General features: G+C 35.8%; 2 protein-coding genes, 1 long non-coding RNA gene and 1 pseudogene across 3 annotated transcripts; 3 read left to right on the forward strand and 1 right to left on the reverse strand.

The window, feature by feature from the left end:
* Positions 1 to 13,238: 13,238 nt before the first annotated feature.
* Positions 13,239 to 13,543, forward strand: LOC123797703 (non-histone chromosomal protein HMG-14 pseudogene; annotated as a pseudogene).
* A 60,802-nt stretch (positions 13,544 to 74,345) lies between these two features.
* MMP16 (matrix metallopeptidase 16) lies at positions 74,346 to 364,589 on the forward strand. Its single transcript, XM_045806016.2, has 10 exons — positions 74,346 to 74,809; positions 213,960 to 214,108; positions 223,505 to 223,627; positions 235,024 to 235,328; positions 276,594 to 276,755; positions 278,715 to 278,926; positions 321,021 to 321,159; positions 339,799 to 339,949; positions 348,756 to 348,871; positions 355,588 to 364,589. The coding sequence occupies exons 1-10, from the start codon at positions 74,678 to 74,680 to the stop codon at positions 355,920 to 355,922; spliced, it is 1,824 nt and encodes a 607-aa protein (XP_045661972.1). The 5' UTR covers positions 74,346 to 74,677; the 3' UTR covers positions 355,923 to 364,589.
* Positions 364,590 to 366,645: 2,056 nt separating this feature from the next.
* On the reverse strand, positions 366,646 to 411,593 carry LOC148109461 (uncharacterized). The gene is made up of 5 exons (XM_087864426.1): positions 411,470 to 411,593; positions 408,727 to 409,101; positions 405,146 to 405,199; positions 401,159 to 401,286; positions 366,646 to 370,210 (listed from the first exon to the last, which is right to left on the reverse strand). The coding sequence occupies exons 1-3, from the start codon at positions 411,591 to 411,593 to the stop codon at positions 405,150 to 405,152; spliced, it is 549 nt and encodes a 182-aa protein (XP_087720552.1). The 3' UTR covers positions 366,646 to 370,210; positions 401,159 to 401,286; positions 405,146 to 405,149.
* Positions 411,594 to 426,153: 14,560 nt separating this feature from the next.
* On the forward strand, positions 426,154 to 435,599 carry LOC148109462 (uncharacterized). Its single transcript, XR_015725802.1, has 2 exons — positions 426,154 to 426,455; positions 432,986 to 435,599. It is a non-coding gene; the product is annotated as an uncharacterized LOC148109462 (long non-coding RNA).
* The last annotated feature ends 141,117 nt before the right edge of the window (positions 435,600 to 576,716 follow it).

The following is a 576,716-nucleotide window of genomic DNA, read 5'->3' on the forward strand; positions in this document are numbered from 1 at the left end:
TAAAAACAAAACAAACATTCATTTTGGAAAATGTACAAATTCTTTATTAATATTTACTCATTCTTTTAATTAGGTCAATTATTATTTGCATACCATGTATCTGACATTATTTCAGAAATTGTGTTTGGTCCTGATAATTCAAAATTTAAAAAGACAGATGTTGCTCTTTTCTTTGGTTTATTATCTAGCTAGTATCAAAGACCACGAAACTGAATTTGAGGTGACTGTGTAAGTGGGTGAATATTTGGATCTGGAATTAGAAAGAGAATATAATGTAAATGTACACTGAACTGGCAGATGAATTGGTAATAGTCACTAAGGCAGTAGATATAATTATCTAGGGAAATAATAATTGAGAAAGAAAAAAGTTTAGGGCAAAGTCCTCAGAAGCTTAAATATGTAATGTTTGTATAGAAGAAGGGAAAGGAGCAGCCAAAGAAGTTATGGTGAAACCAAGGGAATGCAGTGTGATGGAAGTGAAGGAAGGATCCAGTTTCAAAGAGAAAATGATCAAATATGTTCGATGAAACTGAGAATTAAAGTAGCTGAGAGCTAAAAAAAAAAAAAAGTGTCCACTGGGGGTCTTTAGAGACCCCTATGAGAGCAGAATTAATGAAATCATGGAGTAGAATCCAGCTTAGGCTTAATGAGTGAGGGGGTGAGGAAATAGAGCCCATGAATTAGATTTTCCCCACCAATGAATTTGGTTAAAAAAGTGTTGAGACAGCATTTTTGCTTTACTACGGGGCAATCTCACATATGTCTGATACCTTATAAAATGTAGGAGAGGCATTTAATCAATAGTATGAATTTCTGAGAATTTAGCAGGTGGCATTTAAGGCAAAACTGATCTAAGAAAAGCAACGTAGTTCTAGATTTTAATATGAGGCAAGATAAAAAAAATGCTCCAGAAATAGAGAGATTTGGAAATTTGATGATGGAAAATTGATGGACTAATTGGTTTCTATTTTATCTCTTAAGTAGAAACATAATCATATTTTGAAAAGGCCAGAAAGGGATAAGGCAGTCCAAAGTTGGAAGGAAGATTGAACCTAGACACAGAATGAAGTATGAGAATGATCTGTCTAGAGAAATCTAACAGAAATGAAAATCATTACAATGGCTCAATTGAAGTCAGTCATGAGAGTCAATATAATCTTCTTGGTTTTATCATTTTTCTCAGTAGCCCCTGAATGCAGGAAGTGAAAAGGCAAAGAGTAGTTTCCAAGCTGAAATGAAGTTCTGCCAAATAAATATTATTGAAGGACAAGGATGAAAAGGAGTTAAAAAGAATATCAAAAGATTGACAAGAAATCACCTGTCCAACAAAAGTTTTTGAGTGGCTACCATCACCATATTAGGCGTTAGGTACACAGAGAAATTAAACAAGGTTCCTGTCCTTAGCTATCTCACATTCAGATTTATTACACAGGTACTAATAGAGTTAATTATAACACTAATGACTAAGTGCTGTCATGAAAATATTCATCAAGTAATTGCCAGCTCAGAGGAGGTTTTCCTAAGCATGGGGTGGTGAGGTGTTGATGTAGGTCTTACGTGGAGTTAGCCAAACTGAAGTTAAATCCTCCAGACTGCAAAGTCTGCCCAAGACTTCTGATCCCAACTACAAGGAGGTGGGGTCCAACTACAAAGTTAGAGGGAAGAGTCCACACAAGACCACTCTCATTTCTGACACCAGATGCAAGTTTGGGAATTTCCCAAAACCACCCTTGATAAGTCACTAAACAAACTCATAGAATTCATAAAAACTTGTACTAAGGATTACATTTATCGTAGGGAAGGAATACATTAAAATCAGCCAAGGGAAGTGACAAATAGAGTTGAGTCTAGGAAGATTTCAAAAGTGAAGCCTCTGTTGTCCTAAGGATATGTTATACACCTGGCATTGATGTGTAACAATATCCATGGCATATTGCCAACCCAGGAAGTTCATCAAAGCTTTGGCATCCAAAGCTGATGTGGAGACTTTATTCCATAGGCAAGATTCGTTGGTTGAACTCAATCTCTAGATCAATGGATACCCTGTGACCCAAACTCTCCACCCTAAATCACATGTTGGATCTCTCTGGCATGGTCAGCTGATACCCTAAGACTACTAGGTATGGCTGATCTCATCTTGACTCACCTCATTAGCAAAAACTCTCAGACGTAGTCCCAGGGACTCACCATGAATAACAAAGTCATTTGTAACACTAGGAAAATTTAAAGATTGCCTCTCAGGAACTAGACACAAAGACCAGATCTCTCTCTTTGGGCAAGGCCAAATTCCTTATTATATAGGTCTGGGAGCATAAATTCCACCCCCACCCCCCACTCCAGAGTTTGTCCCACCTAGAAACAAGGCAACTGGCTTTTCCTAGAAGTCAACCATTGACTATGAATGATATTATGATCCCAGGCACCTCCAGCTCCCAATTGCCCCAGACCAGTGTTTTGAAGAAAGTTGCAAGTGCAGTTAGAAGCAGAATGCACAAAAGCTGTAAGATTTGCACAAAGAACCAGAAATCTGGATGAAGCACTAAGTATCTACTGTAGGAATCCATCATGAAAATATGGATGTTTGAATTGAGTCTTAAAGAAAAGTGGATAGAAGGAGCAGAGGGGAAGAACTATTGCTAGACAAAGAACAAACATCCAGAAAAAGAAAAGAAAAGAAAAGAAAAGAAAAGAAAAGAAAAGAGAAAGAAAGAAAGAAAGAAAGAAAGAAAGAAAGAAAGAAAGAAAGAAAGAAAGAAAATCACTGAAGCATGACCAGCACAGAAACTTCCAAATATTTCAGTACAGGTGAAAGTTAATATGTAAGGCAAGGAATAACAAAAATGAATTCTGCATACATGAGTAGAGGTCAAATCTCTTAAGTCTTGCATAATTTTGTCAGAAGTCTAAATATAATACTGAAGCTAGAAGGGTTATTAAAGGATATTAAGGAAGAAATTACTGAACAATGATATTAATAATTACATAGACATCAGATATTTATTTTAGGTATGTTTGATCGCTCAAAACAGCATGTGACTTTTAACTACAACTCTTTTGACTTGCCGGCATAACCTTAAAGAGGGATAATTATGAATGATCAGTCTGGCTTTAACTGCTAATCACAGTGAAATACAACATTGTTTGGTTGTGTTTGCAACTAACAAAACAAGACCTACTCTATATGTCTTATTCATAAAGAAAAATATATTATCTCTGATAAAAGAATCCTTGAGGTAAAATGACCCCACTGTGGTTAATTTGGCTCTAGTTCAATTCTGCTTAAACAGTTTGCCAGAAGCCAGTTTTCCAGATTTACAATTTTTACAATTTTTAGTAAGATTTGAAGTTTTAGAAGATGAGAGACTTAGCTGCAATTAAAAACTGTACCATTTCTTCTTCCTGTTACTGTCTCTAATATGCATTTTTGCTTAGGTCAGCATTAGTCACTTGTGAATAGAGTCAAGATGGAATAGTTAACAATATATATTTTCTTCATATGGTAAATAAAATCAAAGTAATTTAGGATTTCTAATAATTTGCATGAGAAAGCATAAAATCTTGACATGTCTTAATTTGAATTTAAAGGAAACAAGATCCTTATCCTCTTGCTTTGTTTGTTCGCTTTCCCCACTCAACATATTTTTTTTTAGAAGAGGGACTAAATTGAGAGATATTGGTGAATATACAGTTTTAAAATATTTTTAAAAGCTTTTGGCAAAGTCTTAGGCACATACAAGGGCAATGTCTTCCTCTATGACATAGGAAATGTGCAATATTTTAGCCTGTCTCAATCGAATTTACCACTGGAAAACTGAAATGTATTTATGATTTTGGGAAGAGAATGGGGGTACAGGTTGAAGTATAGGTGTATTATAAGAATTTTAAGACAACATATATGTCATTTTTAAATACAGACATTTACAAATTTATACAAATTATACAAATTTTACAAAATTATACAAATATTACAAATGTATTAATCACTTTTAAATACAGACATTTACAAATTTATAAAATTTTTAGTTGTTTTAAATGCAAAACCAATTGGGAGTCTTAGTGTCATTCACATGAGAAGTAACAAGGGCCTGAATGAAGGCAGCAGCTGTGAGTTTAAAGAGGAAATGGGTATGAAAGAGATCTAGAAATTAGAATCAATGAGAGGAGCTGGTGGAGGGTTGTATGGGTTTCTGGATTATGTTTCTTGATGGATGCAGTTTCATTCATAGAATAAAGGTTATAAAAAGCATAAGAGGAAGAGAAGCATTTATGTGTATAGAATATAATGAGACAATTTTGGTTGTTGAGTTTGAGATATTCATTCAGCAAATATTTATTCAATACCTGCTCTCTGTCAGGCACTATGGCAGTGTGTGGGAATATATCAATAAAAAATATCAATGGTACATCTATGCCCTTTGAGAAAGTATATGAGCTTTCTCAATGTGGATGTCTATTATATAGTTGTATAAAGAAGGCTAGACCCTAGAACATAGAAAACAGATGTAGGCTGGAAATAGCAAATTAGGAGGCATTTTCGTATAGTTGAGAATAATCAAAGAGAATGTAGGCTCCAAAGATCAAACCTTGAGAGGGCACCAGTATGGAGAAGAACTATACAAAAGAACTTAAAAACCCAGAAATGCGATGAAGTGAGTTATCTAAAATAATAAGCTTAATTTTTATCCTAACTACAATTCACTACAATACACATTCCAAATAAATATGTTTTATATATTTTGTTTTCTTCAATGAACTTCAGATGCACTAGGAATTGAATAAAACACAACTGCAGATTTATGACACATTCTCATGACTGACCCATGCAGTTTGCTGGCTCATTTATTTATTTATTTGCTGGTTGGTTTTAAAAACAATCTAATGCACAAAATTGGAAACATGGTAACAATCTTCATCTTATTATTGGTCCCTTCATCCCCCATCTGTCTTTTCCTACCTATGGTAAGCATTGTTTTGAAGTCTGTATTCATCATTGTATCTATATGCATTCCTGGAAAGTATAGGTGTATTGTAAGAATTTTAAAAGAACATATATGTGTAATTGTAATCACTGTTAAATACAGAAATTTACAAATTTATATATTTTTTTGTTGTTTGAAATGTATAAAAAGGTTATATTTTCTATGATCTTCTGGGAACTCTAAAAATCTAATATCACTGATTCATCTATATTGTTGAGTTTGCTGTAATTTACACATTTTAACAACTGTGTATTTTATTATATGAACAGATCTGTTTATTAATTCATTACATTCATGACATATTGGTGGTTTCAGGGTTTTGGCATTTTTATGTTTTGATGCCATGACTTTCTTGTCTATGTCTCCTAATTCCTCCAGTTGGACCTGAGCCAGAATTTCTCATGTGTACATTAAAGTGCAGCTGCATGATCAGGGCATGTGAAAATTCAAATATATTCTGAAAAGGTTGCACCAATTTACATTCACTTTAGGAACAGACATCAGATCCATATCATTTCAACTCTGGTATTGTCAGGCTTTTTAATTTTACCAGTGAAAGAAATAATATAGTATTGATCGTACTGATAAAGTGTTGCAAAGTTTTTCTCAGTCTCTCAAGTTTGTAAATTCTTTTAAAAGATATATGTATTTGACAGAGAGAGCAGGGGGAAGGGCTGAGGGAGAGTGAGAGGGAGAGAGAAAATCTCAAGCAGACTGCACTGAGCGTGGGCTTGATCAAAGGACCCTGAGATCATAACCTGAGCTGAAACACGAGTCGGCATCTCAACTGACTGAGTACCCAGGTGCCCCCAAGTTTGTAAATTTTCTTATCATTTTTGACATTACTTTTTAAAGATTTTATTTATTTATTTTTTGTTTGTTTGTTTATTTGTTTGTTTATTTATTTATTTGAGTGAAAGAAAGAGTGCATAGAGGGAGAATGAGAGGGAGAAGCAGACTCCCCACTGATCAGGGAGCTGATGTGGGACTCAATTCCAGGACCCTGAGATAATGACCTGAGCCAAAGGCAGACGCTTAACCAACTGAGCAACCTAGGCGCCCGAGATTATCTTGATGAACAAAAGTTATCAGTGTCAATATAGACAAATTAATCTTATTTTGGTCAGTACATTATACATTTTCTTTATAAAAACTTCCCTTATACCAAGAGTTTTAAAATTTTTACCTTTATTATCTAGTAAGAGTTTTGAATTATTTTTTTTAACATTTAAGTCCTTAATCCATCTGAAGTTTGTATTTGGTGTGAGATAGGAATCCAAATCTACCCTTTTGCATTTGCGTAACTGTTCGTTCTCCATTTATTGAACAGTTCCTCTTTTATCCCTAATTTGACATGCTAGTCTGTTTCATATTAAAGTCTCATTGGTCTGTTTCTTATATTTCATTGAGCAGTTTTACTAATGCTGCACAAATACCACACTCATAGTTGTTATAGGCTATTACCTGTCCCAAAATCCAAAAGGACAAATCCCCCACCCTTCTTAAATGTCCTGGGTTTTCTTGGAACTCTTGTCTTATGAAATGTTCTTATTATTTGCTGCATAACAAACTACTCCAAAAATTAGAAGCTTAACCCCCCCCCAAAAAAAACCCCACTTATTTTGCTCATGAACTTGCAAATTGGTAAGATGATAGAGTGACAACTTTTTTCAACGTATTCATTGTCCAAATAATCTGGAATCATCTGAAGCCTTGTTCACTCAACATGTCTTGCAGATTGGTGCTAACTGGGCTGGGACTTTAGCTAGGGTTGTCCACTGGTATACCTCTACATGGCCCCTCCATGTGGCCATAGCTTCCTTATGACACAGTGGAAACGTTCCAAGGAAAAGTGTCCGGACAGAGAAAGAGAGTGAGAGCAAGAGCAAGAGAGAGAGGAGCTATATTGTCCTTTATCAGTTAGTCTTAGAAAATATGCACCATCCCTTTTGCTGCATTCTATCAAGCCAATCATAAAGGCCTACCAGTTTTTAAAGGGAGAGGAAATAAACTCCATGATTTGTTAAGGGAGTGGAAGGTTCTGAAAAGCATAAGAGACCTGAAGTAATGCAATGCCATTTTTGGAAAATAGAACCTTCCACAAAAATTTTACATAAAACCAAAATTTGATTTGGATTTTCTATGGATCCAAGTAACAATTTGCTGAAGAAAAAAATAGTTTTAATTATACCAGCTAAATGTCATCATCAGCTGGAACAAGCAAAAAATATTTAAAGGGCCCAGATCCTTTTTCACGTATTAGTCTAAAAGGATGAATTTGGAGCTTAGAGGAAATAAAGAGTTAACAAACGTTTGAAACTTTGGATATTTTAGGATAAAGCTACAGTAAATGTGTTGTAAAGTTGTCTGAGGAGATTTGCTTTCATTTCTGGTGGATAAATGCCCAAGGGTAGAATTGCTAGATCATAGAGTAGATACAGGCTTAACACTATGAGAGACTACCAAAAAGGTGTCAACATTTTAGAATCAGCTTGCCGATTTCAACAAATATGCCAACAAAGAGTTTGAGCAGGATTACACTGAAACTATCAATATTAACAGAATTGACATTTTTAATACTATTGAGTCATCTAATCCATGAATATGATATATCTATTAAGATCTTCTTTAACATCCCCAATAATGTTTTATATTTTTCAAGGTAAAATCTTGCACACAATTTGTTGATTTATTTTTAAATATTTTATATTTTAAATGCTATTGTAAAGGGTAATTTAAAAGATTTCTTTTCTAATTGCTTATTGCTAATATAAAGAAATGTACTGAGTTTTCCGTATTGACCTTGTATACTCAGACCATGATACATTCACTTATTAGTTCTAATGATTTGAGGGGGTAGAATCCATGGAATTTTCTGATTACACAATCAAATTATTCATAAAGTTTTATCTTTTTCTTTCTAAACTTTGTTATGTCTCTAACTTGCCTTTTTGCAAGAGCTAGAAGCTCCAGTACAATGTGGAATAGAAGTGGTGTATGCAGACATTTTTAACTCCTTTCCAATCTTAGGGGTGGGGGAGAACCACTCAATATTTCATTGTTAAGTATAATATAAGGTCAGGGGGAGCCTGGGTAGCGCAGTCGTTAAGCGTCTGTCTGCCTTCGGCTCAGGGCGTGATCCCGGTATTCTGGGATCGAGTCCCACATCGGGCTCCTCCGCTGGGAGCCTGCTTCTTCCTCTCCCACTCCCCTGCTGTGTTCCCTCTCTCTCTGGCTGTCTCCCTCTGTCACATAAATAAATAAAATCTTAAAAAAAAAGTATAATATAAGGTCAGATTTTTATATTATAGCTATGTTGTCCTCATAAAATGAATTGGAAAGACTTTTCTTCTTCTCCTACTATATCCTCATACATCCATGTTGGGTTTCCTCCTCCCTCAGGTCAAGGCCACTATTCACAAACAAGTTCAAAGACCTCCTATCCAAGAATTTCTCAATTTTCTATCTTGGTTTTCAACTATTTTAAGATGGGACTTTGGCCAGGAAGCTAGTTAAGGTATAAGCTTCATTAGGCTAAAGTTTCTCATTTGAACTTGGATACTGAAAACATTGAATAAATTCTTTTTTTCCCTGTATTTTTATATATTTTAAGCTTTTATTTTAATTCCAGTTAGTTAATATATAGTGTTATATTAGTTTCAAATGGACAATGTAGTGATTCAATAATTCCATACATCACTCAGTGCTCATCTCAAGAAGTGCACTCCTCAATCCCCATCACCTATTTCACCCATTCCTCCACCCTCCACCCCTCTGGTAACCATCAGTTTATTATGCTTAACTTCTCTCTCTCTCTCTCTTTTCCCTTAGCTCATTTGTTTTGTTTCTTAAATTTTACATATGAGTGAAATCATATGATATTTGTCTTTCTCTGACTTATTTCAGTTAGCATTATCCCCTCTAGCTCTATCTATAAATAAATTCTTATTTTGGGTTCATATATATTTGATCTTACATACTGGAGATATTCAAACACCATTGATATCTGAATTACACAACTTAAATAGTCTGATATTTTAAAGGTCAAATTTTGTCAGCTAAAATTGTTAGAATAATATGGAAATTAAAATTATTTTGTGCATTATGATATTTCATTGGCTTTAAGTCCATTCTATTTTTTCCCCATGGAAACATTTTCAGAGATTTCCTCCTCAAATTTGGCATAGAAGTGAGTTGTGATTTCAAAAGCATTTTATATGAACATATTTTTGTGATATTTAAAAAGGCAATACACAAAAAGAAAGTTCAGAGAGCATGTTAGCCAATTAGTCAACCACCACATAAGCTAGAGAATAAAGCAGGGGTTTGGCAGCTACACCAGTATAAAAAGATTTTAAAATAATCACAAAGGCTTTAACACCAATTGACAATCCTTGCCTGCGTTCATATATACCTAAAGTGGGACTTGATAGGTCATAGAATATGAGAATGCAGATTTAATATCTTGTCTTTTTTTTTTTTTAAGTTTGGTTATGCATTTAACATTGTCTGAAGCATTTCTAGGTAGTGGTGTGGAAGTGTTTTCAAGCCCTCCATACCTACCCTGACAAATCACTGGAATTAGAATTCTTCTAAGTTTTAAAATTTAGAAATCATACTTTTTAATTTAGAAAGTTTTCTCTGATTCCTTTGAAATTCTCATTATTTAAATGATTTTTTTGTCTCTCTTCTTGTTTAATCGCTAGGAGCCAATAATTCTAATTATTCATCTTGATCTTCCTCCTTCAGTTTACTGACTCTCCTGAAATATACTAAAATTCATTGTTAGCCATCCATGATTTGGTATTTCTATAACATCATTAAAAGTCAGATCTGACAGAGCCAAGTCATAACATTCTGGGTGACATGGCAGATTTTAATCATTCTGCTCTGTAGCAAATTGAGCTAGCAAATTTCTGTTGCTGAGGTGTGAGGAGCAGGGATCTGCTCTGTAATTAGCTACAGGTAGTTCTTTCCAACCACATGCATCAGAAGCAATTCCTCCTGAGTCAGTGTCCCCAGAGGCCTAACAGAAGTCTCTGGGATACAGCGGGAAGAAACTATACCTCACTGAGCAGACATGCACATCCTTTTCCTTCACACTTTTGTTGGCCCAGGTCCAAAAACATAGTAATGGTATTTTTTCCCCTAAAAATCCTAAAGTTCTGGATTTGAATATGTGGGTCTCGAATACAAATTTGAGCAGGCACTCTTTGGTAGAAGAGAGAGTCAGCAATTCATGATTACATTACTATATTCATAGAACACCTCTTCTAAGCCATTCATTTGATTTCTAAAGAGTTAATGCTAGATGACTATATTTTTCTTCTCTCTTTTTTTAAAAAGATTTTATTTATTTATTTGACAGAGAGTGACAGCACAAGCAGGGGGAGCAGGAGAGGGAGAAGCAGGCTCCCTGCTGAGCAGGCAGCCCAACACTGGGCTGGAACCCAGGACCCCAGGATCATGACCCAAGCCAAAGGCAGATGCTTAACCAATTGAGCCACTGGATGATTATATTTTTCATTATTGTATCTATAACAGGCATCTTCAAACATCAGAAAGTAAGCTGACAGCATTTAAAAAAAATGTTAACTTAGTCTGAATCTTCTTTGAGGAGTAAAAATAAACAAAAATCAAACCTAAAAATATTAGGGGTAAAAATTCAAAGGAAATGGATTATATGTAGTGATGCCCTACTCTCTGATTGTTTTCTTTTTCCATTATTGAAAGTTTAAATGCAGGCATAAGTGCAGGTGACAACTTTTTCCTATAATATAGTCTGATACTGAGTAAAATTTATATCAAAGAATTATTCTAGACAACCTGTTTTTACTCATTCACATATCAATGAACTTTACTTCATTATGTCTCTTATAATTACTGTTACTGGATACCCAGGGCAGGAATAAAAAGATCTTAGATAACATTAATGAATTCATCAAAATCTCAACATATTAGTACACAATACTGGATTTTTATATATTAGTGATAAGGAAAGCAAAATGGTATAGAACAGAGACAAGAACTTGAAATTTAAAAGATCAGATTTCTATCTCTAAGACTGAAACCAAAATTATAAGTGAGCTTATACAAGTTGCCCTCTCTCTTGGTCCTAGACCCCCCATGGGTGAAAGAGGAGAATAGAACCAGGTTAATCATCAAGTCAGTTTCAGCTTCAAAGTTTCACAATCAAGTCCAAGATATATGTTATTCTGTATTTATCTCAGATTATTTGCATAGAATCTCTAGATATAGATTACCATTTAATGGATGACTTGGGGGATTAGAAACTTTCTTATACCCTTGAAATCATACCATACTTTTACTCACTTTCTTCTCCTATAAATATTCATGAACAAGATTCTTCAGAACTAAACAATACTCTTCATAATGTAAAACATGATAAAAAGGGAAGAAATATGCTTCAGACTGAATATGTGCATGTCATAGGCCTGTGAATCTTTTAATAGCTATTTTAACTCAGACAAATCAATCTAATTTCAATTTCCTCACCTGTAAAATGGAGATGATACCATATATTATATCACAACAATAACCTGAGAATTAAAAGGATGGATGGACTTTACATTTCATAAATGTAATGAACATATGCCACCTTTATGCATTTTTGCATGCTTAGTTATAAAAATAAAAGTACTTTACTACTTTCAATTTCATCTTTTTCCAGCTTGGTTTTCAGGAGTGTTTTATTTCTTTAAGATGCTCATTTTTCAATTGAAAGTGCAGCGTATAATTTAATATATATCATCTCATCCCAAATAGCCTGTTTGCAGTTGCTGTGTACTTTTGGCACAACTGCACAGAGCTCTCCATTACAAATGTCACCTATGATAGATACTATTGGCTATCAGGCCACTGGCATCTCTGGCCCATGGAGTAGGTCAGCAGGCAATTTTGCAGAGTGTCTGAGCAATCTACAGGAAGAACTTACTCAGCAGCAATACCAATTGCTTTTACTTAAAATTTAATTTGTATGATGAGTGCTTAAAGCAAGTTTTTACTCCTACCACCACATCAATAGCTTCCAAGAAGAAATTTCAGAGGCAGAAACAAAAGGGAGATGAAGAGGCAGAAACTTAATGGGAAACAGACAGTTTAGATGTGAAACACCAATTTCTTCTTTGACTTCCCTGACTAGCTGAGACAGCCCATGTACAAGTTTGACTATGGCAGTGAATACATCATAGGTTCTTCTTTCTTTATCTTTTTTTCTTTTAGAACTACATCCCCCCCCTTTTTTTTAAAGATTTTATTTATTTATTTGACAGAGAGAGAGACAGCCAGCGAGAGAGGGAACACAAGCAGGGGGAGTGGGAGAGGAAGAAGCAGGCTCATAGCGGAGGAGCCTGATGTGGGGCTTGATCCCATAACGCTGGGATCACGCCCTGAGCTGAAGGCAGACGCTTAACCACTGTGCCACCCAGGTGCCCCTACATTCCCCCCTTAAAAACAACAAGAGATACTCTCTCTTGGGGCGCCTGGGTGGCTCAGTCGTTAAGTGTCTGCCTTCGGCTCAGGGCGTGATCCCAGCGTTCTGGGATCGAGCCCCACATCAGGCTCCTCCACTGGGAGCCTGCTTCTTCCTCTCCCACTCCCCCTGCTTGTGTTCCCTCTCTCGCTGGCTGTCTCTCTCTCTGTCAAATAAATAAATAAAATCTTTAAAAAAAAAAGAGAGATACTCTCTCTGATATTAAAAACATAAGGAATACAGAACAAACACAGGCAGTTGTAGAGACTAATTCAACCACTACATCCATAAATCAGAGGGCTCTTTGAGTCTCTTCACAAGGAATGGTATGTGCTGCAAATCAAAACCGTAATGAGATCACCTCTCACGTGGTAGAATGGTTATCATGAAGAAGAGACAACAGGTGCTGACAAAGATGTGGTGAAAAGGAAACTTACATATTGTTAATAAGACCATAAATTGGTCCACCCACTGTGGGAGGTACCTGAAAAAAATTAAAAATAAATCTGCCATATGATCCAGAAATTCCACTTCCAGGTATATACCCAAAGGAAATGAAAACAGGATTCTGATGGGATATCTGCTCTCCGAGTTCGTTGCAGTATTATTCACAATAGCCAAGATATGGAAACAACCCATATACCCATCAATGGATGAATGGATAAAAAGATGTGGTGCAGGCAGCAGCCTGGGTGGTGGGAGGAGTGGGAGGAGAGGCAGCCTCCAGGCTTTTGAAGGCTCTCCCCACCTGCCACCCCACTATCCCCATGCCCAAGAGGAAGGTCAGCTCTGCTGAGACGGCAGCAAAGGAGGAGCCCAAGAAGAGATCAGCAAAGTTGATCAGCCAAACCTGCTACTGCAAAAGTGGAAACGAAGCCAAAAAAGGCAGCAGGAAAGGATAAATCCTCAGACAAAAAAAGTGTAGACAAAAGGGGAAATGGGGAGCAAAGGGAAAACAGGCTGAAGTGACTAACCAAGAAACAAGAGACTTACTTGCAGAAAACTGAGAAACTAAAACGAGGAGAATCCAGCCTCTGATGAATCAGGAGAGAAAGAAGCCAAGTCTGATTAATATCATATAACATGGCAGTCATCCCTGTCTCCCTTCTTGAACAACCCAGAAGAACATTTTTATCAACTATTTTGTAAATACAAGTTTTTTTTAGTAGCTCTTAGAGGCATTTTTAAGAGAGAATCCCACCTCATCGCATTTTTAAGTGTAAATTTTTTTTTTTTTAAGAGATGAAATCATTTACCGATTTAATTTTTGGTACAACCAGAAAATAGTGGGATATTGATTATGGGAGGCTTTGATTTTCTTGGGTGTCAGCTTAACATTCCATAGATGGGGTAGTTTTTATATCCTATAATACCAAGCGTACTTAATGGCAATTTGGAGTCAGTCGTGCATTTAATATGTCTTGAACATTTTAAATTACTTCTATTCTCGTGTTGTTTTGGTGAAATTGTTTCCTAAAGAAAACCAGCCCTTGATCTTGGCTCTCCTTGTCAGAATTTTGTGCATTCTGTAACATCTTGGTCATGGTAGTTCAGTTTTCCTACTAACTTTGTTAATGTGCTATGCAAGATTGAAAATTTGAGTATGTAGTGTATATGATACTAAATTGTGAATTAATGGGATTTAACAATGTAACAGCATATCAACATTTAAAGATATTTGTACTTGATATGCTGTTTAGGAAAATTTGCCTCCAAATTTTAAGCTGGAAGGTCACTGGAATAACTTTTAGAAAAGAATCACAATTACATGATTTTCTAGATTTTTGGTATATACGTTAAGCATTGTGTACAAATTGAAATGTCTGTACTGATCCTCAGAACAACCAATAATAACTCAATTATGAAATAATTTCTCAAAGCATATTAAGAAAAGATGTACATATGCACAACGGAATATTATTTGGGCAGGTAAAAGGAATCTATCCTTCCATTTGCAACAACATGGATGGACTTTGAGCACATTATGCTAAATGACATAAATCAGACAGAGAAAGACAAGTATTGTACTATATCACATATATGTGAAATCTAGAAAAGTTAAACCTGTAATAAACAAAAGTAAAATGGTGGTTACCAGGGGATGGAGTTGGGGGAGTTAGAATGACAGTATTTAAGGATATAAACTTATAACAAGTGGTAAATAAACCATAGAGATCTAACGTGCAGTATAATGAATATAGATAAAATATTGCACTATAATTATGTAATGTGATAAATATATGAATGCATTAAAGTAACATACTGTATACCTTAAACTTACACAATGTGTAATATATGAATGCATCAAAGTAACATACTGTATACCTTAAACTTACACAATGTGACATGTCAAATTTATTAAATTAAATAAGATGTAATTAAGCAGTGTAACATCATTAGAGGGACAACTCTGGTGTGCTGGAAAGGATAAAAGGAGTAGTAATTGGTTGAGGAATGGAGCAAGTTATTGAAAATGAGGTAGTCAGTGATACTATCTACTTTGCAGTCTTGGTGAAATTTTTAAAATGTTGTTCACAAACACCATGGTAGGTTTTGACAGTTAAGCCTGTGCAAATGTATTCTTTTTACATTTATTTTGCTACCATAGGATTTAGCCTGTATTTTAAAGAGCTGCAAATAACATCTTCATTAAAAGAAATTACAATAATATTTATACCATTTTCTCATAACCCTTCCTAGCAGATGGAGAGCTCTATTTATAATTCAAATATTAATGTTTAGATCAGATAGACTGATATAAATTAAAATACAGAACTTTAAGTAATTTCCTAAGTCACTTTCTAAAACCAAAATTTTACATGGCTTCCTTACACCCAGGATTTATATTCTAAAACAAGAACTCATTTCATGAACTCAGTACACATACGGCATCTGTTCCAATGTTTGAGAGAAACAGTGGTATTTTTTAATAAGTGTTTGTTGAATTCATTATTGATCTTACAATATAATTCTGTTTAAAATGGTGGAAAATGTTTGCCTTTAATTTTGCATATAAGCCAAGAGTTATTTAACTTTTTTAAAATAAGGACTATTATGTGTGGTGATTGTTCAGGTTTGATGTTCAGGAAAAAAAATACTTTATTTCTTTTTTTAGGCAGAGAGGGGCTGAGGGAGAGGGAGAGAGAGAGACTTAAGTAGGTTCCATGCCCAGTGTGGAGCCCAACGCTGAGCTCAGTCTCACAACCCTGAGATCATGACCTGAGCCAAAATCAAGAGTCAGACGCTTGACTGACTGATCCATCCAGGCATCCCATAAATGCCTTATTTCTAAATTTAAAAAAAGAAATTAAGATTTTATTTATTTATTTGACACAGAGAGAGAGAACAGCAGGGGGAACAGCAGGCAGAGGGAGAGGGAGAAGCAGGCTCCCCACTGAGCAGGGAGCCCAAAGCGGGGCTCGATTCCAGGACCCTGGGACAATGACCTGAGCCAAAGGCAGTTGCGTAAGTGACTGAGCCACCCAGATGCCCCTAAATTTAAAAATTTTAATTAACTTTTCTAGTTGTTATTCAACCTTTTTGTTTAAAAAGATAAGCACTACGTGTGGTTGTTGTTTTTGGTTTTGATTTTTTTTGCTTTTTATTTCTTTTTAAAAGCCCTCATACTTTGAATGTTGATTGTAGTCAATAAGGTAGAAAGTACCCCATCTAGAATGTAACTATTTTTGGTCATTGCGTTTTTTGAATTTATTAATACCTATTTTTTATTTTCAGTATAAGTGACACAGTGCACATCTAAATTCATGCTGACTTTGCTTATACTGCAAGATATTACACGGATTTTCCAACCTTTTTTAAAAATTAGTCTAATAAAACTGATTAAGTTATTACATTACAATCTATCGGAACCAATTCATGACTTGAAACAAAATCCCTACATTAATTTCATATTACTACATTAACCCTGGTTAGCTGAATAGCTGAGAGGATGGTAGATAAGCCAAAAAAACTTTGATTTTAATCTGCTTTTAAAAATTATTCTTATATATAATCTAGTTCCAGCTTTAGGCAATACTTTAAATGAAGTGAAAATAATCTATTTCTCCATTTCTTAGTGACTTGAATGCTTTTTTCTCCCTAGATATCATTGATCATACTATGGAGTAATACTAACATTGTGGAAGGCAGAAGAACTAACTGAATGTGTGTTGACCCTGAGAATCTGTTTCTAAAATATTTTATTATTGATGGAGACAAACTGTTCCATTTGAAGCTGAACGCTTAGCCACAATCTCATTTTTTTTTTTTTAAAGATTTTATCCACTTATGTGACAGAGAGACAGCCAGCCAGAGAGGGAACACAGCAGGGGAGCGGGAGAGGAAGAAGCAGGCTCCCAGCGGAGGAGCCCGATGTGGGACTCGATCCCGAAACACCGGGATCACTCCCGGAGCCGAAGGCAGACGCCCAACGACTGCGCCACCCGGCGCCCCCACAATCTCATTAATCACATAGGGATGTGGGTGGTTGTAGGTAGTGGAGTTGGAGGCAGGTGATGATCGTGATGAAATTCAGACTTACAGATTCAGCAAAGCGTTGAGCCCTGAGCTGTTTGGTCCTTCAAGGGTATACTAAAATGAAATGAGGAGACCAAAGTAAACCAGAAGACGTTCAGTAGAAGCTCAACAAAACGGAGACTTCCCAGAGTAGAAAAGATAGTTAGCTCTGCTCCATTTGCTCCAGAGAAAACTTCCAATTTAATTCCTTGGATACCTCCGTTTGATACCTTCCAAAAATGGGGATGAAAATGCCCCCTCATTATCAGAGATCATATCTTAGGGCAGGGTATGCTTATTGAATAGTTTGGGAAGAAGATGGCTGATTTTGACATACAGTCATTGATATGTTTTTGAGATACAGTGACTTGTAGCCATCTGTTGAAGGACTTAGCTACCTACACCTTGCACTTTGCAAGACCCTTTTACTTTTTAAGTATTTTCGTATTTGCAATTACTTCATTGACAACCTGTACTTGTTTGTTAAGGTCTGTTTTCTCCAGGCTTAGCTTCATGGTGTCAGGGACAACCTTTGTTGGTTTTGTCTTCCTCTCTTTCTTAGTTTCTGGTGTAATATTTAGCTTATAGAAGATATTTAATATATGCTATTGACTTAAAGAAATACAGACTGACTCCAAAGGGCTTCCCTGCTGCTAGATTGGATGTTGGAGCTGCTCATACATATTTCCAGATCCCTAAAGACTGAAGTCCAGAGCAGGGATTCCCTTAATTTCAGATTACCCTAGTAGAAAGCATGAAATATTTTCTTGCGATTAGTTTATTATTATGAATTTTAGATTAAAAAATTCAGTTTATTTAGTTGAATAGAGACTAATTGAAGTTTATTGAATTGCTATGTCATAGTCATAAACTTGAATACCTTACCCTAAAATTAAATGACAAAATTCTTCATTCATACTTGTAGAGGACTCAATATTTAGGCACTTTCAGGATACTTTACATATATTATCTCATTTAAATGGGCCACCTTAACGCACTTACAATTTGACATATGAGGAAAGCAAATGAGAAGAAATGGAAATATATTATACATATATCACTCTTCAGTGGGCTCACAGTGCTCAGAAAGCTGTGCAGATATGTAGTCAGTATGAGAAATAAAACAATGTTATTTAACCACTATTTAGGAACACATACAGCATCCAAAATGTGATGCAAAATATTTCCTGTTCTTCCCATCAAATTTTCTGTACATAGAATCATTCCTGAAAACATGATCTAGGAATCTTCTATTGTTTCAATCCCTACTTCACTACTGCCTTGTTCACCTGTCTTTTCCTTCACTCTGTATTTTCCCCACTTTTGCCCAATCCTAGGGATAGTCTTTTTTCCGTTCTGGAAAGAGACAAGTAGATTTGGTTGAGCAAGAGGAAAAGAAGCTTGGAGTGTCAAAGTCCTCTCACTGGAGCAAGCCAATTCCTGTTGTTCTTTTTTTTTTTTTTTTTTTTTTTTTTTAAGATTTATTTATTTATTTATTTATTTGACAGAGAGAGACAGCCAGCAAGAGAGGGAACACAGCAGGGGGAGTGGGAGAGGAAGAAGCAGGCTCCTAGTGGAGGAGCCTGATGTGGGGCTCGATCCCAGAACGCCAGGGTCACGCCCTGAGCCGAAGGCAGATGCCCAACGACTGCGCCACCCAGGCGCTCCCAATTCCTGTTGTTCTATTGTTAATAGGAATTATGTTTTTGGTGTATTACTATGCTATACCTTCTCCCATACATTCTACCAACAAACTACTTTCCAGGCTGAAAAAAGAAAGAAAAGAAGAGAATGGGGGCAAAAGAAAAAATTGTTCCTATCTTAACACATCCATCACATAATTCTTAAAGGAATCAGGAGGAGTGGATTAAACCTTAGGAATTCGAAAAGTACTTTAATGAGCCCCATGGTTGTTCTTAAGAAGAACACTGCTACTTCTGGAAAAGCAGAGTCAACGTAAAATGCATGTTTCTGTGAAGTAAATCAGCTCACGTACCATCACATTGTGAGAGATGATGCCAAAAACATGGGTAGTTAGGGGTCATTTGTAATTCTCCCAGTGCTTCTAGTGCTTCATTCACCAAGTAACGGCAGTTGAATGCAAAGCACACTAACACAAGCTGGCCCTGCATGGACAAACATGGTATCATCAGTGTGTCTACTGACCATAAATTCTCCCCCGGGTTATGTATTGGAAAAATCTCCCAAAACTTAGTCTCGTAAAACAACATTTTATTTTATTGTGTTTTTTAAGTTTTCTTTGTGTCGGTAATATAGTACTTCTAAGCTGGGTCCGTGGGCTAAGAATCTATCCCAGGGTTACAATCAGGGTATAGACTGGGCCTGCACTCATCTCAAGGTTCAACTGAGGGGAAAGTCATTTCTAAACTCACTGCCTTGGCTGTTGGCAGGTTTCAGTTCCTCGTGGGATTTTGGGCTGAAGGCCTCAGTACCTCCCTGGTTGCTGAGCCAAGATATCTTGCCATGTGGGCCACTCCCCAGGGCTGCTCAGAGCATAGCTGTGAGCAAATGAGAGAACAAGAAAGAAGCAAGACAGAAGCTCATCTCAGAATGACCTCTCATCATTTTGCTGTATATTCTTCATTAGAAGCAAGTCACTAAGACTGGCCCATATTCACAGAGCATTGATATTAAGAAGCTGGTTCATGGGGACATATTTAAGGGCTGCCTACCTACCAGACATCTGCATATTTTACTCGATAATAAAACAGTCTGGATTATTTTCTTATTTTATCTCCATCTAGCAACATCACCTCTTTTTCCTTTGAAAGGTAAAGTACAGAAATTCACCTATTAGTGAATTGTATTACCATCCCCTGGAAGGCTTGATAAACACATTACTCAGCCCTGGCCCAAATTTCTGTTTCAGTTGGCCAGGGATTCAGTGAGCCTGAGAATGTACATTTCTAAAAACTTCCCAGGTGATGCTGATGCCACTGGACTACTACTTTATTTATTAGGAATCTATGATGCTTTTGAATGATGTTAATATTTTAAATTAGTACTTACATTATTTTTGGTTACAAAGTTGTATAGATATAGAATGATCTACATGAGCCTATTTTCCCCATAAGCCCTGACATGTTTAGTGTCTGATTTTTCAAAAAATAAGATTTTTTCCAAGAAAGCATACATTTATAGTATTCCGATTTGTATCAGAAGAGCAAAGCATTGACATATTTTGCAAAAAAAAAATCTACCTTATGGATGATGAGTAGGCATATGACATAATTTTATTTCTAGTTCCATGAGAATAAGATGATTAATTCAGGGAATGTCAATACCTGCCATAACAATTTTAGTAAACACTTTTTTTTCCATTCAAGAAAACAAACAAAAATTGAGACATAGCAATAGCTGACCCTTTCTTCCCTTTCTTACATCTCACCGACTTATAACTGTGCTCACCTTGGAAAATGAAAGGGCTGAAAAATTTTAAGGACTTTTTCCTTTTTATTTTGTTACCTTTTTCATGTACAAGATATTTATAATCATTTCTCCTTAACATTTTTTGAAAATATATTCTTACACCCCAACATTGGGCATACAATTGTAAAATTTGAAAATAATAATTTCTAGTTCATTATATATAAATAATCTCAAGTTAAGCTGACCCAGGCTTTTCCTGGTAAGTGGCCTTCCAAAGTGGTTAAATCACTGGCATGGAACCACTAATCTCTTTCATGAAAGCTTACTTTTGCAACTCAGCGCAAGGATAATTTTATGTACAATGAAAAGGAAGGAAGAAAAAAAAAAACCTCCTCTAGATTGAAACATCATTTACCATTGGCACACAGAAATAATCAGAAAGGGTGCATCTGAAAAAGATCAAGCATAGGGTGCTCAAGTGTGTCTGAGGGAGCTGTGAGTCAAATTTGTGCCACCATTCAGACAGGTCCCAGATCTACAAGGAATGTGCACTGTGAGTTACGCAAACCACTGTCCAGTGCACTCCCCTGCGTGCTGAAGGTGAAGATTCTGAGCAGCACAAAATTGCCTGAGTTAAAAAGAGGATTAAAATACTTCTAAGGTCACATCCTATTCAGTTAGAAGTTTACAATTCTTTGTGCAAAAGTCAATCACTCTCAGGTCAGTTTATAGAGAACAGAAAAAACAACCCGTGTTTGAAAAATTAGGGATTCTTCAAATTTCAATATCTTCTTCCTATGTCACATGAGACACAGGCATCTTAGGACTACACTTTTTTTTTTTTTAACATGGTGACCATAGGGGCATCTGGGTGGTGTAATCAGTTAAGCCTCCCACTCTTGGTTTTGGCTCAGTCCTGATCTCAGGGTCGTGTGATGGAGCCCCATGCAGAGTCTGTTTGAGATTCTCTCTCCCTTTCCCTCCACACCCCTGCTCCCGCACTCTCTCTCTCAATCTCTCTAAAATAAATAAATAAATCCTTAAAAAAAAAAAAAAAACCCATGGTGACCATAATATATTTAGGTAGAATAATTATAGTTTTTCTCATGCAACAGGATGTCACAGACAACTTTATTTTCTAGGAGATTAGGGCTTTGCCTCGTTTCCTCACAGTGTGGAGGTTTTTAATGAAACTCGTAGGGTGCTACACTGGGCATTCTGTTTACAATTTTGCCTTTTCTGGATCAGAGGCCAACCAGATTGCCAGCTATCATGCCATGGAATTTAGTTTTAGGGCCACATGATGAAAATGTTATACCATACCTTCTTTGTAACCTCGAAACAATGAAAAAATGAGCCTTCGTTGTCATTTCCACTATGACAGCGATGTGCAACAAACAGACTGCGACAAACTGCTCTACAGACTGATGAGTGTGACATGACCGTAGCTGCACATTTTGAGCGTTCAAAAATTCAGAAGTAATGGTGATACTTGTTTTAAAAATTGATTTGTATGATGTGTTCATATGTAAACCAGTTACAATATAATATAATTATGTGCAGCTTACTTGTTTTGTGTTACTACCAGCAAGTATTATTACTAAACATATTGGAAGATGGCAAAGTAGTATTGGCTTTAATTTGATCGAAAAGGATAAATATTTACCTAGCAGACTTCAATAATCTTGTTTCTCATTCCTCTCTTGCCTTCCAGGTTTGCCTTCTCTTTCCTGTTAATAATAGCTCTTTTCAGACTTCTAACTGTGGAAAATCATCAAGGCTTAGTCTTCGGATCTTTCCTCTTCTTTCTCCAAACTCTCTCCTAATCCAGTTGCATGATTTCTAATCTCTATGTAAATAGATGACTTCAACATTTTTATCTCAATATCTCTCTGCTGACATCCAGTCCCATATCTCTTAAATTCTGCTTGTACCTTAGTATATTAATATTCCTCATTGTCTCATATTCAGAATGTACAAAATCAATTTATCAGTGTCAATTCAAAATATGTTACTTGTGATGTCTCTACTTTCTCCCAGCTACTCAAATCTGTTATGGCACACATCTTTTAGTATGCTAATTTCATAACTAATTATTTTTTAAAATTTCATTTGCAAGGCGTTTTGGGGTCTGCCAAATTTAGAGATACCTCCCTAGTCTGGACCAGATTATGATTATTTTTTCTTAATGAGATGAAAAATTCAATGTTACACCAAGTGGCGGGCTCTCAGGGGTTTCGCGTGCTCTCTAACTTCAATCAAGTGCAATGTCCATCAAGATCTAGATGTTACTCTCACTTTTCTCAGCGCTCTGCCTGAGGAGGATGCTTCATTGTTCAAAGTGCCCCGAGCCACAGAACTAGAATTGCTCCCTCTGTAATTGGAATAGACCAAAGGGAAGTGACGTAAGATTTGAAGATGATCTTCAGCAAAACAAGATGTTTAATCTCTTGTTATTATTCTGCCTGGAGTAGAAATTTCAGAATTGTAGTGAAGTTTATTTCAAGGTTTCTTTTTGCATTGTATAGATAAAAAAGAAATGTTTGTCTCTAATCCATTTTGGGGGACTTTTATATCCAAAGATAAAGAAGGCAAGATACCTAAATAAAGGAATTAGTGGCTGTTCCTCATTAATCCTAAAGGCTTGCAGTATGTCTATCAGGAAAAAAATTCAGAGATTTTTGGTTACTTTCTTCAAGACAATAATTATAATCTATGAATATCTCCTACTTCAATGAAATTTAAAAAAATCTTTACGTGATCAATGTATGAAGTTTTGGGCCACCTTAAGGCATTTTCCAAAATATCTTTAATAACATAATGTGATCTTGTTTCTTCTTTCCACTGACTGCTGCTGAAGTCTGGAATCCTTTGGTCTCCAAAGGATTGAAAGTAATGAAAGCTCACTGCTCCTCTCTTCCACAGCTTTATTACACTTTATTATAATATTTTCAAATCACACTTTCAAAATGTCACTTGTAGCCTCAAAATCCTTTAGTACCTGTGACCTTCCTACATTCTTGGATTGACAAGCAAAACCCTCTAGATTATGACCCTATCCTTCTCGAAATCTTATGTGTATTTTCTTAAACCCTCAAACTTCACCAGCGTAATCAATTCCCTTTCCCTGCATATTCGTTGTATATTCTTCTTCCATGACTTTATCCATGTTTTTGCTTCACTTTGAGTTTTTGTCCCCCATTTTTTGAATTAATCTATCTTTCAAGATTGTTGGTAGGTGCCACTTTCTCCATGAGAACATTCCTAATCTTGCTGACACATATATATCTTTCTTTCCTATAATGTGATTGTTTTTATTTCTCATTTTACCTTTTATTTATTAGAACAGAAAATATACAAAGTAAGGTGCTTCCAGTAGTCTTTAAGCTATTGGACGGTAGGAAAAATGTTTTCTGTTTTCTGGGGGGTTTCGATATGATGAATACAGCATGCTTGATTTTTAGTTAATATTTATTAGTTGATCATTGTTTTAAAAAATTACAGATGGTTCTCCTCAGGAATGGATAATTAGAGTACATTTTTTTTTCCTGCTGTGTTTATTATATGCTTATCTTTATAACAAAGACAAAAAGAGCAAGGAGAAAGAAACTGTGTTTATATCTTATAATAAGCTATCTTTTTTAATTAACATATTATGAATATATTTTCATTCTTTTCTCATGACAATGCAAAGGCCTTTGCTTATATTTGATCTTTGTATGCTTGTTAATTTAAAGATATTTGTAAACACTATGATTGCATTCTTATCTTCTTAGATGTATTGCTTTTGTCTCTCTAGTTTTGGAAGCATGTTTTGCTCTCTGAATTAGCAAAACTGTTTTTTTCCTTCTTATTTGATTATCATTTAAGTGAATGAGTCTGCCTCTATCTTGCATAGATCCTAAATAGATAATATTTAGGTTTTCCTTCACCTTCCAACATAACCATGAAAGATTTTAAACTTCGATCATTATCACTTTCTGATTTTATGAGGTAAAAATTAAAAGCTAGTACCAGCTTTTTAAAAATAAGCAAATTCCTAAAATAACAACCTCAATCTACATCATATTCATATACACCATATCCTTATTCCTTATTTATTTTTATACATTTCCAAGAGTGAAACGTTTTTACAGATCAGCAAAGAGATCTTCTACTACGTCAGGTAAAGGCAATAACAGAAAATATAAATGTGACCAAAGTTTTTGTATACTTTCATAAAAAGCATGTTGGCTGCTTAAGAGATCTGGATCATCTCCATTATTTGACTTAAAGGCATCAAAGCAGTAACGAAAGCTCACTTTTAAGATTATATGGGAAGACTCCCACAGTGTGCTATTACCGAGGCTAGCAATTACTAAGGTTATGTTGTTGGTAAGGCCTTACTGAAATTGTTTAAAAAGGAAGCATGTAATATTAGGAGAGAAATAATGTTCTCAAACGGTTTATTCTGCGTTCCTGCTATAGTACATTTTAAATATTTTTGACATGGTCATATGTAATATGAGGTTATCAGAGGGAATGCTTGGTATGTTTTTGAATTTAAAAGGGACTTTATGTCAAAAGACTTCATTCTTTCAAATTAGTTATTTCCTATTTAGTATTATCAAATGCCTACAATATGTCTGAGTCCGATGGGATAGTATGTTATTACACTGTTCCTCACAGAGTGATCACCTTTACTGCTGCAGTGAAATCACTTTCATATTGTCCAAAGTACATATCCATGGACTTCACCCAAAAACTTCTGAATGGAACATCTGAGTTGAAAATTGGGAATTTGCCTTTCCAAGAGGTGATCCAGATGATTTCTTTGCACACTAAAGTTTGAGAATTACTGGGTTAGTGATTAAAAGCATGGATCATTATAATCATACCAACTTGATTGGAGTCCAGCCATTTTGTCATTTTTATTGAGCAAATTAACCTGTCTATGTTTCAGTCTCCTTGGCACACTTAATCTCAGTAAAAAGGGAAAACAATAGATTCTCAGTTATATTGTTTTTATGAGGATTAAGAAGACAGCACAGTGAAGTGCCTAACCTGAGTTCCTAGACTATTTGACCTAATGTATTAGATCTTAAGATCTGTGTTCATTAGCAAGAATATAATGGTAGTCTAAATATACCAATATCCTCTTAGCTGGATTTTAAAACCTAGTGGAATTTTAAAGTTTAACAAGAATTCAACAAATAATATTTCTTCTGTTAATGATAATAATGATGATGACAAGGACAGAGGTCTAAAAAGCTAAAGGAAAATAAAAACTAAAGTAGGATCAAATGCTGTCTTTTAGAAAACTATTTTTAGAAGAAGAAAGACAGAGGCAAAGAGGCGAATATTTCTGGGCACCATCTATCTTCTCTATGTTTTATACTTCACATGCTTCTGGCAATCTCTTTTTCCCAGTTACTTGTTTTTTGTATTTAAAGGCTGCTGGATCTCATCACAGTGACCCAGAAATGATAGATTTGGATCATGCATTCATCTTTTTGGAAAAAAATATGCACACATCCTGAGAGTTTTAAGTTTAACATAATTACATGGCTATTATATTTTCAGTAGAAATGATGCTCTGTCTTTATTTATTTTACCCCTCATAATTTCTCCTTTATTATCTTTCTTCCCCCAAGGTTTGCAAAGAATCAGGATTTGTCCACTGCATATAATAATCAAAAAATGAAATAAGATCTTCACTATCATGAGTCTTATATTCCAGTGACTGGGATTAAGATGATACATAAGATAAATAAATACACACACAAATGAATAAGTAAGCAAAGATACTAAAGTCAGATAGTGATAATTGCTAAGAACAAAATGAGACATAGTGATATCATTGAAAGTGATGGGGTGAGCTACTTTGAATAGAGCATCGGGGAAAGACTGAATAGGTGATGTGCCCGGAAGAATAAATTACTTGAAGAATTTGTCATTTAGGAGGGTAAAAAAGGGTATTTCAGGCAAAACAAACAAACAAACAACAGCTCAAAAGTGGAAATAAACTTATCTATATAGAAGAAACCCAGAGTAACTAGAGCAGCATGAACGAGTGATTCCAAGATTGGTTTAAGAGGTAATTAGGTACCAGGTGATATGCGCTCTTAAAAGATATGATAAGGAATTTTCAATTTTTTCCAAGGAGAAGGCTTAGCTATTGGAGAGTTTGAGCAATGGAGGGACATAATCTAATTTATGTTTTTGAAAGAAGAGTTTGGCTGCTGTATAAATGGTGGAATATAATGAGACAAGAGTGGGGGTGAAGATACCGTTAAGATATAATTGCGAGGCACCTGGTTGGCTCTGTTGGTGGAGCACGCGACTCCTGATCTCCAGGTTGTGAATTCAAGCTCCACGTTCAGTGTAGAGATTACTTAAAAATAAAATCTTAAAAGAAAGATACATTTGTAATAGTCTAAGTGAAAAATGATGGAGTTGTGGGTTTGGGCTTAACAGACAAATGTCTGGATTGCAGAAAATATTTTGGAGGTGGAGATTTACTGATAGATTGAGTGTGTAGTGTGAAGGGAGTGAGGAATCTACAGCGATCTATATTTGGGGAAATAGCAAATGGCTCAACAGAATGTTGTACTTATTGATGAAATTAGTTTGGCCATTTAAAATCTGAAATGTGTGGAACTCAGTGGTGAGTTTGAAGAAGATAAATTTGAGTGCCATCTATGCATAGGTTGTAATTACAGTCATATGACTTGATTGATTATCTAGAGAGTGTGCCCAGAAAAAGAAAATATCTGGAGCACCAGTGTCTAGAAGTCTGGTAGAGGAGAAAGGGAGCCATCAAAGGAGACTTTGAAAGGAGGATAATGAAGTAAGAAGAAAATCAGGCATCTTGGGTATCCTTGAAGGCAATGAAAGTGTGTGTTTCAAGAAAGAACTGTAATCACATATATCAAATGCTGCTAAAAGTCAAGTAAAATAGGGCAGTGAATTGACCACTGGCTGTGATCATTTGTAATCTTGAAAAGAGATTTTTCATTGGACTTGTGGGGAGAACAGCCTCATAGAGAATATGGGAAGTTAGGAAAGGGAAAGAATAATAAAAATAGAGAACTCTTTCATGGGAGTTTTGCATGAAAATGGATAGAAAACTGGGGCAGTGACCAGGAGGAATGTGGAGTTACGTGATGATTTTGTTTTAAAAAGATCATATTAAGTAGTGTTGCATGCCAATTGGAATAATCCAGCAGAAAGAGAAAAAAACTTCCTGCTGCAGGAGGAAAAAAAAAAATAATTGCAGAAGCAATATCCTTGAGAAAAATTAATGGAAATGGAATTCAAGACACAGATGGAGGGGCTGACTTTAAATGGAATCAGAAATTTGTCTCCTATCATAATAAGAATTATACAGTATAGAAGGGGGTGGGTTAAGGCAATTGGCACAGTTCTTGTCCAAAGGAGTAGTATGAGGAGAAGTCAGTATGTAGTGTGCAAACATATGGACAAGAAAGGATCCTTGCCCATAAAAAGCTTACAATCCAATAAATAACCATAATAATCTTTACATTTTTGGTATTGCATACTATCCTTGTCAATAATATTTTAATTATATTTAATTATTACACAAATTTGACAACTTTACCTGATTTTATTATTATTATCCAGCAAGATGTTATTTTTTGGTCCTTGCACTTGGATGGCACAGAAGCATAGATATAAGTTTGCCTCATTGCACTTGCCCATTCTTGTAATCACGTTTGCCAGCTGTTGGCATAGACTGATATCACCTGTCATTTTTTCTGACACCATTTAAATCATAGCAGTGGTTTAAGAGTTTCCTTAAAATGATGCTCTCATTAATTCACTTTCTCAATGAGCAAGTTCTATTTTAAGGAATATATTGTGTTCAAAGGATATAGAATATTTTTTGTTTGAATCAATGAGGGTTATGTCTCTTATTTGAGACCCAGTGGTTTGTTTATTCTAGCTCAAATAAGATCATATCAAGGAAAATACCATAGAGCCGTGGTTAACATCCTAGTTTTAACATCAGGCAGATCTTAGTTTACATAGAATTCCCAGACTATTTGAGCTTGGAAACATTTCTTATACTGTTTCTTAAATTTCTCATCTGAAAATAAGGACAATACCTTTCTCTCTCATTACAATGATATTTTGATGATTAAATTAGATAACATTTGAAAGGAACAAATGCAGTGTCTGACATATTATACAGCAAACATTTCATTTTTATTGCTATAATTATTAACAGCACTGCTACTACTAGAAAATATTTGAGTGCTTATTACCTATTATAGTAGAGTTTAAACTTTTTGAAGTTTTTAATATATAAATTCTTTTAAATCCTACAGGAGTACAGGGTAAATTTTGTTTAAAAAATAATACACAAAGAAGTAAAATGATTTTTAGGAAAGTCACCCACCTAATAAGTGGCAGAGCACATGAAGAATTCAAACCCTGACAGTCTGACTCCAAAGCTCAAATTCTTAGCCACTACAATCTGCTGAATCTCTCCACTCCTATTTGTGAGGGGAGAATATTCCTTCTCTTTCATCCTTTTACAAGTGGAATATTTTCAGTAGCCTTTTTTCCTTATACATCTTACTGAAGATAATTGTAGCAATGAGGATCTTAGTTATTGCTTTGTTCTGACTGGATTTTTCTGATTTCTGAGGAAAGGAAGAATGTTTCTGTATCCTGGGTATACTCAATTCCATTGGAAGCAATGACAGAAGCAATAATCCCAATTCTACCAGAAATGATTTAAAGGTTATTTAATTGTATAAAGGGTAAAATTATAAAAGATGGATTTTATCCTCCAGAAAGAATTCCTTAATCTTTCCATGTAAAGGAATGTGACCTCAATGACCTACAAGAGTTTTATTTCGTTGGTACCTTATTCACTCTTGTGGACAGTAAAAGGACAACACCTCATGTTTTCTGCATGACATTATTTTATTTGGAAGATGTGTTTTCCCTACTCTCATCACAAAAATTGCAAGAGCCCAGATTTATCAATAAGAAAGCAATCTTGATTCTCTTCTAAGCATTTTTCTTATGTTTAAAGGCTCTCCAACTATCTTAGTAATATGGCTTACATAACTACTTTAGCTCAAAGGGCTCTGAATAAACATAGCCACCTTGACATCATGTGATAGAAAGTGATGCATGGTGCTGGGGCACAGAACTGGATTTGAATATCAAGTAGAAGTAGTAAAATGCTCTTTTCCCCTCCAGACAGGAGTGACTGAGATGCCCCTGAAATTATACTTCATATTTTCCATAATCAAAAAGTATTCACATAGACACTCCTGAATTTCCTCCCAAGGTACTAATATATTGATCATTGAATGATCATTGAATAGTGTTGAGATAAAATAACTTTGCAGACTTGGGAGTCAGACAGATTTTTGTTCAAATCCCAACTCTACCACTTATCATCTATGTGATTCTGGCCTATAACTTATAATAATACTTACTTCATATTGTTGTATCAGGTGAGATAACACATAGAACATGCTTAGAACCCTTTTGAGAATACTGCAACCAATCAATAGTCATAATAGTCATATGTATCAGTTAGAATACTTTCTTTTACAAATAATATAAAACCTAAACTAGATCAAACTCTAAGGAAATATATTAATTCATGTATGTAACTAGAAGACCAAGGGGAGGGTAGTCTTCAGGATTGACTAACTCAATTGCCTCCTGTGTTAGGTCAATGGGATTTCCCCTACTATATTCTCTTTGTTTCGCTTTAACAGCAGGGAGATTTTTTTGAAAAGAAGACTCTTGTAATCCACATTGCACACTCTCACACCACTATGTCCAGAGGAAGAAAGAGGAACTATGTCCTTTCTCCATATATAAGTTCCAGCAAATATGCCGTGAAACTTTTTGGCCTGAACTGAGTAACTTTCTCATACATGAATCATTCCTGGTGGCTAGATAAATGTCTTGGACTGGTTGGCTTAGAGCTAGACTGTTGGGTCAATCATTGCAGCAAGAGGGGTAGGAGTTACCCTTAAACCAGTAGGTCAGACATGGAAATCTGAAACTAAAATTAGGGTACTTTGGGGGAGGGGGAAAGTCAGGAATAGATGCAGAGAAAGCAACAAATAATGTCCATTTGGCTTTGTTTTCATAATGAGTGTTCCTGTGGGGTTTTTTTCTAAGTAATTGATGATGTTCTTAATATTTTTCAGTGAATTCTCTAACTGTATCACCAAAAATATATACAAACGCTATTTTTCAGCCTAGTGCTGGAAAGCATAGCAAAAGGCCTTGAAGTCTCGAAGTCATAAAAATTCAAATACAGTTGTTCAAATACCTGTTTCAAAGTATAATAGAAGGATACTTGGTAATTATTTTTATGTAAGTTAATAGCACATAGCATTATATTATAGACAAACTTGATATTGTTATCTGAAAACTCTGTAAAATATATTTATTAGTAGCATCTGAAATATGTAATTACAATAATTACATAGCAATTAAAATTATATATTATATGTATAATTATATAAACCATATATGCACTATTATAATTCATATAATTGGTGTTATATTAATTTTTAGAGTTATTTGGATAATTTCCCCCTTGTTTCTCAATAAGAATATTGATAAGTTAATTAATTAATATCAAGTATAATCCAGCTTTCTGCATAAATCTAGCTACAAATGCATAATACTGATGATCAACCCCTTAATATGACTCAAGAGTTTCCAGGGTTTTTTCTTTATTGTACTGTTTGACACATGATGAAGCTATAACCTCTATGTGGTTATGAAGTCTGACATCCTGATGGTAGAAAGATTACTTTCATCTGTAGAAATTTTGACCCAACTTTCAATATTTATTCTCTTAATGTTAGATGATATCTGGATACTCGAATGAAGAAAAATGTTATATTTTTAAAGTTGTCTGGATTTTTTCATACATTATTTTGATGCCATGAAACAGCAAAAAAAATAATAAAAGTTGTGAAATTAGAACATAGAATAAATTCAGGCAGCATTTGGGAATTGTTAAGTCTATTTCTAGAACTTTTGTAATATGAACAGATTTTTTGATAAGCAGGAGAAGTTTCTTATAGAGATCTTTTTCAGTTAACATAAAAATTGGAAGGCCATATTTCAGAATGTTTTTATCAATTTCACAGAAGAGAAAAATGTGTACGCTTATGGTATTTGGATAATACCAGATATAATTTTCCCTATTTACAAATAGGGTTCATAACTTTCATTGTTCTAGAATTATGCTACAACCCCTCAATTTTTGACCCAGCCTCTGTGATTTACTAAGATACAGGAAGCCAATTCAATCTAATCAGATCATTCCTTTTGCCACGTTTTATACTGCATTTCCTCTACTTTTCCTTCTATTCTCCACAAAGCCTTAAGAGCAGATAGAAATGTTGCATTTGCCCTGCAGCTAGTTGTGGATACAAAAGACCGCAGTTTCATTTCACAAACAGGTGTTAGAACCACAAAAGATGAAAGACCATACTCTCTGCTAAAATCTGAATCAAGTAATTGCACAGCACTTTCTACCTAAGGTTGGCAAACAAACCTCAAGATTGGTTTCTCCAGAAGCAGATAGTGATGATATCCGTTTGGTTAGTGTAACAAGACATGCCCCTTTTCTATTAGTCTAAAAAAGCAAAAGATTGCTCGAAATGACTTTATAGTCACTTGGGAAAAATCAAAACATTCCAACTCAACTGCTTACTCGTTTTAAACAGAAAGTTTCAATACACTGAAATATCTTAGCTCAGAGTAGTCATCCTTGAAATAGCTGGAGAGCAGTGTAAGAAAAATATTTACTCTCCTGAAAACTACAAGACAAAGATGCTACACTGTGCTCTATTAAATTTAAATTGATTCATGTCCCACACAACCAGTGTGCAAAGGCTGGGCACTGACAATCAGCCATGTAGTGGGGGCTACCAGTGGCAGTTCCAGAAACACAGCAAGGGATTGATTAAAGTGAGCTTTCTACCATCTGTGGTCACGTTATGCTTGGGATAGTTCATATATCTGCAAGAGCAGCAGTAAATATGCCAACAGAGGCAACAGGTTTCCTTGAAGCAGAAAAGAAAGTGGAGTCGATCAAGCTAAAGCTATAGCTTAAATCTGATAGCAGAGGATTCATAGAAAAGAGCTGACTTTGGCATTCTGTGTGAAAAGACCATCCAGGATGGAAATATTATGCTAGAAAGATAATTCTTACTTGGAGGATTTATGATTAAAATTTTAATTCATTCTAATATTTGTCCAATTAAATCAGTTATAGGCATTTTGGCTGAGAGTCAACCTTTACATTAGGGAGCAATATTTTTTAAAAGGGTTTGGCTGGAAATGGTGGCTCCAGTGTTTCATTTTATTTGGACAAGAGGAAAAAGAAAAGAGAAGATGGAGGAGAAGATAAATAATGGACAAAAGGCGACTTTTTCCTCAAAAAGCAATGTTGCAAATTATTGGACAATTTCTTAGTTCCATAAAATCCTTTTGTAGGAGTCATAATTTTTGTTCATGCATTCATTCATTCACTCATTCATTCATTCAACAAATGTGTATTGTGTGCTTACTTTGCATATAATGTAAGCGATGAAGCTCTAAGGGAGACAAACATCCTGGCCTTCAGGAGTTTACCTTGTGTATACTAAAACCTATGCAATTGTACAAAGAGCTATTATAACTATATTCAGGGCACCGCAGATGGTCATGCAACCATATTACCAAGTAATATAGTTCTTTCTCTTTGCAATAACTGTTCCATATCTCTGCCTTGGGCTTCCAATCCCCTATATCTTTTTCCTCCTCACTTGCACATTGTAATCTTCTATTATATTTTACATAGAGAATGGAAATTATTCCAAAAGATGTTTATCATCTTCTCACGATCAAACTTACAAACCTACGTGCATCTCCCAGGAACTTCTTTCTTTTTTTTACTGAAAAAATGGGGGAAATTTTTCTTTCTTTTGGCAATGGTGAATCATTCGTATATACTGTCTTCTCCATGACTTTGCCTCTTTGGTTCTTTTCCTGTCTTCCTGAGTCATTAATTTCTCTCTCTCTCTCTCTCTCTCTCTTTCATGAGTGATTTCCATATGCCAGAAGTCACTGCTTCACAATATGTTTCACATCGTGGCACACATATAAAGTTATACTAATTTTAAGTCACACTGGGGAAAACCGCTGAGACCGTTCAAGTACTGAGGCAAGTGGCCCCCCTCTTCTCAGGCCATCTGGAGCATTGTAGGAGCAACTGTGGGCCTGAGCACTTGTGTAGCCATCTTATAATCAAACAAATAGGCAAATAACCAAAACCCTCTTTAACCCCGTATGTCCATTCAGTTCCTTTCTGGTATCCTTTATATCTAAAATTCTTACAATAATTTTCGACATATGCTTTTTTTCAACTATTTTCTTATCTCTCATTTAAAATATTCTCTTCCAAATACTCCAATCAAGTTGCCTTCTCTGAAATTGTTATCATCAAAAATCAACAAATCTACTGCATATCTATCTCTCTGCCTCTCATTTGAAAGCTTCCTTCTTTGAACTCTATTTTAGTTCCCTTTATGATTGACTTCAGAATTTCCTGGCTTTTTTCCTATGCCTTTCTGATTATATTATTTCTCAGCCTCCATTGCTAGTTCTTCTGCTTCTATCTGACCTGAGAACCAGGTTCTGTTTCCTCTTCTCTTCATTCTTTCTTCTTCTCCTTAGATCATCTTATCCAGTCACACGGTTTTCATTACCACATATGTACTAATAAAACTAAATTTAAATTCTAAGTCTAGACTTCTTGTCTTGGCATTTACATTTGAATGTTTTATTGGCATCTTAAACTTAATGAGTCCAAAATTAAATTCTTCATTCCTTTCTTCCCCAGTCTCCTCCATTTCAATAAAAATTCTACAAGACAATCAATTTTGTAGTAAATAATTCAAGAGTTCTTCTCTTTTCTTATCTCCCATAACCAACTCATCGATGTCAGTAATTCAGTCTTTCGTATCCATAGAGAATCTATTGTCTTTTTGTTTTCTCTTCTGCTACCATCTTAGCTTAGGTCACCATTCTCTCTCACCTGAATTGCTGAGATAAGCTCTTGTCATTTATCCTTACCTCCCACCTTTCCTCTCTAACCTTTCTCTCCTCAGGAAAGCAAAATGGTCTTCGTAAAAGATAAATTATTTAATACCCCTGAATAAAACACTTCAAAGTCCATAAAAAAAATCTATACCTTTTATAGTTTACAATGCTCTAAATAATTTGGCCTCTGCTTTTGCCTTTATTTTTTGTCTCTACTTTTGACTCTTTTGGTCTACTACCCTCTCACTCGCAGACTCCTTGGCTTTCTTTCAATTCCTCATATAAAAGCCTTATCAAACAGATATCTCTTTGCCTATATATTCTACCCACTTTTCTCTTTGTGTGATTGCCTCTTGCTTATGTTTTAAGGTTGAGCTTAATTGCTTTCTACTCAGTTGTTTGTTTGGGTTTTTTTGATCATCAGATCTTGAGTTGGTCTCATTTGTCATTCCTTCTCACAGGATATTGTCCTTTATTTTCATGTTATTTATCATAATTTTTAATTAAGGGTGTCTGGGTGGCTCAGTTGGTTAAGCATCCAGCTCAGTTTCAGCTCAGGTCATGATCTCAGGGGTGTGAAATGCAGCCCTGCGTCACGCTCTGCACTCAGTGCGCTGTGTGTTTGTCCCACTCCCTCCTCCTCTGCTCGAACACTCTCTCTCAAATAAATAAATGAATAAATAAAATCTTGAAAAAAGAATAATAATTTTTAATTACATTGTTACTGTTTATTTACCTATCAATTGTCATTGTTCCTAGAAGGTAAAACTTATAAGGTTAAAGACCATCTTTGTTCTGTTCATAAAAATATAGCAAAGTGCTGCCGTACAGTAAGTGATTGATAAACATATGTTGAATGTGTATTCCATTTCAATGTGACAGACTGAGACACATGTCTCACTTTTTCTTTCTCTTTCTCAACACCCCCACTTAAAAATGTGGAAGAAAAGAGAACCTGAAGATATTCCATTACTGAACACATTTTTAAACAAGTACTTGAAAAACTAAAAAGAAATCACTATCATAGATTGACTAGAGAGAGCAGAGGAAGCCACAGTCTAGAATATACACTAATGTGGCTGCATTCAGGGAGAGGGCCAAGTCAAGCATGAAGTTCTGCAAAGGGAGAGCCAGGGATGTGTAGCTGAAAGCATGGACACTAATCGAAGTTTTGTAAATGCAACAGGTGATTTACCCATTTCTCTCCTCCATATCCTATATGGATACAATAAGACTTTCAGCCAGTCACTTAAGCCTAGGTAAACATATTACAGCTTTATTTGCTATGGAACTGATAAAAACTATCTGTAAAGTTAAAGCTTATACTGTGAGGTTTTTGTTTGTTTGTTTTTGTTTTTTTTTTTAAGATTTTACTTATTTATTTGTCGGAGAGAGAGCACACATACGCAGGGGGGAGTGGCAGGCAGAGGGAGAAGCAGGTTCTCTGCTGAGCAAGGAGCCTGATGTGGGGCTCCGTTCCAGGACACTGGGATCATGACCTAAGGCAGATGTTTAACCAACTGAACCACCCAGGCACCCCAATACAGCGAGTTTTATCATACCAAATCAAAATTTTATTCCTTTTAGCATTTAGGAGTTTTCCAGGGTAATGAGTAGGACCTCATCCTATTACCTTAAAGCAAAGCCAGTGACTCTATTTACCTAAGGACACAGAGGTCTTCTTTACTGCCTTAATTTATGAATAGATAATGAAACATCACCCAACAATTAACATAAAAGAGAAAAGCCAAGGCAATTGGAAAAGAATGTCCTAGAGGAATCCAAAAATATATCAGAAAATATTAACAATTAAGTAAGCCTTGCATTAATATTCCTAAAGTGATTTCACTGGAATTATTAAGACAAGAAAGCACTTTAAAAAATTAAACCTAAAACTACAAATTCAAAAGTAAAAAACTATAAGAAAAGAAAGATAATTTTGAGGGACTCTTGAAAACTGTAGAACAAAACAACAAATGGCTGTGAAATATAATTTTTAAAAAGCTATAAAAGTTATCAAAGATCAATATAGAATGTTTTATTTTTGACCACTTAATAAAGAAATAGAAATTAGCAAAGACAAGGAAGCCAGAGTTTTGTCATTGAAGAGACTGTAGAGGCCACTTGGAGGCAAATAGGCTTCAGAGATGGAATGTGGAAAGGGCCCACAGTGACCACCTGGCTAAACAAAGACATCAGGCAACCCACCTCAAAAAACCCTCTCACTGACGAATGGGCTACTAACAACTAGGCACAGTTACCAAAGAGGAAACATTGCGTATGTCCCCATACCGCCTCATCTTCCTTCTTTAAAATCAGCCCCCAGGGGCACCTGGGTGGCGCAGTCGTTAAGCGTCTGCCTTTGGATCAGGGTGTGATCCCAGCGTTCTGGGATTGAGCCCCACATCAGGCTCCTCTGCTAGGAGCCTGCTTCTTCCTCTCCCACTCCCCCTGCTTGTGTTCCCTCTCTCGCTGGCTGTCTCTCTGTCAAATAAATAAATAAAATCTTTAAAAATAAATAAAATAAAATAAAATAAAATAAAATAAAATAAAATAAAATAAAATAAAATAAAATCAGCCCCCACCCACTGCCTCCTTGCAGACAGCCTCTCCGTTGTCCTGCCTACTGCTTCCTTACAGTGTATTCGATAAACTTCTATTTCTTTTGTGCTGCCTCAGGTGAATTCTTTCCCCTGCAGCACCACCGCCTTCCACCACATCATCACCCCACATTTGGGGTCCACAATCTAATCAAGAGACACCTCATTTAGACACCACAAGGACCTAAAGAATTCCAAATAGAATGAAAGATAGACTTCGGGCTAGATCTATGATGGTAAAATGCCAGTGACGTTTTTTAAAGTTGTGAAATACTCTGGAATGAAAATAAATCAATATAATATATCCATTAATAAATGAAGATTTAAATAATGACAAATTTGTTAGTTATACTAAAGGCTAAAAGATTATAGAGAAAAACTGTCGGAGCAATAAAACAAAATTTATTTTTAGTCTTGATTTCTATACCCAGTCAAAAATGTCATCGAATGTGAGGACAAAACAAAGAATTTTCAGACCTATAAAGACCTATAAATGTTATCTCCCGTGAACCCTACCTTAGGAATTTAGTGAATTACTAGTCTAGAAAAAAACAAGGCTGGTAAACATGGAACAGGGACAGGGAAAAGACAGAGAGATTCAACTTCTCTTGCAGTCCATTCTGACCATTGTGCTGCAAGATCAGGGCAACAATTCAAATTGGATAAAGAAGGGGAAATGGTTGACCACCACGAGAGAGGATTTAAGAAGAATTAGCAGATATGATGGAAGACATTATCAAAAAAGAAACTTGGAAAATACAAAGGAAAGGATAAAGGTGCAGAATTTTTAAAAAGAGATAGAAAACAACCAAAAACCTCACTAAATAATTAGAAGTCGAAGTCCAAATGAGAAATAATGTTTGATCTCAGCAATTTTTTGGATAGCATTTTGTTTAATGGAGGTTGAAATTTAGTGTTTAGTGCTGCTATGAAATAAGAGTTTTCATATTTCATCTTAGAAAATGTCTTTCCAATCAAATAAGAATTGTTAAATACTGATACCAATCCACAAGCTTATTTAATTGAACATATTCATCATTTGGAAGTCGTTTATAGAATTCTATCAGATTCTCCTCTTGATATTCACCTTTTAGGACGTCATTATGTCGCAGATCAATCACTTCTATTTGAAGGATTGGTGGATGGTCCTCAACTGTACAGTTAAATGAGTTTTAAAATATGAAAATTTCCTTTATGTTTGCATCAAGGTCCAAAAAAACACAGCTAGATCTGTGTTTGAGTTCAGGAAATATATCCACTACAAATGTGCATGGGAATAGAGACCCCATTTCCTGTTTTAACTTTTGACAGCAGGGAAAGTGTTTAAAGCCTGACATTACTTGTGATTCAAACAACATTAGATGTTGAAATGCCTATACAACAGCATAAACTCCACATGTAAGCACTATTCTGCCTATCATTTTAGGTTGAATTCATTAGGAAATATCAAAAAAAATAATATAACAATGAAAATGAAAATGAAAAAAGAAATATCATTATGTCTGTAATTAATAGTGGTCAAAGCAATTCTTTTCATCCAGAAAAAAACAAACAAAAAAAACCAGTTTTGGTCCTGTGCTCAGAAAAATCCCAGTGAAATTTTACCATTGCTAAGCCATCAAACTTCTGTGAAAGTAGGGCAGGTCAGATTATTCGGCTTTTATTTCTGTCAAAAACTGACAAAACTGACAAAACTTAAGTTTGTGACACTCATAAGCACAAGCGAAGCTCATATTTACAACAATGACAAGGGATGGTGATCAAGCATTTGCCTGTGTGAATATTACAGTGAATATCCATAGGCTTTATCCACATTACATTTTCACAAGTTTTGTAACTTTGTTCAACTTTTCCTTTTTCTACTGCATATACATTTTTGTCACCATCTGTTGCAATATATCTTAACAAATTCCACTTCAGGTTGTGCCGAACTCGCGTTTTCTCAACATCTTTGAAGGCGTTCTTGCCTGGCCACAGGTAATGGTCATATAGGCTGATTCTTTAATCACTTCAGACTTGGCTTTGAGTCCTCAAATAAACAACATCTGAGCAGTATCGATATCATCTGTTGACTCCTCAAGAGCCACAGAAAACCACTTGAAATCAATTGCCATGTTTTCTTTTTAATTGACTATTGCTGTTTTACCCAATTCTCCAATCTTGAACAATTGCTCTCACCAAAATGCTAGCAGTCTTAATCAAGTTTATTTTTTTAATGGTTACCTTTGTTTGGCCACTGCAATAAAACACAATTTAATTAACTCACCATCAGTAAGTAGTTTTCCTTGATTGGTTTACAAATAAGCCACTCAGAAACTTAATTTGGTTCCCACCTCACTTTCGGTTTTTATTTTTTCTGAAGAAATTCTGCCATTATTAAATATCCCATTTAAAGTTTTCTAAGTTTTCAGTCACTTTCTTTTGAATATTGTCATGAGTGTTCAAGTAGACATTAATGTATGTTGATTCTTTGAGCACAGTTGTAATGTCATTGAGTAAGAAACGCCATCTTTGTCTTCAAATTCTATAATAAAATAACCTACACAGCACTCTGCCTTAAACTTGTGACATTAAAATCCACTTTTCTCTTTTTTCTTGTTTTGACATGATGAGTATGCACGGGTAGTAAATAAATAATGAAGTAGCACAGTACACTAATACATGTGGCATTCACAAGCCTGTCAGGCTGTAACCGTGTCGCTGTAACGGGGTCACTGTAACAGCTACGCTCTGAGCAGCGATGCAAAGCTGTGAGAGCACCACATATGGTCTCTCCCACAATTACTCAACTTTGTCATTTTGACACAGAAGCGGTCAGACACAATATGCAAGCAAATGAGCATGGCTGTGTTCGAATAAAACTTTATCAGTAGATGCTGAAATTTGAATTCCATTTAATTGTTATGTGCCACGGAATATTTAAAAATTGCTGGGGTTAAAGTAGAGCCTGAAATCAGCCATAATACCCACCTTGCTAAAATGTAACCCAGAGGCCGCTGGGGGGATGGAAGGTTTTGGAGAAGGGCGCAGGCCTTTGGAATGTGGAGGCCTGCGTCACCACTCTGCCATTGGAATGCCACGGGGAGTTGCCTTCCAGAAACTTCCCTAGCCCAAACAGCCCCCCCCCCCCCCCCCCCCCCCCCGTGATCTAAGAGATGTAGGCATTGTCCCCTAGGCTATGTTTAACAGAACTCACAAAACACGCCGATTAGCATATGGTATCTTCCTGGGAAACAAATCCTCCCAGTTTCAGTAAGACCCCTTGTCACACATCACATGCTTCAGAAACAGTGGTAAGGATTTGTGATTATCCTGAAGGACCAACAAAAGTGGGAGCAAAGAAGAGCAAAGGGTCTTTGAGCTTTGACCCCCTTACCTTTTCCTTTCTTTCGCAGCGAAGTTCAGAGTTATCTTTCATCCGTCGGTACAGGGATTGCTGCCATTTCCGGCAAAAAAAAACCATATTTTTTCAACTCTTGAAAAATGTGAAAAGCATTCTTAGCTTGCAGGTCTATAAAAGCAGACAGCAAGCTGGGTTTAGTCCATAGACCACTGTGGATTCCCGGATCAATTTGGACTACATCCATAGGCTTCCTCGCCCACTGAATTCTGGTGTTTATCAGTGGGGAATACTGGCAGAGGACTGGTGGAAGGGAGAAGAGTGAGTTTGGGGTATTTATTTTCTTGCTGCTGCCCCCTGTCTGTGGGATTGCTTGTGTACCTTACCTGAAGGTACGGAAAACTGTTTCCGTTGGAAGTTCGTTCGGGTTGAACTCCTGCTAGCAAAACCGCCGGGATGAGGGAAGGGCTCAGACTGTGCCTGGGCCCTGTGGTCTCTTACAGGTCAGTGTACGGCATTTCCTTCCCCTTGCCACAGGCACTTGGGAGCATGTCTGCACGTGGAGAAAGACTCTTTCGTTGGAAGCCGGTTTTTGTCGAACGGGTCCCAGCGCTGTGCTCCTCTCTTTTCACTCCTGCTGCCAGAAGCCCAGGGATGATGTGAGGGCTTAGAACATGGCTGGGCACTGTGGTTTCTTCCAGAGAAGTGGATGGCATTTGCTTTACCTTGCCACAACCACTTGTGAGAGGGTCTGCACCTCAGGAAAACTGTTTCCGTTGGAAGCCGGCTTTTTGCTAAACGGGTCTCAGGGCCGTGGGCCTCGGGTGTCCCTCCGGCTACCAAAAGCACAGTGACAAGGTGAGGGGCTTAGACCATGCCTGGGCAACGTTGTTTCTTACACATAGGTGTGTGGCATTTTGTTTACCTGGCTACCACCACTTTGGGATAGGTTTTCCACAGCCAGCACATATTTTTCGTCGGAAGCCGTTTTGGTCCCAGGGGTCTCCGTGCTGTGTTCGTTGGGGTTGAACTCCTGGGAGCAAAACCGCCGGGATGAGGGAAGGGCTCAGACTGTGCCTGGGCCCTGTGGTCTCTTACAGGTCAGTGTACGGCATTTCCTTCCCCTTGCCACAGGCACTTGGGAGCATGTCTGCACGTGGAGAAAGACTCTTTCGTTGGAAGCCGGTTTTTGTCAAACGGGTCTCAGTGCTGTGCTCCTCTCTTTTCACTCAGGCTGGTTGTGTACCTTACCTGAAGCTTTTAAGGCTGTGTCCCTCTGCGGAAAGTTTTAATCCCTGTCAAGTAGCCTTCTACACACAGTTCTCTCTGTCTCTAGGTTACAGTAACTGCTCCTTACACTTGTTCCTTCTTGCGTAGGGGTAGTAAGGTGACTCCAGCTTTGAGGGCCCTGGCCTTACGCTCTGCCCTTATGGTTTGCTACAACATGACTTTATAAATGGCTAACAAATCTATCCTAATTTTTAAAATATATTTTCTGTTGTGAACCTAACTGGTCCAGATAACTAATTTCTCAGAGTTAGTATATGTTAACATGATTTTCCATCACTTCCCACATATTAGGCACTTGTCAGATGTAACTGAAACCCCATGTCCTCTTTTTCCTTGTACACCTTCTTATTAAAACAATTTGTGGTGAACATAGACGAGTGAGGGAGAAAAAGAATCCTTACTCTGAGGGTTAACTTCAAAGTCTTGAGAGTAAATTGTCTCTCCATTTTCTCTGATTAGGTTTATGGTTTAAAATGTCCTCTCACTAGTGGTCTTTATATAACTTCTAACTCTCCACTGAAATACCCAGAAAAAGCACAGAATAAATGATGGAAACTCAACAGCACCAAAATTTAGGAATGATTTGCACACTCTTGCCTGAGTTGGAAAAATTCGCACCATTTAGAAGGTAGATGGAATTCAGTTGAAAAACTAATTTGAGTTTCCCATGACTGTTAGGGGCCAGAAACAGCAAACCCGCCAGCCTGATCACAAAGACAGGAAGACCGTCTGTTTCTCTCCCTGTCTCTTGGGACAGAAATGCATTTTCTTAACCAATTAGGGCACAGTCATACCTGGAAAGTATCGATGTTAGCTTTGAGCATATTCTCCACTTTATAACACTATAATTAAGATATAAAGAAGGCATAGCCTAGGCAAAACTGCTTCCAATTTTTTAAAAAGATTATTAATTCAATGAACATCTATTGAACATTTACTATATGTCTGTCCCTATATTAGCTGTTGGGAGAATAAGCCATTGATCCCTCAAAGACACTACAGTTTGGTGTGAAAATAAAGCAATTTAGAACATGGTGCGAAATAAGAGCATAGGGCTTAGGAGGTCAGGGAAGATTTCCAGAAGGAAACAATATCTAAAAGGATATATGAAAGGTGATTAATGTTGGCTGAATAAGGTAACATGTATTAGAAAGAAGTGTGTATGCATAGTTCTAAAGAAATATAGTCCCCCCACAAAAACATTTGAGACAATAAACAAAATGTGGAAGGATCCTCTGTCAAATAAAAAACAATTTCAGACTTTATGTATTTATTTATTTTTATAAGAGACACTTTACTAGAAAGATTATTTCAAAAGCACAGGAATGGGACCATGGCAAAGGAGAGAGGATTACCATTGCAATAGAGAGGGCACTGCAGCAATGAATTCGTCAGGGTTCTCAAGGGTTAGTCAAAAGGGTTTTTCCTTTAACAAGGCTAAAAAGAACCAGGTGTATAGGCAGTGGGATGAAAGGTGGCATGATTGGATGGTGGATCTGAGACTGTTCTACTCTGAGGCCAGCATATACTCAGGAGAGGCCCTTAAGGAGAAACTGTAATGCTGGGTCAGCCTGAGGGTGAATCAGATTTCAAGGGGGGGGGGGGAGAAAGAAACTTAATCAAAGTTTGGTTAACAAGCATTTTGTTCCCATCGATCAGTGGGGCAAGCAGTTGAGCTAATCATTTATGAGCAAAGTATGGAATATGGAGAGTCTGTGTCTAGCCTTGTCATAGGTAAAGAAGAAGGCATCCTTGAGTCTTTTTTTTTCTTTTCATTCCTTAACTGGCTCTTTAATTACAAAAAGCTAATTTCTCAAAACCTAAATAAAACTAATTTGGTACATATAATTGTATGTCAATGATGAGATAACGTGGATAGAATTTGAAATAAAAGCACAACAAATACAAAATAATGTATAGAATTAAAGGAGTACTTTTATGAGATAATGGAGGTTATATATGGAAACTATTTGCGTTTGTTTTAGTCAAGGCTATCCTTCCTTTTTTTTTTTTTTTTTTGGTTAATGAGTTTTATTAAAACAATGAGAAGCCATTAAAGGATTTTAAGCAGTGTTCTAAAATTTACATCTTTAACAGGTTTAGATATCTGATAAGGCCAGTCTCCCCTTATTTCCTTTTTCTCTTTGAAAAAAGTTTCTTTTTTTTTAAATTAACATATAATGTATTATTTGTTTAGGGGTACAGATCTGTGATTCATCAGTCTTACACAACACCCAGTGCTCACCACAATACATACCCTCCCCAATGTCCACCACCCAACCACCCCATCCCTCCCACTCCTCTCCACTCTAGCAACCATCAGTTTGTTTCCTAAGATTAAGAGTCTCTTATGGTTTGTCTCCCTCTCTGGTTTCGTCTTGTTTCAAATTTTCCTCTCTTCTCCTATGATCCTCTACCTTGTTTCTTAAATTCTGCATATGAGTGAGATCATATGATAATTGTCTTTCTCTGATTGACTTATTTCACTCAGTATAATACCCTCTAGTTCCATCCACATCATTGCAAATGGCAAGATTTCATTTTTTGATGGCTGTGTGATATTCCATTGTATATATATATACCATATCTTCTTTATCCATTCATCTGTCAATGGACATCTGGGTTGTTTCTGTAGTTTGGCTATTGTGGATATTGCTGCTATAAATATTGGGGTACAGGTGCCCCTTTGGATCACTACATTTGTATCTTTGGGGTAAATACCCAATAGTGTAATTTCTGGGTCATAGGGTAGCTCTATTTTGAATTTTTTGAGGAACCTCCATACTGTTTTCCAGAGTGGCTGCACCAACTTGCATTCCCACCAACAGTGTAGGAGGGTTCCCCTTTCTCTGCATCCTCGACAACATCTGTTGTTTCTTGACTTGTTAATTTTAGCCAGTCTGACTGGTATGAGGTGGTATCTCATTATGGTTTTGATTTGTATTTCCCTGGTGCTGAGGGGTACTGAGCACTTTTTCATGTGTCTGTTGGCCATTTGGATGTCTTCTTTGGAGAAATGTCTGTTCAAGTCTTCTGCCCATTTCTTGACTGGATTCTTTGTTCTTTAGGTATTGAGTTTGATAAGTTCTTTATAGATTTTAGATAATAGCCCTTTACTTGATATGTCATTTGCAAATATCTTCTCCCATTCTGTCAGTTGTCTTTTGGTTTTGTTGACTCTTTCCTTTGCTGCTCAAAAGCTTTTTATCTTGATGAAGTCCCAATAGTTCATTTTTGCCTTTGTTTCCCTTGCCTTTGGAGATGTGCAATCCCTGTCAGAATACCATCAACAACTTTTATCACAAAAGTGGACAAATAATCCTAAAATTTCTGTGGAACCAGAAAAGACCCTGAATAGCCAAAGGATTGTTGAAAAAGAAAACCAAAGCTGGTGGCATCACAATTCCGAACTTCAAGCTCTATTACAAAGCTGTAATCATCAAGACAGTATGGTACTAGCACAAAAACAGACACATAGATCAATGGAACAGAATAGAGAACCCAGAAATGGACCCTCAAATCTATGGTCAACTAATCTTTGACAAAGCAGGAGAGAATATCCAATGGAAAAAAGACAGTCTCTTCAATAAACGGTATTCGGAAAATCGGACAGCCACAAGCAGAAGAATGAAACTGGACCATTTCCTTACACCATACACAAAAATAGACTCAAAATGGATGAAAGACCTAAATGGAAGACAGGAATCCATCAAAATCCTTAAGAACACAGGCAGCAACCTCTTCAAACTTGGCTGCAGCAACTTCTTGCTAGACACGTCTCCTTGAGTCTTTGCTAAGTCATATGGGAAAGGGTGGTTCCTTGTCATAAAAAAATTTCTGAAACACAAAGCGTTGGGGATAGGAAAGGATTTATGTAACCATCTGTGTTTTCTAGGATCACAGCATTCACTGAGGTAAAGTTCAACATTGTTACTTTAATGTACTGTGTCGGGGCACCTGGGTGGCTCAGTCGTTAAGTGTCTGCTAGGGTCCTGGGATCGAGTCGGGCTCCCTGCTCGGCGGGAAACCTGCTTCTCCCTCTCCCACTCCCCCTGCTGGTGTTCCCTCTCTTGCTGTCTCTCTCTGTCCAATAAATAAATAAAATCTTTAAAAAAAAATGTACTGTGTCTTCACTGGAGCTGTAGATTTACCATAAACTTCATCTATACAAAATGTCAGAGACCAATTCTTGTGGGTAAGAGATGATTCTGCTCGAGATCAGCAAAACCAAACTTAAATATATGCCAGATGCTGGGAAAAACGATTTGTTAAAAGCTTACTCATGCACAACTTCCATCCCAAGTTGTATGGTTGTCATCTGATCGATTTAGGTACTTAGTACTGCTACCAAATTACCTTCATTCTTCAGAGCTTTTGACAATATTTTCCTTGTGGGGCCGCACCTTCTATAATGCAAAGTGCTGTCAACCATTACTCTTATTTCATGCCTGGTGACTTCTTGAGGTTTGAAGATCCGAATGACTATGCATAAAGTGAAGAAGTAGAATGAGGAAACAATGCTCTCACTATCTCAAAAGCAGTACTTCCCCAAAAGGGAAGGCCATTGAACTTTCTTTACCAGACCTTGGGTTTTTGGGCCAGGGAACAGTGAGTGGGAGTAGGGTCAGATGACTTTTAATACTCTCTTAGTTGTGTTTCAACAGAGAGACAGAAGATGAGAAAACTGTTTTCTCCAATTTCTGCCAGTCTCTGGCAATGGATAGATCTCTTTCCCTCTCTCCTTAGCTAGAGTTGTTCTGAGACTTTACGTTGCTGTTTTTGTTGTTTTCAGGGTCTTCTTGGGAACTTTCATGAGAAATCAGGCGAGGCAGTATTAGGCAGACAGCTTGCCAAATGTTATTCTTAACCAAAAATCATAAACTAAAACCTTTAAAGAGGCAATTTCTGCTTAAATCAACAAACAGGAAGGCATTTTAGGTACTCAACAGAACTTTGAAAAAGCTCAAAACAACCTATAATTAAATATGACAGCTAGATCAGCCTTAGAATCAAGCAATTAGCCTATGCCCATAAGACTTGGATGAAATAAGTTTGGACTAATGTAACTCTGTCTAATAAAGAATTACAGCACATGAATTAATGCATATGAAAACTCCTTGTCATCTAGCTTTAAAAAAAGGAAATTGACCAAGATAGCTTTAAAGCTCTCTTCAGACTGACAGAACTTTAGACAGGTTTCTTCTGGACTATAGGCCTCTGGCCTCTTTCTTATAGCATTTACTTTAGAATACTTGGAATTGTAAATTCTTCTCCTGACTCCCCCCCCCCCCTGTTTTTTATGTTAAGTTAGCCACCATACAGTACATTCTTAGTTTTTGATGTAGTGTTCATGATCATTAGTTACATATAACACGGAGTACTGACCCTTTGAGATGTAAGTCTTCTCCCAGCTTCTAGCCAGTCTTACAACAAGGAATGTCTTTCTCAAGGACCTGAGAGCCATCCCTTTGAAATGTAATCACCAAGAAAGATAGTGTCCCTGTCTCCTAGTCCCTGTGGGAAAATAGAAGCCTAATTTCAGTTGCCAATTAGCAAACACAAATGGCTAATCACATTTACTGTCTCTCCACACCTTCCTCCAGTAATTTACACTAGCTCACCCCAGCACTGAAAACTCTCCTTTTATTTCAACAGAGTTCAATCTCTCTCTCCTATTGCAATAGTCTTGAATAAAGTCTTCCTTGCTTGTTTAACTTTGGTGTGATATTTCTTTGACAATGTTTTTACATTTGTCTTTTATTAGAAATTATGGAGAATGTGTTTTTAGGTAAATGTGAACTTATTTGTTTCTCAGCTTTTAATTAAGTAGTTACTGAAATTTGTCATTTCAATTAATGTTCCAAACTACTGTGCAGTTTAAAAAACTTTTTTGAGACCAAAACATTGGAATTTGATGAAAAAAAATCCATGTGCTGTAAGTAAAAACTAATGAGATAACATTTGAAAGAAAGATATTTTATGTTACAAATAGGAAGTTTTCTCTCCTGTTTCCCTTTTTCTTCTCTTCCTTCCTATCTTTCTTCCTTCTTCCCTTTTTATAGGTCTTTCCTCTCAGGTAATTACTGTAGCTTAAAGGACACCATCTGCTTTCCAATCTGTTCCAATTATCATTTATAAAAGTAAAAAAATTCAGTGAACTTTGGGAAATTTCACACAATTCATAGCATTTACACTAAACACAATTTCTCTTAAATTTATAAAATGTCTTGATCACATTTAAGATAAAATGTATGTCTTAACCTGTTTTACTTGCTTCATACTTTATACAGAGTCAAAGAAGAAGAGGGTGATTTTTAAATATTTGGGAACCCAGAGGTTTCCCAGACTGTCTTGATCCTGCCAGTCTGTACAGTCATTTATTTTGAACCAATTCCAATAAATCCTCTCTCTCTCTCTCTCCCTCTCTCTCTATCTCTCTCTCTTTTCCCTCTCTCTTTTCCTCCTTCCCTCTCTCATTTGGCCTCCTTTCTTGATCTTACAGTTTTTGCTGATATTGTGGGCTAACTCATATTGTAGAGGACATTGCCATCATTGCTAGTGGCCCTGCTGCCTTATCCAAAGACCAGTAGTGATTTTAAAACTCAAATTTACAGAAGAGTTACAGTAGGTACTTGTTATAAATGCAAATAACTGGACCCACTCTAAGTAATTCTGATTTGAGTACTATCTGGTAGGGTTCAGAATTTGTATTTGAAAAAAAGCATTTGATTTAGGTAGAAGGATCAACTATGGGGAAATATCAAGATGGAGTAAAACATATGAATCAGAGAAAATTAGGAGAGTGAAAACATTGATTGTGGGAGACTAGGTGAATAGAGAATATGTATATGTTTATTAAATAAGAAAAGTAAATGAGACAGAGGCATATACCTGACTCTGGCCCTGTGGGCCTTCTGTATGACTTCATTTTCAAATTCTGCTGACTGTATCTGTCTCACATCCAAGGGGAGCTATACTTCAACCATTCTGTTCTTTTAAAATAAAATCTATTAAAGTTGAGATTATTTAATAAATTAATTACCTGTAAATGAAATGATCCCCCTTTCCTTCTTTGCCAGACATACATTTACACTTTCATCTGGTCATATGTTCCTGATATTCCAGGATTTTCATTCTGTTTAACCCTAAGATGACTGTTAAACAGATGCTTTCACCAAATTCGTCCTTGATCCCTTTTCTAGAATGTTGGTTGTTACTCTATACACTTCAAATAAACTAATAGATGTGTACATTTTTTTTTAATTCTCTTAAGTGAAGCAGAGTCAGTTGGGAGAGCTAAATGATAAATGTGGCAATAATGTGGCACCATGTAATATATATTACTGATTGGTCCCTCATCAAAAGAATAAAACAAAATAATCATGAGTAGAAATAGGAAAATTTTTCTTTTTTTATCTCCACACCCAATGTGGGTTTCGAACTCATGACCCCAAGGTCAAGAGTCGCACGCTCTACTTACCAACTGAGCCAGCCAGGCACCCCAGAAAATTTTTCTAAACAGCTTTTTATGGTTAGGCAATTCCAAAATCTAACATTCTCATGGAGATTGCTCGTAACTTCTGCTTTAAGAAACCAGATCTGTGTTCCCCTCTATATGAATACGAAACAGCATTTGAAAGGGCATTTTCCAAGACACTGTAATGATAAAAGACAAAGCATGAGATTTGCTTTCCAAAACCAATTGTATGACAGCAAATTATTTCACCGTAAATTACACATAAATATTTAGACCAAATTACTACTTCATCTTTAGGAATTATTCAGAACCATAGCGGGCATGTCTTTGTAACTGGTATTGGCATTACACCGAATGTAACTCTTACGCCTTCTTGGAACTTGTTTAAAAGATAGAACACTTACATTTTAAAATGATATTAATAATGAATAAATATCAGATAGTGTTTACTTTTTCCTAAGATTTCCTCATTTCTGTACTATTATAAAAAGTGACTATAAGTATATACCTACATTCATAAATATAATTTCCATCAAAAGCAAACATAAAGGGAAGTACTTAGAAGAGGCAAAGCAGGGGTGCCTGGGTGGTTCAGTTGTAAAGTGTCTGCCTTCAGCTCAGGGCCTGATCCCAGAGTCCTGGGATTGAGCCCCATATCGGGCTCCCTGCTCCGCTGGGAGCCTGCTTCGTCCTCTCCCACTCCACCTGCTTGTGTTCCCTCTCCCGCTGTCTGTCTCTCTCTCTGTCAAATAAATAAATAAATAAAAATCTTTAAAAAAAAAAAGAAGAAGAGGCAAAGCATGTTTTTAGGACTCTACTTGAATTTTTATTGGTTGCATCCCTTCTTTTAGGTCATGTGGTCAACATGAGCCTGAGTGGTATTGGATTAGGTCCCTAACTATTGCCCTTCCTCCCCACCCCATAATGCCCTACACCATCCTTTCCCTTCTCCCCCCAGATACCACTCAGAGCCACTTCCTGTTTACCTTTTGTTGGGAGTTTGAATAGGATCTATTGGCCTACTCAAGAACAATTTCTACGTATCTAGCTACCGGAGACAGGAACACAGTACAGTATGTCATAACATATGTACACTTCTCAGTGATTCACTGTCCCAACACATCTTAAGAGATAGATTCTTCTAATTAGCAAACTTTGGCATTGAGTGAGTAAGGTAAAGTAGGACCACTATGGGTGGGGGATTAGGTTGATAAAGATCTGTGGTTAGGGGTAACTTGTCAATGTGTATGCATCCTCGTCATCTTGCAGTTATGGTTTTTCAGTACAACTTTCTAGCTTTCTTGTCTTAAATTCTTAATGCAGATGATCTCCCAAAATTTCTTCTTTATTATGTGTTGTATGATGTGTTTACTGTTAAGAGTTTATTGTTCTCAGACCTAATGCTGTGTGTTTTGAATACCTTCCAGCTATTAAAATCATTATTTCCAGAAAAGTACAATTTTATACATGCTCAATCTCATTCAACTTATTTTACAAAGTTTACCTACTGTTCTACTATTTTCACTGACAATGTAGAGTAATTACCATAAAGTAATTCAAGCAACTTTTATTTTTCAGACTTCTCAGCAAAGTTTTACTTAATTCCCACACTAAGATCAGTATTTAAACACCAAATTATTAACACATGCATATTCATATCTAAGATCCTTTTCCTCCTAAATTATCTACATGAACACATCTTGTCAATGATACATTTTGGAGGCTGAATAAACTATTTAGTTAATTGCCACTCATTTTCCTCTCATATTTAGCAAAAATAATTGAATAATTGAATAATATTTCATTCAAGAAACATTTCTCAGGTGCCTACTGGGGACCTGAAGCTGAACTGTACTGTTCCGTGAAAGCTGAGTGCATCTTTTCATATCTCTATAGTATGTGTGACAGCACATCGGCAGTTTGAAAGTGGCCATGATGGGAGTATTTACAACATGGGAATAGACAAATGTTAGGTAGCAGGACTTTTTTTTTTTCCCCCAGTAAAGGTGATTTACCTGCACACAACTTACTAAATGCCAGGTACCATCCTTGCCTTCGAAGAGCTTACTGACAATTAGCTGGAAAAGACAAGGAAACCTTTGGATTTTCATCCTGAAAAGATCATTCTGGTGCCAGTTTGAGAGCAATTAATACAAGGATGAGGCTAGAAGTGTCATCAGAACAGCCTCCTAGAACTGCCTGCGGAATTTAGGTGAACAGTGGATACCTAAATTTAGCTGAATACCTAAATTAGGAAAATAAACATGGAGGCTACAGGTGGGCATAAAATTTTGTAGGAGATGGACTTAGAACTAGTAGATTGATCTTGTACTACCACCCATGAACTGAACTGCAACAGGAATGGCTCTGCTCTACCAGCAAACTAAACGAAATATGTGAAAGAACAGCTTTCAGACATTGGACAACAGGAAGCACCTGAATTATTTTTGTGTTCTTAATGATGCCCATACTTTTAGCATTCCCTCATTTTAAATTTTGATTGTATGCTGTTAGATTAATTTTTGAAAAAAAGCAGTTCTCATCATGTCATTCTCTTGATGAAATATAGTGTCATTTTAGGAAATAATATTGTAATAACAATCCAATCATAGAATGATTTTTGAAGCTGTGTCACACAGGAAGCTGTATGATTTTGCTCTAAGCATGTTCCATGGATCCTTACATTTGGTCCTCACAACATCATGAGGTAGGTACTATTGTTGTTCCCCTTTTAATGGATTAGAAGATTGAGACACTGAGAGATTAAATAACTTTACACAGTCTTAGAAAATAGGGTGCTGATATAATGCAAAGTGAAATAAGTCAGTCAGAGAAAGACAAATACAAATATCATATGATTTCACCATATGTGGAATTTAAGAAACAAAACAAATAAGCAAAGGTGAAAAAAGAGAGGAGAGTGAGAGAGGGAGGCAGACCATGAGGCAGACTCTTAACTATAGGAACAAACTGATGGTTACCAGAGAAGAGGAGAGCGGAGGATGGGTGAAATAGGTGAGCACCTGGTGATGTATAGAACTGTTGAATCAAGATATTATACACCTGAAACTAATACAACACTGTATATTAACTAACAGAATTAAAATAAAACTTTTAAAAAAAGAAAATAGGGTGCTAAAATTCAAATTCAAGTAATTTGTTATTAGCAATCACTCTTATAATCATAAAATCCACTTAATTTTCAAGAAGATGCTGATTTTTGCCTTTTTGCCTATTTTGAAGTCCCTCACGTATGAATCCCAAAATACATTTTCTGTCATCTTTACTGTTTCTCTACAATAAAATTCCTTTTCCTCACTTGTAAAAAGCAATAGTCATCTCATAGAATCTTGTAAGGATTAAATATGGTAATCACATGCTTAACTTATAGTAAATGTTCTGTAAGTATTAGTTGTCCTGTTCCTCCTCCTCTTTCTTCTTCCTCCCTTTGTTTTGTTCTTTTTCTGCTTCTGTTATACTTACACTTGTTATTTTATTTTCATGTTAAACAGAATGATTTTTCAGCTCTTTAATTTTCTTTACCCAAATCCATATGTACCATTTTTGTGACATGTCCTATGTTATCCTCTGTTTTTATAGTTTTGTACATTTTTTAGAATTAAACTTTCCCTATTTTATAATAACTTGTGATCCCTTACAAAAGAGTACTTTGCCTTAGATACTGTAGCACAATGCCATTCATTGAATAGATTTATATTGTGTCTACTGGGAAATAGGTGGCATTTTAACTTATGGATTTTGAGGATCCGTTGAAATTTTAAAGGTCAGATGTTTTAAATCAAATCCAGTGTTATTATTTTTTACTTCATTGATTAAAGTTGCAGATATAAACAATAGAAGGTCAAATATGATTTCCAAAATAAGCTGACATAAAGTATATAAAGTCAAGATGAAATTCCATAAATATAAATATATGGTAATTAAGAAGATAGAACATTTTGTATAAATACAAATAAGCCATGTTTAGCTTCATGCAAAGACCTAAGAAAAAGTTGTAGGCATCCTGGATTCCAAATTAATTATGTCATTGATATAGTTTCAAAAGAAACAAAGATACCAGGCTACGTAAATTGTAATGAAATATGTGGATACTTTTTACCTGGTCTTCCCAGTGTAGAAATTGGAATGATGATTAGTGGCTTCCATTAAATTGAAAAAGTCCAGGTAGTTTTCTTAATCAAAATTTAAAGGATTATTTTAACATAGCAATATATTTGATAATTAGTTGAAGCGTTTAGAGTTATATAATTTGATAAACCATATACATTTTATTAAATGTTAAGTGCCAATATAAATATTACAAATAGTGTAATATATATATAACTACATGTGGTCTTCATGTATAGTTTCTATTCTCTTCCTCTTTAATCTCCCTTTCTTCCAGGCTGTTGTGTACTTTCCCTGCTTAGTCAAAGAGTATTGCTTATTATATTGAATTACAGCTAATGTGCCAAATGCTTTAAAATCATAGTCTGTTTTCTGTAAATTTTGTTTAGTTTTAATGTACAGACAGTGGGTTATATTTATATGCTCAGTTTCTATTTCTTCAGCTTAAATGTACAGAAATACTAGAAAAAGAACTAATATTTATAGGGTGCTTTGTAGTTAGAAAGCACTTTCACAGGTGTTGTTTCTTTGATATTTAAAACTACCCCATTTCTCTCTTAAAAAATAATACTGAATCTCTAGGAGTTTTTGATTTGCTTAAGGTCGTCTAGCTAGTAAATGGCAGAGCAAGGAGTCAAATTGCATCTTCCACAATCTGCAAAATTCTGCAAAATGACTTTCATAGGTGAAATACCAAGGTTTAAAACTGCCTTGCTTTTGGTAGGGAAAAAAAAAAGATTCTCTCTCACTAAATTTTAAAAAGAAATTCTTCTCTATTGCTCAGAATACATAATAGAGGTTTCTCGTATTCTTTGATTAAGATTGCCCAACTTCAGAAACAGAGTCCTCCATGACGTACCCACTCTACGATGGAGGATGCATTGCTATGTCTAGTATGAGACTGGATTTAAGCAACAAGGTTGGCGGTGTGGACAATGCAATCTCACCTAACAGCTAGATTTTAGATGGGCTCCTCAGAGAGTAGGCCCTTACCCTGAACATCTACAAGTATGATTCTGGCAATTCAATCAGCAACCATGATTTGTGTGGCAGACCAAACATCTAGGCCATTGGCAATAGCACAAAAGCCAGAAAAATTGTAGCAGGATTCAACAGGTATTAGCCAGAACTATCACAACATCCTAGAGTTCTGCCCCGAGATAAGATCGCCTCTCCATTTTTAGTTCGACATAGCTGGTGCTGATGCCAAATAGTTCAGTCTGGGACACCATCAGATGTTAACTTAGTCAAAACATCAGTTATCCAGACCCAAGAATTTAGGAGAACCTTAGTGAATTGAAAACCCTACCAAGCCAGTTTTGCTTTCAAAAGCAGTGCATGGTGATGGGGTATAACATTTCCCCCTAAATTACAGCTGCCATTTTTTCATATAAAGCTGCAATGCTGCTGGGGCCTAGACTGCTGCATTCTTGATTACACAATTTTAATTTAACAAGAGAGGCTTGTTGTCCCTTTCTACCTTGTTTGTTGAGTGTGAGCTGACCTACCTGGAAAGGGGAATATCAAGGTAGAGAGTCACACACCTCCATGGTTTAGGTACCCAGTTTCTGTAAGAGCTCCAATGACAAGCCAACAGCTACTTTATGAAAGGGTTTTCCTGGTCACCATGTGAGGGAGGGCATGACCGCAAAACCCCAAGAGATGCCATGGTGTGAAGGCTGCTTTTCACTGTCAGAGGCTCCCGTGGCAAACTCATCAGCACTAACACATGTAGCTCAAATGGGATATCAGGGTCGTGGGGCTTTAAAGCACTAGTATTACTTATTGGCACAGAGGCTCTTTCCAATTAGGAGATTCCTGCTGGCACTCATAAGCATTCACACTACCAGCATGTAAAATATCCATATGATTAATTATAGATTCAGTAGTAGAAGCCATAACAGCAGCACATTGAATTGGCTCGTGGATCCCACCCGCAAAGTCACTTAATTTTCCTTCCCCACTATGAACACTGCCGAAAACCCATATGTTAAACTTGTGTACCCCTTTCTTCTGTGAGACCAAGTATGATGGTGACTTCAGGGACTGTAACAACAGAGCCACAACTTTTGTGATTCTCCTCTCCCCAAAGTTCCCCAATATCTTCTTGGAGACCGGAAGAACTGCATCCCACTCCTGAAAAAAACTTTCTTTTTAAAGCAGCTAAGGTTGGCATGAGGGAGAGCAGGGGTCACCGGGGATAGAGGGAAAGAAGGGCTGCATGCCAATAAGCAAGGTACATTTCTGGCTTCAAGAGGTGCTGCATTTGATCACAGGAACTTATCTACGTTTGTTTTACAAGAATTTATCTGTATTTTGGGGGTCAGTTTCTCATTCTCCAGAAGGTCATCGTTGTCAGCGTTGTAAAGAATCTGGAGCAGCAGCAGACTCAATTCTAACCAATTCCTTTTTTTTTTTTTTTTAAGATTTTATTTATTTATTTGACAGAGATAGAGACAGCCAGAGAGAGAGGGAACACAAGCAGAGGGAGTGGGAGAGGAAGAAGCAGGCTCATAGCAGAGGAGCCTGATGTGGGGCTCGATCCCACAACGCCAGGATCACGCCCTGAGCCGAAGGCAGATGCTTAACCGCTTAACTGCTGTGCCACCCAGGCACCCCTGACCAATTCTTAATCAATGGTTTCCCATGAGAAGTTTGTTGTTGTTGTTGTTGTTGTTGTTGTTTTAACTCAGGAAATGCTTCCTAAGATGGTCAAACTCCTTTATAGCATCCAGGAGCCATTACAAAAACTAAGCAAAGCAAAACAAACAAATTAACAAAAGCTTCAGATCTATTTTTTTAAATTAATGACTATTTTTATCTTTTTATTATGTTATGTTAGTCACCATACAGTACATCATGAGTTTTTGATGTAGCGTTCCATGATTCATTGTTTGCGTATAACACCTAGTACAAACCTTCAGATCTTTTACTGTCATCTTCAAGTGGGTCTAGGATCGGCATAATAGACTGGAAGAGGGGCTGAGCTGTAAGACAGCCCAGTTATTTCCATTCTTCCTTAATGAGCATCATCTGCCCTTCCCCTTTTCTCTGAAATGAAGTAGCCAAAAATTTTAAAGATTCACCTGGTTTCTGCCTATACCTCCTGTGAATTCTCCTCCTTTCGTGCTAGTATAGGTACCCATCTCTAGAACTGCTTCCTGAAACAAGGTAGAACTTCTCCGTCCTCCTAGGACTAATCTTAGCACTAATTGTTACAATGGGTGGACCTGAGGCTGCTCACCATATTGGTGAGTAAGTCCCTCCTCCATCCTTCTTCTCCCTCCCTCGCCATCTGCCCTCACCCAGAGGAGAAATAGCAACTGCTGTACACTGTTCAGACAGTTGTCTTTGAACCTATTTTCCAGTGGCCAGCATGCAACTGTGCCCCAATTTCTTTTCGTTAACAGGCAATAAAGTTGAGAACCATTTATTTTCTTTTTTTTTTTGCCTTTTCATTTAAAAATCTGATTTTTTTTATGTTTTTTTATTATATTATGTTAGTCACCATACAGTACATCCCCAGTTTCTGATGTAAAGTTCGATGATTCATTAGTTGCATATAACACCCAGTGCACCATGCGATACGTGCCCTCCTTACTACCCACCACCAGCCTATCCCATTCCCCCACCCCCGTCCCCTCTGAGGCCCTCAGTTTGTTTCTCATAGTCCATAGTCTCTCATGCTTCATTCCCCCTTTTGATTACCCCTCCTTTCTTTATCCCTTTCTTCTCCTACCGATCTTCCTAGTTCTTATGTTCCATAGATGAGAGAAATCATATGATAGTTGTCTTTCTCTGCTTGACTTATTTCACTTAGCATTATCTCCTCCAGTGCCGTCCATGTTGTAGCAAATGTTGAGAACTCGTTCTTTCTGATAGCTGAGTAATATTCCATTGTATATATGGACCACAACTTCTTAATCCAGTCATCTGTTGAAGGGCATTTCTGTTCCTTCCACGATTTGGCTATTGTGGACATTGCTGCTATGAACATTGGGGTGCATATGGCCCTTCTCTTCACTACGTCTGTATCTTTGGGGTAAACACCCAGTAGTGCAATGGCTGGATCATAGGGTAGCTCAATTTTTAACTTTTTATTTTCTGATTGACCCAACAGTTTGATCAGCATGTTCATGACCAATGCTCATAGATTTCCATTAAATTTTGTCAACCCGCATGGCTCTCATTCTTACTCTACCAGAAATCCTCGTCTCTCTGTATCCCAGCTTCATTGCTGAAACATCTTTTAAAAACTGTGAAGGGTTTGAGATTTTACCTAACTTGCAAGGTAGTGAGTTAGCCTGCCGTGAAACAGAGACAAAGATTCATGGATGCTGGGAGAAGACACAAGACTTCCAATTCAGAGATAAAGAACTTTATTTCTCATGACAGTACCAGTAGTTAGAGTAAATGAATTTTTGCATACATTACATGAACCCCAATTCTTCCAGGGAGACATGAAGAGGGCAAGATGACTACTGCAGACAGTGGGTTTCAAGAGAGGAATCCTAAGCTTAAGGAACTTGAATCTTCTGTAACAGGAAGTAAGCATGTCTGCCCTTTACTTATGTAGGAATCATTTTCTTAATATGTTGAGCAGCAAGCAAGTCTACTCTTTGCTTCAGAGTGAGACACTACACCTTCCAAGTCTGATCGTTATGCAAACATCTTTGAAAACAGAGTCCAGAACAAAGGCAGTTAGTACCTCACTCATGAGACATGCAGATACTGTTTCCTAACAATAACAGTAATGTGTAATTATCATTAAACATAATTCAAAATTTTGATAAAAATTGTCATAGACTCATTTAGGGAATTAAGAACATCTTTCCTAATAAACAAATACTTCCCATGTAAGTTTCATGCTGTTATCTATGCAATTAAAGTGAATGAATGTCTCTTTAATATATTTTATTGAAGTTCAAATACTTGTTTATATTCCCCAAACTAGCTAGTACCATTATGGTTCCATGTTCTGAGAAACAGTGCTAAAATGTTTGTTGAACAAGAAAGGATAGAAACAAATCATGGGGGATTGCATGTGAGCTGGACAGTGTCAAGAAAAGCTGGCAACTTCCTGCTTGATGTATCTTGGTGACATTGAAAGAAGGAGACAGTTACTGATATTCAAAGGGCCTTAAATACTCATCTGAAATAGATTAATACATGTCTACCATGTAATAGCATGCTTTAGATAAGAGAGCTAACAAGTATTATATTTGGTAACATCTGCTTTTATTTAATTGTAGTAGTGACTTAATAGGGTCCATATGGAGTGAGGAGAGTTGTTTCACAAAATTACATATTGAAACCCTGTTTTGGAGGGATGGAGCAGTACTTTTCCCCTCAAAGGTGGCACTTTATAGTAATTTACTTCTTGCTAGCTAAAAACTACAATTTTTTACACAATTTGGATCATAAATTCTGATTTAAGTAGTGATTTCATTAACAACACATTTTGTGAATTTGTAATTATTTTTACAATTGTGCTCAGCATATAAGCATATAATCAAGCAAATATTTCTTAAATATAATGAAAAGGAATAATGATGTCTTGATAACAAAGCTCACAATGTGGTTACATTTATTAAACACAAAAAGATTTGAGATTTTTATTTTTTTTTTATTTTTTTTATTTTTATTTTTATTATTATTTTTTTTGTTCCACAACTGGAGCATAAACAGTGAATATTTTATTAGCAGTACAGATTTGAGATTTTTAAAGCCATGTTCAGAGCAAGAGAAATAGAATAGATGGAAACAGTCATACTGTTCAGGGGTGATTTTCAAGTAAGTCAGTCATCTATCAAAAGAGATGAAGTAATCAAATTTTGTGTAGCTTCTGTCTTCTCCAACCGGAAGATCTATTTCAACTCTAGAAGGAGAGAGAGAGGAAATCTCTGATGTTTGAACAATTAACAAAAAGTAATCTTTTTACATAGGTTCATGTATTCTATATCCTCGGATCTTTGGGTCTATAGTTTCCAAATGTAACAAATAAATGATTTAATGGAAAAAGTAATGAAGTAAGAGTTAAGAGAGCAGCTGGTCGAACCTTGAGCAATTTCACTTGAATTATCTGGAATTAATTTTCTGGGCTATAAAATGAGGTGATTAGAAATACACTTGTCTTCTTAAGACTTCTTTTGGATTAAGAATTGTGTGGGCAAGTTAGATGACTATATCTACCTTCTTACTAACCTGTTGTGCTTCCTGTCTATAAATAATATTGAAATTATTAGGAAGTATGATAATAATGAGTCCAGATTCATGACATTGACCAAAGACACAACCTAAGACATCTTTTTTTTTTTTTAGATTTTATTTATTTATTTGTCAGAGAAAGAGAGAGAGAGAGCACAAGCAGAGGGAGCAGCAGGCAGAGGGAGAAGCAGGCTCCCCACTGAGCAAGGAGCCCAATGTAGGACTGGATCCCAGGACTCTGGGATCATGACCTGAGCAGAAAACAGATGCTTAACCTACTGAGCCACCCAAGCGTGCCTACCCAAGACATCTTACTCATCACCCAGGACACCTTAACATTTTGACTGGAGAATCACTGGAAGAGAGAACCCTACCTTCTAATGTTGAGTCCTCCTCAGACATGGGCCACATGGCATGGTGACAACCAGGGGTCCAACTACCAACTGTATCTCACAAGTTGCCATGTAAGGAAAGGGGAAACTGACATTAATTGACTGTTTTTTAGTTTTTACCAGGGCCATATACTAATACAAATTCCCTATGAGCTAGCTGATTTTGGCCCAATTCAGCAGACAGAGATCTTAATATATAACAGCAAGTAAATGGAGGAGCCAGGTGTCTTCACCATTTATCTGACATCAAACCTTGTTTCTACACACTAAGTCACACTACTACTAAATAAACAATTAAATGAAATAACATTGCTCTTCCTGGATGTCTCCCATCTCTTTGAATAGGTTTCACAGCTAGCTCCTTGAGGATAAAGATCAAGGCTTATTCATTATGGTACCTAGAGCCTAGCACAAAATCTGCACACATGAAGTGCTTATTAAATAACTATTGCACGGAACTAAGACCATATCAAAAGTTTATGGAGCGTAATAGTATTTTTCTCTTAAATGTAAAAGATTTTTATTTAGATGAACACTTGCACCTCTCGCTAGTTTTCTACTTGATATAAAAATCCGGAATGTTGAGCTGTTTAATTGTGTAGAAGTATGGGAAAATGGGAAAGTTTCAATGTGTAATAAGTATGGGAAAATGGTTTGAGAAAATAAAAAAACTAGATGAATTTCTGAGTACCAGCATAAATATTTTCATGGATTATTTACGAATTAATAGCTTTAGTTATTCTCATTTGCTTGTTTAATTAAAAATAAAAATGACTCAGGGTCCCTAGCTGGCTCAGTCGGGAGAGCATGCAACTCTTGATCTTAGGGTTGTCAGTTTGAGCCCCATGGTGGGTGCAGAGATTACTTAAAAAAATAAAAATGTTTTTTAAAAAGTGTAAAAAATTAAAAAAATGAAAGTAAGTCTATTATCAATACATGCTATATTAGAAGCATTAAGAAAGAGAAAGGGTGTCATAATGGTATAGATGAAAGACTTGAAAACTTGAAAAAATCAAGGAAAATGAAATGGAAAGCAACAAACGGTTGACTAAAGAAAAATTATTACATATGAAAAATAAAGGAGATCCATTATGCACATATTTCTGAATAGGGAACAAAACAAATGAAACAAAAATATTCAATGATATGGCAGGAGGAAATTTGCGGAAATAATGATATCTCTGAATTTAACCAAATTAAGCAGGTGCAACACATTCTGAAGAAATTGACAAAAAGAAGCGAACAGGCTTTCAAAATCAAAGCTAAATGAAATTACAGATTTTTGAGATATAGTAGATATATAAAAAACTATACATATTTAATGTGTACAATTTGGTGAATTTGGACATATGGAAACACCTTTGATATCCATGATCACTACCAGGGTAACAGACATATCCAGTATCTCCCATACTTTCCTTGTATCTCTCTGTACATAACTCACTCCTAAGGATTTTCACATAAATCATTCTTGTCTTTTCCATTAGAATGAGATTATGATAAGGATATTCTCTAATCTCTTCACTAGTTGCATTCTAAAACATAGTTAACTTGGGGTTGCTGTCCATGAATTCATTACCATGCAAGTCACATACCTCTATAGCATTTTGTCTTAACTCATATCTACCATATTGAATCTGCCTCCTGATCAAATAAATCTATTGGTTGATATGCTAATTTTGCTACATGAAATAAATATGGGGTTTTTGTTGTAAAACATGAGGTTGAAGCATGATTACCCCTTTACTTGTTATGCAACTTTAGGCAAATTACATATCTTCTCTCATAGCATTAAAAGTTGCAGATCTGTGGCAAGAAAGATTTGTGTTCTTGGTGATCAATTGAACTAAAAATGGTTTTGCCATCACCTTCTTAATTTCTACTATTAGAATTCTATAGAGTTAGCCAATTGATAATACAGCTTGATAATACAATTGATCATACCGTGCATACTCGTGGTAGTTCCTGAGAATGAAAGACACACCCCATTATATCCTCACAGGAACACAGCGATTTAAGTCACTGGATTTCCATTTCTGACAAGACCTCCACTCCTATTGCCATTACCTAGGCTCTTTGCAACTCCTCTGATCTTTTTTCCATCATTTCTCTTTTGTTCCTTTTGCTTTCTTTTTGTCTCTTCTTCACATAATTCTCCATTTTTGTATAATTGCTTGTTGTTATGAATGTTGTTTTACACCTGGTATGAGGTATACCAATTTCTAAGCATTAAACATAATCCTTTTTCTTACCTTATACTTGGCTACTTTCCGTTGCTAGACGTTCACAGGTCGCTTCTACAGAGCCAGGAACATTTGTTAGTTTCTTCTTCCTTTCCTTTTACTTTCTCTCTCTTCCTTTAGCACCTCCTACCTCCGTTCCAATCTTCCTTCCTCCCGTGACTGGTCTCCTGTAATTTTGATTATACTTCTTTCTTTAGCTTTAAGGAAGTCGAAAGTTTGACCTCCAGATAAGGGAAATGAAGCTCTCTCAAATATATCGTATACATCACATTATATATAATTAATATATATATAATTCAAAACCAACTTTAAGCTATTGTACCTATTTATGCCCTAAGAAAACTTGCTATATAAAGTATAAGATACCTGGTCAAATTTGATTTTCAGATAAGCAACAGTTAATTCTTCAGTGTCTATCCCAATAATCGCATGGGGAATTATTATACTAAAAATAATTGTCCTTTATCTGAAATTCAAATTTAACTGTGAGTCCTGTATTTTCATATGCTGAATAGAGCAATCTTAACTACAGTATATTTTACAGATCTAATAGACATTTTTTAAAATCAAACAGTGTTAAAAATCATTTTATAATTTTTTTGAATGAATTATTTATTGATTTTAGAGAGAGCATGTTCGTGCAGGAGCAGAGGGAGAGAGAGAAGGAAAGAAGCAGACTCCCTGCTGAGTGAGGAGCCCAAGAGCAAAACAGGGCTCCATCTCATCATGCTGAGATCATGTCCTGAGCTGAAATGAAGAGTTACAGGCTTAACTGACTGAGCCACCCAGGCACCTCAAAAATCATTTTTAATTTTTAACATTAGAACAACTCCACCAAGGAGATGAGGATAACATTCAGATCAAGAAGATTAGAAATTACCAAGTTAAATTGATAAAATTCTTTATTGATGTAATCATAAAACTATTTTCACTTTTATGATAATTCAGTATATTTTTTTATTATAACTTATCTGTAATTGATTTTATTGGAATTAAAACCACAAATATTTGTTTTAAATAGGTAGTTACTTTATACTAAATCAATAACCTATTTATTCTAAACCACTTGGAGATTTTATTAATTTCCTTGAGCAACTGATAGTACAGAAGAAAAATTAAATACAAGAAGTTTGCAAATCAGCAGATGCTGAAACTTAAGTGATTGAAAGGGGATGGGTATAAAACATGATTTTTTTTCCTCCTTCCATAAAATTAGTAGTCCTTAGGGTAGAACAATTTCACATATGCATCAATATGAAAAGCTATTTTTACATAGAATTTCTCTTTTAAAGTTATATAATTCATGAAGAAAAGTAATTATCATGTGTTACTGTACCTAGTGAAAAAAAGAAAAAGCATTGACAGGCTTAAAAGCTTTCCTCCCCTTAGACACATACACTATGATGACCCCTAGTGGTAAAGTCAAGCAAATGTGCCACACTTACCCAGACACAGCCAGATACCCATGCATAGAATAGCTTTTAATCAAGTAGCTTCATGTGGGTATAAAAACCTACCTTACTATTACATCAGTCCATGTGCTCCTCTGAATTTAATTCAGAGTAAGCTAGAAATATTTTCATTTACTTAGTACAGTCAGAGTATGAAACTTAACTAAAGTAATGGAAAAAATTTCAGGTTAAATTGTATTTATAGGTGGTCCAGTATTTTAAATTCTGGCTTCTTGAAATACAGATACTGATTGTGGCTTTTGAGTTAATACCAATTTATATGTTCACAGTGTTTGAGAAATTTAGGATACTTCAGAAATCATCTGATTTCAAATTCTTCATTTCTCAAAGAGAATATATAGAGCAAAGAATTACTGGGAGGCTTAAATTCAGTCAGCTATTTCCTGACAGAGCTAGAACTAAAAAGTAGTTTCCAGACGACTATCTCAGTGCAATTCTCATACCTGGCGTGCCTTCTTACGAAGAGGTCACAATATTTACTATAATAGGAAAAAAAAAAAGCAGAAATGTGTGGTTCTGTATAGGGACCTAATATTCATTAAAGTAAGCCAATGATATCTTTCCTGAAGGAAGGTATTAATCTTATTCTTTACACAATATATTCATACCCCAAGAGGCAAGAAATAAAGTCCTGCTTTCTGATTAATGTTAAGGTACAGCTAAGTAAATATATCAATGACAAATAAAACCTGGAAAATTTTAACAATTGAATTTAATAAACTTAAGCCATTATGTTATAATAACAAAGGATCAAGAAATATAACCATATAAAACTCTGAAAATATAGATTTCATTTGCATAGAGAACATTTTACATTCAATTTTAGTATGGAATTTTAGTAAGAGCTCATAAATATTTAAATAATTATGATGTAATAAAGGCGTTTTTTAAATTTAAAATCTTGGGGACATGGTAGAGAGGATTCAAATCCCAGACAGGAAAATGAACTAGCTAATCTTTACAGAGTCCCCAGAAACCTTGAGTTTATCATTTTATGGTAACTGTATGTATATATTATTTTGTTTAAAATAATTGTAGGCTCATGAGGAGATTTCAGATATATTTTTCTGCTCCTGGTCAGAATCCCAAATCAAGATTTTCATGTTTTTCATGTTTGTTTTTATTTTTATTTATTTTTTTAAAGATTTATTTATTTATTTTAGAGAGAGAGAATGTGCCTGCATGCCTGCAAATGGAAAGAGAGGGAGAGGAGAGGGCAAGAAGCAGACTCCCCACTGAGTTGGAGTCCAATGTGGGACTCCATCTCATGACCCTGAGATAATGACCTGAGCTGAAACCAAGAGTCCATGGCTCAACAAACTGAGCCACCCAGGAGCCCCTAATTTCATTTTTAAATGAAGGTAGTTGAATGGCTTTGCTGATAGGATATTATACATATATTTTTTAAAATTCAAAAAATGATTTTAGTATGAAAAGCTATATAATTTTGATATGGACAAATTAGGAACAAGGTGATCAAAATCCCTAAGACCAAATGCACTTGGAAGCTCCACTGAATACTTTGCTTTATAAAGTAGTTAAAACTCTCATCTTTGGATGTCTTTAAGAAGTAGCTGAATGACTACTTATTAGGAATAGTTAGAATAAAGTTTTCATTGGGCGAGAGCATGAAATGAGACATCTACTCCTTTCCACTCAATGAAGTGTCTCTATAAATTTTAGATTAACAATTGAGTCCTCACAGTCCTATGAGGTTTGGTCTTAATCCAACTTAAATGAAAGCTTAAATTAATAAGCAAAATTTCATGCAAATTATATCCAGCTAACTTCCCTACCTTATTTTCCAAGGTAAAACAAACATCTGAGTAAGATTTTTTAAAGGTAGAAAATAAAAGTTATCTTAAGAATGACTACACACAGAATTTTTAAAAAGGAAGTAATTAAAAATGGGTAAATGTAGATGTACCTTTGATGAGGATAAATTAAAATTCCAAAAGATTTATCATGTTCCAGAATTTTTTTATAGTAACTTTTTTCTTTTTAAAGACTTTATTTATTAATTAATTTATTTGATAGAGAGAGAGAGTGTGCAGAAGCAGGAGGAGGGGCAGAAGAAGAAGCAGACTCCCCGCTGAGCAGGGAGGGAGCCTGATGCAGGACTCAGTCTCAGGGGCCTGGGATCATGACCTGAGCTGAAGGTAGATGCTTAACTAACTGAGTCACCCAGATGCCCCTTTTATAGTAACTCTTAAGTTACATCTCTGGGTAGTATATTTGATTGTCCTCTGGAAAATATAAGAGTCTAAGCCAAGGCATAAAATATTTTCCTGACTCCTTGAGCTAATATGACTATAATATTACTTAGAAATATATGTTGACAATTGATATAGAAGAAAATCTTGGGTGTGAACAATTTAAGTAGTTTTTCTCTTTCATTTTTAAGACTTTCATTTGGATGAATAAGTTTTAATCTTATAGAGAATAGGCACATATTTCACAAAAAAAACTAATTACTAACTGTAGTATCGAATTATGAATTATTGACATTGACTTATGCTCATACATTTAAACCACACTGCTTACATTTTTATTATATACCTACAAATTCTGTAAGTCTTAGCTCATTTGAAATGACTGTAGCTAATTTTTCAAAGAAGAAATAAATTCTTATAAGTCTCCAGATTTCCAGATATTGATTACTTAATAATTTGCAATAAATGAGTCACTTCTTTTTGGCCTTGCCTAGAAACACTATTCCAACAAAAATGGAATCAGATATCTTAATGATATTAATAAAACAATGACAACATCTAACATGCATTATAGGGAAAATGAATCTCTTGGGGGCAAGGATTTTATAAATGTGTATGAATAGTAACTACCCTATTAGACTACCAGACCATTAGAATGCTCTTCTCTTCAGTGAAGAGGGAAATAGTGAGTCAGATAGTAAAAGCTGTGGTAGACAACCAAGTTCATTATCATATTAAGTTTGTTAATTATAAGCAACATATAAACGATTCTGCCTATTCTAGAATTAAGGGAATGAGGGTAAATCATTTCAAAATCATGAAACATACAATGGAAGCACTAGGTATGCTAGAACTAAGATTATTCAACGTCTTTTCTCATCTTTCTATTACTGTCTTTCCTCTAATTATAACTATAGTGATGATGTGGGTTAATTCACTTTTATTTTTGTTCTTATATGTAGAAAAGGACATTTCAACTTAGATGTTTAGTTTCTCATTACTGTAGGAAATTAGCTCATAAAAGATTTTCTGAACTCCATAAATTTAAATTCCAATTCAATACCTCTAATTTAATATAAAATATTCACTTCTATATCATACATTTTTATTACGATCTTATGGCTTTTATGGATGCCAATCTAATTTCCACTGTTTTCCATTTTCTTTTCTTTGCCCATGAACTAATGAAAAGTACATTTAATATACGATGTAATAGTTCAAAAGGGGCTAATTATATTTTGATAACAATGTTAAAGACTGCCATTCTATAGTTCCTTTTCTTTTGCTAAGAAATGAAAACCTTTATCATTTCTATTAATACCAGTTAAGTGCACAGCACATGTTACTCTCTAATATAACCATTAGGAATGTTCTCATAGTGTCTTCACTCTGAACATTTCTAACTTGTTTTAACTTCCTTTGTTAACTACAGTCCCAATGAATCTTTACAGTCTGCTTTCTGTATGTATAGCATGACATAGTCACATGCTGTGATAATTCCTTCTGTTGCTTAGCATTTCAAAATTTATAGAAAGCTTCTACACATAATATCTCATTTAATCTTCACAACTGCCAGAGAGTATGACATCCCATTTTACAGATGAAGAAAATGAAATTTAGAAATATGATTTTCCTAAAGCTATGCAGTGTCTAAAGTTATCCTCAATTACTTTTCTCCATTTAAAAAAAAAGATTTATTTATTTATTGGGGGGGGGAGGGAGCGTGAACATGGGGTAGGAGGAGGGACAGTAAGAGAGAGAGAAAACTGAGTGAGGAGCCTGACATGGGGCTCAATCCCAGGACCCTGAGATCAAGACCTGAGCCAGAACCAAGAGTTGGGCGCTTAACTGACTGAGCCACTGAGGCACCCTTCCTCTTCTCCATTTTACCAGCCACCTATAGAATAATATGTGCTTTTTCATCAGATCCAATTTTATCTACTATCCAATTTTAGTCTACTGCAATTATTTATATGGCCTGGGTGAAACAGCAATGAAACTATGTCTTAACCTGGGGTGTTTGTTCGTGGTGTTTTCCTGCATGTCTAACGTAGTTTACAACGAATCTTTTTCTTTTAGAGAAGCAGTCCAGCTATCAATCAGAACATATGTGTTGTTTCCTTTGCCAGCTACTCACAGGACTTATTTAACTTCAATCTCTTTATTGAGCCTCAATCTCTTCTGAAGGACTAAGGAATTTAAAGGAGAGAACTTAAAAAAATTTCTTTCCAACTTATTCATGCCATGTCTAGGCTGAACATGATATGTAAGAATAGTAGAAGGGGAATGCTTCAATGGACTGGCATGGAGAATAATTGAATGCAGCAGCCCCTGGCCGAGAGCTTATGCTAAGGATATAATAGGAAAACACGTTTGTGACCCTGTAGGCTCTAGCGTGAACGTCAGAGCATGAGCAGTTGAGAACGCCCGGCTTGCTCAGTGTGGAACGCTGCCCATCCTGAAATCCCCTCAGAAAAGAGCAGCCAGGCACGCCTGGTCTGCTGAAGGGTGGAACGCCGCCCCAAGGAAACCTGATTGCTCTTAACAATAGCCCACGGGGTCCATAGAAACACGTTAAGAATAGGCCTCATTTGCTGAATGTTACATCATCTACTTCCATGACCTTCCCTGTGATGTACTACTATTGACTAGGATCACGAGACTCCCCTTGATTGTCTTTGATTGTTTACTGCCAGTAAATACACGAAGTTGCAGCTGTTCGGGGCAGTCACACTCTTTGCGGTCGTCCCCCACACCCACGCTTTCTTTCACAGCTAACCTGTCTGTGCCTTGTCCTTCTCCCAAATCACGCCGTGGCTCCTGACACGTGGGCGGTGTCAGGGCAATTGGAGACAAAAAAGAATAAATGTACGCACAACATATGGGAGGCTACTGCAGTGGTTAGTGATGAGACGACAGATATGAATTTATAAGGGACAGTGATAAACTACAAGTGTAGGTGAGGGAATGAATCAAAGTGCTGTTGGACAGAAAGACATGACAGCAACAGCGACTGATTCAACACAGAGCATAAATTAGTATTAGTGGTGTTCCAGGTTTAGTGAGAACATGGGTCCAGATGAACAAGTGGGCCCAGATTGAAATGTGGGAACTAAGGGATACCCCACCTAACAAAAGGTGATAAGGTGGCTTGGGGACAGACTGAGATTTGGTGAAAGCAATCCTATGAATTCTAGACCACAGGACTGGGCTTAAGGCTAGAAATGTGAAAATCACTAGGGTAGAAGTAACAGATAAAACTTAACAGCGAAGAAGAATCTGAGGAAGATGGTAGAGCGAGAGAACGGAGTTAAACTCTGTGCAACAGCACGCCAGGGTCACTGGGAAGAACACAGTAGTTGTGGTGCTGAAGGAATGGCCTTACAGGGTGATGGACCCAAAAATGGCCACAGACAAGGCTCCCCCATCACCCTAGCCTAGTGGTATGAAAGGCTGTATGCTCAGGTTTTTTTTTCCCTTCTCTCATCTGGTGAGTTCCTCATACTTCCCAGCCATCTTGGACCTCCAAACTTCAGGTACTGCCTGATGAAGAAATGGGGAGGCACTGGAGGCCATTTCCACTCACTCACCTATTCCTAAGTCTTATCTCTAAGTTCTGTGCTGCTAGCTCTTTATTTATGTAAATCCAAGTGAAAACAACCTTAAAATCCAAGACTTCATTCTTATCTGTCTTAGACCCTAACCAAACTGAGGTGGTCTCTCTTAACTTTCACATTTATCTTTTTTACAATCTCAATCACTTGGTATTTTACAGTGGTTAATGTTCAGTGGAGGAAAGAATGAACAAATGAGCAGAAAACCAAAGAGAAACTCGTAGTTAAAGGAGAGCCTAAGTCAACGGAGGAAACGGAAAAAAAAAATCCTACTGTCTACAGGGGAAGTGATAATAGCTGGGAACTTTTCAACTTCACCCTGTGTATGTATCACAGGGGGATCTCAGCGTAGCAGAGTCAGCCTTTCCAACAAGCTCTCAGACCTTGAGGTTCCACCGGGGAGCACACCTTAAATGATAAGGCTGTAGGTGACTGTTCGACACAGGCATGCCCCTGCTAATAACAGATGCATGAGAGAACACCTATAGCTCAGCACGAATTCAATATTCTCTGAATTAAAACAAAACAAAATGCGGCAGGTTCAATGGCTGCAAATAGAGAAGAAAGCACATAAATTGAAATGATAGAGGAATGAACAAGTTTATGTAACTTTCCAGCTGTAGAACTTATTTCTAAGGCTCTAGTTCATTAAGAAATTGGGTTCCATGATGGTTATATTCTTCACCTCTAATGTTACTTTAGGTAGTTGTAATCATTCACACTTCTCAGCATGCCACTCCACTGCTCACTTAGAAGTATCTGTCATTTGCCTCTCGGGAGTCGTATATATCATTCACTTCTTCAGACCCCTTCTCTCACTAGTAATGTTTTATTGAATTGCTATTAACCTTCGCTGGGGGCAATTGGTATTTTTCTTTGCCTTTCTTACTCATTTTCTTTTGATTTCTTTTGGATTCTCTGTTCTCCATTCACATGTAATTCTGAGATTGTTCATTAGTTCTGTGAAATTGTGAGAAGAAAGGAAGTATGTGATAGAAAGCACACACAGCAAGGGCCAAGAGTTGTGAGGACAGATTCAATTAACACTCTGAAGGGAAGAATGATATTCTATATGTTAACTTACTGAGGATAGAAAAACAAGTTCTTCTCCAAGAAGACCACCAACTAAGAAGCTAGCACTACTAAGATATGAGAGTAGGAATGTCTTCATAATTCTGACTCTTAAAAGATAAGCCTACATTACAAATGAAAGATGGAATAACAAATTTACCTGACAAGGAAAATGATTACATTTCCACCGGTACCCAGATGAGTCCATATGGGGAACGGTTTCATCAGGCTTATTAGACTAACACAGATACAAGGTCTACAAAGATAGTAGATATTAAATGCTTAATAGAACATTTGAAGTAAAAGATATAAGAACTTCTAAAAGGCGACTGTTTCCACAGAGGTAGCAAACATACAACAAATGTAGTGAAAATTCAATTATCTCCTCCTAAGAATTCTTTTAGGGTAAAAAGTCTAAGCCTGAAATGGCACACAGGACTTTCCCTGATATGATCTCTGCAACCTGTGCCCTTGACCTTGCTTTACACACAGCTTGGTCTCCAGCCCTGACAAACCATTTGTAGTTCTTCAGATTCATCTTGTAATGTTTACTCCATCATTGCACACAAGTCTGAAATACCCTTCCTTATCTGACTGGTTAAATTCTACTCTTTCTTCAAGATACCTTTTGAAAACCAGCACTTTTGTAATGCTTTCTCCAAGGACCTCAAGGAAAATCAACTACCATCTTCCACCCTGTTCTGTAGTGTCTCACATATGTAATTACCTGAGTTCTTACAACATTGCCATAATTATTACATGTTGGTCTCAGTATTTTATTTATTTTATTTCTGTTAGTATTTCTAGAACCTTGAACACACATTAATTCATTCATTGCTCATTGAATGCCCACCAAAGAATTTAATAATGTCTGTAAAAATTTATCATTATTACTAATCATTCATTTGAGATTATCTTTCGAATTTATGATTCCCTACTCTTGTTTCCTTGTTTCTTGGCTCCTCAAAAGCATAACTCTTCAAGGAGACCTCACTAATATGGCCCTTATTGTTTCACAGCTGGACTACAACCTTTTTAAACCAGTACTTCTTTGCACCCAGTTTCTCCCCATCTCCAATCCTATGCATAATTCTGAAGATAATCTTTCTTGTACCTATTCCTATCTAAAATGGTTTAGCAATCCTTGTTTGACTATTTGATGAAATGTTAACTTAATATTTCATTGCAAGCCCCTCCCCATATCTTATCCTCCACATCTCTTTGTTCTGAGCTCAGGTATTTTCTTTGACAAACAGGTTGCTTGGAGTGAGAAATCCCTCTTTGCTGCTACCCAGCAGCACTCAACTTGCATTCTACTTCCTTGACAGAGTCTGCTAATATTCTGGCTCATTTAGCAAGGATTTCACCATTTAGAACTGTTTTCATGTACGACCTGCATAAATTTTTTAAACCTCCCGCCTTTCAATACTATCTCAAGGATTAGGAAAAGGGTATACTTTTTTTGTTTGTCTGCCCTCTCAAATTTTGCACTTTGCTAAATATAATGTATACATTAAAATGATTGTTGATTTATTGACAAATACTCTCCACCACATTTTGTTACTTTATTTTGGCGCACAACACTGTATAACTTCTATATAATGATCTTGCTTTCATGCTGCCTTCTAATCATTGTTGTTTTTTTTTTTTTTTATGTACGTCATCTCAACCTATGGGTTATAAAACTGTTAAGAGGAGGAACGGATTTCTATATAGAAAGTCACTGTCATGTAGCAGGAAATGCACCGAACTGGGAGTCAGAAAACTCAGGTCTGAATTCTGCCACTTGAATGTTTGCTGGAAAGTTATCTTTTAATACCGTGATTTCTCCATCTGTGAAACAAAAACAAAATCCTTAAGAATGTTGTGAAAATTAAATGAGATACTATGTGTGAAAACATTCTGCAAATTTTAATATAAAATTGAATTGAATATACAATTTAATATATACAATATAAGGTATTTCTTCTTATGTCTTCAAACTTATTTTGTGGAAAGGACATGTTGTGCATAGAGTAGACAGTCAGGAAAGGCTCCCTGAGAGGTCTCCGGTCAAAGTAGGTGGGTCATATTTCCTTCCGTTTTTAAAGCATTAGCTGCAAAATTCTATTCTCTTAGCTCTTTTGTGTTTCTCTTTAGTATTCAAATTATTACAGTCCAATGCAATTTTTGGCAAAGCGTTTTTTCAACGTTTTTCATTTGCTTACCAAATATGACCTCTTGCAGTTTTATTTCTTGCTTTATCAACCCATCCATGAAATTTGCCTTGTCAATTCTGTCTTCCATCTCATCGAGGTAGCTGTCATACCTGGAGCAGTCTTTATTCTCAACCTCGCCTGCATTTCTTTCCCATGGGCTCCTCTTCCCCTCTGCTGGCTGCCAAGGAGAAGCACACTTATTGGCAAGGCCCCCAAACAGATGCCTGCCTGCTTCCCTTCCCCCTTTCTCTTTCAGCCAAAGCATCACCTGCCAAGGGCTGGCGGTTACTGCCCCCGCTGTCCACTGCCTCACACTGCTGCGGCTCGAGTCCTTTTTGGCAACCTCTTCTGAAGTTCCCCTGCCCGCAGCTCTCCTGAGCGGCTTGCCAGCAGCCTCCTTCTCCTGCCTGCAGCTCTCCTCGCTCCCGCCAGCCTCTCCCCCGCTCGGTCTGCGCGCAGCCTCTTCCTCCCGCCCTTGCCAGCTGCTTTACTCGCCTTTCCTCAGGCTGCTCCCCCTCCTTTCTTCCCCAGCCCTTCCCCTCGCTTTTGAAGCGGGGATTCTTTCCAGCGTCCCCACGCTCCCTGGCTCAGTGTTTCGTTAACACCCGGGACCACCTTTCTTGGGTCCCAGTGTGTACGTACGTCCACCGGATAGAACATTTTTGGAAAGTGAGCATTTTCTTCCAGCTTCTGTATTTGACTAGACACCAACCCCCAAACCCTGTGCCTACTCCCTTGGCCCGAAAAGGCGGGGTGTAGTGATGGTAAAAGAAATTCAGGGAAACAACAGGCCACGGGGTCGGTCGGTGGACCCCAACAAAGTTTTGGACGCTCGGGACTTGCTGTCTCAGGCTTCCCAAACTTGACCAGCCTGGCAACCAACGGGAGCGCCCAAACAGCGCACAGTGACTCCGGCGCTCCCAGATTCCCAGCGCCCCCTGACCTTCCAGGAACGCTTTATTGAGGACGCCGGCCGTTCTCCGGGACCAGGCCTGGGCCACTCCCCAGCCCAAGCCAGGGTCTGCAGCCTGAGCCCCACCCAGTCCCCGGCAGGGGAGGGGCGCACTTGTATCTAGATGCTCGGGAGGGGGTGGGTGAGATGAAAGGATCGAGCCGCCCAGGTTGCTGGGTTCCAGTCTCGGGGATGAGGGGGTGGGCGGGTATGTTAGGGACCTCGTCCCAACCCAGGGCCCTTCTGGAGGTCTGGCTACTTCCAGTGCGCGGTACAGTAGCTGCTCCCCTTCACAAGCCGTCTCCTTTAAGAAGAGCGCGCGCGCGTCTGTGTGTGGAGTTGTGTGTGTGCTCCTGTGCAGATATGTGTGTGTGTGTGTGTGTGTGTGTGTGTGCGCGCGCGCGCGCTGGTGTGTGTGTGTGTGTGTGTGTGTGTGTGCGCGCGCGCGCTGAGGGCCGGAGAGTCAGGCAGACCCCGGGAAGGAGGAGTTATGTAGATTACGGATGAACATTCTGGAGGGGAGCGAGGAGAGGAGGGAAGGAGAAGCTGAGGCGAGAAGCGAGGAGCGGCGGAGGCCCTTCCCGCAGAAGCAAGAGGCGGCAGTGGCGGTGGAGGAGTGGGCGGTGGAGGAGGAGGAGGAGAAGGAGGAGGAGGAGGAGGAGGAGGAGGACGACGCACGGGCTGGAGGCGGCGGCGGCGGCGGCGGCGGCTGCTGCTGCTGCGGCTGCGACTCGGCGCTTTGAGCCGGAACCGCCGGTGAACTTGGGCGCCACGTTCCCGGTGACGGGCCCCCGAGGATGGTGAATGCAGGCTGCTGCTGACCCTGCCTCCGCCGCTGTTTCTCGGGGGCTGCCGAGTGCTGGGCCCTCAGTCTCCTCCCCTTGCCCGGCTGTGGGTGAACCTGCAGGCTCCTTACCCACCCGGAGGACTTTTTTTTGAAAGGAAAGCAGGGAGGGAGGGAGAGGGAGAGAGGGAGACAACGAAGGGGAGCTCGTCCATCCATTGAAGCACAGTTCACTATGATCTTACTCACATTCAGCACTGGAAGACGGTTGGATTTCGTGCATCATTCGGGGGTATTTTTCTTGCAAACCTTGCTTTGGATTTTATGTGCTACCGTCTGCGGAACGGAGCAGTATTTCAATGTGGAGGTAAGAGTATGAGAGCTTTCTTCCTTCTCCCTTGCCTGGGCTGCTCCCTGAAACATTTCGTTCACTCCTGGGATCCTGGTAGCTCAGAGCAGCCTGGGTCTCTACACATTGTTTCCTTTGCAGCCGCCGAGACCCTTGTTGAGTTTCCCTGTGTCTTAGGTGATGGATGCGCGCGAGACTGAGAATCCGTTATCCCCAGCAGCACAAAGCACGATGCTGCGCGCTCGGAGATACATTTGTAGCCGGTCCATGCTTGTCACCCAGGGAAGAGGCGAAGTCCTACATATAGCAAACGTGTGGCTTAATAGAAGCAGTTTCAGTTTATGATGAATAAACTGTTCAGGAAATACAGAATTCATTGCTTGGCATCATGTGCTTCCTTGGTATTGTTCTGAAATCTTTCTTCCCATGTTCTGTGCCTAACAAAGGAGGTTAAAATCAAAGAATCTAGAGGAGAGCGTGGGAATACTTGAGATGTTTAATAACATTACTTTGTGATAAAACACTTGACTAGACAGAGTCTTTTTCTCATTTAGACATAATACACTGTAACTAGATCTGACTACAGAGGGCATGAAATCCATCTCTTTTAAAGTGTCTTCTCTTCCCCTCCCCCGCCGATTGAAAATAAACGTGGCCCAAGTAATAGTTCTGAGGTGTGTTTTTAATTTGATTTCACACTCTCATGGCAAAACTGAGAGGTTTTAGTCTGTCATTTGCTTTACTTTGATAGCTTTGGGAACAGACAGACATAAAGCAGAAGGGAACTTGAGGATAAGGACTTGTCAGACCTCTGCCAAAGTACTCTTCCTGTCATCAACTCAGCACTAAAGCCAGTTATGTGCAGTAAATCAATGAAAGTGTGTATACACTTGGGCTCTAACTCCAGTTTATAACATACACAGTGGAATACAAAGACAGTAAGAGGATTTTAGTAAAATATTCTCCTTTTGATGAGATCTTCTGTCTTCTGACATCTCAAAGAATTACAATTAAGTCTCGGAAGAATAATGTGATTTTTAAAATATTGTTGATTCTTTAAAGCTTACTGTCATTTTGTTGGGAGTGTGTGTTTACACAATAGCAGGACCTGTTGCACAGCATTTGAACATGTTTTAGGTAACAGATTTATATACAAAGTGTGCATAATAAATGCCATGTGTGAGGCCATATTCTGAATATAACTGTGTTTATATAAGCTGTTCTTAGGACTTCGTGTAATAAGTGATGGTTGGTGGAGAAACAAAGTATTTGAAAAAGTAAGAACCATTATCAAAAATTAAAGAAGTTTACAGATGTTAAGTATGATTGTATTACACACAAAAAAAACCCATTTCGAAAACCAAAACTGTTTAACCTTTTGAAAAATACAGTTTTGGTTTTCTGAATAAAAAGAGAGATGCAAAGGGGCTGAAAGTCCAGACTTCTCTTGATTGCACATTTGAACTTTCAGAGTTATATGCCACAGATGGATTTTTCTATCTAACACAGAAATCTAGATGATTTAATGTTGAAATGAAGGAGTAATTAGTTCATAGACTGAAGGAATGAAAGTGGCAAGCTGTGATTTATGTTGTGAGCTGACGGGCCTATTGCTTCAGTTTGGTGGTAGTGGTGATGGTAGTAAGGTGGGGCATGGGGAAGGTAGGTTAAAGTAAGTGGTTTTATTTTGCTCGCTGTGAAGTAGAAGGGAGAGTCTGGGTTGGTGGTTACTTGCTTTGGGGAAGTCTTAGATTTGCTTTCAGAGATTGTTGGGATAGCATCAGTGTTTGGATGATTATTAGGTTTTCTTTTTGAGGCTAGACATAAATTGTATTGTATTTCTTTATAGTTTGAATCCCTCAGTTCAATCAGATATTATTATGCAAGAAAAGTTGATTTTACTGAAAAAGAGATTTCATTTCAAATATACATGATCCCTTCTTCGATATGTATGTGAAAAAAAATGGTTCATGGAAAAAGAGTTATTTTTTAGAGTATTTATGTTATGTCATCCATATTTATTATACAATGCAAATATTTAATTATGACTGATAAGAGGCTGGTACCATCTGAGACCTTAAAAACCTCATTTGATACAAAGATTTCATAGTGACTTAGATTAGATTATGCTTCATAGTTTGTATTATTTCCAGTTAGTTTTTTTAAGCACTTGAGCATATCCTTAGTTGGGTTTATATACTTCCTTATGTGTAATGATTACCTCTATTTTTCTTTTTTTCAATCATAAGAGTAGCTGCTTGTTAATTCAGCATACTATAAAGAACATGGGATGACAGAATATTTTCTGACATGAATTTCTGCCTCATTCATCTTTATTAGATATTTCTTTTTGGTAGGAAGCTCTAGTAGGAAGAATAGTCCATCACATATTGTCCAGAAAAGCACTTATATTGTGTTCTTCATTCTTGGTTGCAAAACATACACTGGGAATGCTTTGTTTGATTGATTCTCAAGGACAGTCTTAAAATAAACAGTAATGGTATCAATCATGCATGAAGTTCATATGATCAGAAATTTTTTTTCTAGCAAGCACACCAAGTTATTGTAGTTGGAATGAAGCTTCTGAGAGATGCTTTTTATGCTGACAGCTGAGATTACAGTGCTTTATTCCTCACTGAACTTCACAATTGCTGTGACCCCTGTAGTTTTCATCCTTATTAATTTAAGTTTCAAAAACATATTTTCCCCCTGGAGGTGTGGGGATTGAGTAGAAATATTCGTGTTAACTCTCTCCTGCCTTATTTTTAAGAATATAAGCATTTGGAATTTTCAATTATCAGAACAGGAGATATTTTTTAATATGCTGATGAAAGCCTGCTACAGAGAAAGGGTACATTTTGTTTATTTGTTTTTGTTTTTAAGAAGCAAAAAGAAATATCTCAACAGAAAGGGTCGACACTACCAGAAGTAGTACTATGGAAGAGATTCAATTTATTCCTCTCCTTATATGTTTTAGGAAGAACACTTTTTAATGCCAAGTTTTCACTGTATATTTGTTTAAAGATTTTTGTACACTATGGGATCCATTTTTGGGGAGTGGGCCTTTCAGTGTGTAGTCATTACCATGATGCAAAGGAAGTACATTGCTAATATTAACTAAAAGTCAAAGACTACTATCATTGGATAGCAGTCTGAATCAGAGGTGTTCATTGGTCAGATGAAGCTAAATTGTTAACAGAGAATCAGGATTGAATTTCTATGCTCTAAAAAATCATATTGTGTCTAAAATAATGGTCTTCTTATAGGGATATTCATGATCCTGGGGCTCTTTATATTTTAATTTTTGTGGGGCTTTTTTTGTACACTGCAAGCATTATTGTTATGAAATTTGAGATAGAATATAGTTCATGAGGGGCACCTAGGTGGCTCTGTCAGTTAACTGTCCAACTCTTGATCTCAGCTAAAGTCTTGCTGTCAGGGTCATGAGTTCAAAACCCACATTGGGCTCTATGCTGGGCATAGATCCTACTTAAAAAATATATATACTTATATATGTATATATGTTTACAAACATACACACACATATATTTAGTTCATGAGAGTAATAACTTTCATCATCAACTTTGATAGTTTGTTAAATGTTAAATATATGAACAACATATTCTTTATTATTTTTAAAAGAATCACATACATTTCTAATGAGGAAAATTATTTTAAGCTAATTTGATGGTAAAATAAAAATGTGATATTCTGAATGATGCACATATCAAAGCGTAAGAAGATGATTACTTTTTTGTGACAAAAATTCTTGATAAAGCAAAGATTGATTTTGTTTCTAATTCACAAAAGAAGAGAGATTCTAGATTTTTTAAAAAGATATTTTGTGACAAATACTATGAATCATGAGTGTAACCCTTTCCTACCTTGAATTACGTTTCTTTAACTGATTAAGTATTTATTCACCTTTGTCAGGTTTATCTGAATCTACTTGAAAGGTCAGAATAATCAACATGCCTTATTTCATTTGCACATGCAAGGTTGCTGACACTGATCTGGTCAGCCCCCTTGGGTAAGGGGCTGTTTTGATTACATCCCATAATTCTCACTGTAGCAGTTTTTATTGGGCAGGAACAGGGGCTGTGTGACTGATTCATGAAGGTTTTTACCTATTGCAAATTCCAAGCTTTACAAGACATCTCAGGTATGCTGGCCATTCAGAATGCTCTTAAGGACCACAAGCTATGACCAGGAGACCAGAAGACTCAGTAAACCTCAGGTTATCCTGTGTTCCACCTTTTGCTTTTCTCTGTTCAGAGTTGTCTGGTCAAGTTCCCCACATCTAGGGTTATTCGTGAAACCCTTGCAGGTGAGTGTAGACCAGCAAGGTAGGTTGTCTCTTACTATCCCTGAGAAGTCCACAGAGAACAACTTTCCAAGTCTATTCTTTCCTATAGAGTTGGGTTTCCTCTTTCAGGGTCTTCTTCCCCATCAAGTAAGGATAGAGCTGGGTTCAATAACAGCTTTTTTAATCTCTGGAGTCATGTTAAAAGTGATAGATCTAAAGTTTTTACTTTTTCTTATTCATGCTATTTCAGGTTATTAACATAAAATTTTAAGGTACTTGTTCAGTAGTATAATTCTTTTCTTTGAAGTTGGATTAATCAGTTATTTTATGTAAATTTATTTCACTGCCTGACCTACCGTAGATACTCAAAATGTACCTGTTCAGAATATTTGGTAAGTGACCATTTGGAATTATTTCAGGACCAAAAAAAAAAAAAGCCATTGGATATTTGAGTCAATTACTTAAATTTGTTCAATGTCAGAAGAAAAAGATTTTGACCCTTCAATGAATATTCAAATTGAGAAAGTCACTTTTCATGTTACTTTCTGTCACAATTTATTTTAAATATCTGTGAATATAATTACATCCATCAAATTGTTTTTTGTTGTGGAGTAGCATGGTGATTAAGATCACATATCTGGCACCAGACTGCTGCATTCTAATCCTAGCTCTTTTACTTGTAAGTTAATTATTAAGTTAATAATGGACAAGTTCATTTATCTCTGAGCCTCACTGTACATATCTGTAAAATGGGGATACTAATAATACCTGCCTCATAGAGTGTTTTGATGATTAAATGAATACATGTATATCATATTAGATAGATGGATAGATAAGAACATGCCTTCACATAGTTAAATAGTCAGTACTTTTAAAATATCATTATTAGTAGTAAAAAAAAAGGATGCTGATTCAAAGGTAAATTATTATGATAGCATCTAATTACATAAAAGTCTATCAGGTTAGGACATAACCAGCCGGTCCAGGAAAATTTTATTTTAATACCTTCTTCATTTTTAAAAAGTGTAATCTACTGAATATCAACCACTAACATCAGTACATTTTCTTCCCGTGGCCTTTTCTTAGACAGTTTAGTTTAGGAATCTGATTTGCACATTTTGTCTTGTCATCTGTTACTATCATAGAATGTCAAGTTCAGCTCACACCTTCTTTTACAAAACTGAGTTTGCAGAAATCTGTTCATCTTATAATACCATGGAAAATAAATAGGTCTTATGATTCAATGGGTTTATTTATTTTAATTGGCTCAAGGCCCATGTGCTTCCTATCTACAGTAGTGGGATTCAGTATATAACTTGGGCCAGGTCTTTGTTCTACCCCAAATCCAGAACATAAAAGTTTTGTTTTTTTTTTAATTGAGGAATGAGGGGGATGGGCAGAAAGAGATATTCAAGTGTTTTCTACAATGACAAAGACATTTTTTAAACAGCAACAATCTTGTTCTTATAACACTGGGAATAAAAGGTAGCTAGCAATATAATGTAATGGAGCCCTATGCCAGAGGTCAAGGGATGCAGGCTTTAACTTTGGTTCTTGTACTAATAATATAGCTTTGTTCTTGGACAAGTCATTTCTTTAATGCCTGCATCTGCAAAAACAAAAAAAAAAATTGAATGAAACTATCACTAAAGACATATCCAAATTTGAAATCCTATTGTATTTTGCTTCCAAGCTTTAATTTGGATAGATGGAGGAAAATTGTACATATTTACCGTATAAATTTGGGGGCAACTGGATGTCAAAGGTAGAGTGTTTCAGATTTTTTGTTTTCTGAAGTGGATATCATGAAGACATACAGAATGGGCGGCTTATTGCTAACATTTGTTATCATCTGTAGTGACACAGGGTGTTCCATTTTGAAAATAATCCTGGCCTCCTGCTGAGTAATAAAAACATTGGCAGCAGATTATATGTAATTTTTAAAATCAATTTTTGACCAAGGTAACATATTTTAAAAATTTAATGTTAAAAACATGACTTTGAAAAATCTATATCATCTATAAGTTGGCACTTCAATCTTAAAAAGGCAAGATGAAATAAGATCAAAATTTGTTTTTTTGTGGTGGGAGAGGGTCTCAAAATTCAAATCTATTTATTATCTATAAAAAATATACACGTGTTTTGTAGTGAAATGAAGTGCTTATACTGTCTATCCCTCTTACCCATTGTGGAAAATAATTTTGGCACATGGCTCTTTGAGGGTTATTTTTATTCTTCATAACACATTTGATTTTGAATGTGAAAAATCAGATTCCATTTGTTTTATAAAATATGCAGCTTATGTGAACAGCAAAAATATTGCATGCTAAAAGGATAAAATACTAAGTAATAATATGTGTGATACTCATTTTTTTATTTGCCTTCTTTTTCTTTTTCATGGGAAAGTTATTTATAGATTTTGAGGTTATTCATAAAACCATATTTGATTGTTGCTTCCTGTCACTTAGCACTCTGAATGGATGTTCTTTGTCTTAGCGTTTCACCACAGTCCTTTGGCATTGTGCATTCTTGGGTTTGGATCAGTGGAATATGTTGATGAGCTTCTTAACGGAAGTTTAGCCAGGGGAATAAGAATAATCCCACTGTGGCCCCCGACCTTTGAGTAAACGTGATCTGCGGGTGTAGTATATAAAAGGAGGCTAGAGGGAGCTATTGAGCTGTTTAAAGACTCCAATGGAGTAGAAGAATTTGGTTTAAAATCAAGGACACTAGGTGCAATCACATGTCTTAAAATGAATCATAGCCAATCATAGAGAGTTTAAGGAAATCAGTGAACACATGGTTTATGATTTAAGATGTGAGATGGGTTTACTGAGAGCCAATTGGCACCAGTGATTACATATTTGATGAACTAAGAAGGAAATTAGCACTTTTCCGGGAGGCCAGGAGTTCTGGGCATGACAGCTTGACAAAGAATGTTATAATGCAGGACTGCTTTATATATCCCTTGCTTTTAGGTGTAGAGAGGTCAGAAACTATACATTATAGTGACTGCAGGTGCTTTTGAAATTCTCATTTTAACCAAAATGTCTAGTGAAATAATTGTAGTCTTAACAGATGAGGGGTGGACTAAATTTAATTTGATCGTGCCTTTTAGGTTATATGTAGCAAAAATCCAATTTTAAAAGCTTGTGGGACTAAAGTTATCTCATTTTTAATGTTTGCCATAGGCCCTTGTTGAATAAATGTTTTTCAACAAAAGCAGATTTTAAAATATGGGTTTTACCTATTCTTTTTTAAAATATGTACGAAATGAGTCACAGAAGTGTGAAACTTTTTTCTTTAAATAGGAACTTCAGACATGTTTTCAGTTGAGCAGATTATAATATGACCTCTGGTGGAAGAAGGGAGGATAAAAAAAGTCAGTCACTAATCATGGGGCACACCAGCATTTAATTAAGATATTATAATTTCCTCACAAGCATCCTTCAGATTTTTAAAAGGTTTTTTAATCTAGTCAGTTAAATGAAACATGGATAAATGGAGTAAGCCAGGGCCCCACAGATATTCTCCGGAGAAATAGTCCTTAGAGTGATGTCTTCAAATGACTAAATAAACCCAAATAAACCACTCACTGGAATGGAATTTTGCAGTATTTGTTTTAGTCACGCTTAAGTTAAGGGGGAATAAATTGCCTCTTTTTAAGGGAAGCTGGATATTTTTATGAACTTTATTTCATGTCCCCAAATTGCATGCACCTGAGGTGATGTCAGTGGAATGCAGGCTTGTGCCTCCGCACAGGCTGATGCAGAGTCAGACCCTGAGTGATGTCAGTGGAGGCATTTTTTCCATAGGAACTTTCACAGTTGAATTCATACCATGTGTTAATAGTTTCTCATTGTTTATAGTGATTAGATATTTGAACTTGTTTTGGGTTTCTAACGGCTGTGCCTTCATTCCCCCTTTACTGTAAACAATTGCTAGGCAGTTCCTCCTTGTGGTCCTACTTGTTTCTCCTAGTTTGGGGTCTTGAGGGACTTCATATTTGAGTTACGACTTACAGGACCCCACGCTTGAAAATCAGGTAAAATTTTACAAAAAGCCACGTTTGCTCCCCTCCATTCTTTCATTGTGAAGAAGAGAGAATGGATTCAGATGACTTCCAGAATCAAATGTATACTCAATGATTTGTATGAAATTGAGAACAAGTTTATAAAACTCATTCCCAGTTACCGATAAAACTGTTCTAGAGGTCTGGGTGTTTTAATATTGTAACAACTCTATCCATATAACTTACTGATTTACTCCTGCATGTGGATTGAGTGAAATTGTCTGTTCCATGGGTGACTCAAGCAAATTACTTAAGCAGTCTTTGCCTTATTTTGACTATTCATAAAATTGATTTGTGATCTTTACTGTTTGTCTGTAGCACAGGTTTTGTAATCCTAGCATTGAGAAAATGCCAAGCAATCCCCTTAAATAAGAATGGGGTTGAGCTCAGCACCCTCATTCCCACCAATGAGATGACCAGAGTTTAGAAACAATTATGTGCTGGCATTATATTCTAATTAGATGAGATCCAAATAACCAATAAAATGGAGATGCATAGAATTGATTTTATTGAATACCTTCTTTTAATAATAAAAACAATGTTAATTAACACTGGTTGCACATTTGCTGAGTGCCTGATTATGTTCTAAGTGCTTCATATATATCAACTCATTGAAATTTCATTACAATCTTGTGAGTTAACACTGCTGTTTCTCTTTCACAAGTGAGGAAGCTGAGACACCAAGAGGTTGAGGAACTTGCTAAGGCCACATATCTCTAATTCTCCCAAAGTGGATTAGCCCAGAATCAAAGCAGGCATGCTGGCTGCAGAGCCCAGGCTCTTAACCAAGTAAATAGAGGCAAGAATTAATTTCCAATTTCCCAATAAGTCCGTATGAACCAGTTCCATGGTTCACATCTTTCGTATTTCAAACCGAAAAGAGATAATTAATATGCATAATGAAAATGCTAGGTCTACCCTAGCATAGGCTTGACTGGAGTAAAAAAGTGAATGGGCTGTTGTTGATATGATTTGTTGATTCAAGATTGAGTATGTGGTGCTCAATAGTTTTAAACTTGAATACTCCTTATGATTTTTTACTCATTAGAAAGTTGCTAGCCTATGTTTAATTACATATAATATTAAATGTGACATAATTTCAAATTAATCACAGTATTTCCTTTCTCAGCTATTTGCCATGTTGCAGTTTTTCTTTAAATGTGATTTCCAAAGTTTTAGTCATATGTGATTACATTCCAAGATGAAAAGAATGGAACATTGGAGAAAATGTAAAGGACAACCCGTGTCAGGTCTGTGTTCTTGTGCCATGCGGGGAAGAACGTGTATGTATACGGTTACTACCTGGCATGTTCTATGAGTTTTGGAGTTTGCTATTTTTATATGTTGCATAGCTCGGGTAGAAGCTATAAGGAAACCAGTTTATTTTATTACTTCTAATGTATTTAATTGTAATATAAATGAGACCTTTCTCAGAGATAGGTTAAGTTTGACATGGATCCATGCTTCAGAAATTAGTGAACACCTCCTCGCTGTTTGAGAATAGACCTGATAATCTGGTTATTGTCTTTGTTGTGAAGGGAATAGAAACTTCAACTTGGTGGTTGCAAGACTGAAAAAGACTGAAAAAAAAGCATCTTTTGTCCTTAAGATCGTTGCTGTGTATAGCTTTCAGTGTTTACTTAGTTCGTTCATTAGCTTTTCAAGGAGAACTGTTTCTAAGCCCATTTACAAAGGTGAGAATCTAACTGATTTTGTAACATTTCTCAGTGTGAAATATTCATTCAACTATCTCTCACCTCCTCTAGAGGCAGTATATCATAATGGCTATGTGCAAGAACTTGTGAAGAGATCCTTAAAAATCTTAGCTGCATCACTACCATCTCAGTGAACTTGAGTGAGCCAGGTCATTGACCATGTGCCCCAATTTCTTCATGTGTAAAGTAGAGATAATAGTACCCAACTCATGGGTTGTTGTAAGATTAAAGAGGTAAAGGATAATGGGGCAAGATAAATAACAGGCTCTTGATTTACCCTACTTTGTGAAATTACCAAAATATAGGGGAAAAATTGGTTTTCGAGTCATTGAACATCAGATAATGAAGGGATGTCATCCCTAATAGATGGGAAACAAACAGAGTGAACCCTGTATTGTCTCAGTTGACCACCTTGACAGAGCTTCCACACAATAGGACAGGGGATGCAGAACCAGGTTGAGCCAGGCAGGCTCCCTGTGTTAGGGGTGGAGCTGGGGGTAGGAGAAGACCAAGGTCGCTAGAATTCACAGGTCAGAATTCTAGAAAAGCGAGAGTTTCACAGAGCAAAAAGCACTGGGGGTCTGTAGAGAGTTCCCTTGAATATTTAGTTTAGAACTGATCTGCTCATTTCTGCGAAGTAGCAACTGGGGGCCAGGGAAAGAAGCAACTAAAGGAATCAGAAGAGACAATGCTTGATGCTCACACAGGGCTGGGCATAGTGCCCATTCCCATCAGCCATACTTGAAAGCCTCATTATTTACAGGACAGAGGGTAGAGTACTCAGAACCGTCCTGCTCCAGTATTGTGAACAAAGTCTGGGACTGAATACTGCTTTAGTTCTGCTTAAAAAGTCTTAAAAGCAAGACCTGAAAGGGTCAAACTGTTTCTAAGTGACTTAACTGTTTCCCACAACAAAGCTCAATAAGATGTACAGGATTACAAAAATATGCAGCACCCAACAGCTTAAGATTCACAATGTCTGGCATTCAATAAAAAAAATAAAAAATTAACCAAGCATGTAAAGAAGCGGAAAAACACAACTCATAATGAGGAGCAGGGTCTATCTAAACTGATCCAGAAGTGACACAGATGTTGGAATTAGCAGATAAGAATATTAAAACAGTTGTTATAACTGTATTCTTTGTTCAAAAACTTGAGACATGGAAGAGATTGAAAAAGACTCAAATTGAATTTGTAGAGAATGAAACCACAATATGTGACATTAAAGATACACTTGAAATTCATAACAGATTTGACATTGCTGAAGAAAAAAAAAAGTCAACTTGAAGTCAGCAATATAAGCTACCCAGAATGAAACGGGGAGAGAAGAACATTTATAAAGTGAATGGATCATGGGATATATAGCACAACCTCAGGTGGCCTAATATATGTGCAGTTTGAGTCCCTGAACAGGGAGGGGGCAGAAAGAGCATTTGGAGATGTAATGACTAATGCTTTACCTAATTTTGTAGAAAATCTATAAACTCATGGATCGAAGAGTCTCAGGGAATCCCAAGTGCAAGGAACATGAAGGAAACTAAACCAAGGCACATCATAATCAAATTGTTCAAATGAGTGATAAAGAGGAAGTTTTATGAAAAATAAATTTTTCAAAGTAACAAGAGTAAAAAGAATATTGTTTTAGATTTTTTCAAAGATCTGTAATATCTGGTTTAACAAAAGATAGTTGGATTTTCATATTTATTTGTGTATTCACAGTTACAATACTATGCATCATGTAGCCTGTGGTAAACTGCACTGTCAGTTGCAAGTTAATGAGAGTGAAAAGACAAATAGCATCATATTAAATTAATTTTGCCCTAGTGGACTCCTGTAAGACTTTTAGGACCCCCAGAGGTTCCTGGACCAAACTTTGAGAACCAGTGTTCAAGCAGGTATTCTGTTTTCTCTTTTCCTTCTGGATATACCAAGATCCATGCCCCTTAGGGTCTTCGTCAAAATGCTTGAGTCCTTCATTTCTTTACCACCCCTGTACACATCCCTTAGTAACCAGCAAACATTATTTGACCTTCTCTAATCCGCATCTGCACCCCCACCAGAAAATGAGCCCGTTATGCTTTTATAATAACCTTCTCTGCTACTTACTCTTCAAAGTACCTTTTGTAATTGTAATCACAGAGTGTTTTCTCTTACCTCAAAGTTGCCTACTGATGTATGTGTGTAAGACAAAAGCTCACCCTAAAATTACTGTTGAAAATCCATTTAATAGCTCGTTAATTGCTAAGACTTGGCACGTGGACACTCAGAAGCCAAGTATCAACGTCTTTTGTTTCTCTGTGCCTTTGAGTTTTGGTCTTCCTGTCTCTGGAACCATGTAGGCCAAAATTATATTTACTGGAGAAGAAATTTAAGGGGATTTGAATTAAATAATTTTTCTGTTTCCCTGGAGCATATGGCTAAATTTGGTAAATTAAATGCATGTGCCAAAAACCTGTTGTACAAGGTTTTTGTGTAATAGATTCATGTCTGACTCTCACAGTAAATTATAACTTTATGATGAGACAGTGTATCTGCCATGGTCACTGCTGTAATTCATGAGCCTAACGCTGCCCTAAGACAAGTACAGAGCTCAGTAGATATGTGCTGAAGGATGAATGGATGACATCATCCCCTCTCATAGGTGTTAGTTTCTAGTTTAACTGTTATTTTCTGACCCATTTCAATGGTTGTTATTTCCCTTAACTCATTTAGTCCTTATTGGGTAAAAATGTGGTACTTATACCTTACTTTGCTTCAGTTACTTTATTAAAACTGTTTAGCTTGTAGTAATCAAAGATATGTTTATCTTAATGATCAGTGTTTAACTGGTAAGGAGCTAGGACTTCCAGATTTTTTTCTAGTCATCTCCATTATGTTATATTAGTATATCTGGTATAAATAAGTACTTTATATCTTCCTTCACTGATGTAACATTTATATAAGGACCTTTTGGCTTGACATTAGAAAAATTTGTCACTTTTTTTCAGAATGTGTCTGCGAACAGCTAGGGAAATAAATATAAAGGAAAATAACCTTGTTCTAGTTCAGTGACTTCAGTTGTAGTTATTACTATTAATAAATGGCAACTTTCCCAAGACAGTTTCCAGGAAAGAGGAAAAACAATTTACTTGTATTTTACTGGACATCTTGACTCATTTCAATCGCTCTTCTAGCTACACAGATGAGAAAAATATTGATTTGCTATCAACTTTTGCATGTGTTAGCATGTAAAACCCTAAGAGTGCATAACCACATAATAATTTGAATTTCTGACTTATATTAAAATTAGATCATGTTTATTGTTCTAACAAGTACAATGTTGAAGACCCATGAAGAACTGACTCAAGAGATGTTGAAATTTGATGGATTTTTTCTTGCTGAACACCTACACATTGGTAATTGGCAGGGTAGGAACAGGAAAAAATAGGACTTTCGTCAGTCTTTCATTGATACACATACTATCTAGATTACATCTTCCTTAGGAGGTGAGGAAATGTAGCCCTCTGAATATTAAACAGTCCATTATTCACTTCTGTGTTTACCAGGAAAAATGAGTCTTCTAGTATAGCATCATATTAGGGATGGCAAGACTTACTGAGTTTTTTGGTTGAAGACAGCCCTCTGCCCAAGGGCTGTAGGTTCCATTCATTTAAACGACAATCTGGTTTTCTTTTCTTCTTGTTACTTGAATAACTTCCAGAGATTTTGTAGACACGTACACACACTTCATTTCTCCCTGTCTTTCTTCCTTTTTATGGAAATACATTATTTAAAATGTTCTATATGTTTTTAACATAAGTATTTACTTTGGAGAATTTTTCATATCAATACATAAAGAACAATTTCATGCTTGTAACGTAACTTAATGTGGTAACTTATTTAATGACAGCATTCTTTCTGGACAAATAGGTTATTTTCAAGGTGTTTCTATTATAAATAATAATACAATATGCTTACTTAAGCATGTGTGAGTTTATTTAACAAATGATATTTCTAGAAGTGTAATTGCTTTATTATTAGCTGTATATTTATCTGTAATTTTGGTGAATTATGCCAAGTTGCTACCCCCAAAATACATCAGTTTGCTCGTTTTCAGCAGTACTTGGGGCGCCTGGGTGGCTCAGTCAGTTAAGTGTGGGACTGTTGATCTCAGGTCATGATCTCAGGGTTGTGAGATCGAGCTGCGTGTCTGGGCGTGGACTGCCCTGTGTCTGCCCCTCCCCACTTTCTCTCATGGGTGTGTGCGTGCACGTGTGTGCTCTCTCTCTCTCTCTTTCTCTCTCCCCCTCTCTAAAAAAAAATAATTTTCAACAGTGCTTGAGCATGGTTGATTCCACACAGACCTGCCATTACTTAAGATTTTTTTTCCTAATTTGGTGGGTGAAAAAATAATTTTATGCAAATTTAAATGAATATCAATATTCAGCATTTTAAAAATACTTTAAGTCACTTACATTTTTTATTACACAGGTTTCCTTTTCCTGCCATTCTTTGTCTTCTCTTTCTTACTGATTTATAACAGCTGTATATGTGTTAAGTAAGTTGACCCATTCTCTGTCCCGTGTAATAATATGAATTTGTTGACCAATTTGGTTTTGCTAATTCACTTTTTCATATTAATTAGTCATTTATATTATGATATTTAGTTTTGTATCATGCCTTAAGAAGTATCCAGCATCTTAAAGCTGTTTTTAAAAACACTCGTTTCTTTCTTCTTCCTCTTCTTCTTCTTCTTCTTCCTCTTCCTCTCCCTCTTCCTCTTCTTCTCCTCCTCCTCCTCCTTCTTCTCCTCCTCCTTCTCCTTCTCCTTCTCTTTCTTCTTCTTTTTCTGTTTAAATCTTTAAGTAAAATACTTTGGTTCAGGTATGGAAAGTGGAATCTAACTCATTTTCCCCAAAACTGGTTAACAGACGCTTTAGCACTATAGGTTAATACATCTTTTCTCCATAGCACTTAGGTTTTCTTGAGGACTAATAACTGTAGAGTACAATGCCTTAGACAAATTTGATTTGACCTAATGGATTCGTGGGTGGTCCAGAGCACCTATGTTTCACATAGCTAGGGGAGGGCCACTCTGCTGTGGATATTGCATGTAGTCTTAAAACCAGAGGAAAACTGGAACATGTTCCCTTAGTGGTGGCAAAAACATTTGAGGGCAAGTAGCCCCTTATGATGCCTCTGAAGTCTTAGCCTCTTAACCAGCGCACAGTGTCTTCTGACCACATTCTTTTGCCCAAGCAAGTTGGTTATATAGCACGGCCCAAGGTCAAGGAGTTTGGATGTACATGTTGCCTGTGATGAGGCCAGCACAGGAGTGTGGATGTAGGAGGAGGGAAAGATTGGGATTGGAAATTCAATCTATAACATCCTCACTGATTTAAAAGCTGCCTTTGTCCTATCCTAATTTTCAGAAATAATTAACCTATTTTTAGATACAATCTTTTTCTACTGCTATATTTAAATCTTCCTGGGACAATACCAAACTTATTATTTTCGGTAGTGCTTTGCAGGTTTCTGTAGATTTGGAGTTACTTTTTTTCCTTTTCTGTGCTATTTAGAATGAGAACTTCTACTATATTTACCAAGCAATTTTTGTTTAAAGAACTACACTTATTCTGGTGAGCATTTTCTAATGTATATACAGTAATTGTCACATCACTATGGGTATACCTTAAAGTAATGTGTCAACTATAATTTAAAAAATAAAATAAGGGGCGCCTGGGTGACTCAGTTGTTTAAGCATCAGACTCTTGATTTTGGCTCAGGTCATGACGTCAGGGTCATGAGATTGAACCCTGCCTTGGGCTCTGCACTGACTGTGGAGCCTGCTTGAGATTCCCTCTCCCCTTCTGCCCCAGCCCCCCTGCTCACTCTCTCTCCCTCTCTAAAAAAATAAAATAAAACAAATCTTGATATTCCCCCCCCCCAAAAAACCCCAAAAAGTAAAGCTATTGATTTTTACATATTAACTATCAAATGCTCACCTTGTTAAAGCATCATTGTATTATATAATCCTTCTGTAGATCCCCTTGAGGGGTCTGGACACATAGTCATATTATTTAGACTTAAGGATAATTGGACCTTCTGTTTTCTTTCATTCTTTTGGATAATTGTACGACTAGTTCTTTTAGAGCAGTATTAAGTAATTATTGTGAGACTAGGCACATTGTCTTTATTCTGACTTTCAGGGAGGTGACTACCCATTTGTTTTCAATTGTCAATTAACCTTAAAAATATTTAAAATCCTAGTTACTTTATCCAGGATGATTAACTCTCAAATCTTGTATATTGCCTTTAAATTAAAGATTGATGGTGAGACACAGCATGACCAACATGGCAAGATATGAAACTTGGTATATCATCAATATTCTCTATTTTTCCCCCTCAATTTTAATGTGGTTTTTCTTTTACTGTTTCTTTGTATTTCCTTGAAAGTTTCCTTAGATTTTGGATCTCTGACTTAGTAGTCATGGTATTTCCATGGAATATCGCTGTGGTGGGTAGACAAAAATTGTCTTCTGAATGAAACAATGAATGGATTAACTTTGTGATAAAATTTGGACATTTTATTCAAGACTTTTATTCAAGACTCCTGTTTTCATGCAACAGAAAGCCAGTTTGAACCACCTTGTCCAATATAGGAGGTTTATTGGAAAATACTAGTGTAGGTCACAGATTATGGGGAAGGGCTGACCAAACAAGCAGTTGAAGAGATCTTAAAGCTGAGACCTTTGCAGAGCTTTCTGTCTTACCCTCACTCCTGCTTCTCATGGTTGGTTGGCTTCCTTCTCTTGTTTCAGATTGTCTGTTTCCATGTTATACGGTTTCCTATCACCTGGCAACCATTTTTCTTTATCACTTTTCTTAGAGAAAATATCTTCCCTCTGCCCATATGCTTACACTTCCAGCTCTGCTATGAAAAGCCCTAAAGAAAGTTTCTCATTAACCTAGTTTGGATCACTTGCCTATTCCTGTAGCTGGAAGTACTTTGTGAGACCATGAATGGCAGCTCCTGTATAATCTGATTGTTGGAGTGGGGGAGTAGTAGTTTCCTCAGAAAAGAGAAGGCATCTTGGACAGAATTTCAACAATAGATGTCTAAAGCAGTTGAATTGATTTATTCTTTTTTTTTTCTTTTCTGCTTTTTTCCCTTTTATCTATTTCCCCCTTCTTTTGGCATTTCCAACTGCCTCCCCCCTCACATATACACAATTACCTTCCTGGCTATTTTTCTCTTCCCCTTTTTTTTTCTTTGTCATTATCCCTCAATTTCTCTGAACAAGCTAGGATCAAGATGTGTTTTCTGCTATAGGGTCGTTACCTATTTAGAGGCAATTATCATGAGTAAAGTTTCAGTGGAAAAGTAGTAATAATAGTCACCATGCATGAGTGACTCTGTATAACAGAGCCCAGAAATTAGAATAAATGTGGCAGAGTTTTGAAATAGTGTGACTGAGAAAAACACAAAGCCAAGAGGCTTACTGTTGGGTTCAAGCAATAATTTTTGAGCTTATCCTCAGTCACTGTGCTCAAGAGAAGAGAAATAAGTAACTTTTTTTGTTCCAGAAACTTCTTCAACTAATTTTATTTGACATGTGACAGCAAAGTGCTGAGACTGTTGTTCTTTGCTCCCCTAATTCTTTTTCCACCTTGGGACCTTAATTGTAATTTAGATCAGTGGTTTTTTATTTTTTATTTTTATTTATAATTTTAAAAAATATTTATTTACTTGTTTATTTATTTATTTTAGAGAGAAAGAGAGCACAAGTGGGAGGGGAAGTGGGAAAGGGAGACAGAATCTCAAACCGACTCTGCCGAGCGTGGAGCCGGATGGGGGCTTGATCTCATGACCCTGAGATCACGACCTGAGCCAAAACCAAGAGTCAGACACTCAACCAATGTAGCCATGCAGGTGCCCATACACCAGTGCTTTTTTAGGTGAGGAATCTGAGGACCTGGTTGTGTACCTAATGTCACCTTAGGCTTCACGGGAAGTTTGTGGTAGAAACCAGAGTGGCAAACAGGGCTTGGGATTCCCATGTTCTCGCCAGGGTTTATCAGAAAGTGTGCTGGTGTAAAAAATGGGCTTTCAGCTATGGAATCAATGATCAAATTACAGAAATTACCATTGTGATATGTGATTGATAAATATTATTTTATTATTATTTGGATTCTTGCCTACTGTTGGTAAAAAGACCTTGTGAAACAGTAAAAGGTTTTAGCCATTTGAATATTGATATATGGATTTATTATTTATGTATTTCCTGAAAAACAGTTTTAATAGGGCAAAAGGATAGAGAGAAAATACTAAGACATTACCAAATACCTGCTAAATTCACACTTTGGCAAGTTCATTTTGTCTCAAATCACTTCATTAGAGATATGCTTTCTTCCTCAGTAGCAAAGACGTTTGTGCTATGATTCAGTTATCACAGTTCTAGGCACTATTAAATTTAAGAGCATCTTTGTTTCATCGTCATTTAAATTTATCTGTAATGTTACAATTAAACACATTTCTAACTATATACACATAATCTTATATCCATGCATATATATGTGTGTTCCTAAAGGAAAGATATAGAATACAGCATATGTATGCATGCATATATTGAAAGAACTTTCTGAGCTATTTGGGAAATTAGCTTTTTATATACATCTTGGGATTTTCATCTTATTTTTAAACTTTGTAGCAAATAAGACAGTGATATTAAAGGGAGATAACTGTTTTCCTGCTTCCAGGAAAATGTAAAGAAGAGGATCATACACTTACGCTCCCAGAGTTTTTTTTTTTTTTTTTTTTAAGTCTTACTTGTGGGGCTTATTGAAGTTATAAAGTGGAGAGAGGCAGAGATGAGAAGGAGGGATATTGAGGAAACAAGAGAAGGCGGAGAAAGGACTTTTCCCCCATTGCACATCATCCCTGGAAGAATTAGTGTTGCTAGGAAGAGTATTTGTCTTTTGTTGTAGAATTATTGGATGGAGCCCTGTGAGAGGTAAGCCTGGTCTTTTACTGAGCTAAGTTTAAAATAAAGGATGATATTGTTTTTATAGCAAGGTAGGGTAAATGATATATTACATTTTAATGCATTAATATGAAGCAAAAATAAATAATTCCACCTCTCACATTAGTCTTTCAACTTCCTGACTCTACCCACCTTTAACCACATGTGTAGAAAGTAGTAAACTTTACAATTCTTCATCTTGCTTTTCCCTTCAATCCATTGTTTTGAAGTCATTTTTGTGCTGGTGACAGATGGCATTTCATTAGCTGGTAGTAGAGTTACTCCAGTTTCAGATTCTTGAAAGAATAAGCCCTTCATATCCAGCTTTTCCTCAATCTTAGAGGATAATTTATGAGATAGAAAAATAGAATTCCCAACGCAGTTTTTCCTGATAGAATGTATTTTTTTTTTTATATTCTGAATAAAATGTGGCAGTTGAAACTATAAGGATATTGGCCACTCTTTTCTAGAGAGGTTACTTGCATATGGTCGGCATTGCTTTCGCCTTTTTAATGTGAATGTTTTTGGCATTTTCCAACATGGCAGACACTTTTATTTGCCTAAACAGGAAGGAAATATAAGCCTAAGTATATAAATATGCATTCTAATTTCTGTCTAACATCTAGGACACACAAAACATAGATGTTAAGGCCTTTGCTGTGGAGAGACAAGGGATGCAGCCAGAAACTCAGACAGAAAATAAGGCAGTGTGATTCCAAGTTCTGATGTTTGTAATATAAACTATCATTTATAGACTCTATCTTTATAGACTCAATTATACGAGGTTGGAGAGGAATGACTTTGTGACTAAGAGGTCTCATATCTGTTTTCTGAAATACAATTGACTAAATTATTTTTTCCTAGGACTTATCATTGCAGGTTACAATACAACTAGTCTAATAATATCACCATAAATCACCTCACCCTGACTCATCTGATGAAATAGTGACAATTCAGTTCTTAGGTGGCAAGAGCTTTGGTAATATCTGGATAGCTTCAAAATTAGGAGGCAGAATTATTCACTTTTATGTTTGTGTTGTAGGCATGTCTATGGTGGTGCTTTTGGTGAAGTATTCTTGGAGGGTGTGGAAGAAGTGTGTGACGGGAAATAGGACTTCAGCTCCAGGATCCTTTCCTTTTTGGGTTATAGTTCTTCCAGGTGGGATCCAGACAAAGGATCAAGAGACTGAAGAATTTGGAGTTTGGAGGACTTTAATTTTTTGACTTTTTGTTTAAACATCCTATTGATACAAGTGGATAAACAAAAGCATGAAGCAGGACTTAATATGTTCATTTACTGAGCAGAAGAGGTTAGCCATGAAAAATATGAACTAATGTGTTTGCAATATATTCCCCTCAAATTGGGAGCAGATGCATGTGTAGCTACAGAGTGTAGGTAAGCAGGACTGAGTTTTTCACTGAAACTCAGCTTTATCCGTCTGTCCGTTGTACCTTTCTCCCATGGAGTTGTCATGACCTCATTTCCCCCAGTGAATTTTAAAATGTTAAGCTTAAAAAGAAAAATTTTGCATTTGTACTAAGCAAGTTGCAAGCTACAAATCTAATGTTAGAAATGAGCTAAGGCAATTTTACCTGTAGGTTGTCCATGCTTAAAAAGTCGGCAGGTCCCTTTAAAGTTAAATGCAGTCACATACTGAAATTCAGTTTGATTTTTCAACTGTGTACCCTTACCATTGTGACACGTATTTGAAGTCAGATATCACTTATTAAACAATATGGATAATACTCATTATTTATGTAGGCAATCATAAAATAAGTGCCACTGAATCAAAAAGAAGCCATTCGTATTTTTTTGTTCATCCTCTCTTGCTGTCGCTTCTTTTTGTGCTATGGGGCTGTGGGTGCAGACTTCAACGTGCAGATGAGTCATCGGGAGGAGCTTGTCTAAAGTGATGCTTCCTTGGCTCCTTCTCCAGAAGTCTATTTCAGGAAGTTTGAGGTAGAACTTCAGAGACTACATTGTGAAAAATGCCTCCCCTCCCCCTCCGCGATCTTAATGCTGCCGAACCATTGATCTGGCTTCGGGAAGCATGGTTCTAGAATTTCCTCAAGGATTGTTATCTGAGCAATTCCACGTGTTTTCCATTTCTTCCTCTAAATTGAATTCAGGTTTATTGGCCTGTAATTCTCTGGTTCATCTCTTGTTCCACACGTCAATTTGGCAATTACAAGCAGTACATTTTTTACCTCCCAGTCTGCACTTTGATGCTTACATGGATCTGATTTCTTATACTATTCCTTACATGGGGGGTTTGGAGAAGAGGAGATAAAAACATTTTAAGGCTGTTATGAGTTTTAACTGAATGTACTCAAACTGTTCCTATCACATTTTTTTCTTCAGTTCTACTAATGATGACCTCTTACTGGCTTGTTCCCCTTCTCTCTTTACCTTCTAATCACTTCGAATAGGCAAAGGTATAAGTTAGCTACCTTTTCTACTTTATTTACCCATCATTTCCTTTTTTTCTCTACCCTTTTTAAGAGACCTAGATCTTTGCTTTGTGTGCAGCTGAACTTACTGAATTCACTTGCATATGGTAGAATTGTAATGTTTGTTTGCCTTGAATATCTTTACTCCAGTTGTCATCTTCATAGACATAGCTCCTTTGGCTTGAAAAGTAGCCAATATTTATCGAGCACTTTGCAGATGTGCCAGACGTGGTGCTAAATGTTATGTATATTACCTTATTTCATTTTTAACTCTGTGGGAGGTTTAAAATATTATTACTATACTCACTTGACAAACAAGAAAACCGAGGTCACTTAGAAGTTGAAAAATTTGCCTAACTAATAATAAATGTGAAAGCTGGGAATCAATTCCAGACAGTCTAACTCCAGAGCACACTCAGGCAACCTTGCACAGCACATGTAGTAATAAGCTGGGGTAGACTCTCTGTTTTGACTCTACCAAGGACTTCGGTGGCAGAGCAACACTGGGTCTTTAAGGAAGATATGCCATCATTTTTTTTTTTCTCTAATGGGCAAGTCCTTAAACCATCCTGATCTTTGGGGTAGGCCATATTCAGAGAGGTCATCTCTATGGTTAGCTGAAATGACATATGCAGCTTTATTCTCTTCAGTACCCACAAGGCGCTGTTCTCAAGTCTCAAGAGACTTTCTTGGTTATTACAAAGAGGTTGTCTGAGTTTGGGAGAAGCGTGTCTACAGGGTTTATTTGCCAGACATTGGCACTTCTTCATTAGAGCAATCTGCAATCTTTCTTCCATTAATAGCAGCCACTGGTGACGCTAGTACCCATGCCCACCATATTGCCTTTAGCAAACTTGCCTTCCTGAGTACTCTCGGGGGCTCACCTTTTCGGACCTGAGTATGCATATAGAGTATCAGACATGTGTATTTAGCTTTGTGGGAGGCAACCCTTTGGACAAAATTATATCTTAGCCAATCTGATAAAAATATAACTATGAAATATTAAAACTATTGAAATTCCAGTAAATACCATATGAACCATTGTGGAATGTTGATGGAAATGGTAGATTGGTGCAACCACTGTGGAAAAGAGTGTGGAGGTTCCTCAAAAAATAAAAAATAGAATTACCATATGACCCAGTAATTCTACTACTGGGTATTTACCCAGAGAAAATGAAACTGCTAATTTGAAAAGATACATGCACCCCTATGTTTACTGCAGCATTATTTACTGTAGCCAAGCTATGGAAGCAACCCAAGTGTCCATTGATAGATGAATGGATAAAGACACACTATGGACTTTACTCAACCATAAAAAAGAATGAGATCTTTCCATTTATGATGACATAGATGGACCGAGAAGATGGACCTAATAGTAAGTGAGATAAGTCAGAGAGAGATAAATACCATATGGTTTCACTCATATGTGGAATTTAAGAAATAAAACAAATTAACAAAGGAAAAAAAGAAATAAACAAACAGACTCTTAAATACAGAGAACAAACTGGTGATTGCCAGAGAAGAGATGCATAGGGAGATGATTAAAATAGATAAAGGGAGGGGTGCCTGGCTGGCTCATTTGGTGGAACATGTGACTCTTGATCTTGGGGTTGCAAGTTTGAGCCCCATGTAGGTGTAGAGATTACTTAAAAATAAAATCTTTAAAAAATTTTTTTTAATTAAAAAAATAAAGGGGATTAAGAATACACTTATTGTGATGAACACTGAGAAACGTATAGAACTGTTGAATCATTATGTCGTAAAGCTGAAACTAATATAGCACTGTATGTAAATTATACTAGAATAAAAAAAAATACTATTGAAATTCCAGAATACTATTGAATACCATATTACTATTTCTTTACAGTAAACATACTGGAAATTTATTTTTAATTTTAAAATAATAATTTTACTGTTCTTTGTCAAAGACAATAGCTTCTTTCAAACTTACTTTATTTTTAAAGAAAAATGTTACCAACTATCTCATTAGTAGTAAATGTGGTTGAAGCCACTACTTAAAATCACTGTTCACTTCATTTCAGATGTCTTAGAATTCTTGAAGGTAGAGTCATATTCTTCTGCTTTTTATTCCAGCAGAGTACTTGGCAGTTAGTACAAGCTAAATAAATGATTGTAGAATGATAGAGACTGAGGAAATTTGAGCTAGGAAATAATATTGGATGATAAGCATATTCTTGGTATTTTATCCAAACTAATGTCAGTTAGCACTTAGTAATTATATATATAATGGTCCATTATGAATGTATTTCTATTATGAATCATTTTAATTCATTAAGCAAGATATTATATCTAAGGTTTTATTTTCATTTTTCTGTTTTTTTTTCCTCTGTGTGCCTGTTATGGAACTGTTTCATATCTTGTTAGAGAAAAATGGTGCAGTACAGGGTTCATGGTAATATCATCTGCATATAAAAATATATCTTGTAAAAGCAGTGTATTACCATCTGTGCTTCACTTATAATTTCCAAAGAAATTACTACATAATTTCCAGAATTACCTTACTTCTTTAACTGATATGTGTTTTATGAAAACAGATTAAGGTTGGAGAACATTTCTGAATTCTTTCCAGAAACCACCATGGTTATTAGATTTGAGGAATAATTTGAAAAAAAAAAGGCATTTGAAAATACCTTTCTTTGATAGACTCAGCCCCTTTGGAAAATTGAGATCATAACTCAAAAAAAATTGCTTAATTTAAATTGCTATTTTAAGGTATAAAATATATTCTCTATAGTGCAAAGTTTCTCAGAAAGCATCTATGAATATAATGTTTATTGGGCTCTGTGAAATCTTTAAGTCTATCACCTTTCTCTTTCATTCTGTTTTATCTTCTTCAACTTTTTATATCATGGATCACTGCTACTAATAGCAGTTTTCACTTGAAATTATTGGGTTTTGCTCAGCTGTTATTTTCCTTCCTGGGTCCTTGGAGAAGCTACTTCTGTTTTCTAGGGATAAGCAATCAAGTATTTGGTTATTGGTAGAAAATTGGAACACAATGTGAAGTGTATATTCCAAATGAGAGGAGACTAATTTTAAATCGAGGAGGATATATGGAAGCAATGTGTGCCCTTATTTATTACAAGTCACATCTGTGAGTTAGGATGAGGTTTGATTTGTGCATCCTTCATGCCATATCTTACAGCATGCGCGATATTTTGTAAGATGAAGGGGATACTTGCAACACTAAACCCTTGAAAATCGGAATTGAGATTTAGGTGGATGTTTCTCTCCTGTATTTCATTGTTAATAGTGAAAATGTCAGGTCCAACAAAAAGAAGCACAAACCAATACACACATACACACAAGCACATACACATACACAGCTTAATCATCAATTTGTTTATCCTCATAGTATGGATTTTAATTCCAGATGTTTGTTTACGTGACAGTGACTGAAGCCCAGATGGATTGACAAGAAAGTTATTGTGTGCCTGCACATGTGGACCTATCGATATGACTATGAGGTTTGCTTAGTTAATGGAATGTTGGGATTTATAAAGCCCCTTTGCATAAAAAAACTTAAAAACACAAATATCTTCATATATTAATTTCAGTAACTTTTCATTTATGCTGCTAAATGACTATACATAGCAATTGGATGTATGCTTGGTCTAGTTTTGAAGTGAGGAAGCATGGGCTTCAGATTTCTATTTATTTTTCCTTTTCTTTCTTTCTTATCAAATTGGAGAGTGCCTAGAAAAGTATCTGACACATAATAGTTACTCATCAAACATTGGCTAATAGGATTTGGAATATTTAGGAATGCTTTATGTAAAGGGAGGAAATCAACAGGAGACATTCTCTGGCCTGAATTTAAATCCTAACATCACTATTCTATATGTTCTCGGACAAATGGCTTTACCTCTTTGAATTATTTTGCTTTTCTAAAAAAAAAAAAAAAAAAAAAATGAAAGAAAGAAAAGCTACCTGTTTTATAGATAATAGGAAAATAAGATTTATCTCATGGAGTCTTGAGGATTGAATGAGATGTAAAAAAAAGATATAGTATACACTGTAACATATTTCCAATACACCTTTATTGTATATTTTTCAAGTTCAAAGAAAATGGGTGATGCTTACTTTTAAAAGCAATGGATTCGAATTTTTTTAAAGTGCTTATTCTCATTGTCATTTAAATTATAACGCTATTTAAAAAATAGCTAACTAAAGTGGAGTTTGTTTCTCTCTCTCTCTTTTTTTTTTTAGCGAGAGAGAGCATGCATGCAAGCAGGGAGGGGGAAAGGGGAAGGGTCAGAGGAAATGGGAGAGAGAATCTTAAGCAGGCTCCATGCTCAGTGTGGAGCCCCACGTAGGGCTCAGTCTCATGACACTGAGATCGTGACCTGAGCTGAAATCAAGAGTCAGATGCTTAACCAACTGAGCTAACAGGCACCCCAACAGATATTTTTAATTGATAATGAGTCTGGTTATATAGGGTCTGGTTTCCAGTTCACAGCTACTTGAAACTTCCATCAATCATTAATTTTTAGAGTTGTCTTTTTTAAAAAAAGCAGGTAGTTTGGGGGGGGGATAGCTTAGATCAGTATCAGCTATGTAAGTAGTGAGGAGAAACTGTAAAGAGAAAGTACTAAGACATAAAAATGAGAAAATTTTGTTTAGTTGTTTTATTCTCTTTTCTATTCACTTAAAATCATCTATGGTGTACTAAGTATTGATAATGATATAACCAAAATTAGAATTGTGGTATTTCATTTATTTTTGAAGTCTTATATTTGTACCTGAGTGTTCATTACCTGGTGTTCACAGAACTCTAGAGAACTAAATAGATAAACAGCAGGGCATTGTGAGTCATATGTGTCATTTATATACATATATTTTCCAGAATCTTCAGATTCTTAAAGAAGTTCAAAACCCACCATCAACTAGGAGTTGAAACTGTCACTGTGTGTTAATATTTTTTTAAATGGCTTAATACTTAAACTAAAAGAGGTTCACAGGTTTTTATTAATTTTTAATTTACAAATATAATCTCTTATTAAATACTAACCTTTCAACAAAATGTTTCTATGCATATATGATGGTGGTGATTGGATTAGATGTTTACAGATTGCCATATTTAGGCTCTTATGAATACCAGTGAAAGAAAAGCTGTTTAGTTACCCAGATGATAAATACAACCTATTTCATTAAGACCTCAGACAGCGATCTTTTATGACTTACAGATTTACTTTTCCCAATCATGTGATTTCTGTTAAATATTTAACTTTCTAATATTTATTGATTTAAAAAAATTTTTTTAAAGATTAAAATCTTTTTGACTGCCAATTCGGGTACATTACAACCAGTATTATTTCAAGACTGCCTGAGCTAGAATAGTATTTCCCCCCAATGCTGAGGGTTCTTCCACTGGTGTTCACAGAACCCTAGAGAGTTGGCTATATGGACGTCGAGATGCTGCGAACTCTCAAAGATAGTATTTGTATATGGGTATACTCTTGGGGCCTTTCTTCAGATTCTCAAGGGCCTCCGTAACCACCCCAACATCAGCTAAGAGTTAAAACTACTGACACTGTGACCTAATATTTTAAAAAAAGAGTTAACACTTAAACTGTAAGAGTTTCAAAGGATTTTGCTAACTTCTAACTTACAAATATAATTTCTTATTAAATGTTACTCTTTTCAATAAAGCAGGTAATTCTTTTGGAATAATTCTTATTTAATAACTATTGATTTTGGCTTTCAAGTTACTATTCTCAGGAGGCAGCATCCATTGTGCAATGAATAAGAATGGACTTTGTATCCAGACAGATCTAAGTTAGCAATAATACCTCCTCAAAATACTAACTGTGTATAACTTTAGGGAAATGATTTAGCATTTCTGAGTCTCAGTGTCTTTGTGTCTAAAACAAGACAATAATGCTCACCCAGTACTGCTAGTATGAAGATTAAAGATATTTATAAAGCATTTGGTAAACTCCAAATTCTCAAAGTATAACTGTTATTCACATTAAAAAACAAAACTGTCATCTTTTGAAATACAATTTGATATGTTAATTTTCTCTCATATTTCCATTTTCATCATTTTTTCTTGACTATTAACTTGAAATAAAAAATGCTATCAAAGATCGTTCTTTAAAAATCTAGACTTTGCCTTCCCTTGGGCTTTAGTTTTTATTAATTTGTTCACTGCAAGTGTATTTTTCTACTTAGAGCTTTAGTTTGCCACTATCCTCATTTGGAAAAATACATGCCTCTCTGCCTCCTTACGCTAAGACACTGAGTTCACTTTTTGAGTTCTAGTGAAAACAGACTCGTAGATCAGAATTCTGAAGTGCCTGTCCAAGGCATAAAATCTTCCTGTATCAGGAAGGTTCTCTCTAGTTTACTTTTGTTATAGCTCCCTGTAGCTTTGGTAGTAGCTACTGGTTTTGGCATACAGCAACGAGCACTATTGGCCTTTTTTTTTTTTTTTTTAATCAGTTTGGAATTGGTGTTTAGGTTTCGTGTGAAATGAATTCGGTATTCTCATCCCTCCCTCCCTGCTTTCTGCCATAGAGTGTTGCAGATTTGAATGCCTGGTGAGAAAGCGGTTCCTCACAACTTAGGCGGGACTTACTGAGCTGTTGTTGGATAACTAAACTTAATACATGTCTATGAGGTCATAAAACCCTTGAAGTAGAAAATATTTAGAGATGGAAAAACCTTACAGATCTATAGACTTGAGGTCAGAAGAAAATTCTGGGATTATGTAATTCACTTCGTTTTCATTATACAGAGGAGGAAATTTCAGTTCAAAAAGGTTATAGACTTTTTAATCACAAGTTTATTAAATGGAAGCCCCTAAGCTGACAGGGCTCTTTCTGTTGTACCACACACCAGACAGCAACTTTTCTCTATACATATGTATCGTAGGATGACACGAACTGATCCATAATGCAGGTGTCTACACTAGATAGTCCTCATTTTTCATGGATTCCATATTTGCAAATTTACCTACTTGCTATAATTTGTAACTTGAGAATTAATCGATGGCATTTTCCTGGTCATTCGCAGACCTGCGTAGAGAAGTGAAAAACAGGTGTCACCGACATGCACATTCCCAGCTGAGGCTGAATGAGGCAGCCCTGTGCCTTCTTGTTTGGCGCTCACGCAGAGATGAGCAGAGGACAGAGCTGGTAGGGGCGGCCCGGTTCAGTGCAGGAGGCGGTGGTTCGGTTGGACAGGTTTGAATCCCAGCTCTGGCACTGGTTAGTGGGGTGGCCTCAGGCAAGTCACTTAACACTGCTGAATTTTGTTTTCTCTTTTGTAAATTCAAAAAAAATCGAATTTACCAATCGGAGCTGTTTTTAGGATTTAAGATTATCTAGATGAGGTAGGTGTGTGTGTGTGTGTGTGTGTGTGTGTGTGTGTGTGTGTGTGTGTGTTATTTCCTCTGGGAGCCATGATTCAGTATTTGCCAATTAGTGTTGATGACGACTTTGCAGAACATAAACTCGTGAAAAACAAGAAATGAGTATTTTTAAGTGAAATCTAAAAGAAATGTTTAGTGTAAGATAACTAGCATTATTGCAAAAGTACTTCCTGTGTGAGTGTGTGCGTGTGATGTACGTGTGTTTTATTTGTTCAAGCTTTTGAAATCTGTTGCTCTATTTTCTCCATGACAACAGACCTCTGATGTGAGAATTGTTTGATGACGTGCTTTATGGGTCAACTACATGTGCTATTACAACTATTTTCTATTTTGCTTGCTTTTACAATAGCTTTAAATTTTTTTCCCTGATGAACAATATAGAAATTTTATAACTATGGGAGCATATAAAGAAGAACACAAAAGTGACCCATGTTCCTCTGACTAAGGAATTTTCCTTTCTTCTCTGCGATTTCTTACCACTCTGATTCACCCCTCTAGTGTGCTTCTCTCCCTGTCCAAGCTGTACCATCTGATTGGAATGTTCTCCCTGGTGCCTGTCTCTTAGTCATCTGACTAGCCCATACTTGTTGTCAGGCATCAGCTTGAGTCTCTCTGTCCCCACCCCCCACCATCTGCAAGAAGGGCCCTATCTCTTCTTTACCTACAGATTGAAATTATCTGTTTTTTGTGTGACTCTCTCCTGTAGGAGACCTATGAGGTCTCCCGTGTAGACTCATGAAGGCAGAATTTTTCATGCCCTTTTTCTCCTTCCCAGAAGGTGCCCAATAACTATGTGTTGAGTGAAAGGATAAATGCATGTGAATAAATCAATTAGAGAATAGCAAATGAATAAATCCATCTTCATCCACATCTGATTGTTTCCTTAAGTTAAATCCTAGATTACAGAATTACTAAAGTCAAAGTCTGTGGCCATTTTGAAGTTTTTTATACATAATAAGCATTGCTTTTCCAAAAGTTTGTATCGATTTATACTCCCAACAAGAGTATGAGAATTCCTACTTACTGCATTCTCATCAACATCAATTTCTATAATAAAAAATAAAACCTGCCTATATTTGAAGTGGAAAAATGGACTCTTCACTGTTTTAACTTACAACGTCATTGCCCTCTGAAGATGCCGAGAACTGTTGAGTGGATGTTCAGCAATTATGGAATGATGGACTGTATACCTTGATGGCATGTTTAATCAACCTTCTGTATGAGGTTAAGTAGGTCTCAGAATGATCCCAGGATTGTTTGAAATACTTGGTGCCAACAACCTGCTGTCATCTGATATAGCACCTGCTACTATGGCCTTTCAACAACAACAAAAAAATGTTATGTCCTGCAAGGTGTGTATTAATTCCTGCAATTACCTAATTGCATTTGGAAGAACCATGTTTTATGGAAGTTCAGAGATGTGTTTTTTGTACCATTGCCCAAGCTTGAAAGGAACTATCATTACTACTGGAATGGTTATATTAGTTGTTTTAACCACTGAAATATATATCATATTTATTGATAGTAGGTATGTGATCAACCTGTGTCACACTCAACAGATGAGGCTTTGAGTTGGTACTGGCAAAGTGGTGTGCCTAACATTCACTTTCAGGCAACTTCAGAACTATTATTTTTTCATGAAATCAACAGCTGCATTTGTTTACATTGTTATGTTTGAAATGTATGAATATCATCACTCATTCAAGAAGTTCAGTCAGACTCTGGAATTCATTCTAGATATTATTCTCTTACTTTTTAAATGATCTTAAAGAAATCATGGAACTTCTTTGAACCACAGTTTCTTGATCTATAAAATAAACCTGGTACCTATCTTGCCATCTTTTTGTGGTGATAACACAAAAAATGCCTAATCAGTCAAAGCTTTGGTCACCTTATCTGATACATAGGAAGTGATCAATAAACATTGGCTATTGCCCAATGCCTTAGATAGTGCCTAGCACATAATAGGTACTCAGTAAAGTATTTGGTGAAAGATGGTGCTTTTTCAACATATATTTTAGGGCCCTACAATTCATTTATCCATTCATATATCCATTATTTTGCTCAAATATTTATTGAGTGCCTACTATATTACAAGTCCTAATGCCAGGGCCTAATTCCAGTTAGGTCAAAGGACTATAATGGTGAGCAAAAAGAGGCATGGTCCCTTCATCAAGTCAAGGGCTTAAAGCATGGGATACATTTAAATTAAACAAAAAGAAATTTAATAATATGGTAGGTGCTATGGATGTATTTTGATATATGGTGTATCTGATGGTATGAAAACTAATGGTGGGCTTTGATCTAGCTGTGCCAGGCTTTCCCTAACAAGTGACATTTGATCTGTTTTCTAAAGAATGAATGGTAGTTATCTATTTAAAGTATGGGAAGGGTGGGGAAGCTTCCCAGGCACATAGAATAATATGCAGAAGGGCTTGGGAGGGATGATGCTGAGAACAGAGGGCTGTAAGAAAGCCTATGTGGTTGTGGCTCAGAAAGAGACTAGTAACCACTGGATATAAGGGCTGAAACATAGGTGAAGGATCAGACCACACAGAGCTTGATAGGTGGCTTTGTCTTTATTCTGGGAGCAAGAAAAGCCCTTGCATGGTCTTCAGTGGGCAGGAAATTTCAGGTTTATGTTGCAGTGGAGGAAGTCTTGAAACTGAAGCCAGAGTACACGTAGATAAACCAATTAAGTGGCTAGTACAGCATTGTAGGTGGGGCAATGATGCCAGATTTCAGGTGTGGCACTGAAGCTACAAAGAAGGGGATAAATGCACTTTTTCAACAAATATTTTAGGGCCCTATAATTCATTAATGCATTTGTGTATCCATTATTTTGTTCAACAAACAGCCCTGGTGATCAAAAATATGGAGACAGGAGGAGTAGAATGTATCTAAATTGAGTGGGTCTCTGCGTTGTATAACAGGTTGAGTGACGGTAACATTCACTGAGGGAAGATAACAGTGGAAGAGAACAAGCTTAGAGAAGAAAATCAGAAGTTTGATTTGGAATGTAGAGTTTGAGGCATTTGTAGTGAATGATAAGAAAGCAATTTTTAATACTTATTTAAGCTCAATGAAAAGTTTCACTGTCACATATAAATAAGTATAAATATATAAAAATGTAAAAATATATAAAATATATACATATACATATGTATATTACCCAAAGTCAAGTCAAGGCATGCAGAAGGCTGCCTATGTGGGAAGGGGGAAAGGATATTATGAAGACAGGAGAGGACCTAGAGGGAAGGCTCTTATTTTGAGTGGCATTGTGTGGGCAAAGGAATATATGAAAGCTATGTAGAAAAGAAGCACCTAGAGGGACAAGAAGAAAACAAGGAGTGTACTGGGCTGGGGGAGTGAGCGGAGAAGTGTATTGAGGACGAAGAAAGTGGGAAACAGTTAAGCATGTTGTTGAGACGTGAAACGAGCTCATTGAATTCATAGTATGGACCACTGCTGCTCACTAATACCGTCTTGGAATAATGATGACCCTTTAATCCTGATTGGAGTAAGTTAAGGAGTCAGCATTTGGCGGCAAAAGAGATACCATGGGAATAGGAAGCTGGCTTCGAAGAGAAAGAGAAGGGGTCTCATTGGAGGAGCAGGAGATGACAGATAGTTCTACATTTTATTTTTAAGTGGCAGATGCTTGAGTATGTTTAAAAGCCATTGGAAAGAGTTCTGGAGGTGGATAGTGGTGATAGTTGCGTGACAATGTAAACGTCAGTGAATTGTACACTTACAAATGGTTAAAATGGTAATTGTATGTTATGTATATTTTCCACAATAATAAAATTTTTAAAAAGAAAAAGGAAAAAAAAGCCATTGGAAAGATCCAATTGAGAGGGAGAGGTGACATATACAATAAGGAAAAGAGATATTTAAAAGTTTTTACCTCCCAATAAGGCAGGAAGGGAATGGGGTATAATGTGGTTAGAAAGATTTGCCTTAGAAAGAAGAAATAGCTCATCTTTCATAAGTAAGTGAGAAGGTGAAGGACTTTTTAAGGGGTAGCCTCTTTGGATTGTATTGTCTAAAAGGCCTTGGGGATAAGGTAAAATGGTGAGAAAGAATAAAGCACAGTGCTTGTCCTTCTGGGAACTTACAGTCTGTCAGGGAGACAGACAATTAAATAAGAAATAACAATAACATATGCTAAGTGCTGTTCTAAGGAAAATAAACCACTTATGGGAGCCTGTTAACACAGGCACATAATAGAGATTATTAAGAATCACTGAAGTTTACCTTGAAGAAATAACATTTAAGTTGTAGCCTCATAGCTAAGTAGGAATTAACCAGGAGGAAACAAGGAGGAAGAAAGAGTGTTTCTGACAGAGGGGGGAAAAATGCCCAGGAGAAAAGGAAGTAGCTTAGCAGGAAGAGGGAATTTGAAGCATTCAAGGAAGGAATTAAAGCAACTCAGAGTTGGCTGGAGTGGGATTATTTTAGGAAGTATTGATGCAGGAACTTGAGCTGTAGAGAGGCCAGCCGTGCACGCGGTGAATAATGGCTCTCTGCAGGCTTCTTCTGGCTGGCCATTTTCACTGTCTGGCATGTGCTCTTCAGAAGTGCTTTTCGGTGTTTGCAGACCACAGTGCTGCTACTGGATTTTCAGGAGACAGCAGGTTGTGAGGGAAGGAGCACTGAGTTAGGAAGCAGCAGACCTCCCTCTAGGACCGACTCTACCACTCAGTGCCGGCAAGGCCTTGGGTAAGTTACTTAACCTCTCAGTCAGTATCATTATTGTAAATGGAAGGAATGAAGTTAGATGATTCTTTGGATCCTTCTGACTAAACAGTTTATTATTATTACTGTTATTATAGGCTAGATATGCACATATTCAACCTGCACCATATTGATAGTAAAAGCCAAGTGTTGACAGAAATTATTCAAAAGCTGTTTACCCATGACTGTACATCTGTGATACATAAGCAGCCTCATTTGTAAAAGCTGTTAGACTGGTGTGATGAAACATTGCTTCCTGCATTTTGAGAGTTAATACACAGTAGTGGGCTGCCCTGGGGAGTTGAGCTGGTGCCTCTTGCCATTTCAGGTTACTTTCATTAAAACAGTCGAAGAAAAATATTATCTTAATGGTGCCATGAAGTTAATTTTCTGACAAAAGACTGCCTGTGGGCAAAAACGGATGATGCTTTGGGACAGGTGATTTATGAAAATCTATGCATTTACTGTTAACGATTATCATTAATTGTTTCAACATTTATTCAGTGCTCAAATACAAAATTGTTAGTACCATCTCAGGCTTTGAAAAATACTATGACAGCACTGCTTCAGTAGTAGTAATGTGTAAGAAAAAATAATAAAGAAGGAAAGAAAGATAAGCAACGGAGATATATGAGTACCGTGGTTTTGTATACATTAATTTGACCACCATTATAATCAAATTCAGTCTCATCTTGACCCTGTTATCTTTCATGTTCCTCAGTTAAATGGAACCAATGGAATACCATTGAAGGGGGGTACATTTATACTGTTGATTTAAATGATTTACCTCTTTGTACCCAGAATCAATAGTCAACCGAGCCAGGACCAGAGTTGTACATAAGAGATCCTTAGTAATTAAAGGTGATGCATAAATGCCTTTATATCACAATTTCATATAGATACCACAAAACTTAAACCATTTCATACAGAGAAAAAGAAAGCTACAGAATACTGCCAACACAAATTTCAAGGTAAGTATCTTGAATATGAGAACCTTGAATAATCTTGAATTAAACTATATCTTAAAAGAATAATATATGGAACCAAGTGAAACAACCCAGGAATGTAAAGGTTGTTTTAAAATAAGAAATTTATTAATATCCTACACTGTAGTAGTAGATTACAGTGAGAGACTATGTGGTTCTTGCAGACAATGCAAAAAGCTTTTGACAAATTAACTTCCACAATGACTTGTTTTTTTAAAAAACAACAAAACCAAAACAGGTTATTTGAGTTCAACTACATGACTACCTCCCTGACCGTCTCTTACTTCCCAGCATCAAGAAGAATAATGATTCAATGGAAGCATTTTTAGTTAATTCAGAGGAAAATTACCTAAAAGAGATCATGTTCACTATTGCTAATATTGTTCTAGAAGATCTGGTCAATGCAATCAGGAAAGAGGAAGAAAGGCATTACACATATTGGAAAAAAAGATGACACATTTAACGTTAATTATTAAAATATGACTTTCCCTGGGAAACCCAATAGATTATATTGATTAAATATACTTTTCTGTTTGTTATATTTTTAACACATTATTTACATGTAGGAAAACTCTGGAAGTTTTACTATTAATTTTAATTCCTTATTGAAGTCTCTTAATATTTCTTTAAAACAAAATATGTAGAATTTAATTACCAAAGAACTGGCAGGAACTATGTGCAAAACTTAAAAATTCTGCTATGGGATATAAACACGCTGTGGATATGGGGTGGTCAGGACAGGGGAATGGTCAGGAGATGCTTTCATAAAGAAATTTTTGGAAAGAATGAGTAGACAAAGGAGTGGGCAAACAGGGTTTCTTGGTTGATGGTGTAGCATAGAAAGACTTAACAAGACGTGGTGGGTCTGGGAAAGTACTTGTTGTCCACTCTATGACTGGGGCATCCTCACACAATGCTTCTAACAAGGTTTAAGTCAGGCTGTCTGTGGTTATACAGAATCCGACTCTGGGCTCTGACCTGGGTAAATGCATTGATTAAAGGCTTGTAGGTGACTGCGTGGGCTCCCTGTTTAGGAGCTATTGACTGGAAGAATCAACTTCCTAGGGGAGTAGGAGGGGATTCTAATGTGGTCCTGATATTACCAGCCTCAACAGTCCCAGTATCCTTCTCAAGGAAACCAAAGCCATTGTTATTCCTTCTTTATATCTAGTTTGCTTTAGAATCATTTTGAAAATTATTTTAACCTTCCCCTGACCCTTCCACTGATGTTTTGATGAAGAAGCAGATTGGGATGCCCTCTTACTCTTGGGAGCTCTCTCTTAAATCTTGTGCTGGTCATCTACTCCTTTCTATGAGCCAATAATATATTTTATAATGGGGAAAAGAGAGAGCACATGTGAGTGGAGGAAGGGAGGAAGCAGAAGGAGAGGGGGAATCTTAAGCAGGCTCCACGCTCAGCGTGAAGCCTGAGGCAGGGCTCAATCTCAGGACCCTGAGATCATGACCTGAGCTGAAATCAAGAGTTTGATGCTTCACTGACTGAGCCACCCAGGCACCCCACCAATAATGTATTTTTATATTCCTTTTTGATTCTTTAGATGATTTTAAGATGGGTCCTAACAACATGTAAATGAATTTTTAGTTAAAATAGAGTTATCTGTATAATTTGTTTTTCTTTTCCCTTCAGATAGTCTTAAAAGAAATTGAAGGAAGAATAGTTTATAATTCTTTTTTTTTTAATAATTTTTATTTTGTTACATTAGTCACCATACAGTACATCCCCAGTTTTTGATGCAATGTTCCATGATTCATTATTTGCATATAACACCCAGTGCACCATGCAATATGCGCCCTCCTTAATTCTATATGAATAGATGAGCAGAGGAATTAAGTGAAATTTTGAAATTCCAAAGACTTTTCCTTTGACCAAGGTTTGCACTCTTTTGGCTTTGCTGTGTTTATGACTTTCAACTCTTGATTTGGAGTGAAATTTCATCTTTATTACTTTGTGTCATTGATTTTATACGTACTATGTGAAATTGGTTTAAAGAGAATAGCAATGTGCTGATATGTTTAAATATTGGGTAAGATATCATAGGACTAGAGATTTAGAAAACCAGAGGGTCAATTTTAAGAAAATGTAAAGATATCCATAATTTACACAATTTAAATTGTCAAGTTTTAATTATAAATGTACATATTCAATAAATACTTAAAAATTGGTCTAGTGCAGATTGATATTAGTCTATTAATAAATCATGTTTTATATTAATTATTCAGTTAATTGTTGTAGTGACCATGTATTTTGAGAGTTAAAACTTTTGGGCATACCTCAATATATTTCATTTGGTTCTTGATAAATTACATACATGAATTAGAGCATACACAAAACAGAAACAAAAAAGAACGTGACTTTAAAATACCAGTATAACAAAAAGTTCTAATATTTTATTCCATCTCCCCAGTAGATTATCTTCTACATTTCCTGGAATGAATAAAGTTTATATTTTGAACCAATATTCTATTATATTAAATCCGGAAATTTAATTTTAAGTCTGAATTTCAATAGATTTTTTTTTCTCAAGACAAAAGCAAAAGTATTTTATGTTAATCTGTCTGTCATCTCTCTATGTATATAAGTAAATGAATATTCAGTGCCCACTGGACTCAAACCTAAGACATAAATCTGAATTCTTCCTTTAAAAAATATTTTGGTATTGGGATGCGTGGGTGGCTCACTCAGTTAAGTGTCCAAGTCTTGATTTTGGCCCAGGTCATGATCTCAGGGTCATAAGATCGAGCTCTGAGTTGGGCTCTGTCTGTGCTTGGAGCCTGCTTGGGGTTCTCTCTCTCCGCCCCTCCCCTTGCACGTGTGCTCTCTTTCTCTCTCTCTCTAAAGTGTGTATATATATATATATATATATATATATATATATATACACACATATATACATATATACATGTATATATGTTCTTTATATATATATATGTTCTTTATATATATATGTATTTTTAATCTTCTGACATTCTATTGTACTTGCTTATAACAGCATGGGTAGAGTTCTCTTTTATATAACTTTACTTTTTTCATGTCAATACATGGAAAAGTAAGTTTTGCTGATGTATTTTCAGTTTTGGTATACCTTCAGAAATGTGTCTATTTCCTATATGGACAAAAAAATGCATGAGCACAACCATATTGTAGTACCAACTTCAGGATATCTTTGTTAAATTACACGACAAGTAAAAAGAAAATACAGAGCAAACCATATGTGTACGAATTATGCTACTTAAAATAGGTAGTTTGGCTCTGATAGTTCTGTAAAACCACAGGCAGATTCTCTAAGATCATCCACGGAGGGAGCCTGCTTGGTGATGAGAGCTGTAGAAGAGAGTCGGGGAATGATGGAGAGATGTCTGAGTGCTGAACCACTGAGGTTCATCTGTCCCTTCAGGCCTCCTCTTCATTTCTGCTGCCACTAGCTTTCTGGCCTCAGGACTTTTCTTTTCTTTCTTTCTTTTTTTTTTTAACACTTTAGTTCATGCAGGGCTTTATGATCCTTACCTAGAGGTTTCATAGCTCCTTGAGGCCTCATTGGGTTTCACTGAAGACTGTTCCTTATTAGAGTCCTTTTTAGGTGGTATGCTGAGAAGAAATATGGCAAAACATTGAGTGTCCTCTAATAGTAAGCCTTTGTGGCAAACACTCTTCCATATTTTGTTTTTTCCCTCTTTATCACCAAAGGCAGTGTCCCCTTATATGGGGAAATAGGGGTTGTCCCTCTTGGGACAGGAATTCATGAGGTCCCAGAAAATTCCTACCTGCAACTTTATGAGGTGGTTTTTACCTTGGCTGATGCTTCCTTGCTTCTATGCGAGAACAATACATCGGGCAGTTCATCCCCTCAAAATTTTCATAAATTTTCAAAAGTTCTTTGATGTTATTCTAAAAGCCTCTAAAATATTTCTGGAAGAATGTTACTTTGCCACTGCAACACATTAAATCAGTTCTTCCCAATCGAAATATAATGTAGGTATGTAGGTAATTTAAAACATTCTAGTAGCCATGTAAAAAAATGCAAAAATTAACAGATTAAATAAATTTCTGTATGTTCTTAATGCAGTTATATCCAAAATGTTATTATTTCAACATATAACTAATAAAAATTTTTGAGGTAGTTTACATTTTTTATGTACATTTCTTTAGTTTTGAGATTTTAAAATGTGGCTCTAGCCACATGTATCTCCTGGCTATTGGGATGGACGGAGCAGCACTGGATCAATAATTCATCCTGTATCTGTTTCCCTTCATAACTCTGTTATCCATGAAAACCCAGGGTTATATGATGTACTCCATATAAAAAAAAGCATCATATTCTAAGCAGAACATTGTAAAATCTCATATTGCTTCCTATAGTGTGAAAGCTTTTCCATCCCAAGGCAATCCTTTGTTTCCACCAAATTACAAAAATGATTCTCCCATGATTCTCTATTTTATGTCAGACAGTGACATTTCAGGATTATGGATGAAACTCTCTTCATGTTCTCATTTTTTTTTAAACTTGAGCAATTTAGAAGATTTTTACTTAGGTAACTTTTAGAGCCTGAGTCATTTCTTCAGGTATAACCATGGCATATGTTCCACAGTAATTTTATATAATTTATGCAGTATGTTTAAGATTGGATTCTCCCAACCTTAGGTCTCTTATGCTTCCCATCACTTTAAAGCCCTAGAGAATTAGCAACCTACATGAAGATATGGCAGCACTAATAATTACAACATACCCAGATCTCAGGACCAAACATGGCCACTGAAGCAGTTTATGACCCAACACTATACAGTGGAATTTCCTGTGCAATAGATACGTTCTCACAATCCATTACAAATTTTATATTTTAGACCTATGTTGTGAAACTTAGTGTTACCTGGAGGAACAGGTAAGCAATAATATCAGAACCACCAAAAATATGGGTTTTAGGATTTTATTTGGAGTGGTGATAGTTTAAAAATTAGGAAACTAGGAGGAGGAATGGATTTATGGGTCAGTGATGACAATTTGTGTTTGCCCTTCCTGGTCTTTTTTTTTTTTTTTCAAGTATTTTTAACCATTTTGCCAGCCATTTGTAGAATTTCAGGCACATGTAACCGGCACTATCACCTTACTCATTGAAGATGCTCAGTACATTTTTGGAAATTCAGTGCAATCGGTAGTGCTGGTGGCAATGTTATAAATACCCTTCAAATACCAACACATCACATAACATTGCATGAGTGGTTTCTCAAAACAAAAGCAAAAGTATCATTCTGAGAATTCATTGGACCTGATGGTGATGATATCAAGATATTATTATAGTTGAAAAGTACATGTGTTGAGGATTATTCTAGGCATCACTAGTCATACACACAGTACCGGCTTGGTAACCAACCTTAATTTCGTTCCATGTCAAATCTATTGTCCAAAGAGTAGCCAACTTTAAAACATATTCCTTAGTAATGGTGAAATAAACATAGTTATCTTTATGGTTCACAAAGGTATTTGTGTGTATTATATTTAAAGTCTGGATGAACATTAATTTTCAAAGTAACCAATGCATTTGCCTAAAGCTCAATTTCAGCTCTGGTAGATCAGGAGAAAGAAAAGGGTGATACATGTTAGTTTCCAGTCTGCTGTCTTCCAAAGACACCTATGAATCCCTTGATTAGAATCTTCCTAGAGCTTAGATGAATTTCATCCGAATAGCACACCTGGGTGTAGACACAGATCTCGAGGCTTTGGGACTTCATCTGAATAGGCTGAATAAAATACTCATAATTAAAGGGATTTGAAGAAAATACTCCTAATCATAGTGACAAATTAAATATATAGGGGAAATACATCCAAAGTAATTAGTATTGAGCTGCTGAGCTTTTCACTGCTTTTGCTCATAATCAAAATTCCAAATGTTTTTAAATGGGAATAAAAAGTTAAAATGTAAGAATTGAACATCTTAGTTGTACTTTGGTGGCTTAAGAATAGTTAGTTAATATGTATTGCATATGTTCTTTTTCCTAAAGCAGATTTATTTCACTCTTTTAAACCATATAGTGTAATTAAGATATTCTAACTTTACTAATATTCAGTATACAGAAAAATAATCTTTGATAGTGAAAATTTTATAAAGGGAAAAAATGTTTACCCAACAATAAAGATAATTGTTTTAGTTAGCATATTACTGTTGAACTTCTGTGATTTGTAGTTCATCTGAGTTTTTACTTAATATTATTTTTTTAAATATGGAAGAAGAAAAAATGAGACTTGACCTAATTAGCATTTAATTAATTTAACCAATGCAGAATGATTAATTAATCTTACAGGGATGGTCATATTTATAATTTAGAGATGAGGGGTGTTAGCTTCTCTTCAGTGACAGGTAATTACCAACCTGTAAGAAGTATTGGGTAAAATATGTGAATCAGAATGACTATTTTATACACTTCCCTTCATGGCATAAGATGTGGACTGATGAAGCAAGAGATTTTGGAATTGCAAGTACTACATATTTAAAGGAAATTTTAAAAATATTTTTCTTTGAAATCACAGGTAACTAATTTTTGTCTTCATGGTTATTTAGGTTAGTTCTCTGGGATTTTCCAAGAGACTGAGCCAAACATTTGAATAAATAAAGCAATGCATTTGAACACAGGAAGCAGAGAATTACTTTCATATCTTATTTAAGCTTCTGTAGAGACAGTAGAATTATCCCCAAGGGAAATGAGTAACACTAGAGACCAAAGATGCTGCAGACTGCAGAATATTAGCAGAATATTCAAATACACAGATGTACACGCACATACACACACACATAAACACTTAAGCACACATGTGCACACACACACTATATACACACATTTACATTTTTAGGGGTATAAGAAGCTATATACCACTTGCAGTGTAAGCAATACTTTTGTCTGTGTGTAGCGGGCACCACGCTGTTGTCATTATTTCTTAAGATAATCTTCATGTCTCGATTCTCTGCATCCACTTCTGCAAATTTTTAAAATTTATTTGCATATAATTTTAACTTTTGAAACTGTTTAATTTGAAATGTTAAAGGACCTGAGTTACACTAGCCTTAAAAAAAGTTGTGTTCACTGGGTGTCAAAAAATGATTTGTGGTGACGATTAAGGAATGGGGATGTCTGTGCCATCTTTACAATCCTGTTATTTGCAAAAGAACTAATAGTGCTGTTAGTTGATTATGTGAAGGTTGGGCATGAGGACATCAGAGTCATAGCTTCCAGGACTATGAGTATAGATCCCTATCTTGCCTAAGAAGAAAACAAACACTGCTACATATTTTTAAAACATACACAATGACACTATTTATGATATTGGAGAAAATTGTTCCCTGGGATTGTTGCCGTAACTACGAGTATTAACCATCTCTCATTGTGCTGTTTATTGGACCCAATTCTGATATTTTGATATTAAGTAATATATGACAAGGACTGAATAGGATGAAAGTGATTCTGAAAAAAATGGCTCATCTTTATTGCAACTAAAATCATTATTCAAAATCTCTTCCAATAACCAGGGGTAATCTAGCTTAGTCTTAAAAAGATATCAAAGAAAGGCATTCCATAGCTACTTAGTCTCATTCTATAATTCTGTATCAATTAATAAGTAATATTTTTATTTCAGATATTCTCACATTTATTTAGAATATCTATCATAACTACTTTTCTTATTATTTTTAATTATTAGCTATGGTTTCATTGATCCTTATCTATACACATAAAATAATGGGAAGATTAACCTACAATTTTGATTCTCATAGTTCCTGTTCAAAAAAGATCCTATAACGCTAAAATACTTATATTCCTATCTATTTTCTATATTCGAATTCCCCTCCAGTATCTTACCTGGCTAACTATTGCTTTAACTGTAGTGATATTTATTGCTCTTTACTCCTTACTGTGATTCTCTCTCTAGAAGACAATAATCTTTTGTAAGGATAGATCAGAGAATTGGGTAATGATGAATAAATATGCGTTTGTGTGCATATTCAGGGTACTTTTAAGGAAAGTTTTAGCGACAGATTGTTTCAGCCTGTTTTTTTCACCTTTGTTCAGGAATGTTCTTGGTAGTGTTGTTGGTTCCTCTGATTATTTACTTTCACTTCAGGCTAGCCTTAAATATCCTTTTTCTGGTATGATTCTTTGGTCACCTAGCACCTGGAGATATAGCAGACACTAATTCTCTTGCTCCCTTGAGGAGCACAGATGAAAGAGTCTGGTCAGACTGAGTCAGAATTTAATGACTACAGATTGAATCTTTTACATTTGGGTAGTGCATCTGCTGGAATCTGTTTTTAAGTGAACTTACATGTCATCCGCTGTTTCACTCAGGCGGTTATTTTTTCATACGTTTATTCAACACATTTCTTTTTAGCACCTACTTTGTGCCAAGAAAAGTACTGGGTACTAGAGTTATAAATCGAAATAAGACCGTCTCTCTCAAGGACTTTCCACCTTCTGTTGGTAAAAACAGGTAAAGGTTCACACTCAGTTTGGGGAGAAGTGCTGGCTAGCATGGAGGCAAGCCTTGGGGGCTTTGGGAGTGCAGAGGGAGCTTGAAAGACCAGTGAAGTGTTTGCCAAGTGAAGAAGAGGAGAGGGGAGAAATCCAAGAGAAGAAGTGGGAGCAATATGTATCAGGGCATAAAGGTGACAGAACATTTAACATATTTAGGAACATGCAAGGATCTTAGAACATCTGCAGACTTAGGTATTAAAGATGGGTGAGAAATAAAATATGGATTAGAAAAGTAATCAGAAACCAGTCACAAAGAGTGTTGTAAAACACCCCTAAAGGTTTGGGTAATAATTGAAAGATTATAATCCCTCCCTTACAAATTAAATTTCCCATTTCTTCCTTCATTGTCGTCATCAAGCAAGCCTCTCGCCCTCGGTAGGCTCAACAATCCCTAGATACTGTGCTTGCACTCAAGCAACTGAACACTGCTGAGGAAATGCACAAATTTTGTAATTGGTCTCACTTTCAATTCTTTGTCACAAATCTGAGACACGTTATGCTGCTGAATATTCTACTGCCCTTCCATAGTATGCTTGCTTTCCCACAGTCCAAGATGATTATTTTACACCTTTTTTCCCATACAATTACTTCTCTCAAAGGTTAATCCATCCAGGATTTTATACATGTCATGCTGTTAGAAGAGTGTCTCATATACAGAAAGTGATTAATAAATGTTAGCAATGTTGTTGATGATGATGAAGGTAACAGTTATGACCACAAGCATTTTGATGATGATGATGCTTTGTGTCCTGTCCTGTCATCTTATCAAGGACTTCAATTCTGCAATTATTTTGTCTCTGCTTTGGTAACATCTGCTTCTCCTCCAGTCTGTCATTCCCATTGGCATTTAAACGTCATGTATATATTTCTTTTTCTATATGTTTTCGTATCACTCCCTCACCACACATTCTCTAACACTCTAACAGCCAATCAGATGTCTACTACCATTCCACAGAATCTCATTTTTGTGAAGAATCCCAATAATATCTATGTTGCCAAGTCCAACTGGCTGTGGCTTTATTGTTCTTTTCTTACTTGACTCCTCCATCCCTTTTGAAGCACTTTCTTCTCTTGGTTTCTGTGGCTGAATCCTGTCCTGGATTTCCTCTTACTGTTTCTTCCTCTCCTTCCTGGCTTTTTTGATGACTTCTCTTTACATTTTGTGAGCATTAAGAATCTTTGCTAATGACACTTCATTTGATTACTGAGTTCTTTCCTGGGAGAAAATAACAATGTTTACCATAGAGTTTTTGTTCTATTAAATTACTAAGGGGAAAGATTGAATTTGAAGATGCCTATTCACAGTTTCTGGTATTCATCTGCATTCAGCAACAATTTTATATGGAATTTTAAATGTTGGAGTCAGAAAAGTATTTCACAGGTAAAACCTCTGCAAGTCTGTAAAATTTTTAAAAATACAGTGCATTTCAGGGCTCCTGGGTGGCTCAGTCGGTTAAGCACCTGCCTTCGGCTCAGGTCAGGATCCCAGGGTCCTAGGATTGAGCCCTGCATCAGGTTCCTTGTTCATCAGGGAATCTGCTTCTTCCTCTCTGTCTCTACCTCTCCCCCTGCTTGTGCTCTCTCACTCTCTGTCTCTTGAATAAATAAATAAAGTCTTTAAAAAAAATACAGTTCATTTCAGCCATTCTAATTAGGAAACTATAAGATTGGTATATGGCCATTTGTTTTCTTTGATTTATTCAATTTAATTTGTAGCTAGAATGTAGAGTTAGTACCATTTTGTATCAGAATTTATGCATTATGTATCACCCTGGAAATATTAGCCCAGAGCAAAATGTCATATTCTTCAGATGGGTGAGCTCAGAGGATTCAGGACCATTCTCTCATCAAAGCCAGGTTCTTTACTATTTAGCTATTCAAAGCAAGAGAGACACTTTTTTTTTTTCCTGAAATGATTTATTTCAAGTCAGCCTAGAAGCAGTGACTGAGCTCTGGAGTTTCATTACAGTTCTGTTTCATTCGATTTGTCTAAAATTATGGAATCATGGGACTTTGACTCTTACCGTAGGCTCTGGGGAAGAAATCTTGAGGTCAGATAGTCTAAGCTTCTTTTCAATATCCCTGACATGTTCACTTTTGGTGAGCACTGCTCCCTTTACTGCGTGCTTAGAAAACATGTCTGCTAGAATTTCCCTAGCGATCAATGCTCACTGGTCTACAATTTTGAAAATTCATCTCCTGCCAACCTTTTCAACATAGGTTTCACAATTGTATACCTCTAGGGTTTGGCTGCTTTCCTGTTTCTCTTGACAACACAAAAATCCACCATGGTTATGTGATCACATTTGCCTGCAAATTATTCTATTTATTATATATACACACATATATATATTATATGAGAGTAATTATTATTATATTCCTTAGAATTGTATTATTTGGAGTTTAAAGATAACTATAGTGATTTCTTAGTCTTCTATCTCAGTTTTTTAAAATCTTTCACTGTATTTTTTTAAAAGTTTTAATTTATTTATTATTTTAGACACAGAAATTGTGAGCGTGAGTGGGGGCGGGGAGGAGCAAAGGGAGAGGGATAAGCAGAGTCTCCACTGAGTACAGAGCCCACTTGGTCTCATAACCCTGAGATCATGACCTGAGCTGAAATCAAGAGTTGGATGCTCAGCCAACTAAGCCACCCAGGTGCCCCTTACCTTTCACTGTTTACAGTGGTTTTCCTTCATAGACAAGTAGAAACAAAGTAGAATTCAAGTCACTCTGCTCTTCCACATATATATTAAGCATTAAGCTTTATATCTTGTCATTTTTCTTACTCCAATATGATTTAAAGTCATGTTCTCCTTGACCAAAGATCAGAAGATAATGAGGATAATGATAATGATCTTGATGATAATGGTGATGATGACATGGTGCTAATCGTAATGATAATGCTACTCCTAATATGACAGCCCTGATGCTGATAACAATGATACTACTACTGCTACTATGACACCAACCTCTACACTCCTACACACACATACCCATGCACACATACAAGTACACACATGTTTAACTCAGTATTTAATATATGCCATGAGCTGTACTAAGCACCTTATGTACACTTTCTTTAGTTTCCATAAAAGCTTTATGAGGTAGGTTTTATCTCCATTTAGTAGGTGGACAAATTGAGAACTTAAATATCTCTTACATTGCTGAGCTATTGTTCAGATCTAGCCTTCTCTAGACCTAAAACCCATTTATATAACCATAATACAATACAGAGATACAAATTCTGTGTATTTAAATTGACTTTTCTATTATCGGGCAAGTTCCTTTGTGTTTGCTTTGTGACTGTCCCTCTTACCAATTTACTTTTAAGCCAACACTTTCCTTTTTCTTCTCAACTTTGAGGTCTTTTTAGTTTTAGCATTTGTATCTATGGGGTCATACTAACATTTTTATCTGAAACATTGAGAATCAACTTCTCCTAAAATCTGAATTCTTTTTTTTTTTTTAAAGATTTTATTTATTTATTCGACAGAGATAGAGACAGCCAGCGAGAGAGGGAACACAAGCAGGAGGAGTGGGAGAGGAAGAAGCAGGCTCATAGCGGAAGAGCCTGATATGGGGCTCGATCCCATAACGCCAGGATCACGCCCTGAGCCGAAGGCAGACGCTTAACCGCTGTGCCACCCAGGCGCCCCTAAAATCTGAATTCTTGACTGACAATGCCTGATGTCCAACTGTTAGCTCATATATAGATAATTTTCTATCAAGATTCCTCTATACACACTTCACCAAAACATGTTGTTGTTTTGGTTTTTTCTATTTCAGTCAGAGTCAGATCTAGAGAAGAAACTCCTACATGTGCTTCTATTATGGAAGAATGAGGGAAAAGTCCACAAGGGGTCAAGAGTCCAATAGTGTTCTTCCACGGTAAATGAGAATTCTAACAGTTCATAAGAGGTTGATATTTCTCAAAAGTCCTGTCTCCTTTCTGTCATTTTTATAATCCATAAATTATCACTTCTTTCTTCTATCTGGTTTGATAGTCTTGGTATACTCCCCCATAGAATATCATGCTTTCCCACATTCTTTTTATATTAAGCTCAATTGGGATTTGAACTATATCCTAAATCCAAATCAATTGTGCCTACTTTACATTAGTCTTGTTCATTTTGTATATATACATCTAGCAAATGCCAGGAGCTGTACCAGGTCCTGGGTATATAGAGAGGTAAATTAAGGTAGATGAACCTACTTACTTATCTTTCACATGGTTGCTGAAATGTCTGAAACTTGTTTGGGTTTTGATTCAACTAAGCCAACTCTTTTTAGGAGCTCTGGTGGGAAGACAATTAATTAGGTAAATATAATCAAGTTTGATGAATGTTGAAAAAGATACCAGTAGACTATCAGGCACAAAATAAAGAGTGTTAGCTTATCTGGTGTTTTAAGAAAACATCTCAAAGGAAATGGCAATTCGTCTGTACCCAGGTAAATGAATAGGTATTGCCTTTTGGTGTTTATTTTGTGCCAAAGACATTTTATAGGCTTAGGCTAGGCATCTATTAAGTCAGTAACTGCTTTGTCCCTATCTCTTTTTACTTACCACAAGGAACTCAGTGTCCTTACCTAGAAAATATGTGTAATAGATTGTTGTAAATAATCAATGAGATACCTATAATTTTTTTTAAACTATACATTGACTTTCAAAGCAGTTTTCTTATTATGCTTCTAATTATATGCCAGATGCTGTATGGGTTGCAGTGGGAATACAGTGATTGCAGGCCATATTCTCTGATTCTTGCATGGGTTATCCACTCTTCCTTCTTTTTCTCCCTGATATTTACAGAAGTGATCTGATAAATCTTAGAGGAAATTTGGACATGGAATTATAACATTAGATGTTCCAAATTTCTTAAAGCTGTTTTATTGACTGAATGACTTGGGTTTGGTCTTCAGTTTCCTACTTGAGAATTATGACATTTTAATAATACATGCATTAATAATAATTACTATATATATATATATATATGCACACACACACATATATATGTAGTCATGACATTCCAAAAAGGTTGAAGTGCTTAAATATGAACATGAGTCCCTCAGTTTAGTCCCATAACAGCAGTGTTAGAAGGTGCTATATACTTGATTCTAATTAGGTAAAGGAAATAAGAGGTAAAGACTTTTTAATGCTTGAATCTAATACGATGTTCTAGTATCAGTGCACATGTGAAACAGATATGCATTATAAAAGAATGGCTTGTGAAATGAACTCCTTGTATGATGTCTAGTTTTTCTTTAAATTCTGCCTAAATGCTGTTCTATTTCAAATGGATTCCCATCAAGAGTGATACTAAGATGTTTTAATAGTTCATAGAGCAGAGCAGTGAGCAGTGGTGTGGATGCCATTCCAAGAACTGGGTCCAGGAGGTCCATCTGATTAACACTTTAGTTGCTAGATCATTGATTATTTGAAGGGATTGATTAGGGCAATGGCTATATATGAAGCTGGATAACAGGTGTTTTGTGTTGTAGCAGTCGGTCAGCCTGCATTGGCACATTCTAGCCAATTATCAGCCCTGGTCTAAGTCTCTGTTTTGCTTGATCATATTTTTTATGCTTCTGAGTAAATATGTCTCTCATCTCTTCTATGTTTCCCTATTTCATTGCTGAGATAGGTACAAGGTCCTTGTCCACTTTTGTCATGACTCGTCCTGGTTGCTCTGTGATAGTGTTTCCTTACAGCGAGGGTACCTGTTATTTTGCTCTTTTCGTATTTAGGTTGTTCACAGTGAAAGACAAGCAGTGAAAGACAGAGTCAAGGCTGTTTGGGCTTAGATGCCTTAGATCAAGCCCCTCTGGGGGCTTCAAAAAGAGCCCGAATGACCACCCTGACAGCAAGTTGCACTGTCACATCAAATATTAGTCAGATCTTCAAATCTGACAAAAATACCTGAGTGATTTCAGATTTTACCATGATCCGCTAATAACCGATTAATGCTATTTTCCATGACGAAAAGAGTTTAAAAATTACTAAGTAACGATATGCTAATGTTAAAAAATACCTTGGCACATTACCAACATGTCCTGCTCTTCTTGTGGTGAGCTCTGCAAACTCTATAAGGATCTCTCCATTATCAGCAAGTACAGTGGTTTCTGGTTGCCTGTGATATACAACACAGTGCTTCAGCTTCTTACATTTTGGGTACTCTGAATCAATTGTACATCCCAAGGTCCTATGAGAAACTTAGCCTGCCTTTATATAGGGGATGCAGCTAAGAACCAAGGCCAGTGGTCAATGCTTTCAATGTGGGGGTGTCATACTGGGAATGGAGAGAATGGAAGAATGGAAAGAGAATATTAAGAAACAAAGAATAATAAAGGAGTGGGGAATTGGGGAAGACATGAGAGAGAAATACCTATTGATGGGAGAATGGACACCAACAATGCATTTACACTGATGCCCATCATGTGAACAGGAGGAAAATCAAAGCATTCACTTAAAATCCAGATGCTTAGAAGACTAGACCAATGAATCTGTAACTGCCTTCTGGGGAGAAATTGGCTTTCAAAGAATAAGAAAAGTTGAACTATTATGGCCCTTTTCCCACCCCTCTAGACCAAAGCAGCCCCTGTTTTATTTCTTTTATATACTAGAGTTCCTATAAAGATTTCATTTGAGGGAGGAAAAAAAAAAAGAGTTGTCAGGGAAAAAAATACAAATTATAGAGCTAGACTACATGCTCCTTAAAGTTCTTCCTTGTATGTGTAGGCATGTTTATTGAATAGAAGATGAATTCATTTTTGATGGAAATGTGTTTGTTGAAGATCCTAGTGTATTTTGTGGGATTCTCATACAGGTAAAACCTTGTTTAACTCTACCATTTTTCTATATACACCATATTAAAAAATGCAGTTTCTTTCTTTTGATCTCTTTATTCACACTAGTGTATAATGATAATTCAGTTATAAGTGTCGTTGAATAAAAATGTGTGAATTTTAGAATCGGTTATAAAATTTTTCTTAAATATATTCCCCTTCATTTCTATATTTTCAGATTTTTCTTTATTTGTTAGAACTATGATGAGGTTACACAAATTTGACAGTATTGAATATAATATAACCTAAACTTCCTTGTGAATTTTCCTTTCAGTATTTAGGAGTAACATCATTTCACCATGTGCTATATCTGATAATTCTACAAGCCCTTAATTTTTAACATACAGAGAAAAATTTGCAAGTAACGCTGAGGGGGCATTCTTTTTCATGCATTCAGTGAGTATCTGTTGTGTCTGGTACTTACCAGGTGTTGTGCTGGCTATATAGAAGTAAGACAGGTGTGATTCTTAGCCTACAAAAGCTCACAGTCTGGTGTGAGGAGTCAGGCATGTTAATAAGTACAAGGGCGTTATGTCAGTAGGCTCTTTTGGGTATTGTCAAGGCACAGAGATCTCACAGTGAATGGGAGTGAGGCTTGGTTAAAGGAAAGTGGTTGAAATCTGAAGTGAAAAGATTTAGTTTTAAGACCTCACCACTACTAGGGTCGCCTAGGTGGCTCAGTTGGTAAAACGTCTGCCTTCAGCTCAGGTCAGGAGCCTAGGGTCCTGGGATCGAGTTTCGTATCAAGCTCTTTGCTCAGCAGGGAGCCTGTTTCTCCCTCTGCCTGCCGCTCCCCCTGCTTGTGCTCTCTCTGTCTGACAAATAAATAAATAAGTAAAATCTTTAAAAAAAGAAAAAAAAAAAAGACTTGCCCAATGCTAACAGAAGTGCCTTGGGCAAGTTACTTAACCCTTTGGACTCCACTCAGTTTTCTGAGCTGTAAAATGGTGATAGATCACCCCCAAATTTTATAAGAATCAAATGGTCATGCTTTCTAAAGTGTTTTGTGATTCCATAAATTTCTAAAGGGATACCTGGGTGGCTCAGCTGGTTAAGCATTGGACTCTTGATTTTGGCTCAGGTCCTGATATCATGGTCATGAGATTGAGCCCCCCTTCTGGCTCTGCACTGAGTGTAGAGCTTCCTTAAGATTCTGTTTCACCTTCTCCTTTTGCCCCCGGCCCCTCAAGCTTGTGCCCATACTCACACTCTCTCTCTCTTAAAAAAAAAAAAAAATTCTAGAGAAATACCAACTTTTTCTCTGTAGGTCCTCCTGTGTAAAAGCAAATGAATCATATTGGGGCATCTGGGTGTCGCAGTCAATTAAGCATCTGCCTTCAGCTCAGGTCATGATCCCAGGGTCCTGGGATTGAGTCCCGCATCAGGCTCCCTGCTCAGTGGAGAGTCTGCTTCTCTCCCTCCCTCTATCCCTCACCCCTGCTTATGCTCTCCCTTGCTCTCTCTAATAATTTTTTTTTAAAAAGTTCATAATATTTATAGGCAGGTATCAGGTAGCAAAATGTGGAATGACCAACAATGGTACCTTAGTTTCCCACAAATGTCCTATAAATTAGCACTCATCACATAAGCATCTTTCTTCTGTATGCATATTCATTTCCTGTGTTCTCCTGCTTTGGTGACTATTTTAGAATGGTTTTAAATTCTTAACTAATGTAACTGGTTTCTGTGAGGAAATGTATAAAGCAAAGGTTTTCCAGAGTCATGCAATAGCTGTTTGAAGGTAATTGCCACTGATTCAGTGTGATTGAAATCCAAATGACAAAATTGGTTAGAAAAAGATTACAATATGTTCCCTTTTTCATGCTCTAGAGCCTCCTATTTTTAAAAAAAATGAACAGTTACTCACCTTGGGTAGGCACATTTCTTTTTATGTTTCTACAAGCTACTAAGTAGATGATCTCTCAGAGAGCATTAACCGGACTATATCACTATGAGAAAATGTCCTCAAAGTTGTGAAATATTCATTTTACCAAAGTAGGAGGGAATGTAGGAAAAATAGGGTGTCCAATGAATGGAAGTAAGATGCCGTACATAGAGCCCTGGTTGAGGTGGCAGGAGACCTAGCTCTCAGGTAATGATGGGACAATTTTACTGTTATAAAATTACGGGAGCAGGCCCTAATTCAATGTGAATGGTGTCCTTATAAAAAGGGGAGACGTGGGGGTGCCTGGGTGGCTCAGTTGGTTAAGCATCTGACTCTTGGTTTCCGCTCAGGTCATGATCTCATGGGTGCTGAGATGGAATCCTGGGTCAGGCTTTGCAGTCAGCGGGCAGTCTGCTTGAAGATTCTTTCCCCCTCCCTCTGCCCCACCCTCCACTTGCTCGCTTTCTCTTTCTCTCTCTCTTTCTCTCAAATAAATACATCATTTTAAAAATGTTTAAAACGGGGAGTTGTGGACACAGAGACATGCATAGAGAGGAAATGATAGAAGAGACATACAGAGAAGCTGGCCATGTGAAGCAAAGGTGAGAGGCGTGGAGCACACTCTTCTCTTAGCCCTCAGATGGGGTTAGCTCTGGCAGCACCTTAATCTCCGACTTCTGGCCTCCAGAACTATGAGAGGATAAATTTCTGTTGTTTAATCCACCCGGTTTGTGGTACTTTGTTACTTCAACCCAAGCACACTACTATGCAGGCTGGATGGAGAGTGTGTTCTCATAGAGTCCCTCCCTCTCTGCCACAGCTGTCCTGTAATTTACGTCCTGCTTTAAGTAATTATGCCCAAACGATTTATAGATGCTGTGATACATGTGAGAGGATAAATGTCTTTGGAAAATTGAAGTCAGTGTCACTAGATGTCTAAAAAGAAAAAAAAGCAATTGAATTGTTTTGTTTTGTTTCTGGGAACTGCATCCTTCTTTGTGTTATATTTGCTTTTGAACATATTTGTTGGGATAATGGAAAATGACTTTATTCCAAGGCATGGAGCAGAGTCTTGATTGTCGCAATTGATTTTCTATATTTGTAATTTATACAGAAGTGTGATAGCAAAGATAGTGGTATCTAAGCACTCCTCTTGAATTCAGAAACTTTAACTTGCTCCAAAATTGCCAATTACCTGCAAAGAAGGTTTTAAAAACAGAGTTTAAAGTGCTTGCAAAGCCCAAAAGAAATTCAGAAATCTAAAAAGGAAACCGCCGACAGCCTGTGTAACTGCCACTGTATTGATGGAAGCCAACAAACCTGAACGTGAAGATTCTGCTGACTAGGAAGCCATTCTTCCTCCAGCAAGGAGCCTCAAGGTGGGGACTTTCTGCCTAATGAATGCAAAAGCCCTAAAGTGTTAAGTGGGTGGTTTAACTTTTGTTTCTGCTGAAATCCCAGAAAAATGCTTCAGGATTTTATGAAGTGTAATATTGGTAGACAATCCCTATTACCATGCCAACCTCATGGAAATCCTTGAGAATCAAATAAAATCCAAGCACAATCTGCAAATCTGCAATGGACGTATTTCAAACATTTTTGTATTTTCTTGCTTTAATAAATGTGGACATACTTCTGTTGCTTCAGTCAAGCCCGTTATGTGGCTCTGACCTGAAAAACACCTGGCAGTCTTCTACAGAGCCATATTCAAGTAAATTTTATTATTTATTGAGAACTTTATAGCTTTTCTGTTTTTCATGCCCACTTTTTTTTCCTGCTAGTAATACATCTCTCTGCTATGCATAGTCCTCAGTGTTTATGTTTTATTATTTCATTTGTTTGTTTTTGTCTTTGGTGAGAGTGGAGCTTTGGCTTGAATTGATCCAGAAAATGGAGCTTTGGCTTGAATTGGGACTCTGGGTCCCAAACATTGAAATTCCCTTGCTCTGGCCCTGTGCTCAGTGCTGGAAAATGCAAATAGGGAGACATAGTCCTTTGTGTTAAGGAACTCATAGCTTTTAGAGCTTACTTACATCCGACCTAAGTAATCTTGACCAGGTTACTTTTGGAAGCTTAAATTATTTATAACTTTACATGTTTGTTTTGGGAATTAAATAATATAGTGTGTCTGTCATGCTTGGCATAGCGCTCAATGCATAGGATACACTCAGTATATATTAGTTATCTTATTCTTCTTCCATCTATGGATAGTTATATGTTTGTGTGTGTGTATAGGTATGGGTATATAGATATAGATATATAGAGAAATGTTCACTCATGATTTCCTTAGCCTGATATGTCTTTTGCCCAATGGTTTGTAGGGAGTCTGAATTGGAGAAGGCTTTTAATTGAGTGGTTGGATGGAAAACCTATCCTGAGTAGTGAAGTATAGAGAAAGAAGTATTGATTATATAATCAAGTATGGTGGTGAAAAATGACTGGTAGGATAGGAATTCAGGAGATTGTAGTTTAGAGGTATAATGCTGTTATAAATTGTAGAGGTTTTTTTTTTTCTTCATAAAACTGGAGCAATGAATATACAGTAACATATTTTTCTGGAATGGAGAATGTGACTGTCCATGTGCAATAATATTTGACTCGTAGTTGGCATATTTGTCTCCTAAATGTTTTCTAACTTTAATAAACTAAATAACCAAAATCAGGACAAATCTAACCCATTGTTTGTAACTACCTGGGTTGTTTACAGTGATGCCCTTGACAGTGAGGGGAATGATTAAATTAGAATCCGTCTGTTCTGCTTAATAAAGCAGGGAAATGTATACTATATTTGAGACATATTTTAACAAAAAGTGTTAAATGCACTCAGCACTTCAAAATGCAGTGTATTGCATTGCCTACGGCAGGTTGGACTGTTGAAATGGGCTGTTAGGGTGCTCGAGTACAGGATATTTCTGGAAATGGGGTAGTTATCTGAGATCACCAACATAAGAATTAGCCATTTAGTGTATTGGAAGCTGTATATGACTTAAACCGACAATGCTCTTCAAATGGGAACAGTTTACCCTTAGAGAACTTAGATAATGAAGTCTAATAGCCGGTTGTTAAAGTGCTTGCTAACTGAGGAACATCATAGAATTCATTAATGAAACATGAGGATTTTTCAGTTCTGTAGCTGTATTTATACTTTATATATACTCTTTTTCCTAATTTTTAATCTATACTGGAGTTGCTAAGTCTCATCTGACTGTGATTGTTTAAAATGTTGATTTTTTTTCCCCCTAATAGTTTTGGTCTGGGTTAATTGGCTTTCCTTCCTGGCAGAAGAAGAAAAGATCTGTTTTTTGAATTTTATTTGTAAATTGATTAATAAATCGTTTAAGATGTTAGACTATGGAGAGATGATATCCTGTTTTTATTGGTAATATGAATGCTCATTTAGGGCTATACAAAATAGAAAAAAAGAAATCACTATATACTTGTTTTATCAACCTATTCAGAGACTGTCAATAATTGACTCTAGAAAATAGAAAAATATACATAAACCTTTCGGGTGAAAAAGTGAGATGAATTGATGTCTTAAGTGCAAGAAAAATAGGGCTTTTACTTTCATTATGTTTTAATTTGTTACTTTGTTTCACAAAAGCAAACATGAAGTCATTAAATATGAGTGCTTTGTGAGAAATATTTCACATGAACGACCGTACCGATAAAAATTGTATTCTTCTTCTGCAAAGTAATAGAACACTATTATAGACATATAGAAAAGTAAAACAGAAGTGAAAAGAATGAAACATTTTTATCACTTCAAGTATTCTTTTTTTTTAAAGATTAATTTATTTATTTTAAAGGGGGGGGTTGGGAGTGGGCAGAGGGAGAAAGAGAATCCTCAGACAGACTCTCTGCTGAGCACGGAGCCAGACATGGGACTTGATCCCAGGACCCCAAGATCATGACAAGAGCTGAAATCAAGAGCCTGATGCTTAACCGACTGAGCCACCCAGGTGCCCCTCAAGTATTCTTAATGGTCTGTTTCTTTTTAATGATATTATGTGGGCCTGTTTTTTCTACTTCCTTAAAGTGTGCATCTTTTCCGTACGTATCCTTTCACTTCACTTGGTCAACCCAGTTAAACTAATGCTGTTTACCTTTAGTAGTAGTGATAAGTAAGTGTTTTGGGTGTAGAACAAGGAGCCAACAATCGAGTTACTTATTAGATGATGACTTGTTCACACCCATTTACCAGAATGACTGAAATTTAAGGAATCCAGCTCCAACTCATTGTTTCTGTTTTAATGGACAAACGTCGATGGGTAAGGTGAGATGCTTGGTAGTAGCTGGAACTAGGGGACAGGAAATACATGTGCCATAAACATTGGTATCTTTTCCTAAAATAATCTTCAACATAATTAATATTTTTCATGTCTGCATAGGTTTTGATGGAATCAATGTTCCATCATTAATAGTTATAATCTTAATTATTGAGTATTTCTCTTTTTTTCTATTATAAATAATGATAAGATGGATCTCTCTGTACATTTCACTTTTCACTATTTTTAATTATTTGTCCAGAATTTGGTGGATACATTCTCCAAAGTACTATTACTACTTTAGATTATGGTAGGTGTGTTACTATTAGTAGGACTGTAACAATATAAAATGCCTTCAGTTGTATATAAACTGCTTCCTCACCAGTATATGGACATGATCATTTTCACTTTTGTTCTTTAAAATCAATACGTTTGTGAGCTTTTGGTCTAATCATTATTTTATATTCTCTTTGAGACATTTGTGTTGAGAAATCATCTAATATCCTAGCTGAACCTGTTTTTTTTTTTTTTTTAACTAAAGCTGTCACTTTGGCTTGGCAGAAAGTATCCAGAGAATTACACAAATACCTAACATCCATCTTTGGCTTCTTAAAGATCCTGACTCTGGAGTTAGGAAGACATGGGTTGAAATAACAATTCAGCTGCTAGACAAGGCATTTAATCTCTTTGTGCCTCAGCGTCTTCATTTTCTTCATGTACAAATGAAGATGATGAGTGGCGGAAGGTAGAAGGCATACCTCCTCGCGTAGCTACCACGTGAAACTCTTTGGACTTCCATGGTGGTTTCCACAATTATCTCATTGTTCAGATGAAATCTCTGAATCATAGCTATGCGGCTTATATAAATTAGGTAGAACTCAATCAAGTGTTTTAATTTTAAATGATTTTCTATCAGCTAGAGGTATTTTTTTTTCTACAGTATTCCCTCATTACATTATGCCTTCTCTCTATAAAAAGAAATAACAGGAGAACAAAAGTAACATCATGATTCATTTTGTCCAGGTTAGAAATGAAAATATTTTTGGAGTTATAAGCCTTTACTCTTTCCTCTTATAGTAAACAGTTATTTAACACTTACTGTGCACCACGTGTTGGGGAAATCACAGGATAAAATTTTGTTCAAAAGGCATACTTTTTATACATAAGGTTTTGTTTAGTCTTGGTTGTTTAAGTGATTTTCTTTGTTTTAGAACAAAAGGCTACTAAGGAAGGGGAGATTTCAGGAAGGAGAATGAGGGCTTAGGCAGAGAGTGATTTTTCAAGTCAGGGAGAGACCTGATGTGGTGTTAGACAGGAATTAGTATGCCTTACAGCCGACTCACTGGAAACTCACTCTGGTAAAGCTATTCATAGTTTTTGAAATTGGAAACCTATTTTAGCTACTGATCTTAAGTATAGGCTTCTGACTGCAGAACTAGGTGCATTTTAATCATCTTTCTTCTTGAAGGCAGGCATGAAAGGAAATTATATTAACCTAGCAGAGGTGTTAACACACGCAGCCTGGACAAAGCGATGGGGATGGAGAAGATGAGAAGCAAGTCCTGGGCAAGAGAAATGTATTGAACCGTGACTTTCCTAGCTTCAGGCAGTGAAGTTAGGTGCCATTCCAATGTGTTGGACTCTTCCTCCCCATCAGCCTACCCTTTTTCTCCCGGAAAATGTGTTTCTTTCAGAGAGTTGAGAAGTAATGGCCCTGACCCTAATATTTTCTTCCATTTAATTGTAAACTTTTTTAAGACAAGGCTTAGGTGTGAACCTTTTTGTATCACCTTTAATGGGAGAGTGAGACTGAGTGCATCCAATAGGCAGTATACTCTATAAATGTTTCTAAAAATGGAATGCCAAGGTATTCGTTCATTTAGTCAGTTTAACAAATATTTATTCAATGCATAGTATGAATCAAGCATTGTTCTTAATGCTTATTATGCATTGGTGGGTAAAAGAAACAAACAAGCTCTGTTCCCATGGGTTTATATTCTAGTGGAATTCATGGCAATAAATTATAAATAAAATTAGAACAAGCTTTACTGTTAGAGATATGAAGCCCCATACATGGTAGATTCCTTAGAGCGAATTAATCTATTTAGAAAGATTCAATGTTTACTAGATGCATGAACTATGCCAACGACAGTCAAAAGTATTTATAAAGTATATTTAACATTTTTTTAAAAAATTCAGTTAAGGAACATACAGTGTATTATTAAGTTTCAGTGGTAGAGTTTAGTGATTCATCAGTTGCATATAACACCCAGTGCTCATTACATCATGTGCCCTCCTTAATGCCCATCACCCAGTTACCCCATCCCCCCGCCTCCCCTCCAGCAACCCTCAGTTTGTTCCTTAAGAGTCTCTTATTGTTCATCTCCTTCTCTGATTTTGTCTTATTTTATTTTTCCCTCCCCTCCCCTATGATCCTCTGTTTTGTTTCTTAACTTCCACAATGAGCGAAATCATATAATAATTGTCTTTCTCTGGTTAACTTATTTTGCTTAACATAATACCCTATAGTTCAAATGGTAAGATTTCATTTCTTTTGATGGCTGAATAATATTCCATTATATAAATATACCACATCTTCTTTATCCATTCACCTGCCAAAGCACATCTGGACTCTTACCATAGTTTGGCTATTGTGGACATTGCTGCTATAAACATTGGAGTGCAGGTGTCCCTTCGAATCATTATGTTTGCATCCTTTGTATAAATACCTAGTAGTGCAATTGCTGGGTCATAGGGATAAACTATATTTAACTTTTCATTTGTTTGTATTTTTGTCTCCCCATTAGCTACACTTTTTGCACATACATAATTCTACATAGACATGACCTCTAGTAAATCTTCCTGATTTCCTCGAAGGTGACCCCTTCCTTCATTCTCTTCCTTGTATAGGTCTCTAGAGTGTATTATCCATAGATATTTACTCTTATGTATATACGGCTGTCATCCTAGGATTCTGGGCTCTTTAAGAGCAAAGACTATCTCATGTGTTTGTTGAATGAATACAGATCCTTAAGTTTAAGTGTAACCAAATTTGTGTAGATTCACTAAATCGATTGAAATAAAATAATATTCAGCCTCATTAAGTCTCGTAAGAAGAGCTATTAAAAGTACGCAAAGTGACAGCTAGTTATAACATTTAAGAAAATTAAATTACTGAATTTGAAATACAAGAAGGTGAGAAAAGATATTGTACAGAAAGCAGTGGTCATCTTATTGAGAGTAGGACAAAAGAAACTCAGCAGAATTATAATGATTCCATGGTTCTTATTTTTGAAAACTCTTGTATTATTATGTTTAGAATTGCTTAAATAGGTTCTGAAAGAAAGAGAGAGAGAATAACACTGAGCTGTGTTGGCCTACCAAAAGCTTCCAGCAAAAAAAGCATGGTCATAAAATGTGGACATTTATATTTCTGCTAGGACTATTATAAGCCAGTGCCCCTGAGTTAGCAGTGTGTTGCCACTCTCCCGATGTGTGTGTGTGTGTGTGTGTGTGTGTGTGTGTATTATAGGATGTTTTGGGAAGAATGGCTTGGGAAGAGAGAAGGGAGGAAAGCAAGGTGATGACAGATAAAGTGACATATATATGCTTACTTCTGCAGGTTGACTTTCTTCTTAGAACAGTCCACAGGAATTGGCTATAAAGTAAACTTTGTTTCTTCTCTGAGAGTAAGTTGGCCCTTAGTCCCAGGCAGGAAACCAAGAACTCATGTATCCATGTAGGGTAGAGGAGAAGGGGGACCAAGGCAAGCAGCATGTCATCACCTTATGCAAGCCAAACCCTGACCCTGGTGTCAGTAGGTGTGACTTTCCTGATGTTATGGGAGAAGCCAAGAAACGGTCCAAAGCCCTAGAATATTGAATGCCTTTCAAGAAAAAAAAAGAAGGCAAGAGCACGGAGCAGTTTTTGATAGTAGACATTCAAACTATTTATATTTGTCTAAATCTTATCTCATCTTATAGTTTACTAAAGTTAAAAAGTAATGATTTTTTTTAATTGACAGTATGTAGTTATTTCCATAGATATGCTAGAAAGTATATGTTCAGTGTGGTTGCCTCCAAAGCCTATCATGTTATGATTGGCATCTATGACATTTCCTACAGATAGAAAGCATTCACAATTGGTTGATTAAACATGTTTTCACAAAAAGGAATTCATATGCTGGGAGGAAAATTTTCCATGGATCAATCACTGTTAATTTTGAGAAAGACTTGCCAAATTCTTTGGATGTATTTTAAAATCAGATTGATCCTCATTAATCACAGATACTTTAAGACTCCTTCATTTAGAAAGGAAAACAAATTATGTTTCAAGGCTTTACCTTCCTTTAAAAAACTTTTTTTTATTACTCTACACAGAAATGTTTTACTATACAGAAGGAGGACATGGTGAATATAGCATTTGTCTTATAATCAGATGACCTGCATTGCTATCTTAGGCTCCTTTGCTGTGTAACACTGGGCAAGTTGTCTAACTTCTGTGCCAGCCAGTTTCAGTGTTTATAAAATAAGACCTTTTGAACTAGAATAGTTGACATCTAAAATAATAATTCTATTCAAGTAGCCATACATGAGTCTTTTGAAAATATTTAATATTTGATAATATTAAATATCATTGGCAAAAATTTTGCGAGGATTTTTCTGAAAACTAAGGTTGTGGCCAAATGGAATAAACTGATCCAATTTCTGCAACTTAGCACTCCTCAACTAATTCAGTGCATGGACAGATTCTTCTAGGGACTTCGTGCCATTTCAGAATTACCCTAAATCACCAAATGATAGATTTGACTCCAGCAGTTCCTGGCAAACCTTTAAAGAAACCGCATGATTTGCTTTTACTACTCTAATAGTAAACCTTTGTGTTTCTGTGTAGGGACCTCAGGGGAGCAACCGTGTGGGAGCACAGGAAAGTCTGAAGTCAGTTGGAGAAATAGGAAGATCCCATTTCATTTGCATTATTCCCGTCTTGCTTCTTCCTTCATTCATGAAAACAGCATTATTTGAAGGGAAATGTGCATTATTTGAAGGGAAATAGCATCTCTGTCACTTTAGAGACAGGCTTGGTGTCAGAAAGGATCTATTCATACACCAGTATGAGATTTGTTCATATGAAAACAATACTCTGACAGTGGAACCAAAATAATGACATTTGAGAATAATTGTGCCCAAGGGTTATCAGCTTTACTTCAAAGGCCCTTTTTATGGTTGAATTGAGTGTTCTTTAATTTTTAACTTTAGGCTTAGCTATTTTCTATAATGCCAACCTTGTACGATCTTTTAATAGCATAACATTATTCAAGAAAATAAAAGCATCATTAGAAATCTGCCAGCTTCACATCACGATCTTCTCTAAGTTTTCTTCTGCTCTTGAATTACATTGGTCATTTTCAAGTTGTTAGCAGCAATAAAACAAACGGAGACTAAACCAAAATGTCATTCCTTTATACACTCACTTTCTGGGATGGTCTTCACATTTCAGTTTTAGTTCCTATACTGAAAGAGTTCAACAATTCAACAAACACTTATGAAAGTTCTGCCTGAGGATAAAAAAAGGTGCTTATACCATGCTTCCATCCTGGGGTAATATTGAGTAGCTAGGGAGTTATTCACAAAAGGAGATTACTTCAAAATGATGGGGTAAGGGAGAAAGATTCTTTGCTTGACCAAACTTAAGTCAGGCTCCTGAACCTTCTTCTAGGCCCATCTGTCATTTCCTTGTAAAATCTAGTTTTAGCAAGAAACCGGCTAAGTCAGTTTAACTAGAACCTTCCCTCTGCCCCCTTGATATTGGATCAGGCCCCTCATCCTTCACCATCTTTCAGGTGATGTATGATCACTCTGGCTTCATTAAGAATCCTATTAGATTAGTTTAGCCAGAACTCCCCTTACCCTTGATGGTTCTTCTTAGTAATTTCCATCCACTGACCCCCACCCTGTTCCTTAGCCCTTGTCCTTCAGCGTGTATTTGGAATTAAGCCCCGTTCTATACTAAAGTCTCTTATTCCCTATTGCAATAGTTCTGAATAAAATCTGGTTTTACTGCATTCACTACTGTCCCACTCTGGCTTTTCTTCAACAGTCTGGTGCCCTGACTCAGATGGGATCAGTTCATCATTGGACCCCCTTAGGGGCACTCACATAGGCCCCTAAGTGCATATCTTTTTGAACCTTTTGTTTTCACTGCTGATTGACTGATTGGGGGTCTATTGGTGAATCCAACTCCCAAACCCTTGCTCTGTTCAAACATCCAATGAAGCTGGTAGGAATGGATTTTGATTCTTAAGACTCTGAGTATATGCTAGAAACTGGAATAGAGTCCTAGAAAAACAGGCTGAGTTAGAATCCTAGGCTTCTCAGTTTGTGACAGGCTTGTCTCCGTAAGGAGCAGAAGCTGTGTTAGCATCAGTTTTACTCTGATGCTTTTGCAAAAGTGCTTCATCTAAGAAGAAATTCATGCAAATGGCTCTGATAAGTACAGGTTTCTGATAACATTAAAATCATACCACTGAACTGATGGGGCACGTGGCTGGCTCAGTCAGTGCAGCATGCAACTCTTGATCTTGGGGTTGTAAGTTCAAGCTCCATACTGGGTGTAGAGATTACTTAAAAAAATAAAATCTTTAAAATCATACCATTGAACTGAATAAGAATTTTCAGAACTCTAATAGAAAAACTGGATTCATAAAACTGGTATCCCAAGATCAAGCAAATCAAGCATTAAGTATATGGAATTAAATAAACTGACAAAGACTGATCATGTTTTTTATGAATTTTTGTTTGAAATATTGCCGGTTCTTTAATCTTTGTTTTCCAGATTTAAGGAAACCTTTTCCCTCTTCTCTTCAGCTGTATATAACTTACAACAATTTGATAAATTGTGACAGGATTGAAACATTTCTCTTTTACTCCTTATCTGATTCCTCTAGAATTTAGAAACTTTTATTGGGTATTCTTATTTTTATGGCAATGTAGTTATTTGCATAAGTTCAGTAAGAATCTGTCCTTTTTATAACAGGACACAATTGGAAATGTTAGTTATAATACCAAGACTTTGACTGAAATATCATATTTGAGAAAGATGTGTATATACTTTTTCTATATAATCATATTTAAAAATATGACCAGATAACTTTAAGGAACTATGGTTGACTCTATGGAGTCAATAAAGTCAGCCCCCTTTGAAAAACTGCCTGGTATCTTGCTTGTAGAGTTTCCAGCTTTATAGATTAGTAAGGAAGGTCACTTCCTGGCAAGTCCAGGAACCTCAGGATATTTTGAGGACCTGAAGAAGAAAGGAATTCACTCAAATTTATAGGTATTTCAGGCAAGATCTGATGGTGACTCCTTTGCTTGGATTCCTAGCCTTGAGAGGCTTTTAAAAGTCCAATCTGTGATTGATTATGAAGACTTCCAGGAGAGCAAATTCAAAAGACTTATGCGGCCAATCACTGTTCTTGCTGCATTTATGTAAATAATCAGGCCAAGTCTAAATATTTTGCAAACAAATTAATTTTACTTTGATAGAAATGGGAGTGACTGCAGAGAGAAAAATTATGGTTCAATGGAAAATTATAGCATGCCTTTATGGGTTCTAGTCCTGCTCATTGGGTTAAGGTTTTGTTATCTCCCTATAAACTAGACTGGATCCTGAATTCTAGTTTCCTCCCATATTGGGCTACATCTCTCCAAAGTAATGCTATCTTTTTCTTCCTTCTGACTTGGAATCATTGAGAGCTAAAACTGGCTTTCCCCAAAGCTCTGCAAGCTGAATTTGGATGACTTGGTAGAAACTTTCAAGGAAGTCCCCATAAGAGATCATGTATGGGCAACCTCTGTGCCTGCTGTTGTATGGGGTACTCAGAAGGTTCATCAATACACCCCGGGCCATCACAGGAGACATTCAGACTGCAAACCAGGTAATCTGTTGGGTTGTCAATACTGTTCTCACTCCACCATCTAATGTTACTTCAAGTCCAGCATTTAGAAATCTTCTTGACTGACTTACCTCTGGACTTCAAAAGTGGATGTTTAACTATTAATCTTTGTTTTTCTCTTACTCTCGTATAAACTTCCTGCATTAAATGCCTGGCTTCTATTACCATCCAACAAATACCCTTTACTACCAGGTCCCAAGAGATGATTCAATTTGTCCTTAATGAACGGAGGGCAACCAAATGAGAAACAAACTCATATTCTTCTCTTCCTCAAAGAAAAGAATGTCTCTTCTTTCCTCTGATCAAGAATGAGGACTGACAGAGATTCTTTTTTGACCAAACTTTAGCTAGGATCTTGAATCTGTTTTTGGGCCCATCTTGTGCATTGCCTTGACTACTAGGTCAATTTAACCAGTATCTCCTCACCCTTGATGTGATCACCTCACCATCTCTCAGATGTTACCTGATCACACTGGCCTGTCTTTGGCAAGAATCCCTTTCATCTAGAACTCCATGGTTCCTCTTAGTAACTTTTCATCTGCTGATCCCCACCCCTCTCCATGGCTCTAAATTCCCATTTGAGCATGTTGTATTTAGAATTGAGCTCAGTTGTGTACTGAGAACTCTTTCCCCCTATTGCAATAGTCCTGAATAAAATGTGTCTTTACTGCTTTAACTACTGTCCAGCTCTGGTTTTTCCTTGACATTAAGTGAAGAGATGAAAGGTAGGGTTGGAATGCAAAACTCAGAAATCAAAGAAACCAGTCCCACTGGGTCTCTGCCTGGCTTACTATACCTGAAATTGTCCTCTCTGTTTCTCACCTTCCCAAGCACTAGCAGTGCCTAGAACTCTCCCTTTCCATCAAGACCTTTGTACACTGGTGCTTAGGACTCTGCCCCTGTGCTCTGCTTCCAGATATCTACCCCAAAGACTCCTGAAACCGTTTCTCCAGATGTTGATCTCTTGTCCATGAAGCAGTTGCTATAGTGGATGGACATGGGCAGTAGGGTCAGTGATTAATGTTGGCCACTGATTTGTCAGACGTGACTCATGAAGGTACAGATTGCTGCTGGGCACCGAGTGTCCTCAGTAGTATTAACAACGGTAACTTTTGGCTGCTCTTACTGCTGTCTGGCTATGCTGGTTTAGTGGCCAGTATTTAGAATTTTGAGTGTGGGTATATAAAAGTTGGGGTTAGATTCAGGAGAAAGTTTACTAAATTCTAAATGTCTTTGGACTCCCCTTCCTAGGGTGGGAAAAAGGTCAAAATCCCCTGTCAGGTGAGCTTTATTTAAAAGAGAAAACAACGCATTAGGTCACATGCTCACATATTTAGGTCATTCAACATCAGAGGTTGTTATGGAAAATCCTTTTGACCATTCAGTTTTTCATTTTGGAAAAAAAGAACATTAGCCCATTCATCTACAGGAAAGATTGATTCTTGTTAGATACAGGCTAATTGTAAATTAATAAAATTGGTTTTTACAAATAAAACTTTGTATTTTTGTTAGGTCCTATCTTTTTTTAAAAGATTTATTTATTTGAGAGAGAGAGAGGGGTTCTGTCCTTGATGAAAAATATGGTAGAGGCATTTTTCCCTTATTTTTTAAACATTTAGAACATTAGTGATTATAACATCAGTAATAGGCTTAGCTTAGAAATATTCAACTATACAACATAGAATTGGTGAAGGAAGAATAAATGGGTTAAAAATAGCGCCTAGAAAAATCACAAGCTGAAAACAGGAGATGAGCTGTTTTAATAAGATCAGGGACACCAGGTGCAGAGACATTACAAAGATAAGCTGGGACAACCTTGAGGTTCAACCAAGAGGAGAGATAAGAATGACCTCTGGATAAATGAAAAGATAGAGTAGGAGAAAATGAAACTTACTATCTGCAGAAAAGTTCCCTAAAGCCATCACTGCAGAAATTGGGATCTAAATGATTGTATTCCATCATTAAAACAAAACAAAACTGTCCAAGCTGTATGCTTTACTACGACAAAATTAGACTCTTGCTCAGCTGTTGGTGTGTATGAGTGTGGGAGTATTCCATGTTGGATGCACATATATTAAAAATTACAATTAACTCTTCTCTTCCTGCTCATCTATTGACACATAAGGATCTGTTATTTTTAACTCAAATGGTTGTGTCAAACCTTTATTTACAATGAATGCTATTCAAGGAGAAGTGCAGTTATATTAGAGGAAAGCTTTACTTTTAGGTTTGAAAATCTCCTCTTGGTTTAAATTCAGCTTCTATTAATGGTCTAGACAGATCACTGGATCTCAGAAAAGCTCTGTTTTCTTTTTTTTTTATATTTTTTATTAAAGATTTTTATTTATTTATTCGACAGAGATAGAGACAGCCAGCGAGAGAGGGAACACAGGCAGGGGGAGTGGGAGAGGAAGAAGCAGGCTCATAGCAGAGGAGCCTGATGTGGGGCTCGATCCCAGAACTCTGGGATCACGCCCCGCCCTGAGCCGAAGGCAGACGCTTAACCGCTGTGCCACCCAGGCGCCCTGAAAAGCTCTGTTTTCTACCTATAACTTAGGACATGTGTGTGTATGCACATGCACGTGCACGCACACGCATGTTGTGTGTGTGTTTGAATTCTTCCATCTTTTTTCTAATAAAATTTTTATTTTAAAATAAATTTAGGGGGCGCCTGGGTGGCGCAGCGGTTAAGCGTCTGCCTTTGGCTCAGGGCGTGATCCTGGCGTTATGGGATCGAGCCCCACATCAGGCTCCTCCACTAAGAGCCTGCTTCTTCCTCTCCCACTCCCCCTGCTTGTGTTCCCTCTTGCGCTGGCTGTCTCTCTCTGTCAAATAAATAAATAAAATCTTTAAAAAAAAATAAAATAAAAAAATAAAATAAATTTAGATTTATAGAAAGGTTGTGATGATAATACAGATAAATCCCATAGTCTCCATAGTAAGTGTCCCCTATTATTAACATCTTACATGAGTATGGTACATATGCCATACACAATTAATGGTCCAAGATTGATACACTATTATTAACTAAAGTCCAAATATTATTCAGATTTACTTAGTTTATATGTCATCCAATTTTTGTTCCAAGATCTCATCGAGGATACCACATTACATTTAGTTGCCATATCTCCTTAGCACCTCTCTGCTACGTGACAGTTTCTCAGATTTTCCTTGTTTTTTGATGACCTTGACACTTTTGAGGAGTATCAGATGTTTTTGTAGAATATCCTTTAATTGGTATTTGTTTAATTTTTTTCTCATGATTAGACTGAGGTTACCAGTGTTAAGAGGAGAACCACAGTGGAAAAATACCATGTTCATTACATTGTATTAAGAGTACATCCTGTTGGCATGACTTATCACTGTTAATGTCAGTCTGGATCATTTGGCTGAGGTAGTGTTTTTCAGGATTCTGTACTGTAAAATTACTCTTTTTCCCCTTCCCTATTATACTCTTTGGGAAGACGTTACTGCACATAGCCCACACTTAAAAAGTGGGGGATTATGTACTACCTCCAGGAAAATCCTATTTTATGAAGGATATTGTGACAACTAAATGTATATAAATGTATATAAAACTAAATGTATATAAAAGGCCTGAAAAAATATACAGTATCATTTAAGTGAATATTATTCATGGCAATCATAGCACTAAGAGTGTCAAATGGCTGCTGGGTGTGCTGTTTAACCAAGATTTCTGCAAATAACTGATAAATATGTTATAAAGTTGAAGGAGTAGATGGAAAGAAAGAAAACTGAACTTTAATTAAGGAAGCAAATGCCTTCCTAAGGAATTGCCTTATCAGAATTTCATTTCTACTCTTTACAAGTGTTCCGAACTAGTTTGCAGACATGTGCTCATTTATTTTCAAATCTACTACTTGGTTAGTTGAGTGTTTTTTTTCAAAATCTGTTTGGCTTGAACCAGATGTCAGGATACCTAATTTGCATTATCATTGTATGTACCAAATTTTTACAGACTCTCCCTTTACACTCAGTCAATTTATAACCAGTCAACTTTTTAGTGTGATACAAAAATATGGAGAGAATACAACCCAATTATGATTTTTTTAGATGTACCCATTGGATATGAAAAAAAGAACAAGAATTAAAACCTATTCTTATACAGCAAGAATGAGTGACTGCAGTCATCGAGATTATATATATCCCGAAATTTCATTCCTAAGTAAATATCCATAGAAAATTGTTTTTGGTGCATAAGAGTACTCAATGTTTATTTAACAGAAACTATAAAAAATATCATAAGAGGGGGACCTGGGTGGCTCAGTTGGTTAAGCGTCTGCCTTCAGCTCAGGTCATGATCCCAGGGTCCTGGGATAAAGCCCCATGTTGGGCTCCCTGCTCAGTGGGGAGTCTGCTTCTCCTTCTCCCTCTTCCCCCTGCTTGTGCTCTTTCTCTCTCTCTCTCAAATAAATAAATCTTTAAAAATATTATTACAAAACAGTGACATTGGTAATTCATTATTTAAGGTAATAGGGAAAATTGTCAGAAAAGAACTGGTCATATACTTTGGGGAAAAATACAATGAGTGGAAAACAATGATAAAAGTTAAAATTGTAAGCTGTGAATACCTAGAAATGGAAAGTTGGCTACTAAATAGTTTGTAGGTATTTACATGAAATGTAGAAAAGAAGGGCTGCATTTTTATTCATTTATTATTTTGCATAGAAATGTATGCATTAAACCACCAACAAAAATCAGTGGTGCATGGGGCACCTGAGTGGCTCAGTTGGTTAAGCCTTCAACTCCTGGTTTTGGCTTGGGTCTTGATCTTGGGATCATGGGTTGGAGCCCTGCATTGGCTCCATGCTCAGCGCAGAGTCTGCTTGGAATTCTCTCTCTCCCTTTGCCCCTACTCCTCTTGCATGTGCATGCTCTCTCTCTCTCTCTCTCTCTCTCAATAAATAAATAAATAAATAAATAAAATCTTTTCTTAAAAAATTCGGTGGTACATACCAAAATGTTTTCATTAGCGTCTTCCAGCCGTTAACTTAGTATCCAGGAATTACAAATTTGCCGAAGGGCCATAATTGGTTTGGGAATTCATGGTCAGTTTTAAAATCCAAAATAAGGGTCCTGTGTAATCCCTGTGCAGTCCTTGCTATTGAAAGGAAGAAAGAGGTAGTGTGAATCAGATTTGGTTTTGAATCCCAGATCATTCATTTATTAGCTGTGTGGTTTTCAAAAAGCCACTTAGCCATTCTGTGCCTGTTTTGTATGTGTAGAGGCCTAAAGATGTTTGTGACGTGACCAATGCATGGTAGATGCTCATTGAAGAGACTCTGTCATTGGAATTTATGTTGGACACTGACCTCTGGTTTACATGACTGCTACTTCATATTGCCTTCTTTTGAAAAATTTTAAAATACTTTGCTCTTATTTTGAGAAAATAAGTATTAAAAATTGCTAGATTCCTCAAGCTTAGAAGTACATACACCACTCAGGGAAATTAATGTTACAAATGTGTAATCAGTTATGTTGCTTTGACTGGACTGAAGTGGTAAGGCTGAATATCCTGAGGAGAGTTTTAAGTTCATTTACTTTTTATTATGCACTTAAAAATGTTTGGGGGATATAATTAAAAATCCTGGAAGACGATGTGAAATGTGACTTAAATTCCTGAAACTTTGTTAAATTTTGTCAAATTTTATTCTTTTCTCTTGTTAAAAAGCAGAAAAACACTTCTCTGAAATGTTCTTATTAAAAATGTTATTCAACTTTATTTTTATCTAGATCTCGATATTAGGTTTTGGAACTTTATTTCTCCATTCTTTATGTTTGACAGATAGAGTATTGGTTTGTTTTTAATGAAGCTGGGAAAATAGTTCAAAGGGGAAATAAGTAAAATGCATTTGCTATTCAAGAGCCGAAAGTGTAGGCAATAATGAAAATCTTCCTATTAACTGTAGTGATTGAGAAATCAGTTGGAGAGCTGTAATTGTCCATTAAGATAATGAGCACCATGAGCTGGAAACAGCATGTGTGGAAAAAGGGCTAGTACAATGCACCATAGGAAAACTGCAACTATCAGAGCATCATAAACACTAGAGGAGCATAAAACTACATCAAAGAATTACAGACACTGGGGATGCTTTGATAAATTTCAGGGACCTCTTAATGGCACTCTTAAACATGTTTAATATGAATTTTAGGAGATAAAATATTTTCATCATTTACCAATTATCTTTTTGCATATTTTCTATTAAGTTGGTTATTGTTGATGATTTGGTCATTACTTTACAAAACAGTCTAATTTAATAGCTGAGCTCCCTTTGGGCTTTCCCCAGGAAAAATAAAATTGCTCATATTTGATTAAGTGATTGAAAAATGAAATGAATAGTAGCAGTGTCACCTTTAAACTTTTATGGCTTTTTATTTAAGGAAATGAAATATTTGGAACTTTTTAATCTTCTTAATGTTAGCACTCAAGAGTAGAATTATTTAAAGTTTCCATGTGCTGGCATTGTATCAGGTGCTTGGAATTAAAAACTAAGAAAGACATGATACTTTTGCCCAGTCTATTTAAAGAAAAAAATATACTCTTGTGCACTATGCTCTATACAGTCAGGCTTTATAGAGAGCTTTGCAAAGTTTCTGGTTAGGGAGCCATTAAGCATTGATGATTTCTGAAGTTGGATCATGAAAATACAATAGAAATTTGCGAGGCAGCAGTGGAGCCTTTTGGGCACTGAAAATATATGTTTAACCAAAATATTAAGAAATGAAATAATTTGGGAATGGGATTGTTGTTCTCTATGACTAGAGCCTATTTTGAATGATGGGGAAATTGAAGCAGCTGATAGAAAAGTAGGTAAGATGGTTACAAAGATGAATGTTTGCTTATATAACTAGACTATTAATGTGTGCAAATAGTGTCAAAACAAAAGAAATAAAATATTTTAGGAACATTATATTTAAGTTAGTTAAGCACTCTAGTGCTTGTTGAAAAACAGAATCTTGAAATCTGTTTCTTAACTGAGCTGTCTTGCTTTGGGATATTAGAAACATACTTTGTTGGACAGAGACACAATTCCATCTTTATGCCAGCCTCTCTGTCCTTGCAGCCTGACTCTATGGTGTAGGATTCTGCAAAGACTAGGGTTCTTGCTTCCCTTCTTAAAGTCACTGCCCGGAGGAGGTGTTGGCTGAGAAAAAGGGAATCATACTCCAGAGAAATATTTGGCCACGGGGAAGGACGTTCTCAGGTGTCAGTCAGTAGAATGTGGCTTCTGTTCCTGAATGAGTCTGAGGTAAAGGTCCCTTTTGACAGAAGGATGTTAAAGTGGGGAGAATAAACCTGGAGTCAGAAAGGGTAGGTGTTTTCTTAAAGATTAGGAGATGGATCTCTTGTTTAGGCTGAGAATGTGATATAAGTGTAATTTTATTATCTGAAAGGTCTTTCTTTCTTTCTTTCTTTCTTTCTTTCTTTCTTTCTTTCTTTCTTTCTTTCTTTCTTTCTTTCTTTCTTTCTTTCTTTCTTTCTTCTTTCTTCATCTTTACTCTGCCTCACTTCAGCCATTCATCAGACCTCTGCTGGACCTAAAGGCAAGTGACAAAGAACTGTTTAGGTCCTAGGCAGTTGCTCAGCACTCCACATAAGTGCCCCTTTCTGATCAGGGCCTGTTTACGTTCATTCTTGCCTCTCTGACTTCCAAATTTGGCTTTGTACTTAAGTCGGCCTCAGTCCCCATCTGCTTGACCCTTTTTATGTGGACTCTCCTCTACCCCAGGCATTTCAAAGGACATTGTGAGCTTTGGGCTCTTCTGTATCTTGCGGTTTGATCTGTTTTCACCCTCTGGTGTCTGCTATTGTCTCTAGGATTGCTGGGTTGCTGGTTCCATACTTTGCCAAAGATCTCTAAACTTTGATCCATCCCTGCCAGCTTATTTAAAGAGTTGTGTTGCTGGTAGCCTTTTTTCTTTTTTAACAGATCAAATATGAGATTTTCCTCCAAAATTATAACACGTGGGATTTCACATTTAATTTGATGAAAATACTCTTTTAAGTCCTGGAAACTGGCCATGGTAGTATTCATGGTATTGTGAAGGGAAACACACTAAAAGTTTATTTTTAACTATGTCCAAGATGACTCCAGGAACAGAATTATTTTCATGAACTTCTGCCTGGGGGACAGTTCCTTTTTCCTGTTCTCAATTCAGAAATCTCTGAGCTACCACATTACACTAGGCAAGTCCTTCCATGTGTATTGTGATGAGTAGATGTGTGAGAAATCACTGTCCTTGGAGATCCAGAGTGGAAACACTGTAAGTCTAAGAGGCCACGGGGCCTAATTGTGGAGGATTAAGGGAATAGAGCTTCTCCAGTAAAGAGGCAGAGGGGCACCTGTGGGAACCTGTGCCTTTGATTGAGACCTTAGCTTTTTTCTCCCTGCAGCTGTCTTACGTATCTCTGAAATTTTTCTTTACATTTTCTATTTATTCCTTCCTGATGCTTTGTGGAAACACTCCTTAATCTATATTGCCAGTTCCCTAATTCATTCCTCACCCTGAATCATTCTACTCTTCAATCAATATGTTGAGTTTATTATTTCTAAATTATATTTTGTGCACCTGGTATCTCCAGTTGTGTTTTTTGTTGTTGTTGTTCTATCTTCTTATGCCTGCTCAGATATTCAAATTTTTCTCTTATCCTTTGATGATATTCTATATACTTATTTTAAATATTTGTCCTGCCTGAATCCACTAATTCTGCATTGTATGGTATAGATGGCTTTGTACACGGTCTGTCTTTTACAAAGGTTGTGCTCTAGGTGGATAGAATCTCTAGAGATTATCAGCTTATGAAGCTCCAGCCTCAGCTTGTGTCTCCCAGTCTTTGGGAGTTGTGTGTGTGAATGGGCACCTCAGGGTAGTGAATGTTATAATCTGGAGAGATTTTTTTAAAATATCCATGCCTTGCTGAGTCTCTCCCTCTTCTCTTCTGATTCAGTTGGTCTGGTATGGGGCCTAAGCTTCAGTGTTTTTCAAAGCTGCCTTGGTAAAGTCAATGTGTAGCCACATTTGAGAACCTCAGAGTCCTAAGCACTGTGCTGAGAAATGGTAGCTGAGGGAAATGCTTGTGGACAGCCAGGAACACATACTCTGTCACGTGCCCTGTGACTTCATTACTGCAGCTGAGAATGGTAATGAAGTGATTAATGATCCCTCCAGGGCAAGGCGGAGAGAAGGGACAATCAGTATACCCAGAGCCTACCCTCCACCCATGACCCAGGACTTGCCTCTTCTCTGGACTGCTCCATCTGGAGTTGCCCCAGGGTTTTCCCACCTTTTCTTATCAATTTGTCTTTCTTATCCATCCGCCTCTCCTTTTATGCACCCTCTCCTGGATTGGAGGGAAGATGTTCTTGTTGGAAAGCACAATGTTGAGTTCTCTAGTCTGTTAGCCTTGCCCTATGAACAGTGGCAGAGATTGTGCAGTAACAGCTAGTGCTACGCCAGGGCAGACGCTTATGTATCATGTTGTTTCCCTGATGGCTGGCACTTCCTTGTATCCCCAGGGTACTTAATCATCTGTTTCTGAAAACTAATATAATGATAACAATTTACATTATTAAAGTGTTATGAAATTCCAAAAATGACAAGATTAAAAGTGCTTTATAGTATATTCCTGTGTAGTATTTATACTTGAAATATTCCAATATAATTTTTTAAAGATTTATTTATTTATTTTAAAGAGGGGGAGGGTCTGGGGAAGAGAGAGAGAGAGATATAGAGACACAGAGAGAAGTAGACTGCCAGCTGAGTATGAAGCCTGACAGGGGGCTGTATCTCAGGACCCTGAGATCGAGTCTGATACTTAACCGACTGAGCCACCCACACACCCCTCCAATATAATTTTGTTGAGACTCTTTAAAAATTTCCTATTGTATTAAACACAGCCTTTAGGGGCGCCTGGGTGGCACAACGGTTAAGCGTCTGCCTGCGGCTCAGGGCGTGATCCTGGTGTTATGGAATCGAGCCCCACATCAGGCTCCTCCGCTATGAGCCTGCTTCTTCCTCTCCCACTCCCCCTGCTTGTGTTCCCTCTCTCGCTGGCTGTCTCTATCTCTGTCGAATAAATAAATAAAATCTTAAAAAAAAAAAAAAACCACAGCCTTCTGAGTATATTTTAAACACTTAGTCAAGACTTAAGATAATCATAATGAGTATTTCTTTTTTTTTTTTTAAAGATTTTATTTATTTATTTGACAGAGATATAGACAGCCAGCGAGAGAGGGAACACAAGCAGGGGGAGCGGGAGAGGAAGAAGCAGTCTCCCAGCGGAGGAGCCTGATGCGGGACTCGATCCCAGGACCCTGGGATCACGCCCTGAGCCGAAGGCAGATGCTTAACCGCTGTGCCACTCAGGTGCCCCCATAATGAGTATTTCTGACTTTGCCCCATTATGCCTTTGTAGTTCTTGGAACTGTTTAATAGTTTTATTCTTTATTAATTGGATATTATTACTTCCTATGGCCTTCAGAAGAACTGTTCTCCCCAGGGTGCCTGGGTGGCACAGTCGGTTGAGAGTCCAACTCTTGGCTTCTATTCAGATAATGATCTCAGGGGTGTGAGACTGAGCCCTGCAAGAGGCTCCACGCTCAGCTCAGAGTCTGCTTAGGACTTTCTCTCCCTTTCCCTCTGTTCCCCCACCCTGCCCTGCACTCTGTCTCTCTCTCTCTCAAATAGATAGATAGATAGATACATAGATACATAGATGCATAGATAAATCTTAAAAAAAAAAACAACTGTCTCCCTGATTCTCTGTTTTATTCTGTAATAGTTTAAATAAAAGGATACCCATTTTATTTAGAGTTATATTAAAAAGAGTAAATACACACACACTGAGGCTTAATTTGAGGAATGAAACTTAGTGCCCAATTCTGTGAAATTTATTTTTGTACTTTGGGGAAGCAATGTTTGGCATATTTTTTATTTTAGAATTATGTTCAGATAGTTGAATTTGCTAAATTGAAATAACCACTGGAAGAGCTAAATGGTTACTCTAATTAAGTGGTATCACATGTGTCCTGATATATTATTTTCCTTGAACAACAGAATTAAATCCTCCCACCCCCACTACATTGCATCCTCTTTTTTCCCCCTTTAATTCTAGACCTCATTCCCAGCTTTTCAGCAGATATGAGTCTGGTTCCATCAAACATTTCCATAAGCGTTCTACTATAAATTGAGGTGAAAACAGGGCTGAGTGGTGTTTATCAGTCAGGAGATTTTTATAAGAACTGTCTTTATGTACAGATAATATGCCAGCAAACTGAAATTTTCTTTTCAACCATCGTAATAGTTGATGTGAGATAGCTACACAGGTGACCAGATTGGCCTCTGCTCATCATTTTACCTGTCACACAGAGACGTTCATACACTCTATTCCTCAGGTGTGCTGTACAAGATGTAGATAGGTGTATGTTACTGAATTGGATATAACCAAATTATTTGATGGATTCATTTTCTAGATATAACAAGTAGTTTAAAAAAACATTTGGTCTGCAACTCGACACCTGAATGATAAATATTTAATTAGAATATAAAATAGGACATTGAAATAAAAATCCAGGTATCTTTATAATTGCCTTACTTTTCTTTTTTTAACCAATTTGCCATTAAGCTGAAATAAAGAAGGAACACTTTACATAGGTTGTTGATTAAAATAGGTCATTGGAACACTCTGTAATGTTTTTCTGTAATGCATGGTTTGCACAGAAAAACTTATTTGTGTTATGGAATGTGATGTTTTGCAGTCATACCTTCCAATAGGATAATTTAATGCCCATGAGGCAAATGAAATATACCATTAAATATAAATATATTCTTACTGAAAATGGCCAGCTTACCCTCTGATTACTCAAAATTTTGGCCAAGCAAATATAGCACTATTTTAGTCAAAATGGGAATAGTTTGCTTTATATACAGTGCTCATCAAAAGCTCTTTTAAAAATGTCATCTGACTTTGAAATCCTTTGCATTATATATATGGTTAGAGGCAGAGAACTTGTAGAACAGAGAAAAGAGAGAGTAGAAGCATAAAGTAATTCATGCCATGAAATCTTTACATATTTTTCCCCCTGATCTGTGCAGACATTGATTATCACACTGACTTGAAAATATCGGATTAATGTTATCAAGGAGGTTTAAATTCCCAAGACATGCCATCTTTTAAATCAGATTTAACCTATGTTATTTTCAGTATTACTCAAAATATATTATCAAATCACTGATTTGCTCTTATGCTTGATAATTAACACACTATAAAATATGTAATTTTAGGTAACTATGTAGCCACTGTGGAGTTTTTCTACTTAGAAAAAGTGGATTGAATTTTGTCTCTCCTGTTAGCTCTATATTGTTTCGTTAAAATTCCAATGCAATCAGTCTTGTTGAGTCCTTAACTTTATCATTTTGGTGGATGTGGCTGAGAATCTTGCAGCTTTCTCCATTTCATGCCAGTGTGATCCTCTGTATTCCTTTTATAATCTGTCCAGGGAAATACAGTGATCCAGCTGTTCTTTCCTCCTTTGAGGCCGTTCCAGTGGTAGATATTTCTCTTTGCCTTATACAAGGTCTGTCTGGGGGAGGCTAGCTAAGCTGTCAAAATAGTGTGACTGTTGATTTCTGTGCCTGTTGAGAGTGCACCCACAGCACTGCCAAACTCAGTGTCTGATAGTTTAGGGACTCCTGAGGTCATCTGCTTAGACTGTGCTTAGACTTTTAATAGTGAGGCAGAGCTGGTGTAGTTATTGGTTGCCAAGCAGGGAGGACCTTGTGTGGTCAAAACTGTGATGTGAGAACATGGATATATACATATACTGAACCAGAAGGATTTCTATTCTAATACTTGTACTATATTGAGAATCACACCTGTTAGGCATAATTAGCAAAACAGAAAGCAGCAGAGTTGAAAGGGAAAAGGTCGTGTAAAACATATGGCAAAGATAGAATAAAGATTTTGTATTAAAAGCTCAGGGAAGAAAAGCAAAGTGAAATTAAATCAGTCTGGGTCTTAAACTCCACATTCCAGTGTGTATTGGTGTGGAAGGAAGGGGCAGAGAGAGATTTCATTTGAGCCGAGGACATATGTTTGGCCTGAGGTTTAGTGACAGCGTTAGGAGCATAAATCCCTGGGTATTGGAGAGACATCTGAGTAATATCTACTGAGACTAGGAGGGATAATAATTGAGTAATAGCACAAATATGTTCAAAACCTTTCTGGCACATAATTTTGTTGATGTCTATGAAAGTCATGAAAGTGAAGAGAAATGTTAGGACAGTTTAGAGCCAAGACTCTGAGTAGCACTGCTTGTGTTCAAACTCTGGGTCTCGCTTTTATCAGCTGGGTGACTCTTGACGGGTTATTTAACCTTTCTGCGTCTTGGCTTTCTGGTGTTAGGATGTAGAGCATAAGGCTATGGTTCGAATCAATTAAGTTAATGAATATAAAGTACTTAAAACAGTGCTTGGTACATAAAAAAATGCTCGATACATGTTAGTGAAAAACAAACATTAGAGTAACCAGGATATTTATGATAAAAGAAAAGAATGATATGACACAAGGGAAATTGGACCTGTTTTTGCCACTTAGCCTTAAAGTACTTTTCTGCAAGTAGTTTTCAGGACCTCGCCCCCAGAGTTTGATGTGGCTTTTGTATTCAGGTCCATAAATGTTTTTCAGTCATACTGAAGATCCTGTAAGGAATATGATATAGTTCTGTAAACTCACAAAATAATAGCAATATCTTATACTTTTTTTTTGTTTTCCAATTTATAAGTTTTTTTTTTTTTTTTTTTTTTTGGAGATAAATAAGACAGGCATACTCTACAGGTCAGAAAAGTGAGTCTGCTTAGAAATTTGCCTTTATGAACTTGTAATTTGATAGAATGCAATGCTGGCTTCAGGCCAAAGAAACGTTTATGTTTAGAGTGGTAATCAGCTCTTGCCTTGAGCAAAGGAAACATCATCAACTTAATACTAAAGGTTCTTTATTAGGATTTTTTACTGGGTAAATTAAAAAAATTTTTTTCATTACTTTTGCCTTTAATAAAAAAACAATGCTGGTAACTAATTTACCTTTGTAAAATACTAAATTGCAGCTGTCTTTTGCTTAGTACTTCCCTCTTGGTTAATACTTTGGCTCAAATGAATGGCTGTAAGAGTAAACTCTAGCAACCTGAGCTTTACATTATCTTCAACGGGCAACCTGAGGACTATTACCTAGAAAGCAGTTCATTATTCATCTCTTTTGAACAGTTGCCCAAATGAAACAATGGTGTCATACGTTATATTAACATGCAGCACAAAAGATCTCTGCTTACTAAACAGTTCTGAGCTCGGAAAAGGCTTGGGCCTTCTTCCAACTATTAACGTAAAAAACTTACTTACATCAGCAGAAAGCAAGTATTTAATGCAACGCCATGATAAATCTGAGGACTCTTGCCCTAAATACAGCTTTTTTAGCTTCTACTATCTTATTCTACCTTCCTCCAGATTCTGCTGCTGCATTTCCCTAGTGAAATCATGCTGACTAGAAATAAAATTAAGAAGACTTATGTGACAGGAATGAAATATCTTTAGTTTCAAGAATGGCCAGCCAATGCTGCTGTCACCCATAATTACAAATGGAGCCTTGGATGCTGTGAAGAGAGAACCAGGTGTGGGCTTTGCCGAGTACGTCAGCACTCTGATGTGTCTTTGCGTGTAGCTTTCCTGTGGCTCCTACAGGTAGAAGTATGAGCAAAATACATCTTCTGCCTTCCTAAATCATGCCAAAAATGATTTCTAATGGCATTTTATCCAAAAACGAAGCCTCAACAAACATATATGACTTTAGGAATATATTTTTTTAACTTGTTTGTATTTGTAACAACCTTTTATAGCAGAATGGGACTTGAGCACTACATTTCCACTCACAAAACTTGCTGAGTTACTTCTTCAACAGATTTACAACATGCCTAAGTAGGCTTATAATTTCGCTACTTTAAACCATGCTTTTCTTTGGAACACAAGCCCTATACATAGTTACTCCCATCAAGTTGGTTCAGTTTAACATACGAGTTTCTGGAGGCCTGATACATGCAGTTGATAACTACAGAGGATAGAAGATTTAAAAAGTAGATCCTAGAAGGTGACAGTTGTTTTCACCAGTACTTTTCTTTTAAACATCAAGGCATTGCTCAGAACACTTGAGTGATTAAAAAAAAAAAAAAAAAAGGTCTTACTAAATTCCTTACCAAGAAATCTGCTTGATAGATAACACTTTAGACCACGCAGTTAACATTAGGTTACACACACCTTACAACAAATGTTACCTTGTCCTGTTACAATAAGCCAGCCTGGAACTAGGAAAGAAAAATTCGCTGGGCTTTAGTTCCTACATGTCACAGTATCACACTCAGAAATAGAAAGAAATCTTATCTTCCTCTTCAGTAGTTATTGTCATGCCATACAGATTTTTAAAATGTTAACAAAAATGAAAACATCCTTGAAAGTATATTATCAGAGGGAATGAAGATAAAATAGTGGATCCATGTACAAGTGTGTGACGTGTCGTCGTTGCCTTTGGGGGTGGCATCTCTTCACTGATGGCAGTACTGCCGTCATCAGCGGCGGGGTCGTCTTCGTCAATGCCAGGACCAAGTTTGATCATCCTGAAGATCCTGTCAGCATGTGTCTGGGGACTCTCCAGACTGGGGCCAGAAGACGGGAGCGCAGTTTTGTAGAACAGGATGACCAGATGACTTTAGGAATATTTTTATCTTTTTGCTCTAAAACTTGTTGACAACTGTGACTCTTATTTTGGGGAACCATTCTTTGTGCCTGAAGTGGAGGCTGGAAGGAGGATGATCAGTTATTGAAAGGACTGAGAACTCACATTCTTGAGAAGAATGCAGGATCCAGAAAAGCGTGTTTTCAAGTATAGTTAACTTCGGCTCTGAGCCCAGAGGGCCTTTGCTTTCAGATAGGTTAAAGATGTGTATAGGTTTACTGTCACTTTCCAACCAGCTGACTTATCTAGTCAACTGTAGGCCACTGGGAGGAAAAGAAAAGAATTCTTGGGTAATATATGTTAACAAATAACACTCTTCTCTACCTTATTTTTTTCACTGATGGAGGGATGTGAAGATTAACTACTGCCTTCTCACTAACCTGAAGAAGGCTAAAGATCAAAATTTTTTAGTCCTAGTATTTCAACTGTGACTATCCAAGACCTTTATTACTGGGACTTGTATTGCCTATGATAGAGTTCTTCTATATTTACAATTTCAGAGTACTGTTTTTACTTTAGAATGGACTCTACCCATCAGTTTCGGTATGCACGTGGCATTCAGATTGGGAGTTCACCCTGTCTGAGTGGAAGTTATGTGGAGAACTTGGTAACAGTGCATTCCTGTGGTACCGTCCCCTCTACAATTTATGAGAGCTTGGTTTTGAGTCTTCTGTTGGGGCACAGTTCTTTGTATTTCTGCGTCCACACAAGTTTATTGCAAAGTATCATTTGGCTTAAAATATGTCCTCTTGCACTCTAATCTTTGTCTGGAAATATCCAGAAAGTATATTGTTGATAAGGCAGGGTAAAGGTCTAGCCATTTGACAATTGATTTAGAAATTTTTGTCTAGAATTTTTACTACAAATTTTAAGATACAAATGTTAGGAAACAAAAGTAAACAAGAAACAAGGTGATAAATCTTTTTTTTTCATCTTAGAATATGACTACCTACAATTGTGTGCTCTATTTCCAACACCATTAAATGGGAAAAATATATATTTTATTATCTTCATTTTGATGTGATTGATTCTATACTTTTTAAAAATTTTCTTTCCAAGTCTAAAATATTATATATGTTACCCTGTACCTTAGTGTTTTTCTTAATACTTCATTTATTTTTTCAGCTTTATTGAGATGTAATTGACAAATAAAATTATAATATATTTGAAATACAATGTGATGATTTGATATACATTTACATTGCAAAAATATTTCCTCAACTGAAATAATTAACATAACCATCACATCACATATTTATTTTTTGGGTGTGTGAGAACACTTAAATTCTACTCTCCTAATAAATTTCAATTATGCAATACAGTATTACCAGCTATAGTCACCATGTTATACACCAAAGCCCTTATTCATCTTATAATTGAAAATTTGTACCCTTTTACCAATGTCTCCCAGCTTCCCCTACCTGCAACCCCGGCAACCACTATTCTACTCTCTTATTGCTACGAGTGTGATTTTTTTTTTTTTTTTTTAAGATTCTACATACAAGGGTACCTGGGTGGCTCAGTCAGTTAAGCATCTGCCTTAGGCTCAGGTAATGATCCCAGGGTCCTGGGATGGAGTCCCACATTGGACTCCTTGCCCAGCAGGGAGCCTGCTTCTCCCTCTGCTTGTACATGCATGTTCCCTCTCTCTCTCTGTTGAATAAATAAATAAAATCTTTAAAAAAAAAGATTCTACATATAAGTGATACCATGCATATTTATCTTTCTCTGTTTAGCTTATTTCACTTAGCATAATGCCCTCCAGTTTCACCCATGTTGTCACAGATCTTAATATTTCCATCTTTTTTTAAGGGCTGAATAACACACACACACACACACACACACACACACACACACACACACACACCACATTTTCTTTACTCATGGACACTCAGGTTGTTTCCATAACTTGGCTATTGTGAATAAGGCTACAAAAACATGGCAGTACAGATATCTTTTTGAGAAAAAGATTTTATTTCCTTTGGATATATACCCAGAAGTGGGATTGCTGGATCATATGGTAATTTTATTTTTAATTTCATGAGGAACCTCCATACTGTTTTCCATGGTAGCTATACTAGTTTACATTCTCATCAACGGTATTCTACAAGGGTTCCCTTTACTGTACAATCTCAGTGGCATTTGTTATCTCTAGTCTTATTGATAAATGGATATCCAAACAGGTGATATTTCATTCTGGTTTTTATTTGCATTTCTTTAATTATTAGTGATGTTAAGCACCTTTTCATATACCTGTTGGCCATTTCTATGTTTTCTGTGGAAAAAAGTCTATTCAGGTCCTTTATCCATTTTTAATTGGATTATTTGTTTTTATGCCATTGAGATATATGAATCCATGTATATTTTGAGTATTAAACTCTGATCAGACATGTGGTTTGTAAATATTTTATCCCATCCCTTAGGTTGTCTTTTCATTTAATTGATGGTTTCTTTTCTTTTTTTTAAGATTTTATTTATTTATTTGACAGAGATAGAGACAGCCAGCGAGAGAGAGGGAACACAAGCAGGGGGAGTGGGAGAGGAAGAAGCAGGCTCCTAGCGGAGGAGCCTGATGTGGGGCTCGATCCCATAACGCCGGGATCACGCCCTGAGCCGAAGGCAGACGCTTAACCGCTGTGCCACCCAGGCGCCCCTAATTGATGGTTTCTTTTAATGTGCATAAAATTTTTAGTTTGGTGTAATTCCACTTATTTTCCTTTTTTGTTGCCTTTGCTTTGATATCAAATTCAAAAAAAAAAAATCATTGCCAAGAGTAATATCAAGGAGCTTACCCCCTTTATTTTCTTCTGCAAGTTTTATAGTTTCAGTTCTTATATTTAGGTCTTCAGTCTTTTGAGTTGATTCTTATGTATAGTGTTGGATGGTGGTCCAGTTTCATTCTTTTACATGTGAATATCCAGTTTTCCCAGCACCATTTATTAAAGGGACTGTATTTCCCCATTATATATTTTTGGGCTCCTTTGTTGAAAATTAATTAACCATATATATGTGGGTTTATTTCTAGGCTCTCTATTCTATTCCCCTGAATTATGTACCTGTTTTTATGTCAGTACCTTACTGCTTTGTTTACTATAGCTTTGTAATATAGTTTGAAAACAGGAAGCTTGATGCCTCCAGCTTTGTTCTTCTTTCTCAACATTGCTTTGTGACTATTCAAGTTCTTTTGTGGATCCATATGAATTTTAGAATTTAAAAAAAATTCGATGAACAATGTAATTTTAATATGTATTGCACTGTATCTCTAGAGGGCTTTGAGTAGTATGGACATTTTAACAATATTAATTCTTCCAATTCATGAACACAGATTATCTTTCCATTTATTTATGTCTTCAATTTCATTTATCAGAGTTTTATAGTATTCAGTGTACAGATCTTTCACCTTTCTGGTTAAATTTATTCCTAAGTGCTTTAATCTTTTTGATGCTATTGTAAATGGGATTGTTTTCTTAATTTCTCCTTTGGATAGTTTGTTGTTAATATGTAGAAATGTAACTCAGTTTTGTATATTAATTTTATATCCTGCAAACTTACTGTATTTGTTTATTAGTTACAACAGTATTTTGGTGGAGTCTTTAGGGTTTTTCTAGATACAGTATTATGTCATCTGCAGATACAGACAATTTTACTTCTTCCTTTCTAATTTGAATGTCTTTTATTTCTTTTTCTTGCCTAATTGCTCCAGCTAAAACTTCTAGTACTATGTTACATAAAAGTTGTGAAAATTGGGACTCTTTGTCTTGTTCTTGATCTTAGAAGAAAAGCTTTTAGCTTTTCACTGATGACTATGATGTTGGCAGTGGGCTTGTCATATATGGCCTATATTATGTTGAGGTACATTCTTTCTATACTCAGTTTGTTTAGTTTTTATCATGAAAGAATGTTTAATTTTGCCAAATGATTTTTCTACATCCATTAGGATGATCATATAATTTTTTCCTTCATTTTGTTAATGTGGTATATCACATTTATTAATTTGCATATGTTGAACCATATGCAGTTTTGATAACTGATTTCATCTCCTTACTAGTAATTGGTCTCATGAAATTTCCTGTTTCTTCATTATTCAATCTTGATAAGTCATATGTTTCTAGAAATTTACCCATTTCTTCTAGGTTATCTAAATCGTTGGCATATAATTGTTCATAGTAGTTTCTGATAATCTGTAATATTTTTATGTTATCACTTGTAAGGTCCCCTCTTTTCCATCTGACTTCATTTATTTAAGTCTTCTATCTTTTTTACTTGATCTAGGTAAAGGTTGTCAATTTTGTCTTTAGTTTCATTGATTTTTTTTCTATGTATCTCTTTAGTCTTTATTTATTTCTACTCTGACCTTTGTTATTTCCTTTCTTCTACTAGCTTTGGGCTTAACTTGTTCTTCTTTTTCTAGTTCCTTGAGGTACAAAGTTCAGTTGTTTATTTGAAGTTTTTGTTTTTTGTTTTTTTTTAATGTAGGTATTTCTGGCTACGAACATTTCTCTTAGAACTACTTGTGCTTCTTTCCTTAAGTTTTGGTACATTGTATTTACTTTTTCATATGTCTCAAGATATTTTTTATTTCCCTTTTGATTTCTTCTATTACCCATTGATTGTTGTTTAATCTCCACATATTTGTGAATCTTGCAGTTTTCTTCTTGTAATTGATTTCCAGTTTCACACTGTTGTTGTTGGAAAAGATGCTTGATATGATTTCAGTCTCCTTAAATTTATGAACATATGGTCTAACATATGGTGTATCTTGAGAATGTTCCATGTGTGCTTGAAAAGAATGTGAATTCTGCTGCTATTGGATGAAATGTTCTGTATCTATTTGTTAGGTCTGTCTGGTCTAATATGTATTTTAAGACCAATGTTTCCTTATTGATTGTCCGTCTGAATGATCTATCCATTGTTGAAAGGTGGCTCTTGAAGTCCCCTACTATTATAGTATTGCTGCCTATCTCTTCCTTCAGGTCTGTTAATATTTACTCTATATATTTAGGCTCTAATGTTGGGTGCATACATATTTATAACTGGTATATGCTCTTGATAAATTGACCCCTTTATTATTATATAATGTCCTTCTTTGTCTTTTATTACAGTTTTTGCCTTTAAGTATATTTAGTCTGATATAAATATAGCTACCCTGCCTTCTTTGGTTTTTATTTGCTTGTAATATCTTTTTTCATCCCTTCAATTTAGCTTGTGTGTGTCCTAAAAGCTGAAGAGAGTCTGTTGTATGCAGCATATAGTTGATTATTGTTTTTTAATCCATTCAATTACTTTTTGTCTTTTGATTGGAGAATTTAGTCCATTTACATTTAAAGTAATTATTGGTAGGTCTGAACTTAACCGTTGCTGTCTTATTAAAGGTTTTCTGGCTGTTTCACAGTTCTTTGGTTTCTTTCTGCTCTTGCTCCCATCTTTTGTGATTTGATGAGGGTTTTTTGGGGTAGTGATATCCTTTGATTCCTTTCTCTATATATTTTTTGTGTATCTACAGTAAATTTTCACTTTGTGGTTTTCATGAAGCTTACATCTTATAACAGTCTATTTTAAACAGATAACTACTTACCCTCAAATGCACAAAATACTACATTTTTACACTCTCTCCCCCCAAATTTTATGTTTTTCATGTCATAATTTCCATATTTTTATATTGTATATCCATTAGCAAATTATTTTTATTATTTTTATTATTTTTATTTTGAATACTTTTGTTTAACCTTTATACCTGCATTAAAAGTTATTTACCCACCACATTACTGTATTAGTGTATTTTGAATTAAGCTTTATATTTACCTTGACCAGTGAGTTTTATACTTTCTTATATTTTCATGTCACTAGTTAATATTCTTTCATTTCAGCCTGAATAACTCCCTTTAGCATTTCTTGTAAGGTCAGTTTAGTTGTGGTGATCTCCTTCAGCTTTTGTTTTTCTGGAAAACTCTTTATCTCTCCTTCACTTTTAAAAGATAACTTTCCCATATATTCTTGGATGACAGTTTTTTTTTTTTTTTCAGCACTTTGAATATATCATCCCACTGCCTTCTGGCCTGCAAGGTTTCTGCTAAAAAATCTGCTCACAGTCTTAAGGGTGTTTCTTCCTATGTAACACATTTCTTTCCTCTTGCTGCTTTTAAGATTTTCTCTTTGACTTTAACTTTTGACATTTTAATTAAAATGTATCTGAGTGTAGGTTTCTTTAGATTCATCTTCTTTGCCATTATTTAGGCTTCCTAGATCTGGATGTCTGTTTCTTTCCCCAAGCTTGGATTTTTCAGCCATTTTCTCTTTAAATAAGCTTTCTGCCCCCTTTCTCTCTTCTCCTTCTGTATAATGCAAATATGTTCTGCTTGATGGTGACCAATGAGTCTCTTAAGCTATCTTCAGTCTTTTACATTCTTTATGCTGGATGAATTCCACCATCCTGTCTTTGAGTTTGCTGATCCTTTCTTCCATTTAACGTAGTCTGCAGATTAACCCTTCTATTGAATTTTTCAGTTTAGTTATTATATTCTTCAGATCTATGATTTCTATTTATTATTTCTTTATGTTTTATATCTCTTTATTGAAATTCTCACTCGTTCACGCATTGCATTTTTTACATTGGCCATCATCTTTGTGATTGTTATTTTTAACTCTCTACTGGATAAGTCACTTACCTGTGTTTTATTAGGATCAGGTTCTTCAGATTTATTTTGTTCTTTTGTTTGAAACACATTCCCTTGTTTCTTGATATTCCTTGGTTCTGTGTTAGTTTCTGCCCATTGGCTGAAACAGCTACCTTTTCCAATCTTTATAGACTGGTCTCATGTAAGAGATGAGTTTGTCAATAAATATAGCCCAAGAAGTCTAGTTGCTTCTCAAGCCTTTGCACTTGTGTGAAGCATTGTCTTTGTTTTTAGTGGCTGCCAGTAGCGAAGGGTATGCCAAGACCCATCAGTGTCCCAAAAGGGAGGATTGCAGTCAGCACCTAGATGCAGACTGATTAGAAGCAGGACCCTTAGGCAGCAGCTGGACATATATGCAGTTGACTATATACCTCTTCCCAAAGGAAACCAGCAGATGGGCATTTTTGCCTGCTCCTTCTGCACTGATTCCTAGTGGTGTGGTGAGTGCTCATGTGCTCATTAACAACTGCTTCTTTGTTTGTTATAGTTCTGTGTGACTCACGAATGCAAGCTCTGCTGGCTATTAGAGCTAAATGATTTGGAGGCCCATCCTTTGAGTGGTAGCTGTTGTAAAAGTTGGAGTGCTAGATGTATATACAATTTCATTCCAGAGAGATACTGGCAACTTGGTTTTATTTTCTGGTGACTGGATTTTATTGTTGGAATGAGGCTGAGGGAGAATACAGGGAAGTGCCCACTGATCTCCCTGATCTCCAAGGAGGATTACAGCCAGCACTGGTTGTGTGCTCATTAGAAGCTGGACTCTCAGGCAGCAGCTTATTAAGCAGTAGTCAGTCCCCTTCCAGGGAAAAACTAGGAGGTGGTAGTTTTTGCCTACTCCCTCTGTGCTCTGTCCTGGGGGAATAGACATGGCAAATGCTTGTTGTGCTCCTATGAAGAACTGTTTATTTGCTATAATACTGTGGGACTCCATGCTCTGTTGACTTTCAGAGCTGGGATTTTTTTTGGGGGGTGGGGGGGAGTCTGTCCCTCCGGTGGGAGCCTTAAAATCTGGGGTGCTAGATGTGTGGTCCAAACCCTTCACTCTCAGAAAGAAGCTGGGAATTGAGGTTCCCTCACAATTGTATGACACTGTGCTAAGGGTGGGGTTTATGGCAAGAGTGTGTCTCAGCCTTTCCTACTCATTTAGGTGTATGTATTTTCTCATTTGCCAAATGTGTAGGAGTCATTCAGCTAGTTTCTGGATTTCCCTGGAGAGAATTACTCTCTGTGTAGCTGTGTACATTCACAGCATCTGTGGGAGGAGGGATATTTAGGAGCCTCCTATATCATTATCTTGGTCCTGTCCCTTAATATCTCATTTATGTACTTAACAGTGTTCAAGTAAATGTTATATTAATTCTTTAATTCTTATGTTTGAGGTCACAGCAAAAACAAGTATTCTAAAATATCATTTTTGAGATACTGACCTATGTTATATAAATCATATTGCCCTTGATATCTTTGCATATCCAACAGAGTACTTGGTAATGAAATTTTTTCTATACATTCAAAATTGTCTCCTTGAGTTAAAAAGAAGTTAAAATTAATGCTAATCATGCATGTTACTTTTTGGTAAGCATTTTTTTTTCTGAAAATAACTTGAATACGATACCTTTAGAGTGATATTATTTGCCACCTTTAGCTTACAGTTTTTAATATTTCTTACATCATATATGTATGAAATACAAAGCATTTTTCCAAGTTTTATTTTTTAGTAGATGTTAATGTTTTGAAGGAGATAATCTGGTGTTTTGCAATGCCACTGAAAAAGGGTGTTGGCTATATGCCAAAAAGAAACCTTAGTTTGCCTCGTGCTTGATCATCAGCCTGGCAGAAAGTTCTGTTTCACTAAGCTTTCAGTATTAGACTTTGACTACATTTCTGCTTTCTAAAGGGCAATATAATTTTTAATGTATTTCTTTTGGATCTGTCCTTTTAACAGAAAAAAAATCCCGGTGGGAAAGTGGGAAGCAAAATTAGTTCTTAGATTGTTTCGTAAGTATAGAAGTGTAGTAAAGAAAGGATGCTTTTCTTTAGGCATATTTCTTGTAGGTCAGAATGACTCCTGATGAAATATTTTTCCATATAGCAAAGTACACTTTTCTAATGATCAGATTGTATGCCCACAGTTTTACATCTTCTCCCTCTTAAGTGCTTTCAGATGCATTAACAATTTCCTTACTGGACAAATCCTTATGTTAATAACTGTTTACTTCAGATTTGTTAATGTGCTAGTAATTATATATAATCTTTGTGCAAGGGATTTTTGTGTGATTTCTTCACTTAATGAGACTCAGAATAGTGGCTGGTAAATAGTGACTGGTACATACTAGATACTTAATAAGTACATGCGAGTGGACAGCTGACTGACTGACTAAATGAATGTGTATAGTGATCCAAGCTAAACATTAGCTCTCCACAACAGAGCTGTGAATGAAGATGTTTCTGTGCTGAAGGCAGACATGCTTTGCCTTATGTTAGGTTAAAGGGTATCTCACTATTTCTACCTACCATGGAGGATATAGAAAAATCCATAAACTAACCTTTTAACAACAACAACAAAAAAAGGTATTCCTTTTGAGGATTTTGTTCAGTATTGGAAAACATCTTTTATTTAATACAACCACTATTTAGTTGAATTTTTTTGTATAATTTTTTGTACAAAGATCCTCTGTGTATTAAAGAATTTATTAATCTTACATAATCAACTTGATAATAAAACTATTTTATAATGAAATTAATTCTAAGGGATTCTATCATGTTTCTCATAACATAATCAAGTTGTAGAATTAATTCATTTTCCTCTAATATGTTTTCATTTAGGGCTTAAACGAAACTCATTGACTCATCCAAATTCATATTTGGGTCATTATCCTAAGGCCAACAAATGCAGCATCTCAGGTATGCCTGACCTTGGACATTCAGAGTCTAGCAGGAGGGAAGAATAACTGTGGTTAGTGGGTTAAATGATCTGGAAAGGCACGATGGGAGCCTGGAGGAGAGGCATCAAAACCAAATTAGAGAAATCACAGCGCTCTTCTGCAGGAGTTGATGAGCTCGCTGATTTTTTAAGAAACAACTCCATGCTATTTGATGAAGAAAAGTGGTTGCTATGGAACAACGGTGACAGGCATTTAAAAAGAGCAAAGAGAATCTGTGAAAGTACACAGAAGTAAAAAAGACATAGTAAATGGTTCTATATGGCTGATGGCAAGACATGTATATCAGGAATGCTCAGATATACAGCAAATATTTATAAAATAGAAAGGGTAAAATGTCTTTTCTTCCTCTTTTTACCATATGAAACTCTCTACTTAGGTAATTTCAGCCACTCCCAAGGAAAATGCACATATTTATCAAGACTACATGGGAAGTTATTAAAAAACTGTGGACTCTAAAGTTAGCTTTAACTTATTAAAAAAATGTTTTATGCAGAATCTATTTTCTGCCAGTGTAACAACTTGGCAGTAAAAAAATAAGAAAAACCACCTTTGAAAATTTAGAAGCATGCTTCTGAACAACTCAGAGATTAAAGAGATGATGATACAAATTATAAAATATAAACTGAATGGAAATAACCACTATGTGTCAGTACATGTAAAGCAAATGTATAGCCCAAATACTACATTAGAAAGAATAAATGTTTAAAATGCATTAGCTAAGCATTTAATCTAGAAGTTAGAAAAAACATAACTGAATATATTCAAAGAATGTAGGAAAAAGCAACTAGTGAAAATAAGATCATAGATTCAGGAAGTAGAAAAATAGGTCTATATGATATAATAAGCATATAATACAGTGGACCCACAAAGTCACATTGGCCCTGTGAAAGGCTAATAAAAATGGACAAACATCTGGTAGGATTAATAATTTAAAAAGAGAAGGCATAGATACACTGGACATGGAAATGTAACTATCAATTGTACAGAGATTGAAATGCTTCTAAGAGACTGTTATGAAGAACTTCATGCCAACAACTCAGAAGACTGAGATGGACCGACCCAATTCCGAGATCACTGCAGTGGCCTCCTAGTCAGTCCTTGACCCTTGGTTCTTCCCTGTCCCACTTCCCATTATCCACACAGCACAGAGATCTGTTTACAAAGCAAATCTAATCATGCTACTCTTCTGCTTAAATATAAGCTGTAAATGACTTTCCGAGTCTAAGGAGAAAGTATAAAATCCTTAATGTTTCCTGCAAGAGATGGCCTCTTGCTCCCACCTCTTCATTTTCATCTGTCCCTACTCCATCCTTGCTTACCACTCTCCAGCCGGTGTTCTCCTTTCCCTCTCTTCCTGAAATGTGCTGAATTCTTTCTGTCTCAGACCCTCCACCCATGCTGTCCTCTCCACTGATGGCACATTCTTTCACCACATTCTCTTGGATAATTCTTATTTACCTTCCAGATCTTAGCTAAATGTTACTTCTTCCATGACAGCTCCTCAGAGACTATATCCCTGATTAGATTGCTATGGTATAGTCTTTCCCATTATTGTGTGCTTTTCTTTGACAAGTCCAATCTCATTTAGACATGATTATATTTAATTTTTTTTATTATTCACTACATATATGTATACATTTTATGTCAGGAGTCATGTCTGTTGAATTGGCTGCTTTAATCCCCCAACCCCAGTACCAGTCTAGGATCTTCCCCATTGTAAATTTTCAGTCTACTTTCTCATTTATTCAGAAAAAAGTGGGCTTTTTTTTTGGCATACTTTTTATGGACTTCGTTCTCTCGGAAGTTATAGAAACTCAGCAGTGAACAAAACAGGCAAAATTGCTGCCATTGTCGAGTTTAATTTGATGTATATATATGAGAACGTGTGGATGCCAAACAAATAAATGAGAAAAATGCTGTCAGATGATGATATAAGTGCTATGGAGAAAAAAAGGTGAAAGGGATAGGATTGTACTTTTAAGTAGTATGGAGAGGAAAGACTACATTGAGAAGTTGATACTTGAGTTATGCTTTGAAAAAGCCTTCTGTAATACTTCCAGAAAAAGAGATAATTGCTCCTTCCTCAGGGCTTTTAAAAACTGTATTTATAACAACTTCACTATAATTTGTTGTTTTATTTCCTGTCTCTTGCCAGCTTTGATTGTGGCAGCCTTAAGGTAATAGTAACTCTTTTATCCTTTAATTCCCATCATACCTATCTTGTCCAGTTACTATTTTTTGAATATTAAAGAATACTCGAATGAATGAAGGTGTTTAAAGGTTTATTGCAACATACCTACTTTGCACAGAACTTTTAAAAAACAGCTTTATTGAGGTATAACTGGCATAGAATAAGCTACACATATTTAAAGTATACAATTTGATAAGTTTTGATGTACATATACACTAGTTTTGTAAACCCTTCTTCCTGCCTCCCCCGACTCCCAAATCAACCAGTGACCTGCTTTTTGTCACTATAGATTAGTTTTAATTTTATTAAGCTTATGTATACATATACATATATAGAGAGAGAGACAGAGACAGAGAGAGAGATATGGAAATGAATACAGCTGTATCAGTAATTTTGTATAAACTTTTGTGTCTGGCTTCTTTCATTTAGCATACCATTTTGAGATTTATATGTGTTGTTATGTATCAGTATTTCATTCCTTTTTTGTTGTTGTTATTGTTGAGTAATATTGCATCATTTAGATGTAACAGAATTTGTTTATATTTCCCATTTCATGGATTTACACAGTGTTTTAAACATTTGTTTGCAACTTACTTCTCCATAGAAATAGCAGTAGTAATAAAATCTGCGCAGACTGGGGGTAAGGAAATGCAAAGTTCTAAGGTTGCAAATAGAGAAACAAGTGTAAGACTATTCTAGATATTTTCCAATTAATAGACATTTGACATTTGTGTTTACCAAGATCTGAAAATTGTCTGTAATCATTGGAATGCTTTTTGGCTATAAGGATGACTAAAGAAATGCTTGCATATTGGTGGAATCACTACCAGTTATGTCTATTTAAAAAATTATAGGAAATATAAAACTGTGTGCTTAACTACTGCATTGGAAATCTAAAAGTATAATTAAAACCTCATAAAGGCATTGTGGAGAAGAAAACAGAATATAATCACTTTGCCTTTGCATGGAAAATTGATTCCTTTAGATTAATCTGTCCTTTTCCTTTGATGACTCTTAGATAAAGGGGGTATGAAAAGTAATCTGCATAGTTTTGTTTAAGTATTACTTTCTGTCACCGCTTTCTTCTGATGTCTATTCTTAACCATAAATTAAGTAATCTTAAATAGGGACATTTTGCTTCTCATTTATCTTAGTTTTGACTTTCATTGGCTTAAAAGGTATCTGTCTACGTAGAGATACAACTCTCTCTAGCTATCTACATGTAGCTCTCCACATCTTTTTTTGTAGAGCAGTGCTAGTCCAAAGAATAAGTGCGAAGAGAGTGGAAACTAAAGCTCTGCACTGTACTTCCCCTTTCAATGGCCTCATCTAGATATTTCTGTGCCAATTTTTTTATTTTCTTCTAATTTAAAAAAAAATTATTCATTTGAGAGAGAGACAGAGAGAACACAAGCAGGGTAAGAGGCAGAGAGAGAGGGAGAAGCAGGATCCCCGCTGAGGTGGGAGCCCAATGCAGGGCTGGATCCCAGGACCTGGAGATCATGACCTGAGCTGAAGGCAGATGCGCATCCATCTGAGCCACCCAGGCGCCCCTCTGCCAGTGTTTTTATACTGGTACAAAGAAGGAGAGGAAGTCATCCAAATAAAAAATGTTTACAAAGATGTTAGAATTTTCATATATTATGTATAAGATCCTTTTTTAGAATGAAAAGCCATACAGACTTGTAAGAAGTTGCAAAGAAATAATATTAGAGCTCCGGGCCCTGGGACATGGCTAAGAGAGACTCTGGACAGGGCAATGCCACCTGTTTCTGGAGTCACATCACCGCCAGCTTATCCTGCCTGCAAGAGGGGCCAGTTCCTTCATCTGTGGTACAGCTTTAAATGCAAGGAATTCAAGATATTAAAAGTGCAATATGTATGGAGGAGAAATTGAAAGGCAATCTACAAAAGACGGAGATATGACAATATTGCCATGTTTATAGGTAATTGCCTATTCTTAGTAATTGACAGTTGATTCCTAGGCTTAGTTCTCTGAGAATGGAAGCTGCTTTGCCTGTAATTCTAACTGGTTTAACTGAATTGTTTTGATGTATTTATATCTCCCACCATTTTAGATTTAAACTGTTTTATTCTGGGAATATAATATTGTGCAGAGATTAAGAATACAGTCAGAAAAATCTGGGTTTAAAGTTCTGCTTTTTCATACTCTATTTTCATGTTCTTGATTGAATTTTTTAACATCTTCAAGACTCACATATAAAAACAGGAATTCTTATTTCATTAAACTTTCTATGATTGTTAGGATACTAAATAAGACCCATACAATAACATCTACTTATAATGCCCAGTGCATAGACTGTGCTTAGTTAGTGAAAATCAATGGTGGAACCCATATTTATAAGTTTTGATATTTTCCGCAATGCCTTTTTCCTTATTAGTGTCCTTGAGATGGGCCTTGTATTGAAGATAATAAGGTGAAGATAAGGAAAAGGGGCAACATCCTCTCAATGAGGATTCATTAATAACTAATATTTATCTAGCTCAGAAAGCCCTGTATATACATTATCTCTTTTAATCATTTAAAATATTGAGGAAGTATATAGCATTACCCTTTTTTACAGAGTAGCAAACTGTGCATGCACACACACACACACACACACACACACAGTGAGAGCAAGAGAAAGATTTTTAAATTTTTTAAATTTATGTATTTATTTATTATTTATTATTTTTTAAGTAATCTGTACACCCAATGTAGGGCTCCAGCTCACAACCTCAAGATTAAGAGTTGCATGCTCTTATCGACTGAGCCAGCCAGGCACCCCATGTGAGAGAGGTTTTTAAGGAATTGGTAGAGCCTGGGAAGTCCAAAATTTGCAGAGTAGGCATGCAGGCTGGAGACACAGGGAAGTTGATGTTGTAGTTCAAGTCTGAAGGCAATCAACAGACTTCTGTATTCCTTGGGAGAGGACTGTGTTGTTTTTTTTTTTCTCTTAAAGCCTTCAAGTGATTGGATGAGATCCATCTACATTATGGAGAGTAATCTGCTTCACATAAAGTCTACTGATTTAAATGTTAATCCCATATAAAAGCTATCTTTACAGCATAAATAATAAAAAAAAGAAATCTAGACTGTGTTTGACCAAATATCTGGGTACCATGGCTTAGCCAATTTGACACATCTGGTTAGTGATCAGTTGACCCTCTAGGTCCCCAGGATACAGATTGGGGGTCACTTCTGTTCATTTCCCATGCTTCTCATTCAGCATTGCATAATGGATACCTTTTAATGGCTTTTCTTCACACCAGGTGATTGCCACCCTGAGCACACAGGCAGGATATGGGCTTATGAACAGGATCTCTGAGCATGCAGTACTGAAAGAGCATTTGTACGTAGACCACCTAGGTTAACTTTCCAAATAAATCCCCCAATGTATTTTTACCCATGCTTTAAAATATGCATGAATATTGACTAGTTTTTCTTTATTTAGTATATAATTTCTATATTGGATTTTTTTGGGGGGGAATTATAATCTCTTCTACTCGCTGTTAATTTTTTACTTTTTTCCAACTGAATGATAAATAATACAAAAAATAGTATGCTGCAGTAGTGTCAGTTTTTACAATTAAAATAGCTTCAGTGAAGGGTGCATGCTATATCATCATCTCATTTGTCCTCTTCATCAAAAGTTTGAAAAGTGATAGACGCTTTAGAGGAAATTCTTAACATTTTAGGAATGATGTAAAGGTTTTGTTCACATTTGTGGATACGAGATTTTTCTTTTAAGTGCTCCACTACTTTTTCTTTTCTTTCTTATTTCCTTTTAATACTCCATCATTTTCAGAGAAGATATACTAGATGATGAGATAATGGTTTGCACCTTTAGCGATGTATATCAAATCATTTCTTCATTGAAGCAAGGTAAACATAATGGATATTTGGTTTAATAGACATATGGCAATAATATAAATTAAAACCTGAAGCTATTCTATGCTAACCTTTATGAGAAAAAAGTAAACCATCAAAAAGAAAAAGAAGCATTTTAATCTTGTTTTGGAATTTTCATTTTTTTCTGTCACAAAATTTTCTCACTGGCTAAATATGTATCATGAAGTTTTAAACATCAAAATTATTACAGAGGTAATACAGGCATGTAGTATGAAAAATACTGATGAATAGAATACAAAAAGTAAAAGCATCCTACATTATCTCTTTTGATATTTGGGTTGTTTTTTATAGGTGACAGTGACGATCTAGATCATTGTTTGTCTACTCCAGGGTTTGGTGAGGAGACAGGCAAGATGGCCGCGTAGGATGGGTTCACCATGTTCCATCTCTGAAACAATTCATCACACTATAATTAATTTCTATCTGTAAGGCTGGAGGGAGTGCATGTTACTTTGAAGTTCTTCCTGCCAACTTTAGGTTGACTTATGCCTCAGTTTTCTTTGAGAATGAATGGGCATAGTGTTCTAGGTGCTATTACTTATAGTAACTAATATTACAATAAGTATATGAATCATTTCCAAGAATTATGATTGGTCATAATAACAGAATAATATGCCCCAGGTACCAAGGCATTCATTTTCAGTCTTTGAGAACAAACACACACACAAACAGAGATCTATAATAATAATCTCAATCTCTAGCAGTAGCCCAGATACAATTAAGAAAAACTGAATTCAGGAAAGTAAAATTGAAATCAGCCCTGTTTAAACAAAAACATGGAATGTCCAAACTTTGTTTCTTCCTCTATAAAATAAGATCGTTGAACTAAGAGAGTTTAAGGTCCTTACTCCTCTAAAATTCTTGTGAGAATTTTTATGAAAAATGTTATGGGAGACAACCGAGTGGTTCATTTGGTTGAGTATCTGACTCTTGATTGAGGCCAAGGTCATGATCTCAGGGTTGTGCAATGGAACCCCGCATCAGGCTCCAGCACTCACCATGGACTCTGCTTGAGATTCTCCTTCTCCCTCTGCCCCTCCCCCTGCTCGCTCTCTCTCTCTCTCAAATAAATAAATAAATCTTAAAAAAAAAAGAAAAATGTTATGAAAGATGGTCTTATCAGTAAAATGAAGATACTGAAATTTAGGAAGATTATTAATTACTGGTCTGGTGCTTATATGCCCATTTAAAATGAATTTATATAAGACTTTGAGCAGTTTTTGATATAAAATTTTCATCTATAAAAATGAGAATATTTATAATCTGTCCTGACTTGCCTACATCACAGGAATTGGGAAGTATTATATCAATATAATTTTATGCTTACTACCACTACTATTAATTCTGCCTAAAGTACCATATAGTTAGATCATTGGTGGCCCAGACCTAAAAGTGAGTCATAACGGAAAAAGAAGGTGAACAGGCTCTGTCCTAGGTTCAGTTTTAAATACTGATGTTCATGTTAGCTAGACCTTCCTTCATCTTCAGTATTGCCATTAGCAGCTAATGTCATCAGCAGTTAATAGTTAAGTAGTACTTACTATGTGTCAGGCACTGTTCTAAGCACATTACATGTAACCCACTGGGATACATATTTTGGGGTCACATCACTAACTAGAAAATGATGGATTTAGATTCCTTTTTAGATGGTCTGACTCCAGTACATGTGCTCACTACTGCTCTACCATTCCACTGCTTCCTAATTGCCCTGTTCTGTTTCCTCTGCTTTACATGCTCTATGCATGTTTTCCAACTCCAATTTCCATCTCCATGCACACATTTTCACTTTATGAAACTCCTCTGTTTCCAATAAATCGTCAGTTTCAAGGTAAAAAGTTGGTGGTTAGGTTTATTGCCAGTGCATTCCTTCTAAGAAATCTAGTTATTTGATTGAAGACACCTATGCCCATGTGCTAGGAATTATATTCTGGCTGTCTGACTTGAATGTTGGGGATTTTGAAGGTAACATGTAAAATTTTTTTTAAAAAAAGTCATTTGATTGTAATTGAATCTGTATTTTAACACCTATCTGATTATTCTGTGTTCATGATTCTTAATATTTTGGGTTGATACAGATTCCTTCAAGAAGTGGATAATGCTATGGAACCTCCTTGCCAAAAAGAAAGAACTGTGCATAAACACAAAATTTTCATGCCCTTCCAGGAAGTTGGATCACCTGCAGCCCTTCCTGGGGCCATGGGTTAAGAACATCTGACCCATGGTTTAAGCTTTATTTACCCACACTTAGTAACTTCAGTAATGCTGTAAACTTACTATATTACTTTCTGAAAGACATTTAAACAATGAATGAGTAAATGGAATGAAGGGCAGTATATACTTTGGGGTTTTGAAAGGCCACCTCACACCTTTCCTCCATTAGTCTTTGACCTTTCTTTACTGCCCTTCTTGACAACAGGTCTGCTTTTACTGAGTCACCAGAGTTAAAAGGGCCCAGCTCTAATTGTGTCTGTAAGTAAAGGTCAGAGCCTAACCCTGAATTTGCTATATTTGTCCTAATGTCTTTTGAAGGAAACAAAAGATCTGCTTTAGTTAAAGAAGGGTCAAGGAAGAAAAGTTAGTTAAATCATTAAATCAGAATGCAGTCATTAATTTTAAAATAATTGCTGGGGAGACCCCGTGGAACCCTGAGCCATTAAAGCAGAAAGAGCTTGGATACGTCAGTCCTAAGGGCAAATGTATTCCTGGAATGGCTGGGTAAGAAAAGTAATTGTGTTCACTCGATTTGAATTACATCATACTCTTGCCAAAATACTTAAACTTTTATTAAACTCTCAGGGAAACATGAATACCACGCTTTTAACCTGTAGCGTACCCTAAATTGTACTTTGTATTTTAGATGAAATTAGGACTGCAAGATGACAGAGTCGTGTGAATAAACCTATTTGGTTCATTAAATGAGTTGCTAAGTTATCTACCTGCTATTGGGTAGTATAAGCACAACTCCACTTTATGTTGTTTTATTAAGGATAAGTGACTTAAGATTTTTTCTGTCTCTAAAAAAATGAGCATATATCTCTATTTCTGAGAGATTATTAAAGCGTACAATGAAACTGATTTAATCATTCATTGCAAGGTTCTTCTTTTTTCTTTTTTTAATCTTTAATTGAATAATTCTCAAGAGGCTAGACTTACCTCCTTTAAGTTGTACATAATATATGTCAGTTTGCATGTTTGGCCATAAAATAGAATTATCACTGTGCAATAACCAGATTTGACATCCACTTTGGGGATCTTTCAAGTAAAGTAATTGAATAATATTGAAAAGCCCAGTGCTTTTGTATGCTGTGCATTAAATATTTGTTCAGATGTGAATCAGCCTTGCTATATGAGAAGTTCCCATGGGACAGGGCCAGTTGTGTTCTGATATTTCTTTTGTTAAGTCTGTGAATTCATCATTCATTCAGCCTTTATTTCAATCTTGCTTTGTGCAGACGGTATGCTGGCAGCTTTGGCCATCAAAAGGCGAGAAAAGCCCCATCTCTGACACGCAAGAGCTCAACTTTTATAGTGGAAATTGCTCATCTATAGAAATAGAATGTGCTTTTGCAATTAGAAGCATAGTCTCCCTGTCTGGTCAGGGGATACGAGTTGTATCATGCAAGAGGCAGCACTTGGATTTGACAGTCGAGGAACTGTACTTGATAAGGGGAATATGGATGAGAAGGATATTTGAGGCTGATCAAAGGAACTGCCCAAACATAGAGGGATAGGACATTATAAGGGGAATGTAGAAAAGGGTACAGCATCTGGTTGGCTGTAACATGATTGCCAATAGGGGAGTGTTATGATAGAAATCTAGAAAAGCAGGCTATGCCATAAAGTGAAAGGGTATGAATTTCTGGCTTAGAAGCTCATAATTTATCTGATAGGCAACTTTAAGAGCCCTTATTTTTAGGGGGAGGGATATAGTTAAAATCACATCTCACATTTATTGAACATTTACTACCTGCTGAGTATTCTGCTAAGAATTTTCATATTTTATTTAAGTCTTATGGAAAATTTAAAAGTAGGTGTATTATTATTATTCCTATTCAACAGATAAACAATCTGTAGCTTGGGAACATTAAGTAAATTGGCCCAAAGCACTCAGGTAATAAAATAAGTGTCAGCGTCAGGATTCAATGCTTGATTCCCTTGACTCGAGTCTATCCCCCTTATTTACTATACCATGATCTGACTCAGTCCTTAGGAAGATAATTCTAGAAACATTGTATCGCTTAGACCATTGAGAGAAGACTAAGGATTATTTAAAAAAAGTGATGAGACATGAAAATAAGGAACTATTATTAGGAATGCAGGGAATGGGCATTAGCATTAATGCATTAGTGCAAAGATCAAAGCAGGGAGGTTGGCCTTGATGTTACTGCTTCCTGAAGGGGAAGCTTCCTTTTTAAGTAGAGTATACTTACGTGACACCTTCAGTCCATATGATCTTCAATATTTACATATGTTGTATATTACTGGCCAGTACTAATCACTCCTTTTGTCAACTTGTTTTGTATTTGTGAATGCTTCATTTTTCTAGGTAGACTCTAAATTCACTGAAAGCAATAATTTGGCTCTCTTATTGAATCTATCCCGCACTGCCTTAACTGGAAGCTAAATAGAGTTGTTGCTCAAAAAGAAATTGTCAACTTATATTGAAAGTCCATTTGCGGTTTCTGTTGACAGTATTTGATTCATTTCACTGTGCAAGCTAGGTATTGCTGACTTGCATGAACTCTGTTTGCAGGGAAAGTATGTTTGCACAGTACCCATATATTTAATATTAGCTGTGTAGGGAACTTGAGTACTTTTTCTTAATGCTAAAATTATTTAGAAAACTTCAGAATATGCTTGTGACTGTGTGTGTCTGTGAAGAGTTTCAAAATACAGAACCATGTGTGGATCATTCAGTACAAAATCTCATTCTTTAAGTGGCCCTGTGACATTTCTATTGAGAAAGATCATGAGAAATGATCTGATATATAATAACGAGAACATCACAAATATATAGTCTGTTTAATATGTAGTAAATGTAGTTCTGTGGAATTTGGAAACTATTTGGCTAGTTTAAATAATCTAAGAGCTGTCTTTTTTCTGGTTTCCTGATTCATTGAATGGTTGCTTCAGCTTCCCCATCTGTTAAATGGTTTTGTATGTAGTATATGGTTAAGTCAATGCAATTAAAGAAGTCAAAGCATAGTTTCTTATAAAATCACTTTGAAATATAAGATGAAAGCTATTTCAGAAGTTCAAATTGGCATTAAATATCCATCAAGGTTTAAATTGACTATGGGGACCGCTTCTTTACTTGCCCGTATGTGAACTTTGATCTTCATAGATAAAAGGCTCAAGAGTAAATTCTTGATAATCTCTAGGTTTCTTCCCCACTCCATTCCCTCTTTTTGTGGTTTGATGTCTGTACAGCAAAATAAACCAGAATTTTAAAATATCTTGATCTAGGAAGTATCATCAGCACAGTTTCATGTCAGAACCTTGAATGTTTTAATATAATTTAGATAAGATGATGAATCAGAATGGTATTTTCAAGGCTATAATCTAAAAATACATATATATGTTTATCATATTAAAAATATTTTGGGGAAAAAAGTTCTCTAAATGGTCACATCCTAATACAGAACTTGTTTAAACTTTAACATATTTTAAAGTAAAAAAGTTAGGATCATTTTGGTGAAGTTGGTATTTCAGGTACAGAAGAGAGGGAACCAGCCAGTGTTGTTCAAGCTGTAAAAGACTTGGGAACCTTTAATATTTATAAGCTGATCACCTGGGTGGCCTCTGAATGACCTTCTATGGCTCTTGTGAGCTTTGTTTGGAGAAAAGAAGTGCATGGCTTAGATGTGACATGTACCATGATTGTTTTGCTTTCTGCTACCACTGGACTTTCATATCTAGACTCAGTGGAATGTGTGATCTCTAAATACTTTCCTTTGCTAACAGTTTCTGGTTACAGATTTTAGGTAGAGAAAAGCTGGGTAATTTTTAGATTCTACTTTCAGTTGATTCTAGGGGAGATATGTATATATAGCTCATCAAATGAACTGCAGGACACACTGGAATCTCATATTGACTACCGAATTAATAATTTTATGACTATATTGGGTTGAGTAATGGCTCAGTTTTGAGTTGGATAAACCAGTTATTTCAGTGAATCATTATAGAATCTACTCTTTCTGGTTGTCGATTCCACTTTCTTTTCTCAAATCCATCATGGATATAAAGAAGGATCAAAAGTTTTATAACTTTTTCAAGTTTCAAGTTTTTCAGTTTTATAACATTTTCAAGATGATATTGTAGATATTTCAAGCAAAATAACTAAATGTTTATTAAGATCCTTCTTTATGTTGGCACTGACATATATATTGCTTAATTCAGTTCAGCAATATTTTCAAGATGGAAGTTTTCACTCCCATTTTTTCAATACTTATACTGTGATTTGGAAAGGTTATATGACTTCCTATATTTGCACAGGTAGTAAATACCACAGGTCTTTCATTAGATGTCTTGGAGTGACTTGATTTCTGAATTCTAGGATTTTGTAATATATGCAACTTTGTATGACTCCCAGAGTAATTATAGATAGTAGATAGGCAGGTGGCAAATTTGTGAATAAGGAAAACTGTGTAGCATGTTTATCCAGCATTTATAAAACTGCATGGTAGTCTTATAAAACATGATTACATTTCTTAGGAGATATTAATGTTGCTTTTTGTTATTGATATTGTTATTGAAAAGCATGAACTTTAAGTAGCTCGTATGTAGTATGACTTTGTACTCTTTACTCCATAGATTAGCTTATTATGTATCAAGAATCAATCTAGTAAAGGGAAATTTAAGTTGTTAACAATTTTTCTATTGCTTTCATTTCTATCCCTCATTAAAAACATAGTTTGATCTAGTGACTATCTAGTTTAAGTATTTAGGTTCAGTTTGACACTGCAGTTGAGGTCTCTGGGCATCACATTTGATGCGTAAACAATGAAACATCACTTGTTCAAATTGTCATTTTGTGGTTCCAGTAAAGGCCTTGTATGTAGTCTGCTGCAGAGTTATCTTTTCAGATGTTAGCCCTTGATACTACTTCACTTACCCTGAGGTACTTAAAATAGCTTATCTTTACTCTTCCTAGGGTGATGTGGTTCTAGGGCAGTGCTTCGTCACATGTGGTCCCCACACCAGCAGCATCTGCATCACCGGGGACCTCGCTAGAAATGCGAATTCCTGGTCCCACCCCAACTTCCTGATTCAGAAACTTGAGGGTAGAATGCAGCAATCTGTGTTTTTAAAAGCCCTCTGGATGATTCTAAGGCACTCTGAAGTCTGAGAAGCCTTGTCCTAAGGATATGCTAAAATGATGATGAATGTTTACACATAGATATATCTTTGTTGTATGACTGTTTCCATGTAAAATTGTCAGATTGTTGATTACATTTGTTTCTGAATATTTATTTACTTTTATTGGGAAAGGGGTATGTATTTTTCCAAGGTACTTTTATATAAGGATGAAAAGACACAACTACTCTGTCAAAGAGGGAGAAATAAGACAAACAATTAAAATATATTGGGTATTCTAACCACATTGTAGATTTACCATTCTCTCCACCCCATGTCCCTGTAAGCATTAAATGCAGAAATATTTATTCTTAAAGTCATTTAGACTTGGACCCACGTCTGCAAGACTTTCATCTCCCTTGTTATCCACATCAATTGGTCTTTAAATTTAGCAGTTCCACTCTCACAATTTATTCAAAGCATTCTTCTCTTTTTTTTCTCACAATCACCAGGTCATTAGGTCATTGCTCTGGCCCCTTAATTGATCAGGTGCTTTAATCTAATTTATTATATATAGATAAAAGTCACTAAAATATTGCTTTTACCCTGTCATTCTTCTCAAGTAAAAACCAAACTAAACAAAACAAATTATTGTTCACCTCATGAAAGCCAACTCTCTTATCCTAGCTAAGACTCCTCTGTAGTCTAGTTATGACCTGTCTCTTCTGCCTATTACCCCTCCTTTTCCTGATGTTTTCTAGCCAAATTGAGATTCGGGAGCATTATGTTTTTTGTTTCTCGTTTTGACATTGTTTCTTTATTCTTTAGTTTACCCTAGAATATGTGTTCTCACAGAATGTGGTCATCTAATAGAACCATTAACCTCATTCACATTTTTGACTTTATTGAGATATAATTGACAAGTAAAAATTGTATGTATTTAATGTGTACAACATGATGATTCGATATACATATATACTGCAAAATGAAAACTGATGTGGGAAACAAAGGCAGAAGAAAAATTATTAAATTTCCTTACCACTTACAGCCCCTTGACAAGTTCTTGAAACAGGCAGAATGACATTCCTGTAGGGACTCAACTGCCTCAATGTTGATACTTTGCTAAGGGCAAAAGGCAGTCTTAGCCTGAACCCCAGGATCCTGTAAGACTATTTTAACATATGAAAATTCCTTTGGAAACTTCCTTTATCTCTACACCCCCTCCCCCCAGCTGAAGATGAATGTTGGCAATCATCCCAAGCATATGACCCACCAATATATATCTGAAGAGTCTCATGACTAAGGTTTTATTAGATAGTAATAAATGACCTTTTCCTAACACTAGCTAGGGCCTCAAGGTCGTGGAAACCTTGCTTCCAATATTCTTAGAGACTTACACTATCCCTAAACCCCTCCCTCTTTAAGTATATAATGGGCCACTTCTCATGACCCCAGTGCAGCTCTTTCTGCCCATGGGTCCTGTCCCCATGCTTTAATAAAACCACCTTTTTGCACCAAAGACATCTCAAGAATTCTTTCTTGGCCATTGGCTTTGAACCTTAACATTTTTCCTACATCAAAAACCATAATAAAGCTAATTAACACATCAATCACCTCACATAGTTACCATTTTTTAAAAATATGTTATTTATTTATTTGAGAGAGAGAGAGCATAAGGGGGGAAGGGTCAGAAGGAGAAGCAGACTCCCTGCTGAGCAGTGAGCCCAATGCTGGACTCGATTCTGGGCCTCCAGGATCATGACCTTAGCCGAAGAAGGCAGTTGCTTAACCCAACTGAGCCACCCAGGCACCCCATAGTTAGCGCTTCTGTGTGTGATAGAGAGCATTTAAGATCTACTCTTCCAGCACATTTCAAGTATATAATACAATATTATTAATACAGTCACCATGCTTAGGTTAGATTTCCCAGAACTTAGTCATTTTATAACTGGAAGTTTGTATCCTTTGACCAACATCACCCATTTTTTTTAATGTGAAAAGAATTATAAGTCTAGAAATCTCAGAATATATATAAAATACACAGGAAAAAAGTAACAATACAATCTTACCATGTCACTTCAGGCTTATTACTTCTCTACTAATAATACTAGTATTGAGGCACCAGGGTGGCATAGTTGGTTAAGCATCCAACTATGGTTTCAGCTCAGGTTGTGTTCTCAGGGTCCTAAGATCAAGCAAGCCCTGCCTTGGGCTCCATGCTTGGCGTGGAGACTGCTTAAGACTCTCTCTCCCTCTGCCCCTCCCCTGCCTCTCTCTCTCTCTCTCTCAAATAAATAAATAAGTCTTTTTAAAAATTCTATTATTTATCTTCTTCCTTTGTGTTTTCCCATAGTTGTAACATTATTGTGTACTCAGTTTTTTTTTTTTAAGGCAATTTTTTAGAGCAGTTTTAGATTCACAGTGAAATCAAGAAGGTACAGAGATTTCCCCCATGCATGCACGGTCTCCTCATTATCAATATCCCCCACCAGAGTGCCACATTTGTTGTAATTTATGAAACTACATTTGCACACCATAATTATCCAAAGTCCATAGTTTACATTAAGGTTCCTTTTTAGTGTTGTGCATCTTATGGGTTTAGACTAATATATGATGACATATATCCATCATTATAGTATCATACAGAGTATTTTACTATCCTAAAATTCCTCTATGCTCCATGTATTCATCTTTTCTCTCAATAGCCCCTGGCAACCACTACTCTTTTTACTGTCTCCATGGTTTTGGCTTTTCTAGACTGTCATATAGTTGGAATTATACAGCATGTAAGCATGTAGCCTCTTTAGATTGTTTCTTTCACTTAGTAATGTGCATTTAAGTAATATGCATCTATGTCTTTTCATGGATTGACAGCTCATTTGTTTTTAGTGCTGAATAATATTCTCATATCTAGACAAACCACAGTTGATTTATCTATGCACCTACTGTAGGACATCTTGATTGTTTCCACGTTTGGGCAGTTACGAATATTGCTGTAAATAACTATGTGCAGGATTTTGTGTGGACATAGTTTTCAACTCCTTTGGGTAAATACCAAAGAGCTTGATTTCTCGATCATCAGGTAAGAGTACATTTAGTTTTATAAGAAACCACCAAACTGTCTTCCAAAGTGGCTATTCCATTTTGCATTTCAATTAGCAAAGAATAACAGTTCCTATTGTTCCACATTCTGACCAGCATTTGGTTATTCTAATAATTCTAATAGGCTTATAGTGATATTTTGTTATTGTTTTCATTTGCATTTCCCTGAAGTCATATGATATGGAATGTTTTTTCATATGCTTTTTTGCCATCTTATAAAATCTTCTTTGGTGAGGTGTCTGTAAAAGGTCTTTAGCCCATATTTTCACTGGGGTATTTTGTTTTTTGTTGTTCTAAGTGTTCTTTGTGTATTTTGGATAATAGTCCTTTACAAATGTTTTCTTCCAGTCTGTGATTTGTCTTCTCATTCCCTTGAAGTGTTCAGTTTTATGTAGTGCTTTCCATAAAAATTTTAGGCTATTAAATTTTTGCTTTTAAATATAATTTCATTGATTTCACAATAACCTAGTGGGAATGTTCCATAGTTTATTTAATAGTTGCCTTCTGATTGGACATTCAGGCTATTTCAGGCTATATCCAGGGGGAGCTGTTATAAATATTGGCATAAAGAAATCTTTGTATTATCTCCAATGTACCCATATTTTTGGTGTTAAGATAGATTCTCAGAAGTGAAGTTATTCCACTTAATGTTGTAAGTATGTAAATAAAAGTCACTTGTAATACATCACTTAGAAGGAACTACACATTACATTTTATTTATTTATTTTATTTATTTATTTATTTTTTTTTTAAAGATTTTATTTATTTATTTGACAGAGAGACAGCCAGCGAGAGAGGGAACACAAGCAGGGGGAGTGGGAGAGGAAGAAACAGGCTCATAGCGGAGGAGCCTGATGTGGGGCTCGATCCCAGGACCCCGGGACCACGCCCTGAGCCGAAGGCAGACGCTTAACGACTGAGCCACCCAGGCGCCCCACATTACATTTTAATAAATGTACTTCCAGTCCTTTCTTTGGCAATTGTTTTTTTTTTTTATAAGCAGTTGGTACCATACAAATTATTTCTTGGTATTTTTCTTTTTTGTTAAGCTTTTGTTTATTTAAGTAATCTCTGTACCCCATGTGGGACTTGAATTTACAATCCTGAGATCAAGAGTGCATGCTCCTCCAACTGAGCCATCTAGGCACCCCTCTTGATATTTTTCTGTTAACATTTAACATAAGCATTTCACCCTGTCATTAGAGTTCATAAAAATAATTTTAATTGCTGTGCAATATTTCATTTAAAAGTTATCAGTATTTGATCATTTTCATTGCTTATACTTAGTTATTTTGATAGGTCTATTAAAATAATTCTTTAGGAAAAATTTTTGTACGAATGTGTCTTTCTGGTTCTTCATTATTTTCTTATAATAATTTCCTGAAATTACATCAAAGGGTATGATCATAAATACCCTTGAAACATCTTGCCAAATTGTTTCCAAAATGGTTTGCAAGTTTATACCGTTAGCAGTGTAGGAGATTGCTTGATTCAGTGCTCCCTTTATAGCATTGACGATGATAATGTTTTAGTCATTGCTAAGTTTATGGGGAAAACAGTATTTTGTTTTAATTTTCATTTCTTTGATTAGTCGTCTTTGAATATTCTATGTTCATTAGTCATTTGTATTTTTTCTAGGAATTTTCTGTATGTAGTTATTGCCAATTTCTAAATTGTGGTTGAATGATTTTCCATTTGCTGTTAAAGATATTAACCCTTTGTTGATTAAAGTCATTTAAAAAAATAATGACAGTTGTTTTTTAAGTTCCTACATATTTTATGGAGTTTCCTCTCCAAAGTTAAACAGAGTGATTGTGCTTCAGATGCACAGTGTCTGCTTATGAAGCAATTGTAGGTCACAGGGCAGAAATTAATTGTTTTCCTATAGAAATAGTAGAGTCTTAATTTTTTTGAAAAAGAGTAGAAAACACCATCAGCTTTACACATGAGAAAGAACAAACATAAAGCCTAGGAAATGTATAGTAGAGAGGGGCAAGGCTGAAAAACAACTTGGACCTTAGGAAGCTGACTTATCAGGTGGGGAAGATTTCTATCACCTGACCTTTGGGAAAGAGGAAGTGACTAGAATTAACATACACCCAACGGAGAGTGACCCATCTTTGTCAAGTTTTTGTAACAGGGTATTTTGGCTTAGTGAAATTTCTTTATATTTATGTTTGTAATTTTTTAAACCTCTTGTTAGGTTTGGGAGTTATAAATTTGATATTATAAAAATCTATCATTATTTCTAGGATAATTTTTCATCTCTTTTATGCATGGAAATTCCCTCCCTTGTGAGATATTAAATAAGCATTCCCTATGACTTTATAAAAATGTAATTTGATGTTTTATATTTGATGCTTTAAATATCTTGGCATTAATTAGGCTCTATGTGTATAGTGCAAATATGAATCATTTTCTTTTTCCCTAAAGAGTCAGCCCATTGTCTGAAAGCAGAGATACTTAACTGCCTTTCTGAGACAAACTGTCTCAGATTATACCTAAGTATTATTCATTTTCATTTTCTTGCCCATTTTTTACAAGATGGTATCCTAACAGGATATAGTTGACTAATTTGTTTATTCTCTCGATATTATGTTTGTGTATTTGCATGTAGGAAGAAGAAGGAACAGAGCAAACTGGATATTAAACCTCTAGTTACTGTTATCCTGTTCCTAAATATTTTCTCAATTTACTTCTAAGAAGGTTAAAAAAAAAATAGTAGGCTCTTTGAGTATATCCTGCTTTAGTGTGTTTCAAGAAACCAATTTCTCCTAAATGTTTTATACAAGAAGTGGGTTTCTTAAAGCTCCTATTTATTAGTTGCCATGAACACAGGTGAAAGGCAAATGTCTCACTAGGAAAATATTTTTAACTTACATGAAAAAGTTTGCGAACTTTAATATATTAAAAAAAAACTAATATAAGAGAAATGGGGGACACACCAATAGAAAAGTGGACAGAGTATGAATCTGCAATTTACACATTCACACATACACACACAGAGTCTAATCTTCCTAATATTCTAATAAATATAAATGGAAATAATAAGATACATTTTTTGACAAAAATAATTATAATTCAGAGTGTTATCAAGAATGTGGGGAAACAGATGATCTGAAACATGGGTTATGGGAGAACTGAAAAATAATACAACCTTTCTAGAGTGCAATGTGGCAGTATCAAACTTTAAAATATTTACACACATTGATTCTATACTTGGCACTCCTAAGAATTTTTCACATGAGAAAAATCAGCAATGCACAAACCTTCTTTTAAAGTGTTATGTATAATAATGACTAATTTGAAACAATCTAAATTTCCAGTAGTAGGGTTGGTTTAATTGATGGCTAATTAATTTACATCTAATAATCCTGTGTAACCATTATACTTCATGTTTTAGAGGATTAATGATACAGAAAAATATTCATGAGATAGACTGGAAGGATGAAAACAATTCTATATGTAGCATAAGCCTAATGCATAATTATTTCTGAACAGGGGTAGTGTGTTTGTGTATGTGTGTGTATATTTGAAGTGTGGGTGTGTATGGTGGAGAATATGAAAGTTAGTAGGTGTGTTAGTGGATATGTTTGTGGGTTTGGGGCAATTGTGAGAATATGGAAATGTGTGTGTTTGGGGTATGTATATAGGTTTATGGATATGTATCCTTATTTATGGGTGTGTGAATGTGTCAACAAATATTCAAAGATGAAGAAATTCAAAGGCAATACATTGAAATTATCATCATAGCTATAGTTGAATAGGCAGGATTAATTTTCTTAATTATATTTTTTCTCCAGTGGATATGTTTTCAAGCATTTGTGTGTTTTCATGTATTTCAATATATGTAGAGAAAGATTTTACAATTAATTAAAATAAAAATATTTGCAGTAATTATGAAGAAGTATCTCTAAGGATTATAAATAACCTCTAAATTCCAATAAATATGCTAATAAATTCTACTTAACTGGAATAAAATGATAAAGTGGATGACTTTTAAGAACAGAAAATGGACAGGCAACAATTTATATACACATTTCTGCTGTACGATGGAAACATTTCATGTGTGAAGTGTAAAGTTTTAATTTGAACTAAATAATGTTAGTTGAGCTATTCTGTTTTCTCTCTCAGTGAATTTTTATCTGTTCCCAACACATAAAATATCTTATGGATGTTTCACATTAAAGCTAGTTAAACTTTAAATTATATGGTTTCAGAATGTATTTTTGATTTGAAAAAGATCCTTTATGTCTCACTGTAAAATGAAAGTTATTATTTCAAATATTTAAACAGGTGGTACTTGTTCATAAATGATTTGAAGTGTTAGTCAGGATTTATTTAACACTTCACTCAGGAAACATAGCAGAAAAGATCAGAGGTTAATCTAATCCTTTAGGCCAGAGACTCTCTCAGATTGTGTTCAGAGATGTTAATGGGTGTCCTGGAAAAAATATATAAATTAAAGGTTGTGTGGTCAAATAAGGTTGGGAAATGCTGTCTACTCTAATCCTCTGCTGTTGATTTTCAGTTCATATTAGCTCTCTCGGGTCTCTCAGAAAGAAACCTATTTAACTTTGTTTAATTCAGCATTTACCACATAAATTTGACTATGGAATTTTTTTTTTCATGGATTTCCCATTCACGTGTTGTGAAAGTAGAGTTCTATAATTGGACAAGTGGTGTGCTAAATTCTTCAGTTCAAACATAGTAACATTTATTTTCAGGTCAAAATAGTTGTTTCCAGTAGTTTTGCCTGGCTAATTTATTTAGCTTATCCTAAAAATAAGAACAAAATAAGGTAGTAAATAGTAATTTAGGATTAAGTCACCAATTTATTTTTAAGCGTTTGATGTACAAATCGCATAGTTGATCATTTGCATAAACTGTCTAAATAAAGTCTTTGCAAGCAATAAACATGCACATTAGGAAAGGTAACTGTTGATGGAGAAAAATTAACCCCCAAAATCCATTTATAGTATATGTAGCTATTTTTATTGCCATATTTTGAGTCTTTCCTAGGTAATTACGTATATCCTAGTTAGACAAATGATTCATATTACACGATGTCCAGAATCCTGCATTAAATTTTTGAAGAGCAACTAAAGATAAAAATAGACCTCAATTTGTTTATAGCCTGATATTGTTGCGCAGAATGAGAACAGATCCATTTCCTCATCAGGAAAAGCTGCCATTAGATACATAGGACCAATACCAGCATTTTAAGTTTGAAACTGTTTTACACGTGAGACCTTAATAGTACCTTCCTCACAGTCCTCCAGAGGCCCTCACATTGTGGCCTAATTCACCTTTCTATCCTTCTGGTCTACTACCACTCAGGTTGTGACTTTTCCTTCTATAATCTGTGCATTTTTGGTCCTTGTGTCCTTTGTCATGTTCTTAGAGCTCATCTCTACTTTTTCTATCAAAGTCTTGCATTTTTTAGGTCCATACCAAGTACTTTCTGCCTGGTAAACCATTTTATGATTGTCTCAGAATAAAGTGATATCTTTCTCATGCAGGTTAATACTATTTTTATGGTCTTTTTTAAAATGATTTTATTTATATATTTATTATTTAAAGAGGGAGGGGCTGAAGGAGAGGGAGAGAGAGAATCCCAAACAGACTCCTTGCTGAGCACAGAGCTCGACTTGGGACTTGATCCCAGGACTCCAAGATAATGACCTGAGCCAAAACCAAGAGTCAGGGGCTTAACTGATTGAGCCACCCAGGCGCCCCAATACTATTTTTAAGTCTTTTACATCTACTTGATTGTAGTTGATTTATTGACTATTTTATCAAGATAGATATTTTTAAAAAATGAAGCAAGAGTATGATTTCTTTTTTAAAATAAAAATGAAAGAACAAGTATATAAAAAGATGGTCATTTTGTAACACAAAAAGCCAAAAACCTCTTAGAGCTGTGATAGAGGAGAATACATTATTTGTATTTGTTTAAAATAATTATGTTTATAAGCCTTTAACTTTTTATGTCTTAGTGACACATTGGGTGAGAGTATCAAAAATAAGTAAAATACTCTTCACTTTCTGGGTGTTGATAATCAGTGTTAAAACTTTTTAATTTATCCCTTAATGTTTTAATATTGTCTATTATTTTGCATTCATTTGCATTTTTCTTTTTTGGGGGAAATTATTTCAATTCATTCTGTCTACTGATTATATTTTATTATAGTTTGGCTGTAATATTTTTTATTTTCCAAGGGATTTTATTTTTGTCTTGTTTTTTGTATATGCATATGAATTCTCTTTTTTCTGAGAATACTAATTATAAGGATTTTACTTTATTATCGAAATATAGTTGACATACAATGTTATATAAGTTTCGGGTATACAACATAGTGATTTGATAATGCTATATTTACTCAGTGACCAAATGTCACCATACGCGTTATTACAATATTATTGACTATATTCCTTATGCTATACTTTTCATCTCTGTGATTTACTTATTTTATAACTGGAAGTTTGTACGTCTTTATCCGCTTCACAGATCTTGGCCATTCCACCTCCCCCACACTCCTCCAGCAACAACCAATTCTCTGTATTTAAGAGTCTGATTGTTGTTTTGTTTGTTTATTTGGTTTGTTTTTTAGATCCCGCATATGAGTGAAATCATATGGGATTTGTCTTTGACTTATTTCACTTAGCATAATACCCTGTAGGTCCATCCATGTTGTTGCAAATGGCAAAATTTCATTCTTTTTTTTTTTTTTTGGCATTTTCTTTGGGTATGGGTTTTCTGTGATTCTTTTTTAATGTTGCATTATTTACTTTTATTCAATTCTGAGTTTGGAGGTTTTCTTCAACTATCTGGTGATCTTTAGCCATCAGTACCTATGTAAGACTAAGCACTAAAAACTTATTGAATATCAAGGCTGGGCTTGCCAATTGGAGGCTTTAGCATAGATAGTTGTATAGCAATCTGGACTCTCAGCTTTCACTATTTTTTTTTTTTGAGATTTTACTTATTTGAGAGAGAAAGACAACACAAACAGAGCAGAGGGGAGGGACCGAGGGAGGGGGAGAAGCAGGCTGCCTGCTGAGCAGGGAGTCTGATCCAGGGCTCCATCCCAGGACCCTGGGATCATGACCTGAGCCAAAGGCTGACTGAGCCACCCAGGCACCCCCAGCTTTCACTATATAGAGAGAGTTTTCTTCTGGCATTTGATTTCTCTTGAGAAGTACTATTGCCTGACGAAAATAAGCCTGGCTGCCAGCCTGAGACCTAGGTGGGGAGAGGACAGGGAGCCTCACCATTTAATATGCGGGCTATCATTCACCCAAACCTCCTTCCCCTCCACACTAATCATTCAGTGCCTGATCTCTGTGCTTTACCCCTAACTCCTACCATGCCTCCCATTCCTGAGTTCTGAGGCTTTTTGATTAAATTTCCCGGAAACTAATCCTCATCTGGTAGCAGGACAGTCATCTGGGCGCACAGCTGACCCAGATTATATTTTTGAGAGTCTGACTGATTCTTAATATGACTTTTAGACAATCCTTTGTGGGTTTTTTTTCTAATTTAGTAGAATTTCAGGAGGGTGCAAGATAAATGCATATACTCAATCTGCTATTTATCCAGAAATCTTAAAAACCCCTTTGTACATATGTAAAACATTAGTATTATATGTTACTGGACATAATTTTTATATGACAGAGCATGAAAAGCAAACTTGTTCATAGCAGCCACCTCACAATGACCTCATCTGATTTTTCTTTCTTTTGCTGATAAAACTTTTCTTTGACAATTATGTGCAGATGATTATGCCTCTAAGAAATAAAGATCTTGCAACTCCTAATGAATAAATTTACCTAGGAAACAATTATCAGTGATTGATTAGATACATATTAATTGTTCACAACACAACCCCTGAAGTATTCTGTCTGGAAAAAAAAGTATATTACACACACACACAAATCTTCTTTAGCTCTAACTACCAACTTACAGGATACATAGGGGATTGCAGACCATGATAAGTGTCACAAGAAAGGTGCAGTCAGAAGAATCTAGACATACGGATTGAAAGAATCTATGGATTGAAACAACCTGGTTTCTTCAACAACAACAAAATTGGAAGAAAAGAAAAAGAAAGATGAACTTGGGGGAACTTAGAAACTAAAAAATAAAAACTTTAAAGAGATAGTAATCAAAAGCATGGGACTTAGTTGAATTCTGGTGAAAGCAAACTATAAAAATAAATTACAAAGTAATTGGGGAAATAAAGAAAATGGATATTGGAAGATATTGAGAAATTATAGCATATATTTTAGGTACGATAATGGTATTGTAGTTATTTTAAAGACTTCATATCTATTAAAAGTTGGTAGGAAATGCATTATTAATGAAATGATATGCCTAGTGATTTTTTTTTCCATTTGCTTTATAATAATCTGGGTGGAGGAGTGAGTTAGGGTATTGATGAAACAAGAGGGAATTTATTTATTTTTTTTATTTTTTATTTTTTTAAAGATTTTATTTATTTATGTGACAGAGACAGCCAGCGAGAGAGGGAACACAGCAGGGGGAGTGGGAGAGGAAGAAGCAGGCTCATAGCGGAGGAGCCCGATGTGGGACTCGATCCTGGTACGCCAGGATCACGCCCTGAGCCGAAGGCAGACACTTTAACGACTGCGCTACCCAGGCGCCCCAAGAGGGAATTTATTGATAATTGTTGAAGGTGGTATAAGTACATTAGATTAATTTACCATCCTCTCTACTTTGGTCTTGCTTGAAAATTTGCATAATAAAGTAAAAAAAAGAGGGGGACCCGCCAGGGTGGCTCAGTCTGTTAAGCCTCTGTCTCAGTGAGCCTGCTTCTCCCTCTCCCTCTGCTTGCTGCTCTGCCTGCTTGTTCTTTCTCTCTCTCTCTCTGTCATAAATAAAATCTTTAAAAAATAATAAGTTAAAAAAAAAGTCTGCTTTGACTCCCTCCAAAAGATGAGCATTATCTGCTTCTGAAAAATTCAACTCCGAATTCAAAGCACTTCTTTTTCTTTAAGATTGTTATTTATTTTAGAGGGAGAGAAAGAGAAAGAGTGGGAAGGGGTTGGGGCAGAGGGAGAGGGAGAGAGAAACCCAAGTAGACTCCAAACTGAGCACGGAGGGCAAGTTGGGGCTTAATCTCATGAGCCTGACCCTCAGATCAGATCTGAGCTAAAACCAAGAGTCGGAGGCTTAACCAACTGTACCACTCAGGCACCCCTCAAATTCAAAGCACTTCTAATTCAAAATAAGAAAATGGAATTAAGGATGCTGGCTTGCAGTTTGAAATGCAAAGCTCTGCTTTTGATGCTACAGTGTCGGCTCTGAAATACCCATACGGATCAGAGCTAAATATTGAAATAGTCATAAATAACCTTGGAATATTTTGAAGTTTTATTTTATTTTATTCCAGTGAACATTGTCATTGTATAAAATATTCCATTAAATGGCTATTTGTCCTATAGCCCATCGCATCTCTAGGTTTTTCAGTGTACCAGAGGGCTCAGTGAATCCCTAAAATGAATGAGATTCTGATCCCAAAAGCCTACTTAAAAAGAAAAAATTCTTATGGGATAATAAAGCCACAGCCTTTCCTTTTTATGTGTTATATCACTTCTGTGCTCATCACTCTCTAGTGGTCCATGATCTCATGCAGAGGAAAAGCCAAAGTCCTTAAAACAGGCTGTACGGCCTAACATTTCTAGGCTCTTGGGAATTTTTTTTGACTCATCTCCTATTTCTCTACCCTCTCTTGCTCCAGTGTAGCTCCAAACACATACTCTTGCCTTATGTCCTTGACAATTGCGGCTGCTTCCACCTAGAAAGCTCTTCCCTAGTGTATCTGCATACCTCACTCCTCTACCTTCCTTCAGTCTTCCTCTACAATGTCACCTTCTTAGTGAGGTTGTGCTTGCCTATGACATCACTAACTCACCCTTCCCAGTCCTCATCTCTTTATTTTTTCTTGTGGCTCTTACCTTTGTATGACATTCTGTATATTGACCTTCTTGTTATCATATTTCCTTATCGTTTACTATCTTTCTTACTTCAGCTGAGAGCTATATGAGGACCAAGATTTTTGTCTTTTCTGTGGTCTGGTCCAACGCTAGAGTGTCATACACATACACGGTGCTCCATAAATACTTAGTGATGAATTGAATGAATTATCTGGCAATTCTAGGCTACGTACTAAAATGTTACTTAGTCATTTTTTAAGAGTTTCTAAAATTTAATAATCATAAATTATTATTAGTTCTTGTCTGCAGTTTACTTAGGGTGTTAATTCAGTATCATATTATGAAGTTTGACTGCTGTACTGTGTTCCTCCTGACAGTCTATCAAATTTCTGGTAGGATGTACTTGGCATCAGGGCACCATTAGTGTTTTCTAGATTTGGTGAACATTTTCAGTTGCTGAAATTCTTGCTTTAGATTTAAATTGTCCTAATTTAGATTATTGAGATTTTCTTAGCTTCCTGTGCATCATAGACTAATGTGTACTTTCAAACAGTGTTTTTGGTTTATGTTTATCCAGTGTTAAACTAAGAGTTAGGAATGTTATTATGATCTGAATATTAATAATTTATGCCATTCTTCCTAAGGAGAATGTATGAATAATACCCACCCTCTTCATTTTTTCCTTAGGAGTTGTTTTGTTTACTAAAAAAGAGATAGGTAATGAAAGTAGAAAATTATAAGATTTTTTGCTTGATAAAGTGGGCCATAGTAAAAACAAACAAAGCAAAACAATAAAAATAAATAGTATAGACTATCTGTTGTCTTTCAGTGGTTTGTCATATATGTTCAAGAACCAAAGTCAAGGTCGGGATGGGGAGCAGGAGGTGAAGAGGCCACTTCACGTAGATATATGCATTTCCTGTGACATGAAAGCTGTATCTCCAAACATCTAATTGGCCTAGCCAGGTGACTTATTTGAATTTTCCCATAAAGAATTATGTAATTTGCAAAATATGTTTATTTTTCTATTTTTCTTATCATTTTCATATTCATTTTTTATTTCTTTATGTGAATTAAATGAAAATGGTGATAGTAGGGGTCAATATTTTTTTCTGATTTTAAAGAGAATGCCTCTAGATCAGAACTGCTTCAACTAACTTTGGCATGGGGTAAGGGGTGGGATTGGTGCTGATGGAAATAGGTTAGTTACATAGAGAGGGGTTGATCACATGACTGAATATGTTAAGGATGATGGAACCTAGTGTTCATATTGTCAAGGAAGGGCATTACAAATGCAAAAGGAGAGAATAATTGTTTGAACTCTGTGGCAGATTAACTGATAATTGTAAGCCATGGTTTTAAATACATATGTAAATGGATACAGAAAGAAATATAATTTAAATATATTTGAGTATGTAAGAGAGCAATATCATAATAAATAATGTATATATATGTGTGTATGTGAACATGTGTGTACACACACAACATGTAAGTATATACTTAAATGTTTTCCCTAGCTCATACTTGAGGGACCTAAGATCAGTGACAATCCAGTAATCATCTTTTCCCTAGATATTACCTTCTTTTTTTTAATTTTATTTAATTTTTATTTAAATTCTAATTCTTTAACATATAGTGTAATATTGTTTTCAGGAGTAGAATTTAGTGATTCATCACTTACATATAACACCCAGTGCTCATCACAAGTGCCCTCCTTAATACCCATCACGCATTTAGCTCATCCCCCACCCACGACCTCCCTCCATCAACCCCTCAGTTTGTTCTCTATTGTTAAGAGTCTCTTATGGTTTGTTTCTCTCTCTCTCTGTATTTTTCCCTTCCTATATGTTTTTTTTTCTTAAATTCCAGATATTGCCTTCTAAATACCATTCTCTATTAAAAGCAACTGCAACTTCTTAGAGAAATGACTGATTCCAGGACTGAGGCTAGGAAAGCATAACATGACCCTAGAATCTCTTATTTTGCTAGAATGTAAGAAAATCCTTAAAGAATTATGTCAAAAGGATACAGATAATAGCTTGAAGACCCTTCTACTATTAGAACATTAAGTAAGTAATGATAGGAATCGCTTATAACTCATTGGATAAAACAGCAAACCATGATTCCATAGAGACATAAATACATAAGTAAATAATTTGAAATTTCATGAGAAACAGGATATTTATATAATTTTAGTACATTCTATAACTTTACAGTGGAGAAACCTGGCAGACACCACCTAATCAAGTGATCAATGCAGACATTATCATTAATGGGACAAATTGAAATAAAGCACCACCTGATGGATGCTCACAGCATCACCTGAAGATATTCCTGTCAAAGATACATAACCAAATCTAATTATTAGACAGTGTTAGGAAAACTAAAGTTGATGGACATTCTCAAAAATAACTGGCTGGTATTTTCCCAAAGTGTCAATATCATGAAAGTGAAGAAAAGGTTGAGGTGATATTCCAGACTAAGGAGACTAAGGTGACATTGTCAAGCAACCCATGCTTTTGAACTGGACCCTTTGCTATTAAAAATATTATTGAGGGGCACCTGGGTGGCTCAGTCGGTTAAGCACTTGCCTTTGGCTCAGGTTATGATCTCAGGATTCTGGGATGGAGCCCCATGTTGGGCTTTCTGCTCAGCGGGGAGTCTGCTTCCCTCTCTCCCTCTCCCTCTGCCCGTAGTATTGCTTGTGCTCACTCTCTCTCTCTCAAATAAATAAAATCTTTTAAAAAATATTATTGAGACAACTGGATAACTTTGAATGGGATCTGATGAATATATGATAATGTTTCAGTGTGAATTTCTTGACATTGGTGATTATATTTAGCTATCCTGGAAGGTGTTCATATTTATAAGAAATAGAGTTTTCAGGGTATTGTGGCATCACGTTATTGGCAGCCTATTCTAAATAGTTCAAAATATGAAAAGCTCTGTACTGTGCCTGCAATTTTTTACTACTATGATTATTTGAAAATTAAAAAAGAAATATGTGTTAATAAAGTAGTTTTAAATTTTTACATCTATAATGGATCAATACTTTTATAAAATGCAGTAAAATATTACATAATATCAAAATGCTGTAACAGTTGTTAAAAGCTTACTCTTATCTTCTGTACTGTATCTTGTCACAGATAAGCCAGAAACAGTAATGAGTGGCTTTAGTTTTGTACCAGTCTGTAGACCATACTTTGAAGAACACCGCTCTAGATTACATATTATCTTTTGTAATAAAATATGTATCCATTATTGTATGAAAATGGTTTTCAGGTGGCACAAATGTACTTTTGAGCAGGCATGGACATTATCTAATGGTTTTCTAAAAGGCTATCAAGAAGGAATATAAAGATGATTCTGTATTGCTACATTTTTCTGTTCATGGAACAACCCCAACTTGGTATATGCATTAGTCATTCTTGTTAGTCAGGATCCTGGCAGGAACAGGTGGTGCACTCTGAAGTGTTGAGCCAAAAAGAGTTTTGTGAGGGGACTGTTTCCTGAGATTTAGGGAGGGTTAAGGGAACCTACAGGGGAATGGTGTGGTGTCCTGAGATTACCAACAGCTGGAAGTTGTTATTATTTTTAGGACTAGGAAGGCAAGAGGGGAGTGACTCAATTTTCAGAGCCTGGTAAGATCTGAAGTCAGATTCTGGAAGAATAAATGCCCAACAGATGTGTAGCCCTAGGGACTTGCAGTGAGGGTAGTGGAATTGGCATGAATATCTCAGCTTCTTTCTTCTGTTCTCTGTTGTCTACTGTTAGAGCTTCCTATTTGCTCAATCCAGCTGGAAGTCAAATGGCAAGGGAGCCCAAACATTGCAGCCCATAGAGGTCAGCCTCGAAGGTACAGAGCAAGGGTGTTAGAAACCACTGTAAAAAAGGCAGATGGAAACTAAACAGCATAGCATTTTTAAGAAATGTTTTTAGATTCAGTTGCTGTTATTTTAAGTTTCCTATTCAATCATGAAACTTGTCTCCAACTTATTTATTTTTTTAAAGATTTTTATTTATTTATTTATTTGAGAGAGAGAGAGTATGAGTAGGGGGGAGGTACAGAAGGGGAGGGAGAAGCAGACACCCCACTGAGCATGGCTCTATCCCAGGACCCTGAGATCATGACCTGAGCCAAAGGCGGATGTTAAACTGACTGAGCTACCCGGGTGCCCCCTGTCTCCAATTTATTATCTGTGTGTTTCTTTTCAAATTTAAAGTTTAGAATGATAGTTCATTCATTGAGTGAGTCCAGATGAATTCTGCACACTTATGCTAAGCTCTCTTCTTCAAGTGTTTGAAAGATTTCCGACTAAATATGATCACACTAGTGGTAGATAAGGAGGTGAATCAAGAGTAGTGACAGGGAGATGATTACCCTTATAGGAAATCATTACCACTTTTCAGTTTTAGAAGTTTGAAGCCTAATCTAAGGCTAAGAGTGGAGAGATGAAGATGAGTGTGAGATGTATTCACTGTGCAGTCAGTGAGATGTATACACTGGTTGACTGGTTGAGAGAGACAAGAGAAAGAGAATGTGTTGAAGGTAACTTTCAGACTTGGAATTTGGTTGCTGGGTAGTATCATTTACCTATGTAAATAACATAAGGGCTGGGCCACATTTTGCCGACCCTGGGAGCCAAATGAGCAGTGATAAAGGCTCAGTTTTCAACATGGTGCCTGTGAGGTGCCTGTGGAGACATCTAGATGTAGATGTTTGGCAGATAATGTGATAGGCATTTCGGCAGCTCTGGAGAGGACTCATCTGGAGTTCTACTTGGAGGAGTCATCAACATTTAGTTATTGATTAAAGACATTATTTTTTTTAAATTTATTTTATTTTATCTTTATTAGAGAGAGTGGGTAAGGGGCAGAGGGAGAGGAGACAGAGAATCTTAATCAGGCTTTATGCCCAGCACAGAGCCTGACACGGGGCTTGATCTCACAACCCCAAAATCAAGACCTGAGCTGAAATCAAGAGTCAGATGCTTAACCTGCTGAGCCACCCAGGCACCCCAAAACATTATTATTGTTGTTGTTGTTAGCAGCCTCCAAGTATTGAAAAACCACAGTGTGCCTAGTGCTTGGTAGAATCAGAGAAGTTCAGTAAGTTGCTTCCTCAGGAGAACATGAGTTCTCTACATGTAGAAAAATTGGAATAGGTAGATTATTCTCAAACTTTCGGAATATCATTTGGGGTGGGAAGGAAGAAGGATCAGCACATAGAAAGAATAATCTGATTTCTTTCCCAACTTGATATATGTTGTTAGCTATTCTAAGTGGTGACTGCTTTTCTTTGGTCTGTAATTACAAGACTAATTTATAGCCTCAAGTTCACAGTCATGAAGCTTGTGAGAAAAACAGCACTTAGGATTAGGAGTAGAAAACAAAAATGTGCTACTTTTAAAGCGATCTTGTGACTATTATAATTGATCTTATGATTGGTCGTTTTTCTGTCTTTACTCTGAGTTTTAGGGAGTTAAAAGAGTTAGGTGAATGGCATCTATACAGGATATTAGAGTAGACATAATAATCTGTATTAATTTTGCCACTGGCACATTATCTTACTGTGTACTCTTTTCCCCTTACATGTCAGTGTTATCTCTTTTAATCCTATTGAGTATATTTTTCTGTGAACAACATCATATATTGAATGGGTTGGAATATTTTAAAAATGAGTCTAAATGTAAGCATGTAATTCTGTTTCATGGAGCAGTTTTCCTTATTCCCCAACAATTCGGAATTGCAGGGTTGACCCATTTCAAATTTTAATTTGCTGTATTTATCAAATCAAAATAACATGTTAAATTAAACACAAATGAGTAACATACAAGAATAGTGTGGAAGATTTTAACATAATGTTTACTGGATTAGTGGTCTAATGATATTGCTACAGAAATACAGAACTCATTATGTTTAATCAGTGCAAGTGCAGTCCCTGAAATCCATTTAAATTGCATTGTTTTACTCAGTCTTTGAATATTATGTGGGGTATCATCTGTTATACATTGAAAGGACTGCTTTTAACCAGACTTTGCCTCTGATTTTTCATTTGTTTAATAGGTCTTTTAAAAGCACAATCATAGAATAAATAGTAAAAGTTAGAAATTACCTAAAATCTTCTGTTTCAACCCTTTACCCACAAATTCCATTCATAGGAGGTAAACATCCTTAATGATTTCTTGTGTAAACAGATAGAAGTCTTCTATGCACATGCAAGCATAAATATAGGTATGTGTGTACATGTGTCTACATATGGGTCCATCTGATTCTTCTTTATGAGTATATAATATTCAATTATAATCATTTGCTCATTCATTCAATATTTATTGAGTACCTACTCCATGCCAGGAACTGTTCTGTCTGCAGTTTAATAAGACCCACATAGTCCCTGCCCTCATGGAGCCCAGAGTCCAGAAGGTAGGAGACAAACAAGTAAAATAAATATCTATTTTGGTATTTACTTTAGAGGAATTAAATAAGTTATGCAAATATACAATAATAGGAGAGGCCTGTTTATTTAGGATGACTTGGAAAGGCTGCTCTCTGAGGAGGTACCATTTGAGCTGAGACCTGGAATATTGAAAGGAAGCAATGAGACACCAAGAGAAGGTCATAGTTTCTTCCTCACCTATTATATAGAATCTCCCTGAAATATTATAGTACAATTCATTTATCCATTCCATTCTCTAGTTAGGTTTCCTTTTAATTTTTGTTCTGTTCTGTTTTGTTTTGCATACAAGTCTCTGGTGCACATGTGCAAGAATTTCTCTAAGGAATATAACCTACAAATTTATTTAGAATATTTACATCTACTTTAATACATTCCAGATTGTTTCCCAACACACTTATAAATTTACATTCCCTTTAGCAATGTGGAAGAGGGCCTGTTACTCTACAGCTTTGCCAGTGCTTTATAATGCAAAGTTTTGGTGGGGGTGGGGGCACTGTGTTTTAACTTTTATCAATCTTGATGGATGTGACCTGAAATAATCCTCTGTCAACTTTCCTGTTACCTCTGATTCTTCTTCTAATTCTCTGGTGTCTCCATTGTGTCTTTTGTTGGCCTCTTTTCTTTGGCACCCCTTAACTATTGGTGTTTGATTTTTCTACTTCGTGTTCTCTAACTCTCTCTTTTACTTCTTACCTCCCTCTCTCCATGTCCCACTATTGCCCTCAAATAGCACAGCCCTTATAATTTTGTCAACCTTGCTATGTGAGTGTTTACATCACCAGGAGGAAACACAAGATGACAACGTTGTGGTTTATCTGCCTTATTACCCGAGAGAAGCCAATTAAAGGTGAGGGAATCCAGGCTCAGCTGATGCATGTCAGTAATACTTGAACCCGTAGGATAACGAAGCCATGGATTTGTAGAATTAAGGTAGCAATTCATATAGATGAAATAAATGCAGTTAGGGACATGTTCTCAGAAGAAAAGAGGAAAAACTAACATTGATACCTGTGCCAGACTTTGAGCTCATCTCTTTAAGAGTATTATCTTGTTGTGTTGATATAAATTACAAGACATGATAGGAGACTGAGAGGAATCCAGGAAGTAGAAAACAGGATTTGTGGTAGAGAGAGGATACAGCTCAAAGTACCAGAACCTCCGAGGGCAAGATCCCAGAGAGGCTCATGAGATGTTCATCAGCAATGGTATGTGGTAGCAGAGGAGCAGTTTTTGTTTTGTAGTTGTGGTTTCTTCTCAGTGGGTGTAGAGATCAGAGATACTTTTGTCCAGAATGTAACAAATCTGTTACCTTAAACTGTCATGTATTTTTTAGATATTTTGGAAATAGAATTATGTTATGTAAATAATTGTAACATAAACAAATGTATATTTTTTATTCAGTATTGCTGAACTATTTCGTGCCATACCCTATGATAAGTACTCTTGTAGCAATATTTTATTGAATTGCCACTAACCATTAGGTAGTGATATTATCTCTATTTCACAGATGTACAAACAGAGACTTACAAAGGCCCTGTATTTTGCTCAAGACCGTAACTAATGGCTATGTGATTCATGCTTGAACCGGTATCCTCTGGACTCAAAGGCTGTGCCCATACCCACCTTAGAGCATTACCTGTCAGATGATGACTTCTTAAGTGCTCAATGAGCTGCCTTCACATTAAATACTAGAGAGAGAGATAAGAAAATATAAGACTTCAAGGAAGACTGGGACTTGATTGGTCAAGACACATTGGTGTATGCAGGATAATGATGACATGGGGCTGGTAGGAACATAAGCAAACCCTGGGAAACATTCTGTGGCCCATAAATCAGTTTGGGTAATAGTCAGTTAGTAACATGCTTTTAAAGAGGGTTGAGTTTGCAGAAGTAGATACGTTCTGAACTTTTGGAGTTTATTAAATGCAAGAAAAGAATTTTAAACCAGTTCAGGAAGTAAATGATAGCAATCATCGTGTCTTGAGCAGGAAAGTTAAAAAAAGGAAATGATATTTTAGGATAATTAATCTTTCAGTACTAAGTAGGATAGATCAAAATGGAAAGAATATGGAGCCAGGGAAATGAATTAGGCAATTAGGCAAGTGTTGCAATATTCAAGTACAAGTAAAGGAGAGCCTAGTCTAGGGAAGTGACCTTGGAGATGGAAAGAGGACAGAGGAGACTTTTTTTATAAACTAAGGAGATTTAAATGCCCTGAAATGCTTTCTGAGGTATGTTTAAGTTCTATTACCATCACCCCAAAGTTCTACCCTCTGAGGTTTGGCTGACCTATCCAGGTGAACCTTTGGTGCCCATATGAGCTTCCATCAGAATGTTTGCTTGTTTCTTTGACAGCTTGGCTCTGAATTCCTTAATGGCAAACACTTTGAAGTTTTTTTGTATCCTAGTGCCTAGCATTCAACCCCCCAAAAAACAGTATGTACCAACCTTAAGTGACATAACAATAGTAATAGTAGTAACAACAACTGCAGCATACTGTATAGCTTACAAAGTTGTATCTACCTCTCCAATGTCTCCTGAAATCATCTACTTATCCATTTCCCCAGCTAATGCCAGAATTGCATCTACTTCCTAACTGCCCCACTTTATTCATATTTTCTCCAGTTAATTACCCACACAGTAGCTAGAAAGATACTTTTCTAACCCGAATCTGATCATATCACATAGAGGTTTAAAACCCTTCTCTGCTTTCCATATTACACTCACACATATTAAATGCTATATGTTATTGCATGACTTGATCACATAACTCTTTCCTGGACTCACTCCCTCTTAGCCAAAGTGGCTTTCTTTCAGTTCCTTGAAAATGCAAAGTCTTTCATGCTATTTCACTTATCTATTACTATGAAACAATTAGTTCCAAAGCTTAGTGGGTTAAAACAACAACACCATTCATTTTACTCACGAATCTGTACTTTGGGCAAGGCTCAGCAAGGGTAGCTTGTTTCTATAAGCACTACTCACAGGCTGGGAGCTGGAATCATGTGAATGTATATTATTCCCTTGTCTGTCAGTTAGTTGATCCTGACTCATGGGCTAGTACTTCACATGAGACTGTCAGAGGGAATCTACGTGTGGCCTCTGTATGTGGCCTGGGCTTCCTTACAATATGGAGGCTGGGTCCCCAGGGTGATTTTCCCAAGAGAGAGCCAGGCAGAAGACTTTTCTAACATAGAAAAGTTGGGCAACATCTCATCCTTCTATCATACTCTGTTAATCAAAAGCAGGTAATAAGACTAGCCCATAACCAAGGGGAGGGGAAATTAGACTCCTCCTTTTGGTGGGACAAGTGTCAAAGAATCTGTACACCTGTTTCAAACCCACCACCCATGCTTCTGGGCATATGTGCCTTCCCATCTGCCACCTTAGTGTGAGCGTCTCTCTTTTATCTCCTTTGCTTTTCCTTATATTTTCAGTTTCAGTTTAACTATCAGTTCATGTGTCTTCTTATCCTCTAAATCTAAATTAGATCCTTCAGTGAGATTTCACAACACTCTGTTCTGTTTAAAGCGCTTGTTACTATCTGAAATGACATATTTATTTGGAGGTAGCTCCAGGTAAGCTACCTGGAGCCATCAGTCTGAACACTCCAGGAGACCAAGGGATCTGTCTGCATTTTTCACTGTGGTGACCTCAAGGCCTAGCCAAGAACTTGTACATAATAGGTTTTTAGTAAATATTTCAGTAAAAATTAGTGCACCATGGAAGAGGATTTTTTTGTTCATTTGTTTTTTAAATTCCTTCTTCTTTAAAAGAATCTGGAATACTTCTTATCCTTGAGAAACTTGAATTTCCACTTATCAATCCTAAAGCATATATATATTTTTTTAAAACACAGGTAATCTTATTTTGGAAAAAAGCAAAAACAAAACAAAACACCTTCTAATTGTCACAAAGCATTTATTCTCCAAATTACTTTAATTAAAATAGATGTTAAAATCCTTCAACCTTCATACTATGTTATTCTCTTAAAAAAAAAAAAAGTTTCACATTTCCAAGAAATATATACCTTCTGGGACAAAGGATGCTTTCACGATTTTGATGCACAAGATTGTCCGTAGAGATAGAAAGCGGATCAGTGAGCACTGGAAGTTGGAATACATGTGTTTTTGCTGTTGTTTTTATTTTTTAAAAAAGATTTATTTTCTTTATTTATTCTTTTTATTTAAGTGAGAGAGAGTACATGCATGGGTGGGAGTGGGGGAAGGGGCAGAGGTAGAAAATCTTCAATCAGACTCCCCGCTGAGTGCAGAACCCAAAGAAGGACTCTGTCTCACAACCCATGAGATCATGGCCTGAACCAAAACCAGGAGTCTGATGCTTAACCAACTAAGCCACCCAGGTGTCCCTTGTTGTTTTTAAATATTCTTCCATTATTCACTCTGTCTTCTGGAGTTCTGTCAGGAGAATCTGCCCTTATTAATTGTCCTTCCCTACTTCAAAATTAAGTGCAACGTTTAGTGCTTCCAAATTCTCAATATAATAATTAGTTGGTAAAATCAAACCTCTTTTCTTACCATGTGGTAGAAATCAGAAAGAGATTTGCCTTCAGAGGGCTATGCTGTTTTGAAAGAAATAAAAGTTTCACTTTTAGAGAATAAGAATACTTTTCAGCCTTTTGAGAGCTCCTTACTTTTCCTTTCTCTTTGCTAGTTGCTAGGGTTCTGTTGGACAGATAGGTAATAATGTCATTCAATTATTGTTTATGTTTCTTTTTTTTTTCCCCAGCAAAATGTTCCAACTACCCACAGATGTGATTCAGCTATTGAAAATAAGACAGCTGATTTCTGACCTAGAATGGCCTGTTTGGGTCATCCTTACTCTTACATCATAAAGGCTAGTTTATCAAGGACTCACTCTTCTTGGCTTCCTGGCAATTGTTAAGAACAAGAGCCATTTTAGATTCACACTGAAACTCTCATCCCTGGTTATCACCTACCTCTGTAGCCCTGAGCAAGTTGATTAACCCTTCTCAGCCTGTTTCCTCATCTGTAAAATGAAGATAATAATACCAACCTCACAGGCTTGTTGTGATAATTATATGAGCCAGTGTATTAAGGAGATTAACACAGCACCTGACTTAATGAACGTAAGCTCTTGGTGTGTTGTTTATACTGAATATCAGTACTTCCCTGAAAACAATTTTCAAGCAGTAAAAACAATTCCACATTGATTTTTATCTCCAGGTGTGGGGAGAAGTTGAATCTGAAAAGGCAAAGAACTGCTAAGTGTTTTTCTAAGGTTGACCCAAACTGTCACTCATACTTCACTTTTTTCCATATGTCCTAGAATTATTCTGAGGTGCCTGGAAGTTACTAACCTTTGCTATGTATGCAGTGAGCTAAGATTTATTGTTCACATTTGGAGCCTAGTTGTATATGTGAGGGGGGAATGAATAATTGGGTAGTTAACCCACTGGGTAGTTAACTCAACCTAGTAGGTTCTCCAGTTATCTAGCCCTTGTAATTCCATTACTCTAGCTTAGAAGATTGTTCTAGGTGTTGTGCCTATCATGTTGAAAGAGATAGATAAAGAACAAACACATAAGCAAACAAAGCTACCATGTAGTAATCATGATAAGATCATGATAGAGACTTAAACAGGATGCTCCATGGTGTTGGTGGTAGTGGTAAAGTGAAGACAGGGAAGGTTTCTTTGAAGAAGTCTAATTTGACCTAAATTTTAAAGGATGGAGAGAAATATATTTTTGTATTTCATACATGGAAAAAAATGTAGTACCCCAAGGCAGGAAAGAATTTAGCTGGTTCCAGGGGGAAAATTTAAAAAAAGACCATATGCCTGGAATATTAAAAGGGGGTACTATGAAAAGAAGTTAAAGACTCACCAATGACAGTGGATGGACTTGTCGGCCACAGTAAGGAATCTGGATATTACATAAGTCACTGGGAAACTGCTTAAGGGTTATAATCAAGTGAATGATATTCCTTGCTCTACATTTAAAAAGTTAACTCATATCATTTATTAAAAAAAAAAAACTAACAAACCAAAACCCAGAAGATAACAGGTGTTGGTGAGGAAGAAGTGAAATTGGACCCCTTTGTGCATTATTGGTGGGAATGTAAAATGGTGAAGCCACTGGAAAACAGTAAGGCAGTCCCTCCAAAAAGGTGTATGTAATTTACCATAAAATGCAGCAATTCCACTTCTAAATACGTACCCCCCAAAACTGAAAGCAGGGCTTTGAAAAGATATTTGTAGACCAATGTTTATAACAGCATTCTTTATAATATCCAAAAAGATGGAAACAACACAAAAAGGTGTATATACATACTATGTCATATTATTCAGCTTTAAAAAATGTTACATACTACAAGTTGTAACATGGATGAACCTTGAAAACATCCTAGATGAAATAAATCAGATGCAAAAGGATAAATACTGCAAAATATATGAGTTACTTAGAGTAGTCAAATTCATAGACAGAAAGCAGAATGGTGGTTATCAAGGCCTCGGAGAAGAGGGTAAAGGGAGAGTTATTGTTTAATGCATATAGAATTTCAGTTTGGAATGATGAAAAAATTCTGAAGATGGATAGTGGTGATGGATATGTAACAGTGTAAAAGTACTTAATGCCACTGAGTTGTCAAATTGAAAATGGCTAAATGATAAATTTTGGGTTTTGTGTCTTTATCCAAAAAAAAAAAAAAAAAGACAACTAGTTGGATGAGGAGAGAGAGGTAGCAGTATGAAAGCAGAGGCCAGTTGGAGAATCTTGTAATTTTGAATCATACATGATGGTGTCCTAGACAAAGGGGTGTCAGCAGAAATAAGGTTTGCATTCAAGGTAAAGTTGGAGCGAAGGAGTGGTGATGGATTAGCTATGAATGATGAGGAAAAAGCAGAATTAGGGATAATTCTGTATTTGGGGTTTAAACAGCAGTGTGGTAGCAGTCCTGGCATTAGAGCAACGTCAGGGTTAAAGGGTTAAATTGGTCTGTCATCAGTACATACATGGTATTTGAGGGATTAATTTTAGAAGAGATGACCAAGCAAAGTGTAGATGTATTTAACTAGCAGTAGCAAGACTACAATAAGAAAGTGCTGTGAAAGAATTAATGAAGAAAGGGTAGGTCTCTGGCAAGAGGGTTTCAGTGGTTTTTCTTAAACTATAAAACTGAAATAGCCATACATAAAATATTCTAGCATGGAAATAAGGATATTAATTGGGCTGGGCAGATTGGACTGTGTGAGCCTGTTTTTTTTTTTTTTTAAGATTTTATTTATTTATTTGACAGAGATAGAGACAGCCAGTGAGAGAGGGAACACAAGCAGGGGGAGCGGGAGAGGAAGAAGCAGGCTCATAGCGGAGGAGCCTGACGTGGGGCTTGATCCCATAACGCCGGGATCACGCCCTGAGCCAAAGGCAGACGCCCAACCGCTGTGCCACCCAGGCGCCCCTGTGTGAGCCTGTTTTGCATTGGCATTTAGAAAAGCCCTTGGAAGTAAGAGTGAGTGTTACACCCAGAACATAGGCAACCACGGTAGGTATACTTTCATGATGTAAAATGGGATGGTTTGTTTGCATAAAAACTGAACACTGTCAGTTACTGTAGATGTATTTTCAGATGGTCTGTGAAGTTTTGAAATGTGAATAGGTCTCCTAGGATTTCCCAGGCTACAGACAGACAGCTGGGTCTCTTCCATGTCTAAGAAGCAGCCTAGAATAACAGAGTGAGCCAAGCATGGGTATCTGTCAGATCTCTGAATACTGATCATTCCTCTTATATTGGTGTGTCCTTGGGCAAGTTATTTAATCATTCTGGGGTGTATTCTGTCATTTTGGAAACAGAGATAATAGTGCTTAACTCACAGACGTGTTATAAGGGATAAAGATAATGCATGTAAATTGGTACGTAGTGGGCAGTAAAGGAATGGTTGCTGTTCTTGGTCTGTTGGGAGTGGGACTCAAATTTCAGCGTGACCAAAGAATTCCATGGAACAAAGTAACAAAGGCATACTTGGAGACTAAATCATGAATGGCTTGGAAGTCAATCTGAGGAATTTATTCTATAGGACTTGAGTAGCTTCAATAGTGTGTGATGGGAAAGGTAGAGCTTGGGAATTGTCATAGTCAGAATGTAATATATAGATATTGATAAACTGTCTTCTCATCCCTTACAGAGAGTAAGTATATCACATTGGAGAGAATTTAAGGAAGTAGCTTCATTTTTAAAAATAGAGTACTTTCTTTCAGATCAGTGATCTCCACACTTTTGATAGCATATCTCCATCAATCAATTTTTTTACATTTATCCTCTCTTATTTATAATTCTATTCATGAGCAGATGTACTAAACATTGCATATATTATGAAACATACTCAAAATAAAAATATTAAGATAAGCTAAGGATGTCATAAAATTTAAAAATATTTTTTGTTTTACTTATTAATTGTATGTATATTGTTTTGCTCCTGTTAGGACTATCATTATTATCTTGGAGAATTCTGTGACTGACTACACTGTAATATTGATTTAACACTTTGAAATACAGCAATATAAAATTACCATGGCCAAAAAAGAATCTCACTACCTCATAAGGAAACGTACATGCAACTGAAAAGGTTATATCATGAGCTGATTACAGCTCATGAGCCTCGTTTTAATAATCCTACCCATCAATTATGCAGAAGTTTTTTGGTAAAAGTCAGACAGTAAATTCCATCGTCCATGATGTCTATCAGTTGTTCCTGACAACTAATCAGGTGTTGCATTTTCATACTTTTAACAAATGGGCTTAAAATCCCACTAAAATGATTCTTTTTAAGGTAATTTTACAGGTAGAAAATTCTGTTGCTGGAATTTTATTTTGTTTTATTTTTAATTTTATTTATTTGAGAGAGAGAGCATGGGGGAGTGCATGGGGGGGGGGGAAGGGCAGAGGGAGAGGGAGAAGCAGACTCCCCACAAGCAGGGAGCCCGATGCAGGGCTCAATCCCAGGACTCCAAGATCATGACCTGAGCCCAAGGCAGACACTTCACCGACTGAGCCACCCAGGCGCCCCCTGGAATTTTACTTTATTTTTTCTATTTCTATTTCTATTTCTTTTTCTTTCTTTCTTTCTTTCTTTTTTTTTTTTCTAGAGAGAGAGAGTGCACACAGTATGGGGGGAGGCAGAGGGAGAGGGGGAGAGAGAATATAAAGCAGGCTCCACACCCAGCTCAGAGCCTGACACAGGACCTGACATGGGTCTCCACATGGGGCTCGAGCTTACTACCCTGAGATCATGACCTGAGCCAAAATCAAGAGTTGGACGCTTAACTGACTGAGCCGCCCAGGAGCCCCTGTTGCTGGAATTTTAAAGTAGGAAATTGAGAAAGTTGTGGGTTTTTTTTTTTTAAGAGAGAGTTTTAATAGGTGAAGTTTTTGTATCTTTTTGAGTGTAAAGTCATGTTATAATGGAAACATTTCTAAACATGCATTTTTAACATACTCTACGTGGCACATCTTTCTTTCAAAAGTAGTTTCTTTCTTCTACATTGCTAAAACATCACTTTTATCTTGAGACAATTTACTTTCAAAGTAGCTAGCTAAATAGTAGTATACTATTTACAGCCAGTTCCCTTTACAGAAAATGGCAACACTGTTGTCTTTTTGTAAAAAGTTTGACAACTCTTCAAAGTACATTTTCGTAAGATAACCAGGAAACATATATACGGTACAAATATTTTTTTGGTCATTCCCCATCATATCACAAAGTATTATAAAATTTCTACTTTTAAGAAGATAAAACCCATAGGGGCGCCTGGGTGGCACAGCGATTAAGCGTCTGCCTTCGGCTCAGGGCGTGATCCCGGCGTTATGGGATCGAGCCCCACATCAGGCTCCTCCGCTATGAGCCTGCTTCTTCCTCTCCCACTCCCCCTGCTTGTGTTCCCTCTCTCGCTGGCTGTCTCTATCCTGTCGAATAAATAAATAAAATCTTTAAAAAAAAAAAAAGAAGATAAAACCCATAAATTCATTTAATCTGTCACAGAAAAATAGCGGTATATTGTAATGTGCTAGAATCAAGCTAACGATTGCAGGTGGTTCTGTAAACCCCTCCACACAGTGCAACTCTACCTTCTCACTCCGGATACCTGCTGGAATGTAGGTGATAAATAAATGTGGTGTCCACGTGAGGGCCCCAGTATCACTCTGAACATTAAATAAAAGTGAAGTTTATTTTTTCTTATTTTATAGATAAGTGTATTCATGCATGAATGTGTGGATGCACACGTTACATAAAATGGGCGGCACTTTGGGCCTACATCTCAATGGGACATTTTATACTACTTTGAAGACCTTGAGATTAATCTCGTCATCCTTTTTTGGTGTTGGTGATATTGAATCTGCCCCCAGAAAATAAGAGCCAGTTGAGCTGATCATCTGCCTGACTCAGGCTCAAGGACATGTCTTTAGAAAATTCACAGGATGTGTTGCTCAGCACTTCATTCAACTAGCGTAATGAAGCACAGATTTGAGGAGAATTTTACTCTATTTAGATTTGTGAGGTGATTTTGATATAAAGCAGAATCATGTTAATGATTAATATAAGTAGTTACTGTTTTGGTAATTATTTCTGTCCACCTAAGAAACTGGGGATGGTGAGATGACGTAATGCCCTGCTATTGTTCATTGTTGGTTGAGTTGTGTCTTTTTGAGTTTTTTTGTCTTGTTTTGTCAGTGTGTATGTGTGTGTGCATGTACACTGTATATTCATCTTTAAAAATGTAAAACATACTTAGGAAAAACCCATGAAAGACACATAAGGAGACCAGTATATCATAGTACTCAAACTTTCCAGTACAATAACTAGCATATGATAGAATCCCAATTAAAAACAATTGTTTATTTAGTCTGGTGGGGTTTGTTTTTTTGTTTTTGTTTATTTGTTTGATCACTGGAGCTCAGCCATTACTATTTGAGGGGATTTGCTCCCATAGCTATGAAATACGAACTGCAGCTCACTCTTATGCAGAATGGAAAATCTCTCCCTAGCCTTTATATCCTAAGTTTTTAGTTTCTATCATAAATTAGAGAATTTCATTTTAAGGTGAAAAATATGGTCATCATGATCGTTATAATTTTTACTAATGATCCAGCTGTTTTCCATCTCCTTGTCCAAATGGCAGTTGTCTCTTGATTGCTAAGATGTTCAATGGCGTAACTTTTGGTCCTTCCACTGTTTGATTTCCATTTAAGAAGCCATTTAAATAGACAGTAAAATTCTAAAGGAATTGAATTCTATATGTGCAATTTCATACACTGATTCATTCATGGTCGGGATGGGATGGTGATTTAGAACCCATTTAGATTTTTGAATGAACAGAAAGGCTAATTTCTGCCTCATTAACTTATCCTATGAATTTTCAATTTGACCAATTCTGAATGACTACTCCCACATCAGTTTAGTTTTTGGTTAATAGGTAGTTATAATTCATATTTATAGCCACTTTTCAGACTAGAAGATTTAGCCCCTAAATTCTGCCCTTCTTTATAACTATTAAATATATGCTATTTCAGGGGAAAATGTCCTTAAGCCTTTGCTAACTCTGTGAGTAATACACAAAATAGGGAATACACACTATTTAGTTGTTAATTTTAGTTAATAACAGAATTTTAACAATAACGTTTAGAAGTCTCATACTGAAAAATGGAAAATAATTTTATAACATTGAAAACTATTAAAAATGCCCTTTTTCAGTTTATTTTATCATGGAAGTCAGTTAATTATATCAGAATATATGTTAATCATTACATACTTAAATATTTGTTAGTAAAAATGTTAAAATTTAATATGAATTCAATAATTTAAAAAATGACATCCCAAAATCACAAAAAAATTTGAAGTGGTTGTTACTAAATAAATACCAAAAAATACTATAAAGTAAACACTATAAATAAAACTATTACCTTTGCCCTTTTCCTTCTATATGAAATGCTGTAATTTGGATCAGATGATCACTGGGCCCGTGGACTTTGCATTTGGCTGTATCACACATGAGCTGCAATGAGCTCTACCTGAAATCACTGGCTCAGTCACACATAGACGTGTGGTCTGGCAAAGTGATTTTTCAAGTTAAATAAAGTTCCAAACTGTACCTCCTTTTTCTTCACCTCCACTAATTTCTATAATTTCTAAAATTTATCCCCTAATAAATTCATTAGTTTAATTATTTAAAATCTTCTTGGAAAAATATCTAAACATCCTTGCAAGATATTCTTTCTGTATGTTGGGTCCTGCCAGTGATGGAATTTTAACCTGGTTCTTACATTTGTGATTCACCTGAGTAAATGCATAGGAATATCTTAATTTTATATTAAGACATTGATAAACTTACTAGCTTTAACAACTGGAGGAAAATTTACTTCTCTAGATTTTAGTACTGGCCTGAGAAACAAATCAAAATGTATATTCTAAATTCTAAATCTATATTCCTCTTTATATTTGCTATTAGTCATGAGAATTGCTAATGTCTCCTTTTTGTTGTTGATAACCATCTTTCAGGATACCACACTGATATATGGGTGTGGATAGCTGAGTCAATTAATACAGGTTTTCCCAATATGGTTACATGAAATTCTAGTGACAAAGATATTCTTTCTTAAGGGACTTACTAAAACTTTGCATGCCTGCTACTCGTATTTATACTACAGTCTAGTAAAGGCAATATCTGTTGGCACAAATTTAATATTTAAATGTTTACCTTTTATTGCTTGATAAGTCCTCTTGCTCTGCGGAGACCAGCACTCTTCTGGTTGTTCCTCCATTTGAATAATCACTAAGTGCAGGAAATTGGTTTTGTCTCTAAGATAGCAAGATAACTTGACTATGTGAGAACACAGGGAAGGTAATTCAAGGTTAGACTTTGTTGCTGCATTTGAGGTTCTGTGGTTGCTTGTTCTCATGATGATAAGGGCTAACTCCCAGACAGTAAAAGGAATCAAGTTATGCCTCTAAAGAAACTTGTTTCTTGATAGTTTTCCAGTGCTTTCAAATGCATGTGTCCATCCAGTACGCAAAAGAAGGCAAAACAAAGTAAACAAAATAAAAACAAGCTGTCTTTCCTCACAACTCTGATTCCTTATGTCTTACCTGCATTTCAGTCTTGCCCCAGCCCAAGGACAGGTCTTAACCTGAGCAGGAACAATTTCAAGAACTCAGAGCAGTTAGTAGGCATAAAATAATAATATGATGGACTGAGCAAAAAATATGCTGGTGGCTTTATGTATTCTCAATCCTCACATCAGACCTGCAAATTCAACATCGTTTCCCCCAAATGCATACATGAGGAAATTATTCCTTAACTATCCATTATATGTATGTCAGAGTGCTGGAAAAAAAATATCAAGAGACAAGCAATATCAGAAGGCAGATTTATTTCCTGTCATCCAGGAGAGCAATATTTTAAAAACAATGTTTAAAACAGGTATATATTTCAAATAACAATGTATGAGGATGAAGTCTATGTTATAGTCTTTAAGGGATATGGTGTACCTTCAAATATTACTTTGTATGTTTAATTTAATTTTCTATCAAATAAAGTATTAAAGGTTGCAATTTAGTAGAAAAGAGGGAAAGGTTTTCTAGTCACTTCTGTCATATTTCAATTTTTTAAACTTTCCTTTTCATTACTCTAGATTGATAATGTGTTAAGGCTCCCCACCATGCTCTATTTATATAACACAAGGGCTTTGTTCTATAGACAGAGAGTAAGGTGACTTATAACAGAGTTTCCTATACTTCTATGATGATTGTGGACCAGTGTTTGCATCTGATATACACTGTATACCTGATCTTCATTGGTGACTTAAGAGTCAGCGTTTATGAATCTCTGTGGATCTTGGCCATAGTGGTTTTCTACCATTGATGCTGAGTGCCCTGTCCACCTTGTATTTGGTCAGTTTTACATCACCATGTTGGCCAACTTAGTCTCCTCCAAGAAGCACTAGCATGTTATGTAGGGCTATTTGGTACAGATTTCTTTTCTCTATCATACCAAAAATGATCAGACTCTCAGAATTCTGTGGTGTCATCTGCTTAAACAAAGTAGTTAGTAAAAGACAAAAGCAAACTCAAGAGACTATACTCTCTCAGTGTTTAAGATTATTTAAGCAAGTATTTGTTTTTCCCTGCAGTTTCCATATTGAGTATTGGGTGTAAAGAAGCACTGGGGATCAAATTAATACTTTAGGTCATTGTAGGTATAATTACTTGTTTTTTATATCCACCTAGACTATGATTGTCTGCAGCAGACGGCTTGCTGGTTTCATACTCTTAATGCGACACTAATATGCGCGATTTTCCACTGTTTGTGGAAAGGTGCTTTGCAAGTTTCCCTTGAGAATTATTCCTGGTCAGTTCTTGATGATGTCAGAGATTTCTTGATTAACAAATAACAATGATATTAAGAATGGTAAACTCAAGGTGACCTATAATCTCAATGACAGTTATCAGACAAAAAAACAAACTTTGACTATAAAATGGTAGGTCCCATAGGTTTTCTCATATTTTACAATTAAAAAGAATTATTCACCTCTCAATCATTTAGAAAAAACTGACTTTCATGATAAATGGCATAATGTAAAAGAGAACTTGAAGAAAAATCACAATTTATTTTTTTATTATTCCAATTCATTTGTTTGAAAGGATAAGGCATAAATCAATATGTATTTTTATAACATGCTATTTTTTCATTATCCATTTAAAATTTATATATTTTATAGTCTTTCTATTTGTATATAAATCATAGGGTTTATTATTAACAGTTTTCTCTTTGCTGTCACCATAAACGACGTGGTTGCCAGTAGCTTAGCACCCATGAGTAACCTAGCAACAAGTCTGCTCTCTAGCAAGTAAGAAATAAATGCAAAAAAGAGTTATGGGAAAAAGAGTTCAATTTCTGAATATTAGTACATGTATACTGTTAAATATCAAGATGAAATCTTCTAATTTGGGGGAAATTGCATTACAATAGGTATTGAATTTTCTAGTAAATAATACATTGCCAGTGAAATCTTGTCTCCTTCATTCAGAAAACAAATGGAATCTATTTCAGACTGCAGCACTGTTGACTAGGTAACTGAATATATGTGTCTTCCCTGGAAGCCTATTCATTACAGATTAGATGAGAGGAGTGTCTTGGCATGTTTTCACTATGTGGTAGATGAGTTTACTAGATGGAGTTTCGACGATAAACCTTCCTGACGGTGAGGTATTGTTGATCTCTTAAATAGTTTTAGAATAAATGTTTTATTTTATTTTCAGAAGGTTGTGCTTATAGTACTGAACTTCTGGGGGCAACATTTTCTTGGAAATACTGCAAATGAGTCCACCTTGTTTTTTCATAAAGATTTTGGTATATTTCATATCAGTTTCTTTTGGTGAAATTTAGTTTATATAATTACTGTTTGTTTTCACTGAGAAAATAGCTCTCCTCTGTGTTAGTTGTCAGGTCATAGTGGAAGTATATCAGGTACTGGGGAAAAGCTGTAGTTTCATAGGATCATCATTTGTATGATGAATAGACCCAGGTGGAGAGTGGAAATACATACTGGTGAATACCTTCCATTAAACAGCACAGCTTCTATTCTGTGCGACAGGCAGAATGAGTTGGCCTTTCTCAATTTGACAGGCACTTCACTGCACTTCAAGAAATCTTAGTGCCCCATGGAAGACTGTGGTAGGGACAGAAGGATGGGATATGAGCTGAACATATGATTGTGCATTTAAAATGAATGCATTGAATTGTAGAACTGGAAAGCATCTGCTCTCTGGTGAAAAAAATTTTCCCCAAATACCCTGAGTTTTAGGTTACTTTAAAAATCTGACCTTAAATGACTGAATTGTTGCTATCATCACGATTGGGATGTGAGCTCAATTCTGACATCTTTCTCTCACTATCCACACAGATCTCCCTTCTCTGGGGAAGAGGAGAATAAAAATCATGAGATCCTTAAAGAGAGACCCAAACATACTTAGCAAGATAGTCTGATTTCATCTACATATGAGAAGTTTGGTCACTTATATTATTAGGATTGAAGAGAGTTACCTTAAATAAATGAAAGACTATTCTTTGCATGAGAAACACTTACCTAACCTTGAAGACATCTAGCTATAATTGAATAGATCAATTGCATGAAATTTATACTCAAAATGTCATGACAAAGTAATATGGTCTATATCGTTGATGCTACTCATGATGGCTACAGTCCTTGGTAAGTTGTTCAGGAAAGTAACATTTTAGATGTGGCGTATGCCCATTAACTACCCCTTCCAGCATAGATGTCTCATTGGGGTCATTGTTGAAAAGATATCATCCCTTATTTTGGGAAGCTGAGTTCCTAAAGGGCAGGGATCATCTTGTTATTTTATCCAGTATTGAGTATAGTTCCTTATAAGCGATAAGCTTGCAACTAATGACTAACCTTTTTCTTTTCAGTTAGGATTTGTAGGTGTTCTAGAAAGATCCACAATGATCATCAAAATTATATTAAAATAAACTACAGAATGTGTGTTAAAAAGAGACAAAACACTTAAATATATGCCCTTGTAGAGGAAATAAAGTTTAAAGATCCACTATGGACATAACTTGGTTACTGTAAACTTATTGTTCAATTTTGAGGTTGATCTAAAAGGAATTGTCCTTATTGCAGGTTTGGTTACAGAAGTACGGCTACCTTCCACCAACTGACCCCAGAATGTCGGTGCTGCGCTCCGCGGAGACCATGCAGGCCGCCTTAGCTGCCATGCAGCAGTTCTATGGCATTAACATGACAGGAAAAGTGGACAGAAACACGATTGAGTAAGTAATGGTGTCCACACTCTTTCTTTTTGTGGTCCTTGAGCCAGACTTCGTAGTCTGAAAAAGTTGAAGTGAACTCCGCCAACCACAAGTGGAGCAATTTGTCTCACGTCCCTTTTCTTTGGAATTTAACCTGTTTCAACCCTATTCCCTAGGATGTCGGGTTTGTCAGAGTCAAATTTACTCGCTTGACTTTAGCAAGGCTTTTTCAAAATGAGGGGGAAGGAAGAATGAGAGTCAGAGTAAACTTACAGTTGAAGCTATTGCAGGAGGAGCTCCTGTCGGTGACATGTTGGAGACAGCTTGTGCCGCTGGTGAGGACATATTGGACACATCTCTTCCCTGCTAAGTGACATGATATCAGTAGCTTGAAATTGGCCAAAGTAGAAATATTGACACTAAGGAAAATGGGAAACAATATAAATCAGGGCTCTTTTTGGGGGGGAATGGTATTAGAGAGTCAGTTAACAGTTGGTTAGCCTATTTGTGGTAATTTTCTGCGTGAGTTAAATTGAGGAGAGGTTCACTGCAAGTCTCTCCTTTCAATTTCTTATTCGCAAATGGCTTGTTTTTACTCTTTAGTAATATATGTGATTTTATGGACTGATTCATCAATCATTTGTTCATTTATTTACTCAACCAGTAACTCATTACTGGGCATTGCATCTGTGAAAGAGGCAAATACAGATCAGAGGACAGAGTCTCTTCTTCAAACGAACTTAAGTTAAGTGTGTAGCTAGATATAATCACAAATTATTTTACCACAGGTGCACTGTAAGTTCTGTAACATTATGAAACAGCATTATTGTTTTTGGACAGCAAAGGAGGAAGTGATTAATTCTCTCAGTGCAGGGAAGAATCATCTGTGTTTATTGAGTCCTTGATACTCACAAAGTAAATCTACTTCATCATTTAATATGATCATCATACATCAACCCTCCACCGTAGGGAAGACAAGGATACATTTTTCTCTCTACTTTTTCAAACAAAGAAACTGAAAGTCACAGGGTAAGTGAAGTCCAGAGTAGTTGCAGAATCCAGACCTTTTGATGTTTAGTTGGAGAACCTTCTACTATACCATGTTATGGACCTCAAGAAATGACACATTTATTTTTCTTCGTAAACCTTAAATACCTGAAATTACTTGGCTCAGGTATACATAATTTTTACATAGTAAACTAATTTAATATATAACTTAAAAAATTATATTTTGCCTTCTAAGAATTACAGCATGATATTAGTCATACTATTTCTATTTCATCAAGACAGAACAAGTACATAATAAAAGTCTTGAAGATTAAACGTCAAAGCAGTTTGGAGAACTAAATACAATTACCTCTCCTAGCATTTTAAAGAGATACATAAATATTAACTTTGGCTTGCCATCTGGGAAAATAGAACCAAGAATTAATAAAATGCATTCTGCAAGAATGAGAACCTTGTTATTAATACTGGGAATAGAACTTGGATAATTTGAACCTGCTGCACTCTATTCATTGCAATTCTCCGTTTGTAGTGTCCTAAATAAATACAGCTTTAAATTAATTTTAATTACAATTATAAATTAATTTTAAAGATAGCTTGTTAAGTTAGTAAGCAAACCCAAGTAGTCCTACATTTTGTTGCTGCGTATAGTACAGAATTCCATTTAAATCAGACTTTAATCCCGGCATTTTACAAAGTGCTCTGAACAGCTTTTGTGCTCCCTGATGCAGAGCTGTTATCTTCTGATTCACTTTCTTGGACCATATGACACAGTTTTTAAAAATACAGTAAATTGAGAGCTTGGGAAACAAATTCCTTTGAATCTGCTTATTACCAGATATTAAAATTCAGAAAGCAGAGTTCTATAGAAGGAGGCATCTGTGTTTCCTCTCCGTTTTGAGAGCTCCTGCTGGTCATTGGAAGGACTCAAGATGGATAGGTTTGATTTCCTAAGATAGCTGGGAAAAGGTCTTTGTCAGGAGATGATGGAAGGGGAATGTGTACAGGATTTATTTAGGCCGCTTATGGGGCAAGGTTCTGAACAGTTTTTAGTTGTTCTCTGGCAGGACAATGTCAAATGCAGAGGTGCAGAAAAAGACCCCATGTCCTTTTCTGCCACACGGTGGCTCAGATTCCGGACCAGGAGAAATGACTGTGTCCGTGTGTAGGAGTTAAAGTAGCATTTCTGTGAATTATAGCATTGTAGGGAAAGATCAACTATATAGGCAACCTTTAATTTAAAACCAACCAGTGTTTTGATCTATTTTCTTTAACCAAATTTTGTTCTCATTCAGTTTTTTTCTTTTTTCTTTTCTTCTTTTTTTTTTCTTTCTTGAATTGGCAATGCATCTTTCCCTTTACATACACTATTATTCTTAGATGAGCCCACTAAAGCCTGGTTGAACCCTCATCATCGCCCCTTCCTAGATTGTCCTGCTTCCTCTGCCCCCCATGGCACCCACATTATCAATCAGACTAGAAACCCTGTGGCTTCATTGGCCTCCCATCTGGTTTTTTCCACTGATGTATCCCCAGTCTTGAGGTGGTGTTGCTCAGGGTACTCAGCTGAAATAGTGTACTATTTTTGGAAGTATAATCCCCATAATCATGCTACTGAAGCAATTGTCTGTGCTTTTGTAATCTCAAATGAATGTATCATAACAATCCATGCTGAAATGGTACTCTATTATTTTATACAAATTATAAAGTATGAATTTTTATCTAAACCTTATCACATAAAATATGGACTACAATTATAGACCTAAAATTATTTCTCAGTATTAAAATAATGTCTTAAGATTCATTTTCTGGTGCTATAAAGTTTTATCTAATTGTAGGCTGTTGTCAAGATCAGTAGTTTTTAAATTAAATAATGATGTCCTTCTTTGTCAGACAGACATTTGATGCATTCGGTCTGTATATCTTGGGTAATTAAAAGTAATGATGCAGTTGTGGTGATCCCTATATTATGTTGAAGAAATTAACCATTTTCCAGCAACAAATTTAAGTATTACCTTAAATGGCTTACAATATTGCTTTTGTATCAGTTAGCATTGGTGTCAGAGAGAGAGTAATGAATACTTATCCCCCTACCCCAAAATGAGCTCATTATCATATGTTGCAGTGGTTCTTCAAAATTATGGGTTGCTTATCTAATTTTTATAAGCAAGCTTACTTAAATTCCTTAATAAGTGAAGCAATTTATGTTATGCATGGAAAAGGATTATATTTAGCACGGAGGGAAAAAGATAGCAAGGCAATAATGAAAATGAGTCTAATGTGTTTTTACAATATTAATGGCAGGTATTTTAAAATTTTAATTCATCCTTTATGTGTGCACATTATCATGCATTGAAGCATGCTTGATGAGATATCATTTTTAAGGTGACCTTTCTTTTTTATCTCCCTCCATATATAGGTATATACATATACACACACATATATGTATACACACATAAATATGCAAATATACACATATATTCATACATATATAGGATGATCTGAATAATTCTGTTTAATTTATTTAATTTATCTTAATTAAAGTTAGTTTAAGACTGAATGTGTAGCTTTTTACAAATAATTATTATGAAACCACAGTGGTATTTGGAGTCTCCTAATTTGAGAATCGAAATATTTATTTAGCTATATCAAGAACCATAAGCTTTGGGACCTAATTTTCAAAATGTTTCATGATTTTCAGTCATTTGTCTAAATTATCAAGTTAAGACTCTCTTTCAATCTAGGTATAAAAGATAGGTTCATCAGTAATTAAATTTCTTTTTCTTTATTTTTGATTATAGCCATGGGACTGAAACATTATAACGTTAGAGGATGAACCAGTCCTTATTTTGGTAACTACGGAAGGATGGTTGATAGCTAAATCAGCCTCATTCCCCTTCTGGAAGGAGAAAGGTGAAAGCTTAAACGAGAGCTGACGCTAACTGAGCTTTTTCTTCATGTTGCAGATCATGGAGGCTTATTACGTCTATTCTCTGTGATCAGGTTTTCAAGAACATTAACTGCAGTTTTCAGCTTTGGGAATAACCTGTGTCCATGCAGGAAGTTCATAAGTTGATAGAAAAAAGAAACTGGACCAGAGTGAGCTGTCAGCCTAGCTACATTTTGAGCTCTAAGTTAATTCACTTTTAGAAAAACTTCTTCGTGACTCCTGCACTTGGCTCTATGAGTACAAACAAAACCTAAGGATGTTTAAAGTCATAAAAATAAGCATTTTTAAAGATTTGTAAAAGGATCTTTTGGGGACCACTATAAATAGTAGATATTACTCTTACCTTCCATTAGAACATGGAAAAGTCCAGAAGATAGAAACCTGTTAGTTATGCAGATGAACATTTTCTGACATTACTAATCCATAAGGCACAAGATGTAATTTTGTGAGTTTTTTTTTTTCTTGTGGTAGAGCTAGGTATATGTACACAGAGCCACTATGTGGTACCACTCCAGCTCCAAGGGACACCATTCCAATTGTATGCATTTTACCGAAACACTGTCTTCCTGCAGCCTCAGCTACTGGGGCACCAGGTGTGTGCACTCAACCAGAAGGCATCCTTTACTGTCATGCAATGAGTGGCCCGATATGTTTGACTTGAATACCCAACTCTTGAAAAAAAAAAAAAAAATACTGAAACCCATGGACACTTTCATATACAGTGGCTCTTATTACTGCAAATTTGTTTAGAAGTTTGTAGCTGCTTTATTTACATAAAACAGAGGATAGTGTCTCTGTTTGTATCTGTATTATCAAAATACCAGGCTATCCCTGTTTTGAATAACAAAGGATGTTAACACATAGGTCAGGGTCATCTGAAGCATGTTAATATCAGTATGTTGCTACTGCTGCTGCTTCTACTACTAGTACAGCCACTTCCTGATGTTTGTAAAATAATAATAATTGTTATAAGTTAATAATCATAGCAGTTACTATTTGCCAGGCACTGTTCTAAGTGTTTCACATGATTTAACTAATTTAATCCTCACATTAATTCAATAATATTATCACTTCCATTTTGTAGATGAGGAAATGGAGAAATAGAAACAGTAGCCAGAACAGTGTCCCAGGGCTAGGGCGTTGCTGGGGGTGGGGTGGCTCTAGGATCCCTGCTCCTCATTTTTAGAATGTAACTCCTGTCAAGAACACTGATTTCAGATATTTTTCCTTTTTCTGTTCAGTTAAAGGAACCATTAATGATCTGCCCAACTAACTTGAAAATGCTCTAGGTTCTAAACAATGAAATCAATACTGAATATCAGTATTACATTTATGCAAACTGAGGTGGTGCCATGATTTACACCTTGAAAGTACAAAATGACTTTCTTATAGCTTCTCCCACCCCAGTGCCCATACCTACGTCTTTGTGCTTCAGAATGTCAACTTAAAATTCTTAGCAAATGAGTCAGTAAAGAAGCACATGTATATAAGCTGTGTGTTGACACACAGAAAAATAAGTATGTTTGAGCAATGGGACTTTCACAAAACACTGCTTGAAAATAGTGCGCATACATGCACACACACACACACACACACACACACACGCACATCTCTTCAACCCATATTTCTTTCAGGTGATATAGTTGTTACCTGAGGTGAAACAATCAGTCAATTCTACTTGTACATCTAGAGTTTTGTACTCTTGTGTACAAATATATGTGGGTTTTATCAAATTGATATATGAATGCAACTAATATTTGGTGCATGATAACTAGACATAAATCCCAGTGTCACACCCTACCTGAATAACAATATTAACGTGCCAACTTTACCTTCAGTATTAGACATTTAATTCACTGATGAGTCCTATTACACTAATCATTATTTTTATCCACGAAGAACTTTAAAAATTGTAGTAGAAAGAACCTGACTCCTTATAAACTTAAAGAATGATTTAAATGTTTGGAGTCACATAAAAGGCCCAAAGGCCAATTTAGCTCAGATACTATGTGTCATATTCAGTGGCATGATGTGCTTCTATCATATTTTGGGGATTTTGCATAATTTGATAAATAATACCTGCTAATATCTCCATACCAGAATATTTGGATACAAATACTGGCAAATTTAACATAGAGTGTTCTCAACTCGACCAATCCTTATTAAGAGTTCTTTGCATTAAATTACTGACTGATATTAGATTATTCCTGTTCTTATATTTATTTCTTACATTTAAGTCATCTGCTTTATGATTTAGTTTTACATAAAAATGTCTACACAATGTCCATGCAGTAAGCATTTGTTCAAGGCACACACCTGGGAAGAGTTACAAAGTCTTCAAGAAACATGGACAGTAAGGGAGATTGGCATGTACAAAAAAGACATGCCGACTCAATTCATTTGCTTCATTTTCCTTATTGAAGGCTTCACTGGGTATAGGCCTCATTCCTTATTCTCTGCCCCGACTCAGGCCCGTGGAAGATAGAGACACAAATCAGAAGACATAGTGTAGTCTGTGCTGTGTTGAAATGGTAAACTGTACCTCTATGAGTTGAGTAATGAAGGATGTGTAGGATTCTCAGTGTGAAAAAAGAGAAGTTATTCCAGACAGAAGTCACTGCATACAAAGGCAGAAAGAGGTTTAGTTAGGAACCTGAGTGGATCTTGGAAAGTAGGGGGTGACAGGGGATCCTCCCTAAGTAGGCCTAAATCAGATTCTTTCTATATAAGCATTTTCATGCCCAGAACATGCAGAGAACACATCTGTGCTCTGGAAAGATTTATCTTTAGGAATGAGAAGGACAGCATTAGTGAGAGAGAGAAGAGAAATTTTGGAGGCAAAAGAGACTGCATCCTGATTGATTAGATATGAGGAGAGAGCAGTGGAGAATATAACTTGGGTATCTAGCTTTAGCATTAGAGGGATGTTAAGACTTTTGGCTGAAATAAAGCGTCGGAGGAATTGGTACAAATATGGGTAGGAAAATCATAATTTTTTTATTACATGTAAAATTAGAAATAATGACAGGGTATCTTGACAGAGGTATACAGCACTTAAGCCATTATATAGTAATTTTTTTTTTTTAATCATGCATGTCTTGACTATAGACTGTGAACTCAACAAGGGCTCCTTGCCTTGTTTATCTATTTAGTCACACTTTTTTTCTTTATATATCTTAGCATATTATAAAAGCTGAAAAATATTACAGGATGATTGAATAAGGATGGAATGAGTAAATAAATGAAGAAGTTGGAACATAAGAAAAAAATATATTTAATGGGCAAAGCCTAAGAAATACATAAAGAATTCAGCAGAGATATCTTTCAGCACAAGAATCTAATACTCATCCATAAAAACCTTATCCTTTGGAAGATTCAATGCTTCACTGAGAAAATTTTTACTAGATCCAACATATGCATGACTTAAAATGGAAATTTATATTAATAAATTTAATTTTATTTTCAATTGCTACCTTCCTCTTTTAATTTTATTGATTATTAAAGTAATTTCAGACAATAGGTCCTCATTGGCAATACATTTTATCCTGATAATAGGTAATTCCACTTTATCAAATTTCATACCACTATCCATTTCAAAATATTTCTCTTTCCAGAATACTAACAAATATTTTTCTTAGCAAAATGTAAGTGTAACCACTTCCCAAATTTAGTAAATTTATTCATATTTAATAATTATATATTATTTATTCTCTTGGTGCTTTTACTGAGATAAATAAGCATAAAAACCTGCCTTAGGAATATTAAAATTTTTGCTGAGAATATAATTAATGCAATACCCATATGTAAAAGCCACTTAAATCATAATAACCCCCTAATGCTTAATATTTGCTAGTTAAATCTATCTGTATATCTTATAATATGTAATAAAAATTAATGATTTTCACTTAAAAAATACTAAGTGTCCCTAACCACTTATTCATTGACTATTTCTTATATTACACGGGTTGTACAAGGTAGTAGGAGTATATAGATCCCCTGCCCTTGAGTGTTTACAGTCTAGTGAAATATCTCTCAAATGAAGTGATTTAGGAATGCCCTGGGAGTATTGGTTAAAAATAGATCTCCATTCTCAACCCTACAGAGTTCAATTCCATAGGACCAGATAGCCTCCTAGGAGTTGGGAGACTGTAATAACAGGAAAGCGATTTTCTGAAGTAATTCCACAATGCGTTATAAACTAGAATGGAATTTGTTAAGCCTGATAACCACAATGTCTACATTGTCTGTCTAGGGGCAGAATAAAAAAGGAGAAACTTTTTTCAATACTTACGGTAAAAGTGTCATCTTTCTTAAAAAGCAAAAGTCATGATTTCATTGTGCCATGAAGTTATTATTGTTTATAAGAGCTAATTAGCTGATTTATCCATGTAACATGTGAACTCTTTCATTTTCACAAAATGGACATATTTAGGTGGTCATCTCTATAGTCAATTATTTTCCATTTAAAGAGTATAGAAATTATAAAGTATTTGATGAACTACAGCAAAAATTGATTCTTTTCTCATTTCTACTTTCTGAAGCATGTAGCACCATGAAGATTTTGCATTAACTTTGTAATTGTTTAATTATATGTGCTAATGAATGGTAAAGCCATTTTATGAGTCACTGAAAAAACTACTCAAAATCATGAAAATCTTTCTTCTTAGATAAGAAGCAAGACTACATAGAAAACAGGACATTTGACCAATGAGACACTGTAGCAAAGAAGTTCCATGAATGTATTTGTATAAGTATTGAAAGTTAATAAATCAAAAAACAGCATGTCCCTTCCTATTATAATTATGTTAAACCTTATTGGTGTGATGCTAAACCTCATATTCAGAAAAAAAAATTTAAGCATTGAATTTGGTTATTAATTACTGATTTAAAACAAATGGCTCTTACTTGTAAATTGGAGTAGTGATCAAAGTGAAAAGAAAAAAATGGAGAAAGGCAAATGTTATTTAAATAATTTACTTCTGTGTAAGCTAGAAGAGAGGGTAGAATATACCCTCTCAAATCCTGAAATTTAAGGTCATGTAACAGATTTTTAAAAATTGTTGAATGTTAAACCTAGAAGAGACCTTAGTAAAAATTTATTTTTTTAAAGTCTCATTTTATGAATGAGACTCAGAATTAATGACTTGCCCGAGGTCACAGATCTTGCTAAAAACAGATTCTGGTTAGAAGCTTAAGAGGACCTCAGTCTACAGTAAGCTCAAAATGAGTTAGAGAAAGAAAAAATATCTAAAAGAGCTGAGTTCAGAACTAGTGATTCTTGATCATTCAGCGACAAAATATGCTTTCTACTTAGATTCAAATTGCAAGAAAATTGACAACTTTCTTCTTTATGTTTTCCCATTTTCATTATCACTGTCATAGATTAACTTCTCAGTTGATTTCGTTTTGAAATTCATGATTAGGGTTGTTGGTAAATAACTGGAAAATACTGCTTTTTGCAGCTGGATGAAGAAGCCTCGATGTGGTGTACCTGACCAGACAAGAGGTAGCTCCAAATTTAATGTTCGTCGAAAGCGATATGCACTAACAGGACAGAAGTGGCAGCACAAACACATCACTTACAGGTATAAGAACTAATGATGAATTACTGTTTTCTCCATTTTTTCACCACTATTTATTTTGACATTTTGTTTGACATCTTAAGCACATCGACTACATGGTAACATGTAGTTATAGAATGTATAATGTTAACATAGGAACAGAGAACTGCCATTGAGAAGAGAATAAATTGCCCATTTGGAGGCCTTGTAAATATTTCTTAAATACCTGGTCTCATTTGTAAACTATATCTTCAAGCTTCTTGAAAGAATACCAAATCCTGAGGGACTCTGAGATGAGTATTGTAACACATCACGTTCTTTTTAAGATTTATTTATTCGAAAGAGAGAGAGCATGAGAGACAGTGTGAGAGAGAGAGAGAGAGAGAGAGAGAGCGTGCACCCACAGGGGACAGGGGTAGAGGGAGAAGCAGGCTCCCCAGTGGGCAGAGAGCCAGACACAGGAGTCCATCCCAGGACCCCAGGGTCATGACCTGAGCCAAAGGCAGACACTTAACCAACTGAGCCACCCAGGTGCCCCATTACATTCTTTAATAAGTGATTCATAATCTAAAAGTAATCAAATTATAAAGTTTATAAATAATTTTCATCTAAACAAAATGGTTTTGAATCTATTAATTAACTTTTAGTATCAGTTCATTTTACTTTCTTTTTGGCAACAATGCAGATGGATCATTGTGTCTTATTTTGTCTTCAGTGAAGGAGGCCGAAGGGATGCCAGTGTCTTCCAACCTAGAAGGACAATTGTTGCTAACGGAGATGTTCTTATCTATTCATTAATTCATTGAACAACTGTTCATTGAGTCTCAGTTTGAACAAAAACAGTTTTAGGCACTGGGGATATAGAAATAAATAAAACATGGGGACTCTCTTGTCCTCTTGGAATTTACAGTCATGTGCATAGTTGAACACTTGTATAAATGTGATGCCTGTTCTGAAATGGGAGGAACAGGATGCAAGAGATACATAAAACGGGGCCATCCAACCCACTCTAGAGAATTAGGGAAGGGCTTCCTGAAGAAATGGCCTTTCAGCTAAGACCCACAGGAAGAGAAAGCATGTGTTAGACCAAAGGGCAAGGGAAGAGGCAGGGCACCTCAGGGGAAGGGTAGGATGTCAGAAATACATGAATAAAAGAAAGACATTTATAATTCTCATTCTTTGTATAAATAACCCTTCACGTATGCTTAAGGATAAAATTTAAAACTCAATTTATAGATTTTCTACCAATATATCTAGTTTGTGCCATTTGAACTTATTTTAGTTATTTTGAGAACAGTTTTCAGTGTTATTCTATATTCTTATGCTAATCCTCTCAGATAGCATGCTCCTAGAATTTTTATGCAACTTATTTCAGTTACTTCTGCAGATAAGGGAAATCAGAGAGGAAGCAGTCTTAAGCCAAGCTCATGCAGTAAATGTGAAGTGTTGGAAGAATGCCTTAAGGAACAACAACAAAATACCTGCTATCTCTGAGTCTGTTCAACAGCATTGCACAGCTACTTATAGTTGTAAGGAAATAAAAGATATAAGGACTTGTAAAGAAATAAAACTATCATTAGTAAGTTCATATTACTTTCCATATGGAAAACATGGAATAAACTCTAGATAATTTTTGGAAATAATAAAAGAATATGGCCAGCTTTTTAAAAAAAATAATGCATTTTATGTTTTAGGTTTAGGTAATACAATTTTAGGTTTACAGAAAAGTTGAGCAGATAATACAATCATAGTTTCTCCTATTAAGTTCTTGCATTAGTGCGATCTGTTCTTTGCAATTGCTGAGCCACCATTGCTATATTAGTTCTAACTAAAGTCCATAATTACAATAGGGTTCACTCTTTGTGTTGTAGTTTTTGGGGTTTTGACAAATGTGTAATGTAATGCAGCATTACAGTATCATACAGAATACTTTGCCCTAAAAATACTGTGTTGTACCTGTTTATCACTTCCCCCCCCCCCATAACCCCTGGAAACTACTGACTGTTTTAATTTCTTTATAATTTTGCTTTTTCTAGATTGTCATGTATTTCAAACCAGACCATACATAGCATTTCTGGCTGCCTTAAGCACTTAGCAATGTGCATTTAAGGTTCTTTCGTGTTTTTTCATGACTTGATTGCTGATTTCTTTTTATTACTGAGTTATATTCCATTGTATGAATGTGCTTCTGTTTGTTTACCCATTTACCTGTTGAAGATTTACTGTTTGCTTCCAGTTTGGGGCAGTTATGAATAAGGGTGGTATAAACATTCATGGGTATGTTTTGTGTGGCAAAAATTTTCAATCCATTTGGATAAATACCTAGGAGTATAATTGCTGATCATATGGTAAGACCATGGTTGACTTTTGACTTACATGTGTGGGTCAATTTCTGGACTCTTTATTCTGTTTCTTTGACCTTTCTTTTTATTTGTAAACCAGTATCACACTGTCTTGGTTTCTGTACTTTATAGGAAGTCTTGATATAAGGTAGTGCCAGTCTTCTGACTTCATTCTTCTTATTCAGTATTGTGTTTTCAGGGTCTCTTACTCTTCATAAAAAGTTCAGAATTAGTGTGTCCAAACCTTCAAAAAAGCTTGCTGGGATTTTGATGGTTGATTGCATTGAATCTAAAGATCAATTTGGCAAGAATTAATATCTTAACAATATTGAGTCTTACTATTTATGAACATGAAACCCTCACCACTTATTTAGGTCTTTGTTTTCTTTAATCACAGTTTTATACTTTATTCATATAGATCTTAGGCATAAACCTTAGTCCCATTGGGATGCTATAATGAAATACATAGATCGAGTGGCTTATAAACAGCAGAAACTTACTGCTCACAGTTCTGGAGACTAGAAATCTGAGGTGGAGGTTTCAGTATGGGTGGGTGAGTCTCCTCTTCTGGGTCACCGACTTCGTGTTGTATCTTCATGTGGCAAAAGGGCTAGGGATCTCTGTGGTAAACTAATCCCATTTGTGAGGGCAGCGCCCTGATGACCTAAGCACCTCCCAAAGGTCCCATCTACTATCATCTCATCTTTGGGGGTTATTCCATTGAAGCTGTGTCCCTTTACTGACAATTGTCCCAGCAGTTTTGAATACTCAAATAATTAGGTGTCTATCCCTGTAAACTTCTAGGTTATGATAAATACATCATGTGGTTAAGAGTTCTATTTTAGAGTAAGAAAGATCTGGATTTCAATCCTGGCTCTGATACTTGCTACCTGTAAGACCAGGATCAAGTTACTTAATCTTCTAAGTCTCATTTTCCTTGTGTACAAAGTGAGTATTGTAACACTACCTTCCTCATAAAGCGTAGGAGATAATTAAGTCAGGTCATGGTGGGGGGAAACCCCCAAAACCAAAAAAACAAAAATACCTCAGCACAGTGCTTGAAACATAGTGCTTAGTAAATGCCAACTATCATCTTAACTTGTTTTAATTTATGAGACAATTAACAGAAATTTTTGAGAGTATTCTAATAGAATTATAGAAAGTTGAGGGTGAGAGCTAAGGATATTAAATTTTAAAGTTAGTATATGTAAGGTATTAAGAACTTGCCCTGTGTAAAAAAGTACCATATAAGCATTTGCTGCTACTTTTATTACTATATTTAGAAAAACAAATATAAAATATTACATTTTGGCTAAAAAAAATTACTCTTAAAAGGATAGCAGAAATGTGCCATTACAGAATGAACCCAGGAGCTGGAGTGGTGGGGGTAGTCAAATCTAGGTTTTATTTGATGGCAAACTCATTATGAGCCAGCATTATAGTGTGGCTCAAAAAGAACTAAAATGAACAGATTAGATTGATAGAAAGCAAAGTGTCCAAGCAGTGATGATGCCAATTTTTCTCTTTGCTTTGTTGGCCAAGCTTTACCTGATGTATCCTTTTCTCTTTGGTCTACCACATTTCCAGCTGCTGCTTGGCAAATTAAAGTGCACCTCCAAAAAAGAAATCAAAATGCTAAGAGGTCTTACGAACAGTCTGCATGAGAAAGGGCTCAAGATTAGAGCCAAGGATTCTCAACATGATGGAAAAAATATTTAAGGGAGAAATTTCCAGTTTTTCTCAAATACTTAAAGGCTTTCAGAACAACCTAATATTTTGAGCTATTGGAAAATTAAATCATTCATCCTACAAGTCTTCATTGTTGGAAGCATATAAACCAAGCAATTTATTCACTTGTCAAGGAAATTAGAGACCATTTGTGGAGTGGTTGGAAAGTTAGATTATATAATTTTAAAATCTCTTTCTATCTTTAAAATGTGGAATTGGAAGGAACCTTGTATAATGACTCCATTTAGAGGGAATGTCTAGGCTCCCATGCCTTCCACTTTAATGACCTCAGGGCTTGATGCCTAGAAATGGGAACTTCTGAGGTTGTATCAGAAAAATCATTTAAGTACTGTTAGGGGTATATATAACTTTGGCTGAAACATAATTTACATGCTGGTAATAATTATAAGTTACTGGTGGCCATTCATCTCTTAATTGAATCTTTATGATCAGTTTTTCTTTTGGCAAATTTTGCTTCTTGGGTAATTAGATGTTATACATTCAATAAATGGTTATTGAACAGCATTATGTGACAGCACTGGCAATCAATAGGTGAGTTAAGCAAGGCCCCCACTCTCATACAAAATATAGTTGAATGTGGGAGACAGGTGTGTTTAAGTGAATAATTACAAAATAGTATATTGTATGTTACTTCAGGACCTTACAGGAACTTCATTACATCAGAGACCATATCCATTTTATGTTCCCTAGAACCTAGTAGAGTGCTGCTGTGTATTATGCCCTAAATTAAATAGTTATTGAATAAATTAATGAATTCTTTGTAGGCTTTGGTTAAGCTTTATTCAAAACAATAATAGTAATGTAATGAGTAGGCTAATTTTTTAGCAAATCTTTTTTTCCCATTTGTTGAATATTGTATAAAATAAGCTGAGCCTAAATTATTTTTCTTTCTTCTTTTTTTTTTAAAAGATTTTATTTATTTATTTGACAGAGACAGAGACAGCCAGTGAGAGAGGGAACACAAGCAGGGGGAGTGGGAGAGGAAGAAGCAGGCTCATAGCAGAGGAGCCTGATGTGGGGCTCGATCCCGTAACGCCGGGATCACGCCCTGAGCCGAAGGCAGACGCTTAATCGCTGTGCCACCCAGGTGCCCCTATTTTTCTTTATAAAATCTAAATTCCAAAATATTATTTTATGTAGTGTCTCATGGAATATGTACTTATATTGCCAGGTGCATCTGTTTTTTAAATTGAGTTATATTAAGTATTCATAATATTAATAGTATAATTATTATTATTATTAATAGTATAATTATTAATAGTATAATAACATAATAGTATGTTATGTTATATTAATTGGTATTGATTTTCCTAATAAATTCTACTTTAGCTAACCTTGATTTTAAGTGCATGTTTGTGTGACTCCTGAGGATACACACCAGACGTTATTATTTTACTTTAATAATATATGCAGAGTTGGGACTCCTGGGCGGCTCAGTCGGTTAAACGTCTGCCTTCGGCTCAGGTCATGATCCCAGGGTCCTGGGATTGAGTCGTGCATTGGGCTCCTTGCTCAACTGGGAGTCTGCTTGTCCCTCTGCCTGCCTCTCCCCTTGCTTCTGTGCTATCACTCTCTCTGACAAATAAATAAATAAAAATCTTTAAAAAAATAATATATGCAGAGAAAAGAAACCTAGTTGTTGCTGAGGAATAATCAGTTCCTCCCCAGAAACTTTTCTTATTCTCTAAAACCAGTGAGGTCACTGAATTTGATGATCCTATTGACTTCATAGAGAATTCAGGTTGTGTGTCCAGAGGATACACGGCAGGCAGTGAAACAGACACTACTCAAATAAAAGCCAAAATAATATGTACTTTAGTCTGCCTTACCTGGAAAACTAGCATCTTGTGAAATCACAAAACATTGAATGTAAGCTTTTCTGGAGGAAAAGATTCCATATTCAATCTCTATTCTATGACCATTTCTTGTACAAAAAAAGTTAAGCCACATCAACAATACAAACATAATATGAATGAAAATACATTAGTCTATTTAGTTCTCTCTTGTAAAATATTATAATATATTCTGGATATGGATCTGAAAATAACTATGTAGTTTGTTATTTTTACTCTATTATACTCTTAGCAATTGTCTACTTTCCCAGTTACAATAAGCTCCATTTAGTTGTCAAGCATTTTCTTAAAATGTTCGTATGCTTTTCTGGACAACTAATTTTTGTCTGTTGAATTGACTAAAGGGTATTTATCTTTGGCCATACCAAAATAATTTTGACGCAAGTATATATACAACTTCTGGATCTTAACTAGATGCTGAAATATTCAGTTTTTTTATACTTCCTTCAAAATTAGAGATAAAACATAACTGTAACTTTGAAAAAGAGTTATCACTCTGTCGAAATTTAAAGAGCAAATAATCATTATTAATATATAGAGTTGTTATTAAATAAATTACTGTGGATCCAGTGATGTTAAAACTAGAGAATCCTGACTTTACACAGTAATATTAGGCACAGGATAATATTTACTATGTCACTAGAGTAACTAATTAGAGTTTACTTCCTTTGAAAGGACAAAACCTATTACAATGGCCTTGTTTCATATTTCCTATAACATCTGTTCAAATGAACAAGTGTTTGATATTTTTACATTTTACATTCATCTATTTTACAGAACTGATGAAGCAAAATAATTCTTCCAATGTCATCAATGAAGAAAACATACATATTTCAGTAGAGCTTTTTTTTTTTTTTAAGATTTTATTTATTTATTTGACACAGAGAGAGAGACAGCCAGTGAGAGAGGGAACACAAGCAGGGGGAGTGGGAGAAGAAGAAGCAGGCTCCCAGCAGAGCAGGGAGCCTGATGCAGGGCTCGATCCCAGGACCCTGGGATCAGGCCCTGAGCCAAAGGCAAACACTTAATCTTAACAATTGAGCCACCCAGGCGCCCCTCAGTAGAGTTTTGTCACAAGTAAAGGTCTCGTTCCCTCAAAATTTACTGTTTCTCTGAATGTCAAATTCTTACGCTTTTAAAAATTATCCTAGAAGTAGTGTAGTAAACTTAACATCTCACTTATCATCGTGAGATTTATATGTTTCTACTGAGAATTATAAAGCAGAGTACAAGCTTCTTTTAACTTTTAACATACCATACAAATACCAAAATACGTAGTTTTTTTCCTTACTTTCATATTAGGGATAAAATCATCCTCTAACTTTGGAAAAGATTTATTACTCTCTGAAAAAGTTAAAGGGGAAATACTCCGTGATTAGTGTGTAGAATTGTTATTAAATGAATTGGTATGGATTCAGCGCAGTGAAAGCTAGGGAGTCCTGACTTTACACAGTTATCTTGTAAGTCAATTCACATACATTTCCCTCCCACTATAAATTGTTCTGATGAATAAAGAGGTCAAAAATTTTCCACTTGATCAGCTTTATTATGTAGGATTGTATAAGGCATGGTTATTAATGAATTAACGATAACATTTATTAATTTTTTTAGGTGAAAGTTCCAAAATTTAGCAACATGGAAATTTAAAAGAATCAGTGAAATGGCATAATGAAAAAACCTGACATAGTCTTCAAAAAATGAAATAAATTGTCTTATTAGAATGAAAAGTATGTTCACTCTACTCTGTTTACAGAAAAGTAAAAACATTTTAAAATTAAATTAGTTGCATTATGTTTTTGAAACATAACCTTCATTTTGTTCATTTTATAGCATTTTTTGTTTTGCAAATATTTATATTAATAACTTGGTGCATCATGTATTTGAACTAAGAATAACAGTCCTATTATTCTTTATATCACGTAATATCTCTGTTCCCCTTATTATTTCAATTATTAGTAAATACAACATATATCTTAATGGCATAAAAATTCCTAAATTAGTTTTTCTTTGTACTTCATCCAGAACTCTAACTTTGAAGTACACTCAGGTGTCTTTTAAAGATTTATTTATTTATTTGAGAGAGAGCGAGCAAGAACACAGTGGGGAGGAGCAGAAAGAGAGGAAGAGAAAGTCTTAAGCAGACTCTGTGCTCAGCGAGGAGTCCCAGGTGGGGCTTGATCTCACGAACCTGAGATCAGGACCCTGGGATCATGTCCTGAGCTGAAAAGGGTTGGAAGCTTAACCGACTGCGCCACCCAGGTGCCCATTATGTGTCTTGTATTTACTAATGACACCACAAATATTGTGGTTAAGTATATTTTGAAAGTTAATCAGGGCATAGCTTTGAAAAACATAGTGATGTATTTACAAGTCCAAATGATATTCCACGTTTTTTTTTTTTTAATTTATTTGAGAGAGAGAGAGCGAGAACACAAGCAGGGGGAGGAACAGAAGGAGAGGGACAAGCAGACTCTGTGCTGAGCACATAGCCCGACATGGGGGTTGATCCCACAACTCTGAGATCATGACCTGAGCTGAAATCAAGAGTCTGACACTTAACCAACTGAGCCACCCAGGCGCCCCCACATTTATTATTCTTTATTATGTTGCTTCATTTTTTCTCAGAACCATTATGTACTTATATACATACCATACTAATGATTTTTTCTTTTGTAAGATTGTCTTTTATCCCAAAACAAAATAACTTCTTCATTACACATTGAATACAACACCAATTCCCATTAACAATACCGTCAGAACATACACTGAAATGGTTTAATTCTTCCTATCTCCCTGACTACCACTCTGGGATATGTCTCTATCTTCTCTTGCTCGGACTTCCACAATGTTTCATTGTTTCCATGCTTGTCTCCTTATTCATTTTTCATCAGAAACAGTGATCTTTGTAAACCAGAATAATATCAGGATATTTCTCTGCTTAAAATTCTCCAGTGGTTTCCTTTCACAGACTATAACTTGCTTCCTGCCAGTTGTCTTTAATCCCAAACCACTGTCCTGAGTATTCATTTTACATCAATTCACTGAGCACTCCCATTCTTTGAACTGACCAAGTATGTGTGGGCTGCTCACTGTTCCTTCTGGCTAGAAACTAGTGCTAAGCTAAGCATGTGTGGCTCCTTTTGTCATTGAAATCCCATTTATCATCTACTCACCTCACCTCCTCACCCTTCACTTGTCGCCATCTGTAATTATCTTTTTGATGTTGTTAGGTTTTGTGTGTGTGTATCTCTTATCACTAAAATACATAAGTTTTATAAGAGCAGAGTCTTGTGTGCAGCTGTATCTCTTATGCACCTAGAGCAGTAGCCGTTATGTAGTACATCCTTTCAAATAATGTGTCATAAAAATACTTCCCCACTAATGAGAGTCTTCCTGTTGGGTGGGAGTAAAATAGAAGACTACTAGGAAAATTAATTTAGACAAAATTCAAAGTTACAACATTAATTTGAATGTTCTTCAGCCATCAGACAGGAAATTGAGAGACTAACAAGCCAGACAGAAGCATCACCAGATGTCTCAATATAGAAATTTACTTTTTCTCAAAATAGAGTTCAGAGCATCACGCTGAAAGGACATGAAATTAAAACAAACAAGTAAAACAGCAATAACAAAATACTGTATAATGTTCTCCTTGAACAGGCTTGAATTATTGTACTCTATCTGTCCTTTGGCTCAGCTCAGAAAACATGGTGTCTTCCTTGGTACCTCCTTTTCTCTCACAGTCTTTGTCCAACCATCAGTACATCTTGGCAGGTGTATCTTCAGAATTTATCCAAAATCTGTCTACTTCTCTGTATCTCTACTGGTAGTCCCCTGGCCCCCCACTGTCATCTCTTAGCTAAAGTTTTGCAAGAGTTCCCAGTGGGTCTCCCTGCTTCAACTCTTGCTTCACTTCACTCTGTTTTCCACATAATGCTCAGTCATCTATTTAAAAAGTGAAAGTCCAATGTCACTTAGCTCATGATGCTCCAGTTCTTCCCCTCTCACTTGCAGCAAAAGCCAAACTCCTTACAGTGGCCAAAATCTTTGATTTTCTGTTACCTTTCTGGCCTCATATCCAGCTGTGGCCACCTCACCATTCCTGGAACTCACTAAGCATGTCTCCAACTTCAAGCCCTTTCACTTGTCGTTTTTCCTTCCTGGAACACTCCCTGCCCCCACTCCATTTCCACCTAGTTTGCTTCTTTGTTTTCTTTATATACAATGAATGATATTTACCATCAAATAGTCAATGTAGAAATGTATTAGAAAATAGTGAAAACCTTGTTTTAGATGTGTGGCCTAGCTTAGACCATAAGACAATGGATTCTTGAGTCAGAATATTTCAGTTGAAAAACCAGCTCTGCCACTCTAAATTTTGTCTAAAGTTTTCTACTGTGAAATGCTTGCCTGGCTCATAGTAAATGCTCAGTTAATGCCATTATTATTATTATTTCGGTAGGACACCTGTTATTGAGACATAGCTACAAGTGGGCTAAAAATATGATTTGCATATTATTTCCACTGGAAAGTATATCTTAAATTTTTTCTATGCTACTAAATAGCCTTAAATGGCAAAAAATAATTTTGAGTCCTATTTGTATTATGACATGTAATAGAGACACTATAACTTAACTATTACTCCATCATTATAAATTATTTAGCTTCCAGTTCTCTTTTATTACTGCATTGCAATTAATATTCACTTGAATATTATACTTTCTTTTGTGTATTAAGATTTTTTTAGTGTAAATATATGGATTCATGGATGTAAGATTGTTAGTTGAAGTATCCATTTGATATTAGCCTCAAGAAAAGTAAACTAAACAATGCCTAAGTCACTTCTTTAAATTCATATAATTTTAAATTTTTGTATTAAAAAGCCATTTACTCACATTGCTTTTTATAATTAGAAAGAATCAAGTGTAACATAAGAAAACGATAGAACATAAGAAACTGTAATTAATTAATATTTTCTTTAAAAACTAAGAAATAACTTTGTATCTGCTGAATTGGTGTTCCTAGATAAAGAATAATTACAAGGAAATTGTTTGGAAGTACCATGTATGCACAGAATGGTGTGCCCCTAAAAGTAATGATAACAAGAAAGAAATTGAATTTTTAATTTCAGCTCGAGACTGTTTCACCTGTTTGATCATTTGGCAAACCTGCCTTTCTGTTGTTCAGAAGGCAAAGTGACTGGTCCAGTTACCCTACCGTTAACCCATTCTGCAGAGAACTTCTGTTTATAGCCTTGCCAGATGAATACTGTACTGCTGAGAATTAAGTGACCCCAGTGCAGTGAAACCTGGCTATAAAGACATGAGGCATTGATTAATTTTTCCTATTTCATATAAGACTGTTTTTCTAGTATTTTACTCAACTGAATAGATCAAAATCTGTAAAAAGCCAATTTGTAATAAGTCAGATTGTATATTAAAAAACCATACTTATTATTCTCTTCTCTAAATTTCAGTATAAAGAACGTAACTCCCAAAGTAGGAGACCCTGAAACCCGCAAAGCTATTCGCCGTGCCTTTGACGTGTGGCAGAATGTAACTCCTCTGACATTTGAAGAAGTTCCTTACAGCGAATTGGAAAATGGCAAACGTGATGTGGATATAACCATCATTTTCGCATCTGGTTTTCATGGAGACAGTTCTCCCTTTGATGGAGAGGGAGGGTTTTTGGCACATGCCTACTTCCCTGGACCAGGAATTGGGGGAGATACTCATTTTGACTCAGATGAGCCGTGGACACTAGGAAATCCTAATCATGATGGTAAGTGCATAGCTTTTTTCATTGCAAATAGTTCTGTTTTTATTTTTATTTTTGAAATGCCTAAGTGATTTACTAATTTAAAAACTTTTAAGGTGTTGATTCTAAATTTGTTTTTAAAATGAAAAACACGATATGAGGCTTTTGATAACATTTTAGAACAAGAATTTGTATGGGTCAGTAGATATTACTAGTTTTTCATATGGTCTGTTGCCTAGAGGTTAGAACTTTACACTGTGTTCTGCGAATAAAGTGAATTTTGTTTTCTATAAAATGTCATTTAAAAGACTTCATAGTATTTTAAATCATGGACCATGCTTAAGGAAATTCTGCTATTTTTGCTACACTATATTGCAGTGTTTCCACTTGAAACTTAACCTGATTGACATTTTGTGGTGTAGCTTCTGCCACCTTTCTTGTTCTTTTCTTTTCTATTATCACCTATCTAGTTTGTAAAATTTTGCCACCTTCATCTTTATTTCCATTTTCTTGGTCTCCCAATATGACATAACTACATAATTTATTATTTTTATGTTATATCTTTCTTTATTTTTATCAAAAAACTGCTTTTTGCAAATCTGTTCCAACAAATCTGTCAGATTTTTAATCTTTAAAATTATTCTGATATGCAAAAATAAATTTAAAATAACTCAATAACTGAAAGAATAGTTACTTCATGTAAGAAGCGTGTGTTGCTTCCTAGACAACAATTCATAATTCAATTTTATGTTTAAAAAATATTCACATAAGTACAGGATCCTAGAGTTAGAAGATGCCTAAGCATCCACCTCTTGCAATTCTTGTAATTAAGACAAATATTTTTCTTCTTCACTATAGTAGAATGTTGTTGAAAATACAGCATGCCTTGTTTTAATGACAGCTAATCAGCTGATAAAAGTCTTAATTCCTCCTTGATGAGTTAAACCCAGCCATCAAATTAAGCTTTGTTAGTTCATCAGAAAATTTAGTTAGCTGGATTAGTGTAATAGCCTTGCATTTTGAGAATGCACAGGGTTCAAACATTATAGGTAGAATGAAATAAGTTGAGTTAAATTTAAAATAACATCAATTTTCAAAGAAAGAAAATATAATAAATACTTGCTCCTGTTTTCCAAAAGAAAATAAAATATCTACTGTTCAATAAAATGGCCATTTGCATTGTTATTAATAGGTATATTGACTATGAAATTATGACTTCATTTTTAAGAACTGATTTGGAGACAAATGGCAAGTATGTTGGGAGATTTCACTATATAGTAGTGTCATGAAAGCCAAAAACTTTGAAGTTGGACAGGCTGCATTCAATTCCTGGCTAACCGATCATAGCTCAAGAAGCCTCTACTGTGCTGTATGCTTATTTTCACTCTGCAGGTTGTATTGCAGGGCTGGGACATTGCAAGTAGACATGCTTTCTATTCAGGATTGTTTAACGTACTCTATGCCTGAGCATCCAATAATAAAATATCTGCAACATGGTAGTAGGCCCACACTGGTGTGATACATAAATCATTTAAAATTAAATGTGTTTATCTTATTTAAAAAAAATTTTTTTATTAAGTGGGCTCCACACACACCATGGGGCTCAAACTCAAGACCCTGAGATCAAGACCTGAGATGAGATCAAAAGTTGGATGCTTAAGCGATTGAGCTACCCAGGCACCCCTATCTTATTTTTATCAAAGTTGCACAGGCAGGGGCACCTGGGTGGCTCAGTCATTAAGCGTCTGCCTTCGTCTCAGGGCGTGGTCCCGGCGTTCTGGGATCCAGCCCCGCATTGGGCTCCTCCTCTGGGAGCCTGCTTCTTCCTCTCCCACTCCCCCTGCTTGTGTTCGCTCTCTTGCTGGCTGTCTCTCTCTCTGTCAAATAAATAAAATCTTAAAAAAAAAAAAAATTGCACAGGCATTCTAATGAAGTAGCTCATACATCTTCAGGTCAATTGTCAATTGTTAATATAAATGTTTGCATTCTAAATGAGAAGAATGGCACTTATAATGGTAGAATTTTGCTGATGGAGGCAAAACTGCATTTGCTTCTGGGAAAAGACTTCTTCTAAAATTCTAAACAGAAAATTATTTTTATTGCAGTAATTATAATTCCAAAAGTATTATTCTAATAATAGATTAATTGTTAAGGCTACTACAAATCTGGAGCTTTGAAGTCATGTTAATTTGGGTGATGATGCCTATCAAATGGCCTGTATTTTCCCTTAAAATATTGAAATCCTTAAGAAAGCTGCACACATTTTTTAGACGTATCCTCTATTAGCTGCATTTTTTAGGTATCAAGAAATGCTTTTTGAAAATAACCAAAAAGCTTTAAGAAAAGGTCTATAGGGACATTTGAGATGACAGAGGAAATGAGAATGTTTACACTGATTTAAGTGTGATTGCTGTTATGAATGCTTCTGTGTTTTGCACGACTTTTCCAAGGAAAAGTCTATAATATATATATATATATATTCTCTATATATATAGAATAGAATTGAAATAGAACATAGGAACTAAAGATACACAATCATGTCAATGGACTTTTGACTCAGATTATGTATTAATACATTTGATTGCCTCTTAATTTATACTGGAGAAATATAATAATTTTTGTACATAGGCATACTATTAAACAAAACAAATTATTTAATAATTAGTGTTTCGTTTGGAAGAAAATATTTCCTTACTGATCATATAAACATATTTTTTCTTTTGAGTGAGCTTAAAGAAAATGACTACAAAATCATAGTGTTTCAGAATTGTAGGGGACTAGGGAGAAGTTAACTGTCTGTTCAAGATGTAATACCGTAAAGATTTACTGCTTAATTGAAATTCAGACTTTTAACTAGCAACAGCAGGGCAACTAGGGTGGTGTCATGCTGAAGTATTGATCATTTATCAAAAGAACAGCCTCTAGCTTTGCTGTGTTGCTGGTGAATGTGGGGAGAATTAATGCATTTTTACATCCTAGATCCTAACTGTCTGTAAGATTATCTTTTTGTATCACACATATACAAGGAACAATTCTGACATCTTCATTGATAAACTTCTTCTTTTCTTTACTCTAGTCCTCAAATGCCCCCAAGCTTACTTAACTGAGAAATTTTCTTTCTTTCCTATTCACAGCTCTTAAGCACCTAGAAAACAGAGCAGCTTGATAATTTAGCAAAAATGCAAATGAAAGAGCCTCTTGATAAGTACCCAGCTCATTTTCCACAGCATATTGCTCAGCTAATGAAGGCAATTTGAATTCTGTCTACCTCAAAAGAGATAAACAGTGTCTTAGGCTGCCAGTAACCTTTAATTCATTGTTACCCACTTTCCTATCAATTTGCTTATAGTCATGATACCTTTCAAAAACTCAAGCTAAAACCCATTAAGTAAATTACACAATAATTGTATTAAATAAATAAATACACCTCTCTCTCTCTCTCTCTCTCTCCTACTTAATAAAAATAATGCCACTTTTTCCAAGAGGTTTTTTTTTTTTTTCCTGGAGTGGATAAGCAAAACATATGCATAGTAATTCTAAATAGAAAATGTTACTGTGATATGGTTTTTCGCAAAGTATACATTGCCTGAATGTGAGTTGGAAAATTTAACTCTAGAAAAGTGTTAAGATTCATTTTAAGCATCATTATCATATTGTTTCCTTGGCTACAGTATAGAGTTTAAATGGCGCTATCAACGTAAACACAAACTTATCACAAAGATTCTTTCTAATTAGACAAGTATGTACCGCAGTAATAGGATTTCAAATTGATAATCTCTAAGCAAAAAAGTTACCTATTAAAATGTTACATAAAACTACCACAGAAAAATATCTAGAGGCAAGTCTTATTATACCATAGAGTTGCAGTTCTATTAACAAGAAGAATGTGTTGCATTGGCTCTGTTTATTATCAGAAAAATCACTGCCTGAGGTAAGAAGATGATCAGGAGGTGCGCAGGGCTGTCGTGGCAGTCCACCTAAGAATTAGGGAGAGAGAAATGATGATAGAAATTGTATCAAGACATCAAAACCCTTAAATCTGTTACATCATCATGATGGTTAGCTTTATGTGTCAACTTGACTAGACTAAGGGGTACACATATAGCGAATAAAATATGATTTCTGGATGTGTCTGTGAGGGTGTTTCTGGAGGAGATTAGCATTGGATTCAGTAGACTGAGTAAAGAAGATCCTCCCTCCCCAATGTGTGCAGCCATCATCTAATCCATTGGGGGCCAAAAAAAAAAAAAAAGAGGAAGGGGGAATTTTCTCTCTCTTTTTGAGCTGAAACATACATCTTTTCCTGCCCTTGGAGACCAGAACTCCTGGTTCTTGGGCTTTCAGTCTCTGACTGAATCATACCATTGGCTTTCCAGGTTCTCCAGGTTGCAGGTGGCATGTTGTGAGACTTCTCAGCCTCCATAATCTTTTGAGTTAATCCCTATAATAAATCTCCTTTTAAATATCCGTAGATATCCTACTGGTTCTGTTTCTCTGGAGAATCCTGGCTAATATAACCGATAAATGTGAAGCAGTCAAATTCTACATGTAAGGCAGCTCATTCTTTGAATAAACCTAGTTGAAGTTAAAAATCTTCACAATGTGATGCCTCAGTCAATGGACTTGATTTATGTCGACTGGGGAGAGTTAACTTTCTGTAGGAGATATTTTGTCATTGGCAGACTAGAGATGTGTTGGTGCCAAGAAGTAAACTTAGGCCTTAACCAGCTGTCTGCCATCTCCCAACTTTTTCTGCTCATTTTGCAACCATAACTGCTATATAATATTTTTCTGATGCTTACAGGATCTTGACTTTGATCTTTGAGGACAGGAAAAGTTGGATGCCAAATAGATATTTACCAAGAGGCCTGGAAGTGCTACAGTCTGTGGGAATATTGTCCAGATCAATCTTTCCTGTGCTTTTTTTGAAGATAAGGGAATCACTTGATATGACTAGGCAGTCAAGGACCTTAATCTATCTTTAAAACCAAAGTACTTATTGAGATTTTAAAATCTAAGAATATTAGCTTTCTACCACATAGTTCTTACCTTACCATGTTTTACCAAAACTTGGAAGCGCTCTCTCTCAAATTAACTTGGCTTTCAAAACTATAATAGAGATATTTTTGTGTGTTTTTAACAACATGACTTCTTTCCTTCTGATTTCTTTCCTGGAATGAACTTAATTTCACTGAGTTTATTTTATTTCAGTACACTGGTGACTTTAATAGTCTTGAGTTTTTCAAAACCTCTCAGTTACATTGCCTCACATGATTAGTATGCAGTATCTACTTAGTTATTAGATCCTTGTGTGCAGTTAGAGAAAAGCAGATGAATTGGTGTCATCACACTCAAAACATTTCATTATATCCGTTTAAATGAAGTATATAGATGGATCGTGAACATTAAAATACAGATAATATCAAACTCTTAATAAATGAAACAGGTAAGACCAGAGATTTCAGTGGCTTAACACAATAGAATTTTATTTCTTGCTCATGTGGTGGGGAAGAGGATTGTCCACTCACTTGATCTAAGTCCCAGAAAAATCGAGGCTCAGCTATCATCCACACGTCATTTCCAGAGTTGCCTTGGGTATTAACATCCAGTCAGTAGCTGGGAGACCTGAGGTAGATTTGCTCATGGAGTCGTGTTATGTGCCAGACCTGCAGGTGGTAATAATATTCCTGACAAGTTCCACGAACTAGAATTCAATTCCGTGGCCACACCTAATCTCAGGAAGGCTGGAGAAAGGTGATAGGTTTGATGAGCAACTAGCCATTGTCTGCCACACCAATATGATAGGAGGTAAAAACAATACTAGTTTGACTTTAGATACACTCTGCCTCTGTGAATTAGTTGCTTAACCATAATTTGCCTTAATACAGATTTTGACCTATTGACTATTATTTAGCTTCTGTTATTCCTCTCCTTATATTTGTAGAATTTTCTTTGTTATTTATCTTCATATATGTTATTTATCTTTAAATTTAGGTGGTCATCAATAAGGCAAAATATAGTAGAAATTTCAAATTTAGCCATTAGTTTTTCAATATAAAAAATTAATGTCTGAGTTTTTGAGAAAATGTAATTATTAAAATTAATAATTTTATAGTCTTATCTCAATTATTAAGATTAGTAATTAATTTATAGTACCACTTTAATAATTTCCTTACAGTTTAAGCACAACAAAACTATCTACTAGTTATTCTCACATTTAATTTATAACTCGCTTCATTTGAAATCAAATGTTGCCACAATTCACCTCCTCCCCAGTGTACTGATTACATATCAAGGCAGCAGCAGAAATAGCTCTTGGTGCAATCCACAGTGGAAATTGTAGTTTGTCATTGATTTAATGCATCAGAGAACACGACCACTGTGGGCTTCGAGGAAGTTGCACTTGTCTTAGGCAAGGCTGTAATAGATGCATGTGTACTGAGAAATGGAGATTGACCGAAGATCATGGGAAATCAAGAACCTAAGAAAACAGGGAAATCAAGAAGTAATTAAAAACCTCTCTGCTGGGGCACCTGGGTGGCTCAGTTAGTTGAGCATCCAATTCTTGATTTCAGCTCAGGTCATGATCTCAGGACTGTGAGATTGAGCCTCGTGTTGGGCTCCACGCTGGGCGTGGAGCTTGCATGGGATTCTCTCTCTCTCTCTCTCTTGCTCTGCCTCTCCCCCCTCATTCTACATGTGTTTTCTCTCAAAAAAAAAAAAAAAAAAAGACACTTCTCGGCTGGTTTATCATCAATCTTATTCAAAGTTTCATAAAGCCAAATTTAATTGAGTGTTTAGTATGTCTCAGATACTGTTTTAAATTCATTGTATGTCCCTAACTCATTTACTCCACACCACAAACTAGATAGTGGAATTACTTCCATTTTGCAAGAAAATTGAGGCATAGAAAGTTTGGTAACTAGCCCAAAGTACCTAGTTGGTAATAACAAAATGAGAGCATTAAGAAGATACTAAAGAACCAGGGAAAGGGACAATCTACTTGAAGACTCAGGAGAGAAGCCTATCACTGAAAATATTTTATCAAGTGAATCAAAACAATGATATTAGAAACAACTCTGAATACCCATAAAGGCTCTCTATGGATGGAACAGGAAAAGAAACCTATTATTACTGCAAAAACTGAGTCTGTCATGTGGAAGGAAATCTTGGTAAGCATTTTCAGAAAAGCGTGGTAAGATAAAATGATGTGAAATTCAAGGATAGATAAAGAAGACCTGGTAGATAGCTCCAGCTTAAGAATTATAGATTCTCCCAAAGGAGGAAAGAGTGGGAAGTTAAAGCAAAGGAAATATACAAACACATAATAGCAAAAACATCTTATTCTAAAATAAGAGAGTAATATGCAATTCAAAATCATTGCATTCATTGCAAAATTTACAAAATCAGATCCATAAATAAATCCATCCTACAAGTAAATATAAAGATTCCATTAACCGTGACACCGTTTATCTCTTTTGAAGTAGACAGATTTCAAAAATTGTGGGGAGGAGTTCCATATACATTAATGGCATTGTCTCTGGCCTCTGCCCATAAATGCCACCAGGAACCCAAGTATTTCTTCCAATCAAAAATGCCTCTTTGTCAACTGTCCACTTGGGGCAAAATCACCCTTGCCTGAGAAACACAAGTCTAGATGACAGGATAATTAAGTGAAGAGTAGTAATAGCTAAAACTAGGAAAGTTGGTTTTATCTAATTTGTTGAAATTATTTAGTGACATGTTAATGAGATCGATTTTTCTTATGGCTCATTAGAATCCACTGAACTCTTTTGAGCAAGGGAATAAAATGAACATAGAGATGATTTAGGAAATTTTATTCAGGTTGCAGAATATAAACTATTTCAGAAGGAAGAAAATAGGAAGAGTTGAGTGTGCATCTTTTCAGGGTTAATTTCTCTACTGAAATTGTGCAGCCTCTTTTCAATATTATCTCCTATGCCATCGTTTAATTCAAAACATGTACTGGAGAATTACAGAATATTAAAAATGTGATAGTAAAAAAATTAAAAGAAAATAAAAATGGGGTAGTGTTTGAAAGCACATAACAGCAATAGTAGTTTTTATTAAAATGAGAACATATAATTATATGTAAGGAACAATTTAATTTTTAACTGTAAAATTTGACTTTTTCAAATGTAAAAAATTCTGTGACTCCATTCTATCCAAAAGCAAGAGCCTTTGATTATTTCTCTGTGGCAATTCTAGTTCAAATTTATTAAAGTCATTATTTACAGTTTTTTAAAAAATATTCTCATCAGAGTCTCATACTATGTCTTGAATACATTTAATTTTAAATTTGCCTCTGCATAAAAGTAAATATTTGTTTCTGATTAAACACTGAGGTATTCAGTTTCAGACTTAGAAAAGTCATCTCAAGTAGCATATTATAAGAATTTTCAGAATAATAACTTATTTCTTATTTACTGCAGCTTATTTTTACACATAGGAAATGGGACTTCACTCTAAGATGATTCCTTATTATATTAATCTGGAATATATACTAAATAACCAGTCTAAATTCCCCTTTCTCTGATTTTTTTTATTTTAACTTTTTAAACCAAACTTTATCATTTCTTTCTATTTTAGAGCAGAGAAGTCTCCAAAGTGTGTGTGTGTGTGTGTGTGTGTGTGTGTGTGTGTGTGTTGCATTCAGACTATTTTCTTAGAGCAAAAATGGTGCTTTTTTAGAACTTCCCTCCACTTGCCAACATTTACTTATTTAGAACCACTGATCCTTTTAATGTTATTATTAAAGGATGCATATTGGATAGAACATGAGATCAAGAAAACTGATACTCATTTCGTTCTAGTAGATTTATTCATGTAGGACAGTGCCAAAGAAGGAAATACTAACAAGAAAATACATTTTTATGGTATATTAAACACATTTTTATGACTATGTATTAAACAAGTAGCAAGTAACCCCAGTTTATTTAAAAGTTTTTTACCTAATGAAACTTTTCGTTAGAGTCCTTTTTGAGAGTGATTTTATCAACAAAAATTTTAGCTAGATGAGTGGTATTAATGTTTTTCTACCCAATAGAAACATGCAGAGGAAATGTTTTCTCTTTTGCAGCTTATTTCTTTGCAAGGGATCCAGAAAAATTAAATTAGCTGTAACGTTTAAACTTTTAAACTTCCAACCTAATTCCCTTGACTTAACAGATAACCATGCATCTCATATCAAAATCAGTTCATGTAATTATATTCACACTTCTCCTTTCTGCCTCTTCTTTGACATTAACTCATTGTTTCTTACTGAATTTCTGCCTCTGGGGAAAAATGGCTATATTTTATGTCCACCCCTCCAACATAAAGTCCTCCTCAGTCCTCAAGACCCTGCCCTTGGGGTGCCTGGGTGGCTCAGTAGGTTAAATGCAGGACTCAATTTCCACTCAGGTCATGATCTCAGGGTGGTGATATCCATCCCCCTGTCTGGTCAGGCTCTGAGCTGCTCTCTGTCCCTCTCCCTTTGCCCCTCCCTCCCCCTCTCTCTAAGAAAAAAAAAAAAAAAAGACCCTGCCTTTATCTAATCAGCCTACTACACTTTGTCTTAATCAGTTCCTTCTTTATTTGTAACTTTTCGGTGCACAAAATATATAGCACATTTTTTAAAATTTAAATTCGATTAATTAACATATAGTATATTATTGGTTTCAGAGGTAGAGGTCAGTGATTCATCAGTCTTATGTAATACCCACTGCTCATTACATCACATGCCCTCCTTAATGTCCATCACCCAATTACCCCATCCTGCATCCCCCATCCCCCTCCCCTCCGGCAACCCTCAGTTTGTTTCCTATGATTAAGAGTCTCTTATGGTTTGTCTCCCTCTCTGATTTCATCTTGTTTTATTTTTTCCTCTCTTCCCCATGATCCTCTGTTATTCCACATATGAATGAGATCATATGATAATTGTCTTTCTCTGACTGACTTATTTCACTTCGCATAATACCCTCTAGTTCCATCCATGTCATTGCAAGTGGCAAGACTTCTTTTTTTTTTTTTTTTTTGGTGGCTGAGTAGTATTCCACTGTGTATATATATACCTCATACATCTTCTTTATCCACTAATCTGTCAGTGGACATCTGGGCTCTTTCCATAGTTTGGATATTGTGGACATTGCTGCTATAAACACGGGAGTGCAGGTGCCCGCTTGGATCACTACATTTGTATCTTTGAGATAAATACCCAGTAGTGCAATTGCTGGGTCATAGGGTACCTCTATTTTAAACTTTCTGAGGAACCTCCATACTGTTTTTCAGAGTGGCTGCACCAGCTTGTATTCCCACCAATAGTGTAGGAGGGTTCCCCTCTCTCCCCTCATCCTTGCCAGCATGTGTCATTTCCTGACTTGTTTATTTTAGCCATTCTGACCAGCGTGAGGTGGCATCTCATTGTGGTTTTGATTTGTATTTCCCTGATGCCAAGTGATGTTGAGCATTTTTTCATGAGTCTGTTGGCCATTTGGATGTCTTCTTTGGAGAAATGCCTGTTCATGTTTCTGCCCATTTCTTGATTAGATTATTTGTTCTTTGGGTGTTGAGTTTGCTAAGTTCTTTATAGATTTTGGATACTAGCCCTTAATCTGATATGTCATTTGCAAATATCTTCTCCCATTCTGTTGGTTGTCTTTTGGTTTTGTCAACTGTTTCCTTTGCTGTGCAAAAGCTTTTCATCTTGATGAAGTCCCAATAGTTCATTTTTGTCTTTGTTTCCCTTGCCTTTGAAGACATGTCTAGCAAGAAGTTGCTGCGGCCAAGGTCACGGAGGTTCTCCTCTAGAATTCTCCTCTAGAATTTTCCTCTAGTGTTCTCCTCTAGAATTCTGATGGATTCCTGTCTCACATTTAGGTCTTTCATCCGTTTTGAGTTTATCTTTGTGTGTGGTGTAAGGAAATGGTTCCGTTTCATTCTTTTTTTTTTTTTTTTAAGATTTTATTTATTTATTTATTTATTTATTTATCTATTTATTTATTTGACAGAGATAGAGACAGCCAGCGAGAGAGGAAACACAATCAGGGGGAGTGGGAGAGGAAGAAGCAGGCTCCTAGCAGAGGAGCCTGATGTGGGGCTCGATCCCATAACGCCGGGATCACTCCCTGAGCCGAAGGCAGACGCTTAACCGCTGTGCCACCCAGGCGCCCCCCGTTTCATTCTTTTGCATGTGGTTGTCCAATTTCCCCAACACCATTTGTTGATAAAACTGTCTTTTTTCCTTTGGATATTCTTTCCAAAATCTGGAAATCTTTGTCAAAGATTAGTTGGCCATAGAGTTGAGGGTCCATTTCTTGGTTCTCTATTCTGTTCCATTGATCTAAGTATAGCCCATTTTCTTTACTATTTTGAACACACAGTGAATACTTATGGAATAAATGAAATCAAAACTAGAGATAGGGTATCTTACAAAGTAAATTTCCAGACAGATCATAAATTTTTCGTTTGCTTAATATATTTAAAATAATCATTTTAGTCAAGTAAAGAAGGACTTCAAGTAGAACTCTTTGCATTTCAGCCTGAGGTCAGTTGGCCCAAGTCACCAAGAGGAAATAAGAGAATCTTTCAGGAAGCTTTGGGAAATAGTTCCCTTTACCTGTGTTTATTACGAACTCATACGAGTTATGTCGAACTAACCTAACTCACCCTGATTTATGTTCAACACTGAGAACATTCATTCCTAAATATTATCTCTTTGATACCAGAGACTAGGGGAGTTTTGGGGCCCTGAGACCTCAACCGCCACACCAGCTGGTGCCAGGTTCTTGACTTCACTGGGAGAAAGAATTCAAGGACAAATCAGAGGAAAGTATAGCAGCAGAACCCTTATTGCAAAGAAAGGGAGTGTGGGCTCACTCAGAGGATCTGAGTTGGAAGGAGTAGGTGGGGGGCACCTGGGTGGCTCAGTCGTTAAGCGTCTGCCTTCGACTCAGAGTGTGATTCCGGAGTCCTGGGATCAAGCCCCACATCAGGCTCCTCCGCTGAGAGCCTGCTTCTTCCTCTCCCACTCCCCGCTGCTTGTGTTCCCTCTCTCACTGGCTGTCTCTCTCTCTGTCAGATAAATAAATAAAATCTTAAAAAAAAAAAAAGGAAGGAGTAGGTGGGGTGTGGGGTTTTCATCTTTATGGACAGTTATAGACAAGGGGTGGAATATACATGTAGTCGGGTTCTACAAATAGGAAGAAATTTACAGGAACTTAAATACCATTGCACATGCTCTGTGCAAATTACTATGCACAGGTGCTGTCTGATTTTTTTGGCATATACTCTAAATATACTGTGAATGTGCAATTGGTCCTCTAGCGCCTCTGGTGGAGGGGTTATTCTCCATCATTTGTGAGCTAATAGGATCTTTGTGCACATGCCTGCCTGTGGGCTGGAGCAACAACAGGATGTTTGTGGCCCTGAGAAAACACAGAGCTATCACAGGGTATACTCAGTTGTCAAACATTCTGTCAGTGGTCAGACTCAGTTCCCTATCTTTTGTTCTGCAATTACCCAGCCTTTTCCTTTTCTACCTGCCTCATCTTCAATTCAAGACAGAGGGTTAGGGCAATGATAGGAGGAAGGATATCAGTATCATCACCTTTCCCTCAAGTTGAGTGTTCTGTTCATCTCTATTCAGGACCCCATGCATTTATACTCGGAACGTATGTATGCACTTTGGTGTAAATAGATCTCAAATGATAAGTTTCAAAATAGCATATCTAAAATAAAGTGAACTTTTCTTCATTTTTTTGAAGCAGCTTCAACCTTTTCTTTATTTTCATGGCACTGATCTAGGAGTAATCACACTTCCTACTCAGAATGTCCTAGTGACATTGACTTGCCTAGATTGTTTTCATTTAAGATGATGCAGTCAGTTTCCTGCTTAGCTCTTCTTAGATTTGATCTAATGGGTTTCATCAAATCCTTTTTTTTCTTCAAAAGTACCAATATAGGCATATACCCACTCTGAAATAGCTATATATCTCCATATCTTATAAATAAAGAGCAAAATGATTATTAACCTTCAGATAGAGTATATTTCTCAATGCCTATATCATGGCCGTTAACAATAGACCAGTTGAGATATCAATTCTACCATGTTTAGTGATCTCTTAAACTAACTAAGGTTTTGTTTCTCTATTTGTAATACAGGCAGAGGATGGTGGTTAAAAAGGTTATAATCACCATTTGAACATATTAAATATGTCAATACACCTACTGCAATGCCTGGCACATAATAAATATCAAAATAAATGTGAAAACAATAGTTTTCTTCCTGATAGCTGCACTGTTAACTGCATATTCAATTTCGTATTGAATTAGTATTGAATGCATAATTTCTAATAACTCTTTAACTGTGATATAGTTTATAATATGACTAATCATATCTATGAATTCCTGGAGTGAAATTTAATAAAATCCAGGAGTTAGAAAGAAAATCATTAAAATCATCTTCAGCACTTCCACTCAAAGACAACCACTGCAAGGTCTGAGAGATTTAATATCCTAATATATTGATTGCTAGATAAAATAGAGATATAAACCTGGACAGATATACATATAATTATTATATTGTATATGATTTAAAAATATTTATATTTTTCACTGCACATTATTTGCCCATAGTTTTCCTAAACTCACTTAAATATCTTCAATATAACCCAATATTCTGCCATGTAAGTGAATATAATTTATGGCGATTATACCAATGGACAAAAATTTAGGTTACTTCCGATTTTAGCTGTTAGTTATAATGAACATATTTTTGCATAAATTTTTGTTGACACTCTATTTATTTATTTTTCCTAGTTATTTCTAAGAAATAGAGCCACATAATTATTTGGCCAAGAAACATAAACTTTTTAAAAGAACTTGATGTGTTATTAGGTTATTTTTTGAATGCAGAACCAATTTGCACTTCCACCAGCAGTGTATAAGAGTGTACGACCTATTGAACATGAGCATAACAATAACCATGATATAGTGGTAAAAATAATAATAAAAAACAGTGATACTAGTCTGTTCTAGTTGTTAAGCACTGTTAGGTGCCATAGATGAATTTTCATTTAGTCCTCACTGAAACTCTGTTTGTAGATTCTGCTCTTGTCCCAAGATTACAGATGGGGAAAGTGACATACAAAGGGTTAAGTAATGTGTCCAATGTAATAGTTTGATGATCCAGGTCATTTTCCCATATAGGATAACTGTATAGCATGCAAATTCAAACACCTAAGCCACGCATCTGAATGTGACTCTAATAATACCTAATGTTTTCACCTTGACCAATTTGAATAGAGAAAAGTTTAATTTCACCCATTTACCCATTTTGTTAATTGATTGGCACATATTTGTTAACTGATTGGCACGTGTATTTGTATATGTTACTCACTTGTATGTGTTTTGTGAGTGTTCACTAGCTGTTTCTCACCTTTGTTCCTACTGGACTATTCTACTAAATTATTTTCATTAATTTGTTAGGGGTCTTTAAATAGAAAGGATATTGATTGTTTATCTCATTTTCTCCCACTTGCTCATTTTCAGGAAGTAGGAGAGAGCAAAACTCCCTTCTTTCATGAGGAAGAATAAGGAGGTTGCTACCTCTATTTGACTTGCCTATGGGGAACATCCTTCCTTTATTTGGGTACCGGGTTGACAGTCATAGGTTATTTCCCTATTGTTGTATTACATTTTTTCTATTTCATCACAGATATTTTATTGATAACTTGGATGAGGCCAGTGTTAATATTTGATCTCAATGATATTTTAACTTTGATGACTTTTCAAATGGTCCATCCTTTTGTCTTTTTGGAATTTAAAAATTCCTGCTATTGTAACATGCAGAGTATATTTCTTCCTTTCTTGAAGCATAGAATGTGGTTTAGCAGACAGTACTTTATCCATTTTCTTTTTTTAAATTTTTGATGTGAAATAATTGCTTTTCTGAGTTCTTGTAGGCAGCAGTGCTTTCTAATCAAAATGTTATGAAATGCACTCAGTAAGGTTATTAAGACTTTTGCAAAATATATAAAAACACTATAGAGACCTTTGCTATATATTTAGAATCTTACAAAAAACTAATTCAGTAGAATTGTATTCATGTCAACAGTGGCAACCAGATTAATTTTATCTTTCCAGTTTCCATAATTGGATAAATTATAATTTGAGTTTAAAGCACATGTAGCTGCTGTGATGCTTTTAAAGTATGTCCACAAACTCTTTGACACTTGTTCCTTTGAAACATGGAGCTTAATTCTTCTCTCAGTGAACATGAGCCATTTAGCGAATCACTTCTAATGAATAGAAAGTGGTGGAAGTGATGCTATGTCATTTCTAAGTCTAGGTCATAAAAAGGGTACAACTTCTGCTTGGAGCTAGTGAGACACCTCTCTCTCTCTCTCCCCCCCTCCCTCCTTCCCTCTCTTTCTTCTTATTCTTTCCCAAGACATTTGCCTGTAGAGCCCAATCACCATGGGCCATGTGGAGAGACCCGGGTGGAGCTGTACCTCCACCAGTAACCAACACCAAGTTGCAAGTTATGTGAGTGAGCCACTTCAGAAGTAGACCCTCCAGTCTCAGCCAACTTTTCAGGAGGATACAGACCCAGCATACATGTAATTGCAACCTCATGAGAGACACCAGGGCACAACTCCCAGCCAAGCTTCTTACAGATTTCTGGCCCAAAAAATCCATGAGATGATTATTGTTGTTTAAATGTACTCCATTTTGTGGAAATCAGTGATACAGCACAAAATAATTAACACAACTTTATACCAAGGCAAAGAAGAACATTTATGAAATTACCTAGAAAATTCAAAATAAAATCACAGCAATATTTTGTAGATAATAAATACAGGAAAATGAATATAAATTACTAATTGAAATATGGCCAGTTTTTCTAATGGTCTTAACCTTATTTCTGCTAATTAATGAATATGTAAAACACCATAATGCTATTAACTTTGATTCTTCTGCTTACATCAGAAAATAAAGAACAGGGTAGAGACTGGCTGTATTTCCTGCTTTTCCCATATTTTTTGGAAGGAAAGTCAATAATTATGTGGACAAAGAATGGAAAAGATGCCCAAATATACAAAGATGAATCTTTTTTTCCCAAAGGATTTTACCAGAGTCTTAAACTGAAGTTTATGTAATACACATGTGTGAAATACTTTGAGTTTAATAGAATAACCTATAGGGAAGATTTAGAATATGTAGAAATAGCTACACATTTGACAAGAGAATGCTTAATAATGGGGTACTGAGAATAAGTTCTATGACCCATGATTTCACAAATTACTTAAAGATAAGAATGCATTGAGAAGCATTTGACTTTTTAAGAACCCTAAACACAATCAAGAAAAATGCTGAGGTAGTCTGAAAAGCTAAGAGGGAACTCACAGAAATATGATTGGGCATAAAATTGGAAGATGTGCTTTTGAGAATGTGTAGGAATTTATCTGTAGAAAAATAATTCAAATGAGATGTACAAAATGTCAGAATGTGAACAATCAGCTGTAAGTGAAGAACTTATTATTTGGTGCCGAAATAGCTTAGAGATAATTTAGGGGGTAATTTTTTTTTTTTATGTCCAGAAAAGTATGCTTAGAATTTAAATTATCAGAAGCATTTAAAAATGTCTTTATTGCTCATTGGCAAAGTCAAAAGAGTAGTTGAGTGTACCTTAAAAACATAAACAGCAGAGCCTGTGGCAGAGCTTATGGCAGAAGGATGTTCCCATTGAGATAAAAAAAAAAAAGATAAAATTACATGTGTGTTTTTAAGATATCAAAGAGCTGTCAGGAAATTCAGGACTTGAGATGTGAAGATTCTGATGGGGGAAAAATTGAGCCAAAGAACGAAAGGTGAACCTAGATACTGGGTAATTTTGAGGCATTTTGCAGATTCTGGTTGGGGCTTCAGGTAGAGTTGCTATTATGATGCAGAGAAGCCAGAGGAGCTTTTAAGAATCTCATGAAGATGGAGAGACAAAAAAATAAAAATAAAAATTAGAGTTTGAGGCCATGAAGGAAGCCAGGATTGAGGGACCAAGATTCCTAAGAGTAGGGAAACACTGAGAGGTAAGCCTTAATACTTTATTGTACCCTTCAGGCTTTTGTCAAATTTTTAAACTGCACAGGATGGAAGACTCAGAGACAAGCAAAGCACTGAAGCACCAAGGAGAGCTTTTGGTTGATTCATGGTGGTAGAGATACAGAAATTAGAGTATAAGACCTGTTGAGGATGATGGACTGTGGTAAACATCACACCTTCCAGCTGGGATGTGTAGAGAGCTACCCCTCAGGAGCAGGATCTTAGGGGGAATATAAATCAGACTCCCTCAGTGTCTGAAAGATTTCAGGAGATAGGCCCTCATTTTTAGCTCCCTACCAGAGGACATGATGAACGTTCTGTGGATGAAAATAGTATCATCTAGAATCTCCTGATTGCTTATACACAATGCTTGGCATTCAGTAAAAATATTACTGGCAACCCAAGAACTGGACCCAGAGATAAATGTGAATGTGTGCATGTGCACACATGATCCAAATATGAGAATTATCATGCATAGACTTTAAAGTAACAGTGATGAATATATCTAAGAAATAGAAGATGGGGAGGGATATCAGCAGTTAAATGGAATCATTACAAAGGATCAAAAAGAACACTTGAACTAAATAACTGAAATTAAGAATTTAAATGTATTTAATGGAAGAGCAGGTGTAGTACAAGAGATAATGTGTTAATTGGAAGATAGATCAATATCCAGCTGAACACAGAGAAATCACGAATAATTTTTTTAATAGAGGACAAATCAGAGATATACAAATAGGTCACACTGAAAAGATCTAATGTGGAAATTCAGATCCTGAAAAGGGAGAAAATAGAATAAAAGCAATATTTAAAGAGAAAATGGAAGGAAAGTTTCCAAAACAAATAAAAAAAAAATCCCACCATAGATTAAAGAATTGTTGGAACCTCAGTAAGATTAAGCACAAAGAAAATTACTCAAAGACACATCATGATAAAACTACTAAAATCACAGGAGAAAATCTTAAAAGCAGTTAGAGGGTCAAAAAGGGAAGGCAGGCAAATTTCTTTAAGAGAAAAACAATAGCACTGACTTCTGACTTCTCAGCACTAACATGAAAGAAGATAAAAGAATGACATCTTTTTTAACGTGTCTAAAGAAGATAACAGCTAACCTAAAAACTCTGTTCCTGCAAAAATATCTTTCAAAAATGAACACAAAATAAATTTCCACTCAAAGAAAATCCAAATTAACTTGTTGGTAACAGAACCACAGTAGAATAAATCCTAAAGGATTTCAGGCAGATGGTAATGCAAAGGTCCAAGAATAGCCCTCAAGTAGGAAAATTCCCAATGGAGGACTTATACCACCAGGTATCAAGACTGTTAGTAAAGCTACCGTAATAACCAGAGTGCGATAATGGCATAAGGATAGATAAGGGGACTTTATTACTGAAACAGTATAGATTCCAGGAATATATCCTCACATGTATAATCCAGTGTTTAATGACAGTCATTATATAGCAGTCTAATAAGGAAAAGGTGGCCTTTTTGAAAAATAGTTCTAATTTGACTAGATATCCATATGGATGCAAAAAGTTGAACACTGACAGCTAACTTCACACCATACATTTTAATGCAAAAGGTAGAACTGTTAAGTTTATAAGTCCATCATAGGAATATATCTTCAGAAGTATGTATAGGTATGTATAGAAGTAAGTATGTATAGAAGTATGTATAGGAATTTTTTTAAACAAGACACATTAAAAAAGCATTGACCATAAATTAGACTTCATAATAATTAGGACCATTTATTCATTTAAAAAAAAAGCATCATTAAGAGTATGAAAAGACAAGTTATTTATTTGGAGGAGATATTTGTAATACCTATATATAAAGAACCATATGGAGAACATATTGTTGAATAGAATTCTTTATAGATTTCTTGAATTTCTTGCAAGTACTAACTACTCATTTTTTCTTGGAGTATCTTTTTACAGTGTCTGTATAGCAGACAGCCTGGAAAGATGCCGACTGTGTACTCCTCTGGCAAAGAGCAGTCATACTTAAGGTTCGGTATAATAAGTGTAATACCTTCCTCTAGAATGAAGAGTAGGCATACTTAGTGCCCATTATTTAAAAAAAAAAAAAATGGCTCCCTAATCTCGGAGTTCCTCTTCTTTAATACATCACATTGAATGTGCAGAAATATATCCAGACCTATGCCTGTGACTCTTATAGGACTTCGGGTAAAGGGAAACTAATGAAAATATACTGATGCTCATGATGCATGATTAGCCGTAAGTGGTACCGTCCTCTGTCTGTGACCCGGGTGCCACATGTCTTCTTCCAGACTGAAATCATGGCAGCCTAACTTCTTACCTCCCAAATAGGACACAATCTCACCCTTCACAGTCTATGATATGTGTAAAGAACACCACCATGTCAAAAATAAATAAGGTAACCTGATATAAAAATGGGCAAAAGGCTCGAAGAAGTATTTTGCAAAAAGGAATCTGTGACTAACCATATGAAAATTGCTCAACATCATTAGTCTTCTGGGAAATAGAAATTAAAACCACAATGAGATACCAGTCATCCTGCAGAACAGCTAATAGAAAAGATTGACTATAGCAATTGTTCCTGCGATTATGTGAAACAATCATAGGTTCACACAGTGCCGGAGGAGGTGAAAATTGATACAAACGATTTAGAAAACTATTTGTCACTTTTTCAGCTGAGTATATGCATGCCCAATGAATAGGCATTTTATTGTGTGTGTGTGCGCACCGTGCATGCAGTGCGTATGAAGAGACGTGTAGTAGTACAATGTTCAGAAGCAGCACTGTGTTTAGTAGCCCAAACTAGAATGACTCCACTGTATATCAACAACGTAATAGATAATTAATCTACGGTATTATTTATTCAGTAGCATACTATACAGTAAGAGAATGAGCAATATACAAAACTACGGATTAATCTCATAATATGTTTACTTTAAAAAATGATTCACAGAATACAATATACAGTTTGATTTCCTTAACGTAGAGTTCAAAAACATGCAGATTAATCTTTGGTGATAGGAATCTGACAACAGTGACTTTGGGGATTTAGTGACCAGGAAGGTGTCACAAGGAGATGGATTATAGCAATATTCTATTTCTTGATCTGGGGATTGGTTACATGGGTTTTTTTAATTTGTGAAGATCAATTTTGCTGTACATTTAGGATCTGTGAAATTTTATAATATGTATATTTTACATTAATAAAAAAGTTTACTAAAAAAAATTAATGTTACCAAAACTGAGGGAGACATGGGAACCCACAAACTAAGACAGTGCTCTCCACTTTATGCCTAAGTTCCGAGAGTGCTTTATATCTCTACTTCACTTCCCCCCATCTTTCAACTTAAATCCACCTTCCATCTCTCAGGAATGGTCATCACTTCTTAGTTGCCAGATCCAGATCATCTTTTTCTGGACATCTACTTATTTAACATCTGCTTTCTTAAAACTCAGCTCTTTTCAACTTCCCACCAGACTACTTTATGTTCTACTGTTTCAACTACTCCAAGGTACTCTTCTTCATGATTTTTTCTCTTCTGCCCTCTAAATATTAACCATGGATTTTATTTTATTTTAGTTGGTTTTCTTTCTGTACCCTTTCTCTGCCTCCTTAGTCACTACCATGCTTAACCTACTTATATAATAAAGACTTATAAGAGCATAATACTAAGCTACTTTTCCTTCGGAGTTCCAAACTCAAATTTCACTGTGCCATAGGAATCTCAAATGAATATATTCAAAAGTTACCTTATCATGTTCCCCCAGACCTGCTGCAGTTTTAACATTCTCTTTTTTTGCTAGTGTGTGTTTGTGTTTTCTCTTACCTATTGTCCATGTTAAGTTGGTCATGATATTATTATTATTATTATTATTATTATTATTATTATTACTTAAACTCTGTTGATGTATGCTTTTCTTTAAACTCTGTTAGGCCATATCACCTTTGCCATCCATGCTGCTTGTGCCTTCGTTCAGATTCTCATTGTTTCTCATATATGCATTTTGATTAGAGCATAACTGGTCATCCTGCCTCCAGTTTTTAAACTCTGAGATTCAGTCTCACAACAATATCATAATAGAACTGTTCATTTCTCATCTGAGTTTTCACTAGTCTGTAGAGACTTTTATCTTAGCGCCTGCAACACTTGTAAGACTTTCTTGTACTTGTTAATACATATATCTAACAATCTTGGACTGAGACTGGGACTTTATCTTATTGGTCTCTGAAGCCACTGTGCTAGCAACACTTTAGATGCTAAGCATATGGTTTTTGAATGAATTGATATCTCTGTGATTTTAACTGTTAGTATTTTTCTGTTTATTTATCAGCCTTCCCTATCTGACTAAGCTAATTGAGAATCAGGTCTATGTGCTTAATCCAATACTCACTAAGTGTTTGCTTAATGAATAAATGCATGTAGTGGAATTAGGTCTGGCTGAAATAAACTTTGATTAGGGAGTTGTAAGAGACTGCAAGATCAATAACTAAGCCTTCAAATATTTTAAAGGAAGAGAATGCATAAAGAATCAGCGGAATGATTTTGAGATAGCAGATTCATTATGGAAATAGGAAAGAGTTATTGTTATCTCCTTTTTTTTTTTTTGATGGAAAAGTTTATTGGTGAAAGTTCTATTCATGTAATTTTTCCAGAAATGAACAGACTGGAGAATAACAAGTCAAATAGCTGTCAATCTTATGATATTTTAGGACAAGTCATCAAAATAAGCCTACATATGTCAATGGCAGCAGATTCACATGTTTTATAGGGTGGGACAGAAATATAGATTAGCAGGTCACATATATAAACAGGCAATTTGGAAGGAAAGAATAAAGGTGAAAATAATAAAGGACAGATACAAAGAACATTTGTATTAAATAAGCTACTAGAGGAAAAGCAGTATTGTCTCTAGAAAGGGTCATATCTACTAATTAATTGGGATGTGTTGAGAAGATATGTAAGAAAGTAGATAGAGATATGTGGATTAAAATTATTCAGATTTTCAGAAATCTTTGACAATGCTTAATCCTAAAGACCATAAAACAGGTGACTGCTATCAAATTATGGTGTAGGTGGACCCACTTTATCAAGAAAAGAAAATTGGCTTAGGAAAAGAAAAAGGAAATGTGTGGAAAACACAAGTACTTCACTGTGTGAAAATAGTGTTTCTTAGGAATATCTTTTCTACTTATATAATTTAGAGAAATCTGAGTACCTTAAAGATCTGAGTACCTTAAACTCTCCTAGATATTGAATATTCAAATATAAAGGAATAAAACCCAAATCTCTTTATTTGTGTGAATGTGAAAACAAAAGATGCTTTTAGTAATCTAGGAACTGTGTGTCTTTAATAGCTTATTGGCCCAAAGGAAACTCTGGAGTTTTTTAAGTGATTGCACATGGTTAGTATTTTTGTTAGAATTGGTAACATATTTTTGGAATTTTCTAATTAGCTGAGTAAGAAGTATATGTTATAAAATAATTTTAAATTATATACTTATATGTCCATTTTTTCACGGGTGTTTTACATTTTTATTCAGTAGGGTCTTGCTTATTAAAGCTTTTGATCCTCAAAAACGGCTCTGACTTTTCTTCGTTTTTGCGTTCCATTTTCTATATAACAGACAGCTATGCTTAATGATCTGCATGCTGGTGATGAATTACAATCCACTTTCTTTCCTTTTATTTTTCACATAGTTGACTTGAAGATGATATCACAAGATGAAGGTCAGCAGAATACAAAACGACAAAAAGTGAACATAATTAACATGTTAGGCGATGATTTGATAGTTATAATAGGAACTATGGTAATTAGAGAAAAAATAGTGAGATTTTCATACTAACTTTTGTAATAATATTTGTGACATTATGAATTCAGGTTCCAAGTGTTACATTTAATTCTGTGTCATTATCCTCAGCTCTACTTTTGTTTGTCCAAAAATTTGGCTACTGAACCTAAGAGTCACCAATCTGAAAATATATCTGTGTAATCTCTTTGCGAAAGATTTAGAGAGAGGACTCTAGATTGCTCATTATTATAACATGTGGAGACTGTAACTACCGTGGCAGAACTAAATGGAAAGTATATTCTTCGTAAATCAACAAATATCATTACTCACCGAGTAAAGTTCAGTTTAACCAGCACTAGTTCCTTTTTATCTTTTACTCCCTGATTCTCCAGACTGTTGAGTAGAAAATTGACTGAGGAGGACTCATGTAAACTCCCAGTGTGCAGATAAAGGTGAAGAAGCCCCTGTATTTTTGCATGCTTCTTGGGAGAACAGTTCTGAGCATAAACATTTCATTTCAGAATTTGGCAAGTTGGATCTACTCTATATCTATTTAAGAATTATATTGAAAAGTAGTGGATTTGAAGGTTGTAATTTTCCCCTAGAACCAATTTATTAAAGTTAACAGCATAATTTGATAGGATTCTTATTTCCTCTATGCTTAAGCAACACGAATTCCCAAAACAGTGTGTGAAATAAAATTCATCATAATTTAGATCATTTATCATTGTTACTGTAGAAAATAAAAAAGGCACAGTGTTACAGGGGAGAGAAATTACTGACTTTGAAGACAAACAGACCTGAAATTTGAATTCTGGCTCTGCCAGTTACCAGTAATATTCCTTATTATTTATTTAACAATCCTAGCTATCCAGTTTCTTCACATGGAAAATGCAGATGGAAAAACCTGCCGTCCTTAGTTACTGTAGCAACTGCAGACACCAAATACGATATCTGAAAATGGTAGCATCCACTATTATTATTGATGTTGGAGTAGCCATCCTCCAAGATGGCTGCCAGTGATCTACTTTTTGGCAATTAAACCCTTGTGTAATCCCCTACCTCTGTCCAGCTATGAGAGCTGGATGTGATTCATATCTAATGAATAGAATATGGAGGAAGTGATGGTAAATCACTTCCAGGATTAGATTATAAATGACTGCAGGTTCTATCTTAGATACGCCTCTGTCTCTCTCATCAGTCACAGTAGAGGAAGCCAGAGAGCATATCATGGGGACACTTAGGCAACATATGAAAAGAAAATGCGATGAGAACCATGTCTTTATGCAACAGCTAGCAGGAGCCATGGCATGCCCACAATCACTTGATTCAGCTTTGAAGCAGAGTTGTTCCAGGCAAGATTTGACAGCCCAGCCAACAGCTTTCCTACAGCCTCGTGAAAAATCTTGGGCAGTTAAACCACTCTGCAATTCCTGACCCACAGGAATTGTGAGATAATTAATGACTTGTTTTAAACTGCTCATTTGTTGTATAGCAATGAATAAAACCATGTTCTCATTTCTGAAATTATTTACAAAAATGACTGAAAAATCATATTTAAGGATTTTTTCCAAGGCTTTTCAATTATTAAAACTTACTTCTATATACATACAAAATATTCATACAAATTGCTCATTAATTTCCACTTTTTTACAGAAGATATATTAATAATTTTAGTGGAATATACAAAATTTCTGTCTCCACAGCTAAAAACAGCTTTTTTGGTAAATATCACTTTGTTGTTAGGATAACTAAGGAAACAGAGCAGAACAAGGCCAGAGGGAGTAATGAAAATAGGCAAGGTAGTTTCAAAGGGAAATTCTATTTCTGAAGAAGACATATCCCTTGCAGCAATAAATGATGTGATGGAATAAATGAAATCATTCATATGTAGTTCAATTTTCATTTCTTAGGATTGACTGTCCAAAGTTGTTTGATCACAATGAAGCAGATACTAAAATTTTAAACAATGAGAGAAAAGTAGTTAATGCTTTATACTATTTATATATGGGGGGAAAGCATGAAAAAAAGTGAGAGAGGTAAAAATCAATACAGTAATACGGTAAGGAGGAATGTTAAGAATTAAACTATGTATTGACAAAATGTGGCGGATGGGTTGCATAGGAAAGGTTGAACCAGATTATGGAAGGTAGTATTTAATGGCTTAATTGAACTGTAATTGGCAAGAAACAATTTTAATATTTTGAGCAATGGAGTAATGTGTTGATAAGGGTGTTTTATTAACACCTCTTCATATGGCATAGCATGGTAAGTGCTCTCTAAAAAGTGTAGTTCAGTTCCTCAGGGACTTCTGTATCTCCTATGAATGGCATCTGTCACTGGTTGGGCATGCAGTGGACAATAAATTCTTACTGTATGTTATAAAAATTCATGAAGAGAGTTCATGAGTAGACATTAAAGGGAATGATACTCTTTTTGGTGTCAGCATTGTTTCTCTTCTCTTTCATTTGTTTCATAAGGTTACCTTAATGTCTTTTATGTTTGTTTCAGTAATGAAGTTTATTTAAGACAAGTTTGTGTGTGTGGTGGGATTGGGAAGATAAATTAATTGAGAGTCCTATTCAGCACAGGGAAAAGATTCTAGGTTCAAACAGACCTGGGTACAAACTTGCCTATGCCACTCACCAGCTTTTAAGTTATTTACTGCAAACCTTTGTTTCTTCTGCTATTATTTGGGGGTTATTATACCTACCTCAAGGGGTGCTGTGAGGATTAACTTTCTGGGCCCTAGTGACTATTCCATGGATGTTGATTTTTGTTCCCCTTTAGTAAATGAGGAAACTACTTCCCAGTTAATTAGGCATTTTGCAATTAAAAGATAATCAGTAGGAAAAGAAATGTCAAAATCAGGAATTTACATGTCTAGCTTTTTTTTAAAATCCATATTTTAATACATTTTTAAGTCTTCCTGTCTGCTGGAAGAATTTCCCAAGATCGCATTGAAGTTTTAAGAATTTATTTTTGTAGAGTTTGTGAAAATCATGAAACATAGATGCTTTGTTCATTGCTTTACTTGTAACACACATACATACAATCTCTCTCTCTCTCTCTCTCACACACACACACACACACACACACACACGTCAAGACATTTAGGTTATGGTTTCCTTCCAAGTCATGTATCCTAGGGCAAAAAAAAACATTCTTCAGAACATTTGAAATTCATAATCACATTGCCAACAGACTATTCTCCCAATTTCTAAGCTAAAACTCTGGCTTTTCAAATATTTGTTTACTAAATAAAATGAAACAAGCTGTTCTGCTACATCTATGGTGAAATAATTAAAATGAGACTTACAATTACAGAATATGTTGAATAAATCACAGCCAGAGGAAAAGCATTTCTATTAGTAAAAAAAAGAAATGTCCTTTTATTTTTTATTTATTTTTTTTATTTTTTTAGATTTTTATTTATTTATTCGACAGAGATAGAGACAGCCAGCGAGAGAGGGAACACAAGCAGGGGGAGTGGGAGAGGAAGAAGCAGGCTCATAGCGGAGGAGCCTGATGTGGGGCTTGATCCCATAACGCCGGGAACACGCCCTGAGCCGAAGGCAGACACTTAACTGCTGCGCCACCCAGGTGCCCCAGAAATGTCCTTTTATTTTTGTTTTCGATTTTCATTCTCTATTTTGGTTTCACCTCTCTAAAAGCAAACTTAAAGATTAGTAGATAGGAGGACACTTAGGTGACATTACATCCTTTTGAAAGATCCAGAAATATTTTTCTTCAAAATTTGCTGTGTGGACATCAGCATTCATATGTGCCATATAGAGGAATATTTTTAAGTCCACTACCTGACTTAAATATTTTTGATGAGTCTTTTCACTTAACATTCACTGTTGTTGATTGCACAAATAATTATCAAATTTGTGATTCTTTGTTTTAATAATTACTTCATACTTGAAGAATAAATTATTGCTCAATTAAAATTATACATTTATTTTATCACTCTCAGAACACAAATGTGAGCTCAGATCACTGTTCTAAAAAGAGAATTGCAGAAAGTCAAACACATTTACCTTTTCTCGTTGGCATCAATGACTATAAGTAGTTATAAATATATTCATATGTTTCATATATTTTATATTTCATATATATTATTTTTATATAGGAATTCATATTTTATGTATGCAATATATATAATATTATGTGTATAATATATATAGATAATAGGAAGCCTGCTATATGAATACCTGATGATGTTAAGGTGTTAAGCTTATAATTAGTTTTACATTTTGCACATTTTGGTCTGGTTTCACTATTCATTATTCTATGAAAAAAGAAAGGCTGGGAAGAGTGAAAAAAGGAAGACTGCTTTAGAAAAAAGCAAAAAATGAAAGGGCTTCTTTTAAAAATTAATGTTTAAAAAAATCATCATGCTGAGCAGAAACAGGTTCTTCTGGGGAAATGCTTCATTTAGGGAAAGAAGAGAAAACATCAGGAGTTCTGAATGAGTCATTAAGTTATTATGGCTTCTTTACTGTACTTGCTGTTGTTTGATTTATATATAAATGTTTTATAAAAACACATTTGTTTATAATCTGTCAATAAATCTCTAAGCAAATATTTGGGCATAGAGGGTTGTTTTTATCTATATTTGCTTTTGCTTTTTTCCCCCTGAAGCAAGAAGATTATCCATACCTAAATGACTAGGTCTGTAATATCACAAAAATGAATTATCAGGTGGAAATGAACTACAAAAAGCAAAATTTGGAAAACAACTAAAATTCTATACTCCCTCCCCCCACCAGATTTTAAATTCTGTAATTCTTTACTCTGCTTCTATCTCTCAGAAAACAAGCAGTTGTACTTGAATTAAGTCAGTCCCTTCTACCCATGTAAACATCCAGGTGCAAAGAAACATGTTGTATGGGTTTACTCTTAGGGCAATACATACCCACTCAATACACAGTCTATTCAAATCTTTCTGTAACACCCTTTCACTTCCTTTCCTGTTAATTCCTCTTGCTACTTCATTCCCTTTGTACACCGCTTCTGTGAGGGACTGTATTAACCTCAGGAGCTGATCATTTTAACCTGTTCTCTAATGTTTGTTTTCCTTCAGGAAGTGGAAATGAACCAGGTAACTATGCCATCTGTCCAGATGCCCAAATGAGCCCCTCCCCCATGCCAACTCCCTTAGGCTTCTTCCTTGCCCATCCTAAAAAAAACAAAAAACAAAGAAACAAAGAAACAAAAACCTTCCCCAACATTTTGCTGGAGACATAGACTCGTGATTGGCTTTAGTAAGTGTAAGGAGGAGGTTCTCCAAGGAAAAAAACAAAAGAAAAAAAACACACAAAAAATAGAAGGTTTTTGGTGCCCGAACCTTTAGTCTGAAAAAGCAAGTAGGTATTAATTACTTTGCAAATTGTTCTTCTTATATGTAAGGATTTATTGGATTCCAGCTTTATGAAGGTTTTGATGGATAGGCTGATGGGAAACAGGCATCTCTCACTGCATGCACAGAAAGACTGACCTTGAGTTTGCAGCTGTGTATGCTATTTAGAGCCCTTCCTTCCAATTCTGCCTCTTTGCATCATAGTAAGCCCAAAGCTCTTACTCAAAAAGAGCTAACCTATCTCATTATTGTGAACCAGCCCTTGTGTATTATCTCCTCTGTATAGCAATGGTGTTACATTAAGCCTTTCAAGTACCTCTGTCGTAGGATAAACTCATGTCAGTAAAGAAATGTTTGAAGCCAAGCGCATATGGGAATTGCAGTCTAGATATGCTGCTACAATCAAGTGCATGAAACCTTTTTTTTTTTATCATTTTTTGCTAATTATTCTTCATCCAGTACAAAAATTATGGCAAACATCCAATTTCAGATGTTACATGAAAACAATATATATATATGAACATTTATATTTATATAAAGGTCTTATATGGACATATTTATATAAGTTATATAGTGAAATATCTCTCTAAAGGTCTTAAATGGACAGCTTTTAAGATCATAACCATTTAGTGTACTTTGAAAATGAAAATCAGAATCTAGGTTCAACTTTGCTCTCCTTTTCAATAATGATAGTAAAATATGAGGTAATTTTTACATGGATTTTGATGCTCAAGGGGTTACAATGAACTCTAACTTCATAATAGGAAATAGCATAACTCAAAGAATTATTGCATTCATTCTAGCACCCAAGTATTTTCTTTTCCTGTTTCAGGGACTCCTGTTTTCTATTCCTTTCATCACTGTCTATGTTTAGATTTTCATCACCTAATAATTTTGACTATTGAATGAGTCTTCTGCCTGCTGTCTTAGCTTTCAGCCACATCCCACTCCAATCATACCTGCAGACCGATGCCAGATTACCCTAAGCAATATCGTCTTGATATTAACTTTTCATAGTACTCTGTTGCCTCCTTGATAATGATGAAACTCTTAAAGCTAGCATCTAAAACTCCCCAGAACTGGATCTTAACATATTTTCCAACCTTGTCACTCACATATGTTTGTATCAAGACTGTGTTTAACCAGTTGGTGTATGGACTTCATTGAAGTCAGAACTGATATTTTTAAATTCCTGTTTTGATACTTAATAGGTTTCTGACCAAATAAGCCAATGTAAAATGAAGAATTAGTCTCTAACTCAGAAGTCTGAAAGTCTATTGATTATAGAAATAGGAGTAGTAATAGTAGTCATAGTATAGTAGTTTCTCACTACCACTCTCTAAGCACTAAACTCTGTTGTAGGTATTGTGCAAAGTATTTTATATATATGTGATGGTATTTAACCCACCAACAACCCTACAAGTAGGTGATGTTAGACCAACTTTACAAATAAAGAAACCTGATCACAGGGAGGTTAGTAATTTATTAAATTTTATACACACGGTAGCTGAGTTAGAATTTTCGATCTGGTTTGCCTTAAAGGATGTAAGTGGAACAAAACTAACTTAAAAACGACATGCAATAATGTACAAATGCATTCATTTTTCTTGGGAGAATTTGCATACTTAGATTCTCTGAGGAGCTTGTGAACCCAAAGGAATTCAGAATCACTGAACTAAACTCTCAGTTTCTTAATTAAGAACAAAGGATTTGGGTAATTTATCTTTAGAGACCCTGGTACTTCATATTGTCTGCCTCACAGTAGAAAAATCAATTACATGTTAGGATGAATTGTTTATCAATAGTTTGGTAATTCTATCACTAGTTCCTTGCACACAGCAGGTAATTAGTAATTTTTTAAAGAATATGTGTCACATAGTGGCTGCTGGTCTGGAGATTATAGCATATAATACCAGGATTGCTGTACCAGGCATACTGAGAATGATGACTGGGTAAACAGTACTTACCATTCACATACAGTAAAAGGGCATATGATTCAAATCAGCTGCTGAAAAGTGGCATTGCAATTTATTATATGACTACTTTTGTTTAAACAGTCACTAAAATTGATCTCTTTTGCACTAGCACAGAGAGAGGGAAGTAGGCCTCCAGAATCCTTCTGACGTTCACATTAAGCCACCCAGGGGAAAAGTATAGCGCAGATAAACCACACATGAATAAATTACAGAGGACATAACTGAAAATGTTCTTAGACTCCTAACTAAGCTCAACAGGAGAGGGGGGAAAATTCTTGTTAATATCATGGTGCAATTAGCCACATCCACTCTTGATTTTTTTTTTTAGCAAGACTTTTCTGAATTTAATAAAGACGTGTCTAATTCACCAAACCACAGATTTCATATCCAAATTACAGCCTGAAGGAATAAAACATGTACTTTGGCTTTGATAATTCAAACATCTTCCTGGGATGTCCACTTTACCTGGCTAGTATAGACCTGAGTTATTTTAATTATATCGATTAATTCTAAAGTGCTTATTAAATTAAAAACTGTAAATATTTGGTAGTAGTCTATCTTTGAAAATACCTTTACTGATTTTTGAAAGGCCTATTAGATGGCCATTTGTTTCCCTTATATTTCAGTGCCTGCTGTTTAATTCTGCCTCTTAGTGTGCACTAGTGGCGTGCTTTAAACCTGACCACATCCAAACAGGCAACTCCGTAACATTCCCAGCAAACCCTCCTGAATTGCTAAAGAAATGTTTTGAAATAAGATTTTAAAAATGAAAGTCCATGTAACAATAGTACTATTTCCTTCTCTTTTGAAAATATTTTCTTTACTTTGAGGCTTTTAGACTTGACTAAATAAATAGATTGAAAATGATTGAAACTTTTTGAATAGCCAGGGTTGTACTGAGGACACACATTTTATTTTATTTTATTTTATTTTTATTTTATTTTATGAAATACATTTTAAAATATTAAATTTAGCATTACTTCAATGAAGAAAAGAAATAGTAACTATTGCTTCGGACTCCTGGAAAGAGGTCTTACATAGCAGCTGCCCTCTGAGGCCCAGTCTGAAGCCTTAAGGAGATGTGTAGGGTGGAGGAAAAGAGAAATCCATTTCCTCAGCACACTCAGTTTGGGGTTGTGGGCCAAGACTGTCTGGAGGGCTTAAATCAATTTCTGCCACTTACTGGGTCACTCTGGCCATCACACAGTCTGTGGAAGTCTTCATTTCCTAATCTGTAAAACGGTGATAATAAGAAAACTTTGCTACTATGGTGAGACATAGATAAGGTAACACATGTAAAGTACATCTGATATTTCTTGCTGCTGCTTTTAGAACACTCTATAAAAACATTTTGTTTCCTTAGTTGTTTTAGTCTTAGGGCATCATTAATGGTACTGTGTACAACAAAACAGTTTAGAGCATGTGTGAGAGTAAATGAGATTTGTCATTAAATAAAATTCAATAAAATTGATCTGACACACGTAAGTGCCATTTGTAACTGTAACTTCATTGCATTACATTTGCCCATGTATGATGAGCAACTAATAAATGACTGCAATAATAAACTTTTTTCCTAGTCAAACCATGTCTGACTCGATTGGGAGAAAGCAGTGAGAAGAGGAGCCAGGGGACCATTCCGAAGTTTGAGGCCCTTGGGGAACAAGGGCCAAGTCTAGGGGAGGTATTGAGGACAGGAATAGTGGGCAGGGGAAATTCAAGAGAAGGGCACTGAGTCTTTGAGGAACTGGAAACTTGATGGAAGAGTAAAAGTAGCAGAAAGAGATATGAGAAAATTTGCCCCTAGTCAGCTTCTGTCAGCTTCTGTCTTGCAGGGGACAGGTGTGATCTCACTCTTGTCTGGAGCTTGGAGCCAGGATGTAGAATACAGCCCAGCTCTCCCCTGTATGGGCTGCCTGGCTGAGCAAGTTCCACAGCCTCCGAGAGCGTTATTGGAAAAGGACAGTAAGCAAGTACAGGTCATGAAGTTTCAATGACAAGTTCAGTGACATAATTCTGGTTCATAATAGATGCTCAATAAATACTATTTCATTCTTGTTCTTTTTTTCCATATTAGAGTTTTTTGGCTGTCTGGCAAGGAGCACAGGTTTTGCTGGCCACCAAGGGAGTGGCCCTCTCTTCAGTGATGTGCAAAGAAAGTAGTAGTTAGTATAGGTGCAACCAAGGTGTCAGGCTTTACACATTTGAAGAACATCTAAGGGGCGCCAGAGTGGCTCAGTCAGTTGAGGGGTTGAGCATCTGCCTTCGGCTCAGGTCATGATCTCAGGGTCCTGGGATTGAGCCCCGCATTGGGCTCCCTGCTCAGCAGGGGGTCTGCTTCTCCCTCTGCCTCTCCCTCCCCCCACCACCCCCCTATCCTGGCTTGTGCTCTCTCTCTCTCTCTCAAATAAATAAAATCTTAGAAAGATAAGAAAGACAGAAGGGAGGGAGGGAGGGAGGGAGGACATCTGAGGTAGGGAAGTGCTGATATTTACATCTCTGGAAATTTTCAGTCATTGACTTTCTCTCAGACTTAGCTTTACTGCCAAACCTTTTGGTTTTAGCAGAGATATAGCTGAACTGAACAATATTTAATGCCTGCGTTCATCACAGGATTATTGTAGAAGTACTCAGATGCATCAAAGTAGCTTCCTTCTCTACTCAATTCTTTTTTTTTTTTCAGTTTTTCTTCCCTATCTCCGAATCCTAATCAGATGGAGAAGAGTTAGCATGCTAAACCATCCTGTATTATCTATTATCTACTTCTGCCTAAAAAATCACCCCAAAACTTAGCAACTTCAAACAACAAACATTTATTATCTCACACAGTACTGATTGTCAGGAATCCAGGAGCAGCTTAGCTGGGTGATTTTGGTCCAAGGTATGTCATCAGTGTGCAGTGAAATAATTGGGTGGGGCTGCAGTTATCTAAGTGGACTGGAGAATCTACTTCCCAGCTCACTCCCATGACTGTTGACAGAGGCCTCAGTTCTTCTCCACAGGGCTGTTTACACAACATGGCAGATGGCTTTTCCAGAGTAATAAGAAAATGAGAGTGAGGGAGAGAGAGAGAGAGAACAGCAAGGTGAAAATCATGGTGTATTTTATGACCTACCACTAGAAGTCAAATACCATCAGGTCTCTCAGATTCTGCTACAGCGAGCTGACACAGAGTGGGAGTGAATCCCAGGAGGTGGGTATTATGGGGCCTTCTTAGAGACTGACTACATATGTCCCTTTAGCCTCTCAACTGGCAAAACATGCTGTACGGAAAATGTGGGAGGACTGAGGTTTAAGATGGTCCATCTCTATTTATCAGGCCCTGGGGAAATTTATACTAATCAAAAATTTGATGATTTCTGAATGTTACTTCTATACATGGATTTAAATATTTTAGGTTTAAATGTTTAAATATTTAAAATTATGAATCTGCTTAAATTTGTTCTGTCAGTCATTTAACTTACAAGTAAATATGAAGAGCTTCTATGCATCAGAAGCTGTCCAGGCAATCTGGTATGTGTTATGATCCAGTTCTGTTTGTAAAAGACCAAGGATACACAGAAACAGAGGAATCAAATTTACCTGGGGAGCTGAGAAGGCTTCACAGAGGAGGTCATTTTGAGTTTTGTTTTAAAGGATTAATGAGATTTTGCAAGACTCACAAAGAGACAAGCACGAAGATATAAGAAATAAAAAATGCTGAGTTTCAAAAGACAGCGTAGAGAACCATGCCATCTTTATAAAGCTATAAGTTATTTAAGCATACATATTTGATAAAAATATCAAAATAGAAGCAAGGAAATGAGAAATGAAAAACTCAGGTTAGTGATTACCCACAAAGGGAGTGGGACAGCCAAAAGTTATGAGGTAAGAGAGAAACTGGAGAGAGAGTCAGTGGTGCTGGTGATATTCTAGTATTTGCTCAGGTCAGTGGGATTATAAATGTTAGAAATATTTATAACAGCTTTTTATGGATGAAATATTCTATAGTCATTTTTAACTTTCAGGATATGTTGTCAGCAGAGGGAATAGCATATGAAAATGCTTGGAGGGATGAAACAGCTTGGAATAAAATATAAAGACATAATTATGACAAGGAAATTATAAATAATGCATTATCTTTCATAATATAGAGTTCAGTGTTCTGAAATTGTATTGGAGTATACAAAGGAAAGAAGATTAGAGATACAATTGAACGCAACAAACTCAAAACTCAAAATCTTACAAAAGGAGCAAGTACTATTTCTGTACTGAGAATCAGGAGGCTGGTTTATCCTTTGTTGCCTGCATGGTGATAAGATCAAGGCATATTACAATTAAGAATCTCAAGTAATGTGGATTAATGATAAGTTACAGAAGCAGTTATTATTTTCATCATTAGGAAAGAGGTCTGGTGCATTTTAATTGTCTAAACCTCATCATATGCCAACAACTTTTGTTCCTAGTGGAATTCAAATCACAGGGTGGTACTTTATTTAACAACTTACCCTTTTAAACTATTGTGAAGCTGCAAGTAAGGTTTAATTATATTATTGCCAATCATCTGAAGAATGGTAATTACTTGGAGCTCTTGGCCAGTTTTTCTGATTAAAAGTGCTATGGCGTACTGAACAGGTCATAGGTTCACATCCTGATCCTATTAATTTTCTTCTTCCTTAGACAAGGAATGACTCCACCCTTGGAAATGGTGCTTAGGAAAAATTTGATTGATCTGAAGAGAGCAGATACACGAAATGAAATAACTTCTGCTGTTGTTACTACTTTGTTTTCCTTTTTGGTTTTTTCTATTTCTCTCATTAAGGGAAGAAAAAAGAAAGAAGTTATGACTAAAAGACTATTTTCCTGTGAGGGATTTGAAGTTCTTTTAATAATTCAACAAAGTTAGCAGGGTTGATGCATGACTAAAAGCAATATTTATCTGCCAGAGAGTAAGAGGATGAGTTCCTACATATTTATTCAAGAACAAGTTTCAGGGTACTTTTTTCAGGGGAAGGGGATGTGATATACAAGGCGGAATGTTTTAAATGTTGGATTTTTTTTCCTTTTGAAGAATAAAAATAAAACATAATCCCTGTAAGGCTACATTGGGACTTTCTGAACAAGAAATTGTATCTGTTTTGCCACAAGAAGGCCAAGAGTGTCTAAAGGTATTTTCTGAATCAGCGCTATCTTGCTGAGCTGGGTTTTCACTGTAGCTTTCCTGGTAAACCAAAGTGCCAACTCCTGTTCTTGGTTCAACTGCCTTGGTTTTTGTTGGTCCTTTGGCTGCTTGCTAGATCTTTGTTTTGTCATTAGGACTGTTACTGGTGAAAAATTTCTTTCATTTTTTGCCCACTGATAATACATTCCAGCCAAACTTTACCCATATTTTCCGGGTGTGGGTGTGGCCAGAGGTGAATCATACACCTGTTCTTTGGCCACTTTCCATGTCATTTGCGGTTGACAAGGCTCATCAACATCAGGTGTGTGTCTTAACAATGGTGTCTCTGATTCAAACTCACAACGGTGTTCACTTCAGGTTGGTGTTAGATGTATGGCATCTAAAAATGCCTGCAGCTCCTTTCCTTCCCCACCCGCTCTCCCCTGAGATTACCCTCTGACACACAATCCTTGGAAGTCTTCTTGTTTCACACACTTGCAAAGACTCACATGATTCTCACATCTCTTCATAAATGACTCCTTCCTTCCTTCTGTTTTTTAGCTCTGCCTGTGACTAGACCATGGGGACTAGATGGTCCCCAGTAGCCATGTTTCATTGGTTTTCACTCAAAGTGGCATCCTTAAAGAACTGTTTCCTGTTTTCAGGAAGCCTGAATTTCTGTGTCTTTTGATTTTCTACTGCCTGACTTTTTTACCATCCCCTCACACTCCTAACTCCCTCCAGTCACTTTAACTCCTCCTCCGTAATAGTTAATAAAATCAAGCCTGTTCTACATTCCCTAGCAACTTCCTCCAGACCATGTCCTCTTTTCATTAGCTGTGAACACAGTGTTTGCTGACATTTGTTCGGCAATGAGTGGCTGACAGTGTTGGGTACTTTAGTTCCATTGTCTGACCCATATAAGAATAGAGGCCTCCTCAGTCTTCTCTTCTCTCATCTCATTATCTTTCCATTCTGATTCTTGGCATTATTGTCACAAAACAGATTTGGGGGGGGGCGGGGAGAGGTAGTAAAAGGGTATAAACTTCAGTCATAAGATGAGTAAGGTCTGAGGATCTAATGTATAACACAGTGGTTATAGTTGATAACATTCTTGGATGATTAAAGTTTGATAAAAGAGAAGTTAAATGTTCCCAACTAGAAAGAAAAAAAGAAAGTTAAATCTGTGAGGTGATATATATGTTAATTGACTCAATGGGGAGGAATCCTTTCAAAATGTGTACACATATCAAATCACCATGATGTATACTTTAAATATCTTAGAATTTTATTTTTCAGTTATACTGAAAAAAAGCTAGGGAAAATAAAGAAAAAAGTTCTGAGCCACATTTAGGTGAAAATAGCATTCTATTCTTTACTACCCAAATTCAAATTAGTCCTCCAGTCCCTGGAAACTGATCCATTCATTCAACGTATTTAAAGATTAGTCATCTACTGTGTGCCAGGCAATGTCTTTGAACTGGAGACACAACATAAATGATGCACAATTTCAGTATTTAAAGAATTCAAAATATACTGGGAAGATTTACCAAAAGATGCCGACAATACAATGCAATGCTATGATACGGGGATGCACAAGGGTCTGTGGGAGGCTAAAGCAGAAGCCTGTGGGAACAGCACCCCTTGGGGAAATGACTTCATAGAGAAGGTAACATTTGAGCAGTCACATCAAGTCTGCTTGATGTGCTTCCAGTGTGGGTGCGGGGGTGGAGAGGGGGAATCCAGAAAGAAGACAGTCAATGCAGAGAGATCTTAAGGACAGAACAAGCACATTCTTCTATGACTAGAAAGAGGAAAATAAAGGAGAGGGGAGATAATGTTGGAAAGCAAGGACAAGGACTTATGTATGAAGGATCTTGGTTATCTTGATGAGGAATGTGAAATTATCTTGTAGGCAGTGGAAAAGCAACAAAAATTGAAGCAAAGGCAATTATAGGAACTTGTCCTTGTAACCACTGTACATTTTTTCGCCTGTATCCCCTCTAATTTCATTTCCTGTCTTCTATTAAGTCATGTTCTTAAATTCCTTTAAACATATTCAAGTAGTAATAATCTCTTATAGTTGATATATTGAAATCTGAGGTCTAATTTGATTAGGACCCTTACCTCCATTCCTATTTATCACCATAGGAAGCACAGGAGAAGACACCACTTTCCCCTCGGACTCTAATTCCCATAGGACTTCTCCATTGCTCTCTCTCCCTACATTTTCTTCCCTTCTCATCTTCTGAATCTGTTTACTTTAGAGAAGTTTCAAGTCAATCGTTAGCAAAATCCCCTCAATAATCAACTTATTTTGAATATATTCCTTTTAGGTTCTTTTTTGTCACTAACACTGGTCTCTCCATTGATTATACTCTTTCCCTTACATTCCTTCTGTTTTCTTTTGCATATTCCTTCTACTGCAAGGACTAGAGTCATGGTATATGCCCTGCCTTACTTCTTTTTAATGCTACTTCAAGATTATTCTCCTTTCCTCCTCCAGAAAAACTTCAAGTTTTGACTGTGATTTTGTCAAACTGTTCCATCCACTGTCTCTCCTTGTTATAATCATCTACTGATTCTCAAGTCATTTTCCCTATTCTTTGATGATTTTATCTCCTGGTTCAATCCTACTCTCAACACTATCCTTGTTTTAATTCTCGGTGATCTCAGTGTTGATATAGATCATTTTGCCAATGTTCTGGGCTCTTAGATATTGAATATCCTCTCCAGTTTCATATTCCATCCCAACTCAGGGACTCGTTTCCATGGGTATATCCTTGACATTGCTCTTACAAATCTCAATTTCAAATATCTACTATGACTATCACTGAATATTTTTCTAGCTCACTCATGCTAATATCATGACTAAAAAACACAAAAACAAACAAAAACAAAAAAAAAAAACTCTGACCACTTCAGAATTTAAGAGTTGATCTTAAATTGATCTTATTACCTTATCTTGTCACAGTCCTTCCTCATCCTCTCTGCTTTAGCCTCCTATAGGATCTCTGCTTTAGCCTTCCTTACATGACACAAATACCATGGTGAAGTCAAAAATCACTGCCTAACATACACCTACAGCTCCTTCTTCTTTCCCTCTGCTTTTCACAGTTACCTAGAGGTACCAAAAGTCTGGTGAAATCCATACTGCCATTTTGATATCTGCATACACACCGCCAAATAAGGCTGAAGAAGGAAGACATAGTGCATAATGAAGCCCATCTTACTTTAAATTCATGATCATGAATGCTGCCTGACAATTAGCTGATATTTCCCTAGTCCTGTCCTTACAACTTATGTATTCAAATATTTCACCCATTCTTCTTTTTCCTTTCTGTTATTCTCTCAGTTGATGAATCTTCCTGTTTCACTAAGCAAATTAAAGCATTCAGAACTTAACACTCAAAAGAAGGAACTCCTGGTTATGCTACCAACTCTCACCCCCACCAACACAAAAAGCAACAAAAACTCTTTTGTCCTACGGTTTTCTCCATCTCAGTGAATGGCAACTTCATTCTTCTAGGTGTAGGGCCAGAAAACGTGGTGCTGTCTTCGATGTTTTTCTTTGCTCACACCTTGCATCTTGTCCTTTAAGAAACCCTGTGATTCTCCTTTCAAAATATATCAAGTATGTCATGTTTCTGTCTACCTCCAGTACTTCCACTTTGGTCCAGGTGACCAGCATTTTTGCCTGAATTATTGCATTAACTTCAGAGATTGAATCATGCTGATTCCCTTATCCACTGTACTTGCTTATCGAGAGCAATCACCAGAGTGGTCCTGTTTGAAATTTAAGTCAGATTGTGTCTCTCTTCCACGCAAAAACTTAAAGTTATCCCCACCACAGTCCGCCTAGAAGCCCAAACCATTACTATTATTTAAAATTCCATACATGTTTTCGTCTCCGACTTCATCTTTTCTCTGCTTTGCTATTTCTCCTTATCATTTATCACTATGTAACATTCTGTATATTTTACTTTTCTATCTTGATTCTTTCCAGTACCCATTAAAATGTAAATGCTATAAGGGCAGGGATTTTTCATATGTTTTGTTCACTACTATATTGCCAAAGCCTACATCAATGCCTAACTCATAGTCGGCATGAAGTGAAAGTAGTGGAATGGATGGATGATTTAATGAATGAGATTGTTTTCACATGGCTACATTGTCTGATCTGTTGGGCACATTAATACTTTTATAGCTGTGTGATTTACTGTAGTAATTCAAAGGATGATCTCTAATCAGACTGAGAGAAGTTTGAATTTCATCTGCACCTTGCTACCTGAATTTGCAAATTGCATTTAATGATCTCCAAGTCTTGTCTTCTCATTTTAAAAATGGACATAATAATAGTAACTGACTCAAAGGATAATTGTAAGAATTAAATGAGAAAACGCAGGTAAAATGTTCAAAATGTCCAGGGCAAAGTTCATAAACTTTTAATAAATCTAGTTAATATTTTTTAATTAAACCTAATGCATATTATATTATCTTTCTTTTTGTATCTTGATTTGCACATTTAAGTAATTTTATAAGAGGAGAAAATAAGCTCTCTGAGATTGGAAATGTTAATTTCTATTTCTTTTTAAACCCTTCCAATTTGTTTCACACCAGTATTTAATCAGTTATTCTTTGAGAGTCATGTAGGCCCCTGAAGTGTTTTGAATGGCTCATTTTCAGTCTGGAAGACCATTTGATGAATCAGCCCCATGGTTTCATCCATTTTTCTATGAAAAACTACTCCAGAGTAGGAAAAAAATGTTTGTTATGTACTCTGCTTTTGTGAAAAAAAAAAACAAAAAACAAAAACAAAATGAAACAAAAAACCTCTGAAGGGAATTATCACAGTGCATTATAAAAATGTTTGGAAGAAAGTTTTCCAAAAAATGACACTCAAGAAGTTCATTGAAATCATTTGCAATTCATCAGTGCAAAACTTTACATTTTATGTTCAATCATAAACTTTCTACTTAGGATCATGACCCTTAGAAGTATAATAGTCCCAACTGTTGGATGCTCACACAGTTTAACTAAAGTTTTAGAATTAACAAATATACATGTCGGACTGGCTCTTTTGCTCCTGAGCTAAATTATGATGATCCGGAAGGGTGCAACATGTAGGGGCATCAGCAGGGCTGTGACCGCACAAAGTTTCTCTGAGAGTCTGCACTAAATAGACTTCACTGTGCAACTTTTACAGGTGGGAGAGATTTTTTTTTTTCTGTGAGAAACAGCCACTCTAATAAAATATATTTTGTTCAGATCGCATATGAGTTGATTAGTATTTGTATTCACAAAGCTGGGACTAGAATCCTAGTTATAATGACTGCTAGCCTATGACTTTTATTTTACACTTCTGTATTCCTATATTCTAGGCTAATATAAAGAAAAGCCTTCATCTAGGAGTTAAAATAACCTTAAGTTCTTGTCACACCTCTGTAAATGCAAAGATTTGCTGTTCTTGACAAGACTTGTCACCTCTACACCTTAATTTACTCACCTGTGTAAAAGTAGGGATTGTATCTGCCCTGTATTTTTTACTGACTTCTTAGCATTATGTGCAATGTAAAGATATATAAAAGTATATTACATGTTTTCCAATTTGAAGGATTTTTCAACAATAGTAGTAGCAATTTCTGATGCTGCTGCTCTTTCTTCAACTTTTAGTCTTTGTTCTTTCCATTCAGTTTCCAAATTTCTGTGACTATATTAACATTACCTCTGATCCCCCACCTTTTCAAAAATAGAGTATTGGATTATGCCAGTAGAAAATCCAATGATACAATCATACTGATAGTTGAAATAAAGAGTTCCTCCTATTTTTCTTGGGTGAAATTTTGATAACACCAAATTGTCCTTTCCAATCTGTACTTGGATATTAGTTATAATAGCATCTTTTCTTCTCATTTTCACAGGAAATGACTTATTTCTTGTAGCAGTTCACGAACTGGGACATGCTCTGGGATTGGAGCATTCCAATGACCCCACTGCCATCATGGCCCCATTTTACCAGTACATGGAAACTGACAACTTCAAACTACCTAATGATGATTTGCAAGGCATCCAGAAAATTTATGGTAGGTTACCACTGTTTCTGTTTGGTTAACCCTACAGTGAAGTCCAGAATTCCTGCTGTGTTTTCTTCTTTGAGAGAGATGCTCTAAGTATATGAGAGAGATAAATACCGAAATAAGAAAAAAATAGCCTGGCCTACTGGCAGAAGTCTTATATCAATCAAGTTTTGTTGGCAACAGTCCAGATGCCTTCTTATACAGATTATAGTAAATTTACACACTGATAAATTTTTCTTATTGAGTTTAATTGAAACCTGCAATTACAGCAAAGGTATGATAAACTTTAGTGTTTAAAATTCAGGTTAAAAATGTAATAAATGAATATAACCAATAAAAACAATGAGAAATACAAGATTTTCTTGTAAGATACTGAGATTTTGGTTAAAACTGACAGATTGACCCTCGGTTTATGATACTTGATGTTAGACAGTTACTAGATAAATCACTTTTGAGGTTGCAAAAAATACTCTTGTGTAATGGCTATAATAAAATGACCTCAAAAGTGTGTAATTATTGACTAAGTGAAAGTTAACAAACATGAGAGTGGAAGTTAACAAATGGCGAAGTTTACTTACACATAATTCAAAATAAATTTCTAATATACTAAGATCATTTTTATTTATGGGGTTCAGTCAGTGAATACAAATTAAGACAAAAGGGAGAAAGACTATTCTACATATTTACTTTAATCCTAAGTCCCTCAACAGAACCATTGACCTTTATAAAGACATTTATTTCACACATAATTGTTAAGAACTTGACATTTATAATTTACATATAGAGAGTATGCTTTACTAAATTAGTGAAGTGATGCTTTCATTTTACAATACGAAGGCAAATATGTGTTATCTGTATGTTAATATCCAGTATCCAGAAGGTGTCATTTGCATTTTTAAATAGCATAGTTTAAGATCACTAAGTTGTTTTGCATTCATTAGTTTTTCAATTTCAGTATCTCAGTGGTAACCATTCTCTCAGGGTTAAAATAGGATTCGGGGGGGAAAGTCAGCTTTTGTGCTGCTCTTTATTTTGGGGATACTGAGAAAAGGGAAACGTCTCAGACTAAGTAGCACATGTGTCGAACGCGCTGGCCTATGCTTAATTTGTGCCATCAGAAATTCCTCTTAAGTGGTTAACTGAGGTTAAGGAAGGCTCTTTCTCATGACCTCATGAATTAGTAGTCTAGACTGAAGGTCTGCAAAAGAATATTCTTTCCATATCTAAATACTAAGTGCGAACAGTTCTGTATTTCTTTTTGAAAACATAAATCCCTTGAGGAATAATGCTTTACATCTGCACCAAATTATATGTGTAAACTTTGGCTTAATTTAGAAACCTCTTTTTAGAAATACTTCTTCACATTAATATTTTACTAGTGGCGTTTTAATCAATAGGTGTTCTAGATTCAGTATTCAAATGAAACTCTCACCTAGCAATTTGTCAAAACATGTCATTAGAAGAAGAAAATGAAAGTCAGGAAAAGGTTATAAATACAGTTGGAGACACAGGGTAGCATAAACTTTGCTTCGTTCATGTTTATCTTTTAGAACTATTTGCATAGAATCATTGTCAAATCTAGGATTAACTTTGGTGGAGCTTACATGCATGGTTCCAGTATTCATCTTCATTTATGTATTATTTATACACCACCTACTTCCAAAAAAGATTTGAAAGCAGCTTTTCCAATAAGGACTCTGGCGAAGCTATAAGAAATATCATTAAAAATTAACAAAGAAAGTTCAGTGACTTGGATTCAGAACTTAGCATGATAAGGACTTTCTGAGAGACTCGGCAGTGGTTTGTTGGGTACGATGGTTTGTTTTTTCAGAAAACATACAATCTTAAAGACTTCTTAGCTCACTTAGTCTGTGCCCTCCCTCATGAGTGGTTGTCCTCGGCAGTAAGCTATCCAGCACTATTCCGGTGTTCAGTGAGCCAAGTGCTTTCCTCATATTTTCAAAGGTCCACCTGACAAGATTCCTCCACCGACAAGACCTCTCCCGACAGTGCCCCCACACCGCTCCGTTCCTCCGGCTGACCCACGCAAGAATGACAGGCCTAAGCCTCCTCGGCCTCCCACTGGCAGACCTTCCTATCCCGGAGCCAAACCCAACATCTGCGATGGGAACTTTAACACTCTAGCTATTCTTCGCCGGGAGATGTTTGTTTTCAAGGTAGGAGGCTGTGATTTTTTTTTTTAACGGTAGATCAAGTGTCTATGGTGTCGCTTTAGAAAACAAGTTCTCATTCATTCTCACACTACCTTCCCAGACCTCTCACAGTTAGAAGTTTCAAAAAAGCATCTTAAAAAATAAACGCACAAATGGGCTTAAATGTCTAGCGGAAGATTGCTGTAACATTCTATTTGAGGAATGCATTTATGTCAGCAGAAGCTAAAATGCCTAGAAATGTGAGGGTAAGAAAATGCTGCATGTTACGAACAGATAAAAAAGCATAATTGAAATCATGAATAGGAACTAATAGGGATGATTTGCTTGGGAGCTTAGCCACTTCCAGGCGCACTCGAGCTATTTTATCTTTGATTTGCACATCTTTATGAGATCCCTATGATTTCACTTGACAATTAAAGCATTGTTTTTTAGAAGTGGTAGTGATCATTTTTGCTTGGGGGTCTACTGGTGGAAATTTGAGTTAATACGAAACCATCATTTTGATTTTACAAGTATATGTCGTTGTTTTCTTTAGTCAGGCATTTATATATACCTGATTTGTATTATTTTTCAAGAAGGTAATATTACATTTTGCTAAGTGTGCCTTTTAATGCCATCGGGTTCTCAGACAACACTAACAAGCAGTGTATTAAAGTGAGTTACATAATGAACTTGCAAAGTAAGTTTACTATAATGTTGAAAAGTGAATATAGTGTAATACTGAAAAATATTTTCTCCCTCAGTGTTGTAAACTGATCTGAAAAATTGATGAAAAAATGTTTTATGTTGACATTAGCACATTAAAATAACCACATTTTACCAATACCATCCATTTAAAAATAAAATAATGTGCTCTCTTTTTGGGTAGACGTGAATCAATAAATAATGAAATATTGTCCTACTTATGCAGAATTTCCTATCTACCAGAGGCTACACTTTAAAAATATAGATTTCATATCATTTTTAATAGACAAAGTACTCTATTTCCTTTCTTGGAAAATAAGATTTGGATTTGATATAATATGCACAAGAGCATCATACTTTCCAGGAAAAATCGATGCTTTTGTTCAAACACATGAATAGATTTTTGAATTCTGTAAATGCTCTGTAATGCTTAATTAAATATCTCTCATTCAATTTTAAGTAGATTAATAAATTTAGATTCAAGGAATAAGAAATAAAAGCTTTCTTTCTGTCTCTCTGTATATAGCCACTCGTTGTGGCTCATCCCACAGCAAGTAGTTGAAATGAAAACAAAATGCAGTCATTTGTTTATTCTACAAGACACTAAATGACATTGAAAGATTTTGTTTTCTCTGTTTTGGCCAAATTCCAACATCCTACCTTGATATCGTAGTCGCATCAATAAAGTGATAAACTTATCCGAGAATATGATGTGAAATTGACTCTGGGTACATTCTTTCCCTCCTTCCTATCTGTGTAATTAGATGGCCGATCTCAGAAAAGACTGGTATCTGCATATGTAACGATCATTTTCACCAGCCTTTCTGTTCTGCACACTGGGAGTGTTCTTGATTGACAAAATGAGGTCTTGTGATCACTGGTTCCTGGAATCAGGAATGGATAAAAAGCACATAGACCAACTCTCAAGTAGAATATAGTAGCCACTATTATTAATATCAAAACAGGTATATGAAAAATATGAGTAAGATCTGCTTCTCTAACCTCTCATATCACCTTGGATTCCTTAATCAAAACTCTATAGTACAGAGTTCCTAAGCTCTATCTGAATTTAATTTCTTTTTTCCGCTGGTCTCTGCCCTCTTTCTAAGAATAATTACTGTTGAGGATATCTTCTGATAGGCACTGCATTCTTTTTAATCTCCACTTACTTGATGGATTTTGTATCACATGGTTTGATAATTTTCATACTCATGTCTTCTTCTGTATAACGCCCAGAGTAGTTTTCGAGGCACCAGGGATGTATGAATGGAAGGTAGCACCCCTGTCTTTATGGAGCTCATACTCCAGGAGTGAAGACAAACATGAACTTAAGTACTTTCAAGATGTAGGAGTAAAAGGTACAACATGAACATGAAGGAAAAGTACTGAAGCCTAGTTGAATAGTTCAAGAAAACTTGACTGAGAAAAAGCTTATGCTGAATTTTGAGAGAAAAATTTCTTGGGCACATTAAAGAAATTGGTATTTGGTGTACTAAAAAAGTTGGCATATTGAGGGAGAGAAGATAGACATATAAACACTAGTGCAAAGTGACAAATTATATAAATCGGAAATAAACAAGATTTGATCAAAGCAAAGGAAGTATGATTGAATGATACCTGCTCTTAATTAATAGCTACCATGGATTGGGTAACTAATATGACCCTGAATGTATCTAGGCACTTTACATCCATAATCTCTAAACCTTATAATAACACTGCAAGATGCACAGAATTCTCTATTTTACAAATGAGAAAACTGAGAATCAGAAAAGTTAAGTAGTTTGTCTAGTTACAAGGTTTGTAAGTAGTAGTCAGTAGATGAACACAGGTCTGCCTGATTCTAAATTCTGTGTCTTTTCCACTAAGCTTTGCTACCTGAAAGAGTAAGGGAAAGTTCAAAAGGAAGGTGGTAGGCTTTCAACTATATTTTAAAATAGTAAATATGCAAGAGGTATTTATTGAGCTCCTACTGTGAGATGCTGTTTTAGGCACCGGCCATGTGGTAGTAAACAAAACAGCTAGATCCCGGCTTCTTGGTTCTTACATTCTAGCTTTCCAAGTGCTTCACACAGAGGTTCCCCATGGGTCACTGAACTATGTGAGAAAGCATCCATAAATTCTGTTTTCCTTTATTAATAACTGCTGGCCCCCTAAGTTATCCCTTTATACCTAAATAGGCTAGACTAACTTTACCTCAAATTAATGTCATTTCGCCATACCTGTTCTACTTGCCTGAAATTACTCCACCTGTCTGTCTTTGCACGCCTGCCTTTAAACTTTTCTTTTAATATACTCATCATTAGTTTCATAGTTTGCTCCTTATCAGCTATTCCTTCAAATAGATTTTAGGATCACCCACTCTTTGATCTCACTTTTACTAATGTAACTTGATTCTCTACTTTTCTTCATTACAGATTCCCTACACAAATTAGAAACCTCTTTATCTCCCCAATGTTTACTCATCCAACACTCATTTTACTGTAGTTTTAATATCTGGGGCTTCATTGCAAGCCTCTGGTTATCTAAAACTTCCGTCTTTGATGTCTTCCACACGTCCCAAACTCTGACTATTCTTCAACCCCAAATCTCTTTCTAGTGATTTCTGTATTTATTATCTACATTCAATTAGCATGTGTTTAATTTCTGTCTTCTCTATTTCTCATGGTAGTGCATTCCTTAACTAGATATAAACTTCTTCAAAGCAGGGATTGGTTCATGTGGGCTTTGTAGTGCTCAAGCTAATGAATAAGGATCTCAGTATAAGAATTATCTAATGAAAACAGAGCTACTATTGCATTTATACGACATTAATCAACTAATACATTACTGAAAATATTTCGTTCTGCTAGTTTGTTATTCCTTGCCCAAAGATTTCCATGAGCAGATTTACTTAAAATCTGTATGTATGTTTTTACTTAAATTCTGAAAATCTAGATATAAGTAAAAGGTAATATCAGATAATTTTGCTTTCTTCTTAGAAAGGAAACTTTCTTTAGAATGGTAGTTTTAGCATAATTCTTTTTGGAAGCTAACTTCCTCTTCAGAGATTTGATTTACTTTGAGCTTTGCAGGCACTGATTTATTTGAAGTGAGTTCACCTGGATATGCTTCTAAATGGAAATATAACAAGCATTACATATATATAATATTACAACATATATTTTAATTATATAAATATACATATATATATATATATACACATAAATAAAATTCTGTCTTGTCCTGTAGATAAAATTCTGAATATATTCACATGAAAAAGTTAAGCCTTCCATGCAGCTTCATAATCTTTGGGGAATGTAAACCACCTCAAGCAAGGAAATGAAAATCAAAACAAAATGCCAAGAAATAGAGGAATAAAATAGCGATACAACAACAGCTTTGCCCTTCCTCTAAAGAGGTGGTTTTTAAGAGTGTTCCCTGCAGAGCTTACACTGTGTATATCACATGAGGCTGCTGTTGTGACCAACCTGACTACAGGAAGATCTGATTGTTCAAATGAAGATTCAAAGTTCTTTTGGACTACAGGATAAAAACATTGACTATTTAGTTATCTTGTGATGTAAAAGAAACCAGAATTAGCCTAACACAGGGTGTGTTTCAGCACACAATATTTTGTTATGTGGGAAAGAATGCAGTAGTAACTATTATCCTGAAATTGAAGATAGGAAGAAAACCTGTATCCACACCTGGAGTTCTTTTAGCATACGCAGACACGTGTGTGTTCACGCAGACACGTGTGTATGCGTGCACACACGTGTGCACGCACACACACACAGAAGGTTTCACGTGACAACCGATCAGTTCTTTATACTAGGGGAACAAACAAAGGCCCGTGCTTTACAGTAGAGCTAGAAAGGATAGTATTAAAAGGCAAAGCTCTTGTGGAACAGCATTCGTGGAAGTATGGTAAAGTGTCTTCCCAATTAGTAGAGAAGAACAAGGCTTAAGGCTCTGAGTAAGGAAAGCATTTCATTGTTTACCAAAAAAAAAAACCCCACAAAAAACAAAAACGAGAAAGCAAACCAACACAGAAATCATTTGGTTCTTTTTTCTGTACCAAATTCTTGTCTATTCATGCTTATTCATCACAAAACTATACGTTCTTTTTTTTCCACAATAATATTTTTTTATTATATTATGTTAGTAAGTTGGTACAGCCACTCTGGAAAACAGTGTGGAGGTCCCTTAAAAAGTTAAAAATTGAGCTACCCTGTGATCCAGCCATTGCACTACTGGGTATTTACCCCAAAGATACAGATGTAGTGAAGAGAAGGGCCATATGCACCCCAATGTTCATAGCAGCATTGTCCACAAAACTATATGTTCTTAAATATGACCATCTTCACTTATGGCTACCTACTTAATTCTACTGAAGAATCATAGTCCCTTTTATTTCCACAGAAACAGACCTGTCCAGATTCTGCCCTTATTAACACTAGCTTAACTTCGATTAAAAGTACAATGTCTCATTAGCCTAGCCTAGTAAGTATAGGGTATGACCCAATTTCACTTGAAAGATGGTGGTTTTGTTTCATAAAAGAAGAGATTTTTATATGAGAGACAGAGAGAAAGATTGAGAGAAGTTCAGGGGGTGGGGAAATGGGGAGACATTGCACAAAGGGTAAAACTTTTAGTTTTAAGTCCTGGAGACCTAATATACAGCATGGTAACTATAGTTAATGATAATGTATCACTTACTTGAAATTTGCTAAAGTAGATCTCAGTTGTTCTCACCATAATATATCTATATCTATCTATCTATCTATCTATCTATCTATCTATCTATCTATCTATATCTATCTATCTATCTATCTATCTATCAATGTATATGGAGTTAACTATGTGAGGTGATGGATAGGTTTATAAGTTTGACTGTGGTAATCATTTCACAATGTATACTTATAACAAATTGCCAAGTTGTATACCTTAAATATATACCATTTTTATTTATCAATAGACCACAATAAAGTTGGGGCAAAAGCCAAGGTTCTTTCAGTTGCCCACAACGCTACATGATCACTGTATTTTTCTTTACCTCTCTGATCTCACCTCCTTTTTCTTAACCTGCTCATTTTTACTCACTCAGTGACAACCACACTAGTCTCCCTGCTGTGTTTGAACTTGCCAGGCACTCCCAGCTTTGCAGGTTTTTCCCTGTTAAATACCAAACACTCACATATCTTCCAGATTTCTGGGGTTGTTTGTAAAGCAGCAGAAGTCTGTCTCCAATCTCTATTCCTGCACAGTCTGCTGTTACAGAGGTCTGCATGAGGCTAGATATATGAAAAGAAACAACAATATTTGTAGAAATTCGTAAGAGTTTATTGTGGGTTGTATAAGCTTTGTGCCATTTTTGTGACTCTAAAGAATAGATTTGCCTTTTACCATTGGAAGAATTCTCTCCCAGCTCTTAATCTAATGATATCATTCATTCTTGTTGCATACTTGTATGTCCTTGTTTACATCAGTATAGAATAATGCTTAAACTTTTAGACATTAGAGATAGACTTGGAGTGAGATCGCATTTGTCATAGGCTCCAGACAAGGACTGGAACTACTCCTGTATTTACTGCTGGATTGTGCCATGTCCTGAACATAGCAGACAATAAATATTCTTAAAAATATCTCTGAGCTTACTTTCCTTATCCGTACAATGGCTAATAATTCCGTCATAAGTATATAGTAAGCTCAGGAAATGGTAGCTTTTATGTAGCAAGACAGACCCGGCTTTTGGAATTACTCACTATATGCATTAACTCAAATTTCCATGCTGTTTGAAATTATTATTTAAAATAACTTTTAGCTGAGTAAAGATCAGAGAATATGGCTGTAATTTGTATTTTATAAGGGAAAGGAATAGAATGGTTTGTGATTGTTGTTGTTCATATCACTTTATTCAATGAAATAATTTAAAATATTCTGTTGTCAGATGGGGGTGCATGGGTGGCTCAGTCAGTTAGGCTTCTGACTGTTGGTTTAGGCTCAGGTTATGATCTCATGGGTCTTGGGATCGAGCAGGTCTGAGTCAGGCTCCATGCTCAGTGGGGAGTCTGCTTGAAGATTCTCTCCCTCTGCCCCTCCCCCCACTCATGCGCTCTCCCTCTTTCTCTCTCTCAAATAATTAAATCTTAAAAAATATATATTCTGTTGTCAGAGAATCCAAAAAGTGTTTAAGAAAGAAATACTTAGAGAAATTACACAACCAAGTGTAATCTAAAATTACTCTGAGTCATAGTTCAATTCCAGGAAGTATTAACTGATATTAATAGTATATTGTAGTTGGGGCTAGATTCACAGTAGACCAAAGGGAGCAATTGCCAAGACACTGTGAGCAGAGTATTAATTAAATTTCCTTGTAGTACAAAATCACAGTCTTTCAAATATTTTGGGTAAGTAAACATTTTAGGAAGCAACTGGAATTATGTGTAATACTGGATTTTAATGTCAATATTAATTGATTTTCAAAATATTTGTATTCTCTATCACTTAAGATTTACTCCTTGAAATATTTAAATTCTTTACTGACATTTCCTGACTGTTGGGGCAAGCATCTAAGTATTCAGAAGAATGGATTCACAGTCACCTACATTTCCAATCTTCTCTCTAGTCTCCTTATTTTTAGGTGACTTCAAACATTTTAAGCATATATTTGGATACTTGTTTTGGATTCAGTAAAACTTTTTATTAATAACATAAAATAGAACGTTTAATTTATGCTTACAAATAGGCCCATAAATACAGAGAACAATGGGTGTTTGACAGAGAGGAGGGGGTAGGGGAATGGGCAAAGTGAGTGAAGGGGAGTGGGGGGTACAGGTGTCTAGTTACAGAATGAATAAGTCATAAGGATGAAAGTACAAAATAGGGAATAGAGTCAATGGTGTTGTATTAGCAGTGTATAGTGACAGACGGTAGCTACATTTGTGGTGAGGACAGCATAAATGCAAACCGGTGCAGCCACTGTGGAAAACAGTGTAGAGGTTCCTCAAAAAGTTAAAAATAGAACTACCCTATGATCCAGCAATTGCATTACTGGGTATTTACCTAAAGAATACAAAAATACTAATTTGAAGGGATACATGCACCCCAATGTTTGTAGCAGCATTATCAACAATAGACAAATTATACAAACAGCTCAAGTGGCCATCAACTGACAGATGTATAAAGAAAATATGGTATATATGATATATGGACTATTACTCAGCCATAAAAAATGAAATCTTGCCATTTGCAATGATGTGGATGGAGCTAGACAGTATTATGCTAAGCGAAATAAGCCAGTCAGAGAAAGACAAATACCATATGATTTCACTCACATGTGGAATTTAAGAAACAAAACAAATGAACATAGGGGGAGAAAATAGAGGACAACCAAGAACCGGGCTCTTAACTATAGAGAACAAACAGATGGTTACCAGAGGGGACGTGAGTGGCAGGATGGGTTAAATAGCTGATGCAAATTAAGGAGGGCGCTTGTGATGAGCACCGGGTGTTGTACGTAAGTGCTGAATCACGAAATTCTATCCCTGAAACTAACATTACACTGTATGTTAACTAACTGGAATTTAAATAAAAAATTAAAACAAAAATCACTATGTTGCACACCTGAAACCAATGTAACATTGTGTGTCAACTATATTTCAATGGAAAAAAAGTAAAAAAATACATATATATATATGCTTTCAATGCATTTATTGGAAACTAAGCTATGTTTTATCATAGTTTGATATAAATTTATAATATGAATAGAAAAATTCCATATAGTCATGCAAAAATGTTCTCTGAAAGTATATTAATTGTGAGCTAATTTGAAAAACCCTCTCACTCCAAGCAATATCAATCTTCCTATTCTACAATTATTAATAATCTAAGTCTTTTCAGTATCAAAAATATTTTTTATTCCATGTTTGTCATAATCTATAGCTTATATTGAGATTTTTACAAAGAAAGTGGTCACTTTCACAATTTATTGCTCAGAGCACTTTTACCTTAATGCAAGATTAATAAGCAGTTTAGTTCAAGATTTATACTATGCATAAAATGTAGATTTTCTATTAGAAGTTTTGAAAATAGCACTTCTCCAGTTTTTTTCTTTCATATTTGGCATTTGTGACTGTACCACTTTTGACCTCTTACATTTCTGTGAAGCAGAAATGAGACTTTATTTTTCCCATTCCCTTTTAAAACTTTCAGTTAACAATGTTGTGATTATCATTGTGCTTTGTGGAGTATGTGAAGTTATTTAAACATTCAGCCAGCTCTTCAGAATTTCTTAAAAACATTTGTTTATCTTTTGCATGTTGAAATATATAAAACATGTAGAAATATATAAAATAGAGGCTAAAGCTATCATTATTTGCAAATTGTGTGACAGTCTGCCTGAAAAATTCCTCGAAAATCAATGGTGGTGATGTTGGGGGGTGGGCGACTATTAAGGGTGTTAAGAAAGATGTCCTGAACCATAGTAAAACAGTGAAATACAGCTTTTCTAATAAGCACTTGAACTATATAATTGAAAAATATTTTTCTTGACATAAAAAAGCCACTGATAGGATTAAATTTAACTAATGGTACTTGTCCTAATGGCAGCATTCAATAAATATTTATTAAATGAACAACATTTGGGGGCACCTGTGTGTCTCAGTCAGTTAAGCATCAGACTCTCGATCTCAGTTCAGGTCATGATCTCAGGGTTGTGGGACTGAGCCCCACGTCAGGCTCCACGCTCAGTGGGGAGTCTGCTTGAGATTCTCTCTCACCCTCTCCCTCTGCCCCTCCCCCAAACTCTCTCTTTCTCTCTCTCGAATAAAAAATAAATAAATCGGGACGTCTGGGTGGCTCAGTTGGTTAAGCGTCTGCCTTCGGCTCAGGTCATGATCCCAGGGTCCTGGGATTGAGTCCCACGTCGGGCTTCTTGCTCAGCAGGAGCCTGCTTCTCCCTCTGCCTGCCACTACCCCTGCTTGTGGTATCTCTCTCTCTCTCTGAAAAATAAGTAGAAAAAATAAAAAATAAATAAATAAATCTTTTTAAATATGAACAATGTTTTTACTTCTAACTCTATCTTCTTTGCATTTAACTTCCATGAGGGAGGTTCTTGACTACTTTGTTCATTCTTCTATATGTGCTTCTTATGATACTTTAAAGTTTCAGAGCATTATATTATGTTTATTTACTTATATTTATATTATAGAAATTTATTTATATTATGACAGTTTTAAAGAAGGTATAATTTATATCAATGGCAAATGAGTAAGATTGAAAAAATATTTCAAGTTTAAACTACCGCATTGATATATCTTACAATAAAAAAGGAAGTGTGCATAGTTTCCAAATTAGTAATCCCCTACATGGTAATTCATCCTGAAATAATGAAGTAAATCTAAAATGAACAATGATATTCATCACAGCTTTCTTGCCAGTAGGAGAAAATTTTGCAAGCAGCCCAAATTATCCAGTAATATGGTAGTGGTGTAGCAAATAAATAGTATGTCAACTGAAAGAAATAGAATGTGATCATTTAAAAGGTTAATTAGGGAGAATGTATGAAACAATAGGACATGATTATAACATATACACAAGTATAGAAGAGTAAAATTTAAATTTTTACATATCATGAATTGCATTATTTGAAATATGTATTGACAAAAAAGGGAAATTACAGAAAAATGATGTCAGACAAATCTTAGAATGATGGAATTGTGAATACCTTTTAAAAATCTGTAGTGTAGTGATGCTGTATATACATTTGGTAGCTCAAAATATAGTGGCATAAAAGAAGCTTGGTAACTGTGAAGGTTGTAACACATTAAGTGACAGTGAAGCCATATCATTTTCAAAAAATACAGGTAGGCAAAAGCTATTAAAGTATTCAATGACTTTTACCTTGGACTGTGACTAAAAATGTCCTTGTTCAAAATTACAGTGACAACTTTCAATAATATAATTTAACCTGGCTAGCAAAGATGTCCAATGAGATGAGGATCCGTGCCCACTATTCATTAATCTTGAGTAGGATTAGCCTCCTGTGAATCAAGCTCACTAAATGTCTGTTTATCTACAGTTTTGCCATTTTGTAGGCACCATGGTGAGAATTTTTTCAGTTTACTATAGAAATACTTTAAAATGCAAAGTGACGTGATTATTTGGCAATTAATCCAGAGAGTATTGTTAATTTATACAACATGAGGACTGCTATATAGCAATGTTTGTCAGTTCAGAAACACTCATAAACTGTAAGCCGTGTAGAGCACTGAGCACAGAGACTGGTACACAACAGATGTTCAAGTAATTTCAGCAATTGCTATTATCATTGTAATAGTTGCTGATGATGTTGTTATTATTACTAGCACTGTCAGTGTTGTGAGAAGCTCTGTGGTTGACTGTAAAGAGTTGCAAAGGAGTCTGTGACAACAATCCTTGCTCTTAAGAAACTAACTATTGGTACTCTTTCATTCATTCTTTTTTATTCTTCAATGAAGTTTTGACTGGCTACCAAAGAATAGCTAGACATTGGGAATGACATGATGACCAGGTCACCCTCTGTTCTTTTCCTCGGGGAGATAACAGTCTAGCAGAGGAGCTATCAGTAACTAGATCACCTTAATGCATCATGATGTGCTGTAATAGGCTAATGTGAGTGCAGTGGGGACACAATGGAAAAAGCCACATAAACTGGGAAAGGCTTCTCTAATCTGCATCTGTAAGAACAACGTAAAGTTAGCCAAGCTCAGAGGTAAGAAGGGGTGTGGTGCAGTAGGAAGCTAATCAATTTTGTTATAAAAACCAAAGCAGGGAAATGGAAAAATGAAGCTGGAGAGACACAAGTGGGACTCCTTCATATAGGATCTTACATGCCCTGTTGAAAACTTGAGGCTTTGTTCTGCAGGCTCAGTTAACTGGCCAACAGACTTGACCCAGGAGTGACCAGGTAGGAAAATAACGTAGGGAACAGAGCTAATGACAAACGTTGAACAAATGGTGGCTCTTGGGAGAGGAACGGCTAAGAGGAAGACAAAGCCCCATTCCTAAAAGATGGGATTGAAGACAACTAGCAAAACAGGGATTTGAAGATCAGGACAAAAAAGCAGCCCTAAGAATGCTGCTCTAGGAATGGGTGGCTGGACTAGGACTGAATTTAAAAATCAAGCAAGCAAGCAAGCTTGCCTTTAAATGTCACAGGGAGCTGAAATTATGAAGGGACTCAGAGAGGGCCAAAGAACAAGATGTCTGATCGGGAACTGGATGAGAAGTACCAGGTCTTTCAAGAATATTGAGAATATTGAGACTTCTGTAAAAAAGAAGTTACAGTGTTTCCCTTTCTCTGTAAAAATGTTATTTACTGAAACTTCACTCACGAAAAGGTGCATCGTATTCTTAATCTGTCAGGACAGGAAGCATTTTTATGGAGAATTAAACGTGGATATTGTGAAACCACTCTTCTTTGCATCTCACCTGGAAAGGTTGCTGAGTCTCTGCATTCTTTGGGCTGCACTACTCTACTTGTGAAGTGCCGTTATTTGTAGCAGTTACTGGTGAGACCATGAAGCGAACAAAGACTGTTATATCCTTGAGCTGAAGCTCAAAGGAGCTGATGGAAGAGCTGACCACTTGTGTGCCCCTGACACATAACCCTCCTCGTCCATAATCCTGAAGTCCCTTGGAATAGACAACATTTTCCAAGTTGCCTACGGCATTTGCACTTACTATCAGAAATAGAAATGCCGGAGCTTCTGCTTGGTTCCTCAAACTTTTTCATGTAATACTGTAATTGTGTTAAAATATCTTTATCATGTATATCAACCTAGTTTCTCTGTTGCTCACATAAACAAAAGAACAGATAGAGGATCAAACATAAATTTTGTGAAGAGAATTCTGAACACTGTTGAAAAAAATCATACGGTTTACTAAATATACATGTAAGGGCAATTCCTTTACTTCCCTCCTGGGTATTTTTGGGAGATGTTTTTTCCTTGCATAAATATATAATATGGGAAATAGTTTATGTAGGAAACTATGGGAAGTGGTTATTGATACATAGTTACATTTAATTAATTTATTTAGTTGAAAATCTGGATTGAGTCTCTTTGTGTTTAAAAAAATATACTAGGTTATAGTAAAAATGGAAAAGCCCAGGCTTTGGATACTTGTATGACCGGGATTCCACAACTGAGCCTGAGTTTCTTCTCGAAGATAAGAATCTTTGTGCTACTTGCTTAAAGAGCTTACTACTCATTGCAGGGAAACAGACATTAATCACTGAATCGGAAGACAAATAAAATTGTACCTGTAGTAACTTCAAAGAAAAGAAAGTATATGGTGCAATAAACACATATAAATATTTGTTTTGTTTTAGTTTTAAAAAACCTGATCAATAATATCCAGGAAGGCTTTTCTGAGGAAGAGATAACTTGAACTAACAATGAACTATCCCCTGTTTCATGGAAGAAAAACTATATATTCTATTGAAAATAAATTTAGGCTAAAAGTCAGGAGGCCTGGGTTCTGATGCCAGAATATTGTTAACATGATAAGCATTTCCTTTTTGGACTATATATTTCAGAGATACCAAATAAGGCAGTTAATAGCTAGATAATCCATCTCACAATGAGATAAGATATGTGAAATGTGTTTGAATGTTTAAAAGAGATGCACTAATGTGAGACATTGTCATGACTGGCACAAATTTAAAAAAAATTTTTTAATGTATAACACCAATATGTCACTTTTACAGTTTTAAATTTCATGAAGTCAGTATATGTTATATTGGAAGCTTCAGGGGTCTTAAAAACTAGGTTTCTAAAGAGTGTGGTTACCAAAGTAACAGTTATCAGAAGTGATATGAAACCTGAAAAGTATGACAAATTAAAATCAAGGTTGGGAAGTAAAGTTTTAACTAAATACCATCCATCTTGCTCATCCTCTTTGGCTTTCATTTAAAGAATTCTGTTTTCCCATAGTGAATAAATTGATTCTTACATTCTTCTTAGAATATGTATATAGAGTGGCTCTTGTGAAGCATTCCATAAGTTAGATTTTGTGAAAATAATTCATTTTGAACATATCCCTTATTACAGCGTTTCTAAGAAAAAGTGAAATTATAATAACAGGGTAATTTATTTTGCTGTAATTGTGGTGATTAAGGTAAACAATTCACCATAAAGAACCCATATATTTTTTATTCATGGAATGAGAGAAAAATAAAATAATTCTATCAACATCTAAAAGTTTTCACAAGTTTACCTGTAATTTTATTTACAAATTTATAGACTTGTTCACTTACTTGGCTTTATTTTTTATATAGGGAAATTGATTTTCATAACACTGTAGTTGAATTTACTTTCACATCAAACTTAGAGCTGGGTTATGTTGATACTGGGCACTAAAGTTGTCTTCTACTTTGCTTTCCTTTTCTTTAAAGTCAATGAGTGTTAAGAATTTCCAACTAAGTGTTTGGTTTCAGGGTTTTGTTTTTATTTTTGTTTTTATTTTTAAATTTGTAAATCTATCCTTGACCCTTGAATTAAATACTTGCCGTGTTATAAAGAGTTAGACTAGGTCAAAAGGAGGTCTGGCTGTTTGCCAAGGGTTTTGTGGAGGTATTCCCTGTCACACACCCTGTTAGGGTGGGGACAGGTTATACAAGAAAAAAAAATCATGTGATTTAGGGTGGGTGGGGGCTTTGGGTTATGTGGTATCCATTGACCTAGATACTGAATCCAATCATGTGGACAGCCAATCAATCAGACATGCCTGCAAAATAAAGCCCTGACAAAAATTCAAGACGCTGAAGCTCAGGTGCCCTTCCCTGTTTGGCAGCAGCCCATGGATATCATCACACACTGATACCAGGATGGTAATGTACCCCTAGGATAATGGAAGCTTCTCAGATGCTACTCTATGAATCTCTTCCTTTAGCTGATTTTTGATCTGCATTCTCTCCCTATAAGAACTGAAACCTTAAAGTATAATAGTTTCCAGTGATTTTTTTTTTTTTTTTGAGTCTTCAAATCTTAGAATGTTTTTGGGAACCCCTGAACTTGTGTGAGAAGTGAGGGTGGTCCTGTGTGGAATCTTCCCTCTATCTAACTTTATAGTTGGACCCTACCTTGTTGCAGTTGGGGTCAGAAGTCTTGGGCAGTCTTGGCAATTTGGAGGACTATGCTCTTAACTTCACTTTGGCTAATTCTAGGAATTTGACAATATCCAAATCTCCAAAAATTTTTAAACTCAGTGACAGCTCCACATTCTTCAGTTTAAATTCATGTTTTGAAAAATTAAATAGCTTATAATGTATTATCTTTTCTATAAGAATGCCTCTTGGAATCTGAACATATCTTTAGCAAACTTATTTGTAAATTTCCTTATGATTGATTTTCATTTTCAGATTGGAAGGATGGGGCATTCTCATGTCCCAAGCCCTAGTCCTTTTCTGTTCCCATAGTTTGAGTAGAATGTTTGAGTAGCATGAATTATACATGGAAACAATCCTTGGCAACTTATTTTCTAAAGATAAATATAGGTCATATTCTGATTTAACTTAAAAATGAGTAATTTTTTTCCTATCAAATAGTAAAAATTTTCAACTAAAATCATAAAACATTTTTCCCAATTTGGTATATCAGAACTCATATTGAAAGTTAATTCACGGTGATGGGTAGTAAGGAGGGCACGTATTGCATGGTGCACTGGGTGTTATACACAACTAATGAATCATCGAGCCTTACATCGGAAACCGGGGATGTACTGTATGGTGACTAACATAATATAATAAAAAATCATTATAAAAAAAAAGTTAATTCACAAGGGGAAAAAAAAGTTAATTCATAGAAAAAGTTAAAAGAGCTGATTTTACAGTAGACATCACTAAAAGGGCTTTGTGACCTCAAATATTTAAAACACTGCGGTATGAAGGGGGCCTATTCTGTGTATGTGCGGAGGCAGAATAGGAACCAACATTAGGAAGGCAGATTTTGCCTCTGTAATGTTCCTCACACTGAAATTGTCACTGCTGAGGCCATATGCTCAAATTTCAAAGACCGAGGTGAGATTGCGCTACTGAACCTAGTAAATATGATTACTTTTAGTGTTTTCAGTGTTAGAACTTATAGTTATTAGGATGTTTTCTCATGTTTCTAGTGATGAATGAGTCTGTCTGGGAAATTAAAGAAAATTAAGACATATACACTCACACAACTCCACATTTAGATGGTACTTGCTATAGGAGGGTGTGACTTTCAGGTGAGGGTTGAATATTTTATGAATTCTGTCAGCCTTCACATTGCCTGCTGGGAAGGCTTCTAATCAATCTTCTTGACAGGGGCTATCTCCGGACATAACACTTAGTTCAGCAGTAAATTCTATACCTAAGGCCTCAGATGAAGGACCAAGAACTTAAGTTCCTTGTTTTTTTAAACTAGTTCTATTTATCCCATTTATTTTTAAAAATACCAAAAGGCAAAAAGCAAAAGCAGTGATCCTCTGAAGAAACAAGAAAGTAGGAAATAAAATTCTCAATTTTGGTCAAGAAGTCATTGACATTTGAATTTGAAATATAGACACTTGAAAGTACTGATTTCATTTTAATATGGTGTGGCCATATTACAGTTTTTTACAGTTTTTTAAAAAATAATTCAGTGTATTAAACATTTCTTCCTTAATATCCCTATGGGATCTAGGGAAACAACCCATAATCAAACTCAGTATTTCTTCACTGAAACTTCTAAGTTGTCCCAATAAATCAGAGTTAAAAGTCTCTAAAAAGTCTCATGGCAGTTCACATCAGGCTTTCTGCCAAATAAATTTGTTCCAAACTCAAGAAACAACTTTCTTTTTTCAAGCTGTCTGATTTTTACAGTTGTGAATAAGAGATTATAGACATAAAGAGTGAATATTGTACAATAATGTAAATAAATGGTATTTTGACTATTTTTTTCCTTTAATGCTATTTCAGGAATAACATTATCTGTTTGGAAACTTTATGAGGTACAAATAGTGAGAAGTTGTGTGCAGTAAGAAGTTTAACAAGTTACAGTTGGCTTTTTTATATCACTCTCTTATTTACTGTTCTATTCCCAATGCCTAGCAAAGCTCCTAGCTTTTGGAGGTGAAAAATAGGTCATTATAAAATGAGTGAATTCTAGATAATCAGTTACTTAAAAAGTCTTTTGAATGCTCAGCTAATAACTTGACCATGTTATTCAAGAAGATACTTTCAGGGACACCCTAACATTTTCATAGAATCATTTGATAATTAGGAATAGATTCATGTTTAAGGGCTATACTCAATTTTGAAGTGTATTTCATGAGAGCGGAAAATCATCATACAAACAATACTCATCAAGAGGGGTTTTTGTTGTTGCTCATCTTTTAAATATTTGTAAATAGGATAGTCACTAGTATGAATTTTCATTAAGTTTTAGCAGAGTTGGAAACTTGTCGACAATCCCCATTTTCCCTACAAGTTTATGTCTAAACTGAAAGAGAAACTAAAAAATTCCATTCTGTAAGGTAGTTATGGTATATATCTCTATGATCCTAGGTCATAGAGATAAGTGAATTACCCCGATGTACAAAAGACCAAAGCCAGAGTCCAGAATCAAAACCAGAACCCAAAGCTCTTAGTCTGTACTCCTTACAGTGCCATTTGGCTTTGTTTCCAGTGGCAAAAGAAAAAAAAAAACAATCTTTTGGACATTTCAGTCTATCTGTAACTGTAATAATTACAATAAGCTTGCAAAAAATTTAAGGCAATTTTCAAGGCAAAATTCATAGTTTTTTTTAAAATGCCTTTCAGCAAATTGTTGCCTTCTTTCCCGCTCTACCACTAACCATTGCCAGTAGTAAAATATTAATGTACTGTAAAATCTGTGAAGCTCTGCCTTTTATTTTTGTACCTAATCAACTCTCTCTATAATTTTGTAACCATGTGGCCCACCCTGAATTACCATTACAAGCTATATGCATTAATAATATGGAAACTACAGGAATGAACTAAGCCTTTGAAAGTGGTTAGGAAGGCCAAAGAAAGAAAACTGAAATCCTTTTGACAAGCAGTTTCTGAAGCTGCTGACATTCCTTTAAAGGCTTTTTCATGTTGGCACAGAGAGAGGCTTTGCGTAGCACACCAAGTAAAACCTATTAAGTGCTGCTCCAGTACAGGGGGGCTAACAGTTCTCCATGAGACCTGGAAAGAAAATGGACAAACTTTCCTATTGCTGACCTTTCAGCTTGAAATTATGTTTTTGAAGTGCTGGATGAGGGAAAGAAAGACATAACTTCTTTTGGGATGTGTTGCTGGTCAGCATCTACCTCTTTCCTTTCCTTGAGAGCTGTGTATTGCAATGAAATATACATTTTATAAATCATAGAAATAGACATTTTGAAACCTGGATCCATACTACATAAACTAAAGAATAGTCAGAACATAGCAAGAGGGAAAAATGTACTATTTCTTTTGGTTACCTCATGTTTTACGATTTTGGCCACTAAAAACTTTTGAAAATAAAGCAATAATCCCTCTTACTTGGCACTGAAAGCAATGTTAATGTAAATTTAAAAATTAGTTAACAATATCATTATCTAATACTCATTTTTACTCTTCTAATTGCTATCAAGAATTTCAGATAACTATAATTTTTTTACAAAGTAGTCTACAAATTAATAATGGCACAAAAATAGTCTTAATAAATTATCTTGGTAGTAATAGTATTTGTCAATAGAATCCTGTGGTTATCTTGCATGTATTTGTTATTTGCAAGGATTCTGTTGGGTTATATAGGGGAAACCAACGTAGAATAGTTAGAGTTAAAGCATGTTTGGGGAAAAGAAATGAATATAATTATCCTACATTAAAAATACACCATCATGCTGCCCCAAAAACCCACAGTATGTGGTTATGTTGTACATGAAATAAAGAGTTCTTTCTGTTATTTCCAGTAACATACTCCACTCTGGTTTGGGCCCAAGACAGACCCGCCTTATACTAAACAAATGTTATGGTACTTCATATTAAAGTGAGAATTCAGTGTGGGTTTTGGGCAGAGACTGATACAGCATGTACAGGTTGTTTTCTTAAAGGTCTTTAATTATGCATTTCAGACATGAAACATATATAGCATCACTGAAATTGCTAGTATATACATGAAAATAAAAGGGAAAAAGGTGTTAAAGGTTGCATTTTGTGTTCAACTGTAACCCAGACATTCCTGAAACAAGGTATAAAACTTAAGCATTTGTAATCTACCTCTCCAGGTAAGTCCTAAAATGATGTCTCTTCTGCTTTAAAAATCCCATTTTGGGGTTATTTTAAAATATCAACAATTATTTGTATTACTTTTTATAATATAAAAACTTTATATATATAAATATATTATCTTTATATATTTATATATATTATATTTTGTATATAATATAATATACATAATATAATAATATAAAAACATTATAAAAACTTTTACATTAAATTTCATTTGTAAAATATGCAAAGAACAACCAAAATCTGGATATAGAAGAAAATTAAGGTAGTGTAAATCAGAATTGCATTGTACTTTGAGATGCTAAAAATGTCTGGGTTGGAGTCCAACTGTTACTCAGTGGTGGAAGTCACTGTGTTTCAAGGTATAGTCCTTGGGTTTATGGGCAGGCTGCCTCAGTGGTTCAGGCTCTAAAAAATTCAGTTAATAAATTAAAATCACAAAGCCTGGCTGATGCATGAGCTAAAATGACAACTTATCAGTTTTCAGTAATAATTATAATTATCACAAAGAAAAATATGAATTATTTATGATCAAAAAAATTTTGCATTATAAGCCATAGAATAATCAGAAGGCTCTTTCTGAAACGGTTGGACAATCTTAATGGTGTCCTTGGAGCCATCATTTTTTGGTAGCCTGATACTCCCGGAGTTACTGCTGGCACATAGTTGAAATTTACATGGTTACATCTGTTAGGTTTTCCAGATATACCCTCCCTAGTATTGAGTCCCCCTCACCAAAATCTGCCTATTTGTACCCTCTTTTCTAGACAAGGTACAGTCAAAATCACCCATTTTAAATTCCACTTCCACTTACAGTGTTAACTAACTTGAATTTAAATAAAATCTTGCAAGAAAAAAAAATTAAAAGAAAGAAAACAAAACTTCCACTTACAGAGGATGTCTTGAGAATAGGGAGGACCTGAGACTTACATCCCTTGTCATTCTTCAATAGATTTACATCCCCAGTTTCCCCAAGAGATACCCTCCATCTCGAGTGTGCTATTGCTCCAGATGGCCAATCTCACTGATTACAAGCTAACTTCTTATTTAACTTTCATAAAGGTAAATTGTGTGTGTGTGTGTGTGTGTGTGTGTGTGTGTGTGTGTATCTGAAGTTACTACATTTCAAATATAAAGTTTAGAGAAGATTAATAATAAAGATCAAATGGGAGAAAAGAGTAAATGTATTTTTTATTTGAAAAGAAATGCCTTTATATTTTACAAAAGCATATTTCCACCATGAATAACTTTAATCTCCACCTCTTGTCCAATGCATTCATTGATTTATTTGTGTGATAAATATTTATAAGGCTCCTGCCTTTGCCCAGCAGCCTTCTAGGATCTGGGATATTGCAGTGACCATCACAAAATCCTTCTCCTACAATGAGCTTTATTTGAGTGGAGGAAGGGCAGTCAAAAATCAAATAAATGTACACAAGTATGGAAGGAATAAATAAATGCAATGGTGAAAATGAAATAGAGCAGTATGATAGAAGTTAGGGATTGAAAAAGGGGGAGAAGGGGCTACTGTAGTTGGGGTGGTCAAGAAGGATCTTTTGAAGAGGTGACATTTTAGTGAAGTTTTAAACAGCAAAATTAACCAGCAATGCAAAGATAGGAGGAAATAACATTCCAGTTAGACCCGCATCTAAATAACGTTAAGTTTTTGTTCCTGAAAGTTGTCCTTATGGTGCCTCCACCTATGATACCACAGTTAGCATTTCAACAGACGTCCCAGCAGAGCTGTAGAAACATTCCAAGTTCCTGATCAATAGTTATAGTGTTTCTGCTAAAGATTGGCTCTAGAAACACTAGTGCCTTAGGATTATCTCAGTCAACATTTTCACATAGTCTTGGACCACTACTGCATTTAGGCATTTATTTTATTAGCAATACAGGAGCCTTAAAACGAATCAGGATGTGGAAAAAAAATCATAACATTCATCAAGAACTAAAGCAGCACTGTTTAATAAAAATTGCTGCAGTGATGAAAATGTTTTTTGTGTATATGCTGTCCAGAATGATAGCCACTAGTTACATGTGGCTATTCAGTACTTCAAATGTAACTAGTGCAACCAAGGAACTGATTTTTTAAATCAGTTTTAAAATTTAAATTTTAATTTAATTTAAATGTAAACAGTACCCTGTGGCTAATGGCTACCATTTTGACAAAACAGGTCTAGAGAATTAATTTTAAATAATTTATCAGTGTTTTGGACTGTGCAAGTTAATTCTTTAAAATTCTGAAGCCACACCTTTGAAGTATTGTAAGAGGTGAAAATGAAACATTTGTATCTTAATTTATACTTTATTGGTTAAAAGCATATCTTAAACACAATATATTTATAATGAATTAGTCATGTTGCTGCCACCACACCTTCTCATTTGTTTTTCCTTTGGCACAGGCTGAAATCTAATTTTCTCTCCTTGACTTTGGAGGTAACGGTGCAATACTCTGCATAGGGAAGAACTGAACCAGAACAATATACAAAAAGCTATTAAATTGAAAAGCATTAGTCTCTGTTCCCTTGATGTGCTCTGTGTTCACAGTCATAATTTCCACCATTTCTGACTAGTAGGAAAAAGCAGTGACAGAATCTGATTGAGGAAGAAAAATCTGAAAGGATCTTCTGGGGAAAAAGTAGGTATTACTGGTGTACCAAAAAAGAGAGAGAGAGAGAGAGAGAGAGAGAATGAATGAATGGTAGCATAAAAATATTGCAAAGCAATAGATGATCTATATTATTTGTTGGTCATTAACCGTAGAAAATATCTCATTTTTTATTACAGCAATGAGTATTTTATTATCTTACGATTCCTTGTTACTAATCTTAAAAAAAAAAACCTGCAGAATCAGCTATGAAAGTAATAATGCTCACTGAGCCCCAAAATGAAGTTACTATGGATAGAAATGTATTTAAGAAGGTTAATAGGAAAGAGGAAGAAAGACTTTCCCATTTCCAAGATTTTCCAGAAACAATATAGATTATGTTTGTTATTCTAGCTTGGCAGATTGAACTCAATATATATACATACTTAATATATATACATACATATATACATGGCATTTGGTAGTCACATTAATTTTGTATAAACTGGAGCATATGAGACCTATTCAAACCACAAAAGCTAGTAATAATTACAGCATTACCCAAGGCCATCTTTTTTTTTTTCTAGTCTTTATCTTTGGCTTTGGAATTGAATGAAGCAATGCATATTTTGTAAAGTTCTATAAAAATATATCGTAGGACACATTTTTGGTTATAATCAGTAATATACAAGCAATTTTTTAAATTGCAAATAATTGATAATTTCTGTTAATGAGTTTGAGCACTAAAAGATAAGTGAGCTGGAACTAACTCACTCATTTTATGCCAGAGATAACTCACAAACTCAGTTTCCCTTTCAGAAAATAATGGTGTAAATGTTGCCTGTTACAAAAAAATCTGAGCGACAAATATCTAACATTTAGAAACACTGTATCAATAACAATGGTATTTATATTGTTTTTATTTAATTTTGCATAGAGTATTTATAAACAGTGTAAAATGATTCTTTTTAACATTCATTTAAATATTAACCCTTTTAGTTCAATTAAAATAGTACTTTTTTCATACAATAATCAATAACCAAATTTTCAGGAATAGATATGTGGCATAAAGTGAGATTCATCTGTACTCATTATGTCTATAAAATGAATTGCAATTGCAAATTTTTAAAAATATTTTATTTATTTATTTGTCAGAGGGAGAGAGAGCACAAGGAGGGAGAACGGCAGGCAGAGGGAGAAGCAGGCTCTGCACTAAGCAGGGAGCCTGATGTGGGACTCAATCCCAAGATCCTGAGATCCTGACCTGAGCCGAAGGCAGACGCTTAACTGACTGAGCCACCCACGCACCCCACAAGTTATTTTTTAACCACACAATAAAATTCAAGAAAATTTGAAAAGCTCTGAAACCTTACAAAAAAGATAAATATGAATTTATTTTGGTCTTCATGTATAAGCAGAAGATGGAGAGAAAAAATGAAATTGCTCAACTAAATAATCAGGTTTCCTCTCTTCACTTCGATGTGAATTTGAATCCTCATGAAGAGCTGCAAGCAGGGTTACATAGTCTCAATTATACTAGAACTTTCTTTTTTTATTTTTATTTTTTTTATAATTTTTATTTTGTTATATTAGTCACAATACAGTATATCCCCAGTTTTTGATGCAATGTTCCATGATTCATTATTTGCATTTAACAACCAGTGCACCATGCAATATGTGCCCTCCTTAATACCCACCACCGGCCTATCACAATCCCCCAACCCCTCCCCTCTGAAGCCCTCAGTTTGTTTCCCAGAGTCCACAGTCTCTCATGGTTCATTCCCCCTTCTGTTTACCCACCCTTCATTCTTCCTTTTCTTCTCCTACCAATCTTCCTATTTCTTATGTTCCATAAATGAGTGAAACCATATGATAATTTTCTTTCTCTGCTTGACTTATTTCACTTAGCATAATCTCCTCCAGTCCCATCCATGTTGCTGCAAAAGTTGGGTAACCGTTCTTTCTGATGGCTGAGTAATATTCCATTGTATATATGGACCACAACTTCTTAATCCATTCATCTGTAGAAGGACATCTCGGCTCCTTCCACAATTTTGCTATTGTGGACAACGCTGCTATGAACATTGGGGTGCATATGGCTCTTCTCTTCACTACGTCTGTATATTTGGGGTAAATACCCAGTAGTGCAATGCTGGGTCATAGGGTAGCTCAATTTTTAACTTTTTAAGGGACCGCCACACTGTTTTCCAAAGTGGCTGTACCAAGTTGAATTTCCACCAACAGTGTAAGAGGGATCCCCTTTCTCCACATCCTCTCCAACATTTGTTGTTTCTTGCCTTGTCAATTTTTGCCATTCTAACTGGCGTAAGGTGGTATCTCAATGTGGTTTTGATTTGAATTTCCCGGATGGCTAATGATTTTGAACATTTTTTCATGTGTCTGTTAGCCATTTGTATGTCTTCATTGGAAAAGTGACTGTTCATATCTTCTGCCCATTTTTTATTTGATTATTTGTTTCACGTGTATTGTTTGAGAAGTTCTTTGTAGATCTTGGATACTAATCTTTTATCTGTAGTGTCATCTGCAAATATCTTCTCCCAATCCGTGGGCTGCCTCTTAGTTTTTTTGACTGTTTCCTTGGCTGTGCAGAAGCTTTTTATCTTGATGAAGTCCCACAAGTTCATTTTTCTTTTATTTCTGTTGCAGTTGGAGATGTGTCATGAAAAAGGTTGCTGTGGCTGATGTCAAAGAGGTTGCAGCCTATGTTCTCCTCTAGGATTTTGATGGATTCCTGTCTCACATCGAGGTCTTTAATCCATTTGGAGTTTATCTTTGTGTATGGTGTGAGAGAGTGGTCAAGTTTCATTCTTTTGCATATAGCTGTCCAATTTTCCCAGCACCATTTATTGAAGAGACTGTCTTTTTTCCACTGGATGTTTTTTCCTGCCTTGTCAAAGATTAGTTGCCCAAAAAGCCGAGGGTCCATTTCTGGGTTCTCTATTCTGTTCCATTGGTCTATGTGTCTGTTTTTGTGCCAGTACCATGCTGTCTTTGTGATCACAGCTTTGTAGTATAGCTTGAAATCTGGCAACATGATGCCCCCAGCTTTGTTTTTCCTTTTCAACAATTCCTTGGTGTTTTGGGGCCTTTTCTGATTCCATACAAATTTAAGGGCTGTTTGTCCCAGTTCTTTGAAAAATGTCATTGGTATTTTAATTAGGATGGCATTGAAAGTGTAGATAGCTCTGGGTAGCATAGATGTTTTAACTATGTTAATTCTTCCGATCCATGAGCATGGAATATTTTTCCATCTTTTTGTGTCTTCTCCAATGACTTTCAAGAGTGATTTGTAGTTTCTGGAATATAGATCCTTTACATCTCTGCTTAAGTTAATTCCAAGGTAATGTATGATTTTTGGTGCTATTGTAAATTGAATGGATTCCCTAATTTCTCTTTCTTCAGTCTCATTGTTCATGTATAGAAATGCAACTGATTTCTGAGCATTGATTTTATATCCCACCACATTACTGAATTGCTCTATAAGTTCTAGTAGTTTCGGGGTGGAGTCTTTGGGTTTTCTATATAGAGTATCATGTCATCTGTGAAGAGAGACAGTTTCACTTCTTCTTTGCCAATTTGGATACCTTTTATCCCTTATTGTTGTCTGATTGCTGTTGCAAGGACTTCTAGTACTTTGTTGAATAATAATGGCGAGAGTGGGCATCCTTGACGTGTTCCTGATTTTAAGGGAAAGGCTTTCAGCTTTTCCCCGTTTCGAGAATGATATTTGCTGTAGGTTTTTCATAGATGGTTTTTATGAAATTGAGGAATGTACCCTCTATCCCTACACTCTGAAGGGTTTTAATCATGAAAGGATGCTGTATTTTGTCAAATGCTTTTTCTGCATCAATTGAGAGGATCATATGGTTCTTTACTCTTTTCTCGTTGATATGATATATCACACTGATCAATTTGCGAATGTTGAACCACCCTTGCATCCCAGGGATGAATCCCACTGGGTCTTGATGGATAAATCCTTTTAATGTATTGTTGGATCCTATTAACTAGGATCTTGTTGAGAATTTTGGCATCCATATTCATCAGCGAAATTGGTCTGTAATTCTCCTTTTTGATGGGGTCTTTGCCTGGTTTGGGGATCAAGGTAATACTGGCCTCATAGAATGAGTTTGGTAGTTTCCCTTCTGTTTTTATTTTTTGAAACAGCTTCAGGAGAACAGGTATTATTTCTTCTTTGAATGTTTGGTAGAATTCCCCAGGGAATCCGTCAGGCCCTAGACTCTTGTTTTTGGGGAGGTTTTTGATCACTGCTTCAATCTCTTCATAATTAATTGGTCTGTTTAAATCATCAATTTCTTCCTGTTCCAGTCTTGGTAGTTCATAGGTTTCCAGGAAGGCATCCATTCCTTCCAGGTTGTTTAATTTATTGGCATAAAGCTGTTGATAAAAGTTTCTAATGATCCTTCCTATTTCATTGGTGTTGGTTTTGATCTGTCCCCTTTCATTCATAATTTTATTAATTTGGGTCCTTTCTCTATTCTTTTGAATAAGTCTGGCCAGTGGTTTATTGATCTCACTTATTCTTTCAAAGAACCAGCTTCTAGTTCTGTTGATCTGCTCTACTGTGCTCCTAGTTTCTAATTCATTGATCTCTGCTCTAATCTTGATCACCTGCCTTCTCGTGCATGGGTTAGGCTTGTTCTTCTGTTCCAGCTCCAGCTTCTTGAGGTGAGAAGATAAAAACTGCATTTTAGATTTTTCTGTTCTTTTGAGTGAGGCTTGGATGGCTATATATTTTCCCCTTAGGACCGCCTTTGCTATGTCCCACAGGTTTTGGACTGATGTGTTTTCATTCTCATTGTTTTCCAAAAATTGTTTAAACTGATTTTTAATTTCCTGGTTTACCCAATCATTCTTGAGCAGGATGGTTCTTAGTTTCCAAGTGTTGGAGTTTCTTCCAAATTTTTCCTTGTGATTGAGTTCCAGTTTCAAAGCATTGTGGTTTGATAATATGCAGGGAATAATCTCAGTCTTTTGGTATCGGTTGAGACCTGTTTTGTCAGCCAGTATATGGTCTATTCTGGAGAACGTTCCATGTGCATTCGAAAAGAATGAGTATTCTGTTGTTCTGGGGTGTAGTGTTCTATATATATCTATGAGGTCCATCTGGTCCAGTATATCATTCAAAGCTCATGTTTCTTTGTTGATTTTCTGCTTAGGTGATCTGTCTGTTGCTGAGAGTGGAGTGTTGAGGTCCCCTACTATTGAGGTATTATTATCTATATAACTCTTTATTCTGGTTAAGAGTTGGCTTGTGTATCTAGCTGCTCCCCTGTTGGGGGCATAGATATTTATAATTGTCATATCCACTTGTTGGATACATCCTTTAAGAATAATACAGTGTCCTTCTGTATCTCTAACTACAGTCTTTAGTTTAAAATCTAATCTGTCTGATATAAGAATTGCTACCCCAGCTTTTTTTTGAGGTCCATTGGCATGAAAAATGGTTTTCCATCCCTTCACTTTCAGTCTGGATGTATCTTTAGGTTCAATATGAGTCTCTTGTAGACAGCAAATGGATGGGTCATGCCTTATTTTTTCAATCTGCAACCCTGTGGCATTTATGGGAGCATTTAGGCCATTCACATTGAGAGTGATTATTGAGGGATATGATTTTAATGATGTCATGTTGCCTGTGAATTCTTTGTTTCTATGGATTGTAAATTTCTGTTCTGTATCACTCTTGGGGCCTTTTTACTTTTATAGAACCCCCCTTAATATCTCATGTTGGGCTGGTTTGGTGGTTACGAATTCCTTCAATTTCTGCCGATCCTGGAAGGTCCTTATCTCTCCATCAATTCTGAATGATAGCCTTGCTGGATAAAGGATCCTTGGCTGCATGTTCTTCTCAGATAGAGCTTTGAAAATACTCTGCCAACCCTTCCTAGCCTGCCAGGTCTCTGTAGACAGGTCTGACATTATTCTGATATTTTTCCCTCTGTACATAAGGATTTTCTTCCCCCTGGCCACTTTCAAGAGTGTATCCTTGGATCTAATATTTGCAAATTGCACTATGACGTGACATGGTGTAGGTGTGTTCTCATTGACCTTGGGAGGGGTCCTCTCTGCCTCTTGGACATGAATGCTTGTTTCCTTTGCCAGATTAGGGAAGTTCTCAGCTACAATTTGTTCAAATATCTCTTCTAGATTTCTCTCTTTCTCCACCCCCTCGGGGATGCTGATGATTCTGACATTGGAATGTTTCATTGAGTCAGTAATCTCCCGTAATCTACATTCTTGAGATTGGAGTTTTTTGAGCCAAATTTCTGTTTTAACATTCTCTTCTACCATCCCATCCTCCAATTCCCTAATTCGTTCTTCTGCCTCATTTACCCTGGTCATCAGAGTGTCTAGTTTAGACTGCATTTGATTCATAGCATTTTTAATTTCTGCCAGATTCACTCTCATTTCTGCCCTTAGAGATTCTGTATTCTTGTTAATATTTTCGTTAATATTTTTTTCAAGCCTACACATCATCTTGACCATTGTTACTCTGAACTCCATTTCTGACAATTTGGTTATGTCCATATTCATCAGTTCTGTGGCAGAGGCCACAGACTCATTGTCTTTTCTTTGCTGAGGGGGATTCCTCCTCCTTGTCATTCTGATGAGGAGAGGTTGCGGGGATGCCCAGAGCCCAAATTATTGACCAGGACCCAGGCAATGGGCACTTGTTTTATAGGGACCTTAGAGATGTGGGCTTCTTGATTTTTCAGCCTGCCTTCTGGGGGAGGGGCTTGCTGCGCTGATACTCAGGCAACCCTGTTTGGGTAGAGTCTCCGTGTCCCCGGCAAGGGGGGATGGGGATGGGCACAATGTGAGCTGGTATTTCCGGGCTTTTGTTCTCTGGTGGCTTTCCCTGGCAGTTTTCTATGACTCTTCTGAGAGAGCAGCAGTGGCTGAATCCCAGCCTCTGTCTCAGAACAGAGAGATCACAGTCTGCTCTCCACTGAGTTCTCTTGGCCACTTTAACTCTGTTTCTGTCAGTGTTGCTAAAAACCCTGCAGCATTCCGGATTGTGCACCCCACAGCCACTCTCCCAGCCCTTACTTCCAGGGCTGGCATGTCTCTGTGCTTCTAACACCGCCAGCCGCCCCCAGTTCCTGCACGCGCTCCCGAGCTCCCTGTTCCAGTGTGATTCAGGCACACTCTGGAGTGCCGGTTTTCAGTCTGGTCGCGCACGTGCTCCTGAGCTCTGGGTATCAGTCCGGTCCCAGTGAGTGCTCCGGAGCTCCGGTTTTTAGTCTAGTCGCGCGCGTGCTCCCGAGCTCTTGGTTTCAGTCTAGTTAGAGTATATGATCTGGAGCTCCGGCGTGCTCCTGAGCTCCCGGTTTTAGTCCGGTTCCAGTGAGCACTCCAGAGCTCTGATTTTCAGTCTGGTCGCACGGTGTTCCCAGGCTCACAGTCTCAGTCTGCTCTCTCACAGATGCCAGTCCTCGAGTCCGGCCCGCTCCCCAGTGCAGATAGCTTCTGTTTCCCGGCGCCCGAGCGTGTGGGCTCCCTCCCCTTCTGTTTATCTTCCGATATTTGTGCGCGGATTCACGGCTCCCCCCTTCGTACCTCAATATTTAGTGCTGGAGATGTTCGTTTATAGAGATCCAGATATATCTTCCTTTATCTCAGGCTGATTCTGTCGGTTTTCAGGATGGTCTGGTAGATATCCAGCTCGACTCGGGACCAGCTGAGAAAGGGTCTCCTACTCCTCCACCATCTTTTCTCCTCCTTGCAGGAAGTGGTTGCTTTTCTGTTCATAGAGTTTCTGCTACTCTTTGTTTGTCCAGTTGCGTTCATAGGTATTCAGAATGGTTTGGTAGCTCTCTAGCTGAATTCCTAGAACCAGACGAACTTTAGGTTTCCTGCTCCTCTGCCATCTTGGAACCCTCCCCTATACTGGAACTTTCATCTGTCTCCCCCAGCAGACAAGTTTGAAATGAGCATAGCAAAAATGAGCATTTGAAATACATGCTATGTTGAGCAGGGAGGAATTTTTCCACATACTTAAATATTTTACATAAACTCATCTTGTCTTTTTTAACACTTCTTTATTTTATTACTCTTTAACACCTAATTTGCTTATTAGTTATTATCTGCAAAATTGTTTTGTTCACTTGAGATCCTCACTCAGGAATGTATTCCATTATTTAGCGTTTACTACTTTACCTAACTCAAATTCCTTCTTTTCACCAGGCACTGCCAACATGCTTCCCTCCAGAAATCCACAAGGCTTTCTTTTCTGTATAGCATAATCTCTGTCAGACCCTTCTAATTCTCATTTGTTTAAAAAATAATTAAGATTTTATTTATTTATTTGAGAGAGAGAGAGAGGGAGAGAGAGAGCAGACAGGGAGAATATGAGGGAGAAGCAGACTCTCTGATAAGCAGAGAGCCCATTGCAATGCAGAACTCAATCCCAGGACCCTGGGATCATGACCAGAGCCGAAGGCAGACGCTTAACCGACTGAGACACCCAGGCACCCCATAACTGTCATTTCTTTTTACTTCGTTTCTTCCTAATTTTAGTCCTTCACCCTATACCTGTTTTCTTATATTTTCTATTTTATTGACTTGGCATGGGATGCCCCATCAAGCTGCTATCTTTCCTTTCATATCTGCATTTTGTGCAGTTGATTCTAGAATTGTCTCTTTCCTCAGTTACCACCCCACCCCTCCTAGAGCACCCATCTCCATCATCTGCCACTTAAACTTCTGGTTTTCAAACCTCATTTCCCCTTCTCCCAAAAAGATATTCCTCTCCGGCCCATTATCACCCTCAGCCTGATGGGGCATAAATTATTTTGTACTCTCCTTTGGTGGGATATGTGCTAACTTCCTTTTTTATAATAGCTCTAAAGTTTTCCTATGAAAGCCTAGTCAACACATCCTTCTTCACCTTCAGAAGCTTCTGAAATTCCTCTCAAATTATGAATCTTCCAGCCAGCTGAAAGAGACTTTCTATCTTTTTTATGCAAAATATATTTGTCAAAACATCAAATCCTATATACTATATTTACTCTTCTGTCATCAGATTCCTTATTGCTTAGACTAATTTTCAAAAATTATTTGGCCACATCAACAGTTGTTCAGGGCTCCATCCATTGTTTGGCTGAATGATTAGGGAAGTTATTTACTTATTTTTATTTTGGAGAAGTTTCTCCTTCTTTTTCCCTCTCCACAGTAAACAAATAGTGCTTATTCATATTTATTTCACTTGCTAGAAAGGAATCAGTAGCAAAAGTGCTTTCCATTTGTTAATTGTGAATAATCTGACTTCCTGAGAACTCCATCACTATTTTATTGAACATCAAGTTGTTTGTTGAAGATTTTCTTTGAGTTTAAGGAAGGGCAGTTACCTTTTGAACTCCGTTTTTTAGTAAATAAACCACAGCAAAACACTGGCAACAGAAGGAATGTTTTCAAGAGCCTATTAGCATAAAGCAATTAGGCAGTGGTGATGAGGATTAGTCTCTCCTGTTATGGCAACAACTGCTCCTGAACCCTGAAACAAAGTCACTTAGGAATATTTCAGGGTTTTTTGCTCTCTTTCTTGGGAATTCTCTGCCAGTCTACTCTTATCTCTTAGGAGCAAAGCTCTAATTCAACATAGGCCTTTAACACCTAATTTGTTGACAACTCACTTTGTGTCCCTTGGAAAGGGAAAAAAAGTTTCCCCCTGGCACATTTGCCTCCTGGGTCTCCGCCCGCCTTCCTCTGCACCCTCCCCCCTCACAGCCCAAGCCTCTGCTCCTACTCACAGCTTTTAAGTGGAGTCTTATTGATGACTGACTTCTGTTCGGTGTGTTATTCTTATTTCTGGTTGTCTGCACTAACCACATTATTTGAGTTCAGTGAGTTTCCTTTTGTGATTGAAGAAGAAGCCAAGAAAATAATAATCCATAGCACTAGATCAACCTTTGACTCTTCCTATGTGATATCATGAAACATCTCTTTTCTACGCTCCACAGCATGACCATGTGCTAGCACCCTGACCGGCACTCGCCTCTCTGTAGGATGCAGTGGGAATAAATGGAAAGGTTACCTAAAGTGCAAGAAGAGTCCTTGGAGAATTGAGTCTTTGTTTTAAGTAAATATCCCTAGAGGTAGCGAGGCCTGAATTGAGTCTTAAAAAAGGGGGGAGGGTTGGAGAGAGAGAGAAAGCAAAGAATGGTAATGATACTCATGGGAAAGGGAGTATAACATGTAGAAACAGGCTGGCAAATGGATCATTTCCATCCAGTGGTCTAGGTACGCTCCCAGATGTGCGCTGCTTACAGGGGCAGGAAAGACGGCCTGAGAAAGCCTTTCTGTGTGGATGCTTAAGTTAAATATTAACCAACCCAGTCCCCCTGCATCCGGCCCCAGGAAAAGATTTGAAAGATTTGCCGACGTGTCTTCTCTCTTACACTGTCTGATCTTCTCTCTCTTTGAACACTTATTCAACAGCTAGTGCTGCCATTGTGGCAGAGCTGAGCAGTCAGTGTTTTGAATAAGACAGATGAGGTGCGTACTCTGATGAGAGACAGGTGAGCAAATAAACAAGATGATTTCGTGGAACAATAGGTATTAGGAAGAAAATAAAACCGGATGAGTTGATAGAAAAAGATAGAGGAAAGACCACTTTAGATTGGGTGGTTAAAAACTAAATTGAATACACTGCCCTGTGTACGTTGAGTAAAAATTGCCATATACTTTATTCAGCAGGAACACAGTTTTTATTGTAAATGAAGCATCTTTCTTCAGGTCAAAAATAAAGTGACGGTAATTCTTGATAGGTGTGCTAATGACACAGCTGTTTTCCGGCTCATTATATTCACTAAATGGTAGTTCCCATTTTATAGAGGCAGCAATAACAGCATTTCACATTAGTCTTTTGAAATTAGTTGTTTGCCTCTTTTCCCCTCAGATTGAATGTACACTCTGAAAGAGTTCATATTTTTGGAATCCAGAACTGCTAGTGCAGTTGGAGGAATGAAACCTTTTATATTTTTCGACACTTAATTATATGATATGTGAATTGAAATGTAGATCTCTCTGCCAGTATGCATGATCCTCAGATCCCAAAGGAGGGGGAAAAAAGCAAAACGTCATAGTACTGTGTGGTGCAATTATATCTGGAATTTGAGGCTCCTTACCTTGAGTGCAGTGCGCTGATGAAGCATTTTTTAGTACACTGTTCTTTTCTGCATCATAACCATCACCAAGTGGTTTCTGAACAAGAGTGGATGCAAGAAGAAACAAGAAAAAAGGTAAGGACCTAAAAAGAAAACAGGGTCAACATACACACATTGATTTTTCTCTTTTTCCTCAGATCTTTCTGTTCTAGGGCCTAAGCACATTTGTGGCATAGCAATGCTTCTTAAACATTCATTATTCACATATGTAAATGGATTAAAAACCATAAATATTTATGTTATTATGTGTTATGCATGAATAATTATGAGTTTTTAAGTTTCAAAAATTAGTATTCTTTATGTCAAGACTTAATAAATACTAATTAACAAGAAAGTGATCCACATCTGACATATCACTTAACCTTTTGGTGTCCATATTTTTCAATCTAAATTAATCTGAAAACAAAGGTTTTTTTTTTTTTTAACATTTGGAGACTATAGAAGTTATTGTGTATATTTAGCATAAGTAGTAAACAAAATATTCAGCAAATGCCATATCTCCCTTCGTTTGAAACACATATATTTATTAAAATAATTTATATTTCATTCTTCCTCGAAAATAGTCAGACATTAAGGAATATTCCAGAATTGTGAATTTTGAAATGATTTGGAAGAGTCCCCGTTAATATGTTACTTCTTTCCCCTATTATCGTGAATCTGTGTTTTGAACATTTTTCAAAAATGTAGACACTATCCAAAGTGATTTGACCCATAGAGGTGGAAGAATTTTCCTTTTGTCCTTGTAGGTTCTTTGGCTGGTCTAATAATTAAATTGACATAAGACAGATTCTAATGACTTTACATCAACAACCAGGGATGTACTGTATGGTGACTAACATAATATAATAAAAAAATATTATTATAAAAAAAAGATTAACAGAAGAAAAGTAAATTTAATTCTATTTGTATGGAGCCTAATAAAAACAGAAGACCCAAAGGTAAGCCAGGCAATTAAGGCTTATATGCCATCACCAGCTAAGGAATAGGATAGGAACCTGGGGCTTCAGAGGGGAAGAGGGTAATTCACAGGACATAAGAAAAGCTCCTAGAAACAAACTGAGGGTTTCAGAGGGGAGGGTGTGGGGGATAGGTTAGCCCAGTAGTGGGTATTAAGGAGGGCATATATTGCAAGGAGCACTGGGTGTTAAACGCAAACAATGAATCATGGAACACTACATCAAAAACTAATGAAGTACTGTATGGTGACTAACATAACATAATAACAAAAAGAAAAAAAAGAAAAAAGAAAAGAAAAGCAGATGTTTGGTAATTAGATGTTTGCCTTGCCATACATACTGGTTGTTCCGATAAAAAGTTATCTCTGGTAATAGCTCTCTTTCTGCACCAGGCCCCCTATCTGAATTTTTTTAGGTAGTTAAGGGAGAAGTAAAATTTCTTCTTGAAACTGCTGGGTCTTGATTGCCTTCAGCGCAAAATAGCCACATGCCAAAGTGGCACATTTTGGGATGGCATATTCTGCTCCCCTTCAGACCCACTGAGATGTACCGCAGCATTATTTCTCCCAGAATTACATCGGGTTAATCTTTGAAAATTGTGATGAACCCTGAAAATTGTGCCTGCAAAATCATTGCAGAAATTCATGACTGTCTTAGTGAAAAAGTCTGTTTTAGTGGTTGCTTTGAACAGGCTTTCTCCTAAGGTTTATATACCAAAAGCCAGTGTGTGTCAGCTTTTGTGATAAGATAATGAAAGCTTCCCAGAATGGCATTGTCTTTGCCAGATGCATCTAATAAGCATCCCTTAGAAATTTTTTTCCTCCAAGTTATAATTTTACTTTTTCTTTCCCAGCGTTGAAAAAGAAATATAGCTAATTAAATGTAAACGGCCTTGTTCTCTTTCTTTAAATGCTACAATACCCTTTATAATTCTTGGTACAGGCAGTAAATTTGAATACAATAGTGTGAAATCAAATTAGTGCATTTATAATATATTTGTGTGGTTTTATAAGGTGTGATTTTTTATTTTCAGTTCACATATGTTACTGTTGAATGGAGCATGAATTGCACTTAATTAATTGGCACGGACATAGTTTTGTTTCTTTTTTAAAGCATAAAGATGTTGGTTGTAGCATTACTTACAGTAACAAATTTAAATGGCTAAAATGGGGGTGTCTGGGTGGCTTAGTCAGTTAAGCCTCCGACTCTTGGTTTCTGCTCAGATCATAATCACATGGGTCATGTGATGGAGCCCAAGCTTAGCTCTGTGCTCAGTGGGGACTCTGCTTGAAGATTCTCTCCCACTGCCCCTACCCCCATCTCTCAAATCAATCAATAACTCTTACAAAAATACAACAAAAATAAATGGCTCAAATGGAGGCTTAATAATCTTACATTTGCTAGCCAAAATACTATTTAACCATTGCAAATACTTAGAGATAATATAATAGTATTTTATCATAAGGGAATTGCATATGTATTTTCAGGTTTTTTAAACTGAGTTTGTATTTTAAACTTTTTATTATAAAAAAATTGAAAATACAGAACAGTTGGAAGAATGAATAATGTACCCTTAATATCGAGATTTAACAATTTTAAGTGCTTGCCTGCATTCTCTATGTCTGTGTGTGTGAGAGAGAGAGAGACAGACAGAGAGAGAGAGAAAGAGAGAGAGAGACGGACCAATGCAACATGCATGCCCAAGTTTTTGGTGAAACATTCGAAAGAAAGTTGTTGATAGCAGGAAACTTCATATCTAAATACAGGATCCAAGGACTACCTGTGCATTGAATTTGGTTGTTATGTCTACTTAGATCTTTTAACTGACAGTTCTTCCTAGCTTTTCCCCATGACATTTTGTTGTTGTTGTTTTCTTGTTGAGACCAGGCCAGTTGTCTTATAAATGATTGCACATGCTGGTATGTGTTTGATTGTTTCTTTTAAGTGTCATTTAACTTACTCCTTTCTTCCTATAAACTGGAAGAAGTTAGGTGTAAAGGCTCAATTAGATTCTAGTTTAAACATGTTGGGCTTCTACCTGTTTGTACTTCATGAATGATTCTGTGACCTTTAATGCTTAGCTATTCTATTTTGCATTGCGTATAATATCAAAGTTCCATTATGTCTGATACACTTGATCGCTTGTTTAAGGTGGCAACTACTGTATCTCTGTGTTGTAAAGGTACACTTTCCCAGTTAAATTTAGCATAAATACATACATGTACACATGAGTGCATGTGAAATTTTAATAGTGTTAGTGGGTTGTATCAATCTGAGTTTCCTAGTTTTGATATTGTACTGTAATTATGTTAAGAGTTGGGAAGGTTAGGGAAGAGTATAAGGAATCTGTTCTTTCTTAAAGGTGTAATGTGAATCCATAGTTATTTCAATAAAGTTTTTTTTTAAACAGCAGCTAATTTATGGGCTGATTTTTAGTATTGTATATTGCTAACAATGAATAAATTAACCTAATAATTGGCATTTATCTTTATCAATTTTTATGCCAATAGGTTCAGTAATTATGTACGAGCTTGGTCAAGCATATGGCATTATTAAACATTGCTTAAATATTAAATTTTGTAAGAAATTCTCATCATTTATTTTTACTCTGTGGTTTTGAAGTCTATCTAAGGCAATGAATCGGTTGAGTGGGGAAAGTACTAGCTATTCAATAGTAGCTGTACCAAGGCAGACTTTTCCTTTCTGTAACTCCAGCATGGCCATCAATAGTCTTCTCCTCAAATTTCCCTTCATTCCACCTACCCCTTCAAACAAGCAGTGACCTGGGATGGTAAACATGTGGATGTCTGTCCAAGGCTCAGAACTCATTGCCATTTTCTTCTTCTTGCTCAGATGTACATAATGGTCTATGCACTGAGGCCTCCCAAACTCCAGTCCTGTGAGACTGCTTGATAAGTCTGGCTAGCAAGGATAGGCCCAGGGTGGTGAGCACTCGGCTGGGTGTGTCAATCTCCTTCAGCTTTGAGAAGCAGTAGAAGGAAATACAGGCCTACCACAGAGCAAAAGGCCACCATTTTTTCCTCTGCCCTTTAAGCATTCATGCAAATTGCTTTTTCCCTTATTATTGCCACAACTTTGTCTTTCATTCACTATTACTACATGCCTGATTTTTTTTTCATAGGAACCACGTTAACTTTGAACATCAGATTTCCCCGACACTCTCTTGGCCACATCATACCTCCCCCAAAACAGTACATGATTGCTTGTAAACAAATCTGTATTTATAGACAAATGCTGTTCTGTATTTTTTCCCTGTAGCTAGTGAGTTTCCTTGATAAGACTGTCATTTTAATAAATAGTCTGATATTCACATTAAGCAGTTACCTAGGTTTGAATAATCTCAGGTGTATATTATTCATCCTAAAGTGGTATGATGAAAAAAATAGAGAAATTTGTTCATTAAGCATGTGTGGGTCTCCTACAATATGCCAGACTCAGTTCCCAAAGTTGATAATTCAGTGGTAAGGAAACATACTGTCCCTTCTTCTATGGGCATATAGCACAGTGGAGCAGGGGAAGATTGTGTCACTTTAAAAATGATAATATAGTAACAGATGGTGTAAGTGCTGTAAAGTGAAATTACAGACTACTGTGGAACAGTATAAACAGGGTCACCTAATTTCAGTCAGGGGGCAGGTAAGGCCTTTCTGTGGAAAGGAAATTTCAGCTGAGAATGCATAGGGGATTCACAGTTAATTGGATGAATGGTGCGAGGAAGGGAAAGAACAATCATAGTAGAGCAAACGGTGTAGGAGAAGTCTTAAGGAAGAAAAGACCTTTACTCTGTCAGCAACTGAAAGGATGCCGATGTAGGTAGAGCGTCATGAGCACAAAAGGGACCTGCAATGGCTGTGCAGGGGCTGGAGACAGGGACCGAGTTTGAACTCCATTTTAGATGCAGTAGGAGGCAAATCAGTAGCTTTGAGTTGGCATTCCAGTCATCTCTGTGAAAGGCAGCGGCAGCTCGGAGTAGGATGGTGACGGTGATGATGGCAAGGAACCAAGAGTTTTGAGATGCTATTTCAGAGGTGGGGAAGACTGGAGGAAGCCCACAGTGGCACGGCGGGCGAGGGCTGAGGGAGCAACTGATGCCTTCTGGAAATGTTCAGTTTAGACACGTGAGGCATTCACAGATTTACATCAAGTTTTTGGTTAAATAACGAATCTATATTTTAGAAGAGAAGTAAAAGTAGATCACGTCTGCTAATTAGCTTCTAAAAAGTCTGAAAATAGCCCCCTCTCCTGAGAGTAGATCAATAACTGATCTCCGTATTTACACAGCAGGAGGTTACTTTTCTCTAGAGTTGTCAGCAAACAATATGCCTGTATTAAGACAGAATTTAAAAGAGAATAAAAAAAAGCAAATCAAATTTCTCTTGTATGTTGCTGCCTTGTGGTATACACCCTGCAGTACTCTGTGTATTTGTCATCTTTGTGAACAAAGTGGTCTGCCTGGGTCCCACACTACATGGAAAGAAAAATTTGTGTAAACTTGTATCTAAAGTGAAATATTGGTGTTTAAGTAGGAATTCCTCTTTGGTAATTTTTAAGGACTATTTTTTTTTCATGAGTTGATTTTGCAAATGTGCTAGTTTTGATTATTTTTAGGGTATGCTTCCACCCCTTCCCACCCCCTTTTATAAGGGCTGTAGCCAAAAAAAGGCCCGTGATAAGATAGAAACAACAGATTTAGAGCTCATGTTCTTTCTTTTTCTGTACACCTTTATGTATCATACCTTGCTAAATAATGGAATACATACTAAACATCTGCCTATTCAAGTGAAATTTTTGTATTCTTGTGACATCTGCATAGCTTTTGACTTCTAAAAGAATAACTTATCTTTACTTTGTCCTTTCCTCCTTAAATCTGTTTCCTTTCAAGAAATATTTAATAAGCTTCTACCATGTGCAAGACATTTTTCTGGAAATGGGGAACCACGAATGAACAAAGACAGATATCTTTGCCATTGTGGAGCTTATATTCTAATGGAGAGAGAATGAACAATAAATAAAACATGTACTGTGTTAAACAGTGATCAACACGGTGAAGGAAAATAAAGCAGGGGAGGAGGGAGAGTGAAAGCACATGTGGGTGGGTGGAGTGAGGGAATTCAATTTTAGATAGTGTGGTCAGAGGAGGTTTCACTTAGAAGGAAAATTTGCATAGAGACTTAAATAGCATTTTAAATATCCTCTCTCTACGAATCATTCACAAGCTCAATTTCTGAAATGGCAATCTATAGTGACTGTGATATGTTTACATCCTCTGTGACAGAGTGCTTGCTAAATTATTTGTACCATTGCTTTCTACCACTATGAGGTGTGGATAAGTTGAATAGAAGCAAAACCTGAATATCGGCAGTTTATATCGCTGTCTGCCAAGGCTGCTGTCAATGAGAAATCGTTCTGAATCCACCTATGACTCCATATTACCTTCTGATTTTGCAAATTGACTATGCCTATCTTGAGGCAAAATTTCCATTTCCTCCTGTATTAGTGGCAAGTTGAGGTTGTGTTCCTATCTTCACACAGCAGCATATGTCTGTCCCAAAGAGCCACTGGCCTTGTCTCAGGATTGGGGTGATAGAACAATGTGAAGTGCTTCTCTGAGAAAAACTGGAATATACTTCAGGCTTTTTTTTTTTTTTTACCTGATTTTTTCTGATCCTTCAGCTCAGAGAGCTTTCAGTTTCATTGTTCCATTAATATTCATGGTCAGTTATTTCTCTGTCAGAATCCAGTAGGTATTTAGCCATTCTTACTATTTTTGGATATACATTACAATAACTTAAAATGTTTTATGTGGAGGGGCGCCTGGGTGGCACACTGGTTAAGCATCTGATTCTTGGTTTTGGCTCAGGTCGTGAGATGAAGCCCTGCATTGGGCTCTGCACTCAGCACGGAGTCTGCTTGAGTTTCTGTCTCCCTCTCCCTCTGCCCCCTCACTCATGCTCTTTCTCTCTCTCTAAAATAAATAAATCTTGAAAAAAAAATTTTATGTAGAGATTGGCATAGTTTTAACACCCAGTTAAAAGCTCTCGTAGTTAGACAAAAAACCCTGGCTTCCTTTTAAATTATCAGAATAGGTGCGACTAGGTGGTGCAGTTGGTTAAGCCCCTGACTCTCGGTTTTGGCTCGGGTCGTGATCTCGGGGTCCTGGGATGGAGTCCCCTGTCAGGCTCCACACTCAACAGTCTGCTTGGGTTTCTCTCTCCCACTTCCTCTGCCCCTCCCTGCCATGTTCTTTCTCTCTCTCCCTCTCTCAAATAAGTAATCTTTAAAAAATAAAAATAAATAATCAGAATATCATCTGCTCACATACTATTAGCAGTAAGCCCTGGATCTTCATGCCCATGTAATTTTCCTGGATCAGTCTTTTCATGGATAACTTTGTATCTCAAAATCAGTGTAATGTATCTACGATATGTGGATCAAGATATGTATTAATTCAGGCTACCTGGTGCCATAAAAATTATCAAGAAAGGGTTAATAACATAAGAAGATATTGGTAGGAAAAAGATGCATGGCTCGAGTCATAATATGGCTGAAATCTGAAGAGGGAGCAAAGAACAGCAGCTAAAACTGTACACAGGATTGTGAAGGAAAGTAAGATAACTAGTTTCAATATAATTTTAACAATAGTAACAACCAACTGTGTACCAGGACCTCAGAAAGTCCTTAAAACAGTAATTAGGGCTGCCTGGGTGGCTCAGTCCGTTAAGTATCTGACTCTTGATCTTAGCTCAGGTCTTGATCTCAGGGTTTTGAGGTCAAGCCCTGTACTGGGCTCCACACTGGGCATGGAGCCCACATAAAAAATAAAATAAAATAAAATAAAATAAAATAAAATAAAATAAAATAAAATAAAATAAAATAAAACAAAATAAAATAAAATAAGACAGGATTTATATTATGAGTCAGTTATTAGTTTGTAATACCTCAATGACTAGTATCTTAACCAGGATAACCATTATTAAGGGACAGAGCAAGAATAGGATACAAACTTAGAACTGTTAATTAAGCTACTTCTTTTTATAAATAACAAAGTTCGTAGAGACGATAGCTCCGGATAAGTAGAATGAAGTACAACTATCCAAAAATTCCTAAGAAAATTTTTATATTCGGATTGGTGTAGATGGGAAAAGTTTCATTTTTATCATATCACCTGAAATCTAAGAATCCCCGGTTGATTTTGTGTGTGTGTGTGTGTGTGTGTGTGTGTGTGTGTGTATGTGTGTATGTGTGTATGAATGACTATATGAATAACTCATAAATCCTAGAAAATCTAGTCAGGCTAAACTATTGTTAGCCAAAAGATTAGGACAGCCCTATATTAAATCACTTATTAATATTTAAGTAGGGGAAATTGGAAGTATTTTCATGAAACACACTTATCTAAGTAGTACAAATATATGATTTCCAAGTGAGATATTGTATGTAAACTCAAAATTTTGAAATGAAGTGCAATAGTATATTTTAAAACAAACCTAGTTTTTCTAATATTAACACTTTGTATAGTCTTTATTCTGAAATTTTCCATAGAAAATAATTGAATGTCATCAGGTATAACATTTTCTTCGAAGGTTTTTTTTTTTTTTTTTTTTTTGGCCATTAGTAAGAATTTATGGTGAAACATATTCTGTGCAAGCTAATTAATTCAACAATGTTTATAAATATTTGCTATGGGGCAAGTCATTTTTTTCACTAGATGTAAGAGTAGACATTTTTTACATAAAATGACCAATGCTATGATTGAGTAAAGTCAGGATAATGTGAGAGCGTATAGAAGAGGCAGTTGACCCAGATTGGAATCACTGTGATGATTTTTTTTCAAGATAACTTTGTTCATTTAGGGTGACCATATAATTTACCATTCAAACCAAAACATATTTGAGGGTGAAAGAGGACACTAATTAAAAATACAGGGAATGTTGGGTATAATGTGGGCATAGCAGGAGGGATGGCCTCTTTATTCCATCCCTAGCATTTTAGGTATGGAGATCTTGTAAATGTCTGTAAATGTATACATGTCCATATGCTGCTCTCTTATTCAGGAAAACTGACTTAATCCACAAATCTGGCAGGGACTTGTCCGTGCTACTTCTGTTTTTTCCATCTAAAAAGCTCTGGAGATAATGTAAAATGCTGAAGTTAAATATTTTTACATTATCTTTTAATCACATTGTATGGATCAGAGATTAGGTGGTTAGCTACAAAAACAATTGTGATCACTGTAAGCAAATTGATTAGCTTGATTTCTTTGACGGTTTTGATGTGAGACAGTGAAAATGACAGTAGTTTAGTTTGAGAAGGGTCACTGATTGCACAGGGAAATGCCATGGAGGCCTGCATGTTTGTTGAGAGATGCTTTTGCTTGGTTTGCAGGACCAGTGGTTTTGGCGAGTGAGAAACAACAGGGTGATGGATGGATACCCCATGCAAATTACTTACTTCTGGCGGGGCTTGCCTCCTAGTATCGATGCAGTTTATGAAAACAGTGATGGGAATTTTGTCTTCTTTAAAGGTAAGGAATTTTTCCATGTCTTGTTCTGTTGTATTTTGGTCATTTTGTTCAGGGCCCTATATAGCACATATAGAAATGAATAAGTAAAACCTATTGAGTGAGGTTAGGTAGCTTATTCGTCTTATGAAATGAACTGTGTATGTTGACTAGCTATATAAATGAAAAGGAAAAAAAAGAAATATAAATGAAGTAAAATCAATGATAATGTTTAACTCTCAAATTTATGTTTTCTTACATGGCATTCTCATATATAAGTCAAATTTAGAAGGCGTTGTGTGATTTCTTAGAATTTTTTAGATTTGGTTTAAAATACCAAAATAAATGAAATGAATGAATGAATTGATAATAAAAAGCCATTTTCCACTAACTAAAGGTCTTTGAGTTTTTTTCAGAGTATTTGGAGTTACTTGCTGTTTTTATAAAATGAAATCTATTTTACTTCTTATTTAAATCATGTACGGTATAAACTCTTAATTTTTACTTGATTTAGTAAGTTTGTTAGTTTCCTGAAAACTAAGAAATTACTCATAAAGGCAAGGAAAACTCATGAATAGGAAAAAAATTCACCCAATTAATTTCACCCAATAAAATTTATTGGTTTTTCTTTATCTAAATGACAAATTTTAATTGCACAAATACTAACTGCCTGGCATGTAAAAGTGAGATTACCTGGTAAAGTGAACTTATTTGGGGCATCTGGGTGGCTCAGTCAGTTAAGTGGCTGACTTCAACTCAGGTCATGATCCCAGGGTCCTGGGATTGAGCCCTGTGTTGGGCTCCATGCTCAGCAGGGAGTCTGCTTCTCCCTCTCCCTATCCTTCTGCCCCTGCTTGGGGCTTTCTCTCTCTCTAATAAATAAATTATATATATATATATATATATATATATATATATATATATATATATATATATTTTTTAAGTGAACTTAATCAAGTGCCTGGTATTCCATTCTCAAAACTTACTTCAAAACAATAAGTCATAAATCTGTTGGGGGAAATGCAGGGAAAAGAAAGAGATTGAGTTGGGGAATTGATAGAATTGTGAGGAAAAGGTATAGGATAGAACTACCCTACAAACCAGCAACTGGTATTTACCCAAAGGATACAAAAATACTGATTCGAAGGGGCACATGCACCCTGATGTTTATAGCAGCATTATCAACAATAGACAAATATGGAAACTGCCCAAATGTCCATCGACTGATGGATGGATAAAGAAGATGGAAGAAGATGGTGTGTGTGTGTGTGTGTGTGTGTGTGTGTGTGTGTGTGTGTAATGGAATATTACTCTGCCATCAAAAAGAATGAAATCTTGCCATTTACAATGATGTGGATGGAGTTACAGTGTATTATGCTAAGTGAAATAAGTCAGAGAAAAACAAATTTAAGACACAAAACAGATGAACGTAGGGGAAGGGGAAAAAAAAAAAGAGAGGGAATACTGTTGTATTCCCCGTATCTTAAACCAGGGATTGACTCTTAACTATAGAGAACAAAATAAGGGTTAATGGAGGGAGGGAGGTGGGGGATGGGCTAAATGGGTGATGGGCATTAAGGAGGGCACTTTTGATGAGCACTGGGTGTTTTATGTAAGTGATGAATCACTAAATTCTACTCCTGAAACCAATATTATACTGTATGGTAACTAACTAGGATTTAAATAAAAACTTGAAACAAACAGACAAAAAAAGATGTTTGAGCTGAAACTGAGAAGAACTAGAGTGCAGAACATATCGATTGATTGACTGACTGATTGATTGATTGATTGAATGTATTAGCCAAGAGCCTAAAGGGCTGAAAAGAAGTTTAAACAGTCATGGAGGTAGAAGGAAAGAAAAGGGGATCTTAACACCTCAAAAAAAGCAATTGTTCTCGGTTTCAAACTAGATGAATTTATAGTAATGATGAGGATAATGAAAACATAGACTATGAGAAACACCTGTAATATTTTAAGTGAGATACAATTTATCCATATAAAATGACATTGTATACCTAGGACTTATTTTATCTTTACACATTGCTCCTGGAGGAAGGAGGGGGTATAGTACATTAGTTTTAAGCACATGAGGATTCTGCGATCATACTGCCAATTTTGAACACTTAATAGCTGTATGAACTGGGCAAGTCACTTAATTCTCTTTGTCTCAGTTTCTCCATCTGAAAATGGGGTTAGTATTACTCCCCATCTCAGGATTAGCTTGAGGACTAAATTAATTATTACATGTGAGGTGCTTGGCACATAAAAGTTTTCAATAAATCTCAGCTATTGCTATTACTAGTATGGTTACTGGTAATATTATTGCCCCCCTGCTATCTACAATAAGCATATAAATGAAGTGGACATGCATTGTACCTCTGTGGACAAAGAAAGGATATCATGTAAAGGTTCTGAATCTTAGGGGCATGATATTTGGAAGGAAATTACCCTCCCCTATGCTCTTTGTTGGTCCTATTAGCAGGAGCAACACAAACAAAGGAAGAATAAGCCCGAGGTAGCTTTCAGCTTGCCGGCCACCCCAGGAGGCACCGTCTCATCACAAGATCCTCACGAAACTGCCTAAGCAGAAGCTGCCATAGTCATAAATCAGTGTTCTGACAGCTCTTTACTGCCTTAGGGCCTTCTCACTTTTATTCATGTTGCTTCTCCTCACCCGTGCACTTGTGGGATGGGCAAGCTCCTTTTCATTTTTCGACACCCAACAGAAAAGGCACCTCCTTAGAATGTCCCTCTGTCCTTCCTCTTTAAAGTAGTACCTTCCAGCTTGCACATGGAAACCACAACTTCCAACATAGCACGTGGAAAAATCTGGAACTAACTACAGCATTCAAATGTAAATTTCATGAGAGATTTATCCATATTTTCTTGCACACTACTGTATTTTCAGTTCTTAGAACAGTGCCGGTGCATAGTAGGTACTTAACAAACATTTTAATAAAAACAATATGGGTGAATATGATTTGACTCAGTATGGTGTTTCTTATGTTATGATGCTAGTAATAGGAATAACTTTGTTTCTTGTCACATATTTATTCAACTTCTAGAATATTGTCTTGTCAGTGGTCTCTTCTGATATACTGCCAGTATCAGGAAATGCCTTACCTTAGAACTCTTGTCATTCCAAGGACCCTGTTGTGATGCTTCCTTCCTCCACTTTTCTCTTCACAGTTCTTTCAGGTAAACCTTTTCCAAACCCAGCCATGAATATGCAGCTCCCCTGTTCCAAATGTTGTTGCTTTTCCAGAGGGAGCCCGAAGTTCTGGGTAATCCAATAAGACCACCCCCTTCCCTAGTATCCTCCTTACCAGTGGCAGGAGAGTTATGAGCTGCAGAATGCTGCACTTCAGTTAATACATCACTCCCTTTGCTCCCCTCGCCACAACGATCACAGTCAAAATGACCATCTCAGCTTGCCACCATCTATTTGTGATCTTTATCACCTCAAAAAATGCAGCCTTTCTGAGGAATCAAATCATTCCTCATCCTAAGACTATCCTCCTCATTTTGCTCTATGAGCCATAAGGCAGTCTAAACCTCATCTCTAGCAGTCCCATTTCCCCTCCCTGTTCTAATTCTCTACATACCATCTCAAAACTATATATTTCACTTATTTATTGGTTATCTCTATCCTTCTTAATAGAATATCAGCTCCATAAGGGCAAGGTCTTCTCTCCCCCATTCTTTTTCTTTTATACGGTTGTATTCCCCATATCTTAAACCAGGGATTGGCAGACTTTTTCAGTAATGAACAAATAGCAAATACTTTAAGCTTTGCAACCCATACCATCACTATTACATATCCTTTTTTTACCTTTTAAAAATGTAAAAACTCTCCTTATATCAAAGGCTGTACAAAAATAGGCATTGGTCATAGTTTGCTGCCCTCTGTTTTAAACAATACCTGGAATATGATAAACACTAAACTGAGATTTATTGAATGAATGAAGAATAAAGTTCCAGCCCTAATCTGCATCTGTATTCACAGTCCTATCAAAGTTAATCTCAGCCTGCCCTGGCCATACTGGATCATTGCTACTAACAGATTTAAATATTATTCATTAAAAAAAAATCCTTTTTTACCTTCAATTTCTTTCTCCTTGTCATTCCCTTCTTTCCTTTTATGGTATTTATGTTTTTTATCTTCTTCTAATCTGTACTGTACAATACAATAGTACTTGTACTTACCTGGCTTTGCCTTTTATTCACCCTCTTTAACTAAAGTACATGTTGGGATATAAACTTATTTAATCATGCATTTCCTAAATGTACTCAGTATTAGCCTTATTTTCATCTTGCATAAGAATTTGAAGGTATGGATTTCAATATAAGTAAAAATGAGTGTTTAGCTATAAAGTCTAAATACTATCTTAGTAATATAAAAATAGGTATAATATTTTATATTCGAATGAATCTTTATAAATATCTTAAGAAAAATGGGAAGCCACAGATCCAATTAAAACTTCATTTTTTGGTATAATTTATATAATTTTTAAAACTTTGGGTTGAATTATATGTGTGCATATATGTCATATGCAGTGGGAGTTGTCAGTACATAAATTATGAAAACATGAAACGTCAGCAACTTGTCCTTATAAATGTGATCAGTTCTATATTCTTAACAGAATCTTACTGTTTTTCGGTATGTTGAAGTATAATATATCAAAATATATTGATGTGTCCTCTGCTTCCAGCCAAGATGTAATTATAAGGATCAGATTTATCCTCCCACCTAAACCCACCAACAATTGGACAGAGTATAAAAAACAATGATTCTCATGACACTGGACAGCAAGAAACAAAGGGTAGTAAACCTAAGAGTCAGGAAACAAAAAGTAATGAGCCTGGAAATTGTCCCAGTTTCCTGTTTTGGGAAAGTTTCCAGGCTATGGAACAAAATAGGAGAATCCAGGTGGTGTTCAGAAGACTGTCTCAGCTGAGGGGAGCAGAGCTGAGAGTCAAGGGATAACAAGGTGGCTGCAGTGCACAGATCAAGGCAGTGCAGAGGAGAGAGCTGCACAGAGTGCAGACACAGAAATTAGCAGAGGAACCCCCTAAAGTATGGGAGAAAGAATTGGTTAGCATATGTATGTAGAGAAACTAATGATGTGTAGAGTAAGAATCATTTAATAGGATGAAATAGAACTGTTCCTGACACTCACATAGCACTAACAGTACTTATTGCCACGAGATACCTCTCCATGGCCATTGGATAGAACACTGAAAGGGTCTACCTCAGTAATGGGGAATGATGATCTTAAAGTGTTCCATTTCTACCTAAAAAATCTTCAAAGACCTGAAGCAATCAAATTGTTTCCAAGTAACAGTCCTAGGACAAAGCTCAAGAATATTTATAAGGATACAAGAATATTTACCCAATGAGGTAAAATCACAGCATCTGACCTCTTCCATAAGCTTGGGGACAAACAAGGATGTCACATATAAATTTTATTTATTATTGTACTGGAGATTTTATGTAGCATAATGAGGCAAGATATATAATAAATAAAACTATATTCACAGACAAAATTTGACTGTCTATGTTTAAAATTAGATGCAGTCAATGCATTATCTCTAATGGACAAATGAATTTAGCAAGGTTGTAGGATATAAGACCATTATACAAAAAGTAATTGTATTTCTCTGTATTTTCAAAAACTGTGAAGGGTCTGAGATTTTACCCTATTTGTAAACTAACATGTTAGCCTGCCTCACTTTCATGGGTGTTGGTAGAAACACAAGATTTCTAAGTCAGAGAAGAAGACAGAGACAAAGGCAGTAGCTAGAGTATAGCCATTTGTAGGACTGCCCTGAGTCCCAGATTCTCCAAGGGTGATGTGAAGAGGATCAGGTGAAACCTGTACATGTAATCAGTTGCATTGCAGGAGAGGAGCCACAAGATTAGAGAACAGAAATATTTCATAATGAGCAGTAAGCTTGTTTAAATTTTATCCCAAAGGGAGACATTTTCTTTATTATACTGGGCAATTAGCATATCTTTTTCCTTTGCTGTGGAGGACACACACTCTTTAACCCAAGACCGTTGCTATACAAATATCTTTTGAAATATAGTCCAGAACAAAGGCAATCATTGCCTCTGTTCACCAGACATGCTGAAAATCAAGCGACTTATGGAGAATTGCCTCCCATCACATAGTAGCAAATAATAGTCAAGAATTAAAATTTTTTTAAAAAATTACAGTAGCATCAAAAAATATTAAATACTTAGGGATCAATCCAAAAGATACATGAGTGACCTCTACACTGAAAACACAAACTTTTGTTAAATGAGTAAAGACAAATAAATGAACAAATATGTCTTATTAATGAGTTGGAAAACTCAATATTATTACAACTCTCACCAAATTTATCTGTACATTAAGTGCAATAACAATCAAAATCCCCACAAGGCTTTTTGTAGTAATTGTCATGCTGATGCTAAAATTCATGTGCAAATGCAAAAGACCTAGTATAGACAAAACCATTTCTAAAACACTAATTGACTTCAAGTCTTCAGTATGGCATTGTCATAAAGATTAAAAAAAAAAAAATCAGTGTAACAGAATACAGAGTCCAGAAACAGACTAAAAAACAGATGGATAGGTAATTTTGACAAAGGTACAAAGGAAATTCAGTGAAGAAAAGATAATCTTTTCAACAAATGATGCTGAAACCATGGGATATCCGTATGCAAAAAAATAAAATAAAGTAATCCAAACTTTGTACCATATACAGAAATTAACTCTAAATGGTCCTAACCCAAGTAGGGGTTATAACTATAAAACAACTAGAAAAAAAATAGGAGACAAATATATGTGACTTTGGTTTAGGGAAAATTTCTTATGTTTGATTTCAAAATCACAATCCATAAAAGAAACATTGATGAATTGGGCTTTATCAAAATTAAAAATTTCTGCTCTTCAAAGATATTTTTATTTTTTTTTTAAGATTTTATTTGTTTATTTGACAGAGATAGACAGACAGCGAGAGAGGGAACACAAGCAGGGGGAGTGGGAGAGGAAGAAGCAGGCTCCCAGCGGAAGAGCCTGATGTGGGGCTCTATCCCATAACACCGGGATCACTCCCTGAGCTGAAGGCAGATGCTTAACGACTGTGCCACCCAGGCGCCCCCAAAGATACTTTTAATAAAAAGATATGCCATAGACTAGGTATATGCAAACCATATATATGATGAAGGGTTTGTATCCAGAAGAAATAAAGAACTCTCAAAACTGAAAACAAACAAACAAAAACCAAGCAACTCAATAAAAATGAGCAAAGGATTTAAACAGAAACTTTACCAGGGTTGATATATGGATGGCAAATAACAACACACAAAGACGCTTACCAATATTAATCATTAGGGAAATGTAAATTAAAACCACCATGAGAGGGGTACCTGGGCGGCTCAGTCAGTTAAGTGTACAACTCTTGGTTCTGGTTCAGGTCATGATCTCAGGGTCGTGAGATCGAGCCCCACATGGAGCTCTTTGCTCCATGTGGATTCTGCTTGAGATTCTCTCCCTCTCCCTCCACCACCCCGCTCCTGTGTGCACGCTTGCTGTCTCTCTCAAATAAATAAAATCTTTAAACACACACACACACAAAGCGATACTACTGCATACTTAATAGAATGGCTAAAATTAAAAATATTGATCATGTCAAGTGTTGACAATTCCTTTAAAAGTTAAATGCATAGTTATTGTATGATCCAGCCATTGCCCTCTTAGGTATTTTCCCAAGACAAATAAGAACATATGTCCAAAGACATCTACACAAATATTTAAAACAGCTGTATTTGTAATCACCCCAAATCAGAAGTAATTCTAATATCCTCAGCTGGTGAATGGATAATCAAGCTGGTATATCCATATAATGAAATGCTACTTAGCAATAAAAAGGATGAATTACTAATTTACACTACAACATGGATGAAACTCAAAGTAATTATGCTCAGTAAAAGAATTCAGACAAAAAAGAGTACTCATGGGGCACCTGGGTGGCACAGCGGTTGAGCATCTGCCTTCGGCTCAGGGCGTGATCCCGGCGTTGTGGGATCGAGCCCCACATCAGGCTCCTCCGCTGGGAGCCTGCTTCTTCCTCTCCCACTCCCCCTGCTTGTGTTCCCTCTCTCGCTGGCTGTCTCTATCTCTGTCAAATAAATAAATAAAATCTTTAAAAAAAAAAAAAAGAGTACTCATATTAAACTCTAGAAAATGGAAACTGATGTACAGTGACAGAAAGTTGCCCGAGGGCAGGTGAGAATTGAGCAGGAGGAAATACAAAGGAGCATGAGAAAATTTTAGGGTGATCAGTGTGTTCATTATTTTGATATATTGATATTTTGACAGATACATACATATGTGAAAACTTAACACATTATATACTGAAATAGGGGCTATTTATTGTCTGTTAATGGTACCACAATACAGTTTTACTAAAAAACAGCTTTACTAAGCACATCAGCTTATGTTGGTTATGTTGGAATAGTTTAAGTAACTATTTCATAAATTTAATATACTGGCGACTGTGGGTAGTAAAATTTTACTCCTGCATTATTCTACAGCATGTTAATTATGAGCATCCAGATTAACAGTATGCTGGTTTCAGTCCCTTACTTGAGCTCAGGGATAATTAAGCAGAGTGTCCCAGTATAGCAGTGATGCCTCATTCCCAGCAACCTCTCTTCTTGGGTACATTTCTATTATCATTGAGAATCGTAGAATGCAGAACTAACAAAATCTTAATATAGATTAATCCGTTTACTGAAGATATATTTAAAACATTATATAATTTCAGTTTACTCTTAGAATTTACTGCTTACAATGATTTTAATGTATTTTCTAATAAGTATTTATATTGGAATGACTGTGTAAAATACAGATTGATGCTCGCATTTGAAATAATTTCATCATTGTTATTTGTATTGCTTATCTATGTTATTTTTACTCTCTATTCTAATTTCCCTACTTATTTTTCTCTATTTTTTTAGTTATGTTGTACTATGTTATAACATATTTTTCCTTTAAGAGCCTTCAAATTTTTGTGTAATGAAGCAAGGTATAAGTAAATAGATAAATATTTAAAGAATTTTTTCATTCTGCCTCATATATGTATATGTGTGTATATTTGTTTTTAAGAAGCAAATATATAATATCTGCTTTTACTAATCAAGGTTCCCTCAGTGTAGCTGCTTATATTTGAATATGAGGCCTACATACAAACCACACAGTTTCAGCTACTCAGCTATCTTAACATCATTCAGGTAAATCAAATATAACAGAGTAACATTTTGTAAGCACAATCAACCCAGATATTTATATTCTCAATTACTAGTCATGTTCAGGCTGAATGGTTATGAGATAATAATATCAAAAATCAATGTTGAAAATTGAGTTGATGCAATTCTCTCAAGAACTGAAAATAATTTTTAAAATGAAGCTTCCAGTGTTGTCAACATCAGTAACAGTCAAAATCAAGTAGTTGAAAGGTCTCAAAATTCATATTGTTGCTATCACTTAATAACTTTAAGCAGTACTTATCATCCTCCTTGACAGTTTCATTTCAAGAGGCAAAAATCATTTATAGAATCGGAAGCAAAATATCTAGGATGTTAAAGGGCGGGGTAATAAAGTTTAAGAATAAGAAGGCATACAAAAGATGTGTATCAAAAAAGAAGAGTTGTCTAAAATATGTGGCACTGGAGAGTGGCAAAGAAAATAACTGGTTAAAAATTATTTACGTAACTTACATTATTCCTTTATTTCAAATACTCCTATAAACCAGCAATTTCCTTTTGCTTCCAGCAAATCTTCACTCTTGAAAGGTTTAGGTGTGCTAATGAAGTTCATTTGAAGTAGAAATACACTGTTTCTTACATAGTGCAATGGATAACCTAAAAGATCTTTTACTATAAATAGATGAATGCAATGATTACTTATTTCCCTATAGGAGGTAATGGAAAATTTATGCGTAAAGAGCTACACTAGATTAAGGAATCTACATTCAGTGGCTTTGATACACAGAAAAATAGATTCATAACGTGAATTGTGCTATTTTCTTGAATTATAAATATTCAGAGTATTTTAATATTAGTGTTTATGTTATATATTGACATGAAGTAATCCTCTAAACCAAGGGCCAAGCATATAATATTTGAAAACCTTTCTTGATCATTTACCTCTACTTATTCATAATAATTCAAAAAGTCTATGCTATGTTTTTATTATGGCTGTTTTTATTCACAATTTAAAGTACAATATTTACCCATCAGTAAAATTTGTATCTAATTTTTTTCTCATTTTCCAAAATTTTTATCATATCCTTTTATTTACTATGTTAGGTTTGAACTCCCTGGGAAGCAAACACTGAGGTAAAGTTACCAAGAGAGAAGTAAGCCTCTGAAAAGCAAAGAGGGAAAAGTTAAGACTGGCTTGGAAAGCCTTGGACTATGCTATAGATGTGACAGGGTCTTGGCAAACCAAACAAGGAGCTCGAGAGCAAAGACTGCCTATTGGAGGACTCTCGCGTAGGACAGAAATGGCCAGGATTTAGGATGTGCCATGCTCAGTCATTGGCTGGATGCTGCCCAAACAGAATGGCTTTGGCCCATCCCAAAGCACTTAGCTGACTTTCTGGCCCAATTATCAGATCCAGAGGCATTTCGTTGATAAATAGGTCAATTCTTTCTTGAAGAGAAGTCTAATAAACTGCCAAGTCAATGGCTGCCACATTTGTGGAAATATTCAAAACTCTCTGCTTACTAGATGATGTTGAACCTGGCAAAATAAATGCTGGTTACAAAAAGTCGAACGACCTCCATAGTTGGGCATTTGTTCAAATTTCTTGAGTAACCAGCCTATAAACAATACAGAAATTAGAACTTAATTCAAATAATTGGCACTAACATAGATCAGTGTACTTAATCATTTATTATTGATATTGTTTATTTGAATTGGTATCAAGCAAATTTGAACAGCAGAATATTGCATTATATAAAAATAATAACTGCCATGTATTGGGTACCATGATCTGAGTATAGTATGGATATATTATACATTTGATCTCTCATTATTTCCAGGTCCCTGAATGAGAGGTGTTAGTATCTAATGTACAAGATAAGAAAGAAAAGATTCAGATTTAGTTCCTTGCCCAAGATCTCGCAGCTAACAACTGGCAGAGCTGTCACCCCTTAGTTCCATCTGCTTTCAAGGCCATTGAATGTTCCACTAAACCACAGAATCTAATACAGAAAATATTAATTCTTTATTACTTTTTTTAAATCCCTGAAGCGTTCTTTAAGAATATGTGAATGTTGAACAATAATTAGCCCAATAAACAATATTATTGAGTAATCTAACTGCAGCCTTCTTTTATATGAAGAAAATCCAGCCTTTAAGGAACTAATGTTCTATTCTTTAATGTAAAAGGACACATAGCAAATACGTTGTGGATCATATGGTTTTCAATCATAATTAACAAACTCTGTCATTGTAGGGTGAAAGCAGACTAGACTATATGTAATGAACAGGTGTGACTGTGTTCTGATAACATTTTATTTACAAAACCAGGCAACAGCTGGTGGCCCTAGTTTACTAGACAGTGTTGTAATAGAAGATACAAAATATAAATGTGTAAGTAGAGTTTTGTGGCCTCCACAAGACAATAATATAGTTGCTTTTTTTAGTTAATAAATTATAAAGCGTTTCTGATTACCGAGGATACAATGAACAAGGCATGAGCAGAATACAGTGGATTAATTAATAAACACTTCCAATAATAAATATGGAGTGATTACTTGATAAAGCAGGAAGGAAGCAGAAAATCATCAGCAATTCTGAAAGCCAGACAGAGTGTAAATGTGTTCTATTGAGAGAGTCAATTTGGAATAGCAAGTCGAGCACTGAATTAAAATACCTGGACTGCAGTACAAATATATTAGCAATTGGTTGTGTGCTTTTAAGCACATCACTTAACTTCTTTGGCCTGTAAAATAAATGTGTTAGGCTGGATTCTCAACCATTTTTCTGATCTAGTACATCTGAACAGTACAGTACACTCCCATTAGTAACAACGGGCCAGTCCAAGGACATTAGAAAAACATGTATGAATCTTAGCTTGATAAAAATTTTTAAAAATTTCAAGGGATTATTTGCTTAGTGCCTGTTTCCTCTGCTGCTCCATCAGCTTTACAAGAGCAAGAATCTGTGTGTTTCTTTCATTGGTACCTACAGCTCCTAGCTCAGTGACTGGCTATTAAGAGGCTCTTAATAAATGGATGGATGGATGGATGGATGAATCTCATTGGTGAATTACTGGAATAGATGGTCTGTAAAGTTGTCTCCCAACTATAAACATTCTTTGAGGTTATTCTTTTTATTTATAAAGCTTCTCTGTCTTTAACTCAGATTTGTTGATATTTTCTTCTGCATTCTGCCAAGTACAATGTTAGTAAGGACCAGTTCTTTCCACTTGCTCCAGAATATGTGAACCTCATAGGAAATCCAGTAAATGCCTTCATTATGTCAAAGAGGCAATATTTTTCTTGAGAACTAAACCATCTGATGGTAAGGTAGTTAAAAATCTACCTCTCCAGTGTAAAAAAAAAAAAAAACAAGTTGCATATGAATTGCACATACTTAATCAAAACTGTTAACAAGAGAAATAAAGTTACTTCAACTTTGTCATGTGAAAATCTTATCAAGATATAAAAGGAACTGTATTATTGTATTAATTAGGTGTTTATTAATAAACACCTGGAGATTTAAATGTGTAACTCATAATCATTGTTGAGTTATTTTCTTGAATTCTAAGCCACAAATACTCAGCAGGCAAGGTGGTGTTTTTCTTAATTTTTTTGTGTATAACTGCTGGGATCTCATCATATAACTCTATAGGAAATGTTTGCTGATGAGTTTTCTGTTTTGCTTTGTTTTTTGAAGGGAATATAACTGCATTAAAAAGGAAAAAAAAATCCCCTGCTGTAAATTCCTAAAAGGGGGAAAAATGCTAATTCAATGCTAATCTTCTATACAAAGGCCTTGATTATTAAAAGTGAGAGGCTCATTTTTTCTCCTTTTTATTGACTGAAAACTCTTGACCAACAGTATAGGGAAGTACTTCTGAAACACATTTTTTAAAAGTTTTTTCTCTTTTTTTAAAAAAACAAGAATTTCCTGAAAGAACTGTAACTTTTTTTCTTTTTTCACACATTATTCCCTTCTGAGACACCCTGGAAAACATGAAGTAGGGTTCTATGAACATACTCTCATGTTACATGCAACAGGGCATCACTGTACAAGACCTGGAAAGAGTATGAAGAAATTTTCATGGATAGGATAGAGATAAGGAACTACAAACAGAAGTATTCTAAAGCATAATAGAATGTTGCTGCTTAAAAGGAGACATAACCAACCCAGTTTAGCAGATAACAGGTTTACTTGAAATAGCAAGTACGGAACGCACTGGAACTATATTATCCTTTCCTATATAAAACTGAGATGAAAGGAAAGAATGCAACAGTCACTGAGATAGAAGCTAACATAGAACAGGACTTTCTTTTTATTGTATTGTTTTAAGACTTTCTATTTTAAAGGCTACAGAGACATGACTAAAATATAGAGCAAGCTGGGAAACAGCTGTTTGGATTTTCCATCTCACTAACTCTGGCAAGGAAGTGATCTGGGCCTTTGGGTGTTTTTTTCTTTATAACATATTCAAATTAAACAATGGCTTAGGATAGAGGTATATTTTTATGATAGTATTTCCCAGCATACAGTCAAATATAATTACTTAAATAGCCCTCCAACATAATACTGGGACATGCCTTTTTATTTTCTCCAACTTGTTATTGATTAGAAAACTCATTTTTTTCTGCTCAACTAACAAGATTCAAGACTAAGGCCCACAATGTTATTTATGTAGACTTTTTGTTTCTGTTTTGATCTTATATTTGGTTATTCATGTAATATTAAACATAGGTCTTTGAATTAATAACCATTTATTAAGTACCTACTACTTTCTAGGCATTATATATAATGGTGATAGACACAGTGTTTGTCCTGAAGTTGCTCACAGCCTAGAGCGGGTGGCAGGCTTGTGCTCCATTAAAGTACTAAGTTATATGTACTAAAAGTGTATTAAGTAACATGGTAAAGGAGAAGACTACATACTCTGGCAATGTAAAAGGCTCACCTTATTCAGATAGGAACTGCTTTCCAGAGAAATGATGTTATTAAGCTAGGTTTTGAAAGAGTCATACCCATTTTCCAGAAATGGAAATAAATGGAATGTAGATGAAATAAGAGACTCATATTGAGAAGAACCTTGAGATGACATGTAGATGAGTTTGGGTTTTATGCAGAATGCAATGGTAAACCACTGAAAATTTTAAACAAAAGAGAGATAAAATCAGGTATGCATTTTAGAGAAATCACTTTAATGACCTTGCGGAAGACAGATAAAGTGGGACTGAAGGCAGGGAGATAAGAAAGGATATTGAAATAATATAAGCTAGAAAACAAAAGTGTTGCTCTTAAGGCACATGGATGGAAGACAGCATGGTACACTGGCTAAAAGCCAGCACTTTGGCTAACAGACTTGGGGCTCAAGCACATCTAATACCTCGTGTGATGTTTGGATGGCCAAAAATTAATACTGAACAGTCTTATTCAGTTAAAACAAAAATAAACCCAACCAGATTAATTGAGTTTAGGGGTGGGTGTGTGACAGGAAGTCATTGAAGAACTGGCTACACTTGCCATTTCTCTAATAAGCCTTCTTTCTCTCGTCTGTTTGTAGCTTTGCTCTTTGCATCTACTCCATTCTCTTTTCTCTTTCAATTCCTCTCTCTGGTTACTCAATTTATACATCCTCATAATGTATGCTTGCCTATGGCCATCATGGCTCTTCAAGCCTCATACTATATAATTAATAGTCATTTCTTTCTGCCGAGTGGGAATGTCTCTCAATATTCCCTGGGTCACATTCCCAAGAAAGAAGAATGAATGGCTCTGCTCATCTCTGCTCATCTGCCTAAACTATGATCCATAACTCTGCAGAATTTTGACTGGCTTTAGACTTGGATGGTAATATATAGAGAAGATACAGAGAATAGTGGGGCCTACTTCAGAGCTTGGACCAAAACAATTACCTAAGAAGGAATGATTGAAAAGTTTACCTATATCAGTGACAATAAGAATAGACTGCAGGGGAGAGGTTCAAGGAAAAGTTTAGAAATCAAAGCAGCTGAATGTAATGATCCATCAGATATGAAACATAATAAACAGGGAGGCTTCAGATGTGATGCATTGGGTAATTAGCAGGCCGTCTACCCAAATAGGGAAAATAGGAAGAAAGGTCCTTTGATGAGTTCAAATTTGAACCTGTGGGTCAACTTTGTAGAAAATCCCAGTAGGTAGCTATATATACTGTTTGGCTTTCAAGAGCTATTTGGATTAGAGATAGCCATTTATGACCACTCTCTTTTTTGGCTTCCAAGGTTTTCTTTTACTTTAGTCTTCCTCCCTGCCTCTTCTACATCTTTTGCATTTGCCTACTCTTCTCTCCTCCCTTGTGATCTCTTTGAGGGCCATATATTTCTAGAAGCCTAGTTCTGGTTCCTCTTCATCTTCTCTATATATTCTTCCCTGGATAATTTCTTCAAATCCTAAAGTAGTAAATACCATATTTATGCATATCTTCAAACTCACATATCCAGTTGCTTACTTCACATCTCAAACTCTTGATTTGAATCCCATACACTCCATACACCCCGGTCTTCTTTGGCTTATTTTATATCATTATTATTCTCTTGTTTACAAAAGTCAGAACTTAAAGATTATTCTTGATACTATCTTTTTTTTTAATTCCCCACAGCCAGCCCACAAGCAATGTCTATCAATTCCATCTCCAAACTGTGTCATGACTCCATTTTCTTCCTTCCATCATTATTGCTGTCACCTTGTTACAGGCTACTGGCAAAGAATTTTTTAATTTAACTATTCAGTGGCTTCCTATTTCACTTAGAATAAAGTTTAGATTTTGACAAAGACCACATGATCCTTACCTCTGTCCTTAGCACACTCCTACAACATTGTGTTGAGCTCTCTAACAAGGTTCTACCCATTAGGGCATGTTTCCTTGGTGTTTCTACCCCTTCAAACCAAATTCACTGTGTTGGCTTTTTGGAATTATGTAAGTTACAACTCACATGTCATCTGAATAAAGGGATCTTTCCTGTGTCTAGTATAAGCAACCCCCCCACCCAATCCCATCACTTTTACATTAATGTTTTTGCTTTTTTTGGTATCTTTACAATACTTTTCTCTCTGAAATCCTTTGTTTCCTTGTTTAAGGTCAATTTTCCCATACCTCTTCACTAGAATTTAAGCTCCAAGAGGCAGAGATGTTGCCCTTCTTATTCACTGCTACATCTCCAGTGCCTAACATGTTGCCTAGTAAGTGTACTAAGTTGTCGATGAATGATTCAATTAATTAATTATTGCAAAAGACCATTGACGGGTCTTCTCCTTTCCATTCTTCTCTATATAGTCCATTTTCCACAAAAGACAAAAAATTCTGTTTTGAAAATATAAAACAGATCAGATGCCCCATTAATTTAATCTCTGATGGTTTCCCATGCACTCAAAATAAGACCGAAACCCACCACATACATTTTCAGTACCACTCTCAAGAAGAGTGATTCATTACACTCCACTGATCTTTTCATTTTTAATCATACCAAACTCCTTTGCTTGGGATACTGTTCCTGACATTCATTGCATAGGTATCATCTTCTTCTCTTTCTTTAAATTTTGGTTTCAGTGTTATTTCTTCAGAGAGGCTTTCCTGATCTCCTTACTTAAAGGAATTTCCCCCTTGGGATTTCTTTGTTCTCAGCCCCTGATATGTCTCCTTTGTAGCATTCAGTAGTTTTTCAATTACTACAATTATATTTTTGTATATTTGGTTTTCATCTGCCTAATCCACTAGAATGCAGGATGATCAGTATAGTGATCAGGTCTGTCTTGTTCTCTGTAGTATCCTTAGTACCTAACATGATAATTGGGACACTGAAGGTACTCAATAAATGTTGTTTTTTAAAAATGGTATCAAATGGTAGTAGAAGCTCTTGAAGTAAATAAGATTACTCCTGTTACAAACTAGAGCCACCTAACTAAATCTAGCCTGAAAACATGATATTTTTGCTTTGTGTTGTGTTGTTTTAGGCAGGAACCATGGTTTTAATCTTTTTTTCCTTAAAGTATAACATGAATGCTGCAGGCCTCATCTAGGGGTAGTACTGAAATATGCTATCAAGTAAGGCTTACATCTATGAGAAAGAACATAGGATACTTTGTCAGATATTAATAGATATTAACTGTTTTACTTCACCAGATGTTAACCCCAGAAGGAGTTAGTAATAAGAGATACTAATTGCAGAAAGATTGGAAGGACCAGGGGAAGAACACTTCAGGTGTGGGGTTGAGGGGAGATGGACATTTAGGGCAAAGTATATTTGCTGACTTTTATGGAAGTGTCTCAATATTTGAACAGCCCACCCACTCCAGTCCTATAATCTCTAACCTGGCCCTTGTAAGGATTTAAATTTGGGACCCCGACCCTTACCACCTACCTCCTGATTTAGGATAAGAAGAGAGGAGGTCAGAGAACAAAGCCCTAGGAAATGTCAACATTTAAGAACTGGGGGGGGGGGGGGGGGAAATAAGCCCAGAATGAAGCAGCTGGAGAAAAAAGATCCCCCCACCCCCAAAAATGGGTTTCTAGCAGCTTAGAGAGAGAAGTGCTTTAAGTGGGCAACTGTGTCAATAGATAAGGGTAGAGAATTATTTCCTTGAAAGACATTACTGACTCCAGAACAAAAGTTTTGAGTGGACAGTAGGTGGTAAATCAACTTTCAGTGGGGTGAGGAATGGTTATAGGCTACTTGAGAGACATACCAAAGAGGGGAGTGGTATGCACAGTCTGCCAGAGGAAGTGTGTTGTCTGTAGATAATTTCAAAACAGCAGTATAACTGACTAAAGTTTGTCTTCTTTTTTAATATCTCCATGCTCTAGCAATTCCAAACAAGGTTAGGGTTAAAATTCTCCTCCCTTAGGTTACCATTCTTATTAAAGAGAGTGATAGATAACAGCTAAAAGAGGGCATAGGGTCAAAGGAGGATGACTTTCTAAAATTAAAGGAACTTGTGAATGTTTATAATAATAGGAAAGGATCAGCCTAGAGGATGTGTTTCAATAGAGTAGTGGTTATAATCAATAAAGCAATCTGAGGGTATACAGAATGCACAAAACACAGTAATGATTTAGCCTTAAATAAAAATAGCACATCTAATTCCTAGAGGAAAAATCCTGATTCTTGATTCAGAATTGTTGTATTATGGCAAGTTGTAGATCTTTTTTATTTCTTAAATTAATTCACAAATTCTAATTATATTATTAAATAGTTACTCATTTTTCCACTTTTGAAGATAATCTTTCAACAATAATGTCCGTATTCCAAATGTGACTACTACTTATTTATGGATTTCATGTAAAATAGCTTTAAATGCCTTGTATTAATAGATATATTCTAATTTCTGACATTAAATTATTGTATTCTGCATTTGCACTTACTTCATACAGGTAACAAATACTGGGTGTTTAAAGATACAACTCTTCAACCTGGTTATCCTCATGACTTGATTACTCTTGGAAGTGGAATTCCTCCGCATGGTATTGATTCAGCAATTTGGTGGGAAGATGTTGGGAAAACCTATTTCTTCAAGGGGGACAGGTCAGTACACATTTCACATGTGGAAAATAGTTAACTAATGTTTAGCGAAGTTAGTATTTCCACTCTATAATAGACATGTACTGTGTTAAGAAGGTGTGTGAATAAAAAGATAAGAATTAATGAGAAAAAAATATTTTTAATGTATTTTAAAATAATATTCAAGATAATCTTCCTGTAATATGCCTAAATAATATGACCTTCTTATGAATGTATATGTTCTTCCTCTTCTGCATAAGCTTAACATGACTATAAATCTGTGTAGGCAGTGTATATGTAATCTTGCAATGCATTTTCTTGTCATTTTACTTAACTTTATTTAAAAAGCACATTTTCACACAAGCTTTTTTTGTTTTGTTTTCATATTGAAAGTTAAATTTTTATACTTTGCACACTGTTAATTATAAACATTTTCAAACAATTTCAGTTTAGTCATGAGTTCTGTTTCTTAAGAAGCTAATTATTTAGGTACCAACAAACAAGTGTTATGAACTAGCCAAACAATCACTTAGCTTAAAGTGTAATATCCCTTCCCTGCAGCTCTCTTTCATTTCATTTCCTTTCCTTTTCTTTCATTTTTTTAATGACACTGGTAAAAATTAAGTGAACTGTTAGTCTTATGACTTGCAGTATCTACTAGGCTCCACTCCTGTGTACCTTTGATATAAATTACAGATAAAATGTAACGTAAAGTCTGTACTTTTTATTAATTTAAATTAATATTAGTAGAAAAAGTAATAGAGATGAAAAATAAATTTTTAATTACCATATTACTAGATGACAATAGAATTTTTATTGGTATGTAGAAGAACTTAAGTATGCATTTTACTGTATTTTATAGTAAATTAAAAATACATACCCTTACACATAAACACACATATGAACAACAGGCTTTAATGCCCATCCAGCTAGTACTGAGTTTGCCGTATAATCTTGGCATAATATAACTTTATAAAATGTCTCCAACTTTAGGAGAAAAATATGTAAGGATATAAACTTTATTTTACAGTTTACCATTTTTTAATTACAAGTGATTTCAAACATTGAGCTTTATCTGTGAACAAAAAACTCCTATAATTTTTCTCCATGGATAAGAATGTAGACCTTTCAATTTGTTCTGTTGCTAGCTTTCTATATATTTGATTTGTTTATACTTCTATAGCAAAATGTTTTAATGCACTATCATGAAACTAAAATGCTAAATGATTACAAAATCACAAAACAAAAAAGGTCTATCAAACAAAGATTTTATTAAAGGAGAAGATGCTACTTATAGCCACAAAAAGTGTATGATTCTCAGCAAGATAGAAGTGTAATAGAGTATGAAAGAAGAATGAAGAAATTGATGGGCACAGCATGGTAACCACTAATGAAAATAAATCTACAGACTTATAACATATTCTTTAAAATAACAACCCTGAAGATTGTTAGAGTTTAAGTCCCCAGCAGATTTAATTGCTTGAATGTACTCTTTCAGGACCAGGTTCAATAAGGAGTTTTTTGTTGTTTGGGGTTGGTTGGTTGGTTGGTTGGTTGGTTTTTGGAGAAATGTGTAGAAACAAAAGGCTGATTAAACACACTTCTGCAGGACAGAACATGAAGCTTAGCCTTAATGCAACAGTTTTCACAGGATTTCACAGATGGTAATAAAAACTGCCATTCTATTATCAGATAGCCTATTTTTTTCACACATGCAGGTATTACTTTTAAAATGTTTCTAATATAAAATTTAGCACTTATTGAAAAATTTTAGTTTAGAAACTAAATGTGCACTGCCTCAAATCAGTGAAATCAGTGAAGGTTAGATACCAAATTCATACTAGAATAAAGGCAAAAGTAAATGGGAAAAGGAGTTTTAGTTCATTTGTTTCCTGCTTGAGAAGCTACATGCAAATATAACAAAATATATAGAAGAAATACTTTAAGCTCTGCCTAAATAATTGGTTTATAGGTTTAAAAACATTTAAAAGCTGGAATCCAGTTAATTTCCATGTGTGTGATCTTATGTAAGATTTCATAAGTCACAAATGTTTTGTAACATTTATGCAGATTACTTCATATTCACATAATTCTATAATTCCAAAATCAAAATTTATCAATATATTCATTCTAGATTGAAAGTATATGGACAAGACATTAAACTTCCTAACTGAAACATATAAACAACAATTTGGTTGTCACTTTTATTTATGAATTCAGCGAGTCTTTCTTCCTTATTGATATTGTATATTTTTAATACTTATCCATTTTTAATGTTTTACTTATTTTCTATGTAAATTTTTGAGAGAAAATATTGAAAATTGTTTTGTCCTTACTTACTTCTTATTCTCCCACTTCAATCTTTCTGCTTAAGAAGGGTAGTGGGGCGGGGGGGGGGGGGAGTGGGTGTTGATTAATAGGTTTCCATTTCTCTAAGGCTAAGAGCAGAGAGGGTTTTAGAGATAATCTAGTCCAGGTGTAAAAAGCTCAATTGCTTTAAAGGGTCAGGCAAATAAGGAATATACTACTGGGTACAGCAATAGTATGTAAGGCAGTGATAGGGAGTGATGGGTACTGTAGTGAGCTGGAAAGTACAAATACACTAGAAAAGCACTCAAAACCAGAATCATTTATTTAATTTGCTAGACAAACAAAGCACAGCTTTAAATTAGATTTGGTCCAAGTGCTACCATATGTCAGCTCTGAATCTTGTTCACATCCTACCCAGTGTGTAGACACACTCAATTATACTCTACAGGAATTCATCCTACTCTAGCCCAACCGCCCGTGGTGACAGTATGAATCTGAGACAGCCTTTTCCATTCAATAGCTCTAATTACTACTTTCTTAGGATTTCTATAGTAGTTCTGGCATAGCCCTCATTCGTTTATTCAAAAAAATATTTTGAGCACATATGATGTGACCTGTGCGAGAAAGGACCACAATTCTGCTCCCATGGCAGTTAATTTCTAGTAAAGGAGACAACAGTAAACAAGTAAATGAACCTGAAACTTTAATGTTGAGAAATGCTACAAAGAAATAAAGCAAAGTGATAATGTGATAGAGACTCATGGGTGGTAAGGAACAGTTAGAAAATAAGTATGGAAGTCAGAGAAGGCCTCACTTATGAAGGGGACACTAGAGTGGGTACTTGAATGGATGAAGTTTCAGCCACATGAAGGTGTTTGGAACAATATGTTGTAAGCAGACGACACAGTAGTGCAAAAGCAATAATACTGGAAAGTTTAACTCAGTTAAAACACTGTGGCTAGAGAATAGCAAGTTAAGTGGTAAAGATAGTCAAATAGGTCAGCAGGGACCAGATTATATGGGGCCCTATAGACCATAGCAAAGATTTTGGATTTTATTCTAAGTACAATGAAAAGGCATTAGAGGATTTTCAACAGGAAAGGGAAATGATCTGATGTGTATTCACAAACATCACTATGGCTTCTCTGTGAAGAATGGGCTTCAGGAGTGGAAGCAAAGAGGGTAACTGGCAGGTTGTTGGAGTAGTACAGGGGGATATGATGCTGGTAGTGGAGATAGAGCAAAAAGGGTGGGTACAGGATATATTTTGAATGTAATCAGAACAAGTTTTGTTATGCCTTGGATCTTAGGGGTGAGCCAAAAGAAAATTAAAGATAAATTTTAGGTTTTTCACCTGAAAAATTGAGTAGATGGTGCCATTTCTGGAGATAGGGCAGACAGAGAAGGAATATTGGGGAAAAGAGATTAAAAGATTGAAATGTTCATATTTAGATTGAGATGCCTGTTTTACACACCACTGGAGAAATCAAGTAGGTACTTGGATAATTGAGTTTGCTTCTAAGTGGAAAGATCAGTCTGAGGTACACAGTGGAAAATTATTGACATAATTTGTATTAAAAGCAGGGGCCTACCTCAAATCTCCTAAGTATAGAGATAACTAAAGAAAAACAGTTGAAATGATGCCTCTTTAAATAGATCTGTAAGTCAGTTGAAAATTTCCACTATTTCACTATTTTCATGTACCCTGGAACTCGGTTCCTCAGATTCCTACTTGCCCTTTTCTTAATACACTATAATTTGATACTTGGATACATTTTGGATTCTCATAGCATTTAACTCTAAAATGCTATGTTTCTAAATCATCTCTCAGCATCTTCTCACAAATGTATACAGGACTCTATTGCCATACTTCATTCCAAGCTTAACTTTTAAGAATTTTAAGATATTTTTAATGAAAGACAAAATTTAGATCCACTTTGGTTCTTACTATTATTACCACTAATAGTCAAACAGAAAAACATACTTATTTCCTCCAGCTTAACTTGTGTGTTTATGAAGTAATTACTCAATATGTGTTTTTAAAATCATCCAACACAGTATAAATTAATATTTCCAATTCTGTTACATGTTTAAGAATGTTTCTGAAAAGTGGGATTTTTGTATAACTCTTTGGGTATGAAAAAAATAAGTGGTCCTATATTTTGTGTAACTTAACAGAAACAAGTAGTACAGAAATGAGACAAAGTAGGATGAAGAAATGGCTGGGTCCCGTGAAATTACCCTGGGAGCCACTTTTTGTTCAGTTTGAATTCAGTATCCAGCAACATCCCATTAAAGTATGGCATTCTAGAATTTTCTATACCATTTTTTTTTCTTAGAGAAAGCATTTCTTAGCAGAGAAAGCATTTAACAAAATGTTGTATACCATTACATTGACAGTTCTGGTCTCTTATGGATATGACCCATGATCAAGTTAAAAAAAGGATGAATGAATCTCATTTCTAATTATAATTTATTTTGAAGCATTGATTCACAATGCTTTTCTCAAAGAATCAGCAATTTAAAGTCATAATTCTACAGTAGAGATAACAGATATATCAGAAGAAAAAGAACTTAAAATAGCTTTTATCATTTGCTGACCCTCCTGCCAAAATTCCAGTTTTTTTTCCATATAATACATAAGTTGTAACCCCCCAAATGGTTCATTTACACAGGTTTCATCTGAATATGTTAATATGCTTCTCGATGAACCCATACGCTCATTTTTCAAGGAGAAAAAAAATCAGTGGGATGAACTTTTTGTTTACACTGAAATATGTTCAAATATGTTGGAAATTAAAATGCAAACCTGTATTTATGAATAAGCCTCAGCACCTCTTATAAGGCAGCTCTGAATATATTTAGATGATTCTAATCACATTCAAGTTTACTGGATATATATCAGAGCTGCCACACAGCAGATAACCTGAGGGTCCAAGCCTATGTAGAGTGTTTCAAAAATTGTGAAGTGATCCCAAATTATAGTTTTGCATTATTTTGCTAGTGATGAAAGAGAAATATTCTGATAAATTCATACCAGAATTATGTTCCCACAAGAGAGTGTAATAAAATTCACATTCCATTTATATTTTCTTGAAATGTGATCTCTATGAATCTTATGTGCCTGGCTCAAAAAAGTATTGATGGGTCAATGGATCTATGAATGAACAGAAGGAGAAAAGAAGGAAAATTATACTCAAGCAATGTATCTTAAGAGCTTGAGAGACAGCATGGAGAGAGAAAGAATGCTCTGCCAAGGGAAACAATAACAGTAATATGTTAAACTATGAATCTAATAACATTAGAATCTCAACTCTGCAACATTTCTAAAGAGCAAATGTGACCAAATCATTATCTTTTAATGCTCTAGCATTGACTGAGCTGAGTGACCATACATACTAAATCTATGTTTAGGACATCATTATAGAAAACACTGTAATATGCAATAAAAAAAGATTGCTGAATGATTTAAATGAAATAAAATAAAACAATGTATGTGTATAAATTTACTTTATAGCTACAAAAACCTGCATAAATTATTGGTATTGTTACAAGAACACTGTTACAACTACTTCTCAGAGAACAATCCTGGTTTCTAAGTATGTAGTTAATCTTTCTTAAATCACATACAGGATGTGATCCCATTGTCCCCAGGATTTTTAATTGTTCCAAACTTCTGGCTTAGCACTAAAAATGGTATTTATTGTAAAATGTCATTATTTAATCTATCACGGAGGGAAAAACCCTACCAAGTAAACTTTGATACAGTATCTATTGCAAAGTACATTCTGATTTTAATGATGTAAAATGTGGAAAAAAATGTTTCTTAGAATCTGAAAATAAGGCATTCGACTAGTTCTGAGAGGTTTTCTTTGTGGTCAAGTGCAAAAGCCAGTTGACATATATGACTATTGTAACCCCACTGAAATATTTACTTGAGAGAAGATATCTTTAAATTTTGAGTGCAATCTCAACCACATTAACCATTCTATATTCATCACAGAACGTTCTGTGAAAAAGAATATTCGGAAATATTTTTAAAGCAGATGTTCCCATGAACTAAACGTGAAAGAAAATATACTTCAAAATTGGTAGAACAATACGCTAATGATTCTGCCTACTTGTCTTCAGAAAGACAGGCCCAGTCACCTTTATATTAGCTCAGTCTTCTCCATGAAGTTTTTCCTGACCTTTCCATCGGATCAGTTTCATCTTCTTGTGATAAGAATCTGGGACAAATACCTGTAAGAGGGCATCTCCCTTTTTGAATAAAATCTGCCTTGTGGTTACTTACTGGAATACTTCCTGAAACAATTTTTTTCTCTTTTCCATTTAAACACTGGGAATAGAAGAGTTGCTAATATTCCAGATGTTACTTGAATGGATATTTCTAGAGAATTATACCAAAACCTAATGTACAAAACCCCACAACTCTGTACATAAAGAATCTTCCATAGGCATAGAATTTTTTTTAAAAATCCAGAAAAGACCAGAAAAACCTTATTTTTTTCTGATTTCAGCCAAAGAGCCGAATCCCAAGATAATGCATTAAGTATGTCACCTCCCAAACCTGTGTTGGTAAAACACTAGCTTTAGCAAATGATAAGAGATGTTTAGTGGAAAAAAAGACAAAAGGTTGTCAAATAAATTTGGAAAACATATTTGGTGTGTATAGAGGAAGGAGTAGGGACTTTTAAATCATATAGAATTGGTTATAAATCTAACCCTCATTGTCTTCTTGGAATGCTCCTCTCTTAAAAGGGGACAATGATGACTATCTCATGGGTTTGTTGTGATTAAATGAGATAATGCATACAGCATATGCCTGCCTTAAAGTATACAATATACTGTGAACTGTCAATGGTTTCACCTCAGTTTTGTCATTCCTTTTGAACATTTAAAACATAAAGTCGTCTAACTCTTAGAACGTTTTAAACAATAATGAGTGATCCATAGTAGGGCTGGTTACAGTTTATTTATTGGATGTCTAGCACTTCTGTAAGAGTGGCTCATGGGCCACCCTGTGAAGGCATGGGGATCTGAGAGTTCTGATTTTTGGTGAGCTTTCCTTTTATCTATTTTCCTATCTGTACACTAAGGACTCCAGTCAAGACCTGCTCTAAAGTCTACAATCATATACCCAGTTGCCTCATCAACAATTCACTTTGATGTCTTGCAGTTACCTAAATTTAACATATCTCAAGCCAAACTCATGATTCTTCAAACCAACCCAACTTACCTTCCCCCATTTCCTTATCGTACTGAACAGTAACATTATTCTTCCACTTGTTCAGGGCCCAGATTTTTGAGTTATGCTCAACTTCCTCCTTTCACATCCTTCATTCAATCTCCTTGGGATTTTCCTTCAAAATATATCCCAATCCCTTGAATTATCATCAGCTCTACAGTTGACACTCTAGTCTGATGTTTATTGCAGTGACATCCTAATTGGTATCCCTGCTTCTATTTTACCTCCTTGAGTCTATTTAACTCACAGCAGCCAGTGTGGTCCTTCAAACATAAGCCATATCTTGAAGCTCTCCTGCTCAAAATCTGTGTTGGTTCACATATCCCTTAATGGAAAACCAGAGGCTTTGCTATTGTATAAAGGTCCATCTAATCTTAGATTCTGGTTCCCACTCTGACCTTTTCTTCCATACGGTAACTCAATCCTAGTCACCCTACCCTCTCTGTGGATGCGTAAGTACTCCAAGTTTGTGCTTGCCACAGTAACTTTCATTAACTAGTTCCTCTACCTGGGATGTCTTTCTCCCAAGAACTATCTATGTTGTACCTCACTTCTTTCTGCTCAAATGTCTCTGATAAAGAAAGGACCTCTCTGTCCACTAATTAAAATTGCTTCCCCACATTCCTAGCTAACTTTATCTGCTTATTTTCTTAATCTTACCACCTCCTGTAATAGTATGTATTTACTAATAAATTGTTTTATTGCCTATAACTCATACATATCCTAAAATGTAAGACTGATGAGAGGTGGAGCATGTCTGTTTTGTTCAAAGTTATATCTCTAACACCTACAATATGCCAGGAACATAATAGATACTCAGTAAATATTTCTTAAATGAATAAATGAATGAATAAATGAATTAAGATTCTGCTAAAGATGATTCCAAAAAAACAAAAGTGCTCTGCTGCCTAAGACAGATTTATAAAAAATCATGAAAACCTCTTATTTATCCATAGGTTGGTGATACCTTTTTGAATTGTAAATATATTTAGCAAGCACGATGTATTTAGCTAGAATTTTTTAATTAATTTTAGCAGACTGAATAAATATACAATAACAATACCCACTTTTAACATGTGCAAGAAAGGAAACAGAATGAATGCTGTTTGTGACCACTGTCTTTCTAGTGTTTTTAATCAGTTCTGTAAATCATTAACAGATAGCACAGAGAAAGGATTTAATGAATTGTTAGCTATTACTGTGTATACATAATTTCCTTCCCTATGCACGTGTTTTTTGTTTTGTTTTGTTTTTATTTATTATCCTTTTTAGGTATTGGAGATACAGTGAAGAAATGAAGACCATGGATCCTGGCTATCCCAAACCAATCACAGTCTGGAAAGGTATCCCTGAATCTCCTCAAGGAGCCTTTGTGCACAAAGAAAATGGTATGCAGCATGTGCATTATATATTTCATGAGTTTACTAAATATTTCAACAGTGCATTCTAATTTTTCATTGTTAAATTAAATCATTAGAAAGAACCATACTAGTGCTATAATGTATTATATTTACATGAACTTTGCATCCTAGATTTATGTTTAATATTACGCTCCAGATGTTTTTTAACCTCAGCTTATTTTAGTTTATGAGAAAAAAAATAAGGGAATTTTTTAAAATGGAGGGTGTGGATACCTTCAAAGTAACGTCATCTATTTTTTTATTAAAATTCCTATAAAGTCAGTAACAGACGTACATAGGACAGGAGTTGGTCACAAGGAAGTTATGTTGTAAGTGTGGGCTGAGACACAAAGACACCTGGCAATTGTGCATGCTGAAGATTTTAATTTTTCATGGACACCTTTGGCTTAGAGTGTCAGCAACAGGGAAGATCCCAACTCAATACAATCAGACTAAGTGACTGCGTGATTGCTTAATAACAAGAAACAGAGCAGAGAGCTGCTCACGTTCCTTGCTCTCCATCTCAGGATTTGAGTTTCAGCAGATCCTAAGTGGAAAGTTAGCCAAGTGAGGGAAAATCCATACACTCCTATCTGTGGGCATATCTAAAATCTCAACATTTCTTTCCTCATTCAAAAATCAGTAAATAGGAATAAACCATAATAATAATTCAAAATTGGATTTATACTCAATATTTTCCAGAACAAAGGAAAGAGAAATCATTCTGAAATACATAGAAAAAACATACCCCATCATTTGATTTATAATAGGAACCATAAGAAAATGATATACCATATGGGTCCTCAATAACATGAAAAGTCTAAACATATATGCAACAAGAATAAAATAAACATCACTTGCAAAAGCAAAATTAAATATATCAGGTGAGGAAAGAACAAAAAAGTAAACTGAAGAAATGGGAGGAAAATGAAAAATCAACACCACCACCGAAGACTACAATTAACAATCAGCATATTGCCAGAGTTTAAGACAATGATACACTGAGTGTAAACCTGAAGGAACTGTGACCCAGGATCAACACCAATCAGAAAAGTCAAAGTACACAAGGTGTATTTTGACCCTTGTTATATGAAATGATATACTACATTCTGTACGATAGTGCCCCACAAGTAATATGCTGTAGGGAGAGGCAAAGTCTAAAAGAACCTTGAAGACCTGATCGTAACACTTGCGGAGAATTAATTTTGTGTATATTCTATTGGTTCAGAAAATTAAAGGACCAAGGTAAGATATAAAGCCTGTATGTGATAAAAGAAATCCATAGAAGAGGACAGGTAGAGATGAAAATATATCTGTCAAAAGGGTATCAATAAGAAAATGAAGGAAGTAACAGTGCAGTCACATTGGAAGCAATTAATCAGATCAAAATGGGGCCCGAATTTCAAATTATGCCTATGAGGATGAAAAGGACAAAGAAATTAAAAAAAAAAAAGTGAAAAATGATCACATGGAGGCAGAAAATTGAGATTACCCCTACGAATTATAGGTGTCACCAAGGAAGAAACTAGAGGGAGAGGAGACTTCTTGAGGTTAGCATAAAGGAGTTTATTAAAGCCCAGATAAAACCAACTCTAGCTAATATTTACAGAAGTCTTACCATTGCTCCAGACTGTCTTCAATAAAAGTTACCACATACCATACAAAAATATTGCAAAGAAAATTCAACCAAGATCTTATTGCAGTGTTATTAACTCCAGGAAGGTTGGTAACAGTTTCTTATTTCTTGTCTTTGTTAATTTTCTAAACTGAGCTTATCTCTTAAGATAAAAATAACTTTTAAAATAAGTAATAAATTGTTTCAGAAGATTGAAAAAGTAGACACAATACGCATAATCTTAATTCCTTACCACATTAACAGTTTTCATTTTCTCTGTTTCTATCTACAAGGCCACTAATATCTGAGATTTGATTCAGATTCTCTGGGAATAAATCATATTTATATAAAAATAACAAAAAAATCTTCTTGCTGTCCCTGCCCCATGATTTTTCATATTCTTTTCCATCAGAATATTTAATAATATTCATTCAATATAAATTAGTGAAATTGTGCTGAGAAGTATATTCTGAACTGAATCAACTCTTTCATAGAGTCTGAACAACTATGAAGCAACATATCAAAATTTTTAAATTAGAATATGTAATTGTATTCTTTTTATGTTATATTAATACAATTAACAAAATACTATCAAATTTCACCTTTGTGAAAATTGATACTCAATTTTATGTTTTGTACAAAACAGGACTGAGACTGCCAAGATCATATTTCCATGAGCATTTCCCCATGATCGTCCCACCTCAGGGGTTAATTTCATAAGAAAAAAAAAAGTTTTCTTATGGTCAGAATTTCATGGTTTCTTTTCAAAAAATAACTTCATAAAATACTGCCAAATAAAGAATTTTGGGAAAATCAATGCTTATAAATGACGAGAAACTACAGATGAAACTGCAATATATCTATGTCTTCTCGGCCTTTACTGGTCCAGCCCTCTCTTTGACATCCCTCAACACTGAGCTCACTCTTCATCTTTCAGAATATCCTCCTTGAATATCCTTTTGTGATTACCCTATCCTTTGTACTCAAACCTCATATCACAATGATCAGCTTATATGCTAATTATCCCCTCTAGTGTAAACTCTTTGAAGGCAGTCACATACTAAACATTCAATAAATATTAGTCATATAAATTAATTTTATCCCTCCCATTATTCTAAAAATTCCCTCCCTGGAGGAGATCTCTCATCTGCCTGAAACCCTTGTTCTGTACAATAGTAATATCAAAGAATCTGGAAGGCTTTGGTCTATCAACAGCAAATTCTCCACTTCTAATTATCTACAAATTTCATGCTTGGAGCTTCTTACCTTAAATTCATACTTTACACAATTTCTTCCCTTAGGTTTGTGTATGAAAGATAAGTTCAAATTTTTAAGTAAACACATTTATATTTTGACCCAAAGTAATTCCCTATAAGTCTATGCACATGAAATTTGATAGTCATAAAGTTAGAGACGATATAACACTGAATGTTTGTTTACTCTGGTCTATCCTTCCATCAATGTAGGGATTTCTTCCTTGGAATCTTCTCCTAGTGGTAATCTTAAACAAAGAAATGAAAGTCCACAAATTCAGCAACTCAGCTATAGACTTTTGTAGGATATTTTTCATATTTAGGTGGAATGTGGCTCCATATACACCTACTGATATTAATTCTGCCATCTTGACAAATGAAATATGAATACTTGGTGCTATTTATTGACTACCTGTCATGTATCAGATATACTACATAAATTCATTATCTAATTGTTCAACATAAATACCTTTTGATGTCATTTATTATTATTTATAAATGAGGAAGTGGGCATCAGTTAGTTTAAGTAACGTATTCATGATCATAAAAAGGATAAGATTATATATTTGAGGTTTAAAATGAGAACATTTTAGCCCCACTGAATGTGCTATAATGTACTATCGCCAAAGAGGAAAAATTAACACCTTTCTCTACAGTATATCATTAAAGTAACTGATTATCTGTCATGTCTGGTTAAATTTTCCATCTTATCATACTAGACAAATCAGGCTTTCTCAGAATGTAGCTTCCTGAGCCATCATCCTCCTGCTTTTCACCTGTAAGGCCATCTTAATTTAACCGTTTTTTTCATTTTTCTCTTTACTTTTAGTCCTTGAAAATACAACAATCTAAATGAGATTTGACTCATGCAGAATATAGTGGAATGATTTCTTCTTAGCACTCATTATTTGACCATGTTTTAAGCAACAGTGAATTTTTAACACATACTAAAGTTGTAGTAAAGAATTGCTGCATTCCCTTTCCTTCGAATTGTTTCTATGTTAATTGCTCTCAAGCCATACCACCTAGGTATTCTATATTCCCTCCTTAGAAAATGTAATCTTAAGGCAAATACAAGACTCTACTTTTCAAACTGTTGCATTTCATCTTGCTGACTGTTGAAATAGTTTTGACTATTTTAGCCTACTAAAATAGTTTTGACTCTTGATTCTGTTGATTTGCTGTAGTCCCTACTCCCCACTTTCACTCTCTGTTAAAATGTACAAGTGTGATTCAAACACATATTCCCACAAGAGTCAGTTTATTCACTCACATTTATTAAATACTAATTAACCTCTTACTAATAAGCATATAAAAGTGGAAGACAGAAAACACATAGACACTGTCATCTAGAGACATCTACTAAGTTAGAACGAGACAATTATGGTGGAGAGCGTCTCATTACATTTTAGGACTAAACAATAGAAAAGTCAGTAAAATCTGGTCAAATATGGGAGAAAAAAAGTCATCACATAATACATTACAGTGCCACTGAAATCCATCTCAGGATTTCTCAAAAATAATAATTCAGGTAAGAATTCATCTGAAGTTGCTATTCTTAATAAGCATAACATCTACAAGAATATAACATCAAAGCTATTCTTAAAAAGGAAAAAAATGAGTACATAAACATTTCTTCAGCGAACTGCTATTTCATATTTCTCATTATCAAATGAGATGAATATTGTGGGATCAAGGTTTGACAGATTTCTATTACCAAGACTGCCGGCCACTTCTCTTCAAATACTTTTATTATTTAACCTCTACTGACTAGACTTGTTATCTCTAACAAGTATATTCAGTAAACTATAATTCTACTCCTGTATATGAAGTGTGCTACTATAAAATCTGGTCTGCATAAATATGAAAATGGAAACTTCTGAACTTTCGTAGGATACCCAGTAGGTTCACAGTAATTAGCTTTGACTAAAAATTAAAGATGAGGACACTTCCAGCTGTTGGTTTCCAGTTTATAAATATAAGAAGTACATTCACCTGTTTTGAAGGTCTGTTTAATTCTAAATCAGTGCCATTATTCAACTGTGATTGTCTAATGTACTATTATTTGGCAAGTCCTCAACATTTCTTCATCCAAGCTTGTTGAGTAATTACATTGGATTTCATTAGCATGATCAAATACCAGCTCCCTGCTGAAATATTTGAATCTACATACACCTGTTTTCATTGGCATGTTACTCTGATTGCAAAACTGCCCTTCGAAACTAAAAGCAACAGCAGATTTTTATGGCATTGAACAGAATGATTTCCAAAATGAAGTGACCTGAAGTGATGGTCTATCCTAGATTAAATTTTTTGAAAGGTGTCAGAGTTTTTCGTTGCATGGGTTTTACCTATCACAATCTGTGATGTTTAATCAAGAAGTGCTTGTTAAACAACAGGAGATATCTAAAGGACACAGTCTTAAGGAAATCATTAAGAATTCAGTCTCTAGAACTAGATCAAGATTTAAATTATGCTTTCACCAGGACTTGTACATATTATCTTATCTCTGAGCCTCAGTATCTTCGCCTGAAAAGTTTAGGTAAATAATTCTAATTAACAGAGTGGTTATGAGAATTAAAATATGTCGTTTACTGAGCTTTAAATGCAGTACTTCTTCCATAATAGTGCTCAGTAATACAGGGTAAACCCTCATTAATAACTACTAACTCTAAAGTAGACATACTATTTGAAATAGATCGCTCCCAAAATATAGTTTTTAAGTAACGATAACATTAAAATATTTCTTCTTGGTTTCTTGATTTGTCTCAAAGCAGGAATTAAGTCCAAAGAATGGAGTCACAAAGAAACTTGACATGAAGAAGCTCTGGATGAAAAGAAAAACTTTTTTTTCCCCAATAAATACAACAACAATTTAGAGAACAGTTCCAAGAAAAACACACGTATTTGTAGTTTAGTTGTCACAAGCTTTCAAAGTCGATTATCTGCATCCATAATTTTGGAACATAAATCATATGTATTGCTAGTTACATGAGCCTTCCACATACTACCTCCTCCCCCATGAAATATGTTAGTTGGAAGTATTAGAGGGAGAATTATAGATTTATTTATACTCCATTAATCCTTTATTATATAACTAAATAAGAATGTTAAGTAAAAAGGGCAAAAGGAACAAGGACAAAATGGGCATGATCTAGAGTCAGAAATAAGGTTAGTGCAGACAATACCCTAAAGGCCTATTTACTTATTAAGATTCCTAGCAGACAAAAAAAAAATTTTCTATAGTTTCATGACTGATGAATTGTTATGATTTTTTGTAGAAATGACAAAAGCAAACGTAGTGTTTCAGTACAACGGCTCCCAATACTAAGATGATTAGGAATTTCTCCTGAGGTGCTGAGGTGTTTTGTGGAGTGGCCTCCTCATAATGCATTACACCATGTCTTCAGTAGCAGTCTGCAGGCACACAGGGCTTCAATTCATAAGGCTGTTTCAGCATATTTCAGTATAGGTTGGTATTATCACCCTGATGGGTAAATCTGAAACTGCAACCTTACAAGTAAGAAATAGGGTAAAGCTCTCTTTCCAGACTATGAGTAGATGTGTTCAGCATGATCTTTCAACAATCCTCTATAGATATTTTGACTCTTGGCTAAGCTTTCTATAGGAATTAAAGGGCACAACCCCTACTGTATACCAGCCAGATTTATTTCAACAGACAGCTAAGTTGAAGATAATGTTTTCTTCCTACCAAAATGGAAGGGCCTTAAAATACATCTTTTAAAAAATAGCCTAATTTACATTAATAAGAATTTCTATACATATACACTTTCAAAATAAGTGGTACCTATGTGTGTGTGTGTTTCCCCCTCTAGGCTTTACGTATTTCTACAAAGGAAAGGAGTACTGGAAATTCAACAACCAGATACTCAAAGTAGAACCTGGATATCCCAGATCCATCCTCAAGGATTTTATGGGCTGTGATGGACCAACAGACAGAGATAAAGAAGGACACAGCCCACCAGACGATGTAGACATTGTCATCAAACTGGACAACACAGCCAGCACTGTGAAAGCCATAGCTATTGTCATTCCCTGCATCTTGGCCTTATGCCTCCTTGTATTGGTTTACACTGTGTTCCAGTTCAAGAGGAAAGGAACACCCCGCCACATACTGTACTGTAAACGCTCTATGCAAGAGTGGGTGTGATGTAGGGTTTTTTTTCTTTCTTTCTTTTCCAGGAGTTTGTGGTAACTTGAGATTCAAGACAAGAGCTGTTATGCTGTTTCCTAGCTAGGAGCAGGCTTGTGGCAGCCTGATTCAGGGCTGACCTTTCAAACCCAGAGGGTTGCTGGTCCTGCACATGAGTGGAAATACACTCATGGGGAAGCTTCCATGATGCACAGTATCTGCCGTTCTTCAGTCCTTTGTCTTTCTTTGTCATTCAGTTCTAGGCCTTTCCTCTGCACGCTCAATGCCCAGTAAATTTTCAGGATTAACTAAAGAAGAGGAAAAAAGAAGAAAAGATTCTTCTTAAAGGTTTCTAATATTATTTTCCTTCTGAAGTCTGAGCCCATAACTGGGGGAAAAAAGCAAAATGGAAAAACCCATGAATTTTTGCTTTAAAGCAAAGAAAAAAAAAGGTTAAACAAAAAACCCACAATTGAACTTTCAGGAAAGTGTGAAGACCCAAAACAGCTTTGTCTCCAAAGAAGATAGCTCTCTGACTGCTATGGATAGTCTCCTACACTTCATTTTTGTCAGGTGGGAGATCTGGAATACACATGCAGGACTTTAGACTGTTGGGACAGCCATTTTCCAACAAACAAGGGGCCAAAATATCTGCAATATAGTAACAGCCTTAATAATACATCCATTTTTCGTTTTATACAGCTGTTCTCAGCTATGTCCTCAATGTTTCATCACATTTATATTCATAGCTATATTCAAACAGGACCTTTTGATTGTTTTGAAGTGTTTCTAATCCCCTTCCTGCCACCTGACCACTACATCATTGTGATAATCTCCCCAAGTTGTATTAGGCCATTGCCCCAGGCCTTCCATGGGTCTGTCAGGAATATTCATTAAGAGCAAGAAGCAGTATGTCTCCAAAGTGGTTTAAAGTGACAGTTATTTTACAAGGATATGTGACACTAGTAATACATTGGTGTAACCCTTTGAGAACTATCAGATCAGCTTTCAGAGTCTTGGGATTGTCAGTGTTGCTATCTGGTAAATTATAGAACTGGGCAATGGTGAAAACAGGCACAGGTTCAAGAAGTTCAGGTTTTTAAAACAGATATCCTATGACCCCATGTAATTTTTAAGTGATTTGTGGTACTATATAAATGCGTTTATAGCAAACAGAAATGTTACTTGCCAAAATTTTTTCTGGCAAATAAAAGATATTTTATTAAGAAAATGTAAGAGTGAAATTTTATTTGAAGAACTTATAATAGCCTAAGTCTTTTTTTTTCCTTAGACATATTTAATTTCTGTTTGAAAATCCATTGCATGAAAATTCAGTTTGTCTTGGTACATGCAGTTAGCATTGCCATTTTAAAAATGACTTAAAATGATGACTCTGAGATTGCATGAATATCCTCCAGAACATTACCTTATTGCATGTCAACCATAGTTCTCAAAGGGTTAGTGTGGCTTCTGGCATTTAGCCATCCATTTGATCACTGACAGAGCCAAGAGACCACCAAAGCATTTCATTGTTGAGTGTAATTTGTCCTAACAGCAGTATTGTCATTTTCATGTGACCTGCAGAGCAGGTTTGTATCAATATTTTTTTCCTAGAGAAAAGTCAGCAACTGACAGACCTCTTTATTGATTTTTAGGAGCTGCTTCTTGCAGTGAAAGGCTTTACAGCCACTGGGCTGTGAACTTATTAGAGATGGTCAGACCGAATGCACCCCATGAGTCAGACATTGGCTTTGTGTGAAAGCCAGCTTTTGAGGGGATTAGCTTTTGAAACAATGAACAGCTTGCCTTGAACTTGATTATTGATCTGTTGACTGTCATTAACAACAACTTAAACATTGTCTTCTGTGAAAATTTTCCTTGAAGAGTCCTGTTCTATGTCTTTGCCCTTTGACCTTTAACTTGCAAACTGGCACAAAATGAAGGAAATCTGGTGTTGCTTCTCCTTTGGAGTGTTAATTGTACTCTAAAACCCTAGTAAGCATGAGCTGTTTCCTTAGAGTAGAGAGAGAGAAAGAGTGTTGATGGCGGATCTGCAGATGGACACTTTGCTATTTACATGCACACTCGAAAAATGCCCTATAGGTAGAAGTGACTTTTAATTTTCTTTTAATATAATTTCAAGTCTAAATTCATCATTTTAAGTACAAATATAAAACTATAGGGGGAAAAAAAAACCTCAAAATACTTGAACGGCCAGTGTGGCTTTTATATAAAGCAGGAATTTTATACTAGTGAAAATTTCTTACTCATTTGCTAATAATACACATTTCCAGATGATTTTTAATGAGTGTAGGTACACATTCTTATTTGGAAATGGATAGTTTGGCTGCCTTGAATTTATATTTATACTCAACATAGCATGAAAATTAGAATGTCTTTCGGTTAAACAACATGTTTATGATTTGGTTTGGGAAAATATTTTGTAATCATGGGTGGCATGCTGCAAAGCCTTTGCAGATTGTTTTTTCTTACAACCTGAACATATATAATGTAAGGTTAAGAAAATAGAACAGTTTTAAAAAAGAGGAATGGCTTTACAGCAAAACATTATTCAATGCAAACTGTATTTTGACAAGATATCAGAGATTATATACATGAGGGCCAAGAAAGAAAGCATGGGGAGAGGACCAAAATCAGTCCTATAATTTTACTTCAGTGCTTCCACTCTAGATGATGCTGATGTTATAAAGAGTTAGTCACTTCTACTGAGCATGAAGGACTATATATATAAGCTCACTTATTCAGTGTGTGCTTATGGGAGGGTTTAATCCTTTTAGGACCTTGATGTCAAGAAAAAAGATGACTGGAAATTGTATTTTGCTAAACATAGAAATGAGGAACTATGTCAGTTGGGGACATGGGTAAATCATTGAGGAATTCCACCAACCTGCATTAAACATTGATTTTATTTTATTTTTTCTAAAATGAGAAAGAAACTGAAGAAGCAATCGTTTGCCTCTTTACTCATTTATCATAATATCCTGATCCATCATAAAACTATAAGTATATAAGGGCTAGAAAATAATCATAGCATTAAGAAAGGAAAGACCCTATCATTATGCTTGAATTCTGAAAATGTCATGGATAAGTGTTGGGTCATATTTACTTCAATATGAAATGAGATTTATGTGATAAGAAAAGGCATATACAGCTTCTCTCTTTACTAGAATAGTTAAATTTTCAGGCTGTGAGACTACAAGAGATAAGAAAATATTAAGTTCCATATAATCACAAATACCAAGATTCTATTTGTTTATTGTACACAGGGCACTTTGTGAGTATGGTTGCTGATTCCTCTTCCTCTTGGGGTTTGGGGAGAAAAAGTCTCGATCCTATTGGAATAGTGAAAGGGAGAGTGACCAACTGGTCCAGCACATAAGAATAGTGATTCAAAAACAACATGGAATAAATTTCCATGGGTCAACAACATAATGTACCAAGTTCAGTATCAATAGAAACATACAATCTATCAAATATTTTTCATCAATTATTAATAGCATGGAAAGTTCAGACCTAGTGTTTCTCAAACTGAAAACGCATTCATGATCACAAAACATAATTCTCCTTCTGTTTCATTACTGATACTTTAATATAAACACAAATGTAAACAAGGTAATGTTCCTTACATAAATTAATTCCATAGTTTATAATTTTAGCCAAATATTATTCTATATATTATTAACTGGACTGAAATGAAGTATTAAAATAGCCAGTCTGTATTCCCTATAAAGCAGTAAATCCACATCAGACTTTAGAGGAGGTTGTGAATTTAACTATTGACCCCTTTTAGAACAAAGTGTCTGTTGACATGGCAATCAGGACAGGTGAATACAGAAGCTCTTTACAACTGCAGAGATACCATAGATAAATTAGAGGACATTATATAATACTAGCAAAGACAACTTCTGTTATAAATCAGAGGGCAAGGCTTTTCTGAATCAGATGTAATAAATTACTAAGTAATAATTTACAGAAAATAATTACTAAGTAATAAAGGATAGAGACTGATTTACTGAAATAAGCAAATGTTACTTTTACTAGTCAGATTGCTTGTAATCTTTTTCTATTGACACAATTTGTTTCATATACTATATACTTATTTTTTTTCCCTTTCTGTGGGTGATTAAAAAATGCAATGTGGTGGATGAGACCATTACCCAACTTCACTGGTAGTTCCAATATGTGGATGATGTGTGTATACTGGATCCTAGGTATGGTAATTTAATACTTCCAAGTTCTGCATATTATGCTGGTATCTCTAGTATCAAATACACGCCCACACTTTGTGAATCTTACATAGAGTAACAAATGTGTCCATATTGACTAAATTCAATGTGCTATCTGAAGAGAAATGGATGTTATAATCAAGTAGACGGAGTTAACACAAGAGTCATGAAAAGATCTTTTTTTTTTTTTTAAGTTTTGGAATTATTTCCAGAAACTAATAAAGGCGGTGATTTACTGATAGTATTGAGTCTGTGAGATTGTAACATATACTGAAACAACCTCGTGGATGGTGGTGAAATCTTTTTCAACAAACATAGCAAAGAGTTCATTTAATTTTTGATGCTCTCAAGAGCACATTCCAAAATATCACAGATGTCAAACAGAACATGCCGTCTAAAGCAAAAATATTAAATTCAGATAAGCTATTTATAAATAGCTGTAAATATAATCTCAGCCAATATATGATATCACAAAAGGTTTCAAGTCAACAGTATTAGAGGATTTAATCATTCCATTGCATCTCATGCACCTTCATGGCATTGATTTATTGTGACTGCAGGTTATAACTGGCAAAGGATATGTATCTATGTTTTAGGTTCCTTGTTGCTGAAGAGGGAACCACAGCTACATCAGAACAAATTTATCAGTTATATTTTAAAAACTAGAACTTTATATAATAAAGCAAGCAGCAACCAGGCGGAGCACCACACCATAAATATGAAAATTAAATAATACATATATTAAATATAATGGAAATGGAGGAAAAAGAAAAATGAGTGTTTTGTAAAATATAAGAACATACTATAGCACTCCTTAAACCAACTGGAAATTTTACTTTAGCAAGTATAAAAATAAAGAAAAATGCAACTTCAAGCTCTTCATATTAGTAATGGGTATGTGATTTATCAATGTATGTAATTAGCCAGTGGCTTTTAGATGTTACCCTACATAAACATATCTGATACTAATGCACTGCCTTATAGGCTAAAAATGTCAAAAGTTAGGTGTTCAGTAACCTCAATTGGAAAGATATACGTTAGAATTTCCTGAGAAAAGCCATTTCTCTAGGATAGAAATTTACCTGAGTAATCATATAACATAAACGCTTGGCGTAGGAGCAAAGAAGTTGCCTTAGTGTTTTAATTTCATCTAATCGTAACCTTGGTCTTTCTGTCCTACTCAAATCATTTTTTGTTTCCACTGGTATCATTTTGAAATGATTCAGAGATATTTCAGGTCAGATGAATGACATCAACTACAAATATCTCTTTCAGCATTTTATACGTATTTCTACTTTGAAACTTAAACCAATAGTATATAAAGCCTAAGAATGAACACTGATCTAAACAAACACAGACAAATTCACAGAAATTGAGTGAAAAACAGATATTATAAAATTTGTCAATATTCTGGTAGAATACTGAAGTAGTAGCCTTCAATTTTTAAACACAGTTGTGAGCTTGTAATTGGACAGAAACATGCATCTTTTTTTAGAACAAGCTAATTCTTTATATGATGTAAGGGTATAAGATCATGAGTACTGTAAAACAGTACATAACTAAAGATCTTTAAGGAAAATGAGGGCATTCCCAGTTAACTCATGGTTAGTGCATAAGTATAAAAAACATATGAAAGATATTCATGAAGATTTCTAAAGATTCTATGCCTTTCCAGTTTAAAGAGCAGTGCATCTTAAAAATCTGTCTTATACTAACATTGGACTGGGGGTAATACTCAAGTTTGCACTCAATGTGGCCTTACATTCAAGGGCACACTGGACATTGTAAGACAAATATATCATAAGCTAGAATGTTGTGCTGATTCACATAACTTTGCCATGTGCTCTGCTATAGAGCTGGACTTGTATGCCCTTAAGAAGGGAGAAGAAAATCAATTAAATATAGATATGAAAATATGATAATGTATCATGTTAGGCCACTTAGCTTCAGAGTAAGATGTCATTAACCCTTATTTCACATAGGAAAACCAGAAGGAGAGAATGGTGAACATGAATAAAACGATTAACTTTTTGACTTATCAAGATGTTTCTTGAGTATTTTATCTACTTGTTTTTCTCCATGAAAAAAAAAAATCACACAAAGTACAGACATATCTGTAGCACTTGGTCTGTAGCCAGAGTTGATCCCAGGCATAACACTTCTTGACACAGGCCTTTTTATAAATGCCTCATATACGATGAAGCTTTGGTGAGATGTGACTGCATGGTAGGATGCTTTTTTCCTAGGATAGGATATGGTGCTGCTTGTACTTGCCACATTTTGTATGAATATATGTTTCTATGTTGGCCTGTCTTGCTACGATATGGATGAATAAAGCCTGGTGTGAGCTGTCTAATTGCAAAGTCACTAGAATGCACGTTTCCTTTGTTCTTTCATAATGCCAATTTGAACTTGTTCCCTCTCTGTATATTCATAACCCAGCTGTGAAGGTAAAACATAGTTTCCTTGAATGACTGATTCAATATTTAAATCAATGTCACAATGTTTGCTACCACTGAACTAACACCACAGAGGCCACATAGGTACTACTGCCTGGGTAAAATTGGGTTGTTTTTGTTTTTCTATCACTTCTTTTCTATCTGAAGTGGAATACGTTATTCTTTTATATGTTCATAAATACAAAATTTCACAATCTTAGTTACTTTATTACTTTCAAACAAACCTGATTTCTTAACAAGGATGATTGGGTATCTGGTTTTTCTGTTCCTCCAATTCTGAAATTATTTGTTTGCTTCCTGTATGTCACCCCAAAATACAGAGGGTTGGAGGGATATATTATTTTGTGTTGTCTTATGTAGTCTGTGCCCATATTTGCATTCCTTTCCATTTCAACCTTGCCCCTCTTTTTTTTACAATTTGATTTTTCCCTTCTGTTTATGAAAACCAGAATTGAGCAGCACTGTACAGCAGACATGGTGCCCAGAAAATATGTTTTTGTTCCTCAGTAATTTCCTTCACAAGTTTCATGCAAAGACAGTTCCCAATCAATTTCACACACCTTCCAATCTCTTACATTGGATTCTAACATTTTAGAGCTATTCCCCTGAGAAAAGTGAAATGCTGAGTATGAAGGCTGTTGTCTGTTGATAAGCCACCTAAGGAAGTGTGTTTTTGGAGAATGTATCTTAAATAATTATACAGGAAAGTAAATACCATAATATAGTGTTCCGTTTAAGGTACATCATGTGTACATGAATGCCTAAAACCTCAATTCTTTGTCTATTTCCCTTTATGTGCAAATTACATATATATTATAAAGAGAGAGAATAAAAGAATAAGGGGTATTATAGTGGCAGCTTTTTGCTGCATTGGTTTTGACTGCATCAGCATTTCTATTGTGGACCTCTATTTTCAGGGGTTTTAGAGATTCACCCATAAAAATATGCTTCAGGCTTAAAAGTCTTGAAAGATTTTTTTTTTAGGTATATAATTTTAAACAAATATATCTTGTTTTTATATTATAGGAAGAAATAAATGGAGTTTACTAGTTCAAATTTGCGCTACTATAACTTTTAATAAACTTAATTTTTTAGCAAAAACATAGTCCATAGTCTATTGATAATTTTTTTAAAAGAATTATTGATATTGAGAAAATTGCCTGCTTCATCAGTGTAGTAATCTATCTTCAAGATGTTTTAAAATCTGTATACCTATATTAACATTATCTTGAATCCAGTAGTGGATCAGTATGATAATGAACACAATTTATGCCATCCATATGAGCTATCTGGTAATATAGATTTGGAAATATAGTGTGTGTGTGTGTATATATGTGTGTGTGTGTGTATGGTGTGTGTGTATGTAGGTATGTGAATGTATATATATACACATATATATATATACATATATATATATATATATATATATATATATATATATATATATATATACATTCACATACATATTTAACAGACAGATTAAGGGGAAAAAGCTCCCATAAATTTAGTTTGTCAAATAAATACCATATGCTATAATAAAAAATAATTGCACATACATTTGTCTTTCAGAGCCAGAATGAGATGCAAGCAATTGCAAAGGAAAGTTGTCTCTTGTGTAAACAGTAGATATTTTATAGCTTCTTATGAAAATCATTTTTCCTTTCTATATTGTGGTTATGGGAAATTAAAAGAATGTAATGCATAAAATTAATGCAGACTTTATTTAAATAACATTAAAACATGAAGCAGAGAGAAACACTGAGAAATTAAATATTTAGGCTATTACCTCTTGGTTGTCTGATAATACTTTGCTTTTATTTTAATTCCCCATGATATTTTCAGTTATGGAGAGGATATTAAAATCTGACTTTAAGCTTCTGGATTGTTCACTTACACTCAACACTACTTCATTAAGTTTCTGATAATATGTAGTCTTCTGTGTGCAAGGAAAGAAATAAATAACACATTTATTTGCTGAATGAGCTTTAAGGTTTGCAAGTTGTTAGTGGTTTTTTTGCCCACACAGGATTCTATACATTTATAACATCTTAAATCTGGTGTGTGTGTGTGTGTGTGTGTATGTGTACATACACATACACACACATACATTTTCAGATAGCTTCTACTGACAAACACAAAGCTTGTTTGTGTGCAAATATAAGGCTAAATAAATGGTGCTAAAGTGTATTATGACTGTCAGATATAATCAGGCAAAATTTTGTGGTGCTTAATTTTTTCATTGATTTTATTGATCAATGCATTGAACAGTGTTTATTATTCACAAGTTGTCTTTTATTAGTAAATCAAGGCCTCATAGCACATTGTTAAATAAAGTGGTTGACTAGTCTATGTAACAGCTCACCAAGCTACTATCTCTTCAAATCCTTATAATGTTGCGTCATTAAAGGTCAAGGGGTCATGCTATTAATCTCATCGCTGTAGACCATTAACATGACTGAACTTTTCCACAAAGTACTTATGTTTACAATGCTATAACCCTTTGACTGCTGCGGCAACCTTTAACCACACAAATGTCACAAGCTAGAATCATCAGCATGGTTCTTGCCATGGCAATCAAAGAGTTAAGGGCTGTGCAGTGATTTGTTTTGTATTTATTAATTTATATTTATTTTATTTCCATTCAAGGAGGGGATTTTGGGTGGGGCAGTTTTTGTCTGCTGTAAGTGTCTTAACCTAGGGAAGGGTTAAATGGCTTTTTATACTATTGCATCTTCTGTATTTACCATCAATTCATTGTGTTGTAATTAAAAAAAAACTGTCAATAAATAAGAGAAAAGAAAAACAGTTCATAGGCATTGTGGTTTTACTCAATGAATGATACACACATTTATAGCTAATATCGAGGCTGTGATCTATAGCAGTAGCCTTTACTATCTATTTCTTCCTAATCAATATGAGACAGAAAATGAAAATTCTTAAGTAATTTAGGCCAAGTTTCCTGTGTTTCCCAGAATGAGCAAGTATATTAAACTGGCCATATCAACTGGAGAATTGTTTAATGACTAACTAGATGCATGTGACGGGCCAAGGACAGGAGCAGGAAGCATTACCGCATCAGATATATTTCAGGCAAGTAGCCGTGAATGTAGGATATGTTAAGATTCCATCACTACCTAATGAGAATAAAGATTAATTTTTGGATAGGTGAGTATAATTTATTGTTTACAGTCATACATCATGACTGTCTTAGGTAAAGTTAATCAAAGGAGTTAATTTTTATATCAAAAGTCTTTGAGAGAATCCCATTTAAGAACTTTTTTTTTAATGACAGGACTACTGTAAAGGAGGGCCATGAGTAACCATGAATCGAGAACTGACTCATAGAAAACATAAGATAAACATTTCCATATCTACATTTTCATAAATTATCTTGAACATGGGATCAACTATGAAATCTCTTAAAATATCAAATACTTGCATGTAGTCAAGTGCTGAAGCAAGAGTTTCCTAAAAATCAAATCTAGTATGTATCAAGAGTTCCAAATGGTCATCTGACTTTTAGGAAGAATTAGGAATGCATACTGGGAATGAAGAAAAATATGTTCTCTCATGAAAAAATCAAGATGCACCAAGAAACTAATCTTATAAATTTTAATCCACACATAAAAAAGGAGCGCTGAAGCAAGGTAACCAAAACAATCACAAGGGATTTAATTGTCTGACATAATCAACAGTAGACTAGAGGGACAGAGGACTGTTTGTGTTCAGTCTTTGAAACCTGCTTCTTCAGTGCATCCCTGAGAATTTGCGTATCTATCTCAAAGAGTTTAAAGGAAGACTCACAGATAAGGGTTGTCAGACTTTTGGAACATGTCAGCCCACGAGAACCTAAAAGGTTAGCCAAGCAACAATATATTGCATTTTTATTTGTAGAAGGCTGTCAACAATATGAAACCATAAATAATCAGGCAGAACTCAAGAATAAATCTTCCTTGTTTTTATTATCAAAGAGGAAAAAAAAAAGCAAGAAATGTAGATCTAACCCAGTAAAGTCTTTTTCTTATGTACCTGAGTTTTATTTATTTAATATCAAAATATAGTATTATATGACCTATCTTGCATGATTGTTGCCATATTCAAGGACCAAACTAGAATGACACTATATAGCACACTATAGAAACATAAATTCCATTGAGGTGAATGACAATGTTCACATATTTTAAATCTTTTACAGGAGATATTTGAATGGGCATAATTTCAACCCAGTTTGATGCCCTCTGCCACCCCTTCAATTAGTTACCCCAAAGTGTCACTAGCTCTCCCCTCTTCCATTCCTCTTCCTTCTCCTCCTTACTCCACCTTTTTTTCTCTCTTCTCTCCCCCCACCCAATTGTTCTATTCCTTGAAAAAAAATTTAATTCACTCCTTTCATGTGTTCTATACACTCATTCTTTACTTATAATTTTGTGGCACTCCTCACTACTTATTTCTTTAAATTTAAATGATATATTTATAACTAAACCTAGTCTAATTCCCTACCTTAAGAGTATTTAATACTGATAGTTATTCTGCTATTAATACTTCTGCTCCTTCAGGTCAAGACCTATTCATTCCTTACTCCTTTTCTACACCTAGATGCTGTTATAGAACCTAGCTCATAGTCAGCGCTCAGGAAAATGTTGGCTTCTAGATATTAGGGCTTAAAAATCTTTTCCCTTACCATCTTACTTTTTGACTAATTCTAGTGAATTTACCTAAGTCCCCCTGTATGTTCTTAACCTCCTTTATTCTACACCCTCTCCTGGACCCTTCTGCACAAGCATGGCTTTAGCTTTGTGGATATGATGTCTCACAAAATCCAGATTGACAATTTCCACCCACTTGCTGGACAAACTAATCTGGATTTTTCTTCTGCTTCCCAGATTCAATCTACTAAATGTAAAGCATCAACATCCCTTTTTCCCCCCAAAATAAGCATGCTTCTTCCCAAGTTATTTATTAATGCACTAAATTCTCTTGGTTATTTATCAATGAAAACATTGTTCTTGGCCTTTCCCTTTTCCTCTGATGTCCCCCTTTTGATATTTAGCAGGTCTATGAATTCTACTTCGACAATATTATTAGCATCTAATTTCTCCTTGACATTCTTGTCCTAGTTAGGGTTCATAACTTCTTCCCTTCTGAATCTTCTTGCCTAATTCAATTTCTTTTTCTTCTAACCTATCTACACATTCCTGGCAAAACAATCTTCTCAAATTAGAGTTTGAATCATACCAATCCTTTATTAAAACTAAGATTTTACAGGAAGACCCTTAAAAATCTATTTTTAACTTGCTTTTCAACCTTTTTCACCAGTATATATTTTTATACCTAAACCATCGAAATATTTGCCACCCCTCATCCATAATTTGACTCATGCTGTTCTCTCTACTTTGAATTTCCACTTTTCCCTTCTTTACCTTCCCTGACCTCGCTGAACAGATAAAGTTCCACTAACTTTGAAACCTCATATTATCTCCTTGCATTTTGTTTTGCTTAGGATGATCCCAGTATAATTGTTAATACTGCATCCCCTCTTTCTCTTCAAAAGTCTTCCAGTTTAATAAGTTATATGGTTATACTCATGCAACATTTAGACAAAATCTATAATTTTATGTGTACTTAAACCATTATTCCTTGTGAATGTCTAAGCTCTTAGGAACCGCATTCTTCTTGGTTTGTTTTGTTTTGTTTTTGTTTGTTTTTTTGTCCTGCAGCATCTAATTCAGTGTCTTGAATGAAGAAGATCTAGAAATGTTTACTACACTAAATTAAATTGTATTTTTAAATTTTGTTATTACAGAAGTTTTATTTTGCTTTGTTATATATTCTCTAACCTGTTTTCTAGGAGTCTTATGAATAAAAATATTTTAAATTGTTTGATTCCAAGATAAAATTTTTTAAGCAGTTGACCTTGATTCTCTCCAAGGCATTACTTTTCCAGAGCTCTTTAAATATTGCTTATTAAATTATAAAGAAAGCCTCAAGTCTAGGCTAATCTTTTTATAATATTTACCTTTTACTTCTAATCATCACCTTTTAAATCAGAGGAAAATTTCCAGCAACAGTAGCCAAGTAAAAGTGGGAAGACTGTTTGGGAGACACCACTGAATAGAGAATTGTTATCAGGACTTAAAATATTAAAAAACTAGGGGCATCTGGGTGGCTCAGTCGGTTAAGTGTCTGACTCTTGATCTCAGCTCAGGTCTTGATCTCAGGGTTGTGAGTTCAAGCCCCATGCTGGGCTCCACACTGGGCATTGGAGCCTACTTAAAAAAATAGAAATAAAAATAAAATATTCAAAATATCATGTTCTGCTTACTTAAATGTGTGCACAGATATAAGAGAAATGGTTATTAATTTTATTATCATATTCCCTTATAAAAGAGACAATGTGAAAAGACTTTGAAATAGTAATCATTCTGCCTACTCAAAGGGAAATGCAGTTCAAACTCCTGCAGGGCTAGTGTTGGATCTATAGGACAGGATGTCGACATAGTGCTCAACCTAGAAGATAAGTAAGAGTTTGGTGACAGGTTCAAAAGGGAAAGAGTCAAGTCACAGACAAAAGGGACAACACAGATAAGCAGTTCGACAGCAAGAAACAGATTTTTAAAAAGTTATTTGTTGCTTAGAACAGTTATTGGGCCTTTACACTAACAATAGCTTTCACCAGAGAATTCTTTATAGATTTTACCTGGCATGTAACATGTCTAAAAGCAATAGCAACACTTTCAGGTCAAATGATGGATCAGGAAAAGGCATATAATTTCACTTCCTCCAAAGCCCTACTAAAACTAGAACTAGAAAATGGATTTTCTTTCTCTTTTTTTTCCCTCCCCGCCCCTCTCCTCTCTTCTTTCCTCTCCTCTCCTTTCCTTCCTTTCCTTTCCTTTCCTTTCCTTTCCTTTCCTTTCCTTTCCTTTCCTTTCCTTTCCCTTCCCTTCCCTTCCCTTCCCTTCCCTTCCTTTCCTTTCCTTTTTCTCTCCTCTCCTCTCCTTTTTTCCCCCAAAAGACAGGAAAAGGGAATACAGGAGAGAAGACAACACCAACATTTGGGAAGCTGGAAGCAAGTGGACATCTGGTAACTGGCTTAGTGGACCCAAGGAGTCCTAAACTGGAAGAAGCAATCAGAGAACAACCTCAAAATACATCACATAGAATGCAGAAGGCTCAGGGAATGGAAGCACCAATACCTGTGGAAATGGGGTGAACAGAACTGAATAAATTAAGAACTGAAAACAGTTTATAGGAAACAGGTAAATACTCTAGGTTCTGTCCAGGCCTCCCTGCCTTTGGGCAACTGCTTTTCCTCTCCCCAGCCAATAACTCAAGGTTTGTTCTTTGAAGATGGTAAAAGAAGGTCTCTGGATTGGGGGATGCCAGTGTTCTCTACCAAAAAGAGAGGATAAAGTGAACTTCTATGTTTGGAATGTTAATACAGACACCTTCCAAACTTCCTTTACTTCATCACTGGGATGTCAGCAGCTAGTTTTGGAGAGAATTTGTTGTTGTTGTTGTTGTTGTTGTTGTTGTTGTTGTTGTTGTTGTTGTCGTCATTTTCTTTAGGCAAAAAGTGAAGCACTCTTCTCTGGTGAATCTGACCAATTCAAGAGGAAAAACAATAAAATACGTAATCAGGGTTTCCCCAACAAAAAGCCAGCAAGATTACCCTTTATCAAAGTTCGTACTGACAAGTCCCACCCATGCACAGTCAGTGTTTCCAATTAGCTTTTTGTTTCCTCCTGTTAAACAGAATCAGACAACTGAGGATTTCTAGGTATCTAAAGAAAAGTTCAAACAATCATAGTGACCCAAAGAAACAAACACACAAAAATAACAAGAAGGAAACAGATTATTCATCATTAAAAAACTTTTGAAACAATCCTTATTATCTCTTAGAGGAAAAATTTTTTAAATCATCTGCACAGAAATTAAAAATTGGTAGGAACAATTAAAAACTCAATAGATTGGAAGACAAAGTTAAATTTTTTTCGTCCCATGTTCCATTTCTCAGCTATACAATATACTCCACTAAATAATGAGAAATCCAAGACACAGTGAATTCAGAAAAACAGTAGTTTCAACAAAAGGAAGAAAGAAGTAAAGGTATTATCCAAAAGGGTGGATTACAATGGTGCACCAGTCATAAAAGACAAGCAGTTCAGACTGGAGCAGCAAGACCGAGAGAAAAGCATGTTAAGGACTCCATCTTCATGACTTTTGTCATTGTGCCATTTTTTTCAACCTACGAAGCTACTGTGGAATATGCTCCATCAGAACGAGAAAATAAATGAAGAATACTAACACACAAGATCCGAGGAATAAAGATTACATTTTTTGAGAAATTCAAAGAAATGTCCTACAATAACACAAAGATAAATCCTAGAGTAACAGCCCTAGAGAGCAGCTAGTCCAAATAGGAGAATGGATGACTCTAGTAGGTGTGTCTGAGAGTGTGTGTGTGTGTGTGTGTGTGTATAATTTATAAATAAACACAAAATGAAACCAATAGATTACTTGATGTGATTGACCTTGTGAGAAATTGTACCTAGAGACTTACATAAGGTGTAAGGATAATTAGCAGTAGATAAAATAAAAAATGAAGCAAGTGTAAAAACTAGGCAAATATTAATTTAAGGAGAAGTTTTAAAAAATTAAAATATAGGTCCAATTCAGAACTCAGTTCTGAATAGCTATAGGCATGATAATGTAAAAATTGAATCTTTAATCAAAAACTGTAATAAACTATACTTAGAGGATGAAGGAGGGGAAGCAGAAGAGATGACAGAGGAAGACAGTTTAGTCTTCATCTAACGTAACAGGAAATCAAGAGACGATGTCTGAAATCGATTTAAAGTACATACGTATTACTTAGAAATAATGCGGTGTTCAATTCCAGAGGGGGAAAAAAGTCAGCCAAAAATATTAAAAGAGGTTTTAGAGAAGAGGAGTGGGGGATAAGGGTGGGAATGCTTGTAATTTTTATAGTGTTATTTCAGCATTAAATGATGTTTTAAATGACTTAACTGTATTAATCTGGTAATAGAAAGTTTAAGTTAAAGCACAAAAACTATCTATGGTCAGCAGGTCCAAAATCTGCGTGAACCTAAGGATGCTCTGCCCGTGACTCCACTGCTTTCCCTCTGCCTCTGGTCATTAATCATATTAATTTGACTGCAGTTTTTCTTTTTACCCACTTCCATTCTCCACCTTTCTTTTATAGTGTTTGTGGTCCCTCAGTTGGCAGAGAAAAAAGGGAGTAATGAAAATCTTGGCAACTGCTTTTCAAGGACACTTGACCCTTGCCTTAGGGAGATATTTGGTCAAATGTTTTTGTATGATGACAGCTTAGGAAAGATAGATGTTTCAGTTTATTGAGTGTGAAAAATATTCTTCAAGGGAAGGGTTAGTGGGGTAATAGTCAGTAAAATTAAATTGAAACAGGATGTCACCCAACTCTAGGTCATCTGCCCTACCAGAAAGTAAGAATCCTGAAGAAATAGGTTATATTTAAGATCTGACACAAATTTTTGTAGGCTCTAAAGAAAAACTTATAACTTTTAACATGTTATATGTCAATGTAATGGTGTTACAGTGAAATCATAAATTACTCTTTCTGAAAAAATGATTATTGGTTCATTTGTCTGTTCCTTTGGTATTAAATCTTTACTACATTTTAAATATTACCTAGGACAGGGAACAGGATGTACAAAGTTAAGTAGGGGAGTCAAATTTGCTTAAATTATTGTACCTTATTGTAATTAACATATTATATAACATAAAACACATAGCACAATGTAACATAACATATGATGGGTAATATGAAAAATCTTATAACAAAATCATGAGAATCTAGATGGTGACTCTATTTAGGATTATCATGAAAAACTTTATGAAAAGGGTAATGCATTAAAAAAAAGTAGGTTAACAAGTGAACAACAGGAAAGGAGCATTTTAGGCAAAAGTTATAATTTATAGAAAGGCATACAAGTGTGGGAGAGCATAGCACATTTGGGAAAATTAATTACATGTACATGAAGGAGAGTTATAAAAGATAAGCTCAAAGATTTAGGCAAGTGCTAGATCATGAAAAGATTTGATGCCTCTAAATCTTTTTTGCCCAGCCTACTTGGTGATTCTATGAGCCACCCACTACTCTTTTAATTCATTTTTCTTTTTGGATAAAGTCAGGCAGAATTATTTTATTTTTTTCCATTTTTATTCAATGTATGTAAACTAAACAAAAAATCAGTTCACCTATTTCTCTTTAACTCCTTGCCCCATGCCTCTTGCAACCACTAATTTGTCCTCTGTATCTATGAGTTTTTTTTTAATTTGTTTTTCAGATTCTTCATATAAAAGGGATCACTCAGTATTTGTCTTTCCCTGCCTGACTTATTTCCCTTAGGATAATGCCTTTGAGGTCCATCCATTTCACAAAGGGCAAGAGTTCATTCTTTTTTATGGCTAAATAATTTTCTATTATGTATGTACATATGTGTGTGCATAAATTTTAAGATTATTCTATTTCTGTGAAAAATATCATTAGAATTTTGATAGGGATTGCATTGAGTCTGCAGTTTGCTTTGTGTAATACAGATATTTTAACAATACTTATTCTTCCAATCCATGAGCACAGGATACCTTTCCATTTATTTGTGTGTTCTTCAATTTATTTTATTAATATTTTGTTTTCAACATATGTCTTTTACCTCCTTTGTTATATTAATTCCTAGGTTATTTTTTTTAGTGCAATTGTAAATGGGATTGTTTTCTTAATTTTTCTTTCTTATAGTTATTAGTGCGAAGAAATGCAACAGATTTTTTTGTACTGATTTTGTATCCTACAACTTCACTGAATTTTTTATTAGTTCCAATAGTTTTTTGATGGAATCTTTAGGATGGAGTCTATAGTCTTTACATAGCATCATGTCATCTGCAAACTTTAACAGTTTTAGTTCTTCCTTTTCAATTTCAATGTTTTTTTTCCATTTTCTTGCCTAATTTCTCTGGTTAGGACTCCCAATAATATATTGAATAAAAGTGGCAAGAGCGGATGTCCTTCTCTTTTTCTTAGAGAAAACTCTTTCAAGTTTTCACCACTGAGTGTGATGTCTGTGGGCTTGTCATACAGGCTTCATTATGTTAAGGTATATTTCCTCAATATCCATTTTTTGAAGAGTTTTTATCATAAATTGATGCTAAATTTTGTCAAACACTTTTTTCTGCATGTATTGAGATGATCATATGATTTTTATCCTTTTTTTATGTGGTGTATCACATCGATTTGCAGAAGTTAACCATCCTTGCATCCCTGCAGTAAATCCCATTTGATTGTGGTGTATGATTCCTTTAATATGTATTGTTACATTCAGTTTGCAGAGGTTTTGTTGAGGATTTTTGTACCTGTGTTCATCAGTGATATTGGCCTGTAATTTTCTTTTTTGTGGTGTCCTTGCCTAGTTCTGGTAATGCTGGCCTCACAAAATGTAATTAGAAGAGTTTCCCCCCCTCCCTATTTATTTTTGGAATAGTCTGAGAAAAATTGTTATTATTTCTTTGAATGTTTGGTAGAATTCACCAGTGAACCCATCTGGTCCTGGACTTTCATTTGTTCAGATTCTCTATTTCATAATGATTCAGTCTTGGTAGATTCTATGTTTCTAAGAATGTATCATTTCTTCTAAATTGTTCAATTTGTTTGTATATGATTGTTTATTATAGTCCCTTATTTCTGTGGTATTAGTCATAACATCTCCCCTTTCATTTCTGATTACATTTATCGGAGTCCTTTCCTTTTCTTGAGTTATCTAGCTAAAGGTTTGTCAATTTTGTTTCTCTTTCAAAGAACCAGCTCTTAGTTTCACTTACCTTTTCTATTGTCCTTTTAGTCTCTATTTCATTTATTTCTGCTCTTTTTTATTTCCTTCCTTCTACTAACTTTGGGCTTCACTTGTTCTTCTCTTTCTAGTTCCTTGAGGTGTAAAGTTAGGTCGCTTATTTGAGACTTTTCTTGTTTTTCAACACAGGCAGGAACTTCCCTCTTAAACTGTTCTTGCTGCATTCCATACATTTTGGTATGTTTGGATTTACATATTCATTTGTCTGAGAAATGTTTTTTTAAATTTCTCTTTAATATCCTCTTTGGCCCACTGATTATTCAGTACTATGTTGTTTAATCTCCACACATTTGTGAATTTTCCAGTTTTTTCATATAATTTATTTTTAGTTTCATACCACTGTGATCAAAAAAATACTTGATATGATTTGAATCTTCTTAAAATTATTAAGACTTGTTCTGTGCTCTAACATATGATCTTGAAAGATTCCATGTGCACTTGAGAAGAATATGTAGTCTGTTGCTTTTGGATGAGATGTTCTTTAAATGATCTGTTAAGTCTATCAAGTCTAACATGTCATTTCAGGCTTATGTTTCCTTATTGATTTTCTGTCTGGATGATCTGTCCATTGATGTAAGTTGGGTATTAAAGTTCCCTATTATTGTATTGCTTTCTACTTCTCCACAGTGGTTTTCTTAAGCATGCTACTAAGACCCTTGACTGAAACAGTTGTCGGCAGTAGAAGCTTAGTGAGATAGGAGAATTGGGAATGATTTATCTGCCCTAATTAGACAATGAATGGTGAAAATTATTTTAAAAAGATACATATTTTGATACGTAATGGAAGATGGAGATAAATCAATCAAGTCAGCACCTACACTACCTGGAATAAGGTATAACTGAAGGCAAGGCTTCAGAAGACCCAGTTGCTACTGTTACATAGCTGTATGAAAGACACAAGGACATTAGAGACTATAAGCTAAAGATATTACTTTCAACAACATATGAAAGCTTAAAGAATGAAAAGTAGAAGTTAAATTCATATTTTCTTCCTTAGGCATTTACTGAAAACTAAGGACTTCCTATGAATGTCTTAACTTTTGCAACCACAGGTTTGAGTGAACTAAAATAAAACCCTTGTTTGATCCAGTATGTTGCCAAATTTCAATATCCATTAATTCACAGCTTCATTAGATATATTACATAAAATGGACAGTTGAGTTGCTAAAGGACAGAACTACAGTCATTGAAATTGGAAGATTTATAGTATTCAGAGTATTCTCAAATTTCCAGTCCACTATGAGCTTAAGTATCTCTTTCCCCCACCTTAATTGTCTCCAGATCTAAAAGCTAGAGTCATATTCTAACATGCCCTGAGGAGGAATTAATTTTAATGTCAAACACAGGAGGAAACAGCTTACATACCAAAGTTATAAAATTTAGCTACTTTATGTATCCAAGTTCTAGGGAATATGTAGGAGAATGGACTCTGAAGGGGCCAGACCAAAAAGGAAATAACATATTTTTTAACTGGCTAATTTTACCAATATGGTTTAATTACTAGAGGTTCTATAACAAATGAACTAGGTCAAACAGCAGGGAATATTATACAATTGGAATCAAGACTGGTTCACATAATTGATGATGAGATGCCAAAAATTCCTTGGTATAATAAAGAAGGAGGATCTGAAGACTTAGTGAGATGGAATGCCGGGGTGGATATATCATATGTAACTCACTCAACCACACCAAACCATAATTTCAGATGAGGGCCCAGAAGACAGTTTCTGTGATAGGAGGAGGGGCATCATCCACTTTGAAGAACTTTTTAGTGGTTGTTCTCTGCTAAGTCAGAAACCTAGTAAGAGAAACTATAGATGGAAAGGGTTTACTATTTCAGTGAGGATTCTATTACTATTTCAATGATAGATTCCCAGAATAGAAAAGCCCAAGTAACAGTAATTGATCACTAGAGGCATAAGGGGTGTGTGGTTACCATTAAAGTCGGTGGATCTCTGGAGGTAGCTATTTAGTCATAAAAGCCCCTGAAAGCAAAATAAATACCATCCCATAAAGTTCTATCTGAAGTGTAGAACTGATAAAAATAATAAATCTAGTGAACCGAGGCCTGACTGAAACCTCATTAGAGATCTAGAGCTTTCTCAGTTGACCTGAATCGGTTATCAGACCTAAATGGTTCAGAGAGTCAACATCTATTGAAATAAAAATGAAGCATCTGCTTACCCTTGAGGAAGAACCTTTCAATATTATCACAATTGTGACAGTGAATCTTTCCCTTTCCCTTTCCTAAAGGCCATATTCCAGGATAAACATGTTCCTGAGTAAGATAAAGAGCCAGTCTTTTCATGGATCTTTTAACATGGACTTTGCTCTAACTCAAATTCCTATGGATCCAAATAGCAACTCTGATCTTCTAGGCCTCCCTCTTACAGAGAGAGATTCTGATTCAAGATAGCTCCTAAAGGATCCCAACATACACTATGGTTATTTACCTAATGAACTGGGAATATTACCTTTAGTATTTGGTAGTCTTTTCTCAGGTATCCATCTAAGTGAAGAGTGATTATAATAAGTAGGACCCAGTGGAAGTTCCCAGGGTGCCCTATTCATACAAAAATTAAAACTATATCTCTGGAATAATGCATTAAAAATTTAGAGCGATCATCAAAGATTTGAAAAATTTAAAGCATAACCATTTAATACTCTGCCCTAGCCAGTGAAGAATATGAATGCGTTCTGGAGAATGATGGTGGATTGTCTGGATGATAATCAGATGATGATTTAAATTGTCATGGGATTTCCAGATGTAATCTCTGTACTGGAATAAACTTTACAGTCCCTGTCACTTAACTCGCAGCTACTGAACTAACAGATGATTTTTGTTTGTTTGTTGATTCCAATTAGTACAGAATATCACATTCCGTTGGCAAGCACAGGAGTATACCTTTGCCATATTGCCACCATGGTATGTCAAAACTGTGTTATATTTTAGTTTGAAGGGAGATAAATCATTCTTACCCTTACATAGAATTCTTGCTTGCCAACTACACTGATGACAGAATGCTGATAGAACAGCCAGGAGATGCACATGCATACATGTCAACACATGGGATATGAATATGGGACAAAGAGGTCTGCCCTATACAAAGAAATTTCTAGATGTCTAATTATTCAGGGCATGTCAGAATATTCTCTCTATATTAATAATAATAAATTATTAATAAGTTGCTATACATTATAGACACTACCATCAAGAAAGAGGCAATGTACTATTGTGGATATAACTCTTTAACTCATTTACTCAATAATCTGAGACTGCTAAATTTGAGTGGAGCTCAGAGAAAGAAGTATTTGCTCACAGTGTAAACAATCTGCTATCTGGCTATCTTTACCCAGTGCATCTTCTTATGTTCAAACTGTCTTTAGAAGACTCAACATACAGCAATCTGTGAGAAGAGAAATCTTCAGAGCTCTGTAATAAGAATCATGCACTTTTAATCAAGTAACTATTCTCATTTTGAAAAATAATTCTTGACTTTTTACTGTGCTGTATTAGATATTAAACCACCAACCACAAGTACTGGCACTTTTCATGAACTGAATATCTGATGTACCATGCCAAAAAGTTAAGCAAGTCAGCAGGACTCCATTATCAAGGGGAAGTGGTATATACTGGATAAAGTCCAAGAAAGTCATGAATATACAAGGTGCATGAAAAAGTAATGCACATTCCCAATTTACCTGTACTGCTGCAAAATCACCCCTCCCTCAAGTTACAGCAGCAAACAAGAGGGAAAATTTCCAGCTTGTTGTATGGGTTACTTGAAATGCTTGTACCAAAGAAGAGGGCTTTTGTAGCTTAAGAGTCCAACTCAGGAGTGGCTCTGAAGGAGAGTGGGGAAAAGAAATTCTTCCAGTGATAAATTTTCACTTTGCTAGAAGAGAGATGGTCTGCAGTTTCTACACTGATGCACAGACTGTGGCTAATAGTTTCACTGGATGATCTGGGAGTTGAAGGGGACAAGATTGGAATCACAGTAACCAGTTTGCCAGTGGACATTCTTCTTTGTCTTAGTTTTTAGAAACAGTAGTCATTTTCACAACAATGCTTTCTCCTTATGAAAATTAATACCTACTTAACTAATGGCATTGTTCATGGTTTGAATTTTTGACTATAAAATATGGTACTTTAGATGTAAGAACACTTTTTTTCTGAATATAAGAGATGTGACATTGTCATCTGGCTTGTTAGTAGATATCCAAGTTTTTAAACTAGAAGCAAAGCTACTAAAATATTTTAACTAATAGTACCACTTTCACTTTTTCTCACTTTTAACTGAGAGAGGTAGTGTAGTGTGGTGAGTAGAGCTGGATAGGAGTCCAACGAATCACTAACTAAATTTTGGGAAGCAGTCAAGTCATCTCCCTGATCCTTTTAATCCAAAAGGATCAAACAAAATTATTGTTTTACTAGTCCTTTTCAAATGTTCCAGGATTCTACAGATGACTGAAATGAAAGGATTATTAAGATGACAAGACTTCATAAAAAACAAACACTTTTATGGTAACATGGATAAACTGCTATTACAACAGTTCTTTTGGGGGCTATTTTGGAGTAAAATAATTTCATCTCTTAAATCACGCATTTTAGATATTGATTTCACATCATATTTTCTTAAACACGGTACTGCAGTGTTTCTCAAAGGTTGCTAATTATAATGAACATTTAAGGCACTGAGTGGTCATAGATTCCTGAGTTCCACCTCAGGCTTGCTGACTTAAATTTAACAAACACTTCAAATATTTTTGATGTTTGGCCAAAGTTTGGAAACACAGTCATTTGCTATTGTTGGCTAATCCTGTCCTGAGAATATTAATTGCTTAGCCAACAAAAATCTTAACTTTCCTGGGAGCAGGGGCCATGTGACACAATCCTATCATTTCCCATAATGCCAAGCCAAAGTCTGGGGACACAATAGATGGTTATGTACGTGTGTACGTATTTGGCAGGATGCTTTGAATTTAATGAACAAGGATTGTAGAATGAAAAGGTGATCCAAAGTGTATTTTCTTCTAAATAAAAGAAGACTTTTTATTACAGATTTGACAGCTGGAACTGTTCCAATTTGAATTTGTTTGTGGTTGTCAATTATTCAATACACTGACAGTGATGTTTGATTTGAAACTCATTCATTCCTTCACCAGTCGCATGCGAAACACCTTAAAAAGAGCATTTTTAATTGCCCAGATGTTTGTGTGAAATTACTGCCATTAATCACAGTATTGATTATGCTTCTCCTGTTTTCCGGCAGTCTTCTATTTTTAAACAGTCCCCTGAAGTGACATACGGAAGCATCCTTGTTATCCATGACTTTCTAGTTTGCAATATAATTGATAGATGAAAAATTCATTGTGAATCATTTAAATCTGCTGCTTGTGTTGAAAAGGTGGTTATTTTTGTCACTTCCTGTTTGCCACAAAGCATGTTCTATGCTGCAGTTTCAACAACTGGGCCACTTTTTCTCCAATCAGCATTTCCCTGCACATAGGATTGGCCGTAGGCAAAACTATCTAGTATGCAAAATTTTTTGGCTTTCCCCAGCTCACTTGCCAGCACACCGCCTCACCCTGCCCCTACTTCTTGCCTTTCAAACTATAGGCTTACAGGTTGTATTCAGTTTCAAAGTTCTCAGCTATCAACCAGCTTAGCTTAAAATGTATGTCTGTGTATCTCTTAGACATATCTGCATTTGGATAATCAATATACATTTAACCTCAAAACCTGAACATCATGTATGGAACAAAAATTTTGAAAATCACTTTTTAAAAAATTCTAGCACTTATTAAGAACTATCTTTTAGGCGAACTAAATTACTTTTATTTTGGTGTGGGACAGATTATCAGTTAGTGTTAAATGATGTCTTTCTGGGCCTCAGTTCCCTAATTATAAAATAAAATTACTAAACTGGATTATTCAAAGTCACTTTGGAGGAGCTGGAGAACCAACAAGCCCACAGCTGCCCCATTTGTTTTTCTATCCCCAGCTCTATATTGTATCTCAAGGAGCTATATACCCAAGCTCCTTCCACCAGCTCTCCAACTGATGGCTACTTCTTACATACCCTGATAACACATTCTACACTAAAAAGGATAGACCCATTCAGCTCGGGAAGCAGGTTCAGAGCTATTTGGCAGAGAATTCCAGATCCCAGGTGCCAGAGCATGTGTGTGTGTCATCTCAGTCCTGTGGACTCCACACCTTGCAAAAAGGAATACAGTCAGAAAAGCTCAAAAAGCAGAAGCCTAGTGCAGAGACCCTATTGCCCAGGTGGAAGAATAAGACTAGGTATGGCTAAAGGACAATTCTGTTGCATCCTTAGTTGAATGCTCTTATACTCTTACTATTACATTATTCTATGTTGTCCACCGATCCAGTTCTTGGTTAATTCTGTGGTCATGATGGATATAAACAAATAGTCATTTCCTTGTCCTAGAACTTTTAAGATCTCCCTCTCTCTCTTTCTTTCTGCAAATGTTAATAGTTTCATCTTAAATATCCTGTATGTTTATAGCTATTCCTTTTCCTATTTTCTATGCTACAGTTCCATGAGATGCTTGGGATACAGATTTATAAGCTCTGTAAAATGCCTGCTACAAGTCAGATATCAGAATTTTTCTCTCTGTTGTTCACTGTGGTGGTGGGAAGGGTTTATATGAAAGTGTTCTAGCTTTAGGACTGGAAGAGAACAATGCTTATGTTGTCTGTCAAGTAAAATTCTTCTCCATGCAGAAATCATTGTCTAGTATATCTTGTGTTTCACAATCAGATGTTTTTCTCCTTCTTTCTTTCTGTAGTTTTGCAATTTAACCATTCCAAGACTACTTGTATGAGTTACATTTATAAATTAAACACTGCTGTTAATTCCATTGTTAATGAAACTGTTTTCAAGGCTCTATCTACTCTAATATCATCTGCCTGTAGCAAAAATATTTTTTAAGGAAAAATAATGAATACATTCAACAGAGGAGAGAATTTTTAATTAAGGAGAAACTAAACTGATCTCTGAGTGGCCATACTTTTGATACCAGATATTATAAACATCAGAATAATTTTTTTCTGTTGCTCACTGTGGTGATGGGAAGGGTTTATATAGAGTGCTCTAGCTTCAGGACTGGTAGTGAACAAAACTGTGGGTTTCTTTTTTAACAACCTTCTTTAATCAATTTCAACTTGAATTTTCTGTACTGTAGTCTTTATTTCCCCCAGAGTTCTCCTACAAGGTTTTGCCACTGTTGGACTCAAATACACACTTCTTTTTTTTTTTAAAGATTTTATTTATTTATTTGACAGAGGCAGCCAGAGAGAGAGGGAACACAAGCAGGGGGAGTGGGAGAGGAAGAAGCAGGCTCCTAGCAGAGGAGCCTGATGTGGGGCTCGATCCCAGAACGCTGGGATCACGCCCTGAGCCGAAGGCAGACGCTTAACGACTGCGCCACCCAGGCGCCCCTCAAATACACACTTCTAACAAGCTCTTACGCAAATAAGGCTAATAGTTAGGAAAGACTTCTGAAATCTGGATGTACATACTGAGTTGTGTTGATAATTTGCACAATTAGGGCAATATCAAGAGGACGATTCCAGGTACCTTAGAGAACCTCTGGAAGTCCCACAAATAATGTGCATGTGTTGGAGGGAAACTTTGATGAATGTTCTGTGCTTATTCCTGATTTTCAGTCTTTCAAGGATTTAAAGAAATGGTATGCCACAAATGCTGCTTCATTCAATTAGTCGAATGAAAGTGTTCTTAAAACAGGTGCAGAGGGGCGCCTGGGTAGTGCAGTCGTTAAGCGTCCGCCTTCAGCTCAGGGCGTGATCCCGGCATTCTGGGATGGAGTCCCACATCAGGCTCCTCCGCTGGAAGCCTGCTTCTTCCTTTCCCACTCCCCCTGCTTGTGTTCCCTCTCTGGCTGGCTGTCTTTCTGTCAAATAAATAAATAAAATCTTAAAAAAAAAAAAAAAAACAGGTGTGGAAAAAAGTCTGGTATGCTATGGATGAAATGAAAACAGGAGAAACAATGTGATGTGTATTTACTCTAGCTATATAGTTTATATTTTAGAAGAGAACATATTTGGTCTATAGAAAGTGAAGGAAGTCACCAAATTAATATATGTGCAAAGGATGTATTTGTAACATCACCTCAAAGTTGCTGGAAGTTGACTGGAGAGAAAATTCAGTTTTGAGTTTACTAACTGCGCCTCTCATAAGAGCCAAGAAATGAATAAAACATTATAAAAATATATTACAAGCCATTTTTCAAGACCTAAAAAATTACATGAACTGCAATCCTTTGTCAAATATGAATGCACAAAGTAACCTTTGTTTTAACCATCTCTTTAAGAGAGAATAAATAGTGATGTGGGCATTCAATTAATGTAATTGATTGAGGAGAAGAAAGTGGAGGGTATATCTATAGAGTAGATGGGGCTTAGACAATAAATTTAATCTCACTGGGTTTGAATGAGGATTTTTAGAGTCAGAGAAATCTGAAGTAAAGTTCAAGCTCTTCCAGTTAAGAGCTGACAACTTTGGGAAAAGAATGTGGTGTGGGTGGTTAGATTAAGCTATGCACATGAATTCATGGTTTTTAATATAAAGTTATAGATAGGCATATATGAAAATACATTTAAATATGTGTATGTATATGTATATACACATACATATATCCTTTGTTATTGAGAGGACCTGCAATCAATGACCTTGTTAGTGGATATAAGCATAATTATAGCACTCAAATCTTGGTTTTTAAATACCATTATTCACTAAAATGATCCATGGCACATTAGATAGAAGGGTGATTCCAGGGCTGAGACAGAGAAATACAAAAAGAACCAGGAATATCTTGTTGTGCCAGGAAGTAAGGAAGTATTTCAAAGGAGATGGGGTCATGTCAAAAGGACAAAAGTATCATCTTGAAGGGGTTCAAATGGTCAAGGCAGTCAAATTTGGAAAAATTTGAGTATGAAAAAAATATAGTAATGGAGTATAACACACTAACCAAAATATATCTGTGGTTTCTACCGATATAAATATATAAATGAATACATAAATAAAAGGGACAGAAGGGAACATTCATACCTATGGTGGGATGCTAACTGAAGAATACAGAAAGAGCTAGAAAATCATCAATGGATTAAAAAACTGGTGGATTAAAGTTTTATGGGGTACAAAATATTTTTATAGTCTGAAGTTGTCTCTTCACAAACTGCTTACTAATTACAAATGGAAAAAAATAACTTCCGAGTGAAGAAACCTGGTAGATTCCACAATAACAAAATGATGAAATTAACATTACCAACAGCAGGAAAACATCACATGCCTTCTAATAGGATTCAATAAGGAAGAAGAGTATCATGGTGCTTTTGCCAAAAATATATAACCTGAACCTAATGATGAGAAAAAAAAAAAAAAAACAAACCCAAACTGGGGGATCCTCTACAAAATAACTGGCTTACATTCAACAATAATGTCAAGATCAAGCAAAACAAAGAAAAGCTTAAAAATTTCCAATTAAAGGAGACTAAATAGACATGATAACTAATTGTTGTGCCTAATCCTGGACTGCAGGAACATAGTTGTTGTTGTTCTATTATTTTTGACACTTCCCTGCAAGTCTGAAATTATATTAAAATATAAGGGGTAATAAAAAAAGGAAGGAGAGAGGAAGGAATGTGGGAGGGAGGGAGGTTGGCTGTGGCCTTAAGGTAGAATGGTTTCTTCTGTCTTGGTAAGGGATGGATGGGTGAGACTTTTATATGAACATACATCCAAACTTATTCCTGCGGGGCTAGTTACCAGATTTGGTGAGACTCTGCTGCTGTCATACTCTTCACTTATGACCATCAAAATACAATAAAATATAGGTTACTTCTGGGGTCACCAAGGAATGTTAAATTGACCTGGTTGTTGGTGTATACTTACTATTTGCTACTCTATTGAATATGTCTTTTTGTTGCACTATTATAACGCTGCATATAACTTATATGTTTAAGAACAAGGTAGAGGAGATTTCAGAGCTAAAATGGTTATAAAATATCTCTACCCACAGCTAACCTAGCAACCACCAATTTTTGATCTGTTGTATGACTTGGTAGTTGAAACACAATTAACTATTCATTTGAGAAGGAAAATTTCTTTTTACTGTTGAGAAAATTAAGTGATGATTATTCAAATAGTATAATATGAAAGGGATGTAACAGAACAAAACCCCCAATGGCCTTTGAAAGTCTAAATTGGAAAATGCATTCTCAATGCAATTTTAATTAAAGTAATTGAATTTAAATAGTTGAGATAAACAAGGAATTGGAAGCCCTAAACCTTAATTTATCACTTTGATAGGGCAGATTATAAAACTGTATTTTATTTTATTTATTTATTTTTTTTAAAGATTTTATTTATTTATTCGACAGAGATAGAGACAGCCAGCGAGAGAGGGAACACAAGCAGGGGGCGTGGGAGAGGAAGACGCAGGCTCATAGCGGAGGAGCCTGATGTGGGGCTCGATCCCATAACGCCAGGATCACGCCCTGAGCCGAAGGCAGACGCTTAACCGCTGTGCCACCCAGGCGCCCCTATAAAACTGTATTTTAAATGTAGGTCTCTGTTGGTTTGAGCTACAGAACTCCATCAGATACTGTGCTGCCAGGCACACTCCTGGTCTTTCATTTAATTGTCTTCTTTCCTAGTTGATTAAATAAAGATTAGTGTTTATTATCTTCACAGTAGTTTACAAGCTTTAACAAATGAAGCTAAACAGCTTTTCTATGAGGTGGGCAAGCCCAATACTTTACTCTAATTTACAGATAGACAGAAGACTCAAGGTTTCAAGCATCATAGTAACAGGGAAAAGTAGAAGGTTATACATGGCAACTTCTACCTATGTCCCTGAACCATTTCTAGTATGTTCCATCTGTTGATCACAAGAAAACTTCAAATATTTTAACAGTTGTTGGGATTTTTTGGCACTGGTGAGGAGATTAAGCCTAGCTAGTTTTCTTTATTTCTTTTAAACATTTAACCAGAGAAGGAGGGGGAAAGGTGTTTTGTAGTAACCACTTATATTAGTTTTCTGTTGCCACTGTAACAAATCACCATAAACAGTGGTTTAAGAAAAATACAGATTTATTCTCTTACAGTGTTGGGGGTCAGAAATTCTAAAATCAAGGTGTCACCTGGGCTGGTTCCATCTAGAGGCTCTAAGGCAAAATTAATTTCTTTGCTTTTGCAAGCTTCTAGAGGCCACCTACATTCCTTGGCTCATGGCTCCATCCTCCATCTTCAACATTAGCATCTTAACATTGTCATATCTCTTTCACTGACTCTAGACCTGCTGCTCCCCTCTTATAGGGACCCATGTGATTATCTGCTCCACTGGGATAATTCAGGATATTCTCTCCCATGGAAAGGTCCTTAACTTATCATATCTGTAAACACGCTTTTACTATATAAAATAACACATTGACAGGTCCAGGGATTAGGATATGGGTATCTTTGGGTGACCATTTATCAATCTACCATACCTCTGAAAATGTATGAAGGGAAGAAGATAACTGATATCCATGTTTTCTTCCCTTTATACTCTTTGGATTAGAATTCCTGAGGTTCTGGGTGGCTACTGAGACAAAAAAGTTAACCCCAAGCACACCTCAGCTGGAATGGAGAATTAGGGAACCGATATAATATAGTCAATCAGAGTGAGGGTTTTATAATAGAAAGATTTGGATTCTAGCCCTATATGCTACTGGATGAACAAATCTCTGGTTCATGAATAAGCAGACAAAACAAAACAACAAAAGGATACTATCTTGCATCAATTTTCCAAATCTCCTGTACCTATTTTTTTTTTTTTTTTTTACAAATTTATTTCACACTACCTCCTAAAACATCTTTTCCTCTGGCCCAAGAAATTTCCTGTTGACAATTACCTGAAACATGCTGAAAAGTCACCATTATGGATTATGTACCCAGAGGAAGAAAATATCCCCTTTATCTCTCTTTTCCCTCCCTCCTCACTGACCAACAGAAATTCGACTACTAGTCTGGACTTGGCCATTTACCAATAAAGAGACCTAAGGCAAGCCATACAATTCTCTGAGCCTCAACTTTCCTATTTCTCAAATGGGCACAATAATCCTTACTCACTGTTGGGGAGAAAAAAATTTTACTCTACCCTTCAAAGTTCTTTTGACTGTGCTAAGAATTAAATTGACATGAAACCAACAAACAGAAGAAAATCAAGTTTAATTCCATATACACAGGGGTTCTCAAAGAATATGAGGCCCGTAGGTAGTCAGGCAACTGAGGCTTATATGCCATCCAGAGCTAAGGGATGGGGATATGAATCCGGGACTTCAAATGAAAGGAAGATAATACACAGGAAGATGAAAAAGAGTAAATGTTTGGTAAACAAATGCTTTCTGGACCAACAGAAATAATGGGACATAGAAAGGAATCTTAATAGACTTTGCTAAGTTTCTCCCTGTCTACCACACCTAGCTCATATTATACTATAGTTATCTATGATGATAGCTACCTTCTAAATTCTTTAAGGCAGCTAGAGGGAAGGTCAGTTTCTTCCTGAGTCTTCTGTTTCTTAAAAATAATAGGCCTAAAATAATCCACATGCCAGAGACATATTTTGAGGTGGCAAATTTTCCCCTACACTTCAACAGAGTTTTGTGGGCTTTTAGTGAGATCATGTGTGAAGACCAGCTGGCACATATTAAATGGTAGGTAAAAAACAAAAATAGGGGCACCTATCAGCCATTAAGCGTCTGCCTTTGGCTCAGGTCATGATCCCAGGGTTCTGGGATCAAGCCCCATGTCGGGCTCCCTGCTCAGCAGGAAGCCTGCTTCTTCCTCTCACACTCCCCTTGCTTGTGTTCCCTCTCTCACTGTCTTGCTCTGTCAAATAAATAAATAAAATCTTAAAAAAATAAAAATAAATCCAAAAACCTTGAGGTATGTTCCTCTCAAGAAATCCATTCCTCAAATCCAATTTTAAGCAAACACTTTTAAGCTATTCAGCCTAAAAACATGAGGAGTATATGACAATAGAACCAATAGGGGTAAGGATATAAAAATCTTCTCTTTTAATAAATAAATATATTTTACATATATATTTAATAAATAAGTACTATATAGTACTAGGTACTATAGTATAAGTCCTAGACACAATTCTCCAGATGTATAGTTTCAGAGAAAGTAAGTCACTAGACATAACTTGAAAAATGCTATGATCAAGAGAAACAAATTAGTTATAAGTACATGGAGCAGACAGCCTCTTCTTTTTGACATCTGTGAATAAGGTGGTGAAAACAAATAGGATAACAGCACAAATGATACCAATTCCTGGGTAAGTAAACATACTTGACAAAGAACTTGCATTCTTTGTGCCTTTGTTTTTAAGGCCCTGGGCAGATGAGAAGGAATTGCTTCTCTAGCAAGACAAGAGAAACTACAGGTAAAATACCAGTCTAACAATATCAGCACAAAATCTTTTTCCTTTTTTTCTTTAGCACAAAACCATTTCTATTCAGCCAAATCAGACCTACATCCTGGTTGACTGCCCATGAAAACAGTAGTATTTTCTTAAACTAATTACACCGTTTCCTTACAAAGAATAGTCTGAACTTTATCTGATTTCCTCTCTAAATGATAGTCCCTGTTCTAACCAAACTGTTTCATTCAGTACTTTGCTATTCAGTGGAAAGGATAAGGCGCCAGTCCCTTGTAGTTAAGCCCTTTGTTCTTTATTTCCGCTCCTACCAAGTATCAACTGTCTCCATCTAGTTCCTCCCCACTTGAATATTCCACAGCCTAAAGTCTAAGTAATCCCCAAACCACGACAAAAATATCAGTCAAGAGAGCAAACATTCAGGGGGAAAAAAGAGTAGAGTGGGTGTGTGTTGGACTCTTTCTTTCTTAATGAGTTTCAAGCATGTTCCACGTGTCACTTTCATATTCTATTAGTGAAGACTGGAATATGATTTATAGACTTGTATTACTTTTAGTAAAATTCCACTGAAACAGAAAATTCAGGTATCCTCCAGAGTTGTTTATAATAGGGTTTTATCTCTATTAGAATGAAAACAGCACTAGTTCCAGCTGTTCTTGCTTTGGCTAAAATTCACTTTTCATCAGTAGAATGTACAAAGTTTAGTTTGACAGCTGGCCTCATATAGTTAAATGCTATTTCATGTTATTTAGTTTAAATTTTCTCTCATAATGCTAGGAACATATAAGATGAGACCCAGGTGTTGAATGGCATATTTTTAGTTCTGATAGAATAGGCTTTGTCAACAAAGTTGGAAAAGTGAAAGAAGAATTAAAACAGAACTGCTAAGAAACTTATGTGAATGAAATCTAAAGAATATAGCCTGGCATTTTCATGAGTTTTGCCAAAAGTATAAAAGAAAATAACAAAACTTGGTCCTGTCAGCAGAACTATATGTTATAGAAAATAAAACAGCTACTAAAGAAAAAACACAACAAAATGAAAATGTAATATTTGTGCTCTTTTCATGTCTCCGTCCCAATCATAATTTCTCAAAATGTAAATTTAAAAAATCCAAAACATCCATGGCTAATCAGCATTCTTTACTTAGGAGACATAAACTAAGAGATAAGTTTTATAGTTCACTGAATTCCAGTGGAGGAGATAACCAACTAACCAACATCTAATTCTAGGACACTTCATTTGTGAACTAGGCCATGATTTCAATACTATATGCAAACAGAGGTATTAAAGTTGCTTACTTTTTATTATGACAGCAGGTTGAACCATCTCCCACAAGTCATACAATCAAGTGCACTATCATTATAGATGGGAAATGGTGTATAGTTAGAGCACTGGAATTGGAAACTGTACTGCGGACTCTTGTTAGCTCAGCTGGGCAAGCAAGGCCATTGGCTATAGAGAAGTCGGGATACAGGCAGCCAACTCTCAAAGCCAGGCATACCATCAGCTGGTTCATAGGCTTGAAATAAATTTATCAGGCAGTATTTTTAAGCCTTAAAATTTTCATTATTTTTCCTGGCATGTTTAATTTCAAACCTCATCTATTTTCTCACTCCTTCATACAGCATGCTGAAATTTGCCAAAATATCTCTCCCTAATATAGACATCCTGGAATAGGGAGGTGACTAGACACTGCATCATCTTTGGAAGCTCTCAACTAACCTATGAAAGCAACCTTTCACTATTTCTCTGCTGTAGTTATTTCCCATTTAAGATAGTCTAAATAGTGATGTGTACATGGGGTATATGTTTGTGCTGTAACGGTCATCTCTTTTAGTCTACTACTTTGGTCATAAACAACAAAGTGTATTAGATAATTGAAGAAATTATCCAGAAAGATTCTAAAGCATTATTAAATATTTAAATAATTAATATATTTTATACTTAAGAATAGTCCCATATATCTACTATATGCAAAGTTCTGTAAAAGGCTATGTAAAACATGAAACTAATTCAAACATTTGGTCATACAGATATTTAGAACCCAGCAAAGATGGTGGTGGGGGTGGCATGAGAAGGGTCATATAAATAATAGTAGACAAACCATAATTAATAAATAGCATAGCTAACATTTTAGGTCAGTTACTATTTGCTGGGCACTGGTACTATATACTTTATATTTATTTTCTCATTTTCTCTTCATACTTTCACGAAATAGGGTATAAGAAAAAATCCATCTCCTGTGTCTGTCTTTTCTTGTGTGTCTCCTTTACTTTCACACTACTGCCACAGGCACATAGGATGCTTTTGGTCATCAAATGTGTGGAGGTTTTTCCCCACACCAAGCAACTCTCTGTGACACCAGCTGGGTGGCATACAATTCAACTCAATTCTTACACTATTTACCCAGAGGTAGCATCAGATTCCACAGGTTAAGGGCTCAGTCCCACAAAATTGCCTCCCCCACCCTCAACTTCTGATGCCAGTCTTAAGCCCTGGTTGTCACCTGTGCTTCTGACCAACCTACTATAGATGGAAGTTCCAATGATCCCCTTGTTGGGTTTGACTGATTTGCTAGAGAGGCTCACAGAACTCAGGGAAGCACATTTATCGGTGCAGGATCATCTGTCCCTGTGGAGCTGTAGTGTGTCACCCTCCCTATGTGGATGTGTTTGCCATCCTGGAACCTCTCTAAAACCCCTTCCATTGGGATTTTATATAGGCTCCCTCACATAGGCATGATCAATTTATTAACTCCATTTCCAGCTCCTCTCCCCTCTCTGGAGGATGGGAGATGGGGATGAAAATTCTAAGCTTCTAGTCACGACTTGGTCTTTCTGGTGATCAGCCCCAATCCAGCAGCAATCTAGGGGCCCACCCAGAGCTGCCTCAATAGAACAAAAGATGGTCCTAATGCTCTTATCATTTAGGAGTTTCCAAGGGTTTTAGGGGCTCTGTGTCAGGAACTGGAGACAGAGACCAATACATGTATTTCTTATTATTTCACAGACAGATACTGTTATTGTCCTTGTTTTATGCATAAGGAAACTGAAACCCAGAGTTAAGGGATTTGCCTAACATTACATAACTAAAAGTGATTCATTCATTAAATGATTCATCCATTCATTTATTTATCTAATCAATAAACACTTACTTTGTACTCATTATGTGCCAAACACTGTTTAGGTACAAACGAAGTAGAGCAATGGACATAATATTCAAAATCCTTGCTTTGAGGAAGCTTACGTTTTAGTGGGAATAGATTAGGAGACAAACGGAATACAAATTAACACTTACATAATATGTCAGGAGGCAATAAATGTAAAGAAAACTGAAACAGGACAAAGTTATAGACATAATGGTTGTTGGTAGGGATGGGCTATTTTTTTTATAGGGTGTCAGAGATGACCTATTTAAAGAGGCAGCATTTGAACTCTTCATTGAGTTCAAAAATTCAATGTTACATTTTTTTCTTATGAAAACAATGTGTGCTGAGGAATATTTAGAAATATAAAAAAACATAAAAGAGAAAATAAAAACTCATCAAATAAAATCCAAAGTGAAAAGTACCCATTATTCCACCACCCATATGTAACTATTATCATTGTTTTAATGTTTGTCCTATGAGATAATCAGAACATCAAGATCATACTGCTTAGGCAATTCTATATAGTGCTTTCTTTTCCTATTTTGGATACATTACAGTATCACTAAATATTTCTTGTAACATATGATTTTAATACTTGCATAGTATTCAACTACATGAACAAGCCACAGTTTATTTAACCTTTCTCTTGTATTTATCCCTTCTGTTGGATGTGTATATTACTTCAAAGTTTTCACTATTATAAGTAATACCTGAATGATGACTTTTGTACATAACTTGTAGGCTTCTCTTGTTATTTACGTAGAACAAATTCTTAGGTTCTGAATTCCTGGGGAAACCTGTACAAAGCCAAATTTGCTTTCTACAAAGCTCATAAATCATTTTTCCAACAACCTTGCATGAGTACCAATTTATAGCACTTTTTTTTAAAATATTTTATTTATTTATTTGACAGAGAGAGAGACAACCAGTGAGAGAGAGAACACAAGCAGGGGGAATGGGAGAGGAAGAAGCAGGCTCCCAGCGGAGGAGCCTGACGTGGGGCTCAATCCCAGAACCCTGGGATCACGCCCTGAGCCAAAGGCAGACGCCCAACGACTAAGCCACCTGGGCGCCCCTATAACACCTTTTCTAATTGAGATTATCTAATATGTACTTCAGCTGACTTTATAAATGAAAAATATTGTTATAATTTACATTTGGGATATTAATCTTTTATTGAAAAAAACCTAAATTCAGATCCCCAAATCTGGATAATTGATGAGAATCCTAGCTTATCTGTTATAGGGAAAGCAAGTTAGTTGAAGAGACTTCTTTCCAATTCTGATCTGTAGGAAGAGTGATGGCAGAACTCATTTTTGGCTTAGATCTCTCCTTTCATTCATTCATTCCTTCATTCATTCATTATTATTATTAGTTTTAAAGATTTTATTTATTTATTTGACAGACAGAGGCAGCAAGAGAGGGAACACAAGCAGGAGGAGTGGAAGAGGGAGAAGCAGGCTTCTCGCTGAGCAGGGAGCCCAATGTAGGGCTTGATCCCAGGACCGTGGGATTATGACCTGAGCCAAAGGCAGATGTTCAACGACTGAGTTACCCAGGTGCCCCATTTCATTCATTTATTATCCAGTTATAAAATAGTGCTTACCATGTGACAAATAGTATTCTAAGCTCTGAGGGGCTAAAATCCCACTAAGTAAATATATAGTCACATTTTGATAACTGCCACAAAAAATGTAACTCCACCAGCATACAGACTCCATGACAACAGAGTTTTTGACTATTTTTGTTGACTACTATATCCCTAATACTTAAAACATGCCTGGATCATAACAGGTACACAGTGAATATTTGGTGAATGACATTATAACTAAACAAAATGAATACAGCAAGTTATTAGGATAGAGAATATTTGTTGTGTGTGTGTGTGTGCTAATTAATATCAGATGGCTCAATGCCAACATAATGTCAGCAGATGTCTTGGTCTCTAAAAGAACTGGTAAGAGGGCCAGTGTGGGTGCTTTGGAGACAGCGAAGAAGAGAGAAGATGCATTGTGGAGGAGGAATGGGGAGAGGGGATAATGTAAAGTCACATTTGGTCTAAGCGAGATGAAAATCCATGGAAGAGTTTTAAACAAAGTAGTGACAAGATCCAACTTGCATCTTAAAAGGAATACTCTTTCTTCCAGATTTTAGAGGCAGAGAACATAAGCAAGGGTACCATTTAAAGAGAGGCTGTTGCAATAATCCATGATGTGGTGACAATGCCCTGGAACAGAATATTAGCGGTGGAAACAGCAAAGAAGTTCAGCCATTAGAAACTTCTGGTATTTAGGATGTAGTATGAGAGAAAAATTTGAGTCAAAGGAAATTCCAAGGACTCTAGCCCAAGTGACTGGAAGGACAGAGTTGTCTTTTACTGGTAAGAAGTTGTATAAAGAACATTAAAAAAAAATATATTTTTTTAAATAGAGAATTTACAACATTATTTTAGGATATGTTTAAACTGGTTTTAACAGCTTTGTGAATAAATAAACAGTATTTAATGTTATTGAAAATGCTTTAAACATACAATTTAAAATTCTCCACCTTAGGAATTAAAGTGGATAGTAAGTGAAAAACAAAATGAGTTTGTTTTGAATTATTTAGAGTCATATATATCTTTATAAAAAGCTGTTCCACTAAAATTCAGAATAAAAGCAGCACTGCTTTTGAACCCTCAATAAAGGTGAGGGGGCAGTTTTTACCTTGCTGTACAAAATGTAGCAGCTTTGGCTTCTTGATAGCCCTTGAGTTAAAAATATGTCAAAGATGCCTGATATACATGTCAGTACCGAGGGGATACCCAGTAGTGTGCTGACGGCACATAGCAAGTGTTCTTTGTGAGCCCAGGGAAGATGATGTCTGAATTGTTACTGCTAATCTAACTTCATCTTTATCCACAGACTAGTAAGTGCTTGAAAATACCAATTACATAGTTTTTCAGTGTTGGAAATTTATACATGAATAATTTTCATTCTTATTACAAATTAATATTGTCAGCTGAAATTGACTGTATGAATATCTTTACACCTTGCAATAATTTCACTTTGCATTCTACTCATAAATTTAATCCTTAACAAATAATTTTTTAACCATTCTGTAAAATATTCAAAACAATTTCAATTCTTTCTTGTAATAATGTAGATGTGGAAATGATTACCCTAAGGGAAACTCCTTATGTCTTAGCAATCTAAGGCATCTATATGTCATGATGCTATAGATTTTTCTCTAGGTTTCTTGAACCAATAACAACTCTATTAATTAAGAGGAACAGAACTAAAAGACTCAGTGATAGGTTTTGGAAAACACTGCAGGATAATGTTTTATAGCAATGTGAAAGAAATATATACCACAGTGGTGAGGATGTATAGCTTCTTCCAATGCAGAGGGTACTGGTCAAGTACAACTAACAGGAGATATTAATAATGAAATTGGTTACAAATATACATACACACTTTTTTTTGAAAAAAAAGGATTTATGTGCAGTAAGTTATTATCTGGATCATCTGAAGTATTCTCAAAAAGAAACTGTAAATTTTATTAATTCTAAAGCTCATGGAGTCATCCTATTTCAAGGCTCACACTAAAAGCTTTTCCCTGATTTTTTCTCTATTAATACAGAATCCCTCAGGAACCTAAACTCAGGAAGCCTCCTGCATGCATCATAAATTTTCTACTGACATATTTAACCGAACTTCCTCTGCTGGAGCCTAGTGTATTAACAAATAACTCCTCTGACTTCCTAGAACACACACCTTTATTGAGTTACAAAATGACCGTTTTCAGGCCTACTGGAACACAAAACAAAGCTCTCCTTTTACCGTGGGCCCATTGAAGGCCACTTCGATTCCTCCATCAACACTAGGAACTGCCAGAAAAATTTCATTTTTTTCCTGTGCCTGCTGGCAGTAGGAGAGAAGTTCTAATGAGTCCATTGTCAGCAAACACACTTTCTTGGATTGCAGATTGCTAAATTACACATCAGTTACACTTTTAGTCTCTGGATGTGAATGTGTCAGTGTTCTTCCTCTCCTGAAACTTTGCCAATTAGGAAGCAGATTCTCCTATCCTGTATTTCAAAGCCTTATTCACGAACTGACATTAGTGTTACAATTTCAGTAATGGACCCTAAAAAAGCGTTACAGCTAAATGGTTCTAATTTCAATTACGAATGACATCATATAGAATGAATGCTTAGACAGATGCTTCAGACTCCCAACTAAATATACTATGTTCTAATTGCTTTGCAATCTTTCAATTCAAATCAAGTGAACACTTCAACCCTGTTGCTTCAATCTCTCCAAGAAGGTAAACACAGGGCTTTAATGGGCTGTGCTAATAATAACTACGCAAAGCAGTTAAACAAAACTCTAATTCTTTAGAAAGCTGGCAATAAAAAGAAAGTTCTGAAAAGAAGGCCTGTAAGTATGTGAGATTAGTGCTAAACTTAAAAACAAAACAAAACAAACAAACAAAAAAAACATTTGGAAACTCTGATAGCCTATTTAAAAAGACAGTCAAAGAATTCTCCTAAAATTTTGTTTTGCTATATGAAGGCAACAAAATGAAATTCAAGGTAGACGAGAGGACTTCCCTTTCATTTCTTTCCATTCTTAGATCCTTATCAGGGAATAGTCCCAACTAGCTCAGAAAATTTATTTAAAAACCTGTTTTACTTGGATGGTTGCTGTAATTTAATCTCAGAGAGTAATTAAAAAAAAATACTTCTCACAACTCTTATCTAGTTACCCATTTCTAAATATGAATCAAAAATAGGTCTGTGAGAAACAACTGGCAACAGAAAGCAGGACACAGCATGAGGCTAGTTATGTGACAATAATTCCTTGCTTTTTGAGGATTCTAAGAAAGAACTGAGGCATCAGGCCAGGGTGAGTATTAGGACAATAATTCCAGAGTTAGTGGAAACATTGGATGAAAACTCAGTGATTCCTATTCTCTCTGAATGTTTAATTTGACATACAAATGAAATATATTCATATGATAAAACATTAAGGCACTCAGTAATGTTTGCTGAAAACATTTAGGAAATGAAAGTGAAAAATGCGGAATTCATTACTTTATAATTATACATCCATAAGTCACTGTATGTTTACAAAGTACTTCCCAATCCTAGTCTTCACTTTAGAGCAAAAGAAATAGAACTGAAATAGCATTAGCCATAATGACTCTCAGCTGAACAGCACTTTACAACTTTCCCATGTATTATTTCATTGTTGGATGTTAAATGCCTTGTACTACACCACTCCAAAGCATGCCGAAAGCAGCACTCACTCCCTCCATAAGCAGAGTGCGATGAGCTCATCAGGCCATTCTGCCACTTCGTCAGTCCCTGCATCATTATCTAGAGAAACATGGTAAAAGAACAAGTCCGAGTGTAGCTATTTATGGGATACTGCTGAGGAGTATAATTATGGAGTCTCAAATAATTTACCATAACAAGATTTTAGAATGTTTAATTTCCCAGCTTTCATCAGTTAGAGAATTCCTACTAAAAATTCCAAATTACAATTTTAGAACACAAAATAAGATGGACAAATCAGATCCAATAAGCTTCTGTTCACATTTTATTCAAGAAACTCTAATTCTCCTGAATTCCAGTTTGTCCAATTTACAGAGGCAGGCTGTTCCTTCCTTTCTAAATGTTTCAAATTATCTCATTTTCTTAAGTAATGTGAGGTTGTTTTAAACTAGTTTTATGTGTCCTAAAAATATGATTAGGTAGAAGGGTTGTGAAGCAATATGTTGTCAACAGATAAAACTCATTATCATTATATACTGATCAGCTTGAAATAAACATGAAGCCCAAGTGACACACTCTGTTTAATTACAACAGCAACAAGAACAAATCAGTGGGTTGGATATGAAAAATGAGTTTTAATTACAGAGTTTGGGTTTATTATTTCCAGGTACTTTCAAGTATTTCTTTATTTATCACAAGTGAGATACTGTTGCACAACATTACAGTTGGGAAAACTGAGGCTCAGAACATCTAAGAAAAACAGTACTGGACAGGGTAGCACCTAATAGCATAGTCTTTAGTCTCAATCCAGTATGATTTTAGTACCAGAGTTTCTACCAACTTAAGCAAGTTATTCAAACTTGCCAAGCTTCATTTCCTCATCTATATATTGGGAATAATAAAAATACCTACACCTCATACAGTTGTGAGAATTCAAAAAGAATATGAATATAAGGTTCTTAGCACGTGCCTGAACATGGTAAGTATCCAATAAATGTTAAGATATATGCTATTAATAATTTATACTGTATCCAGAGATACTGTCCAAGAAGTGGCAGATCTGATTTGATGCTCGTTCTGAGTCCAGAAACTTTGCTCTTAGCCATTACAATATACTGCCTTCCACGGTCTGTAAATTAGAGCATTCTAAATGTATCACATGATTTTCTAGTCCTGAAATATTGTGATATTGGGGCACAAAGATGTTTGTTAATCCCTCATTTTAGTTACTCTATCCAAATGTGTATTGCCACTATCAGATCACAGAGATCACTAATTATATAATGAATTTAGTCTTTACAAGAAAGTCAAGTGGTCATTCCTTGCTTAGAATCGATTATCTAACCTTAAAAATTTGTGCTAAAATGAGGAACAGATCTGTGCAGCTCAGGGTACTTTATTTATAATAATGCATATTTGAAATAAAAAAAAAAAGGTTCCTTGTTTGAATTCTATAAATAGAATAGGCATCATCTCAACTACACATATGGCTCAAAATTGGCTCTGCCCACAATGGACTTTTTTTTTTTTTAACTTTGAACCACAAGGCATATACAATTAGTAGGTTAAATTTTATTTGCTATATTGATGAAAGGAATTAGGTGAATCCTAGCAGGGAACTAACTGGGTTTGAAAAGCCAAAAATAATCCAAATACCTCAGTTAAACTGACTTAAATGAAACTATCTTGTTTTTGAGTTATCATTTTGCATTGTCCCTTTCAAGAGTGCAATTTTATGTGGAAGTACAGAACATCGATGGGAAGATTAAGTAAAGGTTCTGAGTATCTGTGACCGTATCCTTAATTACGGCTTCACATAGAGAAGTTGGTTCAGCTCACAGCATATTATTTGACAATGGCTGAGCTTTATTTCTGGAAAGGGGAGCTCCAAAAACTGTTTATATTTGGAAAAAATGAGATTTCTTCCACTGGACAGTTCTTATTTATATATAATTGTGACATACTCTATTTTTTCACTGGTGACTATTTCTCATATTCATTCACCCATGAGATGTTCATCGTCAAGGATAGATCTTGAGAGTGTTCAGCAAGCAACATTCCTGGTAAGATAACTGTTTAGTATGTACAAACATGTGCATTTAAATTTACCTTTAATATACTGATGTTTCAATATGAAACTTAATAGACACATATTAATCATTTACTGAAAAAAGAAAATCCACATTCTAAAGCTAACCAAGTATCTATCACATTTGAAAAATCTACTATATTAAGAGGAGACACATGATTATCTGCTAATATAAATTGGTCTTGATCATGCAGTATCTCAAAAAATTGGCTGCCATTTCAATTATGGATAACACAATCAGGAAATAGAGTAATTTCTTCAAGTGTTCTCTTTCACAAATTTTTAGGCTTTATATCAGTTGTGGTTTTCCTTTGAGATTGCCATTTATTAGTCTTTGTTATCCTTTAGAAAATGGAAGAAAAGTAAATCTCTCCTTTGAAGACTGATTTACAAAGATGGGAAAGAATACGGGAAAAGCTGTTTCCAGTTTTCATTTACAGTATAATGTCTCTGTGTGAAGGGAAACCAGTATCCAATTATATGTGGAAAAGGAGCTTTTTAACAAAGAAATAAAAGAGGCGATGAGTTTGAGAGTCATCAAGTTTATCTTTCTTTCTCAAAATAGGACAAAAGTTAAAATATTTCAAAAAATATAGTAGGGGGCTTTCATTCCTTGTCACCTAATTGCTATCTCACAGCCACCCCATCATGTCAAATAACCTGGGATGAAGTAGAACCAGAAATCCTTCAACCACAATCTGGCCCAGTGAGAGCACTTTATCTACATCTCTGTCATTAATGATTTATAGGGATCACCTGCTCCCATTCTGGGCCATGCTAATAAGTACATTGGGAAATCAGACTTTCCATTGCCCATTGGATGTCTGGCCATCAGATAAAGATACATAAATGAAAGCCAGTGTGGCACAGCAGCAAGCACATGTTGACCATCATCCAGAAGAAGATGACTATTTCTGGACTGCTAATGGAAACAATAAAAAAGGGTTGATTTTGTGCCTCAACCTAGTCTCCTATGGTTCCTGGCTACACTCTTCATTTGTGATGTGAGCTATGCTTCTGACTCTGAAAGATGAGTTTCCACAAAGTATTGTGACCAGATTCCTAGTCTATGACATGATTTTCCCAAAATTGATGAGTGCATTGGAATTTGCCCTCAGTAAGGCTAATAGGAATATACTAAAGACTTTAATGATTTTATAACACCATCTTATGTAGAAGGAAAGAAGAATTCCGGTGTTCTGAAGGCATACTTTAGGAATAAAAAGGCCTAGTTTGTAATGGGTTTTATCCAGTTGACTTACTTTGAGATTGCAGTGATATCACTGATTCTAATTTTAGCTATGTCAATTGAAACCCTTGTATTCTTGTGAAGATAAACAAAATAATTTATGCTTCAAGGAGAACCAAGGATAACATGTACTTTGAAAAGACAAGTTCTATCTGTTTATCCTCAGGATGAAACTACAGACTTAAAATAGTTCCCATATTACAGGGGTAAAAATCTGCATGTGGCATATCCACAACTTTATGTTAACTGGCTGATACCAGGATAGAGATTGACAGGATAGTGTAGAGGAATGCTTTACCCAATTAGGAAAAAAAAAAAAAAAAAAAAAAAGGGTGGCCATGACAAGCTCTTAAGACAAGTAGCTTTAAGATCACAGTGAATACGTAATTAGCAGCAGGATATCTCTACAGATTAAATGTTGTTTCCTGCCTTCATTTTCATATCAGTTGGATCTGACATCCTAGTATATAAGACAACCTTGCATAAAGCTGAGATTATAAATGACTCCTAAGGATACATAACAGTGTGCTTCTAGAGCAACAGAACTCTAATGTCTTCCTGTTGCCTTATTGACCTACTGGGCCAATGTACAGAAACAATATTAGGAATCTGTAGATATTCCACTATGGCGGTCTTGTCCGTTTTTAAAACTGTTTTATTGCCAAGATTCTAAAAGTATATGTGCTATTTAATATTTGTGTCCATTTGTATGTGGATTTAATATTAGATTAAATATTAAATATTTAATATTAGCTTAACTGTCATAGCTTGATCCCAATACGGTTTTAGAGATCAATGGATACAAGAAATAATGATACATAATCAACAAGTGATTTTATAACAATGCAAGAAATATACTGTGTAAAGACATCTCAAATTCCATATGTGAGGAGGAAAAAAGTGGGTCTGAGGAGTAAACAGATTAATATATATAGAGATACAATATAGTAGATATTCATGCATACATATATACATCTATGTGCATAGATTCACATGCATATGTATTTATATATATGAATATATAGTCGATTCTCATTACTTGTGATAGTTATGTTGTATAAAATCACCAAAAACATTGAATTAGTGACTACTAAATCATTGAACCTAAGGGAAATGGAAAGTGAGTTTCCTATGAGCTTTTGGTCACATTTTTTTAAGTGATCAATATATAATCTTATTTTATGTGTGTTTCTGTTTAAAGACCCATTATTGAATACACACTGGTGACTGACACTGAAATCGTGGCCAACAACATTATAACCCATGTCTGAACAAACCTTATCTCACACACTATTTTCTCCATAAGGCACATCAAAGCCATCCTACACATAGGAATACTAGACAGCACTTTAACTCTACATTTGGGGGCATCTTAAATAGCAAAATCATCAATAAAAAGCACAAAATGCAAAAAACATACCTGTGAAAAAGTCACCTGCTTACGGTATAAAAGCTGAAGCAAGAAGACAGTGTCACTTTGACCTTAGCTGGTAATGTATGCCTTGGGCAACTTGAATTTTTCACTGTTCTGTGAATGTCCAGGAAGAACTAAAAAAGCACCAGAAGTATTGGTGTTATGAGTGGGGTATAAATAAATTTTAATGCATAAGTAAATTCAAAAATACAGAATATATGGATAATCAGAATCAACTATATATAGTATATATATACACTGTGTATTTCTTTTTTAATTTCTATTTGCATAGGAACTGTTTTTTTTTATGTGTATGTATTATTAATATTTCAGTATATCACTATCTTGGTGGAGTCTTAAGGATACATAAGAAAGTACAAGTGAACATATAGTTCATGCTGTGCTCGTACATTTTCTAGTCAATTCATGTTACTAATGCTGTAATATATAAATGGCCCACTGTATGATGGTCCTGTTGATACTCTTTGGTCATAAAGATCTCAACTTCAAAACTGTTGCAAAATATTCCATATTGACATGGGCATGTGATAAAGGCAGAGTTAGAGGGTTTTTGTGGTAAAGTCATGATCATCCTTATGAACATATTTGTTCCACTTTTTTTTTTTAAAGAATTTATTTATTAATTTGATTGAGGGTCTGTTTGGCCCGTGTCATGGTCCTGGGGTCTGGGATTGAGCCCTGCATCTGGCTCCCAGTAGGGAGCCTGGATCTTCCTCTCCCTTTGCCTGCCACTTCCCCTGTTTGTGCTCTCTCTCTGTCAGGTGAATAAATAAAATCTTAAAAAAATTTATTTATTCATTTGAGAGGTGGGGGTAGGGACAGAATGAGCAGGGGAGAGCAGCAGAGGGAGAGGGACAAGCAGACTTCCTTCTGAGCAGGAAGCCTGATACAGGACTAGATCCCAGGATCCTGGGATCATGACCTGAGCTGAAAACAGATGCTTAACTAACCTAGCCACACAGGCGACCCATTTGTTCAACTTTTAACAAAAGAATAATACTATGCTGGGGCACCTGGGTTACTCAATTGGCTAAGCATCTGACTCTTGATTTCACCTAGGTCTTGATCTCAAGGTCGTGAGTTCAAGCCCCAGATTGGGCTCCATGCAGGGGGAAAAAAAAAAAGAATGATACTATGCTGTGATATGCTGTGATTCATGAGATTAAACAAGAATGCATGTTTTCTATTTTCAGGGAATGTACAGACTATAAAAGTGAAAAGTTCAGATTAATAATAGTACTCTTTAATTAATTAAATTTTCTCAATATCAGTATTAAGTTGGGCTTACATTATTTTATTCATTCATATTCAATAAGTTTCAATTAACAATATTTGCAATATCATTCATATTCAATAAGTTTCAATTAACAATATTTGCAATTAACAATATTTGCAACAATATTTGGTCAGTTAGGACAGGGAGAGGGCCCAAATAGGGATCCAAAATATGACCATGGTTTTATATGCATTGTAATAGAATAAACTGAGATAACCAGTTATAAACAGCAATAATACCAATCAGTGTATTTTCTTAAAACATTTATTTTATTTGAAAGAGAGTGAGTTAGAGAGCACAAGCTGGGGGAGACGCAGAGGGAGAGAGAGAAGCAGGCTCCCTGCCAATTCGGGGCTCAATCCCTAGACCCTGATATCATGACCTGAGCCAAAGGCACATACTTAACTTACTAAGCAACCCAGGTGTCCCATCAATTAGTGTATTTTAAATAAGAAACCACAGACTGAAGGTTTCTTGGGTTTTTTAACTCACATTCTATCTAATTCATGAGAGGTGGTATAGTAATGAGATGTATTTCTTGGTCACTGTCATCAAACTCTATATAATCAGATGATACTTTTTTTAATGGAGTTGACTTTTTTTTTTAAGATTTTATTTATTTGTCAGAGACAGAGAGACTGTGCGCACACATGAGCAGGGGGGGGGGGAGGGGGCGGCGGGGAGCAGAGGGTGAGCAAGGAGCCCAATGTGGGACTCCACCCCAGGACCTCGGGATCACGACCTGAACTGAAGGCAGATGCTTAACCAACTGAGCCACCCAGGCGCCTCTATGGAGTTGACTTTTAAGCAGAATCATGGAAGATGCAAAAGAAGTAGTTCTTGTGATAAGGAACTTCTTAAGTATGCTGAGACAAGGTGAATGGATGAAAAAAACAGAAGGAATTAGAGAAGGAAGCCATTATGGGGCTTCCCAAGGCCTGTGCCTGCATTGTCAGTGAGGCTGTGAATCACTGGGTCTAAGTTCAGTGGTCAATTTTAAGCAGGCCATGGAAATACAAAATCTCTCCAGGAATTTTCTCCCCAATAGTATGCTCTTTGATTTTAGACCATCCCTGAAAAAATATAGATTGAAAACCTCCCCCCAGATATAAGATTCATAGGAGGTACTGATATCCCAGGGTTGGAGAAAACCCCAAAAATAATTTCTGGAAGCTGTTATTTATAAGCCCTTAAGTACCTGACTAGGTCTCTAAGATCTATATTTCTGAAATTTGAAAGAACTGGTTTTCCTACGGTTTCAGAAAAACTGTTATATGGGCTTAGGGATTATCTTTTAAAACCTTCCCATAGTTACCGAGATCAATGACCACCAGCATAGATAGTAAAGTTAAGAAGAAAGAATTGAGCTGCATTGATGATATAAACTCATGAGCTATTGTGGAGAAATATGTGCGCATCTGTCATATTTGAGTGCAGGAATGAGGGCCAGTTATAAAGTTCTAAGTTTTCAGATCTAACACTGATACAAAGAACACTAAGAAGAACTTAGGGAAGGGGCGCCTGGGTGGCTTGGTCGGTTAAGCATCTGCCTTCTGCTCAGGTCACGGTATCAGGGTCCTGGGATGGAGCCCTGCATCAGGCTTCCTGCTCAGCAGGGAGCCTGCTTCCCCTGCTGGTCCTTTCTGTCGAATAAATAAATAAAATCTTAAAAAAATAATAAAGAATTTAGGGAAGACTGTTTTTTTTTTTTTTTTAATTTCCCTGGTAAATTCAACATCTTTTTGTAATGAATTCAACTGTACATTTATTTTTGGGATATTTTAATGAGTCTTTTGGGATTTTATGTATCTGATCATAAGCAGAATATATTAATAACTGATTTTATATATCTATAGGAAAAAGGGAAAAGCCTCAGTTAAGACAGCTTTAAAAAAATAAGTTTGATTTGGGTTCCTGGATGGTTCGTGGGCTAAGCCTCCAACTCTTGGTTTCAGCTCAGGTCACGATCCTGAGCTCCAGCCCTACCTTGGGCTCTGCACTCAGCAGGGAGTCTGCTTGGATTCTCTCCCTCTCCTTTTGTCCCTCCCCCTGCTCTCTTGTTCTCTGCCTAAAATAAACAAATCTGAAACATACTAAGTTTGATTTAGACATTCTCTATTATATACAAAGTTTTTACATAATAGAGACTTTTTATTTGAATATATATGTTTGTTCCTTGAAGTCTGTGAGGTGGATCACTTTGGCAAGTGAGCAAGTGATCTAACCATTTTAATCTCTTTGCAAATTTTTCTGTTACTATCCTCTGTGATAGCAGATAGAATAGGGTATAGAAGACGCATTGCCTCCAATTCTCCCATGTTGTATAGAATGTCTTACTTATTCAGGACAACGTGAAATAAATGTACACTATAACCACATGCAAAATCATATTAAATTTTGCACATGACATTTGCAATATGGAAAGCTAGATGCAATAACTATTTTTCAAATAATACTTCAAAAATTTTTTGACAACACTTTTTTAAAAGGAGAAAGTTTAAAGCAAAAAATTTACCCTGCCACTCAGTGTCACTGTAATACATTCACTGTTTTATTGCTTCAATATTATCTTTAAGACCTTCTTTGCCCAAATTCACATATAATTTTAAATATTACCTCATATTTCCATAGTCTTCACAACTTTCCTATTTTAATGGCTGAAAACTATTATATTAAGTTGACAGAGATTTTCTTACATGATTAATCTTCTGTTGCCAGATAGTTTGTTTTCCTCCTTCCTTGCCCCATCCCTGGCATTACAAAAGAAAAAAAAAAAAGAAAAAAATTAAAACTTGTAGTTTATACCTCTGTAAGCCTTTTTTTTTTTCTTTTGAATACTTTCCTTAGGATGGATGTCTTGGAATTAAGTTACTGGTCAGCAATTTTATTTTGGTTGTTTCTTGCCATGTCTCCCTAGGGAGAAATCACATACTTAGCGTTCAAATGTATTTGTTCATATGTAGGTTTTCCAGACTATTTTAGATCACAGTACGCCATATGTTTAAATGGAAATATTAACAATAGGTCCTAGTAGCTGTCATTTCTCAACACAGAGATTTAACTCATTTGATAAATTAGTATATTTAAAAGAGTACATCAGATAAATTAGGGCAACACTCCCTACCCTCCATACCAAGTGCTACAGGAAAGAGTATGCTTTGAAATCAGACAAACCTGCATTCAAATCCAGATGTTTCTACCTACTTGGTTACTTTCCTCTTCCTCACTGGGAAAAGAAAGGATAAAACGTATCTCCTATGGTCACTATTAGAATAAAATAAAATGAGGAAAAAATTACTGAGGTCAGTGCTTAACGGAGCAGGGGATTAATAAATCTAAGACCTTTGTATTCTTTCTAGAGATGATGAAAAGTGATCTGGGGTCTATCTTAAATTCAGTATTAGTTGATTTCTGGAATTACAAAGTGTTTGGTTGTCCCATAGTTTAGGGATAGCAAGCACATTCAAATGGGAAGAATGGCATTGCTTTGACTGTCTAAAGATTACCAATTCCTGATTTACTTTCGTAGCAAAAATGAGACAATGTGGGCGGTTATGAACTAATGGGTGCAGGTGTGAGTTTGATGATATTGCTTCTTTATATCCGGCCCTTATTTAGGCTCTTGTGTACTTGTGTATGTCTAAGCCTCTATAAAACTATGTTCATTTTCTGGATAAAAGACCAAAATTATTTTACTGGTCAAATTAAAGAAAAGGAGAGCTCCAAGTATTTGCAGTCAAACATAACATGTTTGACAAAAGAAGTCAGAAATATTTGCCAGTTTGAATAGTATGCTGGACAGTACTAAGTGGTAGATTATTTGCGTGTAGAAAAACACAGACTGACCCCTATGTAAGGCCACAGTTTATACAGAACTTGCATGATTTGCCTGTGAAGAGAACACATTCATTTCTCTGGTACCTGAAGGCAGAGAGGCAAGCTTGTGAAGAAAGAGAAAACTAGTGAAGACAAAGGATATGAGACATAAAACAAATGCAAACATTTGTCCTTAGTCGTATATAGTTTTTGCTATTCTCAAAATAAATAGTATTGTTAGTAAATAGTCTCTGCTGGAGGGATCACTGGCATCCCCTCACCAGACAATTTCCTGAAGGTTTTAAGGAAAGTCAAAGCTTTACAGTGTCATGGGGAGTTGAAGAAACCATTTATTCTGGTCTTGCATGACAATCATTTGAAAATGATTTTCATTAATTCAATAGGGAGTTCTATGCACATTCTAAAGATGTCCAGCTGTATTCTGCTGATAGTCACAAAGACAACTGTCAGAAATTCTAAGTGTTGAACTTTGCTTTACCATGGCACTGCATTTGTAACTTGTCTCATTTCTCCCTTGTTGCTTTTGTATTTCTTGCCATATAACTTTATTAAGAATTTTTAAAAAGAGAGAAAAATCCCATAAACTTCAAGTAACATTTCATCAAAGATTACAAAGAGGAAACCACCAAACAAACAGAAGCAGCCCAATATTCAGTCACATCAAGAGTCTCTACTATGAAACCCATGGATTTGACAGAAGGCTTTGTTGAGCTGCCCAGATTTTTTCATTTGTGTAAGGCAAAGCTGGCAGTTAGATGCCTTGTTATACATTTTGTTCAGGCAAAGTATGCTTAATTTACATACACCTGACTTTTCATTCAAACAACTGGGATAAGCCAAAATATCTCAGAACAACTGAAAGGATGCAAAGAAACAAAAATTACACGGATATAACTCAAAAATTTTATTTATCAACTGCAGATATTTCTTTTATTTTTAATTTTTTAATTGAACTTCCTGGAATCTCTAATCACTTCAACTGGACAAGAATAAGAAAAGGATGTTTATTTCTACCATAATCTAAATAGAAATCTTGGAATTCTTAAATAACAGTTAAGTCAATTTCTCCCTACAGATAAGTTAGTCCGAAAGAGTACCCAGATTTTGGAGGTAGATGCAGTCACTTATTTGAGGCATCGTTTAGCTTCCTCTTTTGATGCCCTTCCACTATCAATGTGACTAAACTAGGAAGAGCATATCTGAGGCGCACAGTGAAAAAAAGTTGAAAACAATTCATACATCATTTCTAGTTGAAATATAATTATGACCCATAAAGAAAAGTATGTTTCAGTGAAAGTAATAAACGATTCAAATACTTAAATCATGTCCCCTCATCATGAAGAATGTTCCACTAGATACCGCTTGACCAGATCTCTTAAGACCAATCAGTTCCACCATGGCTGGCACCATTAAGGGGTACAGCTGCCCAAGCCAGAATATGTACGTTCAGGACCTCATCCACCGCTACCAACCCACTCAAACTGAGAGAGCTTTTCCTTGGGCGCTGTTTGTTTCCTAACCGCATCCTGATGGAGCCTTAAATTAACAATTTTTTTTCAAATTCTTCCTCAGTCTACTGATGCATAACAGGCTCCCTGAGAGCACTTTGGGAGTCTGCATTATTTTAGAGCACTTAAACGTTTTAAAGTACTCTTTAGTTTGCAAAATCACTAATTTATTGTATCATGTTAATGAACTGTCCCAAAGCAGCTTTCCAAAGAGGAAAATGTTTCCAGAGAGTAGTTGATACACTGAACAGAATCTATTTAAAATTTACTCACGTAAGACTTTGAAAACATTAATCAGCTACATGACAGTCTGGGTTTTCATATTTTTAAACCTCTGAGCATCAGGGAAGTAGCCACTATTTAATCATTTCTCAAGAGGCATACTGCTCTAGTGGAAATTGCAAGGACCAGGGAAGGAACACAGGTTTTAAGTTGTACCCAACGCCAATTGATTGGTAATGGCTTCTTAAAGTGCTGGGTAGAAAAGGATTCTGGGATGACATGGAAGCGAGGAGCAAAAAGGTATTGAAATTGATTAGCGATGTCTGTCACGCGCTCAGAAAAGGCCATGGCCGTTTATGTGCCACAGATACACAGCCTGCATGGACTATGGAGATAAAAGCCCTAAATTCCAACCATGGCGTTCTAATTTTAAAGTTCTGGATCTTGTGTAACTAAAGCTTTCAGTTTCAGGTTCCTCGTCAGTAAAGGGAAGGATATACTTGTAGCTGTTTTATTCTCACAAGCAGTGGAGAACAAGTGGAAAAAAAACAACACAAACCTTACTTTTAAAGTAGTGTTCACTTGTTTTTTGTTTTGAAAAGTTCTTTAAAGTACAACCAAAAAAACCTTTTTGTCCCATTATGAAACAAAATTATTTTTAATAATTAGGCACACAGAGCAGTGCCCAAGCTCATTTCGAGCCTCCTTACCATGCAGTAAGACCAGCAGCGCAACGTCTCGGAGACGAACATGGTGGGCCACACCGTTGTCCTTTCCCAGCAGCGCCAGAAGAGAATCTCGAGAGAGCTGGGGATGCCCAGCGCGCATGCTCCCAAGCCCAGACGTAGAGCGTCCAGGAGCACGAGCCGCTGGAAACGCGGAGTCTGTCTGGGGGTCTCTAGGGCCCCGTGGGCGGCGACTTCCCCGGGGAAAAGGAGCAGAGTGAAGAGCAGCAAGGCAGGTAAAAGGACGGGTCCTGTGGACGGTAACTAGGCGTCCAGCCTTGAAAGGAAGTATTTTCGGACTGTGACTTGTGCTTCTAGAGAATGAAATGCCGGCTTGGATTTGTGGGGTGAGTGTCCCTCCTGTAGAGCCATATGAGGATTTAACTACTTCCTTTTTTATTGTGGTTAAAGAAAAAATTTCGTTGCAACCTCCTGTAAACTCATATTTTCCAAGTTATAAAATGGAGTATACAGAAGGCTGCCACCCAGTGAGCTAGGTACAGACACGAAACGCTTTGGTTCCCATTCTTTTGCTTTAGAGATATGTGCTGACATATTTAGGTGTGAAATAATATGTCTGGAATTTGCTTCAGAATATTGGAGATATAAATGAAATATGAATGGCCGTTAAGTGATGACTGTTGAAGCTGCATGGTAGTTCTCATGACTCGATATCTCTGTACTTGTTAGAAATTTTTCGTAATAAAACTTAAATAAAAAACCACCTTAGGCACAAAAAATTCTTTTAAAATATTTTAAGGCCACAAAATCTGAAATCTGCACAGATGAACATATATTTTATTATAATACTCCTATTATTTCAATTAGACCAAGAACTTAATTTAGTTACCATTAGATTTATGAAGTGTGGAAAGCTTTTAAGATCATTTGATTAAATGTAAATGCATCCTTTTTATTATTTGCTACTTATATATAATGCCTTAAATATACTGGTAAACACATGCATAGAATACTATAAGTTATGAAAGAGCAAATATTTCCTCAGATATCCAAATTGTTTTACATCACACTGAGTAATAACTTTTATGTTTTCATTTTTAAGTGTTTTCATTATTATAACACACAGGTTCAGCAATTACAGAATTAGAAATCCATTCTCTTCAGATTTAAAATGGCACAGTTAATTCTTCAGCTGATATATCCAGATGTATACTATTCATTTTCCCCTGTTAAAAGATAAACTGAGGCACATTAAAATTTATAAGAGTTTATTTGAGCAAAAATGAATTAGAATCAGGCAGAGCCAAACAGAAAGTGGTTAGGAGCACTCTACCAATAGGATTGAAGGAAGAAGTTTTTATAGAGAACATGGGAAGCAAAGCAAGGAATTATTCCATTGGCTATACCTTAAGTGTTTGCTTTATTTGGAAAAGCCTAGCTGGCTGTTCGTGATTGTTCTTAAGTGTTTTTTTTTCAGGTTCCAGTGAATTGACTCTGGCTGAAGTTTTGGTTTGCTTACATAAGCTATGAAGACATTAGAGCCACCTCAGTCTAATGGCCTTCTTGTTTAATTACTTTAACATCCCTAAGTTTGTTTCTAAAAATTAGAGCTGTATATTTGTGTTAGGCAAGAGGATATCTTTACTCTGCTACCTCTGCATTCTGAGGATGTCTTGCTAAAAATCTCTCTTAAGTATCTTGTAAAGTTGATTTGTTTATTCATTGTAGTGGCAGCAGCTGGTACATTTGAGAAGCAAGAATGGTAATTAACAGTGACAGAGGAAAGAAAATTTAAACTGAAAATGACCGCATTCCTTTGTTTGTAGTAGAAAAATAAGCCTTCCATAGAAAAGATTTAGCTCTAAGAGTTGGTGTAAGAAACCCGAGGAATATCAACTAGTAATGTAATTAAATGTGTCAATGCAAAGCTGGGACAATCAGCTGAAAAGTGAAAAATTGTTGTCAGTCAACCAGTTGTTTTGTCTATATGATAGGAAAAAAAAAAAGATGAGTTGAGGTTTTGTTTTGTTTTTATTTTTGCATTGTTCAATTGATTCATATTTTAAACATTATATTAGGTATTTTGTTCTGTGGGGCACAGGATTAGAAAACCTGTATAACAATTTCAAAGGGGCAACCACATTAAAGTTCACTAACGGTGGTTGTTGTTGGTTGGTTAATTGATTTAACATTAGACAGGTTATTCTGAGTCTCAGGAGGAATATTTTTACAACTGAACAAGAAAGACTTCTTTAGAAAAGTATAACCTTACGAGTTAATCAATTTTTAAAGCGAGCACTTCTTTGTTCTTTCCACATGGCATAGAATTTTAAATACTGAAGGCAAATTAGAAGATGTAAACTGAATTCATAGGTAAAATATAATTTCTTTTCAATTGAATACATAAAAGGCAAAGGGAAAGTTCTACACTTGATATATAATCTCTTCAGTTATTTACTACCTCATTCAACTCCAGTGACTTCATTTGTTGCTGCCTTCACTTAACTACTTCATTAAGAAAAATACCCGTATAGAACTCAAAATTTTCCTCAGAAATACTAGCACTAGAAGTCTGGAGACACCAAAAAGGAGCCACTTATAAGGGTTAAAAATTCTGAATGGAAAATTTTGTTTTATCTTACAATATCCTGCACATTTTGCATTCTGCATCACAGAAACTCATATTTGTTTAAAAAAGAAAAAGAAAAAAAGATTTTTTAGTGATTAAGTAGGAGACCAGAGATAAGAATCTAGAAGCATTTCCTACCTGGAGATAGAGTAGTGTGAACTGTGCTCACTTTCTCTATATGTAGAGTGCTTAGTTTCGAATTCTGTTCTTCCCAGTGGTGTTCTTGGCCAAGTTCCTTAGCCTTTCCGTGCCTTAGTTTCATTATCTCAAAAATGGGAAGATTAATACCTCTTACAGATTCAGAGTGAGAATGAAAAGCAAAAACATTTGTGAACTTCTTACACCAGTGACTGAACACATGATAAATACTCTGGAAAATCAGCTATTATTTGTATTGGTCCTTACATATAAAAGAATTTAAACTGTGAAGAGTTAACTGCCTATTGGGTATAGCATCCTCATGTATTCTCTTTTCTACATGTTACAATACTTTGAGGAACAGCACCCGTATAAATATAAGAATGCAACCACTTTTTCAAAAATCAGCCCTTCAGTATATATTTATTATTTAGCAAATATTCTGTTAGACACCAGGAATACCTAGAATGCTAAAAAGAGGGTAGAATGCAATCTTTTTTAGCTATTATTAAAATTTTAATAGTTACAATGATGTGCATTTTATGTTAATTCAGATTTTGCTAGTTTAAAGTAGTATAAAACATTAACAAAATCTTGTTTTATGAACCAAATTTTCAAAAAAATAATGCAAATGCTTATTTGCATTTATTTTTATGAGATACTCAGTCTTGGATTAGGTGAGTTTTGAATAATACAAAGTCTTCAAGATAAAATTTTTATTGCCGGGGCACCTGGGTGGCTCAGTTGGTTAAGCGTCTGCCTTTGGCTCAGGTCATGATCTCATGATCTGGAATCGAGACCTGCCCTGCGTTGGGCTTCCTGCTCAGTGAGGAGTCTGCTTCTCCCTCTCCCTATCCCTCTTCCCCTTCTCAGCTCATGCTGTCTTGCTCTCTCTCTCTCAAATAAATAAAATCTTTGGAAGCCTGGGTCGCTCAGTTGGTTAAGCGTCTGCCTTCGGCTCAGGTCATGATCTTAGGGCCCTGGGATGGACCCCTACGTTGGGCTCCCTGCTCAGCAGGAAGCCTGCTTCTCCCTTTCCCTCTGCCATTCCACAGCTTGGCTCTCTGTCTCTCTCTCTCTGTCAAATAAATAAATAAAATCTTAAAAAAAAAATAAAACCTTTTAAAAAAATAAAAATAATAGACTGAAAGGGTTTCCAGTCAAAACTCTTTTGTCAAAAGACTTTAAAGAAAAATTTTGATTGAAGTGTGACATATACATAGAAAGGTACATGAATCATAGGACTATGTACAGTTTGAATTTTTACAAATTTATCACACTATTTTAATCAACATACACCTCCAAATCAACGTATTACCAGAAAATTAAGGAACTTTTTTTTGGCTCCCTGCTGGTGACTACCCCGCTATAAGGGAAACCTCTGTCCTAACTTCAAACACTGATTGATTAGTTTTGCTTATTTTTCTACTGTATATAAAAGAGTCATTCAGTATATATTATTTTGTGTCTAACTCACTTCAGGCAGTATTATGTTTGCATTTTTTTTCTTCCTCTCAAACGTATACGGGACATCCCATTGGGGTTACAACTAAATATTGTATGTCTACATATGCTAGAGGCCGTATAAATACATTTTATGCATAATCATTATTTAATAACAATCTGAAAAATAGGTGATACTATTACTTGAACTTTATTGATGTGAACACTAAGCCTTAGAGTGGTACATTGTTTTCCCAGGATGTGCAATTGTAAGCAGTAAAACTGAAACTCTTAGATCTAACTTCAAAGCCCAAAGAATCCTCAAACATTGTTATAGCTCTCATATTAGAAATATTATTTCATCAAGACCTTGGTTCATGAAGCATGAGAGACATACTTGATTTGGGGAAAGAGACAATTTTAAAATCTTAGCTTGCTGATAAACATTGTTGGCAATGTACAAAATAGTATTGACTGGAATAATTAATGGTATGGTGTGATATTTTATAAATCTGTAAAAGGAGCTACTTTTTCCCCCCTGCAGTTAAATAACCTAGTATTAGTTACAATGTGATAAGTAATAACAATTTTTCAGATTTCAAAATCAGAAGTTATACAAAAATATGTCAGATATTCCAGAAAAACTCATTCACTGCAGCTCGCTCCTCTGCTTTCAAATAGTTGCTATAATTCATATTCTGAGCATATTCTAGACAAAACTCAACATATAATGCGGGGGGGGGGGGGTAGTGTCTTAAATATATAACAAACATTCAACTTCCCTTAAGCTAAAAGATCATATATTTGGTAGTAAGAATTAAAAATAAATCAATATTTTTAAGTAATAAAAAAGAGGACCTATTTTCAAAGAATAGTTTATATAAGAAGCTTTTAGCAAGTATCTACTAACAGGGGCACCTGGGTGGCTCAGTCGATTAAGCATCTGCCTTTATTTCACCTCAGGTCATGACCCTAGGGTTCTGGGATCGAGCCCCCCCATCAGGCTCCCTGTTTGGTGGGGAGCCTGTTTCTCCCTCTGCCACTCCCCTGCTTGTGCTAGATCGCGCGCTCTCTCAAATAAATAAAATCTTCAAAAAAAAAAAAAACCCACGTATCTACTAACAAATTATTGGCAAACCAAAGACTATAATCTGAAATTTTTTTCAACTTTTTCTTTTAAAAATTCCATTTGTAAAGGTCATGGATTCTCTATATATACTTTTTAACTAGAGGAAATAAAACTAAGTGTTCCATTTTAACAGTTTTTTAAAAAAAACAAATGAACTTGTGAAAAAGACTGATATTTTCCGTCCAAATTAGATTCTCTTCTTCTTTCTCAGTAATAGAATTCCAGGGTGAGCATATGACTTCCTAGCCCAAAACGTCACTCCCAACATCCCTTGTAGTAGGTACTTCTGACTTTGTAACTGAATTTTGGCCAATGACATCTGTGAGAGGGAATAGTATGATCCACTTCTGTTATGTTAAAGGAACATATCTTTCTTTTTTCTTCTTTGTCCATGCTCTTTTCTGAAATGTAGATACAGTATTGAGCCAGTTTATACTATGTAGGAAAGGACAACCCTCTAGGAAAGGTAGAACAACAATTTAGAAAGATCCTTGGTCTCTGGGTGCTCTTGTAAAGTAGAACTGCTTCAGTAGCCCTGGACAGCTCATATCCTTATTGTTATTAAGAAAAATAAAATTTTGGTGGGGCGCCTGGGTGGCGCAGGCGTTAAGCGTCTGCCTTCAGCTCAGGGCGTGGTCCCGGCGTTCTGGGATCGAGCCCCACATCGGGCTCCTCCGCTGGGAGCCTGCTTCTTCCTCTCCCACTCCCCCTGCTTGTGTTCCCTCTCTCACTAGCTGTCTCTCTCTCTGTCAAATAAATAAATAAAATCTTAAAAAAAAAAAAAAAAAGAAAAAGAAAATTTTGGGTGCCTGGGTGGCACAGCGGTTAAGCGTCTGCCTTCGGCTCAGGGCGTGATCCCGGCGTTGTGGGATCGAGCCCCACATCAGGCTCCTCTGCTATGAGCCTGCTTCTTCCTCTCCTACTCCCCCTGCTTGTGTTCCCTCTCTCGCTTTCTTCCTCTCCCGCTCCCCCTGCTTGTGTTCCCTCTCTCGCTGGCTGTCTCTATCTCTGTCGAATAAATAAATAAAATCTTAAAAAAAAAAAAAGAAAGAAAAATAAAAATAAAATTTTGTCTTATTTAAGTACTTTTGAGTCTCTACAGCTGAAATTTAACTACCACAAAACTTGGCACCTAAAAGTGATGTCATGACATAACACATCTTGAAAAATGTAATATTTATTGGCTAAATTAACAGGAGGTGGGCAGGGAAGACACAGATATTCCTGGCTGAAAAGTTGGAATGTTGTTAAAAAGTATTTGGTAAAATTTTGTTTCTGATATCTTGGAAACTAGACTATATGCTGACTGGTACTAGAACTTTCAACTAGGGAAATAGTTGAAAAGAAAAGTCCTGAATGCCAATATAAATTGTTATGTAGTGATGGTTTTTAACAAATTCTGCAAAAGTAAAATGAACTCAGGCTATTGCCAATCAGCTTATAAGGAGCAATTTAAATATATACAGCAAGGATGAGGGGCATTCTCTCCCTGCACTCAGCAATCCAATTTGGCTGAGTGACTGGTAACGGGGAGCCTTGAAAATTAAAATAATAAAGAAAAACTGCTTTTGTACTTAAACTAAGTAGTTTATATGGGGTGGCTCTGAAGCTAACAAGATATATGCCCCCATGTATTTCTCAAACACTTCCAGTTTAAGATTTTTAGGCCAGAAAAAGAAAGCTATCGCGGTGGCAGAAATCATTAAGGGGATTGTCTTTCTCACCTAAACCTATTATCTAGATTGCTTTAAGGTGGTCTCTATTACATTAAGAAAGCAGGATGAGCAGAGAGACTAGTGAATAAAAAAGATAAAGTCTTTAGGCTTAAAAAATATAAATAAACAAGACTTTTGGTGTTGGTTACATGGCTGTGGAATTTGTTGGATGCAAGTATACTAGAAATCTGTTGAGTTTCTAGAGGACCATATTGACAAAGAAATTTCAAGCATCCATGCCACAGAGCATGTGACCTAAGTAGTGCCCATGTCCTCAGAAGAGCAGCAGCAGAAGTAGAGCTGGAAAAGCTGTGCAGCCACTAAGACAGGTCCGCTGTCCATTGTTCACTTTAAATGTGGTCATTAGGGATAATGGACAGGAAGAACCTTCCAGAGGAAAATTCAGGAACAAATGGAGGACAGTGTGTAAGGGTGTTCCTCCAAGAGAACAGAGCCAGGAATTTTGAGATGAAACAAACAAGGAACTTACTTCACTGCCAGGACAGGGACGTATTTGCAGTTTCCATCCAGTGTGATTTGATACTTATAATGGACACGGGTCTGCTGTGTATTTCCCATTACCCCTTTTCTGAATATAATTTTTAGTAACATTATCTTGTTTTGACTCCACAATCGTATTTGAGTTGTGTGTCTGTGTTGGGGGTAGGTTTAAATAACTTGTTTTTTGATTTAGAGATCACCCCCCACACACACAAGGTTATCTGGACCTTATGGAGGTGGATGTATGCGATCAAGATTCTAACATTTGAGCTAAATGCATTAACTTACTGGACATATAGAATTAAATCATTTGGAAAAGAGGTAAGTATGGTTTATGTGTACAAAGAAATGCACACATAGATTCAGGTGCTCAAAAGGGTAGAGAGTAGAAAGACTAGTTTCCCAGTATTGGATTACTCTTCCATAATATCATTTGTTATAAAAATTAGACTTTCTTCAGTCATAGATTATATTCCCCAGGTTCCCTTGCAATCATGCCTATCTTTTACTAAGTTTTACAAAGTTTTTACTAATTTTTACTATGTTTAGCAATAGTGTGTGAAGAGGTAGTGTGTGCCACCTTCAGGTTATACCCTTAAAAAGGCTTGTGCTCCTTACGCCATTCCTTCATCTAGCTTCCTGAAACATGAAGTTGGTGATGAGTTATCCCGGGTCATGTGGACAAGGAAACTACCCAGGGGTACTAATGCTACAGCTGGTCTGAGTTGCTGGCTGCTATATAAACCCTAGACCACCAGCTTGTCTCCTAAAGGAAATAAACTATCTTGTTTAATTCATTTTAATTTGGCGGTGCACCACAAAATACTGATTTGCAGCAAAAGGGTTTCAGGTGTGCCAAGATAATGATCTCCTCAGCCCTTAGAGTAGCCAGGCAGAGCTTGAAGCTGCTAGAACCATTGGCTAGTCACCATTTTCTCAAAAGATCTTAAAAACAAACAAACAAAACCTCACGAAGTATAATTGATCTACAGTGTTACATTAGCTTCAGGTGTACAACATTGATTCGATAATTCTATACCTTACTCAGTTCTCAGCAGGGTAGGTGTAGTTACCATCTGTCACCGTATAACATTATTACAATATTATTGACTATATATTCCCTATGCTGTACTTTCTCATTTAATGCTTTTCTATGTATATCATTACATTAGAAACATGGGGAAATACTGCCCTAATCAATACAGAGTCCTTTTTGAGGTTATGGGTAGCCTGCTGCACTGAAACCTTGAGAATGCTCAATGTAACAACAAGAAATACAACACAGAAGTAACTAGTCTAAGGATGCCTGGGTGGCTCAGTAGAAAGAGCATGAGACTCTTGATCTCAGGGTCATAAGTTTGAGCCCCGCGTTTGGTGTAGAGATTACTTAAAAATAAAATCTTAAAGAAAGAAAAAGAAGATGAATAAGCAAGCCACAGACTGGGAGAAAATACTTGCAAACCTGACAAAGGTCTTATATCCAGAATTATATCAAGACTCTCTGTAATTCAACAATAAAAGAACAATGCAATTTAAAAAAAAGTAGTCTGTGCAACTGGTGGCAAGCAGAATTTCATTTTTCATAATCCAGTATGGCTCTCATTCATAAGCCCTCAGCCTGAGAAAGTGTAAAATCAGCTTGTAGCTCTGACCTACATTCACCTGGTGTCCTCCTCAATTCTTTTGGGTTATTGAAAGGATCCAGTAGGGGTGTGCCTACGTAGGAGACAAGAAGGCCTCCGAGATCTCTATGCACTGACTCCACTGCATATGTTTCATTGTGTTCTCACCAACTTCCTAGTGAAAGCAATAAATCCCCCATGTGAAAGTAAATTCCAGCAAATTCCAAGTTGTCATTTTTGCCTATCCTCAACAGACATCAGCCTCGGTGGTCTGGCCTAGAATCCCTATTACTCTTTAGAATAATTTCGTAGAGGCTTAATGTAAAAAATAAACCCAGAGGGTAAAGTAGATCATGCCATTAACATTAACAAGAGTTGTAGATAAGCAATCCATTGCAAAAATATTTAATACAACTCTTTGGCCACAAGCATGAGAAAATTTCTAGTTGCCTTTTGAATTTATACAGGATCAGAGATTCTTGGAGTCAGTCATAAACAAAGCTGATTTAATGACTCCTTGTTTGGAACACTAAACTATTCACAGATGTTAAGAAATAAAGTAAAAATGCGTTGGCACATAGGATGATGAGGCCCTACAACCTCCACCCACCTAGTCACCTCCTTAAGGGAATGAAAACTCAAGTGTTACTTTTGACCACCCTGGGCTTGCTAAGTCTCAAAGATCTCTATGCATCTATGACTAATGGTTTCTTTTCTGTCTGGAATTTAAATGTAAAACAATTTGAGGAGGACCACACCTTCCCTGTAGGCCTTTATTAACATGAGGGGAAAAAAAAATCAGTGTTCTTTCGAACTGGGCAAGTGGGAAGTAGAATACAGAAGTTAAGTTATCTAGTGACACATTAAGTAATGTTGTAGGACATGCAGCCAGAAAGCTCCTTTTCTGGAGCTGTCCATCTACTCTAACCAATCTTCCCTTCTGAAAGAAATCTTGACTGTGGCTTTTGCCATATGGCAAGATTGTATGGTATATGACATATGGTGTAAGAAACAAACACAGACTGGCCATTGACCTAGGATCTGTTGCCCAGATTGGAAAAGGGTCAATAGATCTTCTCTTTTAAGAATCTGAAGGAAGAAGGGTACCTGGGTGGCTCAGTTGGTTGAACTGTCAACTTTTGATTTCATCTCAGGTTGTGATCTCAGAGTTCTGGGATCAAGCCTCTCATTGGCTCCACACTCAGCAGAGAGTCCGCTTGAGGATTTCTCTCCCTACCCCACTCTGTCATGCTGGCACTCTCTTTCTTCCTCTTCCTAAAATAAACAAAGCTTTTAAAAAAAGAATCTGAAGAAAGAAATAAGCAAATGAACTACTTGACAATAGGAACTGAAGAAGCAAAGTCATGGCTTTGCCTTATAAACTCTTGTTACACAAATTTCACCATGAACTTGACTTTATGAGGAGGACTTCCATTACTTTTAAATTTCCTTGCCTGCAGTGTAATGAACTTGTCCTGGTTATATTCACCATAATGACATGTTTAGGGTCTTTTCCTTCTCATACTGTAAATACATATGATTGCTCAAGTGAGAAACCTGGTTATTCATGAATCTTCCCTCTTCTTTATTCCCCAGATTCAAACTATCAGTAAGCCCTGTAATTCCTACTTCCAAATACATTTCAAAGCCAACTACCTTTTTCCCATTATCAATTACCAGCATCTTACTCAGTTTACCATCATCTCTCCACTAAACAACAGAAGCCTCCAATAGTCTAATGGCTTCCAATTTCTACTTTCACCTCCTGTCTATCTATTTTTTACCAAGCTAGCTGAATGATCTTTGTAAAATGTAAGTTGTTCCAAATCACTTACTTGCCTAAAATGATTCAGAAGCTTTCTGTTGTGCTTAGAAAAAAATCCATACTTTTTGACACAGACTATAAAGCATGCATGATATTTTGGCTGCATAGCCCTTGCTAAAAAACAAAATTCAACTGAGTAAATTTGAAGACCTAATTGGCTTCATTCAGCATTTCATGAATTGGGCAGCACATTCCACTAGCAAGTAGAGAGGAGCTACAAGGAGCTGTACAAAATGGAGGGTTTTTATAAATAGAAAAGGGCCATAAAGTAAGTTTTCTAACAATGAGTGGATTGTTTCAGACTGTGTCACCTATCTTTGGGGGAAGTTCAGGGTCTGTTATGCAGATTACCTCACTGGCATTGACCGGGAAACTTCAGATTGACTGGTTAAAGGTCACATTTCTGGGAGAGGATGAAACTTCAATTAAGTCTTGGTTTGCTGTCCTGGGGGAAAGCAACTCAATTTTGCTCCCATTGTCTCTTGTTTAATACCCTTGTCTTGAGCACGCTATGAAGGTGTACACACGAGTTGTGTCTTTCCACAGTGTCAGCTTTATACAATCATAGAGCAAAGTTAAATCAAAACTATAAAGCAGGTTCAGGATTCCAAACTCCATGACAATTCACCATGTGCTTAAACTTGGCTTCTTCCACAGCACACAAAGCAGGACAGAGGACAAGCCACACAACAGACAGAATAACAGAAGGGTGCAGGAAGTTAATGAACCAATCATGAAATCTGTCTGTGGGTGTGCAGTGGAGATGAGGCCTCAGTCTGGTCTGGGTCGGCTCTCAGCACTTAACTGCTTCTGATGTTCAAGGAGTGAAGGATCTTGGTTCTGTTCAGAGATCAATCAGGCAGAGCCTTCCCGGGCAGTTGCCTTTTTTAAATGGTGAGATATAGAGGGATCAGGTCTGAAGAGTCTGACAGTTTGCTGCCGAAATCCTTCCCTTATAAAAGGAATTTAATCAGTTTTGGGTCTCTGCAGACCTCCTCTGGTTCTGCTCGTTATCAGTTCTGGGGTGTCAGCTGACGTTGGTCCCGGTGATACCTCCTGGCAGGGGTACCTTAACTGCTTGCGTCATTGCTTGACACAGGCTCCTGCTTGACATGAGAGACTCCATTTTGCTCTCTACAATGCTGAAACCTCATCTCATGCCATTTCCCCCTTGCTTGGGTTCCCTTTCACTGCCTACTTTTCAGTTCTTCAAATGTACTAAGCTGTGTTCCACTTCAAAGCCGTTATCGGAGCATCCTGCCACTTGGCTATCCTCATTTTCAGAGGGCATTTCCTCAAAGGGCCCTCCTTACTGCCTGTTATAAAATAGTTTTTCTTGTTATTCTCTCTTAAAACAACTTTTAAAGTACATTTCACATTTTGATGATGTGTGTTTATTTTTATGATTACTTGTCCCTCCCTGTGAATTGCCAGGTACATGTGAAGAGGGGCCATATCTTCTTGCTTTAGCACATTAGTGTAATGTTTTGCACATAATAGGTAAAAATAAAAACAAATAAAAATCTCATTGAGTAATTAGTGATAATATATGCTCCTTTGCTCTTTGGAATTAAAAAAATTTAAAATAGTATAGTAAAGTGAATCTATTTATTAGTCTTGAAGAAGGAAAGAATGTATATGTTGATAACATAATTTGGTATTCCAAAGAAGAAAGGAATACCACTACCTTATTTTTTAGATTATTTTTATTTGTTGGTAGTTAGCTTGTTGATTATCTGTCCCTCCCTGTTGACTGTAAGCTTCCTGATGGCAAGGCCTCTGTTGTTCATAGGTATATCTCCAGTATCTCTAAAAAATAATGATTTTAATATATAAAGGATATGTGGATTGGGTTACCTGGGTGGCTTGGTTGGTTGAGCATCAGTCTTTGGATTTCACCTCAGTTCATGATCTCAGGGTCATAAAATCAAGTCCCAAGTGGGGCACCCTGCTCAATGGGGAGTCTGCTTCTCTCTCTCTCTCTCTCTCTCTCTCTCTCTCTCTCTCTTTCTGTCCCTACCCACACTGGCACTCGCATTCTCTCTGTCTCTCTCAAATAAATAATTCTTTTAAAAGAATAATGAATGGATTTAAAAATTACTGTCGAAGAGTTGCAGAGGATGATGCACGTACAGAGAAATACAAATAACATTTAGGAACTTGCCATGTAAATTAGAACATAATTCTTTTTGGGGTTAGTTCTTGGCTCTTGGATAAACTTTTGTCCAGTGACAAATTTATTAAAATGATATATGGAAACTTGCATTATAAGTGAAACTTGTGGGTTTCAACCATGGGTAGGAGAAAGAATTGAACATCTGCTGTCCTAAATAACAATTCTATTAGAAATATTGCAATGGAAACCTTGTATTTGGGGAAGGATAATGTAATCAAGACTCTTCACCAAAGAGCCTTATTTATTACAGGATTCAGAAGGCAATTTCCTGGTTAGTACAACTTACATTCGTTCCTGTTTTTGACTTATACATCAAAGGGAATATCTCCTAGAAGTGTGAGGATATTAATTCTCTAATTCAAACACCCTAAATATTTGGCAGCCTTAAATTTGCACTAAGATACTGTCATATCTATACAGCAAATTTAAAAGGATGCCATATGTGGTTGTTTCTCAAACAAATAGTTCCTTAAATACTGCCTTCATACATACCTGTTCATTCATTTGTTTAACACTTACCTGTCACTGGTGTTTGGGAAATTTTGCATAAATGAGTATCTACTGCTTGAAACAATTATTTACAGTCCCTATAGACGTCCAGTGAATGGACTAGATCTTTCATTTTTAATCTTTAACTTCACATTAGCATTGTCTGGGGGCAGTTTTAAAATGATCTATCCCTAGGTCCACCAAAGGATCAAATATGGATTTTTTAAAGCTCCTATGAATAGCTGGTGTTGCTGGGTGAATTACTGTTATTTGTTAATGAAGCAGCCCTTCTTTCTTCATGCTCTTCTGAGCTGAGTTAATGTTCACTGAACACAAAATGGGACCGCTTAAGTGTCTGCCATTTTCTCCATTTGAGGCCATGAATACTAAGAGACTTTGCCTTTTTCACTTCTTTTCAGTCAGTTTTGTATTAGCTTTGTTTGATTTGTAAATATCCTTTTTAGTAGAGAATAGATAACAAGATGTGTTTTTCAATCCTCTACATCCAGTTGTGTTGTCTGTTAGTGAAAACTTGTGGTAGAACTGGACACAGTCAATACAGAGAATAGTTTCTGGTCAGACTCCACAAATCACTTGTATTATGCATAATACGTCACCTTGAGTTTCCACAGATTAAAATAGTCTAATGAATGAAATATTTATTAAAAGACTACTCTGCCAAATTAAGAATCCAGCAATTTATAGAATGAGAAAGTAGAGTGAGTATTAGGGGCCAGGAAAAATAGGCTTATGAGCTTCAGGATATTTTCTTTCCATCTTATTGTTAAATTCCCTTTCAGGTCCATCTTGTCATAATTTATTTATTATAATATGTATCCCCAGAGTGATGAAACTTTCCGTAATTGTGTGATTTTCAGCTGAAGTGTTGCATAAAGACAGAAAATGAGACTTTTTCCCTTGGTTGTGTGAGTGGTGATATTAGACGTTATTGGAAATGAGTAGAGTGTGTTAGGCTAAAGACAAGACAAAGACTGCCAGGAAAGCCATGTCAGTTCACGGTATTAATCTTGTCCTAAATGGTATTGAGCATGTGCCAGCATCCCTGGAACAAAGCCATTTATGTGGAAGCCAAGGAGAGGAAGAGCAGGTGGCCGGCAGAGGAGTCCAGGCACTTACAAAGCTGCCCCTGTTTAGTGGCCCAGCCTTGAAAAGCTGCCTTGCCGGCGGAACTGAGTGAATGAATCCCAATGTGATTGACACACTGTATCAGTGGATGCTTCTGACTCATCATTAGCATGCGCATGAAACCAGGAAATTTAAATGAATTGCCATAATCTTTGTACACCAGCTCAAAATGCCAGCCTGTTAAAAGTCGTTTCTTTTTTTCCAGTTAACTATATTTGGAGTAGATGGTTTGAGAGTTCACATTTGGCCCAACAAATTAATGGGGCTTCAACAATTCACTAAGCATAGTTGTTCTTCAGGGACAAGAAATTAAGGAGCAACGGCTAAGCTGATATTCAATCATGGCAGTTTTCTTTTAGTTGAGATCCCCATTAAAAGCCAATTTACTAATCCAATTCAGTATGGGTTAGTAAAAACATCCTTTGACCATATTTTTATAGCATCAATTATTCTTTTTTGTATCTTTACCAGATTCATGAATCATCTCTACTAATCATCATCTCCATGATATCTAGTTTCTTTTTTTAGCAAAAACCTTGGTGGACAATGTGCATGGGAAATTAGAATGTATAAGCGAGCAGTTTAAAGAAAAGCTACATACGGTGCATGGACCCAGAGATATTAGATAATGCCTTTGCTTCATGAAGTATTACGAGTTCCTATCAGGTTTAATATGCTGCTATTGAACATAACTTTTGAACAAAGTAGGGTTTCTTGGTAAATAAAGCTCTATTTTACAAATAACACGGGCATAGGCACACAGATGGCTCTGGCCTTGTTTATCTTTCCCTTTATCTCTGGAACCTTCTAAGGCTGCTCAGTGGGAGTCGGTATATAAAAACAACCAAACAGTGCTGATTAAAAAAAATAAATTAAAAATAAATGAAAAAGACTGCAGGTTTGGGAATAGATGGTGATGATGGTGGTGATTTAATTTGAAAAGTAGTGAGTATTTATGGTTCTGATCCTGGCATAAAAGGTAGATTTCCTGACTTTATTAAAGAGGATACTTCTTGCTCTTATCTGAGATTTCTCTGTGTCATTGTATTTGTTTTTCCCCCTTGTTATAAGTCTCTGAAAATCTGTCAATTAACAGTATTTTGGTGTACCTCTTTCTCCTCTTGTTAGTGTAACCACAAGTAGGGTGAAGGAGCTAAGGGCCACTCATAGAGTCACATGAATCAGTTCAGTAAGTGAAGTCCTTTCTAATACCTAGTTGCAACCAACTCTTTGAAAGGGTGGGGGATTTTATTAGGGTAGGATCATTTTGAAATATTGGAAGATAAATCAGACTTTGGGGAGATACTTCTTTGGGAAGCTTTCGTGGGAGACTTAATATAGCACCAAGACTCTGGATATTTGAGAATTAGAGGAAAGGGCATAGAAGAAGTTAGAAAGGGATCCAAAAAGAAATGCAGAAAAAAAATTTTATTTAAAAAAAGTATATATATTTTGCATGTACTGGATCAGGCTTCCAGAGATACATAATTTGGAAATGGCTTCAACAGGTCATAATACCAGAAGTGAAGAGAAAATTTTCTCACTTTTTTATTGCCTTCTCTTTTTAGTATCTCTCTCTTTTTTCCCCCTTCACTTGATTTTCTCCTTGTTAATAAAAAGACCATTCGTTGAGAGCCTAGCTTCAGAAAATATATACAAAAGCACATATTAAAGAGAATTGTGAAAAGTTGATGAGAAGGTTATAGTGACAATGACAAAAAAAATGATATTAACATCAGGGTGTGAAGGAAAAGGTGCTTCCAAGAATTTATCTCCCTAGATGAACCTTATGAAATGAGAAAGTGGCCGTGTCTCTGCTTTATACATCAGACACTGTGTTAGGTAGTTTATCAGACTTGTTCATTTAACCTTTAAAAGAACCCTGTGTGGTTAATATTATTCCACTCTTGCAGGAGACGGAAGATCACAGATATAAAGGAAATTGCCCAGGGTGACACAATGAGAGGTATTGTACCTAGAATTGAATATGATTCAAATGATGATGCACAACATTGTTTATGTGGGAAAATGTGACCTTAGAAATAACATTTAAAAGTACAGTCTGATTATATATTGGGGATGACCTGCTATGAAACTGTTTTAAAAAGGAGAAAAAGTACTTTGAATCAACATTATATATTTTAGAGTAACAAAATCTGTCACTTTTCTGGTTTTGAGGAAAGCGTTTGCAACAAAGTAAAATGATTTTGAAAGTTTATGTGCATTGTTCACGTTGATCACTGTACAAAGGCACCTTGCTAAGGGCATAAGTAGAGCCAAGGTCCAGCTTGTACTCTTCCATGAGGCCTTGAATTTAGAGGGTACCATTTTCTAATTGTTTTCTCTCCCCTAAAGGAGACACATTTTTCTGATTGTTTTTTCTCCCAAAGGGAGTTCCTTTTTCTATTTTTACAAAGACGAGCAGTGCTTCTTTCCATGATTCTCTTCTCTCTTGATAGCAGAACTACATGTTACTGTGATAGCAGAGGGCTCAATATGAAAGTCAGCCAAGCAGTGTCAACCAGATCTTAATAATTAAACCGTTTTAAAAGTTTAATCATTACACTGCCTGTTAAATCAGTTTCTTCCTTGAAATAGAAACTAGTATACACTCTCCTAAAGTCCCTGTTGCAAATCATGCATAAACACTAGCAGGCCATCCAGAAGAGACTGCTGTTTTTTGTTTTGTTTTGTTTTGTTTTTTAAGATTTTATTTATTTTATTTGACAGAGAGAGAGACAGCCAGCGAGAGAGGGAACACAAGTAGGGGGAGTGGGAGAGGAAGAAGCAGGCTCCCAGCGGAGGAGCCTCATGCGGGGCTCGATCCCAGGGATCCGGGATCACGCCCTGAGCTGAAGGCAGATGCTTAACGACTGAGCCACCCAGGCACCCCTGGAAGAGACTATTGTTAAGACAGAGCATGTCTGAGTTAACATTTCGGTAAGAGTGACCATGAAACAATTCTTTCAGATGCATAGGATACAGAAAAACAAATGCAGAAAAGATGTAATTTGGATAATTTAAAATATTCAGGCAATTAAATAAAAGAGCCCTTTAAAAATCAGGTTGGTATAAGGTGAGAAAAGTATTTAGGGAATAATAATTCAGGGTTTATTATTTTCCTACAAACATGGAGTAACTTCGAAACATTTTACGTGAGAAATGAGGCAATCATTTTGTTGTCTTTATGCAACTTTAATGTGGTTAATGCAAATTGATAGTGTTGCTAATTAAAATGACTGCATTTTTATCTAGATGGTTTTCTGGGTATAAAAACTGCACTTAATTGTAATATTAATGAAGTGTTTATAGACGTTTGGGTGGTATTTGTTTTGTTTTAAGGCAGCTTTATGATTATTACTTCTATTACATATATAAACATTTTCTCTATCTTAGCAATGAAAGTCCTTCCTTAAGTAATGAGAAACAACAAAAACCAGAATATATTACCCACTAAGGAAAAGTATTTGAGCATCATAAAGTGAATACACAAAACCTCAACATATAGAATTCTTTAAATAAAAGAAAATCTATTTTGTTTCAGTGGCCAGTAATGAACATTAAAGCCAGCAAACCAAAAATCCTTTGTGACTGTTTAAGTGAAGACAAATTGACAATTAAAGGCTGCAAAGTACATTTGAGACTGCCTCATTAATATTAATTTTAGATACATAGAAGGATCAGCACATTGTAAGAAACACTGTAGGGTGTATTGAAGGAAAGGAAAAAAAAATTGGGCTATTTCTTCACATTTTATAATTTAGAGAAGTGCAATTTACAGAAAAATGTTTGAATTATTCAGATATTTTAAAATGGATTTTCAGAGTTGGCACATAAATCCAGTTAGAGAAAAATTAAATCTGTATTAGACATAATGAATTCAAGAATAATACAGTTGGGTATTTCTGATGTAGAAGTGTGTGTGTGTGTGTGTGTGGTTCATTTGTTTTCACTTTTGTTTTTCAGAGACTTACAGTACATTTGAACTTCACTGTGGTGATGTTCACTATAAAAGTCAGATTCAGAGTTAGATTCTAGCTCCCTGGACTAAACTAGCTCTCTACATTGTAACAAATAACTTCTCTGAGCTTTAATATCTTCATCTATACATTGGGACTCAACCAGGCTCTTGTACTGATTGATTAAGATAATGCCCATGAATACTCTGAGTAGAAAGCAGAAATAGCACATATTTATTTAACTCCATTTAATATAGTTCAATTTAATAAAAGTGGAGTACTGTATAAAAGCTGCAGTTCTTGTCTCGGTGATTTACATTTTATAATATTTACAGCCTTTTTTATGAAGTGTGCATGAGATATTTTTTAAAATAGAAATAAGAGTTGTCGGATTGAATAGATCTATCTGAAATCTCTTAGCACGTGGTAGCATTGGGTTGATCGGACTCCAAAGTCTGTGCTGACCACTCCATCATGCAGTTTCATATTTATGAAGCATGATTCAAGTTAAAGTAATCTCTATGAAGAGACATTGACTGTAAAATAGTCCCACTTGGATTCTTTCAATAGAATATTTGTGTTTAAAACACCAAAGGGACCTGTTGTAGGATAATTTCAGTAGAAGTGGTTCTAGCTATTATTAAAGTGTTAAGAGAAATAATATCATCAGGTTGCATAATCTGTATAGTGTAGAGAAGTGGCCTAAAAAAAGTGAGGATGGAATTGCTTTGGAAAATTCTTGGATGGGGGTAGAGATTGCTTAAGTAATTATTTGAAATGTTGAAAGGGTGAGAAAAAGAATTATAATCAAATTGGGTGGGAAAATAATGCTCAAATCAAGACTCCATTAGGATGCCCTGATACAGTGCTTAGTGATGCAAACATTTTTCAGCCAGGGATGCTTGTGACCATAAGCCAAGAGGTAGTATAGCAAAGTGGACATGAGTTGTTTTTTTTGTTTGTTTGTTTGTTTGTTTGTTTTTGCCTACTGCCTGAGTTTATAGCCCAACTTCAGCGGATACTAATTGTGTTTTGTAGGTTAAATTACCCAGCCCCTCTATAGTTCAGTGTTGTTTTCTCTCATGTAGATTGGGGATAATGATATTACTTCTCCATAGTTTTATTATGAAGATTAAATCACCTATTAGATGTAAAAAGGATGGGATAATATTTGACAAATAGAAATATCTCCTGGAAAATAGTTAGCATTTGATAAATATTTGCTGTTCTTATTATTTTTATTGCTATTTTTTTATTATGAGATCCTTAAGAGTTTCTGTATTCTTTCTCATTTTCATTTCACTCTTAAAACCCACTGCAGCCAGCCTTTTGTCATCAGCCCTCCTTTAAGCATTCTTTACAAGTTTACCAATAAATTCCAGTTACATAATCCAGAAAAACTTTTTTAATACTTTTCTTTTTTGACCTCTCAGTAGTATTTGTAATGTTGATCTATTTTTTTCTCTTTGAAACTGTCTTCCTGTGGAAATCTGTTAGTAGACTTCATGCGTTTTAAGAATGCCATGATACATGTCCAGCCTTTAGCAATGTGTCTGGTACACAGATATGCTATATGCTAGTATGTAGTTGTATTATTTTTATTTTGCCTATCTTTATGTGAAAGTTCTGTACTTCTCATTATCTTCTCAATAAAACCTCTCATCCGTCACACCGATGTCATAGCAGATGCCATGGTGTATTCTTTTACCTACCATAGAGCTTGCCAGAGAGCAGGCTCTCATTGTATACCTGTTGATTCCATAAATACTCAAAAACCTGCACACAGATGTTTATAGCAGCTTTATTCATAATTGCCAAAATTTCAAAGCAACCAAGGTGTCTCTTTTCCATAGGTGAATGGATTGATAAATGGGTTCATCCAGACTGTCGCATATCATTCAGCACTAAAAACAAAAGAGATGTCAAGCCATGAAAAGACAGGGAGGAACTTTAAATGCATATTACTAAGTGAAGGAAGCCAATCTGAAAAGGCATGTACTATATATTTTTTTTAATGATTTTTTATTATATTATGTTAGTCACCATACAGTACATCCCTGGTTTCCGATGTAAAGCTCGATGATTCATTAGTTGCGTATAACACCCAGTGCACCATGCAATACGTGTCCTCCTTACTACCCATCACCGGTCTATCCCATTCCCCCACCCCCCTCCCCTCTGAGGCCCTCAGTTTGTTTCTCATAGTCCATAGTCTCTCATGTTTCATTCCCCCTTCTGATTACCCCCCCTTTCTTTATCCCTTTCTTCCCCTACCGATCATCCTAGTTCTTATGTTCCATAGATGAGAGAAATCATATGATAGTTGTCTTTCTCTGCTTGACTTATTTCACTTAGCATTATCTCCTCCAGTGCCATCCATGTTGCAGCAAATGTTGAGAATTCGTTCTTTCTGATTGCTGAGTAATATTCCATTGTATATATGGACCACAACTTCTTAATCCAGTCATCTGTTGAAGGGCATCTCGGCTCCTTCCACGATTTAGCCACTGTGGACATTGATGCAATGAACATTGGGGTGCATATGGCCCTTCTCTTCACTACGTCTGTATCTTTGGGGTAAACACCCAGTAGTGCAATGGCTGGGTCATAGGGTAGCTCAATTTTCAACTTTTTAAGGGACCTCCACACTGTTTTCCAGAGTGGCTGTACCAACTTGCATTCCCACCAACAATGTAGGAGGGATCCCCTTTCTTCACATCCTCTCCAGCAATTGTTGTTTCTTGCCTTGTCTATTTTTGCCATTCTAACTGGCGTAAGGTGGTATCTCAGTGTGGTTTTGATTTGAATTTCCTTGATGGCTAATGATTTTGAACATTTTTCATGTGTCTGTTAGCCATCTGTATGTCTTCATTGGAAAAGTGTCTGTTCATATCTTCTGCCCATTTTTTGATTTGTTTATTTGTTTCTTGTGTATTGAGTTTGAGAAGTTCTTTGTAGATCTTGGATACCAGTCCTTTATCTGTAGTGTCATCTGCAAATATATTCTCCCATTCCGTGGGCTGCCTCTTAGTTTTTTTGACTGTTTCCTTGGCTGTGCAGAAGCTTTTTATCTTGATGAAGTCCCATAAGTTCATTTTATCTTTTGTTTCTCTTGCCTTTGGGGATGTGTCATGAAAAAGGTTGCTTTGGCCGATGTTGTAGAGGTTGCTGCCTATGTTCTCCTCTAGAATTTTGATGGATTCCTGTCTCACATCGAGGTCTTTCATCCATTTGGAGTTTACCTTTGTGTATGGTGTGAGAGAGTGGTCAAGTTTCATTCTTTTGCATGTAGCTGTCCAATTTTCCCAGCACCATTTATTGAAGAGACTGTCTTTTTTCCACCGGATGTTTTTTCCTGCTTTATCAAATATTAGTTGCCCAAAGAGTCGAGGGTCCATTTCTGGGTTCTCTATTCTGTTCCATTGGTCTATGTGTCTGTTTTTGTGCCAGTACCATGCTGTCTTTGTGATCACAGCTTTGTAGTACAGCTCGAAATCCGGCATTGTGATGTCCCCAGCTTTGTTTTTCCTTTTCAACAGTTCCTTGGAGATTCGGGGCCTTTTCTGTTTCCATACAAATTTAAGGACTATTTGTTCCAGTTCTTTGAAAAATGTCCTCGGTATTTTGATCAGGATAGCATTGAAAGTGTAGATTGCTCTGGGTAGCGTGGACATTTTAACTATGTTAATTCTTCCGATCCATGAGCATGGAATATTTTTCCATCTTTTTATGTCTTCCTCAATGTCAGAAAAGGCATGTACTATGTGATTCCAACTTTATGTAATTCAGGAAAAGGTAAAATTATGGAGACAGCAGAAAGATCAGTGATTGCCAGGAGTTTTGAGGAGGAGGAAGGGATGAATAGGAGAGCACGGAAGACTTTTAGGACAGTGAAACGATTCCATATGACATCGTAATGTGGAATAATTTCACTGCCTGTGTCATACACATCATTACGTATTTGTGAAAATTCATGGCATGTGCAACGCTGAGAGTGAACCCTAATGTAACCTGTCAACATTGGGTGATTATGATATGTCAGTGTGTGTTTGTTTATTGGTTATAACAAATGTATCGCTCTGGTGCAGTATGTTGATAATGGAAGAAGAGGTGTGTCTGAGGTGAACAGGGAGTATACGGGAGCTCTATACTCCCTGCTCAATTTCATTGTGAATCTAAAACAGCTCTAAAAAATAAATTTATTAAAAATAAGCAATCACATCTTATGGGGACAGGTTGATCAGTGAAGATTTCCCAGGGCAAACAACATTTGAAGTGGAGTTTGAAGCATTAATAAATAGAATGCTAGGGAGGCAAAAGAAAAGAAGGCATCTCCAGCAAAGGGAACAGCCCACGTAAGTGTTTGGAGGCTTGAAAAAACATTTTGAGTTTAGAAGAGAAATAGCATAGACAGATTAGTCAAATTAGTATTACTGGAATATAATTTAGCTAAACAAATACCCGTAATTTTAAAAATTGATATAATCTGTAAGTCTCTAACTCAAACTTAATCTTCTTAAATCAGTCCGTATATTTTGATTATTTTTTCTTATCGGAATATAGTCACCAATTATAAACATAAGGTAAAAATATTTTGATAAGCTGACAATTGATGAACCTAAATGCTTCTGGCTTCAGTTGAGGAAAGAGTCCTTTTGATCTGTTCACGAGAAAACAAGGACCCTCTGACTCATACAGCTTCCTTTGTTTATCTGAAGACCATGGTTATAATCCACTGAAAGAGACACTGTAGTTCACTAAAATGACATCCTGTGGCCTCAAAAGGAGATTTTGATTCAGTTCCTACAGGACATAAAGTGTTTTTACAGGCTTTACAAGAAAGCACTGTTCAAGTTGTAACACTAAGGTTTTTTTCATCCCATAGAGGATAAAATTTTATGGCAAAAGAGTATTTACTCATCTCCTCTCACAACAGTTAGAGAGCAGAGTCCCAAGAGAGGGTAGTTTAGATAGAACACTTGTAAGTAGAACTAATCCTGGTAAGATACCATCCAAAGTAAAAGTACTAGAGCACAACATAGTGAATCATTTTTTTCTACAGACTATTTTTGGGTTATTCAGCTTTATGAATGTACCCATTGATGCTATCCTTGAGTTAAGGAAGCATTTTAAAACATGAAATATTATGGAAAGTTTGTAATACACAGTTTATGTGTGTATGGGGGGTGTTTTTAATGGGACAAAATCAAGCCTTGAATAGCTTCTCATTCACTGTTTATTCGTTGCTTCCTTCTTTCATAAAATGATTATGAAAAGACTCCATATGCATAGCACTGGGGAGAGGACCTTGAGGACAGTAGCTATGGAATCTTCTCTCAAATGCTGCTTATACTTTAAAGGGAGTTTAAGTATGCTGGCTTTGTTCTGACCAAATGTGCAAGCATATTGAGTGCATATCATATTTTGACTGCTAATATTAATTACATATTATAAAATGTATCCAAATACACTTTTAAACTGTTCTACATGTCATTTATTGTGCTAATACAGCAGAGAAACAAACATTCAGAAATGAGATGTTTTGAATGCTCAGAATCATTTGGAAGCTCCTAATAAAGTGACTGACTACTTTCTGTAAGTAGCTTTTTTATTATAATAAATTAAGTAAGTAATTAAGATTTGTCATTTTTTTATTGTTCTTGATCTTCTGAATGAGTATAGCATAAGAACTGGTAGTTTTAAAAATTCTTTCTCATCATTAGAAATTTACTTCTTGATAGAAGGAAAAATAAACGAAGAAAAGAAAGAGGTAAGATAGACTGCTGAATATTGAAATAGAGAATTTTCTCACTGTGAATGAATGATAATATCCTTTTCCTTAACACTTTCAGAACCCAGATCAAGAAGAGATTTTCTTAAGAACTGTGTGGCTTAAGTAACAATGATTCTTATTAGAGATATTGATGGGGTCTCTTTTTGTTTTGTTTATTCTAGACATATGTTTGTATTATAGATATTTCTTTTGAAAGTGAAATAGTTTATATGGCAAATTTCAGCAATAACAAACCTAAGATATCATAGAAAATAATTGACTTTTATTTTCTTTCAAACAATTCGTGGAATAAATCATAATAATCAGTGAATTGAACATCTGAAGATGGTACTACTTTGGATATACAAACATCCCATAATTTTAAATACTATAATATTTCATACCATCCATCTCACAGAAACTATTAACTAGCCATTTCCCATCTGTGTACAGTGACAGGTCATCCAGATGGTATTGATGTTTGCTCAAAAGATGTCTTTGAACATCTGTTGTATTGAACATTAAAGCTTTTTTTTCTTTTGATCAAAAATTGTTTTTTTGCCTTTGTTATACCATGGATAATCTAAATAAATCCATACTAGAGGACAGAAAAGCTGCCGGTTTTTCCTGTTGAGGGTCAGAGAGAGCAAATAATAAGTGTAAAAATAAAGGGAAAAAAAAGGAATCTAAATTGTCATTTATGAGTTTTATAAAATTGTGAAAATATGAATCCAAGATCAACTGTCTGTCTAGTTTTTTTAAATGTTGATTTCAGTGTTCAGGTTGAGCCAGTGGTATGTTGGTAAAATGGCTTTCTGGAAAGGAAAAAACCCATTGTTATCACCACCACCACAACAAAAAACAAGCTCGGATTTGTTGTAGTATTTGCCAATTTCCATGGTATAAATACTCCCACTATGGTGATTTGAAGTTAACAGTGATTCAACAGCTTCTCACAAAATTCTTGATTTTTAACAATTAGCCGTTGTGAATCAGTAAGAGCTAACTCCCAGAACTCCACTCATTGTATCCATGATAGAAATAACATATGCTTCTTCTCATAAAGGCTGGTATAAAGTTCAGTTTGTTCTACATAAACAGATGTTTCAGTTTACCTTCCTCTTGAGTAGCCACTTTTAATTGCTATAGAATCTGCTACCCAGGTAGCATATACATTTGAGTAATGTAGTTAGTTACCCAGTTGCTCGCCTTCTCCATTTTCCTCCAGTAAATGTTCATTGCTTATTAATGGAATGTGGGTGCTAGAATGCTTGGAGGGAGGTTGAATTTGAAGATTATAAAAAATGCTGCAAAATAGAGACACCACTTGACCTATATAATTTGTATTTCATTTGACTTTTTTTGAACTTGTACTAAAATTTGACATCACTAACCCCATGATGTATCCATAATACATAAGGCCAGTAAAATATCTTATTATTCTATAATTCAAACCAGTCACTTCCTTTATAACATCAAGGTCATTGTTATTATGGACAGTCCAATAAAAAATTTTCAAAAGGAAAATGATATTATGAATACTGAGTTATCAGTTTTAGTTTACAATAATTTTATGAAGACCTTGACCCTCGTTTTATTTTTTGAAGGGCTAGTCCTCAGGGGTCCAAAATGTTATCTGAGCCTTTCTTTTAAAAATAAAATTGAATATATTAGTTGCAGAACATATTCTACAATTTAGCAGCTTAAAATAGTAATAAACATTTATTAGCTCCCACAGTTCCTGTGGGTCACAAATTTAGGAGAGGTCTAGCAGGGTGCTTCTGGCTTTGGGTCTCTCATGAAGTTGCAGTCAAGATGTCTGCCAGGGCTACAGTCATTGAAAGTCTGACTGTGATTGTAGGATCTGCTTCCAGTATGACTCGTCTGTGACTGGCTAGATGGTACTGGCAGTTGGAGAAATCATAGTCCCTTGCCACATGAGCCTCTTCAAAGGGCTACTTGACTGTCTCACAACATGACAGCTTTCCTTTAGAGCAAGTGGTCCTAGAGAGAGCAGGGTGGAAGTAACAGTGTTCTCTATGACTTGTGCTCAGAATCCGAATATTGCAATTTCCACACCATCTTAGTGGTCATACAGATCAGCCCTGTGAGAGGAGACCACACTAGAGGATGAGGATGAGAAAGATGAGAATCGTTGGGGGCCTCTTGGACCACATGGAGGTTTTGTTTTGCTTTAGACAAGGTTTTCAGAAAGGTGCCCTGATGATCAGGATTTTCAGTCAACTAAGCCAACAGAGTGATAGGCCAAAAGATTTCAATGAATCTTAAGTGGCACTATCCAATGTGTATATATGAAATATAAAAATTCTCATGAAGTCCTTTTTTTTTTTTCGCCTTGATAGTTCTTTCTTTAAAAAATAAATGAACATGGTCAGTGATTGACTCAGAGGGCAGCAGCAGGGCTTCTGTTTCCTTTGTGCAGTAGTAGAGCAGAACAGCACAATCCCCAAAGCCGAACTATCTATATTGAAAACCCAACTCTTCCATTCGCTAGCTGGGTGACCTTGAACAATTAAATAGCTCTCTGCCTTAGTTTCCTTATTTGAAAAATCCTAGATAGAACCAGTTTACAAGATGATTTTTAGGATTGGACTATTTAGCATACATAGTGTGCTTGGGAGAATGCCAGCACATAACAAATGCTGTATACATTTTGGCTGGTTTTTTCCTCATTGAGTTGCTAGTGTTAGACTCTGTAAAAAATATCTACCGTTTTTTGGAGGAGGTAGACCTACTATATGTCACAGATTTTCTTAATTCCTCATGGCAAAGCTGCAACATAGGTTGTCATTTTCATCTTACACATGAAGAAGCTGAGATGAATCATGGTAGGGTGCTAGCTTAAATGAGACAGTCAGAATGGATTGGGCCCAGATTTATTTTGTTTTTCTGATTCTGAGGGTATTTCTGGGGTTTAGCACAAAAGACTTTTAAAGATTTTGCCAACAATTGTACACATTAAAACTTCAGTTTTGTCAACTGCCCCATCTTATGGGTAAAATAGTTACTTAGGTTATACCAGATTTTTGGTTTGATCTCAATATTCTCTATCTACTCTCTTGCCAAAATCTGCTTTTCCAGGGCAGGTTTAGTCTATTTCCAAATCAAATGTCTCCTTCACTAATATTTTCCTCATAACCTTGATGCTGTGCATTGATAATAATGTGATTACATACTTTAACATATCTAAAAGCATAACAACATTGATATTAGGAACAACATATGCCATTTACATTCATTTTTAATGTCTGAGTACTGACTTTCAAATATTAGTTAACATTGTAGATATAATATGGAATGAAATATTTTTTTGTGCTTTTTACGGTAAAATTCAATCCATTTAGTATAAATTATATTTAATGTCATAAGATTGTGAAAAATTCTAAGAGAAGAGAGCACAAGCAGGGGGAGTGACAGAGGGAGAAGGAGAAGCAGGCTCCCGAAATCCCAGGACAGTGGGATCATGACCTGAGCTGAAGGCAGATGCTTAACTGACTGAGCCCCTCAGGCACTCCTATGAAGAACATTGAACAAGTACACATTCACAAAAATTAATAATTTGAGGCAGAATAATACAGATGATATTAAAATAAAATTTTATAATTTATATGTTTGCTTGTTTGTAAGCTATGTCTGTTAGACATTAGATAATATCATTCACAATATTAAAAAAATTAAGCAGTCTTTGATTTTTTAATTAATTTCATTAAGCCACAAGGCCTGTCAGTAAATAAGTCCTGTTTGAGGATTTTTCCACTTCTTGTAAAGATGAATTAAAAACCATCTAAATACTACATGAAGAAGAAAATTTCCAAAATCATGTGTGACAGTACCTACAATAAAACATCTTCAATTCAGACAGAATGATATGTATAAAAGTATAAAAAAAATAAGAAAGTGTGAGAGAAAAAGATGTCCCCCCCAACCATACTTGTTTTTATGAAACAATTAAAAAACTGACTTTATAGGAAGCTTTAAGAGGAACATTTTTTTTAGAGAACTGAAACTATAAATGTTAAAGTCCCAGCAAAATCTTGTTGAAATAATTGCTACTGTCTGCTAACTCTTTGAAAGTTAAAATTGAAGGGTTTTTCAGATTTGCTAGGCTGATTTTGTCCATTTATTCTGCCAGTGTAGCTCTGTGACAACCAGTGGGCTACATTTGATGTCATAGTTTCTTACAAGATAGCAAAGCATATTATTTTGAAATGGAGTAATTAGAACAATATACATTGAACATTTCATTGAGAGTTCAGTCTCATCTCTCTGCAATGACAGGGAAGCTTGTTCTCTTAATATGGGAGAATAGGCTGGGAATTCAAGAGTATACTTGAAATTATAACAAGAGTCTCTGGTTAAGAAGACCACCAAAATATGTACTTTAGGATCAGAAATGAGGGGTAAATTATAAAATCACCAGAAATGGGGGATGGACCTTATTTATAGATATACTTTGTTCTGCAGTCAGGATCTACTTATTTGGTGTGCTTCCTAGAATTTGTAACACAAATTGTAGGGATTTCAACACTTCCCTGAACGGATCATTTCATGTGCCAGTACATACATTTTTTTTCTAATATTCAAGAATAAATCCTCTTTTAAAAAATTTTATCCAAGCAATAATAAGTACTATTCAGGATTTAATGAGCCTGGTTTTCTCCCCTGTGGGGTGGAAAAGCTCCCTGAATAAATGCTCTCTGAGCTGCCAGGATTTATGCAGGGGAGGGAGTGGGGAGGGGAAGGAGCACAGCTTCTTTCCTATGTTCAAGCACCACAGGATTCTGCTTAGCCCCAGGAAGTAACTGTGCTCTATCCCTGAAGGGGCAGTGGGAGTTGGGGAAGGGAAAACAAAACAAAACAAAACAGGAGGGAAAGGGAGAATGCACTATATTCAGCAAACAGAGCACTGATTTGACCAAACGATAGGAATCCAGAAAAAAATTTGATAAACAAATTCTACATAAATACAGTATTTTAAATAATAGGAAAGAATGGAATATGAAAGGAATATGCATTCAAGAATCAGTCAATTTAAATTCAGCTTTACTGCTTGGTCACTAAATGATCCTGGATAAACTGACTAATTTCTAAGCCTTAATTTTCTTATCTGAAAAAATTCAAATAACCGTTCCAGAAGATTGTTTTAATGGTGAAATTAAAAAAAAAAAGTACTTCCCAATGATTGTTTTCTGCTATTCAGTCTTTCTTCCCACTTATTTCTTTAGTGAAATATAAAAGTAAAAATACCACATGTTAAGAGCATGTTTTGAATATTCTTTTGCATCTTTCTTAGTCACTTAGTCTAATATTTATTTAATGTGCTTGTCCTGGGGAAGGCTTTTTAATACAAAAATAAATAACACTTTTAGTCCAGAACACAGACACACAAACACACGAGTAAATGCAGTAAGCTCCACTCTAGAGGATATAGATATAGACATGGTTCTAGAAAAACACAGAGGAAAGAAAAAATTCATGTGAGGGAGTCAGGGTTACTGTGATAGGTATGGATCTTCCTCCACAAAAGCAAAGAAATGTCAGACTTTAAGTCAAATGCTTCATGAATATCCCACTGTACTGAATGAAAATCCTATCTCAGTTGTTATTAGGTGGCCTGTGCCTTCATTAGACCTTACACAAGACTTCAGTAGGCTCCTTTGCTACCTATAAAATATGAGATAGGTATTATCCATCATTGTCTACACCCACATAATTTGGCAGTTTGATATTTTGTGGTAAACTGAATAATGGCCCCCGAAAGATACCTACCTCCTAATCCCTGGAATCTGTGTTACCTTATGTAGCAAGAGGAACTTTGTGATTAAGTTATGGATTTTGAAATGGAGAGATTATCCTGTATTATCCAGGTGGGCTCTAAATATAATCAAAAGAGGTCTTTATAAGAGCATGGAAAGAAGGTCAAAGGAAGAAGTAGCAGATGTGATGATGGAAGCAAGAATTCGAAGGGATTTCGGGAAGGGGTCATGAGTCCAGGAGTGCAGGTTGCCTCCAGAAGCTAGAAAAGGCAAGGAAATGAATTCTTTCCTAGAGCCTCTAGAAAGAACTAGCTTTGCTAACACATTGGCTTTAACCTAGTGGAACTGATTTCAGATTTCCAGCTTCCAGAATTCTAAGAAAATAAATTTGTGTAATTTTAAGCCACCATGTTTGTGGTACATTGTTACTGCAGTGGTAAAAAATTAATCCATATTTCATGCCAAGCTTGGTCTTAAGATATTTTGTCAAGGTTGGGGATATAAATGTTTGGGACCCTGGTACACCCTGTTCCAGAGAGTATAATGGAGATATCAACTGTTGGGTCACCAACCCGTGTTTTTTTTCTGAGTTTAAGTAAAAACTTTTTTCTCTGTGACTGGTACTAAGGGTGGTCAATTCTTTCCAGCATAATTCTCTGCTGGGCCTTTAGGGAAAAGGTTTTCCTGTTTTTTTTTTTTTTTTTTTTTTTTTTTTAAGATTTTATTTATTTATTTGACAGAGAGAGGGAGGGAACACAAGCAGGGGGAGTGGAAGAGGAAGAAGCTGGCTCCCAGCGGAGGAGCCTGATGTGGGTCTCGATCACGCCCTCAGCCGAAGGCAGACACTTAAGGACTGAGCCACCCAGGTGCCCCTAGGGAAAAGGTTATTAACTGGTGAATTTGTGGGTTACAGTTAACCTACAGGTTTGATTTTGATTAGTGTATGTTTTAATTTTTATTTAAAACTCAAGAAATTTCCTGTTAAATAAATGCAGATTTCTGTCTTCTTTTGAAAAGTTGGGAAGTTTGACAAATATGGCATTCCCACAAGGAAACCATTGTGTAGAGTTGTCTCCTTTCGTCAAAATATGTGCTTGCCAATTAGAAGTCTACAGTGATAACCCGCCACTCATTTAGTTACTTGCCTGGCTAACATAGACATTTGAGCTTGTGATCAATTCTTAATGTCATTAAATTCAAGAAGGAGAGTATCTTTAGTCACCTGCTGCTTGGGACCTTGCCACCCAATCTTTGTTAAAGAAGGAAAGCAAAAGGGGTCTGGGGTGTTTATAACAGGATGGGAATAAAAACAGTATGAACAAGGCAACCATAAAAATTAATAATAAATTATTTTTCCATAAAGTTTCAAAAAGGCAATGACATTTGAACTTGGTCTTAAAGAATGAAGACACAAGAGTTAGTGTGACAGTGTGGTAAATTATCATGGACTGTGGCTTCCTCACTGACCCAAACCCTGAGATGTTTTAGGGGTAAGAAGAATACCTGGAGCTGAAGAACTAAAGACATGCAGAAGATGCTGGGAGGGATTGGAGGAGGGTATCATTCTGGGGAAGACAGAAACCTCAGCTCAGATGGTAGAAGACTAGAGGCAGTGGTCAAAGTATGAGTTGGAGAACAGGCTGGAAGAAGGACTTTGAGTTTTGTTTTTGTTTTTTTTCCTTTCTACTCCATTAATTGGATCATTGGTGATTATTGCCTGTCTCATCAGTGATATGAGACAGAATCTAAGGTAGATTGAGTTGGAGATATATTTAGTTTGGATTTAATGGGAGATATGTGTTTGGTTTATAGTTACTTCTCTGTACAGTTGTTTGTAGCTTTCCTGATAAAAGAAATGGCTACACTTAAAAGCTCAGAACTGTTTCTAGATTATTTGTAATATGATATAGAATATCTTATCTTACTCATAAATGTGCATTATCCCAGCATCCTGGCCTGGTGGGAAGGACCACAAGGTTTAAGAAATTGTAGAAAACAGTAATAATCCTTATTGACCTAATTGATTCTGTTTGTATCCGTATGTACAACCTGGTTTGAATTGGGATATATTTTTTAAAGTCATTAGAAAACAAGAACAAAAAAAGAAAACCGTGAATTGGTATTTATACCCAGAGCTCCATCTAGCCTATGTGGTAGATTAGAAAACAGAGTCCATTCCTGTGCAGGGACTAGCCCTGAGCTAGATTGCAAGATTGGTGAGCATGGGGGAGATAGGATTTTCACCTCCCATGTTGCCCAGTCACCAAATCCTTTTGTTTAGTGCACAGCATGCCAACTGTATGCAGCGACCCTGTAGTACACAAACAGAGTCAAGGGTGGGAGAAAGAAGTACAAGTGGTGGAAACCTTAAGCTTGTAGGAATAGAGGTTTTATTTTTTTTAATTTAAAATAGAAAATATTAATCATTTTCATGAGGGTTCTTTAAAGCGGTGGCATTTTACTCTCACTGTTTATCAGTATCACTGGGAAAATGGGTAAATTAAAAAAAACAAAACAAAACCCTGCTTGGGTCCCAGCCCTGGAATTTTGATTCAGATTGGTTGTGGGTAATTCTCCCAGGTGATGCTACTCCGTGGCCTGCATATTTTAAAGTATAGCAATGGCATCGTACTCCTTTATAAATTTAAGAAAAAATTCCTCAAACAAGATTCTTTACTAGATGTGGTATGGCATACCCTATTTCACAGCCATTCTTGTCATAGGAAAATTTTTATAAATGTTTAATAAGTGAATGATTTTATTATTTACTAAATGCAAAAAAAAGGATAACAGGCATGATTAGGGTTGGAATTTCATCAGTGGTATAGACTCTAATATTCTAATCCACAAATATATTAATATGCTTTGGATAATATTGAGAGTAGAATAAATTTGTTTATACTCTAATTTTGGATTATATTTTCTACTTTCCCATCATCTCCTTTTCTAACTATTCTTACATAATAAGGGTTGATCATACATTTTCAAATTTGGAGGGTTTTTTGGTTGTTGTTGGCATGATGGGAGATAGGAGAACACAGATTTTATAGAAGTTCCTAATATGTCTGTGAAATTGTTGTAAACTCTTAACTAAGAAATGGCCATTCAACCTAGATTTATGGAGGCCCAGAGAGAGCAATTATTATAGTTCAGTTAAAATGGAAAAAAAAAATTAAGGCAAAACTTTTGTGAATTCAATTCAAAGAAATTACTCTGATAGTAGATAAAGTGTAATAAAGTGAAACAGAACATTTCATGGAGAAATGCAGAGCTTCTTGCTGATTTACAGATTGTCAGAAAAACACATTCTCATTGAGGAGGCCTTATTTTGCTCACAGTGGATTGAAAAGTTTGTCCTGTAGTACCACAAAGTTATAAATACATTACAGAAATAAGCAAAAGTGTAGCAATATATCATGGTTTAAATGATTGGTTTGTATAAAGTTATTTAAAAATAAATATTGGAATAATTATTATCTCTGGTCATCATTTTCCCTGTGGTATCAGCATCTAAAACAAATAAAGCCATTCAAATTATTCTTAGGAAGGTGCTCCATTTCTTGCGAGGTTTGTTTTAAGATATCTGTCTACATGAACATGCCTATTCTCTGCTCCAAATCAAACTAGAAAAGTATTTTTTTTAAAGTATGAAAACAAACCGTTAAAGTTCCTTCTCTGTTTGTAGTGCAGTTCACATTTCTATTTGGAGAGAGCATTAATTGTCCAGCAGTGCTAGGGGAGAGTGAAGTGGAATGTGGAATTGATTTTCAATATCCTTTCTAGATCAGTACCCTGTTTTAATATAGAACAGGTGTGTGTGACTTCACATGTAAGTTAAAAAATACATACAGTCATTAGTGTATTCAAGCAAAGATAAAAATCTGTCTAAAGCATTAAGAAGCAAAGAAAATTGGAAAATTCTGAAAATATACTTGAATTTCTCCTTTTTTTGTCTTTTCAAAGATGACAATTGTATGGAAATTTCTATACTTCAGTAGAACACAAAACTTTTTGTTGTTGTTTTCCCTCTACCGTTCTGTTCAGATTTTATAGAGGAATACAACAAGGTAAAGTTCTTGCAAGAAAGAAACCCATAGTAGGCAATATATTATCGTCAAATATTATGCATTTAGACATACACATAGAGCTGTTGTCCTACTGTTTTGTTTTTGTTTTTGTTTTTGTTTTTTCATTTAGATTGAGTCCAGTTCCCTAAGCTGAATGCTGAGCCAGACACTGTAGTGATAATAACAGGAACAGAGTGAAAGCACAGATACATCTCCAACTGCTCGGAGCTGAAAGATGGTAAACAGCAACAAGATCCGACACAGAATTGGTTAAGGAAAATCTGACATTTCTGTTTGCAGTGTTTAAAAGACTCTGCCTTTCAGACTCAGATTTTTTAACATCGCGGTACCATATGGGTGTTCGCTAGGGCCTCTTTATACATTAGCTAGACTTGACTTTTCTGAGCAGAATTCACCAGATGTGATAGGAAGTCTACAAGGGCAAATTTTCTAGCATTAAAAGAACCAATGTCCTCTGTAGATACGATTGTTTTAAGTGTGTGCGGTGTCATTCATACAAGGAAATTTCATATCGTGTGACACCAGAGGCCATCACAGAGTTCAGGCTAGAGAGAACACTGAAATACTGTTGTGGTGAGTTTCTGTCAACTGTTTTATTATTTAAGATACTGACTAAGTCCATACAGGATATTTAAGAAAGTTTAAAATAACTAGAAGACCCGACATTTACCTTGGAAGATAATTGCATTTAATAGAGACAAAGGGTTATTTGCCATTTACTTTTGTTCATATTTAGTCTCCAGTGCCCTTTCTCCCAATCTCCATGAGTCAGGCAATTACCCAAGCTTCAACATCCAATTCAAATGCCACCTTCCTGCATGATGGTTTCACTGTTCTTTCAGTGAAGAATTCAGCTAGAATCCATGTCTCCTTTCTCTACCCTCTTCAATGTGATGAACACTAATGTCACTGTTGTCTTTCTACTTTGTATATCCGATTACATACTAGGAACTCCCTGAGGACAGGAAACATGTATTATGTAGCATTGCCGAACATTCTAAATGCTGAAAGGTTAGTGAGTGATGCTGGAAAAAAGAAATCTTATAATCTCTGATTTTACTTCTTGCATATTCCATGGAAATGGAATAAGAACTAAGAGGAACGCAATAGGGATTTTTATCTTTGCTCACTATACAGAGGTTTTCTTGAGTACCTCAAGCTTTTTGACTTTCTCTAAGAATGACCCCCAGACACACTCTCAAATTGCTTTCCTGGGGCTGGGCAGACATGAGTTTAATCCTGTTTCTGGGCTTTCTGAAACTAGAGAAAAGGAGCCGATACCAAGCATCCTCTCACTCTGATACCAAGCTCAAATCCAGACAGCAGCTGGGGAATGAATCACTGCTCAGAGCTCAAAGATGTGAGGAGAGCAAGGCAAGTGCAAAAAACATTCTGGATTTTCCAACAACTGTAATCCAGGGCCCTTCCTCTCTTCTGGCCATTCTACTTTATCTTGGGCTGCAAGAGTCAGTGACTCTTTCTGTCAGCTCTCAGATCTTCATAATTGTTCCTTGGCAAATTCTAGTGGTAGTTGAGTGTATACATCTGTGTAAACATGAACATTATTTGTGCTTTAAAAATTAACCATAAACATATGTTAATATTGCCAAGCAGTGACTATGCGTGTTTTCAAAGAGAAGTAGCAGAACACACACACACACACACACACACACACACACACACACACACACACACATTTTTAAAGGAATGAAGGAGGTGAAGGATACTCTTAAAGCTATAAAGGTTATAACAGGGAAGAATGGATATGGTGAAGGGCTGAACTTAACTAGATAATTAGGTGTGAGTGATGAATTTGAGCTTCATGGAGGGAGGAAGTCTTGAGCATAGTTTTGACGACAAAATTAAATAAGGTAAATGTGATTTGTTTACCATCCTGAGAGCAATCCCCTGATAAAAGTGTGCTTTTTAATTAAATGTCTGTGATCTGGTATCACATTCAGTACTGTCATTGTAAGGGAGGAAGATTTTTCCTTTTACCTTTCTAGGTTCTTTGGGGTCTAATAATTGACATAAGACAGATTAACGGGGGGAAAACAAATATAATTTCATATATATGGGAGCCCCATAAAAATATGAGACCCAAGGGTAAGTTGGGCTTATATTCCATTCTGAGATAAGGAATGGGATATGGCCTGGGGCTTCAAAGGGAAGGAAGACAAGTCATGGGAACTTGGGAAGAGCAAATATTTTATAAACAAATATTTGTCATGCTATGCAAAGACAATGGGACACAGAGAGGAATTTGAATAAGTGGGCCCTGCCAAGCTCACTATAGCTTACCATAATCAGAACATGTTGTTTGTAGTTATGTCTGGTGATAGCTCTCTTCCTAGACCAAGCCCTTTGTCTAAATTCTTATAGGCAGTTAAATGGTAGGTAGAAAGCTCTTCCTGAGTCTTTTGGGCCTTAATTGTCCTTAGCCCAATATAATCTGCATTCCAAAGTGGTTTATTCAGGGGTTGTCTATTCTGGTCCCTTTCACCTTGTACTTGTTAAAGGCTATGGTTGAGATCAGCACTTGCACAAAACTTCTGGTATTGCTATAGTTTGGGGAAGCAGGAAGCCCTAAAATGTAAATCTTGACTTTGTCAAGTATAAGGAGGAAAGACATTATGGATAACCACAAGAAGAATCCCACCCTTCAGTGCTTATCACAATTCCTTTTCCTGTCCCAAACTGTGAGACTATGCAGAGAGCATCTTTCTTTGCAAATGTTCTTGGAGAGAATTGCTGTAGAAGCTAAACTTTGACAAATGCTGCTAAATGGGCTTAGCAGGGCTCTTAGCAGGGAGGGTTTAATTTCTCTATGTTGCCAGGGAGGATCCAGAAACCATTTCCTCCTGTGACCAAAGGGATTTCTGGATTTCTTGACTCTGAATTGAAAAGATTTAAAATTGTGCAGAGGCTGTGGTGAGGCAGAATAGTTTTCCTGTCATTGAACTGTCTTCTGTATCATTAAATTAGCATTGCTTTGGAGTTTCAAAAGCAAAGGCCAATTGCCAAATAAAACAAACTATACATGCATGTTCTGATGTTAATGGTTGACTGGAAAATGTCTTTATCTTTCTCAATGACTGGTCATTTTTTCTTTAACCATATGGAAATATAATTCAGCTAGATTGCCCATTAGGAGTTATGAATTTCAAGTGTAAGAAAAAAAACTCTACCTATATAATAAACTATGCTTCACTGACAAAGAAATATGTTTTGCTTTACAAATAAGAGAATTGGGAGATGAAAAAAGCCACAAGAAGTTATATAAAAAAAAGTTGAATATTAAGGCGGTGGTCAACATTAGTTGTAACAAATTTTCTCAGAAATAAATGATCCAAATGATTTTTTTTTTCTATTAAATGTGACAAGACATGTTTGAACAGCTGCTAGGAAAACTTCTTTATTAAAGGCACTTTGGAACATTCTGTTAAAACTTTGCTTTGTCTACAGCTTTCTCACCCTTTTCCCAGCCAATATCAATCTCCCTCCGTTGCTTCTGGTTAAGGTTTTGGGGGTTGTTTTTGTTTTTTTCCTTTTTCTTTTTGTTTGTTTGGGGGGTTTTTTGGTCTAATTTGGTAAAAAATCCTCCTCATGCTTTAACCTGCCCTTAGACCAGTTCATGATTCACCTTTTTTGCCAGAGCAGCCCCTAAGTGGCGATCTGAGCAGAACACTCTTCTGTTTAAAATTTTATTTTTTTTGAGTCACATACAAAATCTTCCTTCACTGAATTGATGTTAGATTTGCCACTTCAAATTCTACCATTTTCTGTCTCACACATTTTGTTCAATCAAAATGGTTATTTATTTAACAAATAGTTATAGAGCACTTAACTAAGTGTATCATCCCATTCTAGGTCATGTGGCTAAACAGGCCCAGTATCTACTCCTGTTGGACTCACAGTCCAGGGCCCTTTGTTCTCAGAGCTCACAATGTTGTTCTACAAATCCATGTCTTTCATTATGATAACTTTGTTTTTCCCACCATCATCTGGCCAAGTCCTTCTCATTTTCTGAAGATCCAACTCAAACTACATGTCTTCCAGGACGTCTTTGGTTGTGATTCTGTACTCTGTCAGCTTAACTGAGTTGGACTATGGTACCTAGAATTCCCTTCCCTGCATTGTTCCAAGGTAGAGTTGATTGCAAGGACATTTTTGTGAGATTTGGAAGGTGAAAATGAAGCAATAGTCATTTTTAGACTCTTAAAGTCAGTGTGAGTGCTCAGCACTGTGGCCTTGGATCTGTTTGCTCACCTGCTGGTATGGGTGGCACCTGTGCCTGCAGTTCTCCCAGCTGCCACCAGCTCTTCTCCTTCAGCTTGTGCATCTTTGTGGCAAAATATGCCAGCTTCTTCTGTGTATCTTCTGCATCATTAAGGCTGGAAATGGTTCCAATTTCTCCTTAGGGGGGTCCAGTGTCTTCTCGTGAATTCTATTTTTCTCTGTGAGTTCTAATTTGTCATTGTTTTTCCTGTCTTATGTTCATATTTTATTCCTGAATTGTGGCCTAGCTGATCTGTTGCCATCTCAGACCCAACACTAAATGCAGAAGCCAAAGTCTTGGGGAGACTTGTCCACCAGCAACCAGAATTGTGTAATGTTTAATTCTTGTACCAAGTCACTTATTCAGTATCACTCACAGTGATTCTACTTTTCTGAGTGAAACCAGACTGATACAGAGGTTGCTACCGAATGGGATGTCAGTAACAAAACTCTAAAATACATGGTATTTGCTTTCAGACTAGTCAGTGGGAAGACCAGGAAGGGCACTGAGGGAATGGTTAACAGAAGCCTGATGGGCCTCCAGGATACTTTTGGTGAAGGTTAAAGGCAAGTAGGAAAATGTTACTGGAAATTGGAGGAAAGGAGAATTTTGTTATATCTTGGGGAAAAATTTAGTGAAACCCTTGTCTGCTGTAATGTAGAAAATAGAAAATATACCTAAGGAACTGATGGAACTCATTAAAAGAATTTCCCGAGAGAATGTTTAAAGTATCAACTAGTTTTGTTTTAGCTGAATATCATAAGTTACAGATACATAAGTGAGCTAAGGAAGGCAATATTCAGTTTTAAAGCAGAAATTACAAAACATGTAAGTATCCAAGATTTGCTGAATTTGATAATAAAACTCCTTTCTTATCCTCTGTCTCCCAAACAAAATAGTCTGCTAAAAAAAAAAAAAACAAAAACAAAAAAAAAACAAAGATCAAGGCAAAGATCAAGTTCAGGATGAAGATAGCAAAAATACAGCCTTTGGGCAGGTCATAGATGAGGTCAAGGATGTGACTGTAAACCCTTTGTTATGACTTAAGAGAGATTTAAAGTGATGGCTCATACAAGGCAAGAAACAACAATTGTTGGAGAGGATGTGGAGAAAGGGGATCCCTCCTACATTGTTGGTGGGAATGCAAGTTGGTACAGCCACTCTGGAAAACAGTGTGGAGGTCCCTTAAAAAGTTAAAAATTGAGCTACCCTATGATCCAGCCATTGCACTACTGGGTATTTACCCCAAAGATACAGACGTAGTGAAGAGAAGGGCCATATGCACCCCAATGTTCATAGCAGCAATGTCCACAATAGCTAAATCGTGGAAGGAGCCGAGATGCCCTTCAACAGATGACTGGATTAAGAAGTTGTGGTCCATATATACAATGGAATATTACTCAGCTATCAGAAAGAACGAGTTCTCAACATTTGCTACAACATGGACGGCACTGGAGGAGATAATGCTAAGTGAAATAAGTCAAGCAGAGAAAGACAACTATCATATGATTTCTCTCATCTATGGAACATAAGAACTAGGATGATCAGTAGGGGAAGAAAGGGATAAAGAAAGGGGGGGTAATCAGAAGGGGGAATGAAACATGAGAGACTATGGACTATGAGAAACAAACTGAGGACTTCAGAGGGGAGGGGGGTGGGGGAATGGGATAGACCGGTGATGGGTAGTAAGGAGGGCACGTATTGCATGGTGCACTGGGTGTTATACACAACTAATGAATCATCGAGCCTTACATCGGAAACCGGGGATGTACTGTATGGTGACTAACATAATATAATAAAAAATCATTAAAAAAAAAAATAAAATAAAGTGATGGCTCATAGACCTTTGACACAGTAAAGGCAAAAGACCTTCTAAGGGTGTTAAGGACGTGCCTTGCATATCCTCTCCTCTAAATAATATGGTTTTTAAGAATCTTGGGGTCATTGTACCACAACAGCCTCATGTGGACCCAAAGTAGAGAAAAGCTTATTTCAAAAATTTTGTAGGTGTGACTTTTTTTGCCTAATGGAATGTAATATAACTTCATGTATAAAAAAAAAATTAAGGAATTCTGTTATCTTGGACTAAAAGGTATAGAAGCAGTACAAAATGAAATGAGACTTTTGGAATCCCAAATTTCTACAGATTGGAGTTAAACTGAGAAATTTACTTATCTCAGAAACTAATTAGATTTTGTAAGCTGCTCAAAGACTATGTTTATGGAAAAGGAAGAATGATTTAGAGAGTAGAAATAGAAGACTAGAGGGTGGTGCTAAAAGCTATGGAATACAACTCCCAGGCACTTGGGAATTGACAACATGGACCCTGTTGGATGTTAAAATTGCTGTAGACCAATAACTTTTTTCTCTTTCCTTTTCTACTTTCTGAACAGGAGGGCTAGTCTCATGGATGTGTGAACTGTGCATTTGCTAAGGATCCTTTGCTTAGAAGGGCCCTGGGCTAGTTTATCTTTTTTTTTTTTTTTTAAGTTTTATTTATTTGAGAGAGAGAGAGAGAGAGTGTGTGTGTGTGTGTGTGTGTGTGTGAGCAGAAGGGGAGGAGCAGAGGGGGGAAAGAATCCCAAGCTGACTCCATGATGAGTGAGGAGCTCCATGTAGGGCTCTCTCTCACAACCTGAGGTCATGACCTGAGCTGAATTCAAGGGTCAGATGCTTTACCAACTGAGCTACCCAGGTGCCTGCGGGCTAGTTTAATTCTCCTCTGTCAACATCTTGAAATTCTTTTTTTTTTTTTTTAAAGATTTTATTTATTTATTTGACAGAGATAGAGACAGCCAGCGAGAGAGGGAACACAAGCAGGGGGAGTGGGAGAGGAAGAAGCAGGCTCATAGGGGAGGAGCCTGATGTGGGGCTCGATCCCGCAACGCCGGGATCACGCCCTGAGCTGAAGGCAGACGCTTAACCGCTGTGCCACCCAGGCGCCCCAACATCTTGAAATTCTTAATGATATTTTAACAGGGGTTTTGCATTTTAAATTTGCACTGGAACCCACAAATTATGCAGCTCAGCCTATTCTGGAGTATTTATTGTAGGTAGTTTGGGTTTTTCTGTCATTTTATATTTTGAATGTGGTAGGGGCCAATAACTTGTCTCTTATATCACTAGTCCAGACAGAAGGGAACCTATGGAACCATGTCCAAAGAGCTTCATCCATGCCTGGATTAGATGATGAAATCCTGGACTTTGAACCTGATCCAAAGGCTGTTAATGGGATGAGACTTTTAGGGGGCTTCAGAAGACAGACTGTAACAGTTTTAAAAGATTCTTCAACATTTCTTTTATTCAGAGATGAGGTACCTATTCTTCTTGAATCCACATGGGCTTGTGATTGCTTCAACCAGCAGAGAGTGGTATAAGTAACAGCATGACTTCTGAGGTGAGGTCATAAAAAGTCCAAGCAGCTTCCTCCTGGTTCTCTTAGGATGCTCACTATTGAGACTACTCCTTGAACCCAGATGCCATTCTGTGAGAGCTCCAAATCATATATAGGGTGCTCCAGTCAACAGTCACAACTGAGCCCAAACTTCAGTCCCATCTCAGGTGTGTATGCAAAAGAAGGCTGGAGAAGATTCTAATACTCAGCCTTTCAAGTCTTCCTAGACCATACATAAGATATCATCGAACAAAATCAAACTATTCCTACTCTATTCTGTCCAAATTCCTGACTGCAGACTGCATCAGTATAACTCAGTGGTAGTTTTTAATTTACTGCCACTAAGCTGGTGGTAGTTTGTTATGCAAAAATATTATACATTATGTTATAAAATTTTATTTAAAATATTATATACACTAGAATACCTTCCTTCTCCTGCCCACTCAGGTTTGATAAAAATCTCTAAATCTTCATATTTAACTTTGCAACCAGTTCTTTATGCTTACTCTACTGTGTTGCAATTTATATGCTCATGTATGTCTTACCATTAGTGGAGAGCAGTGCCATATTCATCTGTGTAACCAAGTGTCCTGCACAGAGTAGTTCCCAAATACTGTTTGATGTATCATTCAACATAACTGCAAATACGGTTTCTTCCTTAACTACTGGTCACTCCATTTAACGACTTCAAAGGCTCAGCTCAGGTATTACATTATTCTACTTCAAATTCTTGCCTCAGCAGTAATTAAATTGAAAATCTTTGAGTCAGGCAAGCTAAGTAAGCATTAAACTCAGAGTTCTGCTTTGAGCACTGCTGCCTTGACAAGACTTAACAATTCACCACATCCTTCCTGATCTGTGACTTATTTTCCTCTCACATAGGCTTAGAATTCCAAGTTTATGAGAGGTAAGCAGTAAGGCCTGGCTAATTCTGAAACCCAGTCCCCCGCCTTTGCCTAACAGATGAGGTGATGCAATGCTCTACTCCCATCTAGTCATTAGGATCCCCCCCCCCCAAAAAAAAAATCCTTCCTGTGGGAGAAGATTCCTTAGCATTTCTAGCATGGCAGTCAAGAGATCAGGCTTTGGAGTCAGAAAGACGTTAGTCCAAATTCATCATCTGCCTCTTTGAACAGAGTATCTGAAGCACTCTGAGCCTCATTTCCTCACCTGTGAGTGGGGACAATAATAGTATCTAACTCACAGGTTGTGGTTAGAAATAAAATAAGAAAACACACATAAGATATTTGGCATAGAGTAAACATTAAATAAATATTAGCTATATGCTCTCCACACCAGTATTCAAAGGCTATTTCAACTTCTCTACCCTTACTTCTAAAATGGGTTTATGCTTCTTTCCCAAGTCTCTGTTCCCATCTTTTGCCCCTGGTTCTTTAATATGGCCTTTTCCCCAGATCCCTTTTTTGCCCTAGTTGTTTTTCTTTTTCTTCTTTATTTCTTTGTTTCCTAGTAACCATACATCCACCGGTACCCCTCCCATCCAGTACTTGACTTGAAATGTGACTCTGACTTCTTTCACAGAGGTCTAGGAATTCTGCTCTGGATCACAGTCCTGAAGATGCAGTTATTACCTGGTGCTCAGCCACACTGATGGAACTAGATTTGGAGTCCTTCATCTCATGTATTTTATTTGATCTAACACTACTTTTTTCTACTGTGCCTACCCAGCCTGCTAGTCACTGCCTGGTTTGATTCTGGAGAGTGCCACACATTTTAAACTCCATCTCAACTGCCAGATTGAATCTTCTACAGAATTATCCACCCCCAAATGTCTGTACATCATCAACCTCATTCAGTTTGATCCAAAGATAATGCAGTATAAAGAATCTTTGAGTAGAGCCTGGAGGGACTTGTATATCTCCTGTCTCATGCCAGGATTGGTTCTAGAAAAAATGAAGATTAGGTCTGTAGAAAGGGAACAGCTTCTCTCACCTAAGGGGTGGAAAAGTAAACATAGAGGCTTTTTGGGGTACCAATGGCCTGATTAAAATTGTGGGAGTGGGAAATGAAGAGGAAGGGAAATACTCAGGAGACTAAATACAAAAAGTCATGACAGAAGGGTATGAAGGAACTTGATACAAAAACCAGTTCAGGGGCACAAGGTACATTGTGGTGCCCAACTACGAAGTTGAAAAGAAAGGGAAACAATTTGATTAATGGTTCATTGTGATAGATAGAATTTGAGGTCATGGCAGAATAATTTGGTAGAATTTTTTAGTAAGAAACTGAAAATACATTATTAAAACTCATACAATGACTTGGGAGGATTTAAAGTTTTAGAATTCAGCAGCACATCAGCAGAGTAGAAGCTATGTGAATGAGTGAGAAAAAGAAGTAATATAAAGTGGGCACATTGGTGGGCTACACACACCTAAGAGGAGCATGTGATGAACCAGTGAAAAAAACTCAGAAGGAGATGTTGAAGATTGAAGGAGAACAAAGCTAGTCTATTAATAGGGATGCCTTGAGAAGTGGGTTTCAAGAAGAATGATCACTAGTAACAAATGCATAAGAAAGGTCAAGGAGGATGAAGTAGAGAAATAACTACTGAATTTTAAACAAGATCATTGGTGTCAGCCAGGAGAGCAGTTTCAGTACACCTATGTGGATGAAAGCCAGCTTTCATGTGATTAAGAAGGGTGGTGAAAAATTAAACAGTAAAAATTGTATCTCTCGCATCCTGAATCATTAATCTTAATGTACTCCCGCAGTTCACTGGCTCTCGGAGTTGCTGGAAACCTTTGAGATCTCATAGTTCAACATCTTAGAGTAAAAAGTCTGGGGAGTTGGTAAAAAAACCTTTCTACACTTTAACTTCCAGGAACTTTTTGGGAACTCACTATCTCGGGGCGTGATGTATTCATTTGTTAAAAGGTCCTTCTTACTAAGTCATGACATAGTAATTTGAGTAGATGTATAGTTCTCTTGGCACTGTTTTACCTATTTGTGCTCTGGGTATCTAAATAGCCATGGTTCTTTAGGTTCAGACATTGACTTCTCTCTCTCTCTCTCTCTCTCTCTCCTTTTATTTTAATACCACAACAGAGGCTTTATCAATGCTATTTTCAAAATAAATATTCAAAATACTATGGCTGATGAGCCTTGTGGTAATTTACCTCCTACATTCATAGACGTTAGCAGGAGCTTTTGTCTACCCCACAAAAAGAAAAACAAAAGATGTAAAAATTACTATTGGAAATGCTGCAAGCCAACTCGTATCACATCTCATTTTCTGGTAAATATTCAATTTTAAAATAATAAGTCAAACTTATACAACCTTTGGTCACATGTTGCTTTGAAATATTTCATAATTGAGTATGTGTGTTTTTCTTTGTTTCAGTCTTTCAGAAAATATAAGAAATTTTGTCAAATAGCAGAGGTGAATTGAAGTCAAATTCTTATAACTGTAGTCCCAAATAGACTTAAACTTTTGATATGCTGTGTTTATTGTTTATTTATACTCATATTGCCATCTATCTAGAGAACAGTAAAATAAATGGAATGGAGTGTGAAAGAATAACTTTCACACCTGTTTGCAAGATGAGGTTTTAGTGACGTGGGAGAGTACCTGACATTTCCAAAATTCACATTCCTTGAATTCACGGAAGAAAGAAGAAATACTCATGTCTGGTAACCTCATCAGAATTGTTTGGGAGAGGACTTATACATACAAATGTCACCATATTCGTAGGTATTTTAGGTACATACCTTCATGAAAACACCTATAAAAATAGATTATTTCTAACAGTCTTTCAACTACAGAAAACTCTATGCAAAATACGAAGAAGGTGAAAACTGACCGAGCTATATTGTTTCTCCTAAAGGTCCTTCTAATCACAGGACTTCTTCCCTACAATCTCCCTCTAGTTTAATAATACTATCTTTCCAACCAAAAGCAAAAACTAATAGGGAACTTCCTGTTCTTAGTAAATCACGGACAACTTAACTTAGAGTGTATGAAGCGCTTGAATTGGATATTGAATACATATGACAAATATGCCTTGAAAAGTAATGTGAGGGGCGCCTGGGTGGCACAGTGGTTAAGCGTCTGCCTTCGGCTCAGGGTGTGATCCCGGCATTATGGGATCGAGCCCCACATCAGGCTCTTCTGCTATGAGCCTGCTTCTTCCTCTCCCACTCCCCCTGCTTGTGTTCCCTCTCTCGCTGGCTGTCTCTATCTCTGTCGAATAAATAAATAAAATCTTTAAAAAAAAAAAAAAAGTAATGTGAAATGCCAGAGGAGTTATTTTAAGAGGTAGACAGAAATGCTAGAGAGGATGGAAAGGAACATTCAATAGATATTGTTTTAAGAGAAAGAGCTGTTATAATGAATAAGATTACAAAATTGCCTATATGATCTAATTTGAAATACATTTCCTCATGTGTACAGTATAGCATCTTGACCCACATGGCACAGTGTTAGTGTATCTTTCCAAATGCCATATATCTCTCCAAATAGCTGTCTACAAATTGTAGCCTGAGTTCTATGGGATCATTATGTGGGGTTGGAGATGGGGGTCTACTGAAAGCTGTTATCAGTTAGAAACAATTTAATAGGATTTATAACATTCTTTATATGGCTTATGAGTCCAGCTTCCAAGTGGGATCCTAAAAAAAGGACCTGCCCTAGGTTAGGATACTAATAGTAACCTAAAAATTTACTTTGATAGTTTCAAGCAAGATAATCATTCTGTTTCTTATCCTTTACTTTTCTGAATCTGAATTTCTTATCCTCCTACCTCTTTGATCCTTATGCCTCTGTGTTGAAATAGTTTCATCTTTTATATTTCCCTATGATGGCAGAGACATGGAGGATAATGATGATCAACATGTTTTAAAGACCATGAAATCAGAGCTACAGGAAAAAAATGGAGGTAGACATTGAGAATTAATAATGCTGATTAATTTCAGAGTTTTTCCAGGGAGTGCTTATGAAAGGCAGTGCCAACTTTGGCAATTTGTTTTATTGTTACACTGTAATATTTAGCAAGATGGAAGCATTCTCCTTAATTTATACCATTTTTACCTGTCATTGTTACACCTGTATGTGAGAAAGCATCACAAGCCCTCTTTGTCAAGAATTATGGTTGGGGGGCGCCTGGGTGGCACAGCGGTTAAGCGTCTGCCTTCGGCTCAGGGCGTGATCCCGGCGTTATGGGATCGAGCCCCACATCAGGCTCCTCCGCTACAAGCCTGCTTCTTCCTCTCCCACTCCCCCTGCTTATGTTCCCTCTCTCGCTGGCTGTCTCTATCTCTGTCAAATAAATAAATAAAATCTTTAAAAAATAAAAATAAAAAGAATTATGGTTGGAGGAATATATTCTTTGTAATAATTAAGGTTGGAGGAATATATTCTGTAGAATTTCCCATGTTCATTCACAAATCACGTTGTTTCTCTTAAAAAAATTTAAACTCTGTTGGATATTTTAATAAAGAACAGATATCCATATGTATACAAATAATTTAGACTGGTATGATGAACAATAATCAACTGTCTGTAACTTTATTCAGTATACGTTAGTTTAATTCATACAGCAAAAAATTGGGTTTATGATTTAAAAAACAAAATAACAAATGTCAACTATGAGGAGAAATTAGAACCTCTATACACTGCTGGTGGGGATATAAAGTTGTTTAGCTACTGTAGAAAGCAGTTTGGTGGTTCCTCAAAAAGTTAAGCGTGTGGAATTACCATATGACCCAGCATTTCTACTTTTCGGTATGTACCTGAAAGAATTGAAAATGGTTATCAAAGGAAAGCCTGTATGCATACATTCATAACAGCACTATTTACAGTAATGCGAAGGTAGAGACAGTCCAAATGCCCATGGACAGATGAATTAACAAATTTGGTATTTATATAGTGGAATACTATTTAGCAGTAAAAAGGAATGAAGTAATTAATGATGAGTGCTACAACATGGATGAGCTTCAAAAACATTATGCTGGATAAAAGAAGACAAACACAGAAGATTACATATTCTATGATTACATTTATATGAAGCATACAAAATAGATCCATGGAAAAAGAAAGCAGATGGGTGGTAGCTGTGGAGGGGGAAGGAATTGATGAATTACTACTGAAGAAGTACGGGGTTTTATTATGGAGTGATGGAAATGTTTGGGAACTAGATAGAGGTTGTGGTTGCACATCATTGTGAATGTACTAAATGCCACTTAATTGTTCACTTTAAAATGGTTAATTTTCCATCATGTCAATTTTATCTCAATAAAAAAGTTTGTGTTTCTATAAATGTTTAAATTCAAGATTTAGGCAGTTTTTCTCAGCATGTTATATTGGGTGCAGTTTTATTCACACCTTATAATAGATTTCTGTATCCCAAAGGAAAATGACAATTAGAAGTCAAGGTTTCTAATTCCTGCTTTAGGAATTTCTACCATAGGTGTGCCCTGCTTTAAACTGTATTTAGTAATTAAAACAGAAGTTGGAAAAACGGATTGCTGGGGACTTATTCACTTTCCAACATATTTTTTACACTTTAAATTTTACTTCAGAATTATTTTAAATATTGGATTGCTCCATTATTTAAAGTTGGAAGTTATTTTCTAAAATGTAACTTATAGACATTTCTACACACATTTCAGGAACATCTCTTTGCCAGCAAAATTTTACAGCAGTATTCCAGAATTTAATTGCTTCCTTTATCATCCAACTGGAGAAGTGGTTTACCTGACTTGCTTGGCTCTATCAAATGTTGGAGGAAGGTACACTTGGGCACCATCCACTGGTGGTGTGTGGCTATGTGGAATATTATTACAATTAGCACAACAGATTCCTCGTGTACCACTCACTTGGTTGCTCTGTTATTGGCAAAAAATGTCTTGAGTTTGCCTCTGCACCAGTGCATACTATTATAGCTGACTCCTATTAAATGTAATAATTTGTTTTTTGTCTTTGGGATATTTCTTCCTGAGGCCAAAATCTTTGGTAATGAGATTGGATTGGGACAAAGGGACAAATATAGATTGTTTTCCTTGAGTATCTTGTTTCCAATACAAGCACATGATTGAATCCTTTGTTTCATTTTAATTCTTTTATTTGGTAGATATTTGATAGAATGAAAATAATTGCTATTGATGGTCCCATTAAATGAAATTTAATTGGTAAAGGAAGAAATATTTTCTTCTTTCACTCATGAATTCAACCTCTGAGGCCATAGAAATCCTTAGTTAAATATTCTAGGTTGCATTAGAAGATTGAAAGTGTGGTCATATGTATCTTATGTTTATGCCACTTTTTCTCATCAGAACAAATTTTGTTTACACACTACTGAAACAGGGTGCATGTCTGCTGGCTACTGGAAAATCCTACCTAATATTGCTATCACAGATATGTATATCATTGGAATTATAAAATAAGGTCACATTTTTATTAATGACAATTATAGATTTATGTTCTTCTATTCAGAAATATAACTTCATTTATTTTATTTGTGCAAATATATACACTCAGCAAAAGGCTCATCTTTCCATTAACTTCAGTTAGAACTTAGTTTCCTAATATGGTACTATTTCAGTAGGACAATATGTTAATTCAAAGACATAAATCCACTACAATTTTCAAATGGTAGCAGCAAATTATGCATAAATTGCAAGTGCAAAATCATAACCAAAATCTGTTTAAAATTTGGATGACAAACATTGCCTTGGAGATACAAAGAACAGAAGTACATTTGAACAACTCTAAAAATTTAGCTACTTATATCCATAGTAAGTAACCCAAGAACCATACAGACTAAAACTTAATACATAAAACTGTAATATTTTTATATTTAAGCACTTGAAAATAGAAGTATGGCATGGCAGGACATATTATTCACCTCACTACTGGCATATTCAGCTCAGATCAGGAGTTTATAGTAGAGTATTAATTTTTATTATGGATTCCACATGTTTCTGATCTTGAAGAAGTAAAAGAATCTGAGACTATTTAAAATATATATTGGGAAAAATGGAAATAAATTAATCATTTAATTTGGAAAAGAGAAAGATGAGGGGAGTCAGTCATTTTTAATTTCTTAATTTATGCAGTGTCTACTACAGATAAGACATAATGTCCTCCCCTGCTAGGCATAATCATGAACTTACTGCACTTCCTCTAAGATTTGTGTGTGTGTGTGTGTGTGTGTGTGTGTGTGTGTGTGTGTGTGTGTAGGGGGAATGACTCAGATCTAAAAAATAACTGTAGTACGAGATGGAATTACATTTTAAGGAGATTTGGAGGAATCAGTTACAGCTGGTTGAAGAAAACCTTTCTGGAAGGGTAAGATTTGCATTTGGCAAATGACATTTAAAAAGAAGTAGGTGTGGAAGGCAGAACCTGTGTCTGTCTTATTCATTGCTGTAACCCAAATGATAAGTCCCTGGGACAAAGAAGTGTCCAAAACATACTTGTGTTTGATAAAAGAACAGTGGGCAAAAATTGGAGAGGGGGCTTAGGAAGACACTATAGGTGGAAGGAACACCATAAGAAAGGCTATAGAAAATAAAAGAAGAATTTGGGGAAATGGCCTATCCAGTTTTTCTGGGGTTTTATGGATATATAATAAAAAAGCGAAGCTAACATTTGTTGAGCACCTGATTTTCTAGGTTCCGTACATTATCTCTGATTCCCATTTTATACATGAGGAAACTGGAGGTTAAGTTACTTACTCATGGTTAAAACTTTGTAAGTCCTAGGCTGTACTTCTGGTAATGGTCAGGTGAACCTCTGTCAGACCAGCCACTCCACAGATAACAATTATGAACCCAGAATAAAATGTGTAAAACAAGGATATAGCATAAGCAAAAGCAGGAACAGTTTGTTGACACTTAGGAAAAGAAAAGAGGCTGGATAAATTTCATTAGGCTCAGATCTTTATTAAAAAGAAACCACTAGAAATGGTGACTACTTGGGGAAATAAGTCTGTGTTTTCCTATTAAGACCTTTAAAATATCAATGACTACTTAAAGCAAAAATTGTAGCATTGTATTGTGGGTTTGTAATGTCTGATTCATGTGAATTCATATGATTCTGTTTCATATGATTCATGTGATAGCTATTCATACAGACCTAATGAGCAGCAAGATTTCTAAGTTTCACATGCTTTAGTACAATATTATTTTCTGTGTGATGTTCCTAACTTTTATATTAAACTTAATATTTTGAAATATATTTAGATGCATATATAGTTCTAAGAAACAGCACAGAAAGATATCATGTACACTTTAGCCACTTCCCCCAAAAGTGACATCTAACAGAACTGTAATATAATATCACAAGCAGGATAATGACATTGACACCTTACATTGTCCTTTTATAGCTATACTGACTTTGCCTCCACATTTAGTCTCTTATTAACTCCTGGCAACCATTAATCTGTTTTCCATTTTTAGAATTTTATTTTCTTAAGAATGCTATATAAATGAAATTACACAGTAGATAATTTGGGGGTATTGGCCCTTTTCACTCAGCATTCTTTGGAGTTGCCCAGAGTGTTGTGTTTTTCAGTAGTTTGATCCTTTTTATTGCTGAGCAGTATTCAATGGCATGGGTGTACCACATTTTATTTAACCGTTCACCTGTTGTAGGACATCTGGGTTATTTCTAGTTTGGGGCTATTACAAATAAAGCTAGAATAATCATTCATGTACAGGTTTTGTATGATCATAAGTCTTCATTTCTCAGTATAAATGTGCAGGAGTACACTTGCTAAGTGATATAGTAGTTACAGATTTGGTTTTTAAAGAAACTGATTTCCAGATTGGCTGTACAATTTAACATTTCCACCAGCAATGCATGAGTAATCCAGTTTTTCCACATCCTTGCCAGCAATTAGTGGTGTCACTATTTTTTTATTTCAGCCATTCTGATGCTATGTTGTAATAACTTATGGCGGATTTAATTTGCATTTCCCTAACGGCTGCTGATGTTGAACATCTCTTCATGTGCATATTTGCCACCTGCAATATCCTCTTCTATGGTGAAATGTCTCTTCGTGTCTTTTGCATATTTTTAATTGGATTTTTGTTTTTTACTGTTGAGTTTTAAAGTATGTCTATTCCATCTTCCTGGAATTGAAAGCCTACAATATTTTTTAAAAAATCTTTGTGTATAATAAACTGCATATATTTAAAGCATACAGTTTGAAAAGTTTTTATTTACATATACACCTATTAAATTGACAAACTGCTCCCAAAATGTATATGGATGTGGCAAGGACCTAAAATAGCTAAATCAGTTTTGAAAAATAACAGTTGGTGGACTTCCTGTCTTCAAGACTAATTATAAAGATTTAGTAGTCAAAATTCAGTTGTCAACATATTGAGGCATTGAAATAAGGATTCACAAATAGCTTGATGGAACAGGAGAGAGGGCCTCAAAATAGACTCATGTTTATGTAGTCATTCCATTTCATTGCACTGAAAACACAGGAAAGCAATTGGAAAAGGAAAGACTTTTCAATAAATTGTGCTGACCAACTGATGACCCTATGGAAAACAGTAAACCTCAACTCTTACTTTATACACCATACCTAAAAATTAATTCCATATGGATCACAAAATTCTATGAAATAATGAAAATCCAGTAAAACCAGAAGAGACTATTCTATCTAGAATATTTATAGAAGATTCTTTCAGTAGCTCAGGTGAAAGGTAATAAGGAATTGAAAAGAGAGAAAACATCTGAGTGTCTGTAGAGAGTGAGTGGATTGAAAGGGTTCCACGACTGGCTGTGAGAGCTAAGGGAGTGAAAGGTATCAAGTGTAACTGTGACTTTGCCACTGAGTAGCGATGGAATTATGAACATCTCAACAGAAAATGAGGAATGAAAACCCTGTGTTCCCATCTGGATAGGTTATGAACACCTGAAATGTTCAGGAGGGTTGTGACCAAGTTTCTTCACATAACCACTGAAGAAAAATCCACAAATGTTATATTAGATGTAAGAGCAATGGAGGGCAGGGAGGGCTTACCTCTATGGAGAGCTGTTTGTCTAGTTAATGAATAGCCAGGCAGCTGTGGGATTCTCTTCTTTCATCAGATAAGATGTGGATTGGGAATGAGTGATTGCCAACATCTGGTGAATTTTAGTTAAGACATGTTCAGTGAGCCACATTATTTTCTGTGTCTGTTTCGTATGGGTCATCAGGTAGACAAATCAATGAGGTTGCTAAATTAATTTTTGATCTTTTTTTTTTTTTTTTTTTTTTACTTTTTTAAGCATCATCCCCTGTCTTGGGTTGATGAAAACATGGTTCTTCAGTCAGATTGCTTCTGCTCTTGCTGTCTACCAAATTTCACATCCATTGTTTAAGGACAAGCTTCGTATACCCAGTATACATATCAACAGTACGTAAGTACTTAACAAGGCAGGCAGACTAGAGGAAAATACTTGTTTCTATCAAAGACAATTCTGAAGAAAACATTAAAATAAAAATAGGAGATTGAAAATGTTAATTTAAATGTTTTGAATTTGTATCTTCCAAAGGAAAATATAGATTCATTTTATACAGACATCCAGAACCACTGTTTTACAATACATAACTGAAAAGGTATTTATAATTTAACCAACTAATTCAATTTTGTTTGCTAATTTATTTCCTATATAAATGAGACAACTCTTTTATGAGATAATGGTATTTCACTTTCATTAATTTAAAGGTATACATCTTTTCAGGTATTTTTTTAACTTAACATTAAATTTTCTTTTGATTTCTGAAACCTAATTTCATCTTTGGTTGTTTTCCATTGTCTCCTTTTATTTCCTCCTTCATTCAATTCTGTACTAATAGGTTGATGATTCTTGAAAGAAGAATTTATATTTTATTAAGTGTAGTATTATAAAAAGTCTAATGCAGTGTCTTTAATAGACAAAGTAAATGCATGAAAGATGCTTGAAACCCATATCAAGCGATTATGGTTCTGTAATAGTTTTTCTGTGATATATATTAATACTATTATGATTTTTATGCAAATATTGTTATTAATTATTGTTTTATTTAACTAATGTAGAACTTAAGAAACAATGTGTGTGAGAAGACAGTGCTCTTTAATGATATAAACACTTAATGTGTGATTACAATTTTCTGTTATTTAATCCAAGAAGATATAGAAATCTGCTCATACAAAACACATTTTTCTAAGGCCTTTTGCTCCATTTTCAAGTTATCTGGGCTAAGGTGTTTCTTACAGGAAAAAAAAAAAAAGACTACCTAGTAAGAGGCTATACTGATTTGCATTTTTTATATATTCTTATTTTTTAAATTTTTGCTTGTTTGTCCTGCTAATACTCAGTGACACTCTCTCAATCACTGGGAATTTAACATATCAAATCTAAATTCACTATTTTCTGTTTCATTAAGGCATAATTTTACTGTTTCTCAAAATCCTTACTTTTTTAAAAAGATTTTATTCATTTATTTGACAGAGAGAGGGAGCAAGTGAGCACAAGCAGGGGGAGTGGCAGCAGCAGAAGGAGAAGCAGACTCCCTGCTGAGCAGAACCCTGAGATCAGGACCTGAGCCCAAGGCAGGCACTTAACTGACTGAACCACCCAGGTGCCCCCAAATCCTTAATTTTTAGCTATGTCATTAATAGTCTCAGATCATAAAGGTCATAAAGAGTCTTTCTCAATGAAGAAAGGCTTTTACACTTATACATGTGCTTTTACACTTCTTTCTACAAGTCTGTTAGCACAATCTAAAACCTTGGTAGTATCCCGAATCTCAAATGTGAAATCTTTCTTTCTCACATATTCTCTGTATTCCACCAATTTCAACATTCTGGCAGCTGACCTCTCCCAGTTTTTCTATGCAGAACAACAGTAACTACCAATCAGAGTTTGAACTGTGTTACCATCCCATTTAAGCTCCATGCCTGCCTGGATCCATATCCAGTTTGGTCATTGGGCATTGGCTGCAAAATACCAACTCTCGTCACTATCAGCTCTGCCTTTTTAAATCCCCATAACAACCATGAGTAGGTCACCTTTTTAATCCCATCTTAAAAAGAGGGTCCTGAGACTTAGAGAAGTCGAGAGACTTAAATGGCTTCTGCACCACTAGTGATAAAGAGAAGAACTAATCCCAGGCCTGTTTAGCTCCAAGCAGCAATACAGTCATCTCTGTTTCCATAAATAACCCTATTAGCCTTCATCATTTTTCCCTCCGAGTTTCTAACCTCTATTCTGTCTTGGATATTCTACACAGAGTAGCCAGACTAATATTCTTTATTTTTTTAAATCTCTGTCCAAGTATGTAGAGTGATTTATTATTACTTGTGGGATAAAATCCAAATTCTTTCCCTCCTTTGTGGGTCTTGAGAGGAGGTTTCCAATGACAAGAAGAGACAAATTACGATAAACCTGAAACAGTAAGAGAAGGGATATACAAAAAGACTTAAACTGAGGAGGCTAAATTTGTACTGGACATTTGGATTATACATGTCCTTTTGAAAGCTGAAGTTTAGGGAATATATAGATATATTTCACAGTCAGCTTGGGTTGCCATAACAAAATACCATAGACTGGGTGGCTTAAACAACAGGAATGTATTTCTTGTAGTTTTGAAGACTGAGAAGTCCAAGATCGTGATGCCAACTGATTGGGTTCCGTGAGTGAGGGCTGTTTCCAGGCTTGCAGATGGCCACCTTCTCACTATGTCTTCACATGGTGAGGGGGGAGAGAGAGAGAGAGCGAGCAAGCAAGCTCCGGTCTTTCTTCTTTATAGAAGGACACTAGTTCCATCACGGGGGCTCCAGTCTCATGATCTTATCTAAATGTAATTATCTCCTTAAGGTTCCACCTCCAAATACTGTCACATTGAGGATGAGGACTTCAGCATTATGAATTTGCGGGGACATAAACAGTCCATAATAACAGTATATACATACATATAGTTTAATAGATTAAAAGATGTAATGGAAAGATGCCAGAAGAGATAAAGATTTTGGGGTGTCATTTGTAGATATTACTTTGATAAACACAAATTCGAGAACATAAAAAGCGTATTATTAGTAAAAAAAATAGTTTTATAAAAGACAGCTATCATTTCAAATCTCTTTTCTGTGCCATGCATTGTTCCAGATTTATGCAAACATGATTAAAATCTCTATTTTTTAAAAATGAGGAAATAGAGGGTCAAAAATGTAAGTGTGTTGCCCAAAGTTACACAGTTAAAAGATTATACATCTTGGATCTTAACTGGTGTCCTGAGTCCATATGCAGCATTCATTCTGTTACACATACTGGATCATGACTAGATTGCGGGCAGATGATAAAATTTAAAAAGAGTACCAATTTTCATTTTTGGAGAATAGACCAAAACTTACCCAAGGTTCATGTCCACTTAGCAGATAAAAGTCCAAAACATTAAAAGCTGGAGCAGGGGTGCCTGGGTGGCACAGTTGGTTAAAGTGTCTGACTCTTGGTTTCAGCTCGGGTCATGACCTCAGGGTAATGACAGCATCGGGCTCTATGCTCAGTGCCGAGTCAGCTTGAGACTCTCTCTGCCTCTCCCTTTGCTCCTCGCCCCACTTGCTTGTTCTCTCTGTCTCTCTCAAATAAATCTTTAAAAATTAAAAGCTGGAACAGATTTTGGCAGCCAGATTTCCATTGGCTAAACTGGATTCAATTTGGTTTGGACCTTCATATATAACATATACTTTATAAGTGCCTGCCAACTAATCAGGGACTTCTATAGAGGAGACTTACCAAGAAAAAGAAAAATTATAGAAATACCACGCTCTCAGCTCTTCCTCAGAAATCTAAGCAACGGTAACACAAACCTTAAATTAATATGATTTTTAGAGATAATTTGCATTTCAGTGTGTAAAGGATCTTTTACACATTCTTTAATAAACCAAGATATTAAAAATAAAATATACCCACATTATCACCATTTTTTAAAGAATTAGTTTTTCAGGTAGGTACTTTGTAGATAATTAAAATTCAGTCATGTTATATATAAATGATGATAAAACCACGGTGTTAATAATTATATAATACATCGCATTACTCAAGCCAGGAAAATTTATAGTGTTCACCATAAATTATACATACCACCTCAGTAATCTGGTATGACCCAAATAAAATTCCAGTATTTAATTTTTGTTTGAATGGCTGAATCCCACCTTCCCATTTTGCAAGAATATTTTTTGATATGTGAAGGATTATTGTACCTTTGAAAAGTGTTTTTGACTAATATTTCTTAAAGAAATATAACGCATAAACATATTCCACAGATTCTAAACTACACAGTCAATAGTCTCTATGTGAGGGGCGCCTGGGTGGCGCAGTGGTTAAGCATCTGCCTTCGGCTCAGGGCGTGATCCCAGCGTTCTGGGTTCGAGCCCCACATCAGGCTCCTCCACTAAGAGCCTGCTTCTTCCTTTCCCACTCCCCCTTCTTGTGTTCCCCCTCTCTCGCTGGCTGTCTCTCTCTGTCAAATAAATAAATAAAATCTTTAAAAAAAAATAGTTTCTATGTGGGTGCATTTCTACTCTCTGTATATGGATTTATATGGTTGGATTGTTAATAGTACAGTAAACAATGATCATGTTACAATTTATTACAGTCTTGTTTGCTGAACTACATATCTTTATCTCCACTTCTGCTTTATCGTCTTATCGTTAAACCTGAAATAAGAGGTAATTAATTTCACACTTACCATATAGAACAGCACAATGACCTTGAAATTCAAATAACAAATGAGCCACTTTTTCTGTTGAGACTTTTTTAGTGCTGCCCCATATTCCTCAAGGTATTCCAACACATAATACTCTGTTTTGTTCACATAAAATTTAGAACTTGACATTCAATTCTATAACCTCCTAGCTTTTCTATGAAGAGTATTTCATCTTAATTCTCCTAGGTGAACATGATAGCTTAAAGTGTTGCACCCCAAATACTTGAACATAAACATTGGAAAAAGAGATTTTTTTAATATAAATCTTTATTGTACCGAATTCAACTTATAGTAGGTGCTGAAGCATCTGAAATTTAATGTCCTATTACTTATTAATTTTTGTAGAGATAATATAAACCATCATGATTATGAAGGATTTATTTCAGAATAATTATCTTCTTTAAGTCATAAAATTCTTGAAAAGATTTTGATTATGTTAATAGCTTAATGATTATGGCCTAGACCTGAAGCAGGGGCCGTTCTGAAACTGAGTCTATGCACATATCATAACTAGTTGATGGGGTTAGTTCTTTTAAGCAACTGGTTGCAAAGAAAAATAAATAAAATAGATAACCAGATCAAATCAGGTTTTTGGCAGTGCATAAGAAACTAATTGGCTGAATATTTTACTCTTAAATGGAAATTTTTTGTAGACATAGCCTCAGGCATATATAGAAGGCACAGCTTACTTTATTTTTGTTTTGACTTGAAACTCTGCTCTAAGATTCCACAGTCTTTGTCTTGAATAGTTACATTGGATCATTTCTCACAGAAGCTTAAAAGCTTGACTGTGTCTAAAACACAACATTTTGTTTTCTTCAAGAAAATTATGACCTTTGTAAAGTGAGGTCATAAAGTAATGAGATGTTCTTTATATTTCGGGTAAATTGGCAGTGAAGGTAATTCTAAAACAGAGGTTCCAAAGAACATTTTGAATAATGAGAGCTTTGTTGGAAAAAGCACTCAACATCTGGATATGACCATCTTGAAGGACAACACTTGTTTTGTTATAGAAGTCCTGACATATCCTTGTTGTAAAACCAAACAGAACAGCATAAAATCCATTCCATCATTTTAGGTTTAACCATCTATATCACTTGCTGTGGAGTTTTAGAAAACTGAAGATAATGTGTGTTTCTGCAAGTTTCTTTCTTTTTTTTTTTTTTTAAAGATTTTATTTATTTGACAGAGATAGCTAGCGAGAGAGGGAACACAAGCAGGGGGAGTGGGAGAGGAAGAAGCAGGCTCCTAGCGGAGGAGCCTGATGTGGGGCTCGATCCCACAACGCCGGGATCACGCCCTGAGCCGAAGGCAGACGCTTAACCGGTGGGCCACCCAGGCGCCCCTACAAGTTTCTTTGATTAAAGGATTTTGGGGAACTTGGTTTAGTAATTCTCGCTTGGGCCACTTGTGAGGTAAAACTGCTGTAAACCAGAGAAACAAATAGTTTGTTTGAAGAGGCTGAGACAAAAAAAAAAATTATGAGGGAAAGAGCCAGTAGGACTTAGTTCCTTAAGTCTGACTCTAGCCTAGACAGTAGCTAATGTGGACTTAAGCGTTTAACTCTGTTGTAATTTGTGATCGTAGTTACTCTATCAAGTTCATTTCAAATTGTCTGCTTTTTTTTCTTTAGAGAAAAAATAGAGAAGAATGGGTGAATTTTTCATCCAGGACTCCATGTGAAAGTGCTGGTGAATAAGGAAAAAAGCATCAACAATATCAGTCTGACGTTTCCCAATTCACTCATTATTAGAACCAGTTCAATCTTCTGTATTTGAAAAGAACAACCCTTTACTAAATCAGAGGTTTTGCCTGTTTCTTCCAACTGTTCCTTATTCTTGAACATTTCCTAGGGTAAAAAAATTCATGAACTCAATGAGCTGTTGAGGTAGCTCAGTTCCTCCTTCCTTGCTTTATTGCCTGTTGTGTTTTTGCTGTGTGTGAATCTGGGTAAAAAGTTATAGAAATTAAGAAGGGTATGATTCATTGGTAGCTGAATGGGTTCCTCACACAAGGCACACAAGTTCTGTTGTTCCTAGAGTCTCCCTTTGCGTACTAATTTAAAAGTTCCCCTTTCTTTAAATCTGCATTCAAATCTCACTGTGAATGAGCCCCAGTGAGGTTATCCTAGACAATGAAACTTGACTCTTGTATGAAACAGCCATGTTCAGCTTTTATGTCTCAGCAAACAGCTGTGCTTTGAGCTCAGATCTTTTAAAAATTTTTTTTCAGCAAGTGGTTCAGTTGACACATTAGCCAGGACTTGAGACTTTTCTTGGAGAAATGGCACTAAAATTTCTCTGGGAATAAGTATCATCCTTCCCGCAGGATCACGTGGAGTCACAGCATAGGGCTATACTCCCTTTGGTCTTGCTGAATTCCATGTTTGGGACAGAAGGATTGGACTAAAGTTCAGATACTTGGCACACAGCAAATCGAGGGTGGATTTGTTGTGTGGCTGTCAGCACTATCCATTTCCAGAACTTTTTCATCTTTTCAAACAGAGAAGGCCCCAGGGGACCACCTATATGGTAGCATAAGGATAACTTGCTAAAACAAAATTGAATAGAAGACCAGTTAGTGTTATAACTGTGGGGTATGAGATATAAACCATCTTCTCCATCTTGGCCATAAAATCTTCTGTAAATTCAAAATCCAGAAGCCGCTTAGGGTATTTGGACTTCCTGGACTGCACCCCTCCTTTTTCTTACTTGTACACACACATTCACAGCAGCATAATTTACAATAGCCAAAAGGTGGAAACAAACTAAGTGTGTGCATTGACTGATGAATGAATAAACAAATGTGATCTCTACATATAGTACAGTATTATTAAGCCTTAAAAAGGAATCCTGATGTGTGCTACATGAATGAACCTTGAGAATATTATGCGAAGTGAAAAGGACAAAAAGGACAAAAACTGTAATTCCACTTAAGTAGTGTAGAGATACTTAGAGTACTCATATTCATAGAGACAGAAAGTAGAATGGTGATTTCCAGAGTCTGAGGAGAAGAGGGAAATGGGGAGTCATTGTTTAATGGGTACAGAATTTGTTTGGAAATGAAAAAGTTCTGGAAATGGGTGGATGGTGGTGATGGCCACACAACAATGTAAATATACTTAATGCCACTGAACTATACATTTGAAAATGGTTGAAGTGGTAGGTTTTGCCAAATGGTCCACATACACACATGCTAGTTGAACCAAACTGAGAAAGATTCAGCCTGCCTAGGTGAAGAGACAGCTGTCTTTACATAAAGCAACTAATTCACCTGCTGCAAATTATTTTCCTGTAATAGTAAGTAGACCAGAAACCAACCTAGGTCAGTTTGAACCCAAACATTGGGAGAAATCCATAATATTTAAAATCATTTCATTGAATCACTATATTGTATATCTGAAGCTAAGATAACACTGTATATTAACTATACTGGAATTAAAATAAAACCTTAATAAATAAAAAAGAAAATGATTTCACCATGGGTTTACTTTTATAATTTTGACATAGCTTTTTGTGTTAAACTCAATTTTAAATAAATTGATACTATTGAAAATACATAGTAAAGATTACATATTTGGATTCTAGCATCCAGATTTTCTCTAAGAAGCAGGTTGAGGTCTGACACCTAAGGGTATATTCTTTGACAGTTACTGGATTCCATTGGACATTATTGACCTAATCTTTTGCACCTTGTTTCTTGTTGCTAAGCAACTCACTTGTTCAACAATCAAGTAAAATGTTCCCTTCCCTTTCTCTCCCTTCACAGAAAGTAGAGTAGGGTGGAGCCTGAATATTCCATACATAGTTATTCATTTAGCATGACAGGAAACTAAACATTTTTTTTTAATTACAAATTTACCTGGAAAGCATCTTTTTTTTTTTTTGAAGCATAACTAAAATATTTGGAACACACATACCTGAAAACGATGCCAGTTTTACCTATGGGTTCTCTTACTGTATCACATTTTTGCTTTCACTAATCGACAGTGTTTCAATCTATGACTCTAGCATAGATTGAAGTGTTTGAAGCATATACTAAAGGTTAAAGTATTAAAGAATACAGGTCTAAAGTGTCCAACAATGATCATCTAACAGGCTTAACGTTGTTAAATTTAACATGGCTAGTTATATGCAGTTCAGTCTTGTACATTGCTATGTGTCAAGTTGAGAAATATATTATGTTCCAATTCATAAAAGGACCTACCTCTTGAGTAGTATACTGAGAAAAAGAAAATAAAGTGTTAAAAGGTCCCAGCAGTATCCTAGCAACTTACTTAGGGTCTTGGAAACAAGGACTTGTGCATTGAATCAATTCCAGGAATTTGTGGCACTAGCCAATGTTGAGATGGGGAAACTGCCAAGCCCGGGAAGAGAGGTGATAATTATTATATGCCAGGTGGTGTTTGTTATCAGTAGGCTAACTTCTTCCATTTTGTTTCCTCCAATGAACAGAAGATTACTATGGTTTTAGTTAGTGCTGTTTCTCGACAGAAAAGTCTGTTGCCACCCAAAATTAGCAGAGTTGACAAATGTATAGTGAATATTTACTACCAAGCCTGAATAGTTACATAAGTTATATTGTTTAAACCTTTCCATAGTCCTTGAAAGTAGCTATTATTACTCACATTTTACAGCTGTGGAAGCTGATGCTCACTAAGGCAAAGTGATTCACCCGAAATGGCGTATCTGGTCACTAGCCTGACTGGGATTGGAATCCCGGCCTCTGCTTTGCATTCGAGCAACAGAGGTGCTGCTGAGGAGTGAAGATGAATTCAGTGTTTGTAATATAAATCAGATCTGTTCATCTCTAGGTTTGCAGGTCAACACAGAGCCCCAGGAGAATGCTGGACTATTAATACACAATTCCTGTCCAGGCTACAGGATGTGTGTGTTTTGTTCAAGCTTAGTTTAATTTAGCTCTCATGGTACGCTTTTACTGTTACTGTCATATTGCTGATATTCTCTCTTTCTCTTTCCTTTTACTTTCTTTCTCAGAGTTGCTTTAATATTGTGACCTGTGAACATATTTTTTTTCCATACTCATCTTTGGTCTTCAAGTACTTCTACCCAAACATCAACAAGATTCCAGGGTAGAAATAATCTCTCTTGAGCTTTTGTGTTGAAATGAATTGGTTTCAGTCTTTAATCTTAGAAAATAATGGTCAGTTGCCATGATTTCACATTTGTTTACTTAAATGCACAGACTTTTCTGTCTTGTAAAATCTGGTCTAGGTCAGCATGTACTGATAACCTACAAATCAAACCCCAGGATCCTGCATAGGAATAGCTCTATCTTTTTTTGTCTTCCAATTAGAGTCTGTGCATACCATCAGGTTTGTAATGGATTCACTCCAAGTTTTTGGCCAGAAGTAATTTAAATTCTTGCCTCACTGACTTCCACTCAGAGTCTCTTAAATTGGTAGAAGAGACTCAGTGATAGTAACTCATGGATGTTTGTTGTTTTCAAGATTAATTTGAAAAGCACCGTAAGAGAACTCACCTAAAGGTGTAAATTACAGTGAACAGATTTCAAAGAATTAAGCATCTTTGAAAAACGGTGTTTTTACATGATATGACCAACAGGAAAGATTAGCAGCTATCCCCTCCTCTTGGAGTTTATATTCTATCACAAGCCAACGCAAACTGTTTACCAAAAAACAGATGTGCTAATATCTTTTACTTCCCCATATTCTTTTCCCTAGAGTCCATTCTTTTGAATAATAGTAAAATGGTTCATGCAGCATTAATGCTTTTCCAGAATGCATTTTTAATATTTTTTCCAATGTGAGATTATCAGAGAGAAGAGCAAAGAGCCACAAATTATGCAAATCTTCCCACTGCGATTGAAAAATTTGGCTGCATATAAAAATTGTCACCGGTAATTGCAGAGTCGGAATGAATTGTGGCCTTAAGGCACTTGAACAGAAGGTCTAATGAACCTCAAATCTCACAAAACGGCATAACGTGTGGCCATTAAGTTAAAAACAAAGAATGTACAGCTTGCCACCATGGAGCCCACCACAGCAGTTGGATTATTGGTGGAACGTGACCTTGTATGCTCATATGTTACCTTATATCATTACCACAATGAATTTAGAAATAAAAGCTGTTTATATAAAGTGAGGCAGCTAAGCTCTGTTATAGATATTTATTTGGTACTATACTCTTTGTGTATATGCCTGAGATCACACATGTGTATTTGCTCTGCTTATTTTAAATTTAAATAACAATGATTTTTTTTTTTAATTTTAAAGTATTGACTTCACCCTAACACCTTGCTTATCTAACATGTCATATGGTTACTGGAGATTCCGTTGCATAAACACTGAAAAACAGCAAGCACCAGATACAAGCACGCAGAGTAGTTTCATCCCACACCCTAAAGTTCAGGACCCTTAGAGTCGTTGAATCAGTGTTTATGCTTATATTAGAAGGTTGGTTTTGGATGCAGTATGTAGCCTTGTGGAAATTTCTTTATTTAACTAGATTAAGCACCAAGCAAAATAACATTTACCGACTGCACAGAATCATAGTGTAAAATTCCAGAGAGCTTGCCACGTTGGATTTTAGTTTTACAATGCTGGGATCTTCAAGAGAGAGCACATAATATAGAATTGAGTCATCCCTCCCTTTGCAGATGTATCCTGCTTTTTTGGAAAATGGTTGCCATGCATATTTCTATCAAATTTCATCTACTTAGAAGTAAGGGAGAAAGAAACACCCTAAAAATTATTGTTTCTGAAGAATGGATAGAAGAGGTGTCTAGAATGAATGCTATTTATCACTGCATAGATCTGTAGGGTCTAAAAAGGTAACAACCACAGACTAAAACTCAAGTTAAAAATGAAGTGAACACTGAAAAGCAGTCTGAGCATCCATATGAAAAGCACTGTTGCACTGACTGAGAAACTAACTTATCTGTAAGATATTTTTAGTATCTTTTAAAGCTTGAATCATTATGTTGAAAGGATTTTTATAGCTCATCATAAAATCAGCTATAGTTACTATATATCCTCTGAATGAAACCATCAACAGATGAAAAGACTAGAGATTAATGTTTATCATTGTAGAATACAAAAATTAGCAATTTCTAGGAACTGAACTCTTAATTGTTTTGTTTTTAAAAACCTGATTGCTATATCCTCTTGACTGTAGTACTAGAAATCAAGGCATAATTTGTTGAGGGAAGGTTAAGCTATCTGTGGTGTCTGATGCATTTTTACTAGGACCTTTAGTGAAACTCACATCTAAGCAAAAGAATATTACAGTATTGATTAAATATGAGTCCCAGCTGGAATAGCTATGCTTGATTCCATTCAAATCACATACTTTCAAGAATTTAAATTCAAGTATTATTTTTAGGTATTGATTTAACAAGCCTTTTTGAAATGACAATTTGTTGTGATTCTGGATTTTATTTTATAAGGGTATTTTGCTGGTGGAATTTTAGTAAACTTGAAGTACATATGTTGCCTGGAGGATAAAAACTAGGACAAGAATTCTGCACATTAGCAGACTGTAGTCAGTTTTGCACAGAAATGGGTGCATTATGTGTGGTGTTTTAGCTCACAAATATATTATACATTTTGAACAGATGATGTCAGGGAAGTGTTCTATGCTCTCCCCCCACCCCTCATGTTTCTGTTTTTTAAAGGTTGTGATTAGGGGGAAAGCAGGGAAATGTGGAGTCTGCCTGAGCAGAGAAAACAAGATAGCAGTGACAAAGATTGAAGTGCAGTCTTTTTGTGGTCTTCACCTTGGCCATTCTTACATGTACTATTTTTTCATGTCTGTGTTTTTTTAAAAAGGAAATTAATGTATCCTCTTAAGAGCTGAAAAGATCATCTTAGTAAAAGGACTGTGAGCCCTTGTGATATATTTAATGCTGCTAGTCTTTCCAATATCAGGAAACTCACTACTGTGTCAGGCTTCTAAGCCATCATGTGGGCTCCAGTGTGCTGTCCCCTTCCAATTTAGCCTCCACAGAAGGCTCTGCTCTTTCTAAAACATAAGCGAGATCATATTATTTTCATCTTTTCTACTAAAAATAAATCAAATAAAAACATCCTGAAAAGTACTGTTTTTGGAATATGGGTGGAAGAGAGGTCTAACATGAGTGCTATTTTTCGTTTCATAGATCTGCTAGGTCCAAAAGACGAAACAATCACAGACTGTAAAACCCAAGTAACAGATAAAATGAAGTGCACAGAATAGCTGTCTGAGGATCCATGTTAAAAATGATGCTTTTGTACTGACTGATGCTGAAAACTTTTTATATGCCCTTATCCCATCAAAATTCCTTTAGCTTGGTACAAAAGGCCGTAAGTGATGAGGTCCCTTTCAGTTTTTGCAGCCTTATTTTTTGCCACTCTCCTTGGGATATTCAGTATTCCAGCAAGACCAAATTACTTAGGAGTCACAGCAGAAGCCAGGCAGTGTTTGAATCCCTGTGCTTTTCTGAATTTACGCCTCTACCTGGGAAGCTTCCATTTATCTGATAAGCCCCTACTTTGCTTTCTGTGTCCGGTCCATATTCTTTAGGTTATCAGACTAGTTTGTACTGGGCTGGTGAAGTTTCATTTTGAAAATGTAGGGGCAACAGAGGGTTGCTAAAGTTTTATTTTGCAAATTAAGATAGTTAATATCAAATAAAACACAAGTAACAAGCTATCAGCTGCAATCACATCATTTTATAAAAAAAGAAAATTTTAATATAAAAAGGAAGAATGTAAATAAATTCAGTAAAAAAAGTGATTAATTAGCCTTTCGGATATACCAGTCTCTGTTTCTTGTCAATCTCTTTTATTCTGCACTGGGAAAAAATTCATTAGACAAATTCTATTCTACAGAACAGTATTTTAGAAAAATTTCCAGGGCGGAGGCAAATAAGGATAATCTCTTTCAATTTCAGGTGATTGTTACAATTGTTCAGTACCACAGCTATTTTTTTTTTTTGCATGATGTTTCCCTTTCTAGAAAGTAAAATTTTAATGACATAAACTAAGTCTAATTCATCTTAGTATCATCTGCACCTAGTGGAGTGCCTAGTGTATAATGTGTGCACAGTGTTGGTTGAATGGATGGAAGAATGAATGGAAGATTTAATAGATGAAGACAATGCATCCCACTGTTGGACAGCTTTAGTTGTTAGAAAATTACTTATGCTGAATTGAAATTCTTCCCTGGATCTTCCAGTTCTGTTGCAAAGAACAACTCTATTTCCTACTCCCAAATAGCAAGCCTTTAAATACTCAAGCTGGTTTTTTCTTTAGGCCACATACCTCAGTTCCTTAAAATAATTCTAGAAGGAAAATGTTTAGACACTTTCCAATACGCTGTTTCTTCTAAATCAACTCAATCAGGTTTCTTTTTGTCGTTCTTAGATTATGGCAGTACTGTGGAGGCATTGTGTAAATAGATTTGGATCCAAAAGGATCTGGATTCTAGTTTTTACTTAGCTGTTACTTAGCTTAGTTGAAAATGCAATCTGGGATGATTGACTAAAATTTTCTGAGATTTGGCTTCATTATGTGTGTAATTGGGATGATAATGATAATTATGTAGAATCTTTGCACATGGTCTGGAATAAAGTAAGTGCTGAGTTAACTTCTGTAATAGACCTAACATATAATAATAGTACAACACAAAAGAAAATATGTGTCATTCACATAAACTGTCCAAGGCATTTTCACATGGGTGGGATGGGGTTGGGGGGACTCTGAACTGTATGTTTTTGCCCCCCCCCCCATTCATATGTTGAAACCTAATCCCCAATGTGATAATATTTAGAGTTGGGGCCTTTGGCAGATGATTAGGTCATGAGGGTAGAGCCTTCATGAATGTATTAGTTCACAGAGATCTCCTTCCCCCATTTGCCATGTGTGCACACAGTGGGAAGATGACATCTATGAACCAGGAAGTGGGCTTTCACCAGACATGAAACCTACCAGCTCCTTGCTCTTGGACATAGCCTCTAGAACTCTGAAAAACAAAAACACACAAACAAAAAAACTGTTTGTTGTTTAAGCCACCCAGTCTATAGTATTTTTGTGATAGGAGCCCAAATGGACTAAGACAGGGGCTAAACTCCAACAGTCTTTCAGAGACCCAGGTTGATGGATCCTTAGTTATCTTTAACATGGGCTTCCAGGGTCACCATGGATGACCTCCCAGTTAGCAAGAAAAGGGGATAGAGTGGAATAGAGGAACAAGAAAGGGAGGCTTTTATGTGCCGAACATGGAAGCAGCATGTGTCCTTTTGAATCCCTTTGCTAGTTTAGGACTTAGGGTCATGCCAAAGTTCAACTGATATGAGAAATATGGTTGAGCCAAGTGAACCAGAGGAAGGGAGAATGGAATTTGATGAACAGTGCTACACTATCCATTACAGCTCAAGAAAGTCTATTAAATTAGATCAAGATGGCTAATGTTACTTTGTAGTCTCATTTTATTGTTGGATCACATTATATTTGTGGTCATGTTCACAATTTGTGAATTTTTAAATGTAAATTGCTATCTACTCCTCTATAAATCTGGGCAATAATTTTTAAAATAAAAATATCCTTTATTAAAAAATTCCAAAAAATACCCTTTATTTATTCTTATCTAAATACAAAAGAAAAACACAGTGACTAATAGTTTGGAAAATACGTGAAAGCCTGAAAAAGAAAAGTAGAGGTTTTCCAAAGTACATAAATGAGGGTAAAAATAAATATCTTTAGATAATATAAAGATAAGATTTTATATATATGACAACACATATTGGGCAAATTGGCTTCCAGGGTTAACCATATTTGTTAACATTTGGCAGTATAAACATTACAGTTAGACAGTTAGGTTCTTACTAGTTATATGACAGGTCCCTCTTTTCCTGCTAGGTGTTAGCTGGGGGTGGTGCTCACTCTCAGCTACAAGAGGCTGCCTAAGGTCCTAGCCATTTAGCTGCTTCTCACTGGCAGCTTCCTTTTTCAAAGTCAGCATAATAATACCTGTTATGCTTTGAATCTCTTCTTTCAGGAAGCTCCCTGTCCCTTTCAAGGTCTAAATTGATTAGGTCAGGTCCAGCCAAGGTAATCTCCCTTTTGATTATTTCAAAGTCAATTGATTTGAGACCTTAATTACATGTACAAAATTTCTTGGTCATATAAACTAACCTAATCACAGGAGAGAAATCCATCATATCCACAGATTTAGGCAACACTCAAGGGGAGGGGATTATACAGGGCTTATTGCTGAGGGGAGGGGATGGAATACAAGAATCATGGGGCCATCTGAGAATTCTGCCAACCACAGTCATTGATTTTTTTTTTCATGCAGTTTGTAATATATATTAGTGCTGTTGGCCATACATTTGTGATTATCCTCCTATTGGGCACAGAGTATAATGGCACTTCCCTGCCCTCTTGCAATTAAGAATGGCTACATGACTTCCTTTGGCCAGTGGATTGTGAGAGAAAGTGGTATGTGTCACTTCTGAATGGAAGTCTTAAGAACCAGTGAGGGATTTGGTAACTTTTACTTTCTTTCTGGTACAACAACGAGAAATGACTGAGATGGGGCTGCTTTGTTCTTAAACTACTTAGTTACTTTTATGCACAGAGCCCTGTCACCAACAGGCAGGAGCAAGAAACAACCTGTGTTGTTTGAAACCAGTAAATTTCAAAAAACCAGCCCAGTATAACAGGAAAATGCCGTCTCTCTGCATACATTATACTTTGGATACATATACTTATCTGTAGTTAACCTATAGATAAAATTTTACATATATTCTTGCTAAATTTTACGGCAGTGGTTTTGGCCTGGCTTTCCAGCTTGCCAAAATAATTTTGAATCTGATTATGTAATCATCTTAGCAATGCCTTTTAGTTTTGGATCACCTGAACATTTGATAAGTAGCCTTAGATGTCTTAATCCAAATAATGAACACAAATATTGATTATGACTGGTTCAGTGATTGAGCCTTCTGCCGTGTCCCTAGAGAGATCCACCATATGACAGAGAACCATTAATCACCATTCCCTGGTGCTGTTATTCAACAGAATTATGTAAAAGGTATGTCCATGATTATGTAAAAGGTGTGTCCATGTTTTAGTGTTCAAAAAAATAATAGATGAAATAAAAGATGTGATAAAAACACAATATTGTGTCATGATTTTTTAAACTATTTTTAACAGTTCTATTAGGGTGTAATTTACAAGCCATGAAATTCACTCATTGTAAGCTTCTCTTTCAGTGATGCCCATTTCCCCTTCCCATTTCCTCTTTAAGACTTCTTACAGAAGCTGGTGCTTTGTCCCAGCACTGTCCAAGGCTTTTCGTGCCCTTCTCAGTTCCTGTGCAATAGATGTCCTCTGCCTTTGCCCAGTAGGCTTTCCCACACTGGCTTTCTTACAAAATCTGTGCTTCCCAAGACATTTCCCCATGTCAAACAATCTTGAACTTGAGGTTTCTCTAGCCTGTATTATGTAATACTTGCTTCTGTTCTCCAACATCGACTACATAGGGTCATTATACATTTGCCTTTTAAATTCATGTTGTGTTTGTCCCCCAGCCATCTAAAAGTAGTCAGTCAAATCAAGCTCAAGATAATATTCATGGAATTATAAAAATACATTTATCTTCCTCCCTGTCCCTCTCTATGTATATACAAATTACATATTAATGGTAATCATCAGTATGAGATTCCACCAAACGTGGATATAAACTGAATAACCTGGTTTCCATCCATACAGATTGTACAACTTGGTTATACGTAGGGTAAGCATATATTCTAGTTTTCCCTGAACAGTCTTGTTTACTTCTTTTACCTCAGGGTAAGTATTAATTGTTCCCTCTTTCAGTCTCAAATAGAGCCTCTTTTGGATGACAAATTATATGATCACCCTAATACAGGATTTGGCTTAAAAAAAAAAAAAAAAAAAAAAAAACTTCTGAGGCACTGGGTGGGTCAGTGGGTTAAATGTCTGCCTTCAGGCTCAGGTCATGATCCGAGTCCTGGGCTCGAGCCCCATGTCAGTCTCATGAGCAGTCATGCCCAGTCTGCTTCTCTCTCTCCCTCTGCCCATCTCCCCATTTGTATGCATGTGCTTTCTCTCTCAAATAAATAAATAAAATCTTTTTTAAAAACTTCTAATATCACTACAAGTGTTCAACAAGCCCTTCATCATTGCTGCTCCCCAAGTTTGAAGTTATCAGGGAATAATTGGAATTTGCAAACCCAACAATGAACAAGCTATCATGTAATATAAACAAATAAGGAAAGGTCGTCACTTTGTTCTTGTGCTCTTCATTCATTTGGGGTTATACCAGGAAAACAAATATTAACATTTTACTACATAGGCTAACTGATACCTGGTAGCTAAGAAAATGTCTGGAAGATTCTAGAAGAGTTTTTGTCACCACTGCAACTTCCCAAACCACACATGCAGATATACAGCATACCCAAGGTTGCTGACATTTGTCAGATAATTGACTCAAGTACAGGTTACTAATTTAGATTATCTAGGAATTAGTGTTGTTGTTGTTGTTTTAATTTGTAAATAGCATATTCTATTTCATGGGATTGTTTAAATTAAAAAACAATATAATATGATAAAATATGTGAAGTACCTCTCACAGAACCTAGCATAACAAACATTAGACTTTATCTCTTATGTAAATGCTTATTAATTTCAAGTGGCTCCCAAGAGCACCATTTGAGAGAAACAATGGGACCATCACTAGTTAGAGTGGTAATGAATGCTACTCTAGATGGTGAAGTCTGTCATAGGTGCAAGAAGAGGAGAGAGTGGTCCTTAATGTTCACGTGGTACATTTCCCATCTGTGAAATAATTCATACTTATAATTTATAATTTAGTTTTTTCTTAATATTTTTTACTCCCAAGTAAGTTATTTTAGTTGTTAATATTCATGGATATTAAAGTTTTAAATTGTTCTTATTTGAACAGTTTAATGATATTATCAAAGGAATCATATATTTTTTTCTCCTTCACTCAGAGATGTTTCCTCCTGCAAGCACTAGGAGGTTATAAACAAGCCTGTGGTGTATGAGCTTTTGGTGATGACAAAGGGAAGAGTGATGAGACATAGCTGTTGTGTTCATGTCAGTTTCATTTCAGACTTAATATGTTCAAATATGACCTATTTAAATTATACCTAAAAATGTTGTTCTTAGCACATCAGTGCTCAATTAAAAAAAAAAAAAAAGGATGCTCCTTATTGGCTAAGAATAGGAAAGTCATTGGCAAAATCATGAGGTAGGTAAAATTTGTCCTTGAAATTCTTCACCACTGCGTTCAGTCCCCTCAACCAACCACAATCCCAGTCTAATTTATGAATCTCTTCCAGTCTTCCATCCCCAACCCTAGCCTCAGTGCTTTCATGATATAACTAAGAGGGCATTTGTAGAGTAATTTTCTTTATGTGTTACTGTCTTAATGGTTTATCTTCATGTCTTCACCCCCAGGAGTATCAGTATTTAAAAAGAGAATGTTAACTCCAAATAAATATATTGATGGTCAGAGGATTATAAGCATTTGTAATTTGCCTAGGAGAGAAAATTTTGGCAAATAAGCCTCACATCATCTTACAAATAAAATGTTTTACACACACACATGATTTCTTACTCCATCTCAAGGCTGGCTGTGACTAGAACACTATGTATAATCTTTTCATTGTGGTGTTCATTTTACCCATCCTCCTTTAGCATTTATCACTTTTTTTTAATGTTTATTTATTATATTATGTTAGTCACCATACAGTACATCCCCGGTTTCCAATGTAAAGGTCGATGATTCATTAGTTGCGTATAACACCCAGTGCACCATGCAATACATGCCCTCCTTACTACCCATCACCAGCCTATCCATTCCCCCACCCCCCTCCCCTCTGAAGCCCTCAGTTTGTTTCTTATAGTCCATAGTCTCTCATGCTTCATTCCCCCTTCTGATTACCCCCCCTTTCTTTATCCCTTTCTTCCCCTACCGATCATCCTAGTTCTTATGTTCCATAGATGAGAGAAATCATATGATAATTGTCTTTCTCTGCTTGACTTATTTCTCTTAGCATTATCTCCTCCAGTGCCATCCATGTTGCAGCAAATGTTGAGAATTCGTTCTTTCCGAGAGCTGAGTAATATTCCATTGTATATATGGACCACAACTTCTTAATCCAGTCATCTGTTGAAGGGCATCTCGGTTCCTTCCACGATTTAGCTATTGTGGACAATGCTGCTATGAACATTGGGGTGCATATGGCCCTTCTCTTCACTACGTCTGTATCTTTGGGGTAAATACCCAGTAGTGCAATGGCTGGGTCATAGGGTAGCTCAATTTTTAACTTTTTAAGGGACCTCCACACTGTTTTCCAGAGTGGCTGTACCAACTTGATTTCCAACAACAATGTAGGAGGGATCCCCTTTTTCCACATCCTCTCCAGCAATTGTTATTTCTTGCCTTGTCAATTTTTGCCATTCTAACTGGTGTAAGGTGGTATCTTAGTGTGGTTTTGATTTGAATTTCCCTCATTTATCACTTTCTAAATTGAAGCTCTTGCTCCAAGAATTTTACTGTATGCTTAGTTTGTTCATTCTTACTACTATTCTTTCATGAATTTTATCTGTCCCCAATGACCTTCCATCTATTTAAATTCTTTTCATCCTTTAACATTCAAATTGAACCCTATTTTTTGCATCAATCAAGTATTCATTAAACTCATCACTATAACAGATATAGTGAATTATATTAATATGTTCAGAGACAACATGAACTCATGAAAGAAGAAGAAGAAAAATGGATTATAGGATTGAGTGGTTTGGTAGACAGCATTATGACCCTCCAAATGTGTACATGTTCTAATCCTTGGAACCTGTGAATATGTTAGGTTGTATAGCAAAAGGAAATGTAGGTTGTAGATAGAATTAAAGTTGCTAATCAAGGTAGGGAGATTATCCTGGTTTATCCAGTTGGGTCCAATGTAATCACAATAGTCCTTACATGATAGAAGACAGAAGAATCAGAACAAGAGAGATGGCATTGTGAGAAAGATGTGAACAGCTTTTGCTGGCTTTGAAGATGGAAGGGAACTAAGAGCCAAGGAATACTGGCAACTTCTAGAAGCTGAAAAGGCAAGAAAATGGATTCTGTCTTAGAAGTTCCAGAAGTGCAGCCATGCGTACAACTTGATTTAGGTCAGTGAGACTCATGGAATACTTAATCTATAGAACTATAAAAAAATAAATTTGTGTCATTTCAAGCCACTAGGTTTGTGGTAAGGTGTTGCAGCAGCAATAGGAAAACTAATACAAGCACGATGGAAGACTCCGGATTCAAATAAGATATTAACAGGTAAACACAAGAATGATGACGAGTTTGAAGGTATGTCATGTTAAGAATAGCTGAAGAAATTGGAAATATGTATTTGGAAGATGGCAAATTGAGTTGGGTTTATAATAATTACTATTATATATTTTATAGACGTGAAAAATAACTTAGTTGTTAGTATTTTCAAAATACTATATGCTAGGCTTTGTTCTAGGATCTTGATTTAATCTTCAAAACAATCATATGAGATAGATACTCCTATTATTTATCATAAAAAGTAAATTGAAACCCAGAGAAGCTAAATAACTTATCCCAAGGTCTTATGGCTACTAAGGGGGAGATGAGATTTGAACAGACACAGTGTGATTCCAAAACCTTTTATTCCTAATTAATATGCTATTCTGAGGGAGGGAACCCTTCTATTCTGTGATTTCAAAGGAAAAAAACTGGAATCTGAGAGGTAGAAATGACAATGATTTATACTAGCTCTGGTAAAGAAGAAATTTTAAAGCACAAAGCTGTCAATAGTTAATTTAGTTGAGACGTGATGCATATTGATTCGGTTGAGAGATGGTAGGGATTTATTGCTAGAGAAGGAACCACCTGTGTCCCAAGTGAGAAAATCAGGTGAAAGTGAAGAAGGTAAGTAGTGAAAGTGCCTGATTCCCTTGAAGGAGTAGAAAAGTAGCGGGAGAAAAGATCTGGGATGCTTCAGTTCCTAGTGCTGTCTGCAGAAAAATACAGTATGCCTGAAAGAACTTGATGAAGAGAAAGGGAAAAAGCTGTAGAAAACTGGTTGTTAGCATAAATAGACACTTATTATCCATAAGAAATAACTCAAGGGAGTAATTCCATCACATATCCTAAGTTGAAAAATGAAGATTGATAGACTTGCATTAATATATAGGAAGAAAACTTTGGTTTACACTTAATTTTCATCCTGAAAGCAGCTTTAGGTCAAAGGAGTATATTTTTATCTTGAATGCTTAATATTGACTCTGTAATTTGCTGTGCTTATACCTGAAAAATGTAGCTGTAAATAAAGAATAAGGAACAATCCTTTAACAAAATCAATTAAAATTACTTTCATCCTGTAACACTTACAGGATACATGAAACATAGACAAACTTTACTGACACTGGAAACTGGTATCTTCCTGGATTTGGAGTTAAGCAAACGATTTTTCCATTTCAGTGTCTTCCTTTCATTTAGGTTAAAATCTCCACTAAGAGGCTTTTCCTTCCTCTTTGTTTGAAAACCTAACACATGCTAAGTATCAGGTAAGAGTAACATTTTCTGTCAGTTCAATTGCAGTCCAGATATTATACTGACCAGGTTTACAAGATTTGGTTGTTTTTTTCTTACATCAAATAATGAATGTTCCCATTGGTATCCACAGTAGGTGGCTCAATATTTTGGTTGGCAAATTATTTTCACTTGGAGAATTATTCATTTGTTTTAAAATATGTTGTAACTAAAACTGAATACTCAGGTGCAAGACCTATAGAACAGGGGAAAGATCTATTTCTTTAAAACAAAGTGCTTTGAGGCAAAATGTGAAACTAATTTTACATGTGGCTACAAGTAATCCGGACTATTCCTTTAAATTGTTTATAAGAATTTGTGTTTTTTTTAAAGACCAGTCTTTGAAAAGTTGTAAGACAAATTGACACCTCTTAATTTATTTCATCTTTGAAGATTGTGTGTGTGTGAGAGAGAGAGAAGGAAAGAAAATTGGGAAGAAATCAGAGAGGGAGACAAACTATGAGAGACTCTTGACTCTGAGAAAAGGAATTGAGCGTTGTGGAAGGGATGGGGTGGGGGGATGGGGCAACCAGATGATGCGTATTTTTTTTAATTTTAATTTTTAAATTTTTTAAATTTATTTCTTATTTTTTTAAATTTTTTATAATAATTTTTTATTATGCTATGTTAATCACCATACAGTATATCCTTAGTTTTTGATGTAATGTTCCATGATTCATTATTTGCATGTAACACCCAGTGCACCATGCAATATGTGCCCTCCTTAATACCCATCACCAGCCTATCCCAATCCCCCACCCCCAATCCCTCACCCCCTCCCCTCTGAAGCCCTCAGTTTGTTTCCCAGAGTCCACAGTCTCTCATGGTTCATTCCCCCTTCTGTTTATCCCCCCTTCATTCTTCCCTTCAGATGATGCGTATTGAGGGCACGTGATCTGATGAACACTGGGTGTTACATGCAACTAATGAATCATTAAACATTAATGATGATGAGTACTAATGCTGTACTATATGTTGGCTAATTGAATTTAAATTTAAAAAAAAAGGAAGTTAGATAAGATGTGGGAGATTTGACACAGGAGAAGAGAAGTAATAAACCTATTAACTAAAATTTATCCTAGTGTACCTTGAGTTCCTAAATTCTGTAATAGAACATGGATCTTAGAATTAGCCTGGAACTTCTAGAACCAATAGATCTTTACCTATATGTCAATTAGTTGTCTAAGGGAATTATCTTAACCTAAAGGACAAATGAAAAAATCAGTCACATACTTTATTTGCCTGATCTCTAGGAAGGCACCGTGAACTGGATCAGTCTTCTTCCCTCTCTCACACCTTCACAATTGGTGTCCCTCTTTGCTCAAATAGCTAGTTGTAAGATTTCTGCTCTAACATGTACTCAGAGTCTACTATAAGTACATTAAGAACATTCTTGAGATCAAGGATTTTTTTCCCCCAGGAAGGCAAGCAGGGCACAGTTGGAACATGCAGGGTGTACTTTGTGCTTTAGATGTGTGTAGGGGAGTGAGTACAGGTCCAGATGGAGGGCAGGGAGAATATGGGCTGGTATGTGCTGAGAGTCAGCAGTGTGTCAGAGGATGGCAAATCAGGCCTGATTCCAGAGGAAGCCTGATCTCATGGAACATCAGGAGTTCTATGGAACAGGGAGGAGACTACCAGGAAGAGAAACACCTGGGTTCTTCCCAGACTTGAGCATGAGGCTTCTGGCTCACATCACTTACCACACAAACCCCAGTCCTCGTGGATACCTTGTGCACCTACCCACCCCTACTTAAAGTTACAGTGCAACAGTGCCTTACCCCAAGGACCCAGCCAGGTGTGTCCTTGCGATCAAGGGTCAAGTTATCTAAACTCAATATGTAACATTTATCTGGAACATGAAAGGCACTCAGTAAATGCTTATTGAATGAAGATGAGAAAAATTGATTTTTGAAAGCTAACCTGCAGTCTCATTATCTTTACAGAAATCGATCTATTTAATTAAACAAGAGACCTGGATCATCTCTGCAGTGTGGATGACCCTAAATGGGACATCCTAAGGGCATTTCTAATAACTCTATTATCTGTCTACCAACACTTTCTGGTAGAGTTTTAGGTTTTATTTTTATCAATAAATTGTTGATTTTCTTTGCTGTTTCTATTAGTTTTGCTCTTACAGATAGTACCTAGTCTCAGAAAATGACCTCTAAACAATCTCTCCCCTCCTTTTATGCACGTACCTCTACTTACAGCTTGGCAGCTTACTTAAATCAGAAAGTTGAGCATAACCTTCCCTACTCCCGCCAAATCTTCCAGCCTTGATTCTGTGATGGCCTTGTGACTGGTTTTAACCAAAAGAATGTGGCAGAAGTGACATTCTAGGAGTTCTGAACGAGACTTTAAGAAGACTGGCAGCTTTACTTTCCTGACTTTTGGAACCTAACCTTCACACTGGGAGGAGCCCAAAACACATGGAACAGTACTTGGTAGGTATCAAGGCTCTCTGATGGACAGCTCCTGCTGAGCTACTTGCTGACAGCCCGAGCTGATTACCATCCATTGAGTGAACTATCCTGACATACCAGTGCAGTTGAGTTCCCACATGACTGCAGCCTCTGTTAACATGGGAATCAGAACGGCCCAGGTGAGTTCAGGATGTTCACAGCACTGTAAGAGATAATAAAGCAGTTGTTATTATAAGTTACGTAATTTTGGGATTGTTTGCTACACAGCAAAAGATAAGTGAAACTATAGGTTCCTTTCTTCTAGCACAAAGATAGCTTAATTAAAAAAAAAAAATTAACAACGTATGACTTAGAGCTCCAAAAAATACTTGAACTCTAGCATTGCTCTGTAGAAATTATATAAGCTGTCTTATTAATATAACATGCAATAACTGTCTTAGTAAAATAAAATGCAAGAGGGGTGCCTAGGTGGCTCAGTTGGTTAAGCGACTGCCTTCGGCTGAGGTCATGATCCCAGGATCCTGAGATCAAGCCCCACATCAGGCTCCCCACTCACTGGGGAGTCTGCTTCTCCCTCTCCCTCTGCTGCTTCCCCTGCTTGTGCTCTCTTGCTCATGTGCACTCTCTCTCTCTCAAGTAAAAAATAAAATCTTAAAAAAAATAAAAATAAAATGCAAGAGAAAATTATTTCAATTGTTGGTATTAAATAGTCACAGAATTCATGTGTTTTCCTCTATGTGCATACTATGCATTGGCTTGTAGCAGAGACCCCACTTTGCCCCCCAATATTTGTTCTCTTCTTTCATGGTGATAGAGTATCTGATTTTTGGCTAGGCATATAGTAGCTCAGGATGGAGACTGCATTTCTCAACCTGCCAAGCTGCTATAATTTCTGGTCAAGAAGATATAAACAGGAATATCTTCTGCAAGCTTGTGGAGTCTGCCTGCCTCTTAATCATTTCTTCCTACTGATGGAAGATGGATAGTAGATTTAGAACACATCTTAGATCGAGAGGACAAGGTCATATAGGTAGAAAAGGGCCTGTGAGGTACCCTGCTCACCTTGCTCACCTTCTCACATGATAAAGAAACTGGTTCTAATTTGTTTGACCCATCATAATCAAGATTAGTGTAGCTAGTCTTAATCCTCAGTAATATGTGAAGTGAACCAGTATTAGGCTGAAGCCATTTGCTAGTAGACTACATTTTTCTGCAACTGAGATTGCTATAGCACATTTTTTCCCCTCAATGCTCAGTTTCCTTTATATAAAATAGATATGATCATAACTAGCTTCAACTAATTTTCTTAAAATGCCATTGAGGGGTGGGGAGTGCCTGGGTGGCTCAGTCGGTTTAAGTGTCTGCCTTTGGCTCAGGTCCTGATCCCAGAGTCAGGGTCCCTGCTCAGCAGGGAGTCTCCTTCTCCCTCTCCCCCCGCCCCTCCCCCTGCTCTTGCTCTCTCTCTCAAATAAATAAAAAAAAAAATCTTTTAAAAAATGCCATTAGGAAGTATGAAGTATGTGATACTAGCATCAGGTTAACTCAGAATCTTCCCATTAGCAAAATATTTCCTTTCAACAGTCTTTCATCTCTAATAACATATTTGAGTGTTAAACAGAATATAAGGCAAGAGGAGATATCAGTTTGGGGAAAGAAGATGTACGTTGATGTAAATGATACAAAATGAAGCTGTCCTAAGTATTACATGGGCAAGTTGAATGATAATGTAGCATAAACATGCACGCACAGAGAGGAAATGTGAAAGGACAGACATAACAGGGCAGATAGACAATTAACTGGGAAGGCAGTTATTTTAGCTTTAGGATGCCTGTGGAGGATGTTACTTTAAGGCACTAGCATAACATGTTAGTGTGTAATTAAGGCAGTATGTTGAGAGTGATAGTGCTTGCTTGTGTCTGTCTGGCAGAACATGAGTGAGGCATGGGGAGAATTAGGTTTAATATTACCATCTTAATTTAGTGAAAATAGTGAGTTTTCACTCTTCTGCAGAATAGGTGTATCCATGAGAGTGTTTTGGTACAAATGCTCAGCAGCCTAGTATCATTGCCTCTTCCTACTTCCCTTACCTGTGGAAAATACCTTTTCTAATTATAATCTTCCAATTACCATCATCTCATCTGCTGTTAGCTTTCTGTGAATGATGGTTGACAAATGCTTTGTTTCCTGGATTGGTTACTATTTCCCAATGGCAAGATAATATGCATGAAAAAGGAGACACAAATATACATTTTAAATTTTTTTTAATATCAAGGGATTCTTTTTTACCACAGTACCCCCATTTTTTTAATTACCACAATATACTCCCCCCTTACACATATTCAGACATAAACACACAAGAATACATTCTCTGAATTTTATTCCATAATATACTCAGCAGTGTTTCTCAGAAAATGAAGAAAGATGTCTCCATCTTGCATATATTAAATTTATTTCATAAAGCTCAAGTATACATAATTCTTATCATTTTTTGTCTATTTAATATTATGACAAATGCCAGTTTTATCCCTATATGTATAAATCCCTTCAATCTTTCTAAAATACCTTATTGATTTCCTGTAGAAGTGAATTTCGAGCTTTGATTATATGCACATATCTCTTAAATTTTATCTTTCTGATTTATTGAAGCAGCCTCCAGCTATTTCCTAGTTAACCATATTTTTGAAGCTAAACTGTATCTTGATGGAAATGCACAGTGTCAAAATATAGATGAGAAGTATGTGGACATTTGCCTGGCTATCCATATCTTCTTAAAAATGGAAATGATTCACAAAAACCTGTGAAAGAGAAATATGTGATTCAGGAAGAGTAACATTCAGACTGCTACAGATTGTTTCTGTCACTAAAGACTTCTCAGGCATATTGAAAGATGCAGTTTGGGATTCCCCTTTTGTGGAATAGAAGGAATTTCCCTGCTCTCTAACTCCCACATAGATATTTTTCCCCTACATAGATATTAACTGGTGTCTGAATTCCTTTAAAAATGGTGAGCTAATAAAAATGTCCTTATGGTTCCACTGTTCTTCATTCTTTGAGAAAGTCGTACATTCTACTGCTAAGACAATTTTGTATGTGGAAGTCTGTAAAGGTTTTATATATGAAGAAGGCAGAGGTACCAGTCTTATAATTTCACTAACGCTCTGATTGAAATCTGAACTTGATCCTGTGTTCCATCCTTGTTTTCATGAACTCACATCTTGATCCATTTCACTGCTACAGATCACAAAAGTGAGAATTTCTAAATTTAGAGGAAATTAAAGGAAATAGTTTCAGTGCAGTTAATTAAGTTTAAGTCATTCCAGTGGCACGTTTTTCAAAAATAACTCTGATTTTAGTACTGGATTTCTTTATAAAAATAACATAAGTACAATTTGTCAATTAGAAAAAATATGGTACCATGTCAAACTCATCTCATAGTACCTGCCAATCACCCATGAAGAAAAGAAGGAACTGTTCGCATGGCCATTCTCTTGTTTAACAAAGCCAACTGATTGTTATCTTTTGGAAACTTTTACCTCCAGGTTGGAATTTTTCACCAGTACTCTTGTTCACAGGCAGGTATTGGCCTCTACACTGCCAACTTTGAAAAGATTCACTATTCTCCTGTGCATTACTAACTCTAGAGGCAGGCAAAAATGCCAGAAGTCTCATGAGCAAAATACAGTCTCATATGATACCTTTTTTTTCTGGTTTCCAGACTCTGGAGAGCTAGATAAATGATGTAGTTTTGAGAATTTTTTCCCTATGAATTGAACCCCAATTTAAATCCTGAAACTTCTGAAGCAAATGTGAAAGTGGAAATTATTTTCTCCTTACTTTGTTTAGTATTTTAAATTTTATCTGCGCTTATGTAGGTTAAAAGTATTAACTTTCCTTCAAGATTGTATAGTGAGGAGTGAGGTGGTATTTGGATAATGACATGTCCTCATTCGTGAAGTTTATTGACAAAACAGATAATTAATGTCAACAAGTACACTTTTAGATTGCAAGTGGAATACCATCGAATAATACAAGCTTACACGTTTGAGATGGTTTTAGGGTGTCTGCTTGGACAGCTGCAATGCCTTGCTTTTGCATGTAGGGATAAGCCAGAGAGAGAGAGAGGATAAGGAGAGCAGAGAGGGAAGACACTTCAACAGAGTCCTTAGGCTAGTCTTTTTATAGTGAAGAAACAAAATTTGTTTGCTGGCCTGCTGAAAGGAATTCCCTTTACTGATGGAAATTAGTTGATCATTAAAATGTGTACAACTTAAGTGTATTCTTGGTTGTGGTTATGTGTTTGCTTTTTACTTTGGGGTTCATAAAGACCATCAATAATTAAGCAACACCTGGAGTCTCTATAGCAATTTTTAAAAGCATTAAAATTAAAAGTATCAAAAAACACTTTTTCTGTGAACCTGTAGAGGGGAAATGACAGCCCTTATTTTTCCTTGAGCTGATTAACACTTTGAAAGGTAATGAGTTATAAAAGTAGATAGCTAACACAGGTTTTATTTGGTTAGCTTGGGCTGTGTTGCTATTATAGTATACAAACTTTACTGATGTACATTCTATAATGTAAGAGAAAACACTCATATCTGATGGAGAATGGGCTCAAACATTCTTACTGTATGCACAGTACGGCCATCACTGATTTGTACGCTACTATTCTTCTTTCCTAGAAACTCTAAAACCTGTTTCCTATTATTCATATTTTGTCATTTCCCTGCCTCAATGAACTTTATGTAAAACTTTGGACTACAGATTTTGTAGCAAATATATATATATATATTTATATTTCTAAAGTTGGAGTCATTTATCTAGACAGATGGTCATGCTAGTTGAACACATTGTGCATAAATGCTACATAGCTTAACCAGAGTATAGAATGTTCTCTTTTATAAAAAGAGTTTGGTTGATAAAAGTCATCATACATTATGGAGAAAAAACATACTTCACCTATGTGTTACAAATTTTTCAAAAAAATTATTGAACACAGTGATAAGTGTGATAATGATTTATTTTCTTTGATTCAATGGCTCATCATTATGTATAGTTGAGCTGAATTCTGGTTAATGGTTTATTTTAGTAATTTTTCACACAAATTTGCAGGTGGGGAAATAATATTTATTGAGTCTGTGTTTATGTTAGGATTTGACATATGCTAAATCATTTTAATCCTATCTCTCTCGTAGAATAGTTATGATTAATAGTTCAGTTTTACAGTTGAGAAAACAAACTCAGAAGCATTCAGTACTGTGCATAAAGATGTGAGTTTGAAGGCTGGTGCAGTGGTCTGTCTTAAAGTACAGCTCTCATGCTGTTTTTGTCCTCAGAACCTTTGGTGGCATCCCATTATGCACAGGATAAAACACAAATCTTCAGGAGATACCTCCATAAATGGATTTCATTCTATGTTTTTCTTTAATTCCAACTTCTAATCTTGATGTTTTCACCACACCCTGGATAACCCAGCACTCCCTGAAAATATTCAGATTTCTTATCTTTGTTCCTGGTTCATGCTCCTGTCCCCCTCCACATGGATTTCCTTTTGTCATCTCTGCCAGTGAATATCCTCACCTTCCTTCATGGTCCAGATCAGTTGCCAGCTACCCATGAGTGTTCCTCAGTTGTTCAGGTGGAATTAGTTATCCCTCCTCAAGAGAAAAAAATAATATATCTTTATTACTAAAAATCCTCTGTTCAGGAAATCAGGTGTGTATATGTCTATTTCATTGCTTCTGGTTAGTTATACATTCTTTTAGAAAAAAAGTTATATTTTATTTATGTGTATCTTTTGCTTTATCCATTAGAATATCTTGCATATAGTAAGCATGTAATACATATTTTTGAATTGGCTTTCTAGTTGATAGAATATTTTATAAATTAGCTTTTTGTGTATTCGGAAATACTGGAAATGGCAAAGATCTGATTAATATAGGAGTGATACATAATGTACATATTCTAGAGATATCTGTTTAATATGTAGCCTGAATATTTGATAATTTTCTATTTTATTGTTATCATAAATTTAGTCCTTTTATTAATTTCTAGAAAGCAGCTCATCTAACATCAGTTATAGATATTGAAAAAAAATTTAGGTAGGTTACCTGTTTATATTAAGGACACATGGCATATCTTTCTTGTTTTTAAGATTGATTGATTGATTGATTTCAGAGAAAGAGTGTGTGAGTGAGAGAGGTGGGGAGGGGAGGAGCAGAGGGAGAAAGGAGTAGGAGGGAGAAAGAATCTCAAGCCAATTCCACACTGACCTGGGAGGCCAGTGCAGGGCTCAATCTTGATGACGTGAGCCAAAACGAAGTCTGATGCTTAACCGAGTCCCCCAAGCTCCCTGACACATGGCATATCTTTAGCTCTCTACACCATTCTTGCAAAACAAGATAAATTATTTATTTTTGTTATCCTAAATATTCCTTTGGCAGTGTTCAGTCGTTTGTTCATAGTGACAATTGCCAGTTATTGAAATCATTTTTATTATCACTAATAGTGGTGACTTAGTATTTCAACAGTTTGTTAGGTCAGATTAAATCGTAGATCATACAATCTTAAGGATCATTTAGTTAAGGACTTCTTAGTATTGGTTTATAAGATGTAGGTGATCCCTTTCAGTTTACATGTAAAATGTTAGTTATTTGTGTGTCCTACCACTTTACTGCTATAGCTTTTTGCATATTCTCATATGTTGCTGTGACTTCCTAAAATGTTAATAACCAGTGAAGTCAGCCCACTAAATTTACATATCAGCCCCAGAGAGATGTAAAGATAATATACATGTCATTGGCATCCTGAAACCAGAACCCAGGTCTTTCAGTTTAGTGTACAATAATTTTTCTAGATATTATGCTAACTGATGCTATATTGGAAATTTGTAACATTAAAGATAAACAGGGGAAAATGATATATTGAATGACAACAGTAAGAATCAAGCTTTCTACTCATTTTTGTCCTTTTAATTCCTAAATTAATTCTGTAAACAGAATGTAGTACAAGACATGTAGTCACAACATGACAAATTCTTAGCCTTCTTCATTTCTGTTTATTTTTTTCATGTTAAACATTTTCTTTGAAGCAAGTAGAAGCTCTGCATCTTATGATAAGTCTCTGGAGTACAGAGGAAATGAGAATCTGGCAAACACCTCTAATGAAGTAAGAAATCATTTGAATTATTTTTTGTTTAGGTAAAATATAAATGATTATAATTTTGACTTGAACAAAATTCAGCATTTATTTTATCAGTATGCATTCTGACAATGCATTTTTTAAATACAACAAACAGCAAAGCACCCCCCCCCAAAAAAAAGAAAAGAAAAAAGGGGAAAAAAAAAATAAGTGAACCAAAATAGGTATGGCAAATATTAAGAACCTTACTTATTTTCTAGATAAAAAAAGGGGAAACATTGTTGATGCTTCATACATGGTAAGTTTTCAATGCATTTTATCAATTAAAACACTAAACAAACACTGTTACTTTATCCTATCACTATTATAGTAAACTAGAACGAACTTTAGGTCAAAAATCCAATTTCCTAGAACGATTTGTTAAATGTTTGATTCTCTAAAGGCCTGTTCTTATACTCCTTCTGTTATACACTCCTTCTGGTGATTTTTGTCTTGTGCAAATTCACAACTCTACAATTTACAGTAATGATACATTATAAGTAAGACTTTTTTTTTAAAAGATTTTATTTTATTTATTTGACAGAGAGACAGCCAGTGAGAGAGGGAAACAAGCAGGGAGAGTGGGAGGGGAAGAAGCAGGCTCCCAGGGGAGCAAGGAGCCCAATGCGGAGCTCGATCTCAGGACCCTGGGATCATGACCTGTGCCGAAGGCAGATGCTTAATGACTGAGCCACCCAGGCGCCCCTATAATGAAATTAATAGTTCATATTCAAAAATGACCTTTTCCACATATCCACCATCTGAGTTACTGATTAATTGATTAAATTCCATTTGTATTCTTTCTAAAACAGGAATTTAAGGTGGTTCATCTGTTTCCTGGGTTGGAAGGGGGTTATTTTCTTGAACTTGGCAAAAAATTGCAAATTTTCTGACTAGGACTAAGTATAAACTATGGCCACAAAACATATATGTATCCCATTTTTCCTTTCTACCTCTCTTACTTTTTCACTTCCTCTCACCCTCCTTCCCACTACCTATGCCAAGCTCTCTAGCTCACGGAAAGGGAATTGTTTGACTAACATGGCACTCTAGCCTAAAGTGTTTCTAGAAGTATGTATATATTCCAGCAAATCTATCCCTAAGACTCAAGTGAAGATCCATGTCAAGATCTTCTCTGAAGGGAATGAGATTTTACCCTAATTGCAAGCTAACAAGTGAGCCTGCCAGTTTCATAGGTATTGATGCAAGATACAAGACTCTTGGCACAGAGACAAAGGACTTTATTACTTGGAATAGAGCAGACACCATTAACTTCATGTTTGCATTGTTACCTGAGTCCCATGGACCTGGGTGAAGGGCAACCAAGGAGGATGTGTGTATGCAGTGGGGTTTGAGGAAAGTTGAGGAAACATGAGCTTAGGAAACTTCATTCCTTTAAAGTGGCTGTAAGCAAACCTGCTCAACCTTTGCCACAAACAGAAGTATCTCTTTATTATCTTGGAATGCAAACAAACCTCCCTTCTGCCCCAGAGGAAGACCCTATCTCTAACTAATGGTTATTCCCATACAAGTATCTGTGAAAAGATAGTCCAGAACAAAAGGTGTCACAAGACATGTGGAAATGGGAGAGACCCTAAGAATTTTCTTATATTGCCCAACAAATAGTGGCAGAGATGATCCTGTTAGTAAGAGTGTATATAGAGACATGAATTTATGTCCTCTGGTCTATGTTTGCATGCTATTTTCATCTTAAGCAAAAATAATGGAAATGCAGAAGTATAATTAAAGCTGTTATGATAAAACTGACAGAGATGAAATAGTAATGCCCAGTACTGGTGAGAATTTAGAAAAACAGGTACTTCTGCTAATGTTAGTGCAATTGGGCACAGTTTTTGATAGGAAAATTTGTCATTATGTATCAAAAGTCTTAAAATGTGTGTGACAAATGCTCTAGGAATTTTTCCAAACAAATCAATACAGATATGGACCAAAACAGGAATATTTATTAGTTATGTTTTCTATAAAAACAAGAAAGTAAGAATTACTTATATCATAAATAAAAATGGGATGATTTAAGCAAATGCTAGTTCACTCATATAATGTACTATAATATATAAAATAAAAACCATTTTATGGAAAAATTCTTATCTCCATTATAAAATATTCACAGTGTAAGGCTAGAGGCTACAAAGCAATGTATACTGCAGTATTTTTTTTAAAAGGAAGTATATATCTTTGTATGCATGTGAATATATAAACGTAGAATTACTGAGAAATTACCTACTAAAATGTTTATGTTAATGGTGATTGAAATGAAAAATTGAAATTACTGTTATCTGTTAAATTTATTTGCTTTAGGCTTTTCTGCTTTGCTAAGATTTTTATATTATTTTTAATAATATGTGTTATTTTATAATTAGAAATATGTGTTTTTTAACTTTTAATTCAGACTTTCTGATGTGAACTAGAGTATTATTCCATGACATAGAGAATACAAGATTGTTAATTTATCCTGTATTTCTACTAAATGGTTGGTTATAACAAAGACATACGAGGTCAGACATTGTCTTTAGATTATACCTCACCATCCATCTTGGGTATAAAAATGGTGTTGAAAAAAATAATAATAAATGTAGAATAAAAATATATGAATTATTTCATAAATTACATTTTCTTCTCAGAAACAAAATATACTTCTGATCAAAGTTACTGATCGAGATATCAAAATGTCCAGTATTTTAAATGCCAATGTTAAAGGAGAAAATATACTAACAATTGGAGTTTTGATTTTCATATTGGAAAAAAGGACTGTTTTATACTTCCATAGAATTGTTTTATGGAAAGTGCTTACACATGGCAGCTTAGAGCATTATGTCATCATTTAGAATCAAATCACAAAAATTATAAAATTAAGCTAGTTTATATTTTTAAAACTATAAAATATATGAATTTTAAATATTCGCAAGTGAAAAAAAGGCTTTTTCTATTTTCGGTACCATGAATTTTAATTACAATACATACTTTACTACACCTTTGCCCATATACCCAATCTAATGTATTATTTTCTATTTTTTAGAAATTATCAATAAATCATGCTTAGTCTTACATAATTGATTCAAAGTTAAAAAAAATAGTGTTCACTAGTAAAATGGGACATATTAAAATTTATAGTATACTACAGATTTTAAAAATTAATTTTAAAATAAAGTTTTAATAAAATACTGATTTAAATATTAACTTTAAATCACATCAGATTTGCTATAAAATGATAAAATTAATTTTTAAATTCCTTACTGTGTTCAGAAATTATATATAATTCTGTAGGAAAGATCTTGGTATGTACACAAGACAGAGAAAGCATGAATGTTTGGAGCACGGTTATTAAATGTGAATATTTTTTTAAACAAAAATATACATCCTAAGTACAACAAAAACCTCATCTACCAAATCTCTTATCTTCAACTCTTATAAAATTCATTGTTTTATGTGGTGAGCTAATGTGTTTTGCTTCCCTCACCCACCCCCCGAGATGCACACTTCACTCTTTTTCCCATACTGTCTGCCCTAGCAAGCTGTCCTCTGTGAATGACATCCCAATAGCATACTCAGTGAGATTTCATTCAGCCACGGTGGCAGTATTTACCCCATGAAAGCCCAAACATGCTATAATTCAGAGGGTTTTTTTTCCCCCTTCTATTTCCAAGAGCCAGAGGCTAAAGATTTACCAGCATAAGGCTCTACCTCATATGTATACCCCAGGCTATTAGTTACATAAATTATCAAAAAGTTTAAGGTGAGAATTAGCATTTTAAGTGTGTGTATATGTGTGTGCGTGAAACTGAAAGGAAATTGAGGGAATTGCCTGTTGATGAGAATCCCCACTACCCTTCTCCCAATAGAAAAAAGCAGTGTTTGATGAGATGGAATTTAAGATGATGCACAATGAAATGGGAGAATTCCTGAACAAAAGAAATAACTGACTGTTATTTGGTAGTGTATTAACTCGAGTGAAGTATTGGGAAAATTGAGAGAATGTTAAAGGAAAAGAACTCTAATCTTTATAACAGGGGAAATAAAATACGGTATTCTTGTCATCCTTACTAGTTCATCAGTATTTACTGAATCAAATCCAGCTTCCCCTCCTCTCTGGAATTTAATAGTTAGAGGTCTGCTATAGTATCAATTACTTGAAGGACTATATAGAGTTATTAAGGTATTGGGAAGGACAAGGAAACAAATATTAATCAAAACTCTTAGTAGTAATTCTTACTGTTTAAAAAATACATACCTAGAACAAAAAGGGTAGATAATCTCTTTTACCACATTAACACTGAAGCTTTTTTTTTTTTCAAATTAATATCCTTCAACATATAATGAACAGTAACTCCAAGGTTTCTGAAGTTATGTGCTTATCAAAGAAAAAAAAATATCTCCAGTTAAATACTTTCCTCCTTGTAACAAAAGCTGTAGTGAAGATATATCACAAACAGATGGTGCAGAGGATGTGAGCCGGCTGGATGATGGCAGGATAATATCACTAAACCAGAATAAATTCCTGCTTGAGCCTGAGGATGGAACTGCTCAGAGAAATAGATAAGAAGCCAACATATTGGGGTTGGAAACACAGACATATCTGCTTAATATCCAAGTAACAGATCTCACATTATCAGGAAAGGTTGAGGATGGAATTGAGTTATAAGATAGGTCTAAGAGAGCAGGAGTCACATTCTTACTGCGATAGTAATGTAACGGCAATCCCAAGGAACTCTGTAGAGCCATGCAACCCTGCAAAGCTTTAAATAAATGCACATCTACAAATTCCACCAAGCACTCCACAGCTTCTGCAAGCCAGGATTGCTTAACATATGGCATGTGGGCATGCAGACCCTTTTATATGTGTAGATCTATATGCAAAAATGAGGAGGAATGTGGAATTGAAATGTGATAATTGTCCTTTTGTGCTTGCTCTTTTGGGTGTGCCTATGTGTGTTAAGGATTAATGTGGGTGAGAAAGGAAGTAAGAAGTCAGGAGGCCTGGTTCACTCTAATCACCTACTTGTTGACTCCAATAGCAAAAAATTGTACATTCGTATGCAGTGATGCTTCCCTTACTGAAATACAAGGCTTATGAAAAGCAAATAATGTTCAGTTGTGCAGAAGTTTAAATATAACATCAATAGAGTTTTAGAAAGGTTAGGTTTAAGATGTATATTTTTGCATGATTTATCATACAATTGAATTTTGAAGTAAAAATGTACATATTAGAGATCTGAGATTTCAGCATGAATTCAACAACTGAAAATAACTTAAAACAATTTATATATTTTATATTCCAAATCTTTTAAACTCAAAACATCAAACAATATGGTTTAATTTAAAAAAATGAGGCTATCATTAACTCATTTAGATTATTCATTCTCTCACTGACAGCTATATCTTAAATCATGTTATGATTCTATTCACCAAAATCCGTGATTTAAATTTTTTTTAAGTACTTTGATGGACATCAATATATTTTAAAACTCGTCAGTGCATATTTGAAAATGAAAGATGCTGTTAAGTTAGTATTTGGAGAAATTGAAAGAAAGAAATTTCAAGAGGCAGAGTCTGACAAAATGAATCACAAAAACAATCTGTTTTTAAGTATAAGATAATTTAAAAAGCCTAAAGATTGATGAGCAGTGCCATGCAAAAGTGTTAATTGACTACAGTAAATATTATGTGTAAGGCACAGAGCAGTTGATGGTGGGAGTGTCGAGAACTTTTTAAAAAAATTGTATTTTTATTGAAGTACAGCATACGTATAGAAAAGTGCTCAAATCACAATTACACAGCTTGATGAATATTTGATGTGGGAGAAACCCACATAACCAGCACTTGGATCAAGAACCAGAATATTTCCAGCCTCCAGAGTTCCAACTTATGCACTGTTCGATCACGACATCTACTCCCAGAAGTAACCTGTACCCTGAATCCTGCCACTGTGGATTAGTTTTGCTGAAAACATGTTCCTTTTCAAATCTCTCTTCTCATTCCATTCTTCTCTTCCTCTTTTTGCTCATCACTGTAACATTTATACAGCATTTACCACATGCCAAGAGCCCTACATACATTGTGTTATTCAGTCTTTAAGACAACCCTATAGAAAAAAAAATTAAATTTAAAAAGCAATCCTATAAAATAGATATCATCATTATTACCTACATTATTACCTAGTATATAAATGAAGAAATTGAGGCTTAGAGTATTTAAGTAAATATCCAGTAGTAAGGGTAGTAAAAAAAAAATCTTAGACTCTTATCACTCAAACTTTAAGACATCTCACTAACAGCACCCACCTTGTTTCTACCTGAGTAGTTTTACTCCTACAAAGCTTTAATTTTGGGAGGGGGGAATTATCAATACACGGGCACAGAAGCTAAAATATTGATTGTTATAGCATCTGCCTATACACACAAATGCACATATCTATATGTAATATATATACATATATAAATTTCATTGCAGAGTTTATGTACATTTGGGGATATGAGAGAACACATTTTTGGAGAAAGAGTCACATAAGTTTTCTGTTGAGAATCACTGCAGCACTAAATCAGTATTTCTGATGGAAATGTGTATATGTCAAGGCAGAAAAAAAATGGTTGAAAAAGACTGGTCTAACAAAAGAGAATGACACATTATAGTCAGCTAAGGTATAATTCAGACCCTGAATTCTATGGTAGGATGTAAAAGAAGTATAATGTAGCTCAGCAAAGTGAGCATTTAGTTCTGTTGGGGTGGATGTGGGTAGATTCAGGAAGTCTTCAAAAAAAGAAATTATTTTTTTACTAGTTCTAGAAGGGATGATAGTGTTAAAAATGAGAGTATTTGAGGCAGAGAAATTAATTAGCATGATTAGGCACACAGGGCCACAACTTGGGGGAACTGCAAGTAGTAAGGTGTGGATAAATTTGAAATAGAAAATGTAGAAAGGTCCACTATAAGGCTGTGGATTTTCAGAACATAGCTCCCAAACAGGTGGCCTCTTTGAACTAAAAGAAAGTCATGTCTAAATGCAGTGTGGCATCCTGAATTGGATCTTGGAACTGAAAAAAAAAAAAAGTGGAAAAACTGGCAAAACCCAAGTAAAGTCTGAGTTTAGGTCATATTAATGTACTATAGTTTTGACAAATATAACATAGTTTTATAAAACGTTAACATTAGGGATGAAGGATGGATGGAGAAGGAACTCTGTGTACTATTTATGTAACTTTTCTGTAAACCTAAATTTATCCCCAAATTAAAATTTTATTCAAAATTTAAAAAGAGGGTTAGGTGTCAAACAGATAGCTTTTTCATTTTGTTCTTTCCTCTTACCTTACCTTGGGCATATATTGACTTGCTCCATGGACACTTGAAGGAGGAAAATAGCAGAATAAACCCTTTACTAACAGGAAGCAACAAAGGAACTTTATGTAGCTGCTGCATCCTATCATTTTGTTCCTTCCCACCTTCTCCCACCACTTTAACCTAAGAACAGCAAATCTTAAAAAGGAGCTGAGGAATGTGTTTGTCTTAATCAGCTCTGATGACTATTACAAAATACCACAGACAGAGTGGTTTAAACAACAGGAATTTATTGCTCACAGTTCTGGACACTGGAAGTGCAAGATCAAGGTGCCAGCAGGACTGGTATCTTCTGAGGAGTCTTTCCTTGGGTTGCAGATATCCTCATATGGTCTTTCCTCAGTGTGTGTGGGGAGGGAAGGTGGGAGGAGACAGAGAGAGAGCATAAACTCTTCAGTTTCTTTTTAAAAGGGCACTAATCTCATCATGAGGACCTCATCCCTCATGACCTCATCTAAATCTGATAACCTCTCAAGGTCCCATCTACAAATATTATCAAATTGGGGGTTAGGGCTTCAAAATAAGAATTTAGGGGGAGAACACAATTAGTCCATAACAGTGTTAGGGCAAGGCTTACTGGGCAAATGGAGATAGATTACCTGACAGTAAGACCAGAGCCTCTCTACCCCAGGAGCATTCCCACCCATGCCAAACTCAGTAAAGGACAGTCACTGACCACCAAGTGTTGTCTCCTCCTGCCAAGTGTCAGGTTGGTAAACATAAGCACACAGAAATAAAAGATGTTTGAGGAACATGACCCAAAGGAGGATTAATGAACTAAAAAAATATATATGCATAACCATCTTTTATATTGAATAACTCTGTGATTGGTGAGGTGAATCATGCAGATGAGTTGGTCCCAAGCACATATCCATAAAAATCTGTTGCAGAATTGCCCAGAGTTATATATACAGGAAAAGACCTAAGGGGAGGTAAGTTTCTACAGGGGCTGATGTGGCTCTCTGTCTCAGACATTATCTTCAGTAACTATGTTGTGTCATGTATTCTGACTATACTTAACTCATTTTGAAATCCTTAATAAGAAAATATTGTTGCCAAATCCAAGCATTGTTTGTGTCTAATGCTTTTATCAATCTGGGCCTACCAGTGACATTTGTTGATAACAATGGCCACTGAGATAAAAGGTTTAACCACAATTGACAGGTTGAAATAGATACATAGAGCTTTACTTCCAGTTAATACCAAACCATTCCTTTAGAGGCAAACATGGAACAATCCTGAAAGTCAAACTTTAATATCTAAAAAATAAACATCCTATAGATTATGCTCTTTAATGACAATGTAGTAAAATATTAAATTGAGGGGGAAAAAACTAAAAAATTATTTCTGTTTGGAAACAAAGTATATACCATTATATTAAGGGATAGCATAAGGCAAATTAACAAACATTTAGAATTTAAAAAAAAAAAAGGACAACAGATTGAAATAAATACATAGAAAAAAAAACAGTGAACTGAAGAACAATAACCATACACACACACAAAAATATGTAACAAAACTGGAAGATAATTCTTTAAAAATATTAATAAGCTTTTTGAATCTTTGGCAAAGCTGGTGCAAGAAAAGAATAAAAGAAGAAATCAGAATGAAAATAGATACTGCTTCAGAGAGAAGAATAATCAAAAACAATTGCAAGGATATTATGAAAACTAAGTAGTAGTACATTTGAAAACCTAGATGAAATGGATAATTTTCTGGGAAAATACATAATTTCAATATTGGAATAATAATAATAATAAAAGCTGAATAGATCAGGGACTATGGATTTCACAATTCCAGAGCATTCAAGAAATAATAATAGCCAACATTTGTGTAACATTTACATGTGTTAAGCACCTTTCTAAAACCTTTACATATATTAGTATTTCTTCCCAACAATTCTAAGCATTAGATATTGTAATTGTTCCCATTTTACAGATAGAAAACTGGAGTCACAAACTGGTGAGTTGCCTATAGTCACACAGCCAACAAGAGGCAGAACAGTGATTTTATTGAAGGTCATATCACTCTCATCTTAAATACTCTATATTACTGTCTCTCTAAATTGAAATACCTTATTGATTCTAAGATGCATTTTTTCACATTTTAACATCTCCAAAATCAGGATACATTTAACACTGAAAACACCATTACTTCCCATTGGCCTGGTACATTTTTTTAAAATATATCATAAACTTAGATGTTATTTTCATGAAAGGAAAAAAAAAGCAACTATCAGATTTCAGTCAATCATTTGAGGAAGGAATATGAGTCTTAGTTATTTTCAAAAAAACTTTTTTTTTGAAACTTTCTAATGAAATCAAAAAGTGTTAGAATCAAAATTTACAGATGGCATCAGTGTCTTTGAAGAAATCATAGAGGTGAGAATGCTGCATCACCAATGCTTTTGTAGGCACAAAGGCTGGTGTTATGCAGAAAACACAGGCAATGATGACTCAGTCAAAGCCTAATCATATATATCTCTAAATAAGTCTGAAAGAATATTTTCAAAAGATTTAAAATACTCAGGGATAAGAAATTCATTGTGTAACTTTTTTTCTTTTCATAGTATATATAAATGTACATTTTACAATTGTTGATATCTTGGCTATAATGAAATGTGGTAATAGGCAAAGATTTCAATCCACATGACAGAGACTTTCACCAAATATCTATTATCCCTTTTTCCTTTAGTGATTGAATTACTTTGCTCTACCTGTTTCTGCCTCCTCTCTCAATTTTGAGTATACAGAAACCAACTAAGACTACAGTTCCCAGCATCCCTTGAAGCTAAATGAGATCGTGTGACCACATTCTGGCCCACGTTTGTGGTGGAAGTGGTAGTGCAACTTCTAGGTTGTACTCCTGAGGGGAAGTCAGCTGTCTCATTTCTTTTCTCACATTCCTGTTTACTGGAATGTGGCAGCATTTCAAGCATCCATTTGAGACTGTGAGATGCCAGCCACATTCTGAGTTTGTGGAATCACAGATAGAAGGAGCCAACTCTGTGTCTTACAATGAATGTGACAAGTAAGTACTAAAGAAACGCAACTAAAGATTCCTGAGTTTTGATTGGTGGAAAAAGTGAAGACTTTTTTCTCCTAGAAGTCTATATTTTATCTAGAGTTTATATGTTAATTAGGATTTATGTGTTCTGAAATTTACTATCAAAGCATAAGAAACCAAGAAATAGATTTTCAAGAGAAAGAGATATTTTCTAAAAAACAATATTTTTCAACTTTAGTTACACAGAAAACAGACTAAGTTGAGATCACAGCCACTGAGTTGATACTCTAATAAAAAACCAGTATCTTGCATCAACATGGATGGAACTGGAGGAGATTATGCCAAGTGAAATAAGTCAAGCAGAGAAAGACAATTATATGGTTCCACTTAATTATGGAACATAAGGAATAGCATGGAGGACATTAGGAGAAGGAAGGGAAGAGTGAATGGGGAGGGGGAAATCAGAGGGGGAGATGAACCACGAGAGACTATGGACTCGGAAACAAACTGAGGGTTTTAGAGGGGAGGGTGGTGGGGGGATAGGCTAGCCTGGTGATGGGTATTAAGGAGGGCACGTATTGCATGGAGCACTGGGTGTTATACGCAAACAATGAATCATGGAACACTGCATCAGAAACTAATGATGTACGTAGGGCTACTAACATAAACACACACACACACAATATCTTAACCTCTATCTTGCCCTGATGAAATTATGAAGGCTTTAAAATATCTGAAACTTTGTCAGAGACATGGGAAGAAGAACTCTAAAAGGAAACATTTTTTCTCAATTGCTATAAAGTATAATTTATTATTAACTTTGGCAGGCTTGTATATGGTGTGTATGTGTGTGTGTGGGTACATGGCACACACATGTGCATGTGGGTGGGTATGAGACAGAACTTAGATTTAATAAAACATGTTTTAAGGTTTTAATTTAGCTTAATATTTCTAGTTTTAAAAATAGAGCCTTTTCATTCCCCCTCCACCAAAGAAAGCACGTTGTTTTACAACATACCTTAAGGAAATTAGATGTAAGATTTTACTGAAGAGCTTATCTTGGCAAAATTAGAGTTGGGGCATTTCCAAGTTCCCACATGGAATATAAATTCTCATGAGAGATGACCTTTTCATTTGGAGTCAGATATTTGGCTAATATGAGGAGTCAGTGGATGAAGAATTACATCAAAAACACATGAAGTTTAATAGGCAAAACTTACCAAACCATAATGAAATGCCAGTGAATTACTTTGTTCCTTAAATTAATTATTGTAAAAAGGAACTCATTTTTATTTGCCTCAAAAAGTGCATGTTTTAGAGTAGAAATTATAACAGCTGCATATAAAAACAACCATGTTTTTATAAATGTAACTCTTTTTAGGGATCATATTAATATTAGCTATAATATTATGGATCATGATATTTGCAAAGTGCTGGAACTGATTAAGTACTTTGCATACATTTATGTTAATATTTTCATCTAACAATTTCTCAAGATGGGAAACTGAAGTACATAGAAATTAACTTGCCCAGGGTCATACCAATAGAAATGATAGTGATACAATTAAAAATCAGGTCCAAGGGGCGCCTGGGTGGCTCGTGTTTTGCCTTGGCTCAGGTCATGATCCCAGAGTCCTGGGATCTTGCCCTACATCCGGGCTCCTTGCTCAGTGGGGAGTCTGCCTCTCCCCTCCCTCTGCCTGCCACTCCCCTTGCTTGTTGCGTGCGCTCTCTCTCTCTGTCAAATAAATAAATAAAATCTTAAAAAAAAAAAATCAGGTCCAAATCCAGTCTCTTTCTTCTGTATCACAAGATTCATGTTTTGACTAAAAGCCAAATTCGAAGATATGAGGAAGTTTAGTATATTTAAAACGAGAAAGGGGATTCTAGATTGAGTGAAATACCTAAGGATTGCCCAGCCAAGGTACAGGATATATACACATAAGTACATTTATTTAATGCTGCCCAAATATTATCTTAATCTAACCTTTCTATACATTTAACTGTTCATATACTTTCTGGCTTTCTGAAAGCAATCACTCACCTATAGACAGATAGGATTTTGTACTTGTTTTAGTAATTAGCTTTCCTCTTTCGGGCTTTACATGTAAGCTATATAAATGTTTTTATGTATGTGTTTATACAAACATACTCAAAGATATTAAAATAACAGATGATGCTAGTTATTGTCTAGAATTTTATCAAAAGAAAGTACAGGGGCGCCTGGGTGGCACAGCGGTTAAGCGTCTGCCTTTGGTTCAGGGCGTGATCCCGGCGATCTGGGATCGAGCCCCACATCAGGCTCTTCTGCTATGAGCCTGCTTCTTCCTCTCCCACTCCCCCTGCTTGTGTTCCCTCTCTCGCTGGCTGTCTCTATCTCTGTCGAATAAATAAATAAAATCTTTAAAAAAAAAAAAAAAGAAAGTACAATATGTGAGAAAAAGAACATAGACATTAGTGTGGATTTGTTTTATTAGAAAAGGACATTTCTTCAAAGATAGTTCCAACTGTATCTTGGGATAGAGGACATAGCTGAAAGCTAATATATCTATATTATAACAGGACAGCCCATTTAAAGCAATTTGAGGCTCATTGAGTACATTGAAATGACTTTTTAAGATTATGAAACCTGCCTTGTCTTGCCAAGGACAAATGAATGGCCTGCTACTCAACCAACTGTGTTGTTTCATATAAGGATTAACATCCCTCCACCTAAATCATTAGCTTATAAAATTGAAGACAGTTTTTTGGCAGAAATTAGCTGAGGTTCCAGGTGGTATCTCTCTGCATTTTTATTGGCATGACAATTAAAACCACCTCTAATAATCAGAACATTATATTAAAAAATAAATATCATTGTTAAGTAAATATAAAGGGTTTAATATATCTGTGCTTTTTTGGTTCTAATATTAGGTGGAAACTTTTATCAAGAGATTCTGATATTCATCAATGATATTTTCACATATTAATGGCTCTACTATACATAATTCTTCAGGAAAAATTGTTAGTCTTCTCATATCCTATTAATATTTTATATTTGTGCTTTATACCAAGATAAAAAAAATATCCTCTTCTATCAGTTTAATAGACTATTTTTTAGAGCATTTTTAGGTTCACAGAAAACCTAGTGGATTTTTAGGGCAGTGAAACTATTGCATATGATACTATAAATGGTGGATTCTTCTCATTAGTCATTTGTCAAAACCCGAAGAATATACAATACCAAAAAGGAACCCTAATATAAACTATAGACTTTGGTGATAATAATGTGCCAATGGAGGTTCCTTGATTGTAACAAACGCACCACTGTGGTGCAGAATCTTGATAGTGGCAAAGGTTATGTGTGGTGTGGGAGTGTAGAGGGTGTATTAGGGGGTAAATAGGAACTCTCAGTATTTTCCACTAAATTTTTCTGTAGTTAACAGAGCAGGATCTAGTGGAATTAATTCCAGGAACATAAATTTGGTTTACCATTTGAAAATCAACCAGTTGGAGATCATCACATTCATAGAAATTAATAGATCTTTTCAAAAGATATAGAAAAAGGTTTTGATAAAATTTGACACCCATTCATGACTTAGCTTTTAGCAAACTAGTGCCAGACAGAACTTCCTTAATTTAATAAAGTTTTCTATAAAAAACCTACAGATAACATCATTTATACTGATGGAATGTTACGTACAGACAGTCCCTGATTTAGAATGCTTTGACTTGCAGCTTTTTGACTTTATGATGATGCAAAAGATATAAGCAAGCATTCAGCAGAAAGCGTAATTCAAATTTTGATTTTTGATCTTTTCCAGGGCTAGTGATATGTGATATGATCAACACTCTGTCGTGATGCTGGGCAGCAGCAAGCTGCAGCTCCCAGTCAGACGTACCATCACAAGGGTAAACAACCGACACACTTATGACCATTCTGTACCCGTACAACCATTCTGTTTTTCACTTTCAGTACAATATTCAATAAATTACGTGAGCTATTCAACACTTTATTATAAAACGGGCTTAGTGTTGATGATTTTGCCCAACTGTAAGCTAATGTAAGTGTTCTGAGTATGATTAAGGTAGGCTAGGCTAAGCTATATGTTCAGGAGGTTAGGTATATTAAATGCATTTTCAACTTACGATATTTTCAACTTATAGTGGGTTTATCAGGATGTAGCCCCGCAGTAAGGTGAGGAAGATCTGTACTTTTTCTCCGAATTGTGGAACATAGAAAATATGTCCACTATTACCATTTCTATTCAATACTTTAATGAAGGCTTTAGCCAGTTCAGGAGGCAAAATAAGAGAATAAAATATATAAATATAGGAAAGGAAGAAATAAAGCTATCGCTTTTACAAATGACATGATTGTATATATGAAAATACCCAGGTATTCATGAAAATACCCAAAACCCAAGTTTTGGAATTAAGCAGATTTAGTAGTGTTGCTGAATATAAGGTCAACAGGCAAATACTAATTTTTTCATATATAATGGCAAAAAATAATTTGAAAAAAAGAAGCAGTATCATTTAACAGAGTATAAAAGTACCTCAATTATCGGGGTGTCTGGCTGGCTCAGCCAGTGGAGCATGTGACTCCTGATCTCCTAAGTTCGAGCCCCATGTTAGGTGTAGAGATTACTTAAAAATATGCAGTGGTAAATCTAACAAAAGATGTGCAAGATTTATACTCTAAACCTAGAAAACATTGCTGAGAGAAACTAAAGGAGACAAATAAATGGGGTTTTATGACATTTTCATGGATTGGAAGCCATGTCAATTATCCCTACATTAGCTTCTGAATTCAATGATATCAGACTCTAAATTACAGCATGGGATTTTTGGGGGAGGGGATAGGTAGATATTGGCAAACTTTCTAAAGTTTATAAGACAATCAAAGCAGCTAGAATAGCCAAAGGAATCTTAGGTAAGAAGAAAAAAGTTATAAGAATGGCACTTCCAGGTATCAAACATAGTATAAAACTAAATTAGCACAATGTGGTATTGATATCAGGACAAGTGAATAGACTACTGAAAGAGAACAGCAAATGAAAAAAAAATGGACCCATACATGTAAGGTCACCAAATTTTAGACAAAAGATGCCACCACAATTTAGTGGGGAAAGCATGGTCTTTCCATGGTGCTATAGTAATTGGATAGCTATATGGGGAGAATGAATTTTGATTTTCTATCTTACTATACACAATTTACAATGGAGAATAGGCCTTAGTGTGATCAATATAATTAATAAGATTTGTAGAAGAAAACATGCAGATATCTTCAGGACACTGTGTTAGGCAAATATTTCTTTAAAAGGATGCTAACAATGGATTGAACTTCAATAAAATTAAAAACTTCTGTTTATTGAACTTATGATTAAAAGAATGGAAAGGTATGATTAAAAGAATGAAAAGACCAACTACAGCCTTGTAGAAGATATTCTCAATATGTATACCTGATAAAGTCTTATATTCAAATGTATAAAGATTTCCTACTAATAAAAAAGAATAAGATAAGCAACCCCATTTTTTTCAAGATTTATTTATTTATTTAGAGAGCCTGCAAGTGGGGAAAACGGAGAGGGAGAGGAAGAGAATCTCAAGCAGACTCCCTGCTGAGCATGGAGCCCAATGCAGGGCTTGATCTGAGGACCCTGAGATCACAACCTGAGCCAAAATCAAGAGTCAGACACTTAAATGACTGAGCCACCCAGGCATCCCTAAGCTAAAGCCCATTTTTAAAAGCTGTGTAAAATGTTTGAACAGGAACTTCAGAGAAGAGAATGTCCAATTGGCCAATAAGCATATGAAACAGTGCTTATCCCATAGACCTTTGAGAATTGCAAATAAAAACCAAACGACCTACTAATGTACTCTTACCCCAATTTCTACAATGTAATATGGTTAACACAAACAAGATTAGTGAGGATATATGTGCATTTCTGGTGGAAGTTTAATTGGTGTTTGTTAGTATCTACTGAAGCTCATCATAAGCTTACTTAATAACCCTTAAATTCCACTTCTTGGTAAAAAAACAAGAGAAATATAATGATGGCCATCATGACACATGTAAAATAATGTTAGTTGCTCTACTTTTTAATAGCCACAAACTGGAAATTATCTGAATCATCAAGGTTAAAATTGATAAATAAATTGCTCTGTAATCATAAAATTAAATTCCATGTAATAATAAAAAGTAAAGAACACTTGCTTCATGCAAAAATTTGGATGAATGAATCTCAGTGTACTGATTGAAACTAAGTAGAAAACAGTATAAAACTGAATAATTCCATTCTAAAGTTCAAGAGTAGTGAAAACGTATCTATGGTGACTGAAGTTAGAATATGGGTATCCCTGTGAGAAGAAGAATATTGCTTGGAAAGTAAAATGAGGAAGCCTTCAGAAATGCTGAGATTTTTCTTTATCTTGATCCTTAATATCTACACAACTTATATGAGCTACACACTTCCCACTTTTATAGCTTACTGCATATATATTATACTTCAAAAAAGAAAAAAATATGAAAACAATTAGAATAGTATGGCAGTTGGCTGGACAGGAGATAATGATGGCTTAGACCTATGTGTGAGAAGTAGAAATAACCAGAAATGATTATATTGAAAAGTATTTTGAAAGTACTATCAATAAGACTGCTGATGGATGTAATCTAGAAAGTGAAAGAGCAATGAAGGCGACAGCACTTTTTTTTTTTTTTAAATGGGTAGTGGCATCACTATGGAAATGGGGAGGATCAGAAGAGAAAAAGTTTCAAGGGAAGGGAGTATTGTGAATTTTAGGTATGTGTTAAACCTCCAACCTAGAAATCAGAGGTGACCTCAGGGGCTGGTGATATAAATTTGGTGACTTCAACACATAGAATGGAAAGCCACTGGATAGACGCATACCATATATTACAAAGATATGGTTAATTATATAATAAGTATATATTGATAGATGAGTAGATCAATAGAGAAGATAATGGAAGAGTAGCTAGGGACATAGGTTTTAGAATTAGAATCTTAATTCAATCTGTCTCCCATACTCACTAGCTGTATGATATGAGAAAATTGTGTAAGTTTTCCTTGCTTTCATTTCCCCACCTGCAAAGTGTCACATAACAGAATCTAACAAGTAGAAACAGGGTTAAGATAGGTATAGGGGTAAAGGAGACATACATTGTCCCTTTTACATTTTAAGTATTAAATAATAACTAACTATAGATATATAGATATATTTTAAAAAGCACAAAAGTGGGGCACCTGGGTGGCTCAGTTGATTAAGCATCCAACTCTTTTTTTTTTTTTATTAATAATGATTTTTTTATTATATTATGTTAGTCACCATACAGTACATCCCCAGTTTTCGATGAAGCATCCAACTCTTGATCTCCGTTCAGGTCTTGATCTCAGGGTTGTAAGTTCAAGCCCAGCTTGGAGCCTACTTTAAAAATAAAAAAGCACAAGAACAGATACGGGCAGTTGTCAAAAGAAAAAATAACAGCTAAAAAACTTGAAAGACTGTTCACTGTCACTTGCAAATAAAATAAATGCAAACATGCAAGTAAAGCAATAATGGTATATCATTTTCATTCATCGTATTAGTGAATTTTTGTTTATAGCAGTTTTATTCATAATTACCAAAAACTAGTTGCAACCAAGAAGTCCTTCAGAAGGTAAATGGATAAACAAATTATGGTACATACATTCATACAATGGGATATTATTTAGTGATAAAAAGAAATGAGCTATCAAGCTGCAAAAGACCTAGAACCTTTAGCAGATACTGCTTTTTTTAAGAAGCCAGTCTTAAAAGGCTACATAAGTATATAATACCAACTATATGACATTCTGGAAAAGACAACACTGTAGAGATAGTAAAAAAAAATCAGTAGTTTCCAGTTCAGTGGGAGGGGGGAAAAGATTAGTAGGTGGAACCCAGGGGAATTTTGGGGTAGTGAAAATATTCTGTATGATACCATAATGATGGATTCATGACATTATGCATTTGTCAAAACCCATAAAATTGTATTGCACAAAGAAATAACCCCAATGGGAATTGTAGTGTTTAGTTAATAATAATGAATTGATATTGGTTCAGCACATGTAACAAATGTATTACACTAAGGCAAGATGTTAATAGAAAAATTGAGAGCAGAGGGAAGAAGTGGTATATGGGAACTTGCTGCACTATCTGTTCAATTTCCATAAACTTAAAACTGGTCTAAAAAAATAAAGCCTATTAATTATTGGTTTTCAAATAAGTCTTTTATGATCATAAAAACCAAAGCAATGTGAAGTAGATTACTCTCCAGTTGGGGGATATTTAATCTGGAAAAATCCATCATGAGAATCATCTGAGACCAACAATGTCCATGAAGAAGGTAAGCCTCTGCAAATTGCAGGCAGAACAAGTTCAGGTCTTCTTGGCTAAAGATGGTATGATGTAAAACCTAAAATTAAGGCCCCAAATTATGTGCTGTCTTAACACATGGTGAAACCAGGAGGGCCTTGAATGGCCTAATAACTACACATTCCCTTCTTACTCTGTCCCCAAAGATAAGGGCTCTAGCCAGAAAAACCTGCTAATCAAGGGGGATTTGGCAGAGTGCCTGGTTATCCTTGAGTAACAGGTTTCAGTTCCTCGCTGGCCTGCAGAATTATTCTAACAACCCAGACCCTCCCATGGGAACCAGAAGTCACCTTACCTTCTTGATACTACAAAGTTTGTTTCCCATAGTGCCTGATTATCCACTTTGTTCTTAAATCCAACTTGTGAGACTCTGTATGATATGCAGTGTCCTCCCTTGGCCTGTGAATATATATAATTATCAAACTGTTATCAATCTTATCTGTCCAGTGTTGGGAGTCATGTATTCAGCCATTTCCAGCCTTGATGGAATCCCTCCATCATCAATGGGATGAATGGGAAAAGATTAAAACAGGCAGGTCTTGTACTTGAGTAAACAGTGGGTGAGAGACTGGGACCCCAATGGAACTCAGGATACTCAAGATTCCTTCCAGTAATTGGAGAGAAGGAACAGAGGTCTGCCTTCTCTAAGCATATTGATATTACTAATGTACAATGCAGGCACCTGACAACTGGTAGAGTTGAGATGGCTTCTGCCACACATACTGGTAGCTACAAAGCTCTGGTGAAGTCCCTGGGCATGTGAGAATCCACCACGTAGCTCCAGAAGGTGTCTACCATACCTAATGCTCCCGGAAATGTCCTCAGTGTACATATACGGATGAATGAGGTTCAAATGATGGCTCTCTCCCTCATAAAGGCTATTTTCATAACTTCTCTCTGATGCAAATCATTCCCTGCATTCCTAAGGCCTTTGTCCGTGTGAATTTTCTGGTGCTGAAAAAAGGCCTTTGGCTGAAGGTGTTCCCCACATTCACTGCGCTTACAAGGCCTGTCTGAGCTGTGAATTTTCTGGTGTTGAATCAGGAACACACATTTTGCTGAAGTCTTCCACACATAAGAGATTGCTCTGTTGTAAACATTTGATGCCAAATGAGATTGGACCTTTTGCTAAATCACATCCAATATTCATTTCATTCACAGGACCTTGTTGCAGGATGAACTCTCCAGTGTTGAATTGGGCTAGGGGTGTAGCTAAAGAATTCCCCACACTCACCCATTCATTTGGCCTTTTTCCATTGTGAATGCTTTGATGCTTAATGAGAGGGAAGATTTTCTATTAATAAAACAGTTGCCACATTCAAAATGCCTTTCTCTACTGTGAATCCTCCAGTGCTCAATAAGTGCAGAGTTGTAGATAAAGGATTTCCTCCATTTGCTACAGTTGATACTTTTCTCCAGTGTCAACACTTTGATGTTGAATGAGGTGGAAACACTGGACAAAGAAATTCCCACAATTGCTGCACTTGTAAGGTGTTTCTCCAGTGTGAACTTAGCGATGTATGATTTATGCTGTATGGATTCATGGTTAAATAATTCCTTCATTCACCATATTTATAAGGCTTTTACCCAGTGTGCATTCTCTAGTGCTGAACAAGTATCTACTGTGATTAAAGTTTCCCCCATACTCAGTGCATTTGTAATGCCTTTGTTCAGTGTGAAAGGCCTCTTTCCACTTGGTGTTCCTGTGTGGCTCTCCATCCTTCACTATGAGTAACCTGATGTTTGAGGAGACCTCAGTTTGTTGGCGAATCCTCACCTTCCCCATATGTGAAGGACTTCTATGAACATGGACTCTCTAGTTCTTCAAATCTGAGATCCTGCACTTCTGAAGGGTTTCTTTCCACTGTGTAGTTTCTGGTGTGGTGAAGGTTTACACTAAACCAGAAACCTCTCTCACATACCAAATACATTATGACTGCCATCTGAATACACAGCTGGAAAGTACCTTTCAAGAGAGGACCACACATTGCAATGGGATGGACCTTCTGGTTAGACATATCTGCCTTGGGAGCCTTGACCTGTGACTCTCCGTGTACAAAAACATTCAGCTAAGAAGGTGCTTCTTCAGCCTTTACTCTACACCAATAACAGGTCAGGCCCCTCTAAGCTCTTCTTGCTATGGCTGGAATCGTATCTGATTGGTCAGGTACTATATTAGTCTCACAGGGTTGCCATTACAAATACCACAGACTAAGTAGCTGAAACCACAGAAATTTATTTACTCACAATTCTGGAGGTTGGAAGTTCAAGATCAAGGTGCTGGAAGGTTTGGTTTCTCCTTAGACTTCTCTCCTTGGTTTGCAGAAAGCCACCTTCTTGCTGTGTATTGACATGGCTTTTCCTCTATGTACCACTGATACCATTTCCTCTTCCTATAAAGACATCAGTCATGTTGGATTAGAGCCTCCCCCTTATGACCTTATTTATCTTTCTAAAGGCCCTATTTCAAATACAGTCACAGTGGGAACTGGGGCTTCAAAATACAGATTTTGCAGGGACACAAGTTAATCTGTAACAGGTGCCAAGAGCTCTCTCTGCTCCAGTTGGATAACTTCTAGGACCTGGAAGATGTAAGTCTTCTGCATGGTTCCTAAGTAGTTCTGCAATCATAAGAACCAAGAAGTAGCCAAAATGACCACCACAATACAGCTGGGTTTTTTTAAGATAGAATTTGGATGGGAAAGGGAGAATGTGCCCCATCCACAGTTCTGAAAACTATAAAATCTACATATTCTTCTGAAGATCCACTTGGCAAGATGTAGCAAATTTCAGAATTTTGCATACTTTTTTGAGTCAAAATAATAATTACATTTCCAGGAATTTGTTTCCAAAAAAATCTAATGGACATGCCCAGAGATTCGTTGATTTTCTCCTGCTTTCCTATATGTAACATGCAATTTGATATATAGAATACATGTAGGAATACATTTTGATAAGCAAATTGTTACATAACTCATATATCCCATACTGGAATACCACATCATTATTTGCAGTTTGTCAATATAATAATAGCTTGTGGGGGAAATAAAAGGAATGATATGCTAAAAGTAAATGATGTAATATGACCCTAAGATGTCTACACATTAAAAAATGCATTTTAGAGAGGAAAAAGTTTGTGTATGTGTAGTAGAATGTCCACAAAGAGGAACTTCTGTTGTTGTTGTTAAGCAAGTGAACTAGTAATTGTGGCCAAACTGAGTCTGAAGATCACGTCAGTTACTTTTTTTTTTTTTTAACACAGATAACTTTGTTTTAGAAAAAATTATCAAGATAGTTACAAAAAAGCAAGATAACTACCCACCTAATACAGGAACAATAATTTCAAATGTAGACACTGTGGACTGAGATATAAAATGTACTGAAAATTGGGTTTATCTTCACCCAAACTTTGTCCTTGAAGAATTAGAGAAAATTTATTCCTAAATATTTAGATATTGAATTTTTTTCCCATATGGTTTTATTTTAGACAGAACAACACAAGATTTCAGGAAACATATTGAAAACGATGAGACTTGCCTTGTCTATGCCAAAGGGGGGGAAAAAGAAAGAGCACATCCTGTGAGTGAGGGTGGGGGTTTCCCCTGAAGGAAATGGCCCTTCCCACTGTCCTTCCTGCTATGGAGAGAATGGGTGTGTTTCGGAAAACAAGGAGAGAAAAAACTCTTTCCACTGTCTAGGGCCAAAAGGCTGAGAGTCTTTGTGGTAAATGGGTCCAGAGAGTTTCCTTAGTAATGTGTGGGAGTAATAACTAGTTATCTGACACATGGAAGTGATCAGGAGATAGCAGTGGCCCTCAGTCTGTGCCAAGGTCCTTTGAATTCAAAGAGTTACATTGCTATTGCCAATGAAATACCTACCTCTTTCTGGTTATTAAGATCAATTACTCCTGCTAGGATGGAGACTCCTTTCCTTGCCTGCTGTCAGTGCTCTTTTGGTAAATGTTTAATAGCCAGTTCTGGGTGTAGGGGTAGGATCCTTGATTTGTAGCATTTGCAGTTTCCACGGTGCAACCACTACTATTTTGGCTGATTTCAAGCTACTAATGCTAAGTTACATGTTGAGAAGGGACGCACATAATTGGCTCTGGCAGCCAGTGTGAGCCTGCTGGTCTCCTGGCATGAGAAGCTTGAAATAAAAGAAGAAGATGGAGAAGAAGGAGAAGGAGAAGCACCTTGAAGTGACAGAATAGCAGCAATAATTTAACATTGAATGGGAATATTCCTGTGCCCTATCGTAGATGCACTGCCTTTCTGAGAATCGTGATCTCTGGAATTGTCTCTGCAATTTAAATTTGCAAATTAAATTTGCAGGGACAATTTTCCCAAGTAAGTCCCAGAGAATGGTGGTAAGCTGGGTTGCTCCTTCTTCTACCCCTTAGTTCATGGACCTATAAACTCCACCTACTGGGGATGCACCACCATATAATGGTAATTGATTTAGGGTACATACTGCATCTTAGAAAATGGTTCCCTATGCTTGCAGTATCTTATCTCCAGGTTTGTGCTTTAAGGGTATTGTTAAAAGGTCATTTCATTGATCTAACATACTGTCAGTTTATTTGATAGAACCAGTGGATCCCCTAGTCATATGCCCACTATTGTATCTCATTTGCCATGAAGTGTGACAAGGCAGGCTTAATATTCTTTCAGCCTGATTAAACTTTAGAAAAGCTCTAGGCCTTCACCTCCCTTTTCTTATAGCATTTACTTTAGAAAAGTTATAAATTCTTTCTATATCCCTTTGACATGTAAATGTTTATATTTTATTTCATTTTTAAAAAATGACATTTTTTTGAATGTGTAGATTGCTCTAGGTAGCACTGACATTTTAACAGTATTTGTTCTTCCAATCCATGAGCATGGAATATTTTTCCATTTCTTTGTGTCTTCCTCAATTTCTTTCATAAGTGTTCTGAGGTTTTCAGAGTCCAGATCCTTTACATCTTTGGTTAGGTTTACTCCTAGGTTTCTTATGGTTTTTGGTGCAATTGTAAATGGAACTAATTCCTTAATTTATCTTTTTTTCTGTCTCATTGTTAGTGTATAGAAATGCAACTGATTTCTGTACATTGATTTTTTGCAATTGATTTCTGTGCAACTGATCTCTGTGCATTGATATCCTGACATGTTGCTGAATTCCTGTATGAGATCTAGCAATTTGGGGGTACAGTATTTGGGGTTTTCCACATAAATGCAATCCCTATCAAAATACCATCAACAGTTTTCACAGGGCTGGAACAATTAGTCCTAAAGTTTGTATGGAACCAGAAAAGACCTTGAATAGCCAGAGGACTGTTGAAAAAGAAAACCAAAACTGGTGGCATCATAATTCTGGACTTCAAGCTCTATTACACAGCTGTAATCATTGAACACTACATCAAAAACTAATGATGTACTATATGCTGGCTAATTGAACTTCAGGAAAAAAAAACACAAAGCTGTAATCATCAAGACAGTATGGTACTGGCACAGAAACAGACACATAGATCAGTGGAACAGAAGAGAACCCAGAAATGGACCCTCAACTCTATGGTCAACTAATCTTTGACAAAGCAGAAAAGACTATCCAATGGAAAACAAACAAACAAACAACAGTCTCTTTAACAAATGGTGTTGGGTAAATTGGACAGCCACATCCAGAAAAATGAAACTGAACCATTTCCTTACACCATACATAAAAATAAACTCAAAATGGATGAAAGACCTAAATGTGAGACAGGAGTCCAGCAGAATCCTAGAGGAGAATATAGGCAGCAACCTCTGTGACCTCAGCTGCAGCAACTTCTTGCTAGACACATCTCCAAAGACAAGGGAAACAAGAACTACTGGGGCTTCATCAAGATAAAAAGCTTCTGCACAGCAAAGGAAACAGTTACCAGAACTAAAAGGCAACCTACCGAATGGGAGAAGATAGTTGCAAATAACATATCAGATAAAGGTCTAGTATCCAAAATCTATAAAGAACTTATCAAACTCAACAACCAAAGAACAAAGAATCCAGTCAAGAAATAGGCAGAAGACATGAACAGACATTTCTCCAAAGAAGACATACAATTGGCCAACAGACACAAGAAAAAATGCTGCACATCACTCGGCATCAGGGAAATACAAATCAAAACCACAATGAGGTATCACTTCATGTCAGTTGTAGAATGGCTAAAGTTAACAAGTTAGGAAACGACAGATGTTGGTGAGGATGCAGGGAAAAGGGAACCCTCTTACACTGTTGGCGGGAATGCAAGCGGGTACAGCCACTCTGGAAGGCAGTATGGAGGTTCCTCAAAAAGTTGAAAATAGAGCTACCCTATAACCTAGCAATTGAACTACTAGGTATTTACCCCAAAGATGCAAATGTTTTGATCTGAATGGGCACCTACACCCCAATATTCATAGCAGTAATGTCCACAATAGCCAAACTACGGAAAAAGCCTAGATGTCCATGGACAGGTGAATAAAGATGATGATGATGATGATTATCTATCTATCTATCTATCTATCTATCTATCTATCTATCTATCTATATCTATATATATCTATATATATATATCTATATATATATAGATATATATGAATATTACTCAGCCATCCAAAAAGATGAAATCTTACCATTTACAATGACGTGGATGGAACTGGAGGGTATTATGCTAAGCGAAATAAGTCAATAAAAGGAAGACAATTATATGGTTTCTCTCATATGCGGAATTTAAGAAACAAAACAGGATCACAGGGAAGGGAGGGAAAAATAAAATAAGACAATCAAAGAGGGAGACAAACCATAAGATACTCTTAACTATAAGAGACAAAACTGAGGTTTGCTGGAGGGGTGAGGGGTGGAAGGATGGGGTAACTGGGTGATGGGCATTAAGGAGGTCATGCGATATAATGGGCATTATATGCTACAGATGAATAACTGAACTCTACATCGGAAACTAAGATACACTATATATTATATGTTAACTAACTAAATTTAAATAAAATAAGTTAAAAAAGATTACTTTTTTTAAAAAGTAATCTCCATACTCAGTGTGGGACTCAAACTCATGACCCTGAGATTAAGAGTCACATGCTCCATTGACTGAGCCAGCCAGGTACCCCTGTCATGTAAGTGTTTTTTAAAAGCCTCTTACCAGGGGCGCCTGGGTGGCAAAGTCAGTGGAGCATCCAACTCTTGGTTTTGGCTCAGGTCATGATCTTGGGGTTGTGGAATACAGCCCCTCGATGAGCCCCTCACTGAGCTCCAGGTCAAGCCCCACTTTGAGCCCCACATCAGGCTCCGCTCTCAATGAGAGATTGCTTAAGATTCCCTTCTCCCCCACCATGCTCTTTCTCTCTCTCAAGTAAATAAACAAATCTTAAATTAAAAAAAAAAATCCTTTTCCTGTTTTACAACCCAGGAAAGTCTTTCATCTGGAGCCATTCTTTGGAATGTAGTCATCAAGGAATGTAGGGCCTATGTCTCCTAGATTTTGTGGGAGGATAGGAGCCTAACTTCTGTGAACACCAATTAGCCAATATAGATGAGTGATCACAGAAAAAAGCATTTGCAAACTTAAGAATAAGTCACTGTGTTTGACACATCCCAGCGAACAACCTCCCCAGTAACATCCTCTGGTATTTTTCCACTAGCTCACCTCAGCACTTAAAAATCCTTCTGTCTTTTGCTTCAACAGAGTTGAGTTCAGACTGAGCTTTGGCTTGTCTACTTTGTTGCAGCATCTAAAAAAGTCTTCCTTGACTATTTAACTTTGTTCAGTGCAGTTTTTTGCCGTGACAGTGGGTCTCTTGGTCTGAGGTGATATTTTGTGAAATGCTGAGTAAGTGGCTCTAATATTGTAAACTTTTGGATGTTGGGGCTAGCTGAGACCCTGGAGGCAGGAAAGGCATACATACATGGAAAAAAGATGGACCCTTGTTCCTTCCAGATTGAATGAGTCCAGTATAAGTCAACTTGCCACCAATAGTCTGTTACTTGCCTCAAGTGATGATGCTATATTTCAGCTTTTGTCCTTTTGATTAGCACATTAGGATGTCAAGCACTTATAGGACTTATTTTGGCATTATGAGTGGGGCCCCATGTTACTGAGCCCATACATAGCCTTTATCACTGCCATCATAGTTATATGAGTACATTAGGACAGCATTGGGGTGGCTGATAGCAAAGACAAGCTGAGTTCAGCAGGCTGTTGTCTACTTGTTTGTTTAATGTCCCTCAGTGATGGATGTTCTCTGGTGCATGACACAAAGATCTTCATACTTGGTTCTCACCCAGATAGGCATGTTCACAGATCTTCTTTCCACCATTTTTTCCTCTAGATATCTGGACCCATAAACAAAGCCATTTGCCAGGGCTAATGAGTCTGTATTTATTTTTACCTTAGGACAGTCCTTTTTTCACACAAAGTAGATAACCAGAGGCAGTGATCAAAGCTCTGTTCATTTGATAGATTTCTCCTCACCACTCCCTTTCAAGTGACTTTCTTAAGTGTGGCTTATAGAGCTGTTTGCCTTAGACTCATATTTTGGACCAACCTATCCATAAACCAAATTAGGCCCTTTCCTTCCTATTTCAGTATAGGGAATGCTCAGGCTACCCTAAATGTGGGCTGAAGAACAGTCTCTAGTATAGTGGTTATAGGTACCATGGGCTTCTGGGCACCCTCTCTCTATATATATATAGGTCCATGGGATTGTGGTGGCTGGCAGTCCAAAATACACAGAACAGAACAGCCAGCTGGAAACTTAGGCAAAAACAAAAACAAACCTGAGAGAGAGACAGAAAGAAAGAAAAGGAGAAAGAAAGAAAGAAAGAAAGAAAGAAAGAAAGAAAGAAAGAAAGAAAGAAAGAAAGAAAGAAAAGAAAAGAAAAGAAAAGAAAAGAAAAGAAAAGAAAAGAAAAGAAAAGAAAAGAAAAGAAAAGAAAAGAAAACTTAGGCAAAAGATAAAGTCATAGTCCTGAGTCTGAAATCCATACGTCAGACCAGCAGTCTGGAAACTCAGACAGGATTTCTATATTAATCTTGAGACAGAATTCCTTTTTTTGTAGAAAGCCTCAGTTTTTACTCCTAAGGGCTTCAACTGATTGGATGAAGTACATCCCCATCATGAAGGCTAATGCCCTTTACATTTTAAATGTAAAATGCCTTCATAGCAACATCTAGAATAGTGTTTAACCAAACTGGACACCACCATAGCCTAGCCAACTTGATGAATAAAATTAACCATCACGGTATTTATCTCCTTGTAGAAGGTAGGATTTTATTTACTTATTTATTTAATTTTTCATGCTTTCAAACATTTGGACAATTTTATCTAATAACACAAGGAACATCTCATTATATCGGCTCCCAAAGGCTTTTGGTTAAAGTCTTTTATTGTTTGTTGTATAGGCCATTATTAATTAATCCTGCCTAGAATTTAGTGGAGTTTATAAGCATAATTATCAAGTGAAGATAAATGTTCCAGTAACTGGTAAAGTCTTGAGAAGTTCAACAAACATCAAAATCATTTTAGGCATTATTAGGGCTAATTAACAGCTTTTTGATGGTGACATTTCAAGTTAATGATCAGGAAAATAAAAATATCTTATTTTTAATCCATACTTGATTTAAAATATGTCTTTGTTGATCATATACTTTGAGCAAGGCCACTATGCTAAGTGTAGTAGGGTTTTCAAAATTTCATGGCAATGAGCTCTTATCCCCAAGGAGGGGAAATTTAAAAGCCTGAAATGTATGTTAAGAGTTGGTGTTAGTACAGTATTTAAGAAACACAAAAAAGAGAATTATGACCAGTCCCATTCCCACTACAGTCATCTAGTAAATCAGAATGCACATCTTCAGTAAATATCCTTACCTTGACTTCTCCCTACTGAGATGCTATTAGCTTCTCTAAGGTAATGTTCTCCCTAATAGTAGTAAGCAATAAACTGAGCTTTTTCTTATCAACAAATTGTTCTAGTAACAAAGCATTAATTTTAAAGGGATTTGTAAAAAGGTGGGGAAAAGTGCTTAAAAATAAACCAAAGTCATTTCAACTCAAAATTTTAAAGCAGTTATTTAATTTAAACACAGTTTATGTAATGAATTCCCCTTCACCTTCCTCCCCAATTCCAAAGTGTAGCTCTTAGATTTCATTAAAACTCTAAATGAGTTTTTTTTTTTTTTCTGTTTTAAGTTGAGACCCAGATTTTATCTGTACTTGGTGGGGTCCTGTTTGCTAATTAGCAAATTTACATGCAAATCATTTCTAGTTTCTAACACTAACATTTCTAGTTTCATTACTGGTAAATTTTTGTAGTAGTAGGTGGGGTGGGGATAGAATTAACATTCTCGCTTTTATTTTGTCAGGCAAATCTTGCAAAATTCCTAGGTCTGATGAACAACTAGAAACTTGCATATATCTGGAGGACAGAAATCAATTCCACATGTCTAGAAATAAACAACCAACTTTGGATGCAAAGAACATCAAGCGAATGCTTCAAAAGGTGTAATTTAAAGAGCATTTTTAGCTTCCTAATTACTTTATTGAACTTTTAACTTCCTTCTTAAGTAAAGATTGTTTCTTGTTACAAATGGCTTTCATTAGGAGACGTGTCCTTTTTACCTTCTGTTCTTGGGAAAAACAGACTATTCTGAGTAAATTGGCAGGAAAGAGAACATGGAAAACTGTTGTATTGGGGGATGAGTCAAGGCCTTGGCTTTATGTAGCTGATTTACATTAGCACTTGAAAATTATATGAGAACTTTTAATAATCTCTTTAAGTTTTCATTAATTACTGACATTCTACTTTAGCTCAGCTATGTTTGTAATAGTTCATAATCACTATATTCCAGGATCTTCCTCCTTCTGGCTTACTGCTGATTTTAATGTTTCATATATTCTTAATGGAGAAAGAAACACTTTTTCCTGTGCTCCCATGGTAGTGTCTCACACTCGAGAATAAAGGACAGTAAAAAACAGTGTTAATTTGTATAAGATTTATGTAATACTATGTCTCTCTTTAGATAAAAAAATTGTCCAAGAAAAATTTACTGATATATGATAGGACCATGCTAATTAAAAAAGATTATTTTGGAATTGTGAGGTACTTGCAAGAGGGGTATTAGCAAAATTTTGAACTTAGGCAGCTGCTTCTATGTACACTCCATCCCTAATCGTTCTTTAGCTATTCTTTATTCCACCGTACCCTCACACACATCTCCTGGTACCACCATCCTGCAGATAGTGTTCTTCTGGCATTAGTCGTTATTAGTCTCCTAACATTAGTGCATTTCCTATAACTCAGAGAGAGTCCAATCCTTTGGTGAAACATCATGTTTTCGTGGTAGCAGCTCTTAGTGGACTGTGTCCTTCATCCATCAGCCTGATTACTTGTAAAGGCAAGTTATCTTCCCTGGGTAAAATTCTGTTTCCTCCTAATTCATCAAAAATATATGCTATTTGAAAGGTTTATTATTACTTCTAAAAACACTTCAATGATTTCCTCTTCTTAAAATTTTAAAATCCTCACAAACCTTCCCATGACTGCCTGATTTGGCTCCTGACCTCCTCTCTAAATTTATCTTTTACTCCCATTCTCTCATCACTTTACAGAGATATAATTGACATATAATAAATGCATGTAGTTAAAGCTTACAATCTGATGTTTTGACATACTTATACACCAATGAAACTATATCATTGTCATCAAGATAATAAACTTATATATCACTCTCTGAAGTTTCTTAATGTCCTTTTATAATTCCTCCCTCCCAACCTACCTCTTTTCCCTCCCTGGGAACCAATGATCAGCTTTCTGTCAATGTAGGTCAGCTTTCACATTCCAGAGTTTTATATAAATGGAATAATATATTTATATACATTATGTGTATTCTTTTTAATCTGGCTTCTTTAGCATAATTATTTTGAGAGTCATTCATGTTGTTAATTGTATCAAAAGTTCATTTCTTGTGATTGCTAAATTGGATTCCATTGTATGAATATGCCACATTTGTGTATTCACCTGTTGATTTATATTTTTTTGTTTCTAGCTTTTGACTATTTCAAATAAAATTGGTATGAATATTTGTGCACAAGTCATTGTATAGACATATCTTGCTTTTTGGGGGAATACTTAGGAGTAAAATGGCAGGATAATATATTAGGTGCTTGCTTAGCAGTTTAACCTGCCAGGCTGTTTTTCAGGGTTTTATATCATTTTGTATGTCTGCCAGTTGTGCACGAGAGTTTTTCTCCACATTCTCACCAACGCTTGGTAAAGTCAGTGTTTTAAACTTAGACATTGCTAATAGGTGTGCACTGGTATCTTATTATAGGTTTAATTTTTTTCTTTAATTAATAATGGTGAGCATCTTTTTATGTACTTATTTGAAATTCAATATATATTTCTGATATGTCTGTTCAATTTTTTATCCATTCTTTTAGTTTATTTTTTTGTTTGTTGTCCATGTTGTCATTGTTTGGTTTCAAGTGTTCTTTAAATACTCTGGATACAAGTCCTTTATCAGATCTATGCTTTGTAGACAGTTCTTACTAGTTCGTATCTTACCTTTTCATTCTCCTACCAGTATCTTTAAAAGAACAGAAGTTTTTTTTATTTCTAATGGAACTCCAGTTTACTATTTTTCTTTTACAGATTTTGTTTTTGATATCATACTTAAGAATTCCCTAACCCAAGGTCACAAAGGTTTTCCCTATGCCTTTTATAGTTTTGGGTTTTATACTTAGGTCTAGGATCAATTCTGAGTTAATTTGAATATCTGGTGCAAGGTATTGATCAAAATCCACTTTCTGCATAAGGATATTCAATTGTTTCAGTATAATTTGTTGAAAGACTATCCTTTGTCTACTGAATTGTCTTTGGATTTTGTCAAAAATGATTTCTCTATATACATGTGAATGTATTTCTGGCCTTTATATTCAATTCCATTTTCTATTTATTTGTCTTGATGCAAATATGCTATATTGATTACTGTAGTTTTGTCTTAAAATCAGGTAATATTAGCCATCAGGCTTTGTTCTTCTTTTGCTAGGTTGCTTTGCCTATTTTAGGTCCTTTGAATTTCATTATAAATTTTAGAATCAGTTTTTAATTGTTAAAAAAGTCATTTTTTTGTTTTACTGAGTTATAATTTACATACCATAAAATTCACACATTTTATGTGTGCAGTTGAAAGAGTTTAAATACATTTATAGTGTAGGGAAACCATCAAAATTAAGTTTTAAAATATGTTCAGCATCCCCCAAATAGTCCTATTACCTGTTGGCAGTCAGTTTCCTTTCCCACCACCAACCCTAAGCAACCACTAATTTTTTGTTGTTGTTTATGTTTCTCTAGATGTGTCTTTTCTGGGCATTTTATATGAATGGAATCACATAATATGTGATGTTGCATCCGACTTCTTTTACTTTATCAGTACATCATTCATTTTTATTATTGAATAGTATTCCATTGTATTGAAAACCAGATACAGTTTATCCATTAACTTATTAGTGAACATTTGGGTCTTTCTAGTTTTTGGCATCTTTGAAGGATGCTATATGAACACTTGCATGCAAGTCTTCATGTGGACATATAGTTTCACTCTCTTGGGTAGATTCCTACGAATGTAATTGTTGGGCCATAGGCTAACTTAACTTTTAAAAAATAGATTTCGTTTTTCAGAGCATTTTTAGGTTCACAGCAAAATTGAGCACAAAATATAGAGTCCCTATAAATCCCCCCGCCACCACAAATGCATAACCTTACCCACTATCAGCATCCCTCACTACAGTGGTACATTTGCTACAGTTGATGAAAGTACATTGACACATTACTGTCACCCAAACTCCTTAGTTTATATTGGGTTCCTTTTTGATGTTATTAAGTTCTCTGGGTTTTGAGAAATGTACAATGACATATATCCACCATTATAGTATCATACAAAGTATTTTCATTGCCCTAAATATCCTCTGTGCTCTGCCTATTCATTGCTCCCTCTCCCCTAATCCCTGGCAACCACTGATCTTTTTACTGTCTCCATGGTTTCACCTTATCAGGATGTCTATAGTCAGAATCATGCAGTCCTTTCAGATTCATTTCTTTCACTTAGTAATATGCATGTAAACTTGTTCCATATCTTTTCATGGTTTGATAGCTCATTTGCTTTTCTCACTGAATAATATTGTACTGACTGGATATACCAGTTTGTTTATCCATTCATCTACTGAAGGGCATCTTTATTGTTTCAAGTTTTGGCACTTATGAATAGTAAAGCTACTATCAACATCTGTGTCCGTGTTTTTGTGTGGACGTAAGTTTTCAACTCATTTGGGTAAATACCAAGGAATGTGATACTGGACTGTACGGTAAGAGTGTGCTTAATTTTGTAAGAAACCACCAAACTGTTTTCCAAAGTGGCTGTACCAACTTGCATTCTCATCAGCTATGAATGAGAATTCTCTCTCTCCACACCTCTTTCTGCTTTTGGTGAAATTACAGATTTTAGCCATTCTAATAGGTATATAGTAATAACTCATTATTTTAATTTTCCATTCTCTAATGATATATGAGGTAGAGAATCTTTTCATATGCTTACATGCCATTTGTATGTAAGGTGAGCTGTCTGATCAGGTCTCTTGCCCATTTTTAAATCAGGTTTTTAATTTTCTTATTGTTGAGCTTTGAGGTCTTTGCACATTGTGGATTACAGTCTTTAATCATACATGTCTTTTGCAAATATGGGACACATTTCATTCTCTTAATAGCATCACTTGCAGAGCAGGGTTTTAAAAATTATTTTAATGAAGCCAAGCTTATCAGTTATTTCTTTCATGAATTGTGACTTTGTTGTTGCACATAAAAAGTCATTGCTGTAGTCAAGGTCATTTAATTTTTTTCCTAAGTAATCTCTAGGAGTTTTAGTAGTTTCATGTTTTACCTTTAGGCCTGTGATCCATTTTGAGTTAATTTTAGTGAAGGGTGTAGGTCTGTGTCTGGATTCATTATTTTTTTTTTTTTAATTTGTCTGGTCTCACAAGTTCATAGTTGGGGAAGAAATTTACTTCAGGATGAATTGTATTTTGAATGTCACTTATAATGGATTTAGATTATATCTAAATGGGACTATAGATGAACTGATACTGGAATGAGTTAAGACTTTGGGGGCTGTTGGGATGGAATGCAAAATGGAATTTTGCATTTGAGAAGACCATAAATTTTGGGGAGCCCTGCGGTAGAATGATATAGATTGAATCGTGTCCCTCAAAATACATATATTGAAGCCCTGTCCCCCAACGTGTGATAGTATTTGGAGATAGGCCTTTGGGACGTAATTAGGGTTAGATTAGGTCATGAAAGTGGGTCTTTCATTATGGGGTTAATTATTGTACTTCTCTCCCTCCATGAGCACACACTGAGGAATAGCCATGTGACCAAACAATGAGTTGGCACCTATCTACAAGTCAGGAAAGGAGTCCACACCAGAACCCAATCAACTAGCATCCTAATCTTAGACTTCCAGCCTCTAGATCTGTGAGAAAATAAATTTCTGTTGTTTAAACCATCCAATGACTGCTATTTTGTTTTGGCAGCCTGAGCTGAGTCACCATCCATTTGCAAGGCATTATCTTTCCATAATCAGAGGAAAAACCTAATGATTAAGCTCATAGTCCACCACTCTGTTTTGTTCCCCCCCCTTTTTTTTTAAGATTTTATTTATTTATTTGAGAGAGAGAGAGAGCACAAGCAGGGGGGAGCCGCAGAGGGAGAGGGAGAAGACACATCTAGAGAAACATAAACAACAACAAAGAATTAGTGGTTGCTTAGGGTTGGTGGTGGGAAAGCAACCTCCCTCCACTGAGCAGGCAGCATGATGTGGGGCTCCATCCCAGGACCCTGGGATCATGACCTGAGCTGAAGGCAGATGCTTAACCGATTGTGCCACTCAGGCACCCACTCTGTTTTGTTTCTGTTTGCAGTAATCAGGACCCTCTTGTTTTTTTGTTTATTTGTTTATTTGTTTTTAGAAAGAGAGAGAGCAAGAGAGGGGGAGGGGCAGAGGGAGAGAGAGAGAATCCTAAGCAGACTCCCCGCTGAGTGCAGAGCCCTACTGGGGGCTTGATCCTAAGACGCCGAGATCATGACCTGAGCCAAAACCAATAGCTAGCCGCTTAACTGACTAAGTCACCTAGGTGGCCCTGGACCCTCTTGGTTTTTATAGATAGAAATTGAACACACACACAAATACAAAAGCAATAAAGGAACCAACTGGGTTATGTAACTGGGATGTCTAAGGGAAGGCTGAATCATCAGGCTAAAAATATTATTAGAATTCCATCTCAGCCCCCTATAACTCTAATGACCTATACCTGGAGACAGTCTCCTATGTAAAAGCAAAGTAGGTACAGGACAAGTCTCTGTTTCAGATTCCCTGCTGAGCAGTATCATTCCTGTTGCCTTCTACACCCTCCCTCACATCATAATAGAGATACCTGAACTACATTTTCCTGAGCTGCTTATCAGTAGTTTCCTATTAAACTTTAACAACGAATAACACATTTTGAGGAGGTTTGAAAATTCTAAGAGAAGAAGCAGCCATTATTCTCCAGCTGTAGGCAGGTGTGTGGGCAGAGAGTCTACAGACATGGATTTTGTCATCAGCTTCCAGGTATCCTGTTAGAATCACCAACATTGTTATTGTCAGCATCTGAAATGACTGGAAAGCTTTTCTGTAAATCTCATACTTCTAATTTTTGTGAACTCTAGCAGTGGCCTTCTGATCTTTATTTTTCAGCTTTTCCAAGGGCTATGTAAGCCTCTGATAACCCCTATCAGGGCCCTTGCTGCTTGAAATGCTTAGGAGAGTCTGTTTTCTTATCAGAATATTGGAGGATACAGTAAGCACAATACATCCCTTATAGCTGTTGTTCTCAAAGAGTAAGAAAAGGACCCCTTTTAGTATCCATATTGATTTCCTCAAATAAACATCAATTTTACTAATTATGTTATTTGCCCATATTTGCAAAAAATCACTATGTTTAGGCTCAGCCTTAGAAAGTTCCCTATATTTACAGCATGGATGGTGGGACCTTTGATTGTCAGACAAGAGTCACAAACAATGGAAAAGTGGAAGTTTCCAAAAGGAATAGAAGTGATATTAGAAGAGCAAGATATCTACAGCACTGTACTTTTGATCAACACAGAATATCTACACTTCTACATATTTTTGGTTTTGCCTTTTATGAAAAAATGGAATAAATCATATTGTCCAATGAAGGTACATGGTACTTATTGGAGACAGAGATTTCAAAATTCTGTTAGCATTTGTCTTTTAAAAAGAGCAGTTATATCCAGTTTAATTCATATAATTATGTCTATCAATTCACTGACAGATTAATGAAGGGAGAGAAACATCCCATAACTTAGAAAAAAGAACTATAATCTTTCATCTCTCTAAAAGAGTTTAACATTTTTTCACCTTAGCAACTAATTAATAATTTCAATCATTTACATAATTTTTATATACAAAAATTATGCACTTATTACAAACATCATATCATTTTCTTATATGAACCCTTATAAATTTTGAATTTTTGAAATTTGGTACATTAGATTAAAAGAAATTGAGAAATAATAGAATATCACATGTGCTATGCTATTTCTATTTATATATTATAGAATATTTTAGATATAAAGTACACTAACAATGTTTTCGGGTAAAAGCTGAAGAGTTCTTATAGAGACATAAAAACAAACGATATAAGCAAGACAGAAGTTTGTTTCTGCCTTTTATATTACTATTACACAGCAGCTGTTAAAAATTGACCGTTCTCCTTAGATTCATACAAAAGGTACTCAAATCTCTTTATTCTGTGTCTCTTCCATGTCTTATGGTATTATTTAAATTTTCTTGTTTGAGACTGGCCAATGCCATGTGTTGGTTGAAGCCCATTGTAAAAGAAAGATGTGGATCACAGAGGAGACATACCTACTATAATTGACATCTAGTATATTAATTTCAGGTGTACAATATAATGATTCAATATTTGTACGAACTGCAAAATGATCACCACAATAAATCTAGTTACCATCGGTCACCATCCAAAGATACACGATTTTTTGTTGTTGTGATGAGAACTTTTAAGATTTACTCTCTCAGTGGCATTAAAATATATAATACAGTATTATTGAATATAGTCCCTATGCTCTATATTATTTTTTTAAAGATTTATTTTATTTTATTTATTCATTCAACAGAGATAGAGACAGCCAGTGAGAGAGGGAACACAAGCAGGGGGAGTGGGAGAGGAAGAAGCAGGCTCATAGCGGAGGAGCCTGATGTGGGGCTCGATCCCAGAACGCTGGGATCACGCCCTGAGCCGAAGGCAGACGCTTAACCGCTATGCCACCCAGGCACCCCTATGCTCTATATTATATTCCCATGATTTATTTATTTTATAACTGAAAGTTTGTACCTCTTGACCCCCTCTACCCATTTTGCCCATACCCAAAACCCCATTCCCCTAAGGTAACCACCAATCTGTTATCTGTATCCATTGGTTTAATTTAGTTTGTTCATTTGTTTTGTATTTTAGATTCCACATGTAAGTGAAATCATATAGTACTGTCTCTCTCTGACTTACTTCACTTAGCACAATACCTTCAACGTCCATCCATGTTGGACCTTGCAAATGGCAAGATTTCATTTTTTTAATGGTTCAGTAGTATTCCATCGTGTGTGTGTGTGTGTGTGTGTGTGTGTGTGTGTGTGTGTGTACAACCCTTCATTCATCAGTAGATGCTTCCGTTATTTCCATATCTTGGCTATTATAAATAATGCTGTGGTAAACTTAGGGGTGCATGTATCTTTTCAAATACATGTTTTCATTTTCTTTGGATAAATACCCAGAAGTAGAATTGCTGGATCATATGGTAGTTCTATTATCTTTTGTATAGTGGCTTAATTAACTAATCAATCACTCAATTAATTAATTTATATATCTCTCCAACATTCATTCAATAGTTGATCTAGAACTACATGCATGATTAGGGGCCTGATTGCAGGGATTACCTTCTAGGAATACTTCTGATTCATATTATATATAAATGCAAAATTGAAGAGAAATGATAAAAATTATATGTGCTGATTAAATTAGAATGTGAGGGGCACCTGGGTGGCACAGCGGTTAAGCTTCTGCCTTCGGCTCAGGGCGTGATCCCAGCATTATGGGATCGAGCCCCACATCAGGCTCCTCTGCTATAAGCCTGCTTCTTCCTCTCCCACTCCCCCTGCTTGTGTTCCCTCTCTCGCTGGCTGTCTCTATCTCTGTCAAATAAATAAATAAAATCTTAAAAAAAATAAAAGATAAAAATAAATTAGAATGTGAATTAGTGGTTTTTCTGAGCAATAACAAAGAGGCACATGCTTCTTCACCTGGAACAATTTTAGATAGTCATGTGCTAGGTGAAACAGTGGCTACTCTTATGGCTGGTTTGGATTCTACGATGGATATTACACAGCAGCCTGAGCAGCCTGTATATAGTGGTATCTGTATTACATTTGAAAGGACTGTTGCAACACATTCTGAAAACATTTCCACTGCCAGTCAAGTTTCAGATTGGCTTCATTCAGCTCACCTGACAGGCACAACCTGGCTGTCTCCTAGTTATTCATCCCTAGCTTTTTATCCATCGACCAGCATCTCCTCATTTCACCCTTCTGCCAGCCCCTGGTAAGGAGCATTCTACTCTCTGCTTCTATGAGTTTACTTTTTTAGATTCCACATATAAGTGAAATGATACATAGCATAATGTCCTCCAGGTCCATCCATGGTGTCACAAATCACAGACTTTCCTTCTTTTTTAAAGCTGAGTATTATTTCACTGTATGTATATACCACATTTTCTTTATTCATCTGCTGATGGACATTTGTTTGTTAGCTATTGTGAACAGTGCTGCAGTAAATACAGGCGTGCAGATATCTCTTCAAAATAGTGATTTCATTTCCTTCTGATATGTGATACCCAGCAATGGGATGTTGGATCATATGGTAGTACTAGCTTTAATTTTTTGAGGAACCTCCATATGTTTTCCATAAAGTCTGTACTAAATTGCATTCCCACCAACAGTGTATCAACATTCCCTTTTCTTCTCATATTTGGCAACCCTTGTAATTTTTTTTAAATAATAGCCATCCTAATGGGTGTGAGGTGATATATCAGTGTATTTGATTTGCTTTTCTCTGAGGAGTAGTAATGTTGAGCACCTTTTCATGTACATGTTCATCGTTTGTTTCTTTGGAGAAACAAACATTTTGCCAATTTCTCCATTCTTTTGCCAATTCTTCAGATTGGGTTGTTTTTTATTATTTTTGCTATTGAGTTTTGGAGTTCCTTATATATTTTAGATATTAATCACTTACCAGATATATGATTTGCAAATATTATCTCCCATTTTGTAGGTTGCCTTTTCATTTTGTTGATTGTTTTCTTTGTTTTGCAGAGCTTTTTGGTTTATTTTTACTTTAATTGACTATGCTTTTGGTGTCACTCAAAAAGTCTTTACCAAGACCAGTGTCAAGGAGTTTTTTGCCTACGTTCACTGCTAGGAGTTTTAAGATTTCAGGGTTTATGTTTGTCTTTAACCCAATTTGATTTTGTGTATGAAAAAATTGCTCTGCCGTCCAGTGGGTTCTACTAAACCTTCTTCAATGAGGTCTGCACCCTGTTTTCATGTTTGTTCTTCCTTAAGTACTCTTCCTCATATATTATATCATAGTTTCATTATATACTACAGATATTTTATCAGTTTAGTAATTCTTCATATTAAGCTTCCCCTGTTAAATCAGGGAGAGTTCTAGCTCTAATTGGATCCAGTACAATGCTATAGTATTTCTTACAACTTTATTTTTCCCCTAGAGATTCTTAAGGGTGGCTTGGGTATATGCCAAATTCTTTCAAATGCATCAATGGATAAGTTTAAGAGGGAGTGTTCATAACCCCTCCCCCTGATTTTTATGTATATCTTGGAAGAGAGGACCATTGCTCTCAACAAATTCTTGAAGATGTCAGTCATCAACAGAAGATTAGGGATCATTTTTTCCAATCCATAAAGTGAGTCTCAAACCTGACTGCATTTTAGAATCACATATGCAGCTTAAAACTACCACTGCCCAGGCCCCACCCTAGACCAATTAAACCAGAATTTCTGAAGGTGGGACACAGGCATTGGTATCTTTAAAAGCACTCCAGGTGATTCCGATGTGCAGTCAAGGTTGAGAAACACTGCTTTAGATGCTCACTGCCATTTTGTTTTCTTGTGCTCTTTATACTCTCAATCATTGCTTAATCATTCTTGTTTATAATGGAAGACTGTTGGACAGAAAGCAGGCCCCTCTAGGGCATTAAAAGTGCTCTTATAAAAGTGCTCTTATAGCAATTTAATACTCTAATTTAAAAAAAAAGATTTTATTTATTTATTTGAGAGAGAAAGAGAGAATGGGGGGGGGGTGCTGGCGGGCAGAGGGAGAAGAAGACTCCCTGCTAAGCAGGGAGCCTGATGCTGGACCCAACCCCAGGACCCTTGAGATCATGACCTGATCTGAAGATAGATGCTTAACTGACTGAGCCATCCAGGTGCCCAATACTGTATAATTTTTAAAACATTTTCCTCATACTGCCTTCAACATAAAATTACTCTATATTAGTAGTCACTCCTAAGCAACGAGCAGATGTGGGTTATGACATACATACATACATACATACATACATACATACATAAATTCTATGTCTTTTATGTGGAGGGCAAAAAGCCCTACAGCAGGTAAATAATGCCCTTATGGTTATGACATAGAAAAATATCCAAGATAAAATGACCTTTTAAGTGGTAGAAAATGACCTTTCAGAGAAAATTTCCCAAGTACTGTTTAGAGGGCTCATTTAGAAAATGCCACCTAACTACTGAGTAAAGGCATGTTCTGAACAAAATGATTTTATATTTAGTTTGAACTTTATACAAGCAATTTGGCTGTTCCTGATATAGCATGCAGTGACAAGAAAAAAGAGATTAACACCATTCTTTCTAAGTATTGAAGTATAAACTGACTAAGCATGCCAAATCTAAGTGTCGATTTACTTTTTCAAATAGTGTCATGATAAGTTCTGTAATATTGTTTATTTCTGCCACAACGAGATTGAGATATTTTTATAGAAAACCTTAAACGTCATGTGGCACAAATTATGTCATATAAATAAAGGAGTAAATAAAATACATTGTTACACATATTCTACATTATTTTCTGGTTTTCTGCAAATATTCTTAACAAAATTTTATCAGTGATGTGTTGATTGGCTGGGCTTCTGAGTTCCTGTGTATTTGTTGGTAATTGCTGTTGACTAAATGTGTCCCCCCCACCCCAAATTCATGTTGAAATTCTAACCCCCAAGGTGATGACTTAGGAAGTGGGGCCTTTGGGAGATGGAGGGTGAAGCCCTCATGAATGTGATTAGCACCCTTATAAAAGAGACCCAAGGGGTCCTGGGTGGCTCAAATGGTTAAGCCTCTGCCTTCAGCTCAGGTCGTGATTCTCAGGTCCTGGGATCGAGCCCCACGTCGGGCTCCCAGCTCAGTGGGGAGTCTGCTTCTCCCTCTCCCTCTCCCTCTCCCTCTGCCTCTCCCTCTGATTGTGCTCTCTCTGTCTCTCTCCCTCTCTCTGAAATGAATAAATAAAATCTTTAAAAAAAAGAGACCCAAGACAGCTTCATCATTCCTTTATACACACACACACACACACACACACACACACACACACACACGTGTGTGTATATATATATATATATATATATATATATATATATATATACATATTATTATGTTATTTTAGTCACCATACAGTACATCATTAGTTTTTGATGTAGTGTTACATGATTCATTGTTTGCGTATAACACCCCAAGGTAGGACATGAGAAACAAATGAGGAAACAGCTGTCTGTGAACCAAGAAGCCAGCCCTCACCAGACAGCCAATGTGCTGACACCTGGATCTTGTCTTCCCAACCTCTGGAAATGTAAGAAATAAAATTCTGTGGTTTATAAGCCACCCAGTCTAGGGCATTTTGCTATAGCAGTCCAAACTGACTAAAACAGAATCTTATTAAGTAAAGATGTCAGGTTCTTGATTTCTAGCTAATTCCCTCATCTTGTCTAACAGAATCCTACTTAAACAAATGGTTTTTCTATAATGGATCTGAAGGTCAGCAGTATATTCAGCCAGATCAAACTAGCACATTGTTTTAAAGTATATGATTGATCACAGAAGACTGTCATGAGTGCTGTGAACCTAATGCTTTTGCCCTAAATCTGAGCAGTTTGACTGGTGAGAAATTATTTCGGATCAAGAGTGGAGGTAATATTGACATAAATGAAACTTCAATATACAGATTCTTCCTGATTTGAATTATGACCATTACTTTCCTCTGTAGACTATGGAGTCTACTTCTTAGAAAACATAATAAGAACATTTGAAGCAAAGTAGTGGGTTAAAAATATTAAGGAGAAAAAAAAATAGAATTTAGCCTGTGACTGACTTTAGTACTACTGATTAGAACAGACTTAAAAGTAAGTAATACACACACACACACACACACACACACACACACACACACACACACTTTGAAATTTGGACACTTTCTATATATGAATGAGAGACTGAAACAAAGGAGCTAAAATAAAACAAACATTCTGTAAGAAAATCTATGAAAAGATATAAAATGGATATTTCCTTACAGAAAAGTATAAATTTACTCAGTTTTTAAGTGTATAAAAATGGTTATTGTAATTTTACTGAGAATTAAATATAAGATATTTAGGTTGGCTATCAGAAGTTTTTGGCTAGATAGGTAGTGTCTTATTTTACTAGAACTGTCATAATAAAGTTCAATCAACTGACAACAGAAATTTATTCTCTTACAGTTCTGTAGCCTAGAAGTCCAATATCGAGGTATTAATTGGATAAGTTCCTTCTGGGCACTCTGATGGGGGAAATCTTCCTCATACCTTTCTCTTACCTTCTGATGGTTGCCAGCAATACTTGGCACTTCTTAGCTCAGACACATCACTCCCTTCTCTGCCTCCATCATCACATGGCATTCTTCCTGTGTGTCTCTATGTCCAAATCCCCCTTTTCTAATAAGGATACCAGTTACTGGATTAGGTCCTACCCTAGTATGACCTCATCTCAATTTGATTACATTTGCAAAACCCTATTTCCAAGTAAATGTAAGTAAGGTCGCATTTACAGGTACCAGGTGGTAGGGTTTAAACATAGCTTTTTTGAGAACACTACTTTACCCATTACAGATAGTATTTCAAGAAGACTTAGAATATTCTTTCAGAGATTTTTGGTTATGCAAACACTTTAGAACATTTTAACTTTTTTGCTCCTCAAAGTATATGCTATTTTTGCTATGTAATTTAATCCTTCATGTATATTTTAAACCTCATAAGACATTCTTATTTATACAGTCACTATTCATGTAGATTCATTCATATAACTCTCCTTTCCTTTCTTCTTGATTACTTCTTGAAGTTCCCATGTGTATTTATGTGTATGTGTATGTGTATGTGTATGTGTATGGAAAACTTACATGCAATTCTTGTCAAAGAGATAAGATAATGAACTAAATGTCTTTTATTTTCTCCTTAAGAACATAGTTCTATGATAAATTCATTTAGTGCCTTCAATAGAGGTCACGTTACTCAAGGCAATGTTTTTCAAGTTTTCAGTTTGTCAAATGCCACAACTTTAATTCTGTGCTGATAAATAAAATGCACCTTTAGTCACTATTGAAATAGAATGAAAAGTTGAAGATTAAAAAGTGAGATAATTTAATACCCAGTGTCTTTCTATGTGTGGGAAATGGGCACTCATAGCTTCATTTGTTGAGGCCTTTTGACAATACGCATCTGTAACTTGAGAAAAGGGATTTCACATACAAGAATTTATTATAATGAATTAATAAATATGTGCACAAAATGTGTATAAAAGTATTTTACTGCAACATTATAATAAAAAACTAGAAACAATTTAAGGGTCTGCAAGGAAAAGTTACTGCCTCAATAAAAAACTATGTATTATATATAGTACACCTTCCAGCATTATCTTGTTTCAGGAGAGGTATTTTCAACTCTAATTGCAGATGACTCATAGATTTGCAAAATATTTCTTTCTATAGCCATGTAAATTCTACCCTCTGGAGGTTGAAATGACTCCCCACCCCATGACCCTCACATCATTAAAGAGACTAGTTTTGTTCACATTTGCACATTCATTTCATTATTATTATTGTTCTATAAATCAATCTCTCTCCCCCACCTCTCTCTCACCCATAGATCTTCTCTTCAAGTGTTTTTTTTTGTTGTTGTTGTTTTTTTTGTTTTTTTTTTTTTAAGATTTTAATTTAGAGAGAGCAAGCAAGTGTGAGTGGGGAAAGGGGCAGAGGGCGAGAATCTCAAGCAGGCTCCTCACAAAGTGAGGAGCCTGATTTGGGCTCAATCTCACGACCTTGAGATCATGACCTGAGCCGAACGAAACCCAGAGTCACATGCTTAACCAACTGAGCCACCCAGATGTCCCTCTTGAAGTGGTTTTATTACCTCACCAGTTTCCTCTTTAATGGGTTAAATAAAATCTCTATCACAATTTTTAAATCTGTGCAAGTCACACAGATTTACCTCATTTTGTTAACTGCTGATTTTACCTTATTTTGTAAACTAGTGTTTAACATGTCTTATAAATGGAGGAATGGTTGAAATATCCATACCAGGGAACACTGTATTAAAATTATCTTGTAGGGACGCCTGGGTGGCTCAGTTGGTTAAGCATCTGCCTTTGGCTCGGGTCATGATCCTAATGTCCTGGGATCAAGCCCCGAATCTGCTCCCTGCTTAGTGGGGAGCCTGCTTCTCCCTCTCTCTCTGCCTGCTCCCTGCTTGTGGTCTCTTATTCTGTCAAACAGAGAAATAAAAATCTTTAACAAAGATAAATAAAATAAAATAAAATAAAATAAAATAAAATAAAATAAAATAAAATAAAATAAAATAAAATAAAATAAAATTGAGAGACTCTGGACTCTGGGAACCAAACTGAGGGCTATATAGAAGGGAGGGGGTGGGGGATGGGGTAACAGATGATGGGTATTAAGGAGGGCACATGTGGTGATGAGCACTGGATGTTATATGCAACTAATGAATCATTGAACACTACATCAAAAACTAATGATGTACTATATGTTGGCTAACTGAACATAATAATAAAAAAATACAGAAAGAAATAAAATTATCTTGTAGATGGGGCACCTCAGTTGGTTAAGTGTCTGCCTTTGGCTCAGGTCATCATCCCAAGGTCCTGGGGTCAAACCCTGTGTCATTAGGCTCCCTGCTTAGTGGGGAGTCTGCTTCTCCCTCTCCCTCTGCCCCTCCCTCACCCCTCCCCCACTTGTGTTTTCTCTCCTTCTCAAATAAATAAAATCTTTAAAAAATTATCTTGTGGATGAATTTGATAACATAGACAGGGCCTATGAAGTGCTTAAAATTTGGTCAAATCAAAGCTCTGTCACTGACTGGCAGTATGAACTTGTGCCTCAACAGAGATAATAGTGATACTACTTCAACAGTCGCACTATGTGAGCTATCATATATAAGATACTCAGACAAATGCCCACACACGATACAGAAAGTATATGCATAGAGTATATCATATTTTTAAAAGGTACACAAATAGACAACATGGCCTAATTTTATTTTTTTAGTATAAAAATCCTTGTTAGTCTTTTTACTTGCTCCTTTTATTTAGTTTTTTCTAATACAATGGGCACATATTAATTTTATAAGAAATAAAAAATCATTTAACTAAAAAAAGGTCACAGGATTTCGTGAGCCATTTTGACAAATATAATTGAGAAAGGACAGAAACCTTCCCAGGATGAAAAAGCAGTGTCTAGGTCCATTGTTTTCAAATGCCTTTCTTTGTTCACTAGCTTTACTCTGTGTCTTGGAATTAGTCTGGGTAGTAAGCTTGTCACCAATCATGCATATGAATGAAAAAAAGGGGCAAAAGATAGCAAAGTCGCTGCTTCCTTTATGGAAAACAGAAGCCTGCACATGGGCAGATGGTGCTTTATCCCTAATTTGCAGGGTATGTGCATCTGGTGTTTCTGCACATACAATAAAGTCCATGGTTGGAATGAGGAGCTAAGTGCAACCTGGGTAACTGGCTTCCCTGAAAAATTGTTATGAAAACAAGAGACAGGCAGAGCTATACCTGATGCTTCTTTATCTTTTTTCTTTTCCTGCATCAATAATAATATATATGCTCCTTCATTATTCTTGCCAAAAATTGGAAATTAGGAGCTTTAAATGGTCAGAGAGGCTTATAAAAAAGAGTCAACAGTAGTGTTTCTAACTTACTAGAACTTAATAGCACAAACACCAGTCATTGAGGGTCAGAACTCAGCTAATGAATTGAGCTCTACTTACCAAAGTAACCTACTCATCATGATGCTGTTCTCCTAGATTTTTAGTTAGTACCTACATGGTATGATTTTAGTGTGATTGTCCCCAGATGGCTCCCTGTTCTGCTGACCAGTCTGGAATACCCACTCATTGTGTTTGTGATCTCCATGAAATCCAGAGAAGTGCAGATATATTAACCAGGAGGTACACTGCGGGAACTTGTTCTATGAAACAGTGACCCTAACAAGGCAGAAATAGATCAGAAGAGAGGCTCCCTTAAGTTATGGGTTAGAATAGGTCAATTTTGATGACAGTACACTTATAGGGCCAAGGTCTGCCAGTTTGAATCAAGTGGGGGAATCCTGGAAGTTAGGAGATAATTTTTGGTCCTTGACATACTCAACAAAAGAGTGAGATACAATGAAATCCACACTCTGAAGGCACTGAAATAGAGTTTCACAGCTTAATATTGTGTCTAGGTTTTCATTATCATGGAGGAGGGATGGTTTGATAAATATTTAGTACACAAGAATTTTTTCTGCCCTCTCCTCTAGGTGGTTGCAAAATATGACCAAAACAAAACCAAAAAAAGCAAGTTTTTAACTTTTGTCCATTAATAATGAATGCCCATCCTTATAAAGAACTTAAGGTGGTATGTGTAACTGTGAATCTCTACTTCTTAAGTTACCTTCTCAATATCTGGGGACTTTAAAGCAATGAGAAACAACAAAGGAGTCCTGTATTTTACATAGTCACAGATGCTTCTGCAAGTCATATTGATTGTACCATTTTGGCAATGACAATGTAGGTATAAAATACAGGATTGCTTTTGTTGAAAAAAAATTTTTTTTTCACCAGTGGAAAACTATGTATCATCTCTAGTTTACCCTTCTTGATTTGTCAGTTTGTAGCACTGGTCATTGTCTCTGAGCTATTTTGTAACTCTTTAAAATTTTAGGTAAATTCTGTCCTGTCTGGTAATGATTTTAATTGACTTCTTACTCCCCGTGGGGGGGAAAAACACATTTATAATTAATGTGAACATCCGTTTACTGCACATAAATTTATGCTTTTCTGATACACTTTTGAGTTGGCTGTTACATCTGCCTGTTCCTTTACACCATATGAGTAAAATAAATTATTTAACATGTGTTGACTTTCATTTCTGTAGGTAAGTCATGATTTTACCTGTTTCTTGAATTATCTTTTAACAGTTTTGGAGGTTTTTCACTGAGATGGCCAGTGGGTCCTTTATCATAGGTAAACTATTGCTAAACAATTGCACCTCGTGGGTGATTTAATCTCCCAGAGGTTAATCCAAAGTGGCAGTCTAACTTGGCTGACTCTTGTTTTTCTCATTTTACTTTTACTTTTTACCACTTCTGTTTTGGTTTGGTTTTAGCTGTAAGTTATTTCGTATTTGAAACTTCATTTTATGGTTTGATCATCTGATGATCTCTGTTAATAGATCAGTGTTTCATAGAGATTATGTGGGATGAGACATAAATGATATGGTTTGTTAGTTTTTTTTTGTTGTTGTTTTTTTTTTTAAGATTTTATTTATTTAGTTGACAGAGACAGAGACAGCCAGCGAGAGAGGGAACACAAGCAGGGGGAGTGGGAGAGGAAGAAGCAGGCTCCCAGGGGAGGAGCCTGATGTGGGACTCGGTCCCAGAACGCCGGGATCACGCCCTGAGCCGAAGGCACACGCTTAATGACTGCGCCACCCAGGCGCCCCAGTTTGTTAGTTTTTTTTAAATTAGGAATGTGATTTTAAGGTCTCATTGTTTAACTATTTCTATAAACAGACTAATGAATTATAAAGATCATGTTGGTTGGGTGAAAGATGACAAAGAATCGGATCTGTTAGTCTTTTCCGTTTGTGTATTGTCTATTTTGAGCTGAAATCAAGAATTTGTAACCAAGGTGGGGGGAAGAATTTGTAACCACTGGAAAATAGTTCTTTGATGTGAACCATTGAATTTTGTAATTCCGTGGTTATTCTTGACCCACGGCTAACACTTGAAAATTGAAATTATAAATTTTGTCTGTGTCTGTATCTCTGGTTATAGGCCTCTAATTCAGAAAAGCCTTTGTGTTTCATTCTGTGAGGTTGTAGGATTTTCCTATATCTACTGGTATTAATAAATTAGATTATAAAATCTCTTAAAGAATTTCTACCCTGGTTGGTTTACAGAAATAAGTACTTATAAAATAGGATAGTCCTAAAATCCTCAAATAAGAAAATTGAACTTCCAGTACTTTTAGTGTGCTAGATTTAAAAGGTACTTTTGTTGAAACTGACTTGGAATGAGACTAGTTTAATAATTTTGGTTAAGTAAAAACAGCTTTCTCTATTCTGATTTATTAGTGTTAAATATAAGGGTAGATATTTATTCACTTGAGTATATTCTTCCTCAATTTATATAGGTTCACTGAGGAAGTAAGTTAGCATTACTTCTACTTAGTGTTTAAGGATATAAAAAATATAAATTTGTGTTTAACCAAGTTCTTTATTCTGACAATTTTATTTCAACTAATTATGTTGCTTAGAATGTCAACTTGAAGATATTTCTAAGATCATCAGGTAATTTAAAACTTTGGATTGATGTTAAACCAAGATAATTAATGTGTATTCATTAGATAAGTAGATCATTTCTATTTAAGATACAACACTGAAACACTGGGGCACCTGAGTAGCAGTTGGTTAAGCATCTGATTTTTTTTTTTTTAACAGTGATTTTGAAATAGCTGGTTTATTAAACTAGAACATTCTTTTTTTTTAAAAAAAAAGATTTTATATATTTATTTGACAGAGAGAGAGACAGCCAGTGAGAGAAGGAACACAAGCGGGGGGAGTGGGAGAGGAAGAAGCAGGCTCCCAGCAGAGGATCCTGACGTGGGGCTCGATCCCAGGACTCTGGGATCACGCCCTGAGCCAAAGGCAGACACTTAACGACTGAGCCACCCAGGCACCCCTAAGCATCTGATTCTTGATTTCAGCACAGGTCATGATCTCAGAGTGGTGAGACTGAGTCCCATGACAGGCTCTGCACTGCACTGGGTGTGGAGCCTGCTTAAACTTCTCTCTCTCCCTCTCCTTCTGCGCTCCCCGCCCCGCCCCCCATGCATGGACACTCTCTCTCTCAGAAAAAACAACACTGAAACATTAATTGCTAAGCTTAATTTTAAGTTTATATGCTTTTTTGTATGCTATCAAGAAACTGTATCTTTGAGTCTGCTAATGAATGTGCTAATTTTGCCACTCTGAAAAGTTTAGTATAAAGTGTGGGGATGATCATGAGCTCTGCTGGACTGTGAGGATGCAGGTGTGTAACATTTACAGAGGTCCATCCTTCAGTTTTCTCTAAAATAGAAGTTCTTTGGTTAAAGTTATAATGGCTCTTCTGGAGTCTGGAATGAGACTCTATGTAAGAAGAGTTGATGAGAAATATGTCTATATACATATTTCTATTTTTCAAGGAAAAAAGTAGTTTTCCCCTAATGGGAGTGGTTCTTTGGTCTCTGAAACTCATTGCACTTTATAGGCTACTGAGGGTCCCAAAGAGCTTTCGTGGATTAAAATAATATTTAGTGTATTAGAAATTAAAACAAAAACTTTAAAATGCATACTTATCAATTAATTTGAAGGTAACAATGAATGCATTGCATATTAACAACATTTTAGTAATATTAGAAAGCTAATTCTGACTTTGTGGAGCCCCTAAGATTGGTCCTAAAGTTAAGTATCAGTTTGTTCCAGAATAGGAAAAAGAGTAATAACGAACAAAATTTGGAAATGAATTTTGTCTTGCATTTATACTTCAGTTTGAAAAGGTATAATATATTTTAAACTCATAGTAAATTGTGCCCAGCTAGGAGGGACTTGTTTACTTGGTTCAGTTTTTATTACTATCACCTGTAATATGAAGGATTATTCTTATTTTTTCCTGTGTAATATGCACAGATAATAAAGAGATTTTACTTTATGGAATAACCTTCCATGGTTTATGTTGACTTTCTAATATCCTTATTTAAGAAAACAAAGTTTTCTCACTTAGGAAAGAGTTAAGTTTCTTTACAATCATGTTATTTTTCATCTTTAATTTTCAGATGTTTTATTGTCACTTTACAATGAGTGACAGTATTGTTTCTCGGGCACTCTGATTGGATTCTCATGTTAAGTTTAAAAATCTCTTGACAATTTTTGATTTTTTGGTTTTTCCAAAATCAAATCCTAAATGTAAAGTAAAATTAAATAATTTTCAGTATATCTTATACCTAAAACTACCTCTGAGTTTTCTAGAGGGGCCCTGGAAAATCACAACACTTTGTTTTCTTTCATCTTGTAAAAAGAGAAGTACTGAAATAGTGAGGTTTATTTGATATGTTACTATTGATGAGTTGTATGGGGAGAATTGTAAAATCAGAAGATACAGTCAGATTGGTTTAGGTAAATGTTATTAGTATAAATATTTCAGAAAAATGTATTCAATATGGGATATTCCTAAAGATCTGTCAGTGTCCTTGCTGTCCATGTCTCTGTTTATCAGTCTTGGTGCTGTTTTGGCTGATGTTAGGCACATAGGGTATACTTCATCAGTCATAACTTCAGTTACATTTCTTTTTTCTTTCTTTCTTTCTTTCTTTCTTTCTTTCTTTCTTTCTTTCTTTCTTTCTTTCTTTTTTTTGTAAGGGAGGGAGGGGCAGAGGGAAGGGTGAGAGAATCTTAAGTAGGCTTCATGCTCAGCGCGCAGCCTGACGCAGGGCTTTATCTTACAACCCTGAGATCATGACCTGAGTCAAAATCAAAAGTAGGATATTTAACCAACTGAGCCATCCAGGCATCTTGGCTGAAGTTACATTTTAAACTACTAATGTCATTGCATCATTACTTCTTTAATTTGAATATAGCATCTTCTAGGTTAGTACCTTTCAAGTGGGATTCACAATATTTACTTATGGAGTTTTATTAATATACAGCTACTTAAGACCTACTTTAGACTTAACTGAATCTCTCCTTGATACCCTTACTGTATTCTTGGTCTATTCTTATTATATGCTCAATATAATCGTGATATAATATGTCAAGATCATTTTTTATATCAAGATATTTTCCTGTAAAGATTACTTATATCCATTTTTATAAATTGGTACAGCATTTACTACATTCTTTGAAAATAAGATTATATTTATAATTATTTCATCTAATGCTTCTTTTGAGGATTGACTTTGTTTTGTTTTACATGCCATAGAAACAACCAAATCCTTGTCAGTTGCATTATTCTCATTATGAACTCTCATTAGATCTTTCACTTTTGAAAATGATAAGTTAGCCAAAGCTATTTTGAGTCTATTGTCCTCAATGGACAAGGGTTTTTTGTTGTTGTACTGTTTTACAATTATGCTTCCCTGAAAGCTCTGCAATCAGCTACAGGGCAAGAGGCTCTGTCTTCAACAAAGAACTAAAAGCCCTGTTAAAAAGTAATGGAGGATAGTCTGAAGAAAGGCAAGCAGGGGCAAGGAGACCCTGTCCTAAGAAGAAACTACCCTAAAAGGAAAAAGACCCCATCCTCTTATTCTGCAGCACCCTGAAATGAGCCCTCCACCCCTTCCCATGTAAACTACCTGATAGGTAGATGAACACATGGACAAAAACCTGATTCAGTGACAGGAGATTGGAACGTTAATCAGAATAAAACAACCCAACAAACACATAAAAACCCCTAGACTTATAAACTCCAAAGGCAACCCTCTTGGATCCCCTCCCCCTTCAGGAGCTTTGTACTATTGCCCAATAAAATTTGCTTTGCTGCCCACCACTCTTCGTCTGGTCTACCTCTTCATTCTTCAAAGTGGCATGACCAAGAACCACAGGCACTAAAGGAAAAGAAATCCTGAAACAAAAGGACACTGCCAGGTAACTTTGGATAGAGACTTCTGATGGCATCACTTAAACAAACTTTGACACTAAACCAGTGAAACTGAGTCAAGATTTCCAGGAAGCATTTGGGTTCATGAAACTCTAAACAAAAGGTACAATGAAAAAGAATTATAGAATACTGAATTAACTGATGAGAGACAATTCTAGTGTTTTATTTGGAATATTGTTGATGTTTTAATATTCTTTTTTCTGGCTATATAAGGAAGCCCTCTTTCCTCTTAAACTGCCTATACCTCATAATAATTACTAGACTCTATTTTTGTAAGCTGAAATGAAATGTTTGTAAATGATATCTTATTCTTCCTACCTGAGCCCTCCAAAATTTGGAAGCTCTTATATAATATTATTTCCGCAGCAATATAACTTTTTGAATAGGTTCAATGACAATCTATCCTTCTTTTTTCTAGGACATTATTGGTAACACTGGTTTTACAACTAAGGTCTTGCCTGGATTGTCATATTTAAGATTGATGCTCATTTATTAAGGTATAAGCAGACACTACTGAATAACTAAGATTGACTTTATTGAACTAGTTTACAGACCCCTTTGGGAAAATTGGCATCAGGCTTACAGGTTGTTTCCCACTTTTACGGGTGATTAAGAAGATCACTTCCTGGCAGGCCCAAGAAACTGGATATTTTTGAGAACTTGAGAAAAGAGAGATGCATCCAAATAAAGTTCTTGGCTTGGCTTTGAGCCTCAAGAGGCTTTTAAAGGTCCAATCTCAGATTCCCTATGAAAATTTTCAGGAAAAAAAAAAAAAGAAAGAAAAAGAACTGAAAAAGGCACATATGGCAAATTAATACTCTGGCTGCACCTATGTAAATAATCAAGCCAAATCTAAAGAGACTTAGATTTAAGATTATTTTTGACCAGGGGTGTCTGGATGACTCGGTTAGGTGTCCGACTCTTGATTTTGGCTCAGGTCATGATCTCAGTGTTGTGAGACTGAGTCCCATGTCTGCTTAAGATTCTTTCTCTCCCTCTGCCCCTCCTCCTCTGTCCCTCTCTCCCCACCTCCCTCCCTCTCTAAAAACAAAAAATATTATTTTTGACCAAAAGAACGGAGATTATAGAAAAAAAATTGTTTCAGCATAACACTTCATCCTCTATAACATGCCCTTCCAGATTTATCTTATTCTAGCCCTGTTTATTATCTTTGAGCTATTTTGCAACTCTTTGTAAGCTGTAGATAACTGATGATATGTAAATTCTGTTCTGTCAGTTAATGATTTTAATTAATTTTTTTCCAATGTGGTAAACACAGTTGTGTCTCCATTGGCAATTTGTCTCAACATTCTCTTATTCCATATAAATTTGCACTATTTTGACTTTTCCTTTCAATCAGTAATAACATGTCCTTGGTTTCCTCAGATGAATAAAATAAATTCTTTAATATGTGTTTATTTTTATATCTGCATAAGTCATGTTTTTCTTTTTCTGAAAATTATCTTTTAATACTTTTTTCAATGATATTGACAATGAATTGAAAATTAGTGATGGAATAGAGTATAGTGCTTGCAATAACTACTATATGGATTATAATACTATCAACAATGTAAAAGCATTTTCTTTCTAATGTGATAAGTACTTTAAAATGTTGTAAAATAGGTACCTATTTATTAAAAAAAAAGAAAAAAAAACAAAACTATTATTTCTTGCCATATTAAGGCCATTTTTCACCTGTTTGCAACACTAAACAAAGTTGCCTACGGTTTAGGTCAGTAAAGTTACAGCTAGAGATTAAAAATACATAACCAAATTAAAAAAAAAAAAAAACAAAACTTGGGATTGAGATAGATTTTGGTAGTTAGGTAGATCTTTTTTTTTTTTTTTTTAATAGTCCTATTAAACCTGGGTATACATATTTTAGACTTTCACTCCCCATTGGTATTTTGGTTTTTGCACACTGAAAACCCATTGATGTGATAAGACAAATAATGCTTCATCTATTTCAGAGTCTTACCATTATATAGGACAATGGGTGAACAAAATTTGCCACCCCAAAATGTGTTTCTGTAGCATGTGGATTATTTTAGACTGATTATTTTAGATTGATAACAGAAGACTCACGAAGAAACTTGACCAAAGCCTCCCATCCTCCCAATTGCCTAAAAGAAGTTAGATAGAGCACCTGTTCCAGGAAGGGAGCTATCACCATAGATAACTATCCTACAGTATAAACTAAATATGGTAAACAGAGAGAAACCTAGCAAGGCCTGTTTTATCGAAGTCTTCTCTATGTCCCATGTTTCTGGAGGGCCCAGCAAACATTCCTTTACCAAACATTAACTTTCTCCATTCTTCTTGTGAATTGCCATCCTCTTTTTGAAGGTCTAGACCTCTATGCGCTTCTCCTTACTCCAGAATGACATATATACTTAATTTTGCCTGTATTTGGAATCTCTCATGTTTATGTAGATTGCCCATACATACGTAATTAAATTTGATTTTCTCTTGTTAATCTGTCTCATGTCCATTTAATTATTTGACCAACCAGAAGAATCTTGAAGGGTACATAATTTTTTTTTTCTCAGCAGCACATAAAAGAATTTTTGTATTTCTATGAAGAATGAGCATAGAAATCAAAATTTTATTCTCCCCTTCTGTTCTTATTTATTTATTTATTTATTTATTTTCAGATTTTATTTTATTTTTATTTATTTTATAATAATTTTTTATTATGTTATGTTAGTCACCATACAGTATATCCTTAGTTTTTGATGTAACGTTCCATGACTCATTATTTGCATATAACACCCAGTGCACCATGCAATATGTGCCCTCCTTAATACCCATCACCGGCCTATCCCAGTCTCCCACCCCCATCCCCTCTGAAGCCCTCAGTTTGTTTCCCAGAGTCCATAGTCTCTCATGGTTCTTCCCCACTCTGTTCTCCTTTTTTAATCATTGTAACTGGATGAGCATGAAGATTTTGATCACTAACGTTATTTATGCCACAGTTCTTAGAAGGTAAAAGTGGCTAGTTTATTTTATTATTATTTTTTAAAGTGGCTAATTTAAAAGCAAAAGTAGTTTAATCTTAATAACTTTTTTTTTTCATTTTTATTCTACGGTTACACTAATATATGAACTCATTACCCTTTAATGTTTTACAGCTGAATAGGCATAACAGGCAAACCTTGTAGAAAGGGCTCCTAGTCAGTGTTTGCCCACTAGAATGCCTCTTGGCTTTTAAGACCCAAACATTATGGAACAAAACACGTTTTAAATTTTTTCTCTGCATCTTAACATGAGTTTGTTATTCATAGGGCTTGGTTAAGGGTTTGGGGTTGACATGGCATGCCATTTTAAATAATGGGATGTACACTGATAGTTAACATTGTGGCATCAAATGTCTGTTTTTTTGGAATGGATGGATCACTGACACCAAGTGGGAGTTACCTGTAACCAAGTGCTATGTTTAGAATAGTTCTACAGTCTTTAGATGGAGAAATTGCCTCGAAGAACTATAAAGTGGGATTTTCTAATAACTTCTAATTAATTATGATTGAGTCAGTAAAACTATTGCATTATATAAATTTAAGAAACTGATTTTTTTTCAGAGAATATGAGAGAAAAAGTTTTAAAATTGACTTATTATTTTTACATTATTATTATTATTGTTAATGTTCTCTTGTAGATTCAAAGGTTTACCGTGAGTTTTCTAGATCTTTTATTTCAATTAGGATCTAAAACTCATAGAAATAAGTTATCAGATAAGGCAGATGTTCCTGTAATTCAATAGTGAATTGAATTTGGAGGGGAAAAATGGCAAAAGCCTCTGAGTATCCTGCATTTTAGAATTAGTGACATAAAATCAAAGCAGAAGTCTATGGCAATGCTCACTGTGTGTGGTAAACGCAATACAGATAAACTTATTTATGGATCCACTGGGAAACCATCATAAAACGATGATCACTTAAAATTAGAATAATTAAATAAATCTCTGTTCCCTTTGGCAATGATTCCTACTAATAGCAGTTCACCCACGTGGCAATTTCTTAATTCAGCATTTATTTATAAATAAACCCTGAAACTCTTACAGCAGTAATGATTTTTTTCTCTCTATTTTTAATTTCTTTTGAGGCTATTTTTTTCAAACTTCTTTGGCCACTGCCACTTTCCTCCTTAATTAATTTCATCAGGATATTAATATACATTTTCTAACACACAAAATGACAGCTACTTTCTTATAAGCTGAACATGAACGAGGAGCCACAGCTTATTTTAAAAAATAAGGAATTGGTTTGAATAAATTGAAATATATCTCACTATAATAGACAAAAAAATTGCACTCCTAAACTCAGAAAAGGGGAGATAGTTATCAGAAAGCATGCATTGTTTTTAGCACTTTAAATGATGTATGATTAAACTTAGAGAAGTTTCAGAAGAAAGTAAAGTATTTTACATTTTGGGAAGAAGAAAAGGGAAAGATGAATGAATGTAAGTTAATGACTTTCAGAAGAAAAGTTGAGGGATATAAAAAAGGGTGGTGAACTTTTCATTGTGTTGCTTAAGAGACAGGCCCATCTTTATAATTTTAGGCAATAAGTTGTTGCATAATAAGAGGAAATGACTTAAATTTAAGAATTAATTTAACTAAAGTCCCCACGAATGTACATTAGGAAATCTCTGATGATTAATATTGATCCATTTGTTGTCTTTCATTTTATATTTCAGTCTTGTTTTTGTTCATGCCATGGTCTATGACAATGGTCTACTTCTTATACTATGCTTATTTCCTTCTATTCATGCTTTTAAGTAAGTATGAATAAAAATGATTTTAAAATTTATTTTCTGATAGATTTTTAAAACTTTTTCTTATGATCTTAGTTTATTGTTTTTCTCCTACTTACCATCTGGATTTCTGTGAACAAGAATAAATCTCTACAGAGCAGACTGAGATCATGAGGTGGGGAACGCGTACCACCAGACTGAAACAGAGCTCCGGTGTGCTCACTGGAACCAGACTGAGACCAGGAGCTCCGGGAGTGCGCGGGGGCGGCTGGCGGCTGGCAGCTGGCAGTGTTAGAAACACAAAGGACAGTCGCACCGGCCCTGGAAGTGAGGGCTGGGACGCTGGGTGTGGGGCACACAACCCGGGACGCTGCAGGGTTGAGCAGCACCATCAGAAACAGAGTTAAAGTGGCCAGAACATCAGTGGAGAACAGTCCGCAATCCCTCTGTTCTGAGACAGAGGCTGAGATTCGGCTACTACTGCTCTGACTCTCAGAAGAGGCACAGCAAACCGCCAGAGAAAGCCGCCAGAGAGCAAAAGCCTGGAAATACCGGCTCACAGTGTGCCCATCCCCATCCCCCCGCGCAGGGGACACGGAGACTCTACCCAAACAGGGTTGCCTGACTATCGGCGTGGGAGGCTCCTCCCCCAGAAGGCAGGCTGAAAAATCAAGAAGCCCACATCCCTAAGTCCCTATAAAACAAGTGTGCCCTGCCTGGGTCCCGGTCAATAATTTGGGCTCTGGACAACCCCACAACCTCTCCTCATCAGAATGACGAGAAGGAGAAATCCCCCCCAGCAAAGAAAAGACAATGAGTCTGTGGCCTCTGCCACAGAACTAATGGATATGGATATAACCAAATTATCAGAAATGGAATTCAGAGTAACAATGGTCAAGATGATGTGTAGACTTGAAAAAAGTATTAACAAAAATGTTAATGAGAATATAGAATCTCTAAGGGTGGAAATGAGAGCAAATCTGGCAGAAATTAAAAATTCTATGAGCCAAATGCAGTCAAAACTAGAGGCTCTGACAGCCAGGGTGAATGAGGCAGAAGATCGTATCAGCAAATTGGAGGCTGGGTTAGTAGAAGAAAAAGATAAAATAGAATCTGGACTTAAAAAAATCCATGAGCAAGAATGTAGGTTACTGACTCAATGAAACGTTCCAATGTCAGAATCAACGGCATCCCCGAGGGGGTGGAGAAAAACAGAGGTCTAGAAGAGATATTTGAACAAATTGTAGCTGAGAACTTCCCTAATCTAGCAAGGGAAACAAACATTCGTGTCCAAAGGGAGAGAGGACCCCTCCCAAGCTCAACCACGACAAACCTACGCCACGTCATGTCACAGTGCAGTTCGCAAATATCAGATCCAAGGATACAGTATTGAAAGCGGCCAGGGCAAAGAAATTTCTCACGTACCAAGGCAAAGGCATCAGAATTACGTTAGACCCATCTACACAGACCTGGAATGAGAGAAAGGGTTGAGGGGGCATTTTTAAAGCTCTTTGAGAGAAAAACATGCAGCCAAGGATCCTCTATCCAACAAGGCTGTCATTCAGAATGGATGGAGAAATAAAGACCTTCCAGAATCGCCAGTCATTGACCAATTTCGTAACCATGAAACCAACCCTACAAGAGATATTAAGGGGGGTTCTATAAAAGTAAAAAGGCCCCAAGAGTGATACAGAACAGACAGTCACAATCTATAGAAACAAAGACTTTACTGGCAACATGGCATCATTAAAATCATATCTCTCAATAATCAGTCTCAATGTAAATGGCCTAAATGCTCCCATAAAAAGCCACAGGGTTGCAGATTGGATAAAAAGACATGACCCATCCATTTGCTATCTACAAGAGACTCATTTTGAACCTAAAGATACATTCAGACTGAAAGTAAAGGGATGGAATACCATCTTTCATGCCAATGGACCTCAAAAGAAAGCTGGGGTTGCAATTCTAATATCAGATAGATTGGATTTTAAACTAAAGACTACAGTTAAAGACACAGAAGGGCACTATATTATTCTTAAAGGATGTATCCAACTAGTGGATATGACAATTATAAATATATATGCCCCAAACAGGGGAGCAGCAAGATACACAAGACAACTCTTAACCACAATAAAGAGACATATAGATAAAAATACGTTAATAGTAGGGGACCTCAACACTCCACTATCAGCAATAGACAGAGCACCAGAGCAGAAAACCAACATAGAAACAAGAGCTTTGAATGCCATACTCAACGAGATGGACCTCATAGATATATATAGAACACTACACCCCAGAACCAAAGAATACTCATTCTATTCTAATGCCCATGGAACATTCTCAAGAATAGACCATGTTCTGGGACACAAAACAGGTCTCAACTGATACCAAAAGACTGAAATTATCCCCTGCATATTCTCAGACCACAACGCTTTGAAAGTGAAACTCAACCACAAGGAAAAATTTGGAAGAAACTCAAACACTTGGAGACTAAGAACCATCCTGCTCAGGAATGACTCGATAAACCAGGAAATCAAAAATCAAATTAAACAATTTATGGAGACCAGCGAGAATGAAAACACAATGGTCCAAAACCTATGGGATACTGCAAAGGCAGTCCTAAGGGGGAAATACATAGCCATCCAAGCCTCACTCAAAAGAATAGAAAAATCTAAAATGCAGTTTTTATATTCTCACCTCAAGAAGCTGGAACAGCAACAGAGGGACAGGCCTAATCCACGCACGAGGAAGCAGTTGACCAAGATTAGAGCAGAAATCAACGAATTAGAAACCAGGAGTACAGTAGAGCAGATCAACAGAACTAGAAGCTGGTTCTTTGAGAGAATCAATAAAATTGACAGACCACTGGCAAGACTTATCCAAAAGAATAGAGAAAGGACCCAAATTAATAAAATTATGAATGAAAAAGGAGAGGTCACAACCAACACCAATGAAATTGGAAGGATTATTAGAAACTTTTATCAACAGCTTTATGCCAATAAATTAAGCAATCTGGAAGAGATGGAGGCCTTCCTGGAAACCTATAAACTACCAAGACTGAAACAAGAAAAAATTGATTTTTTAAACAGTCCAATTAATTATGAAGAGATTGAGTCAGTGATAAACAACCTTCCAAAAAACAAAACTCCAGGTCCGGATGGTTTTCCTGGGGAATTCTACCAAACATTCAAAGAAGAAATAATACCTATTCTCCTAAAGCTATTTCAAAAAATAGAAACAGAAGGAAAGCTGCCAAACTCATTCTATGAGGCCAGTATTACCTTGATCCCCAAACCAGGCAAAGACCCCATCAGAAAGCAGAATTACAGAGCAATTTCCCTAATGAATATAGATGCCAAAATCCTCAACAAGATCCTGGCTAATAGAATCCAACAGTGCATTAAAAGGATTATCCAAGAGGGATTCATCCCTGGGATGCAAGGGTGGTTCAACATTCGCAAATCTATCAGTGTCTTAGATTTTATCCAGAAAGTAAAATTCAAAAATCATATGATTCTCTCAATAGATGCAGAAAAAGCATTTGACAAAATACAGCATCCTTTCTTGATTAAAACCTTTCAGAGTGTAGGGATAGAGGGTACATTCCTCAATCTCATAAAAACCATCTATGAAAAGCCTACAGCAAATATCATTCTCAATGGGGAAAAGCTGGAAGCCTTTCCCTTAAGATCAGGAACACGACAAGGATGCCCACTCTCGCCATTATTATTCAACATAGTACTAGAAGTCCTTGCAACAGCAATCAGACAACAAAAAGGGATCAAAGGTATCCAAATCGGCAGAGAAGAAGTCAAACTGTCTCTCTTCGCAGATGACATGCTACTCTACATGGAAAACCCAAAAGAATCCACTCCAAAACTATTAGAAGTTATAGAGCAATTCAGTAATGTGGTGGGAAACAAAATCAATGCTCAGAAATCAGTTGCATTTCTATAAACAAATAATGAGACTGAAGAAAGAGAAATTAGGGAATCCATTCCATTTACAATAGCACCAAAAACCACATGTTACCTTGGAATTAACTTAACCAGAGATGTAAAGGATCTATATTCTAGAAAGTATAAATCACTCTTGAAAGACATTGAGGAAGACACAAAAAAGATGGAAAAATATTCCATGCTCATGGATCGGAAGAATTAACATAGTCAAAATTTCCATGCTACCCAGAGCAATCTACACTTTCAATGCTATCCCGATCAAAATACCGATGACATTTTTCAAAGAACTGGAACAAATAGTCCTTAAATTTGTATGGAACCAGAAAAGGCCCCGAATTGCCAAGGAACTGTTGAAAAGGAAGAACAAAGCTGGGGGCATCACAATGCCGGATTTCGAGCTGTACTACAAAGCTGTGATCACAAAAACAGCATGGTACTGGCACAAAAACAGACACATAGACCAATGGAACAGAATAGAGAACCCAGAAATGGACCCTCGGCTCTTTGGCAAACTAATCTTTGATAAAGCAGGAAAAAACATCCGGTGGAAAAAAGACAGTCTCTTCAATAAATGGTGCTGGGAAAATTGGACAGCTACATGCAAAAGAATGAAACTTGACCACTCTCTCACACCATACACAAAGATAAACTCCAAATGGACGAAAGACCTCGATGTGAGACAGGAATCCATCAAAATCCTGGAGGACAACATAGGCAGCAACCTCTACGACATCAGCCAAAACAACCTTTTTCATGACACATCTCCAAAGGCAAGAGAAACAAAAGATAAAATGAACATGTGGGACTTCATCAAGATAAAAAGTTTCTGCACAGCCAAGGAAACAGTCAAAAAAACTAAGAGGCAGCCCATGGAATGGGAGAATATATTTGCAAATGATGCTACAGATAAAAGACTGGTATCCAAGATCTACAAAGAACTTCTCAAATTCCATACACAAGAAACAAATAAACAAATCATAAAATGGGCAGATGATATGAACAGACACTTTTCCAATGATGACATACAAATGGCTAACAGACACATGAAAAAATGTACGAAATCATTAGCCATCAGGGAAATTCAAATCAAAACCACACTAAGATACCACCTTATGCCAGTTAGAATGGCAAAAATTGACAAGGCAAGAAACAACAATTGCCGGAGAGGATGTGGAGAAAGGGGATCCCTCCTACATTGTTGGTGGGAATGCAAGTTGGTACAGCCACTCCGGAAAACAGTGTGGAGGTCCCTTAAAAAGTTAAAAATTGAGCTACCCTATGACCCAGCCATTGCATTACTAGGTATTTACCCCAAAGATACAGATGTAGTGAAGAGAAGGGTCATATGCACCCCAATGTTCATAGCAGCATTGTCCACAATAGCTAAATCGTGGAAGGAACCGAGATGCCCTTCAACAGATGACTGGATTAAGAAGTTGTGGTCCATATATACAATGGAATATTACTCAGCTATCAGAAAGAACAAGTTCTCAGCATTTGCTGCAACATGGATGGCACTGGAGGAGATAATGCTAAGTGAAATAAGTCAAGCAGAGAAATAGAATTATCATATGATTTCTCTCATCTATGGAACATAAAAACTAGGAAGATTGGTAGGGGAAGAAAGGGATAAAGAAAGGGGGGTAATCAGAAGGGGGAATGAAGCATGAGAGACTATGGACTCTGAGAAACATACTGAGGGCTTCAAAGGGGAGGGGGGTGGGGGAATGGGATAGGCTGGTGATGGGTAGTAAGGAGGGCACATATTGCATGGTGCACTGGGTGTTATACGCAACTAATGAATCACTGAACTTTACATCAGAAACCGGGGATGTACTGTATGGTGACTAACATAATATAATAAAAAAACATTAAAAAAAAAAGAAGAATAAATCTCTACGGGGTGCCTGTCTGGGTCAGTTGGTGGAGCATGAGACTCTTTTTTTTTTTTTTTTTTTTAAGATATTATTTATTTATTCGAGAGAGAGAGCATGAAGCGGTAGGGTCAGAGGGAGAAGCAGACTCCCTGCTGAGCAGGGAGCCTGATGCGGGACTCAGTCCTGGGACTCCAGGATCATAACCTGAGCTGAAGGCAGTTGCTTACCCAACTGAGCCACCAGCTGTCCCCTGAGGGTGCTTTCCTGATATGCCCCTGGAGACCGGAAGGGAGGAGAGTGTTCTTGCAGTTGTAGTAGCATGTGAAGCATTTTGGTTTTTTTTTTGTTTTTTTGTTTTTTTTTTTAATTAATGATTTTTTATTATATTATGTTAGTCACCATACAGTACATCCCCGGTTTCCGATGTAAAGCTCGATGATTCATTAGTTGCGTATAACACCCAGTGCACCAGAGCATGAGACTCTTGATCTCGGGGTTGTGAGTTCAAGTTCCATGCTTGGTGTGGAGCCTACTTAAAAAATAAATAAATAAATAAATCATTACAAAAATACATGACTAAACAGCTCAATGAAGGTACCTAACACAATCTACAATATTTAGTGTCAGACTTTGGCACTACAGCTATGTCAATTAGTCAAGATTTCAGATCATAATGGCATGTTAACAGCTTGTTGAAGGAACACAATAATATATGTATGTAATTCTCATTGTTTGATAGAAATGAAAATAAATGTCAATATAACCATGAAGTTATGTAGCTTTACTCACTTTATGTAGCTTTACTCAGCCATTTATTGAATTAATCAGTTAAGCAGAAGACCATATAATGAATATTTCAGTATTATTTTTCATTCCTTCCTCTTTAGCTCTATTGGGGGCCTAGCAAGGTATTGAATCAGTCATGGTTGTACCATTTTAACACTGTGCCTGTGTTCTTGTGTTTCACTTTTCTCTTAAAATAGTTTAGGACATTTCTCAGCATTGTAAAATGTCATCCAACATATCTACAAAGTGTGACAAACATCTGTGATTTCTCATGTTTTTCATAATACTAAATCTATATTTCTTACTTAGAGAAAGTGGCTTTCTGTGAAGCACTGGGATATTACAACATTACTGTTACATTATTTAAAATGGTTTGTTCATGAGGGAACTGGAAACTTAAGTATAGACAAATGTACTACTGATATGTTATCCTAGACCTGCATGTAAATGGCAGTCTGTTAATTTCACAAGGTGTTGAGGGGTATTTAGTTACTGGTTGCTCATAAAGACATTAAAGTTAGGTGAACTAAGTTGCACATAACAGCCTCCCCATGGCCTCATTTGCTTCTGATGTGGTACAGTGAAATACATTTATCTAATTCCATTTAAAATATATTCACAAAAGTGGAGAGAAAAATAAAGAAAATGGAATATAGACTGTAAGCGGTCTACTCAAGAACTTAACTTTCTTACTCTAGTAAAATACATCATTCTTACTCTAGTAAAATACATACATATTTATTGTGAAATGATAGGCAGTTAGGACAAAAATTAATTCTTGAACCAAATCTGAATAAGCTGAGTTATAAAATACTGTGATTCACATCTCCTTTCTGGATTCCCTCCAAAGATGATGAATGGTTGACCTATCAATTTGTACAGATATGTACATTATGCTTAACTTGGCAACACCAAAATATAAAACAAAATAGTGATGATACCTAATAATGTGAAATACTGAAAACCTAATATATTGGTTATTATAGTATGTTTGTGTGAAATCACTGTACCCACTAAAATAATAATCTCTTGTGTAAGTCTTTGTATAGACTAAGAAAATTTTCCTAAGGATGTATCAACTTTTTTTCAAAATTATAATCTTCATGGCCTCTAGGCAAAGAGTTTTGAGGAGATCTCTAAATAATATTGACCATGATTGTCACCTGCTGCCAAACCCAACAGTCATTGATAGCTTCTTTCATTTCAAGGCTGTCAAACACATTAAATGACAGCAAGGTTGAATGTTTTCCCAATGATCACACCACCATCTGTATAAATGGTGACCTATGATCTTTTGGAAAAATTTGGAACTTGAACAGTTAATATGATGTAAGTTTACCTATAATAGACAGTTTCTTTACTTGTAACCATTTTGAGTTATATGAAAAATTTCATAAATATTAGCCATGAGAAATCACTTTAATACTGACAAATGACAGTATCCATTATATTCACTAATGTTTTAAATTTTAACCATCAATGTATACATACATATATACTTTATATAAAGCTAATATATTTTTAATATACTCATTATTTTTACTTAACTTTTAAGATATATTGCTTTCAAATTTCTCTTGAAAACATTTCATTTCAAGCAGACTATCCCAAAACTTGGTTATAAAAAGCAAACTTGAAGCTTTTAGCAAAGATTATCGGCTTCACTTAAATGGATATTTTAGCTTGACAAATAGAGATTTTGCAAATTTACTACAATATCTATAACAGCCTTTAGAATGGAAGCTTGGACTACAAATCAAAATAAGCAACTATATTATATACATGAATTTTTACATGAGAATAAGCAATTCTGGTACAAAAGTACTTTGATTGGTACTGAGCTATATTACAACAAATATAAGGGCTTATACCTGAAATTTTGCTGTTGCTAACACTTTAAGTCAGGGTCATATATGCTTTAACCCATAGAATATTTCTTTCGTTCCAGATACCCATTTATCTGGCCCATTTTTTTTTTTAAGATTTTATTCATTTATTTGAAAGAGAGAAGGAGAGCATGAGCAGGAGGGAGAGGGAGAGAGAGAATCTGAAGTACCACACTGAGCACAGACCCCAACGTGGGCTCTGTCCCAGGACCACGAGATCATGACGTGAGCTGAAACTAAGAATCGGATGCGCAGCTGACTGAGCCACCCAGGCGCCCCTCCCTCCCCACATTTTGTCATCTGTGAAATCATGCTGTATATTCCAACTGATCAATTTTGTCTTTTAAAATTTTTTTTTCTTAGTGGCACATAAAAAATGGCATATCTTAAATTGATGCTGTCTTAGATTGTAGGAAATACAATAGTGCATTACCAGAGGCAAATTAAGTTAGGAATATGATGGAAGATAAAAAGGGAAACTATAAAATGACCTCTTTATTAGTTTGGTCTATATTCAACTGCTTCTGAGTCAGGTCTTAATCTTATTAAATACACTTTTTGAATTTCAGATTATCTACCACCAGCCTCCAGTTCAACTTTAAATTGGGGTTATTTTTTTTTCCTACTGTCTTTTAAAAAATATTCTGAAAATGATCAGTAACCATTTATCTTTAGGAACCAGTTAGAAGAAGGGATAGTTATTAACTTAATGATCAAAAGGATTCTTCAAAAATTGAACTACTCTATTTTAGATGTAAATAGGTGAATACTAAATACAAAATGAATGAGGAAATATCAAAATATATACAAACATAAAAATACAGAAACACTTTTCCTAGATCTCAAGAAAGTAAAAATTGGCTCAAGAATTTTTTTTTTTTTTTTTGGCTGAGTTTTAGAAACTATAAAACTCTTTCCCAAATTTTTATCCTGGCTATATCAAGGTTTTAAAGGCATACTTTTCAGTGGATGTGTGTACCTTGACACACCAGTCTCCATTTCATTTTATTTCTGTTAGAAAGCAAGCAAGGGAAAGAAACCCAAAGATTAAAAAAAAATTTTTTTTTGTGGGCCAAATTCTTTGTGTCTTTCACACTAGTTGGTATAAGACAGCCTGAACAATGTGTTTGTAAGGGTGAAACAGGTAGCAATGGAGGCAGAAAATGGTAAAGAACAGCAAAAATAGAAAATTAGCCTGGGTGTAGTACCTTGCATGTGAGTGTTCAATATAACATTGGTGAATAATTGACCGCATGAGTGAAATAAGGGATATAAATGATTCTTTCATACTATGCAAGTACATATACCATGAAAAGTAAATATTTTAATACAAATAAGACAAATTCCAAGTCCTGTTGAGTTTGTGTTGTTGACACATATTTGGTCTGTGATTAAAATGTTCATGTACTTGTATGCCCTTCCATCTGTGAGCGTTTTGTTTACATGTGATGATCCTAGAGGGTAAAGACTATGTTTATCTAAATTAATTTTATTCCATTCCATGCCGAAGTACATATTTATGATAGCATATTGATAATATTAATGAGAATACTGTAAACCCAGTGAGGGATTCAAAACAAAAGATGTGAACAGCTAAAAAGGATTTGTGACTTTGGTTTTTCCTAATATGCATCTTTCATTTTCTCAAGCTATTGAGATAGGCAACACAATATTTTTAAGATGAAATTTTAAATCCTTCTGCAATGCAGTCCGGCTTTGGTTGTTTTTTCTGCCTCTGTGCCACTCTCCACTCTTGGTTTCCAATGTGTTTTCCTGCCACTAAATGCCACCTTGTTATAATTCAGATGTTCTTAAACTTGAAAAATCTAGCTCTCTTTTAAAGGAAAAAACAAATCTCCTAGATATGCAGAGTTGACTTAATTATTTTATTATGAAGTTACTTAATGCAGATAGGTATATAAAACTAGATTAGGTTCCTTATTTTTATAGCTCTTACAGAAATATAAAACCCAAAGAAGTTTATAAATTAAATATAAACAAAAGAGAAAAACCAATAAGATAAAGATAACATAATTAATATGATGTGGTTTTGCTAATTTGGAATTAGAAAATATTTTGTAAATTAGTTCCTTTACTTTTTCCAAGCATGTTGTTGAGTTCAGAGGCATAGAAAGACTTGCTTAAAGCTATAACAAGCATGTGATTCTCTAGACTGGAATGCCTCTTGGATTCACTTTCTTGCCTGGTTCAAACTACCCCAAATCCAATCCTTTCTCTTAATTCCCGAGGTATTTGGCTTCCCATCAGGTCATTCCTTCTATGTTTACCTTGTTTGGTTTTGGCAATGAAAATCTGAACTCTACCTTGGCACCCACCCAGAAACCCCATGAGACAGTGCCACTGGTAAGCCTCCTTTTACTCTAGTCATCACCAAAGTCTACCTAGAACTATATTGTCCAGTTCCTCAGTTTTCTGCACATTTGAAGAAAGAGAAATTCATCAAAGAAATTTTGTGGGAGTAAATCTGAAGGGAAAAATCAAAGATATCTTTATAGTTTTGATTTGATCCATCTTGACTAGACAAAACACATTAACCATGACAACAAAATGACAGAGTATAGGTACTGGAGATTTGCAAAGAAATTATGAGTTAGTTATGGTTCTAAGATTTGCAAAATTGGTTAAAGAACGGATAATAGTAATGCCTTGTATTCAGTAGGGTTTTAATAAATGAATGAATGATAGGAGATCTCAGGCTAAACTACTTTGGGAGCCTTCCATATTTCAAAATCTAATTAATAACTAGAAAGAACCATATATTACTGTCTTCAAAAATATTTCCCATGTCCCCATCTCATGGGTAGCACCCGTCATATGAGGCAACAGGGATTTTGTGTTACATTATGGCCACATTGCTCACTGCTCTCTTATATGATTCACACAGAGAAAGAATGTTCTAAATTGAAGTTCCATGTAATAAATACATGACAAGGCATGTACTGAAGTTTGCTTTTATATCTCAGAACTATTTGCTCTCAGACTAGATAGCTAACTTAGGATATGGCAGATTTAGAGATGGATAAGTCTTTGAGTGGGTGTAGGAGGTGAGATGTAATAAGTAAACTAAATCAACTGGCAAGTGGTGATCCACAGTTCTGTTTCAAATAAAAATTTATCTCAGGACACAGGAAGAACTTACTCAGGGAATGGCCAATTTAGTTTCTACCAGTGTGTCTCACTGTGTCTCATTAATGGCCTCAGTATTATTTAAGGCAATGGGAGCAAGGTCGTAGACTCTAAAATTTCTTTCACCAGAGCCAGTGGAGCAAGAAAAAAAATCCTTTGTTTTTTCTTTATTTTTCCTCTTTATGGGGTTGCTCTTTTCTTCCTTTAGCATTTAAAAGAAAAATTGTTACATTTTTATCTTGGGTCACATGCCTATAGATTATATAAGTGTCAAACACATAAATTTTTAAAATACATAAATATGAAGTAACAATGGCAGGCACCCAAGTGTCTACATTTGGTTGCTTTACGCTGATCTTTACAATTTACATTTTCTAGACCAAAAAAAAAAAAAAAAAAAAGCCAATCAAGATTATTTTTTGTTATTTCTGATGGAAAGTTCTTGCAAAAATGTTCACTGGGAATTTCAGTAAGTTTGTTCAAGATAAATATATGTATCATTGTAACTTTGTCAGCTTTGAAATCTTTTCTGTTAATTTCCCAGAGGAAAAATTATAATTTTCATATAAGTAATGGGATTCATATTTATCCAGATAATTGGAAAACCAACTGTCTGGTAAATGTTTCCTAGAATCCAGCAGAGAAGTGTTTATTTTTAAAAGAAATTATACAAATGTACCTTAAAGCTTCTTAGGGTAGAAAGGGGGTTGAGAATGAAGGTATTGTAGAGAATTACTCTAAACTTACAGAAAGTCACATTTGTAAGTAAGGAAACCACCTTCTGTACACCATCTCTATGATTGTAGGGGTTAGAAAGTAGAGGAGGTAAACCATATTTCATGTTTCAACATTATCCCATTATTGATAAAATATTTCTCCAGGTATAATAAGTTAGTGAGGTTAATCTTGAACTATGTCTGCCTCACTAGATCCATCTCTTGCCGTTTAACCTATTTAACCTATTTAACCTATTTATACATATATATATATAATATATTATTATATTATTATAATTATATAATAATATATTAATATATAATAATATACATAATTATATAATATATATTAATATATTATATATAATGAGATACAATAATTATATAATTATATATAATATATAATAATATATAATAATATATATAATATATAATATATATATTATAGTTTTTAGTTTTGCTTTTGTATAGAGTTTCCTCTGTGTTTGTTTTTCTTTTCCCTCCACTTGGCAAACTTTTATTCCAGTGTGATGATTCAACTTAAATGGCATCAACTTTGTTAGGCATCAACTAACATGCCCAGGTAGGCTTAGTGGGAACTTCCTCCTGTCTCTTTTGTTATTCTTTTTATATCTCTAATGCAGCAGTTATCTCCTTGTATTATAATTTACCTATTTGCATGCCCCTCCACTGTCTTTAGTATGTGACACTCCTTCAGACCACCAGAATAATGTATTCATTGCAATATCACTGGCACCAGATATGGGGCTTGGCAGTTCTAAAAGGCATTTAGAAATGGCTTAGGCTAAACTGATACGTAACTAACAGGGAAATACTACTCAAATACTTTTAAACTACAGGAACACGTATAAAATTAAAAGTGAAAGAATCGGAAAAGGAAAGGTGAATATAATAAGCTGGGATAAGAAAAATAATTTTTAAGATTAAAGTTTCATTAATTTTTTAAAGAGTTTAAATCCTTGTTGTGACAAAACAAAACAACGTTCATACCTGTGTGAAAGGGCAGACTGTCAAATAAGTGTATGTAAGGGTTTGTGTGTGTCTGTATATGTGTTGAGAGGGAGACAGAAAAACAGAATTTTAAACAACCGGCTTTGGGTTTGGAGGAAATGAGAGAGAGACTGTGAGAAGAACCGAGGCTTGCTTTTTCTAACTCTAAACTAGATAACATCTTCCCTCTACCTCACCAATCTATCCACGTCAAAAAATAAGCAAACAAGGAATTAAAAATCTTTTCTCTGAGGAAAAACTTGCTAACCAAAGATGGGTCGGTAATATTCCTTTGGAGCTGTGCTCTCTTACAAAGATGTATTTGCTGAGTTTAATATAATTGTGCTTTAAATGAATTACCTGACTTATTTTTTTTTAAATGGGCAACAATGATCAGCTTCTGTGTCATGTTAACCCTTTTTCCGCTGTTTATTTCATCCCATGTTTTTTCAAGCCAAGTTTTTAATATGGCATTTCAAACATAGGAGATTGCATTAATTTGAACTTCCACAGCACAGGAATTTGAGGTACATGCATTCTAGGATAAACATCAAGTGAAGACTTGTGTTAATATCTTAGCAGATTCTTGTAATTCTAAAATTGTTACGTAATATATTTATTTTTAAAGAAAATTTCTTCAACTGCATATGTGCACTTCTGTGACTAAGAGACCAAGATTAAATATTCTGGCTTCCAATCTCTCCATCTTATTAAGATGTCCAGGGAGCCTTTGTACAGAAATATTTTCTATTTTAACTGTACACTCAGAACACATTACATGGGGCATAATGTATAAAATGGGGAAACTGATTTTATATTCCTATAATCTAAAGCTCTTTTATTCCTCTTCTATGACATGGCTTTGAATTGATTTTGAAGTCTTATTTCTGGAGCTGCAAATTCTATTGGATGACCCTGTATGATCTTTCAGAATCACACTGCAACTACTTCTTTTTAATTTTAATCTTTTGAGCTTCCTGTTACTTGAGATGATGGCTTGATAGTAATGGTAACACATTTATAGATGAAATACTTTGAATACTACTTCTTTGGCCAAAGTTTTATCATATATTTTATCACAACATCTTGAAAGCAATTCATATAGTGATTCTGCCCCTAAGCTATGAGGGTAATGAACAGAAACTATCTTAGACTTTATTTATTTATTTATTTATTTATTTATTTATTTATTTATACATATGTCTGGGAAGATTTTTTCCTCATTGGAAATAACTTCATTTGATTAAATAAAAGTAGATTTTTAGTGGATTCTATTAATGTATTTTACATATATTGATGCCTCTGACAGATAGATTTTGGTTAAAATACAAGGCTTCCAAATATCATATTCAAGATGACCTTAGTAGTTTCATTTTTATAAAATTTTTTTTTGTGGAAAAATTTCTTATTTTGTGTTCTAAAAAAACCTTCAAATGATGCCTAATATATAATATTTAATACACACACCATTTTTAAGGACCACATAACAAATATTATAAACAAAATTAATAATGGAGAATATAATAGTTACATTGTCTAGGAATTAAAAACATGTATTAAATAATATAGATAGTAAAGTACAGAACAAATGTCTAACAGCAAAGAGGAAATGAAAGAAAGAGAACAAACAGAGGAAAAGATATTGCCAGGAGTTGTATGACTATGTCATATTTGATTAGATGATATGATCTCCAACTGCCCTTCATTCTATTATAGGTCCAAAAAAGAGAGTTATTTTCAAGAGGAAATAAACTTAAGAAAAAAAATTAGAAATTTAAATGATTATGTACTCATTTATTTTTAAAGAAGTATATCAACTATATTTTCATTTATCTAATTGTTTCACTTCCCTAATTTGAAACCAGATTCAGGAAATATGAGTCGTGTTGCCTGATACTCCTTCTTGCGCATTACTATCTGTTGGGAGACCAGTCTCCCTGTTGTGAGCACAAAAAGCTTAGGCAGTGGTTGTTCACAATCTCTTCCTGCAAGAACACGTGATTCTCAAATGGAAATGACCTAAAATTAAGCTTTCTCTTTTTTGAAAATTTGGGAAATATAAACTCCTTTATGAACTTTAAAATGGAAATATATTTATTGTCTATTCAAATGGAGCAAAGACGATTCTTTTATTTCCTGTGAATTCTTTATGTTAAATGCTCTGTTGGATGCCAGTAAATCTTGAAGTCTGTGATAGACTTTTTCTGCAAACTAGCATTGGTCATTATTAATTTACTCATTAATTTATTCAACTGTCTCTCTTTTTTTTTTTTTTTTGACCACTTGACTGACACTGATTATACACAAATCCACCATCCTTGATCATTATTTTATCTGAACTCAGAGCCCACAATGGCAGGCAGATATGAAAACAAATAATGATGAGATAATATAAAAAGTTCCTGAGCACATAAACATAGCATGGAAAGTACTAATTGAACTCAGGGAGCAGTTACTCCATCTGCCCTTGGATAAATGAAGAGAGCTTCACAGATGAGAGGATGCAGAGCTGAGCCTAAAATAATTAATATAAGTTTTCCCAGATGTGCTTTTGAGGGGAGGTGAGTTCTAGTCCTGTAGATTTATTTTCAAAGCAGAGATGTGTTTTGGATTTTTCTGATGTAATTTTATTAGTCTAGACTGCACAAGTGACTCCCTGAGCAGTGAATTTAAATAAACTGTTAGAGCAGTTGAAGGAAGAGGTGCTATGTGGTGTGTGCAATGGAGACCTCCACCTAGACACTTCCTTTTCAAAGCTTTGATTACAGTTTCATATTTCCCCATCAGAACACATATGAAGGGTTTTCTCATTGCCTCAGTGAGCTGCATAGTTCCATTTTAAACCATATACCAGTTAGGCTGCTTCTCTCATACATCTTCTCCTATTTCTATCTTTAGATACATGTACTTAGTAAATATAGAAAGAATTTATTGTAACTGAAACTCTGAAGGTCATAAAAGTGGGATTTATTGAGCAAGCAGTTTGGTGGTGTACAAAAATGCAGTCCACACAGTATCAGGCATGAAGTATTTAAACAGCTATTCACCCACCTGATATTAATTTGTTGGGCAATGTTGGGATATGATGGTAATAGAGAAAATGTTAGTGTTATCCTGAAAATATGACTGTTTCACCAGTGTCTGCTTTAAGAAGAATTATTTCAGAGGCACTTGGGTGGCTCAGTCAGTTAAGTGGCCGACTCTTAATTTCAGGGTTTGATCTCAGGGTTCTGGGATTGATTCCCGTGTCAGGCTCTGCGCTCCAGCAGAGAGCCTGCTTGGGATTCTCTCTTTCTGTCTTGCTCTGCCCCTCCCAACTGCACTCTCTCTCTCTCTCTCAAATAAATAAATCTTTAAAAAAAATTATTTCAGTTGAAATTCCGAATTAAAAAAAAAAAAAAAACTGCAATATTGGGCTTTCAAAACTCTCTTTTTTTCACATTTAGAGTTAATGCTGACCTCCTAGGAAAATTGGAGTTGTCAGAGAATGAAAACACAAAGATCATATCAGGGAGACAGGGAGAGAGAATTTCGACAGCCCAGAATCACCTCTTTGCACAATGTAACGGAAAAATCCAAAGCTAATGGAGGGTATCAATCAATTCTTTAAAACATACCAGTGTAAACATAAACTATAATGAAGCTAGAAAGACTGAAGCAGAAGGCCAGGAATCTATATAGTTAAGGACATTTCCTTGATTTTTCTTTATCAGATTACATAGGTTTCCTAAATTCGTATGTTGGGAAGACTATTGTATTCTCTGTTTTTCTTTCTTTTTTTTTTTTTTTGTAAGTATAATTGACATACAATATCCTATTAGTTTGAGAGGTACATCATAGTGATTTGATATTTTTATGCATTATGAAATCATCCCCCAGTAAGTCTAGTTACCATCTGTCACCATATAAAATTATTACAATATTATTGCCTATATTCCCTGCACAGACTATTGTATTCTATAAGTCTATAATTACTTCCTAAATATATTTTGTGCATTTTCCAGTATTTAGTAAGGCTATAAATGCATTCATATTTTTCTTCAAATTCTTGGTTACTTTTTCACCAACAATATCTAAAATGAGTATTTAATGAGATCATAACAGATACTGAAAAATGTGAACAAATCATAAGAGTTCAATGAAATTTTGCAAAATGAATACATCTATATAACCTACATACAGATCAAGAAACAGAACCTTAACACTACATTGAAACCACTCTCAATGTATGCTTCAAGTCACATTCCTCTTTCCCAAGGTAACTGCTATATTGACTTCTAACATCATAATTTTGTATATATATGAATTAGATACAAATTAGAATCATACAGAATATACATTTTTGCATGACTTCTTTCACTCAACTTTATGTCTGAGTTTCATCCATGTTTTTGTATGTATAAATTCATACGGTTCTAATAATCATAAACTTCATCATAAACTTCATGTTTAATTATCTTATCTCTTCTAGAACTCAATTTGACTATAAATAGGAACATCTTTTTCTGTGCATTATATAAAGCCATTACCTTAAAAAACTAAGAAGTAAGTAAAGCCTTGAGATGTCAGGTTATCTTGAAAATAAAGTTGTACTACTAATTGGCTAGTTAATATTTATTAAGGACTCAGCTTATTATTTCTGTATTTTGGATAAATTAAGCTATTTTGTATACACATCAGTTTTCTCTTAAGTTTTTTGGGAATTCTTACATATGAGACAGCCACCATATAACCTAATCCTGTACCAGTTATTTTATTTTGGCTTTAAATAATATCAGCTATCACGCCCCCAAAGAGCAAAATGTTATATAGTTTTAATTTTGGTAAAGATTTGGAAATGACTCCTTATAAACTTGGGTGAGTTTTGGTGCCCCTGGTCCAGCAGAAGAGTCAATAAAAAATGACAGAGCAAAATGGTAAGCTCTGTACCAAACTGATGAAAAGCTCTCCAAGTCCTTAAGAAGGCAGTAAAATTTCTCAGTGCTAATGGTTTTAAAGGTCATCAAAACACTTAAGTGCTCAGAGATGTAGTGCTCACTATCTCCAAACCCACTAGAACTTAGCTCATATTAGGAAAACTGGCTGAATAATATTGTCACTGCAAGTTTTATTAGGCCATCGAATGGACAATGATGGAAATTTATATGTTTAAAAGGAATGTGAGGATACTCCTGGACACCAAGCCCCAGGTCATATTAATAGCATGTAACCAGAAGAAATGATTATCAAAGGTACTAGAAGCTGTCTTGATATCTAAACTGGTTAATTGCATAGGACTTTCATAACATTATCAAAATGTGACAAACTTATTTACAAGTGGGAAGTCACAAGACACTAAGAAAAAAACGAATATCTATTTCATTTTTGGAATGTATTTAGTTTGTGTGTTTACTAAATACAGAACACCATTCCTTTCCACAATAATTTAAAATAGGAGAATCCTGAACTTAAAGTGAATAAATCCTGATGATTTGGTGTGAGAAATCCAGTGTGAGAAAGCTAACCTATTGGTTTTGCTATGTGTAAATTGTAGTGTTTCAAATTAGGGATGCAGAGGAAATTTTCATTTCTTTAGGTGACTTACAGAGATTTTGAGCATAATCACATTTGGAAATAGAATCTAGTTATTAGAACCCATGTTAATCTTAAATGAATTTTAGCAAATCTGGAGGAACAAAGTTGGAGTGGAGTAAAATTGTGGTGTTCAAATGTTTACTAAGATGGCATTTTGCTGATCCTAGAATATCACATCCAGAAATGATATAGTTTATGCAGTATCTTTTCTAAGCACTCTTCCTCAGTGGTCATAAGTTTAAAAGAACTTCATAAAAGAAAATACTGATACTGAAAAAACAACATTTTTTTCTGGACTTTAACTACTAGAGATAAATAAAACACTTCTAAAAGTTGAGATTTCACAGCAAGTGTTTAAATCAGGAAGATGGTAAGAAAAATCATCATGAGCTTTAAACAAATAAGATATAAATAAAAGAGTCTTTCTAGGAGGCTATCATTGCTGAAACTTTTGTCAATTAAGGCAAAGAAAAACAACTTAAAAGTATAGAGTCAAGTTTTACCTAGATGATGACTGGTTAACTGTCAAGGTTTACTCAAGAAGTGTCTGTGGAATACAATTATTTTATTTAAATTTAACCTAAGTTGTAGCTCTATCTATGTATCTATCAATTCATTCATTCATTTATTCTTTCTCTCAAGAAACTGCATACTTGTCATGTGCTAGACATTGTTGTAGGTACTGGAGAATAAAAATAAGCAAAACAGCTAAAGGCCTGATCTCAAGGCTTTTACTTAGTGTACTAAACAAGGAAACAAATGTATAATATACTTTTATGTAGTTACTATAATGTCTATAATTTTTAAAAGTTGGAATGGGCAGTGTCATATTTTGTATGTGCTAGCCTGTTCAAGCCTTAATTCTAGGGCAGGTCATTGCTGCAAATGAAATATTATACTCCAGGAATTGTCAGAGAGGCGGAATATGAAGTATAGAGGCAATTACTAACAGGTTTTGTTATTGATATATTCATAAATACTTCATGCTTTAGTACAGGCTTTTATTGATGAAATTAAAGGTATTAAAGATGTTCAATTGGGCTAAAATATTTTAGAAACCCACATTCATATACTCTCGGTATAAGAATACAGCAAACTCTGTATCTTTTGCCTTAGAGATAAGGCCAAAAAACTTGGTCTAGAAATGGTCTTCTAACTTCTGATTGGGTGCATTTCTACATGCCTGATGCTAACAATAAGAGTAACTAATCTTGCTTAAAAGTAATCTTGCCTGCCTAAGATGAGCCTTTAATAAAAGGTAGATATCAGATTACTTAAGAGGACAGAGAGCTGGCGCTTCATGGTTTTACAGAACAGTTTATAATGGTTTTGGTGCTTGCTTACAAGTAAGTGTTTAGTAAATCTTTGGATAAGTGGCAGAATTTAGTCTAAAAATGCTTTCATTATACTGTAATAGTAAGGTTATGAGGGAGTACTTTATTATCTTGTAGCTACTTTTGGTGGCTACCATTATGCACCACAAAGAATGTAAGAGTTTGTATGATGAAAACAAGTTTAAGTTAAGTTCATAAAAGTAATCAAGTATTCTAAAGAAACATAAAACAAGGTTAGGTGAGTGTAACTAGGATGCATATGGGAAGATGATGTTATAATGCAATCCAGAAAGTCCTGAGAAAATGACAGAAACTTGATTAAAGTGAGGGAGTGAGACCGATGGAGATAGATGAAACCAACTCCAGGCAGAGGAAATAGCAAATTTAAAAGCCCTGAGATGGAAACAACTATGCATATTCAAGAAACATTGTGAAGACCAGACAGTTCAGGCAGGATGAGTGATGAGGAAAACATTAGGAGAGAAGGTCAGGGAAATAAACGGGGGTCAGATCATATAGAGTCTTCCTGACCATAAGGTTTGTTTTTACTCTAAATAAATGACAGGTCATTGGAGGAATCTAAGCAGGAAGGTATTCTTACCTAACTTATATTTAAAAATTAACTCTCAGGTCATTGTGTGCCAAACAATATTTGAAATAGCAAGAGTAAAAGCCATGAGACCAGAGAGGAAACTACTGTAGTAATTCAGGCAAGAGGTCATGCAGGCTCGGCATGTTATAATAATGGAGGTAATAAGATTTGAACATATTGGGGATACATGTTTAGGTATCCAATAGGACTACTTATTGGATTAATGTGGGATTATGAAGAAAGTTGTAGAATGCAGAGGAATCTTTTTTAGATGCTGGAAACTTGGAATACTGTTGCAATAAGAATTTATTATTTTAGCGGTATGTTTTTAGGTGAAGCCAGCAGGATTACACGTAGAATGCGAAAAAAGAGAAAATAATCAATGATGAAGATTGCATTTCTGGCTATAGTGGTCTGAGTGGTATGGATCAACATTCCTGTTGAGAGAAACAACAAAGGCCAGAAATATATAAAAAGAAAACAATTATTTGGAAATCACAAAGTAAGAAATCACACAGTGAGTAATTGTAGGCCAAGGTCTGGAAAAGAGAAGAAATCTAGAAGATTAAGTCCAATTTGGGGGCCATTTTTCTCTATAAAGTGCTGGATCATTCTCAAAGTGGCATTAAAGAGCCTGAAAAGCTAAGCAGGTCTTCAGACACAGACTGTGAAACTCTTATGGAGAGTTTGAGATCCACAAAAAAGTGTGCGTCCAGATGAATATCCAAGGCTTTCGATTAGGACTTCAAAAAGCTTCAAGGTGGGGTGCCTGGGGAGCTCAGTTAGTTAAGTGTCTGCCTTTGGCTCAGGTCATCAAGCCCTGCGTTGGGCTCCCTGCTCAGTGGAGAGCATGCTTCTCCCACTCCCTTTGCCCCTCTTCCTGTTCTTGCTCTCTCTCTTTTGCTAGTTCTTGTTCGATCTCAAATGAACAAGTAAAATCTTAAAAAAAAAAAAAAAAAAAAGGGCCTCAAGTTGGAGGAACAAGAAACAGAAAACAGCCCAATCCAACTTTGAATATTTTCAATTAAATAAAGGTGATCATTGAAGATGTCTATTGCCTATAGCCCAGATTTGAAGAAGAGAACAAAATAAAACAAAACAGAAACCCAACTGAAACTAGAGCGTCTAGCCAACTTTATAATTTTTCATATATAATGTTCATTTAATCAGTAATAACTAAGCATAGCAGAAGGCAAGATAAAACTGAAAAAGCAAGATAAAAAAAGACAATAGGAGCAAACCTACAGGAGACATGAACTTTTTTGAGTCATGGCATTTAAAATAAATAAGAAATGGTCTAATGCCTTCAAGGAATTAGGTGAAAAATTAGAGAATTTGGCAGAGAACTGGAAAGTGAAAAAAAAAATTGGGAATTCTATAGCTAAAAAATACAATTACAGAAGTTTTAAATTAATAGATTAGATACAACAGAATGAAGAATTAATGAATTAGAAGATAAATCAGAAGAAAATATTTAAAATGAAGTCCAAACAAACAAATGAAAGACAATTTTATAAATGGCTTAAGGTCAATTAGTTATTCCTATGGGAAAAGATGAAATAAAATTTACTTTATATCATATGCCAAACTCAATTTTAATTGGATTGTAGATTTAAATGTGAAAGAAAAAAATGTTTTTAGACTATAACAAGATAATATCTTTATGAATTTGAGGTATAGTAATTTTTCTTAAGGGATATAAGAAACAAAAACCATGAAAGAAAGACTAATAAATTAGGCTATATAAAATTTAAGAACTCCTGCTCATCAAAAAATGTCATTAAGTGAGTGAAATGGCAAGCCTCAAAGTGGGAAAAAATAATTGCAACATAGATAACTCGTAAAGACCTTATCTTCAGAATATATAAAGACTACTTTAATTCAATAAGACAGGCAAGCCAATTTTTTAGAAAGATGGGCAAGAAATTTCAACAGCCTCATTAAAATATAGACTATTCAAGTGGCTGGGGTGCCTGGGTGGCTCAGTCAGTTAAGAGTCTGCCTTCAGCTCAGGTCATGATCCCATGGTCCTGGGACTGAACCCTGCATCTGGGTCCCTGCTCAGTGGAAAGCCTGCTTCTCCCTCTCCCTCTGCCTGCCATTCTGTCTACTTGTGCTCTCTATCTCTCTGTCAAATACAAAAATAAAATCTTAAAAAAAAAAAATATTCAAGTGGCCAATAGCATGTAATACTGTGCTCAACCTCACTAGTAATCACAAATGTGGAAATAAAAATCACAATGAGATCACTACTCATTCAAGAGTTAGTGATAAAAACATTAAAAAATACATTAATGACAGCAAGTGATTCTAAGGATGTGGAACTTATAGGGATGTGCCATGAGAAATATAAATTGATACAGCCACTTTGGAGAAGACTGACAACTTACAAGAGAATACCTTTTATTCTCTTATACCAAAATACCAAAATTATTGTATTTATTTTTGTATGAAAACTAATTTGTAATCTTAAACCAGAGAAGTTAGAAAAAGGGAAACTAAACTAAAGGGAGCATGAAATTATAAGTGAATGGATGGTTTCAGATAGGTACTTAGGTGTATTTTATTCATATATTTTGAAAGGTTTGACCATCCATTTTTTAACTTTATAAAAAGGACTATCACATATTTTTATTTTATTTTATCTTATTTTAATTTATTTATCCTGCCTAGTGTGTGAGAAATTCTGAATAATCTTCCAAATTCTTCCAAGATAAATGAATGGAACCTGGCAAACTGAACCAGGCATAGAGAATATACATGGAAATGTATATATAAATATATATATTTATATATATAATGGAATATATATGGAATATAATATATATGGAATATATAATAGAATATAAGTGGAAATTATTATAGTATATTCAAGCAATAAATCTTGAGGGATAGAGGAATTAGATTTGAGGTACACATTTCTAAGAGTCATAGATCTATAAGGGACCTTAAAGAAAGTGGAGTCATTGATAGTTGGTACTATTTCTTCTCCTTATACTACGAATTTTGTAATTGCTGGACCTTAGGAAGGAGAACTTCAAGGCTCTTCTTCATCCCTTGCTATTTCAACCAAGCAGTCTATACTGGGCCTTAGGAATTCTTGTTCTCGAGGAAGAGTTAGCAGCTATAGAATGGTAATACTTAAGGTTATTATTGGCTACTATGCTAGTGGTTGTGGTCACTGAGATTATTTAAAGATCATAATGGTCTTCTACGGATTTTTCACTTTTCCTATGCAAATTCTTCTGAAGGAGAACTTTCATTTCCTTTCTGTTCATCTTACTGGGTTTTGAAAATCTAGCTCAGGCAGCCTAGAGGAACTCCTCTCTAGGAATTAGATGCAATCTTTGTCCTGAATCCATCACTCACTCCTTTGCTTCAGTTCTTTCCTCTGGGTGGCTGCTCTTAGGTCTCCAGAGAGACCTATGACTTCAGATTCACATCTGGGTTTTGGTGTGAAAACTGAAAGAAAGGCACATGTCCTACTTTGAGCCTTGGCTCTTTAGGCCCACTTAGTTTAGGGAAAGGAGTATTAAAGGGCATCTGGCATAGTCTATCATGGCTTGAGACCCAAGCCCTTATAGGTAATAAAAAGTGTTTTGCCTTATTACCTATGAATATTTTTTTTTCAGGCACACTGACAGGAGAAATAAGTGAGTTAAGGGATTCAGGTATTTCTGCTTCCTTGGTGTAATTCTAACTTAAACAATCATCATCTTTAATTGCAATGCCATATGCTCAAGAGTAGCTAACAAAAAAAAAAAAAAAAAAAAAAAAAGAAAACAAAAGAAAACCCTTTTCCTTCTCTACAGAAATTTATGATCTTGTTGTGTTACGAAAGAAATACACAGACATAGGTAGGTGTCAAGCCACTTATAAACTAACTTAAAACAATAACTAAAGTTGTGTGTGTGCACACTTACTTATGTGGTGCCTACAATAGCATATGGTAAGTTTTAAATAAATATTTATGTAATGAAAGCATGAATTCATAATCCAAGTGTTGTTAGGTATTCTCTTAAAATACCAAACTAGAATTAAAAACAAAACCCAAAAGGATAAAGCAATGGATCGAAAAGATTTGCTGTTATTGTCCCCAGAATCAATGAACAAGAGAAAGATACAAAAGAAAATAATGTATTAATTGATACCTAATTATTTTTCTTGTTCTCTAGGGTTTGGGAATCTGTTTTATCAATACTACGTGTGTGTGTTCTATCAATAATCTTACTATGCTAGTTACTGAAACAACAATAGAAATCAAGTGATTTTAGTACTTAAATGTTAAGTATTTTCCATATTTGGGTTACCTGTTAATTACGAAGGTCATTTGTAACTGCTTCTCTCCAGATGGTAGGATTAATCAAAGAATGAACAACAGGAAATGTTTTCAATAGAGTGCTATTACACATGAATAACAAAATGGCCTTTCAATCATTTTTATAGCAAATGATTATTGTGTCTTAAATTTGAATAGTGAAATATTGATGATCCTTTTTTGTAAATTGTTTTAACTTGCCAGGTTATGGCACTTATTAGTTGATTTATAACTGAAGCACTCCAATACAACGTTAATTTTAGTGCACTGGTTGCTTCATATTTGCTACTTTTGGGAAATGGTAAAAAATTCAACTACTGTTAAATCTTTTATTATGCATATCAGATTATGTGCACTGAGATGTAAATCTAATTGAATGCCTTTAGATTTTATTATTATTTTTTAAAGACTTTATTTATTTGAGAGAGAGGGAGAGAGAGTGCGCTCCTGCACAAGCAGGGGGAGGGGCAGAGAGAGAGGGAGAAGCAGGCTCCCCACTGAGCAGGGAGCCCAGTGCAGGGCTCCCTCCCAGGACCCTGGGATCATGAAATGAGCCAAAGGCAGCCACTTAACCAACTGAGCCACCCAGGTGCCCCTAAATTTTATTATTTTTAACACAGCATTAAAATAAATTAACAAACATTAAACACTCCCTATATTTCACTCCTGTTAGACTATGAATTCAGAGATAAAAGACTATCTCCTGCCCTTCAGGAATATCCACACAAGTAAGTTAAAGCATTTTTCTAGAATTTTTCAAATCTTTTCAAAAAAAGCTTGAATTTTGGGTTAGTAGGAATTGAAGGCAAAAGCCTTGTTTTGAAAACACATTTAAAAGAGATGAATGCAT

This window comes from Ursus americanus, chromosome 9 (genome assembly GCF_024610735.1).
Source record: "Ursus americanus isolate L20-20 chromosome 9, mUrsAme1.1.p, whole genome shotgun sequence".
NCBI classification, from domain to species: Eukaryota; Metazoa; Chordata; class Mammalia; order Carnivora; family Ursidae; genus Ursus; species Ursus americanus.

What these genes read in the sequence shown, in the direction of transcription:
- MMP16 (XM_045806016.2), top strand. Translation starts at nt 74,678, where the DNA reads ATGATCTTACTCACATTCAGCACTGGAAGACGGTTGGATTTCGTGCAT. An exon ending in AGGAAATCCTAATCATGATG is followed by an intron (nt 235,329 to 276,593) that starts GTAAGTGCATAG and finishes TCATTTTCACAG; the next exon opens with GAAATGACTTATTTCTTGTA. An exon ending in GAATTTTGTCTTCTTTAAAG is followed by an intron (nt 321,160 to 339,798) that starts GTAAGGAATTTT and finishes TACTTCATACAG; the next exon opens with GTAACAAATACTGGGTGTTT.
- LOC148109461 (XM_087864426.1), bottom strand. Translation starts at nt 411,593, where the DNA reads ATGAAACTAAGGCACGGAAAGGCTAAGGAACTTGGCCAAGAACACCAC. An exon ending in TCACACTACTCTATCTCCAG is followed by an intron (nt 409,102 to 411,469) that starts GTAGGAAATGCT and finishes ATGGCTCTACAG; the next exon opens with GAGGGACACTCACCCCACAA. An exon ending in GCTGCTGGTCTTACTGCATG is followed by an intron (nt 405,200 to 408,726) that starts GTAAGGAGGCTC and finishes TTGTAATGCCAG; the next exon opens with GGATGGGGCAAGGAAGGAGG.